At 48.9% G+C, this 443985-nt stretch overlaps 2 protein-coding genes and 2 long non-coding RNA genes across 19 annotated transcripts; 2 read left to right on the top strand and 2 right to left on the bottom strand.

Annotated features, from left to right (window-relative positions):
- Positions 1-116059: 116059 nt before the first annotated feature.
- NEDD4L (NEDD4 like E3 ubiquitin protein ligase) lies at positions 116060-417254 on the top strand. Of its 16 annotated transcripts, XM_036010084.1 has the most exons (32): positions 116060-116439; positions 202360-202433; positions 279425-279506; positions 282054-282092; positions 284994-285047; positions 344549-344599; positions 349665-349726; positions 349890-349992; positions 351649-351815; positions 360073-360202; positions 361321-361497; positions 363810-363884; positions 365499-365558; positions 370760-370891; positions 371414-371530; positions 372594-372791; positions 378917-378994; positions 380414-380468; positions 386047-386105; positions 389555-389557; positions 392886-392951; positions 394971-395200; positions 396743-396864; positions 399443-399513; positions 401162-401257; positions 404307-404380; positions 406630-406690; positions 407316-407375; positions 409014-409121; positions 410407-410503; positions 411012-411084; positions 412317-417254. In XM_036010084.1, exons 1-32 carry the CDS (start codon positions 116392-116394, stop codon positions 412417-412419), a joined length of 2925 nt encoding a protein of 974 aa, XP_035865977.1. In that variant the 5' UTR covers positions 116060-116391; the 3' UTR covers positions 412420-417254. The 16 variants fall into 16 exon arrangements, with proteins under 16 accessions (XP_035865977.1, XP_035865979.1, XP_028379728.1 ...); XM_036010086.1 differs by lacking the exon at positions 282054-282092; XM_036010085.1 differs by lacking the exon at positions 389555-389557 and having other exon boundaries at positions 116061-116439.
- On the bottom strand, positions 235596-253577 carry LOC118496874. Its single transcript, XR_004899435.1, has 3 exons — positions 253565-253577; positions 250941-250942; positions 235596-235804 (listed from the first exon to the last, which is right to left on the bottom strand). It is a non-coding gene; the product is annotated as an uncharacterized LOC118496874 (long non-coding RNA).
- LOC118496870 lies at positions 317726-318876 on the bottom strand. The gene is made up of 2 exons (XR_004899431.1): positions 318784-318876; positions 317726-318573 (listed from the first exon to the last, which is right to left on the bottom strand). It is a non-coding gene; the product is annotated as an uncharacterized LOC118496870 (long non-coding RNA).
- A 17955-nt stretch (positions 417255-435209) lies between the features above and the next one.
- LOC114506740 (U6 snRNA-associated Sm-like protein LSm3) lies at positions 435210-435771 on the top strand. The gene has a single exon (XM_036010093.1). It carries the CDS (start codon positions 435236-435238, stop codon positions 435542-435544), a length of 309 nt encoding a protein of 102 aa, XP_035865986.1. The 5' UTR covers positions 435210-435235; the 3' UTR covers positions 435545-435771.
- The last annotated feature ends 8214 nt before the right edge of the window (positions 435772-443985 follow it).

Genomic DNA, 443985 nt, shown 5'->3' with positions numbered 1-443985 from the left:
GAGGTGAAAGTGTAATTACAAAGGGGGTGGGGAGTCTCGTTATAGTCCCAGTAGAGTCCAGAGCACTGACATGCGGACTCCAATATCCTACACCATTTTTCGAATCAAAGGACATTCCACACGGACAAGGGGTGGAGCCAATGGACAAGACCCCGACACCCAGGACAGCGCCGTTCCCCAGACTATAAAGAATCCGACAGCGCGCAGGGCTTGCTGTTCCCATCTCCCTCTTCCCTGAGGACGGTCCCTTCCTTCCCACGGTGTCTCTCACATTCCTGTGCACTGCTGCAAATTCTAGCTGACTCTCCTTCCCTGATCCACTAGCAGAAACACACACCAGTATTTAAAACACACTCCAAAAGACGTTTGGTATTTTTAAGGTATGATTCATTTGAAAGCCATTTCTATATCCCCATGTATTAAAAGCTAAGGAACCAATGACGCCTGATTTTGTGGCCCCTGGTCAGGAGTGACTCAAATTCCCTCTCGTGCGTGGAAGGCTGCCGTGCTTCCGAGTCCCCGCACGTGAGCCCTGTACAAGCACCTGTCCCGTGACTCACTGGAAACCACTCACTGCCTCTAAAACGCTGCCAGTACACGCTGGCAGGTGATGAGCCATGCTGGCTCTCCGAAGCAACGCGGAATGACAGCAGGTGCGGAATGACAGCAGGTGCCGGGCAGCGATTTTCAAACTTTTTGCAAAGTTTTTTTTTTTTTTTTAATGGAAATGCGTCGAAGCGGAGCATCTGGTGTGAGACACCGGCTGCAGGAGCTGATCTGTTCGCATCAGTGGTGGGGCCCCTGTGGCAGGTTCACTGTGAAAGGAGAGCCTTCAAGGCCCTCTGCCTAATTTTGTGTTTTTAATTTTGTAGCTGTTTTTATTTAAAGAGCCTACCCTTCCACCAACTGTAGAAACTTCAAGCCCCAAGAAACTTGGTCCTACCCTTGGTGGAGCCCCAGAGCTCCCCGCCCCCTTATCTCCAGGGGACCCTAGTTCTCTGCAAAACAAATACAAATCTACTTGTGACGTGGTACAATTTGTGGACTAGGAACCATGAGACCAGCTCGGAGGCCCCCAGCCATTTAAGTGCCTCGGTCAGGCCAATCGACCTTTCTCGGACTTTGTTTCGTCATCTATAACATGGGTGTGTGTGTGGGGATCACTGAGGTCCCTTTCAAAACGAACAATCTTTAATCCTCAGCCCACTGGGGCCACGTCCTCTATTCTCTCACGGGCATTCCCAGACTCGTTCTTCCTCCCTGAGGTGCTGGGATACCACGTGCTGCCCCTTGTACATCGGGCCCCGCCCAGCCCCGCCCAGGTCCACCTTCTGTAAGCAAGGCCTCCAGTGGGACTGACAGGCCAGCTCTCTCTTCTCCCCACAATGCAATACGACCCCCTGGAGGTCGGCTGAAAGAGGGAAATGACAGGTTATAACTATATGTGTTAACCCTTCCGACGGTATCCTCATTTTAAATAGATGTTAGTGTTTTATCTCAGTGGCTTAGGTCTCTGATGGTGACATTTGAGGCAGTGGCCACAGTCAAGTCTGAGAAGAGATTCTCCTTGAGTTATTGAAGCAGGCAGTTTTCTTCCAGGACCCCTCAGGGGTCACTGCCCATAGTTCTGGAAGCAATAGACAAACCCAAGTTGAAGCGCTCAAGAGTCACGTCAACTTGGGCACAGTGGAACTTCATCACACTTGGCTTGTTATTTGCACTAAAGCCATTGTTTAGGTTCATTGAAACTGCTCCTTTTGTTTGGCTCTGCCCCGCCCTCCCCGGGGGCCACCCACACCCCAGCCGGACATCCGCGCTCTACTTCCTCACTGGTTCCAGACCCCCCGCATTGTTCGGGGCAGCTACGTGCTCAGATGGACCACACACCCAGATTCCCTTAAGCTGGAAGTGGCCGTGGGACTGGGTTCTGGACAGGGACAGGGTGCAGGCACCGTGGTGGATGGGACGTCCAGGAAGGCTCTCAAAGCCAGTCAACCTGCCCTTTACCTTAATCTTCTCATCCGTAAGGTGGTCCTAATGGCTGCTGAGCTGACACCACCTTCGATCTGGGGGGACTTGGGAAATGGAAGCGATTTGTGGGTGAGGGTAAACCAGAAAGACACCAGGAGCCTGTGTCCCTGATGACAGCATGGTGCGACCGCACCAGCCAAGACCACCTCCCCCTAGACTTAATTTATCTGAAAAAATAAAGTTTTGTGTGTTTAAGCCGCTATCGTTCAGTTCTCTCACTCGTAGCTGGGTGCAGTTCTCCACTGTGGCTAAGGTGGGACTACATGGCAGACGCCGCCTTTTAAAGAGTGAAGTCAGCAAGCAAAATAGAACGTGTGTTATGAGAGCTTAGAACAACCTTGAGACTCTCACCCAACCATTTATTTTACAGGAGAAACTGAGGCCCCAGGGTGGGGTGGGGCAGAGCCAAGCAAAGCCAACAGTGTCAATGGCCCGGGACGGCCCACTTTCCCCTTTTAAAATAGAGGTAGGCGCACCTCGTTCCAATTAAATATAAATGCATTTTAGCTGTTAATAATGCCAGATGGCACGTTGCCACAGGTAGTGGGTAATTTGAACCCTTGAAGCTTTAAGGAAACCAAAGTACGTTAGTTGCAGATCCATTTTCCTAGATAATGTTTTGTAACGATCTCAAGGAGACAGTCATGTAAACCCCGAATCCCAGAAATTCAGGCTGTGTATCCAAAGGAAAAAGGGAGAACGTGGAACACCTGCGGAACGGCACAGCCTGGATTATTGCCCCTCCCCCACGGGGCGGAGGAGGAGCAGGCCGGTCACGTGGCACCCTGTGTTACAACCTAGAGCTGTTTTGGAAGGAAGTGAGACTCCCAAAGCTTGAGCAACGAGAACAGGAGTCCTGCTCTGGGGAAGCATGAGGTCATATTGTCGGGATGATTCACGTTCTCTTTGCTTCCAAAGGATCTGGCTCCCGAGTTGCCTCCCTCAGGCCGACTTCTGTTTCGGCCGCTGTGGCTGCGCAATCTTTCCTGGTCTGAGACGTCACGAGCCGTGTCTGGAAAGCTGGGGTCCCACCTTCTTTGTCAAGGGACCCAGGGCTGCGCTGGTTTCATCTGCGCGCTGAGGACTCCTGGAGCATGGCCTGTGTGCAAGCCCCTAGAGCAGAGCTGGGGACACAGCAGCCACTGTCGCCCGTAGGGTGAGTGCCCCCAGGGGAAAAAGGGGAGGGGCCCCCAACCCATTCTTAGTAGTCACAGGAGGCATCTTGGAGCAGGTGACCTCTAAAGAGAGACCTGGAGGATGAGTAGGAGTTTCTGTCCCCTTAGTCACTGCTGTCATGTGACATTGCCTTACTCCAGTTTCGTAGTGTGAGGTAGGTAGCAAAGGTATTTAAAAAAATCAAATGCTGCCCTGACTGGTGTGGCTCAGTGGGTTGGGCGTCATTCCGCAACTGAAAGTTCCTCCGGTTCCATCAGGGGTCAGGGCACGAGCCTGGTTTGTGGGCCGGGTCTCTGGTTGGGGGCGGGGAGACTCAGCTGATTGACGTTTCCCTTGCGCTTCAGTGTCTCTCTCCCTCCCTTCCCCTCTTTCTAAAAATAAATAAAATATTTGAAAAGAAAAGAAAGACAAATCAAGTGCTTCTTTCTTTCTTTCTTGACGTTTGCAGACAGGACCATCCCACTGGCTCTGGAAGAAGCCAGGGGCCGGGGGCCAGAGTCGTCCCGGACGCTTTCCCCACGCCGAGGATGCTGGGTCAGCAGGTGCCAGCCGGGCACCTTGGCGTCACGTCCACCGGACTGCTCTGGCAGCTGTGTTCGTGACCACAGGCTATATATTGTCTTCATAGAGATGTAATTTAAAAACCGAAAATTCACCCACTTAAAGTGTACAACTGAACAGTTTTTAGTATATTCATAGAGTTGTTCGGCTGTCTCCACATTCCACTTGAGAACATGTCCATCATGTCACAAAGAAGTCTCATCCCCTTCAGCCGTTACCTGCAGTTCCCCTGCTTGGCTCTGCCCCAGCACCCTCTAATCCCCTTGGTCTCTGCGGCTCCTCCCCGTTCTCAACGTTTCATGTGCAAGGAATCATGTCATGGGTGGTCCTCGGTGACCAGCTTCTCCACTTAGAACCTTTTCCAGGTCCACTGCTCTGGACTGAAGCTCACTGAGGGTGGGCCATTGTGTGGCTTGGCCCCCAGCTGGACCCCTCTACCTACAGTGTCTGTATTATAGATACGGAAAGCATGCAGGGACCAGCATCTATGGAATGTCCCATAGAAGCAGACACCTAGAAACACTAGCTCATGTAATCCCTGTAATAGTGGAAGGTATGGTCAATTTCATTTTACCAGTGAGATCAGTGAAGCTGAGACGATATAAAAATGGTATGACTTGAAGACAGGGATAAAGCTGGCAAGTGGAAGAGGAGGATTTTACCCTGGGCCTGTTATTGAATTCCCAGTTCCAAGATCTTTCCACTAATACCAGGCTGCTTCTGGAATCGAGAGCACAGATCTCTTCCGTTCAAGAGTTGCCAGAAAAGCCCCTGTTCGCAAATTCCAGTTAAACACAGACAAAGGGCAACGAAGCAAAATCTGCGCTCCAAGGGAAGCATAAATCGGGAGTCGCCGAGATCACAGCAGCACTGCCTTCGGACTGGGTCTCCGGGGGAAGCTTCCTGATCCCTGAGACTCCTAGGAAGAACCTTCCCACTCTCGGTCAGGGGTTCATTCTTATCAGCTCTCTCCAAGTGAGTCTCACGGCTCTAACTGGAGACGGAGTATTTCCTTTGGAATTTTCTTACATTGTTTTGTGCTTGGGTGTTACCCTTTTCATTTCAGCCCAGCAAAGAACTCCACTGTCTGTTTCCTTTGGGGGAATTTCTTTTCTTTTTTTAGGAAGGCTGTAACACTACCAGGAAAAACGGCTTACCAGAACAGTCCCCGGAGGTTGGCTGCTTTTGCAGAGTGGTCCTGAAGCACTTCCCCCTCAAGTACCTCTGTCCCTTTGAGGTGGCCCCAGAGCACGTGAGCTGTGAGTTGAGGCTTGTGGGTGATCTCAGGCTCCTGGCCCTGGGCCAGCGGCTGCAAGTTCTGTCATCACAGTGAGGGTGGCTGACGACTTCTTCTTTAAATAAGGCTGTATTTATTTTAGAGAGGGGAAGGGAGGGAGAAAGAGAGGGAGAGAAATATCAATGTGTGGTTGCCTCTCACACACCTCCTATTGGGGGGACCCGGCCCACAACCCAGGCATGTGCCCTGACTGGGAATTGAACCAGCAACCCTTTGGTTCACAGTCTGTGCTCAATACACTGAGCCACACCAGCCAGGGTTGGTGGCTGACTTCTTGCTAACATAGGGTGATACTAGTTCTTTTTCAAACCAGGAATTTCCCAATTCGTCTTACACGGGAAAAGAATGGTCAGTCAGGGTACCTGGCAGTAAGTCATTGTCATTTTGTGATGACAGCCCACTTAGGGGAGTGCCTTCTGCCTAACCGAATGGATTCCTTTTGCTACAAAGCACCCTGTGTATGTTCTTCCACAATTGAAACTGCTGGTCCCTGTCTGCTTCCTACAGAGATAAACGTACTAAAAAATAATGGCCCTCTACAGAAAACAGAATATTATTCAGCCTTAACAAGGAAGGAGATTCTGACACGTGCTGCAAAACGAATGAATGAACCTTGAGGACATGATGCTGAGTGAAATAAGCCAGGCACCAATGGATGAACATTGTGTGATTCCACTTACAGACAGTCCCAGAGCGGTCAAGTTCATAGAGACAGAGAATAAAATGGCGGTTGTCAGGGGCTGGGGGAGAAAGGGGAAGGAGAAGTTAGTGTTTAATGGGTGCAGAGTCTCAGGTTGGGAAGACAAAAAAGTTCTGGGGGTGGATGGTGCTGGTAGTTGCAAAGACAATGTGAATGTACTTAATGCCCTTGAACTGCGCACCTAAAGGTGGTTAAAGTGATACATGTGAGGTTCTGTATATTTTACTACAATAACAAATAATGTATCTGAAGATCTTTTTTAAAAAAAAGTCTTGCCTACTTTTCTTCTAATTGTTCATTCGTTGCGCCCTCGTGTAGCGGGCTGCCTACTGTCCTCAGCCTTGTCACTCAGAGTGGTCCCTGGAGCAGCAACATCTGTGCCCCCGAGAAGCTGGTTGGAGTTATGGGCTCCCAGGCTCACCCCACCCCTCCTGAACTGGGGTCCTCGCCCAGCCATTAAAGCACCAGAGGACCCTCCTCTGGAGTCTGGAGTCATCAGTTCTGCTCTCGAGAACATTTCAGGCCAAAATAGTAGTCTTTTCCCCTGTCTTCAAGTCATATGGGTTATCTGATGTGATACTGGCAAGAAGGTCGGTTCTCTCTGCTGCCCTCTCATAATTCTGGTGTATTAAAAATAGACGGGACTGCTGTCTTCAGTGGATATGGTTGAAGGTGTGATGGATCAAAGGTGGTGTGACTGCAGGTACAAGCTCTTGAAAACATGGAGGGTAATGCAGACACCGAGATAATGACTGAAAATAGTTTGTGTCTAAACACAGTTGTATCCTTCTATAGAGAAACCCAATAGACCGAAACACACACACACACACACACAGACAAAACCCCTCCAAAAAGCCACCGCCACCACCAACAGTAAAATCCCCAGGAGTTACTAAACAAGTAAATCAAGGAATCTTGCTTGATTAAACTACTCAATTTATGCATCATTTAAAGAGTGCATACTTTCTGGGTATTTTAAACAGTTGCGTGACTTAAAAAGTTGCTTCATTCAGATCTCTTCAGGGCCCTTGGGCTGCGTGGGGGAAGGGGGTCTCTGTCACCACCATTTGGCCCTCGGTGTCACTGGGGACTGCTTCTTCCCCCAGGGTAAGTGATAAAGAAAAAAGGTGACACATGCCCTATCACCTACATCTAGGGAGGATCTCGGTGTGTCTGAGATAGCAAAGGAAGGAGTTGTAACTTTCTCCTCCACAAGACCCAGAAAAAAAGCCCCAAGCCCCCTTGAGACAAATCTCAATTTCAGAAGCAGGGGCATTTCTCACATGGACCCTGTCCCCATTTTCTCCTTTGTCCAAAAATGTCTTATATACTCAGTGATGCCTCACTTGTCTTAGAAATGCTTCTGTGAACTCCCCTTGAGCACGTATTAAAATTCCAGTTTTCTCCCATTCACCTGCTGCATGTCGTTTGGATCACTCGACCAGCCAGCAGAACTCAGAGGTGAGGGACAGTGTCCCCAAGCCCGACAGTCACATCCTGAGGCTCTGGGGGAACATGAATCGGGGGTTGGGGGGTGCTGTTAACCCTGTATCTTTTTCTATCATTTTATACTGGCCAAATAGAAATATTAAGAAAACAGAAGCCTGAGTCAAGTCTATTAAGTTAGATAAATGGTTGAATCGGATTAAACTATTGGGTTGGTCCAAAAGTCTGTTTAGTTTTTTCTGTAAAGTAAAAGCCATTTTTTTTATTTTCACCAATAACTTTATTGATTTGGGTATTTTGAGTCTGTCAGCTATCTCCCATATGATATAACATTGATTGTTCTCAATTTGATTGTGGTCAGCTTCAGCTGGTCCACCTGACTGTGGGGCATCGTCCAGCGAGAAACCTCCAGCATGAAACTTCACAAACCACTTTTGACACGTTTGATCCGTCACAGCACCTTCTCCATGCACTGCACAAATCTTTTTGTGTGTGTGTTTCAGTTGTGTTTTGGCTTTTCTTGAAATCATACAGCATAATTTGCCAAAAATGTATATTTTCTTCTACCTTCAATATTAAAATGGCTACACAAAAATTCACCCATTTTGATAAGTCTTTTTAAATGCACACTGAGATGACAGCTGTCACAGTACAATGTAACAAGATTGTTTTAAATGAAGTTAAAGACAGCTAAGTACTACTAGAGCCATCTTATGGAAAAAAACAAACCCACTTCTGGGCCGACCCAATAGTGGCGAGCAAGCGGTGACATGGCTAAAAGTCACATTTCAAACACAGCAACAGACACACCAGCGTGGCCTCGTGGCGGGAACACTAGGTCTGGAGTCTCCGGCTGGCCGGGGTTAGAATCCTGCCTCCCCACCAGTTCCCGTTGCAGGAGTGGCCTGAATGTGTTCCAAGCACAGGAAGAAAGCTCTTGTTATTTAAGATCTCAGCAGAATGCAACCTGCCAACTGGCTGGCAGTGAATCCTTTGGGGGAGGGGGTGGTGTTTACATAAGGACCCTGCTGTCCTCTCTCACTGGGGACCCAGGGGATACTTTGGGCAGTGACTCTTTCAAAGCCTTGCCGGTTCCCTGGTGAAGTACGGGTCTAGAACAGCCCACCAATGAGACTGTGCTGAGGTGTGACTTCGGGTGCCTTGTATGATGAAGCAAGTCCAGATGGGTTCAGATTCATGAAAGGCAGCCCAGACATGAGGATGGAATCTGGAATTGGGGGTGGGGAGCAAGAGGTCAGAGCAACGTGGTGGGAGCCTGGCAGCCTTTGGAGAAAAGCCCACCTGGGGGAGAAGATGGCCATGAGATTTTCAGGATCTTAAAGGGAGGGCCGTCCATGGCCCAATATTGGGCCGTTTGCCTGTGGAGCTCTCGTAAATATACCCCAGCAGGAGGGCCGCTGCTCACTCAACTTCTGGCAACAATTCTGACACACGTGTTGTGTAATATTGGCGGGGGTGGGCTGGGGGGATGGAGAAAAACATGTTCTGACCTGGGGAGTCACGGCGGGGCCACCAAAGGACCGATTCAACCGGGTTGCAGATTGCAAGCAGAGTTGCAGGAATAGCTGCACAGTCACGTCACCCCCACCCCTAGTTCCAGCTAATTTCATTTGCATCTCCAAGTGTCAGGTATTGTAGCTGATTTCTCTTTTGCATGTGTGAGGAGCCCGGCACACCACCTGCAACAAGAGTCCTTACATTTCTGATTTCCAGCCTGTTTATCATAGGTGTAGGCCTCCCAGGACTTCTATTTTGATGTAAGGAGTTACTCAAATATATATACTCTGCACTTGCTCATTTGCAAATCAGTCTTATTCAAAGGTGTTTCTTCAATGCCATTGTTTTTGCCTTTCCTTCAATCCTCTCCCCTGGTTGGCTTGCTTCTATTTCCAGCGATTTACCATTCTCTTCCATCCTGCCCTCAAATTTAACCTCCCATTTCAAAGGCTTAAAAAGTGTCCATACATTCTTTCAATACGGGGTGCAGAATAATCCTTCCACACACTTTAAAGCGATCCAGCAGTATCTTTCAACCTCTGCCCGTCACCCCTACCTCTTTATTGCTCTGCACACAATGCCCAGCCTAGTTCCTTTCTTATTTGTTAGATAATGTAAAATCATCACTCCTCGTACACAGTCGCTACTTAGAAATGCTTCCCTTCCCACAGGCCGGTTGGAGCTACTGTCACCTGCCAGGTGACTGCAGACTGAGTAAATGGTGAAGGAGCAAGACTGGGGACAGCAAGACTGGGGATAGCAGCGAAGATGAAGTGCTAGGGAGACGGTGTGAAGGAGGACAAGGAAGAGAGAGAAACTGCCCGGAGTTCTTATACCCAGTCCCAAAATTCTCAGTTGGCTTCCTTGGGCCCCAATTTCTTCATAATACATCTCCCTTTACGTGAGCTAGCAAGAACTGGTTTTGGTTAATTACACCAAATCATCCTTGAATCTGATTCTCAGAGTGGGTCTTCAAAAAAAAAAAAAAAAAAAAAGATGACAAAATCTACTAACCATATTAGGAACTAATGTCATTTCTTTTTCTTGTTATTTTCCTCTCTTTAAAACAAGATGTGCGCCCTGGCTGGTGTGGCTCAGTTGGTTGGGGTGTTGCCCGCTCCCCTACACTAAAAGGTTGGGGGGTTGATTCCAGGTCAGGGCACGTACCCAGGTTGTGGGTTCAAGCCCCGGTCGTGGCACGTATGGGAGGCAACCAATGTTTTCCTCTCATATCAATGTTTCTCTCTCTCTCATTCTATCCCTTCTTCTCTCTAGAACCAATAAACATATTTTAAAAAAACATAATGCAAAATATACGGTTCATACAAAAAATACATCATTTATATGTTTAACGCAACCTCTGGTTAAAATCACACATATCTGTTTTACTTGCTCTTCTGGACGACATAGTAACTACCTTTGCCTTTGCAAAACATGCACTTCTGTCGGAACCACTTCCGCCTGCTGTTGGTAGCACTGACGCAGCTACCCATGACTCGTAATTCATGAAGGCGGCTGAGCTCCGTGGGGGCTAAAAAATGCTTTCCCTCCCACCATCTAGGTTCTTCTAGCTGGACTAATTAATAATCACATTAATAGTGACTGACTAACAGGAGGCAATGTACAAAGTTTATTACAGATGTACAAGATGGGAGACCCCCCAAAATTGGGTGGTTGTGGTTTATATGCACTGTGGACAACAGAGAAAGGGGGCAGATTTAGAAGAAGACAGGCAATTCACAGGTGGCTGGGGCAGAGGGAAGTGCACGTGGCAGGCAAATTCTTGCTGGGCAGCCCAGAAACAATGGGACACAGTGGGGTGGAGGGTGGGGCAACCAGACCCCCCCCCCCCACCTGGAGCCTTCCTACCCAATACTTAGGTGCATATGTTCCGATTCCATGCCTGGAGCGTCTCTTAGGCAGAAAAGGGGAGGGGCAAATGTGCTTTCTGAGTCTTTTGTTTCTTAATAACCTACTTAAAATCAATTATTCCAAAAGGCGCAGTTTTGGGAAGGCAACATTTTGGTCCCCTTCAGTTCCAATAAAACTTTATAACAGCAGCCAGTGGGCTGGGTTTGGCCCATAGGTCAGTTTGCCCATCCCTGATTTAAAAAAAGAATTTGAAACAAAGGTTTTCCTTGATTTGATATGGGCATCCACAAAAAGCCTATAATTGAACAGCATCATTAAAAATGAAGTATTGAAGAAATGTTTTTTTTTCTTATTTTGGCAATAATAAGGCAAGCGTGTTGGTTAGTCTCTGAGAAGCAGAGACAGATCTAGAAGTGCAATATATTTCTTGGAGGCAATCCTTGTGAATGATCAAGGGAGGGAACCAGACTGGGCAGAGCAAACCCCAAGCCTCGATGTGGATCTGACTCCAGAGAAAGCAGAGGGAGAGCCCCACTGAGGAGCAACTCTGAGAACACGTGACCAGCCCCGTGCGGGTCTCTGGCTCAAACATTTCCTCTTGAGGCGTCTCAGGCTGGCTGAGTAAGGGGAGCCCTCTACCACCACCCAGCTCGCTCATTGGCTGGGGGAGTCCTCTACCACCACCCAGCTCACTTTTTGGCTAGAGGCTGCTCTCTAAAGCACATGGGCTCAGCTCACAACTGAAGATCTGAAGGCACCTGCAGTTAGAAGCTGAGAGCCAGTCACACTCGCTGAGTCAGGTTCCTTTTTGGAGGGAGGTCTGGGAGGCATGCCTGTGTGACTGCCACGAGGGGGTCCGTAAGGCCAAGTCTGTGCACTATCGTACTGGAGGTCCTCGTCAGGGCATAAAGAATTAGACAATATTTTAAAAATTTAGAAAAGAAAGAATGCTGACATTATTTGAAGGTTATATGAATATGCTGACATTATTTGAAGGTTATATGAATATGTGCCTACAAAATACTGAAGTAATATAAAAATAGAATTTAGAATAAGTTAAGCAAGTTTGTTGCATACAATGTCTGTTTATAAAGTTAATTGTATTCCTATTTACCAGTGACTTATAAAAATCAATTATGTAGGAATACTATTAACAAATGATATGCAAATTAACAAATGATGTTCTCTTTATACAGAGAACTATAATACATTATTGAAAGAAACACGCACGTACACAGAAACACCTAAATTTAAACACATGGAGAGTAAAAGATGTTTGCAGATTCTAATAATAAATACTGTGAAAATGTCACTTCTCTGTAAAAACTCCCAGTTTTTTCTTCTATTTTATTAATGAACTAATTTTAAATTTTATATAGTAATGCAAAGCACCAAAAATAGCCAAGGTATTATCGAAGAGTAAGATGGGAGAACGTACTTTATAAATTATTACAACATGTCAAAACAATGGGAATTAGGTAGCATAACATTGGTGCAACAATAGACAGTGAGACTGGGGAAGAGACTGGAGAGTCCAGAAATGAACCCTGCGTAATGCACATTTGATTTATCTCGAGGATGGCTCTTCAGAGCAGGAGATACTCTTTACGATAAATAGTGCTGGGAAATTGGACATTCATATAAAGAAAGTAAAACTTGACCTTACTTCATACCTAAAGTTAACAATAGGCCCCTCATAGCTGATAGTATAGATAATACCCTCACGTTTGGGGACAGAAAAAGATTACTTAAGCAGGACACATAATGCATTAAACACCAAGAGCGTTAACCACAAAGTGGAAGAAAATATTTGTAATAGTTTGTAATACACATAATAAGAAAGGCTTCTATTTGAAATAGAGAACTTCTACAACTCAACAGGAAAAAGACAATGAAGAGAAAAAATAAACAAGAGATTGGAATGTACACTTGACAAAAGTTTATGTCTAAAGAGCTAAGAAACATGAAAATGAGTACAACTCATCAATCATAAAAGAAATGCCAATGAAAACCACAGTGTGAAAGGGTGATGCATGCGTCAGAAGGACAAAAGTTAAAATGACTAAAAAGAACACAGCTCCATTCATATACTGTTCCTCTAATTTTTGTACAACCTGAAATTAATCACGAACAAGCATTAGACAAATGCAAATTGGGAGACATTCTACACCATAACTCTTACTCTTCAAAAAGGCTAATATCATGAAGGATGAACAAAAGCTAAGGAACCACTGTTTTAAAGAAAATGAAAGAGACAGGTCAACTAAATGCATTGAATGACCCTGGACTGGATTCCATACTAGGAAACTAAAAATTGCTATACAGGACATTCCATACTAGGAAACTAAAAATTGCTATACATTTTTGAGACAATTGGTAAAATCTGAATAAGGTCCTCAAGCAAGGTAATGGTATTGTTTCAATGTTAAAATTTGATTTTGATCATGGTACTATGATTACATAAATGAATGCCCTTGTTCTTAGGAAATAAATACATGTCATCTTTTAAGATTAAAGAGCTGAGGCAACTTAGTTTTAAAGCTTCAAGAAAAATATAAAACATGTGATATATATATTATACAGCATGATAAAGATAGATACATAGTGAAATCAATGAGACAAATGCTTTCCATAGACTAGATTGATCAAAGATATGGGACAAGCCATTGAAAATGTACCTATAAATTAACATTGAGCCCTGGCTGGCTGTGGCTCAGTGGATTGAGTGTGGGCTGCGAACCAAAGGGTCGCCTGTGGTTTGATTCCCAGTCAGGGCACGTGCCTGGGTTTTGGGCCAGGTCCCCAGTGGGGGCCACGTGAGAGGCAACCACGCATTGGTATTTCTCTCCCTCTCTGTCTCCCTCCCTTCCCCTCTCTCTAAAAATAAATAAATAAAATCTTAATTTAAAAAATTAACATTGACTTATGCAAAACAATGCTGTGAAACCCTGTTCAGTTAAACTAGTGACCTCAGATATATTGAGAGAAAGACAGTAGACGGTCACTCCTTCCTCAGTCAATGCCCAGAGATCTCTTCTATGGCCAGTTACCAACGGCCTTTTTAGACATTCCAGATGTCCAGAGATCACTCCGGACCCAGCTGTGTCCCTGGGGATGGCAGACAGCACATTACCGAGGTTTCAGCGAACTTTGGCTGATGGCAGTGACATTTGCAAGCAATAAAAGAGGGTTGGTTGATGAGTTCATTACAGAGAGTATGTGTGATAGCACAGTCTTGCTTTGCAAATCTGCTGTGTAGATTAAGGCTGATCATTTATCATCGTAGGAAGATTAGGAGATGCCATAGTCCACAGGATGGTAAGCATTAATAGTCCCTGTGTCTGGGAACTGCAGCTTTTCAGCACTGACACAACCTTGTTCCCGTGTTACAACACCTTCACGGTTGTACATGCCTATTCTCCTTCCCGCCTGAAGCACAGAGAACCATAGCTGGGGGTCGTGTCTGAAACTAACAGCAGGTCTGTTGGTGCCTCGCCCGGCACTGGTCAGTAGGCTGGCCTATCTCTACTCCCGCTAGAAATTAAAACGATATAAGGCTCACTGTAATAATTTTTTACACCCAAACAAAGAGGGGCAAATCCTGGAAGAAGATCATTTCAATTAGATATGGTGTTTTTTAAATGACCCACAGCTTAAAATGTATATGGGCTCATTAACACTTGCATTTAGCAAAAGAGATTCTGGAAGGGTGTACGTGCAATGGGTAGAAGTCATCTGTGACCTGTGAGGGCTCGGAGATGGGCACTGCACAGGCGGGAGACCCCAAAAAGTCTCTGCTGGAAAGCATTTCATATTTTTACATTCAGGACCTATGTGAGTTATTGAGAAAAAAAGAAGAAAAATCCACAGGTATCTGGGGGGTACTCAACAGAATGCATCCTTAAGCCCCAGCCTGTGTGGCTCAGATGGCGGGAGCCTCGTCCCAAGGACCAGAGGGTTGCGGGTTTGATCCCTGGTCTGGGAGCTTAGGAGGGACAACCAATCTCTCCAGTGAGGACTTAAAAAAAAATGCAGCCTTGACTTTGGAATGATGTAGCTACAGTTTCCTGCCCCTGAATGCCTCCTTTGTTGTCCCCAGTCCATCGTGCAGGTGTTGTTGATAACAGGTGGCAAAAAATAAGTTGAAGTTTATGAGGTTAAGTGCAAATAAAGGACACCTGCCCTCTCTGGCAATCTTCTAGCCGAAGGTAAACTTAGTGCACCGCCGATGAGGTTTGCGGCGCTGCTCCAGAGAGGCCGGGCCGAAAGAAGTCTTCTCAGAGCCAAATGGAATTTTTCACCTTTAATGGTTTTAAAAAATCACATGAAAGGAAACCCCAGGGTCTCTCTCTTTTTTAAAAAAATTACTTATATTACTCTTCTCATTGCAAAACTGAAATATGTTGTTATAGAAACTCTGGAATACACAAAAATTAAAGAGGAACGTGTACAAATAAGTAAGTCAGGGTTTCGCAGGGGTGGAGTTTCACGCCTAGAACACGTTTACAAGGCAGGGGGTGAATTTCAACTCCGCTGTGACAGGGGAGTTTTTTTCCCCTGTGGGATGTGAAATACCGATGTGCGTGTTGGCAGGAACCACAGACTTCTTTAAAATTGGAAATTAGTCCGTCTGGTTTATAGACATGTGGTAATCCCCAGTTCATGTGGAATTTTATCTGGAATGAAAAACCCAGTTTTCCCGGAGAACAACATAAAAATGATGGCAAGGGTCTGGGACAGAAAACAGGCGTCCCCATAACCCACAGAGACTCAGGGAACCGACAGAGAGAGCTGCATGACACGGGAAGGGAGGAGGGCAGACCTTCCCTCTGGCTCAACAGAAAAGTTCACACAAAAATATTTTGTTACGCTGATATGATAGATCTGTAGGTAATAAACTTTTATCGATAATTTACCTAAATAATTTTATTCCTTCTTATTTGTGCCATTACTGTTGGTTTTATAGGCTTCCCCTCACCTTTTCTTTTCACAATTTCCATCTTGCCTTCACCATTTTTTAATGTTTTCCCCATTTTTATTATCTTTACTATCGTCAATCCCAACTTTGAATGCCAACAAGCCCCCTTTAAGTCTAGTTGTTGGAATTTTGAGATTAAAAGAATCTGTGGGAGACTACATCACATTGAAAAGCTTCTGAACAGCAAAGAAAGTCGTCATCAAATGAAAAGGCAACCTACTGAATCGGAAGAAATATTTGTAAATCATATATCTGACAGTGGGATAACATGCAAATTTTAGGAAGAACTCATACAACTCAATAGCAAAACAAACAAACAAACAAGCAAACAAACACTCTGATCAAAAAATGGGCAGAAAGTCTGAACAGACATTTTTCCAAGGAAGACAGACGAGTGGCCCACAGGTGCGTGAACATGGTGCTCGGGACCACTCATCATCAGAGAGATGCAAATGCAAACCACAGTAAGGTATCACCTCACACCTGCTAGCATGACTGTTGGAAAAAGACAAGAAATAAGTTCTGGTAAGAGTGTGGAGCGAAGGGAAACTTGTGCACTGTTGGTGAGAATGTAAACTGGTGAAGCCACTATGGACGATAACATGTAGGTTGCTCAAATATTAAAAATCGAAGTACCGTGTGATCCAGCAACTTCACTTCTGGATATTTAGCCTCAAAAAATGAAAATATGGAGATATACCCACCCCCGTTCGCTGCAGCATTGTTTACATAGACAAGGCATGGCAACAACCCGAGTGTGTCCACCAACTAACACGTGGTGGGGAAAATGTGGCATGGATACACAGTGGGATACGATTCGGCCAGGAAAAGACAGAAATCCTGGCACTATGACAGTGTGATGGGCCTGGAGGGCATCAGTAAGCCAAGAGAAAGACAAATACTGTGTGATCTCGTTTATATGTAGAATGTTAAGAACAAAATAAAACAAAACAAAACAAAAAAACCCAAACCCAAAAAACTGCTCATGGACAGAGAGAACAGACTGCCAGAGCTGGGGGTGGAGAGTGGGCAAAGTGAGTGGAGGGAGGGGTCAAAAGATACAAACTTCTAGTTACGAAGTAAGTAAGTTCTGGAGATGTGATGTACGGCATGGTGACTGTAGTTAATAACACTGTATTGCGTATTTAAAAGGCGCTAAGAGAGTAAATCTTAAAAGTGCTTCTCACAAGAAACAACTTTGTAACTACATATGGTGACAGGTATTAACTAGACTTATTGTGGTCATTTCACAGTCGTACAAATACTGACTCATTATGCTGTGCACCTGCAACGAATAGAATGCACATGGCAATCACACCTTAACTAAAAATCCCGGGTGTGGAGAACATCCCAGTTTCTTTGCGTTTTGTTTGTGGGCCTCTGAACCTTCTGGGTCTGGAGTGGTGTGAGTGGTCCCCCCTCTCAACCACGAACAGCAAATCGACAGGATGAACACCACCGACAAAAACAATAATAAAAACGACCGCACCGCTGACAGCTCACTGCCTCTGTTCCAGGCTCTCTGTGTGAAAGGAAAACTTTCCATCTAGACCATGAGACTCGCTCTCCTCAGAACAAAACGAGGGCCAACACCCACCTTGGGAAATGCATTACTTGGCTTGAGCCACGAGCCACCGTAGGAACAGGTGGGCGGGCTGAAAAGGCAAATTTACTTCTCGCGGCTGTGGAGGCCGGCAGGCTGACTCCAGGGTGCTCACAGGTGCGCGTTCACCTGCGGCCGCTCTCCTGGGCTTGCAGACGACCTCCTTCTGCGTGTGCCCATCCTTGGTCTTTCTTCCTCTTCTCAGGACACCAATCCTATTGGAGGAGAGTCCCACCCAGATGACACCTGTTAACCTTATTCAGCTCCTTAAACGCCCTATCTTTAAGTACAGTCACATCTGGAGTTAGGGTTCAACATATAAATGTGCGTGTTTGTGTGTGCACCTGTGCAGAGGTGGGGGAACAGGTAACATAACCCTGCACCTGTCTTCACCCCCGCAGGTCCCACCCTAGCTGATCAAACGCGCGGCCTGGGCTGGCTCCTCCTGGAGTTTGCGATTGGGCAGAGATGCTGGCTATCCCTGCTGACTGCTTCCTAGCACGGATGTAAAACTGGGTCGGGGCAGGCATGATTGGCAGGGACAGACAGGGTCCTACCCCTCTCTCTCTGGGAGTGATCCCCCGCCCCTTTTTCTCTCTGATCGCCCACTTCCTCTGCAAGTGCATCTCGCCCTGGGAAGGGCAGGAGCCAGTCTTGCTATAAGCTCCCACCTCTAAAGCGAACACAGTGCTCTATGAGAGGAAGGGTTCGGCGAGCTCCCTGCTGGCAGTGGAGGGACATGGACTCCCTTCCCAGGGTTCCTGCCGGGGATCCTCAAGCAGGTCCCAACAGCTTCCCTAGGCCTTTCTTTCCTGCATGGTAAAGCCAGAGGCCAAGTTAAAATTATGTAACCTATAAGGTTGATTTCCGAAGAGCTTTCACAGAAAAGAAAGTCATTTCAGAAGCTGTGTTTACTCTGGGGGTTGATAAAAGAACATAAAAGGCTCTGATTGGCACTATTTAAATATTTGTTCCAGGGCTGATATTTGCATTTAGGGTGAAATGAATTGATGCGCATTATTTATGATTAACTCTGTAGCTCAGACGAAGGGGAACAATAAATACACTGACTGGGATGGCAGCTGATCGTGAGTAAAATAAAGCCCTCGCTCTCAGCTCTTCCTCCTATTCACTATCTCTATCTCGCTTGTATTGTGCATTTTCACATGGCTAGAAAAACCTATTCTCAATGCTTGCAAAGGTTTTACAGCCCATGGAGGGAAATGCATGCAGTTGAAATAGACAATAACCAGTAAACACCAGCTGCCCCCCTCCAATGAAAAGCTAATGGTCTTTGAGAATAATCTACAAGAGATTCAATTTAGCAACTAATATTCTCCCGCCAGCAGTCAATTCACTGTCAGCAGTAAGGATCAAGGCACATGCCCTCCACTCTTTGAAAGAACAAAGAGTACAATCAATGGACTGCAAATTGCTCCTTTCCCTGTGAGCAGCACTCTCCCAGAGTGAAATTTCAGATTGCCAGTGGCTGAAACATGGGACGAGTGGGGATTTTCCTACTGAGGGACCAGAGAAGGTGACAGAAGACAAGGGCTTTGAAAAAGAAAGGGCTGGCAGCTGGGGAAATGAAATCCTTGGATCTGTGGCACGATCGTAGCTATGAAAAGAGTTAGGATCTGAAAATTGTCTAGTCATTTCGGGGTTAGTCTGGGAAGAAGTCCTCTGAACGCTTATTGCTTGTTTTAATGGGATAATGAGACCAGAATCAGAATGCCACTGCAGCCAAAACTCCTGGATGAATTTAACAAAATCCATCAATCTTCCAGGGAAATACATAAAAATCACCTTTAGGGGGGGCGCTTGGGTGTTATGAGTACTTCTGAAATGCCACCTCATTAATGATGGTAAATAACACACACTAATTGAGTGACGTGTGAATTGAATGAATCCTATCTCAAAGGCATCCTTTAAAGAGGAATAACTGGAACAGGAAAATCAAAGCATCGTGGAAACATTATGGAGCTAGAAACAACCGGGAGGTCCTTTGCGGAACAAAGGAACTGAAATCCAGGCTTTGATCTGCAATTTCTCTTTTATTTTCTTCGGAGTCATTAATTTCCTCCTTCCTATTGAATTTTTTTTTTGATCATAGGTAAAATAAAAGGTTGTTCTTTTCCCCCACGTCCTACTCCAGCTGTTTCATTTTCCTACTCTCCTTTACATCAAAACTTTGCCAAAGACCTGTGTGGGGGTTCAGAAGGAGCCACCCCAAGACGTACCTCTGTGGTGTGTGGGTTATTTTTGAGCTGAAGGCAATTTTAGCTGCAGGCTCAAGATTAACTTTTCCTCCTCCTTTGAACTTCCTAGAAAAATTTGCCTGTGAAAGAGATGATCACAATCTCTCTCTTTTTAAAAGATTTTTATTTATTTATTTTCAGAGAGGGAAGGGAGGGAGATAGAGAGAGAGAGAGAAACATCAATGTGCGGTTGCTGGGGGTCATGGCCTGCAACCCAGGCATTTACCTTGACTGGGAATCGAACCTGTGATGCTTTGGTTCTCAGCCTGCGCTCAATCCACTGAGCTACACCAGCAAGGGCTCATAATCTCTTTCTGACCCCCCTATATGGCAGGGCAAACTTTTATTTACGAGACACATGCTATTACAGTCCTGGGATGACCCTGGGAAGCCCCCAGGGGGCATCAGCTCCTCCCTAGCTCAGCATGTCTTGTGCACCTCAGTCCCCTTTCTGTCTCAGAACCTCTTTTCTAGGCAGGGTCTCTGGCTCTCTCTTGCACGTGGGGTTTCCACACACATTACATTAAATTTAATTTTCTCCTGTCAATCTGTACCCTGTTGATTTGATTGTTCAGCCAGCCCGAAGCACCCGAGAAGAAACGGGAATTTTCCCCCTTCTTCACACTTGTCACACTTCCGGTCGTGACTCCTTGCCCTCCCATTCTCCCTCGTACCTACTCCAGTGGGGTGTTTGACTCCACCGCACCCCCCAGACCGCTCGCATCAAACCCTCACCTTAGTGGCGGATCTGGAGCGTTTCAACCAGTTCACTGCCTCTTTCCTGAACCTTGATGCAGTTTGGTGAGGGCCAGATTACGTAGAGCCTTATAGAACATAATAAAGGATTCTAGACTTTATTCGTTATATGACGAAAAACCAGTGGAGTTTTTCACAGGAAATCGACATGCTCTGACTTATGATTTCAGAAGGTTGCCATGGCTGCTTTCAGAAGAAGAGGATGGGGAGGGGCATGCGAGTGGGGAGATGAATATGGAGGCTCTTGCAGAACTCCAGGAGGAAGATGATGGTCCAGGGAGTGAGGGAAGAAAGGAAGGAAGGCATGTGCCCAGGAGGGTGAGGGCATAGGGTTCCCTCAGTGTTTTAACTAACATCTGACATTCAAAGCATTGCAAATTATTTTCTTAAAAAAGAGGTGACACACAGGAAGCGATTTTGAGAAAAAGGCTGATGAGCAACTGGGGGCTTGATGTCAGCACCCCACTTCTTAGTTAGGAAAGCAAGTCGTAGCCACTGCTGGTCCCAGCACTGTGCTGCACGGGAGAATGTAGGTGTCACGGGACTTCCCCTGCAAGGCCAACCTGAAGGTGTTTGAGTTATTTCAGATGATTTCTGTTGGCGTACTGAGCCAATGGAAAGTTTAACCAGGAGTTTGTTATATAATTCCTGTAATCCAAGCAATGGTTGGTAAGTAAACTTAACAAAAACCTTGAAGATAAGAATTCCCTACATCTCTGCCATCCAAGTCAACCACTTGTACGTTTGTATTTCTGTCCTTTAAACATGCTATCTTTATGAAGTTGTATTTATTTTATACGGTTGCTATTGCGTGTTATTTTCAAATCTATATCCTGCTTTAAGGAAACCAGTATAACTGAAGGAATTTTCCACATGATTTCAAACTTTTCATTAGTATTCTTTCTTTTCAAAGTTTTATTTATTTATTTTTAGAGAGAGAAGGGAGGGAGATAGAGAGAGAGAAACATCAACGTGTGCTTGCTGGGAGTCATGGCCTGCAACCCAGGCATGTACCCTGACTGGGAATCAAACCTGCAACACCTTGGTTTGCAGCCCATGCTCAATCCACTGAGCTACGCCAGCCAGGGCCCTCATTAGTATTCTTTTCAATGGTTATATCACGTTACATAGAGTTGATTTGCCATAGTTTACTTAACTATTCTTTTTTTTTTAATGTAATCATTCTTTTCTCCAGATGTTCTTTTTCTGTGTCAGGAGTAATGGTGCAATAAACATCTTTGTTCACAAAAGATTTCTTTCCAAAAATATTTTAGATTATTTCCTTAGGATAGAATCCCAGAATTATCAGGCAGAAATGCATAGACGTTTCTAAGGCATTTCACAGAATGGCTGCATGAAGGAGTGAAACACTAGATTTCGGTATTTGTAAGATGGCTGTCACTGACTTATTTGAAAAGGTGTGCATTGCTTCCAAGACAGCCATTGGCTGTGGATAAACTAGAATGGAAGGTAAATATGTTTCACCTGGGGGGGGGAGTATCTTCAGAAGCCATCAAGCTCCCTGTCATCAGAAGTATTCAGGCCCTCTCCCCATCTTCTGGGGCTCCTGACCGCATGAGAAGTGACCTCCCTCCCGGGTGGAAGGGCAGGCTACGTACGTGCTTTCCAAAGCAGCATGCCCAGCAGGACCTTTCAAAGAGCTTTGGAAAGTTGGACTCTAGATTCCGGGGCCGCACCCCAAACCCGTCTCCTTAGATCCCCACACTGGCCCTTACCGTGCAGCGTGATAAGGGAACGTGAAGCTGTGGAGAGCCTGTGTGTCGGGCGATACCAGTGCAGGTCAAAGATAATTTAAATGACCTAATGATTGTTCTAAAAATGGTTTCAATAATACATACTTAAGCAAAGGAAAATGGTAGTGGTTTAGATGGACAGCGCTAAGCCAGGGGTCCCCCCCACTCCCCCGCCCCTACACAGTGTGTGAGGGGAGATTGAGTAGTGTACATTCCTGTTACTCATTAACTGTGACCGGAGCCCAGCGCCATCAGCGCCACTGGAAGAAAAAGTTTAATGAAACACGTGGATGTCTATTATTAATCTCTCTCTTTTCTTAAAGTGGAATTTTGCTTATTCCGGGGCCACGTTTTCAATATTTTCCTTATTAATATTCTTAAAAAACTGTCAAATAAAAGTTGTATTGATGATAGAAGGAAAATAGATGCTCTTAAAACACAGACTTAAGATTTTTATTAGCAGAAAGTCAAGGGTTTGTCGAAGTTTATTTGGGAAGAGTTTGCATCTTTTTCCATTCTCAGGGTTCCTAACTTTGGAAAAACTGGGGATGTTTGGAAACAGGATAGTAATCAGGCAGGAAGACACCTTCTTTATGAGTTTACTTGACAGATTTTTTTGTCCTCAGAATGAAAGAAAGCCCATCCATGACTTAGCACTTGTTGAGTGAATGAATAGCTGTATGGAATGTGTATGGGGATATGCAGGGTGAGTATATGAAAATATATGGAAAGCTTCTATGGAAATGCACTTATTCAGTGCCTGGCAGGCCTTTATGAACTTTGTGATCGTTGGCAAAACGTTCCCTTTCCCCTAATCTCACTTTTCACCTGTAAAATGGAGAAGACGGAACATAACACAGAGGGTTGATACACAGTTCAAATAAGAGGTCACAGTGCCTGGAACAGCGTGTGACAGGCCAGCCGTGATTAGAGGAACCAGAACCACTCCTTTTGCTTCCCAACACATACTTTCATGAGAAAGGAGGGGTCTACGCTTCTATTTGTCTCTCACCAACTCTGTCGCGTCAACTTCTGTAGCTATTGGCGTGGTGCATGTTTTTGGTAGGAATTCTTTTCAATTCTATAATTAATGAAAATATCATAGTAATGCAGAAGTCTTTCATTATTATTATGTTTTAAAAATATTTTATTTATTTATTTTTAGAGAGAAGGGAAGGGAGGCAGAAAGAGAGGGAGAGAAAGATTAATGTGTGGTTGCCTCTTACATGCCCCCTACTGGGGACCTGGCCCACAACATAGGAATGTGTCCTGACTGGGAATCGAACTGGCGACCCTTTGGTTCACAGGCTGGTGCTCAATCCACTGAGCCAAACCAGCCAGGGCTCAGAACTGTGTCTTTATTATGGGCCTGATAAATGCTAAAAACTTGATTATCTTGAGTCATGGGAGAAAGAATAGCTCCAGGATTGTGCCTAGCTTTCTGTGTTGAATCAAAATTTGGGGGATTGGGAAGAGAAACTTGTATTTTTTTTCATACTTCTCCGGAATTCAGAGACAGAGCTGTGTTTGGAAACTCCTGGAGCAGCTTTTCATTGCACAGACAAAGACCTGGAAAGACTTCTTCAAAGATGGTCAAGGCAGAGAGCAGTTTCTCATTGACCTTCGGTCGTCTCCCAGACTCACTGGATCATTCAGCCAGTTTGTCACTTCCATGAAAATTTTGACCCTGCTTCTTCCACCTGAGCTGCCTGGCCAGGACCTTGTGCTTTCTTGTGATGTTGTCCCCAAAGCTGGTGTCGAGAGTCTCTGCCGAGGAGGAGAGACAGCCCTCCTGGCGCTGAGGGCCACCAGCGGTATTGGCAAGGCAGAGCTGGTCTCCGGGCTATGTAAATTGGGCCGCTGGCTCCAGGTCCATAGTTAAATTCTATGAAATCCTGTCCTCGTCTGCACACAGCCCCTCTCTCTGCCCACTCAGGCAGGTGACTTCGGAGCCCCTGAGCCTTAGACCAGCCGCAGGGCACTGTCAGAGCTGCAGGAGACAAGGCAGCCGAGGGCTCTGGAGCCCCCACCGCCTCTCCGTGCCACCTCGGGCGAGTGTGCTCTTCTATGAAATGGGGACGACAGTATCAGCCAGCTCTTAGGATCACATGGGCTCATGTTTACAGTGGCGCTAGAACAGTGCCTGGCATTTAATAAATGGGAGGTAAGTGCTTTGTTAAACCCTTTTCAAAGCACATTCTGCTTGTCTGGACAGGTGACTCTTGGTGACTCTTAGAGGGACAGGGGATTAAACCCTGTCAAAACACATGCTGTTTTGAAATGTGACTTTCTCTATTGCGTCATTGCAGGGTCTGCTGCTCTTCTACCCACTGAGATCCCCTCCACCCACAACCAAGGGGCTGCTCTTCCTCTGGCGAGACCACACGGACCCAGCTTTCTTTGAGGACCCCCTAGGCTATTTAATAGATGACCCCCACCCTTTTCTGCAGCCAGCACGTACCAAGCCCTGCCTAGACTTAGAGGAACTTGAACTTTGAGTTCCCTCCTTCAACAGAGATCCTTCATATCTAACCCTCGGGTCAAGGTGGCAAGAGGTGGCAACGAAGCTCACATTTTCCATGAGTCACTGTGGCTGAGTAAAGTCCTCAATCCACAGAGAAAAGGGTCTAACTTGGGCTCCACCTCTGGAGCTAGAAAATTAATGTTTAATCAGCCCAACGCACCATCGGTTATTGCATCTGACCTCCCCTCAACTGCCATAAAGCAGTGAGGACAATAGGCATGGGGAAACGGAAATCTTAAACTGTACTGTTTTGTTTTTTACCAACTTATTACTTTAGAAAATAGTGACCACTATTCTGGAATTTGTGTTCATCATTCTCTTGCTCTCCAGTATAGCTTATCATATGATATACCCTAAAATACATTCTTAGTTGTTTGCATGTTTTTGAGTCACACTCTATGTGCTCTTTTGAGCCTGGCTCCCTTCGCCTGACATGTTTCTTCGATAAAATAATGTCATGGCATGTACCAGTGTGTTCATTCCCTTGTGTGGCATTCTATTGTGTGGCCACATCGGTCTTCTATTCTGCTCTCAACAGAAATTTTGATTGTTTCCAGTGCTCGTGTGTAACAAATCCTGTGCGTTCCTACAGACTGTGCCTGCTGCCCTTGCATTAATGTAATAACTTTTTAATGAAGAGTACAGAATCCAGCAAGTGACTGCACCTACCTTTGGACCTCAGCACACCTCAGTGTGGTGACTCTTCTCCCACCGAGGATGCTGAAAGCTGGAGAGAGCGTTGCTCCCACCCTGACAAGAAGAGAAAGCTGGGTGGGTGACAGCATCCTAACTCTGTTTGAGCACGTCACACAGCTCATGCTGCCAGACAAGGAAGTTGCTGGAATTCCAAGGAGGAAAAGCCTCCCCCCTCCCCCCAGGTAAAGATGGGATGCTTATCAGACACAGGAGTGGCAATATAAGGTGGACAGTTAGATGCGAGCCTGGCACTTGAGGGAGAGGAGTCTAGGAGTTGGACAACAATCCATTTAATTTATGTATTTGTGCACATAAAGCCCCAGGGCTAGAGGAGATGACTTCGAGAGGGCATGTAGACACAGAGAAGGAAAGCGGTGAAGACAAAAGTCCATACAACATCAGTACTTGGAGCTGGGCAGCTGAGGGGGAACCAGTGTAGGAGGAGGGGTCAGAGCAGCGGGAAGAGACTCAGGGCCTAGTAGTATCTTGAGATAAAGGAGAAGACAACGGTGTCAACTGCTGCTGAAGGATCTGACTATTGCCTTTGATGTATGACACGATGATGACCTTGGGCAGCGGCATTTCACTGGAGTGGCAGACACTGAGAGAATCCAATTGGGGCAAGTTCCAAAGCAAATAAGAGCTGGGAAAGGGAGCAGGCAAGAGAGGGCGTAGTTGGAGTGGGACTTGGAATCAAGAGAGAGTATTTTCTGAACCACACAAGCTACCCCATCATGTGTGTTTGCCGGTGGGAACGATCTGGCTGAGGCTCAGATCCCTGTGGTCTGAGAGAAGGGGATGGATGGGTCATCGCAAGAGCCGAGTCCTTGGGAGCAGAAAGGCTTTAGAATCCACAACCAGGTGGAGGGTGTGGCAGGGAGGATGAGCAGGAAGCCTTCCTCATTTCTAACAGGAGCAAAGGTGAAGTTGACAGGTACAAATGCAGGTCAGGTGAAAGACTTGGGGGAGGGATGAAGCCGTTCCTTTCTGACTTGCCTCTACCTTTCTGTGAAGGATGGGGCAGATGCCACTGAAGGGGGGTGGGGGAGGATGAGGCTGCTCTGATGAGGGAGGAGAGAGTACGATATGACCACCCCAGACAGCAGGAAGGGAAGCTGTCAGGGCATTGTAGGTTAAGTTCATGGGCATTCCTAGTTGCCACATGAGAGTGATGGTCTTCATTTGTTTTATTTTATTTATTTTTAGAGAGAGGGGAGGGAGGGAGAGAGAGAAGGAGAGAAACATCAACTAGTTGCCTCCTGCATGCGCCCATCTGGGGACCTGGCTGGCCACCCAGGCACGGGCCCTGACTGGGAATCAAACCAGCAGCCTTTCGGTTTGCAGGCCGAAGCTCAATCCACTGAGCTACCCAGCTGGGGCAAGTAATGTTGAAGTAAATCAGTTCAATTTGGTTTGTGCATTTAAAGACATGTACTCAGCTGTTTAGCGGTAGGTACAGAGTCAAGGAACAATTGGGTTAGGCAAAACTTTGGTTTTTTCCCAGGTGTATCAGCTAGGATATTTATGATGGCAAGTAACAGAAAACCTCCCTCAAACCAGCCGAAACAACACAATAAATTATTTAACTTAAAGGGAAGTTCAGAGGTAGGTCAAACTCCAGGGCTGGTTGATTCCGTGGCTTGATGATTTGGTCCAGGATCCTAGGCCTTTCATTCTGGACTCCGCTGTCCATGTATCAGTTTTCCTCTGTGACGTGTATCTTGCTTCTGACGTGACTCCCGGTGGCAAACAGGCCTCCTTGCTTGCCCATTCATGCAGAACCGGAGAGAAAGAGACGCCGCCACTCGCCAGCCAGCGCCGGGCTCTCCCTGCAGATCCCGGGAGCTACCTCGGGAATGCCACACACTGGGAGGCTTCCCTCAGGCCCCCTTCAGGAGGGCCTCGGGGTTGAGGGCGGACTTAGACCAGTGGTTCTCAAAGTGGGGTCTTCGGACCAGCAACATTAGCATCCCCCGAGAACTTATTGAAAAAAATAAATTCCCGGGCCTCCATCGAATCTCTCGAGCAGGATGGTGTGGGGCCTGGCAGTCTCTGCCTTAACAAGTCTTGCAGGTGACCAGTGTGAGGACCATGGGGGCTTAGGGTCGTACGGTGAGTGCCAGTAACAAAACGAGGACTCTGTGAGGATGGGGGAGTGGGAGAGAGGCAGCTCCTGCTGTCTGCTGGACCGGAGGAGCAGCAGCTCGGAGTGCAAGGGAGCCCACAGAGTTGAGGGTGTTTGCAAGGGAGGGCGTCTAGGGATGGGCCCTGGAGTCGCAGTTGTGTGAGAAGGGGAAGGAGGGCACAAAGGAATGAGGGGGCGGTGGGAACGTGAGGTTAACAAACGGAAGATCTCAGTGAGGCTGGAGAACCGAAATGAGCTGGGGGGACAGACAGAGCGGTTGCCGTGAGAAGGACTCAGAGACCTCCAGCTATAGGGTGTGTCACTGAGCAAGGACTCTGCACTAACACCACACTTACCAAGGGCTGCTCCCAGCCAGCTGATGAGTGTGGCAGAGACACTTAGGGGCGCACGCTCCTTAGACAGCTAACTTTGGCTCGAGGGCCCTCCCTCTGCACAGCTTGGATGCACCCTCCTTAGGTGGCCTGACAATGCAAAGCTCTGCCACCCAGCCTTCTCACCCACTCTCCTCACTCATCTTAGCCTTGAACCATGGCCTACAGCTCTCTGGGCCTCACCCAGCTCCCTCCCTGTTTCTTCTCACAAGGACACTCCCCCTGTTAACCCCTTGCTCATTTGATCCCATCTTGGCACCTGTGTCTCGGAGCACCTGGACAAGTCCAGAAGGGGATGGTCCTTGAGTGGAGTTTGAAGCTGAGATTACGAGTCAGGCGTTGTGCTCTGCTACTCTGGGAAGTAAATGGCGTGGTGCTGGGCCTGTGAGATCAAGATGCATGGCCGATCCTTGCAGGACAGCGTGGGAAGGGCAGTAGTAGGGACACCCTAGGTGGCCCCAGCCACCCTGGAGTTGACTGGGGTATCCTTAGGGGTGGTGGGAAAATGGCGACACTTCTAATAGGCTGGATATGCCACCAGCTGAAAACACACCCCTCTGTTTAGTGACGGGCCTGGCGTGCAGTTGCTGGCCTCTTCGGTGCCCCCACAAACGCCTGAGTAAGTGCAGCTCAGCTGCCCACTGAAGGAGAGCATTACGATCACCCACCCTTGTTTCCATCCACAGTGGCCACCAGCAGACAGCTTCATGGGCATGGAGAAGAGGGGCACATATTTAATAAAGACTTGGTTACGATCACGACAGAGTCCGTGTTGTCTCTGCATTTCTCTAATATTTCCCTTGTGGCTGTCACCCTGCCCTGAGTGCTTCTGTCCCCACTGATCTCACAGGTGGCTGTGAGGGATCTCAGGACAATGCTTGTGGGCTGCTCGGAAAATGGCGAGCTGCTCTAGCATGTGGTGTTGATCACGACTCTACCTCGCTTGGGCTACACGCCCCTGGGGGAGGACTGAGCTCCATTCTCGGTGGGCTCCACACTCCCAGGCTGCAGGCAACGCGGGTCCCTTTTGGAATCTTAACCCGGAATCCAGGGCCCGTGACAGACATTAGAGAGACGGGCTCTTCTGCAGTCGTGTGTGCAGGTTTGCGTGTGTGTACGCGTTGGGGGGGGGCATAGAAAGGGGTCGGGTCTATAGCTTTCATTATTTCTCAAGAGTTGGTGAACATCCTGCCCTAGCTGGCTGTGGCTCAGTGGACTGAGTGCTGGCCTGGGAACCAAATGGTCACAGGTTCGATTCCCAGTTGGGGCACATGCCTGGGTTGCAGACCAGCACCCCCAACCCACCCCCATAGGGGGCACATGAGAGGCAACCACACATTGATGTTTCTCTCCCTTTCTCATTCCCTTCCTTCTCTCTGAAATCAATAAATACAATCTTTTTAAAAACAAAAGGCATTATTTTTAAAAAGAGTTTTATGACATCAAAAATATTCAGGGTGAGCAACTTCTCTTCAGGAGGATGATATTCAAGCCAAACCTTAAAGGAGAAGGGTCTGGGCCGCGAGGGTGCTGCCTTTCCAGCAGACCCCTGGTCGGGTTATCCGCTTTCGGTTTAGAAGGAAGGCCCCCTTTGCCTGCGGTAACGTAAGAAACACTACGGAGCTCTGTAGGATGATGATGAGAGGGGGCGGCTGGTGGAACAAACAGGAATTGATTTTGCTCCTTCAGATATCCTAGATCAGAAGACCATAAAACACCATCTTGGGAGACTGAACTAAAATAAAAAAAGCATCATAGTTTTTTCTTTTCTTTCTTTTTTTGTAGGTGGTAAATTTAAGCAGTCCTAAATGTTTTCATAGTGTCACGTGAACGTTTTCACTAGCGTATATAGGGACGAAGGATGGCTGTTGGAAATTGCATGACAAACTGAACTGTGTTACCAAACGATGCCAAACGGTAGAAGGGAAGTTTTCAAAGCCTGTTTGTCTGCCCTTTCCCCCCGTGCAACACTAGAGGGCGCTACACACCACAGAGACGGATCCCTTCACTATCCGAACCCGCTGTTGCAAGTCTGGGCTCTCCTGTGGATATTTTGCATCATATGCCCCAACACAAGAACAAGGAACAGGAGTACCTTGTTCCATTTGTATATTTGTCATAAGGGACCCGGCAGACCCTTCCAGGTGTCTGGGCAGGTGAGGAGGCTATTGCTGACCTCAGAGGGAGCCTCTCAGCACGCAGAGTAGGGCAGCCCGCAGGCCCTCCCGCCACCCGTTCTTTTTTGGAATGGAAAGCCAACCTCTCCTTTCCTTGGCACGTGCCTGAGCTGGTAGATGAATAGATATACAAATAGAACAGCGAACAGGCTAAGGAATTTATGAGCTCAATTATGATCTCATTGATAAGAGGAACATAATGGTGTTGACGGGAGACTGACGGCAGGTTCCCTCACTTCTTTTTGTTCACAAATTCCCATCACCTGCTCCAGCTACGGGCTGAATGGTGAGGCCGGAAGTACACTGACTTCGATGGCAGCTGCAGGGCCGTCCTTAGAGCTGGCGGCAGGCTCTTTTTTTTTTTTCCCATCCTCCCAAACCAAAACTCTGTCTCTGTTTGCTAAACAACAATTCTCCCCTTCCCAGGGAAAGAATTGTTCCCAGGGAGAATTGTAGGGAGAATTCTCCCTACCCACCCCCTAACCCCAGGCCCTGGTCACCTCTGTTCTGCTTTCCATCTGTTTGAATTCGCCCTCTCTAGGTACCCCGTGTAAGTGGAATCACACAGTGTTTGTCCTTCTGTGCCTGGCTTATGTCACTCAGCATGATGTCGTCAAGGTCCATTCATGTGGCAGGTGTCAGGATGCCCTTTGTTTTTTAAGGCTGAAAAATATTCCATTTTATCTATTGCCCCGTTTTGCTTATGCATTTATCCCTTGGTGGATATCTGGGTCGTTTCCATGGTTTGGCTGTTGTGAGCAATGCTGCCGTGGACGTGGTTGTAGAAATAATCTGTCTGAGTCCCCGATTTCAGTTCCTTTGGGTACATACCTGGGAGCGGAATTGCTGGGCCACACGGTAGTTCTGTGCTCACTTTTTCTGAGGAACCGCTAGACCGTTTTTCACTGCAGGTGGGTCCCCTCGCATTCCCACCGACAGTGCACAAGGCTTCCGCCCCACATCCTCACCAACACCTACTGTTTTCTGGTTTCTCATCAGAGCCATCCCAATGGGTGTGAGGTGGCATCTCATCACCATGAGGTGGTTTGACGAGCTCCGTTTATGCAGTTTGATCCGTGATTTAGATGGGAGAAAGCAAGGGTGCGTACCTGACTTGCTCATCGGCAGGTGGAAAGCATAGCTGATGTGTTAAGTGACAGAATTGGGAATTGAAATAAAACTGATCGCTCCTACCAGGGGCTGGCAAACCACGGCCCATGGGCCAGTCTGGCCGGCCGCCTGGTTTTGTAAATAAAGCTTAATTAGAGCTCAGCATGTCGCTGTTTACACACTGTCTATGGCTGCTTTGGGGCAACGGCGACAGAGTTGATTTGTGGCCCCGGAGAGCAGATGGGTTGCGAAGCCTGAGATATTTACTGTCTGGCCCTTCACAGAAACGTGGGCTGTCCTCTGGGCTATAGAAAAGGGACAGATGGAACCAGAAAAGATTTCATCTGCATGAAATATTTGTACCTGGTGTATTAAAAAATCAAATACACAATAAAGAATTGGGGATCCGTGGCTTCATAAAACAAGATGGTTTTTCTTAACAGCACATTAAATACGACTCAACACTGTGATGAATGAGACTGGCAAAAATTGGTTTTGATATTAGGCCACCTTAATGGGAACAGGCGGCCGGATGGAACAGTGCTTCTTCCCATTGCCAGCACACTGGCATCACCCAGAAGCCTGAAAACACATCCATGTCCAATTTGGAGAGACTCTGATGCAAATGGCCTGGGGTGTGGCTGGGGCATCAGGCTTGTAGAAAGCTTCCCGAGCGATTCCAACGCACGGGCCAGGTCGGAACCCTGAGACTTTCCTGTTCTGCAGGGCTCGGGCGCAGTCACACCCGCGGTTCGTTCTAGCTGCCCCATTCAAGGGACGTAAAGACGGGCTGGTTCCTTTGCCAGGAGCAGTCGGGGCTGTGAAAGAACAATTGAGAACTTACAAACCTACAGATTCTGGAGAGACAGGAGGGAGTTTGCACTTGGCATTCAGCGTTTGAGAGCCGTCTCCTGGAAGAGCCTTCTTTTTACAGCAGGCTCTGAACAGAGAGGCTGGGAATAGAGGATAGGAATTACTGGCTATCATTCCTTTGTACAAAATAAAAAACTAAAAAAACAGCAGTACCCAAAGAGGGAGGCAATGAGTCCCCCTTTGAGGGACACGCCAAGGGTCCCCTCCCCCAGGTCACGGGCAGGGATGTCACAGAGCAGATGCGGAGGGGACGGGCTGCAGCAGCAGCCAGAGTGACCCAGCCCTAACAGTGAGCAGGGACGGGTGCTTCCTGGTCCCCCGGGCGTTGTGCTGGGACCTGGGGCTTGTTCAGTGCGACGTTCGACCCGCAAGCACCCTGATGGGTGGTCTTCCAGCCTGGGCTTCCCTGATTCTAGAACACACAGTGTGTCAACAACCAGAAATACAAGGCTGAGTTTTAGCAATAATGAGGCTGTATTTAAACAGACCCTCGGGCCCCGGCTGGTGTGGCTCAGTGGGTAGAATGCCGGCCTGTGAACCAAAGGGTTGCCAATTCCCCGGGGCACATGCCTGGGTTGCCGGCCAGGTCCCCAGTAGGGGGCACATAAGAGGCAACCACACATTGATGTTTCTCTCCATTCTTTCTCCTTCCTTTCCCCTCTATAAAAATAACTTTTAAAAAACTTAAACAAAAAATAAACAAACCACCAGGCACTGACCTAAGAAGATAAGTCGTATCCAAAAACTTTTGTTTAGAATCCCGAATGTCAGAGCCCCCAGAAAGGTGAGAGGTGGCCTAATCCCCTTTCTCGCCCCTCCATTTCAGAGGAAGAGACTGAGGCCCAGAGTCCCAAGGCTGGGCCTGGGTTACTCATCTAACACTCAGATCCTCTGACACCAGAACAGCTCTCTTGTTCCATCACCAATTACAGAGCAAAACCCCGGGGCTTCCCTCCTCCCGAGAGCTGCTTTCAGAGCCAGTTAAGCGGGCACACGGGAGGATCCATCTCTGTATTGATACATTTTGACTGTGACTCAGAACAGCCTGATGGAGCCTCTTCTTTATGCTCCGGACTCGACTCTGAATGACTCAAGACTAATTTGCAAGAATTAAATCAGCCCACAAAGAATGCGTATTGCCGGGATCGAAGATTTACAAGGAAGGAGCTTTTGTTCCTAAATGGCTTTAAAAGTAACTTCCAAGGAAGGGCTGCCAAGGAGATGCAGAGCACTGTCCGTGTTCCTGACCCGCGGCACAGCTGCCGGGGAACCTCTGCGGCACAGTCCCGTCATCCACCCCTTGCCCCCACCCCCTCCCCTCCGCCGTCTGCAGCGCGCCTTCTGGTAAACGGGCCACAGGTCGGCCATGCTGGCTGCCACCCACGAGACAGGCAGGCTGCCCTTTGGGAGGAGGCTGCCGAGCTAGGGTGACACACTGCAGCACCCCACCTCTGTACCCACCCCGGACCAGGCGTTCCGTCACCGATGCGAGTGTCACTTCTGGGCAGAGGTGAGCAGCAGAAAGGCGTGCCTCTCTACTCTGGCTCCTTCCCCAGCAGGCAGCTGGGCGTAAGTTCCTCCCAGGCCCCAGGGCAGGGTGGAGCCGCAGGAGGGAAAGCACCTGGGTCAGAGCTGGTTAGACACTTTATCTGAACAGCAAATAAACTTTTACCTGTTAAACCATTAAAATAAGGACATTTATCTGTTATAGCAGCTAGCCTAACCCTCATACAGCCACCAAACTCCCATTTCACTGAAATGCCCACATAAACGCAGAGCCTGTCACAGTGCCTGGCACACCCCAGGCACTCAGTGGGTGTGTACGAACGAGGTGATGGAGTAAATGAATCGAATGTATATGGTGAACGGTACATTTTGCCAAGAGGAAGTTAGGGAATCCTATGAAATAACTAAGAATGTGAAGGGTGTTTTAATGCCTGCTAAGCACTTGCTCTCCAGCTGCACGTGGGAGAAAGTGAGGGGAATGGGGTGCAGTTGGCCCAGAGAAGGAGCCACACATGGAAGAGATTTCCGAGTCCAAAGCGGTTATTTTCACGCACAGAGAGCTCTGCACACAGACTAGGGGCCTTTCCTCTGGGGTGAACTGAGGGTTCTTGGCTGCCTCACAGGTGTGACATAGAGCCTCGTGTGGATACAGTGTCACCACCTGGAAATGCGGCCTCCTGGAACTGCAGAGGTGAGGGGACGAGCACCAGGACTGTCCTTTTCTTCACAGGCAAGGAAGCCACTGTCCAGGGAGGTGGACAGCTCACCCAGGGTCCCTTGGCCATCAACAGGCCTGCAACCCAAGGCTGGGTAGCGTGGATTAATGGTGGGGATCATAGAAGCCAAGTGCCCGGATTTGACTCCTGACCCCATTGCTAGCAAATTTCTTAACTTACTCATGCTTCTGTTTCCTCGGGTTTAGAATGGGGATAATTAGAATAGTACCTACTATGTGGGGTTCTTATGGAGATTAGGTGAGTTAATATATTCTAAGTACCCAGGGACATGGAGCGCAGTAGGTACGCTAGGGAAGGGTTCGTGGTTGTTACCTTATGACCGTCAAATTCAGATCACCATCCATCTCCTTTGTCAGCTCAGATGTTCAGAAAGAAGACATTCAAACCGTGGAGAACGGAGAACCACAGCCAGGCAGAGGACGCCAGGAAGTTCTTGGAGGAATACAGAGCGCAAGAAACCCAACCCTTCTGGAATAAATGAATGGACTGATGTTCGGCGCCCGTGGAGTCCTCCGTGAAAGAAGTGGAGAAGTCAGGCCTCATCCGTGTGTCAGGGATGCGCCAAAGAGAGTAAGTACAATTATTCTTCAGTGTATAGAGGAAAACAAAATGTAGTGAGCATAAAATTAATCCTAAAACAGAGAGGATATCATGTGAAAAGCAGCCCAGGAAATAAACATGGTCAAATACTGCTTTCCTTTGGTTTTAATGGTGATTTCAGAAGATGTCAACTGTTATGGATTTAATATTGCAAATTGCAGATTGGTTTACACAGGTGCCTAAACTGGGTTAGTTCTTCATCGAACAAAGCACATTGTCTCTCAACAACCCTTGTTCCAGGGCGGAATTCCTTAATATATCCATGGCAGGTGGTTGCTGGCTTCTGGTTGGGTGTTCAGTGACGGGAGCCACGAGGAGCCACGAGGAGCCACGGGGAGCCACGAAGCAGCCCACACATTCCTGGGCAGCTTCAGCTGTTACTGAATTCTTCCCTAGACTCAGCCAACAACCTGCCCTCCCAGGGTGCCGGCCCACTGTTCCTACCTTTATCTCCTGGTGCGAAACACAGTCAGTCTCGCTGCTTTCTCCCTCTTGATGGTGGCAGGGTGGAGTTAGATCTTCCTAGGGAGAATGCTGGCCTTGACATCAACTTAGCTACTAGACTTCAAATAAGTTGCTTAAGCTCTCGTTGCCTTGACTTTTGTATCTTTGAAGGTGTGCATTGACTTTTCAGAAGGTTCTTGTGAAGGTTCAAGTTAAGAAGGTTTCATGATGCTACACAGAGGGAGTGTAATGGGGTGGACAGTGGCCCCCAAAGGCTATGGCCCCATCCTAATCCTTGGAGGTTGTGGGCATGACCTTGTTTGGAAAAAGGGTCGTGGCAGGTATAAATAAGTTAAGCATCCTGAGGTGAGAGCATCCTGGATTATGCAGGTGGTCCTTCAATGTGACAACAAGCGCTCTATGGGAGACGGGCAGAGGGAGATTCGAGACACGGAAAATGTCGTGTGAAGACAGAGGCAGAGATGGCAGGGACCCCGAGGAGGCACAAGGCCTGCTGGGAGCCCCCCGAGGCTGGAGGGCGCAGGGAGGACTCTCCCCTGGGACCTGCCCAGGACTCGAGGCCCTGATGACACCTGGACTGCAGACTTCTGAACTCTAGAACTGTGAGGGGAAAATGTTTGTCTTGTCTCCAGTCACCACGTCGGTGACAATTTGTTATTGCCACCACGGGGAACTGATACAGAAGGCATTTCCTGCCCCGGGGACTCCCTTCATTCAGAGCCTGTAGGGTCTCCACCGGGGAAGTGAACGCCTGGAAATGTGGCGTTTCATAACCACGTGGAACGGGAGGGGAGGCTTGATCGGAAGCGAGAAAACTCCAACAGGTGATTAAGGGATTAACCTGCCACATGGCGCCTAATGGCACCCAAGTGAGCAAGAGGCAACCTGAGTTCACAACCATCCCGGAGGCCGGACAGGCGCCGGAGCGTCACTGGCAGGTCTGGCCTGAGGAGCGGAAATGCAGCCCGAGGGACTGGAGGCGCCACCTGGGGGCCCCCGGGGAGCAGGGAGGTGGCCAGGCCGGCTGGAGTTTCCCACGTGACCGGGCGTCATCCGGCCGCTGGCTGGGACTCTCCTGTCTGCTGGGAAGAAGCATTTATCTTCTCTGGCTCTCAGCTTCCTAAAATGGGGGCAGAAACAATCATGTTCTAGCTCTAAGAATATTGCTGCGAGCTAATGTATTCATGGCTGTGACACATGTAACATTTTTTTTTAAATGAAGTCCCTGGTGCGTTTTTAATAGGGCCATAAATATGCACAGACAGCTCAGAGGAGCTGTCGCTCTGAGTCTGCGTGTGATTGTTCCTCTGTGTCAGGACAGTCTGGGTTGTGCTGGGGTGACAGACCGCCCCCCCAGTCTCAGCAGCTTCAAACAATAGAGGTTGGTGTGGGCTGGCTTTTGTTCCTCCCCAGAGAAACATTTCATATCTCAAAGTCCTAACTCTCAGGACCTCAGAATGTGGCCAAATTTGGAGATAGGATCGGTCAGAGGTAATTAAATTAAAATGAGGTCATTAGGATGGGCTCTACTCCGATACCTTGGGTGTCCCTTACAAGAAGGGGAAATCTGGACACGGAGCCAGGCAGAGGGAAGACAGTAGGAACCTCAGAGCGAAGCCGGTCATCCCTGAGCCACGGAGAGAGAGGTGACACAGGCTCTTCACCCACGGCCCCCAGCAGGAGCCGGTGCAGCTGGAGTTCAGTCCAGAACTGGGAGAAAACAATTTCTATTGGTCAGGCCATCCACTCTGAGGTACTTTGTTATAATATTCCCAACACACTAATCCAAAGGTTTATTTCCCACTCGTGTTAAGCATCCACTGGGGACTGGCAAGAAGGCTTTGCGAATGGCGGTCACTCAGGAACCCCGGCTGATGGGGCAGCCACCGTGTTGAATGTCACCGGTTGTGCCAGAAAGATAGACAGCTCGGAGGGTCTTGCATCGATCGGTAAATGCTCTGGCTCAGGAAGGCACACATCACTTCTGCTCTGGGCTCGTGGCCCAGAGCGAGTCACATGACCCCATTCAACCGCAGTCCTACCCGTGCTGGGGAGGTGAAGTCACAAGTCCTGGTCCAAATGTGGAAACGTGTCTCTTGTGTGTGGAGACCTACCCGGGCCCCCAGAGCTGCTGCAGGCATTCAGCTCGCCACTTCCGCCCAAGACACAGGAATGCCTTCCTTTGCTCTGCCACTGAAAGTCGCTAAAATCCTCAAAGCCTGCCTGTCTCATAAACAGCTTCTAAAATGTTTCTCAAACTGGCATCCAAGTCCCCAGAGTCCTCTAGGAGAAATGATGTGTCCTCGTCTTTATGATAGTCTATGAAAAAAATAACACGAACATGATTTATTTCCTCTGGATTTCAAGCCATCAAACTTGGTGTGCGAAGGGCCAGACAGTAAATATTTTAGGCTTTCTGGGGCCATGTGGTTTCTATTGCAATTGCATAACTCAGCTCTGCAGTGCAAAAGCAGCCGCAGACTGTAATGTAAATGACGGGTGAATGGGTGCGGCTGTGCGCATAATCAAACTGTGCTCACAAAACCAGGCAGCAGGCCGGAGTCGGGCCGTGGGCCACAGCTTGTCGACCCCTGATCTGTGTGATTCTAGTGCCAGAATGTGCAACTGCATTTCCAATCTGCTCTAGCCCGATGGAAGCTGAGTGACGTAGAGCTCTGATGGGTGAACGAATGTTCGCTTTGTTCCAGGAGCGAAGAGTGGTGGGGGGAATGGAGTCATGACACGGCGCCCAGGGTAGTCCTCGCTCCGGATGATAACGACGACACGTCATGAGAGTTGGCACCACTTTCCACAGCAGTGTCGCTGGGGGATTTGAATGGAAGGCTCTGGAGCCAGACCTGGGTGGGTTCAAATCCTAGCTCTCTCACTTCCTCTGGTCTGGCCTTGGGCCAGTTACCTACTGAACCTTTCTGTGTCTCAGCTTCCCCCTTGTCAATAGGTGAGACCAGCAGCACAGTCCCTGTTTGGAAGGGTAGTTGGGAGCTTGGTTGAGCTGATCTGCAGGAAGCACTTGGAACAGCTCTTGGTACTTATTAAGTACTAATAACTGTCCTAATCACAGGTGACATGCTTATGCTTCACTTTGCATACCACTCATCAGAACAGTTCATTAGGGAGAACTGTGGTAGTGATGAGGCAAACAGAAAATCCTTCTGTTCTTAGTATCAGCAACACACAGACTAGCTAGCTACCTATTCAATGCTGAGTTTAATAATTCAAGCTGGGCAGCCCTGTTTGAACAAACAAGCCAATTTCACAGGGTGACCGGGAGCATTTAGATTCTTCAACAACCAGCATTTAGATTCTTCTTGTAAGGAGACTTGGTACATGTACTCTGTCTTATATTCAAAACTAGCAGAGTCTTAGAGGTACTTATACAATTCTTTATAATACATTTAAATTTTTAACAGTATCGAGGATCAAACAGAAAAAAATTAAACACATGGAACAGACCCCAACCTGTGTTTTCTACAATGAAACCCAGTGAAAGCAATTTAATTTTAGAACACAATCGTTTGTCACATGAAGTTGGGTTGCTAATTTGAATTTGATCAACGTTATAGCTTTTTGAAAATTTGCAAATGCGTTTTGGGCTTGGAGCTTGCACGTGGTTTAGATAAGACCTAAAAGCAAATGGAGATAAAGGAGATCACGTATAAATATGTGTTTGTACATATTCAAGTTTATCTCCAACTAGGATGGAGGCTAGAGATTTCTGTCTTTTTTTGACCATTGCCTTCTCTCAGATTCCTAGAACAACATTATGTTTAGATGCTTCTCAGAAATATTTGATAGATTATATTGAATTAACATTCTAATACAAATGATTAAGGTTAACTTCAGATATCTGTGATTTAGTAGTTTATTCAGAATAATGTCTCCACAGACCACGTCTGCAGGAATAATTCCTGGAGTGGGTCTGACCCCCTGAACTGTGTCCTCCAGCCCTGCTGTGACTGCCTGGGGCCGTGTGCCCTGCCTGGTCTCCGGCCCTGTAGCAGGTAATCTACCCTCACCTGGAGTTCTTGAGATATTAAGTAACAAAAACCAAACTGAATCCAGATTAGAGAAAGGAAGGAGTTTATTTTTTAAGGACTTGAACAAACAAGTCATAATAAAGGGAGAGGGTTCCTTCCAGGCCTCAGAAACACCTAGAACCAGGTGTCTGAATACCCCAGGCACAAGAGTGCACTTGCACTCGCTCTCTCTCTGTCTCTGTCTCTCTCTCTCTCATTTCTATCTGTGCTTTCTCTTTTCACAACAGCTTCCTTCTCTCTCTCTTGTACTTTCTCCTACTGCAGACTGGCTTCCTGCACGCACTGGGGCAGCCTGACTGTTGGATCTTTCTCTTAGCTTCAGTTTGGAAACCCTGGAGAAACATTTTGATTGGTCCATTTTGGGGTGGGCCTCCCTCTGATTGGATCAGCCCAGATGGCATGTGCTAGCCCAACTCCATCGCTGCTAGCTGTGGTTCTGGAAGCTGGGCTCAGGGGGACAGGGCAGTACAGCACAGGCGTGGCCATGGCCACCCTCTTTACAGTGTTCACCGACAAGGGGACGAGGAACCCACCGCAATTTATGTTCACACACAGACCTTTCCTTTATCCTGCGGAGTTGATTCCCTGATCACTCATTACAGTTTAATCTCAGTAATTAATTAACCTTGCTGTGCCTTTTGCAGATTTCTGTCAAGAAATCTCCTGAATTCCCAGAAGTGCCTGATCTGAATACAAAGAGAGTGCCCCCCATAAGCGAGGCATGGTGCAGGCTTGGCAAGGCCAGGGCTGGGAGAAGCGCCACCCCACAGGCTGGCACCCAGGCCTCCTGCACAGTATGTAATACAAGGGTCAGAACAAGAGCCATGGGGCAAGCCCCTGGGCAAGACTGGTCCCAGGGTCCCCACATCCTCAGGTGGGACCCAAGGTCTGAGGTCAGCCCCTTTATGTCCCTTGGAAACTTTCTCGCACTTTCCATTTGGTGCAACTCATGGTGGTTGAACTCTGCAGAGTGCAAGTGGGTCTGTCCCCTCCTCCCCTCCCTGCTCCGTGCTGTGAGCTCCGTGAGGTCGGGCATTCCTCTTCTCTCCCTGCACACCCAGCAACTAGCAGGTTGCCCGGCATGGACTAGCTACTCAGGAGAATGCATAAATACACAGGGCAGTGGGGGATAAGGGCCTGGGGGAGTGAAACAGAAGAACCTGCACTAGACTCAGGGCAGGGGAGACATCCTTGGTGCAATGCCGTGAGGCCTGGGGTCTGATGCTCAGGTGAGAACAGTCTGGTAGAAAGCTGAGGAACAAAGCCCCACTGGGGTAAGTCCTGTGGGCAGAGAAGTCAGACGATGAATTAGTGCCAGAGCCAGGCCTCGAATTTGACCCTGCACTCCCCGGGACAGCCGGGAGAGCCCCTGAGTTCGGTTCTGCTCTGGAAGGATTATAGTAGGTCACTACGTTTTCGGCTCCAACATGATTAACATCATCCAAACACTTGCATCGAATCAGAGGACTCTTAATATTTAATATTCCAGTGGCTCTCAAGAGGAAACTGTAATTGCCTATTAGTCATAATGCAGCTGGCACCAAATTACGAGGCACAGACAGCATACTGTGCGCATGCGTGTGTGGGAGACAGACAGAGAGACAGGGCGAGAGGAGGAGTGCCTAATAAGAAAATGCAAAATAGTTCAGAAGGATTCAGAAAATAAAGAAGTAAAAAAGATTAGGAAAGAAGAGGAGCATGGACTCGTTTATTGAAATTATTTGATTGACCCGGAATAGAGTGAAAGCCACAAATGGATCCAGGTGATGCTCTTAAAACCCAAAGAAAACACTTTTACCATCTACATTTGTGTAGAAGAGTTTGGTGTGAATCCAAATGCAGCGTGAAGCCTCCTAAATAAGTTTCAGGGCCCTTAGTGCAGCTAATATCAGGAAGGAGTTAAAAGAATCCACCATCTACCCAAAGTTAAAGATGCTCTGTATGGCTGAAACCCTTCTTACCTGAGTGGAAACACCAACGCATTAACAAATATTTAATGGGGACTTAACCACAGGCAGGGTGCTTACAGAGATGTTTCCAAAAATGGCAGCCCTTTTTTGTGGCTGTCCTGGAAGACCTCTTCACATCGAATAATTGCACCTTGGATCCATTTGTCAACTGCAACATCCCAGAGCTGGAGATTCTCCATCAAGAATTCATATCTCATCTCTCATTATTTTTCTCTCTCCTCCAACAGCCTCGAAGTGGAGTTTGAGTGCATGTTCTCTCTGCTTCTCCTTTTTCCATTCCTTCCTCTTTTCTCATGCCACGAGGGGTAGGTTGTGCAGGAGATGTGGCTACAGATGGTCCAGCTCAACTGGACTCCTTCAAGAGTTGTCCTGTGGCCTAGAAAATTATCCCCCTATTTACAAAACTGCCCCGAGGACACCGGGACCCTCTTGCCATTATAAAATGGCATGCCTGGCACACAGCAGTATTTGATGACTGAGTTTCTCTTCCTCTTTAACCCTGATGGGCTGTCCTCCTTTCTCTCCCTTTTTTCATACCATGGTCTGGCCCTTACCAACAACATACTTAGGAGTGGGCCGACCATTCGCTTGTAGTGGCAGGGTTCAGGATACACTACTCCAACATATGGCACCTTGGTATATGGAGTATTTTAAGCTGAAGGAATTTGAGAAACACAGGTAGGAAGGATTCTCTGACCTTCCCCAGAAGCAGGTCATAAGACCTTCACGGGAGAGGCGCCCTCCCTGTTCCAGGAGGAAAGGGGCATCCTGTCTCTAAGAGGGAGAGCTGCTGGAGGAATTGGGACAAATGAGCCGCCCACACTTCCCCAGATCGCTACACTCACCCCGTTCTTCCCTATTCCCCCACGTCTGTCCACTTTTCAGCAACCCAGCCTAACAACACTCCGGTCTAGCCATTTCTTTGGGTCTTCCTTTCCTTAGGAAGGCTGTCACACCATGTAACACTTACATTAAAAAAATGTTTATGCTTTTCTCCTGTTGATCTGCCGCTGCCCGTTTAATTTTCAGACCCAGCAGCGACCCTAAGAGGGTCAAGGAAAATCTCTTTCTTCCCTACCTGAGTGTCTTCATTCCCAGAGGCCAGTATTTCAATTTTTTTTTTTTTTTGTTTGGTGCCTGGGGTGTTTTTAATAGTCCCGGGCAATGTGAGACTCTGGGTGGGTGAGCGGTGTGGCTTCATTGGGTGCAGTGGGTGGGGGACTGTGAAGGAGCAGGTGGGAGAGGGCTTCTTGCACGCACCCTGGGGCAGCCTTCCTCATGCATGCTCTGGGACCGCCCCCCCCCCCCCCACACACACACACAGAGGGTCAGGTCACGTGGGTCCTTCAGAAAGCAGATGCCGAGATGGACTGAGACAGGAAGAGATGTGTTGGGGACACATCTGGGAACGATAAAGAGGACAAGGAGCAGGAGTAGGTGGGGACAGCCTTCAGAGCAGGACCCTGATGGGGCCGCTGTGAGAGAGAGGACAGAGGGGTCGGCAGGGGGAGGGGCAGCCAGGCAGATGGGGACGCCATGCCGAGGAACTAAAACCAGGAGAGCCAAATTGAGAAGCTCAACATGGTTTTTACTCCGATGGGAGACTCTGGGATCCTCCCTCAGAATATCCCATCCACTCTTACTTTAGAGACAGTCCTCCCAAGCCTAGGTGTTGGGGGTCTCAGCCCACAGCAAGGATGAGGAGGAAGATGCGCTTTCAGAAGCGGATTTGCAAACAGCAACCAGAAGGACAGATGTGCCTGCCTAAGAGCAGAGTAAGAAATGTAAACCCTGCAAGGCAGGAGGCAGAACTCCCAGGAGAGTTGTGTGGGCCATTTAATACCAGGGCAAACTGACCGTGGAGCCCAGTTTCCCTGAAGGCATCATTGTATTAGAACAGCCTGGTAATTGATGTTCCTAATGACGCTGAGTCATCCCCGGGAGGTGAATTCTGATCCGCGTGGGCCGAGGCTGCTTCCCAGGGTGGAGCACAGGGGAGAGCTGGGCTTGTCCCACGTCGGGGTAAGAGGGGCTGCTCCGCCCAGAACCTCGATCTGCTTTTGAAAACCTGCATGGGTTCAATAGCTCGTAAAAGCCTCACTCTAAACCTAGAAGCGGTTTCTACTTCCTGTGAGGTGGATATTACATTTCTCACGGGGGCAGGCTGACTCTTTGTCCGAGAAAGCCCCTCACTGAGGGTACAGCGAGCACCGAGCTGGTGGAACACAGACTTCTGCGGGGACAAAGCCCGGACTGGCCCAATTACAGATTTCTCAGGCTGAGAAGGGAAGCCTTCTCTTGCCTTTGTAAATACAGCGTCTTTTTAAAAAGCAGAGATGTATTCTTTCCGTAGAGGAGATTTTATTTTCCTCGGCTGGGAGTGGATTGCTCTCTGCCTGTAAGATGTGGCCTGTTCTCAGGAGCCGTGTGTGTTCTGGAACTAGCGGGAGGCCCAGCTCGGGGTTTCTGGGGGAACAGGAAGGCTCTGCAGACTTAAGCCCAGCCTCGCACGAAAGCAAAGGCTGCGAACAGGTAGTGGGTGCACTTGGGTGCAGGGTCATCCAAGTCTGAATGCCCCAGAGCACGGAGAGGCTGGCTTGCCACTTCCCGGTGTGATTTCACGGGTCCCACCCTTGTGGAGGAGGAGGGACTTCCCTGGGTGGCGTGGCCACGCTCGCTGTCAACCCTCCTGGCCTGCCGCTCGGCTGGGAAATGAGAATCGGAAAGGTGAGCTTTAGACAAAGGGAGGAGGAAAGTCCCTTCTTTTCTCTGCACGTTTGTGCTAGTTTTTCTAGACCTCTTGAACAGCAGTGCAGGAGCTGGCCCTTGTGTTTGGAAGCAGGTAGACAACCAGGCGTGGTTAGTGACTCTGAGGATAATAAGTCTGGGCTGGGAGCTCGGCCTGTAGCCACATCTGCTGGAAGGCGTCAGTTGTTCTTTGGGCTGTATTTTTTTTCCTGTCTCCTGAACAGCCCTTGAGTACAGTCTGGTTGAAAATGATCACCTAGCCCCCCTGAGATGCTTTGGGGGTGAATAGGGAAGGGGCGGGTCCCACAGTGAAACGAAGCAGCAAAGGGGGCCGCAGCAGTGCTGCGATCAGGGGCCGCCAGCAGAGGGAAGAAGTGTGCAACAGAGCAGTAGTGAGCTCTCCAAGGTGGTGACAGCCACCGGCAGGCAGCCGTGGGGTGACACCCTGAGACGGAGTGGAGGCTCTGGGGACCTGCCCTTGGGCAGGTGGGAAGCAGCGGCGGGACCCTCCCAGAATTCTCTGGGGGACACATCGAGGGGTGCTAATTCCCGACAATTAGCAAGACAGGACCGGGGCCAGTATAATTTGAGTATTTGGTGGAAACCATCTCTAACGATGAACTGTTGGGCTTAAACATGTGGGAGGTGCTTGGAATCAGAAGGCCTGTGTTCAGAAATATACCCACCTCTTACTGGCTGTGTGACCGGCGTCAGGCCGCTCACCCAAAGCCACCTGCCCTCAGTTTCCTTACGGGACAAGAGAGCACCTACTGTTCATCTTCCAGGCCTCCGAAGGCTTCTTGAAGGATCGGAAGAGGTGAAGACAACTATATTTTGTAAATGGTAGAATGCCATGCAGACATAAAGTATTATTTTATCTTTGAAAGTTTTCCAATTAAAATGCTGAAACGTTAAAAAATTTTGCTTTTACTGATAATCTTGGTCTCTAACAAGCACTCTGGGGGATTCTGTCCGGCAGGTGTGGGAAACGCAGGTGGCCTCTGTTCCCGATTGTTAGTTCCAGTGTCCCCTGACGGGGGGACTGTCCCCAGGAGGGCCATGGAGGGACAGAGAGGGAGACCGAGGTGGCACACCCGCTCCTGACTAACAGGAAAAGTAGAAGCTGCCTCTAAAGCAAGTAAAGAAAACGCAGAAACAGCAGCTCAGTATGCACCCGAGATAACCACGCAGAGAAAAAAATATTTAAGTCACAAGGTGACAGTTTAAAGGATAGTAACATTCGGGGTAAAAAGTCCCGAGGTGATGGGTCCATCCGTGAGGTCTTGTTCCATTAGCCTCAGGTGGACCAGCAGCCCTTTGTTGGGGCGGGGCACTGTGTCGGGGCGGGGCACTGTGTCCGTTCAGGGCCCGACAGATGTCCGCCCGCCTCTACAGAGCGGACGTCTGGAGAAGCAAACACCCACGTGCGGAAGCAGGGCCAGGCCAGAGGAGCACGAGTGGTGCGTCCCACCTCCACCCGGCGCAGCATGGCAGTGACCCTGAGCACGTCCGGCCATCGGCCCTTCAGCGTCCACACTGACACGTGCCACGTGCGTCACATGCACACCAGACTTCAAAAGGCTGGTCCAGAAAAACAGGGTGTAAGATGCCTCATTAACAGATTTCATAGGATGGCCTGTTGGAATGATCTTTGGGATGTATTCGGTTAAATACAATCTATCATTACATATTTTTACTTAAGAATGAGTTATCTCCCTGGCTGGTGTAGCTCAGTGGATTGAGCGCAGGCTGCAAACCAAAGCATCACAGGTTCGATTCCCAGTCAGGGCACATGCCTGGGTTGCAGGCCATGACCCCCAGCAACCGCACATTGATGTTTCTCTCTCTCTCTCTCTCTCTTTCTCCCTCCCTTCCCTCTCTAAAAATAAATAAATACAATCTTTTTAAAAAAAGAATGGGTTATCCAATACACTTATTTATGCGGCAGCCCTCACACCTGCATGACCACGAGGTTTAATGAGATGGCGCCGGGCCCCTGTGCGCACGGGTCTCAAAGGCCCCCCTCCCTCCTATCACGTCTCTTCCCTGCCCACTTGACCTCAGCCCTTCACTCTAGTTAGAAGGCAGAGACCCTTCACCTGAATGAAATCTCGATCTGATTTCAGTCGAGATCTAAATTAAATAAATGTCCATTCTTTACCCTCTCGGTTTCCCAGTTTCAGAGAACAACATAAAACACGTACCTAACCACCGCCAATTTCCCACGTTTCAAGTGCCCCGGGGCCAGGGGCACTCTGCCCCTGCGGAACGTCCTGTGTCCAGTGAGAGACCCCTCCTCCTTAGCCACCTGGTGTGGCCAGCGGACTAATCAGAGGACAGCCAGCCGCTGTGGAATCTTTCAGGCCTCTGAGGATGTGCACCGCGTGGCTGTTCCTTCACCACGCTTCAAAGAGCGCCCACGCAGACTGGATGCCTCACAAATAGGTGTGTTGATGAGCTAGACACCTCGTGTCTTTAGGAAAACTAAAATCCAGCCACAGGAAAGCATCGAGGTTGTACAGCGTTTTCATCTTTAAAAGGTTAGTGACAAGAAGTTAGCCTTTGGGAGATTTGGATTTTATTCTGAAAATGGATTTATCCATCTGAACATTTGATTTTATTTTGAAAGTTTGCTTAGGCCAGAGACGATGAAGCCCCTCTGCGCTGGTCCCCACGGTGCCTCCTCCCACGCTGACCTGCCTGCCCTGCGGTGCACTCGTCACCCACCTGTTTCCCCAGGCTCGTCCCTGGGTCTGGGAGTGGTCTGACTTGTCACCTCTTGTACCTGAGGCCACGCGGAGAAGGGCGCCGGCAGCGTCAGGCTTGTTCAGGGCAGCAGTTCCACAGAACGCTCTGTCGTTAGCAAGCAGCAAACACGTAGTCCGGGGTGGGGGTGGTTTGAGAGGCTCGGTCTTCACACACAAAACACAAAACTCACTTCCACTTAGTATCTACATCCAGTCTTCCCAGTGAAATGGGGGAAATGAGGAAGGCGTTCAATGACTGACCCAATGAGTTTCACACGAGAATTTTTTAAAATTTCATAACTAGCCCTGGCCGGCGTAGCTCAGTAGGTTGAGCTCGGGCTGCGAACCAAAGTGTCACAAGTTCAATTCCCAGTCAGGGCACATGCCTGGGTTGCAGGCCATGGCCCCCAGCAACCACACCCTGATGTTCCTCTCTTTCTCTTTCTCCCTCCCTTCCCTCTCTAAAAATAAATAAACAAAATCTTTTAAAAAATCTTAAAAAACTTTTTGTAACTAAAGATTTTAACACCTTTCTTTTTGGTCAATTTATTGGTCATTCACACATCTTTTGTGACGTGTCCATCCCAGTTTTCTGCCATTTTTAATTGGGTTGTTTGTCTTTTTGTTGTTAATTAGTAAGCACTTGCTGTATAATCTGGATACAAGTTCTTTGTCAGATATATGTAATGAGTGTTTCTTCCCAGCCCATGCTTTGCCCATTTTCTTGACGGTATCTTTTCAAGGGCTGAAATGTAAAGTAAGATGATATCCAACTTATTATTTTTTAGTGGTTACATAGTGCTTTTTACATTCCTTCCAAGGACTCTCTGCCCTTGCCAAGGTCACGAAGTTCTCGTCCTTCACCGTGGCAGCTCTGTGCCTGCGGGTCTGGCATCTGGGTCTGTCATCCGTGCGGAATTAGCTTTTGTATATAGAGTGAGATAGGGATCGAGGTTCATTTTCCCTCCCCCACATTTATCAGTCATTCTGGCAATATGGTTAAAAATACTTTCCTTTCAGCCCTGCCTGGTGTAGCTCAGTGGATTGAGCGCAGGCTGCGAACCAAAGCATCGCAGGTTCGATTCCCAGTCAGGGCACATGCCTGGGTTGCACGCCATGACTCCCAGCAACCGCACATTGATGTTTCTCTCTCTCTCTCTTTCTCCCTCCCTTCCCTCTCTAAAAGCAAATAAATAAAAATCTTTAAAAAAATACTTTCCTTTCCCCTTTGAATGAGAGCTAACCATTGGAAACAATCCAAATGTCATGGACAGATAAATGAATAAATAAGTTGTGGAACAGTCATACAATGGGACGCAGCTCAGCCATTAAAAAAACACACACACACACAGCGAACTGTGAAAAGATGCAACACCCTGAAGGAATTATTCAAAAACATTAGGCTGAACGAAAGAAGCCCAGCACAAAAGGTTCTTACTGTACAATTCTACTGACGTGACTTCCAGAACAGACAAAACTAATTCTGTGGTGACAGACAGCAAATCAGGGGTTGCCTGGCCGGGGATGGGAATGTTCTCTGTCTTGTTTGGGCTGCTGGTTCCAAGTGCATAGGCAACTGTCAAAATCCATCCATCTGAATACCCAAGGACTGTGCATTTCATTGTATGTTAATTACATTTCAATTTAAAATACAATGAAGAAAAGGGAAGAATTAGAATGCGAACCTCCCTGGACTGTGGCCAAGCAACAGCAAATGCCCTCCCTCCCCAAAGACAGCTTGCTGGTGCGTGTGGGGAGGGGGCGGATGGGGGGGGGCGGGGGAGCGAGGAGCCTGCTGCATGCTTTACCTCTCCGTGGTCCTGAGACTGTGGGATCAATTTTTCAAAACATTGGCTTGGACATTTGTGAAAACCAGCTGAGTAAACAATGGGACTTTGGTGAGCTGTTTTTTCCCTCTCTGTGTTTGGAAATTTGAGCCTGGTGTATCTTTCTTGACCACATTTCATTTAGAAGGTAATTTACATTTGCACAAAATCACGACTACAGCCCATCTGCTCAACAATTATGTAAGAGCCCACACTCGTCAGAAAGTGATGGGCATTGATCTGGGTGAGCATTAGAACTTGAGGGCTTGGGATTCAAGGTCCTCTAAAACAATCTCCAGCTCCACCCAGCTCCCAGGGCCTGTCATCTGGAACTTCACAGTTTACATTCATTTTAGGGCAGTGGAATCATTGGTAGGGGGTTGGGGTTTCAATTCCCAATCTCTACACCAGATTTTCTGCTGTGGTTAAGCGAGATTGTGTGACCAGGGGTGCCGGAGCATGAGCTGGAAGGAGCATTGTTTGGTTCTCTATACCTGAGGGTGTCATCACCAGAGATGATTTGTGAGTGAAACAGCTGGAACCAAAACATGATTCATGTCAATGTGTGCATGTAAGTGGGTTAGGAATGGTGTTAACATACCCGCTGTGCTCTGGGTTTTGCTCAGAGTCGAGGTGACTGGTTTATTTACAGCCCGCAGTGTGTGCGGCCAGGCGGCGAGGCTGCTGCCCAGACGGCGGGCAGGGGAGGCCACGCGCTGCGGGCCGGTGAGTGGACGCTGACATCACAGTGCACGGGTGCAGCTCTTCAAAGAGGCCGGCGCCAGAGGAGCGGGCAGATGACAACAAAGGTTCCTTTTGTCTGCCAGAGTCCTTAGCCCATCCATTCAGTCCCTTTGCTCTTGTTTTGCCTGCCAGAGCTTAGGAAAGGAGGGCATGGAGAGACACGGTGATGTGCCAGGCCCAGGGTTGCCAAGGCAGAGCCTTGTGGGAGGCAGGAGCCTGGGAGGGGGCTGCAGCCACCAGATGTAGGGGCATTAGTGGGAAGCAGGAGCTGAGAGCCAGTGGGAGGGTGGCCTCTGAGGTGCCGGAGTCAAAGGAAGGGCCGGGAGAATGGTCCACGCACGTGAGAGAGTGGGAAAGCTGGCATGGGGGCGGGGAGAAGGCACAGGAAGCACTCTGCCCTCAGAGCAGAGGTGATGCCAGGGAGACAGGAAGTGCCACCAGTACTGAGAGGAAGCCCTGGGCCCTGGGGGAGAACAGAACGCAGTGCCAGCTCTGAGAGGCCTGTGGGGCACAGAGTGCCTGGCCAGAAAGCAGGCCTGGGGGGTCTTCTGTGTTTACCCCTCTGTCGTCCATCCCAGTGCATCCCCCCAGGCCAAGTTCACACCCACTGCTGGGAGGTAAACCCCCTGCTACCCAAGGAAAAAAACTTCTATCTCCCAGCCCAAGTCTGCTTCCCAGTTGCGTGTGCGTGTGTCCTGGGGAAAAGCAAGTGGTAGGGAGATGCCAGAAGTCAGACGTGTTACAGTGATGCTGTCTCTGAATGGGTGGAAGATGCTTCCCCAAGTGCCTTAGGCTGGGTCTAAAAATGAAAGTGACAAAGACAGATTGACAGGAGAATAGCATGCAGATTCATTTCATGTAAATTCCACATAACGTGGGGCCCTTCATAGGAAAATGAAGACCCAAAGAAACGGTTAAATGTGAGTGTTTAACCTGAGCGTGCAGTTGTGGGGGAGGAGGAAAGGGCAAAGGGAATGAGGTGAGCCGTGAACTGGGGTAAACAAACAAGGCCTGTTTGGATTCCTCTCTCTGTCCCTCTGTCTTAGGAGGTAAGGATGCTCCTTTTCTCAGGATACAGAGAAGCCACCTTTCCTAGGAGGGTCTTATCCGAGAGGCCTCTCCGACCTGTCATTTCTCTAATCCCTTCAGCTTGTAACACTCAATAGGCCAAAGAGCCACACTCTGGGGGAAGCACGTCCAGAGCCCCATCATCTCCTGTCACATGGAAACACAAAGCAAAAGGGAAAATTTGGCCCCTTCCACCAGTGGGGTCTCAACATATGTATTTGGAGGCGTGCATATTTAGTTTAGAAGCACTTAGTCATAGGTTTTTAGTCTACTAAAGGGCATCTTTGTAGCTATACGGTTTATCAATATTCATAATCTCTGTTTCTTGGGATGGGAACCGTTGAGTTCTCCCTCTGAGCCATCTTGAAATGCACGAATTTTCACTTCTTTCAGAGTCTTGCATTTGTTTTTCATTTTTATTATCTAAAGAAGTTAAACTGAATTGGAAATGGGGAGGGGGGGAGACTCTTGAAAATAGGATGGTTCTTCCTACCCATCAAATACAAGGACAGATGCCCTGGCTGGACTCTGAGTAGCTTGGGGCAGAGCCTTGGCACTCGGCACTCAGCAAAGACGACTTCAGAAATGGCCTCAGTCTCATGTCGGTGTCCCTTCCTCTCTCTGGCCTCCAAGCTCTGGGGGAAGCACCTGGCCTAACCATCCCCAAGGTCCCTGCCTTGGGCAGTGACAGAGCACGTTGGAGCCTGCAGCCGCTCCCTTCTCAAAGTATCTCGGTGCCATCGATGCGTTCCTACAACAATGTCCCTTTACTGAGCATCTACTGGGTGCTGGCCAGAGCAATGTGGGCTTTACAAACGTAACCTGGTTTAGTGCTCACGCAGACCCTGGAAGTAAACATCATCCCTGTTTTCAGATGCAGAAACTGAGACTCAGGACGTAAGAAACTTGCTGGACATCAGAGTTGAAATTCACATTTAAGACCACACTATTCCAAAGCCTGTTCTTTTTCCTGTACACTATTCAGATTTCTCTATCATAAAAGCTTTTTAGTTTTCAATAGTTTCCTATTAAAATTAAGTGCCCTGGAACAGTACGAACCCCTAAGAGCTAATGTCTCAATCATGCCAACTGAAATACAGCTTGGAAGCAAATGGAGAATGAGTCTAGACAATTACCAGGGGACAGCTGAGGGGCAAGTAAGTAATAATCAGGAGAGAGAAAGGGGAGGAACTGTGATTACGACTGTTTCGTTCTAGTCTGCAGAAGTTCAGGAAAAGTCACAAGATAAATTTGACGCTGTAGAAGTCACTTGTGATTCTTCCCTGAAGGTTTAGCAGCTGACCGCTCTTCTTGTCTTTTGGGTTCCTCACTTACGAGTTTGGTGGCCCAGCTTCCATCACAGAAGATATTGATATTCACTCCCCAGCCTGCCTTGCAGCTGGCATTAGCACGTGGCCTAGAACCTTCTGATCAGATCAGACACTCTATCTAAGAGCTTCAATTGGGACCACTCTGGAGTGGCAGCAGTTTTGCCTTCCTGGGCCAGAGGTGGCCGTGTGCTCAAGGCACTGCCGCATGCAACCTCTAGGACAGGGTAGCCGAGACAGGGTGGCCTTGGTAGGCCAATTCTGCAGCGGGTTCTAGGGCCCTGCTCCCAAGTCTTTCCCCCCGAGCACGAATCTGCGGCCCCTCCAATAATTCTGTGAACCACCCATTTCTCTCTCTCTCTTTTTAAAATAACAGCTACACCGAGATAACTTTATATAGCATAAAATTCATCTTTTTAAGGTATACAGTTTGGTGATCTTTAACACAGGGTGCGCAAAACTAGGTTTGCAGTTGGTTGTGGGTACATGAACACAGAGTTAATAAAGCTATTGTAATGATCATAACCTGCACGCCTTTTTCCACACAAACAGCTGTGAACATGTTTTGCGCATGCCTGAATATGCTCAGAGTTGTGTAACCATCAAACCTATCTAATGTTAAGTTTTAATAATCTCCCCCAAAGTACATACCCATTAGGAGTTACTCCCCAATCCTTCCTTCCACAGCCTTTGACAACCACTTACTTTCCATGAATTTACCTGTTCTGGACATTTTATATAAATGGAATCATACAACATGAGGCTTCTTATGTCTGGCTTTTTTTTTAGCTAGCATGCTGTTTTCAAGGTTCATGCATGTGGTCCTATGGAAATATCATGTGCAAGTTTTTCAGTACATTTTCAGTTCTCTTGGGTATATACTTAGGAGTGGAATTGAAGAGTCAGGCGGTCACTCAGTACTTAACTTTTTGAGGGGCTGCCAGACTGTTTAACTGAGGCCGCACCATTTTGCTTTCCCACCAGCAATGCACAAGGGTTTCAGTTTGTCCACATCCTCGCCAACACTTTTTGTTTTCTGTCTTTTTTATTTTAGCCATCCCAGTGAGTGTGAAATTGTGGGTCTGATTTGCACTTCCCTAATAACTAATGATGCTGGGCATCTTTTCATGTGCTTATTGACCATGTGTATATGTTCTTTGGAGAAACGTCTGTTTAAATCCTTTGCCCATTTTTAACTTTTAAAATGTTATTTTAAGGTTTTATTGAATTTTTATTGTTGAGTTGTAAACTTTCTGCATATTTTCTCAATTCAGGTCCCTTATCAGATGTGTGAGTTGGAAATATTTACTTCCACTTTGCAGACTGTCTTTTTTTTGCTTTCTTGATCGTACCCTTTGAAGCACTTACATTTTCTTCTTTAATTTTGATAAAGTTCAGTTCATCCATTTTTTCTTTGGTTGCTGGTGCTTTAAGGTGCCATATTTAAGAAACCATTGCTTAATCCGAGGTCACAAAGATACTGTGTTTTATTCTAAACATTTTATAGTTTTATTTTTTTACATTTAGGTCTATGATATATTTTTAGTTAACTTTTGTATATGGTGTGGGGGTAGTTGTCAAAACTCATTCTTTTGCTGTGGGTATCTAGTTGTCCTAGCACCATTTGTTGAAAAGATTATTCTTTCTCCATCGACTTGTCTTTGTAACCTTGCCAAAAATCAATGAACTCTGAGTGTAAGGGCTTATTTGCAGACTGTCAGTTCTATTGCTCTGATCTACGAATATAACGAAGTCAGAAGTTAAGTGAACAGCAGCAGAGGAATTCTTAGCAATGGGAGATCCTGACGAGTCCACCAGGAACCCCATGGAGTCTCAGAGAGCACACAAGCTTCCTATGATACCATTTCTAGACCCTAACAGGTGCTAAAGCACTTCTGATGCATTATGGGAAGAGGTTGGGAGACTTGGAGGATAACAGACCAGACTTTTTTTGTACTCCCTATTACACACCAACCAAGGGGGCGAGCAAGCATTTGCGCTCAGTGGTTAACTCAGATACATTCTTTGTGCTCCAAACAGCGTAGAGAGGGATATTCTAGTTCTGTCTAGGATGTGTATAGGATCTGATTACAGTTTTGCTTTGACTTTAGATATCGAATACTTCTCTGGATATGTCCTACTCTTCACGTGCCTGTTCCCTCTTTTTGCAGAAAGTCTCAGGTGCTCAGTCCCAGCCTCTCTCAGGCTCCAGCGCTGTGCTGGAGTCCACAGCACCACTCTGCCAATAATAGGTGAGGGCTGATTCTTCTTGTGCCTCGGGCCCTCTCTCAGTCGTCTTCAGTCTGGTATTCCCAGGTATGTTAGTTTTCTATTGGTTCTGTAAGAAATTACCACAAACTTGGTGGCTTGAAACAACTTGAAATGATTCCCTTATAATTCTGGAGGTCAGAGGTCCCAAGTCAGTTTCACTGGACTAAAGCTAAAACATGGGTAGGGCTGGTTCTTTCGGAAGAGAATCTGTTTTCTTGCCTTTTCCACTTCGAGCTGCTGCCTCCATCCCTTGGCTCATGTTTCCTTCCTCCGCCTTCAAAGTCAGCACGCTCTCTTCCATGGTCGAATCTCCCTCTCCTTCCCTCTTAATAACGACACTTGGGATTGCATTTCGGGCCCACCCAGATGATGCAACATAATCTCTCTGAAGATCCTTACCTTAGTCACATCTGGAAAATTCCTTTTACTATCAGGTAGCATGTGTAGGTTCTGGGGGTAAGAATGTGGATGCCTTCGGGACACTGTTATTCAGCCACCACACCAGGTATGACTTCTACGGGTGACATGGCTTCTATGGCTGACTGGACCTGGAGTCTCCTCTGGCTGGTGGGGTGTCTGCCAGTTGTCTATATTTGGACTATATTTTGACTCTGGCCAGTTGTCAAATATTCTGATTAGTGTCCTGTTATCAGCCTTCTTTGCTGGGGCTGATGAGCAAATACGAGTTGGTGGGAGGCTGAAACACACAGCCAGCAAGGTCCAAAAATGTGTGGAACCGATGGGGGCCCAGGTGTGAAAAGACCAAGGGGGAGTCAAGAAAAGGAAAAGCTTCCACAAGAACAGTCCAGAAACAGATCAGTGATATTAGCCTGAAATAGCAGAGACAGTTAAGACAAAAGCCACTGCAAAATAAAGGGCAAAGCGTCTTGACCTGCTGAGCAGATAATAAACAACCCGACAGAAGGGTTGTTTTGCTTTCTGGAGTTTCAGTCTGACCTGGATCCCGCGTAGATGGACAGCCTGGGGACCCAACTGTAAGGGCTTGTTTCTGTGCAAGAAAGAGACAAATGGGGCTGACGGAAGCAAGCCAGAACTGAGCACGCAGACATGGACCACTTGGTTCCCACACGGGCCCCTGAACCGGAACTGGGAGCCCTGGCCCGCCCCCCTCAGCGGTGGCATGCTTCCCGGAGAGCAGTCGCCTGGCTGACCAGCTGCATCAGAGTCGCTTGGAAAAATGCCGGATCTAGACCTCTTCCCTTAATAATCAGAAGTTCTGGGGGCAGGGTCCTAGAATCTGCATTTATTTATTTAAAAATTTTTTTTATTGATTTTAGAAAGGGAGAGACAGACAAGTTTGTTGTTTCACTTATTTATACATTCATCAGTTGCTTCTTGTATGTGTCCCAGCTGGGATTGAACCAGCAAACTTGGTGTTTTGGGGTGATGCTCTAACCACCTGGGCTACCCAGCCAGGGCTAAATCTGCATTCTAGAAGATTCTAGAAGAGATCATTAAGAAGAGATAATTCTTCAGTGCTGAAGGCCCCAGGCAGGAGTATTATGACTGGCATATTCGATGAGGCTCAAGAGGCTCATCGAGTGTAGGTGAGCGTAGCCCATGAGTGTAGGTGAGATAATCATGGCTGTCATCACGGGAAAAGCCCCCAGAATCACGGAAGACTAAGAGGGCACCTAGGTGTCTACTCACTAACAACTGGGATTGATTGGTAGTGGCTGCCTGGATCATGCTATTGGGATAAATAACATGTCCTTGCCTGGGCTTCGGTGAGAAGACTACAGTGACTCATTAGCAATGTCTGCCGTGGCCACAGGTTGGAAGGGTTGCGAGTGTGTGCCGGCTACTTATCATTTTCTCCTAGAAAGATCTAGCTACTATCCTTTCTCACTTTATGATGAGGCCAAGTGTACATACGTGCAAAGACTGGATGGAAACATAGATGCACACTTTAAGGAACAAGAATAAAACACATCCCTTTAAACGTTTCTCTAGATAGCAGCTTCCCAAATCTCCACGAGTAGCACGTGGCATTGTCTCACAACTTCTTAAATGTCTCATTTCAATAAATCCCTTTTGGCACAATTTAAACCCAGGCCCTTTCATTCTACTCGCAGAGAAACAGAACAGCTGCTCCTGCTCGCCTATTCAATATGCTTCCCTATTTTTAAGAAGTCAGTCCTGCAGGAAAAAAAAAAATCATGAGACCCTTCTATTTTAATGAGTTACTTGTTTGGTGGATTGGCATTTTTCCTCCCCCAAGCTCAAAATTCTTGGTTACACAGATGAATTAAAGTAGAACGCTGAGAACAGAAGGAATTCAGATATCGCCCGACTCTCCCTCCTCACAGATGGCGCAAGCGGCCCGGGGAAAGGGAGGACCTGGCTTGAGCACACGGCAGGATCACAAGTGTCCCATAGCCTCGTGCGGAGTGACTTGATGTGATCATTCATTCTCACCATGACCATCCAATGACTGGCGTGTTCTGAATTGAGAGAAGAATCCCAGGACTAAACACGGGCTCGAGTTCATTTTCCATACACATCGACGGCTTTATATCTCCAGTGCCTGGGTCTTTGGGCCAGAGGGCTTCAGGGCCACACCTGGGATAGACCAGAAAAATTGGAGGATCAAATCCCCAGGAGCAACCCTTAACCACTCAGGGAAGGGGGTGGGGGGTTAAATACCCCTGAGTCCCCACCTCTTCCTTAAAGGGACAATTCTGAGGCACTTGTTCCCTGTGCCCCAGAGGCTCCTCAGCATGACCGGGTACCACTTGCCCCACCAGTGACCCTCCCATTGACCTCCCCTTGCCCCCTCTCACTGCCCTGCTCCCTCCCTGTGCAGTCCGCCATCGTCTTACACCCAAATCCTTAGCTCAAGATCTTCTTTTGGGGGAAATTTAACAAAGACATGTTTCAAGGAAATACAGTCAATAATATTATAACACCTATGTATGGTGCCATGTGGGTACTAGAAATATGGGGGGGACACTTTGTAAAGTATACGAATGCCTAACCACCATGTGCACACCCGAAACTAATACAAAATAATACTGAATGTAAACTGTCATTTAAAGAACTCAGGACTTCCCGCCAAGATGGGGGTATAGGTAGATACACTTTGCATCCTCGCACAACCAAAAAGAAGGATAATAACAACTTTAAAAACAAAAACCAACCAGAACTGTCAGAAAATCGAACTGTATAGAAGTTCAACAGCCTAGGTGTCAAAGAAGAAACATTTGTCCAGACGGGTAGGAGGGGAGCCACATCTCAGTGAAGTGGCTTGCCCCGCCCTGGCAAACACCTAAGGCTCCGCCCCTTACTATGTAACAGATGCACACACGGAGACAAAAAATATATGGCCCAAATGAAAGAACAGATCAAAGCTCCCAAAATAGGACTAAACGAGGGACAGATAGCCAACCTATCAGATGCAGTTAGAAACACTGGTAACCAGGATGCTCACAGAAATGGTTGAGATGGGCAGCCAGGGAGAAGAGGGTGTGTGGCAAGGCAGTGACTGGAGGACCAGGCAGGCGAGGTGGCAGCTGGTGGTCTGGGCAGTCCCACATTTGCATGAGGACAACCGGGAAGAGCAACTGGGGAGCGAGACAGACGGCGCACCCCAGGGTTCCAGTGAGGGGAAATAAAGCCTCAAAACTGCTGACTGCAAAAACCTGTGGGGGTCGAGGTGGCAGGAGAAACTCCCAGCCTCACAGGAGAGTTCGTTGAAGAGACCCACAGGGTCCTAGAACATACACAAACCCACCCACCTGGGAATCAGCACCAGAAGGGCCTCATTTGCTTGTGGGTATCAGGGGAAGTGACTGAACGCCAGCAGAGAGCTGAGCAAGTGACATCGTTCCCTGACAGACCCCTCCCCCGCACACAGTGTCACAGAGCAGTGCTGTGGGTTTGCCCTGCCCTGGCTAACACCTAAGGCTCCGCCCCTTACTACGTAACAGACACACGCATGGAGACAAAAAAATATATGGCCCAAATGAAACAACAGATCAAAGCTCCCAAAATAGAACTAAGCAATGGCAAGATAGCCAACCTATCGTATGCAGAGTTCAAAACACTGGTAATCTACATGCTCACAGAAATGGTTGAGTATGGTAGCAAAATAGAGGGAAAAAAATGAAGGCTATGAAAAGTGAAATAAAGACAAATATACAGGGAACCGATAGTGACGGGAAGGAAACCAGGACTCCAATCAATGATTTGGAGCAGAAGGAAGAAATAAATATTCAACCAGAAGAGAATGAAGAAACAAGAATTCAAAAAAATGAGGAGAGGCTTGGGAACCTCCAAAATATCTTTCAACGTTTTAACATCCGAATCATAGGGATGCCAGAAGAAGAAGAGGAAGAGCAAGTAATGGAAAATTTATCCAAAAAAATAATGAAGGAGAACTTCCCCAATCTGGCAAAGGAAATAGACTTCCAAGAAGTCCAGGAAGCTCAGGTACTTTCAAAGAAGTTGGACCCAAGAAATTACACACCAAGGCCCATCATAATTACATTACCCAAGATGAAAGATAAGGAGAGAATCTTAAACGCAGCAAGAGAAAAGGAGATGGTTACCTCATTAGGCTATCAACTGATTTCTTAAAAGAAACCTTGCAGGCAAGAAGGGGCTGGAAAGAAGTATTTGAAGTCTACATCCAAGATTGCTCTATCTAGCAAAGCTATCATTTAGAATGGAAGGGCAGATAAAGTGTTTCCCAGATGAGGTCAAATTAAAGGGGTTCATCATCACCAAACCCTTACTATATGAAATGTTAAAGGGACTTATCTAAGAAAAAGAAGATTATCAAAATTAAACATCTTCTTTATGAACAGTACAATGACAACAAACTCACAACAATCAACAACCAAACCTAAAAACAAAACAAAAAACTAAGCAAACTACTAGAACAGGAACAGAAGCACAAAAATGGAGATCACATGGAGGGTTATCAGCGGAGAGAGGGAGGGGGAAGAATAGGGGTAAGATACAAGGAATAAGAAGCATAAATGGCAGATGCAAAATAGACAGGGGGTGGTTAAGAACAGTATAGGAAATGGAGAATGGGTTGAAGAACTTATATGTACAACCTATGCACATGAACTAAGGGGTGGGGAGGGGAATGCTGGTGGGAGGGGTGTGGAGGGGAATAAAGGGGAGAAAAAAATGGGACAACTGTAATAGCATAATCAATAAAATATATTCAAAAACTAAAAAACTAATTAAATTGTACATTTTAAATAAGTGAGTGTATTGTATGTAAATTATATCTCAAGAAAAATGATTTTAAAAGTTTCTGAATGCATTCCCTTTGATCCAGCAATTCTGCTTCAGGGATTTGTTGTACGGAAACACGCCCACAACCGTGCAAGGAAGTGGGAAGGCAGGAGCCGTCAGAGCTTTATTTTAATAGCCTCTTCTTGTGCATTAAATTTCACCAGGATCATGGCCTTAGACAACACCAAACTCTTTACTTTATTCTCATTATTTGGACTTATTTCCAGTATCTCGCATCGCTTCTCGGAGTCCGGAGTCCTAGAGATCTGATTGCCGTGGGGTTTTCAGACTTAATTCATGGGCCTGTGAGGGCACTGGGGACGGTCTCCTTGGCTCAGGTGGCTCAGGTGACCCAGGAACTGGCTGAGGTTTCACACCAGATGTTGTCTGGAACACAAAACAAAACACCTGTGCCACCAAACAGACCCGAGGCCTGGACAAACAGAACGAACCGATGGTTCTACCATGTAAACAATGTGTAGAGGAGGGGGAGGAGATGGAGCAGAATTTATCTAGCTTCTGGACCATAATCATTTTATATTTGTTTGAAATGATTCTATTAGTTCAGAACCATTTAGTTTTTGCAAAGAGTATGTATGAACCATCTTAGAACTCAACCTAGGGGCATCTTGAACAACCTTAATGAGATAGATGGCTGTAGATAAAAATTCCACATCCCTACCCCCTTGAGCTAAAATTTTGTAGAGAATTTGAAAGACTGGAAGAATAAAAAGTGTTGCTAATTTTTATCTGGTTTTAATAACGGAATTAAGGTGAACAAAAACTCAACTGTGTGAAAAACTCTGTAAAGATTTATTTAGTCTGGAGAACAGTTTCCAAAAGGCAATTCTTGTAGCAATTCATTAAGAAAACTATCCTGGTTGTAAATATTACTTATTGAATCCTTCCTCCTGTAACTCTGTTATTCACACAAAGAGTACATTCATATTCGGAAGCTGAAAAGGAAAACAACATATGGTTGACAAAAGGCACGTACCCAGAGCAAGCTTTTCCAGAGAGCTGTTCTAAGGTCCCCACAGCAGCTCTGAAAGCCTCACACAATAGGCGCTATCCAGGCACTATCCAGGCCAGGGTCTGCAAGCTGCAGGGGCAGGTGCTCCCCCCACCTGCCCAGGTGCTGCAGGGTCGGGGGCCATGGACTCCTTTCCCACATTCTCTGAAGTCTCCTCTTTCCCCTTCCAGCTCCATTCCACTCAGGCTCTACCGACATGTCTCAAATGAGTCACTGACTATGGGTCGATGCCCACGAGGGAGAAACTTCCAGCACTTATGGTTGGAGGGGGAAGTGAATAAACCAGTAGGTGAGTGAACCTGCTGATCACATGCTAAAAATCAAGATTTTCTGACCTCTTCTCTCATTTCCCTGCAAGGGTATGTGAAGGTGTGCATGTAAACAGAAACACAGGCGTGCGCACGCGCACACATGGCAGAGGGCCTGGAGTCACCAGAATGGAATTTTGCTATGTCGCTGCCACAAACTGTATGATTTTGAACTTCCACATAGTGAGACCTCTGCGTCCTCTTTTTAGAAAATGAGGGGGTGCAATCAGATGCTCGCGGGGGACCAGTCCAGCTCTAACCGCCGGGTGACCGGGATGCACCTCCCACCATTGAGAGCAGAATTCCTCCAGGAGCTTAGAAACAGCTCGAACACGCAGAGGGCCTCTGCCTCGGGGGCACCGCCAGGGCCTTTTCGGAATTCTAACCGCCCAGTGGGTGGCCTGTCACCCTCCGGACAGGGGCCAGCCGCGTGGGGAAATCGCCGTTACATTTCACAGGGCCCCTCCTCTGCAGAGGACCCACCTTCCTGCGCGCATTCAAGTGCCTGTGGTTAATATCAAAGTTCAACTAACAGTAGCTGGAGTAGTTAGCAGACAATCACTGGGAAGGAAGGCATAGACGCTGTGCTGGGAGTGTATTTTAAGGGGTGGTTTAAGAGGCTGAGGTCTGTGAAGATTACAATTACTCTTCCTGAAATTTCCCAGCCAGGGAGCCCCTGTGCTTCCCAGAGGCCTCCTGTGCGTCCTCCAGATGCGGAAAGGAAGCTCACCAAGGAAGGAAGCCCCACTCATTTCCCATCCAAATAAAGAGCCGCTTGGACAAAAAACAGGTCCTGGATATCCATTGCGACACAATGAGCTAACCCAACAGGTCCTGGCTTGAGAAACAGCAACCATTTTATTATGTTTCCCAATCACGTGGTCTGGGATTGGGGCAGGGCATGCACGGTTGGGTAATTCTTCCATTACAGGTGTTACCCATGCAGGTCATTTAGTAATTGCTTCCCCAGGCTGGCGTTGAAGGGGTTCCAATATGGCTTCTCTCGCGTGTCTGTTGCCTTGGCAACGATGGCTGGAGGCGGGGCTCGGCGGGGGCTGTTGACTGGAGCACCTGTTTGAGACCTCATAGGCACAGCAGTTCCGGGTAGTTAACTTCTTACTCAGCTGCTCAGGGCTCCCTCAGAGTGTTCCAGCAGGCCAGGTACAAAGTAAGGCATCTCCTGATTGGGCCTCAGAGGTTCCAGAGTGTCACTTCCTCTGCATCCTAGTGAAGAAGGAAGTCACTAAAGCCAACCCAGATTGATGGGGTGATGAACGCAATCTCACCTCTCAGCAGGAAGAGTAGCAAAAAATTTGTGCAGCCGTTTTAATCTACCACACTCAGCCCACCCCTAAAAACAATGTTACCTAGAGCAGGTCCAGCGGGTTCCCAGCTGCCTTAAAGGACTGACTGCCTCTGAGTCCACGTGCCCAGTCAAGGACACAGGGCTTTCACCGCCAGGCCCCTAACACTGAACCCAAGTGCTGGTGACTTAACTCCCATGGCCAGATCCTGTGGTCTATTTTCACTTTGCTACTCTTCCTCCTTCTCAGCATTCTTCTTCAACTTTTTGTATTCATAATAAACAAACGTATTTGTCTTTGACTGTTTGAGCTGCTCCAACAAATATACTAGAGACCGGATGGCTTAAACAACAAACACTTATTTCCCACAGTTCTGGAGGTTGAGAAGTCCAAGATCAAGGCACTGGCAGACCTGGTGTTTGGTGAGGGTCTGCTTCCTACTTGTTTGTAGGCAGCTGCCTTCCTGCTGTATCCTCACATGGCCAAGAGAAAGGCATCATCTCTCTTGTGTCTCTTCTTATAAGGGCACCCAGCCTATTCAAGGGGGCCCCACCCTCATTACCCAGTTACCTGTCAGGGCTCCACCTCCAAATATCATCACATTGGGGGTTAGGCTTCAACATAGGAATTCTGGGGGGACACAAGCATTCAGGCCATAGCAGCATTCTTTTTAATCACAAAGGAACACATGTTCATTGTAGAAAACATATCATAATGTCACAATCTGGAGATAAGCCCAGGTAACAACACATCCTTCTATTCTCTCTGCTGTGCGTATATATTCATACTTGTAGTTTACGTGATTGGGATCACATTACATATAGTTCATATCTTTTAAAAAAAATCTTCACTCGAGGACATGTTTATTGATTTGAGAGAGAAAGAAGGGGAGAGAGGAATATGGATTAGTTGCCTCCCACATGCACACTGAGTGGGGATTGAACTAGCAACCCAAGTATAGGCCCAGACCGGGGATTGAACCCGCAACCTTCTGGAGCATGGGATGGTGCTCCAACCTATTGAACCACCCAACCAGGGCCATTGGTTGATTCTTGTATGTGCCCTTACCAGGGGTCGAACCCACAACATTTGGCATATTGGGACATAACCAGCTGAGGTACCCAGCCAGGGCCCTTGCATCTGTTTTAATGCTCACATATGATTCCATTACGTGGGGGGCCATAATTTATTTTACAATGTCCTAATTGTAGTTTATTAGGGTTTTTTTAAATTTTGATTTTGGTAAGTAATACTCCGAACATTTCACACACCAAACATTGTCCACATTTTTTATTTGTTAAGGGAGATTCTGGGAAGTAGAATTCATGAGTGGAATCCCCTCACCTAGAAATTCTCCCTTCCCTTGACTTCCGCACCACTTTTCCCTTCGGGATCCCATTATCCCTAGATAACTGGTTCTTAACAGAAGGCTTCATCTTTTCCTCTGGCTGTTAAAGCTGTACAGAGCTTAAAATCCCAGGAAAAGAAGTTAAAAGATTATTTTCAATTGGCAAAAAATATATTCCTAATTAACCCAAGGAAGTAAATGCAAACATTAGTAAAGTTTAGTTAAAAGTTCAATAAAATGTCTGGTTATAAGAAACATCTCCAAATTTTAGTACTATGTCCAAAAGAAAAATATAATTAAAATAGTATAATGTGCATAAAAACAGACTAAAATATAAAATGTTCAAGAATCATATAATGCAATTGAAGTAAAATATCACCATGTACCTTAAAGGAGGGAGGAAATATGATAAAAACAATAATTCTCTCCCAGTGTAAATCAGACTTTTAATGCTATTCTGATTAAAATTCTAATTGTATGTTTTATAGAACTTAATATAATAAACCTAAAATTTATTTGGGAAAATAAAGAGAATATTGATAAAAAGAACAGTGAGAGACAATTAGTTTTATCTCAAATTTTATTTTTTAAAATACCAGTTGAAATGGTATTTGGGGGTATTTTCTCTAGCACCTAAACATAGACCCACAGAACAAAACAGAAATGGATTAACTTCTACTGTATGTATAATTTTTATTTAATTTTATTGATTGAGTTTGAGAGAGAGAGAGAGAGAGAGAGAGCATCAGTATGTCGTTCCACTTATTGATGCATCACTGGTCGCTTCTCATATGTGCCCTGACCGGGGATCAAACCTGCAACCTTGGTGCATCAAAATGATACTCTGACCAACAGAGCTACCTGGCCAGGGCCTGTATAAATTTTAATATGTAAGAAATCAAACAAAAAAATAAACAGATAATAGATCATTATTCTTAAAATGGTAGCTAGATATCAGTAAATAAAAAGTTTAATGCATCAAGATGATACTCCGACTAACAGAGCTACCTGGCCAGGGCGTGTATAAATTTTAATATGTAAGAAATCAAACAAAACAAATGAACAGATAATAGATCATTATTTTTAAATGGTAGCTAGATAGCACTAAACAGGAAATTTAATTCAAACAGTACACTTCTCACCAGGAATATTAAAGAACAACAAAAACAGTTAATTGTGAAGACTTACGAAAATAGGATACTGAAAGAGACTAAAGAAAGGGACTAATATTTTTTCAAGCAATAAAAGTACTTGTCCTCAAAGAGGACATTTAAACAAACTCTTCGAAGAGCAACGGGGAAGTCTATTCTAATCTGTGACTTTTAAATGACAGAATTTTTTATTTCATGACCCAAAGAGTTCTGGAAATTTTCACACCCCTGGGCCCTGGGGAGCCACAGACGCCCCCCTTCAGGGAAGTGGGGGTGCACAGAAGCAGTGCAGCCTGCCTGTGGACCTTCCTACTGGTGACAGGGAACCCGGCCAACCTCAGGCACTAGCATCTGAAATGCTCCTGGTGAGCAGCTTGGTGGGCAAAGCCTTCAATTCCACGATAAAGCGACTACTGTCCCAGGCAGACACCAGCGTTTCTAAGGAGCTCAGGGAGGTGGAGAGCAAGGGAGGTCTGTGTTGGTGGCTAGCAGGGAGGGTCTTGCAGCAAATTTTTAGAGCCAGAATGCAGGTTCAGAATGTTTCTACATCATGCTTGGTATGGGATTCCAGTGGTGACCCTGAACCTCGGGGAGCTCGGGTGGAAGAGCTGTGATGGGAAGAGGAGCGAATTCCCACTCACCGGGACTGGCAAGGAAGCCGCATGCGATCCACTACTTGTTATCCTGGAGACTTTGGGGGGGCGGGCGGTGCCAGCTGCACTGAGAACCAGGCTGGGTCGTGTCCAAGTTGACCCCAGCAACAATTCTGTGCCAACTGGGGGGGGCAGAACACTGATCTATTTCCTTTATTGTTTGAAAAGGGAGAGAAAAGTGAGAATATATACCCGGTGCCATTTCTGATCCCCATAGGCATCTTCAAAAAACGTAACAGCTTCGCCTGTAAGAACAACACATATTTCAGGAAACCTATCTCTCTTTATGTATCAAATATATCAGATACAGCCTTAGCACCATGAGTTATAAGAGAGGGTGCTATTTTAAATGCACACAGGGGAGTTGACTATATAAGGGAAGCCTATGGTGAAATCATTTGTGAAGCAAATAATCATTCCCTGAAAAATCTGTCTCTAAATCTGGATTTTCATATTCTATATCAGATTTGCCTGAACGACGTGCTCGCTACAAATTTATCTTGTGTTCAAATTAGACTTCATCTGCCTCCCTGAAACCTTTGGAATATCACTTCTATAGCAAGTCACCAAATGGATATTTTAACAGTCCAGCACCATCCACAACTTTAGCTCATTCTTTTTTCTTTTTTTTTTGCCTTTTATTCATACATCAGAAAATGTACCTATCTTGTTGAACAGAGGTATGTTCTGTTTCTTTGTAAAAAATCGTAGGGCTTAATCAACAAAAGAAGGGTACAAATGGCAGTTCATATTAAGTCTCATCGTAATCAGAGAGATGTAAATGAGTGTCCCCTGGGTGTCTCTTCCGGGTTGAAGTTCTGGGCGAGGTGGCTGACAGGTTTGAGCGGAGAGACCTCAGGGCACCCCACGTCCTTTCTTTAAAGCAGAACCATGCACAAGGACCTTCGCGGCAGATTGGAGAAAGGCTCTGTCAAAACAAGTGCTAAGTAGTTTTAATGTGTGAAAAGGCAATGTTATTTGGAAAAATAAAAGTTCTTAGTGCTCTGAGCTATTTTATTTTCACAGTGGTAGGGCTCAGAGTGCTGGAGAGAGCACTCTGAGGTCACAAATCCAGCCATATTATGAGTAATTCATTTGCTTTAGCACATGAGGGAGATAATGCATTCCCTGGCCCCGTGGTGCAGGTGGTCATCTCTGCTGGCCATGATTTGGAAGAGCTGCTGAGCCGAGAGCCACGTGGGCCACTGCCGGGTGGGAGGAGGCCGCCCTCCTGCAGCTGCTAGAGCAGCTGGGGTGGAGGCTTCTCCTTTTGTCTGCTTGAAGCAAATTTCCAGCTTTAGCTGACAGCCGGGTATTCTGCAGCCCAGACCCACTGAATCCATATGGGAGTGCTCTCAGATGCCCAGAGAGCCCTTCCTGGTGCAAGAATACATTTTCATTTTCAACGTAAGACCTGTTTGAGCTCACTTCTCATTTTAAGGTGATGTCCATGGTATCCCCTAGTTCCCCAGGCACATGGTCACAGGGCCATAGGGTTGTGTCTGTGTGTGTGGTGGGGGTGGGGGGGCAGGGCGCAAGAGTCACATTTTAAAATCTAAAGAGGATACCTGTGCACTGTCAGCATATTCTGTGCCAGGTTATGCAAATGAACTCTCTACAACGGAAGACGATGAAGCTTAGTCAATTCCCGTGAAGCATGAGTCTCACTTATCAGTCTAACTTAGATTAACTGGGGAATCTGTCAATCATCAATATTTACTCAATGTCTCTTCAATTGTCAGTCTTAATGGAGGCGAGCAATGCCATGATCTACCTATTTTGGACACATAGATGTCTGCTAACTACTTCTAATTGATTATTATACAAATCAGTGGTTGAGCCAAAAAACTCACCCGTTAGTCATCTGCAGAGTTGGGCTGTATGAAATGATGTTCTCTCGCAGTTGGTGTGTCCTTCTTTTAATTGTTTTACTGGGGCTAGTGCTGAAATGAGCTTGCATTTCCCAGAATGCACCAGCTAATACTACAGAGAAGAAGCCGGGAAGTGTGCTTGTGAGAAGAGGAACTGAATTTGGGACTAGCATTTGTACCTTTCCTCGGGGAGGGCAGAGGCAGCTGGTTTGTGTCCCATGGAGAAACCTGCTTTGCTCACATGATGGCGGCACTTTGATTCCAACATGCTAAGAAGTCTCTCCTGCATCCCTTTCTATCAGTTCCTCTAGCAGGCAAGTGAAGGCCTTTTATGTGGTTACCCAGTAATGGACAAGTCAGAGACCAGTGCAATCACCCCTATGGAAGGGTAGGATTTAAATTTTTCTAGTCCAATTTCTAACCAGAGGAGAGGAGAGAAGAGTCCAGAATCTTGATAGGTCCACTCAGCATTCGCCAGAACCATGGTACGTCCAAGCTCTTCCCTAAGCCACTCCTCCTCCCTGCTGCCCCTTCTCCACTCTCTTACAACACCCATCTCTTTGCACCCCCTCGAGGGTTACTGCAGTGGTCTGCAGTGTTTGTCTTGACTCATTCATCCAGCAGCGGGCTACACCGTGGCTTGAGTGGTCAGGCCTGCGAAGCGGTGATTCTGGTCTGACATCTCAAGGGCGAATGTTGCCAGTTGGGTTCCTGGAGGAACAGACTCTGGGATGGAGATCGGCACACACACAGGGTTGATTAAGAGTACCCTCAGGCCCAGCATCCATGGAATGGAGAAGAAGGGAGTAGCACTGGGAAGAAGGAGAAGCAGAGTTGGATGCAGTCCCAGTGAAGGCCCCGGCGGGCCTGAGTGAACCCCATGGGGGACTCTGTTGCTGAGATGTCCTTGCAGAGTTGCTCCGAGTTGGGGCGGGCTGGGGGCGGGGCAGGCATTGAGGCCTCTGCAATAATCAGTCATTTTGTGTGGGCTGCTCCAAAACCGAACCCTGACCTTGGGAGAGGCAGCTCTCTTTGGGGCTGGCAGCTGGGAGCTGCCTGCTGCCAGCACTTGGAGCAGCGGGGGAGAAACTCCTTCACTGCGGAAGAGGGATCCCGGTGGTGCGATACAACATCCACAACAATGAACACAAACACATGGAGGAAGAGCGTTCGAGGCAGAAGAAACAGCAAATACAAAAGTTTTAAGACATCAGCTTGCTGGGTGTGTGCAAGCAGTGGGAAGGAGGAACAGAAAAATGCGTTAAAGAGAAGGTGGTAGAAGATGGAGTGGAAGGCAGTCAGGAGCTTATGGGCCACGAGTTTTATATTTATTCTGGCAGCAATGAGAGCCATCGGAGTGTCGTGAGCAGGAGAGTGCTTTTAAAGGTCACTCTGGCTTCCAGGCGGAAGTGGGCTGCAGGCCTAAGGGTGGGAGCGGGGCACAGTTAGCAGCGGCTGCAGCAGGTGGGGCGAGATGGTAGTGACTTGGGTTAATGTTACAGCAGTGAATCTGAGGGCAGGGGTCAAATCCGGCACTTATCTTGGGGACAGAGCCAATGGGCCTTGATGCCAGAGAGGTGAGTCCCTAGTGCAGTCTCAAGCCCCAAGCCGAGAGGATTCTTTGTTTGCTCAGGAAAGGAGTTAAGCCATGAGTCAGACAAGAGGTTAAAGTGGAAAAGCAGGTTTTATTGAGCAGAGATAAGAAGCAGGAAAATCCACTGCGTGGACGGAGGTGGCTGACCCTCCTGACAGGGGTGGGAAGGGGGACCCTGACCGTGCCTAGAGGTGCAGCTTGTATCTGTTTGTAGTTTCTATGGGAAATTGCTGGTATGGGGAAATAAAGTTTGGGATTCGCATTAACCTTTACAAGGTGTATTTTGTGGCCTTGTGTTCTCCTCTTATGGTATGAGTAAACAATAAAGTATGAGTGAGTGGCTATTAACCGAACTTTGCAGGAATTTTCTTTGTTCTAGAATCTCTTCCTGGTCTGCTGATGTCTCCAGTCAGCAGAGTTCCATGCCAGCCAGCACGTAGCAGGACAATGAGTTAACTTTTTAAAAAAAATTTGTATTTGTTGATTTTTAGAGAGAATGAGAGAAACAGGGAGGAAAGAGGGGGGGGAGAGAGAGAGAGAGGGACAGAGAGAGGGACAGAGAGAGAGAGAAAGAGAGAGATCGATCTGTATTCATTTGTTGATTCTTATATGTGATCAGGGATTGAACTCACAGCCTTGGAGTACTGGCTGATGCTCTGAACAACTGAACTACCCAGCCAACAAGGCTTAACTTGGTTTGACCTTAGTTAATTTATATAGTTCTCATGCCCCTTTCCTGTATTAGGTCTTGCTGATCAGTTGAACATTGGATGTGAGGGCGAAAAGAGAACTAAAAGTGATGCCTACGTTAGCAGCTTACCCAGGTGGGGAGAGGTTTGGAGCCTCAGACGGGGGATGATGGAGAAATCGTTTGGGCGTGAGTATGTGTGCGTGGAAAACAGAGGGCCGTGGGTGAGTCGAGAATTGTCCTGCCCATGTTAAGTCTGAGATTCCTGTGCTTGTCTTGGTTCCCCAGACACAAATCCTGAGGGAAGAGTTTGAGTGCGATGATCTATTCGGGAGACGAACCAAGGGAACACAAGTGGGGAGGTGCGGAAGGAAGCAAGGTGGAGAAGAGAAGGCAGCGAATAGGGTGTACTTCATCAGGTTAGCCACTGGTCTTTCACAACGGGAGAGGAAGATCGCTGGGAACGCTGGCAAATGGTATTGTGTTGGGGTCAGCTGCTTTGTCCTGTTGGCTCGCCACAGTCTCTCCTCGTGTCCTTTGTGTGTGTTTGGTTTAACTTCACCCTTGAAAATGGTTTACGATGCTGCCCAAATAAACTCCACCCTCTTGGTTCTCATTAGCTCCCCGTCAGGGTCCCCAAACCCAAAGAAGCTCGTTGAACCCTAGAAATTCATAAGGCTGAAAATTTACAGATTTGGTTTCAGGATTCCATGGGCCATTTGAAATTATACAAAACTTCATGTTTCTCTGCACTTAGGCTTTTCCAAGGTAAAGGTCTCTCTACAGCTTCTCAAAGGAATGACGACCTAAAGCAAAGCTAAAAATCACCTTTTTTCCCTATTTATATATATATATTTTAAAAGATTTTATTTATTTATTTTTAGAGAGGGAAGGGAGGGAAATAGAGAGAGACAGACAGACAGACAGACAGAGAAATATCAATGTGCAGTTGCTGGAGTTTATGGCCTGCAACCCAGGCATGTACCCTGGCTGGGAATCAAACCTGGGACACTTTGGTTCCCAGCCCGCACTCAATCCACTGAGCTACGCCAGCCAGGGCCCCTATTTATATGTTTAAAATAAGATTTTAAACAAAAATTTTTCCTTGGTTCAATATTTTCCCCCTTAACACTAGCTCTTCCGAGTGTCAGCCAGGCAGGCTGTTCCCTTCCACTGAACCGCCCCAAGTCTTCCTTTGTCATTTGTGCCTGACAGAAGGGGGGTGGGAGTAGTCAATAGCGTATGAAATGGTGCTCCCCCCACCACTTAGTCAACAGGGAGAGGCAGACAAAAATCACAATAACCTATCACTTCATATTTATCAAAACTTTGATTTTGTTCTAATATCCATTTTCTCCCCATGTCTCAGGAAATCGTGGTTTAAGGCGATCACAGCTAACAAACCATGAGGCAGTGTTTGCTGTGTGTTCTGGGAAAGCTTCTTCGCTAAAAAAAAAAAAAAAAAAAAAAAAAAAAAGGTATACATGAAAGTAGCAGTCTTAGAGATTTGGGGACCTCTCAGTGATGCCTGGAGCTATGGCAGCCATCTTAGGGGTGAGTGTAGAGTGACCTTGAAATGAAGGCACTGAAGATGACAGAGGAGAAAGATGGAAAAACATCCGGTCTTTAATGACACTGTGGAGCTGATGAATGAACCAACCACAGAATGGCCAAGCCAGATCCTGTAGATAGACTGGGAGAGAGAGAGAACAAACCCTCTCATTCCTGAAGACACTTCGAGGTGGGTGTTCTGATATTGGCAGCTCACGTCACCAGCCCACATGTCTCTGACCCTGAACAGCAAACTACTCGAGGAAAAAGATGTGTCCTGTTCATGGTTACTCTCCGCACTTAAAACACTGCTAAACAGAAGCTCAGAATTACTTATTGAATCAACGAGAGACCAACTCATCAGGATGGCTCTAGACAGAATGGAAAAGTGAGTGAATTTTTAAAACTCTCTCTCTTTCTCGGTCCCCTCTTCTCTGTCATCACTCCGTACACACACGCTTCCATAGTGCCTGCAAGGATCCCCCCCACCACACACACCACTAGGTTCTTTTCATGCAGAATGGCAGGGAATGAAACTTTTCTCCCCTTCTCCAGGCCTCTTCTCTCCATGCCTCTTAACACACCTCTTGCAGCGCATTCCCTCCCACCCTGGCGTCCCACTCACTGCAAAGGTAAATATCATTCACCTGTTGCACCAAAGTGATTGCTCCCTTAGAGTCCTGCCCTGATCACATGTTCGTTTTTAGAGCTATCTGCAAAACCTTTAACCGAAGAAGAAGTCAATGGCAAGAAGATGGAGCCCAAAGTTAGTCAGATATTGGGAGGCAGTCGGGGATTCTCCCAGCCCCTTTTAGGGCCTACCAGGCCGACCATGGATAATTTTACACTGATTCGGTAGTACTCCTTGCTCAGTTTTGTCAGATAAGCTAATAATGTCCTTTATGGCATTTTCCCCTTCTACTATGGGATCCAGTCTAGGGTCAGTTATTCCATTTAGTTTTTATGGTCTCTTCAGCCTCCTGTAGTCCAGAGCATTTGCATTTTCTTTATCTTTTAGACCATTAACATTGAACACACACACAGAGTTGCCTCCTGGCCTCCCCCACCCTTTTTTAATGGGACATTCCTCATTTCGAGTCTGTCTGAAGTCTCTTTGGGAGTGGATTGAGGTTGGGTGCCCTTGGCCGGAACACTGCACTGACCACGTGGGTCCTCCGAGCATCACGCTTAGAGCTACTCTGGGCCCACCTGGTCCTCATCAGTGACGGCAATTTTGATCACTCAGTCTGGGTGTCGCCGGATGTTCCCACTGTGTAATACCTCCTCGTTTCCTCCCTTGCAACAAACACGCCGTCTCTGGGGAAGCACTTCAAGAGTATACAAGTACTCTGCTCCTCATCAAAATGTCCCCTTAGGTTTACCATTCATTCACAATTCTTGCCTGTTCCAGTTTTTACCTAGTTGTTTCCAAAATCATGATTTTTGGGAGACATGTTCAACTCCAAAAGTCCCTTCACACGGGTCAGCTGTCCTGAGCCCTGGTGAACAGGAGAGCCCTCCCTCCTTCTCTTCTGTCTGTCTACCCATGTCTGTCTATCTACTATTAGTTGTACGGATTCATGAATTCCTATTTTTTTCAATGGTCTATGAACTGTTACTGTGCTTACCCATTCTGGTCCCAGACTGTGCCAAATTTGGCCTGTGGGAGCCCCTCCGGGCTGACCCCAGTGTCCTTGGGCTGCGCCTGACACTGTTTGAAGTGCTTCCTAATTTCCTGGCATGAGGAAATGTTTCAGGGCAGCACCACCCGTGGACCCCAGCAAACCCTGGGCTAGCACCCCACGAGGCCATGTGCTTTAAGACTGCCCTCCTTGAGCTTTTCTAAGTCCTCCTCTGGCTCCTGGGATCTGCCCGGGGCCAGCAGGATCCCTTGGGCGGGGCACCGTATCTCAGTCTTCCCTCTGAGGCACTTTCCTGACCTCTTCCTCCCTTCCTCGTATTTCCTTCATGGGGTCACTCAAGGCTGGGCCATGCAGCATGGTGCCGCTGTGCTGATTTGGGGTGACTTGCTCTCATTCGGACACAGGATGAACTGAGAGGTCCGGGTCCACGGGTGCCCTTGGACGGGAGCCCCATGTGGGCCTGAGTGTCAGCTCCCACCCGCCCACATTCCGATCCACAGCTCACAGGCCCTGCCTCTCCCTGCGGAGTGTCGTTGGGCCCCTGGCTCTGCCGCCAGCGTTAGCCACACTGCGAGGGCTGAGGGAGCAGTCCCCACCAACTGCAAGTGTGAGGAGTTCCCTCGGGGTTGATGCTTCACCAGCAAGGCTCATAATACTCACTGAAAACTCTCATATCCATGGTTACAGTTTCTTACAGGGACAGGAGCCACGTTACAGTCAGTGAAGGGAAGGGCATGCAGGACGGGGCCCAGGAGGGGCCCACAGGCAGCGCCCTGGGTGTTCTCTCCCTGTGGAGTCATGGATGGCAGGACCTCCATCTGGCCGTGATGTGTGACAATGGACCTGCAGACTGCCAACCAGCCAAGCGCACCTGAGCCTTTGGTGTCCAGAGTTTTTATAGGAACACAATCAAATACCGTCCACACGAATGACTTCGAGTCTCTAGTCCTTCCCAGAGGCTGGGCTGATACCTCTCCTCTCTAGTGCAGGTCAGAGGTGACAGGGTGGCGTGGCCCAGAATCTCCATCAGAGATCGCATTGTTAGGATGTCTGAGGCCAAAGCTCACAGGCAAACAAAGACACTGCCTCCAGGCAGAGCATTCCAGAGGCTGGGAGATCACCTTTCGGTAAGCAGCTGAGGGTAAAGGGTGGGCCTCCGCTTGGGTAAGTTGTTTCTTCACCACACACTCCAGGTGTCAATGAGCCTTCCCTTTCTTCGCCACCTCTTACCTTCCAGCTGAGCCTCACCCTGGGCTCCAGGGGGAACAGACAGTCCTTGCATAAGAGGTTCTAACCCTTCTCACTCCTCCCATGAGGCCCTCATGTATCCTCCCTCCTGCTGGTGGTGTGTGTGGGGGGGGGGAGTTGGGGGGGGCAGGGGTGTGGTCAACACTGACAGATAGCAAATTCCAGAAACTCAGCGAGTAAGGATCTAAGGCGGTGAAGAGATGACATAGGTAGAAGAAATGTTTCCAACATTTAGGCTATAAAACTTAGACTAGGAAATCTAACGTGTCCAGTAAACAATGAACAGGTTATATTTTCCTACACACCGTAGGCATTGTGCGTACCCTCAGCAGAGCACAGTAGCAATCACCCACCGAGTTGCTGGAAATCAGCGTCCACGGGCTGCTCAGTGGGTGCCGCAGCCTGATGAGAGGCCGGCATTAGGGAACTGCAGAGGCAGGAGAATCTGTACTCCCTGGCTGGGTAGTTCGGCCGGTTAGAGCACCGTGTAGGTACACTAACCGTCTAGATACACTAATGTTGTGGATTTGCTCCCCAGTCGGGGCACACACAAGAACCAACTAATGACTGCACAAATACGTGTGGAAACCAATCAATGTCTCTCTCTCTCTCTCTCTCAAATCAATTTTTTTTAAAAAAGGAAAATCTATATTATTTCAACAAGAACAGGTTCTGAAGAGCCAGCGTAGCTTACCTTTTCTCTCATGGTGAGAAATACAGATTTAGCCGAGGACAGTGCTTTTGACGATGAAGATCAGGAAAGGAGGATGCCTGGACACGGGAACCGCCTTCACGTGTACTGTTTGCACAATGAACGCCTACATAACAACCTCTTCTCTATCAGTTTGTCTGAATGTTTATGGATAAGCCCTGTACCTCACACGGTCTCATGAACTTTGTAATATATTTTCTAATAAAAAATTTAACAGAGAGAGCGCACAGAAGTGATTTGCGGGTGTCCCACAGACCTGGGAGCAGCCCTGGTCCTGGCTCGTCCTGTACTTATCTTGCTGTAGCCCTGGAGTTGGTTTTTTCTCCATGGAGACAGTTTTGTGGTATCAGAGACCAAGATCTAGGTCCTGGTTAGGTGAACTCAATAAACATACAACTTTGAACTTGGGAGTTATGGTTAACAGTTTTGGTCTTTTATCAGACTCACCTTCTGTAGTGGACAATTGTCATTTTGGGCAGTCCAGCATTCTACCCTCTCTTCCTTCTAATAGTAACTCACCTTCCATGGGGTGTCTCTGTTGTATATAATTGATGGGCGCTGGTTACTTTATCACTATGGAAACAAAAGGAGCAATATGTTCCTCCTTATTCCAACAGAGCCACATGATTGGCTTCAGCCAATCAGATGCCTGCCCTGGGAATTTAAATCTTGAGCAAGTATCACAGACATGTAGGTAGTAGGAGGTTTCCCGGTGGCAATGGCGTGCAATGGTCTCAGCCTCCTAAATCCCCTTGGATTTGACCATTTCCCAAGATGCTTCATCACTTACCTGTTGATTTTCTGAGCCCCTGTGCTCTTGAAAAAATAGCTTTTATTCTTTTTGCATAAGATAGCCAACCTTGACTTTGTTTCTGAAAACAATGAATACAGTCTGAATCCGTATACTATTTATTTCTGGCTTTTTTGTTGTTGTTTAGTATCAAGAAAAGTCAAATTCAGTTAAGTTCTTGCAAATAGTAGTAATTGAACAGCTTGTCTTGTAATCTCAGGATATACTTAAATAAAGTCCTCCCGAAGCGTGAGAGTCAAGTTATAGGAAATTTCCATTTCAAAGTCAAGGCGTGTAGAATATCTAAGAACAGCTCATAATCCTTACTTGGTGATTGTTTAATTTTGCAAGTGTTAATGAACAGCTTTCTTGAACATTTACGATTTTTGCTCTTCATAGAAAATACTTGCCAAGTACATCTTATCACATTACGAAGTGTTCAGTGATATAAATAAAGGGAACCTTAAAAATCTTCATACTCATTCCCGACACTTATTTACTCAAAGTTCCAAAACGACCAAAATCGTTTTGGCAACATGAGGAATGTTTAAACCTGTAGAGAATTTGTATGAGTTTATTTGAGCCAAATCCTAAAAAACAAAAACAAACAAACAAACAACTCTCCCCCTCACCCCCCCTGCGCCCCCCCCCAAAAAAAACCCCTGCTGGAAACCTCAGCTCTGCCGGGAATCTCTCCTCTCCTGTTTCACCTGGATTTCTCTGGGGGTCCTGCCTTCTTGGACACAAGGATGCTCCTTCCCCCGGGTACAGGGAGGGCATGCTCACCTGAGGGCACCAGGACCTGCTTCAGGAGAAGGACAGAGAGTCCTTCCTGCAACTGCTGGTTCTCAAATTGCTTCAGCTTAAAATATTCAATGTGCCAGCTGCCATATTTTGGCGTAGCATGTTCTGATCTCTGTTACAACGAAGCTAATATGCTCAGCACCCTAGGAACACGGGCGTGTTTCAGCAAAAAGCAAGCCTCTGGAGTTCTTATGCTAAACCAGCTTGAGTGAGGGGGCAGCTGTAGCCACTTCTACTATTATGGGAAATGAGAGTCCAGGCTTTTATTACTGACTCTCCTGTTATAATCTCGGTTGGAGAAGCCATTTAGAAAGAGCAGAGAGTATAATTTTATCTGAGTAAAATTTGTCCCTGTGCAGGAGTAAGTTCAAGTCCATCTGTGAAATGAGGCTGTTATTCTCTGGTTTTTCCTGCAGTCCTAGGCTTCCCGATAAAGTAGAGCTTAAAAAAAAAAACTGGTTTGAGTTATATGTACTTTCTCTCTGCCAAAACAAGAATAAAAACAAAACAAAAAACTTTATAACCCAATGTGACTCAACTGATTGGAGTGTTGTCCTGTTACCAAAAAGTTGTGGGTTCGATTCCCAGTCAGAGCACATACCTGGGCTAGGGGTAAAATCACCAGTTCCAGCCTCGTATAGTCCCTGATCCAAGTGGGTGTGGGAGGCAACTAACTAATGCTTCTCTCTCACATCGATGTTTCTCCTTCTCCCTTCCTCTGTCTCTAAAAGAAATGAAAAAAAAAAAAGTCCTCAGGTGAAGATAAAGTAATAATAGTAATATAATATATAATAATATATAATGTATGTATTATATATTATATATAACATATAATAATATATAATTCTATTTATTTATTTTATAATATAATATAATATAATATAATTATCCTTATTCACTCAGACCAAAACTGGGTAACTGGGTAGGAGTTAATCAACTTGTCTACAGGCAGGCTGTGCTAAGGAAGCTAATGAGGTACACAGCACAGGGGAAGGGAGGTGGAAGAGGAGGACAGGGGTTTTTAACTACTAAATAGAAGCAAACTTTAAACTGTTTCGAAGCATCTCGTTCTTTTAAAGTCATCGGTGCCCTGATTTTCTTTGTTCATTAAAATGGATAGATTATGGGACTACTATCATGCAGAATTCCCGGAGAGACACACTGTGGGACTGGAATCAGAGTTACAAAGTCTGAGTGACATATGACTGTTTGTGAATCTGGTCCAGCTATTGAGCGAGGGGCTCGTGCATCTCAGGTGAGATGGCACGTTGCCATAGCGGATACGAAAAAGCTTCCAAAGACTGTGATATCTGGCATTTCCTTCCAAGTAATCTGAGGGAGGGAGGAGAGGGGGGATGAGAAGGTGCGGATGTAGTTGGAACAAGATTGTCCAAGAGCTAATCATTGTTGATACTGGTGATGAGTCCACAGGCATTCGTTACATTATACTCAGTATTTGTTTGAAATCCTTAAAGTCTTAAAAAAAAATAAGAGCTCACAGAGGGCAGACGGCCAGGAAGCAGACAGAACAGCAAAGACCAGACAACGACGAGGCCTAAGGGGAAGCTGGGGTCAGAAGGAGGAAGCGGGCCGCGGGGCGAGGAGGGGCGAGGAGGATGGAGCACGGCAGCAGTGCAGCCAGATCCGCGGTGACGGCGAAAGCAGAAGTCAGGCCGGCCGGTGTGCGAAGGTCAAGCCTGATGCTGGACCAAGATGGTCCTACAGTGGCTGGCAGAGGAAGCAGCAACCAGGCGGACCAGGGACGTGGCTGCAGAGACCCGAGGGGAGAGAAGATCCCTCGCACTTCTACCCTCTTTTCCCCGGGGCCTCATGGGTCTCTGATCCAAACCCAGATGTGCCATTTTAGAAGGGAGGGGAGGGAAGGGGAGGGCGTACCTCTCAGATGCTCACCATTTTTATGTAAAGAAGATGTTAACATTATCGTATCATATTTAGATGACCACATTAGACTGAAAGTTCTTTTCTTTGGCTACCCAGTGAGCAGGGCTCTTGAGGAAGACCTTACATTTTATCTCAGAGTGACTCAGGGCACAGCGGTTCCCCCTCCTTGTCCTCGGGGGATATGTTCCAAGACCCCCACCAGATGCCTGAAACCATGGAGAGCACAGAGCCCTATCTATAAATACTATGTTTTTCCTAAAAATGCATACCTATGTTAAAGTTTAATTTATAAATTAAGCACAGTAAGAGATTAACAATAGTAACTAATAATAAAATAGAACAATTATAACAATATACTGTAATAAAAGCTATGTGAGTGTGGTCTCTTTCTTTCTCAAAATATCTTATCATGCCCTGGCTGGTGTGAACTGAGTGCCAGCCTGCAAACCAAAGTGTTGCTGGTTCGATTCCCAGTCCAGGCACATGCCTGGGTTGTGGGCCATGTCCCTAGTAGGGGATGCTCAAAAGGCAACCACACATTGATGTTTCTCTTTCTTCTCTTTCTTCCTCCCTTCCCCTCTCTAAAAATAAATAAATAAAAATATCTTATTGTACTGCACTCACCTTTCTTGGGATCATGTGGGAAGGTAACATTTCTAGGAGGCGAGAAGAAGTGAGAAGAGTGACGCAGACATGATGACGTAATGTCAGGCTACCTTTGTCCTTCTTTCTGCCGATCCGTAGCGAACAGTTTACAGCTTCTCCGTGGCGTGGTCGACCTGCCAGCCTCCCTGCTCTTGTGCTTTGGAGCCAGTGTGACGTAAAGCAAGAGTGACTTGAACACAGGCCCTGTGATACTGCCGCCACAGAGCTGACAACCCAGACGGCTACCACGTGACGAAGGGTGAGGAGCGTCTACAGCCTGGAGATGCCAAAGGGTCGAATCCTGGCGGGGGGGCTTCCCGAGATTTCGTCCTGAGTACCAAGAACGCGCACAATGGAAAACGTATGAATTGTTTACTTCTGGAATTTTCCGTTTAATATTTTTGGGCCCTGGTTGACAAGCAAAACTGTGGCTAAGGGGAGGCTCCTGTATATTTTCCGTGAACTTGGTTTCAATTGTTGCCTTCGCAGAAGGACCAGCTTTATCTCTGCAACTAAGGAAGAAAAAGCTGTGGACACTAGCACCCTAGACACCTCCTCCTGCCAGCCGTCTCTTCTGGGTGGCGGGGTCCTTCACCTCATACCTGCAGCCTCCCAGGAGTAGACTGACCTTAGTCCAGGCTCCTCCCACTGTCCCTTCATCCTCCATCGATCTGAATGCTGACCCTGACAATGATAATAAGGACCACGCTGCAGCTAACACGGACTGACATCAAGCACCAGGCACTGGACCAAATGCGTTGCATTATTACCATTTTTAATCTTCACGCTTACCTTAGGAGGTATGTGCCAATAATATTGATGTTTTCTAAAAGAAAAAAATGGAAGCTTAGAGAGTATAAATAACTTGGCCCCAGTCAGTAAGTGGCAGAGCTGGGCGTTGAGTGCTTAGCTTTTAACCACCACATGCCTCCCACTCGACCACCCTGCAGCTGGGTAACCCAAGGTCAGGGTTTGTCGTGTCAGTCGCAACATTGGCCTTCCTGAGTTTGGGCCCCAGGCTCGGTCAGGGTCCAGCCAGGCGTGCCGCCTGCTGCATCTCCCCGCTGCCTCCCTCACCCCACAGCAGTGGTCGCCGAAGTCCCTCGGGCCTCGCGTCCTTTGTGATACCCCTGTGCTTTCACCTCACATCCACGACTCAGGCTGCTGACGTCACCTCCTTGTGTGTAGAACCTTCTGTGACTCCCCATGGCGGTGAGTCATCCCTCCTGTGCGTTCCCATGGCATCTGGCGTATGGATGGGACATCTCTCACAGAAGCATAATTGCATATTTATAGGACAGTCACCTGAGCTGGGCCGGGAGCTCCTTCATGGCAGGTGAGTGTCATATGCACCTCTGAGTTTCCAGACCCCAGAAGACATGGCAGAGACTGTGTGGGCTGCTTTGCTCAAGGTTCTCTCAGCCCTCACTCAGCATGTCTTCTGGGATGGCAGAGACCAAAAGGCAGAAAAAGACATTCAAAGCTAGGTTTCCATGATTAACGTAGGTCCTGCCGATCAACTGTAACCGTGTGAGATCCTGATACCAGACTGAGGTATGTTTTCCAAAAGACAAGAGGCGGGGCCTTCACTTTGCAGGAGTGGGCCTTGGTTTTCATGCTTCACAGCAATCCCCTGGATTAGACAGGTATCCTCACATATGTGGTCCGCACATATTTGTCAGGGGAGTGAAAGAACAAAGTTAAGAAATCGTTCTCTTAAAGGCTGCCAACAACCTCTAAGAATCAAAATCAGTCCCCGCCCCACTTCCCCCGTTAACCATGACTTCCCCACCTGCCTTTTCGAAGACAGCCGGCGTTGCCTTGTGTTTCACTTTTATCTTTAGAAATTCTGTGAAATTGGCACAGATTCTGGTTGTTGTGAAGAGAATGAAAAATAGCACACAGACAGACAATATTATCAAAAGGAAGGATTCTTGCTAGGCAGCAAAGTCAACAAATGTTCACTGAACCCCCAAATCTCACCAAAAAGGTGAGAATCTAAGCTTCCACGTAGCATTCAGCCTCAGCTCTCATTTGTATAATTTTGATTCTGTTTCTCCCCACCTCCAGGATTCTAGGCTTCAGTGGCATCTGTGACATTGCAGTAAACCGTAAAGTGCACCAGGGAAGTGCCTGTGGGCAGGACGGTGAGGAGAGAGCAGAGTCCTGGTAGAGTTTTACCAGGGAGGCAAAGGGAGGGGTTTGCTGAAGATCCCAGTGAGCTGGTAACCAATTCTCTTTCTCCCATGCACCTTATGAAATAGCTGTGTTCTCCATAAACTTCTTGGTAGGAGTTGACAATGGCCATGGCAGGCACCCCCAGAGCCAGGGCAAGCCTCATGCCATCCTGCCAGGGTTCTTACAGGCAGATGGGCAAGTGGACACCAGAGCATCAGCACAGCCACGGGAGGGGGAAAGGGGCGGTGAGCCGGCCGTAGCATGGGCATCGCTGCATTCTGGTGGGTGATGGCGCCAGGGATGAACACACGTTTGCGCGAATCTTCATTGAAGAATCACACAGGCCGGAAGCGTTGGTCCTTCACAGCGCCACACCGAATGCTAAAAATAAAGCCTTAGTTTGGAGGTGGTGCCAACGGTTTGCTGCACTGGCATGCGGAGCCTTCCCTCAGGGGGGTATCTGCATGGGGTTTTCAGCACCACCTCGGAGGGGCCGTACCAAGCATCCACTTAGTGGGAGTTTCAAGATAACAGTGTGCCCACACTCTGTCCTTTCTTTAGTGTTCACGGGTAGGAGCAAGCTGTATGGCTTCTTAAATAATACAGCAGCCTTTTATGACCTCCCCCTTCTCAGTCAGCGCTTGACACCAACTCAATTATTAACTTAGAGCTGCAAGGAACATTTCAGACGTTACTCAAGTATTCATCATCCACCCCACCCCCACGAATTACATAAAAGGAAAATAACCAGACACTTAAATAATTACAATTAAAAAAACATAAAGCAGAACAGTTTTATTTTAGATTGTAAGTGAAAGTGGATTAATGTTTTGCTCAGAAAATGTTCATTTGAGAATTTCAGATCGATTCCTGCTTTGCCTCCTGGTATCGAGTCCGGCTTTTTAAAAACCTTATCTCTGCACATTCACCCCTTCTCCTCCCATCACAGCCACTGCCATGGGTCTGACCCTGTGTGTCTGTTTACTGGACTAGATAACAAAGGTCCCCAGGGAAAGAGTGGGCTAGGAAACTTTAAAAGTCTTGCTATCCCTCAACCATGACCATGACCGCCATGTCTGCCATGGCTGCCCAACACCATTCCCATCCTGCAACACCCCACAGCTTCCCAGCTGCCTGCCCCCCACCCCCACACATGGTCAGCCCCTGGGACTGCCCTCCATCTCTCTTCTTGTCTTTCCCATTGCCTGGGTCTTCCCTGCCAAGGTCAGTGCCAACGATGTTGACTTCCTCAAGTGCACTTGCCTCTTAAAGGTAGGATTCTTATCCAGAGTAGCAAAAGGCAACAATCCAGAAATGAACTGAATTAGAAAAGTAATGAATCAATATGAAAACAAAAGTTAAAATGTCGAAAAGGCTCAGGAGTAAAAAGCAAGCATCATCCTCCCTTCTCCCCATTCCCCCTCATCCGCTCCCCAGGAGGGCGACTTTTGACCACTTGCTCTTGCACCTCCATAACTCTAGATATTCTGCACCCCTATTTTTTTAAAGATTTTATTTATTTATTTTTTAGAGAGGGGAAGGGAGGGAGAAAGAGAGAGAGAAACATCAATGTGTGGTTGCCCCTCACATGGCCCCCAATGGGGACCTGGCCTGCAACCCAGGCATGTGCCCTGATGGGAATCAAACCTGCGACCCTTTGATTCGCAGCCCGAGCTCAATCCACTGAGCCACACCAGCCAGGGCTGTGCCCCTATTTCTTGGCTTATCTCTTTTTCTGACTTATCCCTTTACATAGTGTCTCTTGATGTCTCGCCATGAAAATGAGAAATTTACTTTGTCTTCTCCCCTCTCCCTCCTTCACCAGATTTTTATTGTATTTTTATCTTTTCATCCTTCTTTGAGTCACTGTGGAAATAAATGAAGACCAACCAAATGAGAAAAGTAAAGGCTATTTATTCTGAGCTTGCTAGAGAAGGGGAGTCAGCACCATCACTTGCATTTTGGCAGAAGCTCAAAGGCAGACGGAGGAGTCAGAAAGCTTTATAGTGGAAAAGGGGAAGGCTTTGATGTGCTCTGATTGGGAGCTGTTGGCCTGGGAAGCTGTAGGGAGGCCAACTAGAAACAGGCAACCTGAGCAACTGGCTGAGGGGTTTTATGTGATTGGGTAAGCATTAGGCTTACTCTTGGTTGTTCTTAAGTTGGAAGTAGGGGCAGACATTAGGGAAGCTGTGTGTTATTAAATCAGGCCCTGGCCATTTGGGGCTGCTTGTTACAGAATTTATTGTGCAGCATCCTGGATTATTACTAGAGATAACGATCTGGCTTCCTGCGAGTCAGGCTCATAGCAGCCTGGCTTTCTGGGTTGTCTATTGTAGATAAGAGGTTGGTTTCCTGGGCAGGTTGCTGTAGGTTCTCGATCAGCTGTCTGTTTTTTATATGGTTTGGCCATTGTTCCTTTGTATACTCAGTCTCTCGGAACTTAATTACTTTCAGTCATGGAATTAAACCTCTATTTCTTGATCTTTCAACTGGAAACAGCATCTCTCCCCATTTTGTAGCTACTCCTACCATCTCCTGTATATGAACAAACCAAAAATGTCAGTTATTTATTTGTTCTAAATTTATTTATTCTAAAAAAATATTTTCCCATTGCTTTGATGTGTCATCTCTGTCACTTCTGTGTCCGTTTCTGTGCTTTTGATTCTGCCCCCTTGGTCTGTTTGCCTGTGCCCACCACCACTCTGTTTATCGCTTTGGCTTTTAAACGATTTCATCAGCAGATAGGGCCAATTCTTCCATCTTGTTCTAAACTTGCCTCTCTCTCTCTCTTTCTTTTTTTTTTTGGCCCTTTGCTCTTTCAAGTAAATGTTTGAGTTGGCTTGTCAAGTTCCAGATAGGAGACTGATCTCTGTCGGGATTTTAAGATTCATTTGGGGAAATTGATCGAGTGACTGATTACCCTGAGTAGCCGTTGCCATCCTAATGTAAGTACGTGTCTCCCTGTCGTGGGTAACTTGACTCAGGTGTTTCTACTCAGTTCCTAGGTCCCTGCCCAGGTGAATGGTTTCCTGCCCAGGTGAATGGTTTCCTGCCTCAGACCATGAGGCCAGATCACTGTTGCTATATTAAGCGTTTTGCTTTGTTACTGAGCTAAACATATCTAGGTTCTGTAATGATGGACTTGTTTCCCTTTTTATGTCATGGCAAACCTCTGACATAAGTTGTTTAGAATGTGTTGCCATAACAACCATGCAACGCAGATTTTTCCAAGTTAGCACACATACTTGCTATTCTCATTATACCCAGAGCAGCTCTGGTGAGGTCAGAATTATTAACATCATAATACCTAGGATTACATGAACTGTAAGTCCCAAGAGGTGTGGGAAGCCTTTAGTTGTGCTATCTAACCTTATTCACAAGCCTCAGTACTTAAGAAATCTAAGTGTCCCAGCTCTACAATTTGTAAACCCTACTTCTTACATCAACTTAATCTATTTATTGATGAGTGGGGGTTTCACCCAGTATGGATTGATATGGAATGAATTCATGGCACCCTAACAATGTAGATTAATAAGTAATCCACACAATAGTTAACATTTTTTTTGACTACTGAAAAATCTGGGTACTCAATGTGCAATATATCTACATTATCGAAGTGAGCAGAGCAGATGAGCAAGTGCTTGTGAAATCCAGTAGCCACGGAGAGACAGTAGAAGTAACAGGCTCTTCCTTCTAATTCTCCCCGGGAGAGATCTCTGTCGGGAGAGCCTCTTTAAGGTCCTTGAAACGCCAGTCGTCCCCTCCTCCCCACCCCTATGTAGTTTTGTCGTGCTGTTCTCCTAGTTCGCAATGCCTCTCTGTCTCCTCTGCTCTCAGCCACAGCCAACAAATTCCTTCTTGACGTCAAGTTCTAGTTTCTTCTCTTCTATGAAGTCTTCCAAGCCCACCCTAGTGGGTTGGCCAAAACGTCTGTTTAGCTTTTTCCATAAAATAAAAGACACATTTTTCATTTTTACCAATAACTTTATTGATTTGGATATTTTAGGTATGTTGGATATCTCCTGTGTTGTATAATGTTGATTGTTCTTGACTTGATCACTATCAACGTCAACGGGTCTACCGACCGTGGAGCATCGTCCAGCAAGGAATCTCTAGCATGAAACTTCACAAACCACTTTTGACACATTTGAGCACTCACAGCACTTGCCCCATACACCACAAAAATCTTCTTTGCATTTCAGTTGCATCTTGAAATAATAAAGCATAAAATGCCAAAAATGTTGCACATTTTCTTCCATCTTCAATATTAAAATGGCTGCATAAAAATTCTCCGACTTTGGTTAAGTTTTTTTATGCACGCTGATATGACAGTTGTCGCAATGCAATCTAACAAAATTGTTCTGAATGACGTTAAAGACAACTAAGCACTACTAGATCAATCTTATGCAAAAAAAAAACAAACAGATTTTTGGCCAACCCAACATTTTCTTTCCATTCACAACATTTATCATTTGGGCCATATTTTTTAGTACTAGGTAAGTCCTTAAAGGGCAAAGGGCTTATCATATAGATCTTTAATTTTCATACTGCAAAAGTAACACATTCATTCATTCATTCATCCATTCACTCAACAGATGGAGCATCTGTTAGACTGAGTTAGACACAGAATTACAAAGGTGCTGACCCAGGGAGCTCATGGTCTGGTGGGGCAACTAGATACGGAAACAGGGAAACACGTTACAATAAACACAAAAAAGGGAGGGCTGCGTGCTGCAGGGCTGTCTCCAGCCACCCTGCGCTGTAAGGTGGGGTCTATGGATCAAAGTGGGCACAGCATCCAAGACGTGGGGCACACTGGGAAGGCCGCTGGACTCGTAGCCAAGGTCTGGAAGCTAGAAAGCAAGAATGTGATGGGCACTCAATACCAAGAGGCTAGAAGCCACCATCAGCAGGTACAGAAGGTCAGGGGAGCATACCAGAAAAGGTAGGGGAAGGGAAGCGGGGAGTCACTCTGGGAAATTGCCTCTCTCTGTTCTGGTTACTATGGATATATGTAAAAAGGCCCCTGAATTTGGTGGGTTTAAACAAGAACAGTTTTTAATTTTGTTCGTGAAGCTACAGTTTGGATATGGCTTAAGGGGGACAGCTTGTCTGTGCTCCACTCGGCGTCATCGGAGGGGGCTGGAAGTCTGGGTGCTGGACTCATCCGAGGGCCCCTGTTCGCACCTGGTGGTTCATGCGGGGGGCAGGGCTAGCTAGGGCTCCTTGGGCTGTGGCTCTGTCTCTCTGTGGCCTTTCTGTGCGGTCTCTCCAGCCCAGCGACTTCAGTGCGCCCGGGTGCGTTGGTTGCCTGTTGCTGCCCAGCAAAGCACCTCGAAGTCAGTGACTTCAGCAGCCAGCAGCACACATTTGTCTCAGATCCTGGTGGTCAGGAGTCTGGACACGGCTTCACTGGGTCCTCCACTCAAGGTCTCACAAGGCTGCAATTAAGGTGTCGGCTGGGCTGTACTCACTCGCATTTGGCAGCTCAGCTTGGGGGAAATAAGCTTGTAAGCTCAGTCGAGTACTTGGCAGAATCCACACGCTTGCGCTGTAAGACTGACAGGCCCAGCTCCTGGCAGGCTGTCAGCTGGGGGGCCAGCGTCAGCTCCGGCCCAGGTTCACGGGGAGGAATGCCGAGCCCGCCCCTCAGAGGAAGGAGTAGTGGTCACGTTATGAGAAAAGCAGGCGGGAGTGCAGAGCTGTTGCGTGGCTGTCTTTATAAGATACAGTCTGTTGTTTGCCCTCTGGCCACAACAGTTCCCACACCTCCCACGTGCAAAATACACTTATTTCCTCTCCCTTTGTCTTCAATTTGCTTACCAGGATATGGCATCAGGGAGGGCTGCTACCCATTAAGAGCCAAGTGGAAAAAAAATTATGAACATAATCTGGGAAAAATTTTTCCAATGGGACTTTTCATTGGAGCTGAATTTGGAAGTTGGACTCCGCTAGTGCTGCGTAGGAGCTCGTTAAATGAATGATATTCCCTTTAGTTTTCCGTGTGTCTGTTTTATCTCGCTGACAAGGCTATAAACTTTAGGCGAACAGAGACATTGCATCTCACGTCTGCTCCATTCCTCGAGCAGTGCTTGTCCCAAGGGAGGGACTCGGCTCCTTCTTACCAAACGCACGAATTCCTCAGTTCTCCCAAGGACCCTGTGCCTGCCAATTCTAGGAAAGTCGACCCTGGAAAGGTGTCTGTGTATCAGCCCCATGATCGCAACGATCTTTTGCATCGGGAAACGCAGTGTGATTCTGAGAAGGTGGCCGCTGCCCAATACATTGCTTCCTCGTAGGACTGGCTCCCCAGGAGTGGGAGGAAAATGGAAAGAGAGACACGGTGGGGGAGTTGGCCGCCCACGGATGGGCGGCTCGCTCTGTGGAAGGTTCGGCTTTGTAAAGTGTCTTCAGGGGTCTCCCTCCTCTCCGCCAGTCCCCAGGGGACACCGTGCCTAGTTTGAGGAGCTGAACTGCTGAGGTGGCTTGAAGAGCATTTCCATTTCCTCCTTGTTGGGAAACATCTCTAAAAGGATGTTTTCACTGTGAGCTTTTTTTTCCCCTTAATTTTTAAGTCAAAGCTAATCTTTAGCAAAGTTGTAATAAAGAGGTTTTCCCTGGTGCATTCCACCTTCCCATGTGTGCAGGGTTTTTTCCCCTAAACATATCTCTCACCAGAACCATTACAAAATACTCCCCTGTATTCAACCACAGGTTCTGCTTCTTCCTCTTAAATAAATACAATTGAGGGTAAGAAAATAAATTGAAATCTACTCGAATGAATGTGTGAATGACTGACAATTGCTCAAAGCTAGAGGCTCATACTTGACGGTGTCTAGGAATCACCCAGGCAGCTGGGTGAGTCTCAGATCCCCAGCCTCACCCAGGCCCCCCGAATGAGAATGCTTGCCTGAGGGGTCCAGCCTCAGCATCTCCTGCTGCCAAATTCCCTCTTCCTTTCCCCACAAACAGTGGGAGGGGCAAGCTGATAAGGATCTTCCCTGCTCTAACCTCTACGATGCTGTTAATTGTATCTGCCCACAATTCCCAAATGTTCATAGCCTCCCTGCAAGGTTGGATTTTTCTCTTGAAACCAAGCTTGGCAGCCACATGTGTCCTAATCTCACAGGTTAAATCCAACTCCCAGTTCAAGTTAAAATTAGGGACTGAAATAAAAACTAAAGAGGATCCCAAATTTGTTAACTTTTTTCCCCTCTTGGGACCCTTAACATGATCACAGCATGACTAATAGCACCCTTTCCTGCCTCATCCTGCATGCAGAGTAATCTGGATACTTTGAGAGTCCATGACCTGGCCCTGGCCCTGGCCCTGGCCCTGGCCCTGGCCAGATAGCTCACCTGGTCGGAGCATCAACCTGATATGTCAAGGTTGCAGATTTGATCCTTGGTCAGGAATGCACAAATAAGTGGAACAATAAATCAGTGCTTCTCTCTCTCTCAAATTAATAAATAAAAAAACTAAAAAAAAGAGTTCAGGGACTGAACTGCCTTTTACCGCCCCTCTGGTCAACAGCTCCTGTGCCATCCCCTGGCGCCCCGGCTCACAGCTCCTGGAGAATCTCAGTGACAGCACTGACCTCAGTGCGCCTGGTTATCCTCTATGGTCCTGTGGTAGCAGTCATCCGTTCACCCATTCATTCACGTATTCCCATTCATTTGTTGCACTGACTATTCAAAGGAGAGTGGAGGGAAGGGAAGAGGAAAAGACATGTTCTTCAGGAGTTTATGTTTGCTCCATCCGTAGACAGAGAGGGTGTGATAAGGAACCCGCTTCCTTCATAATGGGTAAGGATGGAATTTTGCAATGGTTCCATTTACTAGATGGATTAGCACCCAAATGGACGGAGAATGTTGATCCCATCATTCTGCAGACAATGCCACTGAGACTCCGAGAGATGAAGTGACTTGTCCAATACTGTATGACACAGCCTGTCTCTTGTCTCCTAATCCACCTCTCTTTCTGCTGTAGCAACAAGCAAGCTGGGAGAAGCCACTACTTGGTTTGTATTGCCAGTCCTTTTGGTCAAAATCTTCCTAGTTATACAATGAAACCTTGGCTATTTCTTTGGTAAAAATTTCCATCATATTTTTTTGGTAAGCAATCTAGAAAAAAAATGCTATTCATCACCAGCCAATCAACCATAAAACTTTAGAACTTTAGAGACCTTCCGGATCAACCACTCCCTTTTAAAATCTGGCTACAAGGGAGAGGCAGAGAACGCTAGAATCCAGGAATTTTTGAGTCCAAGTTCAGAACCACTTCCACTCTGCTGCCTCTCTAAAAAACTCATCTCAGCGTTGAGTTTTAAGACTTTTTGTCCCTAAACTTTGTGTTTACACCACGACAGTGTTCTGCCTTCAGCTGCTGCATTTGGGTCCTTAGTCCTGATACATGGTGGCATGTCTCAGCAGTGGGCAGGGATGACGCTAAAGGAGAAATGGCAGAAAGTTACTTTAAAAATCTCCCTAAGAGGCTATTCTATAAATAAAACTCTTAAAGATGATCTCAGAACACAAGACTGCAGCAGGTTCAACACTTGATATACTATTACAACTAGTTCAAAATCCACACACGAGGAGATAGAAAAAGGCACTACCTGTGAGGACGATAATGCACTGGGGAGGGCAATGTTCAGACCACATGACCATCTGCAGCCTGATCGCTCCATATGGTCACACACAACAGCGTGGCTCCTCCTCGAGCTTGTCAGAAATGCAAATCTCGGTCGACCCCAGTCTTGCTGAATCAAATCTTCATTTTCACAAGCTCCCCAGGGGACGGGCATGCAGGTGCAGTTTGAGAAGCAGCAGTCTGCAGTTCTCCATTCATGAGCTCAGCAGCGGGCAGCGGCAAGGGCTGCACGGCGGGCGGACCAGCTGGGAGGTCTTGCAGCTCAGCATTCTACTGTCCACATGTGTGGCCCTTGCAAAAACCCTAAACTTTCTGAGGATCAGCTTCCTCTAGTATAAACTACGGCTTTGGTTGTAATGAGCTTCTGGCAGAAAGCTTTTTTTTTTTTCATCTAAATTTGGTAGGATAGTTTGGGTGAAGAGATTTGAGTGACATGCATATCACACATTTGGTGTGCTCAGTGAATGCTATTAATAAAAACGTGGATCACACATCTTACTCCCTGTTACTCCTCATCTCCTGGAAGAAACTGTATGCACTGCACAGTTCATTGAATGGAGCAGCCGAAGTCTCTTTCTCCTTCTGAAAAAATCCTGAGGGTCAGGCCAGAATGGGCTTCACCAGGAATCCTGAGTCAGGTTTCCAAAGCCAAAGTGTTGCTGTTACACGTGAGCATGTGACTTTACCGTTTTCTCATTGCACGGCTCCAGCTCCTCCCTGTGGGAAGCTTCCCTAACCTGCAGGCTTTCTGCTCCACCTCGACAGTTTTGACGCATTGTGGATCCCAAAGTAAACAGTGACTGGGATGGTGGCAAAATCAACATGTTCTTTGAAAGGTGACTAATCTGGGTGTTGAATGAAATCAGAAGTCAGCAACACACACGCTGTGTTAACAATTCTATTACATAATAATTCTGGGAGGAATTCCTGTGTCCAGGTAGTAACTACATTGCACCAGTTATTCTGGATGAGGAATGGAATCTGTGTTTGGCCAGGCCCAAGGAGGATTTGACTCCATCAATCAATAACTATCCTCAAACTACTATTGACCTCTGATCAGCGAATCTGACAGCAGAGAGAGGTTATGGCAGCCACACTGCTGCTGAAATGCAAACCTGCTGGTTAAACATTTGCTGAAAACCCTGCCAGTGACCTCTGATGAAAGTGAACCTAATTCGTGTTCTTGCAGAGTGTTCTGGGACATCAGGAGGAAAATAACCGGCTGGTCCAACACATCCGAGCCCCGGGGGCCAGAGGTTTCTCTGGACTGGACGGGCTGGCAGTGGGCATGCCTTCCTCAGTTCTTCTCTTCCACCGCGGGGCCAGACAGGGGGACCTCCGGCAGGAGATTTTACATAGTGAGCCACGGCTGTTCACCCTTCCGAAGACCCTCGACATTGTTTTCTTCCCAAGTTTGCTCCCACCTCCATCCAAAGAAAGGGTACAAGCTTTTTTTTTCCTTATTCCCCAATGCCTAACATAGTGTTTTAGATGCAGTGCATACTAGTAAATAAACTTCTAAAACTTTAATGAAAAAAAAAACTGTTTAGAGCGGTTTTAGGTTCACGGCAAAATTGAGAGGAAGGTACAGAGGTTGTCCATGCACCCCCCGCCACAAACACACAGACTCCGGCATTCGTCACCGCCCCCATAAAAGTGGTGCCTGTGCTACGGCCTGTGAACCTGCAGCGGCACGTGATTGTCACCAAAGTCCACAGTTTACATTAGGTTCAGTCTTGGTGTTGTGCTTTCTGTGGGGTTGGACAAGTTTATAACGGCACCAATCCACTTTTATATTACCCTGCAGAGCAGTTTTACTGCCCTAAGAACCCTCGGTGCTCCGCCTGTTCGCCCCTCCCTCCCCACAAAACCCGGGTAGGCACTGACCTCTGTCCTGTCTCCGCGGTCTCGCCTTTTCTAGAGAGCCGTGTGTTCGGAGCCTCACAGTGCGCAGCCTTCTCAGAGTGGCTTCCTTCACCTTATATTATGCACGTAAGGTTCCTCCAGGTCTTTTCGAAGCTTCATAGCTGGTTTCTTTTCAGTGCTGAATAATATCCCATGGAACGTACCCCATGGTACCCTCTATTATCCATTCACCTACTGAAGGGTCATCTTGGTTACTTCCAAATTTTGGCAAATAGGAATAAAGCTGCTATGAACATCTGTGTGCAAGTAAATACTTGAAAAGTGAAGGAATTGCTCTTTCCACTGTGCTGCATCTATACTTTATATGATCCTCTATTTGAAACGTACCACGTTGAGTTATGTGACTTATTTGGGTCTATTTCCCTTTCGGAGCTGTATCACTGTATCACTTTAAAGAAAGAGCCTGTGTCTCGCTCAGCATTGTTTCTCCATCACTTGGTACAGAACCCAATAGTTGCAGGTTCAGGTTATCCTTGTGTCATTTCCGGGGAAGTGGGATGATGGATGGGAACTGATAACCCTACTTACAAATATCTGAGTGATGGATTTAACAAGCTTTTCTTTGAAAACGTAAACACAATGAAACTTCAGCTATAAGAATAAGAGTCAGGATTTCCCCATAAATGGGAGATTAGGAGGTTAAGCACTTTCAGCTACACAGTAAGAGGAGAATTGGATTCCAAAATTTAAAGTGATTCTGTGGAAGCCTTGATTAATATTTTCTGTGTTCACAGAAAGCAAACAAGCAGCTGAGACATTTGAAATAAGAAAATACCAATAATGCATTACACATCTTTAATTAGTACTAATGGGTGCTGTGTAATTAATTCAATTTACCATCCCTTTTTCTGCAGTTCCCAGAAGATGCTATAAATTTCCCCTGATTTGCTGTAAATACGATGTTTTTCTTTCCTGACATGCAAAGGCTTGCTGTCTTTCTGATCTTATGATCAAATACCCACCCCCCCCACCCCACCCCAGATTCTTACCACGAGGGTGGCCCTGATGATTTGGGTGCTTGGGGTAGAGTTGGTTCCCTCTAGCTGGCCTACCTCAGCAGGCGTTTCTCCGACTCCTTCTCCAAGGCCCAGGACTATGCAGGTTTAACACCATTTCTGCTGGCTCACAGTCCAACTACCGAGGGACCCACTCCTTACCTGGATCTCAGCTTCCTTCTCCTGACAGAGAGCGAACGAACTTCCCCTTCCTGCTTTACTTTCCTTCAGTATGATTAGCACCACGTTCATGTCTTTATTTTCTACCACCGATTCCTGCTGCGAGGGTTGTAAACTATCTCGACCCCAATAGTCCCTCTTTCATCGTATCTCAAGTTGAGCCATTAACCACCATCTCTCATTCACCCAAACACATGAAATACAGTGTGCGAGTTGATGAAATACCAAATTGCTCTTTTAGCAGGAATTGCAGATAACACACAGGGTTGGGGACATTGATGATCTTTTGGATGTCGTAGTTAGAGAAAACAGCTTACAAGCTTCAGAGTGCCAAGCAAAGCCCATGTCGCCTTACATACTCCACCGAGATGCCAAAGAAGATGAAATTCCCTTTTCCACTCCAAAGTGTATGTGGGTGGGATGAGAAGAGAATGCAAACGGCTGTGGAAGAAGACAGTCGCAGAACTCTGCACAAGGCAGAGTCTGATTAAGGACAAAAATGGGCTTTAATCAATTTCTCATGAAACGAATAATATGGCGGTGTGCTAATTATTTCTTCATAGTGTGACCTTTGGCTGCAGAAGGAGAAGAAAAGTCTGGAAATCTGACCTTTGCAGAAATGATGGGAACACTGATCTGATACCACTTTTCTTTGAGAAAGCCATTTTCTCCGAGAGAAAAGCCAGAAACCCACTATGCCATGGCCAGGCTGCGACTAGCCAGACAGTGTCTCCGTGGGAATCGGAAAAATGCTCCCCTTCCCTCAGGCGGTTGCAATCCGTCCCAGGCACATGTCCTGGCGAATAGAACAGAAGCTACATTGCAGCCTCTTTGCCCCCATGGCCAGGTGATTTCGAGCAATGAGTAAGCATCATGTTTCCTAGCAACCTTACTCAATGCTCTACTTAAAACTTTTCAGTGCTTTGTTATTGCTCTCAAGATAAGATCAAGCCTCCATAGTGTACCCCAGTCTCGCTCTCCACCCCTGAAACTCTGTGAGACCTTTCACTTCTGTCTTCTGCATCTTTTAATTTCTTTTTTTTTAATTTTTTAAAAAGAATTTATTTATTTATTTTTTTAGAGAAGGAAGGGAGGGAGAGAGAGAGAGAGAGAGAGAAACATCAATGTGCGGTTGCTGGGGGCTGTGGCCTGCAACCCAGGCATGTGCCCTGACTGGGAATAGAACCTGTGATGCTTTGGTTCGAAGCCCAAGCTCAATCCACTGAACTACGCCAGCCAGGGCTACATCTTTTAATTTCTCATTGCTATTTCCCATCTCTCTCTGTGCTAAAATTTCTGCCTAATTTCTCCAGGTTTGTCTTCCAATTCACCAATTCTCTGTTTAGCCATGACTAATATAATGATTAAGAGTCCACTGAGTTTTTATTGCAATCACTGAATTTTTAATTTATATAAGTTTTAGTTTTAGAATCTGCTATGTTCATTGTTCCCACCACCAGAAGAAATTACAAAATTTATGTGATATGGTAGCTAGTGTTAGCACAACAATGGCAATCATATTGTAACATAAATGCATTAAATCAATATGTTCTGCTCCTTAAACCTACACAATGTTATATGTCAATTATATCTCAGTTTTTTAAAAGATTTTATTTATTTATTTTTAGAGAGAAGGGAAGGGAGGGAGAAAGAGAGGGAGAGAAACATCAGTGTGTGGTTGCCTCTCATGTGGCTCCCACTGGGGACTTGGCCTGCAACCCAGGCATGTGCCCTGGCTGGGAATCAAACCATCAACCCTCTGGTTCACAGCCCTCACTCAACCCACTGAGCTATGTCAGCCAGGGCTATATCTCAATTTTTAAAAAATCTGTTATGTCAGTTTTTGGTGTTGTTTTCTGTTCCTTGACAATATACTCAAGCTTATCTATTTGGTTTTGATGTAGTAAGTTTGGTACTTTTAAAAATAACTTCTTTTGGCCCTGGCTGGCATAGTTCAGTGGACTGAGCACAGGCTGCGAACCAAAGTGTCACAGGTTCAATTCCCAGTCAGGGTACATGCCTGGGTTGCAAGTGATGACCCCCAGCAACCGCACATTAATGTTTCTCTCTCTCTATCTCCCTCCCTTCCCTCTCTAAGAATAAATGAATAAAATCTTTTTTAAAATAACTTCTTTTGGGTAATTTTAACATCTGAAACTTTATAGGCCTGTTTTCCCCTCTGTTTTCAGTGTTGGTTCTCGCTCATGGTATCTGGTTTACATGAATGTACAATTCATTCATTCATTCATTACCATGAGTTATGCATTTTCCTCAGGCATTTATTTAAAGGGATGATTTAGTGCCTAGGATGGAAGTATGGTTCTCTGAGGTTTACATTTGCTCCTGTCAGGTTCCTGAACATGAACAGCCTGGGAAAATGCTAAAGTCAAGTCATAGCTTGAGCTTTACTGGACTGTCCAGATAGTGAGAACTGGGGCCACAAATCCATGGGAAGCCTTGCTTTCTATTACAGCTTCTCTGGCCAGAGGTTTAATTCCTCCAGACAAGCTGTGGTCCAAGAAGAATTTCCCTGGGGATGAGGGTGGGAGGGTTAGGTTATTTCTGGTTCATTCTTAGGCATAAAGGGTACAGCCCCTGTGGGTCCCAAGGTTATGCATGGAAGGTCTTCTGTTAGATTTCTGGGCTTTGTCCTTCGTGGCTCTTTATCCAAGAGGCCTTGACAGCTGAAGGTCAAGTTCAGAAAACATCCTCAGTGAAAGAGCATCCTCAGTGTTCTGCTTATTTATCTGGGTTTCTGCCTTTACTTCAATTTTAGCCTGTTATTTCTTCATCATCCTGTCAACTGTTAAATGTTTTCAAGAAGTTTTTAAAATACATACATTTATTTAGGCTATTTTTAGGTGTTTTCTCTGGGAAAGCCCGCCAGAACCTCTCGTTAGCCGTAGCAGGAGCAGTGCCAGTCTCGTCTTCGTGCACGGCCCTGGGCAGGTCAGTCGACCCATCTGTGCTCAGTGTGCGCCTCTGCACATGGAGACAACAGTAGCACCCAGCTCACAAACTGCAGTGGAACGTGCACAAAATAGCAAACATATGAGGTCTGTCCAGGAAACGTCCAGCCACTGTTAATATAGTGAGAATAGTTTGCATGACATCAATGTAACCCAGCAGCCAAGGAGAGTGGACTGGAATGCACATGCGTGAACAGTGATGGCTTCACTGTACTAGTCAGTGGGGGTGGCAGACGCCATCGAGTGAGCATGTGGACTGAGTGGCTGTTGCATTCACAATGACTGAGTAGAGCAACAAATCTGTCGAATTTTGCTAGGCTTAGACATTCCTCCATGGAAACTATTCTGATGATTCAGAAGGCTGCAGCTATGGGCAACTGGTGATTGGCAGTTTCATCACCACAACGTGCCCTCTCGTGTATCACATTTTGTGCAGAGTTTTTTGGTGAAACATCAAATTGTCCAGGTGACTCAGCCCCGCTACAGCCCAGATTTGATGCCCTGTGACTTCTGCCTTTTCCCAAAATTAAAATCACCTTTGAAAGGGAAGAGATTTAGGACCATCAGTGAGATTCAGAAAAATATGACCGGGCAGCTGATGGCAATTGAGAGAACTGTGTGAGGTCCCAAGATGCCTACTTGGAAGGGGACTGAGGCATCATTGTCCTCTGTACAATGTTCTTTGTATCTTGTATCTTCTTCAGTAAATGTCATTGCTTTTCATATTCCATGACTGGGTACCTTCTGGATGGACCTCGTATACGTAGTGCTTAGAACAATGCCTGGCCCTCGGTGAGCACTCAGTGCAGTGTCCACCCAGCTCTCCCAGCCTTTAGTAAGCCCCACCCCCATGCCCGCTTCTCTCACTTCTCACTCTACACGCCTTCTTGGCTGTTAGTCCCAGTTGAACTAAAGTAATGATTTCTGCATCTATCACGTAACATCTGTCTCCCGGGTAGATGAATCTCCAGGAATCAAGGCCCATGCCTGTTTCACTCCACAGCCCTGGTTTCTAGCACATGTATGATATGACATGTATTGGGCACTCGCCAAACATCTGTGGAATGATGGGTATGTATTTCTACATTTTTAAGAGAGCACAAACAAAATGTGGCCTCTCTCTGGGTGGAGAGGACTCAATGGATAATTCCTATCTCTGATGAAGCATGTAAGCTCCGGAATCGAGCCAGGTGTGAAGATATTCACCTTTTGTATCTTTCACTTTTCTGTGAAATGGGAATAACAATAGTGCCTACCTTGTAGGTTACATAAAGCACTTAGTAGGAGCTCAGCACGTGGTGAGAACCCACTAAATGCTAGCTATAATGATTTCTGCTGTCCTTAATTTTTTTTTTTTTTTGGCAGGGGAGGGGTATCACTCATGAAAGCAGTTCCCTTTCCGAAAGCCTGAGCTATAAAAATAGGGGCCCGGGACCATCCGGAAGGGTAGAGTATGGTGATGTTTTAGCCTTTCTTGTTTCTGAAAATGTGTGTGACACCGTGTTTTGATGAAAAGCAGGAAAGGGCTTCTCACTGCGCCTGTGCTGTTATTCTTCTCACTCTCGGGGGTGTGACTTTAGCACTTAACTAGAGAAAATGTACACACACATTTATAGAAAGAGCTCGGGGCTCCTCGTACCCCATCCCTGCTCACCACTTGATTTACATTTAGCGAAATGGAGTGTAAATGTTTATAAAAGTCACCAGAGCAAAGAACCAGCGTGTCCTGGGGAACCGCGGGAGGGGGTTCATAGCTTAGTTTAGGGATAGGTGCCTCCCAGGCCCCCCGTGGGGAAAGAAAACGCAAACCCCTTAAGTGCAAGCTGGAAACTGATTGGTCGAGTGCCAGCCTTCAGACAGGTCTTACAAACCGCTGGGGCTCGGGTTTCGTTGATTTTGACCTGTGCGAACCTTACCCATCACCACTTCAAACGTTGCCATCACTGTACTCGCCTATTCCCACCGCCCAGGGAGGTTTACACGTCACAGTGTCTGCTTCCGGGATGTGATGGAAAGTGAGTTTGGTCCTTAGGGGTATTTCACGCCAGCTTTTCTTATCTCACGGTCTAAAGAAAAAAAGGAGAAATAATGTCACAAAATGGGTAATGTCCTCCTACTTTGAGGCTGCAGTGCGGTGGCTATTTGAGTTGAAATAAGCTGTAACAAAGCCAAAGAAAATTGATGAAAACATGTTTTGTTCCTGCTGGAATAATGCCCCTTTCTTGGCACTGTGTCGCCGCCTGAGGCCTCGTCCTCACTGCAGACCGCTGTCACTCACCGCCCCAAGGGAAGGCGCAGCGGCCATGTGGTTATTTGCATAACTTTAAAAAATTTCAACTTAAGCACAAGTGTTGTCATATCCAAACTGAATGACAAGGACCTGTCCCTAAAATTAACTGGCAGCGGGGCTTCTCGCCTTGGCTGCGCATCAGAATCACCCAGGGCATTTGTAAATGTTTCAGTGCCCAGGCGCCTCCAGTGATGGAATTAATTCCAAATTCTGGAGGCTGGGCCTCGAGGTGGGTACTTTTTAGGTCTCCCCAGGTTATCGTAACTGGCTGCCAGGGCTGAGGACGGCGGAGCGAGTCTCCATGTATCGGGCAGTCAATCCTAACAACACTTCTGCCTGACAAGCACTTTCCCAGCTGGTGGCAGGACAGATGTTATTAGCCCCCATTTACAGAGGGGGAAACCAAGGTCTGAATTATTTAGAGGTTTATTCAAGGTCTAGCTTCACCGCTGCTCGAGTAGCAGAAAACAATGCATGCCTTTGAGGAGAACTCGCCTCCTGAACTTTTCCTTGGCCTTCAACAAAGGACCCTTGAGAGGTACATTTTCAGAAGAGGGGCAGACTTCACGTGAAACGAGGAAGCTGGAAATCAGAGGAGGAGGGCTTATCTCGTGCATCTTTATGTGCCTTGCACTCCCTAGCACCACGCACTAAACAAACATTTGATAAATTAGTTGAAAGGAGGTGGCTAAGGTCACACTGCCCCACACCTGGCCGCCGGTCCCTGCGTGAGCTCCGCCCGCTCCCCCAGCTGAAGGCCGCACACTCCCCTCCCCAGCGACCATACCTCCTGCGTTGTGTGGGTGAGACCAGGTTTTACATGCTTTCTCTCCTTCTACCCAGAGTACACGTGCTTTATTTTCAAGCATGTAATGATGTTTTTTGATGTCAAAAATGTAGTAGCTATTTACAGAACAGAAACATTTGTTACTAAGCTGTGGTTCCCCATCAGCTTCCCTAATGTCACTTTTTTGGAAGTGAAGGAAAAGTACCCGAGGGGCTTGCTCAGGCGCAGGCGTTGCTGGACTTCTCTCCAGCTTTCCACACTTTGCTCCTTTCTCCCCGCCCCATTTGTGGGCAACGCCCCCCTCCCCCCCACACACACACTCTTCTGGGCTCTGACACGGTCTCGGGCACACCTGTTGCTGCACCTAGTTTATCCCCCAGGACGGGTGAGTTTGAGGGTGGTGGGAGACTCGCCGGGCCCAGGCTTTGCGGCTGCACTAACCTGGGGGTCTCTGGTCCTCGGGCCGTGCAGAGGTGGAGACCCCGAGGCGAGGAGCCGCCTGGGGTTTGGGAAGGCAACAGGGGCAGCTGGAACGCTCTGCTGTTGGTACCGAGTATAGGACCTTCGGTGAGGCAGCCTCACAGGGTGACAGTATCACAACCAATTAGAGGAGAACCTAAAGGAAAGTGACTCATGCCCCAAGTTGACAAATCCAGTCCTGAAGAGCTGGGAGACGCTCGACACGAAGGTGCCGTTCACGGGGCTGTGCCGTGTGTCCCTCATCGTCCACCACAGAATTCCCGAGGGCGGGCATGGGAACAGAAGGGACAGAAGCTCAGGGAGTCACAGGGGAAGTGGGCGTCTGAGAACATAGTCCCTCCACTGTGCGGACCCGGAGACAGAAACCGGCGTGGCGCAGACCGCGTAGCGGTGGTCCTGGGGCGACTTGCCTAGGTTCTCTTCCTGGCCGTGTGACCTTGAACTAGCTCCTTAATTTCCCCGGGTCTCAGTTTCCTTTTCTGTGAAATACTACCTACTATATACGATTGTTGTTGTTACTATTATTTTATTTAAAAACCACTCATTCGATTCCCCAGGTACAGATTTTTGAATTTGGTGCTGAGATAAATAAAAGAGATGTATGAAGCAAAACAAAGCGAACTTCCTTTCCTATGCCTCCTGTTATGTGGAAGCCCATCATAGCACAGGAAGAGAATTCATACCAGTTATGACTACCTTTGGATTGTTGTAACAAAGGGCAATGCTATATTTAGTATAGTTTACAACTTGTTCTGGTCTTACTGAATTCTCACTTTTGGAAAATGAATAATCCAAGTATGTTTCATGACGTCTTTCTGCTCATTTGCATATCTAACTAATTTGAAAGTCAAATTTGGGAACTGTGCTGAAGGTCTCACCGTCTCAAACGCAGCCGCGTGTTCCAACTCAGCGGAAAACTCGCAGCAGGGACCCCGGTCGTCTCCCGGGGAGGCCAGGAGACCTGTGTGCCGCGACTCTGTGACCGGCTGCGTGTGTCTGTGTGTGTTCCTTAAACCGGCATTCAGGACACGCTAATAAAATTACTTCGGAATCACTTTAGAGCCACCAAAATAAAAAAATTTTTGCAAATGAGAGCCATAGCCCGTACATTGTAGGCACAGTGGGTCAAAGTACACTTGATTTTATTTATGTGTATTATAAAACTGATAATGACATTATAAAATTTTATAATAGCTTCTATTTTACTATTTCAAAATGCATTTTACAATCATGAGCTAATTAACCTTAAAACTACCCCAACATGGCATTACTAATATTATAATCGCTATTTCCTGCTGGGGGAATGGAAGATGGAGTATGAGTAAATTGTATATTTAGTTGGGAACCAGGAATCTTGGATATTAATCTTCAATTACAACGAGTCACTGGAACATTATTTAGGCAAAAAACTCTCGAATGGTCTTTTTGACCAAGTATTTATTTTAGAACAGTCTGGCCATAAAAAAAAGAATGCTGGCATTTTCTTGTCTCAATAAAAAACTGTTGTCATGGAAATATTCCAGTGCCCTGTGTCCTCCAGCTGCCTGCATCTGAACAGGTCATAAACAGGCAGAGGTCCGGCACAGTCTTTCATGGTGGAAGCGAGGCTGGTCACGGGCCCCTTCCGAGGCTTTCCCAAGTCCACGTCCAGCACGGCAGCGAACGCAAGCCCTGTCTCAGGCTCAGCTGTGCATTCTCACCCCGGCTTCTCGTCCCAAATGCCTTAGACCGCTCCCTCCTCCTACACCCAACACATTGCATCTGTTACTGCTTCCCGTGCAGAAGTCTCGTTTTATTTTGGTCGACTAATAAAAACGAAGTTCTGTTTCCTAGAAATGCCGCAGCATCTCTCAGAGACTACTCCCTGCCCCCCCCACAATGGGAATCCGTGCTGTTTTCCAGGTAGTTCAGGGAGCCACGTGCTCTCCGGTCAAATGGTTTCATTAACTGATGCAGCCATTCCTTTCATTTTGGCTGGGGGACCTCCCGGTGTTTGAGTGTATATTCACAACAAAAACATTCTCCCCACGTATCTCGATATAGAAGCTGTGCATCACGTCCCACAAATTTGTTTAAACACAGTACAGCAAGAGCAAGGATATAATTCAGCTCAGAGCAGGAATGCCTCATGTCCTGAACGAAGAAAAAGGGGGAGACGGAGGGTGTCGTCTGAATCCGTGCCTGGATCCGCGCTTCAGAAATGTGTCATTCCATGTCCTTTGAATACAGTGTTCCTCCTGGCCCCTGAGCGCTATCGCCATGCATCTTTGTGCAAAACTGGAGAAAACAAGAAATGAATTTTGTTTTGAGGTTTTCACAGCCCTCATAGAACTGGATGCTGTTCAGTGGGGTAAGCAAAATTGGCTGTTGAGGCTGTGAATCTAGGGCCTAATCAGGCTGCTACTTACGTCGTCATAGAACTTGTGTGGGAAGGAGAGATTTATTTACCTGCAGGCACGCATGGACATGGGCTTACACACAGCCAGCTTAGAGGTTCTGGAGCAAAATATGGGCAGGTTGTGTTTATTCTTTAAGAGAAGGACAGGGATGATTTGTCTAAACTCGTAGCATTTGTAACGTACATGGTAAATCATTCATTTAATGCACTTTACAATGCTGGAGTTGAAGGTCAAGAACAAATAGGTCATTATAGTGCTAGGTCATATTGGTAATAGTGGCGTGTGGGGGCCATGTTGTGGGACATTGTCATTGCCCTCATGGTGTAAACCCCAAAAGTGTACATGGCCCAGTGAGGTCCCCAACAGGTGGTGGCACTCAGTAAGTGTTAGCTATGATGATGCACGACACAAGACTTCTCTAAATCTGCTGTCCACTGACTTAGCTAAACCGTGTCTTGAATTTACTTTCATTCTAAGGCTGTATCACTTCTGGGCTTAAGTTTCATGTGCTTACTGCCCATGGTATAAGGTCTAAGATGACCTCTTGAAAGCTTCAGAGGGCATTCTGTGACTTGGGTGTTCCAGAATTTCATGAACAGACTGAGCTTGTCCCTCGTGTGTGTCCATGATTTTATAGCTTTTCTTCATTTTAACCTGATCCCTCGTGTTTCCAGGCTAGATGGAGACTCAGTATTTTCAAGGGTCAGTCCCACGTGGACACACAACCATGTCAAGCTTTCACACAAAGTCGTTATCATGTTGGGGGGATATGGCGGGACATGTATTACAATAATCACATCCTCCAGTCAACTGAGTATTCGGAATTTATAAATACAGTTCAGTCTTAAGCCCTGGCTGGCGTAGCTCAGTGGATTGAGCGCAGGCTGTGAACCAAAGCATCGCAGGTTCAATTCCCAGTCAGGGCACATGCCTGCCTGGGTTGCAGGCCACAGCCCCCAGTAACCGCACATGGATGTTTCTCTCTCTCTCTCTTTCTCCCTCCCTTCCCTCTCTAAAAATAAATAAATAAATAATCTTAAAAAAAGTAAAACTTTGTTTTTTTAAAAAAATACAGTTTAGTCTTCAGAAATACCATCTAATTTATTCACAACACCGGGTGAGAGGGCAGGAGAGGGTAGGCTTATATCTACTGAAGTAGTTGCCTGAAGTCTTTTCCTTCGCTTTCCCTTCCATTTCCCAACACGCCCACCCTTCCTAGATTCCCTTCCAGCTCCTCCAGCTTTTGCACTCGGGCTTCCACGTCTCTGCTCGCCCTACTTGTTCCGTCTGGAGTTTATTTTGGGAGTGGGGAAGCGGGAGGGAGGTGATAGGTTCAACTTAGGACACACTGAATTTGAGACAACCACGGGTGGTTATGTGGTCAGCTGGTTCCATACATACTCTGAGGTTTAGAGCTCGGAAGAGAGGCCTGGGACAGAGACGTATATTTCGGAGCCTTTGGGGAAGGGACAGTAATTAAAAGCAGAGGAGAAGAGAAGACAAAATAAAAGGCAAGATAAAAAAGACCCAGCAGTGAGGCCCTGGGGAGCCCCCTGGACAGATGAGAAAGAGCTCATGATGGAAACTGAAGAGGGGAAGCCAGGGGAAGGGTGGAAGGGAACAAGGTGACTGTGGTTTTGGTGAGCCCAGGACACTGGACAGAACATTTCCAGGGACAGAAAGAGACCTCTGTGGGGAAGGCTATCAAGAGAACAGATCCAGCCCTGGCTGGTGTAGCTCAGTGGATTGAGCATGGGCTGTGAACCAAAGTGTCGCAGGTTCGATTCCCAGTCAGGGCACATGCCTGGGTTGCAGGCCATGGCCCCCAGCAACCACACATTGATGTCTCTCTCTCTCTCTATCTCCCTCCCTTCCCTCTCTAAAAATAAATAAATAAATAAAATTTCTTTTTAAAAAGGCGAAGCTCCGCATTTCCTAAAAAAACAACAAAAGAACAGATCTGGTCTAAAAGGCATCCACTGGCTTAAGCAGCAAGAAAGCCCTCGTTGGTGTTGATGAAAGACATTTCGGTGGGCGTGGTGAGGGTGGGAACTAGCCCGGAGAAGTGAGGAAATGAACTTGTGAGCAAGTGCAGGCATTTAACATGATGGGAAGTAGGAAAATAAGGAGATAATTGGGAGGACATGTGAAGTTCAGAGAAGGCTTGTTGTTGTTATTATTATTATTATTATTTTAAGGTTGGGAGAGAATTTAAATGCTGATGGAAAGGACCCTGTGGGCCAGAGAGGGGATCACTGGGAGGAAGTGGGGCCCAGGGCCCCCTGGGATGATTGACGTGTAACAGGAGAAGGGCCAAGGAGGGTGGAGCAGGACCAGGATGTGGACGAGATGTTTCTCGATGTGCTGGTCAGGGGAGGCCTCTTTGATGGCTCTGTTTTCTCCCAGAACCAGGATGCAAAGCCATTCCCAGAGAGTGAGGGAGCAGAAGGGATGTCGGCAATACGGGAGCACCGTTGAGGTCGACAACTGAACCCACAGGGGCTGGAAACTCCTGCGTTTCTTTATTTTCCTTGATGATTCTCAGTTGCCCAGATTCAGGCTAGAGTAAAGCCGAAGCAGCAGGAACTAGAGGGAGACATAGTTTGAGAGTAATTGCAAGAGACGGACTGAAATGAGAGACTGAAATTTAAGCTAAACCTGGAGAATGGTGATATTAAGATCAAGAAGTCTCGGAATTAGAAGGGAGTGGAGAGGCTAATGGTCTTCATGATGTCAGAGAACATGGTATGAGACTTTAAATTGGGGTATGAGGACTCTGTGATCAGAGGGTTGGTGTTTAAATGCTGATTTTTGAGGTGGAGCAGTTTGGAGATTTGACAAGGTCTGGGATGTGAAGGAGAAGAGGAAAAGGCCATTGGAAAGGAGGAAGTCGAGAACCAGGGAACCCAGGAGGGTGGATGGGAGGGGTTTGCATATGTGCATTCTAGCCCAGGAGTTGAGGAGTTCAGGCACTAGTCTTCACTCGGTGTAGGTATGTGGAGGGAGGGAGGAGCTGTGAATGGCAGTAACAAGGAAAGCGGAGTCCTGGTCAGGTAGCTCAGTTGGTTAGAATGCTGTCTTGACATGCCAAGGTTACAGGTTCAAGGCCCAGTCAGGACACATACAGGAGTCACCCAATGAACACATCAATAAGTGGTCGACAACTAGATCTCTCTCTCTCTCCCTCTCTCTCTCTTCCTCCCTTCCTCTTTGTCTAAAATCAGTAAGTAAAATTTTAAAAAAGAAGAAAAGGGGAACAATGACACAGGCCCCAAAGAGGTGTTTGACAGCATTAAACTTAAACTTCCAGGATAAATGAAAAAATGTAGTGGGATCTATTTTTAACATGCTGTGGTTTTAACATGGGGTGGTCAATGCTATAAGACATTTGTGATTCTTTATAAAGACAGTGAGTTTACATGATTATGAGAAATATCTGTTATTATAAAAGCATAGGAGCATTGTTTGTCTTATGTTCATTGATGTGGAGGCTTCACCGAGCAGGTCCTGGGGACCGTGCCAAGTGAGTGGCCATTAGCTCACAGGGTTTGCTGGAATGATCTGTCAAAAGGTAACAAGGCCATTTCCCCAGGCTCAGTTCCAGCCATGGGAAGCAGAAGATTTCTTAAGCCACGGTGCAAAGATGTTTGGCTTTAGGAGAACAAAGAAGAGAGGAGAAATTGTTTTTCTTTTTGGAAAAATGTTTAAGAGTAAGAATGGCCTTTGAAGTCTCCCTGATGAAATAGGCGGGGAGATTCAGATCACTGGGGCCTCTGAGCCATCGCGGCCTTTGGATGCCCGGAAATCTTGCTTTCACGTGGATGCTTTGCCCGTCTCTGCAAATGCTCGGACTGGGCAGGCAGCCTGGGCGTGCACGGCTCAGGGAAGCTCTCTGCTTGCCCCGAAGTGCTTCTGAGGTCGTTAGTCTCCTTCCAATAAGCAACACACACCCTTTCCTCTCAGATCTCCAGTAAGGCCGGCCCCAGAGAATTCCACAGGCATCCAAACGGCCGCCTGCAAACAAAGGAAGAGTTCTCTGGGTGTGGAACAAAACACCGAAAGCTGACCTGGTGTTTTCATTTCATCGTGACAGCTCAGAATTCACTCTCGAAACTCATGCTTTGTTTCCAGGTAGCAGGCTGCAGATTCCCTGAACAGTCCAGTAGGTGAAGTGGACAAACTAGACGCAAATTACAGTGCAATACCAACATTAATGCAATCAATTGCTATGAGGATATGAAGTTTTAAGAGATGCTTACAGTTGCTTCCATGGGATACCCCCAGAGAAGGCAGCTCACCATGCCTTCTGTCTCACGGGTTTCGCGGAATTCTGAAATCTGGACAAACTTGGAGATCATCTCTTCCCTTCATGTCATTCTTAGGAGTCGGAGCCTATCCAGGGCGTATTTTGTCCTTGTGTTTTTAGTGGAGCATTTCATGTAGGGACCCGCCCCACCGTCACACCCCATGGTCCTGGTGGGGCTGTGCACTACCCCACTCTCCTCTCTCCCTGCTTGCTCAGGCTTAGACCTGCGACCCGGGCTGGGCCTGCCTCGGTTTGTCAGAATAGCTTGGGCTGCAAGCAGTTGTCTCATTTGTTGTATGGAAAGTGTCCCTGGACAGATGTCACAACGCAAGCCCAGGCGATTTTGAGAGTATGTTTGTGAAAGCTGGGGACAGCAAAACAAAGGAAGACGAGGCCAGATCACAGCAACAGGGCTGAGCCTAGGCAGAGCTGCCCTGGCCCTTTAGAAAGAAAGTCACAGGGGCAGAAGAAGTGAGACAGTTGGGCTGTGAGGACTAAGGAAACAGGTTACAGAGGCAAAAGCAGGGCCCTTGGAGACAGGGGTAGGGGGTTATCTCGGGAGGAGCTGCTGCTGCCCTCTGTTCCCCTGGCTGCAAGTCTCCTGGGAGCCTTCAGAGCAGGGGTGTCGGACTCATTGTCACCAGAGGCCACATCAGCCTCACGGTTGCCTTCAAAGGGCCGAAGGTAATGTTTGGACTGTATTGTATACATGTAACTACTCCTTAACTAGGAGCAAGGAGCTTAGCGCTGCTGCTGGGTAGAAACAAGGTGCCAGCCGGGATAAAACAAGGTGGAGGGCCAGATTTGGCCCACAAATCCTGTGTTTGCCACCTGTGCTTTAGAATTTATGAGAAAGATACACACCTGAGGAAAGGGGGTGGGGAAGGCACCGGGAGATCACGCACCGGGTCCTTTAAGTTTTTATCTGTTTTCTACAGGTGAGAATTTTAGGGGAGGCCTCAGGGGAGGAGCACAATAGAATATTTATCCGCTTTCCAGGTGTGTCCTTTAATATACTGATTCATCGAAATAAGCATATAAGGTCAGGGTTGTCCTCTGGTCAGCTTCCCCTTCAGAGAATGTCACCGAAGAGGACCCGGGACCAAGGTGGGTCTGCCGTAGCGCGGTCTGGAATGTGTGAAGCATTTGTTCCTAATCGTCCTGGGTTAGGGAAGCTAAGGCCTTGCAACTGGTGAGCCTCGTTTAGCTATCTGTCTCCTGTTTCCCTATTCCACCTGCCAAGGAATTTTCCTAAGGTTTTACTATCCTTCCTCAAAAGGCCCAGATTGCAGAACAAAGCCAAGCCCAGATAAGCAGAGCCAAGAGACGGAGCCCAGATGATATTATCTGCACTTCTGGACTCGGGCATGTTTTTCTGTTCGCATAAATGGTAGCCCAGGATAAACATGGTTCTGCAATTTTTCAATTTTAGTTGACCAATATATCCTTGAGATGACGCCACATTGAGAGTGTCCTCAGTTTTACAATTACCTAGGACTTCACTGTGTGGATTTATTAATAAATGATTTCACCTCTTTTCTATTGATGGACATCTGGGGTCATTTCCAATCTTTTGATACTTATAACACATGTTATTTCATCTTTTGCCCATGCTGTTGTTCTAGAAGAAGTGGAATTACTTCTGGATTACTGTACCAGTGTAATTTCTGCTAGACAATGGACAAATTCTTCTCCACAGGCATCGTTCTGCACTCTCCCCAGCAAGGTGTGGAAGTCTGGTTTCTCCACAGTCTTGCCAACAAAATAGGATGTCAAATTGTGGGCTTTTTTCCTTTCCTGTATTTGTGTCTTGTTCTCTCAAGCCCCACCCTCCTTGGAAAAGTGGAGCAGCTGCTAACCCTCACCCAGAATTTCACCTTGATTAGTCTACCAGGCATTCACTGGGGTTACGGGCTCCAGACGCCGGTGAGCAGAGTCGGTAGTAGGTGGAGACACCTGTATGGGGTTCAAATAACGACAGGACCCGTGAGACTGAAAGGACAGGTCCTCACACCAGAAAGGCTCGTTGTGGAGGTAGGGGAGGGGCGGCAGTGATCACCTCGGGGGATCCACCCGAAGGTGAGAGACGTACAAAGGGTAGAGAAAAACATGCATGTCTGTTCCCTGCTATGGCTGCGAGTTTGTCTGGTTCACTCCACGTGCTCAGCTCATGAAATGCGAAGCCTCCGGTAACTAAGGAGGATTTCCAGGATGCCAAACTGCTGTTCCCTTTTCCAACCTTTTGGGAACCAAATCTTTCAGAAACTAAATAAATGAAGTAGAGATTTTTTTGGGTCACTTAGATGATTTTTATTTTAAATGATCGATGAACTTGTCAAAATCATCCACTAAAGCAGGTGTTTTTAACTTCTATAGAGTTGAAGGACATAGTTATTTTGCTTTTGGCAAATGAAAATGTAACAGGAGGAGGAAAAGAACAGTCATTCTCCTTTCTACCAAAAAATTGGACTCAGACAATGGAGCATTTATGACATCCACAAAAGTATAGGCCGATGTTTGCCAGCATACTTCTCGTGGTTGGCTGAACAGTGGCCTGCAAAATACCCAGGTCCCAATCCCTGGAACCTGTGAACGTTACCTTAAATGGCAAGAAGTTCTTGCAGGTGGATACATTGAGGCTGTTCTGAGATGGGGAGATTGTCCTGGGTTATCTGGGTCAGCCCTAAATGTAATTACAAGGGTCTTCAGAAGAGGGAGGCAGGGGGAGATTTTACTGCAGCTGGAAAGAAAGAAGGTGATATGAGGACTTCAACAAAGAGAGGGGCAGTTTGGAAGGTGGAGGGAGAGGTCCTGAGCGGAGGAATGCGAGGAATGCCGCTCTGGATACTGGGAGTCCACTCTCCCCTGCAGCCTGGGGCGGGGCCTGGAGGGAGGGAGACACCCTGGTTTCAGCCCCAAGACGCTGACTTCAGACCTCTGGCCTCCGGAACTGTAAGGGAAGACATTTGTGTCGCTTCCTAGTGTGTGGTGATTTGCTCATGTCTAGAGGAAGCTAATTAATACACTTGGCAATTTCAAGGAAATAAGAATTTGGTGTTTGATTTTTTAAGTTGACTAAATGAGTTAATGGGAACTAATAAGAATGTAAAGGCATAATTTTTTAAAAGATTTATTTATTTATTTATAGAGAGGGAAGGGAGGGAAAAAGAGAGAGAGAGAGAGAGAGAGAGAGAAACATCAATGTGCGGTTGCTGGGGGCCGTGGCCTGCAACCCAGGCATGTGCCCTGACTGGGAATTGAACCTGTGACACTTTGGTTCGCAGCCCGGGCTCAATCCACTGAGCTACGCCAGCCAGGAAAAGGCATTATTTAAAAGAACACAACAGCCTCTTTTAGGGAAAAAAAATCCAAGTGCATTCAATTTCAAGTGCTTCCTTTATAAATAAGGTCCGCAGAGCTCTCTCTGCTAGTGAGTGGTGCTATAACTACGTGGGCCTCCCTGTTAAAAACTATCATAACTTCCTAAATGTATTACTAGGCCAGCAGTGAGTAACGGAAACCAGCCCCCAGGGGTTCCACGTAGTGGTCAGCCTTGGCTGTGAAGTGTAGCCCAAATCTCAAAACCTCCGTGGCTGTAGCAATGAGTATTTATCTCTCGTTCACATGACATGTTGGCAACGGTGAGTCAGGTGACCCTGCTCCAGGTTGTAGGTCAAGTTCACCTCTGTTTCTTGTTATGTCATTATGGGGCCTGAGGTGTAATGTTCTCTTAGCAGAAAGCAGGAGCACAAAAGAGGGGGCGAAGACTTGCAAAGCCTCTCAGGATCTCTGTTTTGAACTGGCCACACTGCCGCTTCTGCTCGTACAACATCGGACAAAGTCACACCACATCACCAGGGAGGAACATTCATTCCTCCTGGACGTGAGGAAGTGAGTATTTGCTGCATAATAAGACTGTGGAGCATACCCCTCCACACCCCTCTGGTTTCAGCTTTTTTAGGACCGTGCCCCGAAAAAGCGGAAACCAGAGAACAATGCAGTAAGCAGCAAGTAAATGCTGTATCAGCACTAAAATTGAGGGGAGACCCATTTTGGGGCTAATAGTGAACTTGAGACTTCTGTATCAAAGAGAGGAAAGAACGAAGAGAGGGAATATATACAATGGAGACATTTTGACCGAGCCGCAAAAATTATATGAAAGTTGAGGCATGAGGAAAAAGGCTCTACTCTTGTTCTAACTAGCCTGGAAATCAACTTCTTGAGGTTTGCAGCCCTGGGTCAATGCCTGGATGTACATCTGGACGTCTACCAGCACTCCAGATGACCCTCTGGTCACAGCCCTGCCCCCACTCCCCCAAGGACCCGTGTATCCAGGCCACCTGCCGTTCACCACCTGGACTGCTGACAGCTGGCTGATAACTATCTTAGGCCAGTCCTAGGGCTAAGATTGTAGGACTAAAACTTCTTAAGAATGTATTTTGTATACTGTAAGAACTCTTAACTTTTCTTTCTTCTTTGGAACACTTCTGGGTTTTTCTCTAACTGTGTTCTCAGTTTGAAAACTCTAAGACCCTCGAATAAATTTTTTATCATGTATTCCTAGCCAAAGCCATCAGACTCTTTAGTTAATTTGACAAAAGCCAGACTCTCAAATAGGGCTGACATGGTCCCCGGGTGCTAGGGGCTCGTTCTTAGCAGAAGCAAACACAAGTCCACTTGGGATTTTCCTAGGCTAAGATGAACCACGATAAATCACAACCAAATGAATTCACAACACACACACATGGAGTGAAGTCCCCATACACAAGACTCAGCAGGGACAATGGAAGACACATTCCAAATTTTTAGATATTAGAATTAGCAGACTATAAAATTGTTAGTTATAAAATGCACTTAAAGAAACAAAAGTTGGAAACACAAAACAAGAAACCAGCAGGAATGGTAAGGCTGGACACAGAGAACAAAGTGATGATTGCCAATGGGCGGGGTGAGAAGGGAATTAAGAAGCACGTATGAATGGGTAGTTACAAAGTAGGCACAGGGATGTGAAGCACAGCATAGGGAATACAGTCAATAATGTTGTAACAACCGTGTGTGGTGCCAGGTGGGCACCAGACGTACTTGGTACATTATATAAGTGGCTAACCACTACATTACATGTCTGAAATTATTATACTATGGAATGTCAGCTGTAATCAACTATAATTTTTTAAAAAACAGGAAGATGTGGCTGGTTTGAAAAAAGTTAAATGGAACTTTTAGATATGAAAAATATTGCTGAATAAAAAACTCAACTGATGGCTTGCGTAGATAATTAGACCCAATGAAACAGTTGTTCAGCAGAGCAGAAGACAGCTCTGGAGAGATCACTCAGAATGCAGCACACACAAGGGTGTGGAATATGTAAGGAGGTTAAGAGATACTGATAACAGAAGGAGAAGGTCTCTATATGATTAATATATAAATATAGAGAACGGAGAAAGGGCAGTTTTTTAAGAGACGAGATCTGAACATTTTTCAGAAGTAATAAAAGATTAAAATCCACAGGTAGAGAAAGCACAAATACATTAGACAGGATAAGTAAAAAGAAAACCACATATAGAAAAATGGTAGAAAGTTTAGGATACCCAGAACAACACGCAGTTAGAGAGAGGGCACATGAGCTCCCAAGAACAATCCTTGGACAAAGACAACCATTCATCACCGACAACAGCAGCCAGCAACCAGGGGCGTAGCATCTTCGAAGTGCGGAGAACAAGACAACCATTTTATCTTAGACAAGACTGTTGTGTAGTTTTTCCTAAGGGTCGCCTTGTCCCCCTGAAGCCCCCAAATAAACTGATTTTACAAACCTAAGACTTCAGATGGCAAGGGTGGGGAAAAAAATCAATGACACTACTCACATTAAGAACATTTATTTATACCTTTCCACATTCCACAACAGATCTGAGTCTGCCTCTAATACATAAGTTTCTTCTTCTTGCATGGACGAGGCTAGATATCTTCCGATAAACACGGAGAGTTTATCTCCAATGGGCCTTCACTAAAGGAATTCAAGGTGCTGTCCCTCAGGGAGCAGAAATGTGATCCCAAAGGAATGTCTGAGAAGCAACAAAGAATCCTTAAAGACAAGACCACGAATCATAATGGTAAAGCTAAAAGAACATGTGTAATATAAAAGTGATATCTAATTTGGTGGTTTGAAAAAGGACAGAATGAAACTAGAATTTCGTGGAAGTAATACCATGGAAACAGTCGATCAGAAACTGTTTTAAACCTCCTGCACTGTTCAGGTGGGGGGTTAAGATACTAACTCTTGGTCCGTTTAGTGTGGCATGCATGCGGAATATCAAAGGTAAACACTAAGAGAAGAGAAACGCGGTGATGAACACCCCAACCAGGAGAGGGGGACAAATTCAGCAATACGAAAACAAAGAACAACAACAGCACAACCGAATAAAAAGAAAAAAAATATATACAGCAAACAGGCAGAAGCAAATCCAGGGGTTTTAGAAATATTAATGATTTTTAAAAGAAGTAAATAGCGAATGAAGCCAGTTAAAAGGCAGGTAATGTGTCAGATTGGAACCAAGAAAGGAACCATGGCCCTGACTGGTGTGGCTCAGCTGGTCAGGCGTCTTCCTACAGAGCAAAAGGTCACTGGTGTGACTCCTGGTCAGGGCACACGCCTGGGTTGCAGGTTCGGTCCCCCGGTCAGGGTGCCTCCTAGAAGCAACCAACCAATGTTTCTCTTTCACGTCGATGTTTCTCCCAACCTTCCCCTCTCTCTAAAAAATGAATAAATAAAAACCAAAAAAAAAAAAAAAAAAAGGAACCATGTACCTCCCTCTCAGACAATATTATCTTTAGAGCACAAATGACATTTGTGTTCCAAACGTGCTTCTTCAAGAGCTTAGCTATTTTAATACAAAAAAGATGAGCTATTTACAAGTCGTTCTTTGCTACCCACCTGTCTACTTGTCAAAAGTTTGAAGCATGATTTATTTCCTTATATAATCATAAATGCCTTCAATTGTGAGATTTCTCTATACGTCAGTGGATGTTGCTAAGTTCCAAGATGATACCAGTTTTAACAGATACATGGCCATCTTCGAAATGTCTGCTTCTCAAGCTTTCTTTTCAGAGCAGGGGTCTCCAACCTCTGGGCCTCAGACCGGTACTGGTCCGCGGCCTGTCAGGAACTGGGCTGTACAACAGGAGGTGAGCTTGAATGCAATGCACTTGCATTATCCCCCAAATCATCCCCCCTCACCTCCCACCCCCACCCATGGAAAAATTATCTTCCATGAAACCAGTCCCTGGTGCCAAAAGGGTTAGGGACTGTTGTTTTAAAGGACACAAATTACCAAAAATTAAAGAGAAAAGTCAAGGGTTATTTATATGAAACAGGCAAATATGTGACACTGTGTTATTGAGTTTTGAGTACTTCTCTGGCTTGCCTAAGATATGGTTTGCTAAGCCAACTCAATCATTTGCAAAGAGGCTCAGCATTAAAATGTTCCCTGTTTGTGATTACCCCTTGTACTTTAAATTGTTCTTGCTAATTTTTCATTTCTGATGATGCAAGCGAAGAGCATTTACCAAACACCCACAGTACCAAATCCAAGACGTTAAAAGCAGCCTCCAAAGAGAACAAACAGAACAAATTCCAGAGAACAATCTACAAGTTAGGGTCTACATAATCGTTGGGTAGATGCGAAACTGTTTGGGGGATAGCACGATTTCGCTTTGGAGAAGACTGCGGAATAGTTTCTCTCAAGAGCTGGCCTTACTGCCCCACCCCCCCGCGCCCCCCCCCGGCCCCAGACTGGGTCACTGATCTGAGTCTGCAGAGTGGGACAGGGCGGGTAAAACCGATCCACGGTCCTGGTCATATCAATTACATTTGTTTCCATCCTACCTCATTCCACAGAAGATTTGAGTACGTTTATCATACGTAACTTCCACTAAGTTAAAAAAAAAACATTTAAAAACAATCAGGATCATGGGAAATAGGTAAAGAATAAGAATATAAGTCGAGGCCAGAGACCCCTTAATGTTGCCGTGCATTAGAATTACCCGCAGAGCTTGTAAAGCCCCTGATGCCCACGTGGAGCCCTTGTGTCAATTGAAGCAGAGTGTTTGGGGGGTGGCAGGCACACAGCAGCAGTTTTAAAGATCCCCGGGTTTTCCTGCGTGCAGCCAAGTTTGGGAACGGCTGGCCTAGGCTGCCATTCTCAGCCTCAGGCACACATTAGCGTCACCAGGGAAGCTACTGAATGACTCATGCTCCTGTCCCTACCCTGAACCAATGAAATCCTAGTCTCTTATGCTGGCGACCAGGCCCTTGGCCATTTTAAAGCTCCCAGATGGTACCAATGTGCATCCAGGGTAGAGAGCATTGCCCTGGGAGAAAGCTGGCATGTAATTCCACATGGGATTCCCCCCCCCCCCCCGCCCCCGTGGGTTCTTGTATGGCTTAAGGCCACAAAATTGGTCCTGAGTTTCCTGGGCTGGAATAAACAGAAAAACACCATCAGTTGAAATAATTCTTGTCATCCCTACGAAAAAAGCTTATCGGTTCCTTGGAAGAAGGCAAGCTTTTCTCTCAGGTCTGAAATGCATGTCTAGTTTGAGACTTCTTAAAGGGGCTTTTGGATGATGTCATGGGTCACAAAATATACAATAACTGAGAGATGGCCAGTTTCATTGTGTTGTTTCTCATCATCATCCCCCCGGGGAAAGCCAAGGACATGCCCCTGAGTGCAGGCAGGGGCAGACGGCTGTGGAGGGGGTGTGGGGGCAGGAATGATGCGGAGGGAGGGACAGAGGAAGTCAGACGCCCCCCTCTGCAGCGCCCAGGTCAGATGGCCTCCCCCAAAGGTAGAGCCTGGAGCTGTGCGCCTCCAGGTGTAGGAGCGGCATCTTGCGTAATGAGAAACTCTAATTTTCTTTTAGAAAAACTGAAAGAGCAATTGCTTTCTCCCCACATTGTAAGTTGTACAAAGCTTGACAAAGGCCTGGCTGGGGATGGTATAGAAGCACTGATTTCTTTCTGGCCAGGGAGAATGAACACAGGCCCGTCTTTTGAAACGCTCTCCGTAGACTTTTCTTTTCTTCTCCACCAGGCTTTTGTGGCCTGTAAGTGCTGCTGCTTTACCGGCTCATGATTCGTGGGTTTCTGAGTAGGGTGTTGTTGACTGCGTGGGACTGGGCCTTGAAAGGAAACCTCTTACATGGCACATGTTGTCAACCACAGTAATGTCCTAGGAAAGCCACGCAGAGCTTAAATTAGGAAGGGCGTGCCCCCTTTCTTTTGCAAACAATCTAGGGAGGCATATAGCTGATCTCGTGTGAAGTAGCTGGGGTCCGCCATGAGGATTCTTTAGATCACGTGAGTGCTCCTCCCTTAAGAAACGGGCTTGAGTGAAAATCCTAAACGCGTCCCCTTAATACCCAAGTAGGCGCTTCGATGTTTTCTTCTCCAAGTCCAATAGCACGTTCGGCTTGTTTTCTTCTTGAGCTCACTTCACATCTCAATTTAAGAGAGACTTCCTGAAACAGTCGAGTGACGAATTTCTTTCACTTATTTAAAGGAGTCCCTGGCATCCCTATAAATCGGAAGGATTCAACGAACTAACTGCTCACTGGAGGAACTGCAAGTTGGGATGGGGAGTGAAGCCTACGGTGGCAAATAAGGTGTCTTGATGGTTTGCATATGCGGAGACCAACCTTCAACTTGTTACTTCAAGTTGCGGCTCACAGATATGCTGCCTTTTATTCCAAGAACCACGCTGCCCATTTCCGAGTGGGCGGGCGGGCACTCCGCGCGGTTGGTTTTGTTCCCTGGAAGGCTGACACAGGCAGTGGCGACTGGCGGCCACAGTGGGGCAGCCTCTTCCCGGCTGGCAGCCGGGCCGGGCGGACCGACTCCGGGGAGCCGACCATGCTGCCAAGTCCGGCTCGCTGAGGTTGCCCGGAATTTAAAGGGGTCTAGAAATAGCCACCTTTCCCCCTTGAACAGTTACTGCGAGCTCAAGGCTCCCGATAAAAAGGCCACGGGGAAGAGGCGTGGACCGAGTGCTGAGTGTTTCTTGTGGAAAATGCCTTCAGCGTCCCCAAAGGCACAGCCCGCCCCCTCCCCAAAGCAGAGAGAAAGCGGGAGAAGAGGGTGGGTCAGCTGGGAGGGCCGGGCACCCGCGGACACTTCTCGGTGTACCCACCCCTCCGTTGGGAGAGCCCGCTGAGCCCAGGGGAGCAACTCCGAGGCCGGGGGTGGGGTGGGCGTGGGGGGCCAAACTCCTCCACCTCCGCAGCCGGGCTGCCGCCCAGCCCGGCCGTGATTGGCTTGGGGGGCACGTGTGCCCGCCCCGGCGAGGGCGGGGAGGGTCCCCTCCGGGCGCCGGGTGGGCGGAGGCGGAGGAGGGGGCGGGGAGAGCAGGGTGTGGGGGGGGGGGGCGGGAGATAGCGAGCGAGGGGGCGGGCAAGCCGGTTGGAGAGCTGAGAGCAGGCTCGGCGCAGGGCGGAGAGCAGCCGGCGAGCCGGGAGCGAGGGAGGCGTGAGGCGCGGGCCGCGGGGAGGGAAAGCCGGGCGGGCTCCGCGCTGCCGTCCGCTGCACCGCGCGCTCCGGACCTCCAGTCCGCACCGCAGCCTTCTGGGAGGAAGCGGCGCCCGCAGCAGCAGCCGGGGCGCCAGATCGGGGCGCCAGATCGGGCTTCCTCACCTGCCGCGGGGCACGCGCAGGGCCGGCCAGACCGGAGGAGGGGCGCAGACTCGGCCGCTCGCGCCGCAGCCCAGCTGCCGGAGAGTGCCTCGACCCGAGCGGGGCGCCGGCTCCATGGCGACCGGGCTGGGGGAGCCGGTCTACGGACTCTCGGAAGATGAGGTTAGCGGCTCTCCCTTCCCTCCCGGGACTCCCTGGGGAGTTCCTGCCTGGTGCCCGTCAGGGGGTGGGGACTAGGGCGACCCCGGGGGTGCGCGTTCCCCGTGCCTGCAGGGGAACCCCAAACGCGGGAGCTTCCCCAGCAGAGTCCGGTGTGGGGGGGGGGGGTGCTCGGGCCTTTGGCCCTGCGCCTGTGCCCCCTCCCCCAGCCAAGCGCATTGTTTGTAAATAAAGCAGTGCGACGCCCTTGGAGCCCGGGTTCACTCGCAGCTTTCCACCTTTAGGTGGGAGGAGGCGCGTGCGCCTCTGCCTGCGAGTTTCTGCTCTCGGAGCCGCGTCTCCCCGGGCTGTTGGGCAACTTTCCGCCTTTCGCCCCTGCAGCCTGGGAGTCCATGATGTGGGTCACGTCTGGGTGGGGGCTGCAGACCCACAGCCCGGAGGAAACGGAATTGTCTTTCCCTTGAACTTTCTCTACAATGATTATCTCCGCGTGTGTGCTTGCCACGGTGGGAGTGGGTGAGCGCGTGGAGCTGGCGTGTGTCTGTCCTCTCTTGCAGGGTCTAAAGCCTGGAGAGTGGATTTGGGGGTCTTTTTGGTGGAGGAAAGGGGTCTAGGATGGTGGCAGGTGCCCCTGGAAACTTGGAGGAAGCTTGCAAGCCCTGCCATTTTTTTTCCTCGCAAGGATCAAAGCCTCGCACCTTTTGGGATGGGTGGAGAGACAAAAGCTCAATCAATCTTCTTTTATTAATAAGGCAAATTAAATAAGCCACGCCCCGAAGGCTGTCGGTTTCCCGGGAAAGGGCTTTGTTTTTACCCTCACCCTCTCCTCGCGATTCCCCACTCCCCTTTTTTGAACCGTTCCTGCTAAATCACTGCTTAGCCCTCTCTCGCTCAGCCACGCTCGCCTCTCATTGGTGTGTCGCTCTGCCAAAAAGGGGGGTGGGAGGCCTGTCGCTGGTGCGGCGTGACAGGCAGGCTGGATGGAGCAGGTAGGAGGGGTCTGCCATCTGGCGGGGTCCGCGCTCAGGTCTGGCGCCCCTTTCGAGAGGTGAATTTACAACCCATGAAGCATTACTCAGCAGGGAGGTATTTCCTATTCTAGTTGTGCATTTCATGAAGAGCCGATGCCTGGGAATTCAAGGATTTCTGGATTCCTCTTCTTCCTCTCGGTCGTTTCTTTTCTGAGGTCCCCCCTTTCTCTGGCGATGGGGGCGGGGTTAACGAAGAGTCCATTATCTGGGACATAACCCACGTTATGGCTTCTTGCTCACCGCCAGCTTTTGTACTCTGGCGCGGTCCGAGGGCATGTGCTGTGGAAGTGTGCAATGGCTTAGGTGACTTGAAGGGGGAGGGTGTGACTCCCCCCCCCCCCCGCCCCCCGTGGTACTAGGGAAAGCTTGCTGTGGTATTTTATCAAAGAATGATCACAATGCAGATAATGTGTGATTTACATTTTTGATTATTTCGTCCATGCTGTGCGGGTGTAAAATAATGTACCCGTGTTCGTGCAGGTGCCTGGGGATTGGTGGAAAGTACAGCCTTGTTTCAACGGCCCAGGCACTTCTCTCCCTGGCACTTCTCTTCTGGGCGCTTTGAGTTGCTTTCTCTTTCATTCTATACTTCTCCATTTAATTAGGAGCAGTAGGGGGCAGGCACTGAGCTTTCTGAAAGGTGCTGAGGTGCAGACATTCCTAAAGCAGGAGCTCGAGGTATTAGTGGGGGGTGAAGAGAGTTGCGTTTCACCTTAGGTCTTTTTTAAAAAATTACATGATTATTGTTAACAGTTCCCTGAAAAAAACATTTACCAGTGTGTTGGGAAATGCAACAGGATAAATGAATCGCATGCCCATCGCTGTCGTTGGGGTTTTGCTTACATGTGCAGCCAGGGTCAGAACCTACCCAGAGTGCGCTGGGCCACTTTTGTCTAGATGCGTTCATACTGAAGACCTTGAGTCTAGTGTGGAAGTGCAGGATGGAATATAAGGAGAATCTGTGTGTGTGTGTGTGTGTGTGTGTGAGAGAGAGAGAGAGAGAGAGAATATGGCTGGGTTCACTCCTGGCCACGTTGCTGGAGGGTTATTTGGGGCTGGGTGGGGAATAACAAGGGAGGATGAAGACCTTTTATTACTCGATGGCGTGTTGCTGGCCCCTCTGTAGCTCGCACACATCATATTACTAAAGACAGGTCATGTCTGTCTTTCTCTTCCAGCTTCTCCCAGTGAAAAATCAGGCAGGGCTGTTTGGATGATTTCACATTTCTGTGGTGTTTGCTTTTTATGGGAGGTTTCAGGCTGTTAGGTTGCCCTTCGGAAAAAATCAGGGAATGCCTTCCTTCGTAGAATATTAACAACCAATTGTTGAGGTTCGTATTTTGGTTTCGTCTCCCCGAGTGAGCCTGTGAAAGAAAACAAGTGGAAGATTTTCACCGGCTCTTCAAGTCGACTGCCTGATGGAACAAACAGGCAGGGCTGTTTTTCCAAAGCGTGTGAAATGTGGGTGCACATCAGCTCACGCCCTGGGTGTGCTGCAGACTGTCACACCCGGAGATACTTTGGTCTAGGGAAGAGTCACCTTACAAACCTCTTAGCAGCGTAGACATCCATACCTAGCAGGTTCTGTATTTTCATGGGAGGCTGATTGAAAAGCCCCGTGCGTTGGTTGGAGTGCACCCAGCGAAGCCCCACTCAAGCAGCCTCTGGCTCTGAGCGCTGCTGGTGGCGAAGCATTGCATTAACCTAGAAAGCGAGGGATGCTGAGACAGAGGGCATTGTTGCTAGGTCTGTCCTGCTTGTGGAATGAGAGGGATCACGTGTGGGCTTTGCTTGTGTGTGAGCGCGTGGGCCGTGTAGTTTTCGTGGTGCCTTTCTGGGCGACGTTCCTCTGGTGAGGTGTCGGTCATGTTCGCCCGGATTCGAGTCAGGTCGGCCTGGGTAACCAAGTTTGAAATCTCCATCAGATGAAGCATGTTTGGTGCTGGAGGGATTAGCAAAGTAACAAAACTTCTGACTCAGGGCCTAGGCTGAGATTTGGGTTGGAATCAGAACGGTTTGGACTCGTTTCTGCATCTGGCTTGGTTCCTTGGTGGTTTTTTTGTTTGGGTTTTTGTTTTTATGTATTTCTTTGGCAGCCTGTAGCGCACTTTGGCCTGTTTACTCATGAATGTTACTGTGAACCTTCTGAAAGGTTTTATTACAGCATCTGAGGTATCCGTTATTGCAAAGATTTTTCTGGTGGGTGAAAGTTTAAATGGCAGCTTTCTTATTAGATGCGGCATTTCAATGTTTATTTGGTGGTTAGAATGAGGCAAATGGCGTACAAGTGAAGGCCAGGCTGGCTGGGGATGGTACTTTGCCGCTCCCTCATAATTTTATACCAATAAGGATAGCCGGCTAGTGTTTTGTATGCTTTCTCTGCACTCAGCATTGCGTTCAGCCTTTATGCACTTGCTATCTCATTTAATTCTCGTAAGAACCCCGTGAGGTCTGCTCTCATTTACAGACGAGCGCTCAGAGAGGTTAAGTGATGCACATAAGGACACACAGCAAGGAAGTCGTGGAGTCAGGATTTGAACCCAGTTCTGTTGATTCCACAGCCCTAGTTTTTAACGTGTTCCCTCCCTTCCAAGTATCATGAAGGGTCTTCATGGCTCGATTAGTAAGGGGTAGATATTTATCTGTATGTCGGGGGTTGTAAACCGATGGCTTCTAGGCCAGAATTGATCAGGAGCCCTGCTTTGTATGTGTGGTCTCCATAGTGTCTCAATGCTCGGACATTTTCCTGGAAAGTGGTGAACACCTGACGTCACCGGGGCTTGTTTCTTGCTGGCAGCAGCGAGTGGTGGGTCTGAGTTGGGGCCCCTGAGCCGTGGCAGCTGTGCTTCCCCAGCCACGACCCCACTGCTCCCTGTTGTCGTGGGGGGCCTCTGCTCACATGCTTCTAGCAGACACTCTGTAACACACATTCAGGGTTAGCCTCTGACATGGCATCACAGTTTCTTTAAGTTGCCGTCAGTTTTAAGACGCGCACCGTTAGGGACCCCTACGAAAAACAGGGCTGTCAAGTGGTGATACACCGTTGATTGTACGCAGCATCTTTGTTTCAGAGACGTGAACATATGAAAACGAGGGTGTTTTAGAGTTTGTGAACTGCTCTGGCTAGAAACCCCAGGCTAACCCTGGGCCTTCCGTCTCCATGCCCGCAATCAGGCAATGCCTTTCTGTCACCCGCTCGCTGGTCAGATGTCCGCTTCGCTGCCTGCAAAGATGCCTCGGATAAGGGCAGGGCTCTTACGTGGGCCTCGGCAGTGAAGGAACAGGGACCCTGCACAGGTCGTTCATGTGCAGAAAGTGGCTCGTGGGCCTGTGTGTGTTTTCGAGAGACTACTTGAGAGACCCTGTGCGCCCTCTCTGCGGCCGTGCGAAATGCTTGCAGGATCGCCGTCAGAAATGGCAGTGTAGATGCCGTTTGGGTCTAAAGGGGAATGTGGAGAGTCAGGTTTCTGGGAGGAGGTGAGGCTTGCCCATTCATTCCGGTTCCCCAGGCCCCGAGTCAGGCCTCGCACTGCTGTTCGGTGAGCTGCCTGCTCAGCCCGCAGGCGACCCCGTTCCAGTCCAGGCCACGATCGCTTACATTCGAGAACTAAATCTTAAAAGGGCCCAGGTTTTAACTGTGGCACTTAAAAGCGAGTGTTAACATCAGCAGATACGATGTATTGTTTTTACATTCCACTTTCTTTAGAGTTTTACTTTCTTAAAGGATTCTGTGGAATTTGGTGTTTTAGTCTCTGTTCTGTTGATGAGAATGCTTGAATTATCTCACTCCGGAGAAGTAGTTTCCTTCATTTAAGGAATAGAAATAGCTTTGCTCGAAGGGGTGGGGACAGGGGCACAGTGGGACCCCTCTGGTGACTGCAGTTTCGTGGCCACGCAGAAGGTGAAGGGAAGCGACCGAAGGGCTCTCGGCGTCTCCTCAGTGCCCTGAGTGCCCACGGCCGCAGGAGACTTCTTGGAAAGTTGTCTTTGGATTCTGGGAACATCAGTACGCTTGCTATGTAGTCAGGTGACTATGAATAATCCCAAGGAAGAAAGGCTTTTAAAATGCGGCATCATAGCAGTGCTTGGGAGTTCCCGCTAAATTGCTTTTGCATTGTGAGGGGAAGAACCTTTATGCTCATTGCTAATTTAATAACTGTTCTGTAATGTCCAGGTATTTAAGTAATGTCATAAAAACATGGTATAAGGGATTGGTGGAAGAAGCTAATTGCTCTTTGATAGACTAAGACAATGTTAAAATTTTTATTTTGAGTTAAAAGACCTGCTTAGATGGATTTTATTGCTGCCTTTGAATTCTGGGTCCTAGACAAGCAGCAACAATAAAAAGAGACTTTAAGTAACAGTAAAAAAAAAATTGCAAAACTTTGAGAGTTTTTAAGCTTTTTGACAATGTAGGTCTTTGAATAAGTGTTTTTGTCTTATTGAGCTAGTTGTTACTTGGTAATAAAGCAAACTACCATATTGCTCTTTTGTCAATCCATGTTAAAGAGAATTAAAATAACATAACAAGTAATAACAATGTTGATAAGTATTAGGGTGGCAGGATTCATGGCGGGTGTGAGAAGTGTGGCAAAATGTCACTTTCTGTTTTTACATTGTTTCTCTTCCAGGTCACCGTATAAACAGATGCATTTCACTTTCTGACTATAGGTGGCAATGTTTGTACTGTTTACTGTTCCATGATGTTTCTCTTGGCTGGGGAGTGGCTCGCTGGTGGAATATGGAAATGAGAGCATAATTTAGAGGCAAGGATAAAGAAACTAGACTTAGAAAACAGTGTTTTCCCACAAACTAAAAAAAAATCATTTATTTCATAAGAACCCCTAAAGTAATATTTCTCACTGTGGGCAATATCAGAAACCATCAGTTTTCCATGTTTTTCAAGGTTCCCCTTATCCAGGGCTCCCTAACATTTGGAAGAAGGAGAGGCATTTGGATTTGGGAGAAGCCCCCACAACATATAAACACATAAAGTCCTTACAAACCACTATCATAGCCCTTCTTGTCGGGTGGGTAAGGACTTGTGAACAATTCTGGTGCTGCTGTGTGTATACCGTGCCGTGATTGCTGCCGTTGACTTTGAGAAGGAAGTAACAATTATCGCTGCTCTCGGGTATTCGACTGCCGGAGAGACCCTCGATTCCTCAGGCAAGACCGTGGCTCAGGTCCCCGCAGAGAGAACAGTGCCACTATCCAGGGCCTCATTTCGTGAAGACACAGCGTCTCCTTATAGTTGGAATGTTTGGTTCTGAGCCCGAGTGGCCCGGTTGCCAGCAGCTATTACTGCCATACGTTAGGTGAACGAAAGCCATATTACATAAGTGTGTCTGCAGTAACCGGCTTGAATTGACACTTCAGTTGACTTTTTGTCCCCGACTCCAGAGTCCTGTATTGAGCGCTGGCCAAGTTTAATGGCGAGAGGGTATCAGATTTCCTCGCTGTCATCCAATTCAGTGTTGGGTGACTTCTTGGCAGGCAAGCATCGGCCAAGAGATTTTGTATTCTTTGTATACTCCTGTTCACGGAGGGAAACAAAGGCCACTCAAGAGTGGGGTTTTTTTTTAGTGTAGAATACTGGGATGTGAGATCCCCCCAGGGAAGGTGGGGCTTGGAAGGACTTGTAGGGACGGACGGTGGCCCCAGGAAGGAGATGAACCGGCCCAGGAACTGTCCCCCTGCTGGTTAGGGTGGCTGCCCTAGCATATGAAGCGACGTTTCCATGGATCGCTTGGGGGGCTCAGGCCTGCATCCACCTCCTGTCTTCCAGGCAGAGACCGTGAGCTCTGTGTCCTTCTGTTTGCTGCAGCCGGGCACCTCCGGATGCGGGAGGGGACACCGCGCTGCAGGGACACAAGGGTTTGCGTCGTGCTCGCTCTTCCTGGTCTGGCCTTGGACACAGTTTTCTTTATATGCCTCCTTTTCAGCTTCATTCAAGGCCCGGATTGTCCTGGTCTCCTCGGTTATGGTTCTGGACCATGTTTTGTGATGCGTCTTCTAGAACCCTTGGTGACGCCGGGCTTCTGTTGTAGGGCGCCCGGAGGTCCTGTGGGGGAGGCAGAACCACAGTGGGGACGAGGGGCCAGGACATTCACAGCTGGTGGGAGGCCACACTGCTCGCCTGTGGCGGAGCATCTGTTTAAGTGCTTGACAGTACAAGGGGAAACAGTCCTTTTTCAGTGATCCGGATTTAAAGGTTTCCGTGTGCATTTTGGCACCTGGGTCAGGTATCCCGGCTTGAGGACTCCAGGGCCGACAGGCCTGGGTCCCAGATGACGGGGAAGGTGAAGGTTCTCTACTGATTTTTTCTGTTGTTTAACCGAAGGTGTTTGTGTGAAATGGATTTTCTTTAACTGTGTGCTGGAAAGTCACTTTTTCAGGAAATGGAAGCAAGCCTCTGCTATTTAGAGAATCGCTTTATTTAGTCAGCACTCAGTATTAACTATTAATGAAGAAAAAAGTTGTATGTTTCTTCCTCTGTATTAAAAGCTGCATGTACTTACCTCACAGGTCTTCCAAACACCTTCAGAATCTGAAGGATGATCTGAAGGAGAATTTTTTTTTAAAGATTTTATTTATTTTATTTTTAGAGAGGGAAGGGAGGGAGATAGAGAGAGAGAGAGAGAGAAACATCAATGTGTGGTTGCTGGGGGCTGTGGCCTGCAACCCAGGCATGTGCCCTGACTGGGAATCGAACCTGCGACACTTTGGTTCCCAGCCTGCGCTCGATCCACTGAGCTATGCCAGCCAGGGCTGAGAATTTTTTCTTTAAAAGACTTTCACTTAGAGTCGACATTCAGTCTTATTTTCTGTTAGCTTCAGGCGCGCAGCACAGTGGTCAGACACTTGTGTATGCGCTGTGCTGGGCTTGACAGCCCTGTGACTGGGTGACGCGTGCATTCCTCCTCGGTCTCCATTTTCTCTCTCTCAGCGGATAATGGATGTACCTTTGGGTGCCATCAAGGTGCTAACTTCATCTTTACCAGCTTGGTTTGGAAAGGGGAAAGAGTGTAAGGCTTCAAGAAAAAAAAAAACAAACAAACTGAAAATCAGTTTGCTTCCTTTTATTGTGTCTTGTTCCCTTTATGCCTCATGTATTGTGGGGGATGATTGGATGCAACCATAGCACCACCGACCGGTACGTTAGTTTTTCAACTTGAAGTGGCCGTAGTTGCTCCCTGCTTGTTAACGCCAGAGAGTGAATGTGTGTGGCACTTGAATTAAGCTGTATCCAGAGGGAACTGGGCCGTGTGTGTCGATTTTGAGCTCTCAAGCACGGTTGGGCTAGTAATTGAGAAACTGGTCTGTGCCACGCTGCCTGTCTTGGGAATGGCTGTCTCAGTTTTCAGAGAATGTTATCAGGGAGAGAGAGAGCACTTGAAGGTAAGTGCTTCCTCCTTTCCTTTGAGAAGTGAGGTGGTCAAGAGTACTGTGCAACCCCGGGGGTGGCGGGTTGGGTGGGGAGATACTGAAGAGTATTGAATAACATGGAGATGTCAGTAACATAGTGGTCAGTGGAAAATGGAGGTTCAAGACAGTGAATGCACTATTTCTACAAAATGGTGAAATCCTTTTGTGGTTAAAAGTGTTTACACGCACACAAAAATGACTAGGAATATATCCTGGGATATTAATGGTAGTTCCGTTTGAATAGAGGGATTACAGGTAATTTTCATTATCTTTTTTGTTTACTTACATTTTCTATATTTCTATGGTGAACTTCCCCACCCCCCCCTTAAGATAAAAATGTAAAAGCGAGGCAGAAAGAAACCTCCCAAATGCATGTATTTCAAGCTTCTGGTAAAACTTAGAGTAGTTGTTCAGTACAAATGTTATTAGAGTTTGTTCAGTTGAACACATGTCTCTCATGGGCCTGCTTTGTGCTCTGTGTCAAGGATGCCAAGGTCATTGCATTGTCACTCTTGCCTTTTAGGAGCTCTCCATCTAGGTGGGAAATGGGGGGGAAGGGTCAAGGGCTATTTTTCAGAACAAGTGGCTGGTGAGCTAGATTCTTCTTTTCTCTTGCAGCTTGCAAAATACACGCTTCATTTTCTCCACTGTGGACACTGAAGGTTTGTCTTTTCATCCTTCTCTGCACTACAGTTGCATCAAAGTAATTTAAATCTTTAGTAGTGTTTCGATTTTTTTGTGTTACATACTCTGAAAATTAGGGCGTGTGATTGAACCTAAAACCTGTTTCTCTTGTTTCCTTGGGTTTTGAGTTCGTGGTCTTGTTACTACCGGATTCTGGCGTTGAATAGTTTTAGGTGTCAGAGTGATAGCCATGCATAGCTTTGGTCATTGGTGCAGGTCTCTGAGCGATCAGAGGTAGTTCTTTGTTCTGCCTTCCTGGTGACTCGTCGTGTCCACCATAGTACCCCCGTTTCCCAGCGTACGTTTCACGGCGCTTCCTTCCCGAGCAGAAGAGAGCAGAGAGCAAATACCAAATACCGTGTTATGTCTGATCCGGGACTTGTCCTTATCTGCCCCCGCAAGCCTTTAAAACATTGTTCGTTTCCAACTACAGTTTGCATTCAGTAGTGTTCTGAACTCGCCCCAGGTGTGCAGCACAGTGGGCAGACAGTCCTGTACTTCTTCACAGAGCGTCCGCCCCCGTAGCTCTAGCGCCCACATGGCGCCGTAGACAGCCGTCACAGTGCGACTGACTGTACTCCCGACGCTGTGCTCTACGTCCCCGCGGCTGTTTGGTTACAACCAATTTGTGCTTCTCAGCCCCTTCCCCTTTCCCACCAGGCTCCCCAGTCCCCCTTCTCTCTGTCAGCCAGGAGTCTTTTTCTCTGTGTCCGTGAGTCTGTTTCTATTTTGTTTGTTTATTTTGTTCTCTAGATGCCACATATAAGTGAAATCACGTGGTATTTGTCTTTCTCTGTCTGAGGTATTTCATTGGAGTGTAATACTCCAGGTCCATTCATGCCATTGCAAATGGTAAGATTTTATTTGTCTATTTTTTTTTTTTTTTTATGTCTGAGTAGTATCCCCTTGTGTACATGCACCACAGCCTTTGTATCTATTTGTCTGGTGATGAGCATTTGGGTCGCTTCCTTTGGGGTACGCATATTCTTCCGAATTCATGTTTGGGGTTTCTTCAGGTATTTTCCCAGCAGTGGAATCGCTGGGTCATAAGTCAGTTCCACTTTTAGTTTTTTGAGGAACCTCCGCTTTGTTTACCTTCATGTTGCACCAACCTGCATTCCCACCAACCGCGTGCTGCTACGCTCTGAGCCTTTTAGTGTTTCTGAAATAAGGACACATCTTACCATTGATGCGTGTGTTTGACAGAGTGGTGGGTTCCTTGCACTCACACTGTCCTCCCTGACTTCCCCCATCCCTCCAAAGTTACAGATGACAGGATCTTAAAATTGTGGCATTGGAGTGGCCAGTAGCAATTTGCATGCTATGGCCCCTGTGTTTGTGGTACATTATCGATAGTTGTCATGGAGACTCTACCCTTACCTGTTTTGCTCAGTTATCATGCGTCTCTCAAGTGCCCACGGGACAGCAAGGACCTGTGCCAGCTCAGCGATGTCATCAAGGAATCCAGTTCTTTCTCTTCTCTGCCAGCAGCTGCCTGGCCCTCCTCAGGGCCCTTATTGGTCTCCACGTGGCTGTCAGTGGCAGTCGGAGCTGCGCTCTTTCTTTCCACTTGCAGAGGAAAGAGAATGGTTCCCTGTGGCTTTCTCTTGAGTTAAAGGGAATCTCATTCCCAGAACCACCCAGGAAACCTCCTGTCATGTCTCCTTGGCCCACAGAGGCTCAGACCTGCCGCCCCTGCACCGATCAGTGAGGAAGGAGGGGGCGGAATTACCTTTCGCATCGTAATGGTCCACCCCTAGAGCTGGGCCGAAGTCCACAGTGGCCCTCAGCCCACCCCCTGGATAACCCACTTTCAGATCTGGACCACTTCGGAGAGGCCCATGGCTTCAGGAAGGCACGTGGTTCCTTCCCCCCAGGAGGCGCCAAGTACTTGTCTAAGCTTTGCGAGGATCTCTGGGGGTTCGCTGCTCCTTCTCTTACACCTGAAAGGAGTGTTTTTTAAAAAATTTTTTTGGTGTTATGGTGACTTACAGCTAAAAAGGTTATACCTGCCGCCACCCAAAACATCCAGTCTACAAAGGTGAAGAGGGAACAGGATGTTGCAATAAACCTCCCATTCAGGGGAGAGGGGAGAAAACGCAGTGAGGGAGCTGGCGAACGGGAATAGCAGGCCGTCCTTGCCTTGCTCGGCCAGTCGGGCAGCTTCCAGCTGCGTTGGATGAAGTCCAGGGTGGGACTCTCTCCCTGGTCCTTGTCCTCCACAGCCGCACCCGGATGGGACAGGACCTGGCGGAGTGCCTCTCGTTGGCCCTGCTTGGGGCTCAGGGTTGTTTGTCTGAGGCTGAGCACAGGCACTGGCTGGAGTCCCCTGAGCGGAGCCTTTGGCAGCGCTGTGCCCGTGCAAACTGAGGATCCGTGTGGGTTGGCTTCCAGTCAGTCCCAGGGGCCAGTGCTCTTATCTAGATGAAGTCTCCGGGAAGTTGTATCTCAGCCACAGGGCTCTCCACCCAGCTCGTTCCCATTGCTTCTGCCTCGAGGCCATTCAGAAATAGCCTCGAATGGAGAGGCACACAGTTTGGGTCCAAGAGACACCAGGGGTGCTCCAGGCCAGGCTACCTTTGCTCTGCCTTTTGGGAACCAGGAAAGTGGATGTTCATGCCGCCTGTCACCACCAGACCCGATGAGCAGAGACAGTGGGGACTGAATCTTTGTGGGCCCTTTCCGCAGATGGCCAGCAATCTGCGAAGGTGGGTTATGTACCCTAACAGACGGCCTCACATTCCACTTTAAACCACCCCTTTTTATGAGGAGAAGAGCAGTGTAGGTAAGGGGTTTGGAATTCAGGAAAGAGGTTAATCAGATAAAAGCTGCATTCCGGCAGTTTACCTAACATTTCATTGGTTGCCTGGTGCTTTTCTTTATCTGTGCCTGTGTCCTGAGCAGAGGACTGGCTCTCCCTGGAACACCATGGCTCCCATACCACCTTGGTGGTCTCTTCTGGAGTACAGAGGTCTCCTGGAGTCAGGGTGGGCTGTCCCTGCAGTTCCTGAAACAATAGCTTTTTTTTTTTTTTTAGATTTTATTCATGTTTAGACAGAGGGGAAGAGAGGGAGAGAAATAACAGTGCATGGTCACCTCTTGAGCGCCCCCTACTGGGGGACCTGGCCGGCAACCCAGGCATGTGCCCTGACTGGGAACCGAACTGGCGACCCTTTGGTTCACAGCCCGAGCTCAACCCACTGAGCTGCTATACCAGCCAGGGCCTGAAATGATAGCTTTTTAAATGCATTAACTACTAGGCTTATTAACTATTGCCTGAAACTAAAATTTTCCAGCTCTTGAGTCCCCCGTCATTTTCAGACTAGGCTTGTGGTGGATTTACAGGTCCTTCCCCCCACTGCCACCTCTCAGCCGAGCCACGGCATGGCACTTTTTTGGTACAAAATTGGTGATGGTGCCCTGGCTGGCACAGCTCAGTGGATTGAGCGCGGGCTGCGAACCAAAGTGTCGCAGGTTTGATTCCCAGTCAGGGTACATTCCTGGGTTGCAGGCCATGACCCCCAGCAACCACACATTGATGACTCTCTCTCTCTCTCTCTCTGTCTCTCTCTCTCTCTCTCTCTCCCACCCCACCCTTCCCTCTCTCTAAAATAAATAAATAAAATCTTTAAAAAAAAAATTGGTGATGGTTAGGGCTACTTGACTGCAAACAACAGTGACCGTTTCTGCCAAACTGAAGCAGAAAGGGAGTTAATGAGGGTGTTTTGCACAGCACAGAAGGACCTGCAAAGCTGGAGAGCCAGGCCTGGACAGCAGACAGGCAGGGGGTCACCAGAGAAGCGGCAGGAATCTTCTAGCGAGGGCCCTCGGGGTCCCCAGACACTGCCCGTCCGACCCGAGGCTGTGAGGCAGTGCTCCTGCTGCCAGAGCCATATCAGCACCCCCACTCCCACCTGTGCGTGGGGTGGGGAGGGGCCCTCGCAGGCACAGTGGCTCCACAGAAGGGCCCACAGAGCCAGGTGGTGTTGTGTGCCCAGCCATGGTTATCACAGAGAAAGGGAACGGAGTAAGTCAGCAAGAGCGAGAGTGAACCGGAGGACACCAGGCTCAAGGCTCCCAGAGTCCTCTCCCAGAGGCATCGCGCAGGGCACACGGACCTCCCTCCTCCAGTGACGGCCGTGACAGCACGGATGGAATATGGTCTAGAGGGGATCTCATGAGAGTCTCGGCGCCCAAGGCTTCTGTTATATAGCCTAGCACGTAGGAAAATTCCAGACTCCCAGAAGGAAAGCAGGTGTTCAACGGCAGCCACTTGGTTCGCACACCGTCTGGGCACGCTTGTCACTTAGGAGGATGTTTTACAATATATCAGCGCGGGGAGCTGTTGACCATTCAGGTTTCCAGAAGCCAGCCACAGAGTCGACCCAGCCAGCAGGCCTTTCTCGGCCTGGCAGTCCCAGGCCTGCTATGCAAATTCTTGCAAATTTTTGCACATTCTTTCCTGCCCTCTTCCTCTTTGACTCCCTGGGGGGGGGGGGAGGCTCAGGCAGGAGCCTCTGATTGGCCAGCCTCCATCATGTGCTCACAGCCCTGGCTGCTGGGGGAGGGGTGTGAGGGGCTCGATTCCTCTCTGTTTAAAGTTTTGGTTTCTGTGATGGGAGGTGGGCCCAGCCTCCCATCAACACGCTCGCTGTGGGGAACCCCCCAAACAGGCAGCGGTTTCCCACGCTAGGAGCACAGCATCCCTCTGCCCCCAGAAAACCCCTCCAAGCGTGATCAGGCCCAACATAAATGGGGAGCGAGTGGTTGTGGTGAGCCCAGGTGTTGTGTGTGTTGAGCATCTGCCATCCCAGAGTCAGGGAGAGGCTATGGCGCGTGCTTGCAAATTTTGTGTCCTGGCTGGGGGTGAGGCAGCGTGTACCCCAGGTGCCGTGGAGGGGTGGACGCTCTCCAGGAACCTGCAGTGTGGCGGGGTGCAGCCGTTCAGCCGAGGCTACACGAGGTGTTGCCAACTACTCCGGGCTTGGGGACACAACATCCCAGAAGGGAAGAGCAAGCACAGAGGCCCTGAGACGGGAACACGCTTGAGGAGCAGGAAGAAAACGGACCTGGCTGGAGCATGGGGGGCAGAGATGGGGGACCCGCAGGCAGTGCTGAAAACGGGGCACATCTCAAGGGCATTGACAGCCAGCGTGGGGGTTGGGGCTTTCTCAGCTCATCGGAGAACCCTTGGAGGGCTTCAGGCAGAGGAGTAACAGGACCTGATGTGTGACTTGAAGTGACCCTGTGAAGAAAGGGTTGCTGGGGGAAGGACAGGAGTGAAAACGCAGACCCGCCAAGAAACTCCAGTTGGAGTTGGCCAGGAGGCAGTGGTCGGCCGGGATTTGAGGAGGGGCACAGCGGAGTGGATTTGGCATATTTGTTGGAGGAATGGCTCAGGACTTGCTAGAACAGACATGGAGATGTCATGTAGGATTCTGGCGTGAACAGTTAGGGGCGATGTCAGTTGCGAGGGGGAGGACTGCAGGAGGAACAGGACTGGGGGGAAGTGGGAAGTCAGAAGGTCTGTTAGGTTAGGTTGAGAGCAGGGTACCTACTGAGCATCTGTGGGGTGGCAGCAGGCAGAGATGCAAGCGTCTGGGACCCTGTAGAGCTGTCGGGGCCAGGGACGGGGCATTGGGGAGCTTAGCCTGCAGTTGGCATGTGAGGCCTTGAGGCCAGGGGAGATGATGAGGACTAGGGAGAGGGCCGGGACAGGACCTGGGCCTGCCCACCCCTGGGGGGTTGGCCACTGAGGCAGGCTGTTCTCTAGCCTCTGATCCGGTGCGGTCTCAGGAGAAGGGGACAAGGGGACAAGGGAGTGGAACCGCCGAGGTGCCTCTGTGTCATGGAGGACAGTAAGTAAGCGTGCTTGGATTTGGCAAAGTGGATGCCTTAGTGATCTGGGCGAAAGCTGGGCCAGGAGGGTGGGAAGGCATGCTCCGTGAGGGAGAGGAGAGAAGTGGGAGACACCAAGGTAACCCTTCAATGGAGTTTTGCTGTGAAGGGGAGCAGGGAAATGTGGCTGCCACTAAGCAGGAACCTGGGTCCCGGAGGAAGGGTTTTCTCCAGCTGGCAGCTGCCTGAGTGTGTGTGTGGCCGAGAGGGAGAGAGGTTGGTGCCGAAGGGGGTCTGCTCATGCCGGCAGGTCGTTGCAGATGCCGGCTGACTGGCTCCTGGGTGGTTGGACATCATCATTGATTGTGTTGGCGTAAGTGACCCTCCAGTGGAGTCGTGCTAAGGAGACGAGGCAGAAATGGACTTAATACGGTGACGGCGTCCTCTGTGCAGTGAAGGTGGAGCATGGAGCTGATACCAGAACACGACCGTGGTGGCGTCGCTGTACTGACCCAGGGGACCGGCTGGGCGGCAGCGAGTGCCGTAGGATGGAGACCCAGCTTCACGTCTCTGTAAGTGAAGGAACCAAAATGTTGAAGTCAGCACAGAGACTTGGGAGCATTTTCCCCCCTTTTAAACAGAATGTTCTACCTTGAGAAACACTGTTCTAATTAGACGTTCAAAACCACAGTTCACTGCCTGGTGTCGCCTGACCTTATTTCTCCCTTTGCCCTCACTGCAACCCTGTTATACTCTATAGTTCATCAGTTCTCACGAGCAACTCCACTCTCGTTAGGCACAGAGTTGTCAAACTTCAGTCTCGTTAGGCACAGAGGTGTCAAACTCATTTGCACTGGAGGCCACATCAGCCTCGAGGTTGCCTTCAAAGGTCGAATGTAATTCTAGAACTGTATAAGTGTAACTGCTCCTTAACAGTTAAGCGGGAGCCGGGTAGAAACAAGGTGCCGGCCGGATAAAACAAGGTGGAAGGCCAGATTCGGCCCGCGGGCCCTGTGTGTGCCGCCCGTGTGTTGGAATGAGGCTGGCCTCAGACAAAGGTAAAGAAGGTGCGTAATTGCAGGAAGGGGCAGCAATGCCTAGGAACATGCAATGTTATGGATAGGATGGTGGTGGAGTGGCAAGTCCCAAGTTTCATGCTGTCCTTGTCACTCGGGGAGGAGCGACTTCTCAGTCTGCCCACTTGGTGGTGATTTTTAACACCTGGGTGACAGGGACTGTGCCCTTCATCGCCTAGTGGCCTTGCCCCTGGAGTCTGCATCGAGAAGGTTTCCAGCCGATGCCCTGGGGCAGGCAGTGGCTGTTTCTTGCCCTTTTAAGAAACTGGAAGTCACAGGAGGAAGTGGCCGTCTGTGAATAGCAGGTGGACCTGGCCAAGGAACCAGGACTTTTTCCTCTGAGGCACTTGGAGAAACTGTTTTGATCTGTGCGACTCTCGTGCTCACTGTGCAGTGGGGGACCGCAGGAGGAGGTCCCACAGCCGGCCAGGCAGAGGTGATGACTCGTTGCAAGGGGGATGAAGGCAGGGGGTGTGGTAGGAGGCAGTGGACACTGCGTTTGTTTGTTTGCTGGTTGACTAGGTGAGGAAGAGGGAGGAGTCTAGAATAATCCCCCAGGTTTCTTGCTTCAGAGAAGTGGGTGGGAGGAAGGGAGGAAACATACCTTTATTAAATACCTAGTGCTTTGGTTCTAAACCGATGGCTCTTTTACACCCTCCCCCTCTGCCCCCACACACACATTTGCACGTGCCTGGAGACAGTTTTGGTTGTCGGTATTTTCATGGCGATGCATTTTAAGGTACAGTCTCCGGATGCTGGTCAGAAGGGGGCTGCCCTGCGGAGACGGAGAGAGGTGCTTTTGCGGGCACGATGTCTCTGTGTTTTTTGGTCAAGTCTTACCTTTTTTCGCTGGCCACACCAGGCTTGGGCTGGTGCTGGGGTTTCTGGGATTGTCCGGCGAATGTGCAGCTTCTGTACTTCCCCTGTCCGACTGTTGTCCCGAGAGGGCAGGACTCCGGAGTCCAGGCAGGGCATCCTGTTGGCTGCACCTTCCAATCTGATGCCAGTTCTGCTAGAAAGTAGCAGCTTAGGGGAGGCTACCAAAGGGGTTGCTGTCCTGGAGTTCGGTAAGCACACGGTGGGGCCTTTCTGTTGGGTGAATCGATGCTTTCATATGGCACAGATTAGTACAAACTCCAAGGAAAGTGGGCAAGAAGGAAGACCTGACACTCCATTGTTTGCTGCTGCTGTGCCCTGAATGTAATGGCTGTTAGCCTGGATCAGAGAACACACATTGAACTCCATGCGGCATCCTCTTTTCACTGCTGGGTCGGAGTCACGTGTGTGACCTGAAAGTAGTAACGGGAAGTTCTGGCAGAGAAACGGAAGGGGCGGTATCAATTACAGGAACACCTCTCAATTCAGCCCAATACTGAAGAGCAAACTTAAAAATGACAAACGTTCTATTCACCGTATTAGTGCTAATATTACTCAGTGCTTAACTGATTTGGCTTTGTTTTTTTTTCTGTTCTGTTCCAAGATCTCCAGTGAGGAATACCTTATTCTAATATTGCCTGCCTTAGAAAGGACAAGTGGTCATGTGTTTTCTTTGCTACAGTGGGAAGGCAGCAGGCCACGTAATACAATACAATACGATGCCTTTTACACTTCAGTAAAGCAGATCTCTAGAGAGAGCTCATCAGTGAGCACTCCACATGTTGCCATACATTATTTTTATTATGTTTTTTAAATTTGTCCAAACGTAAGAGATAAACACATTTATAGTGCATATATCACCATAACAGCACTATAACCGACGTACAAATTGATTACAAATCTAGTTCCTAGCATAATGTAATTCAGATTAACTGTATGATTTCGATGCGGCCAGTGAGACTGTTGTGTTAAAACTATATTTCTCGCCTGTGCTCAGGAAGTACTGGTTTTCCTCCCCTGACCTACCGTGTGCCTGGTACTGGTCTCTTACTCTGTTCTCCTTCATGTGCGTCATCCAGACGTCTGTTGTGCTGGGTGCTGGAGCACGGACACATCACTGACCCGAAGTCCTGGTAGCCAGGGACACCGGAGAGCTCCTGCTGCCATCTTGATCACGAATACAAGGGCTGATGGGAGCTCCAGAAATCACGGGAAGTACACAGTTTTGTAAGGGGGCCACGTCAATGACTAGAACGTGCTTCTATTAATACATCGAGATCATCATAACCCGAGGCTTCCCGTGCCAGATGTGATGCATGCTCGTGAGTCACACCCAGCAGGAAGGGAATTCCTGTGATGGGTGGCAGAACTTCTCTGGAAAGCTGATCTATTTTGCCTGTCCTTGAACAGCTGTGATGCGTCAGCGTACGGGTGACTCTCCCCTGGCCCCAGGAGGGAGCCACGTAGAGACCGTCAATTCAGTGTCCCATATCTTGTGCATCTGTTGCTATTGATTCCGCACAGACCTTGACTTCGCTTTTAATGACGGTTTGGTGTGCACATTTCCCCGGTGGAATAATACAATTCATTTAGTTTCTCCTCTTTTCACTCCTTAGCAACCCTTTTCCATTGTCGTCATCTTCAGATGACCTTGCTGATTTCCAAGTAGAGTAAATGCTTCTGTTGTCCTTGTCTCAAGGCAAACAAAAGTCATTTCTTACTGGATCTGGAGTCCCCGGCAAGGTGCAGCCCGTGCCGAGCTGGCGCCCCAGCCTCACACTCCTGTCGCACTGGTTTGCCGTGTAGCTTTGGTCTCATGGCCTTTCAATAAATAGTTCCTTTCTCCTTATGCTTCTTTTAGCCAGTGATGACAATAAAATACCTTTGGTCTTTTATTTATTTTTTTTATTTTTGTTTTTAATAGCAGACATACTGGATGTTGCCCAACTTAATGAGCTTTGCCTTTCACAGTGGTTTCTTCATGGGGTAACCATGGGTCGGTGTGTTTCTTGGTACTCCTTCCTTCCTCTGGCAAAACTGCCTTCTTTGTCAGGGTACTAACCATATTAGCCTCATTACCTTCCAATAACATCTCATTCAGACGGTCTTAACTGTGTTGAACATTCATCTTAATCACCATGGCTGGCTTTGAAGCTGTTCCCAGGAGAGAAATTTACTCCCTGGGAAAGTACGCTTGCCCACCGCCCAGCGTGTCGGGTGTGATGGGCATCAGCGGCAACCCCTCCAGTGCGGAGGGGCTGAGGAGCTGTTGGAGGGTGACTTACTGTTGTGGTAAGTGTTTAGGGCCATGGGGTGGGTATAAGGGCATGTAGAAGTTCTTAGTATTAAAGTAAAAAAGAATCCATTGCATTCCTTTTTTTAACATTCCTATTTTGTAGAGTTAGCATCAAGAAAGAAACGTGTAGTACATTTTACTCTAACGAAAGTAAAAGGGCAGAAATTACTGGTGGATTTTTTAGACAGTAGGAATATATACACATTTTCTCCATCGTCAGTTCAGTTGCTTGCCTATTTTCTGTTACATTTCCTATTTGTTGAAGCCTTTTGTAAATCCTTACAAATTTTCTGTTTGTTTATGGATCAATAAGGATATGCTTATTGATTTTTTTTTAAGGGAGCAGGACGGATGGAGGGGAGGGGAAGAGAGAGAGAGATAGACATTAACGTGATAGAGAAACATTGATGGGTTGCCTCTGGTCCCTGCCCTGACCATGGACCGAGCCTGCAACCCTTTGGTTTACAGGATGATACTCCAACCAACTGAGCCACACCAGCCAGGGCTGTAAGTCCTTTTTTGAAGCCTCCATTTTCATAGAAGTTAGGTGGCTCTGATTTTGACTTTAGACATTGATTTCTAGGCATTAGGGAATTGAGTAACTGGCTGAGAGAGATTTTTCTCATTGAATGCTGCAGCTTGTTTGGGGATTGGGCTTATTTTTGTTGGGTTTATCAACTCAGATCCCCCACACATACCTACAGTGTGTTTCAGAATTTGTCTCCCTTGATGTTTTAAAAATATTCTTAATTTAAGGCCCATTCTTTTCAAGTGAACTTCAGTGCATGTCCACTTTTGCCAGGAAAGAGCAAGTGAGACTTTGGCATGACAACACTTAGCTCCCCAGAAGCAAACTGACAAGGAGAGTTATGTGGCTGGTTTACGGTTTTGATCCAGCAGTGTGTGATCCTCGTTTAAAACAAGTCTGGATAAAAGTCCAAATTCGTGGATCTTACCTGCAAGGATTTGAACCCAATTTTGAAAATGTAAACTCGCATATGTATCTCACACCTTGGTGACCTCAGGCTTTCAAGAGTGACAGTAAGAGGGGACGGTGGAGTGTCTCTCTCTCTCTTTTTTTTTTAAGATTTTATTTATTTTTAGAGAGGGAAGGGAGGGAGAGAGAGAGAGAGAGAGAAACATCAATGTGCGGTTGCTGGGGGCCATGGCCTGTAACCCAGGCATGTGCCCTGACTGGGAATCAAACCTGCGATGCTTTGGTTCACAGCCCGCGCTCAATCCACTGAGCTACGCCAGCCAGGGCTGGTGGAGTGTCTTAATGCCACTGCTTAATATCAGCTCTCTGATACCCTTCTGCTGTGCTCATTATAGGGGTTATCAGGGAATGATCGGACATGACATTTTCTGGTGAAAGGCCTGGCTAGCAGGGGGTGGAGCGAACCATACAAGGACTTGTGGGGGCATACCCGACTTCTCTGGCACACCTAGTGTGCCTGACTAGGGGGGCCTGTGAGGGTACACCTGGCTTACCTGGTATACCTGGCTTCTCTGATATACCAACCACACCTGGCTGGGGGTGGTGGTCTGTGAACGCATACCTAGTTCATGTGGTTTACCTAGCACACCTGACCAGGGAGGCCTGTGAGGGCATACCTGGCTTTACTGGCACACATAAAGTTCGCACAGAGTAGGGTCTCTTAGCCAAGAAACAAAAATCTGAGCTGGGAACTGCAGGAGTAGCTCTGTGGGGACTCCGCCACCACCACCACCCCCTGCCCCCCCCCCCCCCCCCCGGTGCTCTGGCGGCTGCCCACCCTATTGCTCTTTCTGTGCATAACCAGCGTCCCAGCGGAGCGGCCATGTAGAGGGAGCAGGAGAGAGAAATGTCTTGCAGCGTTAGGCAGATGGGAGGTGAGGTGAGGTGAGGTGAAGTGAGGTGATCCGGGAAGTTGGCACTTCTCAGCCTGCCTGGAAACGCAAGGATCCAGGCGACAGCTGGCGGTGGCAGCGGAGGAAGGCAGGTGGTCTGCGTCATGGTGGGAAACTGACCTTGGGGGCAGCGCTTTCTGAAGGCAAAAGGGGGCTGCACCCTGTGGTCACGGAGAGGCAGGCATCTTAGGCACAAAGAACAGCAACCTCTCTGCCGCCCTTCCCAGTCCTCCTTTGTTGGTGGTCTCGGCAGACAGAGAAATTGTCGCCTGCAAAGTCAGGTGAGCGTGGATATAATCCTGGTAAGTGATAAAACATAAACGTGAGCAAATTCTTTTAATTATTGTCTTGTGCTCTGTCTTACGCATTGCCTTGGAATTACTCTTCAGGAGACTGACTGATAGACTCACAAGGGGGGAAGGTCCAAGCTCCCCACCTTACTACTACTTCTCCTTTTTTCCTGGTACTCGGTGCGGAGACGGCCGTGGGCCAGCCTGGCCCTGCGGTGATGGGTGTACACTGTCATCGTATGAGACGGAGCAGGACCCGACAGCACCGGGCTCTTTAATTCTCCTTTTGAAAAGGATGTGTTCCCCTGTGGCGCCTCGTTGGAAACTTTCATCTGGAATGGTTTGTTAGAAAATAGGACTGTCTCCGTATGCCCTTCCTCAGCAAGCGTTAGCAGCATGACAAACCCAGTGGTGACACTTCTGTTTCCCCGGCTTTTCAAGTAACTGAGCTCCAGCCACGTCCGAGTGGAAACTGGGGCCGTCTCGCCGGCAAGCGGCTTTCAGATGTCGCAGTGCGAGAGCCTTCAGTGGTGTGGGAAACTTACTGCTAAAAATGCCCCGCATTCTAGTCATTGTTCTCTTTGCTGAGCCCGGTTTGGGGAAGCTCTAGGAATTCCCCTGGAAGAAAAGTTTGGCTGCACAGAGGGCAGCGGTCGTGAACTCTCCAGCTCTTCCTTGGGCGCGCTGTTAGAGAAGCAACAGTGCCCCAGAACGTGATCGGGAGTGTCGATGTGTTAATGCTGAAGGACACAGGCGTACTAAGTCTTAAAGAAGTTTCATGTAAATGACCCCACTAAAATGTCACGTGAAAATATGGGGAAGGGCTGTAGGCTTCCAGAATGACAGAGTAAAGGCCCCTGGAGGTGTCCTGCGTGGAAGCACCAGGAACACTGGTGACGCCTGTCAGTGTTAATTTTTTCAGAACTCTGGAAAGTAGCTGAGGACTTGCAACGACCTGAGGAATATTTGGTCAGGAAAGCAGTGTGATCTCGGTAGGAACAATGAACCCGTGGTCTTTCAACTTGTGCTTATCCCACTCCCCCCTCTTTGCCCCCACTCCGCAGTGGCCTGGAACGCCAACCGCCCTGCAAATGTGGCAGCTGGGAAACCCAGCCATCTAGTAGCCACTGGATGGGGCAGGACAGAAGTGGAGCTCCCCCATAGCAAGGAAACATCGCCATTTGACTAGGCTGGCAGCCAGCTGAAAAGCTCCATTCACGAGGGATGTCTTCATTTGACCTCACCTGGAACTCCCTTTGGTGAAGGGCTCCGCCCACTGAGCATTTGTTGAAAACAATCAGTTGCAATTGTTTAATCACAGTGGCCTGATAGGAGCCACAATGTACTGAAAGGAAAAACTGGGGATGACACATCCAGCAGGGGCTTGTTTATCTTTATTGATTTGGGGGTAATTCTGAGATGGTTTTTCTTTTGGGAGGTGGTGGGGGGTGGAGTTGAAAAGCACCCACCCATTCCTGGGCATCTACAGGGCTTTGTGCATGCCCAGGAAAGAGCTGAGAAGGCCCTAAGTTCCCACCTCCGGCTGACTTGGAGGCTTTCTGCACACAGAAGTGAGGACTGAGGTAGCATTACGAGCTGTCTGGCAGGGCGAGGCACGCTACCTCCCCACCCACCTGCCCCAAACACACACACACATAAGCCCTTACAAAAGGCTGGGGATATATTAGTTCAAGGCATTTAAGGCAGTCTCTGTCCCATCACTAGGGAACCACTGAGTACACTAAGCATAGACTTCAGTGATCCCATAGGACCAAAAAAAAAAAAAAAGACTTTAAAGATTTAGTCCAAAATCAATAAAAATGAACAATAACAACAACACACCCTGGGGTCCACAACAATTCTGGAATCTGATTTCCAGAACTGACACATTATTTAAAATGTCCAGTTTTCAACAGAAAACTACGAGACATTCAAGGAATCTGGAAAATACGGCCTATGCAGAAGGAAATAAAAGCAGTCGATAGAAACAGTCCTTGAGGAAGCCCAGGTGTTGGGTGGACTACACGTGTGAAATCAACTCTGGGAGAGATGTTCAAAGAACCGTGGAGAACCATGTCTGAAGAGTTAAAGTATGGGGTTACGGTTTATACCACCAAACAGAGAATGTGAATGGAAAGGTAGGGATTATTTTTACAAGAACCAAATAAAAATTCTGGAGTTGAAAAGTATAGTAGTAACTGAAGGAAAAATTCCCCGGAGGGATTCAGCAGCAGATTTGAGCTGACACAATGAATTCATGAACTTGAACGCATGTCAATTAAGATTATTCAGTCTGAGGGACAAAAAGAAGAGAATAGACATATAATAGGACTTTAAATATCTGTGGGACATTATTAAGTATATCAACATACCCATAAATGGTAGTCCCAGGGGAAAAAAAAGATATAATGGGGCAGAAAGACATTATGCTGTGAACAGTTATATGCCGACAAATCAGATAACCTAGAGGAAATGGGCAAATTTTTATAAAAATAAGTTACTATAGTTAAGAAGAATTAAAAAATTTGAATCGGCCAATAATAAGAGATTGAGTTAGTAATAAAAAAAATCCTCTCACAAAGAAAATCCCAGACCCAAATGGCTTATTGAGTAGATTTGCTGGGTGAACTCTACCACATATTTAAGGAAGAATTAATTCAAATTATTGTCATAAACTATTCAAAAAAGTACAACACTGTGGGGTGGGGGGCTCCGCCTGCAGAGTGCCCCTTCTCCTGCCCCATCTGCCATGGATGAGAATAAGTCTGCCAAGACAGGATCTGCTTGAGGAGGAAAGGTGGCTGATTTCTCAAAGGAGAAGGGCCAGGAGCCTTTTCCTCAGTGGGCGTTTATTGGGTGGGTTTGCATAGGAATACTGGGTGTATACATAAAGCTCATCAGTTTTTGTCAGGCAGTAAGGACCAAACAATAGATAACATTCAAAGAACTATGAGGACTTATTTTGAGTCAGAGTCAGATAGCTAGAGGGCCATTAAAACTTTGGGGAAACAAACTTATTTCATGCTTGGACCCTTATCATTTAAATTGAGGATATTAGTAAAGCAGGTTTCACAGGATTTTATGCATTCTTTCTTAGGCCTGATAGCCCTAGGGAACCTGCCCTGTTCAGTACAGGGCCACACCCACCATTGGCATTTTTTCAGGCTTAGGCTGAGCAAGGGAAGTAAGGCAGCCAAGAGATCAGGAGAGTTCTTGCAGACAGAATGAGGACTCAGGCTATGCCAAAGCTGAGGGGCGAGGGTCCATCACCCCCTTTTTCTGTAGTCCCCCAAGTCCTTCCCTGAGGGCCCCTTCATGACTATGCCTGTCTTAGGTTGTCCCTCCCTTGAGGAATCTTCCCTGTCATTGGCTAACCAGTCATCAGCTCTGGGCCAAGCAGGGTGAAGTAAATGGGGTGGAGGCAGTGCCCCTGCCAGGGAGATAAGCCCTATCTCCTTAGTGGCTTAGGGTCCCAGGGTCTTTTTATTCAGCCCTAGCCATGGGGATTACAGCTTCTGAAACCAGGCAGGGTGATTCCCAACATAACACTTACCAATTTATGTTATAAAGTCACTACTAACCTCATACAAAAAACAAACATATCACAAGAACACTGCAGACCAATGTCCTTTATGAATATAGAAATCAATCTTCAGTGTAATACTAACAAATTTGTCCAGCAACATATAAAAAGGATCGTACATCATGACCAAGTATAATTTTTCCCAGCAGTGAAAATCTTAGTTTACCCTACAAAAATGTAATATACTGCATTAATAAAATAAAAGGCAAAAACCACACCATCATCTCAGTAGATCCAGAAAAAATATTTGACAGAGTTCAGTACCCTTTCATGATAAGACCAATCACCAAACTAGGAATAGAAGGAAGCTTCCATAACTTGCTGAAGGCTAGCTGTGAAAAACCACATCTAACTTGATACTTAATGGTGAAAAACTGGAGTTTTCTTCTAAGATCATGAAGAAATGAGACTTAGAGAAGTAAAACTATCTCTAGTCACAGATAACATGAATGTGTATATAGAAAGTCATAAAGCACTTACAAATAAAACAACATGAACTAGTGAGTTCAGCACTGTTTCAGAATGGAAAGACACCCCGTGTGCATGGATTGGAAGACTCGTTAATTGGCAGTCCCCCCCCACCCACCCAAATGAACCCAACTGAAGCTGTATATACAGTACAATACCTATGAAATCCCATCTGGTTTCCTCCCTAAGATTCGCTTGGAAATGCAAGGGATTCAGACAAGCTAAAGCAATCTTGAAAAAGAATGTATTTGGAGGACTCACAGTTCTCAATTTAAAAACCTAATGCAAAGCTCTACAGTACAGCCACGTCAATCAATAGACTAGAGTCCAAAAATAAACCCTGACATTTATGATCAGTTGTTTTTTCAGTAAGGGTGCAAGGATGTGAATGATAAACGAAATGTGGTCTCTCCATTACAAGAGAATATTACTTAGCCATTACAGGTCAGATAAACTGTACAACAGGGTTGAACATTAAAGACATTATAGTAGGTACATGCAGCAGGCACAAATGGTCACCCATTCATTTGACATGTCCAGTGTAGGTAAATTCTTAGATGCAGGAGGTGGGTCAATGTTCGCCGAAGGCTGGTGGGAGGGAAGAAGAGGGCGTGACTTTAATGGGTATGGAGTTTCTTTTCGGGTGATGGAAATTTCCTAGGATTATCGAATGGTGACAGGGGCACCGTCTAGTGAATATATTAAAAATCAATGAATTGTATCCCTTAAAAGGATGAACTTCATTGTATATGAATGAAATCTCAGGAAAGCTGTGGTATAACAATAATGTATGGGTAAGAGCAATCCAGGTGCAACTCAGGTGTTAGGAAGACAGTGCAATAGACTTCAGAGTCTGGCTTGTACAGACTTTGGGCATTTTGTTCCTTGGGTAGACTTCTTAGATCTGCACTTCTCTTTCTTTATCCACCCTGCTGCCGCCAATGGGTCTGCTTCCAGGTCACTGGGTTGAGGAGCAGCAGCTCAGCAGATGCCTCCGCTCCTCAGGAGGGTGGGAGGGGCCCCGGGGATGCTGGGACACTTCTGCCTAATGCCAGAGACCAAGCTTCCATCGCTGCTGGACGTTACCAGTGTTTCTCTCCACTCTCACTTCTTGTACCTTGTCATTTTGCTCTTCGCCTCCTAAAACCATGCTAAAAAAATTTTTTTTTCAAGTAGCACAATGAAGAAAAAAAGGCGTAGGGATGACCTTGGGCAATTTGAGGCTCTCGGAACTTACCTGCTGGGGGAAGTGGTGTGAGACACTAAGGCTCTGCCAGTGCTTACGAAGTAAGCAGGGATGATTTGTTGTAGAGAATAAAACAGCTGTGTGTCCTGTGCTTGTGAACTCGGCAGAAGAAATGGGCTGCCTGTTACGACAAGGGAACAAAGCCCAAGTGACAAGGAAAGAGACGAGAGGATACTCAGACATCCATCCCGCCAGTGTTGGCTGCACACATTTCAATATGTAACAGAGGATTGGCTCGGAGTAAGGGGATGCTGGAAAGACCAAAGGGGGAGGTGGGCAGAGACAGAGGGAGCCCTCTCCATAGGCAGAGAGTTGGACTGACAAGCAGTTGTTAAGACAGAATAATCAGCCTGTTTACATTTCACGTGCTTTCTGTTATGGACTCACCTTACCCAGTCCTCCTCTTGGGCGATGGGGGAGAGTGTATGTCTTGCACAGATCCAGTCTGTGGTGCAGTTGCAGGACCAGAGAGCCTCGTGGTAGCAGGGACTTCCTATCCTAGAGAGCGAAAGGGAAGTGTGAAAGATACGAGATTCCAGGAGGTAGGTTTCAGAACATTTTCATTTCTCGGAGGTAGCTGGAGATCCTGTCTTTTGTCACTGATTTTCCTTGGCCTCGCTGCACAGAGCAGTCGCTGGCTGGCACAAGCACGGTGGAAAGGAACCGTTGCTGACACCAACACTCGAGCATGCCATCAGATGAGCACAGTACCCTCAGTTACTGAAGAGCATTTCCCTTGAAACGTTACCTGTCCCCTTCTTGTGGTCGGGCTTGTTAATAAGCTGAGAAGCCCACAAGTATGCGCGCTGAAGGTGTGCTTTGGGATGAAGCCAGACTGGCAGGGTGTTAGTAATTTGAGTTGTATAAACTGCGGTGTTTGGAGGCCGAGATGATGGCTAGTGTCTTGTGGAAAAAAAAAAAACAAAACAAAAAACCCTTCACTTTTATTATTCTTAATAGGTCACGCTCCTTCCTAAAATTAGAAACAGTAAAGGAAGGATAAAAAAAAAACTTTAGGAGCCTGTGAAAATAATTCTGCCCCAGTCTTGGGACTATTAACAGGAAAAACTGAAATGAAATTAGGCAAGGTGGTGCATTTTGTTTTATTTTCGTGGAATAGTAGGATATAGGGCACCGGTTGCAGGGCCACGGAGGGAAAAGGGCAGGCTGACTTTTTTTTTTTTAATCCTGTTTGGGGTTTGGATTTGTTTTCTTGACTTTCTTGAGTTTCCTTGGCTTACTACACGATGGGCGAAGTGACAGGCGAGAGAAAGCTGTGCCCGTCCTTCAGCCAGGACTGGAGCTGGGTCCCTTCCGTCTCAGCAGTTCCTTCAGTCCTGCCCATCATCCGAAGGGCTCCAGCATCTTGTTACAAAAAACTCCCAGTCCGCAGAGGAGTTGGGGGAACGTACAGCAAACACCTGAATACCCGCCGCCTCGATTCTGCAGTGGGCATTTACTTGACTGCACGTTATTACTTCCCGGTTCCCTCCGTCCATCCAGCTTATCCCTGGACCTGTCTCCGAGTACGCGGTAGACGTCGGGACGCTTCAGTCCTACGCACTGAGAGTGCGTGTCATTCACTGTCGCCCAGCATTTGCTTACGGGTTGCCACCCGGAACTTTTTTGAAGATGAGTTTCCCAGGGACCATTGTAGAGCTGCTGATTTGCAAGGGTGGGGGCTGGCCAGGAACGGGTCCTTCCCGAAGTCCCCAGGTGCTCCTGGTGACCCAGGCGTGGGGGCCGTGGCTCCTGGGGGGGGTCGGGCTTCACAGTTACTCAGGGCTCACTCTCACCTGACACGCGTCACCGGGTTATTGCCGGGAGCCTGACCGGACCCTGACCGCAGAGCTCCCTCCGCCTTTGGCTTTCCTGGGCTCTTGTGCTGGAAACGGTGCGTCTCCACTGGGGGCGTTTGGGTTGTCACAGCGGGGGTGGGGGGTTGGGGGACAGCACTGTCATCTCGTGGGCGGAGGCCAGGCAGACTGCCACACGCTCCATCCTACACACAATAGCGTCTACGTCAAGGGGTTATATGGCCCACGATGTCAGTGGTGCCGAGGCTAAGGCACCTTTTTTGATCCTAAAAAAGACATTAAACTGCAAAATGGATTTTCACAGCTGGATGGGACCATTAGAGATTGTGTCGTATTGTCTCAGTATCGGCCTGGTCTCTGCCAAATACAGATTTATGCTCCAGAAGAATTCCTAATTTAAAATAAGCTGATTTCCAAAAGCTTGTTAAAAGGTCAGTTATCTGAAACTTTGAGTGAATTTGACAGAAGAAGTAGTGTTGCCTGTGGCCTTTTAGGTTTTTTTTTTTTTTTTTAATGTATTAAAGACACTTTATTGCAGACAAAAATAGAAAACAGTGCTTTGGGGCGGCAGTAATTAGTGTAACGCAGGACTGTCCTGCAGGTGGACAGGGGTGGGGTGAGAGGGTGAGGGGGTGAGGGGAGGCTGGGGGGCAGGGGAGGTGTCAGCATTAGAGGTCGATGGGCCTGCTGTTCTCCACCGAGTTCCGTTTGACTCCGCAATGAATGTCTTTCCTGACGCCTGAGAGAGACGCATTTCTAGTATTGCCCTGACTCCTTGTCTGTGTCTTACTGATATTTAAGGAAACAAAATGTACAATGGAAGAGAAAGCTAAAAAAAAAAAAATGCAGGAGGGTGGGGGATCTTTTCTGAGGAGAGAGCCGCGGGAGCAGGTGGGAGACGGGGCATGTCCTCTGGCCCTGCGGAGCAGGAGGGAGACAAAGGGGAAGAGTGAGATGGGTCAGGTCACTTCTGGCTCGGTGGCTTCCAGGGACCGGGGACCACGTGGTGGGAATCAAAGGGTGGCTGGGCTGGAGTGGGCGAGGCTGGCCTTGGTCTCTGGCGGGGTCGGTTCATGTCACCACTTCTCATCCCCCGATGAGGCTGAGCAATACCTTGAGGCTGAGCAATACCTTGAGGCTGAGCAATACCTTCTCCGAGTGTTGGGAGATTCGGTGAGACCGTGCCCGGGGAGGTGTTGATAAACTGACGGCAGCCCCCCAGGGCTGGAAGGTGTTCTTGTTACTTGGGGGGGGGGAGCAGGTGGTGCTGGGCACGCAGTGTGCCGGGACTGGCGTGACAGCAAGGTGTGTATTAGGTGTGCCTGCGCGTGGTGGGACGAAGAACCTGCCGGTTATGCTGCAGGTGATGCCGGTGAAGTAATCTCCATGGGAGTCTTGGCTCAGCTCTTGGGTTTAATTATAATGTGTCCTTGGGCAAGTTACTTAATGTCTGTCATCTTCATTTCCTTCGTGATCCTAAGGGCCAGTCGTCTTTAGCATTCTTCTGGTGCCGGGCTTCCTGGAAGCCACAGCAAAGCTTCTGGGAATGGAGTGGCAGTAATAATGATGAGGCTGGGGCTAGAGGGCGGTGTGAGCACACGTTGTCATTGATTTCAACCCCACGGAGCACTGACGGGGTCCCAGGCCCTGTCCTGACTTTAAAAATCAGCCTTCTTAATCTCGAGACACCCTGTAATACAGGCACTGCACTGTCGGCCCACTGCAGAGGCCAGGAAACTGAGGCTCGGAGAAGTTTGGGGTGCGCCCCCAGTCGCAGCTGGGGAGTGGCAGACCTTGGTGCGAACCGTGCAGGCGGTCTGCCTCTGGGATCATTCTCGCTTGGCTGCCTTCCCGGCCCCAGGTCCCTGAGCAGGCTGCAGGGGGCCCCCACGGGGCTGTGGAGTTGGGGGCCCTCGTGAGCCTCTGGGCAGAGGGCTGGCGGGAGGAGCCATTGTCCTGTGGGTGGGGTTATGGAAGTCACTGTTGTTTTTTGTCTTAAACTGGCTGAGGTGTGAGTGTATAAATCCTGAGAGACGTGTCAGTGAGGAGGCAGAGGAGGGGGCAGTGAGGTGGGCCCTGGGGAGGCGGGAGGGGGCGGGATCCCTTTAGATGGGGCGTTCCCCCCAAACCCCCCCCCCCCCCCCCCCCCCCCCCCCCCGGCCCCTGGGCTCCAGCCTGTGCACTGCTGTTTCAGGGGCTCCACTCCTGCTGCAGAGTTCTGGTAAAAGCTTTGGTTTTCACACGTGACCTTTGAGGTTTCTGCTTTTCGCTCTGTTGGATGAACCAAAGCCTAAGGGTTTGATGTGGAGAGTAATCTGGAGTTATTTCTGTTAGATACCCCTGCTCCCCTAGAGACATTGTGGTCTAGAAAGGTGAGAAGCTCCGTATTCATTAGTTTAACCCACCTCATGGATAATTTGTGGGAGAAAACCTATTACGGGGTGACCATTTGTCCCAGAGCCATTGCCTGTTTGGGAAGTGTCCCCATCTGATAGGAGGGGCTGCACTTGGATGCTATAAATAGAGAGGATTTAAAAAGAATTGTGTGTTTGTTTTTTTGAAACATCACGTGTAAAGTAAGGAAAAGAAAACGACCATTACCTAATGGACCCAGTGAGCACTGGAGCTTGGGGCTGCCCTGGGCCGACTAACCTGTGTCCCGCTGGTGGCCGGCCGGGTGGCCAGCCAGCCATGTGGGTGAGGGCCAGAGGCAACTGTTTTTCCCTGCCTGTGCCCCACTCTGCTGGGAAGAGAGAGTAACAGCCCCACAGAGGAGTCGCCCAAGTTTTTAAAGAAAATAAAAAAGTGTCCTCGGGGGTGGGGAGAGGTGGGGGTGGGGTGGGGGAGCCCTTGTCAGACAAAGGTGAGCAACTAACTTCCTAAGCCTCAGAACTCCGGGAATAAGAAGTTGTCTGGGCCTTTACAGCTACCGGGGGGGGGGGGGGGGGGGGGGGGGTCAGTGTCGCCAGGACAGGTTCTCGGCTGCTCTGTGTGAGGGAAACCGTCGTGGGGTTTCAGCCACGCAGTGAGTTGAACAGGCGGCTGCGGACCAGCTTTGGAAAGTCCCGTGGGTGCGAGGAACTGGAGTCCAACTTTCAGAGAACTCGCTCACAAAAGAAATACGGGAACACACAACTCGTGCTTTTAAGCAGGGGATGTATTGTTATTCGTACAAGAGGATGTGTGAGCCTGTGTGGAAACCTGGATGCTGGGATGGACTGAGTCAAAAGAAAAACATAAATAAACCACCCTGTCTTCCTCTACCCTGATGCGCACTACCAGCTTCGTTTATTTCCGTTTTCCCTCTCTGACCGTGGAGCCAGTGCAGTACAGACTGAACCCAGCACCGGCCGCAGGGGACTCACCTGACCTATTAGAGAAGCAGGCACCAGCTGGCCAACGCCCCGTGCCATGCCTGTGTCTTCCGGGCAGTTCTTCCCCAACCACTGTGTTTCCCATCGAATTCCAGTTGCCCACCTCCCCCCATGCCACCCTCCTCCGAGTTCGCAGCAGCCACCTCCTCTGCTAATCTGTCCCAGGGCGGGGCAGGCTATTGAGACTTCAGAGCAAAATAGCACGCGGCTCTCCTTCTCCAAAGGGAAGGCTGGGAAAGGGGTCGCAGCCCGGGACTCTATATGCAACTGAAATCCTGGCTGTTATCTGGGCTTCGAAGAATGGTCTCCACTGGAGCACAGGAAGTCCCCTGCATGCATAACTTACTGATTTCCTTCCTCATCTGGGCATGGCGCACTCCATTGTTCGTTCTGGTTCCTGGACCTTCTGCTTTTTTTACTTTTTGGGTCATGTTTCTTCTGGTACTTGGTGGCATGCCATTTGGGGGCACACAGGGCTTTTCCGGAGGGAGTTGGTAGCGCGAGCTGAGCTGTAGATGGAGGCAGTGAGAGACACTTTGTGAAATGCCTGGTGGTGTTTTTGTAGAGCCTGGAATCGAGGCCCATGCCTGCAAGGCCTTAACAGTGGTGGTCATCTGTCCCAGTTTAAGAATGGGTCAGCCATGTGTTATTAAAGTGTACAGAGTAAGTACCAATTAGGTGTATATAATAATTATTTAGTAATAGTGTGTGCAAACCTTCAGGGAGCACACCTGAAAGCCTTTTGGACCTTTTTAGTGTGAAATACAGAACATGGAAAGTGCATGGAAAAACCCACCCAGCTCAGTGTGCCACGGTGACCGCTGGGCGTTCTCTGTTCACTCTCCCATTGATTCTTCTTTCCTGCGCTTTCAGATTCTAGTAGAAACTCTGCTTCTTAAACATTCTGTTTTATGATACTCCTACTTAGTGGTACTCCAGTTTAACGATACTCCTGTTCCCTCGCTTTTATTTATGGTTGCCACTTGAAAGACCACGTGAACCTCATTGTTGCCTTTTCGTATGAATGCAGTAGAAACAGGGCTTGTTACTAAGGGTTCATTGTATGGTTTCTTAGAAGAGAAGTGTGTTTCCCAGAAGGTGTAAGCGAATGCTCGGTTCCCATTGTTGCCTGGAGGGGAAGGAAGCGGGAAGTGAAGCTCGCTCCAGGGCGGCAGTTGCGGTGAGCTACCGAGCTCCATATTTCGGTTCTTTTTGACGTTTTGCTATGAGGTGCTCCAACATATTTGTGCGAATAAAATCCAGGTACTCTTGAATGCAGCAACTATTATTAGGTTACATATTTGCTGGACTCTGTTCCCAGTGCTGTGGGTGCGGAGGGGTGCAGATGGCACAGCTCGTGTGCTGGGAAGAAGAAATGCATTAACCTTTGCACCAGGCTGTGAAAGGGTTGGCCTCAGAGAAAGCCTAATTCACATATATTGCCTTCTTGCCCGTTCATGTTTTATCCCATAATTCCACAGTTTGTTCGTAAGGAGGAAAAGCAGGAGAAAATGTAACTAATAGGGATTACTGGTTTTGGCACAGTGAGGGAAGGTTCCAGAGCCTGTGAGTACAGCACAGTGGACAGAGCTTGGGCTTCAGAGGGTCCTCGATTTTCAGTTCATTTGCATATCTTTACCCTTAAGCAAATTATTGAGCCTTCTTGGACCTCCACCTCCTGCTTTATAGGGTGAAGATGATAATGAAAGTGAAGATGGTACAGTTCGTGTCTGTTACCTGATGGGGACAGGTGTGCGGTCGGTGCCCCGTGGAGAATGGCAAACCACTAACACCTGCTCCTTTCCTTGGTCGCTCACCTGTACCAGTCACTCTTGTCCAGGGCTCGACAGGAATGTACTCATTTAGTCTTTACGCAGGCCAAGAGTGCAAGCACGGTTCACCCCCATTTTGCAGAAGAGGCATCTGAGTCTCCGAGAGGTTGTGTAACGTGCCCATGCTCAGGCAGCGGGTAAAAAAGGAGGAGCCAGGGATTTCGATTTAGGTGGAATTTAAGAATTCACAGATTAAAAAAAGATTCTCTCCCTGGTAACAGAGGAAAAAGATCCACCTATTCCCTCTTTCGAATGCAGTTTCAGTAACCTGTGGACAGACTGTTTGTTAAGGCAAATGGCCAGGTATTCATTTCAGGAGTGTCGTTCAGGCAAAAGGGCATTTCAGTGAAATGGAGATGGCTGTAGGTTCCTTTGGGGCAGGGGTGTCAAACTCAGGCTCACCGGGGGCCGCATCAGCCTCGAGGTTGCCTTCAGAGGGCCGAATGTAATTTCAGCTCCTTAACAGTTAAGGAGTCGTTACATTTACACAGTCCTAAAATGATTTCGGCCCTTTGAAGGCAACCGGGAGGCTGATGTGGCCCCCCTCTTCCCCTGGTGAACATGACTTTGACATCCCTGCTTTATCAGTTGTTGAGCTCTTGGGGACATAGATTTTGCTGAACGCAGTGACTTATAAATTTCATCGTATCTAGCATGGTGCCCTCACGTGGTTTTCCAGGAAGTGTTCCTTTCACGCTGATCTTCGATCACAGCAAGACATCCGGCAAGAAGCACATACATCATGTACTTGTTCTTACTCAGCTTTCCAATCTGTCACAGTTGGTTAATAATAACACTTCGTAATTATTCCTGCCCCTTGTATTACCCAGCGTGGCAGCTGAGCAGGCTTTTCCTGAAAAGCAGGAATAGCAAAGTCGAGTTATCTCCAGGCTGGGAAAAAATAACCCTGCCACCCCACCCAGAAGGAAGCCAGTACCCTCAAGTCACCGCGACGTGTGTGCGTCCACCTGAAGAAACGTTCTCGTGTGAAAAAGTGTGACGTGATCAGAGGCCCTGCCCTCCTCCGGCATGTGCTTCCGGGCTGTCTGACACCAGAACTCAGAGGTCACACACTGCCCAGCGTTTACCAAAAGAGAAATTCCCCCCTCCACTCTCCAAACGTAAAAACTTCTTTGACACACAGGAAATAGCCTGAGTTTTATGGAAGAGAGAGGATAATACAAGACCTAAAGCAGGTTGAAATTGGAGGCATCAGCCCTGGATGGTGTAGCTCAGTGGATTGAATGCAGGCCTGTGAACCAAAGGGTTATGGGTTCAATTCCCAGTCAGGGCACGTGCCTGGGTTGCGGGCCAGGTCCCCCAGATGGTGGTGCGTGAGAGGCAACCACACATTGATGTTTCTCTCCCTCTCTTTCTCCTTTCCTTCCCCCCTCTCTCATCAAACCGTAGCATCTCAGGATTCTTACTTAAATTGCAAAAAGGAAAGAAAACGAGAGAGGAAGCGAATGCATGATGACTGTTTTATTCCCAAGACTTAGGACATCTCTGCAGCATTTTATTACGATGGGAAGGAAATGAGACCATTGTGCCTACTGTCTGAAATAATAGTTCGGTGTCGGCCTGGCAGTCACTGGTATTCAGGCTGCGGGGTCGCCGCTGATGCCTGGCCCAGGTCACAGTCTGCAGCCTGCGGAAACAGGCTGTTGTACGCAGGGCCCATTCCAAGTGGGGGAAGCATTCTCTTCCCACGGTAAGTGAACAGAGACTCCAAAGCAAACTGTTGGGTTGAACTAGTGCAGCCCCAAGGCCAAGTGTTCTACTTTTAATTGGTGAAGGGTGTCGGAAACAAAAGGCTGTTTCCAGCACAATAGCAGAAAAAGACCTTATGCTCCAGATAAAGACCTGAGGAGAGGGTCAGAAGGTGGTGATGATTCACAGTCCGCACGTTTGGAAAGCTACCAGGTCACAGCACAGAGCCCCAGGTCCCCCCCCCCACCCCCCATGTGCAGGAGGGATGGTGACACCTTCCCCACCTGACAGGGTTTCCCTGGTGCGGAACCACTGCGGCGTAAGCAGGAGTTCTGAGCGAGCTGCTATTTGGGAACTTGCCCTCGGGGTGATCTCCGTGCCCCTCCCAAACTGGGACATGCGCTAAGACAGAGTCAGGTGAACTGACTTGCGGGTGTTGCACGTTGGGCCTGTTCTGGACTACCTGGGCCCTGTTTCTGTCCAGGTCCCAGAGACTGCTGACTTCCCTCTGCCCCAGGAGCTTGTGTAAGGAGGCTTCCCCAGGGCCAGCGCCTGTGTTGTCCTTTGTCGTCTTCGTGTCCCTGCTAGCACCTAGCTCGGTGCATTGCTTCTAGCAGGCATTTGGCACATGTTTTCTGAGTGCATGTATTATTACTTGGTAATAAATATTAAACTGGTTTTTTTTTATGGAAAAACTAGCATGCTTTGTTTCTCATGTACGTTGTGGGCACTTGTTGCATGTCCGCTTTGACCTGGCCCTGCTTTCTCCGTGTCGTGTTTTTCTCTGTAGGAGAGGAGCAGCGGTATTCCAGGTCCCCGTGGAGCCATTCAGGACAGTCACATGTTATAGGAAACTTCCACTTATACAGTAAACGAGGCCGCCTCATGGCACACCGCCGGGGCGCTGCCCACATTGCGGTCCGGAGGCCTGCCTAATTGATTCCTTGGTGCATGGAAAGGTTTGGGAGTCCAACCGGGCATTTAAATTAGATTCTAAGAGGCGTAAGGTGGATCTTTTGAGGTCTGAGACTTAGGAATGGTTTGAGGGGTCACATTAGCACCCACATACAACGCAGAAAATGTCTTCAAGGACAATCCAACCCAGGCAGGAATGGTCATATTCCATTTCTGCTGCTCGATAAGCCGCCTGCTATAGAAAATAATCGGAGGCAATTTATAGTCAACCTGCAGGCCCAATAAAATGGGAATGATTGACAGAACCAGGAAGGAAGGGATCAAAAATGGGTTTCAGGTACCTCTGAGTCTCCCAGCAGCCAGGACAAAGAGAGCAGCTTGCTGGGGTGATTAGTTCTCAGGGCAGGTGAAGGCAGGAGACACCCTCCTCTTCCTGCGTCTGCTGTGGGTTCCTGGGAGAAGGCCCTGGGGTGTGTCACCAGCCTGGGACGGGGCACCTGGCCAGGGCAGGGTGGAGGGGGCACTTCCTCGGGCTGGCGGCATGTGAAAGCCCCCTTCCCATCCTGGTTGGTTGGAAAGCTGAGGATTGCGAAGTTAGACTGTCGCCACCTGTGGCCAGAGGGGTGACTCCTAGCACCTGCCTGGGGGAGAGAATTGGCGGTTAAGGGACTTTCCCAAGGGGATTATCTTCTGCTTTATGGGAGGGGACAGTTGCTGTGCCCTTTGCACCCCCAGCCCGTGATCCCTAACCTCGGGGTTTATGGGTAGGGTTAACCCTTCCCACAGTGAGAACGTTGTCTGGGAAGCACTCTGCCCCTGAGTCCCTGCCCAGGCCCACGGCAGCTTGGCCAGAACGTTCCACAACTCCCCACGGGGGGGTGCGATTTTGACTCTCGTGAACTACTAGACTCTCCCTGGTGGTGGGAAAGGCCTAGAATGAGAACTTTTTTTTTCCTGCTCACTCTGCTCATGAGAACCCGAGGAAAGTGCTTCCCTCCTCTCCACGTTGCTGATCCAGGACCTTATGGAAGTGGGTGTTGGAGTATGAAGCTTCTTTGGGGTGCAGCAAAGGAACTGTTTGGTTTTACATATAGCTCGTTTAGCAGCAGTAGCTTCCAAAACTGCCAGCAGGGAGCGCCTCTCTGAATTCCTGGGAAGGGGGTGGAAATTTCAGTTTCCCATGTGACAGAGCCAACCCGGAGGAGCTACAATATTGCAGAGAAAGACAAGGGGATGGGACATTGCTGGTGGTGAAAGCAGCTCTCGGAGCGCGGCCCCGAGAGGCCTGTCCCCATGCACGTCCTCCTCCCGGCGTGTGAATGGCTGAGCCCAGAACAAGGCTCCTGCAAGCTGTGCCCTCTGAATCTGGTTTTTGTTCTGTCGGCCTCATTTGCATTTGGTGTCTGGAGTGCCTGGTCCCGGGAAGAGCCGAGGCTTTGTTTGGGGCAGCGAGGGCTGGGGTTTCCAATCCATGTTTCCCGGTTCACCCCGTGTCAAGTGTCACTTGAGAGTCACACAAGTGACTGTGTCGCTCGTCTCACGGACGTCCCGAGAGCTTCCCTTTGCCAATGAGATGTTTGCATGCCCCCCAGATCAGGACATCTCAGAACGGCGTGAAGAAGAGGACTGTTCGACAACGGCGATTCTGCCCCTCTGACGTGCGTGTTAGCTCCAGCACAGGCGCCTTTTTAATCTTCAGTGCCTGGTCCTGCCCTGGCCGGCTACTGTGCAGCAGGCGTCAGTGGTGAACCGGGAAAGAAAGCAGGAGGGTATAGAAGACTCTTGTGTCTCGTTTAATTCTGTCGTGTTGGTGCTTCTTGCAAAGTGGGCGAATTAATTATTCATGATGACATGAATGGGGGCATTATTTTAAATTAGTATAGAAGCCCGTGGTTGACGGCTCATTTATTAAGCTGCTCGTGTTGGTCTGGCTGCCAGGGGGCTTTAGACCCGCCAGAGCCTGTGTTTCGTGGTCCTTGGTTGGGTGGTTTTTATGTATCGACTTAATTCCAAGCCTAATTTTATCCTTTTCTCTGTTTTTTTTTTCCCCCAAGCTTCCAATAATTCATTCTGAAATAAGGTCTGGTATCGAGGTCCCTTCCTGCCTCCGTCACTGCCGAAAGCAGAAAATCCAGCTACGGTCACAGCCTGCCTTCCTGTGCTGTACTGTCTTGTAACCCACATGTCGAAGGCACGATCAGAACCAGAAAGTAACCAGAGTTGGTCCTTGAAAGTATATGACAGAAATTCTGTACAATAAATATTACCCACTTTTCTCTTAGAAAAGTCTCGTGCAGCGTCCTCTCTTAGGACTGCTTTGACATCATTTTGTTTTCCTCCTAGAAATATACAGTGTTGCCCTGGCCCGGTGGCTCAGTTGGTTGCAGCGTTGTCCTATACACTCGAAAAGATTGTGGGTTCGATTTCCAGCCAGGGCATGTACCCACGTTGTGGGTTCAGTCCCCAGTTGGGGTGCATACGGAAGGCAGCTGATCACCAATCGATGTTTCTCTCTCTCTCTCTCCCTCCACCAAAAAAAATCAATAAACATATAATTGGGTGAGGATTAAAAAAATAATCAGAAACCAAAATAATAAATGCATAAAAAATAAAACTGTGTAATGTACAATAGAATATGTCACATGCAACTGTGACACTGAAAGTTTGATCCTTTCGTTAAGGCAGTTGGTGTCCCAGGCTGCTCTGCCTTGTCCGCATGCTCAGGAGCAGCTCGTGGGCAGCTGTCTAAGGTCCCAGCAAACGAGAGGCCGAAGCTGCTCCTGGTGAGGGTGGGGCTGTGCTGGCTTTCACGCAGTGGACACAGGGGGCGCTCAAGAGCCAGAGTGCTGGCAGAATCAAGGAGCAGTGGAACTGGTGGAGGCAGACTCTGGTCTAGGTCAAGGTGATTTTCGATTTCAAATGTGGTTTCCAGAGGAGTCCGTCATGGGGAAAAGAGGAGAGAAAAGGACTTTTTGTGTGGCGGGAAGAGCATCAACAGAACGCCACAACCTGGGATTAGCAGATCCATCGGGGGACCATTTGTTTGGTTGGAGCTTGGGTGAATCAGAGGGAATACTGAGTACTGGGTGATACACGTTAGCCTGTGAGCCCCACATTTTGTTTTGATCAGTGCTGGCGTCATTTGTTAGCAGATACTGATGGAGCACCTAACGCACTAGGCGCCGGACTGCAGCCTAGTTCTTGTCAGGGAGAGAGAATCACATAAAATCCCCGAAAGTAGCTTCTGACTCCGGCATTGGTTTAGACTGTGGTGGCAGAGAAGCGGATTATGTAAATGTTCTCCAGTTAAATTTTTTTAAGTCTGCTTTAATTTTATTACCAACAAATGTTACTCCATTAATCATCAAACTGTGGAGAGGTAGAGATTAAATTCAGAGGCAATACTGTCTGGGTTTAAACGCTGGCCTTGTCACTTATTAGCCCCGTCAGCGTCATCGTATGACATGAATTAGCAGAGCGTCAGTCTTCTCAGCCCTGCAAAGGGGGGAGGCACGCACGTGTCCTCGGGTTGGTGGAGCATGTGCGTGTGGTAAGTATCCTTCTTGGACCTTATCAGGAGTGCCCAGTCTGGCTCCGTGTCTTTCCTATGGTGGGCGCTCCCGATAAAATCCAAGAAGGGGGCGGGGGCAGGTGTTGAAAGATGATTTAGTTAGGCCAATTAGGAGCCTTTAAAAATATTTTTTTTTTAAAAAGGCAAAGAAAGGGCAACGATCTTTGGATTCATTCTTTCACTGAAGAACAACAAAAGAGAACCAGTCAGAGGTAGATCACTAGGGATTATCGAGACAAGATCCCTGTGTTCCCCAAGGGGCCATGTGGGGAAGACCAGGAGGGAGGGGGTGGTATGTGCTGGCCGCCAGGTGTGCTCACGTTGCCAGGCAGGTGTGGGCGAGGGCTGCTTTAGGAGAGGGGCTTTGGGCAGGAAGAGTTTCACAGGGTAGTGACCTGTCGCATTAAAATCTGAGTTCTTGGGGGAGAGTCATCACCCAGAGAAGAGTGGAAAGGTTGTTTCAGACAGGGGTAACCACAGGTGCAGAAGTCCAGCAGAGTTGGGGGGTGCATGGCATGTTGGAAAATAGCAGTATGGGGATTAGTATGACATGGGGGGGCGGTGAGTGGAGAAAGATGAGACTGGACATGAAAGGGGGCGGCTCACGTAGCAATGAGGAGCTGCTGAGAGATCTGAGGTTGAGAAGTGACATGATGATATTTGCAACTGAGGACAACTAGACCAATAGAGTCTTGGAGGAGGACTTGAAGGTGGGCCGAGCAGAGACCAGGAAGAGTTTGAGAGAGATTTGGGGATGATCCAGATGAGACCGAGGTCCTGAACTTGGGCTTGCAGGAGCCTGGAGAGGAGGACCGACCGATTACAGAACCACTGATGATGCTTTGTGTCCGGGTGGACGTGGCTGGGGTGGGGAGGACTCCGAGTTTCTAGCTTGACTCTGGTGGATAGTGGAGTCATTCATCCAGAGGCTGGGGGAGGGGGTGCAGGCGAGCAGGTGCTGTGATCTTAGACTGGTTGTGTCTGGGGACGGTACACATCCTTCTGAAAGGACAGTAAATGTGAGCACCTCTCTCTCTCTCCAGGGGCTTGGCCCTGAGCATCCCGGAGTTCAAGATTTGGTTCTGGGACGTAGTTCAGATTGCTCACACATGTTTGGACCTTTCTTCTTTAGGATAGATGTGGGAATCAGTTCTCCCTGCCCCACTGAGCCCAGGTGTGTTCATGTGACCACCTGTGATTAACTGGAAAGTGAAGGGATGAGTCTCCAGATGGTTCTGAGCCAACGCAAGGCATCATCTGAGCGCGCTCAGCCGTGATGCCTGAGTGTGTTCCAGAGGCAGCTCAGCTGTGCTGTGGGCCTGGGTCCCCGAGTGAGCTCAGTGCCTGTACAGACCAGGGGCCAGTGAACCCACGATGGATCTGCACTGAGAGAGAAACCTTTCTTTTTGGCTTTTCCAGTGTTGTTGAGATGTTAGTGGCAGTTTTCTCTCATTGCTTAGCCCCTCCTGACTGCAGTTATCCTTTAAGAGGTTGAACCTTGCTAATTTTCCCTTTCTAAACTACCCATCATGTTCTGATTTTCCTTTTCTAAACCACAAATCAGTTTTGAGCTACTTTTTACCCATGCATGTGGGTGAGTGCATGCATAGGTAGATAAATGTAGCTGCAACTGAAAGCATATCTTTTGTCACTGTTATCCTTTCCTCACAGGTATTTTTAAATTAATTAAATGTCAGAAACTCAGATGCTTTCTTTTTTTAAACAGTTTTACAGGGATATAATTGCCATACCGTACACGTCACCCATTTAAAGCATACAACTCAGTGGCTGTTAGTATATCCATAGATTTGTACAGCCACCATCACAATTCACCACCACGAAACTTTCCATCACCCCCGAAAGAAGCCCCACTCCCCAGCCCTGCCCCATACCCCCTCTCTAGCCACAGGCAACTTCTGACCTACTCCCTGTGTCTGATCTACTCCCTGTGTCTAACCTACTCCCTATGTCTGATCTGCTCCCTGTGTCTAATCTACTCCCTGTGTCTGATCTGCTCCCTGTGTCTACTCTACTCCCTGTGTCTGATCTACTCCCTGTGTCTACTCTACTCCCTGTGTCTAACCTACTCCCTGTCTACTTCCTGTATCTAACCTACTCCCTGTGTCTATTCTGGGCATTTTGCCTCAATTGACCGTGCAGCATGCGGCCCTCTGGGACTGGCGTCTGGACCACTGAACACAGTGGTCATAAGCGCTGTTTGTGGTGTCACACGTGTCGGCCCCTCGTTTCTGTTTGCTCACTGACATCCCATTGTACGGAACACGGTGTGTCCTGTGTGGTTCCTGAAGTAAAACCGCACGACTTCTAAAGGCGGAAGCAGTGCTCACCCCCTAGAACCGCATGCTCATCACCAGCCGATGGGTGTTGGGTTGTCTCCACTTTTTTGACTATTATGAATAACGCTGCTGTGAACATCTACGTACCTTCCTGTGCAGTCTTGTTCAGGTTATTCTGTGAGCACGATTTATTTCTTCTTATACCCAGGAGTGGAATTGCTGGGTCATTTCCTAACTCCACGTTTAACCGTTGGAAGGACTGCCGGATTCCCAGGCAAAGCAGCCGTACCATTTCCCACTCCCACCAGCCGTGTGGGGGGGTTTCCAGTTTCTCCATGTCCTGCCAGCACTTGTTATTGTCTGTCTTTGATTATAGCCATGCTAGTGGGGGACACGTGTTGCCTTATGTCATTTAACACGGAATTTGGATGTCGTAGTTCTGCTCTCCTGTCTTTGTGCATGAGCTCTGTTTCACTTGCAGCTCATGCTTTTATTGCTCTGTATTGACTGATCCGTGTTGTGGCTGCTCACCAGGAGTGGTCTGTGTCGACGTGTATATGTTGCAGGGAGGTGCTTACCTTCCGTTACCAGACCCACGTTCTCAGTTTAAAGGGGGATATTTTGTTCAGTGTTAGCTTCTTCAGCTTTACCCACTGGCAGGTCCAATGGCTTTTGTTTGAAAAAAATTTGGAGCTTAAACTGAAATGAGAATTAGTCGTGTTTGAGCGCAACAATCACATCCTGTCACTTCACTTAACTGAGGAACATTGGTGGAGGTTCCCGTTTGTCTTTATCCTTCCTTCAGTTTGTGGGGGGTAAAATCCATGCCTTTTCAGTGTGTAGGCTCGCATATTCAGGTTGTAAAGCCACATGGTTCCTAAAGATGGGCAAGATCCCAAAGATGGGCGCCCTCCGGAGTTCATGTAGTCAGTCAACACACCTTACAGAGGGACCAGTCTGTGACTGGTGTTCAGCTGGGTCCCTGCTTGGGGGACAGACCTAACGGGAACAAAAAGGCATGTGGCGTTACCCGCTGTAACAGGGCTGTGAACGGCACAGGTTCTCTCCTGGGAAGGATGGGGGCTCCCAAGTTTTACTTCCTTCTGGTGGGGGGATGTGTCAGGAAAGGCCTCTGTGAGGAAGTGACACTTCAGCTGAGACCCAGAGGAAGGGGAGGGGCTTGCTGGGGAGGCGGAGGGACACTGTGACAGAGGGAGGGGGTTTCTGAGGCAGGGAAGCTCTGGCAGGTTAGAGGAACTGAAGGAAGCCAGTGTGGTTGGAGTGTGGGGACTCTGGGAGGGCAGGAGGCCAAGGCCAAGGCCAGACTGGGCAGGGCCTTGTGAACATGTTAGCACTGAGTTGGCCGAACAGTGTCTTAGTTTTTTTTTTTTTTTCTGTAAGATGGTTCTAGTAGCGCTTAGTTGTCTTTAACTTCATTCAAAACACTTTTATTAGATTGTATTGTGACAGCTGTCATATCCACATGCATTTAAAAAGCTTATCAAAGTTGGTGAATTTTTGTGCAGCCATGTTAATATTGAAGAGGGAAGAAAATATGCAACATTTTCAGCATATTACGCTTTATTATTTCAAGAGAGGCAAACACACAACTGAAATGTCAGGAGAGATTTGTGCTGTGATGGATAGAACGTGTCAGAAGTGGTTTGCGAAGTTCCGTGCCGAAGGTTGCTCACTGGATGATGCTTAGCGGCTGGGCAGACTGTAGAAGTTGATAGCGATCCAATCAAGACATTAATTGAGAACAATCAATGCAATACCACGTGGCAGATAGCTGACATACTCCAAATCTCCAAATCAATAAAGTTATTGGTGAGAATGAAAAACGTGTCCTTTATTTTATGGAAAAAAACCCACATGGACTTTTCAGCCAACCCAGTACTTCGAACGTATTCAAGATGTGGTGAGAGACTGGAGGACGTGGCCGATGGTAGCTTGGTGTATTGTTCTGTGGTGATCACCTCACAGTGTACACACATACCAGGCCGTTACGTTGTGTACCTGACACCAATATGTGTCAATTATGTCTCAATTAAAATATATAAATTAATCATAAAAAAGATGCTGTGAGATAACATTAAAGGGTTGCTTTTTTTTCCTTATTGTAGAGAGAGGGCAAGAGAGGGAGGGAGAGAGGCAGAGAAACATCAGTGTGAGAGAGAAACATCGATCAGTTGCCTCTTGCATGCACCCAGCGGGCACCACACCTGCAACCCAGGCATGAGCCCTGACTGGGAATCGAACCAGCGACCTTTCACTTTGTGGGATAGTGCCCAACCAGCTGAGCCAGGCTGGTCAGAGTGATAGACGATCTTAAAGCAGTCTTAGGGAGATGGAATTAATTACCTGCTTAGGTGCGGTTTTTTCATGAAGACTAGTTTATTTAGGAAGTGTAAAGGGTTACCTTGTGTTTTTTTTTCTCATTAATGTGGGACATGAAAATACCACAGGGGTAGTCCAGGAACTTTCTTAAGATTAATGTAAAGGTTTGTCATAATTGTGGCAGCTCTTGAGGAATAATCGGACTCTAGTTTGCAGTGCTGGGGTGGGGGAGGGGCTTGGACAGAGTCCTTCCTCCTAAAGGAGGAAGAAGGATCAGCTGTCAGGACCTCCGGAAGAACCCCTGACGCCTCCGTGGTTGCTTCCGCTTGACCCCTCCCTGAGTGGAGAGTGTGTGTCCTGGACTCGGGGTATCATTCTGCCGTGGTGGCCGTGGGGACTCGAGCCAAACGCTGGTAACTGGGAGCGTGGCTGTGACTGTTCCTAGCACTGAGCTGGTAAGTTTTGCTTTGTCTTCACCTTTTGTGCCATCTGGACATTAGAGACCCCAGAAGAGGACTCCTCATCCCCCCCCCCCGCCCACCAACGAGGGAGAAGCGTCTCGGCAGCGTGTCTGTTTGGCCGGCCCCAGGCAGTGCTCTGCCTCTGTCACCTTCCTTCCGGTGAGGCTGGAGAGTGGCCTTGCTGCCCATGGCACGGGTTAGACCTTGTGTTAGGTAGCTCGATCGTACCCAGCACAGCCAGGTGCTCGCCCAGTCCACCGTGTCCCTCTGCCTGGTCTCTGAGCGTGTGTGGGGACAGCACCCTCCCTGGTGTGCCCCCTTTGACTGTGGGGGACTTAGCCTTGGAGCTGAGTCTGGCCCTCCACCTTGTTTTATCGGCCTGGCACCTTGTTTCTACCCGGCGGTAGCGCCAAGCTCCTTGCACCTGGTTAAGGAGTAGTTGTGTTTACACGGTCCCAGAATTATATTCGGCCCTTTGAGGGCAACCTCGAGGCCAATGTGGCCCCCCGGGGAACATGAGTTTGACGCCCCTGCTCTAGAAGGAAGTTCCAGGGCCAGGAAGCGGGCACTGTCTAGCCCGCAGTGCCTATGAGAGGTCAAGTGCCTAGTAAACATTTGAGGAATGAACAAAGAATTAAAATACTTAGACTTTTCTAGTTCAAGATGTTTGCAGAACTGCCTTGCCCTTCCGTGAGTGCCGGGTGTTTTCCCAGATACATTCATGGTCGTGGGTGTAGATGCTCATTTAAATCCGCACATGCATTAGTGTTAAGGATGGAGGAATATCTCCAGGCCCATTTTGCTTTCGAGCAGCAAAAACAGTCTGTGTTTGTGACCGTCTAGTATAAATGGTGTTCAAGATAATGTGCAGTCAGTTTATTTTTTTTATCACAATCCAATTTGATTTACGTACAGTTTTGAGTCTGGGTGTCAGCCACGCTCGTCTTTATTTACGGGGAGGCCATCCGCCGTTTTCTGCCCTTTGCTGGGGAGTCGTGTCGCAGTGGAGACGCTGGAATTGTGAGCTAATGAGACGGGTCTGTCTGCATGAAACATCATTCTCGTTGCTTTGCAGGGAGCTTTGCATGTGTTTGAAATGATGCAAATGTGGTTCTGGTTGCCCTGACACCCTCGCCTGGGACATACCCAGAATGTCCACTCCCTTTTTCATCGCTGCTCTCAGGATGGGCCTTTTCTCTCTAACCTGGGGAGGAGGGCTGCCTCTCCCTTACTCAGGTGTTTTTCTCATTTTTTCTTTTTTTTTAGAGCAGCTGCTGCAAACTTAGTCATTATGAGGGATGGCCCAGCAGAAAGTGGTCCTCGGTGCTCAGGGGTGCACGAAGACCCTGCACCCCTTCGTAGCTTTCCCCAGTCACTCGTGAAATATTCCCCGATGTCCATCAGGATCACAGAAAGTTCCAGTAAGCCTGAGTCTGGATAATGACTCATAATTCACATCTGCTTCACCAGTGGACACAGATTTGTTCGTGAACATCCTGTCTTCAGCGTGCACTTCCTCTTTCGCACTCTGCGGGATGCATCGGACACCGCGGGGTGGGGTGCACTGGGTTTCCAGGTGCCTGTGGTGCGCGCAGCGCGAGGCCCGGGGCGTCGCCGTCTAAGAAGCAATGCCCAGCGTAACCCAAGTGGGCGAAGCCGCCGTGGGGCTCTCCTTGTGTTCTCCTCCCGTCCACTGGTGTAATTAGAAGTTCTGCTTCGTCGGTGATCGTGCTCAAACAGTTTATAATTAGAAAGTGGCTTTTCTTGTTATGACAGATTAATCTTAAATCTTCTCACCCTTTGGTTAAAAAACCAAAACCAAGGACAGGCCTTTCCAGGCTCGTTTACCATTCTAACACCTGACACACGTCTTCTTCTGTTTTGTTGTGTCATTGTCGTCTCTGGGCCAAACAGTCTTGGGCACCAAGTCCTCCCAAATGTCCCGAAGTCCTTATGAGCCGCTTGCACCGTTAGGGCTGGTCGGGGAGACGCTCCGGTGTCCTCCTGTCCCAGACGAGGAAGCCACTGCCGGGTCCACCTGGTGGAACTGACCCCCAGGGCGTGGCACTCTCCCTGTCTCCCGTGACGGTTCCTCTCCCCACGCTCAGCACGCCGAGTTGCTTGTTTTCCCGTGCTGACTGTAGGTCACGTTTGGCCCCCAGACTGAGCCGGGGTTTCTTCAGAAGATCCCAACCTTGGCTGACCCCACCCGGTACCCCCTCTCTCTGGGCCACATGTGTGCAGCCCTCCCTCCGCTCCGTCCTTGGCCATGCTCCCGTGTCCCTGTGGATGGGTGTTCGATACCCTGTCCTCCTCATCATTCCTTGTGGCAGTGCATCCAACAGTACGCATGTGCCTTCGACCCGAGCCACCCCCTCCCCTGAAAATGTTTTGCTTTACCTCCAAGCTCTTCACTTTCGTGGCCTTGCCTCTGTATGTTGTCACCTTTCGGCCACCCACACCCTCTCTGCTGGCTGTCTCAGTGGGGCAGGGGTGCCAGAAACACCAGGGAGGCCTGCCCAAGTACCAGAATAATGGGGGATGCAGAGGGACGGTGTGTCACTCCTATGCTTCCGCGTGGTGACAGGTATCCAGGCCACTCTGACGCTCCTGCCCGCCCCCAGCCTGGCTCCTCCATCGGGTGGCTGTATTCTGACCTCACTCACCTCTGTATTCACCCTGGACTCCTTTGCCAGCTGCTGCCACTGCGCCTTCGTGCCCACCGCACACTCTTCCGCCCCCGACCCACTGACCTGCTGTGTTCTCTCTGCTCCTGGCTGCAGAAAATTGCTGCTCAGTGTCCCCACGCCAAGGGCATGTGGCTTTCTATCCAGTGCACGCTGCCACCTTCGGCTGGACGATTCCCCCAAGAGTTTGTGGTCCTGCCCCCTGTGCTTTGTCCTCCTGGCCGTTGGTCTGCCCAGTGGTTCTCTGTTCTAGCCACACAGTGGTGTCACCTGGGGGAGGATGGAAACTTGAACGATGCCCAGGGGCCATGCCCAGACCTCCTGATGGCACTGGTCTGGGGCAGGCAGGCCTGGGCATTGGCAGGAGTGTTTCTACGCTGCACAGGTTATTGGAAGCAGCAGCCAGATTGGAGAACCGAGGTCTGTTCTCCCCAGTCAGCCCTCAATCTCAGCATCTGCTGTTGCATCACGGAACCGGGCATCTGGCCATCTTTCTTAAGCACCTTCGCAGGTCTTCCCTCTACCTACTAATTGAGGAAGAAAGACTCTTCTTGCCAAGGTGCGACCCCCTCTTACTTCTGGATCACGCCCTCACCTGCTCTCTTTGGCTTCTAGGCCCCCGGCCCATCTCTCTGATGTTGGCCCCACTGGAAAACCCAAGTGGAAGTGTCAGAATCTTGCGTGAGGCAGACGGCAGGGCAGAGAGGGGCAGGCGATGGGATGAGGTGCCGCCTGTGCCGTCAAGTGTCATCTGACCTGCGTGCCAAGCAAGGGCTGTGGTCGGGGGAGGTGCGGGTGGGGTAGACCGCTGCTCTGCCACTCCCAGGCCAGCTGGGTTCCGCTTCTACGGGAAGTTCATCAGTTTCTGCGTCAGATCTTGTGGGGGCCACGTTCCTGCCAGCATCACCTGCCGTTGGCACAACGCCCAGCCCGTCTTGGGTGCTCGGCCAGTGTTTGCCCCTTAGAAAGGACCTCGTGGTCTTCAAATTCAGGAACATTTTCCGTAATCCAACGGATACAGTATTTCGCCCCCTGTGGGATCTGTTGTACTCGGATGGTTATTACTCTGTTGCACGTGCGCTGTCTTAATAAACTGCAGGTATTGGGTTGGCCAAAGAGTCCATTCAGGTTTTCCATAAAACAAAAGACACATTTTCCCTCTCCATCAATCACTCTATTGATTTGGATATTTTGAGTATGTTGGCTATCTGCCGCGTGCTATAACATTGATTCTTCTCAATTAATGTCTAATTTTGATCCTTATCAACTTCAATTGGTTTACCCAACCGTGGAGCATCGTCCAGTGGGAAATCTCCAGCACGAAGCTTCGAAAACCACTTTTGACACGTTTGATCAGTCACAGCACCTTCTCCACACACTGCACAAATCATTTTTTGCGTTTTGCATTTCATTCTTGAGATAATAAAGCATCATACACTAAAAATGTTGCGCATTTTCTTCCATCTTCAATATTAAAATGGCTGCACAAAAATTCATCAGTTTCAATAGGTTTTGTTTTGAAATGCATGCTGATATGACAGCTGTTACAATACAATCTAACAAAATTGTTTCAAACGAAGTTAAAGACTACTGAGCATTACCAGAGCCATACTATGGAAAAAAAATCAAATGAACTTTTTGGCTAACTCAATAATTTGAAGATGAGGAACTAGGTAGGTTTTTAGTGTTTATATATAGTCTCTGATGGAATGGTTGTGATCTTTTCCTTCAAGAGATGGAAATATCAACCAATATTTCTTTTTTTTAATCCTCACCCAAGGACTTTTTTTATTGCTTTTTGTGAGAGAGTAAGGGGGTGGGGGAGAAAGAGAGAAAAATCAATTGCTTGCATTCTCATCGGTGCTCCCGAGCTCCACCCCCCACCCCCCAACCAGATATCAAACCTGCAACCTCGGTATGTGCCTTGACCGGGAATTGAACCCACAACCTTTCCGTCTATGGGCTGACACTCCAATCAACCGAGCCACATCAGCCAGGACTCAACCAATATTTCTTAAAATTTAACCTAACCACCTGAAAACATGCAGTTTTAGGTACACAATCTCTCGCTTTTCCCCCTTTTTGGGGGGTGGGGTGCAGTTAGGGTGTCAACAGAACAGAGGTGAGGTCGCTGCCGGAGAAGTGGAGAACTGATGACTGAACACTAAATGCTGTTGTTCTAGGAGGATGGAGCAAAAGACTTCCATGTGTACATCAGGGTTCTGAGAGACGGGCGGGTGTCGTTTCAATTTTGCTCCTGTGACTTGAGCAAGAGCCTTATTTCCCTTCGACACAAAGCACAGACTTGGGCGGGGTGGGTTTAGGTCCCCCGTCCGAACAGTCTGTTTGGAGTCGGTCTAGTGAGTGGTGCCTTGCGTGCGCTTGTCCGTTTGTGAAGTTGTGTTCCCTTTGACACATTGTCTATCTGTTGTCTCCTCTGACTTCTCACGCACTTTGAAGTCATGCAGACAGCGTGTGGGCGCATCCCGGGGGAACACTCAACGGCACACAGAGTGGAAATGGAGAGGGAGCCGCCTGGCGCGTTGCCCCGCCCCTTCCCATCTGCACCACTTTTGCCCGAGTTGAGTCTGTGTGAACCAGACCGTTTTATGTCGTATCCATACCCGTGGCTTTTCTGTATTATTTTTTTTGTAATATTCCACCTTCAGAAATGAACTAAGTGAACTTTGAATTTGAGAGACGTTCCAACCAGCGCCGGCTCCTGCTCGGAGCCTTTGTTTTATTAGGATTAGTGTGCCTAGCCGTCGCGGAAGCCTTGGGGCTGTGTCGCCCTCTAGCGGTGGCTGGGTTTGCTGTTTAACGCTGTGGTCCCACTGGAGGGCGGGAGGCCCGGTGATGGTGTGGAACCAAAAGCTGATGGACTGGGTTGGCTGTATTCAGTTGATACGTGTCTACAACATACTTGAGTGAGCTCTGGAGTTGCTGTCACCCCTACATCTCCAGCTTGCCCTTAGAGACACAAACATTTGTGGTATCTTTTCTAATGAGGCACCAGTGGCCTCATTTTGAGGAATTCCTCATCCGTGAGGAGTTAAGCTATACCTGAATGATAGATTGTTTACCACCAAACACACTTTAAAGTGGTGGCCATCCATGACAGTGACCCGAGCGTGGGCTGCACCAGTCTTTCCCCTGTCCCCTTGGCATCCTCTGCCTGTCACCAGCAGCGTCCCCGGTCCCCTGTCTCCCGAATGCCCCATCGCCTCTTTGCTCTAATGAAACCTGACAGGTTGTCCCCAGAGGGCACTGCTTTCCTTCCAGTCTCCTCAAAGGGTAGTTTGTCCCTGGTGCCACTTTCACCTCACCTGTCTCTGCTCCTTTTCTGAACCTCCGCTTCCACTGGAGCTCACGCCATCAGTGGCAGCTGCCCTTCACCCCGCTGCTCTGTCATTGCCTCTGGTCCCCCCGGCCCACAGCGACAGATGACGTCCTCCTCGGCCCCCCAGCCTCTGCTCGCCATTGGGGGAAACTCAGTGTGCACATCGGTGATCTGCCCACTGAGCCTCCTGGACCCCCAGTTCTTGACTTCCCCCACTCCAATTACCTGTGTCCACCTCGTCCTAGCGACCCCCTCTTTAGACCTTGTCCTGATCCACCTCCAGGATCGCAGGGAAAACATCTCACTCCAGTCTTTCCTTCCCATCTCTCCTCCTTGAGACGGTTTCTCCAAAACCCAGAGTTCGTAGGTCTGCCGACCCCGCCACCTCTTCACCGCCCATCACCTTCCTTGTGCCCCGACGTGACGTCTCTCCGCAGTCTTGACTTCTGGGCTCCTTCCGGTGAACGGCCAGCCTGCCTTGCTCCCTCTGATGAAACCCCAGCCAGTCCCCGGGAGACCCGCCACCTGGTTGCACTCGTCTTTCCGGCTGTTCCAAGCCTGTGCCGACATCTGCGACCACCCACCTCAGGTGGGCGTCTCCCAGACATCTCATCGCACGGTTTGAGTAATTTCACCAGTTGTGAGAAAACTATTGTACACCCTCTGACTTCACCAACTCTTCCACACCACCCTCCTCTTTTCCTAGCTGATGATTTTGCTTCTTGTTTCACTGAGAAAAAGAGCCGTTTGGCTGCAGGGCCTCTTCTTATCGTCACTTCTATCTCCTTACCTCTGCCCGTGCCCTGCAGCAGCCGCAGCAGCAGCACCGGCTGGTTCCTGTGCGTGACCGTGGCTCCCTCCCCGAGGAACCTTCTCTTACCTTCTCAGGGATGACTCTCCTGCAGCTAATTCTTTCTCCTGGATTGTGCACAATGACCTTCCTTCCTTCCGGGTCATTCTAAAGGGCATACAAGCAGGCCTTATGACACTTTTCTTTTAAGTTTTTCTTAAAAGTTCCGTGTCCTTCTCAGCCGTCCCACCCCTCCTGTGTCCCACTTCATAGGAAGTGATCTTTAGAGAAGAGATCCTGCTGTCTCCCACCTACGGTCTTACTGTCCCTCCCCAAGCTTGTGGTCGTGTCTGCTCCTACTCCAACAACGAAGGTGGCCAGCTCTCACCTCTGGACGTGGCAGAGGATGTTATCCCGATGGGACACCAGACATCTCTGCCCACCCGCACTGTCCTGGGCAAGGCTGCTGGTGACTCACGTCTGGCCCATCCCCTGTGGCCCCCCCTTGTCATCCTCAAACTCGGGGTGCATTTGAGACAGTTGACTTGCTCCTTCTTCAAGCTCTTTCTGTTCCCCCACCTTGCCCGTTGGGCTGTTCTTCCCTGCCTCGCTGATCATGCCGTCCATGTCTCTGCCTGGCTCCCCCTCTGCTTCCAGGTCTCCAGTGTCTGCAGGCTGCAGGGGTCTGCCCCATCCTCTTTTTTCCTCCTGTGCTCTGTCTCCCTGTGGCTCACCCAGCCCGAAGCTTTACGTACTCCCCGTGAGCCAGTGACTCTGAAATGTGTACTGCTGGCTGGACTCCTGCCCTTAGAACTCTTACTTAAGAGAGTCAACTGCCTGTCGACATTTCCTCTTGACGGACAGTGGGAACCTCAGATTTACCATGGCCAAGGTAAGGCCGCTTCTGTTCCTTCCTAAACTGCCAACCGTTATTAATGGTTGCCCTGCAGCTCTCTCGCCTGGCCCTCCGCCCTCTGTGGGTTTCTGTGTCGTGCTCACCCAGCCTGAACGTAGCCTGTCCCCCCTCGTTGCGTGTCGTCATCCCCTACAGGAATGTCAGCCCCCCCGAGCACGGTCCCAGCACCTTAGGGTGGTGCCTGCCGCACAGTCCTGTCCTATCTGTGCGTGTGTCGGCCTGCCTTCCGGGGTGGCTGAGACCTGGGTGACCGCTTCTCGGTGCTCAGGTGACCTGCTTCTTTGCTCACCCTCTGATGCCGCCGTGCTTTTCTCTGATGACAGAGCAAGTGCCCTGGCCTCCTCTGCCACCTCCCGGGGGTTAGGGCTGTGCCTGCCTATCAGGGAAGCACGGGCCACACGAGGCTAGCGAAGGCAAGAAAACACAATGCAAGTTAACATTCAGGTCCTCAGTGCCGTTAGCCCGACGTCAGGCGCTCGGCTGCTGCGTGTGGCTGGCGGCTCCCAGAGCGGGCGGCTCCGTCGCTGCAGAGGGCCCTGCAGGCAGTGCCAGTTGGTTACACACGGGTGTCCGGCTGCATCTTCTCCACTGATTCATCGATTCGTCTCCACAGGCCGGTGCAAAAGCCTCCTTATCCTAGGAGACTTCGTGGGTGAAAGACCCTCTCTCGGGGATGGTTTGATGTGGGGGTGAACGGGAATTGATTTGCCCAGTGGCCTCTGAGTCAATAACCCTGATGAGGGTCCCAGCATCTTGAAGCTTTGAGCCCAAATGATAGATTCCATAATATCAGCAACAAAATGCAACCTAAACCATGTTCCGTCTCCTCCGGCTCCTGGACACCCCCAGCTTTGTTCTCTCCGGGGACCCCTGGCCTACAGACTGGCGCAGGAGACCTGGTGTCCCCTGTCCAAGTTTTTCAGGCAGGTGTGTGTGGACAGGACTTGCTGTGACCCTTATGTGGTGTTGGGCTTTAGTGAATCAAACCCTTCCCTGCTCCACGCACTGTGAGCGAACGGCCCATTGAAATGCCTGGAGTGTGGGGATGTTGGGGGGGGGGGGTTGATGCTTTTGTTTTTCCTGGCTGAGCGTGGCCTTTGGATTGCTGAGAGCGGTGTCACTGTACTCGGTTAACGATTTCCCACCTACAGTGACCCAACCCGCCTCACTGCGCGCGTCCACGTCACGCAGTTAGTTCCAAGCGGTGAGGCGCCTGTCATGCGTGTTCAAGATTTCTCTCGTTAGAAGGGTGGGCTTGGCGGGGGGTTAGGGTTTCCTAGCATCTGTTTTCAGAAGAGTAAAGGAAAACAAACCGAAATCTAGATTACCCATGTTGAGGTCTTAAAAAGAAAACAGCCTCGTGCTTTATCGCTTCCTCAAGCGTGCACACAGGCCGTTGGTCCGGCCCAGATTGCTGATAGAGAAGGGCCCGGGAAGTGGTCTGGCCCGCCGCCTGTGCTCCGTGGCACAGAGTCCAGCCGAGGAGTTCGGGACCGGCCTCGGCTGCCCTGCCTTCTGGGGCGTTGTGCCATCTCGGTGCTCAGCAGAAAGGGTGGGACAGGACAGTTGCTTCAGAAAGAACAACAAAGCCGTCTCCACTGGGCTTCAGGATGTGTGTGCGTCTGAGATTGGAAGGCAGCCCCCGCATCTTGTCCTGGGATCCAGGGAAAGAATAGAAGCACGTAGGGAGTTCATCTAGCCCACTGTTCTGCTTGGCCGTCGTCTTCTCCTCTGTTCTGGAAGCTTCTCCACTAAAACAGAGCACCCCACTTAGTGTCTACGTTCTTTCTGGCCCATCTGAGTTGCAGGAATTAGGTATTATAGTTTTAAAACTCTTGCTGCTGGTGGGACTGAGGACCAACCAGTGGTTTCGTTAAAACCGTGTATGGGGCCCCGACTGGTGCAGCTCGGTTGGTTGCAGCTCTGTCCCATGAACCGAAGGGTCACAGGTTCGATTCTCGGTCAGGACACATGCTTAGGTTGCAGATTTGGAACCCGTTTGGGGTACGTGCAGGAGGCAACCAATTAATATTTTCTCTCTCCCTTCCTCCCTCCTCTCTCTCTCCCTTTCTCTCCCCTTCTGTCTCTGGAATAAAAACAAACAGACTGGCGTATGTGTGTTGTTAATATAACTCTTGGAAAATTTGCCACGGGCAGACCCAGATGGGGGGTCTTGCAGCCTCAGTACTTCCGGATTCACCTGTGCACCTTCGTTGCACCCTGGTCAGCTGGTGGGGAGCGGAACTGTGGAGAGCATCCAGCGTGTCTGATGCTTTTCGCCCGCCGTGCTCCGTGGACCCTTGTTTCGGGTCATTTTACATACAGATGCTTCTTGGGCCCCAGTATTGCTATACCCTTGGGAAGTTGTGGGAAGAGCCATTTAGAAGTTGATCCAGTTTTTCAAGAAACTTGATTATCATTTGAGATGTTCTTGTGTAAATCCAGTCTGAACAGGTGGGAGAAAACAGCCGCTTTCTGCCCGAAAACAGGCCTCCTTCCTTCCCTCGGCCAGCAGGACCCTGCCTCGGCCCTGGCTGGGCCTGGTTCCAGCTCCCCCCCTCATTTCTGGGGCAGAGGAACGAAGCCTAAACAACTCACGAAGCACCAGGTTAACCTGCGGGGATGGAAACCCCAGAGCCACGGTGGACGGACTGGGTCTCCACGTTCTGCTCTCTCCCCTGCTGGGCGTTCTAAAGCCTTCCAGCTGCATCCTGGTTGGCATTACCTTACCCCTTAGAATGCTTTTGTCCTTTTCTTTTCTTTGGCCACCCACTGGCAAGGGAATCAGAGAGGAAGCCCTGTGGATGGGATAAATTAAATGTGGGGCGGCCGCCTAGGATGACGGACCCGGGGGTGCTGTCGTCACGTGGTGATTTTGCAGCCGTGCGTCTGCGTGGCACGCAGCACTGCCGCCAAGGGACGCCTTCTGTGTCGGGGTCCAGCGCGACAGAGGGCACTTCCGTAATGTAGGGGCTCTACTTCTGAACCCTCGACTGTCGCAGGAAGGTAGGTGACCCTGTGGCAAAATGCTTCAGTCAAGGTCACGGATCTGTCAGGTTCCCCGGTTTCCTCATCTGCCAGATGGCAAAGTAGTACGACCTGGAGCTGTCAGATGTTTAAGGGGCGGGTAAGGGCACTGTGCTTGGCGTCAGCAGGAGCCGCCGCAGATCCCAGCGCCTTTCCGAGCCGAGAGGGTCGTGGCGCCGACAGGGCTTTGAACCGAGCCATCAGCGTTATTGTGTTTCTTTTTGCTTTGCTGTGGTTGTTTGTTTTTTAAATGTTCTTTTGATTTGATTTGTCCCTTGAAGGCGATTAGAGTATCCGTGATTTGAACTCATAAGAACTAGAACGTTTGCGAAAATGTCGAAGTTGAAGGGCAGTCTACAAGAAGGGATCTTCATGGACGTGGCAGCCATGACACTCAAGTAGCAAATGTCAGTCAGCTCATATTTAGGAGGTTAATACTGGCTTTAAAAACCATGGCATGGGCCCTGGCTGGGAAGGAGGCTTAGCTGGTAGGAACACCATCCTCCTACACCGAAAGGCTGCGGGTTTCACTCTGAGTCGGGGCACACGTGTGGGTCGCAGGTTCGATCCCCAGTTGGGGTGCGTGCAGGAGGCAACTTGTAGATGTTTCTCACTCTCCTCCCCTCCTTCCTCTCTCTCTCTCTCTCAAACCAAAGGAGTAAGCATATCCTCCGCTGAGGGTTTAAACATAAAATGCAGCGTGCCTTCCGAAACCAGACGGAGGAGGGCCTGCTTTTCCCTGCAGACCTTGGTTATTAGTGGTGGTGGTGGTAGGTGGCTTCCTTCCCTTGTGTGTCTGGTACAGAACGTGAGCAGCAGCTGAGAGTTGGGTGTCTATTCTGATTTATGTGGGAGATCGTGTGCTTTTGACCCTAATGGAATTCTTAGGTTCTGTGTGCTTAAAGGTCACTGTTAACATTTGGGAGCTTCAAGGGAAGGGATAATTAGGAGGACACGGTCCTATGATTTCTATGCCTGTTGTTTCCGCTTCTCTGTGTTTGCCTGGCCCCAGGGCTTACGAAGGACCTTCGAGAGTCCCCCTCACATCTTGCCTTCAGGAGGAAGGTGTCACTGCCCCTGGGTAGGTGACGACTGGGCTCAGAGGAATCTAAAGAAACTCCTTCAGAGCTGCTGGGCCAGGTGAAGTGGCCGGGTCAGGACTGAAACTCAAATCTTTTTACTTTAGATCATGTGCTTTTAGCATTAACAAGTGTGTGTGTGTACGTATTGCACGGGGAAGAAGTGTATATATTTAAATGAGAAGCTAAACTCCTGAACAGCGCGTTGATTTTTTCTTAATACGCTCTACTACTCACATGAAGCAAAAGGGCCATTTTTTTCCGAGCACACGACACTGTCTCATGTGCATTCATCATGCTGATGATTAAATCCAGGGCACTAAGCTCTCTCTGCTCTTCCATGTTCCAAGTACTTTAAGAGAAGAGTATGAGCTCCTTTGACAGGAGACAGGGACTCACTGTATCCTGGTGTTGGGGATGAGGTGGTGAGGTATAGGGAATCAAGCTTTATATTCTTTCTTTTTTTCCCCCCAAGCTTCCTATTCTTAATTTCATTGTCATGTGTCACCCAAATCAGCCAAGGCAATTCCATTTCTCAAGTGAAATTTCAAGTGACCTTTCCTTTTGGAACGAGGGTTGCTGCGATGGGGCCGTGTGCTCCGTGCCCTCAAATCCGGGCCCTCACGCTTTACTTCCTTCCCTGGCAGGCAGTGGCTGGCCTTGGTCGGCTAACAGTGGCCCTGGCCCTGACCCCTGCACAGCGGGAGCCCTCAGACCGTGTGTGATGAATGAATGCAGAGAAATGAGTGAATGAATGAATGAATGAATGAATGACGAAGTCAGTGTGGAGCCTTCTAGAAGGAGGAGGGAAGGGATGCTGATGGGCTGTGACAGGCAACCCAACACCTTGAGAACCGGAGTGGGCCTGGCCCCACGCTGCGTTTAATGACTTTCTCTCTCATTCCAACAGTGTGCTTTTTCCACTGCCGTGTGTGGACCGTTGTCCTGTGGTCTTTGTGAATGTCCAGTGTCTTCTAAGAGCCGGGGTCGGCAGTGCTTGGTCGCGCTTTCTTTCTTGTTTGCCCTTCTATCCGACTGTCGATTCACATGGAGAGGGAGGCCATCTGACCTTGACGTGAGAGATAAAAATCACTCTCCCCTTCTCCAGAAGCTATGTTAGTGCAGGCTGGGAAATTCCAAGCTCTGGTCTCCGGCATTCTGCAAAAACTAACCTTTGGCCCACTTGGCGGCAGCCAGCCTCTTTCTAGTAAATTTCCCACTGGCTCTTGGCTTTTCTTGCAGAATTAGCACATTGACAAAGTTTTCCTCATTGGCATTCCTGGTGCGTGGCCTCGAAGGTCCTTCCTCTCTTGATGGGGGGATTTGTTTTGTTGTCTCTGGGTCTCGCTTACTGAGAGAGAAGCCAGCTCGAGTGTGGGAAGGACGATGGAAACCCGTCTCGTGTAGGGAGAACCCACGTTATTCAGACGGTGGCTGCCCAAGTTCCTTGAAGAAGACTTGCGATTTTCATTTTGCTCGTTGACGCAAATACCCCCTGAGTGGTTGGCTGGGCTCCTGAATGTGCAGTCCCTCCTGTGACTAAATGCAGGTGGCTGGGCCAGCAAACCCAGGGGTCACTTATGCATCCACTGGGGAACCAGTCAAAGGGGGATTACGAATGTAAACTCAGCTTGAAACTTTTTGTGTCCTCGCAGTAAAGCAAGTAAAATGGTGGAGCAAACCGCTCACCTGCCGAGGGTATTTCGTGTGTTTTTGTTGTGGAGTTAGTAACAATTTTGGCTCTCTGTGGGAAGCCGCTTCCTGTGTTGAATCAGTTGGCAATGAAAGTACTTCAGGGATATTTGTTCTGCGTGAGCAGAGAAAGTGGGGTTTCACGTAAGAACCTTACCCCATGTTGTTAAACAAGAATTTTAACTTCCACGCTGAAAACCTTTTTAAAAGAAAGGGTTTGTTAGGCTATATTGCTGGTGGGAGAGGGAGAGGGAAAGTCTAGATTTGGGGCATGGAGTCTGAGGCACCAGGTGGGAAAGACCAGCAAGCTCATGGTCATGGAGTTTGCAAACGTTTTTATAAATCAAGTAGAGGGGAGGGGGAGGAGAGATGTAAGTCGTTGGAAAAAATTGACATGAGCAATAGACAGAGGGTGGGAGCAGGCGCCCCTGGGCACTCTGGGAACAGGTGCATAGTCCACAGACCAGGTGTCCGCTCCTGCGGAGTGGCCCTGGGCAGCTGCTGGGCAGCCCGCATGGAACCAGAAGCAGAGGCTGCTGGAGTCCCGTGGTGCTTGGCTGAAACAATCTGCAGAAATAGCCACCTGGAAAAGAATCCGAAGTTCCAACAGACGTAGAAGGCAGGTGAGCAGTCTTGTTAGCTGCCCCGCCGCCAGTAACAGACTGACCGGTGTGTGTGTGTGTGTCTCTCTCGCTCTCCTGGCACTGTAATTTAATTTAGAATATCTCAGAATATTCCCCTTGTCCATCTCCTGTTGTGGGCGCAGCTAATCTCTTCCCGGCTAAGCTACTGAAAAAGCAGTTTTAACAATGAATCGTCTGCTTGCTGGCGGCCTGGCCCAACCTTCTTTCTTTAGCAAGTACCCTCTCTCCGCACAGTTAAGATGGGTTTGGGGGAGGCAAGGAGTCTTCAGGCCGGGCATGTGTGCAGGAGAAGGAATGGGTGGGGACCTGGGCGCTCCCGACAGCGAGTACAATGGACATTCACAGCAGGGAGGCTGTTGGAGCATTTTTAAGAAGTAAAGGAAAGGTTTATGGAATTCCATTATGGAATATGGTTTAAGTACACTTTGCAGGTTTAAGGCAGATGGAAAGTGCAGGATCAAGAGCATTCCGGAAGGACCCAGAGAAGCCGAGGAAATCAGACAGTGATGTGCTGGGGTCGGGAGGAGAGGTTCTTCCAGCCCCAGCACCACTCTGGTATTCTCCTTTGAACCCGTTTTCATGTTTCCTCGACTTCCTCAAAGTGTACACCCCAAACCGAACATGCTACTCCCCAAGCAGTCCAGCCAGCGCCATGTGCCCTGGCTGACAGATTTGGCCACTGAAATAGAACCATAGCCTATTTTTCTTAACCCACAGAGGGAAAAAGAAAAAAAAAATCAAGAAATGATGAGATTAAAAACATATAAAAGTTTCTCCTGTGTGCTTGACTGAAATGCTTGATATTCACAATTGTATGTTTACATTGAGTTGAGGGGTCTGGCAGAAATATAGTTATTTTAAGTGGTATCGAACGACATTTAATGTCTCGGAAAACTGGAGAGACCCCCGTGGAAGTCCCACCCTGATGGGTGTGCGGGTCCTTCGGGCCGGGCTCTGGGCTCACCCTGTTGACAGAAGTGCATCTTGTGGGGTTTATGGGTCATATTGTGCATATTTAATGACAGTTTGTTTTAAAAAATCAAATTTAAAAACAGTAGAAAGTGAAACCCCCCTAAATTTGGTGGCAGTTAGGAACAGATTAAGCATCAGCGATGTCTTTCCAGTACATTACTTGACAATAGATGGAGTCACTCTCCATTCTGGCCGAACTCTGTGGGTCTGGCTGAGTCGAGACAGCTGCGTTCACACACCCGCTTCCTTGCCGACCTCCAGCAGGGGAAGCTTATGAAACAATTGCAGAGCCCCCATCCCCACGAGAGCAGAGTGAGGGGTAGAAGGAATGGAGAGAGGGCCGAGGTTGGTGAGTTGTGCAGGCGGAGGTTGGGACTCTGTAGCTCGTTAGGGAGTTTCCTTGCAGCTGGAGTTTCCCATGGGGCGTTGACGGCAGGTTTTTGCTTTGGTTCCGATTGCCCTGGTTCAGGCATCATTGTACCTCCTTCAGGAGGTCAAGAGCAGAGGCCCAGACACAAGTTAGGGGCTGTCCAGGGCGTCCAGGTGAGAGGTGGTGGTGGTTTGGACAGGACAGAAGCATCCGGGGACGGATGGACTGCCAGGTGCTACCCACACCTGGTCTCAGAGGGCTGCGGTGAGTGAAGGACCCTCTGGGAGTGTAGAGAGCCGGCAGCGGCCGTGCCGATGAAGCACGGAGGGCAACGGAGAGGTTCCGAGGTTCCGTTGCAGAGACCAAGGAATGTCTCAAGTTTCCGCCAGTGAATTTTTTTACTTGATTAAAATCATAGTTCCCCAAACTAATAGAAGCCCACTGTTTGCCCCACAAAGGGCCACCAGGATGAGGACATATACAGCATGTTCCCTTGTCATGTTACAAAAATGTAGATTGGTGCTTTGTGCTGTAAAACTTCCAATCAGATTGGCTTCTTTGTAGAGTAATCAATGGCTTCTTTTGTCCGTTTCTGAGCAAAGAATTCCTGTCCAATTTCAGTGGGGTATTTTAAGTGTCTTCCTCAGAGGCATGCCTTCCTGTGGAACCCGTCCGTTCCCCTGTTCGCAGCAAAGTTCTGCCTGTGAGTGAACCTTTTGTGCAGCCCTGAGCCCCTCACGCGTCTGCACTGGAGATAGAGCAGGTGGAGGGGCCTTGGCTCTGAGTCCCTCGTTCATTTCCCTGAGATCAGGGGAAGCCTTGGGAGTGTTGAGGAGGTCACCGTGCTCCCGATGACCATCAAACTGGCGATGCCTGGTTCTGGTGGGAGCACCGTGGGGGAAGAACGCGGGTTTTGTGGGCAGAGAGAGGAAGGTTTCTGGCCCAGGCCCCCTTCTCCGCCCTGAGCTGTCCTCAGGCTTGTGGTCTCTGTTCTTTGGGCCTCAGTTTCCCCCTGTGTAGGAGGGGAATGATGGCTTTCCTGATAGGCCGGCTGGGGAGATGGCCTCGGCAGGGTGTGTCACATCGCGGGTATCCTGGTGCTTTGGCTAGTGTTCATTAGCACCGGGAGGGGCCGTCGGCAGATTTGGGATTTCTCTCCCTCCTGCTGGGGACGTCGACAGGGCGTGTGTTTTAAAAGCACTTTCTATGGTCTCTCCTCCATAAAGCTGTGGGAGGGAACAACATACATTATTCAGGTGAGAGGAAATATGAACTTGTGTACAGTAGTATCACAGAGAGACAAGCATGGTTTGCCAGGATGGTTTGAAATAAGTAATTTCAAGTTACAGGGTAAAAATAAAATAAAATTTCTCTAATGCATCAGGGGTGGGATAGAAATGAGGCAAAACATGGCCTCCTTATTTGAAAGAATCAAGCTACAGTTTATTATTTCTCTTCTTTCTTTCTTTCTTTCTTTTTCTTTCTTTCTTTTCTTTCTTCTTTCTTTCTTTTTACCTTTAAGTGCTAGCTCCCTTCCTTTGATGATAGTGTTTATTCCGGTTTCCTGACTGTGTGTACAAATAATTGTAGTTCATGTGAAGAAGTTCTATTTTTCCCTCTATCTGGACTCGTCTCATGCAGCCGGAGTTCATAAATACGTATCTGTGTTTGTGTATATATTCCTTTCATTTAGATCGAGTGTAGCTAATATGAGCATTGGAAAACATTTCCCTCACCTGTTCGTGACGTTAAATTTCAAACAAAATAAAAATTAAAAAACAAAACTGAAATAATCTTAGAACCCATGCCTGCGGTCGGTAAACCTGGCTGGGCTCTTGCACTCCAGGCCGCCCTGTGACAGAGCGCCCGGGGGCTGGGAGAACGGCACCGCCCGGTTTCGTGAAAGCAAGCCTGAGGTTTTGGTCATGGCCCGTTTCAGGTGAGTGTAATGCTAGCAGGAGGCTGTGTTGTCGTCTCTGCCCTCTACCCAATTCCTAATTGAATTCGAACCGCCCTCCATTACATTCTGGTGCTAATGTCATGTCTGCCATTTTGCTCTGTTTTCAGAAGGAATATTTCGTGTCTCCTGTTGGGGTGTCTGGGGAGCTCAACCGGCTCCCCTGTCCAACAGGTGACAGCCTGGCAAACGGGCTCAGACGTGTTGCACACCTGGGAGGGTTTCCGAGTGGCCGAGTTTAAAGCTCCAGCTCTGTTAAAGGAGTTTTGGGAATCATACCTCGTACTCCATTTTGTGAAGACAGCTGCGTTTAATGTAGTTCTCATTACTGGCTTAGCCAAGCCTGTGTTCTCTGGAAAAGGTTTTCCCACTTACCATCTTAATGCCAGATAATCTAAGGAACGTTGAGACCCAGATAATGGAGACTCTGGAAATGAGAATTTCATTTCACGTCTCCTGTGCAGCAGAAAAGCAGTTTGAAATGACAAACCTCACCTTTCATTATTTGTTTCTAATTGTTTTATCTCTGTTTAAGAAGACCCTTAATCTCAGGTGTTTATTGATTATCAAGAGACCGATCAGATTGGATCAGGGCCCACCCCAACAGCCTCGTTTTAACTGAATGGCCCCTTTGCTGACCTTGTCTCCAAATATCCCACACCCACTCTCCGAAGTGCATGCGCTTCGGGCACACACAGATGCGTGGGAGGGGGCGGGTCGGCGCACGGTCTAGCCTGAGACGCTGAGCTGATGTGCCTTTCGTGAGAGCAGATGAAATGCGCATTGGGTTTTTGGAGCTTCCTTGGAAGAAAGGTGGATCCATATTTTTGGTGTTTTAAGATTTCATTATTTGATGGTTGCCAGAGGGGAGGGGGTGTTGGGGGACTGGGTGGAAAAGGTGAGGGGATTCAGAAGTACAAATCGTTGGTTATAAAGTAGTCCCGGGGATGTGAAGTATGGCACGGGCAGCGAGGTCCATCCTGCTGTGCTGTGCGGGGTGCCAGGCTGGCACTGGAAATGCCAGGGACAGGGGTGACGCTCCATGCGGTGTGCGCTTATCTAACCGCTGTGCTGTCCACCTGCAACGACCACAACGTAATCCCGAATGTAAACTGTAATTAAAAAATTAAAACAGGTTTTATTACTTGATTGCTGTAAGAAGTTGTTGGGAATTCAAATCTCTCTTGACTGAAGGCTACACTATAAATGGCCTGGCAGATCCAAGCTCAATGTGTTTGTTTTGATTGCGTGAAACAATGCAAATTCTTTCTGAGAAACCTTACCGACAGCTGTAGAACTGCATGAGCCGAAAGTGGCGGAAGAGGAAGCGTTTGCTCAGGGACAGGCTGAACTATTGAAAGGGCCCCTTGAACCCAGGGTGCACCTCTAAACATTTACCGAGGGCGGAGGGACGCTGACAACCGAGGTGACCTCAGGCGGAGTTTTCTGGGCCTAAGTCACTCCCTTTCCCGAGGAGGCACCCGCACCCGCAGGGCTCTCGGAGCCTGAGCGGTGGGGTCCAGGTGGCAGGCTCCTTAGGCACCTGTGGCGTGAAGCGTAGCCGAGAGAACACCTGAGTCGCCCTGTCCTGGGAGGGCAGGTAAAGTGCTCCCTGTCCCCTCCTCACCTGCCAGTGGAAAGTTACCACTGGTGGCAGCCAGGACTTCCGCATGCTTTCCAGAAATGCCCTTGGGTTTTCCAGCTTTATCTCCCCTCTCACCGTAGTGTATAGTGTCCTGAATGCCACGCCTGGCAGGTACGGAGTTTATGCCACTCGGTAAGACTTTTCTCGGTCTGGGAGAAGAAGTTTTACTTCCCTGGGCATTTAAAAACTGCTAATTCATCCGTAGTCGTTTTACTAATTCAACCCAGGATTTCTTGAGCTAGTAATTAATTCCTCTCTAACACAGTTGACCTTCTTTTTGGAAGGATTAAGTTCAAACCTCTGGGTTGTGAACTTCTATTTAGAAGCGAGTCTTTGTGGGCCTGATTGGTTGTCTTCAGTGGAGGTGTTGCTTTGGGGGCGGTGAGGGTGGGGGGAATGAATGAATGGTAACAATATACGAATGCTCTGAAAGCTGTGATTTTTTTTTTCTCAAAGGAAAAAGAAATGACATCTGTGACTGTTTTCCTTAAATTGTATCGTGGGAAAGGAAGCTTTCCTGCAGAAGTAATTTATTTCTATGTAGCTTATCTGGGTCAGGCTTTTCCTAAGTGTGAAATATCAAGTAGAATCATTAGCTTATGTTTTGAAAGAAAGGTGGATTTTCTTTTAGGGCTCACATTGTCCCACCGTTTGCCTGTTAGAGGAATTTGATGAAGATTTACAGGTAGACAGCGGAGTGACACAGCGTCCTACTCGAGCGCTGTTGCCTTCGGTTGTGGGATCAGTACAGCCACTCGGCTGCCATTTACCCTGCTGGCCTGTGGCTCGAACCTGCCACGGTTCTGACATATTTCAACTACTGGTTTGAAAGCTTTGTTTCTAGTGCTGAGAGGGAGAAAATGAAAGGCACCAATTATTCGGCCTGACAAAATGCATTTTAGATCCGAGGTTGCTAGATTGCCTTGAAAGTTCCCGAGGAGTAGAGGGAAAGGGCGTGGACGGCACTTCTTCTGAGAGGGGGACGGGCATTCCTGCAGGCGAGTGGCCTGTTTGTGAGCAGGCTGGCTGTCACTGTGTGGTGGCGGGGGCTGGCTGCAGGGAGATCAGGGCACTGGTTTCCAGACTGGGGGCCTTGGTGCAGTGGGGGTGAGTGGGTGGCCCGAGGGACCCTGTCTGCTGGGGTCTTCCCCCCCGCTTTTTTTTTTTTTTTTTTACTGTTGTTCAAGTACAGTTGTCTCCATTTTCTCCCCACCCATCCCCCCACCCCAGCCATCCCCACTTCCCACCCTCCATCCTGACCCCCTTTGGCTGTGTCCATGTGTCTTTCATACATGTTCCTAACAAGCCTTCCCTTTGTTCCCCCATTACTCTCCCCCACTACCCCGTCACTGTCAGTTTGCTCTTTATTTCCATGTCTCTGGTTCTATTTTGCTTGCTTGCTTGTTTTGTTGATTAGATTTCACTTATAGGTGAGATCATATGGTATTTGTCTTTCACCGCCTGGCTTATTTCACTTAGCATAATGCTTTCCAGCTCCATCCATGCTGTTGCGAAGGGTAGGCGCTCCTTCTTTCTCTCTGCTGCATAGAATTCCATTGTGTAAATGCACCATAGTTTTCTGATCCACTCATTTACTGATGGGCACTTAGGTTGCTTCCAACACATGGTTATAAATTGTGCTGCTGTGAACATTGGGGTGCACAGATTTTTTTGAATCGGTATTTCAGGATTCTTAGGGCATAATCCCAGCAGTGGAATTGTCAGATCTGCTGGGATGTTGCTCACCCCTCCCATGCCCCAGGTAAGTCAGTGTCCACCCCCTATGCCTCTGGCTACAAAAGAACTTTGACCTTTGTTAGGGATTCAGGCCCTGCCCCACCCAAGCAGTGAGATTGGAATCTCATCTACTCTTTAAAAACCTCTACAGGGGATTTCATAACTTGCCTGAGTGTCACTTTTCTGGTGACTAACAACCTTGACTTTTTGAAGTCTTTCCTTTTAAGGATCGTTTTAGGAGAGCACGTGACGTGAGGAATGCCAGACGTGCCAAACACGCTCTCCTGGGGTGATTCTGCAAATTAGGCCCAAATGTACAGACCAGGGGGCTGTACAGGCAGGGGGCAGGGGCCAAGGGGCAGAAATGACTGCTTCTGTTCCGGAGGAACGAGCAGGGGGAGAAACTGAGGCCTGCCCTCCAGGGTTCGGGTTGGCCCCGCCCACCTTGTTTTCTCCTGTTTCTTTCTCCTGGGAGGTTGTCCAGGCCCCTGAACTTTTACTTTGTATCACTTGATGTTTCTCGCCTCCTGGTTTGCTTCCAGAGGTCAAGGATGAGTTGTGGTAATTCAGCATTTAAATTTCTGCTGCGTGGTCAGTGTGCAAGTAATGGTTGCTAAACATGGGGGTCCAGAACCAGTGTGAAAACACAGACATCACCGAAGCACAGGAATTTACGGGGGGCTGTGAAAGCCCAGGCTGTAGACCGGCGAGGGGCTCATGGGAGTGTGTTGTGGGCATGCAGAGGGGCGGCCCAGACAAAGCTTTCTGGTGTTCTAGGTAAAATGCAGCACATAGGCTCAGGTGTTAACAGTTGTTCAATTGGCTGGATTTTGAAATGGCCTGTTGGATTAGAGAGCAAAGAGGGGGCTGTGTCAGAGGGCGACGGGGGACGATGCTTATGGGAAGGCCGTAGACTGGGGCGACCCAGGCAGCCAGAGCCCATGGGTCAGCACAGGCAGAGAACGGGGCTGCTACCGCAGGCAGGGCGCGGACTTGTGGACAGCGCTCGTACCTGTGTTTGACGGGCGGCGTTGGGCGTCCGATGACGGGTAGGACCCGGGTAGGGCCCACAGGGCAGACAGACAGTCCGTGGAAGACAGGAAAGGAATCTGCTGCGGCATGAAGTGGTTCTGCCTTGTCACAAAAACAGTTTCTTCTGATGAAAGTACAATGCATGCTCTTTGGAAAAGTAAAAAAGGATAAATAAAACGACAGCCCAGACACAGTAGAAAAATTATACTCAAAGCGGAACCAGTCTGTATTCCACCAGCGTGTGTCCTTTCCGCAGGGTGACTCCTGATGGGAGTTACAGGGAAGCATGAGGCTCTGGAGCAGAGGGATTGAGGGGAACACTGAAGCCTGCACAGGTTTTGGTGTGCGTTCTAGAGTCGGGGGGTAGGAGGAGGAGTGGGGGGTAGGAGGGGCGGTGGGGAGAGAGAGAGGCTGAGACTCAGGGCCGGGACCTCCAGAGGAAGGGCGCTAGGGTTGCAGATGCAGACCTGGGGTCCCCTGCAGGTGGAAACGTGTGGATGCTCCTCACACATTTCCATCCAGGTGTTCCCTGGGGAGAGGGGACTGAGGTCGTCCCTGCAGATGAGTCTGGACCAGCCTGGTTGTATGTAAGTGGGAAATCTTAAGACACTGGTGCAAATGGCCAGTTTACTCCACGATATACTCACTCTCGTTTGTTTTAGTGTAACATTCTCACGCTTCACTGTGGTACTCCCTTGTCTACTGTAACATTGTTCCTCAAACTCTGTGGTGCTTCCGAATCTCCTGGGACCTTGTAAACACAGCTCTCTGGACCGCTACCCCAGAGAGTCTGATTCAGGGGGTCTGGACAGGACCTGAGCATGAGCATTTCTTCCAAGTTGCCAGATGCGGCAGGTGCTCGTGGCCAGGGGACCACACTGGGAGAGCCACTGTCCCATCAAGACTTCCAGGACCATTGGTGCTCCAGGATGCTCCACGCAGGTCCTGTGGCTTCGTAGCACATCTTCCTGCACAGAATCTTGCAGAAAACTGGCACCTGTCCAGGGTGGGAAACGCACAGATTGCAGGACAGGTAGCAACGTTCCATGACTGGGACCGGCCGCTTGAGGGGGGCGGGGAGCGGAGATGAGCAGGTCCGGGCTGTGGAAGAGGCCTGTCCGGTGCTCCCTGGGGTTGGATGGTGACTTCATGAGCATCATCATCCTGCGGATGAACCGTTGGTTCCCGTCTTTCTGTAATCTCTCATTGGATAACAATTTTTTAAACATTACCCCCGTAAAGGTAACAGGCTCTTTATAGATGGGACTACAGAATAACAGAGGTTTTGTGAAAGGTACAGAACGTGGCCCAGGGCCTGTAACTGAAGAGATTTCAATGGGAAGTGGGCAGAGTTCGACCTCTGTGTCTCCTGGGACTCATGCTGGGACTCAAAAGAAAAGCCACTACACCTGGCTACACATCGACTGTCAAAATCAAGTCCAAAGTGCTTGACGTTGAAGTCAAGCAGAATTTTAAGTTATAGAAAGAAATAGCACTCGGTAGAGGTTGATCAATAAAAAAACCCCAAAACAAATAGTCTATAAAACCTCATTAAAATAAAGTAAAAAATGGACATGGGTTGTGGGCCTTAAAAATGGCTGTAATGGGTGGGAAAGAAGAAAAAAAAAATGTCTATAAGTCGACCCTGGCTGGCGTAGCTCAGTGGATTGAGCTCAGGCTGCAAACCAAAGTGTCGCAGGTTCAATTCCCAGTCAGGGTACGTGCCTGGGTTGCAGGCCATGAACCCCAGCAACCGCACATTGATGTCTCTTTCTCTCTCTTTCTCCCTCCCTTCCCTCTCTAAAAATAAATAAATAAAATCTTTAAAAAAATGGCTGTCAGTCCAAGAAAAAGTCCCCAGAGCGGACACCACGCCCAGGCAGCCCTGCTCTGCACGGCTCTGTGCTGACTGGGCTTGGCCCAGGCAAAGTGGGACTGCCTGTCTGTGTACCGGACCACCTGGAACCTTCTGCGGCTCTGGGGTCGGACTGTGTTTCAGGCAGGGGGGGCTGTGTGGAGGGGCAGAACGCGGGGACAGTCACAGCCTGCAGTGACCCTGCTCAGTCCCAACCCCCGTCTGGAAGCTGCAGATGGTTTCTCCCAACTGCCCACAAGCTGCTGCCCGGGCGGGGTGGGTGGAGCCCCAATATTATTCACAGTATGCAGTTATTCATCGAATATTTATGAGGGCCGCCGATGTCTCAGATGCTCTTGGGGTCTGCGAAAACCATGTGCAGGCGTCGGCAGGAAAACAAAAGCCGTTCTGAAGGGTTCCCTTCATTATGGAATCTGTCCCTGCCACAGCACGTGAATCCACATTACGACGAGAATTCCAAAATAATCTTACTGTGAAAGAAATAGTGAAAAATGCAGCTCAGGGGGTCTTTCAGGGAAGTAGCACACCGATACTGCCCAGCATCCTGTAGGGGTCTTAAAAAAGAGAGCCCTACCATTCCCCTTTGTTATTTTTCCCCTTCCGAAAATATTCCATTGGAAGTGACACACCATTTATAATTTTATTTCTGGTACTATTTAGTTTATAAATATCTTTTGAAGCCACGCACACCCACGTAGTAATTGGGATTATTTTGTAGTTTCCAAAAAAGCTAGAAAACTTGACTTTGACAGTTTTAAACAAAAAAAAAAAATTAAATCCTTTATTTGTATGTCTGTCTTCAATGAGGAAACTGAAAAATAATTTAACCCATTTCCATTTTGCTTTTTTAAGGAACTCATTCAAAACACAAGGCAAAATTCCAATAAGCTGGGAAGCAGTTTTTCTGAGTCACTATCTCGTTAATGAGTTGTTGATGAGTTATGGCCTTGTAATAAAATGGCATTGCTGGATAATGAGGCTCAGCTGAAATGTTGAAGCCGGTAATGCACATTTGCACATTTTAAGGAAGTAAAGTTTTAGGAGCAGCGATTCTGCCCACGATCAGTACATCCAGCACGCTTGTCTCCTTTCCAATGTGGAGCCAATGACCATGACCATGATCTGCCCTGACACCGGGCAGATAAATTAGAAGTGGACACCCCTCCTGCTTTGCCACTGGCACTCAGCCAGAGATGATAGGAGGGGAGGGAGGAGTTAGGGAGAGGTTCAGAGCAAGAGGTCGTTGTTTTGTGGGCCCCTGGCCATGAACGGGTGCCCCAGTCTCATTATCCTCGTCTCCCCGAAGATCTGCTGTCCGGGGGTTGATGTCGGCAGCTCTCCTAGATTTGTGGCACTGGGCGCTGTGGCTTCTTGAAGTTTCTGTTCTGTTTGCCATTGTTCCCTAGGGAAGGTTTGTCTTCGTTCTCTGGTTCCAGCTGGTGGCTTTGCCTTTCTTTGTTTCAGTTGAGTGTTTGTGTAGCACTCGGGCTGTAACGGCAGCCACTCCTTGAACCAGCGACCACTTGCACTTCCTTATGTGATCCTTCGCTTGTGCTGTTTCTCAGAGTGACTCTAAGGACCAGTCCGTCATAGAGGAAGTGTTGCTATTCTTCATAAGAGGGAATTTAAACATCTCATGGAGCCAGTTAGTGGCCATAAATCCTGTATGGAATAAGATGTGGGATAAGGATAATAACAAACAGACTCCCCCATCCACCCCGATGCTGTTCACAAACGCTTTTATTTCATTTCTCTTGGTTATTTCATTCACGATGCTTAAAACTGGCTGCAAATAAGGAAGCATCCTGACTTGTGAATGGTCTTTTGTGCTTCACAGTGAGGTAGATAGGGATTGTAACTTTTATTCCTGGGTTTTGTCTTAGAGAAGCCACATAACATACATGGCGAGAGTGTGGGATCTTGTACAAGTCATCCCAGACTGAGTTCCTGGCTCCCTTGGGGCAGCATCTTCTACAATCACAGCATCTCCAAGTTGGGAAGGACATCAGGGACCATCTGGTTCGTTTTCCTGCCCCTGGGGAGACTTCTGGCAGGTGGCAGGCTCTCGCTCTCGCTCCCGCTCTAACTGGCCAGCTCTGTGCCTCCGGAGGCCACCTGCTTTGTGGTCGGCCCGGATTAACAACTGGAAGTTCCTTCCCCTCAGGAAGGCCCCTCTGCCTCCCTGGGGCTTCCACTCCTTGGGCGGAGGCTTGCCCTCTGCGGCCCCATACCAGAAAACGACTTTGCTTCAGCCGCCCCTCCTGCGGGAAGAATCCGGCCTCTTTTGTTGTTGTCTTCAACACAAACCAGGTCAAACATGCCGCAGTCTTCAAGTGATGTCAGTTTGTTTATTAACTATCCTGTTACTCAAAAACAAATGTTTTGAGTTAATACATTGCAATGGTTTTAAATTAAAAGCCCAAAGAAGGCTGTGTGGTGAGGCATCTCGGCGAGTGTGTGTGTGTGTGTGTGTGTCTGTCTGTCTGCCTGTCCCTCTCACACCTCCCACCCGAGCCCACTAGTCCCTGTCCCCAGTCAGCCACTGACGCGGTTCCCTTTCCGCACATGCGAACAAATATTTCTGTGCCCGCACACACGTGTCTCCTTCCTTGTCTTTTGTGCACTTCTCATGTGATCATACAGCTTGGATTCTCAAACCCCTTACTTAGAGAACATCCTCATTTTTTCAGATGGTTGCTTTGTGTTCTGTTGTTTGGATTGTGTCCTATTCGCTTAAGAAAACAAAGCAAAACAACCACCTCCCTCCTCCTAAGTCATGCCACTTGGGTTTGAGCACAGTGCTGGCCCAGGGCACAGCGTGACATCACCCCTGCCCTGCCTGGACTTTGAACGGTGCCCGTGGTTTCATGTGTTGAGTCCTATTGAGCTTGAGAGGAAATACAAGCCCGAAGGCACTCCCCTGCCTTTTGGTGCTTCCCCATCCCGCTCCTCCACACCGACCCCGGCCGCTCAGGGTGTGCCCCTGCTAGAAAAGGCCATCTTGTGAGATTTGGCCCTTTACCCATTATGATGAAATCTTTCTGGATTCTGTCTCGGTCGTGTGACATTTTTATCCAGTTGAGTGTATTAATGACCAACTGGACCGGCCTGCCATCCACGTCCCCGTCCAAGTTTTCCTGGCTCACACTGCTGCCGTGGACCGCGTTAGCAGCAGAGCCCCCTGACCTGCTCAGCCCCCCAAAACCTCCCTGTCCCCAGGGAGATTAGATTTTGGCTCGGAGCTGGCAAGTGGGTACAACGGAGTCCTATCTAACTTTAGTATCAATTCACCCCCCCCCCCCGTCATTGTTTTGTCTAGAGCAGCGATTTTCAACCAGTGCACCACAAAAATTTTTAAAACATGCAACACCCGACTATTTAGTCAGGGGCACTGGCCTCCTTCCCCTTAGATTGCCAAATAAAAAAATGACAACAGCCAACACAACACAACAATAGCCAACACAACAATAGCTGACACAACAATAGCCATTCCAGTGTGAATAAATCAAAATTATACCTATTTTTTTTTGTCAGAGTGGCAAAAATACATTTTTTGGTGTGCTGCAGAGTTTTAGTCGTTAGCTCATGTGTGCCACGAGATGAAAAAGGCTGCAAATCACTGGTCGAGAAGAAGAAAATGTGGTTTGGCCACAGGCCGTACGCACTCATACGCAGCACGCCCCGGAGTTATCAGAAAAGGAAGTAAGTTTGCGTGCCGTCCTCGTCAGCAGACCTTAGCTGCAGAGTGTTCTCCGTTTCCAAATGCTCACAGAACGTTTCGTAATCCACTCTGAAGTGTTGCCTTGGGTGGGTGTCACTCAGGCCCTCAGACGTCCACTCCCCCAGAGTGCCTGAGTGCCCTGCTCTCGCTGGAGGCTGGGGACACGGTGCTGAGTACAGCAGACGACGCGCTGTGGTTCTCGGCCTGGAGCGGTTGCGTGGGGATGGTTAATCCTGTCACTGCCTGGGACCCGTCGGGTCCCTGCCCTCTGACAGCCTCCTCCTAGGGCCTCGGGGCCAGGTTGAGAAGCAACAGTGCGGGGCAGGCGGAGAAGTATAGGGGACTGTGGGGCTTACTGCAGGAGGGCGTGACTAGTCTGGGAGGCCTGGGAAGACGTCTTTAGAAAACTCGGTGTTTATAGGTTGCAGGCCACGGCCCCCAGCATTGCCCAAACATTGATGTTTCTCTCTCTCCCTCTCTCTCTCCCTCCCTCCCCTCCTTCCCTTCCCTCTCTAAAAATAAATAAATAAAATCTTTTTTTTTTTAATTTTTAAAGATTTTATTTATTTATTTTTAGAGAGGGAAGGGAGGGAGAAAGAGAGAGAGAGAGCGAAACATCCATGTGCGGTTGCTGGGGGTCATGGCCTGCAACCCAGGCATGTACCCTGACTGGGAATCGAACCTGCAACACTTTGGTTCACAGCCCGTGCTCAATCCACTGAGCTACGCCAGACAGGGCTAAATAAAATCTTTCAAAAAGAGAGAAAGAAAGAAAACTCGTTGTTTAAGTTTAACCCCTAAAGTGCTAGGAGGAGATCTGAGAGAGAAAAAAATGGAGCCAACTGGCTTTGGTAGAGGGAAGAATTGCCGTTAGCCCGATCTGCGTGCTTTCCGTTAGGATTCGTAACTTCTTTTCTTTCAGAGTCAGGACATTTGCCCCTCTGGGGTGCCTTCCATCCCTTGGAGTTCCCTGGCGGGGGCTCTGAGCCACTGAGGGCTCGAAGGCTGAAGGCTTTGGTCGAACAAGCTGTGGAGCCTGGCTGTCCCCGACTCTGTGCCCGCTCCTGTGTTTCCGGGCTTGGTTCTCCTGATCGTCTTCCTCCGCCAGACTTGTGTACTCCGGTGGTGCCAGAGGGCTCAGAGCTGTAGCCAAAGCGTGGATAGTTATTTCACATGATCTTCAGACCTGTACAGGAATTAGGAATAGTTCCCTCCTGAGGATGAAGTTAGCAAAGAGGGGATTCGTGGGAGCGAACCGGGAAATCATCTGTCACTGGGTGGCTGAGGAGTCTGGGAACATGCCCAGTTCCAATGCGGGGGGCTTGGGGGTGAAGTCCAAGAGGCAGGGTGGGGATCTGGGTGCCATCTGGGAAGGGAAAGCTGTCGGCTATGGTGTGCTGTTAGGTCGGAGCCTAGGAGTGGAAAGGGGTCCAGTGGACTGGAGCGCGGGGCGTGGGCACCTACCTAGCGAGGTGTCCGTGTGGCGCGCTGCTCCTTGGCCTTGGGAAGCAGCGGTAGCAGCCATCCTGCTGCGGAGGTGACTACTTGCCCAGAGTATCAGACTAGGCTCCCGCTCCGAGAGCTCGCTCACCAGGCAGCCTTCCCATTGAGGATGATTTGTATGCGTTCAACTTGCCCATGGAGGAAAGGTGCCCATGTCTGATCCTGAGCCTTGGAGCCACATACAAGCCACTTTTTTTTTTTTCGTTGTAAAATCTAAGGCGGGACACGGAATGAGTTCCCAGCTTTGTTCCCGTGTGTCCTCTGTAAGATGCTGGCAGCCCTTGTAAAGCCCACTGACGTGAGCCGTGCTTCCCGTCCCACTTGGTGGGATTCAGGTTCAGGCCCCCCCCAGCCCCGGGCCCCCCGGGAACACCTTCCTGAGGGCCCTTGGCCACCCCCCCCCCCCAATGCAGCTCTCCTCCGGTTCCTTCTAGTCAAACGATGATGCATTTGACCCCGAAACCCAGGCTTGAGTTCATTGTAAGAGGTCACAGTTAGGAGTGCCATGAAGAAGATAAAATTTTAGATTTTGAGCTGTGATTTTTGTCTTCCAACAAAGTGCCATTGTTTGTTACGATCATTTTTAGAACTATGAATGCAGGGTAATTCCTGTCTTAGTGATCTTAGAGGCATTTAAAAATGTTCCCTGTCTTATGATTAAAGGTTTGAGACAAAGGAACCATTGATAAATGGATTCTTTGAAGACCGTTTACATGGAGTTTTACCAACTCTCCTGGTAAAAAGAGAGTTTTTAATTAGTGGGAGAGAGTGACTGTGTCCTCTGAGCTGGAGCGCTTGCCAGCTCATTCATTCCGTGGACACCGTTCAATAGCCCTTCCCCCTCCCCCCGGCCCCTCCACAATCACTGAATGACTGCATTCTTGGCATTCGAAGATTTAACATTTTTAATTGAGAGCCACTCTAGAAATCTATCCACACAGGGAAGAATCTGCATTCTTGCGTGTTAGGTGTGAGGCCTGTGGGGTTCTCCTGTCACGTGGCACGTGACGGACTGTAGACCCCACCCACCCCCGAGCCCACCCTCACCCGTTGCTCCTTCAGGGGTAGACTTCCTGGGTGAAATAACGTGAAATGGCGGTGACACCCCCAAAGCGCCCAGGACGGCCACCTGGGATGCCATGACTCCCCTTTATTCAAGCTCAGCCACAAACACCTCTCAGGTTGCCCATGGAAGAAAGAAATGTACAACTAGCACTTGTAAGGCATGATCCAAACAGGATTTTGTCTTAGGGGTGGGGCGGGGGGCACGGCAGACACTCACGTGGTTCCACGCCAGCCACACGCCCTCACTGAAGTCATCGCAGGTCCCCGGAACTGCGGCAACGCGAACCTTAGTGAAGCCCGCGAGGCCGCAGGCTAACCGGTAGGGCCGAGAGCAGAGCTCTGGGGGCGTGCGATCGCCGCTCCTGTGAACCGGTCTCATTCGAGGACCTGCCGTGTTAGAACTGACCGAACTCTCGTGGGGGCTCGGCTGTGATCCTGTTGGCATTTGTTTAGCGTGCAGCAGCCTCGCCTTTCTGGAGCAGGGAAAGGTGGCTGCGGCCGGCCTGCCCCAAGGTCAGCGTCAGAAGAGCTTCCTCCCATAAGTCCTTCGCTCATCCTTGGGGCCTGGTCTGCCTCTGCAGCGCCCCCGCTGGGTAGGTCTCCAGACGGCTGGCCACTCCCCTTTCTCAGCGGTTCTCAGTTATCCGAGTTCAGCTCCCTTCCCTGCCAGCCCTTGCCCTCCATCCACACGGTGTCCCGTTTTGTCAGTGATGCTTTCAGAGGGATGCAAAACAAACCCCGACTGGGAATGTACTTCTTTTCTTGCCTCCCGAATACTTTTTCTGTGAATACTGTGCAAGATTCAGCCACCTTGTCATGCTGTTGGCCTGTGCTGGGCTCGGCTAAAACTCCCCGATCTTCACCCCACGCTGTTCAGCCAGCATCGCCGCCCTTCCCCTGTCTGTGTGATGAGTTCTAAAGTGTCTCAGAGCAGGAAGGCTGTACCACACCAGACAGTGTGTGCTTAGTTACGTTTTACAGCTATTGCTGTATTTTGCATGTGTAATGGGCAACCACATTTTTGGCCCAAACTTTCAGGGGAAAAAAAAGCTTTCATTTAAATTTTAAAAATTCAATTATTTATTTATATTTAGAAACAAAACTGATTATCATATTCCAGGGTATTATGTCGCGTGTGGATATTGTTATTGCTTTCTAGAGTTACGCTTTTAACACATAAAGATGAATAATTAAAAATATGTAGGTACAGAATCAGTACTACCCATGTATAATGTGCATTCTTGTTCTTCCCTCAAAAATTTGGGCAAAAAAGCGTGTATTATACACAGCAAAATATGGACATATAGGCACTTCATGTGCATGCCTGCCAGGCTTTGGTATTTCAGAGGAAACCTTGACTCTGGAACCTATGATTGATTACAGTAAAATCGTTCTCATTGGCAGGTAGCTGACTTCCGACGTTTAACTCTTCTAAGTTCTCACTGGGTCAAGAATAGGAGTCCCGTCCTTCCTCCCCCGCTTCCTTTCACAAGAGGTTATTCAAATTGGCTGCATTCTTGCATTGAGTTACTGGCCTTGGACCAGCATGCTCCAGTAGAACTTTCTGGAAATGTTCTCTGTCTGCACTGATCTATACAGTAGCCACACCGGACACAGGTGGCTATGGAGCACCGGAAATATGGCTAGTTTCCCAGGAACTGAGTTTTGATTTTAAATGTTTAAATTAAATTTAACTTAGCCTGGTGTGGCTAGTGGCTGCCCTATTGGACAGTGCAGGCCTCGAGGTCAGTTGAGAAGATAAGACCTCCCTCCAAGGAGAGAAGGCCACAGTGACTCACCACTTGAGTGTCGGAGTAACGGCCGGTCTGAAGGGAGGCCCAGAGGACGGCGCCGGGCCTCCCATGCCAGGTGTCCATTTCTGACCTCTACTGAGCTCCAGTGTCTGGCTTCCGGCTGCCCTTGGGCATCTCTCCCTGCACAGGGGGAAAACAACCTCTGATGGAGAAAGCCAGGTTCTTTGATTTCCCTCCGCCTCAGACCCACTCTCCTGCCCTTATTGTCCACCATCTGCTAGCATCAGCCCCACTGACACCGAAACTGGAAACTCGAGTTGATGCCTTCTCCTTTGTGCCTTGCGGAGCAAGGCCTGTCTGTCACTGTGCCATGCTGCTCTCCCAGGAATAGCTTTGGAACCGGGCCCGTGGCCTCCATCTGCCAGACAGGGAGCAGACCACGTAATCAGTGTCCCTGCCCTCCTCTGTCTGGGCTTAACCCCCTTCCGTGTACTCTCTGCACTTGTCATGCAGGGACCCCATCACTCACCTGCTTAAACGTGTTTGCCCCTCACAGCACAGGATGAGGCCGGGCCTGGGCAACTCCTCCCCTCCCCCACCTCCTCGCTCCCTGGCTCCTTCCCCTGTGCCACGTGCTCCCATGCTTCTCCCTTGGTCTTACAGGCCGGGAAGCCTTTTCCTCCTCCTTCCAGGCCTGGCTCAAATGCTCACTCATCTGGGGCCTTCCTCAACTCTGTGGTCTATTTCCCCTCGCCACATGTCCCCCACAGGTGCATCAATGTCTTCCTCGTCTGAGTTCCTGCAGAATCCACCCACCGCCTTTATAAACCTCTGTGTGTGTGTGTGTGTGTGTGTGTGTGTGTGTATATCCTCCAGGGACACAGAAAGGAACTTCCTGTGGGCTCGGACTCCGCCATACTGCAGGGATCAGAGCACCCCATCAGGGTGGATAGGTGCCAGACGGGAAAGTACAGGGAAGAGAGGGCTTGTGTTGCTGTGAAGAGCACAGATAGCTAGGAATAAAGCAGGTTGTGGTGAGCCATCAATGCCAGGCCGAGGAGCTTCAGTCTGACCCATTGGTCCACGGGGAGGTCCCAGTGAAGCCGTGGAGAAGAGCCATTTTGGAAAGGTTGGACAGATGAGGTGGGGAGGAGGAAGAGAAGCTGCCACCCTCGAATGGCAGCTAGCTGCAGGGCGGGGCACACCGCAGGTGCGCAGTAGCTTCTGATGGAAGGAGCAGTGGAGGTTACGCTCAGCGGTGTTGGGCCGTCCTGCCGTTAGTGGTAACGTGCATGAGGCTGGGGAGTGAAGAAGGGGTGAATTAGGGTTGCTTTAAGGGAAATGTAAGTTTCACGGCTACTCTCCAATGTTATCATCAGCGTTTCTGGAATTTAAAAATTGAGAGTTAAGGTCATTTACCCTAAATTTGCTAGAGTTGCTTCACTTTCAAATGTTGACTGTACTTATGGAGCACCAGATGCCAAGTTTCTTAAAAATAATACAGCCCCTGCGCTTCTATCGAGCAGGTAACCACATTCTGTTAATTCTGCCTTTAACATGCCACGACAGGCCAGAGTCTGTGACTCACCGCTGTCTTTCCCTCATAGTGAACCATTGTCCCTAACGCGCAGGGAAATCTCAACTTAGCAGAGAGAGAACATAGATTATAGTTCCTGCCTTGGATTCTCCGTATGCATTCATTATCCACCGCTGTACATAAATGATTCCCACACTTAGCCTAAACAACAAACATGCATCATCACAACAATGGCTCAGCCGGTGGCTCTCACGCATGCCTCTTGTTGTTCCTGGGAGACAGCAGGAAAGGGTCTCGCATGAGGTTGCAGTCGAGACACCAGCCATCCATCCAATCAAGCGCCGCCATCCTCCCGGGCCTCACTGGGTGTGGAGGACCCACTCCCGAAAGGGTTTGCTCACATGGCTGTTGGCGGGAGGCCTCAGTTCCTCCCGACATTGACCTCTCTTCTCATAGGGCGGCTAAAGGGTCCTCACTACAAGGCAGCAGCTGGCATACCTCAGAGGGAGTGATTGGAGAGAGGGAGTGATTGGAGAGAGAGAGTGAGCGAGAAGGGGGGAAGAGCGAGCAAATATGGGAGCAAGAGCAAGAACCGGAAGGCCTTTTGTGACCTAATCTTCCAAGTCCCACCCCCTCACCTCCTCCATGTTCTGTTTATTGGAAAGACGTCCCTAAGTCCCAGGGAGGGAGGAAGGTTAAGCTCCACCTTTCTAAGAGAGGAGTGTCCCTTTGTAGACATATTTTAAAACCACACAATATAATTTCTGAAACTGAGTCCCCTCGACCGTTAAAAGTATGATTCTGTTCTCAGGGGTCATCTTTTACTTCTTCCCATTTGTTAACTTTTTAACTATTTGGTATAACAACAGCCATGATCTAGTCAAGGTAGGGAAGTGGAGGCTGTGCAGAACCCTACGTTTCCGGGGTCGTTTCTGGAATGAGTATCTTCGGGACGTCCCTGTTGGGGGGCCTGCGCCGGTCTGGCGGTGGTGACAGCTGCGGAGGAGGGCTGTGTGAGCTGGGCTGTTTGCTGTCGTCAGGGTTAGCTGAGCCTGAGCCGGGTGAGTTTTCCATCCTGTATCCCTTGTCCTCAGCACGCACGTCTACGTCCCTGTCCCGCCCTGTGCTGTAGGTATGTTCTCATTATGTGGAGGCCCCTCGGGGACAGAGAGGAATGTGCCCTGTGCAGTTTGGTGCCCCTCCTTTCGGCCGGCAAAGTGTCTTGAATGTCATGGTCACTCAGCACATTTTTGCTGAATGTGTAATTAGAAGGCCGAAAGGAGAACTGGGAAAGAGAGAAGGTAGGAGAGAGAATCAAGTCGGGGAACCCATCAAGAGAGTGAAGAGGGGTGAGGTTCTGGCAGGGGTGTCCACACAGCGGCCCACGGGCTGCATACAACCCAGGATAGCTATGAATATGGCCCAACACCAAATGGTAAATTTACTTAAAACTTTATGAGATTTTTTTTTGTTTTCATTAGTGTTTGTGTATTTAATGTGTGGCCCAAGACAACTCTTCTTCTAGTGTGGCTCAGAGGTGCCAAAGGGTTGGACATCCCAGAGTATAGGAGTTGGGGTGGAAAGGCAGAAGATGAAGAGGACAGGATGCAGCAAGAGTTGGCGCCCTGACTGGTGTGGCTTAGTGGGTTGGGCATCATCCTGCAAATCAAAGGGTCACAGGTTCGATTCCCAGCTTGAGTTGCAAGCCAGGTCCCCATTTGGGGGGCATGGGAGAGGCAACCAATAGATTGATGTTTCTCTCCTCCTCTCGGTCCCTCCCTTCTTCTCTCTCTAAAAATAAATAAAATCTTAAAGAAGAGTTGGCAATGACTAGAATGTGGGTAGAGGTTGAGGGGAGGATAGGATAATGGAGGAGATTTTAAAAACTGTGTATATTCAACAGGATCTTGTCTCCAATTGGGGCAAGAGCAGGCAGGAACAGGAAGATTGATATCTGCTGTGTAGCAGGCACAGTGCAAATACTTTCCATATATGGAAGCTTATTTGTCATCCAAAGCAACCGAAGTCAATCGATGTGTATATATAACTCAGATATGTCAGTGGTACGAAACATAGTGATCACCTCTTTAAGTCCGGGGAGTATTTCCTGCGAGCCTGCAAGTGTCATGGGTCATGGCTAGAAGTATAAATATGAGGTGGAACGTGGAAAGTAAACACATAAATTGATTTAGGGGAGAGCGATCAAGATGCGCACGTCCCTGGCCCAGGACTTCCTTGTGCACATGCACAGCTGGTGTTTGCGACGCCGGGGGTCACAGCGGCTCCCTGCGTGCAAAGAGCACTACTTCCCAGCCCAGGTGGCACCTTTTTTTGGGGGGGTGGGGAGATCAGCTGCCATAGTGAAGAATAAGGGATCGGATATAAAAAGCTACCTTCTGAAGGCAGACCCATCAGAGACAAGGTAAATTCCAGTATCTTGTTTTGCATTGGAACTTGAGGTTTATTTTGCCACAGAAACAAGTTCGGTAGATTACGTAATATGCTTCATGGGTGGGCGTGGGAGTTTGGTAACCACTTACCCAGCGTTTATATTATATGAGCAGGCTGTCTTACAAGCGAGCCTTCGGAATACGACCTGTTGATAAGCTGGGACTTCCTCTGTGCCCTCGTTTATGGCTTGGCCACCTTGCCTTGTTCTGTGTCTTGACGAAGAATTGGAAGACTCAGTGGGGAAGAAAAACACGTGTCGGGTGCCTAGGATCGTCGCTGTTCCTCGGTGCCAATGCAGAGCAGCTGAAGAGGAGCAGGAGGGGAGACCAGGGCCCCGGGAAGACCCTGGGCTCTCCGGCCTCACCCCTTGGGTGCCTGTGCTGTCTCTGCATTGCACATTCTCTTTCCGAACAAAGTTTTCAGTGTCATGAGCCACCTTAGTTCAATATTTAATTTTCCTGGAGTCATAACCGGGGACCAAAATGTCATGTATCCCTTTTATGAAAGCAATAAAATGCTTCAGAAAATACAGTTGCTCGGCTTGGGGCGCATACCAATCAGACACGCCTGGTCATGTGTCCGCTTGCAGAGTGACGGTGACCGCTTATCTGTGTGCGAGGTCGTTAACTGGAGGAAACAAAGATAAGTTTTTGCTGTATGTCCAAACCCCGTGCGTAAAAACTATTTTTATAGAGCAAGCTTCTCTTTCCTGCTCCCTGCCCTTGACTTCAAAGAGGGGTAAATTTCCTGCCATAGCTGCTCGTACACAGTAAGTGCTCAGTAAAGCCTCTGTCTCCCATTCGTCGCCCAGCTACTGCCTGTGTGTTACAGAAGAGAATCCTTGTCACGTCTTCCAAATACACGGCTGTCTGCCTTTGTGAGTTGGCTATTATATAACTCGCAGGTGTGTTTTTTCGTATGACAAGTCATATTCATGTTAGAAATGCAAAAGCCTGAATTTCTAAACCTGTGATCATAAAGTGTGCTTTGTTTTCTCCTGTATTTTCTGAAGTTTCTGCAAAAATAGAGTTTCCAAACAAAAAGAATGTTTCAAAAGGAAAAGAGCAGATAAGCAAGAAGAAGTTAGCCATAATCCACAGGTAATCACTATTAACATCCTTTCTAGATGTTTTCCTGTGCGTATAATTGGTATTTACTTATAAATGAGATCACATTATATATGATAAGCTTCAGTGTTCAGTGGGAATAAACAGGACAAGTCTATTTCCGGCTCGCTGTCTGGGCAGGGTCAGTAGGTGATCGTGGAGAGGGTGGGGGCGGGGGGAAGCTCTATTCCACTGGCTCCTTTCATGAGTCTCTCCCTCCTTGGCCTTCAGGATCTTCTTCATTGAACAGGAGGGTGGGGATAGAATCCAGGATGGTGAGTGGGAGGGTGGATGGGCCCCCATCTGGGAAATGCTGGCATCATTTCTGCCCATGTTCTATTGGCCAGAACCCGGTCACGTGACTGTACCTAATTGTAAGGAATACTGGGAAATGTAGTCTAGTTGTGGGTCTAAGTTGAAAAGAGACTTGTTGAAAAACTTGCTTATCTTTAACTCATTTGTATAAACCATTTGAAACTTTTGTTTTAACCAGATGGCTTATTTCAGTCATCTTGTGTATCCTAAATGTGGTCACCTCCCCGCCTCTATCATCCTGTGCAAAGCCCCACCATCTCTTGCCAGATCTCCTTCTGATTGGTCTCCCTCCTCTGTTCTTGTTTGCCAAGGGTCCATCCCCTGCAAAACCGAAGTGGTCTTTTAAAAACTTAAGTCAGTTTTTGTCACTCCTCTGCCTGAAACTTTACAAAGGAGTTTAGAATAACGCCCACCCTCTGTTAAGTGAGGCTGGCCTCGTGGGTTTCTGGCCCCTCTGTGCCTCACTGGCCTCTCCCTGTGATGCCAGACTTGCTCCCCCCCAGCTTTGGGACCTGCTGTCACCCCTGTAGGACCTGCCATTCCCCGTCCCCACCCTCAGTCTCCTTCAGGTTTCAGCTCAAAGGTCTCCTCTCCAAAGAGGCCCTTCCCGAATACCAGTCATGAATGTCCTCCCCTCCCCCTCTCCCTTATATTTAACCATCGTCTTGTCATCGGAGCACTTACCGCCCTCGGAAGTTACCGAGCTTGTTTGTCTGCACGCTGTTTTCATAGTCTGTCTTTCTTCTGGACTGTGGCTCCCTGGAGGCTGGACCTCCATCTTGCTCCCATCTGTGGCCCCGGACCCCGTGTCTGGCACATGGAGGTGGGACCATAGTACGTACTTGTGGAATGAATGAAGGTCATTGCGGATTCACACGTTGTTAATGACCATATTGTAGCCTATTGCACAGAATGGCTATAAACATTGGGCGGTCTACTTTTGAGGGACTTTTAGATTTCTTTCAGTTAAAAAATGCTTTGGGGACTATCCTTTTAGCTAGTTTTGTTTTGATTTGCGTACCACAAATGATTATTTTCTTAGGATTGATTCCTAAGTAAAAATTTATTTAGTGAAGGGGTGTGTGTACAAAAGGTAAAGTGCTCAATAAAGCACTTAAAATTATTACCGTCATGCATTTCCACTTGCCCTACAGACTCTCCTGATTTGTTTGCCCGTATAATTGAGAGCTCTTATATAATGCACTCTCAGTAACAATAGAACACGACCCAGCGGGGTGGGGTGGGGCGTTTCATCTGTATCACTGTAGCCCTAGATCTTAGAATAGGTGCTCATGCTTACTAAAGGAACAAACCAATTTCCATACAAATTTTAGTTGTCCCTTTACCGAAATTTATTTTTATTCATTTATTCCTGTGAATGTTTGCTGATTTTAAAATGCACGCCCTTGGAAAGTAGGCCCATCCACCTAATGTAAGAACATTCACTCAGCGTTAGTGTAAACCTGCTGCAGGAACCAGGCATCAGCCGGGCTTTCCCTTTGGTTCCAGGCCGGGCTCCGTGGAGTCCCTGTCAAGTCTGTGGAAAGTGTAGGACACGGCCCAGGATTTCTGAGAATTCCAGGGGCTACAAGACAGGGAAACCTTGTTTCCTGCTGTGGCCAATGACTATGTCTTGGTGTCCATCCTAGAGACGCTCCCTTCTTTATCTGCCCCACATCGGGCCCAAGTGCAAGGCTGGGTGTGGAAGCAGACTCGCCCTTCTGCCGGAGTCGGTTGTCCGAAGGAGTTGCTGCTTAGCAGGGAGGCAGAAAAATAAAGTTCCTTGTCCTCCATTTCTTCCTCGGAGTGTTTCCTCATTGCATCTCAAGTGAAGTCCTCAACCCCTTATCCAGGCAGGCAAGGGTTTCGTTTGAACCCACTGTGGTCAGTTTACATGCTCTGGCACTCGTGGACTGTGAACTCTGCCCCGGTGCACTGGGGACTCTGCACAGGTGGGTTGCCACATTGTGACCGATGTGGAACAAATACTTTCACTGTGACATTCCTTGGGCTGACTTGGCCATGGGAGATGTCAAATGATGACACTGGGGGACAGCCTGCTGTGAGAGACAGAACAGAGCCTTAGCCTGGATGACAGCTGCGCTAAGAAAAATCCTTGACAAGGGCCCGTGAGGTGAGTGTGTCAGAGAAAGGCCAGGACAGTCAACTGTGCTCACAGGACCCCAGGGAAGGGCCCAGAACCCGGGACTTTGGTGAGCCCCTGGGCACACTGTTACGCGTAGTAGTTACTCCTGACTTGTCTTAACCTTCTCGTGAACTTGAGTGCAGGCCCCGTTTGAGAGCGATCATAAGTCCACACAAGTTGAGAGGCTTCTTCTTAACCACCCGGTGTTCGTGTGTGAGCGGCCTCGTGTCAGGGCTGGGTGGCTGCAGGGACGGTCGGATGGGTGGAAGAATCCTGGAGGGGAAATGGCCTCAAGCGTGGGCTCCGATCCTCGCGTGTTTGCCTGCACGCTCTGGCGGCTCACAGACAGAGCTTCAGCACCCTGGTCTGTCTGTGCCCGATTTCTCCCTGCCACTATCTCCCTTGATGTGACATGCTCTACATAATATTTTAGGCTTTCTTTTCCTCCCCTGGGTTTTGACTGAACATGGGTGGGAGAATTGCTTAGCGCATCTCTCCCAGTCCTCAGTGCCCCAGTCCCGAGGGCTTCCTCCCTACCCGTTTCTCCCTCCTTTTCCCTCCTTTCCGATGACTTTCCACTGACCTCCGGTTGTAACTACCCACTGGACATGGCTAACACCCAACTCTAACCCGGACTAGATATCTCTCCCATTTATCAACTTCATCGTTTATTTTCTTCCACCTGGTTGTTTCATAGGCTCCTTGAACTGAAATTCAGTTTAATCCTCTATTGTGTGTTAACACTCAGTGACCCACACCGTCAACCAGACAGTTATCCAGGACTACTGCCTGCCACCTGCCCCTGTGCCGTCGGATCCGTCCGGAAAGTCTTAGCCCCGAGCACCTCTCCAACCCACACCATTTGGCACGGTGCCCCCACGGGGTCCTGTGCTGTCGGTCTGCTGGTCACTCTGAGCAGATCGCAAGCAAGTTCATGTCTGTGTTGTAGGGTCTAGCTCGACGCGCACTGCGTAGGAGCTGCTGAGACAGTATTGGGATGAATGAATGAGCCGATGAATGAACGAATGATTTCCGAGGTGATTCGGGATGATTTCCATTCGGGATGGCCTTTTTCGTTTTTTTGACTGGAACTGAGGAACTGTGTGTGGTGGTCAGCGCTGACATTTGAAAGCATAGCGTTGAAGAAATATTTTACCGCCCGGAATCCCTTTCTGTCTCAGGGCTCCTCGTTGCCCGTGGGCGCTTATCCGTGTGGTTTCACGCGTGTGGTTGTGTTCTTGGCATCACCGGGAAATATTTCCTATCAGCAGCGGAAATAATTGATCTGCATGGCCCCGTTTGAATTAAGCTTGTGCTCAGTTCACCTGGAAGCTCTGAGTTTCCAGGGCCATGGGCATTCTGAGCCTGCATGCAGCTCTTGGAACTTCAGTGTAGGCGCAGTTATCTGTGCTTGAGTGGTTTTGTTCTGTAGTTTAGTTCTGGCCTGGAGAGGAGTCGCTGACTGCATGTTGGGTGAAAGTGGGAGCTTCCAATGGGAAGGTCCATTTTTTTAAAAAACTTTTTTTCCCCTCCAACAGGGAGAATCACGTATTCTGAGAGTGAAGGTTGTTTCCGGAATTGATCTCGCCAAAAAAGACATCTTTGGAGCCAGGTAAGTTTACCTTTTTCTTTCCAGAGCCTTTTGTAGGTTACCGCTGCTCAAGCACGGTCCTAGCGGAGGCCTGCGGCCGGGCACCCGGAGGCCTTCTTCCAGCGAGTGGGGACGGCTGGGCCTGGCCCGCGGTTTCCGATTGAGGCGGTGGTGCTGAAGCGTCAGGTCCACGGACCCACTCCGCGCCGGGGCCTAGACCTTGTACTGCAGCTGCGCTCCGCAGGCGGATCCTTCCCGGGGGTTGGATTCCCGAGGAAATCGGTTCTGACGCTTCTGTTTCCCTCAGTGGGAAAATATAGTTCGAGGAGTAAGTCTGTGCTCATTTTAATATGTTTCTGTTTTAAAATTCCTAGTTTAGAGAAGGATAAAAGTGTCGTTTTGTTCCTAAGAAAACTTTGTATTCCTTGGCGTATGCAATCTGAGTTACAAGATTTGGCAGTTTGGAAGCATTTGGTGATTTCTTTTTTTCTTTTTTTTTTAATATATTTTATTGATTATGCTATTACAGTTGTCCCATTTCCCCCTTCACTCCCCTCCACCCTGTGCCCCCTCTCCCACCCACATTCCCCCCCTTTAGTCCATGTCCATGTGTCATACTTATGAGTTCTTTAGCTTCTACATTTCCCGTACTATTCTTGCCCTCCCCCTATCTATTTTCAACCTACATTCTATGCTACTTATTCTCTATACCTTTTCCCCCTCTCTCCTCCTCCCACCCCCCTGCTGCTAACCCTCCATGTGCCCTCCATTTCTGTGGTTCTGTTCCTGTTCTAATTGTTTACTTAGTTTCTTTTGGTTTTGCTTTAGGTGTGGTTGTTAATAATTGTGAGTCTGCTGTCCTTTTACTATACATGTCTTTTCTTTGTCTTCTTTTCTTAGATAAGTCCCTTTAGCATTTCATAAAGTAAGGGCTTGGTGATGATGAACTCCTTTAATTTGACCTTATCTGAAAAGCACTTTATCTTCTCTTCCATTCTAAATGAGAGCTTTGCTGGATAGAGCAATCTGGGATGTAGGTCCTTGTCTTTCATGACTTGGAATATTTCTTTCCAGCCCCTTCTTGCCTGTAAGGTCTCTTTGGAGAAATCAGCTGACAGTCTGATGGGAACTCCTTTGTAGGTTACTGTCCCCTTATCTCTTGCTGCTTCTAGGATTCTCTCCTTCATTTTTACCTTGGCTAATGTAATTATGATGTGCCTTGGTGTGTTTCTTCTTGGGTCCAACTTCTTTGGGGCTCTCTGCGCTCCTTGGATGTCTTGGAAGACTGTTCCCTTTGCCAGTTTGGGGAAGTTCTCCTTTATTATTTGTTCAAATAACTTTTCCACTTGTTGGTCCTCCCCTTTGGTACCCCTATAATTCGGATGTTGGAACGTTTAAAGGTGTCCTCAATGGTCTTAAGCTTTTCTTCGATTTTTTGAATTCTTATTTCATCATGCTCTCCTGCTTGGTTGATTCTATCTTCCTTCTGGTCCACTGTGTTGTTTTGAGACTCAGATTCCTTCCTTTCACTATTGGCTCTCCTCCGTGTGTCTTCCTGCATCCCTTTTATGGTAATCTGCATTTTTTCATGTAATTTGGACCCAAAATCAACTAGTTCCGTGAGCTTCCTGATCGCCAGTGTTTTGAACTGTGCATCTGATAGATTGGCTATTTCTTGGTCACTCAAAAGGATGAGTCCTGGGGGACTGATCTGTTCTGCTGGAAACATGTCTTATGTCTTTCCCTGTCTCTCCTATTATTTTACTTATTTATTTATTTTTTCTCCGGTCTGGTCGCTCTTGTTACGGTGGGGGGCGGAGCCTTAGGTGTTCACCGGGGCTGGGCGCCCCAGTCGCTAGCTTGTGACGTTATATGTGGGGGCAGGGGCGGGAGCGGGAGCAGGAGCAGGAGGGATCAATGGCGACCCTTCCGTTCTCCTGGAGTCAGACACTTCCCTGGGCTTCTGGGCCGTGAGCTCTGCCCTGGTCCACAATCGCTGCCCCACTGATTCCCCCAGCCGCTGCTTGCGTACTCAGGGATCACTGCTACAGCGCTGCGCTCTGGCGTCCCGGATTGCTGTAGTGCCGATTTTGCGCCAAATTTCCCCCGACCTCTGCGCACCTGCGACCCGCGCCAGCCCCGCGCCCACTCGCTCGGCTCGTCGCCCCCTACCAGTCTGGATGTACGGGTCTACTTCAACTTCTTGGCTGTCCGACTTCCATTTAGATAAATCCTCTGACAGTTCTGATATTATGACTGCAAATCATTGTTGTAAATTATTGTGGTTCTGTTCTTGGTTGTGCGAGGAGATACGGTGCGTCCACCTATTCCTCCATCTTCGCATTTGGTGATTTCAAGCAGGGAAGCAGCGTGGTCTCCCCGAGTGTTGGAGCTTTCCTGTTTTCAGCATTGTGCCCAATATTCAAGTAGCACCTTTAACTCAGCCCTCTCCTTCCCATCGGCTCTCTGCAACGTGCTGCGTCACGACGTGCTAGACTGGTAGCAGAGTGAGGTCAGAGCCACTTGGAACAGGATTTGAACCAGATTTTGAATAAGGACCTTTTGAATTTCAGACATGTGGTTGACACAGCCTAAGTCCAGAAAGGATACTGCTTGCCCAGGTCACACGCGCCGGTAGTTCTAGCCTTTAGAACCGTGACTACAACAGGCCTCCTGTCGCCTGCCCAGTGTCCTTTCCACGTTGGGTACATCGTGGGGTTTAACCACAAGGGCCGTGGTGGCTGCTACTGGAGTCACCGCATTGTGTGACACTGGATCATCCCGTGAGTCCCCTGCAATGTCCTCTGTAGTGACCCTCTTGTTTCAGGGCCTCAGCCTGACGCAGGAGACCGATCCTCAGGCCCAAGGCCTCCTTCTGTCTAGCTGACCTCATCTTCCTGTGAGCCCAGAAGCTTTTTCTGCCTTCGGGAGGCAGACCTCGTTATTATCTGTCCTCCAGTCGCGCAGAGTTTTAGTTTTCCCCATCAAAGAAATCGGTAAGTTTTCTTACCGATACTATAATAGCACCTAGAAAAATTGCCACAAAGAAAAAAAAAAACTGATGCTAAATATCAGTGACATCTGTTTAAAATGTTCCACACTCACGTGTGGCCCAAGTATCTAACTGAGGGTTAGCTGTCCCGAGTTGTGTCATAGCAAACCTCACACACCGACACCGTGGGCTGCTGGTGACGGGTGAGGGGCGTGCATCCCCCTGGCAGGTCCTTCCCCATCCGACCCTGAAGTTGCCCCGGCTGGTGGACCATGGGCCTGGGCCGCTTCGCTGGTATTTGCCTGGTTTCTCACAGGATCAGAAATTCATTTGGCACAGAGGCTGCTGTTTGGTGGCTTTCTCCTCTGGAGCACCGAGGACAAGACTGGGTGAATCGGGTTTTTAATTTTTTAGCTGAGCATTTGCATGCTGACTGGTAGACTGTGCTCTTATGTCAACAATGCCTGTTTCTCGCCCTTACTCTTTTCAATGGATTTTACGGTTTCGTAGGAAGGAACTGGATTTAGAAAACTTCTGTATTTTAACATTTTTTAATTTTGATTGTTTTTCTTTGGTTTTCTTCCAAATCCTTCTATTAAAAAAAAGAAAAGGACTCAGCCTGTATTTATAGTCAGAAGGTCTGAGGTTGACATTGGTAGCGGAATAGGATCCAGATCTTAGGAGACGGGAAGCAGATTGGAGCCTCGCATTTTTACTGTTTATGTGAAAGGAGGCGGGGTCATTTCTCAGAGACAGGGTAGAAAGGGTTCTAGATAAGGCTTCAAGATGTTAATTAGAAAGATAAACAGGGGTGTGTCTTAATGGAGCAAGCACCAGAAAATTAGCTGCAAATCTTAGTTCTGCCCTAAATTTTCTTAGTTTGAGAAATATTAACATAACTATAACATGCCTCCCTCCCTCCCTCCCTCCCTCCCTCCCTCCCTCCCTTCCTCCCTCCCTCCTTCCCTCCCTCCCTCTCCACCTGGCTCAGATGTCAGCTTGCTCAGAAGTGCCATTGTTCTGTGAGGACCCATTTGCCAGCGAGTGAGCCAGCCGAGAAGGGTTAGGGGGACGGTGCTGGTTCAGGCCCCGTGGGCAGGCAGGTCCCTCTCGGGCGGCATCATGTTCCACCTCGGTCTTCTGCCCAGCGACCTGCATTCTCCTCCACGTTATCATGGCAAATCCCTTCACGTCACCTGGTCACTGGTGTGTTGGGCTCGGGGAACGGCCTGGCCACCTGGCAGCTCTCATGTGTGCTCAAGGGAGCAGGCGTGAGCATGGGAGGTCTGGGGGCGTGTGCTCTCTGCTCTCCGACGGAGTGGGACCCTTTCCTCTGTGTCTGTCCTTCAGGGCCCCGGCCAGCAAGCACCTCTTCTCCCCCTCCTGTCCCTGTGTATTCCCTCCGCCTCTGCCCTTCGTCCTCCCTTCACTGAGAAAGGGCTGGGCGGGAGCCGGACTCCTGTTCAGGAAGGGTCGTGGACGGAGAAGGGAGGCCACCCCTCTCGTGAGAGCTTGCCAGCAACTTCCAAGGGGCGGGAATCACGCCCTACAGACTTGGATGTGTTGACAGACAGGATTTAGAGTGTCAGGGGCTCCCTCTCCTTCGTCTCCAGGGAGGTCGCCTGGGCCACTTGGCCTGAGGTGGGACAGGGTCACGGTGGGGGGCGGGGAAGAAGAGGCCAGATGTGCTGGTTGGTCCAGGAGTGGTGGCAGTGGGGTGGGGAGCACAGCACTCCCCGTCGCCCTCCCCCACCCCCTCGCCCCAGGAGGCTGCGCCAGGCTGCCAGTGAGAGGTCTGGAGTCTGTGGGCCCGGCCTCTGAGCTGGGGTGGGGGGGTGGCGCTGACCTTCCAGGGCCTGCACCTGAAATGCCCTTCTCCCCTTCCGCTCTCTGCGCCCCGGGCCAGCTCCGAGAACACCAGCTCACGTTCCAGCCCCCTCCCAGCAGAGGCCACTCCGTTGAAAGAGCCTTTGTTGAAAGAAGATTTGATAGTGGAGCTGGTGCTCTGGCTGGGCACTTGAGCGGCCGGTCTGTGTGGACACGGCAGCCCGGGAGAAAGACGTTTTCTTTCGGGCCGTGCTTTCAGGCCGAAGGCGGGCAGTCGTACAGTCTGCCGTCCGAACAGGGGTGCTTTTGTCTGGGACCAGGGCTAACCCACACGGGATGTCAGGGCGCAGGACGCACGTGGGGATGGCCCACCCCCGGCTGGGACATCTGATCTCTGTGATCCGTACTATGAAAAAAAAATGCCGTGTGATGATTTTAAAAAGTCTTGTTCTTAGAAGCCAAGCAAGAGAATATCTTTTCCTAACAGCAGACCATGTGTAAAATGCCAATGAAACATCCAAAAGGAAGTAAACCCGTGTTGAAACACTGCGTAGATTGGGTGCCCACTTCCTTTTTGGAAATGGGTCCCTTGTCTTCGTGAGCTAAGGCCTGCTGTGGGGGTACAGGTCCAAGAGACCGCCTTTACTTGGGAAGTTCTCTCGTACCTGAGGATGCCTCCTTCTTTGTCCCCACCCCCCTCCCCACCTCAGTGTGAGGGGGTGGCTCGTCTTCACTTGGCCTTCTGAAGTGATGCACCAGCATCTTCATCCCCTCTCCCCGCCCCACTGCGGTGGTTTTGCTAAGATGCAGACCTGGTGCACGTAGATGCTGGCCCCCACCATGCTCGCCAGCTACTTTGTCCTGCATCGGCCTGTGGAACTCATCCCAGCCTCCCCGGTGAGGTTCAGGGTCACAGTCTTGTGACCCCAGGGAAGCCAAGTCCTCTGGTCCCGTTCTCCACGCCCCACCCCCGGCCGCAGCCTGCCTCTCCAGGGCAGCCGATGCTCCTGGCCCCTGCACAAGCATACCCTCGTTTGCCGCTGTCTGGACTCCTGCAGCCCCCACCCCACAGAATGCACCCCCACCCCCCTCACCAAAACCTGGGCGACTCCTGCCCCTCCTCCTGGAACACTCAGCCAGCTCAGTTGTCATCTCCTCTGGCAGCCAGGGCCACCTCTCAGTGGCTCCGCAGATCGCTTCCTGTCTTCCGTGTGCCCTGACACCTGGAAATACTATATATAGCTCTACCGTCAGGACTGTTTCTCCCAAAATACATTCTGAGCTTCTGATGGCCAGCATTCTATTCTGCAGGCCAGGCACATAGCAGGCTCTCAGTGTTTACTGGAAAAGTGACTGGGCTGGGTTCTGATGCGCCTCATCTGTCCCCCCTCCCGCCCTCTCCCTGCACCTTCCCCGGAAACTCGCCGTCCTTAACCCGGCCAGGGCACGTGCAGGTTCCCACCTTTGCTTGTGTGTTCCCCTCGGTGTGGCATCTGCTCACCTCCTTTCCGGCTCTACTCACTCCCGCCCCAGCCCCAGTGGCAGGCGGCACCTGTCCCGAGCTCCCTGCCCCTGTGCCCCGTCCACCCCAGCCCAAGAGGACAAAACAGCGCTTGTCCCTGGGCTGCGGTGGCTCCGTGAGCTCCCTCCCCCCTCCGGCCCCTGCCTTAGCAGAGCCGGTCAGCTCAGAGGCTGTAGCCTGTCTCATTCCCGTGTGTGAGCCCAGAGATCTTGGCACCTGGCAGTTGCCCAGGAAGTGACTCAAACTCAATAGGTAGAATCTAATTATGGTGCGCTGTGGCCCCGGGTTGCCCGCTGGAGGGGAGGCCATTGTTTTCTGATCCTCACAGGGGTGCCATCCGTTCATCAGGCTTCTCCCTTGCACCCTCCTGGCCCCCCCAGGCAGGCACTTTCTGGGACTTTGTAATAAGTCTCTGTAATAAAGGCTCCTGTTAGGCCAGGGAGGGAGGCCTGCCTAGGACTCCCATACAGGTGAGCGTGGAAGGGAGGAGGTTATGGGAAGCACCTGCTAAGGCCGGTGTTGGGAGAGGACCTCAGGGCGTCCGTGGAATGGCTGGTGTGGGGGAGCTCCATTGGACGCTGGTGTCCATGCAAAATCACTGCTTCAGACCCCACCGAAGGAGCACGCTGTCTTGTTTTGGTGGAATCGGGAACTTCGCCTGGGGGCCCAGCTGTGGCTGCAGTGGGAGGTCAGGACCACTGTCAGCTTGGCTGTCGTTGCACACGGGAGATGGGGAGGCATCGGCTCAGGGCCCTCACCAGCCGCACGGGCAGGGATCAGCAGGACAACTGTGGACCTAGGAGGGAGCCTTTTGGGCGTTTTTTAATGGGGCAGGGCTGAGTCCTAGGGTTCGGCCTCCGAGAGGTGTACAGTTCAGGATGAATGAATCATGCTTTTTTCTTTTTAAAATTTTCAGTTACAATCGACATACAGTGTTATACCAGTTTCAGATGTACAGCATAGTGATTAGACATTTATTTATATTTTTTATAAATAAAATCTTTTTATTTAGTTATTTATTTATTTTTAGAGAGGGAAGGGAGGGAAATAGAGAGAGAGAGAGAGAAACATCAATGTGCGGTTGCTGGGGGTTATGGCCTGCAACCCAGGCATGTACCCTGGCTGGGAATCGAACCTGGGACACTTTGGTTCCCAGCCCGCACTCAATCCACTGAGCTACACCAGCCAGGGCTACATTTATATATCTTACAGAGCGATCGCTCCAGTCAGTGTAGTACCCACCCCCCTGGCACCATGCATAGTTATTACAATATTATTGACTGTACTTCCCGTGCTGAACTTGGCATCCCTGTGACTACACTGTAACTACCAGTTTGTGCTTCCTAACCTCTGCGCCTTTTTTACCCAGCTCCCCAACCCACCTCCCATCTGGCAGCCATCGATTTGTTTTGTGTATCTATGAGTTTATTTTGTTTTTTAGATTCCACATATATGTGGAATCATATGGTAATTGTCTTTCTCTGTCTGACAGCATAATACCCTCTAGGTCCATCTATGTTGTCGCAAATGACAAGATTTCATTGTTTGTTTGTTTGTTTTTTTAATGGCTGAATAGTATTCCATTGTGTATATATACCAGACATTCTTTATCCATTTATCTTTCCATGAATACTTGGGTTGCTTCCATATCTTGGCTATCATCAATAATGCTGCCATAAACATAGGGGTGCGTGTATCTTTTTAAATTAATGTTTTGGGTTGTTTTGGATAAATACCCAGAAGTGGAATCGCTGGGTCATCAGGTAGTTAGTTCTGTTTCATTTTCTGAGGAATCTCTACACCGTTTCCCATAGCATATGCTTTCTTAAAATGGGGCGTAGGGAAGGGGAGGAGAGAATCACAGGGCCTGTGTTTACCATGCCCGTGTGTCTGTGCCAAGCATGGTTTGCCGCCGCCGCCCCTTCCGTCCTCCCAGCCGCTTCCTGCAGCAGGCACTGCGGTTCTCTCCGTCTTGCCGGCGAGGATGCTGGGGTGCGAAAGGCGAGATCAGGTGTCAAGTCTAGTAAGTTACAGAGCCGTGAACCGAATGGGGTGTTCGTGTTGTCTGTGGACTGCCGTGCCGTGGGGGGCTCGCGGGAGAGCTGGCATGGGGAGGGGGTGTGGCTCACAGTGAGGGACCAGGTTCTGCCCATGCTTTGTGAAGAGGGAATCCTTACCCCCATTTTTCAGGGGGGAATGTTGAGGTTCGGGGGGGTTGTCATCAGCTCAAGAAGAAACAGCTCCGTAGTGAGTGCTGGAACCAGAAGGGTCCAGGTTTATTGGGCGTCAGTGCTCTTTCCAGTGGAAGGTGAACACTCTTCTTCAGGGACCACGTCCAGCCGTCGGGTGGCCACGGGACTCGGTGACTCTGCCGGTCCTTCTAAAGACCGGAGGTTGGATGGCCAGGTGTTTTTTAAAAAGCGGATTTAAAGAACTGGCTATCGTATCTGATGGCCGCTGACCAAGTTCTTAGCATTGTGTATCATCAAGTGTTAGATTTAGAATAGCCGTACTTTGCTGAGTAAGATTTTAAAGTTTTTTTTAAAACTTAGACTATTTTTGCAAGTCTCAAACTTTACTCTTTTTCAGTTATGCTTGTATCTCAAGACATGTAACCTTTCGTCACAGGTTAGAACAGCTGACAGAGTAGGGCCACTTGGATACAAGTCTCTGATCTGACCTCCCGTTTTCTTTCATTGCGACCCGTGCCCATCTGAGGTCGCGTAGACAGCCTTGGAGGCCGGGAGGCTGCCCTCGGACACTGGCCGAGGTGGCCCAGCCTGGACTTGCCTGCCCTCCTGCAGAAGGGTTCCCAGCACTCGCCGCCCAGCCCCTCCTGTATGTCGTGCGTGGGGTCATCAGCATCAAATTGTACCTGTTGGGTTGCTCTCATCTTCTCTTTTGGCAGCTGGTGATTTGAAACTTAAAACACGCGCAGGCTCAAGGGCACCGGAGGGACGTGGCAGGAAGCGCTTCTGTAGTCAGTGGCCGAGACCCCGGGGACCGCAGGCCTCGTGAGGCCGGCTCTGGGCACCGTCCCCTCCGCCCGTCCCCTCGATCTCAGTTGTTAACGTTTTGCTGCATCTGCTTCATCCTTTTTATTTTGGGGTGAAGTATTCAACAGTGAATTACAGACAGGATGACATCTAGCCCCTAAGTACTCCAGCCTGCCCCGCTAAGGAAACAAAAGCACATTCTTGTATAACCAAACTGCAGTTTTCCCTAAATGAGCGGTAATTGCCTGATGGACTCCATTACCTGCTCCGTTATCTGAGTGCCCCCAGCTGCCCCTGAAACGCTTCTTACCATTGGGCTGTTTAAACCCGAGTTCAATTGAGGTCTTGTGCTGCATTTTGTTGTGAGGCCTCTTAAGTCTCTGTGGACCTAGGACAGTCCTCCCCGCCCCCGCCCCCACCCCCGCCCCTTGTAAAGGACGGCAAAGTGTCCGCAGGTTGGCCCGCTTATCACCTTCGGTTGTTTCCTGTGGGGTCACATAATGTGCCGTTGTTCCCCCTGGTTTCCTGTACCTTACAGCCTGGATCTACAGCCTTGGTCAACTTTGGTGTAAACACCAGGGACAGGAACGGAGATGCTGTCTGCTCTCTGGGGGGGGAGGGGGGACAACCTAGTGTTGGGCCACATTTCTGTGCTGCTCCCCGATGTCACGTCAGCGAGGACCCCTCATTCAGAATCTCCTCCTTTGCCTGGACTCCGATGCAGGGACGTGTAGGCATCACCCGGGGAGCCTTGGCTTGCCACTGGTTCGTCTGACACAGGGCGGAGGGAGGGGGCGGGGCTCCCTGCCCTCACTTCCGTCAGCCTGGAACGGGGCTCTGGTCACTGGAGTCTGTCCGTAGGGCCGAGAAGCTGATGCCTGCGAGGAAGAGGAGGATGGCCTCGCACGTGACAGGCGCTTGATAAGTGTTCTTTGTCTGGCTGGAGGGGAGCCGGAGAAAAGTGAAGAATCAGAAAGCAGCTGCAGAGCTGTGGGCAGTTTATTCAGTGTTTCGTTACACTTCTAGCCACCAGTGGGGCGGAATCCCAAGACACGGCTGGGGACGGATGAAGTTGGGGACATCTGCCTGACATCCCGTGTGTCCTGGGCCCCAAGCTGTTTGCTCGGCCTCCTCCTGCCCCCCCCCCCCCCCCCCCCCCCCCCCCCCCCCCCCCCACTTCTTACTCCTTCCTGTCCTTCGTCCCTCCACGAGAGGTCTTTGCGCGTGTCCGCACCCTTCAGCCCAATGTCTTTACTCCTGCTTCATCCCCAAGCTGCCTGCATTTGCCTCACGGCTTTCCTCTCTGAGGGGAGGTAGGTAGGAAAAAGAGTCTGAAGAAGGGAATGTTGCCAACTTGAGAGGAGCCAGAGATGGAACCATTTCCAAATGTGTGAGACAATGAGGAAATGTTTATTTCATGAGAATCGCGCTAACCACCAAGCCTTCAGACGCAGCGGGTAGGTACTTACTGCACGGAGGTCCGATGTTCCGTCCCCAGGGAGGGAGGGAGACCATTCCCTCTCCCTGTTCATGGCTCCCCTGTGCTTGAGGGCGAGGGTGCCTCGCCCACCCATTCTCAGCCGTGGGGCCCAGGGAGGCCTTGAGAGGGATTCTCTCCAGGCCGCCTCTGCGTCGGCATGGACCACGATGCCCTAGTTGAAGGCGAAAGCATTCTCCCCGCTGAAGTGATGTGCTCTGGAAAAGGCAGGGTCCAGAACCCAGTTTGGGCCCCGGTCTCTGGGACACCCAGCAGCCTGTTCCTCAGATCCACGTTTCATTTGTTGAATTATCTCATCATCTAAGAACAACTGTCACAGATCTCCCCACATCGTTTCTAATTAATGTTTCTATTTGGGGGAAGGGTCTGGAAAGGGAGGCTTCTTTAAGATGACTGAGAGGGTTAACTGAGCTGGCAGGCTCTTCAGTGGTGAATACAACTCTTGTGAAGGGGGCAGGTACTTCGCTAAGTGGGGCCAGCCGCCTTGTCCTGCAAAGGGCAGGAGGGTAAGTAACTGAGGCTCTGCGGGACTTACCACGGCCTCTGCGACAGTGCAGAAGCAGCCAGCACAGGGTGTAAACAGTGGGTGCGGCGCACGGGCCATCAAGCGCCACCCCCAAGAGTATGAGCTATTGATTGTCTACCATATGTATTTAAAACCGGGAGTGCCGGTATCAACTTGGCCATGATCTCCAGGTTAAAACTGTTTCATTGAGCTGCTGGTTGGTCAATGACAGCAGGAATTCAGCCAATATTGACTTTTTGGGTGGGGCAGGGAATGGCTTCCTAGATATCCTGGCAGCTTTTTATTTTTTTCTTTTCTCTTCAAGGGCAGTGTGGTTAAAATATAGCTCGTGACACTTTTTAGAGGAGCACTGCCTATGTTAAAGCCAGCAAATAAATACAGTGGTGTGAAATGTTTCCATCTTGGAGAAAACGATCCTCACTGCTTTGTACATAAACACACGAATGAATAAAATGGAGTGTACAGGCAATACAACCAGGTACAGACAGTACTTTATGTCGGTGGGTTACAGTGAAACTCTTGCCTCTTTACTCTGCTATTTCTTAGGCATACGACCTTAGTGCAAGTCACGTTTCACGAGGAATCTGCAGAGCGTGAGTCCTCAGGGAGTTATGGGAAGGACCGGCGTTCCTGGTGCATTGTATCCGCACAGGGGGTAGATGACACAGGGGACAGATGACACACGCCTGCCTCTGAATGAGCCTGCTCGCCGTCCCCCAACGGACAGCGAGGAATGGGTGGTCACTGTGCTTCCGGGGGTGCCAGCCTCTCGCCCCTCCCTTGGTGCAGGTTCGCTGTGGTCCTTCCCTCACTGGGGAACTGATTATTGTTCCAAGTCACTGAAACAATATGCCAAGAATTAGGCGTCCATGGTGGGCAAGTAGAGAAGCATCTGAAAGAAACACCATGTTTCAAGGTCTGGGGTCACTGGTTGAAAAATCAAAATGGGTGAATCTTATTATATTGTAGGGTTTTTTCCCCCTTTCTGCTCGTGAGGAAAGAGTGGTGTTGGCTGTGTGTTGTGCTCTCTGTCACGCCCTCCCTCTGACTTGTAAACTCTTGGCAGTGCGTTGCCACCAGTGGCGCTAGTTTTGTTCAGGTGATGTCACGTGTCATCTAGCTCAGGGGCGTCCAACTCATGCTCACCGGGGGCCACATCGGCCTTGCGATTGCCCTCAAAGGGCCAAAGGTAGTTTCAGCTCCTTAACAGTTAAGGAGTGGCTACATGGATACAGTCCTGAAATTATGTCAGCCCTTCGAAGGCAACGGTGAGGCTGGCGTGGCCCCCGGTGAAAACCAGTTCGACGCCCCTGCTCTAGGCCATCGGACAGTCGAAGAGAAACGTGCAGATTCCCTTCTGCCGGCGTGGGTTGCGGGCTCTCCGCAGCGTGAGTGCGTTTTCTCTCTGTCGTTAATAAGTACACGGCCAACCATCACGGCCGGGAAAGCAGGTTCGCTTGCTGTTCCGCCTTTTCCTGGCCCAGAATTTCAGTCTTTGAAACTGTTCTTTCCCTGGAATGATCCGCCCCAGCTGGCGGCTCCCCCCATCTATGCAGGTGTCCTTGGCTGTCTCGTCCCTCCGGCCCCCAGCCTGGGCTCAGGGTCTCTGTAGAGGACTTCCTGCTGCTCACACCTGGCCCTCCGTGTCTGCACAGCGGTCTCTCTCTCAAACATAGACTGCGTTCAGCACCATGCAGCCAGCACCCCCTGCCACCGGTCAAGGTCCCGGCCCCTTAATGTTGGCACGAGAGCCTCCCGTGCGTCTCTTGGGCCTGACTCCCCCTCAGCTCAGTCCTGCGTTGCCCTCAGAGGTTGTGCTCTTCCTCCTCCTGGCCCTTCCAGGTCCCCAGAACGACCACCGTCCCTCCCTGTTGCACACCTGACCTGTTTTCATTTGCAAGATCGCCCCCAGGCAGGTGCCCCTGCCTCTGCACCCGCCCGCCTTGCCCTGCTGTGGGGGGCCCGGCATTGTGCCTCGCCCTGTGCATCCGTGCGCAGGTGCTCGTGCCTGGTGGTGGGGTTTTCATCTGCTAGACCTTTACCTCCGCACCCGCTGTCACCCCATGTCAGCCCGGGACCACCCGGTCCCTGACCCCGGGTGTGCGCACAATCCCCTCGGCTCTCAGCAGCCTCCCTGCCACTCGGCTGAATTTATTTTCCCTGCTTTCTACTCTCCCAGTGATACGTACATGCCCACATTTTCCTTACCCTCTCATCTCATAATGATTTGTTTCATTGTTCTCTGTGTAGCTGCATGGCCCTCACTGTTTACAATACACAGGTTGTAAATGTTAATAATACCAAAGTTCTCTACTACACACACCACATTATTTCTACTCCTTCCTACTTCCAAGTTACCACGTCTTTAAATGTTAAGGAATGCCTCACCCTTAGCTGCTCTATGTGAGTTCACTTGGAGGAGAGGAATTGGGACGCATCCCTAACGTGGCAGCTTCTTGAAGGGCTCTGCTGAGATGTATTTGGGGGAGTTGTAGCTCCCTCTGGTGGTCAAATCAACAGGTGCGTTTTTGTTCTGGACTAAAAATGGTATTCAAATCTAGTAATCCTCTGGAGTTCTTTTTAAAATAAATTTTTAAATTTTAAAAAGTTATTCACATCTTGTTTGTTTTGGAAGATGCTTAAAAAGCTTCTCAAACGGCGACACCTATGCAGGGAAAAGAATGATTTTACTTTAAGTCATCCCTATTTTTTACAGTTGGTTTTAAAGTAGACAAAACTAAAGAACTCATACGACTCAACACCAGCCAACCAACCAACCCAATTAAAAAATCGACAGGGGACCCGAACAGACCCCTCTCCCAAGGAGACGTGCGGATGACCAACGGACACAGGAGAAGATGCTCAGCCTCACTGGCTGGGAGGGAAATGCAAGTCAAAACTGCAGGGAGACACCACCTCTCCCCTGTTAGGGTGGCTTTTATCAGCGAGACAAGTGATACCCAGTGCAGGAGAGGCTGTGGAGGGAAAGGGGGCCTCATTCACTGCTGGTGGGAAGGTAGGCTGGTGCAGCCTCTGTGGAAAACAGTGTGGAAGTTCCTCAGAAAATTAAGAATTGGCTTACCCTTGTGACCCAGCAACCCCTCTTCTGGGTAACTACTGGGTGACTACCTGGAAAGTTTGAAAACATGTATTTGTAGATACAGGCACCCCTACATTCATCACAGACATGAAAACTACTGAAGTGTCCCTCGACAGAGGACTGGGTCGAGGAGATGCGGCCCACGTGTGCCACGGAGCACCACTCGGGCACGAGAAGAGGTGAAACGCTGCCGTTTGCGACAGCGTGGGTGGACCTGGAGGATATCAGGCTGAGTGAAATAGGTCAGAAAAAGCTAAGAACCATAGGATTTCACTCATGTGGGATATAAAACTGAAACTCATAGACGGGAGGGAAAGGGGGAGGAGGGATAATAAAGGGTGAAAGGGGCCAAATCTGTTGTGACAGAGGATGGTTTGACTCTGGGGGGTTGGCTCACAGTGCAGTGTACAGATCATGTATCACGGAAATGTGTGCTTAAAACCTATATACTCTTATTGACCAATGGCACCCCAATACATTTAATTAAAAATAAATTAAAAAGCAAAGCAAAAATAGACAATACATAGCATATATGTTATTTCCTTATTTTTCCTTCTTGTTCTCTGCCCAATAATTTTCTAAAACTTGTAGAACTATCAAAGTAGAATGCCATGGACGACAAAGGAATAATGAACTGACATTGGGGAGAAATGAAATTCTTTTTTTTTTAATATTTATTTATTTATTTTTAGAGAGGGAAGGGAGGGAGAAAGAGAGAGAGAGAGAGAAACATCAATGTGCGGTTGCTGGGGGCCGTGGCCTGCAACCCAGGCATGTGCCCTGACTGGTAATCGAACCTGCGATACTTTGGTTCTCGGCCCGCGCTCAATCCACTGAGCTACGCCAGCCAGGGAAGAAGAAATGAAATTCTTTATTCGCAGAACAGTGTACTCCAGGGTGGCCCAGAGACAGAAGGAACGACGATGCATGATTAGTGGCACATTTTTGTGGGTAACCTCACTGCTCCTTAAGTTTCCTTGAAGAAAGGAATTCCCAGGCAGACACTCATGATATAGAAAAATAAACATCATAAAGATCTGTGAGAATTCTGGGAAACAGGTGTGGCTTGTCTCAAACATCCCTGTGTTTGGCTTTGGAATGAAACAGAAAAACTGAACACTGTGCGTGTGGTTCTGTCCCAGGTGGTGGGAGTCCTCGGCTCTCCGGGGAAGGTAATGAAGCAGTCACCACGTGAGAAACAGACCCAGAGAAGACGAGGGAGGTTGCTACATCTTTCCCCGCCATCTTTTCCTCATGGCTGCATTCGTAATGATGGCCATGGACAGCATCTCTTTTTTTTTTTTTAATTTATTTATTTTTAGAGAGGGAAGGGAGGGAGATAGAGGGAGAGAGAGAAATATCAATGTGTGGTTGCTGGGGGTCGTGGCCTGCAACCCCAGGCATGTACCCTGACTGGGAATCAAACCTGCGACACTTTGGTTCGCAGCCCGAGCTCAATCCACTGAGCTACACCAGCCAGGGCTGGACAGCATCTCTTTTCAGAATGATGACAGAGACCCTCAGAGAACAGTAGCAGCCATGATGCAAACATTTTTTAAGGCAAGGTTGGCCTGTTTTCTCTCAGGTAGGCTTGGGGCTGTTTTGGACAGAACTCCCTGGGGGCTGGGGAAGGAGTCACGAGCCTTTGTGGGCAGTCTGCGCCAGCGGGTGTATCATCAAAACATCAAAGCACTTGCTCAGGCAGAGCAGGGGCCGCTCGCGCGCCCGTGGAGGGGAATGGCATGGGCCACTGACCAGCTGGTTTTGCAGGGATGTCTTTCTCCCCTGTTACCATTTCTTAATGTTTGCAAACACTGCCAGAAACTGGAAACAAGAGGAGAGCCGTGAATGCTTCCCGTGGAACAGGGAAAATGGGGAGGCGCTAGGGAGAAAAGCATCCGTCCGTCTGAGATACAGCACAGTCTGGTTTTTCCAGTTAAGACAGGAGGATGCGGTCTCAGGGCTGTGCTGGGACGGTTCCTGTGAGGTGCTGTTTCCACATGGCAGCCCCCCGTGACGCTGTGGGACAGCACAAATATGGGGCTCCGTGTATGTTTTCTAGACGACTGACTCTCCCTAAGAACAGCGGGCCTCCACAGCTAACAGGTGCATCAACACACAGCAAACCCCGAAACCACCTGCGCTGAGAAGCGCACGCCAACTCGTGCAGGGTGCAGAGTGGGAGCCAGGTGGTGGGAGCCCCTTGGGGTTCACAGCGTAGACAGGGGGTGTCCCCAGTGGTTGTCCCAGGAGACGGCTCCCTCACCGCGGGCCACAGCATCACCCAGCCTCCCCTCAAGCCTTCGTCTGCCCACCCTCTGCCTTCCTCCTGCTCCTTTTTATCTCCGCGGGCTCTAGGGGTGACTTGGAGGCTTGGTTTGCGGAGTGCACTGGAGTAAGTACCTCGATGAACAGTGCGGACGGCACCGTACTGTCGCAGTGCCTGGTGAGGGTATGAGTCGTGAAGAGAGCAGAGCCTGCCACTGGGCTGGAGTCACGACAGGTGTGTGGAAGAAACCAGTTGGGGAGCCGGGTTGGTTCTGTTTGTCCAGAAGCCCAGCAGTGCTCACGGGCAGTCGTACATCAGCGGTGGTTCTCGGGTACGACCATCAGAAAGGCCGACGTGGGGAGTCTCTGGGTGTACTTCTAAGTTGATGTGTTCGAGTGATGTAGAAAATGGTACGAGTTTATTGAGGAAATCTCCGTGGCCATGTAGGGGGCGGGGAAGAAAAGCCCCTCTTGGCCTCCCTCCCTGCCAGAGCTGCTCTGAGCACGGCCTCTGTTTTTGTGTGTGTCTGTGCGTGTGTGTGCGTGTGTTGTGGGGAAGGGTGGATGAGAGCTACATGGTATCATCTTACTGTTTGTAGCTCCACAGCATGCTGTGGAGATGTGTCTAGGTCATCACTGGTATCGGTAGCTTAGCCTTTGCTGTGGTCAAGCACCATTTGAGGATGCTTAGCAGCCTCTGTATCCGAGGGCAGGTCACCATCCTGGAGATCCAGAGCAGCCAGGACCTGGTCTGAAAATGACCTCATGGCTTGTCTGGAAATGACAGCGGTGGCTCCTTATTGCTGCAGCTGGACACTCGTGGCTCGTACCTAGATTTCCCAGATTATCTTTTGAGCCCTTACAATGTCCCATGCACTGTGGAAGGCACTGGGCAAGGAGGAGAAGTTAGGGTTCATGCCTGCTCCGAGCTTAAATTTGGCACCCCTTCCTCTCTTTGAGTCTTTGGCGAACTGCAGAGGAAGCCCCCTGGGCCCCCCACCATGGGAGACCTGGCCGGAGGAAGCTCACTCCTGGCTTTCTGGGTTGCCCCTGGTCATAATAAACCTCTGGGTGCAGGCAGCCTGTGCTGAGCTGGGCTTCCTTGGTGCAGACATTAGCCCAGAGACTCGTACATCTGTTGAGACTCAGGGGGTCCTCAGCTGGGAGTTCACAGGCTGTCATCCACCGGCGTGCCCTCTGATGCGGGGTGAACCTGACGCAGGGTAAACACCAACCATCACTTGCGCCTGGAGCCACAGCTTCTCACCCTCTGTGCAGAGGCTCTGACTGCAGCGCCTCGTTTAGGTTTAGGCGGCCGGCCGGCAGAGTACTCGCTTTGAAGCTCCGTGCTGCACCCGCGGGCCGTTATCCACCGCTGGCTGCTTCCTGCCCCCGTGGGTCTCACTTGAGATTGCTCCATCCGCTTGGAGGTCCCTAAGTTCTACTCGGCGCACTCTGAGTTTGCAAAAACGCCTTTTAACCTAAAAATTTCCTTAAAAGGTGTTTGCCTCTCTACTGTGTTCCTCTTTTACAGTCTGTTTTATTTATATCAACTTTGGTTGTCAAAAGAGTCCCAGGTGTATTTCTGGGGGGAAAAATTGTGAATGGAGAAGAAACCACCGCCTCCGAGAAGCAGTGGGCTTGTGTCCTGCACCCTGAGGGTTGACCGTGTCGGTGGGAGGGGTTTTGAGGAGGGCAGCTGTGTCGTGGAAGGTGTGGCTGTGAGGCCACCAGGCTCTGGGGTGCAGCTGCAGGTGGGCCCTTCTTGCAGGGTCTGTCCTGCTCTTGGTTCTGCCGTCTGGCGGCTTTGACTGTGGAGCTCAGGCCTTGCCTGTGGAGCTGCTGGGAAGCCCCTGAGGCCTTGTTCTGCGTGGGGCGAGGGTGGGGGCGGGTGGCTCCCAGAAGTTCTGTGGAGGGGCTGCAGGGTCGACTTTCAGACCCAGGCTTTCCCGGAAGGGTTGGGATGGTGCACTCCAGAACTCTTATTCATGGACTCTTGTTTTTTTTTTGGGGGGGGGGGGGGGGGGGAGAAGGTGTTCTTTTTCTAAATCCTTCTCTCCAAACAGGATCACACCCTGCCAGGGAGAGAGGGTGCCGCCAGGTGTGCTTAGTGTAATTCACACCAGTGATGCGGGTGAAGGGTGCTCCTTCGAGACGGAGCTCATTTCCAGGCACTGGTGCCAGGCTGAGAGGGCAGCGGGAGCGCACAGCTCGGCCGGAGCCCAAGTTCGCGCTGATGCCGCGGGACAGATACGGAGGCCTGAACGGTGTTGGGGGGGCGGGCGGTGTGGAGGGAGTTCGCACAGGTCGGCGGCCCCCATAAGGCTCAGTTCCCGGTAGGTTTCCGCTGTGGAGTGTGGGGTTCGCCTGGGCCGCCGGGTCCAGCCTTCACAAGGAACGGTGCCTTTTCCTCAACAGACACTTTACAACTAACCATGTCGCAAGCCTTAAGAGTTTATCTTTTAAAATAGAGGTTTATAGTCCTATCTCAACAACTGCAGAATGAGGAAAGTTATGAACGATCAGATTAATGTGATGTGTAAAAAAAGCATACGTGGCAAAAACACCATAAAATTAAGAAAAGGGCAGACTGGGGGGAATATGGCCAGTTCGTAGTGCGGAGCGTGCTCATCTCCTTACTGTAGAATGAGCTCCTTCTAATCAATAAAAAGACCGATAACCTAATTGAAAGAAATGATCAGAGAGTGCAAATAGTTAAGAGAGCAGGGAGTACCAGTGTCAATGAAATACACTGAGATATGTAGCCTCTCTTATGACACAAGAGAGAGCGATCGAAACCAATGAGACACGTTTCTGAAGATCACGTGGTCGAACCCGCACGTCAGTGGCGCAGCGTGTTCACGGGCGCGCGAAGACACTGCCGCCGGAGGCTGCGGGTCCAACTCCGGCGGTTTGGGAACGCTTTCCGCGATGGCTCAGGCCTGGGCCCCTAGAACCGGCGCTCCAGGCTCATCCGCGGGCGCCATACGCGCGAGGGGAGGGGGCACGCATTCCCTGGTGGGCGCCGTCCGAGAAGAGCGGAGACAGCAGGCGTGTCCATTGCAGCCTGTGCTTGGGCGTCATCATCCGCCGTCCGCTCTCGCGCACTGGCTCTCTCCCCTCTGCTAAGTTGCTGGCAGCTCTGGCCCCACCTTCTAGCAGAGAGGGAGGCTCCAGCACACTTTAGGGCCTGCCTCTGATTGGGTCGCCCCTGACCTGGCAGCAGGGGCATGGGGTGTCCTGTGCATTGACCTATAGTGGGGTCCTCACTATATTTTTTTTAAAAATCCTGCCCCCTGACTCCCAATGCCCTTCTGTCTCCACGTCCTCTTCCTGCTCCCTGTCCACGTCCTTGTTCTGTCGCTTACAGATGAAGCGGCAGAGTCCTCCTGTGTTTTGAGACATTGTAACTGTATGCGTCATAATTAAATCATAGTCATCACATCAGTGGTAGGAGGAGGAAATTACCGTAAAGGTTACCGTAAACTGTTGCCGAAAGTCACAGCAGGTGAGTGGTGGAGCTGGAGTCGGAGCCAGCTGTGTTGGCAGGGACTCTGACACCCCCCCCCCAGAGTCTGAGGCATCCCCGTTTACAGCCCCCAGGTGGTGAGACCAGCAGCCAGAGCTGGGAACCACTGAGTGCTGGAGTTCACCCATGACCTTGACAAGGTCAAGGGCTCAGCTCCCCTGTGCTCTGCTTCCAGGCTGGGGTTCTGGGGTTCTTGTTCACACGGCCAGGCCTGTCTTCCTGCAGGAAATGAACCTCTGAGATAAGTACTAGGTGCTTGGAAAGAATTCCGGCAGTAGACTATTTCGGCAGTGGGAAGGACCCCTACGTGGGAAGGACTACGCATAGTGCCCAGTGCCCGGAGGGTTCTAGAAAGAATTTGATTCCCTGTCTCTGTGGCCGGTGGTTTTTGTCATGTCAGCTTCCAATGAGGTGGCCCTTGAGGGGCCCGGGGAACCCAGAGGAAGGCTGGGTGACTTGCTCTCTTCTCCTTTCGCTCTTGGGAAAGTCACTCAACCAGACTGGGGTGGGGCCGGGGGGGGGGGGACACACGGGTGGGGGACAGGAACCCTGGAGAGACAGGCAGAAAATCAGCAGATAGGTACACCAGCGGTGGGGGGGGGGGGGGGGGGGGAGAAGAAGGATTAGAAAGGAAGGGAAAGAATCCTTTGTTAGGGTGCTTATAAATCCAAAGAAATGTAAAGAGAATTTCAGGTTTAAAAAATGACATGATCAGGGTTCACGGTCAGTCAACTTCATTCCGTGGCAATGGGGCACTTGGTGTTCTCTGTGGTGGACGAACGGAGGAAAAGCCGGACCACGTGTGTTTGCTTCCCGCGTGTCCCCGAGACTCCTGCGTCCCCGTCAGCACGTTTTCATGTTGATCATGAAAATCAAATTACCCGGCGCCGGAGATGGAGACAGAACCCGTGTCAGTGATACTCGAAGATGGTGACGTGCTCCACCGATTTTCCTCGTGAAAAAGCCGATGGAGCTCACAGTCTGAAGGCGGGTGTGGACGTCACGCTACGAGCTAGGCCCCTCCCCCGCACAAGCCGGGCCCCTCCCCCGAGGCGTGTCTCCCGCGCGGTTGGCCTAGGTTCAGGGCGCAGGCACGGTGGGTGAGCTGCGACCTCGGGGCAGCCCAGTTCCTTCTGTCTAAAGGATCGGGTGCGTGAGCGAGGCCCGTTCTATCTCCCCTGGGTGCTTTTGCTGCTTCCGTTCCATTCAGTCCGGAGACAGCTGCATCGTAGGGACTTAAGATGCGTTTTGAGCGATAAGACTGGGGGTCTGGATGTGAACAGAAGAAATCGTGTTCGGAATGTAACGGGTATGGGGCGGGGACAGTCACATAGGGCGTGTGTCCGGCCGAGTGAGGACACATTGAGGACCGGAGGACCCTTGGCCCGGCGTCTGCCGGGCAGGCGAGCCCAGAGGGCACATTATTTTCTGCTCTCACCAGACAGGCCTTCACTAGCCTCGTGGGGAAAACAGACGTTAAAATGTACGCATTGAACTTGAGAGCTAAAAGGGACCCTCGAGCCCGTGATCCTGGAGCCCGGCGGTGCATTGGGATCCCTCGGGAGCTTGATGTCGGTGCCAGTGTCACAGGTGCCAGTGTCACAGGACGGACACCAGAGCTGAGCCCCCGGAACCGAGAACTGCAGAGGGGAAACAGTGGCTGTTTTATTATGGATAGTGCCGTCAGGGGAGCGGGAACCCCACACTCAAAGCCTGAACTCCCCGGTGGCGTGGAGGTTATAGGCTGCTATGTAGGGCAAAGTTATACAGTACCGTGTGGGTCAGGGGTTCCGGTCATGCTGGGAGCGGATTGGTCAGAGGTGAGGTAAGGCGATGAATCACTTCTTTGGGCCTTGAGCACAGCTCTAGGTCCTTTCCAGCATCCCTCTGTCTGGTCTCACGGGAAAGGAGCCAGGTGCTTGGTCCGTTTTTGGGCTCAGGAGCTGTAACGAGATGTTATCTGTAGCCTGCCTGCCAGAGGTCCGACTGGACTGTGTGACCCATAGTCAGGTCTTGCTCCTGTCTTCTGTTGCCTTGGGGGTTGCTGATGACCCCGGGGGGTGGGTGAGGACAGGGAGCGGGGAGCTAGGTCTCTGAAAGATAAGAGTGTGTGTGTGTGTGTGTGGAGAGAGAGAGAGTGGGAGAGAAAGAGAGAGAGGGGGGATACTTAGAGCTAGGATTTAAAACTAAATTTAAACAGAGCCACAGTGACCCTCAGTTTCACCAGGACTCACCCCAGAGATCCATTCGTTCACCTGGAGGTGCAGGTGGAGGCAGGAGTACGTGGGCCTGCTGACTGCAGACGCGTCAGCATTGCACTGACCACGGGGCACGCAGAGCCTCGGCCCCTAGAACCTCCTCCAGCCCCGTGTTGCTCAGTCCCATAGTCTCTGCCCTTGACCTTTCCAACACATCACTCTTCTGGACAGGCCCGTGCTAGAGCCTCCTGGCCTCCAGCGTCTACTTTTGGATGGTGGGAGTTAAGTAGGCACATCCTCAGGCCTGTACAGTGGAGAGGACGGTCTCTTTTCCCAAGTAATCTGCACAGATGGGTTTCGCAAGCGGGTCCGTCCATTCATCGTCTTTCCGAGGAAAATGGCCCCTGGGTCCGCGAGCCCAGACGGGAGTGGGCAGCTGTTGCTCGGCCCTCCCCTCCTGCGCCGGACACCGAGCCCTGACCTTCTTCTTCTGTAGGCCCCTTTGTCAGGCCGCAGCGGGGCTGTGAACAAAAGACTTCTCTTTCACCTGTCCAGGGCGCCGAGCCGAGGGAGCCCCCCATCACCCTGTGATATTTACACAACACCTGCCGCCCCCCGGGAGGCTTTAAAACTGCTCTGCAAAGAAACCGTTCTGCCTCCGGTGCCTATTTTTAGAATTCATAAAGCCCACGTTGGATTTTTGCTGTCACTCTCGCTATCCACTGAGCCTGCTGTTTGGGAGGCCATGGGATCTTTTGTCTGTAAAAGTTCGGCACCCCGTGGCTCAAACCCCTACGCTCTGGACTGCTCCGGGGCACGTCTCTGCCCTCATTCTGTCCAGAACCACAGGTGATGATGACCTTTAACGCCGGAGTAGCTGAACTCATCTGACGGGGGAAAGACATTCCCTTCACAGCAATGAACCTGGAGTTTAAGATGAAAACAAATCAGCACGTCTTCGAACCCTCCATCTGCCCCGGGCATAACCTGTTGGAGAGACCGGTGGGTGGAAGCCTCGGGCTCACCAGCACCAGCAGCTGGCTGCCCAGCGTCCGGCCAGGTCCCTCTGATGGTTTCCAGCGGACGGAGCTAGGTGCTGTCAGGTTCCGTAACAAATTGTGTAGAGCAGGTTCAAGGCTTTGGAGTGGAGCCTTGACCCCGTCCATGAGTCCAGCCCCTCTCTAGCTGAGATTTTGGCTTTTTTTTTTTTTTTTTTTTTTAAGATTTCTATTTATTTATTTTTAGAGAGGGAAGGGAGGGAGAAAGAGAGAGAGAGAGAGAGAGAGAAACATCAATGTGCAGTTGCTGCGGGTCATGGCCTGTAACCCAGGCATGTGCCCTGACTGGGAATCGAACCTGGGGCACTTTGGTTCGCAGCCCGAGCTCAATCCACTGAGCTATGCCAGCCAGGGTGGTTTTGGCTTTTTTCTTCACACAAACCCAGAAGCTATAACTGAGGGCAACTGTGCGCCACTTGAGGCAGTGAGTGATAAGGCCTAGTGGCTGGGGAGTCCTGGCCCCCACAGCAGAGGGAGGGGCAGTTTTCCGTTTCCCCACTTCTTCTTTTCCTCCAGTTCCCACCGTGCACCGCCCCCCCCCCCCCCCCCGTCCTTGCCACATAAGAGAAGTCACGGAACTTTTATTTTGCACTTCTTATTGAAGAAACGTTTCAGAGTTCATGTTATTACATTTAAAGTAGGTAAGCTGATTATTTTGTAGGGACTCCCTACTGCTGCCCCCACAGTGAAACTCTAGTAAAACCAAACCAAGTGTTTCTTTAGGCAAAAAGCAAATAAAAGAGGGGGGAAAAAAGCTTACCTGGGGGTGGGGGTGGGGGAAGGGGAAAGGATCTCGGACAGAGGAAAGATCAGAAAGGGTGCCCAGTGAAGTGGGAACACCTTATTGGGGTGCTAGGATTATCAGCGGTTTTGGCTTCTGAGTAGTTTCCAGATTTCCTTCAGTAAGTGGATTGTGCAGTGTTATCAAATGCATAGAAAGAGACAAGTGCGTGCCTGATGACCCAGCTCACGTACTGCTAAGAAACTCATCCTGTGGAAACAGCGAGAAATGCAGCAGTGTGTCCTTATACGGCCAGAGAATTAGCTCTAAGGACGAAGAACTATGCCGATGGAAGAGTACTTAGTTTCACTAGAGTGTATCTCTAAAGTGGAATGGTATGAATCCATGAAACATGAGTTGTCGATACACGTTTAGTGACGTGGAAACATTTTATGACAGAATGAAAAGGTAGGTTGTAAATCGGTTTTATGATTTGAACCCCATCTTTTGATAAGGAACACATACATATACATAAATAATGAGATATCTGAAAGGGTATTAGTGCATTTATGCATTAATAGTGTTATCTGGGGATTTGTGGGTATTTATTCCCTTCCTTCCACTGTGTGTGTGTATACTTTCCTGCAAAGAATCTATCTTACTTTCATGGAAATTGGAAAAATTTATTTCATTTTTAGGAAGGAATTGCCTCTTTGAGTAAGAACCTGTGATTCAAACTGCAGTCGACCTTCCAACCCCCTTGTTTAAATCCGTTTTCTTAGGCCTTTAAGAGAGCGAAAGCAATGATAGCAAGAACTTAAAATGACAAACTGATCTCCAGATGGACTGTTGATAATTTCAGTGGCTGAGATCTTTAATTGCATTCACTGAATGGTATTCTTTTTCTTTCTTCTGGTGTGTGGGCTTTTTATAGCAGAAGCAGCCGTGCTGTCGACTATATTGAAGACTAGAAGCTTAATTTTTGTCATGGAAGCTAAATATTGAAATTTGTTCTAAACAGTGTGATAGGGAAGCTCTGAGCCCAAGGGCCCGGTGATAGTGACTGTTTCAGAATTCAGAAGCGGCTTCTGTCTTTGTTTGGGGTTTGCAGCTAAGTTCCCTGGGCTGGGGCTGGGGCTGGGGCTGGCGGGAGCCTGGCTCCAGGGTAATTGGTAAATCACTAGGGAAGACATTAGCCTTACTCTGCAGCAGCTTAAATTTTCGGTGGTGAGATGGGCTCGTTACAGGACAAATGGCGTTCAGCTGGAGCTTGGTGGCTACACAGAGTGTGACGTTGTACGCACAGATGACAAGCGTTGAGGACTTCAGATAAGTAAGGCTCAGGGGGCCAGTGGTCGGCAGGCCCCGACAGGCCCCCCGTGCCATTGTGGTGCTTGGCACACAAGGAAGGAGCCGGAGAAACACTTGTCGAGTGAGGTAGCTTCTGAGCTTGTCCAGCCTGGGTCCCTACACCCGCGAGCCTGGGTCATGAAACTGCAGGAGAGCAGCTGCGCTTTCTGCGTGGATTAAATGAGCGGTTCACGGTCGCAAATGATCATTGGTTCTCAACACTACTGACTGTGTGTAGGGTGCACCGCTGATTGAATCCCAAGAAGAGAAAGCGGCGGGCGCATTCTTGTCTGACTTTCCTAGGAGAGGCTTGCTGATGGCAGGAAGGTTAAGCTGTCAAGTTGCCTTATACGAAACAAGGTAGTTAATGGTATCAGCCGGTCTCCTGACACCTGGCTTATCCAGTTTAGCCCTCTGTCAGCTTGCGCTTGCTTTGATGCTTTTACAGGGTTGCCTTGCAGGTCTTTCTGCTGTTTTCTGTCAGAGCCCAGCAGCGAGTGGTGTTCTCTGCTGGGCTGGCTGTGGGGGTGCAGCCCCTGGGTCCTCTGTCTTGTCCTTCAGTGGGGTTCAGGGGCCACCTGGTGATGCTCAGAGATGCTGGGAGCTGGAGGACATAGGCTCTTGGGCCTCCAGGAGTTTATTATCGGTTGCTATGGAGCTCAGCCTGGTCCTTGAGCATGGGCCATAGATTTCCAGAGATTAAAAAAGAAGAAGACAAAGGGTCCTTTAATGGATAGAGTTGTCTTTGTGCCCGCTTTCTTCATTTCTGGTTGTTTTAAAGAATTGGCATTCAAGCTGGATGTGTCATGTTCTGACACAACGCAGCAGCCTGCATGGGCCTTAGGGGTGTGCTTGTGGCTGTTGCAGAGGTTTTTAAAAGTAAAGTGGCTCAGCAGAGAGCAAGACCAGTGTGTTTGTGTGTGCCGGGGGGTAGGGGGGAGGCCATGCATGGACTGCATTTCTCAATACTAGCTATTTGATGTTATAGGAGCTGTTTCTTTGATCTATTTCATATATAAGAGTGTACTCCCCTCCGCCTTCCTGGTCAGGGGTTCTTTTTCTTTCTTTCTTTTTTTTTAAGATTTTATTGTTTTATTTTTAGAGAGAGCAGAAGGGAGGGAGAAAGAGAGGAAGAGAAATATTAATGTGTGGTTGCCTCTTGCCTCTTGCACGCCCCCTTCTGGGGACCTGGCCCACAACCCAGGCATGTGCCCTGACTGGGAATCGAATCAGCGACCCTTTGGTTCACAGGCCGGCACTCAATACACTGAGCCACACCAGCTGGGGCAAGTGTTTACTTTTAACTGGACAACAGCATGTACTAAAATTTACCTGTTGGATTAACCTAGTATAAAATGGAAGTAAACACCAGTCAGGTACTGAGTCAATTTTATAGTTGACTCAGACATTGTGGACAGGCAGGCAGGACGTTTCACAGAGTGTACAGTCCTGAAAATTCCTGTCCTCCTGTGTAACCACCAGAGGCATCTTCGATTATTCTCCGGGGAGATGCTACATGGAGGGAGATTTGCTAGCAGTGGCCCCACTGGTCACCCAGGCCTTGCCCAGCTGCCTGGAAAAGCCACATGCATTGTCTTCACCCCCAGGCAGCACCACTAGTATCGTTTTACAGGGTATCCTAATGGCACCACTTAAAGACGAATTTTCCACTTCCTGCGTTCTCCGTGGCCCTCATTTCCGCTGGCAGTTTTTCCTCAGGTTGTTACCTGCTTTTGAGAGCCCTCCTGGACCTGGAGGTATTCACCAGGAATCAGTGAAGTCTTCTGGGAAGTAAAGTGGTTAGAAACATTTCTCCAAATGTCATCCGATTGTCAGCTGCTCACCTGGGACCAGCTGCCTAGAACAACTCTCCGGAACCCACCCAAGCCTTGCTCACGCTCTGGTCAGGGCCCAGCAAAGGCAAAGGCTGCCTGTGATCTGTTCTGGGTGTTCAGCTGCTAGGGATGCCTGCCTCGCGTGTTACACTGGAATTGGCTCTTGGCTGTTACCGTCTGGGAATACCCTGGCTCGCTGCTTCTCTTTTTCTCTGTCTGTTTCGGGAATCTTACTCTTTGTAACCAAATCACCAGATGTCGGATGGTCAAAAGTCTGTGGGAAAGAAGGGAGGTTGGTTGGGAAGAAGATCTGGTGGGGAAGCCCAAAGGGGTGTCCCTGAGCAGCCAAACCAGCTGTGGGAAAGTGAGCGTCATGCCTCCTGGAGGAGAATGGATGGAAGATGGAGGGGGGTTCATGGCTGCAATGTGCAGGAGCTACCACCAGATGGCGATGGTGGCTTCTTGGCCCTGGGGACTAGGGACTTCTCCCTGCCTGTCGAGATCTCGGGAAGCACAGGCTTGACCGAATACTGAATGCCACTGTCACTCGAATCAAAGAGCGGTATTACACGTAACCTGTGCACTCCATTGCCTTTTAAAAGGCAGCATTAAAGAAAAAGACCTGGCTCAATTAAGAGCCTATTCTTAACGCTCTTAAAAGTGGCCGTGACCTTGGCCTTGAAGTGGGAAGTCACAGGCACGTGGGGCAAAAACCTCCTGTAGCGTGGGCTGCCATGTGGTGTCCAGGCAGGCTCTGGGCGGAGGGGTCATGGGATCTGGCTCTGACTGCTGTGTGTCAGACTGACCTTCAATTGGCCTCCATCACCTGCTGGAGATGTGGGTTAAAACGGGGGAGAAGAAACATCTTTGCTGCTGGCCACTCATCGGATCAGTTCCTAAAAGGAAGAGGGGTGACAGGAGTGGTCGCGGTGGTTTCGGGGCCGTGCTTTCAGGGCCGCAAGCTCCCAGAGGGTGTGGGTAGGTGAAGAAGGGACCCCAGCGACCCTACCGGGGGTCTCACTGATGGATTCCTTATGACAGTAGGTGGAGGAGGTTTCAGGGCCCCGTTCCTACAGATAAGGAGGTGAGACAGGGCAGGAAGCATGCCCCATGCCCTCCGGCTAGTGAAGCCGTGGAGATGGGATCCCCAGCTGCGCTCATGTGATGAAAATAGATGTTCCTACCCTACATATGAGGACAATGGAGCAGTTCCTTAAAGAGTAGTATCCTGGGGGAGGTGGGGGGTGGGGACAGCCTTCATGTCCTCAGATGTCCTTCCTGTCAACATTGTCATGAGCATTTACGAAAAAGGCTATTAATATTCTGAAAGGGACATTCTGTATGCCTCAGGCTCCAGAGGCTCCTGGGCCGCCTCGCAGCCAGGCACGCTCGCTCCCTGCTGTAAGTTGCCTGCTAACTTCCGTGATGTTCTGCTGTGGGGACGGTGTTGCAGGGTCATGACTGGAATTGCTTTTTATGTCTCCTGCATCCACAGAGTTCCCCCCCTGTAGTCATTGGTTCTGCTGCCTTTGATGAGCTGCTTCCCGTCCTCTTCCCCACATTTTAATTTGCTCCTGATTTGAGCAAGACAAGCAGCAGCAGCAGCAGCAGCAGCTTCCAGCTCAGACAGGCTTCTGCTCGGGCACCAGTGGGTGCAGCTTGGGGGCGGCTGCCTCTCAGCATGGCCCTACCTGGGCGGTAGCTGTTGTGCAGAGCCCTCCCCTCTGAGCCTTCCACCCCACCCTGCGCCAGGCTGCAGATCACCTGTCAACAGGGGGATCTGGCAGAGACGGCATCTCTCCTCACGGCTGTTGTTAGGGGAAACAGACAGCCATCTGCAGCTAGACCAGCCTCCTTCTCCCTCTGTCTCTCTCCCCTTCGAAATGAGGTCTTCTGCCCGGAATCTGGTAAGTGCCACAGAGGACTTTGTTCTTTGTTTTCCTTGGTTAACGTCAAGAGAGCGTTCTTGTACAGTGGATTCATTAGCTTCAAATGTGCCAGAATTTGGAGAAACAAACCAACCTTCCTTCCTTCCTTCCTTCCTTCCTTCCCTCTCTTCTTCTCTTCCTCCCTCCCTCCCTCTTTCTTCTCATTTTCTTTTTTCACACCTATTAAGCATTTTTTGCATGCTCCCAAAATAAAAATAGAGTGAAAAATGTTAATGATGGGTTGAACCTCTGTCATCTTGTTTGAGGCATTTTGTTTAAGTGCACTGAAAAATTATTGTACAGCTGCTGCCCTCTGGTGCCCCCCTTCCCTTCGGTGAATACATTTGTCATCACTCTGTCCCTGAAGTGTCAAAAATAGACACAGCGAACGGATCGGTCGTGCAGAGTTCAGAAATGTCACCCCCAGGTGAAAGGAGGGACAGAGCTCTTATTTTCTTTGACTTTTTAGACCTGGTGTGTGAAGTTTAATTGAAAGCATAGCTAATGCCATCAGTCCATCACGGGGCAGGCGGGCCTCTCCGTTGGCTTAGGTTTGCCTCCCGGGACACAGGTGCCTTCCTGGTTGGCTCTGTAACCTTTACGGGGAACGTTTGAGGACGAGGCACATAGCTCTCAACTTCGGCTCTCCCTGCCTTCACACAGACTACGCGGCTTGCTCTTATATGGATATTCAGTTATGAACTTTTAAAAATTGTAAATGAGGTGCTTGATAATTAGATTGTTTTTCGCTGTCTTTTCCCCACATTCCTCAGCCTCCAAACGTAAACGTGCATTCGCTTTAAGAGAAGATGAAACTGGCAGTCAGCATTTCCTTGACTCCGAGTTAACGAGTGCTCACATTAAATGTCATTAAAAATTACCTAGACATTAATTCCAGGAGTCTGTCATCTGTTTGAGGTTGATCTCACAAGCAGGAATTTGTGTGGTTCTACTTTTTTTTTTTCCCCTTTACTTCCACCACCAGTAATGCTTCATGGCAAATACGGAATTGGAGGAGAGTTGAGTTATGTAACCCTGGGCCGGAAACCCAGGGCCAGGCCGGCTGTCTCTGGGGGCGTCTGCACACACCAGAGACGAGGCGTGACTGAGCGGCTCCCGCCGCCGCGGCGTCCTGGAGCAGGCTGTGCGGGGGAGGAGGCCCGAGCGTGTGCAGCAACTTGAAGCCATGTCAGGAAGAACACTTGTCAGAAATCTTCAAAACCGTAGCTGTTTGTCATGCGTGAAATCGACCTTCTGACCCCCCACCCCCTTGCTCGATAGTGACACCTTGTTTGGCCTGAGCATTGTGTGGTCCTGGGCCCCCGGATGTGGGAGAAGCAGGAGAGAAGCTTACAGGGCAGGCAGAGGCCGCCCTTTGGTTGGGACCTGACAGTGTGGAGTCCACGCCATTGCCTTCCAAGGGGCTGTTCCCCCGGACACACGGACAGGTGGAGGCGCAGACTCCGCTGACCTTCCCTGTTTAGAATTCCTCACCTGTGAGCTTGTTTGCATGCATGTGAGGCGACAGTTACCCCTCCTGAGCGATAAGGAAGACAGAAACCAAACCCTGGAGAATCAGCAGCGGCTCTGGGCGGCGAGCAGCTGGGGAGGAAAAGAGGCGCCCCACCCCTCCAAGCCGTCCCTGTTGGGCTCTGCTCCCCCGGTGCCATTGCCGTGCCCTTCTCCCGGGTGTTTGGCAACAAGAGGCCGCTGCTTTATCTAAATGCCTTTCTTCCCCGTGAACCCCCATCCCTTGCCAAGGGGCCCGAGCACCTGGTTAATGATCTTTAATGTCAATGATTGCGTGCCCTGATTAACATTTAGCTTGGTTGGTGCCAGGCAGGTTGAACTCCTCGGTCCTGCAGTGTGATTTGCTCTTTGCCAGCCATCTGCCCACCTGTAGGAACTGGGCACAGCCGGTTCTCTCTCTCCGTGCAGGCATGCTCCTTCCCGGGAAGGGGGCGGGGTTCCGTGAGAGCCAGGTGAGGTGGGAGCACGGGTAGATGCTGCGCGGAGAGCAGACAGGCAGCAGCTGCAGAGCGTCCTGCGTGGTGGAGGGCTCCCAGGTGGGTGGTCTCCCTTAAGAGTTTACTCCTCTGGGTTAACTGTCGGTCACTGAGGTATGAGGTGGGGTGCTGATTTATGAACAATTGCGTATTTATTCTGACATGGTTAAACTTCAGTCGCTGTCAAAGTGCTCTCCATTTGATGCAGTACACCTATCGAGACCTTTTTCCACGGCTCAAAACAGTTTTTGAACCTGTCGATTTTGAGACATTCTAGTGCTGCTGTCATTTTTTGTTTCACCTCTTCCACATCGGCAAAACGTTTCCCTGTGAAGATTTTTTTCATGTGGGGAAACAAAGTTGCTCAGTGTGAGATCGAGTGAACGGGGCGGGTGGGGCATGGGGGTCATGCCGGTTTTTTTGGTCAAAAACTGCTGAACACTCAGACCCGCGTGGGCAGGTGTGCTCTTGGTAAATCACCCATCATGCAATGGGCAAACACGTTAAGAGTCTTCGAAAAAAAGTTCACTGAAGCTGAACGCAGCCTCTCAGAACAGCGCCAGCTTGTACTCTGATACAGATGGGTTTCTAGAACATTCGTCCTGCAGAGGAAGCCTGGACGACAAGGGGCCCGCCCTCCACAAGACAATCCCGGTTTTTTCTGTTTTCCCCCTCGTATTCTGTTCCGCCAGCCCCCCAATTTAAACACAGTGACATGAAGGACACCCGGGGACGTTCGCCCAAAGCGCTCACAAGGCACAGACTCCTGCTGCATCTTTCCCTTCTCGCTGGCCTCCTCCCCCTCCCAGGGGGCGGGGTCTGTTTTTCCCGGCTGGTGGCGAAGCGATCCGGGGGCTGTGTCCTCTTCGGCAGCAAGTGGGTGGGTGCGTTGGGCAGCACCCAGTGGCCGTGCCTCGTCTGCTTTGGCCCCTTTCCCAGACTGGCTCCTGCCTTCCGCTCGGCTGGTCTGGCTGCCGGCCGTGGACTCTGGTGTTTGCTTTAGAGTGGCGGGGTGGGCAGGGTGGGGAGTGACTTCCAACCCCGGTTCCTCGTTGCCAGGGAGTTAACAGATCTGTGCAGTATCTTTCATTATTGCTTTAGAAAGTACTAACTCATGAGAGTTGAGGAGGGAAAAACCATAATTGGACTTTTTGGTCATCTGTAGTGATTATATTTTCTGAGTCAAATACTGGTATAGAGGGTCTAATAAAAGATTTTTTTTAAGTCATTTAATCCACATTGAAATCTCACATTGCTGTTGAAACCCTATGTATTTATGCATATTATGAATTGCTTTACTCCTCCCAGTGTGGCGTCCTCCCTCTGGGCGACACTGGGCAACGTGGGGAGACGGTTCTGACTGTCCTTTAGTGGTGCCGGGCCAGGGCTGCCGCTCAGCCTTCCGAGGTGCCCAGGACGGCCCTCCTCCAGACAGTGTCCCATGGGATGGTCAGTACTGCCAAGGCCGAGAAACCTCGCTTCCAGGAATGCACGCAGTTAGAAATGTCACGGACAATCTGAGACCTTAGGGTGGCCCCGTAAAGAGTGACAGTGGTGTGTCTGGGTGTGTGTGTGTTCTCCAGAACTGCTCGGAGGGGCCTGGTTTAATTAATAAATCAGCGGAGCGTGGGGATTACATAACACAGTGTTAAGGTGGTAAAGTATCTTTCTTTCAAGTGGAAATTATTGGCAGGGTATCTTATTTGAACATAATTTATTTCGTACAACGTTGTTTGCGAGTTTGCTATTGTCATTGGCCCGATTGGAGGATTCGTTTTCATCGTCGGGCAGGGAGAGCCCCCCGTCTGTGGGGGGAGTCCCTGGTGACCGAGGACAGGATGGGGTGTCCCTGCTGCTGACCTTACTGTGTCTTCCTTCCGTCACAGAAATGAGGGGCTTGGGGAATCTTAGGCCCAGGAGGCCAGCTCCGCCATGTAGTCTAACACCTTCCCTTTCGAAACAAACTCTAGCCCCGAGAGGTTAGCTGTCCCTTTCTGATCATTTTGACGTGGCGTCTTCCTTGTTGGAGTGCCTAGGGCTGTGTCACCTGCTCGGTGAAGCCGCTTCCCAGGTAACCACGGGCTCGCTTTCGACACCTTGTGTTGTCACCTTGCCTTGCACTTCGAAACCTTCAGGGTTAATTTTTAGGCACTTACCTCTTTAACCCGATTAAACTCAGCTTTGGGAAGGGGACCATGGAGTGGGCACCTTTGGGCCCCGTAGGACCCAAAGAAGTATTTGATAGGTTTCAGGTGCCCAAGAAGCTATCTGCTGACCTGATTGGAACGGCGCGAAAGCTTAGCACGATTGAGCCAGGCTTAGCACCCACAGCCGACTCCCAGATTGCTGCTCTTCATCCTACTGCTCCTTCCGTCTGACAAGCATGAGTTCCCTAAGGTGGCGGTTGCGGTGGCTATAGATCAAGGTCGGTCCATTGAGAAGCTGACTCCTGATGGTGTTTCATCGAAGACGTGTGTCCTCCTGGGGCTTAGGATGCCTCGAGCAGTGTCATTTTAGTTCTTTATGCTTGTGTTTGCCATGTTTGCTGAAGTCGCCTTTCTGTGGTGGATTTTAAATTCCAAGAAAGCCAAAATTAACATACTGGAACAGGAAAAGGACTTCAGGGGAAATCTGAATAAAGCATAGACTTCAGTTAATGACAATCTAGCAATCTTGATTCATTAATTGTGACACATGTACTGTACTGAGTAAAATGTTAATAACAGGGGAACCGATATGGGGTACATGGGAACTCTGTACTTTTTTGTAATAATTCTACAATTGTTCTACAATGAAAACTTTACCTAAAATATTGCTGTCATTTCATTTGAACAATATAGTAGTGAATTTTATAGCTTTTTTTCCTTCGAAGGAGGCTGCCGTGAAGTTGAATGCCTTGTTCGCCTGTCCGTTTTCTGCTCAGCCGAGCCGCAATGTGCCCCTTTTCCAACTGCGCCCCACGTGGTGTGAGCAGTTTCACCCCATGAGATGTGATTTTCATGTGCCCGCCCTCGCGCTGACTGCCTTCCGGGGCTATGGTTAAAAGACCTGACAGATCTTTCAGGTTAAAAAGTTACATCAACAGAAAGTGCATTTGTAGGTGCCAGTTGAAACACTGTCGGCTGGGAGTGCCACCAGCCATGTGCTTCGTTGGACAATGGGACATGTCCCTTTTTTGCTGGGCCTCCAAAGGCATCCGGTGACAGATGTCAGTGTCCCTCTGGAGACGGGTGTAATTCAATGCCTCTCAAACTGGACTAAGGAATTTTGGTTTCTGGGCTCATAAAGCCACAAGATACAGGGGGCCTGTTGTATTGGATAAGTTACTAAAAACATGTTACTTTTGTCTTTAAACAAACATGGATATATTACGGGAGAAACGAAAAATTAGCATGGATGTTTAAACTTCTACTTGGAGTTGCTGGGGGTCCCCTCAGGCCTGGGGTTCGCACCCCACCTCACCGTTGGTGTGGGCGCATGCACAGCGTGAAAAGCGCTGGCCTTGGAGATGGAAGAGCTTGTGTCTGAACCAGTTGGGGTCAGTTACCTTAGCTATAAAGGGGCACACTAGTCACCCTGAAACTCTGTTGTGAAAATGGAATACGGTAATATAAAATACATAGCTCCTTAGTAACCTTTTCCCCCCCTCAAACTCGGGCCTTCTCTTCCATACCTGATTTCAGGGTTGTAGCTCTTCAGGCTATAAACCGCCCTTCCTGCTGCCAAGTTTTTAAAGCCAGAAAGAGGCCTTAGACGCGGGCTCATCTTTCTCTTGGTACGTGTGGACTGGAGCCGCCGTCGGCCACGGTCATTCTGTTAAACTCCCCTCCCCTGGCCCAGGCTGTCCTCCAGGGCAGTGTGACTCCGGGTCGGCCCACAGACCAGCAGCATCACCTGGGGGCTTGTGAGAGGTACAGAATCTCAGGCCCGGCCCCAGGTGTACGGAATCAGAGTCTGCTTTTAATTAGACTCCCTGGAGCCTCATGCATGGTCAAGTTCACGTGTGGTGGTCTGGCGCCCTCCTCCTTCAGGAGAGAACGCAGCTGTGGTTTATCCACAGGGACTGAGCAGGTCCTTTACAACAAGTGGGTACACCCCCCCACCACCCCCACCCCCCAGCCTGCACCCCTCCAGTCTGCCTGTCCCTGCTGCACACCAGCCTTCCTTCCCCTGGGAAGGGCTCAGCACTCATCTTTGAGGCGGGTCTTTCCTGGTTAGTGCCGCCTTCCTCCTTCCATATTTATCTCCTGGCCTGTGCCTTTATTTCATGGCTCTGTTCATGCTCGTGTGTGTGTTTTATTCAGTTCATTGTGCATTTTCTTGTCGTGGATTTTCAGGGCCTTAGAATGCTGGCCAGCGTGCATACAACCATGTAAGGGTTTCATTATTGTTACTGTTATTGGCCCCATTGCTTTGCTGCTGTTGCTGCTAGGTGTGTGTGCAACTGATAGATATTACGAGGCCTTATTGCATACTTAATCAACACCGAATTGGAAATTACTCCTTAAATTGTCCAGAAATCGAATTGGCAGGCTAAAGTGACCACGAGTAGGGTGACGGTAAGCGGTGAAGTCATTGTCATAATAAAACCCCTTCCTGTCGGATTCAGTGTTTCCTGCCTCTTTACGTTTCAGTTTCGGGAGGTCAGTGGTTTTGGAAAGTGGAAGTAATACCTTATCTAGATGCAGTGCTGGGATTAATCTTACTCTGAAGGAAAGATTTCAGCTCCAGTACTATGTAGAGTTGGTACATGTGCAAGAATAAAAGGTTGTGTTTTTTTTTAAGGTAACTTAAAAAAACCAACATTAGCTGCATCCAAATTAGTAAATGTTAAAGTAATAACAACTGGTGAAAACACTTTTCAAATTCTTTTTGCTTTTTATATAACTAAATGAAATTCTCCATTTGGTCATTGATCTGTCTGATAAATTAAGTCTCGCCAGACCGTCTGAGACAATGTCTTGTGAATCAGACCCTAAAAACTTGTAGCACTTGAGCAATAATAACTCTGCACTGCAGTTTACGGGGTATAATGAAGTAAAGAGGAAAATGTGTTCAGTATTTAAATTTCTGTCCTAGTGAATCTTAGCCTGACTCGTGCAGATCTAGTTCAGATCGGCTGCTGTGAAAAAGCCATTGCTTTTTGCCACAGAAAATAACCCGTTTCAAAGAATGACTTTTAATTTATAAAACAAAACAAAACACTAAACCTGTTTTGAATTTGAAGGCCTCCCTGACCTTATTACCAGGTTCATCATGGTAAACACCTGTGCGTCACCTTTTAGGCACTCGTGCAGTTGCGCAATAGTTGCAGGTGATTCACTTCTTCACAACGAACATGGGCGATAGCGACAGGTGGCTGCTGTCTGGACCCCAAGGAGGATGGAGTCCCTTGGCTTTGGGGTGCATGGGGTCTAACGGAAACCACACCGTCTCCATTGGGCAGGGTTTCGTGGGGTCGCCCCAGCCGAAGGAATGAGTAGGCATCTAGATGGGAGAGAATTACCCTCGTAACTTGACGGACACCTGGCGTTACGTTAACTGGCAACAGGTCGTGACGTGTGGGAATTACGTGGTTTTGAGCTTCAGTCTTCAAATCAGGTGTCCGCCATGTTTGTAGCATTGAACATTTGTTGCACAAAGGGTGTCATAGGTATTGTACATTTTTCTGAGAGCCATTTATGTCAAAGTTTTTTGGGTTTTTTTTTAAGAAGGAGGTACTAAAAACAGCACTAGGGAAAAGATCAGATGATTTGTGAGGTGAAATGAAACTCTCCCCCTCAAATCTGCTGAGTACAGTGAAGAAAGAAAAGGAAAACGGATGAAAAATAGAAAGCAGGAAAGACAGGAACTCACCATTCTGTCAAGTAGACAAATAGGTTATGAGCACCTCAGCAGGAGAATTTGGGTTGAGAGTTAGCCTACCTGAATAGATATTATTTTATGAATAATGAGATACTCTAAGGTGATCTACCAAACACAGTGAGTAACATAGAATCAGTGGTAGTCTCCTCATATGTTAGGGCCTCTGTTTCCTGCTATTTAGATCGTTAGTCCTCTTGATTGATTGCTAACGAGTGGATGTGGATTGCACTGCCACTCCGTCTGGCTGCTGCTTGAACAGTCCCAGGTCAGTGGGAGTGGGAGTGGGAGCGGCCTGGTGCTGAGCCAGCAGTGCCCACCCTCTCCGTTCGCACCTGGCGAAGGAGCAACAGAGTTCAGAGACGGGGTAAATAATGCCAGTCACCTGGCAGAAATATTTGGCCTTTCTCAACATCATGGAAGTTATATTTAGCAGAAGTGTTTTTGGTGAAAATATTGGAAAGTTTGTTTTGTAATCATAAGTAGCGTGGGTTGTTTTGGCTGAGGGAGGGGCCTGGGGGAGCAGCTGACGGGGACCGTGGAGTTGGTCAGCTGGGAGGGGACCTGAGATGATTCAGTTAATCAGTGTAGAATAAGAATAAAAAACACGTGGGATACAGAAGCTCGAAACTTCAGGCTTCCCATTAGTCAGTAGGTGAGACCATGGACAGATGGTGGGAACCACCGGCAACTGAGAAAGGAAAGGACATTATTGTGCACAGGGCCCCACCCCCGTTTCCTGGTGCCCAGGCCCCTGGGAGTCCCGGGGCATCCCCGTTCCCTCTTCCTTCCTTTTCCACCTGACTTGACTGTTGGCCTCAAGTTCAACTGCCTCAGTTTCCTCTACATGTTCTGGTGGTTTTTTTTCTTCTATGGCATTCTTCATGCTATGTCTTGGGTTTTCTCTCTCTCTCTTCCTCTTCGTCTCTCTCTCTCTGCCCTGCTTACTTGATGAGGTCAAGTGCAGACACCAGCTTCGGTACGAAGGCTTCCTTAATTCCTTTCATCCTCGTAATTGCGCTGTAGTTGCAGCGAAGTGACCCCCAGAGGACTCACAGAGGCCCTCCCGAGGCACTGAGGATAGGTTGGAACTTCCCAGCTAGGTGTGGCTGCGGGGCTCAGTGAGATCAGCTTGAAGATGACACACCACTTTTCCAGTTGGGCAAAACCAGTGTGCGGCACCTGCGGAGCTGTGTTCACGCTGGGACACCACCTCCTGTCCCCAGGCACAAGTCCGTGGGGGACACACACGCCTGAGCAGCAGACACGCACTCCACCTTTGCCTGTCATGGTAGCTTAGGGGTAGACGCCTGGCGTTGGGGCTGAAGGTTTGTGGGAGAAACAATACAAAGCAGCCGAGAGAGGCCAAGTCAGAGAGGAGGGAAGGCGACAGGCTGCCACGCTGAAGCGACAGCGACGGGAGGCATTACCTGTGTGTGTGTTTGGGCCTGGTAGCCGCCTCTCCTGGACCTTACCGGGCGCATGCACAGCACTGACCAGCCCACAGGAAGCAACGGCCTCCCCACTGGTGCGTCTCCACAGGTAACCGGTCATCGCAGGGCCACAGAGCTGCATGGTGATGGAGTCCGGGTGACCCCCAGGCGCCGGCCCCTCGCTCGCCCGGCCCCTCGCTCGCCCGTCCCCTTGTCCTCCCCACTGTGAAACACTGCCGCTCTGCCGTCTGCTTCCTCCTCTCGAAGCTTCAGCCTGCAGTTCTGTGCAAAGAATGGAAACGGTTAGAAATGGTTCCACCAGAAAGTGAAATTTAAGTCCTTGAAAATATGAGAATACCTCGAAATTTTAACTGGCCCAGCCAGTTTCTTTCTTAATGATACCAAGTCTCTGATGACCACTGACCTTGAAACAGAGAGATTATCCCATTTAATGTTGACCAATGAGAAGCCCAGTGCCATGCAGGGGGGGAAAAAACCCCACCAAATATCCTGCTTGAAAGATTTTTCTGGGAATTGGAAACACTGCTTGTTTATGGCCAGTGCCGGGCCTCCAATATGAACTATGACTCATAGTTCTGGGGAAGTGCCTCCTTCTGCCCTGGAGAATGGGTCAAGGACGTTAGGGCCATGGGCATACCGACTAGGGGTCGGGGACATTGTCCCAGGTTTTTTTCTGATGCAACAGGAGCACATTAAGGCACAGTTGACCCTTGAACAGCTCAGGGGTGAAAGGCATTGACCCTCCCAAGCAGTTGAAAATCTGCTTGTAATTTCTGATTCTCCCCAAACTTCACTGCTAATAGCTTACTAACAGTTAAATAAAAGAGTTTTATTTAGTTGATTAAACATGTGTTAATCAGCTGTTTATGTTACCCATAACATAAACAGCTGATTAACACATATTTTGTATGGTATGTGTATTGTATGCTGTATCCTTAAAATAACACAAGCTAGAGTAAAGAAATGTTATGCCCTGGCTGGTGTGGCTCAGTGGATTAAGTGCCGGCCTGCAAACCAAAGGGTTGCTGGTTTGATTCCCAGCCAGGGCACATGCCCGGGTTGCAGGCCAGATCCCCAGTGGGGGGGTACATGAGAGGCAACCACACACTGATGTTTCTCTCCCTTTCTTTCTCCCTCCCTTCCCCTCTGAAAAGAAATAAATAAAATCTTTAAAAAGAAAATCCTAAGGAAAATACATTTACAGTAGTTATTGAAAAAACAAAACAAAACAAAACAAAAAACTCCCCTTTGTATAAATGGGCCCAAGCAGTTTAATGGGCCCCAGCTGTTCTGGGGCCAGCTGCGCTTGGGTTGCCGGCCTTGCACAGAACCAGCCAGTAGATTCCGGGAGACTTGAGAGCTTAGGGCCCCTGAATCCGAAATCACCTTTGTAACATCTCTTACTACCAGCAGCGCCCATGTCCACCCCCCAGTAATGTTCGGGGACCACAGCCCCACACGTGACCACGCCTCTGTACTCTGTCACAGACGCTGGTGTCCGACACCTGGCAGCTGGCCAGGGCCGGCAGACTGGACAACAGGATGTCCCTGGGAGGCGGAGCTGTGGTCCTTTCCCCAGAAGTTCCCGCGGCCTCACAAGAAGGGCTGGGTGATCCCCTCCCCGGTTTCGGAGACCCTTGGGAACGTTATATGGCTTCTGCCACCAAAGAGTCCCTCTTACAACAGGGGTTTAAGAGTAATAATTTATTTCTCGAGATTTACTGGGGAAAATATTCAGGAACAAGGTGAAAAAAATTAAATCTAGAACGTGTTCCACATTTCTCTTTGGTGTCTGTTCTTACAGGGACTTAAGCAACCCAAATAGAAGCATCTGCTTTAACTAACGGACCGACACGTTGGTGGCTCATCTATGAGTGAGTCAGAGCTGCTAAAATTTGTCCCGTAAGTAGGTTGAGCCTCCTTCTCTGCCCGTTGTCATCGGATCTAAAAGTGGAGACGGGAGTCCACACTCTTTCCAGATCATAAAAATACTTCTAAATTGTAGAGCATGAGTGAATGTGATTTTATTTCAGTGTCATTGTCCAGTTCCCCAGGCCACGTTGGGGCCCTGTCAATCTTCTCAAGTTCCCTCTGCTTCTGGCCTCACACACTTTTCTAATTAGGTCAGAGGCACCTGCTCTGGGATGGTAAGCAGACCCTTTTCAAGTCCCTTCAGCATCAATTTTTAAGAGTGTCCGTCTGAAGCAATCACGTGGGCAAGGGCGCTCCTTAGCGTGGCACATTGTCGAACCCAGGGACAGTGGGTTCTGAGTGAGTCGTCCTTTGGATCACCTGAGAGTTCTGCCCTCACCTGTCCCGAGGCTGCATCTCAGGTGTGTTAGGCTCCATTCTTGCATCAGAAAGCTCAGTCTCATGACATAACAGCAAAACTTGGTTGATTTGGGGTCTGCGGCATCCTGCATTTGGAACACTGTTCTGACAACAGAAATTTAATATTAAACCCAAAGGTACACTGATTGCAGCATTTATTCTGGTGGTGAAATTTTTTTAAACCTGTGTAGGAATCCAGCCACTTTTCCCAAAATGTGAAATGCAGGGTGAAAACCTTATTGTGATAAGGGAGAGGATGCAGTTCTCTTAAACTTGGCCTGTACTAAGGAAATGGGACGGCTCTTCCTCCCCCTGCTAGTGTGGTGGGTCAGCCCCCTGCTCTGAGACGGCTAGCCAGTGGGTTAATTAGTTCCGCTGCTTATTTGCATGGTGGCTCTTAGAATTATCCTCTTAGGTACTTTTCTTTCTTGTTCTTTATAGAAGTTCAAACTATTGCAGAACATATTGCCTAGAAAGGGAATGCTATCTTCATTATTCAAAAGATTTCAAGGAGTAGAGTATGTATCATAAGACATTCGAGAAAGAACAACTAAATAGACAAAAAATAAAAAGTGAGGAAGGAGGAATTAAGAGGTAAAGATAAAATTAATAAAACAAAATGGAATTTAAAGGATAAATAAATCTAGTAGCTAGTTATTTGAAAGGGCAATAAAATAAGCTTCCATTCTAACAGAAAAAAAGAGCAAAAATAAATAATAGGAATAGGAAAGGAGGCATGGGGAGATTAATCAACTTTCCAGGAAAATGCCATGGCAACACATTTGAAAGTGTAGGGATGACTTCTCAGTAAAATACAAATTATCAAAATTGATTCAGGAAGCATGGAAACCTTGAAAGGGCCAGTTACCATCGAAGAGGTAGGAAATATGATTAAAAATCACCATTGAAAATGGCCCCAGGACCCCATGGGGTTCCAGCTGAGTTTTATCTAACCTTTAAAAACCAGAAAATTTTATCGAACCCTTAAAAAACAGAAAATCTAACCTTTAAAAAACAGTGTTATTTGTACTGTTCTAGGTCATGGTAAAAGATGAAGAGTTTTCTAGTTGATTTTATAAAACTAGCATAATTTTAATACCTGATAAATTTTAAAGAAAAGTATAGGCTAATATTAATTATGAAAGTCAATGCAAAAAACTTAAAATGATTCCCTAACAGGTGGACTCTTGCGTGCATCAAGAAGCCAATGCACTAAAATGAATAATTTATGCTAGCAATAGGAGGATGATTCGCTGTTGGGAAATCTCATCGCCGTCACCTGTTGTTCTACCCCAGAGCACTAAAGGAGAGGAGTTTCCGCGGAGGCTGGGTAGCCATCTGACAAAGCCAAGCAGCCCATCCTAATGCATTATAATCTAAAAAAGGCAAACTAGGAATAAAAACAAATCACCTAAACATGGAAAGGCTACATAGTACCAAGAAAAAAAAAATCACCCCAACTATACATTTCCTGAAAGACAAACCACTAAAATTATTTCAAATATAAATAGGAAGTATAGAGGGACATCTTCTTTTATAATTATTTAACACTGTCTTAAAGGCTCTAGAGAATGCAGTAAGACAGGGAAATGTTCGTCTAGAAAAACCAAGAGCCTCTCACAAAAAAAGAATCTAAAATTGGAAAATTTGTCAAGGTAGCTGAACAAAAAAGAAGCCTCTAGAAATTACCATCTTTTCTTTGTTTTGACAATGAGCATCTGGAAATGAAAGTTAAATATTCCTTTTCTCAGCAGCGGCAAATGGGGGGGAAAATTGAACAAGTGTGGGACCTGTGTCTTTTTTAGTGAAAGATACAAAATTCAAAAATATAACATATATAGGGTATTCCAAAATTAATACATTTATTGCACTTCTGTTTCGAATTTCCAAAGTAGTGGATTTTCTCTTTGTCTCTTTTGAACTGAATAAAATCATCCTGAAGTTTATATAAAAAAATAAGTGCATAACACACTTGAGACGACCCACGCAAATATGGCAAAGAAAATCAGCGAGGGCAGACCCGGCTTGCAAGTGATCACAGTGTGCTAACAAATGTGGTATCGATGAAGGGTTCAAGTAGTTTAGTAGAACAGAACAGAGAATCCAGGACTGTGTTTCACTAAGGAAGAGTAGCTCATATATAATGAGATGATCAGCTCAGTACTGTTGAGAAAATACTGCATAACTTGTTGGATGATATTGGCCTAACCAACTCTACAAGTGGTGGGGAGAGGGACCGACCTCTGTCTTACCTTATAACCAGAAATAAATCCCAGAATCTTCCAATGTGAACAAGCAATTCACATTTGCCAGAAAAATGCAAGAAACTACTTGGATACTCTTGGGGGTGAGGAATACTCTTGGGGGACAGTGGCACTTTGGGGAGGGGCACTTAGAAAATGTATAACAGACAAGGCATTACATTCTGTAATATTAATAACTTACGAATTGGCAAGAAAAACAAAGCTCAGGGAAAACAGACAAAATATGCAACTCAACCGAGAGCAAGTGCAGACAGCCAGCAAACGCATGAAAAATACTTCTCATTCTCTAGGAACGTGCAGATTAAAACAACAATGAAACATGACTGAAAACCCATCCGACTGGTAAAGATAGAGAAGAGTGTAGCATGCATGCAGTAGAAACAGTACTCTGATAATGCTGATGAAAATGTGAATTTTTGTCACATTCTCACCTTTAATTTTAATATGGTGGTGCATATTAAAATTAAAAATTAATGTACCTTCTCACTAAGCAGCCTTTCTCCTGGACATCTGTCTTCTAGAAATAACAGCGTGTCTGTAGGCAAAGTCATCCTGTTTCTGTTCACCATCATAGTGACAAAGTCACTATGGAATAGCAGTGTTTCCCATGCTCTGCATCACTCCACTTTATCAGTCTTTTAATCTTTGCCATTATGGAAGCTAAAAATACAAATGCCTGCCGGTGGGAACATGGCTAAGGTGTGGAATATTTGTACCGTGCCTCACCGTGGAGCCACTGAAGAGGAGGAGTCAGGGATCTGTTGGAGCTGGCTCGGAGAAGCCGACATGTGGGCAGCAAGGTGGAGAAAAGTGTGTAATACCCCGTGTGAAACAAAGAGCCAGTGTCCCGGCGTTCACCCATGTGTGTGAAGCTGGGAGCATGCAGAAAAAGACGAAAGCACTCACTCTCTAAATTCAGAGGGGTGGGGGGGGTTGACATGCATGATGGGGTGGGCCATACCTAGGCCGCCTCCTCTTCCTCCCACCCCAAACGTGAAAGCCCTCTTGGTGTTCACCGCACTCCCTGTGTTTCCTGCGGAGGCAGCTGCATGGCTCTGTGGTTTGCCGTGAAAACTCCTGGCTCCCCCTCTCAGACCTCTCCCCTCCTCTTTTCCTTTCGCAAGCCGGCCTGTGCTTGCTTCGATGCCCTGATAATCCGCTCAGATTTTATGAAGGTATTCATTATGCATATTTAAAATTCTTCTCTTTCCAACTCCGTTTGCACACTCCCCTTGCAAGCCCATCCCCCACCCCTTCACAGCCCTGGTCTTTTCGTGTTTGGCGATCCTTGGTTGTATCTGGTCTTTGTTGTGGTGACTCCTGTTTTCCCCTTTCTCACCAGCGGAACCTGTCACTGTGCTTGTCAGGTTGTAGCCACAGGTAAGGGCTGGGCCGGGCCAGCAGTGGCCTTTCACGTGACTCCTGCATGTCCTTCCTGGCTGTCTCTGGATACTTGTACTTCCAGTGTTCGGACGACACTCCCGCTTTCACCTGCATGATGAAGGTAGCAGCAGGAAGGAGCTAGACAAAGTGATGTTTCCTGATGAATCACCCTGATATTCGCCCCCAGGCCTCCCCAGCCCCTTGTATCACTTGACTTGAACTTCTGGTACCTAGAGCATACTTCCACTCCTACAGTGGTTCCCCCCCCAACCCCGGCCATGCGGGGGTTCTGGTTTTGTTTTTCCACCCATCCAACCCATCCCGTGTCTGTTCACTGATGATAGTCTCTCCCGCTTCCCCAGGACTTGATGGATGTGGTGGTTAGTCTGGACAGAAGAGGCAGGGTAGAAAGGTGCACGCAGAGGGCCACGTGAATATAAACTTCTCTAGGCCTCGGTTTTCCCACCTGGAGAGCAGGGGCAGCCACAGTGCCTGTCCACGGGGTTGTGGTGAAGGTGAAAGTGAGTGACGCTCTCTGAGGGCCGAGGACAGTGGCTGCCACGTGCGGGCAGACCTCAGAGACACCGCGGGCTCAGTGCCGGACCACCACAGCAAAGCGAGTCGGAATCATGGTGGTGTTGGAGGAGGGCCTTGCCTTCTGTCTGTAAAACCCTCAACATCTGTGACGTGCAGTAAAGCAAAGTGCAGTGAAAACGTATTCCTGTACTAAGAATTTCATCCCAGTTAGCTGCTAGATTGCAATATGGTGTTTTCCTCCTAAACAGTAATATCCCTACTGTGTCTCTGCCACGATGTTTTAAAAGCTCTGTAGTGTTTATGGGTCTATCTACATGCAGGTGTTCCTGCAGGTAAATTCCTACAGTTGAATTCCTGGACGAAAGGACATCAGCATATACAGTGTTCATCGATACTGGGGAATTGCCCTCCCGAGCCTTAGGCTAGGGTCCGCTGTTGAGGGTAGCGGTGTTTCCCATGCTCTGCGTCACTCCACTTTATCAGTCTTTTCATCTTTGCCACTATGGAAGCTAAAAATATCACATTTTATGCCTTGAATCAGTGAGGCTGAGAATCTCTTCATATATTTGTATTTTCTCTTTTCTGAAGTGCCGATCCACACCCTTTGTCTGTTCTTCCTTTGAGTTGTGGACTTATTGATTTGTAAAACTTCTTTGTTAAATAGTATTTGCTCATTTAACTTACTGTTCTTTTTTGTATAGAAGCTTTAAATGTAAGCATTGGGCTTTTAAATATGCTTTTCCTATGGTATCTTGAAAAGCTAACAACTACTTGTGGCATTATATGGGTAAATCAATATTTATGTTAAATGTAAGAAGGGGGTTTCCCCCTTCAATTGTGAAAGTTACACATACGTAGTGTTCTAAATCAGGAAGAAGTTATAAGGAAAAAACTGCCAGCAACAGAAAGAGAATCACTCTTACTATTTGGCATTTTCCTCCTAGTCATCTTCCGGTAGGGAATGTGTATTTTTTACATAATTTGCATCATAATGTAAGTTGACTTTTATAGCCTATTTTTCGCCAGTTAACAGTCTAATATGTGCTCTGCAGCGTTCCATTTTCTCAGTGTACAACCTCTTATTTACTTCTCTTCTGTTTAAATTTCCAGTGTTTGCTGTGAGAGAGCAAAGGTGCAGTGACTGTAATTTTTTTTTAGAGTTGGATTGCCCTGGCTCATGTGGTTTAGTTGGTTTGAGTGTTGTCCCATAACTGAAAGGTTGTGAGTTCAATTCCCAGTCAGTGCATGTACCTGGGCTGTGGATTCAGTCCCTATCTGTGTGCATGCACAAGGCACCCAATTGATGCTTCTCTCTCACATCGATGTTTCTCTTCCTCCCTTCCTCTCTCTCTAAAAACAATGAAAAAACAATATGTCTTCAGGTAAGGATTTTAAAAAAAAGTTGTATTATGTTTTTATGATATATCCCTGGAAACAGGATTCCTAAATTCAGCAATATTAGGATTTAAATACTTTGGGGGGCATATTACCAATTTGCTTTCCTAAAGTGCTGTACCAATTGATGTTCCCATCAGCATGGAGACACTTACGGCCTCTCCCTCAGGAGAGCCACCTAGAGGAGGTCTGGGAGAGATGCCTTCAGAAAAACGCCCGGCCAGTAGGATGCCCGGCGCTCCTGTGGCTGTGAGCTCAGAGGTTTGAGGAGGAGCCAGTGGGATGGGGAGGGGCTTGTGACGGGGAGGAGCTGTGAGGAGCAGAGCCGGCAGGAGGAGGAGCCTGGGCTGTGTGGGCTGCCTGGAGCAATTTGCATTTTATGCTTCAGGTTGTGGAAAGCCAGCAGAGAGTTGCCAGAAAAGGAGTGGCTTGGTGTGACTGTTGTCGCAGGTGACAGTGTGTGTCCCAGAAGCTGTTGCCCTGGCCTGTGTCAGAGAGGATGGTTTGCACACCTGGATGATGACATCCAGGCTGGAGAAAAGAGCGTAGTTGAGTTTTTTGTTTGCTTGTGCATTTGTTGGTTGGTTGGTCGGTCGGTCATTGAGTACTTTGGACCTGTGGATAGACTGGCTGTGTGAGGAATAAAGAGAAGAACCAAATAGAGGAAATTCCACCTCAAACGGCGGGGGTTAGCTGGGGAGCAGGTGCGGAGGCAGAATCAGAAGCCCGTGTGAGGGCTCCAGGATCTCCAGGTGGACACGTGACCGAGATGATGGAAAAGGAGGACGGACCTGAAGGGAAAGGTCAGGCTCGGGTATGGCCAAAGGGACCGGGCAGGGTCACAAGGACTGAGGTGGTTCTTCCAAGTGGCAGTGTGCTCAGGACCCTGAGCAAGTGCCCCAGAATCACGGAAGGTCAGGAACACAGCCGTTTCTGAAGTCGGGGGGCTGTCTGGGAGCTGTCCGTTCTCCCTGGTTAAAGACACGAGTCGCTGGGTCTTGGCTGGTGCCTGGAGCAGAGCAGGTGCATGCTGTTGTGTTTGCTGACTGGTGCTTGCAGATTCAAGAGACCTGCCCACTTCTTGATGAGAACATTTCCTTCTCAGATGTTTTGGTGAAGTCACGTAGTTGTATTAACCTGCGAGGCATGGAAACGACACGTCCTCCTTTCTCGTGAGGCATCGGAAGAGAGGGCTCACCCACGGTAGGAGGATTTGATACGCGGCCTTGCGAGGACACTCAAGACCTTGCACTGCCATCAGCAAGCCTCGCCTGCGTTATGTAAGGATTTTTGACTGTGTTATGTCACCTTCGCTTTGTTCAATTTACTCCCCGCTCTCCCAGTGTCCTCGTTTCTCTTCTACTGTAGCTGGTTCTGAACAAAGCAGAGAAACTTGGGTCCCCCCGCCCCCTGCCATCACCAGCATTTAGATTCTTCATTTGGTTACTCATTTTTTCCAAATAAGTGACAATACATTCTTAGCGATTTTCAAATTGTGGGGTTTTTTTTTCTGATAATAAAGAAACTAGACATTGGAAAAGATGAAGAAGCATCAAGCAATGATTGACCTGCGGATCCAAATAGCCAGAAAGAGAGAGAGTGATTTGTTACTATTTTCCTTCCTTCTGATCCTTTGCCTACATTTATATATGTATATGGAAACACATATATATAATATATATACATGGGAATAGCTTATATATTTGGGATAAGACTATAATCTTACTTAGAACGATGCCTTTTAAGCCAATATTTTGTGGTGCCCATTTTATGATAACTTGTGATATTTCTAGAAAACGTGATTTTTGAAGGCTGCAGATTATGGGTGAATTCATGATGACTTTTAAAGGAAAAAAAAATCTCAAGATGATCTAAGTAATTGACAAATCCTACTAAGATTAAAAACAAAAGCAAACAACATGCAAACGCTGATAAGTTTTTGAGATACTACTCTGAAGTTCAAGTTTTGTGTTAAGATCTTAATGTGAATGAAGCCAACTCGGCACTTTTCTTACTCTCTTGGGTGATGTCAGCTTAAAACTTAATTCCCTTTTATATCCTTCCTCTGCCTTCCCTTGGGACATGCTGCTCTCATGTGACCCTTCGTGGCATTTCATAAAAGCCCACCCTACAGGCCACCCCAATTTTGCAAGTGGGGTGAACACTCACAAGATGGGCATTTAACGGTCAGCCATGTAGAATTAAAGAACGGCTGTGCATTTTTAGCATGATTTTGAAATTTGAATTTAGAAAAAAATCATCCCCAAGGGATGTAGGTGAGAATGGAAGCAGCTTTTCCTCGTGGCTCATGTCTGGCAGACCCGCCCCCAGTCACTCGTGGGTGCGCCTCTGTGGCCTCCCTCCCCAGTAAAAATTTGGGGGAACCCCAAGAAAGGCTGCTGGCCCTTCCTGTCCCTCTGCGGACTGCACTCTGCCCACACCATGAAACTGAAGTGTCTGCCTTCAGACACCTGGACCGTCCCATCCGTCAAAGGATGAGGCCGTATTGCCTGGAAACTGCCCTTCAGCCTTGACATAGCCTCAGCCCTTGACGGCCCTGGCTCGTGTGACCCTCCTCTCCTCTTTGACCAGCGCTCTCTCTCGAGCCTCCTCCTCCAAGACTCAAACCCCATTCCCTTACGACATTTATTTTTATTTCGGTCATCTCATTATGTCTGCTGTTGCCTTGAGGGAGATTAAGACTCCCTCTGGTTGGTCATTAAGGTTGCTTGCAGTTTCTTACTTTTGTTTTTCTGAGGAATGTCTTGGTTTGTATTGCTCAGCTGTATCACTGATTATTTCCTTAGGAAAGATTCCTTGGATTAGAATTATTACATCAAAGGGCATGGCAGTGTTTAGACCTCTAGATTTTCTGTAGACTATTTGTTTCCTTCTCAACGATACCCTTTTTAAAGGCTTTCTTCACCTTTATTCTATTGCAACATCTCCCTGGCAGGTTTCCTTGTTTCCAGTTTCTGTGAACTCTCACCCCAGTGACCTTGGAAACTACAGCACATCTGTGTGTGTGGCACCCCTGGGTCTGTATCCAGCCGGCCTCCCCACGGGCCTCCTGGGCCCTGTGACTTGCGGGGGAGTGGCAGTGCCCCGCCCGCGGGGGGCGCTCTGAGTTCATGGCACCCTCTGCCTCAGACTTCTGTGCCGCTCGCCGGGCGCCCTTGACTCACCCAGCTCTGCTTCCTTCTGCTCTGCAGTTGTCCCAGACTTGGGTTTTCTTGACTCAGTGTCTAATCCCTGTCCCACTGTCAGCCTATGACCTTGTCGTCTACATCTCTGGAAGAGCAAAACAAAACAACAGCCCTCAGTTGGGGCAACATTATAAACTGCCCTTCCCTCTACCTAGTTCCTGACCCATCTGTGCCAGCAACTGACCTTTCTTCCAGATTGCCTCAGCAGCAGCTTCCACGCCTTCTCCAAGGCCACCAGTGATTTCAAGCTGTGCAAAGTCCAGTGGTTCTCAACTGGGGTGTCTTTGCCTCCCGGGGTTACTGAGCCTTATCTGGAGATGTTTTTTGTTCTCACATCTGAGCAGAGCTACCCTCTAGGGGGTAGCAGCCAGCGACGCCGCTAAACATCCTACAGTAACACACATGACAGCCCTCCTCCCTTCCCTGGCCAAGAACTGGCAGCCCCGCGTGTCAGTAGAGCCCCGGTGAGGAAAGCCCGTTTTACTACACCTACTCTCAGACCTCGGCTGTATTCCGTCTGTTAGCTGGTGTCAGCGTTCTCGTCTCCTGTCCCTACAGCTGCCCTGTGCAACGGCCCTTCCTTCTGACAGTGTTGGACCTGAGAGGTTTCAGGGTATCCGCAGTTGGTGGTGCAGTGGGAGCCGGGAAGGGGGCCCTCCCTTCCGACGGTGTTGGACCTGAGAGGTCTCAGGGTATCCACAGTTGGTGGTGCAGCGGGAGCAGGGACCGGAGCGCTGCACTGGGGCCGCGTGTCTGTGTCGGATCTACTCCAGCACCTGCCCCTGGATCGTGGTGGAGCTGCTTGGGCCGGGCCCTGACTTCCTCTGGACAGAGGGACTTGGAGTAAGGCCTCTACTGTTCCTGCCATTGCTAGCATTTCTTAATTCGGTGTTGAGATTGTTGTTGACTACCTTGTTTGGTTGCGTTTTAATGGAGGTGGGGTGGAAGCTGGTCTCCCCAAGTGGGGGAGAAAGATGTAGCTCCTATGCAAGTGGATGGACACCATGTGGCCAGTAAGTTTGATGTTAATGGTGGCAGCAGAATAGTAGCTGGAAAGGTCCAGTGTAGGCTTTTTTCTTCTTCCAGAAAAAGGTTTTTCTGTGCACTTTTCAAGGCAGAACAGGGGAGGCTGGGGGAGGGGGCACATAATAAAATGAAATGTGTGACTGCAGGGGAATGAATATGAATCAGAAACCCGAATCCTTGTCTTTATTTTTATATTAATCCGTAGAACGCAATGACCTTTTCACTAGTGGAGTAGTTTGCCAGGGTGACCGTAACCAAGGGCCGCGGATGAAGGGGCTTAAAAATCAGAGATTCGTTTTCTCATGTCCTGGAGGCGAGGCTTGGAGATGAGTGTGTCCACAGGGTTGGCTGCTTCTGCAGCCGCTCTCCTTGGTCTCCCCGTCTCTGCCTTCCCCGTCCCCTCACGGGGCCGTCCCCCCGTACGTGTCCATGTCCAAGCCCACGTTAGCAGCCTCATTTTAACCCGGCTACCTCTTTAAGGCCTCTGTCTCCAAGAAGAGCCACAGTTTGAAATACTGGGGGCTAGGACTTCAACGTAAGAACTGGGTGGGGGGGTGGCACAGTTCAGCCCCTAACAGTTGGGTGATATTTAATGTGAAGTCTGGGTGTGTTTCATCTTTTAAGAGAACGGGCAGATTATTACATTACTTATTCAGCCTGTTTAGATGTATTTTCTGATAGTGTATTGTGGTTCTTATTTTTTTTTAACCTCCAGCCAGTGTGTGAATGTGAAATGGCTTAACTTAGAGCTTTAGATAATAGTCAAAGAAGACGGAGTTTCTGCCCTTAAATTGAGATTCTTTAGCACTTGCGTGTCCTCACCTGCTGAGCGCTGAAAACTCGAGGTATTTTTGTTTGGAGAGTTCCCCTGAAAATGGTTGCAGCTGCCAGCCTGGGCGGAACCGTCTGTCTCCGAGGGTGTGTTTGGGAACGATGGGGTTTCCAGTACTGACCCAGTGCCGACTTCCTCCCCCAAGACGTCACCGATCCTCCCTGCCACCAGAGGTCACTGGCTCCCCTGGTGATGCTTGTCATTCCCAGCCCCTCCGGGAATCCCAGCCTATTGTCCAGCCTGCTCATGGGAACTCGAAAGTCTAGTTCTGAGTTTCTCGGCCGACATGCCAGGAACACTTAATGAGCACGCCACCCCCTTGGAGTTCACGTGGAAAGTTCGCTTTTGGCCGTCAGTGGGAACACTTCCTGTTTCAGCCACACCTGCTGGGGTTGTGGAGTGGGGCTTGACTCACTGCAGGCAAGAGCACAGAGGCGCAGGTTAGTGCCAGTCGCAAGCCAGAGGAAGAGCACACATTTCAGCGGGCCCTGGGAGAACCAAGGGTGGTTGGTTCTGTAAACTGGACCCCCCACGCCCCCGCCCAATAGGCCTCAGGGCCCTGGATCTGTGCCTGCAGACAACCTGGAATGGCTTGCACCCCGGAGATGGCAGATTTATAGGGCGGAGCTGTCTCTCGGGTGAACACAGATCAGTGCAGATTGGTGTTGTAGTTTGCATGCTTGATATCACTGTCCGCCTTTCCCCCGAGTCTAGACTTGAAGCTCTTTCAGGGCCAGCAGGTTGTATCGTCCAGCCTGCCCCGTCTGGGGCCTTGAGTGCAGGGGCTAGAGAGAAGCTGAGTTCCCCGTGACGGGTGCAGGTCACACCCAAGTGCCTCTCTTCCCGGAAACCTCCATCCAGCTTTACAGAAGCAAACGGCCCGGCCCCGAGCTACAGTTCCTTACAACACCACGGGCACTCGGGTGATTGCCTGTCCTGTTAGGTCTGCCGCCATTTATCTTTGTGCCCATCGAGAGCTGTCACTTACAGAAGCAATGCTGCAGGTTGCAATGCTGCAGGTTACGACGCTGCCACAGGTGTGGCCCTTTCGGCTCTGTGCAGAGCTGGGTGGGGTTACTGAACCTTACGGTAGGGGTGGAGCTTGACTCAACTCCTCTTCCACCAACGAGCATTTCTTTCTGGCCGTCTCTGAAGTGAATCATCAGTATAAGCAGCCAGCCGGGTGCCTTCCTCGTCAGTTGTGTTAAAACTTGCCGGTGGACCATCAGAGAGAGGGGTGTGTGCGGGCCACGTTTCCACACAGGAAAAGCGAAGACAGGCTGGGAGCCCGAGGGTCGAGGGTCGTCTCCCACCTGCGCCGGGGGAACACTAGCCCAGGCTGACGTTTCCAGCAGAGGGAGGTGGCCTGTGTTCTGAGAGCCTGGAGGACACTCGCAGGTAAGAACAAAGGCACCACTGTATGTTTATTATATGAGTGCATAACGTCTAGTGTGGACGGGCCTGGAGCTGGAGTTTGGGGTAGTGCTGTTTTTATGTATCAGTGGCATTCTTCTAGCCCACACCAAGACTTTTCCTTCATGAATGACTTCTTTTTGGTGTTTGCGGTTAGTTGCAATTGACCAGTTTTGCTCTCCTCATGTAAAGGCGGGATGAGAGCAAAGAATGAGACTTGAAAAGAATTGGCCTCTGAACTCTCCTGATTGCACTACTGTTTGCTTCTCATTTCTCTGTCTGGACTGTTTAGAAACATGTACACTTTTTATTCAGAAACTGAAAGCACAATGGGTACTTTTGTTTTCTTTTTGAAATCATGGAAAATGTAGACCACTTAAGTTCTGGGAATTTTGTTCTCTGATTTAGGAATCACGGGTTTGGGAGGAAGCAATTGTGTTTTTCTTCCTGTTCTGTTTTGAATCTCTCTCTCAAATGTTTCTTTCCTTTTCACTTTTAAAAAAATATTGTATTTATTTATTTGTAGAGAGAGGGTAAAGGAGGGAGAAAGAGAGTGCGAGAAATATCCATGTGCCAGAAATACATTGATAGGTTGCCTCTCACCCAGCCCCAACTGGGGACCTAGCCTGCAACCCAGGCATGTGCCCCGACTGAGAATCGAACTGGCAACCTTCCATTTTCAGGCTGGCCCTCAGTCAGGTGAGCCACTCCGTCCAGAGCTAGGTCTGTCTTTTCTCTGAGTATTTCTGACTTAGAAATCTCACTAGAGAAGAGGAAGACACCAACTGTCCTTGGCCTCAAATGAATTAACATCCCAGGGTGTGAAGTCATTTGCTTGAACCATGATTTATGGTTTCTGTCTGAATTTTTGGTAGGTAGTTACACAAATCTTTCTTCCTCTTAGTACTTGGCTTACATGGCTTATCTAAATGCATGTGTTATTGTTGTTGTTGTTGTAACTTGAGAGGACAAAACTTAAAGCTCAGACACAGTCCGCTGAATTTTTCCTTTGGGTTTCGCTGTCATTTCCCCACCCTTACTACTCACGCATACGAATACACTATATGATTAACATGTGAGTTTTCTGTTTCTTTACTGTCTCAGCTGATGCTGATTCATAAACTGTTAGTTCACCGTTGGGCAGAATGTCTGTAGGTTGCGAAAGCCTACAACCAACTGGAGTGCAGGCCACACCTCTATACTAATGCACCAGGTCGCCATAAAACAAGCATTCCTAATGTTAAATGTGGTTTAAGACTGATGGAATTTAAGGCAATAAAAATGGACCAACAGTGTGCAATAGCAAAGCCTATAGTCAAGTGGGAGTTATTCATTAATAAGATACTTTATTGCACAGTGAGAAGGGTATTGTTTACATGTGTTTGAGTTACACTGTGCCAATCAAACGAAGAAAGGGAAACCAGTAACTAAATTATAAGTGGGTCCTGGCCAGGTAGTTCATTTGGTTAGAGCATCATACAGATGCTCCAAGGTTGCAGGTTCAGTCCCCAGTCAGGGCACATACAAGGATCAACCAAAGAATTCACAAATAAGTAGAACAATGAATGAATGTCTCTCTCTCTTTCTCTCTCAATCTCAATCAAACAAACAAGCAATAAAAAATAAACCATGTGGAGGAATTTAAAGAACCTAAGTGGTATTGCATTTTTTAAAAAGATGTCTGTGTGATGAGGACAACATGAATTTTAGTTTCCCCGGGAATTTGAGTATGATGGTGAACTCGAGGAGAGATAAACAGAAATACCTTCTATTTAATTAGATAGGGGGAAAGGAAGGAAATGATTCTCACAGGCATTTTTTTTTTCATTAAAAGAAGGTTTTTATGGAGGGGGTCTGAGCTGTGTGTTGCAACTAAGTGGTATATTTAAAACAATACACTTAGGACATTTTCTTGTCACTGGAATGTCACGGAAAGATGCAAGATGAAGGCAGGAGCAGAACGGTGGGGATTTGCTAGCTGGGAGCATAGACGTTTTACTCTGAAGTGTGTTTCGGAGCGTGTGGTGGTGGTAGGGAGCCTCTGTACTTGTACATTGTAGAGGCAGCTAATAAAACCGAGGGTTTTGTAGTTAAGACGACTATTTGGGGGAGGGAGAGCTGTTTTGATTTTTTGGACTTCATTTTAGGCAATGTTTATTCCATCTGTGCGTGTACTTCTTCGGGCATTTCCAAGTCAGTTTTCAGGCGAAGTCATTTGCATATCATCTCTTTCACCTTGGCAGGAGCCTGTGCCTCCTCCTGCTCTCTCTCCTTTGCCGTTTGAGTTCATGGTGATTTAGTGTGCGAGCTATGTGTAGAGGGGTTCCCATCCTCTGGGCTGGCTTGAGCAAGCCTGGTCACCTCCCAGCTGGGATCCCAGGGGCTCCGGGGGCCCTTCGCCTTCGGGGAGACGGCAGAAGCGTGTGTTCTCAGGTGTTGGCAGACTGTGTCTCCACTGTGCCGTCGGTGGCTGAGAATTCCACAGAGGGTCACCTGGCACGGCTTCACCGAGGGTAAATATTTGTGCTGTCTCCACGCTAGGCCTGGTTTTCTTGGTACCCAGGTAGGCAGGAGCACAGACAGGTAGGCGGCTTCCCCCTGGGATCCCGCCCCCTGGCCTGGGCTTATGGAGCGGCCCGGGGGAGACCACCAGCCCTCCTGAAACTGAGATCAAAGGGGGCTTTGTTTCTGACTCATCGGCAGGCCCGGCAGGCCCGAAGTCTAGATGTTACAGGAAACCCCTCCTGCCCTGCTCTTGTCACCAAAACTGGATCAGCCAAAGGAATCACGAGATCTTGAACCATGACCGCCACTCTCTCAGCCGGGACATGTGAGCTGTGTATTCATCTTAGAAGTACCGTATTTTGCTGTGTATAATGCACACCCACGTTTTTTGGCCCAAACTTCCAGGAAAAGAAATCCTTTGTTTCAAGTTTTTAATTCAGTTTTTGCTTATTTATATTTATATGTTTGGTTTTTTGTATTAAAAGGAATTTTAGCATTTGTTTTTGAAGATATTATGGTGCAAGAAATTTTATGTAACAAATAGTTACAAAACACAAGAACAGAGACAAGATATTTCAGACACTACCCATGTATAATGTGCACCTTTATTTTTCCTCACAAATTTATGCAAAAAAAAGTGTGCATTATACACAGCAAAATACGGTAGTTACTGGAAGAGAAGTTAAAATACCAGCTCCTGATTGACATCATCCCTGAAAACAAAGGATTGATTTTCCTCTCTCCGAGAAAGGAATTTTCTGCGGAAATTTTTGGAACGGCACAGGAGATGTGAGACATACCATCACCTCCCAAAGGTAGTTAACAGTTCACTTCAGACTGAGTGGAAACGCAGAAACGATAGATTCCGGCGGGGCAATGGAGTTTAATAGGTTCCACGAAGAAGCACCGCTCGGTGATGTAAGCGGTTGCACTCACTTCCCTGACTCACCCACCGGCCGCAGGTGAGAGGTCACATGCAGTTACTAACCAGCTCTGACTCAGGCCGGTGACTGGAAACCCCGTCACGGAGGGCATGTGGTCATGTATTTCTTTTTCTTTCTTTTTTTTTTTTTTAGGATTTTATTTATTTATTTTTAGAGAGCGGGGAAAGGAGGGAGAAAAACTTCGATGTGAGAGAGAAACATCCATGGGTAGCCTCTCATCTACACCCCAACCCGGGACCAAGCCCACAACCCAGGCACATGCCCTGACTGGGAATCGAACCCACAACCTTTCACTTTGTGGGATGATGCCCAGCCAGCTGAGCCACACTGGTCAGGCCTGGTCATGTATTTTTGAGCAGAGGTCATGTGGAGTGGCAGGGCTGTGATCTTCAGGAGCATTAGCCAGTGCGGGGTGGGGGGGGGCGGTGTTGAACCTTCAGCTCCATTAACTGGGTCAATGTGTTTATTTTGGCCAAGATCTGCCATGCTAAGTTAACAAGCTGGAGACTCAAGGAAGTCTCTTGTTTTGTTAAAGGAAATGGTGCGGCAGGCTTTAAGGCATTTTAAATTTAGATATATACTCAGTCTCTCTCTCTCCCTCTCTCTCTCTCCCCCCCTCTCCCCCCACCCCCCGCCACTATTTCCCTCTTGCCCTGTTGTGTCGAGGTTTTCAGGGGCATACTTATATGTGGGCTCATCAGTGAGTGATCCGTCTGAAAGATTTGTTCTTTTTGGATACTCTTCTGTCTGGTGTTATAGTCATGTGACAATTTCAACACGTGGGCAAGGCAATTTAAGACACTTGTAATGCTTTGTTTATTACTTTAAAATAATTTGTCTTATTATCCTTTTAGCTCACTAATTACAAATACTTATTACATATCTTTGTGCTAGACACTGAGGGGTACCTCTTTTTCCTTTAAGCTTGGCAGTTTTCATTAAGCTAAAACTCTCGGAAGTTTGTTCCTTACCTTATTTTTTTTTTCATTTGATGAATTTAATTTTCAATATATACTTTAATAGCTGTTCAGCCCTGGGCAGAGCGAGGATGTCAATCAAAGACAATTAAGACTTGATTTGTAAGATTAATCAGAATGGGAAAATAGGTCCCCTAATCTCGTTAGCTGGTTTTAAAATATCAGTGTTCCTCTCAGTTCTTGGTTCTTTAAAGGGAGGCCACACCCCAGAGGTCGAGTGGTATTCTGTGTGTGCACAAGTGGAGCTCTGTGTTGGAGGGAAATGAAGACTTTAACAGGCGAGGAGGTTATGGAAGCTGAGAGGTGGGCACGTCAGGAGAAGAAGGAGAGAGTGAGGACGAGAGGAGGACATGGGGGCCCCACCGTAGCACCTGTGCGGACCCGCAGGTGCTGAGAAACCCCGCCACATCCCGCGCTGCAGGGGTATCGCCATTAAAGTGTGATTTGGAACATGGCACGGCCCAGAAAGCTTTGATGGCAAAGCCAGCATCTTAGCTGAGCAATAGCTGCTTGGGGGATAAGACCCACCAGCGTGGCAGTTCGACTCAGCCTTGCAGTTGCAGGCAGCACAAGCCCCGCCCCTCCCCAGGCTGTCAGGGCCCCGGGCTCTCCACCTGCGTAATCCCAAGTGTGACCCACCTCATAATTAAATTCCCCTTTTGTTGTGCTTGTACACATCTATATTTTTTCTCTTTTTTTTTTTTAAGAAGGGGGGAGAAGTGTGGGCAGAGAACAAAATAGAAAGTGATTTGTGTGCCTGCAAACTGAGAGTCACCAGTTAGAGTCTAAGTGACCTCCGCACCTTGAGGGGAAACTCATTTATTCAGCAGCTTTGCGCTGAGCACCTCCGGGCATCCTGGGGAGGTCGGAAGGCCACCAGTACAAACAGGAGAGGCCAAGTGCCCCTCAGTGCCTGGTGTGGGCTGCACCGCCCCACCTGCAGGGGGCTTCAGCCTGGGGGAAAGACCAGCAATAACCAAGTGAGCAGACACTGTCCTGGGTGGTAGTGTGAGGGGCTGTAAAGGGGTGTCCGTCAGGAGACAGGAAGAACAGTTACATGGGTGGGCACACTTTTCTCCTTCTGCACGGTAGCCCCTAACGCTTCCCAGAATGCCCGTTTTTGCTTAGTACGGGAACTGTGGCCAACACCAGGATAGTGGTTAGAAAACCTGCTTTAAAAAAATCCTGTGTAATAACATCCTTCCCATAGAAAACTGTAAATTATTGTGCCTCGAAGGGTAAATAAATGGTCATTGCTCCTAGAGCAAAATGAAGCAATATATCCTGGAAAAAAATATTTTCACTCATCAAACATGTTTCAGGGTCATCTTATCTAGACAGCATTGGGACCTAGGAACCTCGTCTGTGGGGCAGCCCCGTGCCCATGCATCGTCCTGCCCTGTCAGAGGCCAGAGGCGCAGCAGCCGAGATCGAGAGGCAGTTGGACTTGGACCATGGACATGACGCAGGCTTTGTCAATTGCCGAATAGAGTTATGTTCAGTTATGTGACCTCCAATATCTGGCCTCTCATTTGTCTTTTTTTTTTTTCACGTCAAGATGTGTCATAGCCTGTGGACTCCCAGCTTATAAATTGTTAGTTTTCCAACTCTAAGATAAATAAATATTGGAGGGGGGGCTTGGGGAGCGGAAAATGAGAACACCCCCAATCAGGGCACAGTCCCTACAGACTTCTGACCTTTTTAACCTGCGTTGCTGAGGAGGCAGCGATGTGCCCTGCGTTTCTCCGCTCCCCTTGGAGGCGAGGCCCCGAGGCCGAGAGTTCCTAGAGCAGGGGAAGCCCTGGAGGAATTGCAGTCTAATGTCACTAGGAAGGACAGCAGCAGCTCACCAGGTGCTAATGTAAGGCGTATGGAGGTGCCCCCCACCCTTGGGTGAGGTTAGCTGGCAGAGATGGTGACATCTGATAATTCCCGTTGCGGGGTGTGGGGGCAGAACCAGAAAACACACCTGCTCAGGGCTCCCTGCACGTGCGTGGGGTGCCTGCCGTCAGTTTCGTTGCCGTCTCACTGAAAACTACCCTAAAGGAAGAAAAAACCCCCTTCTTTGTCAAACGGGCAACTGTTACATTCTCGGGAGGGGTCTTCCCCCACACCCATTGAAGGATTTCCCACTTCCTTCCCATCGTTCAACATCGCTGGTTCAGAAAGGTCCCTGGACCAACCCGTTAACGAAAGTGCATCTATTCCCTCTCTGTTCACGGCCCACCTCAGCCCTCTCTGCCAGCGGCGGGCTTTTCCTGTTCGGTTTGTCATGTTCTGATGCCCTGTACTAATTGATTCCGTGTTGCTCACAACCTCTGTCCCTTTGCTACAGTGTCACTTCCACAAGGGCGGGGAGTTTCCGGTGTGTCCTTCCCTGTAGTTTGTATCTCGGGGGTCCAGACCCGTGCCTGAGGCGTAGGAGGTGCTCGGTCAATATTAGTTGCAGGAAGCAGCAGAAGAGGAACCCAGACACGCCGAGCCTCGGAGGGTCTGCGATGGAGCCTCCGGGTGGTCTCCGTGGCCCGGCCGTGGCTCCGGTGGAGGCCAAGGTTTCTCCTGAGCTGTCGGTACTTTGCGGGGAGCTGTCGGTGGGCTGCCTGGCCTCACCTTTGTGCCTTAGTGGGATGGAGGGGGCTGGGTGGCTCTCAGCACGTGGAGATGAAAGTGGCATTGCCAGCCTTTCTGACGTACTTTTTCTGAGGTTCGGGTTGAGCTGGCTTCTGTTACGCAGGGGAGCTCTGTCCTGGGGAAATGGCTCTGGGAAGCTCCGGGCAAGCTGGTCACCGGCCTGGCGCACGTGTGACCCGTTGTGGGTTTTCCTGCCTAATTGGCACTCTGGTTTCCAGCAGTCGACACGCTGCAGTGACACGTCCTCTGTGGTTGGACTTAGCCTTAATCCTTTGCTAATTGCCTCCTGTTCGAACGCCCTCGGAGCAGGCTGTCCTATACTTTCCGAGTCTGCTCCAGTGCTGTTGGCTTTCTTTGTTTCAGTCCTGATGTGAGAAAAATAACCAAGAGATCACAAGGGAGGCTGTTTGATCTCCATCCGATTTGCTCCTGGATTAGCACTGCTGTGCTTTAAAAGACGAGCGCCGGCCGTGGCTCAGCCTGTCTGTCCCGCGGTAGGGACAGTGGTCTGTTCCAGCATCCGTCTGCTGCAGAGACTGAGCCCGGCCACCACCCCACGTGCCCGACCTGCCCTTGCCCCGTCAGGATACCCTGCCAGGCAGTCACTTGTTGCAAGCCTACTGTGTGACTGGAATGCCATACACACAGATAACCAATGCATGGCTCTGTCGGCAAGAACCTTCGGGATCAGTAGCAGAAATGGACACCGAAGTAAACGACCACCACACTGATAGACTGCTGCCATCAGGAGTGGGGTCTGGGGGTTAGGATGTCTTCTCAGAGATAGTTGAGTTGGCTCTGAAGGTCACGTGCAGGCAGGCGGGGGGGCAGGGCATCGCCAGCAGAGGGAAAAGGATGGTGTGCTCAGAGAACTGAAAGTCCCCTTTGGCTAAATGTGTACAGCACACAGAAAGTGACATTGGAGGGGCAGGTAGGGGCCAGAGGCAGGTGGCTGTATATGTCACAACAATGTGGACTGGATCTGTGAGGTCGTGAGAACCAACTCAGGGTGGGTGAGTCCCAGGAGTCCGCCTTGGGTGATGGGGTTAGTATTTGGCACATTAGCAAGATGTGGAATAGAGGAGGTTGGAGCTTGCAGCAAAATTTGTCCATGAGGCATTTAATCACTGAGGTCGGGGTGTCCAGAGGTTCTTTAATTTGCCTGCCTGGTGCTCAAGCCTGAGGCCCTCAAGATATGGAGTATAAACTTAATGGGCAGTTGATGAGTGGAATTGGCTGAAACGCACTGTGGTCCCCACACCTGCCATTTCTTGCATTTAGATCTCAGGCATCTGAGTCGAATTTATGTTCCGTTATAAGGAGGCATGCTGCAGGCAGGCAGGCACGCTCCCTGAACATTAACTGCTGAGGTGTCGGACTGCTTTTTCCGTCTAGTTGCTGAATGTTATCCCTGCAAAATGGGGGCGTGCACGTGCATGCTCACCCTGCGTGGAGGCCGCCTAAAACCGTGACCCCCTAATGACCCAGTGAAGAGCGAGAGAGAGATCTTGTCTCCCTTTGTGGTGGCACCTGCGACATCCACAAGAGGCATTTTTTGTGGCATGCAATCGTGATTGCTGTTTAACAGTATCTCAGTCCATGTCGGCTGCACAGAAACTTGAGGTTAACTACGTGAGTGTTGTCTTAGTCATCTGCCCGTCTTAAGGGCTGCTTGGCGTGTGAAAGTTCCCATCTGTATGAAGGCTTATGCACCTTTATTTTGAAAGGAAGGCTTCCCAGGGTGGAGGGGAAAAGTCCATAGCACGCTACCAAAGCATGGGAAACAGCACTGAGAATTGAGGTGCTTGGAATAAAAATGTATAATGGTGCACACTAAGTTAGTGACCCATTAATTATTATGAACCCCCTTTCTAGTTTATAAGGGATTATCAACAGTCTAGTCAGGGTTTCCGAAATGAACTGTTTTGTTATTTGCTTCCTAAGTTCATCCTCAAATGTTAATATTTCCTGTGTCCTTTTGATTTGAACATTATGTTTCTCACACAGGAGTGTGTCAGTTCCGCAGGGCAGTTGTGAAAAGTTTGTCTTTAGTTCATCGAAAGTACCTCATGGTGTTTTCAGTCTCGGGTGATATTGTTGCTGAAAGGGGTTCCTTGTGAACCCCCCTGTTTTGTTTTCTTTGAGTTTATTTGAGCTTATACCTCAGGACACTCTGGGGTATGACCCTATGGCTCCCACATGGTAGAAAGGCCAGGACAGTGAAGCAAGTTTAAGAAAATAAAATCAATATGGAAAATACACTCTGCATCTACTCGAGCATCACCAGGTAGGAGGTAGACTGAGAATTCTATATTTTGACAAATTGGGCCAGATAATGCTTCCACATGTCTGACCCTGGCAAGAGGTTGCCCTGTCACGGTGATGGGTAGGAAGTCAAGAAATATTTATTGAAGACTCATTCTGTGCAGGGTTCTGTGGAAGATGGCGGCTAGGGACTTGCAGCTACTTTAAGAGAATTAAGATCTACACGCTTGAAAGGAAGGGCGAATCGTGCAGAAAGACACACGAGCCAGCGGCCAGGGAGTGGTGCGAACACCGTGACTGCAGGAGTGCAGGCTGTGGAGAGGCTGGTGATGGCGGGCGGTTCGTGTGGGGCAGAGGAGGAGGACGCCTGGCTGCCTCTAGCCTAGAAGGATCTGGGATTTCCGTAGTCCGAGGGGAGAAAACGGAGAACCACCCCTAAGTGAGGGCGCACCAGGGGTAAGTGGGCTGAACACTATGAAGGTGGTAGGTCGGCCTGTGCGGGAACCGAACCGAAGTGGCTCTCACTGATTGACGAGTGGTTTAATGGGATTACGCACTCCCTGGCCGATGGAAATTCTGGAGCACAGGGCGCCGGGAAAGCAGGGATCTGTCTGTATTCTGGTCACGTGCCATCAAGAGCTGACCGCCGCGGTTCTTGGGGCAGAGGTGCATTTCATTCTGCGGAAATCCTCTCTCTCTTAGTCAGTCACGTGTGCTGCCACTCTGTGATGGACACGTTCCTCCTCGGGATCGAAAGGACAAGGAGAAGCACATGTGTCCGGAAAGCAGAGCCGCCACCAGCGTGAGCCTGAACGCCAAAGACACGGCTCCAGGAGGCGGGGCGTGGTGTGGGCGGGAGCTAGGCCTGCCAATAAGGGGAGCCTGCTTCCGGCTGCCTTTGGGACTCCTCGTGTCTTTAAGGGAGGGGGGATTATGAAACATCTGAACCCAGGGAAAAATCTCCAGTGTGCCTCCAGCTTTGGAGATGTGGTCGGGCTTCATTTCTACATCACACACTCTTTCTTTTTGACGACGTACGGGCCTAGAAGATGCGGATGTGGGAGCCTGCCACGCAGTGTTTATCTGCCAGACTGGGGGGAAACCGTGTGCCCCGAGACCCTCGTCGCCTGGCCCGCACCGGGGTGGGTCCTTGCCCCTCCTCCTATTGATTCTCGTTCTTTTTTTTCTCCCTGTAAAACATAACTGTTTTTCCCTCTTTTAAAAGTCAATTTTTTAAAAAAGGCCTCGTGATGATACAGAACCAAATCCAGCACAATGGAAGGTCAAGCGGCTGGGGGCTTGTTTGCACGTTTAATTGTGGGAGGAAAAAAAGGTTATTTTGAGAATTATTTTTCAGAGAGTCAAGAGGATCCTGGGTTTCCCCGAGAAATCCTTCGTGTTTTCCGGAGCAGTCTGGCTGTGGTCAGCAGGGCGGCATGGGGTGGGAGTGTGTTTTAAGTGTTGTGCAATTTAGTGCCCGAGTCCCTAACCTCTTATCTAGAGTGCGAAACTGTAAATACTCTGGAAACTGAAAACATTTTTGTAGATTCGTAGGAAATGTACTTGACAGCAAAGCCTGGCCTGAGCGGACTGGGGAGCAGTTCTGGTTTCACACGGGCCCCTTAACGTGCGTACATGCCGCGGCACGCACCCTGGCATTGGACGTGGGCCCTGCCCCACTGCCCTCCTGGGGTGTTGCACAAGAACTGACATAGTCGGAATCGTCTTTCCGAAAGGAAAACCGAGTCAGCCCTGCGACACCTTTGGCCCCAGGATTTCGATAAGGGCTGGCTCTAACAGGGCGTCAGTGTCCGCAGGCTGCTGTAATGAAGAACCACGCACTGTGGGTGGGGGGGGCCTTAAGCGCAGAAATGTACTGTCTCACAGCTCTGGAGACGGGACGTCTGAGATCAGGGCGTCAGCCAGGCCGTGCTCGGAGGGCTCTGGGGAAAACGCCTCTCTTGCCTCTTCTCTTTTCTGGTGGTCACTGCAGTGCTAAGCATCCCTTGGCTTGTAGGGACGTCTGTCCTGTCCCACGGCCCCTCCTCCCTCGGTCCTCACACCATCTTCCCATGGGCACGTCTGTCCCTGTGTCCAGACTTCCCCTCTGATAAGGACGCAGCCACGGCGGATGGGGGCCCACCCTAATGACCTCTCTTTAACTCATGCACCTCTGTAATCAGTCGCATTCAGAGGTACTAGGGGCTAGGACTTCAGCCGGTCTCCTTTGGAGGGAATGAATGAGCCCACATCACAGGGAGCAGCACCTCAAGACGCACCGCTCTGCCTTCTCTCTGGGTTCAGGGCAGTGCCCTGTCCGAGACCTGCGTCTTGGGGCTCTCCTGCCCTTGCAGCCGCGTCGCTGAATCCGTGTCTCTCTTCAGCCTGCAGCAGCTGTCACGTGTCATGTTGGAACCCCACGGGAGGGAGGAGTCCCTTTCCCTTGGAGAATCTGGACTGTGAGAAGACAGATTCTTGCGGTGAGAACTGGACTGGGCCTGGGGTTAGCTCCGGAGGCTCCTCTGCCATTCCCACCCCTGAGAAGTCTAGAATGTTCCGGCGCATGCCAAAGGAAGCATTATTCAGAAAGTGCTCAGTGCAGTTCCTGGCACGCAGTAAACACTCCAGGGCAGAGAGGCTGATAATGCTCTTTTCTGAGCCATGTCCCCCGTCTGCCCCCTGAAAGTCGGCCCCGCGCCACCCACACTCAGCACAGTTGTATAACCCTCTGCTAGACCTTTGTCCCTGAGCACCCAGTGCTGGGGGCCTCGGCAGGGTCCATCTCTGCAATGTCGGGGGGCACGCATGACCTCTGTGAGCCGTCTTTAGTCCTCGCGTCCTGGCGTGGCCAGTGACGGCCAAGGTGACGGGCCGGCTGTGCCCCGGGAACTGCCGGCTCTTTCAGGGTTCATTAAACCCACCTTGTTCTCCCTGTCCAGTTAAGAAAGGCTGAACTCCCTGAGCAGTTCCCTACCTTAGAATTTGCCCTGTTTCCTAGTTCAGCACAGGTCGGTGCTGATCCCATTTTGGTGTCAAGTTCAAAGTCCCTCTGCTTGACCAGTGGTGTTTCTCTTCAGTCATACGGGCGTGGGTGGGAGTGGCCAGGAGTGGACTTCGTGTTACAGGAGAGTGTCCACCGTGGAAGCTGTTCTGTGTCTGCACACCTGTTTCTTAGGCAATGGGGAAGGTACCTTGAATGTCCGTTCTGTGACATTCGGGTTGGGTTGACTTTTCAAACCACGAGGGGCGTGGCTGGGTGAGCGGGTGGTCAGCCCCCCGCCAGAGCTGGGCCAGGACAGAGCAGCTGGCTGAGGTGACCACGTCTCCGAACCCCCCCGCCCCCCTTACCTTGTTTCCTTTAGAACCGAATTCCCAGCGGGCTCTTGTTGGGGCAGGCTACTTGTGACGTTACCCTCACTGGACAATGGTGCTTTCTCAGATGGGCAAGAGCTGACTTGCCTTTACTCCCTTCCTGCCCCTTACCCCACTGAAACAAACAAAGAGTGGCACTGACAGGTGAGGTGGAGCTACAGGTAGGCCTTGGAGGCTGGCCTTGCCGTGACCCCAGTAACCATGGCTAGTGTCAAGCGGCCACAGTAAGCGCACCAGGCAAGGCAAAGCCCTTGGCATCCGGCGGAGACGAAGCTGCACTCCTGCCCCCAAGGAGCGATTGGATAGTGGGGACAGAAACACTGAATGGCATGAGCTCGTGGTGCTGGGTCCTGGGAAACTAGAAGGAAAGATGGAGTCTCCACGGTTCCCAAAGGGAGGTGCCCAGATGAACACACTGTGGCAAAGGCTGAGGGTCAGCTCCTGCCTCAGAGCGGAATGGGAAGCGCTGGGGTTGGGGCCCAGCAATCCGTGTCATCACCTGGCCCTCCGGGTCACTGCGGTGCCCCCCACAGTCTGAGCATCTGTGCCCCAGGCACTCCCAAGCCCCAGGCCTTCCTCCCTCGCCCCGGCCACGGCAGCAAAGCCGTGTGGGAGAGCTAACGTGTCTGCACCTGCTCCAGGGTCCTCTTCTCACTGCACGTGCAGCAGAGAGGGCACGTGTGGGTGTTCTAGATTGTTCTAGTTCACCATTACCAGCAGCGTGTAGGCACTGCCAAGAGAGTGAGTGTGCAGCCCTCGGCGGGTGTCTGTCTGGAGAAAGGTGAGGAGTGGGCTGTTCTAAGGAGGGGCCATCCTGAGACAGGGTCGGGTGCAGATGGGGAATACTGGAAAGTGTCCGTGATCAGCTCAGCAACTTCGTAATTCTGCACAGGAGTAGTGTTCTCTGCAACACTAGGCTGGCTTCCTCGGTGGGGATTTTGCATCTGCCCAGCCTGGAGTGCCTTCTCTGGAGAGTTCATAGATGGAGCAAATTTTCTTTCTGCTTCTGCTAGAGTATGAAATAATGCTTAAATAAATAGAGTTGGCCTGTATGGTTTTCAAAGAACTTCTTTGGGGATGATTTCGCATTTAGGTCCCAGCATCATTTCGGATCCAAAGGACTTGTAAGACTCAGGCCTCTGGTCCAGCAGCCCAGGGTTCTCTCGTCAGCAGGGGCCGGAAGGAAAATACCGGGAGAGGCTAGGGCTCCCTCCGCAGGTGGTTACATGGGAGAGCTGCATCCATTGCACCCTGACTTGATACAAACTAGCCGTTTGTACATCTGTCGTTAACACGTGTGCCCTGTCCATAAGATTTCTGCCTTCACTGCCTCTCGGGATTCCTGTCTACTTTACTACTCCTTGTGTGAAACAATTACAGAAACATTTACCAGCTGGTGATACTTCTGTAGGCCGGAATTAGTTCTTTGGGGCATTTGGTAGGTGCATATACAAGTATCCTAGAGATGAGGTGCTCCCTGCAGCCATGACCCAAGGCTGGGACCCCCAAGGGACCGATTACAGCTGGCAGGGGCGAGGAGAGTTGCTCCTGACTACAGAGCTCAAGTCGTGAGCGCCTGGGAAGGCTTGAGGGTAAGAGGAAACCACCAGTTGCTCCAAACAGCAGAATTCTCACTGAAGTGTCCGAAAGTGTGTTTTTGAGCAGCTGTACTGAAAAATGCCGGAACTGAAACGTTCAATGCCTCTTCTGCCTGCTGAGGACCAGCATAAGAGTGTGTCTGTCTGTAAATTGACTGTTGCTTTGTTGTATTTGTTGGAAGATCGTATGTATTTGAGAGTGAGTGATTGCCCGTATTGGTGACAAGTGACACGTATTTCAAAGTATACTTCGTGCCTTTTGTGTTTCAAAGTATATGTGTATGTATTTCAAAGTATATACTTCAGGCCTTCCAGTGCATCTTGAGGCCTGGAATGTAGATGCATAGTCTTTCACAAATCCTCAGTTGTCATCTATTTAAGGCAACTTTCTGGGTAGAAAAAAAACACTTGAAGCCCTTCTGAGTTTGGTATTGACGTGCAGCCCTGGAGTCACAGGGTTCCATGGCCGGCCGAAGTGCGCATTGCAGTTGAAGCGTGTGTGAAACTGTTACTGAAGTTTTATAATATTTTTTTAAAAAACATTTCATTTATTTACTTTTTTTTTTAAAGATCTTATTTATTTATTTTTAGGGAGGAGAGCGAGGGGGGGAGAGAGAGAGAGAGAGAGAGAGAAACATCAATGTGCGGTTGCGGCCTGCAACCCAGGAATGTACCCTGGCTGGGAATCGAACCTGGGACACTTTGGTTCCCAGCCCGTGCTCAATCCACTGAGCTACGCCAGCCAGGGTGTTTTTATAATATTTTTGTATTTATAAAAGCAGTACTTGCTCCACAGTAGAAAATTTAGAAAAAAATAACCACATAGAAGAAAATAAACGTAATTTATCAATTTATCACCCAGAAAGAATGATTAACTTTAGCTGTGTTTTTCTCAGTTACTTTCATGCATACAGAACTAGTGCCACTTTTAGGCCCTGCTTATTCCTTAGTGTTATGCCACGATTATTTTTCCCACTTGAAAAATACTCTTAGAACACACTATTTTAATGTTTTAAGAAATTTAGTCCATGATTAGACCTTCTAGACCTTCTAGATTAATTTGTTTAATTAATTAAATACATTAAACCACTTCTCTACCGGTCTAGAAGTTTGCTCCCAACTTTTTCTTACATATGATGCTGTAATGAGCCTCTCTTGCAGATAAATATTTGCCTGCATCTCTCTGATGATTTCTTTGGGATTCATTCTTAGAAATAGATCTGTGGATCAAGGCTTCAGCACTTTGGATGCTTTTGCACCTCCTGCCATCTCGCTTTCCAGAAAGCTTGTAATGATTTCTCTCAAGTAGTAAGTTGGGCATTAAAGTGTCTGCCTCTCCTTAGAAAGTGTTTTTGATAACGTTAGATGAAAACTTCAGCTTCGATATGATTCCTATACACATGTGTTTTATTCCTTCCTTCGCTCTCTAGGAAATTTTTCCCCTTAATTGGTGTTTGCTGTTATTTCTTTATCAGTAATTTATGTAACACTGACTATAATAGTAAAAATGGAGCCCTGGCCAGGTGGCCCAGTTGGTTGGAGCATCATCTCGTACACCCCAAAAGGGTGCTGTTTCAGTCCCTGGTCAGGGCAACATACCTAGGTTGTGGGTTCGATTCCCCAGTCAGGGCCTGTATGGGAGGCAACCAATTGATGTCTCTTCTCCTCTCCATCTCCCCCCTCCCTCATCCTGCCTCCTCTTCTCCCTCCCTCCCTCCCTCTTTCCCTTCCTCTCACTCTAAAATCAATAAACATATCCTTGGGTGAGGATTTAAAAAAAATAATAAAAGTGGAAAAGAATGAGGAAACCCACAAAACAGGTTTTCCAGTGAAACTTTCTGGGTTAGCGAAGCCTCCGTGTGTCAGACACAGTCAGGCAGTCAAAATGAATTTGATCTCCGGAGCCACGCAGCATTCCGGCATTAGCCCTCTGCTCTCTGTGAACAGGGGGCAAAGACGCGGCCTGTGCAGGCCGTCCCGGGAGAGCACTGGGCAGCTGCACCTCACGGGAAGGATTACTGCTTCCTTCCTTCTGGTTACGGCCGCGGTGCTCCCGTAGGTGGAAAACACGGGTGGAGATGAAGACCTTTCTCTTTGTCTTCTGCTGTCTGAGGAAGGGGACTTGGGAGGGGACTGTAGAGCCAGCGGGCGAGGCAGGGTCATTCCAGCCTGGCTGCCGTCTGACCGTGATCCACCTCGAACGCTTTGCACAGTGGAGGCAAATGTGCCTTCCTCCCCCTTCTCCTCCTCGCTGCCCTGCCTCCTTTCAAACACGTGGGTCTCAGCAAAGACAGTTTAGTCTGATGAAACTGAGTGAGCGATCACTGCCAAAGGGCTTGCCTGGACACGTCCCGGTTTGTCCCGGGACACGTCAGTGAGTCAGGGGCAGAGGGTCAAGGATCGCCCCATTAGTGATGCGTCAGCACCGACTGCCCTTGTTCAGTGTGTCCCACGAGGGTGAGCAGTGGGCAGATCCAGAAGGTCTTGCTTAATGGTGACGGAGGTGGAGTGAGAACCCTCCCTGAAGTCCTCACACCTGGGTGAGATCGGTGCAACGCAGTAGCCCTAGAGTAGCCTTGTTGGAGATAACTGGAGAGCCCTCACTGGCTGTGGCTCAGTGGGCTGGGCGTCATCCTGCAAACCTAAAGGTCACCGGTTTGATTCCCAGTCAGGGCACATGCCTCGGTTGCAGGCCAGGTCCCCAGTTGGGGGCGTGCCAGAGGCAGCCGATCGATGTTTCTCTCTCACATCGATGTTTCTCTCCTTCTCTTTCTCCCTGCCTCGCCCTTTCTCTAAAAGTAAATAAATCTAAGAGACGACTGGAAAGAGTGCCAGAGAGGGGAAGCAGAATCTTCAGTTCTGGGTTCCATGTTGAGAATAATTGCAAAGGCTACCCCCCCCCCCCAAAAAAAAAAAATCAGGATGGATTTTTGAGAAGTCACCAGGGTCTTTTGGTGGCTTCTCATGGGGGAGCAGGTACTTCTGGCTTTTTGGTTGAGCATCTTGGCATCTGTTGGACTCTCTAAGATTTCATTCCAGGTAACAGGGCCTGTCTTCTCACCACTGAGTTCAGGCAGTTTCTGGCGTGGCTCGTGTGTCCAAGATCAGGTGGTGTCACCCTTCTACTTACCCCCCCCCTCGAAAGTCAGTCCTTGTGTGCAGATGCGGTGTCTTGCTTGTGAGTGAGCAGCTTCATGTCCCGGGTATTTTTCTCTGGACTTTGCACACTCAGTGAAAGCTACGGAGGAACCTCAGGTCACTCAGGGTGTGTTTTGTGGTCTCTGCCCCCAGCCTAGACATAGAAATTTGGAGGCCAATTCTACATTTGAGACTTTGAGTTTAAATCACACGAAATCATTAGGATTCTCTGATGACAGAGCACGAGTGTTTGAAACGCCCCGCAGACTTAGACCAATGCGTCGTCCCAGACCAGACGTGCAGCAAAAGATTGCGGAGCCCCACGTGTGATGGGCTGATTTGTCCGGAGAGCTCTGTGCAAGGACCTGGGTTACAAAAGCAAGGCCACAAGCATTGCCTTGGGATTCATGGTGTCAGAATGGTCAGGGCGGCTTTGTCTGTGGTGCATCCTGCTCTCCCGTGGCTGATGCTGCTGGTCCAATAGGGGGCTGGAGCACCAGTGCCCCTGCATAGCCTGAGACTGCACGCAGTTATGCGGGCCCGAGAGCTGGAGGTTGGCGCGGACGCAGACTCTCCTCCTAACCTGCTCACCACGCTCATTCGGCCCCCCACTTCTTTGGAGTACACCTTTGAGTGTGTTCCCAATCTTTCTTCAGGATCCCCACCACCTCTGTTGAACCCCTTCTCACTCCTTGGTGCAGGAGGCTCCCAGCTGGTCTCCCAGCCCACTGCTTTATCGCCTTGGAACCAGTCTGCCTGCGAGTTCTCCCCGTGATGATGATGATGATGATGATGATGGTGGCGGCAGTGGCTAACATTCACCGAGTGCTCACTGCATGTCAGACACTGTTGTGATTTGAATCTTCCCACCAGCCGCCTTATAAAGGATGTACTGCTATTATCCCCATTACGTAGATGGTGAACTTAGGCCCAAAGCAGCTACACGAGTCCTCCAGAGGCATGCCGCTGCAAACACGGGGAGCCAGAGTGGAGCCCCAGGGCAGTGACCCCTCTTTAATGGCATGCAAGTCCCTTGTGGTTTGCGCTGGGGCTCCTTCTCCAGCTGCCTTTCGTCCCCCAAGTCCTCCAGCCCACTGCTGGGTCCTTTGAAGGTGCTTTTCCCTCTGGAGAGCTCTCACCCTGCTCTGGGCCCTCCCACCTCATCCCCAAAGACTTCTCTCTGGTGGGGGGTGGGTGTGGGGGTTGTCTGGGGCAGGGAAGAGGACCAGTGCATAGAAATCACCTGGAACTCTTGGTCAGTGAAGAGTCCCAGGCCTCAGCCCCAGGGACGGTGAGGTAGCGGGCCTGGCGTGGAGCCAGACACCTGACGACAGGTGCCACTGCTGCGCATGAGGTCAGGGGTCGCTGCTGTGCTGTGTCTCAGGGTCCATTCTTGGCTCCCGGCCACGAATCGCTGCTTCCATTCTCTGAGCCCCGTCCCCATGGCGGCCGGGACCGTGTCTGTTGTTCCCCACGCCGTCTCCTTGTCTGGAATATGGTGGGCACTAGGTAAATAGGATGGTATTTGAATCCTGTTATCAGTTTGTTGTCTCCTTTTAAAGGCTGAAAGGGAAGAATGTGTTGCCTAAGTAGCTTTCTACTATGCAGAGAAAGTAAAAAGGAGCGGCAAGTTCTTTTGCAAAAATAGAACGTCTCACCTAATCCACGAAGCATTGAGCTTCTTAGAGAGTAATGTCACTGCTAGCCCTGAATCGCACTGAACACCAGCCCCTGGGGCGGTGCAGCTAAGCTGCCAAGAGTGAACCCTGTTGTGGATAAGATTCCCAGTTTGTTCTCTCCACCCGGAACCCCCAGGGGGCATCTGCACGGTCCGAGGAATGAGGAAGCAGGGAAAATGTGCGCTGTTGGTGTGCTCTGAGGCATTTGTGTCAGATCGAATCAGCAGTCACAGCGGAAGCAGGGGCTCGGGAGAAGGAACAGAGACCCTCAAAAGTCTTGCGAGAGAAAAAAGAATGGAACCCCCATTTCCATGGCTGTCCCCTACGGGGCACACGTGCCGTGTGCTTGGTGCTGAGCTGGGTGCTGGTGTTAATGCCTCGTTCTCTGATCCTCACAGTAACTGAGGCAGGAGTGGCCAGTCTCATTTCATTCATAAGCAGTCTGAAGTTAAGAGCTATCACGTGACTGTCTGAAGGTCACTTAGAGGTTGGGGAGGCTGAGAGTTGAGAGGTCAAGTGGAAAGGTCAAGGGTGTCAAGTGCAGAAGTTCCGGTGGAGGAGGGATTAATGGTCTGCTTGCCTGCTCCCCTCCACGCCCCACCTGTCTTGCTTTATTGTAAAAGTGTTATGTGTTAATGGTGGACAACGGCAGGAAAATCTTACAACAGTGTGAAAGGGAGTAACGTGGAAACCAGAACCCTCTGTTCCTATGCCCTGTGCTACCTGCTCTAATAGTAATCGCTGATGAGCTACTTGTGTGTCCTTCCTAAACTTTCCGAGGCTTTAGGAGAGATGAGGTCATTGGAAACAGAGCTGACCACTGACCTCTGGGCTCAGCTGACCTCCTGTAGCGAAGGCAGGGGATGTGTTGAGGATCTGCGAGGTGCAGCTTTAGGAGGCAGAGGGTTCTTCCAGGACTTTGGTCTCAGAGGGCTCGTGTGGAATCGTGTGAAAAGTCTCTGGCAACTGAAGTCTTCCTTGTACCCGCCCCCGCAGAGCACCCTGTTCAGAAACGAAAGCCATCAGGGGTTGAAACACCACTCAAGCATTTGAAAAGAAGCTGGTGATGAGGTTTGCTGTCCCTTAGGCTTACACCCCACCCCCAACACACACACACACACACACACACACACACACCCCTTTTTGTTTTGGTTACTTAGATGTTACATTTTTGGTACCTAGTAGAGTAGTTGGTTAGAAGCTGGTAGGTAACATGTGCAGGGAAATACCAGCCCAGCGACGGTCAAGAGCAGTCTCTCATACTCAAAGCTGGCCTCTCCCTGTGTGTCCTCTTGGTAGAGGTTCCGACCTTATCCCCTCTTGCTCCTCTGTCTATGGGAAATGCCATGTTTACCTTGGATGGGCGGAGCTCTGGTTCTTACGAATAATGAGAAACGAGTTTGAATTGTTCTGAGATTCAGAATATTCTAACTAAAAGAGGCCATCCAGTCTAGTGGCCTTAAACTTTTTATTTTTAAGTTCTAAAACCCTGTCCAAGAACTTTTTACATAGAAGCCCAGTCTATAAAACAGGGTATGTGGAATGTACACACACCATGGCTGTCCTGAGACAGTTACCCAGAACTAAGGCTCCGCAGTTCGAAAACCACCGATGCAGTGCAACCCCTTTGTTTTGGAGACGCGGACACGAAGGTTCCGCATGCTGACGTGACATGTCCAGAGTTACACAGCTCGTTCTCTGGAATGTTGAAAAGAAAATAAGATCTCAAGGTGTGGCCTTCCCCAGTGGACACTTGGCTCAGGCATCTCGTTCCTCCTCCTACCACAGCCAAGATAAAAATTGTATCATAATAGCAGTCACGTCCAAAGTGTTTCCCAACGTGGCCGAGTGGTAGGAGCTCCGGGCCCCGGCACTCCCTTCCAGCCAGCTCTCCTGGTGGTCAGCAGCGGCACATGCAGGGAGGCCGTGCAGCGTGCATGCGGGGAGCTGGATTCTGGAGCAAGCGCGCCTGCATCCCTCCCTTCCCATCTCCCCTGCTTACTGATTAACCTTGGGCCTGGTGTCTGTCTCATTTTCTCACCTGCAAAAGGTGCCAACTTCATAAGCTTGCAGTGAAAATCATGTAAGGAGACATGCATGTAAGTGAATGTCTTGCCTGTAACGGGCAAGGACTGGATGCCTCCTGGTGGCCAGGGGCTGGGCTGGTGGTGACGGTGGTGCTGGTGCCAGGTGTGCTGACAGCTGAGGTGGAGTCGATCGCTGTTCAGGCTGTTCTGGCACCTTCCTGCTCGTGTTCTGATTCCTGACGCCCTGACCCATGTCTCTGCCACGTGCACCGGCTCCCACCTCACTGAAGTGGGCAGGGGCGGGCATCCTCACTCCGCTGTTCTAGGTGGGGCCGTGCCCAGATGTCCATGTATGACCTGTGTCGATTTCGTCCCTTTTGGCCCACCCTTCCCCCCAGCGCGCCGGCACTGGTGTGTGCCCCTAGCAGAGTCCTTGGACTGTATAGTTGGTACTCCGTAAATATTTGTGGATGTGAATGGGTACTGCTGTACCATCAGAAAGGGAGGAGGAACCCGAGACCAGCCTGGGCAGCTCCCACAGTACCTCCCTTGAACTTACATCTCCCTGCCCTTTAACCAGCCCATCCCTTACCCCGTGTTCCCGTCCCTTGAACTTGCACCCCATTGTTCCTTCATCAGCGCCCAGAGCTTGGCCTTTGGTTCTCTCTCCACCCTGAATTCTCTTTCAGGAGTTTCTTGGTTGATCTTTCCTGGAGACACCCTGGTCCCTGCCTGTACCTGGATGTGCCCAGGCATGCCTGCCTTGTACCAGCTGGGACACACACATCGTCCCAGACTTAGAGAAGCCACCGTCAACCCCCAACTGTGTGTGTCGCTTACTGTAAACTATTTAGGGGACACACACTGAGGTCAATGAATGATTCTCAGAAGAACGCGGATGTTCTATTAAAAGAACACTCAGCGCCTTATTGCCGTTATCTAATGGGCAGCGACCACGGTAGCCGAGGCCAGGAAAGCAGGAGACGGCTCTCGGCGTGACGTGGGCTTGCGGGTGTGTCTGCCTGCGTGTACACCTCCGAGGCGTACTGGGAACCTGTGCTTGAGATAACAGAGGTGTGGGGCCCGGTGCTTTTTTTAGCCAGAGCTTGGTGGCTGGAAATAGAATATTAGTTTCTGCAGCTAAAGAAATACTCTTTTCAAACACCATCTAGAACACTGGTGCTCAGTGTGGTTCATGGATGAAGAGCATCGTTACACTTGGGAACTTGTCAGAAATGCCAATTCTGGGGTCCTGCCCCAGACCTACTGGATCTTTGGGGGGTCTTTGGGGATGGGGCCCGGCAGCCTGTGTGTTAACTGTCCCCTCTCCCAGGCAGTTCTGCTCAAGTCTGAGAAGCACGTAGCAATGGACTCGGTACCCAGACCTGGACCGTGACTGGGAGAGGTGTTCCTGGGGCCTTGGACCCTAGATTAGGTCTGTCTCCTGGTTCATCTTCATTCTGAGGCTGGAGGAGTCCAGAAAAGAAGTAGACGCCTCTAAAAAAGAAGCAGGTGTTCTGTAGTCTAGACCTTTTCTAAACCAGACCATTCAGAATCTGAGCAAATGTTGCTGGGTTTTTGTTTTTGTTTTTTTTAAAGAGAGGTGTTATAGCTTACACTAAGATGTATTTTATGGGTAATAAATACCGTAACGAAGGCTATATTTTTTTACCACTGACTTTTGATATCTGTTTTTTGGATATTGAGTGTAGTCCTGTTACTGCCAAACGTTTATCTCATCTTTCTCTTTCCTCAAAGGATGACCTATTTATTGAGGCACCAAATAAAAATCAAGGTAGTCTTCAGCATTCAGCAACACTCTGTGTAATCTTTGGAAATGTCCTAGAAGTTGCAAAATAAATGTTGAGTCAAGGTGTAGCCTCTAAAGGATAATTTCTCAAAGCGGGTAGAAATCAGTTATCAGCTGTAGGTAACTAGATGAGTGGGGATTGGGGGACTGCATACAGGGGAGCCCTTTCTATAATTTTCAGGGTGTCAGGTATAAGTGGAAGAACCTGGACCCCAAATTTTGGTAGAGCATAGTTTGACCAGATTTGAGCTACCCCAGGTTAACAAGACAAGTGAGTGGATTGATCCAAACTCTTAATAGCTAGATATAGTTCACATTAAGTAACCCTTTAATACACTTCTTGTTAAAAGGTTTCAGCTTCCCAAGGACATAATAGGGTTTGCAGTCAGGAAACCTGAAATTTTATCTGGGCTTTCCTGAAATCTGTAAGTTTAGGCAAATTTTCCTCTACTTCTTGGACCTTAGGTTTTTTTTTTTGGTTTTTGAGTTTTTGTTTTGTTTTTTGTTTTTTCTATAAGATGATAGCTGTTGGTTTAGATGAACAATATATTTTACCTCCACTGAAAAATAATAATTTTTATGTAAACAGTGGAAATCAATATAAATAAAACATGAACTAAATTTTTTAGCTACATTTTGCTAACCTGAACAAATTTTGTATGCTTTTAAGGATTTTTTTTGTTGAAATCTTTTCAGAATTTGATTGTTTAGGGAAAAAAACTACAGCAGATTAAATATTTCGAATTACTAGGGAAAATTATCTTGAAAGTTAGACTATCCGTTTCATGATATTTTCGCTTCTAAACAGACATCACTGGCTCTCATTGATAGAAACTTCTCTGTGTGTTTACTTAGTAGGCATGTTGAAAACTTGACTGCTTCATCTGTGGGATTTACATAAATTGGATTATTAACTGATATTTGCCTTTTCATTTAGGTTTTGGCTAATTTTTCTTGTAATTTTTAAATGAAAGTATAATCCTATTAAATCTGAAATATTTTCTTGCAGTGATCCGTATGTGAAACTGTCATTGTACGTAGCGGATGAGAATAGAGAACTTGCTTTGGTACAGACAAAAACAATTAAAAAGGTAGGTGCCCATTCTCATTAAGTTTCATTTTAGCCATAATTTAATCCCATTAGATTATGTATTTTGGTTCTGTAGAAGTTTATATTTTAAAATTAAGTGGGTAAAACTTTTATTTTTAAATAGCTTCCATTATATTTAATGTATAAATTCAAGATAGACCAAACTTTTCAGTGTCAACCCAAAGAAGATATTGTTTCTGGCTTTTAGTTAAATGTCTGTGAAAACAGTATTCTAAAAATGAGGATTATTACAAGTAGCAAGTTTTTCACCTGCAAAGAGTACAGCAAAACAAGGAGTTGTTATTGTTGGCTTGTTATTTTTCATAAAGAGATTAAAAATAATTTAAAATATGTTTGATGAAATAGAGTCACTTGGGGAATTGGTAGGCACGAAAGAAGGGCTTAACTTGAAACAAGTATTTCTAAAGGAAGCCAAATAACTTGCTTGGCTACATGAAAACAGATGAAAAATTACTAATAAAAATACATTTATGCGCATATAAATTCCACATGCATGATTTCACTAAAGATGCTTCCATGATTATATTTTAATTCATCTATCTCTGTGTTTTTATAAAACAGTTACTCCATATTTAGGGCATTTGTCGAAGATGCATTTTTTAAAAAATGAAAAGTGCTGTTATTCTTTGTGCTTCAGTGTTGTTTATGGATGGCTACTATTTTTCCCTCCCTACCTTTGGGGGGGGGGGGGGGGGGACAAGTGTGGTAAGCATTTCCTGGAGAGCTTGATGGCTTTTTTTTTTTTTTTTGAAAAACGGCCACTCTCCTGCTATTGTGCAGACGCCCGGGCTCCGTGGCCAGGTCATTTGTGCGAGGAGCGGCAGCTGTAGTGTGTCCTCTGCCTGGCATTCGGCCTGGCATTAAAAGTGTTTTGATTAGTGGGGAGGATGCCGGCGAAGCAGGGAGGCCATTGTGTGCTGTGTGAGGCGCATTAGGCGCTGTCACCGGTTCGCTTATCAGTGGAGCCGGGACCCCCGCGGTGCAGGGAAGACAAGCCGGGACCTGGTCGCCTGCTGAACGCGGAGGGAGCGGAGAACCAAAGCGGCCAAAACCTGGGATTTGGGGTATTAAAAAAGTGCCTGCTTCCGAGGGGAGGGCCTCTTCCCTCCTCTGCACGGTAGAGGGTGCCGCTCGGCTGTGGCCGGGGCTGCTCCGTTCGCTCGGCAGCCAGCGTCCTGGTTAGTATTACTTACTGTGCTGGGATCGCTGGGGCTTCAGAAAGGCTTCCATCCATCCATCTCTCCGCGGGGCCGTGCTCCTTCCTGGCCCTTCATGCTTTTTGTGGCCTCTCGTTGTTTGTTCTCTTCCCTCACCTGCCCTCTGTTTCCTCCCCTCTGCATTTGCATGAACCTGGTCCCCAGGACGCTGCAGCCCAGGGCAGGCCTGGGCCTGCCATGCCTCCCGCTGGCTGCCTGGTCCCCCGCCCCTCCCCCTCCTCTCTCCCATCGCCATCCCTGCTCCATTCACAGCTGAAAGTATGAAACCTTCGTTATTTAGGGCGGGATTCACTGTTGAGTTGTGGGTGGGGAAGGTGCTGATTTTTTTAAATGCCAATTCAGTGTTATACCAATTCTGTGGGGTTTTTTTTTAATTTTATAGTTCACCGTGTTGTTGTTACTACTTTTATTATTCATTTCTCCCTTCACTAGCATGTTAAAGGAAGTAAGGTTAATAAAGGCAAATATTCTGACCACAAAATATCTGTAACCGTTCGTGAGGTTGTGATTTTTCAGTCTGAAATTTTTACATGTAATTTTTGAAGCGTGTATTATTTAAGAGTATTATGAATGTCCAAAATGCACAAGCATATATACTACATGTATGTGCATATGTTTATGTATTCTTTTAGAATACCTGTTTCATCCTAGTTTCGGAGGATGTCTGAAGTCAATCTATTGTGTTTGCTGAGAACAAAGTATCTTTTCGATGTTCTTGTGCAATATACACTTAAATGGATTGACATGATGTGGATGGATGAATGGATAGAGAGGAAGATCGAAGGATAGGGAGAAGCATATTTTGGGAAAAAATAATTTACTCTTGGTTTATAACTGGCAAGGTTTTTCTTTGGGTATTTATATAAAGAGTGAACTCATTCACCCTCCATCCACCTGCTTTATTTCTCTCCAAAATGGGTTTGTAGCATGCAGGTTAAGGAAAGTGAACAAAATTTCTCTTCTCCTTGATAGGATAATCATATCCATGCTAATTTCTTGAAAGAGATCTTTATGTTTTCATGGTGGTAGCTCTTTGTAGGTTCCCAATGTTATTCCTTCTGGTTGATATCTTGCAATTTGTAGTTTCTTATCTATGAATCATCTGTCTTATAAATACATCCCATTCCCCATCTAGTTTGGTTTATAGAATGGTTTCAAATAATTGGCTAAATGCTTTTTTTTTTTTTTTTTGCTATTTTGAGAATCTCATAGCTTTAAAAAAATTTAAGCAAAATATGTGGACTGCATTGGACTAGAAACTGTTAGTTTCAAAGACTGTGAAAGATATTACAAGATGATTTCTCTTCCAGACGCTGAACCCAAAATGGAATGAAGAATTTTATTTTAGAGTAAGTCTTTGATTTTTTGTAACAGTTGTTAATTGATAACTAAATTGATATACTCATTATCCTGATAGATTCATATCGTATGAAAACTTGCTAACTTTTTTTTGTGAAATCCCTTTTCCTGGGAGACATGGTTGGCAGCGTCCTGAGGGGCCCCAGATTTTCAGACTGAGGAGTGGTGACAACGTCTGGACTTGTTTCCTTTGGGAGTGTTTTAGGGACCTGGAAAGGAAACTGTCTAAATATCATATTTTAGCTTCTCTATTCAAACTTTTTTTAAAAAAATAAGGTAAAATATCATTAAACCAATAGCTAATTTACCTCTGTGAGATGTGGGTTATGGATTCTTTTGGAGATAGGCTGAAACACTAGAGGTAACATGGTTATAAAGAAACCTAATTAACATTACCAATCACGTTCCAGTTAGGAAGGAACATTTTTGTAGTTCAGATATGTAGTGTGACTGTGTGTGTGTAGTGTAAAAACTACTTCTGGAGTTCAAATATCACTGAATTAGATAAAATTTCCTCAACCTTTTATATTTAATGCCCAGAAGAGTGAGCTACATGTAGAAATAACTAAATTCTGTGAATTAACAGGTTACTATTCAGTGAGTTTTTGTGGTGGTTGCTGGGGTTTTTTGTACTGAAATTTAGAAAATACTGAACTGCTCAGCTATGTGATGGAAGGAAAAGGGTGTTTTTTTTCTCTTCAAAATTTATATATAGTCCTCACCTGAGGACATTTTTTTCATTGCTTTTAGAGAAAGAGGAAGGGAGAGAGAAACATTAATCAGTTGCCTCCCATACATGCCATGACATGACCAGGGATTGAACCCACCACCTAGGCATGTGCCCTGACCACAAATTGAACCCGCAACCCTACTTTACCTTCAGAAATGTTCCAGAGGAGAGCTTTTGATTAGTGTAAATTCCCAAAGAACAGTATCATCACTAGACCCATTGTAATTGGTCCCGATTTCTTCTTTCAGTTACAATAGTGTTTTATGTGCTCCAAACCCCCATCGCTCTATACACTTTCTGTTGTGTTCAGAGCTGAAATACGGTATTGATGTGTAAATACTTAGTGAGATCCTGCGTATAGGATGTATTTAAAATTAGTTCGTGAAGGACTGGAAAGCTAATGAGGACAGGTATATGTTACTGGCCCTTCGTAAACTCTCAGACAGAGTTTTCTACCTGTAAAATTCCAAATTTACTCACACCCTTTCAGTTTACACCTCAGCCACACTCATGTCAATTTTAGCGCATCCAACATCTTTTTCAGCTAACCTCGGCTAGATACATATGTAAACTCCATTTTCCTTGGCTCTTTACAAACATAGTTTTGTTTTATTCATTCCACAAACCATTCTTGCAAGCCTACTGTGTGCCGGCTCCTGCCACAACCTGTGGCTGTGCTGGTCAGCAGCTCAACACCTCACGGAGCTCAGACACCAGACCCTCCCTCCGTCTGCTCGCTCCATCACCAGACCAAGGGACAGGCCAGGGGGCCAGAGGCACAAGCCCTGTTCTCTGTGCCGTACGTCAAGTGCCATTTCATTCCATTCCCTATCACAGAGCAGTGGGGACTCACTGACAGCAGACTGGGGTCCCCTCTCGGGATCTACGGCACGCAGTCTTCGTGACCCTGGAAAGTCCACCCAGGGACTCACGTTCTCTGGGGGCTCCTTACCGCTCACGCAGGAGAGAGCACGGACACAGGGCCATGTCTGGGGTTTCTGTGTGAATGGAAACACGAGCTCCTGCCACCATGCCTCACATGTGGTTGGTTATTATGAAATGACACTCGAGTCTGAATGATGGTTCCTGCCACTTTGGGGAGGTGTGGGAAAAAGACAGAAAGAAGCCAAAAGACATTGAAAGCTCACTAGCTCTGACATTGACCCCACGGGTTGCTGGAAAGGTGGGGTGGGCATCTTTTCTTTCTTTGTCTAACAGTTCAGAGCATGGACCCTGGAGGCAAGCAGGCCAGACCTGGTTGAGGTTCTGGTTGCCCTGCATGTGCCAGCTGTGGGCTCGTGGGCAATTGACTTCACGACCTCAGCTCCTCCTCTGCAAGATTAGGGTGACAGTTGTACATCATAGGGTGTGGTCAAGATTAAACGATATCAAGCATTTTTTTATATTTAATAAGAAGATAGTGCCTGAAAAAATAAGCACAATATAGTAATTAGCTGCTTTTATTATTTTTTCATTATTTTAATTATTGCTATTATATTATTATTATTATTATTAGCCTAAGAGATATCCTCAGGTGTAGACCTTGTGCAGGTGTAACCTTGGTCTAGAGCAGCAATTTTCAACTGGCATGCTGCAAAACTTTATAAAACCTGCAATACCTGACTATTTAGTCAGGGGCACTCACCTCTTTTCTCTTAGATTGTCAAATTAAAAAGTGACAACAGCCAATACAGCAATAGCTGTCTGGTACGAATGAATCAAAATTACACCTATTTTTTTTGTCAGATCAACAGAAAGCGTATTTTTTGGTGTGTTACAGAATTTTAGTCGTTTATATTTGCCATGAAATGAAAAAGTTTGAACATCAACTGGTCTAGGGGCACGAACATACCTTTCGTAGAGGAGGTGGCAAAACTCTTTACAGCTGTTTAGCATTATCCTTTCTCATGTTAGAAAAGCAGCTAAAAGCATTTTTTTCTTTTAATATACCTCAGTATTCGGTATAACAATAACTCAGTAGAACAATACAGAAATAAATAATAGGAAACTCGATTTAGTAGATACAGGATGTCTAGAAGAAGCCAATTATTCAGATGACACAGTTGATGTGGGTGCATCACGAAGCATTCTGTTCTTTATCTTCTGTTTCATCCTTTAATTATTTCTGACCGTTTTTGAAATACTCTTTCTGTCCCAATAGGTAAACCCATCTAATCACAGACTCCTGTTTGAAGTATTTGATGAAAACAGATTGGTAAGTGGCTCCCAGTTTTTGGTTTTGCTTCACTTTAAAAAAAAAAAAACCACCTTAATTCTTAAAGCAGCCTCTTTTAAAAGCTCTGGTTCTGCTGTACTTCCGACAGTACATGTCCCCCCGCCGAAGACTTTATTTTTGTTCCGTCATTAGCTCGTGATTCTAGCGAATATTCCCGTATGGCTAGGACAGAAGTTTTACTGGTGTGTGTGTATTCTTTTTGGTTAAATCACAGTTAATGTGCGTGGAAGTCACACGGGTGACACATCGAACACCATGCCCGGGTCTTCTGTTGGGAACGCAGGCTGGTAGGCAGGCCTGCGGAGGCCATCACTCCTGCAGACAGACCTTCCAGGGATTTTAAATGGGAATCTGCGGTGCCTCCCTTCGGGAACACGAAAATCTAATTAACAGTCAACCGCAAAAAGTGGATCTGTATTTAGCAGGTGAAATTAAGCTGTATTTTAAAAGTGGTTCTTCCTCAAGGGAAATTAATAGACAGTACCTTTAAAGAACCAAAGGTGTGCCTGAGGCAGAAGACTGATGCCAGCTGCTGTTTTACGCAGAGATTGATAGATGGGTGAGCTACAGATGCGTAGCTATGTACATATTATAGTTATAGGTTTGGATGTAGTAAAACTAAGATTTCATTTGAGAAATGGAAGTTCGGAAGCAAACCTGGCGCGAAGCATCCTGCCAGTTCCTGGACTAGAATGCCCACACCAAGCACCCACGGGTCAGGGGTTCCGGCCGTGAAAACGAACTTCGTGTGCCCGCTTAAGGTGCTCTCTCTCTCTCGGAGGTGGTATTACAACTCAGTGAGGTCCATTGTCCCTCATATCTCCTTTCCCTGAAATGTACACGTATTATTGGGTTAAGATGAATGTTCACATGAACCTTTCTTGCTGTAGAACTCAACGGGAACTCCAAGTTGCTAAATAGCTTGGGGTTGGTAGACTCAACTTTGATCCAGAGGAGCCTGAGAGTGCAGCTCAGTCACCTACCTCCCCGCCCTTGGCGCTGAGAGAGGTCAGGCCCAGGGCCCTGGTGACTCAGACACAGCGGTCAGTGGTGATGCTCCAGCGGTCAGCAGCGACGCCTTGGAGGGAACCACGACTCTCCTAGTCTCAGGCCCTTGGCGGTGAATAGCCAGGCAGTTCACCCTGATTACAGATTCTGGGGGTGTGTTTCATTTCCTCTGCTTGGTATCGTTCTCCAAATGAGAAAGCCAGCAGATTCCGGCCTACACCTACCACTGGATCGCTCTTCTGGTACAAACATTCAGGGTCTCAGTGGCTTTGCTTTGACCTCGCCTTCTTTCGCCTTGGGTGATACTTAGTTGTACTGCATCACTCATTCAGGTTTGCCCTGGGCGTGAAGCTATTTTCTTGTTCAGTTGCATGGGGGAGTCTGCTGAGGGCCCACTTCTTGGCATTCCCCACCCAGCAAAGACTGAATTCGGCAGTGTTGGGTGGGGTGGTATGAAGTCCTGGGAGTCACTGATACAGTGGTGGACTAATCCTCGCTCTCTCATTTATTGAGTATAACAACACTTCCTTAAGGTAAAGGCAGGGCCCAGGATGAGGGAAAATTCGCTCTTGTCTGATGTGTTTTAATTCATTACTTAGTCTTCTCCCATCAAGAGAAATTCTCTGTAGAAAATTTGCTTCCCATTCCCATTATCCAACCCAGGGACTGTTGAGGTGCCCTTGCCACAGGCCCGGACTACAGGGGCGCTTCCAGACCCAGAGGAGCTTTGCAGTGAACGCGGCAGCTGCTGCTGCTGCTGCTGGTTTTCTCTTTGGCCCTTAATCCAGCTAAGACAATGCATGACCGTAGGGGTGTTTGGCAGTTTTAGCATTAAACAAACCAGCTTCCATTTCTCTCCCACAGATCACTTTTGGCACTTAAAACACATGCCTTCAGAAAACAGGTTTGTGTGTGTGTGTAAACACGGGGTTAATTCCTCCACACCCTCGGCTCCCGAGCTGTTGACAGAGCCATGCCTTGCGGATTTTAAAATAAACTTTTTGTCCCTCTTCGCAGCTTGGTATTTTTCACTCCCTCCTAAATAAACCTCTTTGTTAAGTAACCCGTGTTTCTGGGTCACAGAAAACCGTCAGTCTAAAACACACAGAATACTTCCAAGTTAACTACACATCCGATGACAGTTTTTTGAATGAGGACCTTTACTTTTTTTTTTTTTCCCCCGTTTCCCTTAGCTCCTCTTGGCCCTTTGCAAAACTAGCAAGATTCCATGTTTGCATCCCAACTCTGCGAATATTGCTGACTTCTCCCTGGAAGACAGTCAGCTCTGGGCAGTCTTTCCTCTGTATGGTATTTGAATTAACTTACAACAAAAAGCACATGTACACCCTTCTTCAATTTTCCTTTTTTTTTTTTTTTTTTGTGGGGAGGGGTGGCGTATTATTTTTTTTGTCTTTTTTTTTTTCTTTTGACATATGGGAGAAGATGTTTTCTGCAGCTGGGTTCCTTTTCTTCCCTCAGTGACAGACACCGTCTGTCTGACACCAACTCAGACAGACACACGCCTTTTAAGTGCTGCCCCAGCAGGAGACAGCCCGCTCCCCGCCGGCGGCGGTACAAGTTGTCCTTCCTTCCCCTTAGCTGTTTGGTGACTTGCAGATCACGGTCTAATTAGTTAGCGTTCAAGGGGCACTGATTCTGCGGGCTGTGCGGCCGTATTTATAGTACGTTTCATCCGTTTGCATTCCCTGTGGGTTGTGTGGCGCTATCATAAACAACGGGACCGTAGCCTCCGAGGCTCGGGAAAGGATTTTCCTAGGGCCAGAGCGTTTTTGCTCGCCGTCATTCAGTCGTGCGTGGAGGTGGGGAAATACCGCGGCTCGCTCCGTGTGCTCAGTGCCAGCTCTCGCGTTGGTTCGGGAGCGTCCGAGGGCCCCGCGGGGTGGGAAGAACTGTCTTGGGAGCGCGATGCGGAGAGATTTATGGCAGCGTGGCTCGGAGTGTGTCTGCTGCCGTAGGCAGCTGCGAGAGCTCCCTGCTGGGGCCACTCCTGTCTGATGGAAAAAAGCAGCAGCTGGGAAGGTGCCGTTTCAGGCTCTTGGGCTGCTTAAAAAAAAAAAAAATGAGAGCGAGAGGGGGGAAAACTCCACTAAGTCCACAAGCTGGCATTGGAGAGGGGGACGGCGGTCATGTGGTCCTGGCCGCCCTACCCTCTGTCACAGTGCGGATGAGAGCTTTTTGCTCTTATCCAATCATGCCTGGAATGCCGCTTGCCACTTGGGTTATTTCTGCTATCTGTCGCTGTCGGTGCCGCAGTGCTAAAGGTTTGGCAGATGGGACGCTTTTCCTTGGAGTCTGCGTCTCCGCGTTTTGACTTCTGGCAGTGCCGGGCGGGCTGTCGCCGCTCGCCCTCTCCCTCCCTGCCCCCCTGGGCACCATGGCCCATCGGCTTCGGTTTCATTTTGGCTCCGGCCGCAGCAACACGGCCCCCGAGTCGGAGATCCTCGACCAGGAGAGAGAAGACGACTTTTTCATGGCATTCCACACCCTGCCGCGGAGGGGCGGCCCTCACCTCTTCGCCCCCCGCGCGGCGGAGGACGGCGGCGGCGGCGGCGGCGGCCTGCCGGAGGCGGTGGGCGCGCTCAAGCGCAGCTCGTCCATGTTCATCCCGCAGCTGCTGAGCCCCGTGGACGCGAGGCCCACCCGGAGCTCCTCCGTGCAGATCTCGCTGCAGCGCAAAGCGGCGGACGGGGCCCCGGACGCGTGCGGGCCGCCCGAGGGCCTGGACGGCGATGCGGGGTCCGTGTCTCTGGGCCGCTGCCCGGAGCCTCCAGAGCCCCAGACCCCCGAGAGCTCCCCTCCCAGGACCACCAGGAATGCGGGCCCCTTAGTCAACGGCACTTGTGGCCGCCGAATACGGGGCCCTGTCGCTGCCGATGGCCGTGAAGAGGCCGAGCCTTCGGCCACCCAGGGACCCGAAGGTGGTGGGCTCCGGATCCAGCACCGAGCCTCCAGCGCCGACGTGCGCCAGGTGAGGCTGATGCCCTTCGGGGCCGACGGCCAGGGTAGCCCTTCAGCTCCAGAGCCCAGGCGCTGGTCCCTACAGCACGTTCCAGATGCTTCTGGAAGTTCTGGGAAGAGGTGCTTTGTCTTCCAGCTGCAGCAGCCACCACCGGGCATGTCAGGTTCGGGTGGTGATTTCAACTTTGGGTTCACCGGCACCAAGGGGGACAGGTTGGTGCGGTACCCCCGAATCCGGCTGGAAAGGAGCACCTCGTACCCCACACAGCCCCGCACAGAGCGCAGCAGCCCCACGGAGGAGCGGGGCCACCAGGGACACCCAGAGACGCCACCCCGGGGCCGCAGGGTGGCCCCTGAAATCCACAGGGCGAACTCCGTGGAAAGGACTCCGCAGGGTCAGGGCTGCACGTTTAAGATCAGGCAAGATCAGAATGCGGGACAGCAGCATTTCAGAATTCTGGTGACTCGGGGACCGGAGGAGTCTCCCCAGGCTCCACAGGAGAGTAACCCCACCAGCCCAGCTTCCCCCGTGGCCGGGGCGCCGGTAAGTCAGCTTGTGTTTCTGTGTGAGGGCCAGGCCGGTGGGAGAGGACTGACTCGCGCTCAGAAAGCTTATTGTGCAGCATAATTAAAATAAATTTCCTCCTCCTCCCACCCCCACCCCCCGGAGTCTCCCAGCTTCGGGCCAGTGTAACTTAACGGTTGGCGAAGTTGTGCGGGTTGGCAAAGTTGTGGGGGCGTCATCCTTGCCCCAGTGTTTGGTGTAGAGCCAGGAAACCAGTCCGCTTTTCAGAAAATACCGTTGCTTCAGGTCCTCAGAGTCAAACAACTGTGTCTGTTTTGAAAATCCAAACACTCTCCCTCGTCCTCCCCTCCCTTCTGAATAAAAGCATTTCAGCATTTTATTGCCTTAAATTCATCTGCCAGTGTCTCAACACATCCCCGCTGGAAATGCATTTAAAAGCTGCCTGCAAGTATAGCTGGAGGCCACACTTCCCTTTAAAAATAGTTCTAATCCAGGCGAGAGAGGATCGCCAAAATATTGAGAGGAGTCTCTTAATCATGGGTATACAAAGTGTGATCAATTCTTCCTAGTGGCCTTTTTGCTGTGGAGGGTCGGCCCTTGTTACCATTTTTCTTCTTCTTCTTTTTTTTTTTTTTTTTTTTTTTTTTTTGGCCCATTAGTCCCGAACTAGAGGGGCACGGTAGGCAATGTGTTTCTGAAGCAGACTGGCCGGTGGGCCGAGGTGAAACCGGCTGGAGACCGGCTGCCAGTCAGGTTGCAAGGCCTGCCACTGCCCGCGCGAGTCCGAGCTGGGATGCGGTGTAGGGAACAGTCAGCACCTCGTGTCCAGCTGCGGGAACGGATGCCCCAGGACAGGTCTGGGCCCTTGTTGCTCCCGCGCCCTTGCTCACTCCCTGTCAGTGACATGGAGCCCAGAAAGACAGCTGCGAACCCCACCAGGCAAACGATGACTCTGCAGCTTCCTCGGCTGGTGGTGGGATGAAAACTCTCATCCGTGAGCTTTCTGTTCCCGGTGACCATTAGCCAGTCTGGGCCTTTATTAGAGAACAAGTGCCTTTCAAAGGACTGGGATTTTCCCCCTGAATTTCGTGTGATCGCTGGTTTGAGGGGGTGATTATGAAATGCCTGGGGGACTTTGTGTGGGTTTTCATGGTGAATTGCAACGTTTCAAAGTGGTTGGTTGAGTGCAATTGTATCATCTTTTAATTCACGGCTGTATGTTGAGAAGTATTTTTGGCCATTCACGTAACCTTGATCACTGCGCTATCACTGGTTTTCGCCACTGTGAAGGGATTATAAGATACTAAATGCAAACATTATTATATTATTCTGGGTGTTGGTATACTTATTTCTTCTTCTTATTCCTTCCATAGCACTTTCCGATTATTATCTCTAACCCCTTTATTGGGACATGTCAAAGTGCTTCGTCTTGGTCTGGACCAGTAGCATTTTCATAGAGTGGCTCAGATTTCAGTAGAATTTTGTCGTGATCATAGCTTCTAACCTTCGCCCCCAGCCAGTGCCATCCTGTCGGCTGTGGGCAGCACAGTCCCCGCAGGACAGGGGCCACTCCACCCAGGACAGTGGACACACCGAAGGCCTTTCCTGAAGTTGTGATAACTGTTCTGTTTTATTACCCAAATCTTAAATTATCTGTGCAGTGAGATATCAAGGACAAATGGATTTGTATAATTAATTAGGGTCTCACTTGGCTTGAAGTTTCTAATGTAGTTAGAAAAATAAATAGAAAATACTAACACTTCCATGTACCTTACATACAAGGGCTATTGAAAGTTGTTTGCAGGGACTATTATAGTGGGAAACAAATTTCTTCAAATGTGGGAATTTAGGTTCCAAGGCTCTTTTTGGAGAGTAAGTTCTTTCAGCACACGGCGGTTTTCCTGTTCACAGGTATGTTTTCGTGTCCATATATAGCTTTGTAAGTGGTTGGTAAGAAGCTGGTTTTCTTCTCTTCTAAGCAGAAACTTCTCCCTTTAAGAAGCAAACACAAAACTTTTCACGCACTAGAGCTGCCTGCTCCATTCAACACTCTGTGCGTGTTTCATATGGGCAGGGGCGCTAAGTGCCGGCAGCAGCTGCCACGGCCTTATTTATCTTGAGGGAGAACATTTCACCCAGGCGTCTGCAGTCTGGCTGCCACCACGCTGTTTTGATGTTTCAAATATCTTCTGCTTCGGTCAGAAGCGCGTACGATTTCATTATTCGCGTACGTGAAAAATCCACTGAAACCGACTGCGATCGGGTTCGTCAGTGGTGTCAGAAATCTTGTTTGGGAGAATCACTCGGGATTCCTTTGAACGAAAGCGCTCGTAATAGTATGATGTGTGCCTCAGACCTTATTGCAAGGTTAATTTGCTGAGAGTACTTTTCTCAGTTCATGCCTCCCAAACACCCAGCCGTGAATAAATTTCAAGTGCAACGTGACTCCAAAAAATGTTAACCAGCTAGATTCCTGGGGAAAAAAGATACATGGGAACAAACCCCTCGTGGTGACAGATTTCCCAGTTGGTCTGAAACCCTCAGGAAAGTAGAGTTTGTTCTTACAGTCATCTGTTACACCATTTAAGAGGTCTGCGAGCGTCTCAGTTCAACTTGTGGCATTATTAGCAGTCAGTGATTTTCTTAGTTTTTGAGTTACTCGATCTGGTTGTGAGCTGCTTAAACTACGCTGGAGTGACCCCGAGGAAGCCGAATCACCGTTTACCAGCCTTCCAGCCCCCTTTCACCGCGGCTTCCCCCACAGTGGCCGTGAGGCTCTCTGCGTTGTGTGAGCTTCAGCAGCCACTTTTAATCCTGTTAATGTTATTGAGTGTTTAAGGCCCACTGTGCATATAACATTACACCAGGTACGTGGGGAGCTTCACAGACTGTCTCGGCTTCTTGCTGACACGGAGTTTTTATGGTCAACGGAGGGAGGAAGGTTCCTGGGAGGGGGGAGGGGGGAGGGGGCAAAGACTCACGTTCTGACACCCGCTACTGCGCACACGGCCAGTGAAGGCCGTGTTCTTCCTCCCTGCCTGGGCTCTCTGGACTTCTCCCGGCCCCTCTGGCTGGACACGCACTCCGCAGAAGCAGTGTGGTGGCTTGTGGTTAAACATTCATTTCACGGAGCACAAAGGACTATCCAAACTGTAAGGACTGTCCAAACTGTCTTTTTATTGGGGAGGAATTTAGTTTGTCTCTCTTTTAGAAAAGGGTGATTTCCCTATGCAGAAAAATGTTGGCATGAATGGGTGCCCCTTTTTCACCCTGAAAGGTAATTCTGTGAATATACGTCGGAAGCACCCTTCATTGAAAAACACAGCCACCGTGCAGTGGACAAGGAGAAAAGCTAGTGTTCCTTTATTGACTCGGTTTCTGACTGGATGCTGTGAAATCTTTAACCCCCTTGCGTAGAGTAGCAATTTCTCTTGCCGTGGCCATGTGTGAGAATGTTCCCGTATCATGTACCACAATTTCAGCGGTTTTCAGGGATGTCTTGAACAGCGTGGGCAGCGCACAGGGGTTGACACCGGTGTACGTTTTCACACCCAGACACAAGGCTCGCAGTGAGAGCTCATGTTGCCATAGCAACTCAGCACTTGCAAAGTGCCCTCGTGTGTTTCACGTGGTCCGCGTCCACTGTCCGCCCGCAGGAGTGTCCTCTCGCCCGCCTTCCCGACGGCCATGGGGCATCGAGGCCCTTCACTGACCGTTCTAGTCCGTCATGACGACTACTATACTGGCATATCGCTTTGTGTGTGTGTCACAGGAATGTTAAGGCTATGCCTTTCTTTGCACAATTAAAAAGCATGTATAGCCAAAGAAAGCAGCTGGATGCTTCCTGTGATGTGACATTTCTGCTGAAAGTCCTGACGGCAGTAACCGCACCCGGTGCCTTGCAGCACTGGCCTGTGGGCAGGAGGAGGCACCCGTGCGGGCCGCAGAGCCGGGCTCGGCAGTTAGCTGCTGCATCCGGGGTGGTTAGTTGCCCTCTCGGAGTGCGCTCCCTCGTCGGTGAAAAGTGAGGGCACACGTGTCCAGCACACAGGTTTATGGGGAGGTTTAAATGAAGCCGTCTATGTGGATGGGCCCAATCAGTGTTCCTGTTAGTGTTTTCCTTCTTAACCAAGTATCTGTAACGTGCAAGCCTTTCTCCGAGGACGGTGATGAGAGGTAACTGGGAACACGCAGGGTTTGAGCAGCATGGCCTTAGACCCAGGGCGGCATGAATTTGAGGCGTGCCTGGCAACCTTTACTTTAATAACTAGCTGTGATGTCCCCCTGCTGTCATCTCATCGGTCCTGAGTGTGTGTCCCTTGGGTCATCGGCACCACGGAGCCGGAGCATTCTTCTACAATGGTGCAGCTGCTGAACTCTGCATTGCAGGCAAGGGCCTTTGCTGGTATTTGCTGTACTGAGTTTTGAAACTTTGAAACATTTAGCTGGTATTACCCACATGTTACAATTTTACCGCATCGTTTTGCTGTAATGTTTCCAGGGGTTACATTTACTTTTATTTCTTACAGGTGGAGGTATCAGCAATCCAATGTTACCTATGCAAAATGTCCACACTGTGTGATTTACTCATGAGGGCAGGATTTGGGAAGAGGCTTTACTAGATACCTCCTTGGAGAGGATTTTCATAAATGCCACAGCTGCTTCACGTGGCTAAGCCTGGAGGCAGAATTCCTAGACATTGAAATAAATCTGTAATTTTATAATACATGTTAATACATGTTATTGCTACATGAAAGTTCACAATACCAGAAGAAATTGACCCCATGTCAGAATTACCTTCAAGTTCAATCGATGTTGCATTTCTTTGTAGAAGGTCATGGTTTAAAGCTACTTGAGGCTAATCTCAATGGTAACCTATTTGTGCAACTTGAAGTAACCCAGCAGATTGATTACTGCTGAGCTAGATGACTGCCCTAAATACACTGACCTGCTATAAAACTCTTCGCGATACTTTCAAGGCATTTGCAGGAGTGAGGAAAAGGCAGGAAATTCATGGATGATGTTGAAATGGTTAATGCCACCGTATCTAAGTTTCCACTGTAAATGTCCAAAGAAGCCTTGGGGAACTCAGCCCAGAACTGGCTGGGGAGCATCCTGCCTGCCACCACCCAGGTGCTTTGACTCACAAAAGGCAGCGTACCGTTCCATGCCCTGCATTAGACAGTCCGCCTGCTGTATGCACCCAGCTCCAATTCAAAGACTTAAAAGGCCTGAAGTATGGATAGTGTTGAAAATATTAGCCAAAATACGTATTGCACGAGGTCTTTGGTGTTTTTCTTTTTTTCCTTCTGGACAAATGGAGATGACTGCACAACGTTTAGAAGTGATGTTGACTTAGCACACATCACGGGGTGCAGCGACCTCAGGGGGTTTTCCTTTTTCACTCTCTTGTTGTTTTTTCTGCCGGGGCTTCCTTGGGCAACCGGGGTAGAGAGGAATATTAAAAAATACATAAATGAGCGAGCGAAACAGGCGGCCTGGCATCGGTGGGCCTGAGAGGACGTCTCCGGTTTCGTGCCGGGGGTGTGCCATCCTGCCGTGGCACTCCGGTGGTCCCCCGGCGTCGCCACCTTTCACCAGGATGTCGAGCTTTCGGGATGGAGCGTGGAGTAGATTGTGCTTCAAGGACACTGCTTGTTATCCTATACCCTGGTGGTTTTAGAGCCATGAGCGGTTTTGACACTTTCGAATAAAGTGCTTCGGGCGAAGAGAAAGGCCATGAAATGGAATACAAGGATCATACATTGAGTTGGAAAGGGCCCTCTTTTCTCTAGTGCGGATGGTGTTGCTGCGCTTGGTGTTCACATACTTTGTAGCAGCTCCTTTACGTGTCCTCCCCGACTGCCTGTTCTTTTGAAGCCATTCTGTGTTTGTTTTGGTCTTAAGTATTGTTCCATATACCACTGGGCAAGCAGAAAGTAAGGACGTTCCTCCAGGGAGGAAGGAATTAGAGCTTCCCCCTAGAAAATCCACCTTTCCAGGTCCTTGGAATTGACACTGCCTTCCTTTGTGACTTAGTCCTTATAGATCAGGGTGAGTCCAGAGGCTTTTCCTTCCCCCATATGATAACTTCGGGGCACATGCTTTCGGCCTACAATCTGTCATTAGGTTGCTTACCTCTTTCTGGGGGTCAGGGGGGCTGGGAAGGGGTGTAGGGACCTTATCAGGCATATTAAGTATTTGATGATTCAAATGCTCGGATGGACTTACAGTTTCTCTGTTTTACTCTCTGAAGGTCAATCCAGAACTGATAGACACTGACAGCATATGGAATGATCCACATATGTCTTAACTCCTCCATTTTCTTGAGAGACTTTCTGCAGCTTCATAATAAACCGTGCTTCCTGAGACTCTTTCTCTTTTTTTTTTTTTTTTCATATTCTCTTAAAGTGCATGTCTGCGTATCTCACTTTTGAAGGAGGGGGAACGCTGCTTTGGTTCAGGTTTTTAAAACCAAGTCAACCAGAGAAGCGGAGGTGGGGCAGAAATGGGGGAATGTGTGTGAGCTCCAGCTGGAAAACCTAGCGCCTCTTCACAGCAGGGAGTTTTGCAGAACTACCAGCTCCCTTTAACTTTCCCAAGGAGTCGGCCTGAGCGGCACTCGGCCTGCGGACGGCCTGACCCTGGGGTCCGTTTGTATTGTCTTTCTCACGGTGAGAACGCCTTCTGCTTGGTATCTGTTCTGTGTGCACTTACTGCGTTTTTCCACTTGAAAAAAAAAGGGATACTAAATTTAACAGAATTTCAACGTCTTGATGGTTTAACATTTAAATTGATTTAGTCTCTTTTTGTGGTAGAAACCATGCTTTTTAAAAAAAATCTTGAAACTATATTCCACTTATTCGCGTGTGTGGTTAGGATGCCCAGACGGCACAACACAGGACGAAGCAGTGAACAGTTTTCCAGAAGCACCGTGCGCCTTCCGGCCGGGCGGCCCCCTTGGCTGAAGTTCCGTCAGCAAGAGAGGCCCCTGATCCTGCAGCCTGGCATTCTTTCGCTAACGCGTGCAGGGTCATTTTTATAGTTTATGTTTATAAATGCATAGAGCTGCGAGTTTCCACTGGAGATAGGCCAATTCCTTTCTGTTTCAAGGTGAGGAGACTGAGAGAACATTGTGCAACTGCGGAGAATAGTCATTTTATCTCACAAGCATGAAATGGTGATTTTTGGGTAACGCTGCCTGGGAAGCACTGCACGTCTCGACGTCGGACAGCTGAGATGAGACGCACACGGTGGAAGCGTCAATTCGGCATAGCAGGCGCTACAGATCCGCTGACGCCCCATGCAGGCAGTGCACCTGGAGGGGGCAGCGTGGGTCGCGGGGGACAGGAGTGCTTTCACGGAGGGGAAGGTCGGAAACGCAGCTGGAAAGATGACCAGGATTTGGCTCCATGTGTCGGTGGGAGGGGCCTCGTTTGGAAGACGGAAGGTCCAGGTGACGGCCAGCGACGGGGTTGCTGTGTCTGCCCAGGAACATCCTTGGTCCTGAGCAGCCAGTTTCTGCAAACTGCTTTTTAATGGCAAACGCTACTGAAGAATTTTTCGTTATAGTTATTAGCGTGAAGAATTCCTCTCTGTTCCCTCCAATGGGGAGTTGAGTGAATGTCTTCCTCACCTGCCTTCCACGGAGCTGGTCTGCGAACATCTGCCCACGCCCAGCCAGGGACAGAGAGATGCCAGGAAAACTCCGGCTATTGAGCGGGAGTGGCAGGAGTTAAACAGATGCCTGTCACCTTCACTGTGACATCGTACTGGAGGGTCATACCTCAAACACAGATGAGTAAACTTGCTTTCGTAGGGGTTGACTCTCGTAGCTCTTTCTCTGTGCCGTGAGGACTTGACCCTGAAGAGCTGAAGGCGTGAATATCTGACGCATTGCTTTGCATGTCTTTCTTCTTTTTTTTTAAGATTTTATTTATTTATTTTTAGAGAGGGAAGGGAGGGAGAAAGAGAAAGAGAGAAACATTAATGTGCAGTTGCTGGGGGCTGTGGCCTGCAACCCAGGCATGTGCCCTGACTGGGAATCGAACCTGTGACACTTTGGTTTGCAGCCCTCGCTCAGTCCACTGAGCTACGCCAGCCAGGGCCTGCTTTGCGTGTCTCTCTATTTGAAATGACATTATGTTAGAAAATCCTTGCTCTACATTATGATATTTGGAAATGTTACATTATTCATATACAGTACCTATGCTTTCGCATTTAACCACAACTCAAATGAGGAAAAGAACCTACATTTCCACCATTCAGATGAACCGTATTCACTTGTATGTGGGTGCAGTCTGTAAACAAACTTTTTAGTGTTGGTTGGATCCAAAACCTAAACCAGCTATAAGTTCAATATTTATCTAAATCTACCTAAATATAGATTATTTAAATAGGTTCACATAAAATGTTTCACACCATAGAACAAGAAGCAGTAAAAAAAAAGAAATGAGCATCAGATCTGGGAAGGATGATACATTTCTAACCTTAGAAGGAGGAAGAAAACAAACAAAGATGGACAGATTCAGCCATAGTAGTATTAAACTGAAGAACCATGAAAAAAATTAAAACAACAGGTGTTTTTCTTAAGTGATTAATATGATTTTTTTTTTCAGTATCTTTGACTCCGTTCACATTTTTGCTAAGAGATTTGCATCTGTGTTACAAAAGTTTTAGGGAGCCCAAGAAAGTGCTCAGGGTCCCCTTTCTGCTGACTCTCTGACCTCTGCCCTGGGAAGTCAGTAACTGTAGGTGCATCACAAAAAGGGATTAACAATAATGACATAAACATCCAACCCCCAAGTTGCATCCCTTTGTACCTTTTACCTTATGAAAATGGTTCAGAACTGTAATGCACGAAGTTGGGACAATTTGTGGTGGAACATAGTTATATTCCAATTGCCGGGTGGCAGTATCCGTAGATTTGACCTTAGAATGACTTTCCTCCATTTAAGTGTTTACAAATCACAAAGCAAATTATAGGTACGGCAATTCTTGTTTTGAAATGTGAGCGCTAACCCAGAAGTTGTTACGAATCTAAGCAGAAGCCTTTACAAAGAGGTTTTTATTTTCTGCTTTTCAAGTAGGTTCACGCCCCATGCCATTACAAAGAACAGATGGATGGAGAGAAGTTCCTTTAAGATTACTGGCTCCAGTCAAACCCCTTCTCAGCTGTGCGGGTAGGGCCTGGGGCAAGCCGTGAGACCTTCTGGGAAAGGGACGCTCCCTTAATCTGTCCTTCAATATATCTGTCACCCAGAATTTAGAATTGGAAATTTTCTTTTCAGCCAATATGTCAATCAAATAGGTGAATTGAGTTTTACTTTTTTTTTTTTTTTTTTTGCTTGTGAGAACTGTAGTTTCCCAAGAATATGCTTCCTGGCCTTCCACAATTAAGTGGTTTAAAAAGTTCTGGTTCTAATTGGTAGTTATTAATCAATCCTCTGAGTTTAGATTTCCACTTGGAGCTTCCTTTGTAATTTATGAGAAATTGTCCGTATTTCTTTTTAAAATCAAGTAGCCTGGAATCTTACTACACTTTAAAGGAAGACCTGTTACCTTAAGAGGCAGTGTGACCTTAAGGGGTACCTTAAAGGGTTAAAATATAACGAGACCGTTGCCAAGGAGCCGAGCCTTCAGTCTCCAGGGGGACCACACTGAACAAGTGGTGTACCGTTTCTTGGTAGAGAGATATTTGACATTGCACGAAGATTTTGAACCTGTGATGGATGCCTGGAATTCGGGGGACTGTAGGAACTCTCTCTCTTCCCGAGGAGTCGACCCTTTTCGCTGAGAAAGGAGGCATCACACCCAAAGGAAAGACAGGTGTTGGTGTCACACGAGGGTGGCCCATTCCCTCGGGCGCTTTCCTGCTCTCGGGGAGCTTCCAATCTCGCGCCGCACCCCCGAGGTCCCGTGGCGCGGATGCCTCCGTTCGGCCAGCGTGCTTTGGAGAGGACCGGCGCTGGGCGGGAGGAGGTGGTTATGTGTTTCTGACTCATGGAATCATAATATTTATTTATACTTTTCTAAAACCTCCCTAGTTTTTATAGCTGGAACTTTTTTGCTGCCGGAACAAATGGGTGGAACCCCCCAGTATGGCTGCCCGGAGACCAATAAAAATCATTTGTGATGTTGCCACTGGATGAGATGATAAACAATTCGTTAAATGAATTCGTTAAGCACTCACTGCGTGCCAGACACCATTCTAAGTTCTGGGTAAATAGTGAACAAGAACCAAAACCCCTGTCCTCACGCACTTACCGCTGGCGGTGGGGAGGCAGAGGAACAACACGAGTGAGTCGAAACAGCGTGTTAGACACCGATGACGAGTGGCTGGAGGAGAGCAGGAAGGCGGGGATGGAGCACAGCCAGCGTGTGGGGTTCACAAGGAGGGCCTCCCTGAGACGGTTATGACATTCAGGCCGTGCCAACAGCCAGGAGCAGCCTGTCCCAGACAAAGGAAAGGACCAGTGTGGGGGCCCTGAGGTCCAGGTGTGCCGGAGAATGGTGAGAACAGTGGAGGGACACGTGGCTGAAATGGGATGAGATGCGTGGACCCGGAAGGCAGAACAATCGAGAGAGTGGGCAGGGCATGGAGGGCCACCGTGGGGGCCTGCGGGCGGAAGGCCTCAGAGGGGCTTTGAGCGGAGTAGCACCGAGATCCCATTGCAGGGTCTTCAGGGACGACCCAGGCTCCTGGGCTGAGACTGTGCAGCAGAGGTGGGGGCCATCGGAGTAGCACCTGTCACCTGAGGGGTGGGGGTGGCCGAGCCGGACTCGGCTCTGCCCTGCTGTCCCCTCCACAGGCTTATTCTCCCCAGCAGGAGGGTCAGTCTCGATACTTCTCAGGAGTGCGTCTAACCTAGGACTGTGCTTAGGCTGTCACCCTAAGGACTGGCACTGCCGTTTCCACGTGCCAGTGCCTAGAAAATGAGAAGCTTTTATTCCCTCAAGTGAGTGTGCTCTCAAGATGCTTTCTGCTGCCTGTGTCGTGCCAGGACGTGGGTGGATTTATTTTTGCAGTTTTGCCAGGGAGTCTGCTTCTGACTTGCAGATTGCATGTATTATAAGGCATATTGTCCATTGATGAATAATGTGTGGGCTACAAAGCAGATACACAGCTTTTAAAATAGCTCATTTATCCTGCAGGCCTCACCCCCAGGGAGAGGTGGGCCCTTCAGAAGTGGTGTCCAGGGATGGGTGTTTTGCATCTGTTTTCCCCAGTTTCTGAGGCCAGTGTTTCATCCTCTGGGTCATCCTGTTCCTGTGACAGGCCAAGGACTTGAAGGAGACAGGCACAGCCTCAGTTCACAGAGACCGGAGATGGGAAGAGAATTTTTAGGTTGCTGCTAAGGCAATAGGTGCTCCTTTGACTCAGCTGCTGAAAATGTCCCCTATGTCGTGAGTTGAAATCCCAGATTTCCTGCTTCTGCACCAAAGTCCTGCAAGGCATCATAATGTGGCCACAGCCAGTTCGTCCTTGTCCCTTTGAACTGACCAGCTACGGCTTGCGCAGAGGTTCTGGGTTTGGAGGAGCCGACGGAGTCCTCCTCAGAGAGTGGCACGTTCCAGGCCAGGGAGCACTCCTGGGAACATTCCCCCTGTCTCAGCCTTGAAAGGGTCACGGGCAGGGTACGGCTCCCCGTGGCTCAGAGCCGCCTCCCTGGCAGAGTCCAGCCCTGCAATCCGAGCCCTCGTTGCTCCCAGAAACCTCCCTGCAGATGGCTTTTCCTTTTGAGCAGGTTTCTTATTTTGCCTAATATGTTGCAATCTTCCCTCGGTGGCCAGGTGGCATCTGTTGGAATGCTGGTGTGTGGCGCCAAGCAAAACAGATGCAGGAAGACTTGGCTGAAGTTGGGGGAAAAAGATGGGGAGGCCAGGGAGGGTGGGGAGCCGGAGGGTGGGTCCTGTTAGAGGTCTGGGTGGGATTAAACAGCAGTTATCCACAGAACAGAGGTCTGAGCTTTAATGCCATTGCTTTACCACTCTCGGAAAACCATCCCAGGCTCATGGAAGTGTTCCAAAGCCCCTTGAATGCCTCTTTCTCATTTCCCACCCAGCGTGCAGAAGGGTGTTTAAATGGTTCCGTGCAGCAGAGAGAATGAAGTAGTAGTGACCTTCTGCCCAGGCAAGCCACACTGGCCATCAGATTTTTTGTTTTATTTTAATGTATTGCTATTTCGGCCTCTTACTCAGTTGACTTTTAATGGAATAGAATCTGCCAAGGATAGTGCAGACTGAATAAAAAGAATGTCACTGGCCCTGATTTTCCAGCTCACTAAAGGAACCCGAGGCCAGGAAGGGATTGACTGATGGTGGGGGTGGGGGAGCGTGGTGCCCGGGTGGTACCCAGAGGGTCCTGCTGTGACAACCAGCTTAGGAAGTCAATGCTGATGACAGCCTACATCTCGATTTGGTCAATAACCATTACTGTTAATACTGATTAAGTGGACTTACTCTCTACGTTCTTCCCTCATCACCCCAAAATACACGTTTTGTTTACCCTGTGGCTTTTGCTGGAGGTGCGGCTGCCTTTCGTGGCTTAGGGGTCCACAGAAATAGATTTCCATGCAAGTGAGTCTGCACAATGCCGGTGCTTTCAGAGCTACAGAGTTGTTCCAATTGAATATTTGCAGTGTGTATGGAAAAAAGCTTGTCTCCCAAAATAGCTTAGACATGAAAGGAATCATTTTCTGCTCGGTTTCCAGCTGCAGGGTGTACCTGAAAGTGGGGTTCTGATTCTTGACGGGCAAGGCTGGGTTGTCCTCGTACATCTTATGCACAAATAGCATCTTTCTCCAGCTAAGTCAAGTATCTTCCTTCTGTAAATATTCCCTGAGTGCATTTTTTGTGGCTTTTGAAAACTCTGCCGCTTGAAAGTGTTGACCAGTTGTCAAATTTCCACGCATTTCAAAGACCTGGCAATAGGTGGTTCCTTCCTGAGAGTATTCAAAACAAAATAGTAGGAATGCAAAGGACCGAAAAGGTTACCTGAGCCGGCGTCTCATTTTTTAAGCAGCAAGGTGCGGCGGCTTGTTCGGGAGCGCACAGGAGGGGGTAGCAGAGCTCGGCTGGCGAGTGGCCGGGTGCCCAAACCCCTGTCTGCGCCAGCCCGGCACAGGGGAGCGGGGAAACTGCGGGCAGGCGCTCCTCCTTCCACTGCAGGCACGCCGCCTCCTTTTATTGTGTGCGCTGTAACTGTGGCGCACAGATGTGGGGGGTTCCCCCCCACTGAATGGGAGGCAAGACCCACCCCCCCCCCACCCCGTCCACTAAGCAAAAGGATGACCATTCCCTTCATTGCAATGCCCTGGAACCAACCCCGCAGTGTCCCCATGGTTTGCCTGTGATAGCCAGCCCTTGGCCACGTGGAGTCTTGCGCTCGAACTGCCCAAAGGTAGTTCCCACTCCCCTGTTGCTCTCTTTCCTGCCGCCTTAGGAGCGTGTCTCGAACACTGTTATGTTATCTTCATAGCCCTGACTTGTATCATCTGGTCACTCTTTATGTGAGTAAATATTTATTAATGATGCCATCTAGGACTGATATGGCATATAATATACTTTCCTTCATCATCGTGGTTCTCAGGACACCTGCGACCTTGGAGACATTTGCTGCATGTTTTGATTTCTCGTTCCTCTTGCCCATCTCATGACCACTTCTCGTGGCTCTCCGTGGAGGAGCCGGCCATCCTCTTGTACTTTACTGCCTCTGATCTGCTAAGGACTTAGAAGGGGTTTGGGCAGGCTTGTTAGGATCGTGTGTAAAGTGAGAATACATAGGCTGAGAGTGAAGATTTGGATTGTTCTTTCTGGATAAAGTGTGTATTATCTTTATCCCTTTGCTTCTTACACTTTTCTTTGTCCTCTTAAAGCATGCCTGGAATCAGATAGATTATTATACAATTTAAGAATTCAGTGGGATAATATACCCCAGCTGTTTAGCGTGGTTCCTGGCACCTATTAGTGATTAATAAATGTTAGCTCTTTTATTATCGTTCCCTCTGAAGGAGAAGGTGTCAGTTCTTCACAGATGTCTGGGGTTGGGATACGCAGCCCATCTGCCGGCTGAATTTGTATCGGCAAACACATTTTTAGCTTCTCTTAATTTGTTACTGCTATCTGGGTTCCGTCCTTAGCCTTTTAGGGTTAATGAATTTTCTACTGTACCACATGGAAGAACCATGGGGGGGAATCGATAAATAGTATTCTTAAAAAAGATTTTATGATTCACTAGACTACCAGGTGTCAGCAACTTTTATTTTTAGGACTTTAAAGGCTTTGGTGGTTTATTGTGTTTTTCGAAAGGCCCAACCAAGATGACTTTTTTGAATTATCTTTTCTTTCTTTCCCTGAATGTATTTCTGAAGAAGTCCTTCCTGTTTTTAATGAAACCCAAACAGAGTTTTAGAATTTAAACGTTACCCTTTAGATCTCTGTAAATTATGTAAACCAAATTATAAACAGGGATGTATGGTCGATTAGGCAGCAGCTCAGTTCATCAGCAGTGACGTAATTGCACATGTGAATTCCGTATTTTGCTTGTCGAGTGGGATGTAACCACCTCGGATCTGAGTGACCAGTTTCCCTCATTAATGACCGTGTTTGCTTGATGATAATCATACTGAAATGACTATTTTTCTTTGTGTTTACTTTCTCCACTTCACACTTAAGTGCTTCTCTCAAATCTAATCTCTGAATTTCAGTCTTCTATTAATAAAGTATGCGTAAAGAATTAGTTGCTAATTTCGGATGTGCCTGAAATGTGACTGTCAGCAAATTAGAACTTCAGACCTGGACCACAGTCTGTTGTGCGCTGGGTATCATCTCTGGTGTGGGAGATAAATTCCAAACTCATGAAAAATATAAAAACTTCACTGTGTCTGACTTTTTTCATATATTAGACTTCTCCTTATACACTTTGAAAAGATTTAAAATGTTATGGAAGATCATGGATAGTTTTTCTTTCCAGATATTTTTTCTTACTTGCCTGGAGATTCTTGCCATATTAAATTTATTAGTGATTAGAGACTCAAAAACAAATTGTTACTGATTACACAGTAAATACAAAGAAATATTAATTCCCCAACCCCAGTCAGTAGGTACTAGCTGTGAAATAAGCTTCAGGTCAGTGGTAGAACTGGCAGGAAATTAGTATTTGATTCAGCCTCTCCCCCATTTAATGAAGAGAATAAATTAAGTCCAGAGAGGTTCTGTGATTTACTTGCTGTCACCACAGGTGAAGTGAGGAAGGACAAGTGACCCTTCTGAGTTTCTTTTGCATTTGAGTTCTGCTCTAGAGATGCAAGTGTCAAACAAGAGACGCGGCCACACTCTTGGAAGGCCGTGTCCCCGCTACTGCAGTTAACATGAGCAGTGACAAGATACTAATATTTTGAGATGTGAATGTGTACATATTTTTGTGAGTATGCCAAAGGAAGCAAACGGGAAGCCGAGACAGAGAAAATGATAGGGAGGCCTGCTCAAAGAAGGGTGGTGATCAGGACACACCCCTCTCAGGAGCTGACTGTAAGCAAAAGCCTCGTGTGTGAGGGGGAACCGTGTGAGCCGTGTGGGTGGAAGGGCAGTCCAGGCAGAGGGGGCTGTGCACACGGAGGTGTGAGAAGGGTTGGGTGGTGTGTTGGAGAGACTGAAGCTGTGAGGCTGGAGCGTGGTGAGTAAAGGGATTAGTGTCCACGAGGCTTGAAAGATGTACAGGTGACCCTAGATCATTCACGCCACAGAGTGCGTCCACCTGGTTGTAACGAACATGGAGGCAGCTGAGTGGATAAAAATCTGGAATTAACCCAGTGTCTTTGCAGCCTGGGAGAATGAAGGTAGGGATCTTAGAAAGTATAAATCGTCTGAATTTCTAAGAGGAAAAGTAAAAATGAGTGTCCAGTGTCACCGTTCAGGTTTTAGAAGGGGCCCGTCCTCCCAGAAGCGGTAGGAAGGCATTCTCTGCTCCCTCTGCACCGTGCACTTCGCCTGCAGTAGGCACGGCAGAGGCGGCGCGGGCAGGGGTGTGCCTGAGGCGCGACGGTTTCTGGACGTGTCTTTACACTCCACCTTTAACACTTTTGGCGGAGAAATTTAAGCTGTTCTTGTCTGGTTCTTGTTCATTTTCCGGGCACGACTGATTGTGTCCAGCCCGCACACACGGTGCGGGGGTCGACAGCTGGGTGTCGAGGATCAGGCGCTGTGGCCACATAACAAGTTGGGCAAATGTACTCTCGTCCTTTTGGCGAGCTGTAACTCTCAAGGTGCCTTCGACTTCAGACCCAAATGGTGCGCTCTGTGGCCCTCCGTGCAGTGTGCCGGTCTGGCCCTGCGGCCACAGTTAGAGTTTATGTTGGCATAGGCTTCGTAGGGTGAGCATGAGAACACGGTGGGAGACGTTTTGTCCCTCCCCGTCACGGGGTAGAATGCAGTCCCCCCGCCCTTGCATCGGGGCCAGCCGGCGAACACCTCAGCAGTGATGCTGAGCTAGTCCTGTACTTAGCCTGTAAGGACCCTAGTCTCTGCCCCCTGCCACGTAGAGAAGCTCAGATTTAGCCGCACAGAGAGAAGTCCCAGCGGCCTGGCCAGGCCGTCCAAAGCGCCAGACAGGTAAGTGAGACCTTGGCCTCTTCAGCCCCAGTCGCCATCCGACCACAGCACTGTAGACCACAGGCTGCCGGGCCAACGTACAGACTCCCAAAGACAGTCAGCAGCTGTTGGCGTTTGAAGACCCCAAGTTTTGAAGTGGTTTGTTGGCGACAGATAGCCAGAAGAGACAGATTAGATTCCTGGGGCGTGCGAACTTTGCTCGTTGCACCGAGCCGCCTGCTGTAGGTAAGCCCGGCGGAGTGCGGGGCGGCGGCGTGCCGGGACAGCTGGTGTCCCGGAGGCCGCAGCGGGCAGACCGAAGAACGGTTCGGGGAGCCACGTGGCGTAGACAGCTGAGACACAACTGCAGCGGCCCGAACGAGTAGAAGGGGGGTGTTTCAACTTTAGGGAAGAAGACAGGTCGTTTATGGAAACGTATCGTATTCTCAGAAGTTGCAGAGAGAGAAGCATTCTTGGGCCCGGCCTGCACCAAGAATCCAGTTCTTTGTTAAAATCTGGCTTCATAGGTGAGTCGTGGAGGACTCCTTCCAAATAATAAAGAATGCTTTAATATAAAATGATCGTCTTAGTTTTCTTCTCTCAAATGCTAGTGAATTTCAGTTTCACTAACGGTTCACTTATTGCGGCCCGTGGGCCTTTGTAGCCAGGGCATTGATGAAGTGTTTTTTTCCCCGTAGCAGGTGGTCAGTACGTGGGGTCAGTTTAGTTTCCACAGTAGTCTGATTCATGTTACATACAATTTAACTAAGGTTGCTCCAAAGCAAAACCTATCACTGTGTTTAAAATCACAACAAATCAGGCACAAATCATGCTTACGTACTCTCACGGAGTTTCTCTACCACGTGATGAACCACCGACACACAAGCTCAGAACAGAAACAATTTGGTTTGACAGGCGAAGAATTTCCTGTTTCTCAAGTAACTGGCAGAGATACACAGCTCCAGCAATCCTCCTGAGCCCAGAGGTGGGTGAAGCCCTCGGCGGTTAGGGCGCCCTGTCTCCTTCTGGGGGGAACCGCAGTCTGGCAGCTGTGACCCTAACCCTCCTCTTGCCATGGTCTCGATGACTCACCTCCACGTCCTGGGGGCTGGCACCAGCCTCCCTGTAGCTGCAGCCCCACCACCCTGGGGGCCACACCCTCCCGGTTACCTGACCCCAGGGGAAGGATGGAATGGAGAGGGGAGGAAAGGCTGAGAAGGCAGCGACTCAGCTCTGGCTGCACATCAGAATGCCCTGTGGGCGGCCGGTGTCTGCTGGGACAGGGTCCCGGCGTGTCTGTCATCTTCGGCGCTGTGGGGACGGGCGCCAGCGGGAACAACTGGTCGCTTTAAGCCTTTGGCCTCTGTTGACACTTTTAAATACTAATGTTTTGTTAAAGATTCTTTCCCAAGTCCATAGCAAGAAGAGCATTGATGCCAGCTTTGTGTTTAGGTGGCGTTTGCACTTCTTAAACGAGCCTGCTGGACCGCTGTAGATAAAGCACGCAATTTCGGGTCCTTTTCCTGCCACTGACAGGTCCTGTGACCCTCGGTCATGTCGCTCCTCTGAATCCATTTCCTTCTTTGTAACGCTCCAGCATTTCTGTCAGTATTTCTGTAAGGAATGAATGAAATTCTAATTTCATTTGAATCCTAGTGTGTTTCACAAATGTGGTGATTTATTAATAATAATAAAATGCTTACCAGAAAAAGTGAATACATAGTCCCTATTTTTCCCCTAAGACAACTCGAGAAGGATTTTAGGTTTAAGCAATTAAGAAAGCCACATGGCACAGTGAACAAAGTCCCTGATTTGAACTGTGGGTGTGGGTGAGCCTGCACGTATAATAATTATTGGAACGTGTTCGGTGTCCATGGTTACAATCTTGGAAGCCGTGGTGCCAAGGCTTCTGGTCAAGTAGGCCGTGTCCTGCTGCTGATCCAACATCTCTGTGTACAGAGACTTTGTTTTTTCCCTGGAGAGTATTTATTTCACAGTGCCAGGCTCCAGGCTGGCGGTGCCAGACGTGCAGCCAGGTCAGGATGGGGACTCGGGCAGGCGGCAGGTCTCAGTAAGAGCACTTGAGAGGAGAGGGAAGGGGATGGGGCTGTGGGAGGGGAAGCATGCTAGCCTGGGTTTCTCTGCGCCCGTGTTGCCCTGGGGGCTCCAACCTGAACAGTGTTACCAAGTGGGTCCCTCCTAGAAGCCGGTGGGTGTGGGGAGGAGAAGCATTAAGAACAGGAAAGAAAAAAAAATGCCTTGGTGAAAATATAAAGCAGCAAATTAGACCGAGGATGTCGATTCTCGAGTAATCCCTGAGGCATCAGAGAAAGGCAAGCTGCAGCCTGAACGTCGGGAGCTCAGGTTCTCCAAGGGGAGGTGGTGGCTCCGTGGTGTGCTCCGGGAAGTGTCAGACTGGTCAGGTGGGTTAGGGGGAGCCTGGGAGCCGGGAAAACAAACGTGGTGTCCAGGCATCTTGTGGCGTGATAGGCCTTGCTCTGTGATTGCGACAGTCCCTCTCCAGTAGGTCGTCGCTAGGTGTGAACTGCTGGCCTGGTTGCTGGTGGCGTTTGCACTTCTGGCTTGTTTCTCAGTGGGTATAAAGGGAGTCATTGAAACCTGGGCTTTTCAAGCTTTGTTCCAAGGCTGCTTCTAAGGCTCTGCAACCATTCACCTGAATTTTGTTTTTATTACTTTTCATCTTCATCCACCATGAAGATAGGTATCATGAATTTCAACATAAAATTTATAATGATAAAATATGAGTGAGTCTGTTTTATATTTGGAGATTCTATATAGGCTATTTGACATACATCAGCAGAGTCTGTTAGCTTATTTTTAACGACTTCTAGGTTACTGTGATAACTTGTTGGATTGGCTCAGTAGGTTATGGCCAAAACCTTCAGTTTCGGTAAGCGCCCCACGTGACCCCAGTGCAGGTACGCCACAGTCCGCTTTGAGAAACCATTGTCTAAGAGATGTTGAATGGTGCCTCCTAAAAACTGACAACCCCAGAAATAATTTCTTCCTGGCACAGTTATTTTCAGCTGCAGTGTCATTGTTTGAGAAGCATCAAAGATGCCTTCTTTTTTAGTGACAAAAAGAAGGTTAAAGTGTGTTCATTATCCTGTCTAGCTCTCTAATAGCCTCGAACCTCAGATGGGCCTGAGAAACTCAGAGGCTTTCTCTCCCCTGGGAACCTGTATATTTCATAACTAACAGTGTCTGATGCGGTTTGTTCTTGGGTTCGGGGTGCGGCGCTAAGGATGGCCAGAGCAATTTGAGGATCATCAGCTTCGGAAGCACTTCACACTCTTTTTCCATGTCCATCCAGTGGTCAAGCCCTTCCCATTCTGCCTCTTGCCCAGGCCCCTCCCCTCTTGTGCCCCCACCAGTACCATGGCCAACTTCTCACACAGGGCCAGGGCATAGTGTCCTCACTGGTTAGTCTCTGCACCACGTGCAGCCTGGCTCCTGCAGTCCATTGTCCACACTGGACACAGAAGTGTGATCTTCTGAGCTGCAGGTCTTACCGGTACATATTCTGCTGAAACCACAGGCGGTGGTCTGTTGCCACTACGATAAATCTTCTTACATGTGAGGCCTGCTGGGTTCCTGGGCTCCGTCCCACAGACACCCCCGGAGGCAGTGAGCTTCTCCTCACCTTTGTTCCCCATAGCCCCTCTGTTGAGGGTGCACCCCCCTTTCTGTCCCTTGCGAACAGGTCTGTTTATTCCCTCACTCCTGCCTCCACCACTGGCCCTCTGTGTTTGCAGGTCTGTCTTCTCGCAAACCAGGCTGAAAATTTTAAGTCTGAAGACACTGTCAGAGTGAAAAACTGCTCACACAGTGATTGACTTCTTTTACTTTGAAGTTTTCTATTAGTTAAGGTGACAGGAGGCCAAGGTGACAGCCCCTGCCCTCAGAGAGCTTACAGTCCAGGGAGGGAGGCAGGTCCTCCAAGAGGAAGATGCTGAATGAAAGGTACGGGTTCTCCCAAGGGAGGAGGCCAGAAGGCTGAAAGTGAAAGGAAGGAGGTGCAAATGGGGCCTTGAGGAACGCTTGGGATTTCCACACACAGAGGGAACATTTCTAGCTCGAATGCTCAGGAGATGAGAAAATCTACCCCTCGCCCCCACCGGGGCAAATAGGCCCGTGTTGGAAACTGGGTGCCTGGTTGAGCAGAGAGGACGTGGGACTGGAGGGGAGGTGGAAGCAGCTGTGTAGGTGGTGATTCCCTCGGATGTCAGTAGGAATTTGGAGTTGGTGCGGGGCCCGGGGGAACCTCTGTGCCACTTGAGGAGTGGGGGGGTTTTGCATTGTTGACTGTTGGATTGGACAAGATTTGGGTCGTGCTCTAAAATTGGGAGTCGGTAGGCTTTTTCCTGTAAAGGACACGGCAGTAAACGCGTGAGGCCTGTGGAGTCTGTTCAGAACAGACTGTTCACTGTTGTGCAGCGCACAGGTTTTGAGTGGAGGGAAAGCCTCTGCATTTCTTGGTCTCTGCTGTAAGCCAGGCTAAGTGTTCTTGGCAGGTTCCGCCCCCTCCGCCCCTGAGCGCGCTCTGCGAACAGGACTCCTTCTCCAATTTAGAAGCTGCAGTGTCCTGGGGGGCCCGTGGGCGTGTTTCAAAGTAGCGTGCCTCTGTGTGTACTGGTACCGTCCGCCTGTTCTCCTGTGTCCTGGAGAGAGGACCCGTGGGCTGGCCTGGCTGGGAGAGCTTGCTCAGTGTAGGGGTGGAGGGGAGGGTGCCCTGGAGAGAACAGAGGAGGGGCTCCGGGGTTAGCAGTTGGATTAGAATAGACAAGGAAAGGCTGGTGGGCACTGCAGAGGCAGGGTGGGCGAGGGGACCGGCGGGGGCAAGGGTTGAGGGGGCGTCAACAAGCGTAGGTCCGTGGCGGTGGGTGAGGTGGACAGACGTGTCGTTTGGACAGGCTGACTCACCGGAGCCTTGCAGACCCCAGTGGGTGTGTGACTGGGGAGGTGCAGTGGCAGAGCTGGGGGCAGAGGGAGCTCGGGGAGCAGCAGTGAGGGCCGGGTCTGAGAACTCCTCCTTTCACATCGCTCTACGTGCGTTCTTCTTCCTGCATTCGACCACAGTGAACACACGTTTGTTTTAGGCAAGTTCCAAAGTAGGGAAACCAGACCTGGCGCAGTCTCATGGCCCAGAAATAATCAGCGTGCAGTTCCACCGAGCTGGGAGGCGGTTCAAAGACACACAATGGAATTGGGTAAAAGAGGAATAAGAAAATGACTGACTTCATAATTAACTGCTCTTTTCCTCCAGTGTCACGCTTTCCAGACTCTGTTATAATTTCAGTTGAGTTTTGTTTTTCACTCTGGAAGGAGTTGCCCGAAGGAAGCGATATGAGGCTCCGGGGGCCTACGTTCCGCAGCGTCTCTGTGCCCGCGGTGCGGGACGTTGAAACGTGTCGGAGGGCGTCGTCTCTGGTTCTGAGGCTCTGCCCGCTCAGCGGCACCCTTTCCTCATGTTTTGCTCTCAGCTTCTGCCTCAAGGTTCCCTTCTTCATGTTATAAGATCTTTTCTTTTAGGTAGTTGTTCCTCCCCCCCAGCTCTCCGTGCCTGCCAACAGTGTTCAAGTCAGCAGTGTTTCATAAACAAGGTGATAAAAATTTCCCCTAACCTTTGGAAAATTGTTCTGGAGGAAAAAAATGCCTTCCCCCGCCCTTAGTACACTGTAACCTGCCTACTGGAACGCTTTTAAAATGAAGAAGATCCAGAAATATACTGCTCTATGGCCTAGTGATTTTATTTCTGGGAATATATCAAAAGAAACCCAAAACACTTAATTCAAAACAGTACATGCACCCCTGTGTTCATTTTAACTGTAGCGAAGATTTGGAAGCAGCCCGAGTGCCCATCAGGAGATGAGTGGGTAAAAAAGCCGTGGTCCATATATGCAGTGCAACACTACTTAGCAGTAAGCAAGAAGGAAATCTCACTTTTTGCAACACCATGGGTGGACCTGGAGAGTATCATGCTAAGTGAAATAAGCTAGTCAGAGAAAGACAAATACCATATTTCACTCATATGTGGAATCTAATGAACAAAATAAACTAACAACATAGAAGCAGACACAGAGAACAGATGACAGCCATCAGAAGGAGCGGGGTGCTAGGTGAAAAGTTTAAGCAAAAACCCCAAAACCTCAACTCATAGACACAGACAACAGTATGGTGATGACCAGAGAAGAGGGGGGGAGGTAGAAGAGGATAAAGGGGGGTAAATGATGACATGACCTTGGGTGGTGAACACACAATACAACATACAGAGGATGTGCTACTGGAATTGTACACCTCAGACCTGTATGATTTTATTAGCCAGGGTCACCCCAGTCCATTCAATAACATTTTTTAAAAAGAAAGATAATGTTTAATCAAAAGGTAAAGGTGGTAGAAGTCTCTAGTTTACAATTCTAGCAACGTATCCAAGTGAGGAGTGCATAGTTTCTGCTTGCTCATTTCCCCCTCTGTTCAGCACATCTCTGAGAACAAGACATGTTATGGAATCTGGGGAAAATGCTCGCCCTCGGCTGGTAAATCCAGTTCTGCCACCTCGGGGAGGAGCAGGAGCTCTTTCCAAAAAAAAAAAAAAAAAAAAAAGGATTGAGCTACTTCTCACAATCTTATGCCTCCCATTTATTCATCTATCTGATTTTTAAATGCCACTGAAATGGAAACCCACAAGCAATTTCAATGAATGTTAGCAATTAATTGCGAATGAAAGGCTTGCGAAATATTATATGCAATGATTGAAATTAAATAAAAGGTGAGCGAGTACATTTCGAATCAACCCAGCTGATTTAAATAAAAAATGCACGCCCACTAGATGGTGGAATTAATGAACGAGTGAACTTTGCTTTGCAGTTTATCGCACCGAGCCGACCTGACTGGGGTTTATCTGTTTTGTTCGCTTGCGGGCTCCAGTGCTTTCCCTGGGCAGGGCCCGGTGGCTCAGACCGGAATAACATTCCGTGGTTAGGAGACCACAGAATAGCAAATAGTAAAGGTCTCTTTACTGTAGGAGGGCTCACGAAATACTCCCTTTCCGGAACACCTATCAGGAAAGAGAAGCCCGAGGGAATATGGAGAGGAAGAATTCCAAGTAGAGCATTCCTGTCGGCATCAGGTGAGGGGGTGCTGCAGGAAGAAATGCAGTCTCCATGGATTGCGCCACGAAGATTTATTTTCTTGCTCTGGAAACGTCTCCAGCTTTGTTAGCCAGGGAGCCATGCCCGCTGTGGTCACTGAGAGTCCCCAGGATGATGACAGCTAGTCCCATCACTTCCCCCTTCCCTGCCGTGGGGGGAAGGACAGTGGCAATTGCGCAACACTCTTGAGGGCTTCCGCCTGAAAACGTCCCTGTCCTGTGCATTTCATTGGCCAAAAACGAGCCCTGCGCCCATGCCTAATTGTGGGTTGGAGAGAGGCAGGTCTCCGGTTGTCTAGAAGGAGAGATGGGATATTTGAGAACAGCCTTATTGACTACAACACTACCCCTTTATCTACCTTAGTGGTCATGAGGCTTTGGGGCAAACGAACAGTCCTTCCTCTTACAAAGGTCCTGGCAGCCTGGTACCCAGCCAGCTACAGGCCATGCACATGACTCGTGAGAAATCCTCTTTGAGAAAGTAGCTCACCTGGCCATTTCACTAGTATTGATGGCTTTGGGTTGAATTGTATCCCCCACCCCAAAAGGTATGTTGAAGTCCACCCCAAGAACATAAAAATGTGACGTTACTTGGACACAGGGTCTTTTCAGACATAGTGGGGTTATTAGGGCGAGGTTACTTGCGTGGGCCCTAATTCAGTATGCCTGGTGTCTTTATTTTAAAAAGGAAACTTGAACCCCACCCTCCCCTCCCCCCCCGCCACACACACACATCCAGGGAGCGTGTCACGTGAAGATAATAGCAGAGGTCAGGGTGGTACGGCAGACGCTCGGGAACATGGAGGTGGCCGGCCAACCACCAGAAGCCAGGGAGAGGCACGGACAGGCTCTCCCTCGCGGCCCTCAGAGAGGACCGACCCTGCGGCACCTCGGTCTTGGATGTCTGGTTTCCAGGACTGTGAGACAACACACTTCTGTTGTTTAAGGTACTTCATTATGGCAGGCAGCCTTAGCGAACTAATTCGGTAATCATTATACTTTTTATTATTTTTCCTGAGCCTGGCAAGTAGATCCAGTGGGGAAATCCAAACAGGGACCACCTTGGGGAGGTTTGTATGAATGTTAGCCCAGGATGATGTCTAATGCTGCTTACGGAGATGTCGTGCGTGTGATCTTCATGCCCCCACCCCGTGGAAGTAGCCTTCAGCAGAGGTTTCTCACGCTGCAGCCTTGGAAGTGAAGAGTAAAGTGTATTAGCGGAAAGTCAGTATTAGCAAGAAGAGGAATTCAGGGGACAATTGTAGCAATATGAATAACCTATCTTTATTATACTATTGTAGGTGGTTATCAAGGTAGAAAAAGTTTTCGTGGGATAAAAAGCTTTGGGGACAGGAGTGGCTTTCGTCACTGATGCAGGAAGGGAGGGTGTCTGGGGCGGAAGTGCTGGTAGCGTCCATCCTGATTACCTCCATTGTCGTGGCAACATCTGGTCTTCTGGGCAGAACCGGTCTTGCATCATCTTGTCATTCTCTGTAAAGATGGTTTGTCAAATGCTTAATTTTACTGCTCTGGAAAGCTTTTATATCATTGGTTCTTACTAATTAAACTATTCTGCCAAACTATATGTCTAGCTATTTTGTTTAACTGTAAACCTCCTTGCTCTCTGTTGCCATGGAGAATGATGCTGGGGACACTGCCCGGCAACCCGTCACTGAACCTACCGGCTGCCTGGTACCTGACTGCTGATCAGGCACTGCTGTGTGGCTGGGTAACAGGCCGTTCCTTCCGAGCCCTGGAGACCTGCTGTGCTTTTCCATGTGCGCATTGTTTCGGGACATTTTTGTGTTTTCTGTCCCCTCGATACATACTGTACACCACATACACGCATCCTGCATCCCTTGTACACGTGCTAATACATTTCAGGGTCAAGGTCTACATTATTTTTTAAATTTGAGTTTAGTTGCTTTAAGCAACAGATTTCTTAATTGCTTAGTGCTGGGGAAGGAGGTGTTAAACAATTACCAAGCTAATCTTTTTCCCCAGATGACATTCTCCCCTTCCTCCTGCTTGTGAACAACCGCAGATTTTGTGTGTTTGCTCAGCCACATGCTTCCGGTGCAGACCCACAGAACTGCGGTAAATTGGTTTGTGTCTCCAGCAAACAGATCCCTTCTGGGAGTTGCTGAGAAGCCAGCTCACCGGTGAGATGATGCACACAGGGGTGTGTCTGGAAGCACACAGAATCCATGTGACTTTCACGTATTCACGATGCCCATTTATCCACAGATTGGGAGCTGTGAAATTTAACATTTCCTAGTGGTGGGATTCTTATTCAAGCCAATATGTGGTCTTGCTTTAAATTTTTTATTTTTTTTTATTTTTGGTAAGGATTTATATTTATTTCTTTTACTGGATCTTTTTTAAAAGGCAAGTCGTATCTGATGGTGTTTGCCGAGCCGTCATCATAAGTGCCTTTCAAAGTTAGTCGATTGAAGTTAGTAAATTCTGGTCTTTATTGCGTAGGCATGAGTTATCCTGAAATTATATGCTGCCCAAACTTGTTGAAATACTTTATTTGTTCTAATTGAATACTTGAGACTTTCTTTGTAGCCACCAAAGAAGTGAGCATAAAAGCAAGGGTGCTTTTTTGACAAATTTTCTTAACCAGGCATGAAATAGATGCTAAAAGTGGTTGATCGTTTGCTGAAGAGTGGCGATGGCAGACCTCAGATTCATTGGACAAGAGCACTGTAGGCTGGCACAATTGTCCTGCTTCTGAGACCCAATTGCAAAGCATCTCTTGGTTGTAATGTTGCAAAAACGACTTAAAGATTCAGTGTGACATCTGAAGTGGCGAAATGATGAACTGAAAGGACCAGTGAGCCGGTTTTTTGTAACTTGGGATCCTCTTTGGTTTTTCTTGTTGCTGGAATGAAAACTGATGCCCAAATTGGTCTGTGACAGGTGGGCTTCAACAGCCAAACTCAGCACAAGGACTTGATGGGTGGGCCCTTTCTCTTTCTATCGCTGACTTAATTGGGGAATGGTGTGACAGAGCCGTTTAGGGTCAGAGCAAGTGAGAAAGAAAATTTAGTTTAGGGATTCTAAAGTCTGCTTTGAGAAATAAGGAACTTGCTGTCCTCACGCTGTCGCAGCATTTACTGGGGATATTGCACTGTTGTTTGGCTCCACGCATTTCTCTTTGCACGACGTAACGGCCACCGTCAGGCATGCGTGTCCGTTGCCTGTCCTGTAGAGCCATCCTCTTTGTCCGGGCGGGAGGGGAGCTTGGACTCCTGCCCTTGAGGGCACTGTGTCGGTCTCCCCTGGGCCTGCGCTCCTGCCTCACACGTCGGAGGGTGGTTGTGTGCCACGGGCGGTAGAACTTGGTTGTCCGCTTTCAGTAGATGACTCCTTGGTTTTACCATTGACTCAGGTTTCTGTTTTTCCTTCATTTGTTCCCATGGTATAACCAACCCCTGGAGCCACCTGCCTGGTGCTCAGCTGCTGCGCCCAGGCAGCGCTGTGCACGCTCGCAGGTGAAGTTTTACTGCGGTTAATGGAGGTGGGTCTTCAGGGGCGTTCTTACCTCGCCCTAGATGCTTGTCCAAGGACTGTGGTTTTCCTTTCCTTTTCTTTCTGTGTAAATTCTCCCTGTACTTTTATTTTGCTTCGAAATTCTCTAAACTGATCTGGATAGCAACTTAGTAAAGCAAATGAAAGCAAAATAGGAAACTCAGGCCATTGGGAGGACTGGCTTGGACACAAATGGATTCTGCCTTGAAGCGGCTCACTGCATTTTTCACGCAGGAGAAGTCACTCGCGATTTGCTACTAGGTGGCAGGAAGTGTTTCTGAACAGCCTTCTGTGGGTCTGTCTCTGCCCGTGGCTGTGATGGGGCATCGAGTTCAATAAACGGCCTGTGCAATCCAGACGTGCACATACCGTCTGAAGAGATCAGCAAACCATGCATTAGGTAGTCTGGCTTCGTTGTTGGGGTTCTATGAAAAGTAAGGCTGTATATGTGTATACTTCTGTGTTGACAAACAGTAAAATAAGACATACCCTGGACGTATTTTGCCATAATGATGAGAATAAATAGTGTTTTTAAAATCCGGTCTGAACTCTCTTGCTTACTTAAAAAACAAATGAAGAAAAAATATTGAAAGCCCAAATTATAATACACTGCCAAAGCTCTGCGCACAGTTGTCCTGACAGCTGGAGGGTGAGACGTTCTGGGTTCTCACTGATCACTTTCCCCCTTTCCCATGGGCCTGTGCCTGTTTCTTTACAGCCTGATCGTAACAGTTCCCCTGTGATTCGTGGTCCCGGGCAGACGTGTCGTGAAGACACGATGTCCTTGTGTGGTGGGCCCGTTGATGGATTAAATTTCCACCTGTCGTTTCCTCCTCGCTCCTTGCCGGTCTTAGGAAAAGCGCGGAAGCAGCCAGGACAGCCAGGCGGGGCTCCGTGAGCTCCCTTCCGGTTAGCCGAATTGTTGCCAGCTTCAGTCCTTACCTCCTCTCTGTCCTGGGTGACAGAGTTTTCCGGTCCATCACATCGCTTTAGATTTATCTTCATTTCTTCATAGTGATTCTTAATAGCGCTTCTTGTTCTTTTCCATCTAATTCTGTACCTCCTGACATCTCCTTAGCACAGCCGTGATCACAGTCATATATTTTAAGATGCGGCGGAGTCATTTCGGTGAGCTCAGTGAGCTTTCTTCTCGGAATCCTAGACATCGCTCTGTTTTCATTATTCTACCTCAGTTCTTGAAAGAAGGAATTGCGTAAATGGAAAGGTTGTTTTGAAGATGCCCAGTAACTCTCTTGCCTTTTCTTTCCCCCCATCTTTACTCATGTGCTCAATGCTATGCGGCAAGAATTCCATCACTTGCCGAGTAGCATTCTGTATTGAAGGTAACAGACAATACATACTTGCTGATCAAATGAATGAGTTGAACGTGCCTGAAGTACTTCATAGAAAAACTCAGCTCTATTGTCATGTCCAGGATAAAATGGCTTTTTATATTATCAAGGTTTTTAATGAGTGCCTAAATTTTGCCGTGTTACAGGAGTTAATGTAAGTTGTTACTTTTGTGTTTAGGAAGCCCGGGCCGGTGTGCCTTCTTCGCCAGACACTGTTCACTATTCTGAACTGTTGGGTCCGCTTGGACAGTCCTGGTTGACCTGCTCGTTAGGACAGAACTTCACGTGGCAAATTTATGCTCTTGCCTTCTAGATTCTTCTAACATCTGATGAGTTTGCACACTTTTAAAAAAAATATTTTATTTATTTATTTATTTTTAGAGAGGGGAGGGAGGGGGGGAGAGAGAGAGAGAGAGAAACATCAATGTGCGGTTGCTGGGGGTTATGGCCTGCAACCCAGGAATGTACCCTGGCTGGGAATCGAACCTGGGACACTTTGGTTCCCAGCCCGAGCTCAATCCACTGAGCTACACCAGCCAGGAGTTTGCACACTTTTTAATCGGGTCTTTTCCCAAGACCAGGCTCCAGTGTGGCCCTATTGAAACAGGAGGAAACTGCTCAGACAGAGTTCACCAGTAGAAGCTGCAGAGTGAGCAGGCGGCCCTCATGCAGTCACGCCGGGCGCTTCTAGGCTTGTGCAGGTGGGAAAACTGGCTTTCCCCGTCCTAGAACACAGATGTGAGAACCCGTCTTCCTTTTCCCAGCAGTTCTTTCTAAGAATCAAATACTTTTAAGTCCAGCTATTTTATGAAAGCAGAATGTGAAAATTAAATATTAGGTGAACTATATTTCTCGTAGGTTTCGTAAGTGTTATCTTGCTTACACAATACATTATTTGCGAAGGTGCAATCTCCTCACTTATGAAAAAAAACTTCTTGTATAAGTAGCTATACACAATTTCCGTACCTTAAGTTGTTATCATTTATTCACATTTAAGGAATATTGAAGCATTTTGCAGGTACATGCACATGCTTACCCATATAATGTCACCATTTACAGGCAGTCACTTACCACAGGTATATTTAAATTTAGGGTGGTGAAGAATAGAAATTTGATTCACTAAAACCTTCACGTAGCCAATTTGAAGTTATTTTTGCTGATTTAAGTACATAAAGCGGACTCAAAAACACATGTTAAATACATGCCTGTACAAGTGCTACATTCTATAGAACATGAGGCGATACCGCACTAGTCCTCCAAGCTTCAGTGAGGTGGACAGCACCCCCAGTAAAGGGGCCGTATTTGAGCCATTAATTTGACACCTGCAAAAACGTGCTGTCCTTTTCTGCGAACTCAATTTTGTATAAAGTATGACACTTTTCCATAAAATACTGTGTTACTTGTAACTTGGTTGCATTGAGTTTCGTCAGAAACTTATATTAATGGACGTCACCTTAAAGATAAAGACATCCTATGAAAATAATGAATAAATTTGATGGAATCTCTACTCTTCATCCCGTCGCCAACACTGACCCCCAGCCACAAACAGACCGCCGCAGCCTGTGTCAGAGCGGAGCCCTGCACCCCGGGGGCTTCGTGAAGTGAAGGACAGTCCCAGCAGCGTGGGACGTCAAACCGGGTGCTGATCCACAGCATACAGCCGTGCTCCTGGGACAGGTTGGGTTGGATGAGCCATTGAATACGAAATACCACTCGGAGCTGTGCTGGTCGTTGCGGCCCCCGTGGGCACAAGCCACTCCCCAGTGGCATTACCTGCCTTGAAAACTTGCTGTGATTTGAGGATCTCATAGGGGAACCGTTGAGATTTTCCCAGAAGGCCAAGCGCATATGGAACATTTGATTGTTCTGTGACCAAAATTGTATATGACCTTTTTATTGGCCCAGAATGAGCTACCGCAGGCTCACACCGACACAACAGGAATTTAGTATGCCGATGCTATTTAGTGGAAGAAGCAGAGAGCTATTTTAAAACACTGCTTGGTTTAACTGTTTCCCTGGGCAGTTAGCTTTGTCCTCATTTAACTTCATCCAGTACAAATGCTCCGAGCTTAAGGGAGGGTCTGTATGATCAGAAAGGCAGCAGGCCTTGACCCAGCGTGAAACTCCAGTCTCATTTGTTTCTGTCCGTCCTCTGCCAAAGAATTCAGACAACTGCAGCCTTGACTCACAGACGCAGAGGACAGAGCTTCAGTCGATGATTGTGTTTAAAAAATGGAGCCGAAAGAAGTTTGTGTAAAAGAAACTCACAAGAAGATGGTAGAATCTGCCACGCCTCTTCTAGCCGGTGCCTCCCAGCCCACAGAGCACCCCCCCACCCCACGTGTAGTTGTGGTCGCTGTCCCAGAGAGACATCAGCCCTCGAGGTGACATTTGCCCCCAGAACCCGAGTTCACTTCTAAACTCCAAGTCCTTTGGCACAAATGAAGTTCTGACTTCAGGATGAAGCCCCTGGTCATTGTCTTTCCTGTTCTCCAGCTGGCTGTAAACCTTTGATATGTAAATATTTTTGCAAAATGAGATCTAACAGAAGCTCACGAAATGCCTATTTCCATTTGCTTCCTTATACAGCATCAAACGTGACAGACAGCCGAGTCATTGTGGTGGGGGTTTAATTCTGGCGAGTCTCCTTTTACAAGTTTTGCGCACATCGGTCTGTTTTTTTTTGTTTTGTTTTTGTTTTTTGTTTTTGCTGGGAAGAACCTCGAGCAAGCTAAGGGCAGAGAGCCCACTTGCTCGTTTTAACACGGATGCTGGGGAAAGTTCTTTAACAACCATTAAAAAGAGAGCGAGAGAAAGGCAAAAATGATCATCGTGGGCCTCGTTCATGCTCCAGATTCGCTGACAGCTGAGCGTGAGTTTCAATATTACAAGGAAATAAGCTTTAAAATCAAATTACAGAAGAACTTTGCTAGTTCATGCCTGACTAATTTGCCCACCCAGTAGTTCTCACTGAAATCTTGCTGTTCTTGTACTGACTTTGAGAAAAATTTAATAGCAGGCTGTGAAGAAGGCTCACGTTACTACTCCTTATTTCAAGGTTCATGGTGAAAAATATGGCGATGTACCTTAAAATACCATAAACAAGTGAAAGGAACCCAAATCTGTCTGCCAAACCAGGGAAAGAGAGAAAACATCTGTTGAATGACTGGATTCTATTCTTTCTTGGTTTTAATTGTACAATGAGTTTAATGCATCACATAGAAACAGTAATTGTGAGTAGTTTCCTACTGTCATGATACATAATAAAATTTTAAGCTGGAGGTAAGTAGCAGACAGTTTACATAATGCTGTGAGGCGGGCTTTACCATCATCTCGTGATAGCTCTATGGCCAAATTTTGTTCTGTAGGGGAAAAGGGTGAATGGTTTAACTCTAGTGTTTTATGGTTTGCTGTGTTGTCTACTGAGATCTTTGGTTTGCTATTTGCAAAGTAAGGGAAGTTTTGATTAAATATTGATTTCATTTTTAAAACCCTGTGATAGATAACTGGCCAAATATATACCAACAACATTATTGAGAGTTTTGGGTTTGTTTTTTTAAATATTGAGTCCCTAGTGAAAAATGTGTTATGAACTTTGAACATTCACTGATAACTTCCTCTGCGATCTAGATAAATATTACCAACTTGCTACCAAAACACCGAGGGGAAGTATGAGATTAGCAGGGTGTTCAGCCTAGGCACCAGTGTAGATTCGGCTGATTGGTACCGCACCCATCCAGAGGCATGATGGTAAGATCCAGACGGAGGCGAAGGCACGCACTCAGGCGCCACGTCCTGGGCTTAATTAAGTGAAGTAATAACGTGAAGCATGTGCTGTTAATATTTTATTCTGAGAACTTCAGCGTTCCTATTACAGTACCACTAAATTACTCTGCATATTTGTCTAGGTTAGCTGTTTAAGAAAATGAGTGAATGACCTACAGTGGCAAGAGTGTGAGGTCAGTCGTGCGTGTTTTTCCCAGGTCGGCGTGGTAGACTGCGAGTGTGGGCACGTGACTACTTCGTGTATGCATTAGCGTAGACTCAAGGTTTTTGCTCCGATAGCATCCCTCAGTTGCAGTTCCAAAGGTGCTGCTGAGCGAGAGGGGGAAGAACAAACCGCTTTCTGTCTCAGGCACTTGCTGACAACGCTGGGTGCCCCTGGGTGCTGATAAAAAGGTCCTGTCTGGATAGGAAAAAAGGCGGTAACCCAATGAACCAAAGCATTGCATTTATTGAATTCTTTATATTTTGATTACTAGATTCTGCCTTTAAGGTACTTTTAACATAAGTTTCTGAGCAGAAGTGTACTTTGCACACAGCCCGCACAGAGCACGCCTCTGGAGGTGTAGATGAGTCAGCCGCCCACACGCGCACAGGCCGTTCCTCCAGCTCCAGCGGCTGCCGGTGGTGATGGCAACGGGAGCAGGAGGGAGCAGGAAACGCCTCCAGTAGTGAGGGCAGGAAGCTTCTCCTTGACACTCCACCGCTGCCAAGGATGTACTCCATGCTTTTAGCCCAAGGCAAGAGAATGTCTTCTGTGGGTGTTACAGACTTTAGGGTGACCAGTTGTTAAAATCCCTTAAAATCTCTGTGCGCTAAGTGTGAATATCTGTACGGCCCTTCACAAGTTTTCAGATTCCACCTTAAATTTACATGATCGTGCTCATGAACCTGAGGTCTTACCCCAGCATTGATGACCAGTATTTCCTTTGTAAAGTTGATTGAATCGACTTTCAAGAACTTCATTGGTTAGCTGTCAAGTTCCCATGTAACAAGTAAAGGTGACGTATTTAGCATCCATCCATTTGCACTAGTAAAACAAAGTCCCCATAACCACCAACTTTGTGGTGATTAAAGAGATACTTTAATAAATTAATAATAAAACCCACAGATACACATTAGATCTGGCTGCTCTCAGCCTCTTGCATCCTTGGCACAAAGCATGCACTAAACAAATATTTGTTGAGTAAATGAAACACCAAAGAAATGACTTAGGGACCAACCATTTATCATATGGTTTAGTAATCAGCAAGTTCAACTGGGATGTACAGTAACCAGATTTCTTTTGCTAATCTTATTAGCACAAAGTATTTCTTATAAAAATAGATCCATATTTTTTGCTTGGCTGGACAATCTAAAATAGATCCAAGCCCATTGTTTGCGGACTTCATCCCTGCCAGATAAAATAGATACTCTTCCTGTCATCTGCGTGAGGCATCGTTGCCGCTGAAATCTCTCTCTGGGCAAACTTGAGGCAACAACCAGCGCGAACGCTCAGAGGTTACGCCAAATGTATACAAACAGCACCAGCCAGACTCAGAGCTGCTAGAGCGCCTAAAAATAGACAGGTCATCCCTTATCCTGTTGCATATGAATATAGTGTTTATGTGAAGCAACATTATTAGAAATGACGAGTGAGAAAAGAATCCCTGCCATGTCTTCTACGATTTAGAGTGACACAGTATATGAATGCGACTTTGAAGTCCAGGATTAGTGCTGCTGGAATGTGCACCAGAATTGTAGCCCATTTCTCTCTGGTGAAAAGAAATTATTTATACAGACATACAACATTCTGTCTCATGGAGACTCATCCTCAGCCCACAAAGTCGCTCCCTGTTTGCCCCCTGGCTGTCCATTGAGAAACCCACCGGTGCCGCTCATTCGAGAGAGAGGTATTATGTTAGGATACCCCACATCTTAGTGGCTTAACCCCCCAAAGCTTTATTTCTCATGATACGTGCCAACCCAGGTCAGCAGGCATTCTGATCCCCGCAGTCACACAGACCAAGACCGACAGAAGGTTGTACAGGAGCTTTTCACGGCCTCAGCTCGGAGGTGATGTCATTGCTGCCTCTCATCACCTCGTCTCAGAATGCACTGGCCAAAAGTAGTAATATGGCCATGCCTGATTTCCAGGGGCCCGGAGAGTATAGTTTGCCCTGTCTCTGGGAGGAGAGAGAACTGCAGAGTAGCTGGAATTTTTTTTATTAAAATCAGGGCATGTAATACATCCAGCACAGCAGGTTCAGTTTTAAATGGACTGATTTGTTCTGAGCCCTGCGAAAAACGGAGTCTGGTTAATTTTCCCACTGGCCCTACTCACCGGCACACAGCAAATGGATTTGGGCCCGGGCACACCCAGTCTTGGCCCATGAAAGGCAGCACTAATTTGTGTGTTTGATCTTTTCCAATAAGCTAATCTGATAGATCAATTTTAAAAACTGAACCATAGTTGGGTGAGACTAAGTCAGGACCAGAAATTCACCACTAATAATTGTTAAGGGAAACAGGAATTTTCAGGGATTCTTCCGCCCCATGGATGCAGTGAACACTTGCCAGCAGCTCATCGTGGCCAAGAGAAAACATATTGTCCTTCCCTCTGTCCTTCAAACTGCAACACCCTCCCCTTCACGTCCCCCCACACACCCACCTACACATCTCTGCTTGTTCAGAAAGGAGCAGCCAAGTCACCTTCTCTTCCCTGGGATTCAACCAATTTCAAAAGCTAGATTACGTAGGTAGGCTATGCAGTCACTAGTTATCTGTAACCCTCAAATGTGAAAAGTGACACGAAAGAACACAGCGCTGGGGATTCCCCAGAGGCACTCAATCCTCATCTCTAAAGGAAAGGGAGGACCTGAACTCCTAGATACCGATGCCTTCCGGTGCTCATGACAGGGACAGTGGGACCAGTGAACTTGAACTGCAAAAGCACACAGAAAACTAAACAGTATTGTCCCTCTCTGTTCCAAGTGGCTGCCAGGACTGAGATGGACTGACCCGTATGACTGTCCCCACCTGAATCACAGTCTCTCTTCTCCCCTCCCCTCCCCTCCCCTCTCCTCTGGTTTTGCTCTGCCTATGGCTCATATTACTCTGTCTTGTGTTTATAGATATTTCTCTATATGTCTGTCTCCTTTTATAGCCTGTTCTCTATGCTCTCACGAGGTTGAGGATTATTTAGTGCTATATTTTCTCGTACTCTTGTTGTGTAGTATAATGCTCTATATGTGATTAAATGCTCGTCAAGTATTGAATGAATGAACTTACCGTACATTACTCTTTCATACAAACAAGTCTGTGGAGTGTTGGCTCGCCCATGTTAATAGTCTTTGGGTGCTTGGATTGCATACAGTGGACTTAGTAAACACATGCCTGCAAAATGCTGGTTAGTCTGGGAAGCGAGGTCTTTTGATCCATGGAATATTTGTCTTAAAAACACATGAATTGACACTCTTGTAGTTTTTTACTCTCGTTTATACTTTTAGCTTATTGGGAGCCCCAAATATATTCATATGGCTTTGGGACGGAGTGTACCTGAAGTATTTTTTTCTTGAATCATTTTGCTCAGTTTTATTGCATCCAACTGGGTGATGTTTGGGAATTCAAGACCAGTGGCTCAGAGAACCTTGTCAAACAAGACAGAAATTGTGCTCGACCAGAGCAAGACTGATTGATGCATATGTGCTACATGCCGTGCGTGGATTTGCTCTTCAGTTCGGGGATGATTGCATCTTTGAATTCTTCATTTACCGTTGGATCATGTTTCCTAGTAAAATTACTTTATGAAACTGAGATGAGAAATGACTTGTTCTGTTCTTGGCAAAATCAGCGCTGGTATAGTTAGTGCACCAGCCTAGCTGGGTTTTTATTTAACGAACAAATTGCCTTTCAAATAGTAATAAATCCCTCTTTGAAACAGCAAGAAGATGTCAACTGTTTCTTACGGGGTCATTATGACACACTTCAATGTCATTAAAAAGCACAGTAATCTTAGTAAACCAGGTTACTAAGATTTATGTCCAGCAAAGCCCTTGCTGCTTAAGAATACATTAGCCATGTGCTAAGATTGGGCAATAATAAACTACTTTTTATTTATGATGTTATTTACAATTTTAACATAGTCAATTGTTGTTTTTACTTATTTATTTATTTATTGTTGTTGTTCAAGTACAGTTGTCTCCATTTTCCCTCCACCACTTCCCCACCCTCGATCCTACCCCCCTTTGGCCTTGTCCATGGGTCCTTTATACATGTTTCTTGACGACACTTCCCCCTTCTTTTCCTTGTTATCCCCCTCCCCCCAGTTACTGTCAGTTTGTTCTTTATCTCAATGTCTCTGGTTATATTTTGCTTGCTTGTTTGTTTTGTTGACTAGCTTCCACTCATAGGTGACATCATATGGTATTTGTCCCTCACCGCCTGGCTTACTTCACTTAGCATAATACTCTAGTTCCATCCATGCTGTTGTGAAGGGTAGGAGCTCCTTCTTTCTTTCTGCTGCGTGGTATCCATTGTGTAAATGTACCACAGTTTTTTGATCCACTCACTTACTGATGGGCACTCGGGTTGCTTCTAGCACTTGGCTATTGTAAATTGTGCTGCTATGAACATTGGGGTGCATAGGTTCTTTTGGATTGGTGTTTCAGGGCTCTTAGGGTATAATCCCAGCAGTGGAATTGCTGAGTCAAAAGGCAGTTTCATTTTTAGTTTTCTAAGGAAATTCCATACCGTTTCCCATAGTGGCTGCACCAGTCTGCATTCCCACCAACTGTGCACTAGGGTTCCCTGTTCTCCACAACCTCGCCAGAACTTACTTATTTATTGATTTGGTTATGATGGCCATTCTGGTCAGTGTGAAGTGGTATCTCATCGTGGTTTTCATTTGCATCTTTTTGATGGCTAGTGATGCTGAGCATCCTTTCCTATGTCTCTGGGCCCTCTGTATGTCCTCCTTGGAGAAGTGTCTGTTCAGGTCCTTTGCCCATTTTTTAATTGGGTTGTTTGTCTTCCTGGAGTGAAGTTGTGTGGGTTCTTTATGTATTTTGCAAAACATCTCATTACTTTATTTTTTCACGATTCCGGAGGGCAGAATTTCAAAATCACTGACTGTAGGACTGAAGTCAGGATGTTGGCAGGGCTGCACCCCCTCTGGAGGCTCTAGGGGAGGGTCTGTCCCTTGTGTGTGTCCTGCGGCTCCTCGTGGCTGCTGGCAGGCATTAACTTGTGGCCACCTCGCTCCTGACTCTGCCTCCACGGTCACATGGCCTCCTCCTCTTCTGTCTGTGTCAAATCTCCCTCTGCATTTCTCTTATAAGGACACCTCTGATTTTTATTTAGGTCCTACTTGGATAATCCAGAAGACTCTTCCCATCTTAGGCTCCTTAATGTAGTCACATCTGCAAAGACTTCTTTCCATGTAGGGTGACATTTCCAAGTTCCAGGAATTAAGACCTGATATCTTTGTGGATCATGATTCAGCAAGTCATTTTCAACACCCGGGGCCAGTTTCCGAGCGAGGCGGAGAGTTCACATTCCGTCCTACAGGGGTCGTTGGACTCTGACCTTAAATCGAGGGATTATGGCGACCACGCCGTGTGTCCTGCTGTTGCTAAGCACTGGGAGGGATACAAAGACACAGAAACCTGTGCCTGCCCTGAGGCTGCTTGTGGGTTTGCTGGAAGAGAAGACGCGTACACGTAAAATGATTCAGAAGAAAAAAAGTTCGTGTTAGATCTCGAGGGCCAGAAAGCAATATCCACAGTGATTGCCCAGGCGCTAAGCCCGTGGACTTGGGGACACGGCTGTGTGCTGGAACGTTTGGCCTACCAGAGAGATTTGGGAGGTGATCACATCCCACCCACAGCTCGACTCTTTCCCATCCCATTGTTTTTCTGGCTCTTTTCCCAAGAACTGCCTCCTGCACGGGCTCCTTCCTGTGTGTCTCGCTCTTCCCTCTCCTACTGTGATGGCGCCATTGCCCAGTCATCAGCTTCTCTTTCTTCAGTAAATAGCGGTTCAGACTCTCGAAAAACAATTCAAAGATAATGCCTCTGTGCTAATAAATATGGATAAGGTTACTTCTGTAAAATCAGTGATACAGAATCAGAAGTAAAATCAAGGAAACAATAAGCTTACAGTAGAACCAATCTATTACAGTATCGTGTTCTGTCACTTTGGGTGATTTGAATTTATCCTACCACAGTCTATCTACGTGAATGTCCAGTATCTTAGTGTAAATGATGGAAATATCCCTTTAAATAGGAAAATATTATTTTTCTGTATGTATTCTACGGGAACCTGAATTTCTGTGAGGTACAGTGCATGGTCTTGACAAGAATCCAGGGCTGTCTGATGTTCAGTTTGTCCCTGGGACCCTGGGTACCCTAACTCAGTCTGCAGTGACAGCATGGGAAGGGGGACACGCCTGGGCTGGAGTCCTGGGTCTGTAACCGCCTGGAGCCTGGCCCTGCTCCCTGGGCGACCGGAGCTGGGCCCTCACTTTCCTGGACCGCACTTGTCTCATCTTCAAAACGGGGCTAACGGCAGCGCCTGCCTCGGGGTCATTGGAGTGATTCAAGAAGGTAATGCACATCACGTGTTCAGAACATTGCCTTGATGTTTGCCTTTTTCTTCTCTTTCCCCTTTTCTTCTTTAAAAAAAAAAATGTCTGTGGGCTGGGTGGAGTCTACTGGCTCAGTTTAGCACATGACCCTAAGTGATCAAACACTGTCTGGTCCCCTTTGACAAGCACATGATGATAGATTCAGCGTCTTGGGATGCCGTCTCCCCTTGGATATAAACCAGGCTTCTAAATCACTTTGCATATGACGACATCTCCATGTGTGTTTGTCCCCCAAACTTCTTGAATTGCAGCCCAGCATGTTTCCTCTGATAAAGCTCAAAATGAAGTAAATGCCCGGTGAGGCTGCGAACTGTAGCGAATAATGATTTGTGCCATGACTGAGGATTACGTAACCATCACGTTTAATGATGATGGTTTGCTTCCAAACATTATCTCTCATCATATCATGTGAACATTTGCATATACTTTTGCTTAAACTATAATGTGCATGTGCACACACACACACACACCCATATACATACACACAAACCCGTGCAATAAGGCTGAAGAAAGCAGGTTGTTGAACAAGTTGGGTCTGATTTGAGTAATAACTGTTCTGGTGTATACGATTCTACATTATTTGTTCTTACTTGAGTCTCGAGAGTAAAAACAAGATTCCTCCCGCACCAAGCTGCTGATTGTCCAGACACTGTGTGATCCTAAATGGTAAGTGATGGGGGGAGGTGGCACATCAGTGTCTTTGTCCGGGTGACGTCTGTTGTCATCAGTGCCCTTGGCGAGGAGAGAGGCATAAATGAAGCGCAACTGACAGGAATAACTGTGATACATTTCTGGGCTGCTAGACACCAAGATTTTTTTTTTTGACAGATCGATGCCTAAAAAGAAAAATATAGTATGTACTAATGAGTCAAAAACATTTTTCTATACCTTTGTATAAGTTGAATGTATTTTGGTTCCCTTCTGAAAACTTAACTTTGAAGGTAGTCTTCATTGCTATGGCATCGAAATGTCCTAAAATATTCTCCTCGGTGGGGTAGACTGCATTTAACCACACCTTGGCAGCTTTTACAGACATAACTAGGTGACATTTCATGAACACACAGGTGCGCACTCTCCTCCTATACAGTGGCCCCTCTCAGAGATGGGCTGGGATTCGGGTCACGGAGAGTGCAGGGAGGACTCTGGCGTTACAAGATTTGAAGGGTCTTAGTTAACGCTTCACAGGTTTCCTCAAGATGGCATCCAGAGAAGGCTCAAATATGTAATTTATTCTCCAATTGTAGTTAAATGATTCCTTTGTGATCTGCCACATGTCTCCCAACTAGTTCCTAAAGGGACGGGCAAGAGTTTGCCAGCGTCTGGGTAAGATTTTTATCCAGCAAAAATTAAAGACGTGAGAATGGGAGGGGGGGGGGGGGTGCTGTGAGTTCGGGCAGCCTAGCCTGCGTGACTGTTCAAAGGCTGGCCTAGACTGGTCCGGTAAGAGCTCAGGTCTCGGTGGTGCTCCTCTGCGGCTCCGTGAGCCCGGACCAGCCACTGAGCCTGCCTGTGCCTCAGCCTTCTCACCCACACACAGCACGGCTGCCAGGAGGATTGAGGGAGATCAGTTAGGAGAAGCACTGAGAACGTGCTGGGCACGGAGCGAGCGTCCCATCTGTGCTAGCTGCTGCTGATTTGTAGCTTCAAATGAATCGTGTCATGCAAACCTTCGGGAGGGTTCTACCCCTGGCTTAACTGGAAGTTTTTACTGCACTTTGTACCCTTGTGGAATGTCTCCCGGTCCCATAGCACCGTCTGTCCGCTCTCCCGAAAGCGTCCGAGGACCTTCTCCAGGTTCCTTCCATACAGCAGCCAGTGCTCGTCCTCAGAACCACCCCTCAGTGTTGTGATTCTCATCCCCACTCTGCAGAGGAGGAAACTGAGGCTCAGAGACATTGACTTTATCAAGCCATGGCCTCCAAAGGCTTCTCTTCTCTGAAGAGAAGGGAAGTCAGACGAGAGAGCCGCCCTCTGTCCGTGCTGCCTTTCACGGCAGCTTGGTCCTCAGCGTCACACAAGAATGGGAAGGAAGGAATTCAGTCTGTAGAAGTCCTGCTTGGAGTTTTTTGGGATTTTTTTTTTTCTGGACACTGTAGTCAAAACAGTCCCCGCTCCATTTGACAGAGGTTTGTGTGGGATGCAGCTCTGTTTGGGTTTTTCTTTGAGTCTCTGAATTGAAAGTAGGTACTTACTGCTTGACTTACAGGTCATTACAGAAAATTTTAAGGTGCTATATTGTCTAACATCAACACTAAGGGCAAAAGAAGAGAATTGTACCCACAGAAAGAACCTGCAGTTATTGAATCCAAGCCCCCCTGTTTTACAATGGAGTGAACAAGGCACAGAAGGTCGAAGTGATTCTCCTTGGGTTCCTGGGGCGAGAGATAGGGCCCCAGGTCACCCCTGCAGTACGCTTTCCTTTGAACTATGGGGGGAAAGCTCAAAGAGAAAACAGATACAAGAATGACAATTTACAACTCAGTCTAAGTGCTCACCTTTATCTGTGTGTTTACCTGACAGTCAGTGAACCCCTGGGTCAATACTGTAGACCAGCAGCCACTCACCCGCCGCCCCCCCCCCCCATTCCAGTAATGAATATGGTCATCAGAGGGTTCACTTGAATGGAATCGGATGCTTTGACCAATGCACAGGTTAGGAAGTCCATGGGAACGCAGTTTTGTCTTCACGTGCCCTTTTCGTGGAGACCTCTCCACAGTGTACAGCTGTGAACCACGGACCAGCTCCCAGGACAGCCTCCAGAGCGTGACTCTGCCTGGGATGGCGCACTGCAGAGTGACAGTCATCTAATGTGCTCATCAGACAGCTCCATTATCCAGTGTGCTAGTTGTCACAGCCCCGGCTGTAACGCACTGGGCTGAATACAGTTCTTCTCCCTCTGAGCCTCTCAGAGAGGGTAGGGGCCGGCTCTGGGTCAGAGCGAGCCAGCCCCGAGCCCTCCCGGCAGGGGCCCTGCCGTTGCCGGGGCAGCAGCCCGCGCTTTCCAAGGTGCCGTGTGCAGATCAAAAGGCGGAAACATGATGAGTATTCCTGGAATCTTAGCTTTACTTACGGATTTTTGTGGGAAAATCATAACTCCTATTAAAATCAGCCATGCAGTTGCCTTGGCTGCTTGGAGCATTGTCCTGTACACCCAAGGGTTGTGGGTTCTATTTTCGGTCAGGGCACAAACCTAGGTTGAGGGTTTGATCCCTGGTTGAGGTGCATATGGGAGGCAACTGATCGATGTCTCTCACACATTTCTCTCTCTCTCCCCCCCCCCTCTAAAAAATCAATAAACATTATCCTCAGGCGAAGATTTAAAAAACCATCAGCCATTGGGTTGAATGCACAATTCTCGTTAACATTCAGGATGACCAAGAGCTTTGCCCTGGCCTCAAACCCAGCTCCAGAGGTGACTCGCCCCTGCTGTCAGAGTCATTGTCCCCATGCCTTGCCATTCCTTGCAAGTGATAGACAGAGATGCCCACGGATGTGCCGTTGGAGGGGTGACAGTGTGACGACGTCGATGTACCAGCTACTGTGGTGGTAGAGTGTCATCAGGTCCCCAGTTAGTGCCACTTCCTGTCCCAGTGACTTCATGATTTCACTGTTTCATGTTCCAAACCACCAACATATTCATCGACGGACTCTTAGGTGTTACTTCTTGACACGTTGATGAGTAGCCTGACAACAGATCATCTTTAAGAAAGGAGAAGAGAAAGACATCATTCCTAAGCTTAGACCAAGATTTTTAAGTCGTACTGAGTCTTCCATCTTGTTTCTTGACAGTACATTTTCATGAATTTATTCTTTAAGGCACAATAACTTGATCATAGTTCATTTTATTTTAAAGCTCTTTACATATTCAGACCTCACCGGATAGAATAGGGTTTCTCAAACTGTACCTGCTGACCTCTAGGCCACGCAAGGCATGTTGTTTGACTGCGGACCAGACTGATGGGTGGTTGAAGCACTGACTTGCTGAAAGGAGCCATTTGCTGTCCCAGGTGATCAGAGTTGGTGGGGACCCCTCTCACCTCTGGGTTGTAAATACTCACTCCGAGGAGCAGCCTGACGACACGCAACAGGGACTTGCACAAGCCGTGTGAGTGTGAGTGTGCAACGGTTTATGAACTAGGAGGTACAGATGGTCGTACCCCACTTTCCAGATGCGGAGCCTGGTCTAGGGGAAGCTTTGCCCAAGGTCACCCAGCCACTGGGGTCCTGAACCAGGACCCTCCTGCAGCGGTCTGTCCCCCAGGCCTCTGAGGCTGCTTTTCCCGGCACGCTCAGATCCACCCCTGGAATCGAGACCACGTGCGTCTAGACTGCGTCCTTCTCGATGACAGCACTGCCTCCTTCTTCCAGGCGTTGGTGCAGGGCACACGGTGCAGCAGCTGTGGGTTCAGGGCCGAGGTTCAGGTGGGGTAAGAGAGGCACCAGGGCTCAGGATTTAAGTGACACTTCTGTCGGCCTTGGCAGGCCTGCTCTCGGGGCCTTGCCGGCCTCATCCCAGCCCCAGCGCCGGCGGGTCTCACAGGTGGCACGGATCTGCGTCCGCTTCTCGCCCAGCACACGGGCTTCTGAGTAGTGAGTGGTCCCTGTGATTCTCGGGAAGAGTCACAACTTTGTGCTCCCAGCTTTACCTTGTGTTTCGAGGCATCAGTAAAGACTCGAAGGTTGGTGCCTGGCAGGTGAGTTCTGCCTGCGGTGGTTTGACTGTTGTAAATGTTTGAGGTGACATTGAAGGGAGTATCAGGGGCATCTTTCTCCCCTGTGATTTTCACGTAAAGGACGCTCCCATTCTGTCTCCCACGTTTCCAGGCCTCCCTGGATTGGATGCCATTCCCCATGGGATGGCCCCGGCGACAGTCCTATCTGTACAGCACGCTTCCTTGTTGTCAGCGTTTTTGGCCCAGAGCTTCGGTTCCTTCCTGGTAGTTGTGTGGCTTTTGCTATTGATTTTGAACACAACTCGGTCAGGCGAGGAGCTCAGCCCCCAGTCTCAGCTTCCCAGGGAGTCCCCAGCAGCCACAGCGCACGCACTCTGTTTAACCATTAAGTAGGACACCGCTGGGTGCACGCAGCGCAGCTTGCAGACCTCTCGTTTTGTGAAACCGTACTGCGGGGCGGAAGGAAGCCGGCTTGGTGCATAAGGACAGGAGAGTTTTCTTCAAGTAAGTGAGTGAGCTGCCCCATCCCGATGCACTGAGATTAGCCCCTCAGGAATAACGGTGTTGTAGAGATAAATGTGTGAGAGTTAGACCCTGGTTCACATCCTAGCTTTGCACTTTGTAGTTACAGACACTAAGTTACTCTTCCAGCTTCCCTGGTGCTTCAAGCAGGTGGGAGGAGGAGGAAAAGACAACCCTTACAGAAGCGCCCAAGGACGACAGCACAGCTTACAGAGTGTGGGGGAGGGAAGTAGACTAGAACTGGACAGTGGTTTTCAACTGGGGGGATTCTGTCCCACCCGCCCCCGCCCCCCAACCCCCGGGCATTGGGAAATATTTGGAGACATTTTTGGTTGTCATAGCTGGGGGACAGGAGTTCCGACTGCATGTCATGAGTAAAAGCCAGAGGTACCTCTAAAAACCCTACCAATAATAGGATAGACAGCCCCTCACAATAAAGAATGTTCTAGCCTAAAATGCCTGTGGTGCTGAGGTTGAGGAGCCCTGAGTTAGGAACAGCATTTAATATCCAGTGACTGTGTAAGATAAAGTTGTTCTTATCCCCATTTTACAGATGAGAAGATTGACCGTTGGTGGCAATTGGGAAACTTGCCTTTGGTACTTAGCCACTTGTAGATGAGACGTGGGATTTTAAACTAGGCACATGTGCGTCCAGCATGTACTCCCTCTCTGCTGACCCAGTAGGTGGCGAGGGCCGCATCACAGTGACGTTCAGAACCAGGCAGGCGAGCCACCCACTTGAGGGGGATGGATAGAGATACGAACCTCAGATGTTTCTCAAGCTGAATGACTTTTGAGGTCCCCCGTAAGGATCACATTCTCCGATTCTATTTTGAAATGGGATTTGTTTTTTCAGCCCCCGCATTAGAGCGGCAGGCGGATAGCCCTCGGCCGTGCCCAGAGAAATCCCTGTGCTTTGTCTGTGCACCTGTGAGCCCCATTCCTATTAATATCCCGGCCCCATCGGGCCAGAGGGCTAGGGTTCCAAAGAGGGGCAGCCAAAAATGCACCCCCTCCCCCATCTCATCCACATTCCCCGGGGAGTTATTTTTACCCACATGTGTGAATGGGCCCAGCTGGTTCTCACTGGGGAGGACAGTAGAGGCACAGATGAGGGGAGCTGGGAGCGAAATGCGTTACACTCTGTTTTCCTTCCTCACACTGCTTTATCGCAGAGTATTGAAGGAGGCACACCAGTCCCACCCCTCTGCCCATCGCTAGGCAAAATGGAGCTGAAATGCAAAAAACACTCGACGAACGCAAGCTGGGCAAAACCCCTGGACCCGAGGGCCCCTAACCAGTGACCCCGGATCTGCTGCCCAGAAGGCCCCAGCCCTGGGGCCAGGAGTGGAATGGGGGGGGGGGGGGGGGGGGGAGGAAGGGTCAGGCCTGAGAGCAGTCTACTTTTGAGGACTTCAGGCTTTTAAGAGATTGCAGCATCATACCAGTTTGCTCATCAGTGTAACGGAAAAGCACAGTCCCTCTTTCGAGAACCGGGGAAACCAGCAGGTCTGCTCGGGGTCGCAGCCGTGGCCACGGATACGAGTGAGCTTTGAAAGCGCACCCGTGTCTGGACCCCTCCCCCAGAACTGAGTCGGCTCAGGCGAGGAGGCCTGGGTATCAGCGGGTCCGGAATCTCCCAGGACAGTCTCGCGCTCAGCAGGCCCGAGCGCCCCTGGCCGACTCCATGCCTCCGTCCTGCGCTCTCTGCTCAGGAAGGCTTGGGGGCCTGGCGACATGGTCCATTGCAGAGAGGCCGGAAGGAGCAGGAGGAGGCGGGCCTCGTTTCTCAGGATGTCCTCGGCAGATTTGGGGCAAGAAGAAGGCACACACTGTGGTCTTGAATTCAAACCTACTAGAATCTTAAGTTAACATTAAGTCTCTCCTCACCCTTCAAACTCTTTAAGGTACTATGTAATCATTTGCTTAATTGTTCACAACGCTTTGAGGTCTTCTTTGCCAGACTATTTTTCTCACCGACATTGTAGAGAGGAAGAGTTTTTCACTGCCACCCGCCTCGAGGAGGAAGCTCTGAATCAGGGGCGTCCAACTCATGTTCCCCGGGGGCCACATCAGCCCCGCAGTTGCCTTCAAAGGGCCGAAATAATTGTAGGACTGTATACATGTGACTACTCCTTAACTGTTAAGGAGTTGAAATTACTTTCGGTCCTTTGAAAGCAACTGCAAGGCTGATGTGGCCTCTGGTGAAAATGAGTTGGACACCCCTGGTCTAAATAAAAAATGAGTTTTGAGGGAAACTTTTAAGTAACAACCTAGTTAATGGCCTGACTTTATGATCGATTGTATGCTTTGCACTCTGATCTCCAAATGTTTTTGCCTGCTGAACCTCATAAAGAGTTCTGAAGAACTCTTTCACACACATTTTTTAAGGTGGCCTCTACAACTGATCAGTAAGCCAATACGTTACTAATTCAGAAGCTGCAAAATGTGTCATTTCTAGTGTGTTATGTATTACAAGTGTGCTTCAGATATATTTCGTATTGTAGCCCGTGCTTTGGATTTTTTTCATCTTGGGGTTGTTCATATGGCTTAATTTATGGATGATGTCATCCATAAAATAGAATTAGCAAAACCAGTTCATACTGTTAAAAATAGTCAACCATTTCAGGCTTATTTCCTGTCACTAAAAAAAAATCTGACTTCATTTTTTACATCAAAGAAACATGGAAATCAGTCAGACGGATGGTAAGTGCACCAGGTGGCGTCATCCCAGGGGCCTGCTGCAGGTGAACCGGGCTGTGTCTTTTTCCTGACCTCTCGCTCTCTTCGCTCCCTCCGGAGCTGGGTGTTTTCAACCCTCCTTCCTTTTTCGCTCCAGAGGCTTTTATACCCAGCTCACTGCACATGGTAAGAGTCAGGGAAAGTGAGGTGCGTGCTTTTTGGAAAGCAGGAAAGAAGGTCATGATTTAGGCAGTGAGAGGTAGCAAAAGACAGACACTGTTCTCAAGTAGATCAGGTGTAGGGAACGTGGAAGGATCTGGAAAAGGATTTCTTTTCTCTCCCAGCACCCCTGGACAGTCTGTCTGTGTGTCCACAGGCATGTGCGTCCTTCACTTGGAAGAGCTCTGCTTCAGAAGTTATCGGAGGGGGAGGCAGTTTGTAAAAGAATAAAAATTATTCAGCTCCGCTTCTTTTCTCCAACTTGACTCATTTCGCTTTTGTATTAAAATAGAGATGAGGAAGCAGAAGGGCGCACAGAACAGTGTGCACACGTGGTCCAGGATCACGTGCCCTGCACGTCTGCGGACTGAGAGGCCTGCATCTGGCAGACGCCGCCCTGCAGCAGAGCGAAGCCCGGGTTTCCCGAGGGAGGGGGGGCAGCCTGTTACTGTCTTTCCTCAAGCCCCTGAGGTATGAGGTGCGGGCTCTGGGTCCTGGGGCTGAGAGCGTGGGCTCTGGAGTCGGACCGCCTGGGTTCATGTTCTGGTTGCTACTTACTAGCTCAGTGACTCTGGGCAGGTTTTTTATTTTAACCTGCTAATGACTGTTTCTGGCTAATGACAGGTGAGCTATATACATCAGCTTATTATCCTTTGCAGTCTTGAACTTCTCACCAGAGTATGGCTAGAGGTTTTCCCCCAGTACATTTTGACTGAGTACCCTAGCCAGAGGTGTGATTTTAGCCGGAGGGTGGCCATTGAGAGAGAGAGAGAGAGAGAGAGACCAATCAGGATCCACCTGGGGCACCAAACCTCATATCAAGGCTGTGTTCACGGGACCTTCATGAAAAGTCGGTCCGTGTCCTTGTGCAAACCTGTATAACTCCCGTTCAGAGTCGCCACGCATTCAGATTCCAAGAGGAGCACCGCACTGCACGTACGTTACACGTGGTATTACATTCACGCATCCGGACGGTTGCCCGGACAGGCAAGCAGACGGACTCCAGCTTCACGTGCCCTGAGGTGTATGAGGAAGAACTGGTAGCAGTAACTCTGTTAATGAAGTCAAACCATGCAAATGACATCGAACCACGGTGCCCTTAGATTCACTTTTCCCTATCACCTAAGCCGTACCTGGGCGCACTGTGCTGGCTTCTGACAGTGTCATCATGAATTGTTGCAGGGGAGTGAGGTCTCTTCTCAGGCAGCGAAGTGCAGAGAGAAAGGACAGAATCTAGAAGTACTTTTACTTGCTTCATTTATAATTTGTTATTTTAAAATTGCTTGCAGAAAATTTAATTTTAAAACTTCCCTCGAGGAGAAATGAGACACTCATCCTGAGAAAACGGTCTTTGAAAGCTTGAGAAATTAAAACAGTTGTATAATAAATTCAGAAGTACAGAATTAAACAATATCGTGCCATTCAACGAATCCAGCGACACACTTTCCTTTTAGACGAACTTTGAAATTCAGTGTCTGCTCAGCTTCTCTGTAACAAGTAGAACGTATGTGAATCTACCTTATTTTTAGCAGATTGTATAAAATTTTAGTTTATTCAGCAAATAAATGGAGCGTTCCTTTCATGAGGGGTGACGGTCGCGCTCAGGTTTGTCTGCGTTTGCACAGTTTGTAAAGATACGTCAGCCTCATCGGAACCTGTCGCCGTCATGTGCTCGGGACCGTCCGTGCAGCGGGGCAGCCCTCCAAGGTCTGTGTCCCTGGTTGTGCCTGGGCTCAACAGGAAGACGTGTCTTAACAGGAAAATACGGGAGATGAACGAGGTGGTGACACACCATGGAGCTGACTGCCCTCCCTGCCTCAGGCAGCCCCTCTGCCTCCGGCAGCACAGCCGAGCCCTGGCCGCCCCTTTCCCTCTCGGTGGCCTCTTCCTCCACTGTCTCCTGCGTCTGCTTTATGTCACTCTCAAGTCAGCGACATCCATGTCCTTGTTGCTGCTCTGTTGACAGTGACGCTGGTTCCGAGGACTCTAGATGGGCCCCGTGTTCAGGACCCGGAGTACGTGACCGTACTGAGTCCCTCGTTGTGCAGAGAACAAACGTGCATCCAGGAGCAGAGCACTCCTGATCGGGCACTGCGCCTTCCATGTTCCCGCCTGGTCCAGACCCCCCTCAGGCAGCCTCATCCGAACAACTTACTGCGCCCCCCCCAACCCCCCCCCCCACCTGAGCCCTCTTTCGCCTCCGGAGTCTCCCCTCCAGTGAACTCTCCCTCCAGCTGCGAGGGGGCCTTTCTGAAGTGCAGCGTTTGCCCGCCGTCCGCCCCTGGACATCCTCCTGTATCTCCCCCTCCCCTAGGATGCCGCCCACCCTCCCACCTCAGCCAGCCACACGGGGCCCTGCAGCCGGCCTCTGTCTTCTCCTCCCGCCCCCTTGCTGGCCATGCTCCAGCCGGACAGACCTTCCACCCGGTCTCCACCTTCAGAGCCTCGCAGCTCTGCCCCGATCTTCCTGCATGCCATTCCCTTTCCGCCCCCAGCCATCCTCCTGGCAAACTCCTACTTCATGACCCTGCTTGGAGGTCATCCTTCTTGCAGTCGTCCCCCGTCCGGGGCTCTTGGCAGAGTGAGTCACTTCCTCCGGGGTGTTCTTGCAGCATTCTGTGCCCACCTCCGCCGTGGGGCAGCTCCTGTGTGGGAGGGGGACTGTGTCCCCAGAGCTGCGGGGGGCTGGCCACCTGCGGCTGCTGAGCACTTGAAACGTGGGCGGTCCTGGTGGAGGTGTGCCGTTCATGCAAGCGAGGAATCCAGATCGGATTTCAAAGGCTCGGTGTGAAAAGAACGGAAAAGGTTTCAGTAATAATCTTTAGGTTCTTCACACATTCAAATGATGGTATTTTGGATATATGGGGTCACCTGGAATATATCGTTAGAATTCATTTCACCTGTTTTATTTTTGCTTTTTAAACGTGACTTGGTCCTTTTCAAATTCTGTATGTGGCTCGCATTTCATTCCTGCCGCACGGGACCCGTTAGCTTCTCTCCCAAGGCGATAAGGGCGCCGGGTCTCAGCACCTTTAGGGTCTGACACCATGAAGCACAGTTGGTCTGTGGGCGGCCCGTTGTCTAGATGATCCCAAGCGCATGCTTCCAGTCCCCCCAGAACAGAGCCCATTTTCCTGGGCTGGTCAGTCCTGGTGGCCGCGCGTGGGGCCACCCTCTTCAGAGGGAAGCGCAGCACACAGGGCCGAGTTTAGTGGTTCGGTGATGAGCCCAGTGACGGCTTCGCATTGGACGTTGTGATGTTTCCCTCGATCTATAAGCTACAAACACCAAATCATACTATAGTTTTACTCGTAAGTTCTTTTTCCGTAGCTTATGTCCTGATTCCTCCAGGCCTGAGAAATACAATTCTAAATATAACTTCCTTGGAAGGCACTTCACACTGATTTCTAGGATGGAACCCCAGGCAATCGGTAGCACTGGCTGGTTTCCTTTGGTTGCGCTTGAGCTGCTTTTAATCTTTCGGTGGTGTCACACACAAAAAATAATTTTAGAAAATAATTTAGTATGCCTATTTGTATATGTATGTGACTGAAATAAGTTTCTCAAAACAGTACTGGTCAGCATCTCATGTGAGACACTAATGTTTTCTGTTCTGTTATATTGACCTTTCTAAGTGCATCTTGTGCTCTGGCTGGTGTGGACCATCATCCCATAGACCGAAAGGTCACGGGTTCGATTCATGGTCAGGGTGCGTACCCAGGTTACAGGTTCCATCCCTGGTCGGGGTGCGTATGAGAAGGCAGCCAGTTGATGTCTCTCTCTCCCCGCACCCCACCTTCCTTGTCTTTAAAAGCATTGGAAAAATGTCTTTGGATGAGAAACATTTTTCTAAAAGGCTTCTTGTGAACTGCTAGTGGGATTGCCGCTCGTAGTTTAAACACTATCTTAATATAAAGCCCCAGGACTACGTGTGGGTCTCTGTACCTGGCAAAAACTGCCTCTTCTGTCTGACAGTCTTTCCTAATGAGCCTTTCTGGCCCCTGCTGTCCCCCGAACACCCGTCCCTCGCCTCGTGTGCCCATGACCTCCGTGGTCGTCAGTGTGGAGTGAGGTTCTGAGCACAGCCCTCAAGGGCATTCTGACCTGAAAACCAAAAGTCTTTGTTGTGTCTTAATGTGTTCTTGGTGAAATTGAGTCTCTTTCACTTTCCGAGGACAGCTAAGTGCAGTATCCACTCCGTGCTGGCAGCTCGGCCCAGCATGCACACAGGGAGCCTTGGGAAGTGTCCCGGGGCCATACTAGGGCTCGTTGGCACTGTCAGAACAGTCCCCAGCATTGGGGCCCAGTGACACTCACCCACGGAGCAGCATTCCTCCACGGCCTTCTTGTTTGAAAGGGAAGAGGTATTTTAAAAGCCAGGAGGGGTGGTCCGGAATGTAGTTAATCATCATTTAGGGAGCAAGCTCCGAAGGAGACAGTGTTTGATATATTAATTTCACCTTTCCTGTAATAGAATATAATTTTTTTTACCTTCTATGACACATTCCAGGGGCTCTCCTTGGCATTGTCATGACACTGGAAAAATATTTGATGGCTTGTCAAAAGGGAACATTTATAATTGGTACTAACCTATATATTTTCAGCCTCTAGACTAGCATGACAGGTAATTGAGGTGGACACTGAGAGCACTTCCCGCTCAAAAATAAGGACAAGAAATGCCAGTATTCGTGGCACGTGGTGAAACCAGTTGGGATTTTGTAATCTCTTACAGTTAGCATGAAGCTTGGTGGAAATAATTCTGTAGTGGAAATTATTAAAAATTGACTTGATTAAAGTAGTTTTGTTACGTTGGTGTGAGATGTTGTTCTGTGTCATGATGACCTAAGAATACTGTCATGGCCTCAGACATCTCTCCAGGGCCCGCAGGTGGGGACCCTACACACCAGCACACTGTCCCTGGCTCGTCACCATCAGGCCCAGGTGTCCCTGAGACACACCTGCTTCTCGGCTTGGCATAAAGGTCTCGAGTAGCCTCCGCAACCCCCTACTAGACTCTTCTGTGGCACTGAAGACATGTTTGAGGGCTGGTGCAGCGTCATTAACCTAAATATTTTTCATTACCTACAGTGTCTTCAGTTTGGGCAACAGCGGGGTGTTTTGAAAGCTAGGTCTCACCACCGTGTCCCCCTGCCTGATGAAACACTGTTTCAGCCAGTTCCTTTGTACCATGTTCTATTCCAGACTGGATCCCTATTTTACTTAAAAAACCATTTTGTTTCAGTGTCCTTGATGTAAAGCAGAAATAAGAGGCTTGTGTTTATGCTAACGGTGAGGTTGCTCCACCTTCGGCTGCTCTAGAGATGCTTATTTCAACGTAACGAGAGGGCTTGTGCAGGAACCAGGGACCAGTGAAGCTGCCCTGGTCATTGCCTCAGGGGTGTCGCCACCTCTTCCACCGGCGGAAAGGAGCGGAGTCCGAACAGGAGGCAGTGCTAATGAGGACCCAGCACATGGGCATTTTCCCAGGACACCCCCTGCTTAAGTCTCATCCACAACTGTGTAGAGCCACCATCCCAATCGGGAGCCCAGAGCTGGTGCCCAGCCTCGGCGTCCTGCCCGAAACTGAGACAAGGGCAGCAGGTCACTTCGTGAGGAGCCCGGACTCTGGAACCCAGTGAGGAATTGGAGCAGGTCACATACCCCCCCCCCCCCCCCCCCCCCCCCCCGGCACTGGGCTCCCCACCTGGACGGCAGTCTGATAATAGTGCCCACGTGCTCCGGTTGCCTTGGAGACCAGGTGTGGTCTTGCACCTGCTTCACCGCTGCAGCAGCCCGAGGTGGCAGGTGCCTGTCTTCTGGTGCCTGAGCAAAGCTGAATTCATGTGATCAGTTTAGAACCCTGACATCTCCCCCAGAAAAACCACGTGGGCGTATAGACATTATGTGAATCTTTGCTACAGTGCCCTGAGGTTAACGGTGAACGAGTAGCCTGTTAATGCTATCAGGTGATGGACGGAGCTTCCGGAAGGGTGGTCGGTCGTCTCCTGACGGCTGTACGCAGTGTCCTTTCCTTCCACAGTGTCGGCACCTGTAGCAGGCGGGGCAGGGGGAGTCAGGTGGCAAGGAGGTAGACATGGAACTTCTGGTCAGTAGTCAACAGACTTCTGGTTTTTATTTTTAATTTTTTGTTGTTGTTGTAGAGTTAACTGATATTTACTCTCGCTTTGCAATTATAACAAAATCAGCCAAACTGGGAATGAGAGGGCTCCCTAATTCCTGGGCAGAGAGGGCGGCTCCGTTTTCTGAGCCTTTTGCTCTCTGCTCCTTTTGTTACAACATACAGCATTTATTGGCGCCTTATAGCCTGGGGCCAGATGAGGTGTCTCCGTGGTGGGTCGTGGCAGCTGCAGCTGAGAGAAGAAATGGGACCCTCGTCGCAAGGCCTGGGCTCGTCTCATGCTTCCTGCACGCCCAGCTGGGAGGAACTTTGGTTTTTCACTATTTTTCACACACAGTTTAGAGGAGACAGAGAGCTTTCTAGTTAAGTACGTTTTTTAAATTACCGAAAAGGAGATCCTAATCCTGGAGCAAACCACGTCACTAAATCTCATGCATATTTACCAGCTGCTGCTGCTTTTTAATGCAAGAAGAGATGTCCTCCACGCACATTTGAGTGGCTTCTGTCAGTGAGAAAGTCTCACACTGAACCAGCGGAGAGGGGCAGCATGAGCCCGCACTCGCAGTCAGGAGGTCTGGATCTCCCTCGGGCTTCTCCCCCAGCCGACTGGAGGACCGGGCTGATCACGGCTGAAGAACTTGCCAGATTCTGGGCATTTCTCACTGTGGCGGGTGCCCTGCCTGTTCTTCTCCGAGGGCCTCAGACGTCCTGGGTTCCGATTTGTACCTTGGGCCATGTGAAGCTCAGGGGCCGTGGCACGGGCACTCCACCAGCAGGACACAGTGTGTGCATGGCCTGCCAGGCACCCTGGGGTCCCAGCCAGGACCCCAGAATCTGAGCTGTGTCTTCCCAGGCGACTCCCGGAGTCTGCAGGGGTCACTCGTGAGAGCTTCTCCAAGTGAATTTAAGCAAGGTCCGTCTGAGTCAGAAAGGTTTACGCTGTGTAGTAGATGCGGGGAGAGGAGGGAGCATGGTGTGTCCAAAATTGAACCAGTAACTAAGCCATGGACTTAGGTTCTGAAGCGGTGTACTTATTAGATTGAAAGTTTGAGGCCATCCTTTATAAGATTTATTGATAACCAGACTGTATACACTTTGCCTAGACTCTCAGCTCTCAGGGGGCTCTTTAATTCATAGCATTTGAGCAATAAATATAGGGCTGAGCAAAAGTAGGCTTACAGTTCTGGGCACGCAAAACCCCGGGAGTATTCTCGCATTGTTATTCACTAATTAGGGTATTATTTCCACATGTGCAATGACTGTAGCTTGCCCCACCCTGTGTTTGCTATCAGTAAAATGTTCCCCACCTGCCTTTACTTTCTTCTCTTTAGATTGGTTCGGCTGTGGCCCTAAACCCTGTCACCCCCAGTGTCCCCTCCTTGACAATCAGGTGCTCTCTGGGTCCAGCTGATGACCTGTTACCATTCTCTTGGGCAGTGGGTGCCCACCAAAGTCTTGGGCAGCTGAAGGTCAGGGGTGTGAGGCCTGGGGTTCCCCTGTCTCCAAGGCGGCAGCTGTGTGCGCCTCATCAGGGCCGTCTGCCTTGACCTGTCCCCACGGCTCTCCAGTGTCAGGCCCTGGACCTTTGTCTCTGTTTGTAAAGAAACGTTTTAAAGAATGCCAACACTCCGTGAAATCGACGGGAACATTAATTCTTTGCTTTCTTCTCGACAGACACGAGACGACTTCCTGGGACAGGTGGACGTGCCCCTTAATCATCTCCCGGTAAGGACAGTCACCTGCTTTCTGTTGCCTGTTGTGAGGAGTGGCTTCTGATTGTTGGCAGCGGGATGTGTGTTCGGAGTCACACTTCCTCGGCCAGTGCAGAAGGCCGAAGTGCAGAGCGAGTTCTCTGGCCCCAGCTCTTCTCCAGAAAGTGCTCCGTTCAAGGGGATAAGAAAGAATCGGGTGTCTCTGCATCCGTGAGGCTGCCGGTCGGTGTCGCCAGCATCTTGCTCTTCTGCCCTTCAGCCTGCCTTTGTCAAATCATGCAAAGCAGACACCTCCCTCCGCCAGCCCCCTTCTTGTCCCTGGGCTGTCTTGGCTTTCAAGCTCACCCTTTGGGTCTAAGCAAACATGTGTTCCCTTTGTCTAGAATCGCATGTGCTGTTTCTCATGGGCCACATCTGTACACATTGCCACGTAGCTTTCTCAGTCAGAAAGCTTCTCTGACGGAAGACCCTGCTGGTTCTAAGTGAACTTGTCAGCTTTAGAAATCGTGGTTAGCATGTGCGGTGTCGCCGCCGTTTCTCCCTGCTCAGGTGAGCAGCGCAGCCTTTGCAGCTGCTGACGAACAGCGGGGGCCTGCGGTGCTCCTGAGGCAGTATAGACAGACCGTGGGGGCGAGACCTGGAGGCTGGGTGAGGGGCTGGTCACCTCGTAGTCCGGCTTCGGTTTTCCACCTCGCTCCACCCCTCCCGCAGCCCTTGGTTCCCTGGGCAACACAAAGGGATTGAAACAGCAGCCAAGGAAGGATAAGTCAAATGTTCCTGCCTTTTGTTCTTGTTGTTGTTGTTGTTAATGCTTTGTGTGAGCAAACCCCTTAATAGTCTATAAAATAGGGTGACTTAAACCACCCAGTGTAAGCCTACCGCTGCATTGAAACGGTGGCTATTGCCATATACAAAACACCCAGAAAGCCACTCTGTAGCTTACCCAGGAGGCTTTGCAGATATGTTGGGAAGGAATGTGAGAGCAAGCAATTTTTTCTTACGTACTCAGGAGAGCTGTTAAGGGAGAAAGGTTTCAAGTGCATTCCCTTCCGAAAGATTAGAAGCAACAGTGACACCATTAAAGTATATTAGTTTCTATATAAAAACCTGGAGCTCCAAGGTGCGTGAAGAGGGTGCCTGTGTGTGCGAGAGACGACTGTGTAAGCCGGCAAAACCTGAGCGTCCCTTTCCGGTCACACTGAGAGGACGTGGAGGTGTCAGCATCTGCGAGGAAAAACTCTCCCCGTGCTTCCCCATCAGTGGGTCTTCTGTTCGTGCCCGTCAGGTTGAAGCGGGAATGTCCTCCGATTTTCAGACAATGGGGGTTGGTTGGCCAGTTCTTTTACGTAGGTGTCCCCAGCCACCCTTTTTCTTACTGCAAAAATCCCCTCTCGGTCAAGGCAAACTATGTGCTAATATTCTCTAAGAAGTGGAAGTGAAATGTCTAAACACCTTGCCCTGACAGCGCCTCCTTTGAGTGGCTGAGAGCAGATGGGTTTCGAAAGGGTGGTGGGACGCCTGGAGAGGAGAAGACTATTCCTCTTCAGAGACCAAGTCAGGAGAGGCAATAGCCGGGCTTTGGGTTTGGTGGAGGCAGGAGCGAGCCTTCCAAGAAGGTGCCGTGGCCCAGGGCTAGAACAGAAAGCAGCCAGTTAAAGAGAGCGGAAGGGCAAAGGCTACAGGGGGACTTTTACACGGGCGGAGCCCGCTGAGGGGCGGAGCCCGCTGAGGGGTGGGGCCATCTGAGGGGCGGAGCCAGCTGAGGAGTGGAGCCTCCCACGTTTGCATCTGCAGAGAGATGAGCTTCCTTTGGAGGGCCATGGTCTCCACGCTTAAAATGGACCAGCTTAATGGGGCCAACTGCAGGCTGGGAGATGGACCCCAACGGAAGCAAAAGGAGAGGGGCGAAGGTGCATTCTTACCCTGCAAGTGGGGGTGGAACCCCACCAGCATAGTCTGAATGGACATGGCCTTGGAGCTGCACTTGTGTGTGTGTGTGTGTGCTCACATTGTGGGACACTCATGGGAAAACTGCACGTTGTCATTATGTTGATTATGTTTTTGTGGTAACATATGCATGGGTATGTAAAATGAGTAGTTAGCATTTGAGTATATTTTGTGGAGTGCACGATGGGTGGTCTTTCTTTTCTTCAGTGCGTGACCCTTGTCAAGGCAGATGACGTATGGCCTATGGATTTAATATTTGTCAAAGTCTTCCAATTTTAGACAAAAGAAACTAGGTAAGCTATCTTAGTAGTAACAAGAGAAGATAATGGAGAATGGTAACATGGGTCAGAAGGACACTGCTGTGGCCTTTCTCAAGGTTTAAGGAATCTTAAACATTGATGTTTAATCACGGGCGTTTGATCATTAGTTCATTTCGCACAGCCTCATCAGCTGATAGAGAATCTGTCTATTCCTTCTGAAGGTATTTGCTGGTAGGCCTGGTTCTGATCCGAGGGAGGGTCAGAGAAGCAAGCCCCTCCCTTGGGGGTAGCTTGGCATCGCTGCTGAGGGTGACAGCCACATGTGGTAGCTGAGCATTTGAGACGTGACTGCTGTGGTGGAAGGACTGGATTTATCCTTTTATTTCACTTTATTAAAATTTAAATTTTAAAAGCTGCCTATGGCCATCAGCTGCCATACTGGACGGCATGGGTGTGGATCACAGGGGAGTGGCTTGGGTCCAAAAGGCATGGTTCTGGCTGTTGGGGGGAACTGAGTGTTCGCTGAAGTCCTGTTCAGTGTGTGGCCTGAAGATGACAGGAGTTCGTGTACAGATCCGCCACAGTGGCCAAGCATTGTGGCGGGGGGCAGGGTTTCCCAAACCCACCAGTTTCACTGATGCCTTTTCATTCAGCTTTTTCCCCTGCCTGAGGCTGCTTCTCTCTAGTTCTGCATATCGAGTATACTGAGAATATTTAACTGAGTTAATAGGAAAAGGCCCTGAAGCTTCGAATCATAGAAATTAAGATAAAGAATGGTAATTGCTATTTTGAAAATTGGCATTAGCAAAATTGTTAATTATCTATGCTTCCACGTTGACATACATATGCACTTGTTTATTATAAGGCACTTTAAACCAGGAATGAGGCTTTCTCTTGTTGTCCCGTAATACCATGAACCTTTATTCTTTAAAAAAAAAAAAAAACTTACCTGCCTTGATTTGGTCTTAGAAGCTGGCGACACCTGAATTGAAGATGAAGATGTTTGTTTTCTAGATCAGGAGCTTGATGGGAAAGATGCCGGGCAGCAGAACCGAACTTGGTCTAATCTCTTGTGATTGTTAGGAGATTATATTCAATAATTTAAATACTCTGTTTTGTGTTGTTGGGTGTGTGATTTTGAAAAAGGAATGTTTTAAACTTGGTGACGATGTTTGCTGCAGAACCCCCTTCCCTCGCTGGAGCCCCGCAGGCGTGTTGGTGCGGCCATTGGTGTTTGTGGTGGAAATCCTGGCTGTTAAGTTCTCCAGCTGTAAAATCCCTGACCCCAGGCAGCCTGCCAGGAAGATGAGAGGGTCAGAGCGACCCCAACCTCTCTAGGAGCAGACCCTTCAGGGATGCACAGTGCAAAGTTACTTTGGTGTCTTGGTGCCTTGGGCACGCGGGCCTTCCTCGGCTCGCTGACCAGTGTGGGGTCCCTGGATTCGTTCCGTGCCCTGGTGGGCCTGGTGGGCCGTTGTGAGAGCCCGGGCGGGGGCTCTACCAGGGAGACGAAGTAGCGGGCTGGGAGGAGGGTATGAACCCGGGTGCACTCTCTACTGCACGTTAGAGTCACTACCTCGGTTATTGACCACGGTGGGCACGGGAGGCCATGTCAGCTCCGTCATTGTCCCCATTGTCCCCTGACAGGGAAGAGTAAAGAGTGATAATGAGAAAGAAAAGAAACTTCAGTTTTCTGCCTTTGCTCATTAATTCCTTAGTGCCCTATACCTACTAAATGCTTCCAGATAAAAGAAAATAATTTTAGAATCATGGTTCACTTTCACTCTTGGCCCTCAGACTCAATTGTCCCATCAACGAATGGCCTCTCTCACACACCCCAACCAGGGACTGAACCTGCAACCCAGGTGTGTGCCCTGACCAGGAATTGAACCAGCAACCCTTGGCTTTGTGGGATGACGCCCAACCAACTGAGCCACACCAGTCAGGGCAAAGAGTCTAGGTTTTTGAGCTTTTCCTAAATACAGTATTTAAAAATTACTGAAATAATAACATTTATTTTTTCCAATTTCCTACTTGCTTTAACCAGCTGGTTTGGCACAGTCTTAGTTTCTTTGATGAACAGGTGAATGTTGCGGTTGTGCCCTCATAGCTTCATGAAAGAACCACCAGCAAAAGGCAGATTAATGGGGCCACATTGGACATTGATCTCTTGTGGAGGAGATAATCTTTCAATGACGTTAGGCTGGTGACATGATACTTTAATGTTACAAAAAAGGTACAACCGCCTTCACAGATTAGATCTTGCATGTTTCCCTATTAACTCCATGTTCAGTTTTCTTGAATGACAGCAGCACAGAGGCGCCAGCGACGACTGGTTCCCCAACGTTAATCAGTGGGAGACTGAGGGCTCCACCCTACAGTTAGAAATTACACTTGGCCTTGACCACTATCATTTGCCATTTGTCTAAGGCTGGGGTTGGCTCCTAAAAATGGGTGTTGACAGTGACATCTAGTGGATCTTGAGCAGATGGTGTTCTGTGACCTATGCAGTGTTTGATTAACTCTCAAGGATGGGTTACGGAACTGACTCGGCCTTCACCAGTCCCATCTTTTTTTTTTTTTTTTTTTTTTTTTTTTTTTTTTTTTTTTTTTTAGAGAGGGAAGGGAGGGAGAAAGAGAGAGAAACACCAATGTGCAGTTGCTGGGGGTCATGGCCTACAACCCAGGCATGTACCCTGACTGGGAATCGAACCTGCGACACTTTGGTTCACAGCCCACACTCAATCCACTGAGCTACGCCAGCCAGGGCTCAGTCCCATCTTTTAAAACGAAAATGTGCTCTCTGTAATCCAATTTGGTATATCCAAAAACACGGCCTATCAGGAGTGTTGACTCTTTCTCTCCCTGTAGACAGAAGACCCAACCATGGAGCGACCCTACACGTTTAAGGACTTTCTCCTCAGACCGAGAAGGTGAGAACCTGGGGGTTGGGAGGGGTTGTCCTTTATGCCTTGGTTATTGGGTCTTTTTCTGGGGAAGCTTTGACAACTGTTGTTTTAGCTTTTTCCAAAAGTCATCCTATGAAAGATGAAACCAAGCCATAGCCTTGACAACCAATTTTCTTCTGTGGCGCAGTCATAAATCTCGAGTGAAGGGGTTCTTGCGGTTGAAAATGGCCTACATGCCGAAAAACGGGGGTCAAGACGAAGAGAACGGCGAGCAGCGGGGCGACGCGGAGGTGAGCGGCTGCGCCCCGGGCCCTGGTGTCTCTCCCCTGCCTGGGATCAATGAGTCGTCCACCTTAAGCCTTTATTATTTAAGGACACAAACGTTTATAAAGCGTAAAGTGGAAAAAACTTACAAGTGCCCATGAATCTGTATTTGATAATCTACCAGGATGTGTGTTTTTATTAAAAAAAAAAAAGATGAACTTCTTATGTTACGACCCTAATAATGGTGGAGGTTTCTCATTACAAAATGCTAAATCCATATTTTATGAATCGCCCCAGCCCTATGTGAAATTTTCCTCCTGTATTTAATCCCCCAATGGCTTTGGACTTTCGGCCCTTTGTAAAATTCCTTTTAGCCCTTGGAATTGCTTCAAAGTGGATAAAGGGATTTAGGAAATCTTTTCCAGGTTTCTCCGCCCGTTTGGCCCCCAGGTGACAGCGCGCATTAGGAAAGCTTTCCTCTGGAAATGCCGCTTCGGAATTAGCTGTCCAGGGGACGTTTCCTGGTTTCCCTCCTAGCCCTGCTGCCTTTTACCTTTCTGGCCACACACCTGTACCCTGGGTCCCGTTGTCCCTTCTCAGCACACCCTTCAGATGGTGCTGTTTTGTCAGATTCCCATCTTGTCCCTAAAAACGCCCATCCAACAAGGCCTCTCTGTGGCCTGTTTGCACATCTGTTTGCAGCTGTTGCGTATATGTGATATGGGGCTGTGTGTTACGGGCCAGCCCGCCAAACCTCCCTCGGCCCAGGAGGTCGGATTTCCAGGCAGTGTTTCATCTGTGAGGGGGAGTGAGCGAGTGGGTGGTAGACAGTCATGAATGTTAAGATTTCACAAGCACATCAGCAGATTTTTATCTCAAATCCAAGGAATTTTTTTTTTTTACCCTCTTCTAGCCTTCCAACTGCAGCAACCCGTGAATTACTTAATTTTCCAGAGACTTTACTAGGGGATGTGAGGAAGGAATACTTAATGCCTAAAATATGTGTTGCAAAAACGGAACTCGAACTCTGGTGCCACGATGCCTGTGTATGTGGCCCCAGCATAAAGTGGGGAGCATCTAAGTGGAAAGCCACAGCGCCCACACTTCTTGTGGCTCCCGTGGTGGTACCAGATGCAGAGTGGGAGCTTCACACCCAGAGCCAGCCTCGGCGCCATCCTCCTGGGGAACAGTGGAGCCCCGTACCTGCTGGTCACTCGTGCTGTGATGTCTGTTAGCGCGTGCGTAGTATGGCTTATCTTCTCAGCTCCCTTTTCCCTTGGGAAGGTGTTGAAAAGATGACCACATAACGTGACCCATGTCATTGCCTTGGCTTTGTCTGGCCCTGGAGGCCTACAGGTCAAATTGACGAATGTGAAATACCAGAGGGGTGTGTCATGTGCCTTAGTGACACAGCAGGCTGCACACATCCCACTCTCTGTTGCTCCTTACAGTACAGTCACCCCAGAAGGCAGCACAGTGCGCTGGCCGTAGCTCAAAATATTGTTAAGACTCCTCTGGAATAGGTGTCATCCCCCTTTTGGGGAATTTCTTCAAGTGTGGCACATGAGGCCACTGCAAGAGCCAGAGTGCAGCGAAGTCAGGATGCAGACGGCACTGTCCCTGTGTCCTCCGCACACCCGAAGAACCCGCCCCCTGACCTCCCGTCTGATTTTACTCCGCAGCACGGGTGGGAAGTTGTGGACACGAATGACTCGGCTTCTCAGCACCAGGAGGAGCTTCCTCCACCTCCTCTGCCCCCGGGCTGGGAAGAAAAAGTGGACAACTTAGGTCGGACCTACTACGTCAACCACAACAACCGGACCACGCAGTGGCACCGACCCAGCTTAATGTGAGTACCGTGCGAAGGTCAGGGGCGCACGCTCGCCCGCTGCAGTTAGTGTGGACGCGGCAGCTCTTCCGCACGAGGCCGGGAAAGACGTCTCACGTCTAGAAAAGCGCGTGGCTGTGTGGCACCCCAGGGTTCCTCTCCACTGAGTTCAGGGGCTCAGCAGCTGCCAGAATTTGCATGTGGCGAGGAAGCTCTTGCCTTTATCACGTTCTGCCTTCCCTCTATGGATTCATGAAACATGAAGCAGAGGTTACGTTTCCTGGGTTCACCTTACGTGGGGTGCCTCTGTCCTTCCCCTCCTCTGCAGCTTCCTCTTCTCAGTAGCCCAGAATGGAACTCTTCCCTAAGGATTTTGGATTTTTATTCCCTTTAATTATTTGATTTGGAAACCCTCTCAGGAATTTTGTTTTCCCTACTGGGGAGATTTCTATAGCACCCCCTTGACATAATTAGGAACACATGGGAGAGTGCAAACTCAGAATTAGTAATTACTGTTTACTCTGCGCCCTCCCCAGCCTCAGGGATGCAGTGCGCACTGATTACTATTTTGTTTGCTTGGCAATTTTTGGTTTGATGATGGGAAATAAACACTAGTTAAACCTCAGCTACTATAACAAAGGAGTTGAAGTAGCTTGTTTTTAAATCACAGTGTACAGCAGGACCTAAAACTATTAATATGCAGTAAAAGGTAAAAACAAAGTATTAAAAGAGGAACAGAAAAATGATTCTAGCCATCACGAGTTGCATGAGTAGCCAGGCTTCCTTCGCAGCCAAGATAAAGGAGGTAATTGTCAATGAGTTCTGTAACTTGCAATATGTACTTAATAGCCAAGTATATCGGGTGATAATTTTCTCCTTAACCCAGACTCGGAAGGAAATTTGCTAATGATATTTTTGAAACAAGTGGTATTAGCAACGTGATGGATGGTGATGCTGATAACCCCTTTCCTTTAGAAATTGCGAAGATATTCTGCGCATGAATCTGGGCGGGGAAGGGGGCCGAGAAGTTTGGTCTTTGCTTTGGTGGTGTAGAGATAGAGCTTGAGGAATCTGCAACAGCCAATGGCCAGTGGTTCCGAAGCCCCCACGTGGGTTCTCGTGAACAGCAGCTGCTCTCGGGCAGCTCCGACTGCCCCGCTTGGTCACTGTCAGCTCCTCGCTCCCAGGACAGCGTGACTACCTGAACGTCGTGGGGGTGCTGCACTCTCCTTCGTTGTGATTTTTTCCCATGGAAATGATTTAGCGGTTTTTTTAATTTACTTCTGTTTTATTTTACTTTTTTACTGTTTTCCTTTGATTCATGGCCATAGCTATTAAAAGTATTGTAAGCCATTGAGTACTCTGGCTGTTTGTAGTTAAAAAAGAAATGGACTCACCTTGGCCTTGGTTATATGTAGTGATCAGAGAACTCTTGGTAGAGATACCTGAAGCAAAACACCATGATCTGCCTTTGCTAGACATCCTAGTAAAGTACCTTAAAACATAGCACTCCTTGGGGACCAGAGGGTCATGTGACCTCTGTAGAAAAGTGACCTCTAGCAACTGACAAAGGAAGAAATACTAATGGCCAACATATATATGGAAAATGTCCACCTTCGTTAACACTTGTCATGCAAACTGAAGTCTCTATTTGGAGGGCGGATGGTGATCGTGGCAACTTTCTGTGCCTCACAGAGTTGCGAAACAAACGAGGGGATTACTGCGAAAACACGTCCTGGGTTTTTCTAAACATACCATCTTTGGTGGCGGTGTCCCAGAGAACTAAACCAAAACAGAAGATGGAAGTTGTGTAATGTTGGCAAATCAGTAGTCCAGAAGCGACATGGGAAAAATGCAGTTCCTCATCCAAGTTCAGGTTCACATGTAGTTTAGGGAGGAGTCAGGGGCATGGCTGTCCCCAGCAATGAAGGCAGCCACCGTGCTCAAAGGACAGGCGGGTCCAGGAAGGACGTCAGCTGAACCCTGGGTGGAACTTACAGAACTGTGGAGTGGCCCCTTTCCAGCAGGCGTGTCTTCTAGAAAGCGAGAGAAGCTTAGATAAGGAAAGAGTGGGTTTCCACAGCAACGCCTCTGTCTCATCTGAACTGTTCAAGAACTTGGGGTTCTTTCTCTTTCACTTGATGTGGCTTGGCCAGAAGCCTTCCAGAATTAAAGAATAATTGTTGTTTTTCTCCCCACTTCACCCCAGCCATTCCCACCTCTTACCCTCGATCCTACCCCTCTTTGGCTTTGTCCATGTGTCCTTTGTACATGTTCCTTGACAACCCTCCGTCTTCCCCCCCTCCCCCATTATCCCATCCCACCTCGCCTCTGGTTACTGTCCATTTGTTCTTTATTTCAGTGTCTCTGGTTATATTTTGCTTGCTTGTTTGTTTTGTTGATTAGGTTCCACTTATAGGTGAGATCACGTGGTATTTGTCTTTCATTGCCTGTCTCCTTTCTCTTAGCATAATCCTCTCCAGTTCCATCCATGCTGTCACAAAGGGTAGGAGCTCCTTCTTTCTTTCTGCTGTGTCATATTCCTTTGTGTAAATGTACGATAGTTTTTTGATCCACTCATTTCCTGATGGGCACTTATGTTGCTTCCAACGCTTGGCCACTGTCAATTGTGCTGCTATGAACATTGCGATGCATAGGTTCTTTTGAATTGGTGTTTCAGAGTTCTTAGGGTATAATCCCAGCAGTAGAGTTGCTGGGTCAAAAGGCAGATCCATTTTTAGTTTTTTGAGGTAGTTCATACTGTTTCCCACAGTGGCTGCACCAGTCTGCACTCCCACCAACAGTGTACTGGGGTTCCCTTTTCTCCACATCCTCTCCAACATTTGTTGTTGATTTGTTTACAATGGCCATTCTGACCAGTGTAAAGTGGTATCTCATTGTGATTTTAATTTGTATCTCTCTGATGGCTAGTGATGCTGAGCATTCTTTCCTATGTCTCTGGGCCCTCTGTATGTCCGCCTTGGAGAAGTGTCTATTCAGATCCTTGGCCATGTGAGTTCTTTGTATATTTTGGAGATCAAACCCTTGTCCAAGGTATGATTTACAGATGTATTTTCTCATATGGTTGGTTTCTTTTCATTTTGCTAATGTTTTCTTGAGCTGTGCAGAAGCTTTTTTATTTTGATGAACTCCCATTTGTTTATTTTTTCCTTTATGTCCCTTGCTCTAGGGGACATATTGGTGAAAATATTCCTGGGTGGAATATCTGAGATTTTCTTTCCTATGTCTCCTCTATGGTGTCATGACTTATACTTAAGCCTTTTATCCATCTTGAGTTTATTTTTGTGTATGGGGTAAATTGGTGGTTGAGTTTCATTTTTTTGCATGTAGCTGTCCAGATCTCCCAACACCATTTGCTGAAGAAGCTATTTTTACTCCATCTTATGCTTCTGCCCCCTTTGTCAAATATTAATTGGCCATAGAGACTTGGGTTTATTTCTGGGCTCTCTGTTCTGTTCCATTGATCTGTGTATCTGTTCTCATGCTAGTACCAGACTGTTTTGATTACTGTGGCCTTGAAATACAGCTTGATGTCAGGTATTGTGATCCCTCCTACTTTGTCCTTCTTTCTCAAAATTGCTGTGGTTATTTGGGGTTGTTTATGGTTCCACATAAATTTTTGAAATGTTTGTTCTATATCTGTGAAATATGTCATTGGTATTTTAATAGGGATTGCATTGAATCTATAAATTTCCTTAGGTAGTATGGACATTTTGATAATGTTAATCTTCCAGTCCATGAACATGGTATATGCTTTCATTTATTTGTGTCTTCCTTAATTTCTTTCTTCAGTTGTGTAGTTTTCTGAGTACGGGTCTTTTATTTAGCTCCTTGGTTAGGTTTATTTATTTCTAGTCACTTTATTTTTCTTATTGCTATAGCAAATGGGATTTTTTTCCTGATTTCTATTTCTGATATTTCATTGTTGCTGTACAAAAATGCCTTTGATTTCTGAATACTGACTTTGTATCCTGCTGTTGTGCCAAATTTACTTATTAGGTTGAGTAGTTTTTTGGTGGAACCTATAGAGTGTTCTGTGTACACTATCGTGTCATCTGCAGACAATGACAGTTTTACTTCCTCCTTCCCAATTTGTATGCCTTTTATTTCTTTTTCTTGTCCAATCACTGCAGCTAGGACTTCCAATACTATGTTGAATAGAAGTGGTAAAAGTGGACATCCTTGTCTTGTTCCTGATCTTAGTAGGAAAGCTCTAAGTTTTTTACCCACTGTGTATGATGTTGGCTGTAGGTCTCTCATATATGGCCTTTATTATGTTGAGGAATGCTCCCTCTATTCCCACTTTGTTGAGTGTTTTTATCATAAATGGGTGCTGTACCTTATCAAATGTTTTTTCTGCATCTATTGATATGATCGTGTGAGTTTTGTCTTTCCTTTTGTTTATGTGATATATTTTGTTTATTGATTTGTGAATTTTGTACCATCCTTGCATCCCTGAGATGAGTCCCCCTTGATCATGGTGTATGATCTTTTTTAATGTATTGTTGGATGCAGTTTGCCAATATTTTGTTGAGGATTTTAGCGTCTATGTTCATTAACAATATTAGCCTATAGTTTTCTTTCTTTGTTGTGTCTTTATCTGGTTTGGGGATTAGGATGATGCTGGCTTCATAAAACGAGCTTGGAGTCTTCCCTCTTCTTGGCTTTTTTGAAATAGTCTGTGAAGGATAGGGGCTAGCTCTTCCTTAAATGCTTTGTAGAATTCTCCTGTGCAACCATCCCGTCCAGGGCTTTCATGTGCCAGGAGTTTTTTGATTACTGCTTCAATTTCACCAGCTGCTATCAGTCTGTTAAAGAATTGTTTTAATTTAAAAATAATTGTTTTCATAATTCAGTTTCCACAAAATAATACTACAGTATCCTTTGGAGTGAGATTGATACTAAAGTGTCTTTATTACAAGGCTGTATCTGAGGAAGCCAGAGAGTGATTACCTATTATGGTGCGCTCACAGAGATCCTTCTGGTGACTCAGTCTCGTCCAGTCTATCACAAACTTGTGCCCCGAACTTTAACCCCATGAAAAGTTTCCGCCCTGATTAACCTCTGTGCCCTCAGGCTGTTCTTGCAAGGTCCTTCTCCACCCTGTCTCTTCCAGACTCACCCTCTTCTGCCCACCGTCACAAACAAGCAGCACACCAGAGTAGCATCGCGCCAGCTGCTTTCTCTTCCTCTCTCTCTGTGGCTCTGTGGTTCTGCTAGTTCCCTCCTCCCGCACCAAAAAGCAAACAGCCCTGGAACATGCCCCTTCCCTGGGCTGCTGTGCCTCTTCAGGCGGGTGTCCCTGTGAAGCGCTCCTCTGCCCCAGTCACGGAACGGAGTACAGAGTGTTCCCGTTCCCCGGTGGAGCAGGGATGGGGCCTTCTTATCACAGGTCCACCTTGCACACGTGGCACGAGGTCGGAGCCCAGCCAGTGCCTTTAGCTGAAGGAGTGTCTGTGAATGAGTCACTTGTGAAAGCAGTGACAGGCACATGGTTTCCTGACATGTCTAGGGTGGGTTTAGGCCTGGATGTACTACCTTAGAGCAGGGTGACCATAGAAGGTACCCCCTCCCCCTCGAGTATGATGGTGGCTTTTAAAACACCCCTAATTTTAGATTGGCCCTTTTCCTATTTAAACATAAACTGTAAACGTTTTCTACTGTAAAAACTCTAATTTTTTAAATGGTGAAAAATTATTACATTAAGACCATGAATGAAGATGAACTTGTTGAACTCACTTATTTTCACTTTTTTTTTTAAGCTCTCTTTCTAAAACACTTTGTGTATCTTCCCCTGTCTTAGCAGTAATTCAGTCACATCCAGGGAACTCGGCCGTCGTTATAGCCACTGACGTATGTGAATGTAAATGACGTGACGCGCTGATCTGGATAAACTTGTGGTTTTTCTTGCCCGTGAAAGTCAAATGAAGAACACCCATGTGAAATTAATGACGGAAGAAAATTGAAATGGCCATTTCTTAAATTTTTTCTTGCCCCCAATAAAACCACGTTTGATTTAATTTGCCAGATTAGAAGTATTTTTACATGTTTGTCATCCCGCTAGTGACTATTTACACTGCAGTCAGCTTCAACAGCTTTCATTTCAAACCCTCTTATTCAGTTGCTTAATGAAATACAAAAGACCTCCATGGTGTGAACATTGTCATTTTATCACTGAAACCCATTCAGAGGTGTCCTGCTTCTTTATGCTATTTAGTTACTTCTAGTTCTCACAGATTACTAATTATTTGAGCGTGTTGGGTAAGGAGGATTGGCATAATTGATTTTAAATGCCCCCTTAAAAAAAAACAATTAGTTCTTCCAAAATAATGGAATTTTGTATGCTTCTGAGAGAGAGAGAGAAATGCAGACATAGTAATATAAAAACCTCATTTTTTTTCAGTCTCTTGGGCATCCCTGTAGCAATGCGAGTATGTGTAAGACCTGGCACACAGCCAGCGTGCAAACATTGTCACTCAGCCTCGAATAAATGAAGACGGATATTTCAAGTCATGATTTAAAATTTCAGTGGAACTCTGAATATATAAAATATTTTTAAGTAAAGCTAGTCATTATAAAGTGATATTGCTTTCATCCTTAATACAAAGCAAAACAGGATAATGTAAAGTTTCCTTGGCCTTCTTAGACAACTGAAATATTTTGCATAGATTATGAAGCTATTCTGATCATTCCGACCTTATTCTGACCTAACTTTTGTGAGTTTGATAATACCTTATATTGACTTTTTATAATTACTGTGTGCCTAAGAAATCAATGTCATATAAAAATGACTGCAACAACATAAAATCACAAATAACAATACTACATTTTCTAACATATCCGATAGTATCATTTTTTATCATTTTGTTTTTGTGGTTTTAGAAATTTTATATTCCTTGATTTTAATTCTTTCCCATATGGCCATAATTGTCTGTTTCTCTCAAGGTATCTCTATTTGGTGTACTGGTTTTAGACTGGTTATCCTTCAGCATTACCCTAAAATATGCAGGATATGTATTTCCATTTGGATTCAGAATTTTATGTATTGGGTGTGCAGATACAGTAAAATTTCACTACTTCAGAATTTCATAATAAAGAATTATCATTCTAATATGAATTAAATAAAAGCTAACCTTTAACCCCCTTTACCAGTAAAGTTAATAGTATAAAGACGTCTGTTGGAAATACTTAAACTGTCTCAGAAACTGGCATATTAGACTCAGCTGTTTCTTTGCATACAGGGCTGCTAGTCGCAAATTAGTCACTGTTCAGGTTCTCAATATGCTCTTTACTGGGATGTAGTTATTCATTAGTTCGAAACTGTATTAGAATATTTAAAACCTATGTTTTAGGAAAAATCTGTAATAAGGCACCTGGACAAATATTACATTTCAATTAGCCTGAAATATTGTTTTCAAATATTTTGAAATATTAACTAGTGACACCATTTTTTGTGAACGGAATATAGTGTCTTATCAAGAGCCTGTGAGAGTTTTCTCTGAGAAACGTTTTGACATTTAAACTTCTACTCTGAAAGCCTCCGGGTAGTATTTCTCCCAAAGGATGATGGCCCGCAATTTACTGCAAAGGTTTTCTAGATAGAATCGATGCTTTCAGATCCTGAACTAAGAGAGTTACTTGTATGAACAAAAAAGAAAAAGAAATAGAGTATGAAGTATCGGTATTCTTCCAACTCCGGATGATGTGGGAGGTTAGCGCCTCATGTGTGAAGGTGTGACAGTCGGTGATCGGGGAGGAACGCGGTGTCCCGCGTCTGGCATTCTGTGCAAAGGCGATCCACAGGAGCCGAAAAGACGTGTGTAGAGTAAGGAGCACTTCCCTCCAGATCCCAGCTTTGAACTGGCCCCGTGCACACTGTGGTTTGTTGTTAACGACCAAGAGTTGCTCCCTTGTCATGGCTAGGCTCCCGGGAGGGTCGCGCCTGACACCTCTCCCTCTCTTTAGAGAGTCCTGACATGACCGGAGCCTGATTGCTCCTCTCTCTTAACTGCAACTTTTGACATGTGTGTCTGAAAGACACCCAGATGTGATGGATGCATGTAAAACCTGTATTTACGTGATGGAAAGGAACCTAGAACTAACATTTGGCCAAACTATGGTGGCCAAAGTCTCATTGTCGGTGTGTTGACCCTCAGAGCGCTGGCACTTTAGGGGTAAGGTCCCTGACGAGCCTTGGGCCCTTATCGAAGGTCCACGTACCCATACCAGTCTCCTGTCCCCATCCCCTCGCCCTCAGGGACGCGTCCTCCGAGGCGGACAGCAACATCCGGCAGATCAACCAGGAGGCAGCGCACCGGCGCTTCCGCTCCCGCAGGCACATCAGCGAGGACTTGGAGCCCGAGCAGTCGGAGGGCGGAGACAACGAGGTACCACATCCCATTCCCCCCCTCGACCCCGCACCTCCACCTTCCTTGTCCCCAACTTGCTTCTGTGTTGTGATTTCTTTCCCCCATAAAAGCGATCTGGAAAATAAAGCTCGTGGCCTCATAGCTAACTGACAACCATCGGGATAGGAATTTAGAAAGTGCTTGTAGAGTCGTGTTTGATGAAGAAGTATCTGTATCATTACAAAAGGGAATGACATTATTCTTTGTACGGGAATCTTAGCATTTTTCTCACTCTATAATTTTTTGCCCCAGAGTCTAATCACATCTTATTAAATGGCAACATGGTTATCCTATTTGTGCACTTGAGCCCTGTAACTTGTTTGGGTACTAAATACAAGCTTTTACTGTATAATTTGATATTGCAAAAGAAATCTATTACCAAGCAAATACAAATGTGGGTGAACAGAAATGTTTATAGTTTTTTTTCTGAAATGTTTGTGGTAAATTCCTGGAGGGGAAAGTTATAAATTGAAGAACAAATGAACAATTATCATAATTTCCATGCTGCCTTAGCAACTCTGTTTACTTACTAGAAATCCACGAAAGACATTTTGTTAGGAAGAAGACCATTTGCAAAATGCTCCCGCGATCAAAATTGGAAAAGCAAAATTAATGATTCCATAAAAAATTTACCAAAGGGTACTTTACACCAGTGTTTAATTACAGATTATAGCGCCTCCGCTGTTTTCAGTGGGAATCCTCAGCAGTTAAGTACAAGAAAATCCATGGAACGCATCAGAGAGTTCCTGAGATGATTTCTTTAACCCATGCATTTAGTAACAAGTGCTAGAAGGAAGTCTCAGCTCCGAGAGGTGGGACTAGAAAGCCATTTAGGGGACAGCTCCTGGAACCAGGCTTCCTTGGTTCAAGACCTGGTCCTGCCACTTCCTAACACTGTTACCTCGGGCAGGTCACCCTCTGTGCCTCAGTTTCCTCATCTTTTAATTAGGGTAGTAGTCATATCTTCGTCATGATGTTTAAGAAGATTGTCTGCCTCCTAAGTGCTCAGTAAATGTTAATTATAGTTATGATAATGACTATGATAATGAAGGATTCCTCATTCCTGGCATTTAACTCAGCATCTCCTTCCCTGATAGCCTTGGGAGACCATTTCGGAAGAAATGACTGTCACCGGAGACTCCCTCAGTCTGGCGCTGCCCCCGCCCCCCTCCTCCCCAGGCTCTCGGACCAGCCCTCAAGAGCTGTCCGAGGAACTGAGCAGGAGACTTCAGATCACTCCGGACTCCAACGGGGAGCAGTTTGGCTCTTTGATTGTAAGTAATCGTCCTATTTGACTGAGAAGTTGAGCAAACATTTTATTCTTTTTTGTTGCTTTAAGGGAGTCTTACATGCAAATAATGACCAAGGGTCTCCCAGCTCCCAGATGACTGACATTTTCCAAAGTTCCTCCTAACCTCGAAGAAGCGGGGTTATACCTATATTAACCCAAGTAGGTGAGCATCTTTCATGATTTGAAAAGAATGCAAGAGAATAATGAGAGTTTCTGGCTTCTGTAATTGCCGACTTTAACCTTGTGGCATTTCTTCTCCCAGTCAAAGGCTGACACGTAGTACTTTTGTCACAAAAGGTGGCATTTTGCATCTGGACGTAGGAGACATTGGACTTCCTAATCTGTCCTCTTAAGTAACACTCTGCCTGTCCATCATTCTCATTTCACGGATGAAGACAAAGTTCGGATGGGAGATAAAAGACACCTCTTAAGCTCCAGAAAACTAGTCCTTGACAAGGGCTGTGGCATCGAGATACTGACAGTAGTGGTAGCATCTGAATTTGGGGTCTCAACTATTAGGGGCACTTTCTAGAAGCTTCAGGTGGAGCTCAACCCTGCTGAGACGCAGCAGAATCGGCCAGGAAGACCTGTGTGTGTTGGACAATACAAAGCTGTACAGAAAAAGCCCATAGAAAATTTCTGCTTATGCATTAAATTAAAAACAAATGTAGTCTATCGGTTTCTTGAGAAATTGAACTTCAAGATGTTCTGTTGTAAAGATGGAAGTGATGTCACTGAAAATGGCACCCTAGAAAAATAGTCACTGTCACCGTCATATCAGATGGAAGCGGGCAGGAGCACTGCATGAAATGCAAAAGCAAGTAAATGCTCACACAGTCGTTACTCCTTCAGTTACGCTATTTTTATTTAAAAAGAGACCCTTGGCCCATACTGTGTGAGTTGCAGTGATTACTTAGTTAACGTGGTTTTAGATTAAAATCCTATGAATGTTTTTTCAGAAAGAGAAATACCACTGAGATGAAAATTTAGTACTAAAGGGGCAGGAAGAAAAGAGTCTGCATAAATGGGACATTTGAATTGGTAAAACGGTTGCTGTGGAAACAATATAAGCAATGAAGCCATATATTTAAAACCTATAAAAGGAAATAAGTACTACAGTAATTTTGGCAATTATATACCTTTGGTCTACCAAGTGAAAAATCATAGTATTCTTCAGCATTAATATTAAGTTAGCATCTCTTAATTATTTGTATAAGGAGCTCCTGCATTTACTTATCACAGCTGTATGAAACGCCTTTAACATCCAAGTGCTAGTGTCAGAATTATTTTACGATTGTGTTGAGTCTGGTTTGACTATTACGTAAGCGTGCCCAAGAGGAGAACATGGGACTGTTCTCCAGCTTGGCTCAGGGACGCTTTATTCCAGAACAACAGCGTGAACTCATTCTAGAGAACGAACTTGTTCATGACAACTACAGGAGACACCAGTAGTCCCCCGACCTCGTCACTGTCCCAGAGTCTCTCTTCGACCTCCTCCCATTTCAGTTATCATTGCAAAGTGTCACCATTGAGTAAGTGCCACACGCTTGTCCCAGACACGAACCTGTCGCTCACCGGACCCCTGGCTTTGTGTGTATGTGACCCCTGCTGTCTTCTCTGATGGGGTCCATTAGGCTTTCTTTCAAAAAACAACACAGATCAATGCAAACAAGTGAGAGAGACATTATACATTGCACATTAGATTCCTGAGGTTAACCTCACTGTTTTCCCTCATTCCTTATCTGTGCAACTTCAACTCCATTAAGGAGCTAGAATCGGAAATACCTGACCCTTCAGAAGCAGCACCCGGTTATATTTGGGTTTGTCTGGATACGGAGTCCAGTTGGTTCTTTGTTCGTGGTAATAGTAGTCAATAATTGTTTCACAGCATAAATCAACACCCTTCCTCTACTCACCTCACACTAGAATTTACCTAAAAGTTGCATCCCAAAGCAGACTGTAAGACTTCCAGCTTCCTATTTCCAGTTTTAAAGCAACCCTGCGGTGTGATGGCGGCCCGTCGAGTCCCCTTTCACGTTTTGTCCTCATTCTCTCACTTCTGCTGCTACTTCCAATAACGAGGGACCAGCCGCCCTGCAGGCTGCTTAGAACACTGAGGGGGAAACGGCAGAAACGGGACTCGGAAGGATCGCTGTCATTACTCTAAAGGGATGACGTTTCATTTACTTACCTTCCGTGACCGCAGAGTGGCGAATGGGGTTGGAGCGGTAAGCCAGTGAAACTTGTTTCTCTAAGAATGTTTCCTTGATGCCCGTGTCCTTTCCTCCCCTCCAGCAGAGGGAACCCTCCTCGAGGCTGAGGTCGTGCAGTGTCACCGAGGTGGTCGCGGAGCAGGCTCACCTACCACCGGTAACCCCCTCACTTCCCGTCCTCCTCCGTTGGCTCTTTCGGCTTTTATTTAAAATCATCGGGACTACTGAGGAAGAGTTCTTCCGTGCAAATCCATTCACTGCGTAAATGCGGCATTCAGATTTCCCAGCAAATTGCCCAAGGAGGGTGATTTGCAACACAAAGAGTTGTTTTTGCCACCAAAGTCTCCAGAATGGTAAACACTTCATCGCTTAGTTTTTCAGCCAAATTTATGCCAATGAACGTTGTGTTTACTTGACTTAAATGACTTAATTTGAAACGTAAGTTCTTTTTTTTTTTTTAATTAACTTAAGCTGTGCCTCCTGTATTTTGAGATCGTAGTGAATGTGTGTAAACAGGAAGAACTCTTCTGGGTGGGGAGCAGCGGCAGCTTTCTCTGACTAATGGCCTGCACTCTTAACCCCCCGCAGCCTCTGTACCCTGTCTTTAAAGGCAGCTCTCCTGGCGAAAGAATTAGCTGTAATTTGTTCCCACTCTCCCACAGTTTCTGTAACTAGCAGCGAATATGGAAGAGTGGTGGGTGTTTAGTAACCGACATACAGAAAAGTGAATGTTCCCATTCGAAGGCAGACCAGACCTGCCTTGGGAGATGCCTGGGGTGCGCATTCAAAATAAGAAATGTTATGTACATTTGTTTCTTCCTTGGAGGGAGGAAAGACGTGGTTTTAGCATGTTCAGTTTGCTGTGTGACCCTAACCAGTGTTGTTACCACTACAAATCCTCCATCGTTTTTAGCACGAATACCTTGTTCTGGGTGACAGGGGGAAAGTTGTACGGACAGATGTCGAAATCGGTGTCTTCCCTGCCGTGGACTCCGCTGCACCACTCAGAAGGGTATTTTTGCCGAGGTTTTAGTCCTTTGTGTTTACACAATGAGTTAACGAGTACGCTAGTCAAGTGCGTAGTCAAAATAATGGCTTCATCTGCGCCTTCTGGCAGATGTGCTGGCTGATGAGGAGCTTCCTTTCTGGGACGGTTGCAGTCCAGGCTTCCCCCCCAAAAACAACAATGAGCTCTGGCGGACTCGTGGGGCCTCGGCCTAAGGGTGCTGTGACTCTCTCTCCTTGCTGAACCAATGGCACCTTCTCTCCTTTTCCAAATCCACGTCAATTTTATTTGCTAAAAATCTCATTTTCCTGGAAACTGATGGGTCCTCCTCCCTCTGTCCTTGTGTTCTGTGAAGCTGTGAACTCACTGGTCACCAGGGGCCTCTTACTAGAAGTTTGAGTTTGGCAGATTAAAGAACCTGCTAATTATTTATGGGTACAAAACCATAACGGTTTTCCTTTTTTTATTTTTTCCCTGAGTAAGACCTCTCCCATTATTATTACTGAGGGCATCGCTTCACTGTGCACCCACAGGAAGGCCCCCCCACACCCCCCCGCCAGGCTTCTCCGTTGGGTGGTTGATGGGGATCCTGTTCTCCTCCTGGTCATCAGTGAGTGCTCAGCTTTCCTTGGGCAGGCTGGCTTTTCAAGGGTTCTGGTTCCTGTCGCCGGCTTCCTGGCTGTGACACAGCAATGATTCCTGATTGGATCAGCATTAGGTGGTCTCCCAAAGTGCATTTCACTGATGTGGATTATTGTTTAACAGCCCAGTGCCCCAGCTAGGAGAGCGCGTGCATCCACGGTCACAGGTGGTGAGGAGTCAACGGTAATGCTACCCTTGCAGACTTTAAGGGCAAACTGTGGGTTGGTTTTAATGTTTGTATAATGATGAATATGCTCCTTTTTTCTTTTTTTCTTTTGGATGACATCAGCTTTTCTTGTGCTACAGAGATGCACACGGTTTTTCTTTTAAACCTTTCCCTTCCACATGGTTCGAAGGTGCCGGGGAAAACGGAACCCATTGTAGTCTTACAGTTTTATTAGGAACACTGTTAATAAGCTTTGGTTAAGTACGTTTCGTTTGACCGTTGGGGAAGTGAATTGGGTCGGAAGGGAACCGGGGAAGCCGCAGGAACCGCATGCGATTATTGTGCGAGCGGATTTTCGGTTGTGTGCAGGCAGAGCGGTCTCTCTGGCGCGTTTTCTCTGCTGCGTTTTAAACGCTGGGCTCAGTTTTCTGAATCAGGCGCTTGAGCCAGTGACCTTTTTCTGCCACCAGGGACTCCTCACAGGAATGAACAAGTGTTCACATACTTTCTGGGAGGGGGGAAGCACTTAGGAAGTTCGAAAGGTCGAGAAAAAAAATGGTGTTTGTCTAAGCCACGTATTTGATATTGTTATATACCTTTAAATACCTACACGAGTGCTAATTTTCTGCAGGATGTTGATGATTTAAAGGAATGATTTAGTTATACAGTTAGAGTTTAATGCTTAGCCTTGTACACAGACGAGTCGAATTGCCATTCAGCAAAAGTCGGCCTCATTTAAGCTATTGAGCCACAGTCACTGCTGTGAAAGTCCTGTGTCGGGCGCGGCCGGCTTGGTCTGCAGCAGAAGTCACGGACTTGCCGGTGAGCCAGCACGTTTCCGACTGCGCACCAGGAATTCCTGTGGCCGTGGAGCCGCACAGTAGACAGATCACTTCATGAGATAATTTTAGCAGGATCCAGTGCGAATGGGCATCGTCTTTCATCCGCTTTCGCATCTGATTGGCCTTGGGACCTGCTGTCCCCATTGGAGTGCCCCGGTAGCTGTGGTGTTTGGTGACAGGACAGACAGGTCGTGAGAGGGCTGGGCTCCACGGCGAGAGCGTCCTGGCAGGACAGAGCGACCCCCTGAACGTGAGCCCTGTGGCCCTCGCCCTACACTCTGCTTCTCGCCAGGACTCCCCCTCCCCCACCAATAAATCAAAAATGGGAGTTTGGTTTCCTTTTTCACTTTTAAGTCCTGGGCCACAAGGGTAGTCCCTAAATGTTTTGCCTACTCTCGTGCTCCCTGTGTACCTGCTCATCTGTGGGCTGCAACAAGCCGTCTTGTTTTATGGCCACATTCGAAGTTTCAGCAGGTCTGAAAGAGTCACGTCTGTTTTTCCTCCGCAGGCACTCTCCCTCACACCAGTGCCCTTTACTCTCTCCTTTCCAGTTCTTTCCGTCTCCCACCACGGCCCCTCCCTCTGCTCCTTCTCCCGTCCCCGTCTATGTCAGCCCCACGCTGGAGTGTACACGCTTACACTGCGGCTGTGTTCTCCTCTCACAATAACACACGTGCGCGCACACACACACACAAAACTGGGATCTCGTGTACACATTACTTAGCCACTTGGTATTTTTCACTGATGGACCTTCCTCTGGGACACGTTAATAATGACGTAATGTTCAGTGATGTGAATGCGCCAGCTTATATAATTTTCCCCCGTTGATGAGCTCTCAGCCCCCAACCCCCTTGTTTGGTCCCACACACCATGTTCCACGCCCCGCCCTGGCACATCTCCCTGTCCTTGGCAGTGCTTTTATTCCGACGGTGTAACAAATGCCAGTTCTCACCTGCAGAACACAACCCCTTCATTTCCCACACACAGTACACTGCCCGGCCGGCTGAGTGCAGGCCGTCTCCTAGATAAACGGACAGGGGACAGCACAGCCCTCTGGCCTATGCCGCAGAGACCCTAGAGTAAACTGAGGAGGCAGGGATGGCAGGGGGGTCTGAGCGAGTTTCGGAGCACCTGTGATCCTTGCCAAACGGGCATCCCCTGTCAAAGCATGTGGAGACTTTTTTAGGGTAAACGTCATGGAGTTTGTCATTTTCATGAAAGAAATGGAGCCCCTGTGAGGCTGCAGTGCAGTGGCTGTTCGGCATTATGAAACACAATCCTCTGTTCAGATGAAGAGCTGTGAGATGTTAAATGAAGCTTACCAGCAGCTTTAACTTGTCTCTGGACTAATTAACTTGTTTCTGAAGGAAGGACATGTGTGTGTGTGTGTGTGTGTACATGCCAGTACGCATGTACACACACACACAGCAGTCAGGGTCTGGCCACGGCCCCAGGGCAGCCCCTCCCGTGCTCTGTCTGTGGGAGTGGAGCCCTGCCCCTCCCTCCTGAGTGTGGTGGGCAGCAGGCAGTGTTTTGAGACACAAGCGGAACCATCAGTACGGGTTGTTCTCCATGGTCATTTGCAAAGAAATCTATAAAGAAACAGTTTAATGACACCGTCTCGCATAAAGGGAACTGTATTACGGGCTACCAATTCAGTTCTCAGGAGAAGGTAAAATGAACATTTTAATCAAATCCCATGTTCTCTACGACAGTCCTAATTTTCCATGATCTGATTAGTCCTATTCACTGGGCCCCTGAAAATGAACCGGTTGCTGGAATCCTGTGCTGGAAGTCATGCAGCTTCAGAGCTCCATCCTGAGGTTATGCACGGCTCAGCCAGGCTATTTTAGTTTATCAGGCTCCTCATAAAGATCCTTTCCAGGGATGCTATAACTGTAAGTCTATCCTTAAGGTTTCCAGAACAGAGTTTTCTAAAGGCCTATCTCATTGCCTCTCCCAAAAAAACAACCCAACAAGGAGCGAGAAAGGCAGCAGATTCCATGGAGGACTTCATTTAGCCGAAGCACTGTGGGTCATCCTGTCAACAGCAGCAGGCCACGGCTTGCTTGCTCATCCTTTGCCACACAGACTCCTGACTCTCACTTGGGGTGCAGCTTGGTTCTAACTTGGTTCGGCGGAGTCGTTCCTTGTAGTGCCCAGATAAAAAGCAGACTGGCAGTAGCTCTTTTCTGTTGTCGCCACAGCCAGAGGAGGAGGGAGGGAAGAGCCTCAGGCTGTAAATGAGTTTATCCGTCTCAAATACTCATGAAAGGGTCAGGTCTGCGAGTTGGTGTTTTGTCTGCCCTCGTTGAGTCCCTGCACCTAGACCCAGGATGCTGTGTGGTCCGAGTCTTGGAATTCACCAGTGTGGGGCCTTCGGGCCCTTATCTGGCAAAACGTCAACAAGGTAGTTGCTGCAGTTTTAGCAGAAGGTTCTTTTGCAAATAATCTTGCCTTGCCTGTTATACACATTTCAGAAATAACCACCGAGGCAGCTGCCATGGCCTCAGTTTTTCTCTGGAATGTGCTGTTGAGCCACATTAACTGAAGTCGCCAAGTCACGTGATAGCATCCTTGATCATGCGAAGCCAGAGCCCTGCCGTGGGCCAAGGACCCTCTGATGAGACCCTCTCTGCCAGGGCACATTGTCTGCAGAGAGCATGCAGCCAGGAACGGGCTAAGAGAGTTACTGGGTTGGCCAAAAAGCCCGTTATGTTTTCTCCATGAAATAAGGCACACTTTTTCATTTTTATCAATAACTTCATTGATTTGGATATTTCGAGTATGTTGGCTATCTCCCACTATTGCTTCTAGTGGGTAGAGGCCAGGGGTGCTGCTAAACATCTTCCAAAGCATAAGACAGCCCCACAGCAAAGGATTATTTGTCCAGAATGTCAACAGTGCCAAGAAACTTTGCAAACCACTTTTGACTCATTTGATCAGTCACAGCACCTTCTCCATACACTGCACAAATCTTTTTTTTTTTTTGCATTTCAGTTGCATTTTTACCTTCTTTGAAATACTAAAACATAATACGTTGAAAATATATTTTTTCTTCCATCTTCAATGTTAAAATGGCTGCACAAAAATACTCCAACTTCGATAAGTCTTTTTTTTTAACACATGCTGATGTGACAGCTGTCACAATGCACTCTAACAAAATTATTTGAAATGAAGTTAAAGACAACTAAGTGCCACTAGAGCCATTGTATGGAAAAAAACATTAATGGACACTTTGGCCAACTCAGTACATCCTCAGCCTAATATCAAGAAAACAACAGCTGGTAAAACATCTGGAGGGTGCGAAGATCCTAATTAGGGGAGGTGGTACCCAGAAAGAAGTGCTTCCTTTGGACCTCACATAATGTTCAGCCTCTTGCTGCTTGTACATTCTCCTGGGAGCCTTGCTAGCCGTGGTTGGCTTCTTGTTTCCTAGCCCCGCACCCCTAGAGTGGCACCCCTTTCCGAGATACAGATGTGATATGCGGCATCGTGCAATCCAGGACTTCCTCCTGAGACAGCAGTGACCTCAGAGGGCCGTCCGTCCCGTTGCCTCCTTGAGTCCCTGAAAGGTCCTTGCTATTCCAGAGTTCCCCACCCTGACTGCTGCGTACAAGCAAAAGTGTCTCGGGAATCCTGTTTTGATCTAATTTGGACTGTCTACATTCTATACTGGACGTGTCTCTGACCCCGGAAACTGCCTGTGCTTCCTTTACCCTTCAGAGAGACAAACCACATGCGCAGACAGGGTAAATGCAGCCTCAGCTCTCTCAGGCTTTTTGGAATTCTGACCTCATGTTGCCAGGCGGCTTCCTGAGCTCGGCCAGTGGGGGTGTCCTGATCGGTCCTCTTGATTATAGGCTTCTGGTGTGAATGCAGACTTCCTGTAAAAGCCATAGTGCAAAGGCTGTCAGCTGATGGAGATTTCAGGAATAAGCTAGGAGAGGACCCCCGCGGCAGCTATACTGAGGGAAGAACCTTCAGAGCATTCCTTCCCAGAGAATGGCATTTGACCATTTGAAATACCTTGAAGCTCAGCATAGCCTGACAGTAAAATGCAGCATCTAAAACAGATGGTACTTTTCTCTTTCTTCGTCTCGTGAGCAACAACCTTTATATTTAAGACTTAATGGCGTTAGAACCGAGTGCTGTAAGGTTTCGGACCCTGTAGTGTTCGTGTCAGAGTACATTGCGTTGATTGGAAGGTACTGGAAATCCGCTGTTGTTTTCCAGACGCTAATGTTTTGGTCACCCATAAAATTAACTTACTTTGTATAGAGGGAAAAAAAAAAGAGTTCTCTGGGTGTACGTTACTTGATGAAACTGATCAGACAGCAAATGCATGAAATAATGATGATTTCTTACACAAACAGCCATCAGTGGCCTATGTACACACCACGCCGGGCCTGCCTTCGGGCTGGGAGGAGAGGAAAGATGCTAAGGGACGCACATACTATGTCAATCATAACAATCGAACCACAACCTGGACGCGGCCCATCATGCAGGTATGCAGATCGCCGGACCCCGGACGCGTGCAGGCAGTCGGGGCCAAAACGTACGGGAGCTCCCGGTTGCTGATGTTTACATGTTGTCCTGAGAACCCGTGTGCTAGAAATTTTTCCCCCCACAGAGAAAATGCCTTAAGTATAGCATATGCCTGTGACTGTAGCATAAGGAAGAATCTGATCCCCAAATCAGTGTGTCCCTAGATACAGATTTTTAAATGTCACGTGAAAGATGTTTTCAAAGCCAGAGCCTATGACAACGTGTAGCGTCTCTCCCACCCCTCCCCCTCTTTCCTGAGGCTCATTTTCATGGGCTAGTGATTCATTTTTATTTCCCTCGAATGTTTCCTCACCCCCTCCCCCATTATTATGTTTAATCATTTCCTCCATGCTTTTAATAGGCCAGACCTCTCATTACTGCTGGCCGTGTTGTTGTTTGGGGCCACACTCCCAAGCACACGCACACGCGCACACACATGGAGATCCTCGCGTGAAGCTAACTTGTTTTTGCCTCCAACGTAGCTCGCAGAAGATGGTGCCTCTGGATCCGCCAACAGTAACAACCACCTAATCGAGCCTCAGATCCGCCGGCCTCGTAGCCTCAGTTCGCCAACAGTAACTCTATCTGCCCCACTGGAGGTGAGCAGGCCACTCCTCTAACCGGGGTCACGTCTATCCTGTGACTTCTCCTTCTCTCTTCTCTCTCCACTGGAACTTCAGCTCTGCAGCCACCTTCCTCTCTGATCACTCGATGTGTCTGTGGTGAAGGGTGTTCTCGTGCAGCATGACTGCATGCTTCTCCGTGCCGCCCCGCTCGCCACCCCTGGACTCGCGCCCGATTCTCGTTCTCGCCTGCCTGGGGCCGTGGGGGCTCGTGCTGGACGCGTGGGCCCCTCTTCTCAGAACTTTCTCCATTCGTGTTGTGTTTCGCTCCTTCTTGCCTGTGACCTCATTAGACATGCTTAAAAACTCTTTCAAGCACCGGTGTTTATATTGAGTTTTCCATCATAGCTGTGGCTTTGATCATTTCTTTTCCTTCCGACTGGAGGGTCTGTCATTGCGTGCGCAACCACCTGCGTCTCTAAGTCATTGCCGGGCATCTGCGTGTCCTCCCCCGTCTGTGTGGTCTCAGTGCCCTCCCTCAACACCACCGTGTCAGGGACTTAGAGAAGCCAGAGTGTAAACATTCGAGTTCTGAACTTGACCGAGTCCTAGAGATAGCAGTGGGATCCTCTGTGCCCTGGGCTTGAGATGCGGATAAAAGGGAATAGACGCAGCCCTCTTCCAGACCGCAGCAGAAATGTCACGGGCGGCTGTCTTCGATGACGCAGGGGTTTCTTTCTGTGCTCTGCACACTACCCGCCCACCCCTCATTGGAGGGCGAGCTCATTAAGAGCAGGGGCTCTTGTTCTCCCCCCTCTGTAAAATCTGCATCCGTAATTCCCAGTAGAAAACAGTATTTTCATTATATATCCAGGACCTGTCCAAGGACGGTGGTTTAAAGTCATTAATGTCGTGTGTTAACCAGCAGAAAAACTTTCAAGTTAGAGTGATTTAGAAGTAAGTAAATGACAGAAGCAGGTTTTCTGGCCGCTGCCCCCTGGTCCCGCTCCGAAGAGCGCCTCCGCGGTGCCCGGGTACGTAGGGACATGCCCGCCACAGCGCCACGCGAAGCGTTCTAATGCTCGTTGTTATTCCCCAGGGTGCCAAGGACTCTCCCATACGCCGGGCTGTGAAAGATACCCTTTCCAATCCACAGTCCCCACAGCCATCTCCTTACAACTCCCCCAAACCACAACACAAAGTCACACAGAGCTTCCTGCCCCCCGGCTGGGAGATGAGGATCGCGCCCAACGGCCGGCCCTTCTTCATTGACCATAACACAAAGACTACGACATGGGTAAGGTCGCTGCTTCCGTCCGGCCCCGTTTCCATCCCGAGGTCTGGCCTTGATTCCTTCGTGTCCTCGCTCCGTACTCGTGGTTCTCGTAGAGAAACTTCACCGACACCGAAGCTCACCTGCAGAGGGTTAGCTCAGCCTGTGTCAGGATTCCGCACGTGTGGGCTCGTGGGAGCAGGGCCCGTGCGGGCGCCAGGCCCGGGCCAGCGGTCAGCCCCAGGTCGGCTGCCTTTTCTCCTGGAAAGCTAGTGTTTTGACAGTTTATCGTACTTGGTGGGGGGAAAAGCAGTGTTCCGTATTGCTAGGATGTTGATGTTTTTGTTTCACGTCTCACAACAGTGTAATAGGAATTCCGGTCTTTTGGAAAATCATTTTTCTTTGTCAGTTTCTTTTCGCATTTTTATTAACATGGCCCATCTTTGTTTGATTTGTTCCTTCCGTTGGTACTATTCACCTCAGATTAGTGTTTTCACGCATCTGTGCTACATTTCACACCTTTAATTGGGGAGGAGGAAATGTACTGAAGGGCTTTGCTTGGAAATTTGATAGCTCTTTTTTGTGAACGTTTTGTCAAACTTGACTTTTCTTCTCATGCTGCCCTTCCCCGTGCCCCTGAGTCATACATTAGAAAGAGCCTCTGTGTTGTACTAACTTGGACAAGACGGGATTTGTTAAACGTGAATGGACTGCCCTGGCTGGTGTGGCTCAGTGGATTGAGTGCCGGCCTGCAAAGCAAAGGGTCCCTGGTCCAATTCCCAGCCAGGGCACATGCGTGGGTTGCGGCCAGGTCCCCAGTAGGGGACATGTGAGAGGCAACCACACATTGATGTTTTTGTGCCTCTCTCTCTCCCTCACTTCCCATCTAAAAATAATTAAAATCTTTTTTAAGAAAAGTGAATGGACGTATTTTTATATTCCCCTGTTAAGTTCATTTTTTAGCTGAATCAGTGGTAGCTTATGTAATGTACCATACAGTTTTGTTTTGTTTTGTTTTTTAAGGGTCAGTGGTTTTTTTCTGCTATATCACCCACAGGTCTATGATTGAACTGCAGTGGGTTCTCTTGTTTCTGACTGTTTCTGATGCTGCGGGAGGTTTGTTTTTCTTCCTGTCCCTTATGTCCTCAGCCAATGGTCTGGCTACACAGTTTAGCTCAGTCCTTCCAGCATCTTTGCTGCTTGCTCAGAACCAACGGGATGGAAAGCCGGCTGAGTGCTGGCATTGCTGTTGGCCGCTCGCTCCCCAGTCTCGGACCAGCAGTGAATACGTGCTTTCGGCTCCCGCTTGCACTACAGACTCCGAGTGTGTCAGCTGACGGAGCAGCGGTGTGGTGTTCACGAGAGGCCTGGACCAAAACGGCCTGGGCTGTCCTTTATACTCGCATAGGGTGTGATGCTCATCAGTCCCTTGAGAATTGGACTAGACGGCCTGGATGGCTCTCTCTCTCTTTCAGACCCTGTGGATGGGTCATGATATAACACGTCGCCATGAGGACATTCTCGGCATTTGGGGCAGGGCTGGGACTGTGCCTTGTTGCAGGACACCTAACAACCTTGGTTCCTGCCACTGAATAACCACCATGTCTCTCCCCGCCCCCCCCCACCACCACCATAGTGATGATAACCAAAAATGTTATCACACATTGGCAGACACCCCGTAGTGAGAACCAATCTAAAAGTTCCTATTCTAAAGTACAGTAATTGCCTGCCAAGAGAATTTGTCATTTAGATCCTGGTGATATTCATAAAACTCATAACTACCTCTAAGGCATATAATGATACGTAGCTTTGTTTGACTCACCTTTGAGTCTGAAAATAATATTACTGGTTTGTGGCCGAGATAAGAATAAGAGATAGGCAGCTTTGGGAAAAATACACTAAGGGAGATTGTTTTGTTTTGTTTTGTTTTAATTCTCACAAGAATCCTTTTTAATCAAGGATATGCTCTTTTGTTGTTTTTATTGATTTTAGAGAGGAAGGGGGGGGGGAGAGAGAGAGAGAGACACTGGTGTGAGAGAAAAACATCAATTGGTCGCCTCCCAGATGCACCCCAATCAGGGATCAAAACCGCAACCCAGGTATGTGCCCTGACTGGGAATCAAACCCACAACCTTTGGGTGTATGGGATGATGCTCCAGCCAGCTGAGCCGCCCAGCCAGGGCAAGATTGGTTTTTAAGTCCTTTTTTCCTCATTGACATAGAGCATGTGGCTGTCCTGCTCGAGTACCCATTTCCACAAATCCTCAGCCAGAAATGGGAGCTCCAGAAATAGGGGGTAGATGGTATCAAAGTAGGTGGATTAGTGTATGGAGCCACTGTGGCTTGCCAACATAAGCTATGATTGTAGCCATCCGAACTAGCTTAGTAATCAGATTCCCCTAACCTTTTCACAGCCTTCCACGCCGCCACTGCGGAGGAACTGCAGCTGGGCGGCTTGTGTGGCAGACAGCAGCAGTGTGCTCCGTTGCCTGCAGCGTAGCTGAATGAAACCTGGGTTGAGTTTCCAGTTGTCCCTTTCTACCCAGATGCTTGTTATTGACTGATTTACTGATTTAAAATTTCAGTTTGTTAAAACAGCATTGTGTTGCTGCTGCCAGTGTTGAAAACCCTTAAGGTGACAACTGGAAATTCCCCCGGTGACTCCCCTTCTTAATCAGACTCTTAATCAGGCTGGGCCAGCTGCCGTCTGTCCTCCTAAACAAAGGCCTATGCAGAATTCTTGCTGTCAAAGGCAGGCTCTGAATTGCCTGTTGATTTGGACAAAAGGCGGAGGGAATAGAGGGAACTGTAAGGATACTGTTCAGCTTAAGATCTATTTTGAGTTGGTTTGGGCTTTGTTGCGTTTTTGAAAAAGAGAACAAGTGAGAGGCCAGTATAGTTTTTCGTAGGTTTGAGCCTTAGAGTGAACAGGGAAGAAAGGCTGGGGGCGCGGGAGGAGAGGAATGACGGCGGCGCTCCCATCCCCACCAGCCTGCGGGCTCTGGGCCGCTGCACTGAGCCACAGTGTGCAGGGAATCAGGGCAGCGGTTACCGTTTCGGCCCCCTGAAGTCCGTTTCCAAAGCACGACCTGGCATGAATGAAAGCAGTGTGCCCGCAGTCCATCTGGAGTAACATCGGAGACCCCGTGCCTGCCAGCGAGGGTCTGGGCACCGGGCTCTGTCCCTTACCACCTCCGAGGACAGAACCCAGGCCTGTGAGCTACTGACGACAGGCCGTGTCCCTGTGAGGATTCCCTGCGGCCGGACTTCCAGCGACTGGTTCCCTTGTCCCCACCTGGGGCAGGCCACAGATGCCTGCTGGAGGCCACCAGGTGACTGAGGAGAGGTGACAGGAGGCCTTCGGTTAGTCCGTTCCTCCTGCTAAGCATGTATGTAAGAGTCTGTTTGTGTCTTCTACTGGACAAAGAAGGCTTTGTTTCTGCAGCAAGAAAGAGGATGCCCTTAGTGAAGGTTCAGGTGTGTCCTCTACCTGATCCAAGCTGATACACTCATGGTAGCCTGGACGTGGCTGCTGATCTCTCCCAGGATGGGGCGGTGGGGGGGCTGTTTTTCTGACCAGCGAGCATTCTTGTGTTATCTACACAAGTGTGTGCCTGTGTGCGTGTGTGTGTAGTGATTCTGCTAGGAACCCTTTTTGGTTTTTAAAAAGATGTTGCTCTTTGCATTCTGTTTAAAACCTCTTTCAACTGTATGGAGGGAAATAATTGGGAAATACTGGAATAATTGGGAAATAGTGAGTGTTCTTAACTGTGCTAAGGAAAGGGAGAAATGGGGAAATGTGCTTCTTCATATTTTATTCATTTATAGTCATATCATTTGAGACCTCATTAGGGTTCCAACTCTTGGCATCCCGAAGATAGTCATCACTCACTGGGGCCTTGGCTGCCCTCCACCTGTGCCATCAGCTTGGGGGTGCCAGCCCCTTGGTTGTCGGGGGGGGCAGGGGAGTTCAGTGTGTCCCTAGACTTCAGCCTCAGAGACAGAGATTGCAGCTGCTGCCATTATTTTATTTTTGTTGGTATAAAAAAATAACATGACTCCTAAGGCCCTGGCACCCTCACATTCTGTAAATTCTGGGTTTGCATGCAAGGCCATCATAGCAGACCTGCAAAACTGGGTTTACGTTATGCTTTATGCTCCCCTCACCCTCTATTCACTGGTACTGTAATTTTAGGGGTTCCCCCTCTTTAAATCACCAGCTTTTAACCAGAATAGCTGGTTGTCTTTCATAGTAGCTTCTATGTGTGACTCCAAGACACAGCTGGCCCTGCCCGTGGCGTTGGAAGCCCCTGTCCTCTTTCGTGTCCTGGTGGCCTCAGGCTTTCTCCACACCTGCACGGTCAGGGGCCGTGTTCCGCGGGGTCCCCCGTGGCTGGGGCTCCGGCCCAGCTCCCAACCTGCCGGGAGTGGGTAGCTTTTGTGGAGTTCTGTGCTCATAAATGTTTCCTCTGTCACAATGAACTCATCACAAGTGTTTCTCAAGAATATCAGCTGTTCGAACTTTCTAAATCCTAAATCTGTTTAATATATCTGTTGACACACTATGTGTTCCAGTATACTATAGAATACTGGACCTCTTTTATGCCTTGACTTACCACTTTTTAAAAGCATATGAGTGAGGTCCAGGGTCAATATCGATCACAAACCACTAACATGATTAATTCTGTTGATTAAAAGTTGGCTACGGCTAACAAAAAGCAAAAGTTAATTTTATTTTTTTGTGATTTTTTTTCATTTTTGTCAATTTAAAAAAAAATCTGTCACTTCGTTATAACCCAGTAATACTAATGTTTTAGTCTATTGACTTGGCAAAAATAACGTTTTACAGCTTATTGAAATATGATTCACATACCAAACAGGTCACCAATTTAAAATAGACAATTGAATGGTTTTTGATAAACGGTGAACGAAAATGAGCAGCCGTCACCATAATCAATTTTAGAACATGTTCTCAGCCCCAAAGGAAACCCCTTTCCCATCAGTAGTCACAGAGTACATTTCATTATTTTTCAAGGTCTGTACTAATTATTTCATTTTCTGGTTGACTTGGGAAAACGCCAAGGCAGAAAATCTTTTACTCATTTGACAGTAATAAGGGCTGTAATTGAAATAAAGGGTTATTTTTTAAGGATTGTTTGATTTTAGGCATATTTGAGGGACATTTTATTATTCTGAGTTTTATCGCTTGTTTTCTAACCTTTTGAGTTTAAACTACGCATTCTCTTAAGTTACCTTGCGCTTTCGCCAGGTCCCTATCAGTGAGAGGCAGTTCCCAGACCGTGAGTCAGAACCTGTGGGCGAGTGCCCCTTCTTCCCGAACCTGTTTCCTCGTCTTGAGAAACGGAGGTCACGTGCCCAACTCCTAACGGCGAGGTTGCAAGAGCGTGACCACAGATGTCAGACCACGTATTTCTCTTTCGTTGGTTCTCTGTGGTATCTTCAGAAGCACATCCCTTAAGAAAAATCTTTGGCCAGCTTTTAAGTAGTATTAAGACATACGTGAGAATCTGATCTGCAGAGCTCGAGCATCTCAGCGAGGCTGTAGAGCAGGGGATGAGACTGCGTGAGGAAGCAAACTGCCTCCCAGTGGCACGTGGCTTGCCAGTCAGGCCACATGTGGACTCTCTGCTCCCGTTCAGGAAAGAGTGGGAGGGAGGAGCAGGGAACTCGAGCGCTGTGGGCTCTTCCTAGCTGTTAGGCCAGCGACCCCGCCCCAGAGCTCCGGATCCAGCAGGAGGTTGACACACTAGGGCCTCACTCCCTCTTCCGTGGAGTAGGGCCTCCTCTTGGCGGGCTCCCTTTATTCCAGTTTCCATAGTAACATTACTGCTGGAACCCTCTTCACCTTCAGCATCTCGGGGAAACGATTAACCTATTATTTAAACAGTCTTACTCTCCTTCTTTCACCAAGGACAAGGAGGAAGAGTGGACTCTTTTTTGAGAGGTGGTCAGCCAGGCCTCCTGTTCAAAGATGGGACCCTCCCGTCCCCCCCGTGCACAGGGGAGTGTGGCTCCATGCACATGCGCCCTGATTGCCTTGGAGCATGCAGCCCCTGAAGGGGAGGATCCAGTAATAGCACACAGTCCGTCACTCCTAACACCTTCTGCCTTTTACATTTTTCTTGCAGGAAGATCCACGCCTGAAATTTCCAGTACACATGCGGTCAAAGGCACCTTTAAACCCCAATGACCTTGGCCCTCTTCCTGTGAGTACACTGGAGACACCTGGACACTGTCCGAAAGTGTTTATTCATTCCTCTGCCCAGGGTTGATGGAGAGGCCCTGTGACAATTTCTCCAGACTTCTGGGACCCCATTGGTCTGTAATTTCTTCATAGACTTGGGTCTATCACTGAATTCTAACACATACAATTCGTCCAACAGCCAGTACGTATGAAAGAGGCTTCTGAATTGCCAGCTGCCCATAGTAGGTAGACCATGTAACTAGGATGTGAGAGGCATTCTTTACGGGTGACCATGTAAGTGGCACACGTTTGTTTTATGACGTGGCAACCACTAAGTTCCCCCCATAATGCTGATTTAGTCAAAAGGAACAAAAATATTAAAAACGGTGGGAGAAGAAGGTGTAGGTAACCACAGAAGGTTTATGTAAGTCATTTAGCCTGTAGATATTGTAAGTTTTCCTTCCTGGTTGATGACAGCTTATACATTTTTTTAATCAGTTTGTTCTCTTTGGGAGCCTGAATGGGATTGATCTATTTATTTTAAATCAGATTTTGAATGAAATTTTTACCACACACCCTCCTCGACCTGCCCCTGTTAAAAGAAAAGCATTATGGGGGTGGGGGGAGGGGAGGGGTGGAACCATAAGACTATTTTTAAGTGGAAAGGCACTGGGAATTTTTTGGTTGTTTTTTTCCAAGCATAAGAACCTTTTCCGTTGCCTGGTGTGTGGTGTATTGTGGCAAAATTTGAGGCTAGGAGGGTTAGGATTCGATCTTTATTCATTGGGTTATACAAACATCCCTCGCTCTCCAAATCTCCTTGGTTCCTGGGCGTAGAAGAAAAGAGCCCAGAACGTGTCTGGAGAGTGAGTTTCGAAAGGGAGTGAGCCTGGCAGGTTCCTGAGTTTCAAGCAGCAGGTAGACCCAGTTCCGATGATGAGGGCATATCGGCTCTCTCTCTTGAAAAAAATCACCGAAGTCTCTCTGGGTCCCGAGTTTGAAAAGGGAGCATGCACGACAGAGGAGTGTGTGCGGGTTAGATTCCTCCACCAGTGATGGCGCAAATAAAGCAGCTGTCTCCAACATTTTCCTGTTTCTCTCGCCCTCCCTGTGGTACTCAGTAAATATCTAATTCAATGCGGTATTCAACCCCCAACGCAACTGTTCCATGGTATGCTGAAGTTGCCCTGTGAAGCCTTTGAAATAGCTACCCCGCTTCCTCTTCGTGCGGTGAATGCACCCGAGATCGTGGAACGAGTGATCCAAGTGTGTTCCCAGGTGTTGGCAAGGGCCACCTTGAAGTGCTTGCCATTCATTCCTCATGTCCAAATGTCCCCGAGGGGGAAGAGGAAGAGAGAGTCCTGGAGTGCCTTGATTTTGCCTTTGGTTTTGGCTCGGCTCACTCATTGTTTGTATTCTCTCTCTTTTTCCCTGACACCAGCCTGGCTGGGAAGAAAGAATTCACGTGGATGGCCGCACGTTTTACATTGACCACAGTAAGTAGGCGCCGGTGTGGACACACGGGGATTGCAGGTAGAGGGAGGGCTGGGGCTGTTCCAAACGTGAGAGTGAAAGCTTTGTTGTTTGCTCTTCGTCTAGGCAGCCAGGTGTTGTGTGGACAGAGTGGGCCCAGGGAATCAGGGCCTTCGCACGGTACTGTGCTCTCCCCCATAGTTTGCTGTCAAATGGCCCGTCCAGCTTTCACCCAATCTGACCTTGTGACCTATTAACTTTTTTTAAAATTTAAGAACTCTTTTTTTTTTTTTTTTTTTTTTTTTGGTTGATGACCCCCTTGACCCTTGCGCTTTTAATAAATACACTCTGGTAATAGAAAATAAGATTAGAAGTGACGACGGAGCCCAAAATCTGTGCGTGCGCAATGCTTGACGCAGCATACGGGTGTTCGAGACGCTGCCCCCGCGGGTGTCAGGGCGAGGTGCCTGTTCTGACTTATTTTCTATTCATAGCATGTTTCCTTGCACCCAGCACACTAATCTATACGCAGTCCTTTTCTCGAAATTGTAGTGTCTTTGCCGTAGACATTTGCTCCAGCACCTATGAAAAAATGCGTGGTTTCTCATTTCAACTAAAAGTTAAACTAATAAAGGTTTGCTTTTAGCCAGCGGTTTATTGTCTTTCTGGAAGTGACACGTTCTCCATATCTGTATATACCTTACAACCTCTGAACATGTATCTTAAAAAGAAGTCTCTGAATAGATTTAAAGTGCAAGTCACACGTGCAGGTCGGTAGTCTTCTGCTTGCTGTTGTCATCCGGACCGGGTGTCCCCAGCCCCATGTCGTCCTAACTCATCACGTGGATCTGCTGAGCACACTGATGAGCCAATTGCTGAGAAGTCTGGCCGCGAGGGTGGGGCCTGTCACTCTCTCAGGCTGAGTGCCCCTTCCCGGTGTCACTAAGCAGTCAAGTGCGTTGTAGACAGACCTTCATTTTCTGGCACGGGGGTTGAGGGGCTGTTATGAATTGAATTAAGCAAGAAGCCCAACAATTCAGAATTGAACCTAAAGTAGTAGAAGTCCTCAGTGTATTTAGGGGTACGGGCCACCCTTTGGTTTAAATTAGATTATGTCAGGGTACAGAGGCCTCGTTTTGTCTTCGACCAGTAAAAATACCGTTTACCTGCTTTCCAGAATTTTACAGTGAGCGTAAAATTGCCGCCATCCATGCTTTAAAATAGGTGTGTTTCCTTAATATGCTATTTATCATTTTCTTACCATAATTTGCTGAAGGAATAGGGGGTTCATATTCCTTTTGGCAATTAAAAACAAAAACAGGTGTTTGGTTTTAGTTTTTTTAGGGGGTTTTTTTGTACCTTACACGTTTAGTTTTCAAAGATAGGTACAAAGAATAATGATTTTATTAAAACAAGGTCTTACCCAGTAATGCGACCTTGACCTGCTACACACAGAGCATTTCACACAACACTCTGGCCATGTCCTGGCTGGTGATCTTTGGATCAGCCTGAAAAAACTTTAGAAATGTCCCTAAGGTACTGCGAGGACCCAAAGACAAGAGCAACACTATTGCAAACAGCCATCCTAGTGTATGTTGGAAAGAATAAGATCGTAGACTGTGTGTTTCCAGTGGCGTGCATAGAACTAAGATGGTATGTGGTAGATGTTTTGGAAAACGGTGACTTGAAGTGGGTTCCTGGAAGGTCCATGGTGACGCTGTTAGGAAGTTGAAATCCTTGGTCAGGAAGGGGAAGGAATTTGCCCTGAGAAGCAGCAGCAACTGCAGCCTGCACAGCAGAGAGGGCAGTCCCGTGCTGAAGGCCCGCGCTGTTCCTTAACCCTAATTAAGGATTGCCAGCCCGCCAGACCCTCCCAGCACGGCATTCCTCATTTCTCCTGCTGGAGCAGAGAGCACGTGGAGGCTCCTCTTTCCAGAGATTAAGATTCGCCTTTGCGTACCCTTACTGAAAGGTTCTCTTAACCGAACATAGTATAACTTGGATCAGAGACGATGTAAGAGAAAGATCTGGTTATGAGAACCTCATTAGCCACTAGCTGGTAACACAACATTTCTGCCATTTCTCCTCATTTATCAAGGTTTACTCAGTGGAAGGTGATAAAGGCGTGCCTGTCAGTGAAAGGGAGTTCAACTTGTATGCCTTTTCCCCGAAATCCAGTTTATGAAAAGCGCAGAATACCTCTTTTTCAAAGAGGCTTTTTCGGACTGTTGGGGACACTCCAGAATGGATTACCTGGTGGTGACATTTAGGAATTTCTCCACCTTCCGAGTGAACCTCCCTTTCCAGTTTTCCCGCATCTGATTTCTAGCAAAATTCAGCATCTCATTTTGCTCTCAGAGAACAGAAACCAGGTCATCCTTCATATGCCTTCATGTACTGTGAAAGCAGTCGTCTTGAGTGTTATTCAGAGTCATCCTGTCTCCCAGCATCGCTGGCACAGGTGACTGCACGCCGAGTGACAAAGACAGCAGCGCGCTTCTCTTTGAAATAGTTAGGTTATTTATTCTCTGCTTTGCAAATCCTTGAGAAGTCAGACATTTTCAAGGTTAATCATTTCAACCGTCTGAAAGATTTAATTTCAGAAGAGAGAAGGCTCAGTACTGATCTCTTTAGGTGCCTTGATTCATTTGGTTGACATTTATCAAATAGCTTATATTGTCTCAAGCCCTGTGCAGAGGGTTAAGGGAAGATCTTGACCTGAATGTCTCCCTCTCGGAGGAATCCTGTCATTCTTCTTAAAGACCAGATGTGCCCTGCAGCTGAGGAATTGGCCGCAGGTGTCTGGTCCACGAAGCTAGGAGAGAAAATTAGGTCCCGCTGATGCTGTAAATCCTGTTTTAGTCGATTCCGCCCACAGCCTTACCAAACAGTTAACAGTGGCTGAATTGACTGATTTTCTCATTCTCTTACTTCATTCTTGTCCCTTTATTTGAAAAAATGCCTTGAAGACACAACGCAAATTTAGATTACAAGACTCTAGGGGAAAAAAATGGATAACTAGTCACTATACATTCATATCCTGACAGTACTTAACTGCAAAATTAACCTTTATTATAACCATGCAGAAACTTGTATGGTTCTGGAAGCTCAGACAATTTTTTTTTTTTAAGATTTTTATTTATTTACTTTTAGAGAGGGAAGGGAGGGGGGGAGGAGACACATCAATGTGCGGTTGCTGGGGGTTATGGCCTGCAATCCAGGAATGTACCCTGACTGGGAATCGAACCTGGGACACTTTGGTTCCCAGCCCGCGCTCAATCCACTGAGCTACACCAGCCAGGGTGAGACAATTTCAAAGGAACTTTGTTTTCACCATCAGCTTCATCTGGTCATTAAAAAATGACATAGTAGGCTCCTGTTGCATGCTGGGAATTGTGTTCCATGCTGGAGAGGAGGGGCTGCAGGGAGGAGTGACACAGCCCGTCCTCGAGGGGCTTGCGTTCCAGCAGGGGAAACCAGGGGTGCTGTAAGTGTTGTGTTAGAGCAAAGAGCCCCTTGTTGATGTAGAAGCGGAAGAGGCAGGGCGCACCTGCTTGTGCAGTGGCTAGGCACCGCTGGCGGGCCAGGCCAGGGTAGGGGGCTGCAGGAGGACCTTACACATTGAATGGGTTGCTCTTCAGATGGATCCCAAATGATGAGTCAGACTAGTCAGGCACCCGCAGTGAAAAGTGCTCCCCCCCCCTCCCTGGGGGAGAAGACATGTGCGGGTGCGGAGGGTGCCAGCATTCGGAGAAATGCGGCAGGGTTGCCCGTGGCCCGTGCGTAGACAAGGCAGGCATGGCGCACAGGTCAGGTCAAAGGGGGTCTGCCAGGTGTGGGGACTCGAGCCCTTCTGCAGACAAGAAGGAGCCCCTGAGGGGTTTTCCAGAGGAAGGGACAGTCGGTTTGTTCTTTAGAAAGATCCTTTCAGCACAGTTATCATGAAAGTCCTGAGCAGGGAGAAGACTGAAGCCAGGGAGGTCTAGAGAAGGGTCCGGGGAAAAGATGAGCGCTCCTAAAGACACCTTGGGAGGGCGAGGTAGGGGTGGGTTGGTGATCAGCAGAGGTGGATGACGAGGGAGGGAAGAAGGGTGTGTCCAGGTTCCAGATTTGAACAGTGAATGGGTTGTGACACTGTTAACCCGGGAATACAGGATGACACGAACAGTGTGGGTGAGGGTTATGGGTTCAGTTTTGGCAGAGTTGGGTTGAAGACACCTATAGGAAGTCCCAGTACAGATGTCTGGAGGGGAGCCTGAAGCTCCCCTCTGGACTGAAGATTTGGGTATAGTACGCGTTCATTCATTTTCAGCTTTGATGACAATACCCAGTCCTTGCGGTTATAGTCCAAGGCAGTTTCTACTCAGCTCTATCTTTTCCGTTATTTCATTTTCTTTTCTAGCTTTCTCCATGACAGTAGCAACCTGCACTTTCTTAAGTCTTCTGTTTTCAAAGTGTGAGGGATCCAAAAATCCCTTTTGCTTCCAGTAACGTGCTGCAGAATGGTGGGAACACGTCGTGTAAATCCTCTTCCAGCACACGCAAATTTAGAATCATCATGTGCTTTCGTAACTTTAAAACTGTACCTCTGCTTTCATTAACATAAATATAATACCAGACTCTGAAAATGGTGTGGCCATTAGACCAAACTTACCAGTTATTCTTACCAGTTCACTAACAGAATTTACAGGAAATAATTAGAATCGAGCTCAGACAAATCATTTCCCATGTTTTTAAGCCAACGTAGATTTCCCAAAACTCCAGAGAGGACTCATTCTCCCCAGCCGGTCTCCCCATCATCTTTCATGCGCGTTCACCCCTGCCCCCACCACACACACACACACACACACACACACACACAGAGTGATCCTCTTTAATGATGCGCAGTCACAAAGCCCACGTGATCGAGGGTAGCTGCTGGGTAGCTGTGTAGGCGGCATTGAACAATCTTGCTCATGTTGACTCTTTGGGGAGAAAGAAAACCACTTCTCGCCAGCTCAGCCGACAGGGGGGCCTTCCTCTGGGCTCCTCCCCTGCACGCTCCAATCCCCATCTCGTGGACTGCCTTACTGACCAGCTGCTTTGACCGTTGTGTGCCCTGCCAGTGACACATGTGGTGGATTATTCATTTCTTCAGTGCGGACTTCTTCATTGAGAGCTGTCTCTCAAGATCATAGGCACAGGCAAAAATATTTGAAATGAGAAAAATATCACGTGTGTTCATTAACTTTGGGTAGACTAAGATTAACTTTTGTGCCTTTTTTTCCCAATTAAATGAACATCAAGATCAAGTTATAAATCCTTGAAAGAATGGGGGTTTATAAGCAAAATTTCAGCAGATTGCTTGCTAAAAGCAGTGTAAATAGATGGTTGTACTTTAGGTGTGCATTTTTGATCGAGTGTGTAACTAAACAGTCTGTAGGAGGTTTGCCATAGAGAGAATTGTTCTCTTCTAACCCTGAAATACTAAGTTACTATCTTTGGGGGCCAGGTTGGGGGACTAGACAGCTTTGGAAAACCCAGAAATAATTATTTCTAGAAGATTTTTGATAAAATAGATTTGAACTAATATGCTGATTTTCTTTTAATATTAATTTTCAGATAGCAAAATAACTCAGTGGGAAGACCCAAGATTGCAGAACCCAGCTATCACCGGCCCGGTCAGTATTCTGAAGTTCTGAATGTTCAGTGTCATATTTTGGTTGCATCAAAACACGCATTTCTTGCATATTACTGCGCATCTTGGTGTAATTGAGTAGTTTAACATTATGCCCATCTCCTCCTTATGGGAACTCCCGCGTGACAAGATTCTGGGTGAGGTATGGGTGCATTTGCCTTTTCACGTGGCATCACAAAGGAAAAGAAAGTGGTGTGATAATGGTATCGAAACTGAACATTTTCTTTTCTCCATTATGAAAGGGCAGCTTATAAGTTGTAACGATCAAATTGCCCTCTCTTCCTTTCTGTATGACGCAAAGCCAGCCCTGCACTTGAAAGGACCAGTTCTGTGTTAGGTATGGTGCTGCCTTCTTAAAATGCTGCCGCGCTCTGTTCCTAAGGAAAAGTGAGAACCCCGGGGCATTCAGAAGTAACAGACACTTGGTGTCCACGCCCTGGGAGGAGTCTGTAGAATGAGGCAGACCTCCTCAGCAGGGAGTGCGCACCAGCGCCTCCTGTCCGTGGTTATAACAGTGCAAGGAGGTGACTTGGAATTTACAGGAAAGGTACTGGGACCACAGAAGATTGCAAATTTGGGATTCTTTTTAAAAACTGGAGGAGCATAAGGAAGTTAAATTTATTATGTTGAGTGCTAAGAGGCCAATGGGTATATTTAAAATACTAATTTCGTGGCTTTAATCTGAGTGTGTTCAAATTATGTTTTGAATTATAAAGGTAAGTCCCTTTGAAAACTTACATGACATTATAATGCAAATGCACCTTGATACCTGATGTCCCTCTAGTTACCTATCTGTTGGGTCTGTCTATTCGATTTGCTCAGCTGCTTCAGGACAGTTTACGAAGTACCCAGTAACACAGGCCACTACTTTTTCTCTGTGCAGCTTACTAAATACCTGCCATCCTACCATGGCTTTTTTTTTTTTATTCACAATCACAATAAGTTGCTAGAATCACATTTTTCTCTTCTCCATCATGAAAACCAGATAAATTCAAGAAGCAAAGCTGTTTTCAACTGGCAGAAGACTTTTGACATGACATTTCTCAGTCTTTCCAGATCTTTTTTATGGTGTATTGATCATCCGCATTCACTCGAGCACATAGTTTTATTACTATTGAAAATTGTTTGGCACCATAAATCCAGGGAGATTTGCCCCCACAAGAGTTCTCTATTTCTTTGTTTCCTTAAAGAGAGTCTTTACTCTTATTATTATTGTTATTTCTTTCAGTAAGAGGGTGTGTGTTCAGGTAATTGTCAACTTAGTGTGGACATCTGGTCTTTGTTGTCATTCAGTTCCAAATATTTGTTAATTTCCATGTGATTTTTTTTTTCTCCTTGGTTTTTAAGTTATTTAGAATGTGCTTTTTAGTTTCTAAGACCATGGGAGAATTTTTGCCTGTTTCTTATTGATTACTAATTTTATTGCATTGTAGTCAGAGACTATTGAGTGTGGAATGTTGATTATCAGATATTTGAAACTTCTTTGAAGGCTTGGCCAATTTTTGTAAATGTTCCTTTGTGTTTGAAAAGAATGTGTATTCTGTCTTTCTTGGGTATAGAAGTGTTCTTTACGTGTATACCATTAAATCAGGCCTGTGGTGTTTAAATTATCCATTTCCATCTCTACGTTTTCCCTGGCTGTTGTATCTCACCAAGACAGCGCTGTCAGACTCCCACGGTGCCTGGCTTTACCGAGCATTACCTTCGTTTTCCCTTCGTTAGTGTTTGCCTAGGCTGCCCTTTCTGCCTCCTGCTTTGTCGTTTCCTTTTCTGCCTCCTATTAGATTGATAGAGTACTGTTTATTTTCTCTCATTTTTTATGCTTGCTTGGAAGTTGTGTTTTCTATTTCTACTCTCTTCGTGTTCACATTAAAACTGTTAACCAACGTAACTTGACTTAATGTCAAAATTCATCACTCTCGCCTCTCCTCCTAGATAATACAGCCCTTTAGAGAACGTTAGTGCCATTCTTCCCACTCCTGTTTCCCGTTGTTCAGTGGAAACAACTACCTTTAAAACCGCCTTGTCTATAAACTCCCCAAATCATCATTAGTGTTTTATCTTTTTTTAAAAAAGTCAGTGCTTACCTAATTTTACTTAGATACAAACAGATGTCTTTACCCACCACTGATCTTGCATTTTTTTTCTAGGTTAAGCTTTGTTCCTAATGACATTCAGCCTCTAGTTCATAGTTCCCCAAGCATGGCTGCAGGTCCGAGAGCATCACTATCACCCAGAAACTTGTCACACATGCAGACTTGGGGCCCCGCCCCAGACCGGCTGAGAGCCAGCCCTCCGAGTTTTCACCAGCCCTCCCAGGGGTTCTGACGGCCACCCCGGTTTGCAAACCTCTGCGCTAGCAGTGGCGTCAGCGGGAGCCTGCGTGGTGACCTTGCCGAGTCTGAGAGGACGCACTGCACCTCTCTGTGAAAGAGTAGTTTAGCTCCTCATAGAATTCTTGGTTAATGATCCTGTTTCTTAAGTACTTGGGGGATATTCTTTTTCACGTCTTCTGGTCTCCTTAACTGGTGATGAGAAGTTTTTTGGCCGTCTAATTATCTTTTTTGATGGGTAACTCCCTCTTTTCACTGGTGGTTTTGAATTTTTCTCTGTGTCTTTCATGTTCTGCAGTTTTACTGCATCCTAAGTGTGGATGAATTTTATTGATTCTGCTTCAGACTCATTGTGGTCCTTCGAGACACTGGGACCCTGTCTTTCCTAGGGAACTCCTAGGGAACTGTCCAGCCTAAAAAAGTCTCAGCAGTTACCTCTTCACATGTTGCATCTTTCCCATCCTTTTGAAATACCTGGATCAGTAACTGTTGGGTCGTTGATTCACTTTCACAATTATCTTCCGTATCTCCTAGCTTTCATATTTCCATCTCTCTTTTGTTGCCGTATATAGTTTGCTCAGCTCTTTCAGTTAATTTTTTCGTAAGCTTTTTATATAATCTCTATCAGTTTATTTTGTCTACTATTTCAGTGACTAATTGCTCAAGATTTATTTGCTTTTTTTTAATTTCTTGGTCTTTTTAGCTTCCTTTCTGTCCTGTGTTTTCCCTTTTTTTTTAATTTATATTTCCAGCTTTTTAATCATTCTTAAAATAGCCTCTGTTACAGCCTTTTTCGGATTATTAGATCCAGTCCCAGGAATATAAAATATTTCCCCTTGTTATGTCTGTAGACTCGCCTCAGTTGCAGTTTATTGCCTAGTTCAGTCGATAATTTGTGTGTGTGCTCATCTGCATTTTTTTTCACGTGGGGCTTTTCATAAGTTCTGACCTGTATTTACTGTTAACCACTGAGCTTGGGTTCACTCACCCCCGCTTAGCATAACCATGGATTTCATACCCACTTTGGTGTAGCCTTGGAGTATGAATTTATCACAGGTCTGTTTCTTTTTCTTTTTCTTCCATTTATGGTCCTGGACAGAAGGTAAGCTACCTTGCAACTTTCCTGGGCCAGTGGGTAGAGTTTTCTCGTCCCTTTTTCAGATGTAAGTTTTGAGCAGGGAACTCTGTTCCGGCTCCCTAGGTCATACAGACCGATGGCCAGGCTCCATGTCCCCCACCACTGCCCCGCCCCCCCGCAAGGATACAACCCCAGCCCACACACCTGTGTCTAGGCCCAGCACCCACTGATTTCTCCATGTTGAGTCTTTCTGCTTATCTGGTACCTAGAGTTTCTCTTTTCCCCAGTTTTAAAAATATGCATTAGGGGCGAGGGGACCCTTTGTGTGTCAGCCCAACGCAGCGTGGCCGTAAGTCAATATGCTGTCCGTATGACAAACGTCACCACAAAAAGCTTTTGTAAAGTGCTTGCTGCTCTGATGAGTGCTGTCATGCTGTGTCACACTTTGTACTTGGCGGAGAACTTGATGATCAGCTGCTTCGACATGCTGAGCAGTCCCCTCTGGAAGGGAGGGGAGGCGTTAATATTCCCGATTTGTCAGAAGATCAGAAAGCAAATTTTGTTGCCAAAATTTCCAGCAAATGTCAGAATTGGGACTAGAGCCCCAGGGGTGCCCGTAGCCACCCCGGGGTCCCCACGCCAGCCCGGAGCCCTTCTCCCCAAAGAGCTCCGGCATCAGCTGGGCGGCAGCGCCGGGAAAACACTTAGGCCCGCCTTGCGTGCTAAGTCAGGTGTTCATTTTGCACCAGAGAAAAAGCACATGTGAGGCAGAGCAAAAGGGCTTTAAGCAACAGACATGTAATTTTTTAACTAGGCTGATTTTACAAATTAAATTGTGAGAAAGTAGGATGCCAGGTTTTCAAGAGAGGATGAATAATTTGGCCAAAAGAAGAAGACACTGCACCCGTGGTTCTGTCCAGAAGCGGCACTGGTGGACGTCTCGGTCCTGTTGCGTTGCTGGAACCTTCTCAGGAGAGGAACACACAAACCTACTCTCGTTCCGTTACAAGAACTACACGTCGAGAGGGAAGAGAGAAGTACCGGAGGAGGGTCGTGATTTTTCAGCATTCATGCATCAGTCACAGCCGAGGAGAGGCCAGAAATCTCCCAGCATCCCATTCCCACCCACGTGCGGTCAGCGCCGCTGGGTTATAAGTCAGAGCGGGGAGTGGGTGTCGTGCGCCGGGGACAGCGTTCTGCAGTGTATCCCGTGGGCAGGTTTTCCTGTAAGACTGCTGAACTTCACAAGGATGAAGGTTTAAGCCTTTTGCAACATTCTCAGGGGAGAACAAAGACAAAAATAATTGCTGGGGATCAGATTTTTTTGGAAATGGAAGTGCCTTAAATTTCATCTAGTCGAATCTGTGTGAAGAGGTCCCAGAACTGGCTGGCAAGGGGGTCTGTTCTAGAAGTCAGCTTTTCGAAAGCTGGCCTGGTGCGATGCCAGGAAATACATTTTTTTTTAGGTCCATCTCCCTCTGTCACAGTTAACCACAGCTGAGAGCATCAACCAAACACTCTGCCTTCCCACAGCTTTGCACTCACTGTCCCTGTCATGATGTGTCCCCTCCTGTCACCGGTTTCTGCTCAGGTGTCCCTCTCTCGGAGCTGCCCACCTTCCCTTTCCCTGACTAGCTCCTATAAAATAGCCTCCCGGGAACACCATCACTTTTTCCTCACTTACCACTGTTTATTCCTTCACTTCCTGTTACCTGTGGCTCACAATAGCTTACAAGCTCCAGGAGAAAATAGGGAGGGAGCTCTTTGGTTAGTGTGCCATTATTTCCCTCGTGCCTGAAATGCCTGGCACAGAGTAGGTGCTCAGGAAATACCTCTTGAAGGAACTGGTAGATGAACCACCGAAGAATGAATACATAAACAAGATAGAAAATCTCAGTTTGTTATGGGATAGGGTATGGGGAGAGCAAGAAACGTGAGAATATCTTTACTGGCTTAAGGCAGAACAATGTACCCTTTTCCTCACACCGGCGGTGGTCGGGATCCTCACCAAACTTCCACCTTTTCTAGAACAGGAACTCACACGTGATTCCATCAGACTGAGCACTGTCCAGAATACAGATGGTATGTGGTCACATCCAGGGTTCAGTGGAACGGCAAATGAAGAGTGGACCGAAAACAATGGACAGACTCTAAGGAGTATAAATTGTCCTGAGATAGATACACACGACACCTTTATTGCTCTTGGATTACAAAGTGAAACGCTGACATGACCGCTGTTCGCTGTGAGAGTGGTTGTTTCTGTGTCGGCTCAGTTATCTGTGTGGTTGTCTCGGAAGCAGTAGGAGGGAGGGAGGCTTACCTTTTTCATTTCTCCTCTTTCGGCTCAGGAGTGAGCCAGGTGAAGAAGGTATGAGGTTTGGAGTCTGGAGACACTTTGCTAGGGATCAGTATATTTTGTTAGCTTAGCCCAAAAGGCTGTCAGCAGAGCTGTTCTTGCCCGAATGCCACACTGTTTGCCAAAAAGCAATGAGTCATTCTGAGTATGAGGCTGCTACAGTTATATCCATGTCTGTGCAAAAGCCAGACCTTTCTGCTCTATAATATATGTATATGTATTCATATAAGCCTTTTCAGTGCACCGAAGCCAGGGCTGTGGCTATTGTGAGCTGCTTTCTAACACAGCAACTAAGGAGTATTTAAATGACTACATTGAAGTGTTCTTACTTTGCCTGAGAGATTCCAGCGCTTGTGAGGAGTGAGGGTTCGCTCAGTCCCTAAGCCCGCTCCTGTGGCGCCATCACCCTGCCTCAGAGGTGAGGCGTGAAGGTTCAGACCCAGAATCCCTCACCTGAGACTGCCCGCTGAACAGGAAGGGGCCAGCCCGACCCCCGCTGGGGGGACTCTTCCAGGGTGCCGTGCACCTGGTCTTGCAGTCCTTGATAAGAATATCATCAGTCCAATTGCCTTTCTGCTCATTGTATCTCCTCCCAAAGATTTTTAAGAGCATGACCAGTCTTTTCCAAATGACAGCATAGGTCACTTTGGGGTTGTGTTTAAAGTATCATAGCTGACAGCAAAAAAAAAAAAAGAGAGAGAGAGAAAGAGTACACATTGACTCATATTCAGACAAAAGTCGTATTGGAAAGGGTATTTCCTGTAGCATAGCCCTAAATGACTTCTTGAATAGCAACTTAGTTGTTTTGAGGGGTGATTAAATTAATCATTTCTAGAACTTTTCCGTGTGCTATGCAGACATGCAAATTTCAATGTAATATGGAGAATGAGAATTTTAAGGTGTATGATTCATGAAGTTCTCTGATTGTTGACTCAGTTTACATAAAATTTTAAGTGTGTTGTGTACATTGTTTATATTTGTACATTTATCTTCTAGGCGGTTCCTTACTCCAGAGAATTTAAGCAGAAATATGACTACTTTAGGAAGAAATTAAAGAAACCTGTGAGTAACATGCTTCCAAAAATGCTGTTTTAGTCCTCTATAAGTTACCAACGTTACTTCAGCTAAAACAACTTGTTCCTTTTCTTTGTGTACAAAAATATTACCTTTCTCTTTTCACTGAACTTGGATCCACCTGGATCTCCAATCTGAATTTTCTTTTTAACAGAAATGGTAAGTGAAGATTACTCAGTATTACATGTCAGATCACTGGAAGGGCAATTTCCTATATAATACATAAAAAGATAGAAATGATTTTATGGGAAGTAAAATAATTCAGGACCTAGACAAAAAATTTGGAGAAGCTTGTGCAATTGCTTATGGTTATATTTAATAAAACCTAGATCCTAGTTAGAAAAGTGGTCTAGTCCTTCCATTTACATTTGGAAGTATAATTTAATTATAACATCTATAACAATATAATTTATAATATCACAATACAGGGCCTAGCACCAATAATGCCCTTCTTTTTTATTACAAAATCTTTTATTACAAAATCATAAGCATGTAATTCTGTAACATAACCATATCACACTCAAGCATACCAGATGACATATTGGGTGAAATATTCAAATTAAAACTATAAATTATTTATATGTTTTATATTTATATGTTATAAATTCACATATTACACCCATATTATTACCCTACCAACCACACAAGCAGGAGTTACCTCTGCTGGACCCTGTGTTCGGCACATTAGGACCAGGTGTAATTTTCAGATTCAAATTCTCACTGGGAAAACCTGTAAGATTTCCACAGATCTGAAGCCTCTAACTCTGTAACGTTTTCCAGGCGGTGTTTTAAATTACAATATTCTCTACTGACTTGCCCCGGATTTACAATGTTATGCCCTCTGTTCTGCTCTGTGACTTCACGTCTCTGACACAGAAACCCCCACGTCACCGGGTTTCTCCTCAGTTTGCAGATTCGCTGTGTGTTTTGGGCTCGGGGGTGTTTTGCCCTGTGGGTGCTTTCCCACTGGGGGAAGGAGAGTGTCGTCCCCCACTGCCCCAGTCTCCCCGGTGTCCCCAGTGGGCCTGTGCCCCGCTGCTCTCTCTCGGGCTCTGCCCCCTCCGTGGGGGCCTCCCCCGCTGGGCCCTGCCGTGGACGGGGCGCTGCCACTGCACAGGCACACGGGAGGCAGAGCGTGTCTCCTTGCAAGCGCCCCCCCCCCCCCCCCCCCCACGGGGTTCTGTTCTGTCTCCCACCGTCCTGACTCAGGTAGCTCTCGGGGCACCACTTTTGGGATGACTCAGATCTGAACACGTAAAGCCCCCACAAAGCTTCTTCGTGAGTCGCCTGCACTAACCCCGGGAATAGGAGGCCCCGGTGGGCTTTGCCCTGGCCCCTACTCTGTGCGGCGCTTGCCCTCGCCGACCCTGCAGACCCACGTTCATGGCAGAGCTGCCCCAGCCCGCGCCCTTCCAGGAAGCACTTGCGGTTTGTCACGGGCTTCCTGGTTTTCATGTTTATTCCCCGTGGCCTTTGGGATGCTTTTTCCCACGGCTTGGCCTGGTCATCAGGGTCCCGCTCCCCACGGGAACAGAATCAGCCTGCAGGCCTCGTGGGCTAGCTGGGACCCCCCTAGAGTTGAGGAGTTGCCCCTCTTGGCCAGGTGGGGATGGCCCAGGGTTGGAGGACCCGCACGGAAGTCACGTTCTTTCTCAGAGACAGTATTTAGAGTTGACCGTGTTTCAGTTGCCGGTAGGTGGACCGAGCGCCCCGTGATCACTTATAAAAGGGGGACAGGGTGACTGTGCTCTGCTCAGCAGAGTTCCTTCTGCAGCGCATGTCACCAGCTCCGCCTGACCGCCTCTGGTGGCTGCCGTGCGGGTCCCAGCCCCACGGTGAGCCTTCCCGCGTGTGCGAGGAGGAGCCCGCACAGGAGGGAGGCTCCGCTGGCACCATGTGCCACTGCTCGTGCGTTGGAAGACTGCCGTCCTTTCTGTTCTCTGACGTGAGGTGTATATGCACTGTCTGATCGTGTGCTTTTTTTTTTTTTTTTTGCCTTTGGTGTAGGCTGATATTCCAAATAGGTTTGAAATGAAACTGCACAGAAACAACATTTTCGAAGAATCCTATCGGAGAATCATGTCCGTGAAGAGGCCGGACGTCCTCAAAGCTCGACTGTGGATTGAGTTCGAATCGGAGAAAGGCCTGGACTACGGGGGTGTGGCCAGAGAGTGGTTCTTCTTACTGTCCAAAGAGATGTTCAACCCCTACTATGGTCTCTTCGAGTACTCTGCCACGTGAGTATGCGGAGGGAATTTGGAACGCGTCCCCACGAAGCCATTTTATTCTTAACGGTTCCAACTGAATGACAGAGTCGGCGGCTCGCTCTGTTGAATGGAACGAACACTGTGACTTCAGTCCCCACCCCCAGCACACCCATCCCTCATGAGTTTAGAACAGGTTCTGCCTGTACCTGGTTAAACAACAGTGTGCACTGAACACCTATAAATGAGTTTTTTCTTGTCTGTTAGGTTCTTGTCATTGAAACTGATGATGGGCTGGGTACGCATGGTGAGGAACGAGAGGCAGTTGTCATGGGTAGGGGTATGTTCATGCAGGAGAATGCGTCAGTGTCAGCATTCAGAAAGGCATCCTCTTCTCATGGACAAAACTAGTCTCTGAAGTTACTCTAGTTAAAGGCAAATCGTGACCACTTTGAGGAGGACCCGTTCTGCAGGTCCAAAGGACCGTGCACTGGTGCTGTCAGGGAGGGACCAGATGCCCCCCCACCCTAGGCATTAGGATCCTATCGTTGCCAGGCAAGGGAACGAAAACAGATACAAGTGCTTTCTTAGGAATCGAGCACCGGCTGCTGACAAGGCCAACCAGTCCTTCTCCGGGCCGTGGACCCAAGAACCCCGTAGCAGAGCCGCTGACCTTGCTGGGAGGCAGCCTCTGCTCCCAGAGGACACGGGGTCTCCCGCATCTCCCGCCCGGTGCCAGTCTCCTGGCGGCTCTGCAGGAAGGCAGCCTCAGGATCCTGCCTGGGTGCTCCAGCCCAGAATCTCCTTGTTTGTTTGTTGTTGTTGTTGTTGCTTTTTGTCACCCCTGGAGAAAGCTCGCTGTGTAAAGTTGATCAGAGCCATTAAAGAGGCAGGCGATGGGGGAGGGGGCAGGATCCTCACCTGTCACCTGCACTCCAGGGGTCCCCTGAAAGAACCTGAACCTGTCTATGGAGCCCAGCTCGGAAACCACTGATCCCCAGATGTTGAGACCAAAGAGGGACGTGGACACGTGTTTGTGGTCTGCGTCGTTAAGGCAACCGTGTGCTGGCAGCAGGGCCCTTGGGCCTTTCAGGGCACGGCCGTGTCGGGCCCAACGAGGGGCCCACAAGCAGAGTCTTAGTCTCCAAACCAAAAGCCTCTCATGGGAATGAAGCTGCTGCTTCAGTCAGAGAACCGGAAGTCCTCAAGTCATTCCGTTCATCAGTCCCTTTGTTATGTGGTGGTGCGCATCTTCCCAAGGTACTGGGAAGCGAACGAAACCCGCATTTTTGTAGATCAAAACCAGTCAAATAGCAACGCACGGTTAAACTTACCAAGGGCACATGCACCAGCTCTGTAGGACCTCAGCCGCTGGTGACAGAAAGAGGCTAAGTAAACGGTCACATTGAAAAGTCACATTCTGGAGCTGACACCTCTCCCCATTAGGAGCAGAGAGTCTGGGAGGGAGCAATTAGCATCATGAAAGCTACTGACAGGCGGCAGAGGAAAATGCGAATTCTTGCATTTCTTCTTGAGAAATGCGACCACGGGGCTTTGTCTCTCTTCTGTCCCCAGGGACAACTACACCCTTCAGATCAACCCCAATTCGGGCCTCTGTAACGAAGACCATCTGTCCTACTTCACTTTTATTGGAAGAGTTGCTGGTCTGGCGGTGTTTCACGGGAAGCTTTTAGATGGTAAGTTATTCAAAAGCCTTGAAGCCACACACACAGGACAGGGCCGTTTGTGGTTCCTCGTTAGGTGTCTGGCGTTCCACATCACAGATGTCCAGCCAACACATCGCCGGTTCTGTGTAATTCGGTGAATTATTGTTCTGTTTTGCCCACAATGGAGGTGCTTTGCCCAGCTGTCAGTTGGAGCACTGAAAACACAGTGTCTACACACAGTTTAAAATTTTCCTACAAGAGAAACTAGTATGAAGCACAGAACATTCTGTGATTCTGTATTTTCTGCTTTTCAGAATAACTTTTTTTTTTTTTTAGCAAGAGCTAGATTCTGTGACAGATGGAAAAGCTAATTGAAAAGTTATTCGGAACGATCTGATTCATCCAACATCCTGCCTTTGTTTCACGTGTCCCCAACTGATTATTTTTATTTGAGTGTGAAGAGACTGTAAATAATTTCAAAGCAATGTTACAGCTCAGCTTTGGCCTTGACCCCGGGGTCACCGCTGCACAGACGGCACAGGCTGACCTCATTCTCGTGTAGCACGAGAGCTTCCCGTGTGGGCCACGGAAGCACTTCAGGGTGGGGACTCTCGTGGATTGATTTGGTCCCTCCCAAAGTGCGGCCCTCAGGGGAGCACTACCGAAGGCATCACCGAGGAAGGAGAGTTGGAAATGATTTGGAAAGACGTGGGGGTGAGATGGTTGAGAACGGAAGACAGTAAGACCTGAGGTTGACCTTGCGGTCCCTGTAGAGAGAGACCACATCTGGGAACCTTAGCCAGTCCAGCACATAACTGGTGCCCCCTCTTGACTTTTTCCTTCAGTGTGTTTTTGCTGGTACTCGCTGATTTTTTTAAAGATTTATTTACTTATATTTTTAGAGAGGGAAGGGAGGGAGAAAGAGAGAGAGAGAAACATCAATGTGCGGTTGCTGGGGGTCATGGCCTGCAACCCAGGCATGTGCCCTGGCTGGGAATTGAACCTGCGATACTTTGGTTCGCAGCCAGCACTCAATCCACTGAGCTATGCCAGCCAGGGCCTCGCTGATTTGGATCCTCTGTTTCAATGTTTTACTTTTAGTTGGGGACAGAAGCACTTTTTTTTTTATTAGAAAGAAACTACATTCACTCTTTCTACATATATGTGTTGTGTGAATATATTTTCACTTGCTGTGTTGAAGTCACGCCATAGATTATTGCAACTACTCCAGTTCACTTCAGCCTTCTCTTAGAAAGTCAGTCCATACACCTTCTGCCGAGCGAGAAGACGCGCTTTAGAGGCTGCAGGGAAATACAGAGGAGCGTCAGGTGTGCTCCTGACCTGTGTGAACTTGTAACCTAGGGGGAAAGCAAACCCCAGAGGACTCCCAGGGATGGGGTCCAGCAGGAGGGAGCTCAGGAGTCCTCTGAGGAGACCCTGATTTGGCCAGAGGGTCAGGAACACTTTCAGGACTAGGCACACCTTGCTAGCAGGATGGGCTTTGAGCATTTAGAAGCTGGGACTGTTGCAGAAGAGCAAGGGCCGGCTGAGGCAAGGCTCCTGGAGGGAGTGGTGGAGAAAAGCAAGAACAGACAGGGAGCCCAGGAGACAGCTGCAGAAGGGGATACCAGTGTGTGCTGGGATTTGCAGCAGAACTGAGAGCCGGAGCGCCCACAGGCATGTGTGGTCAGCAGCGTCCTGTTTCTCAAACGCGCAACCACACATCCTTGTGTCGGCTTCATCCTCGACCTCCCCAGGCACGGGAGGTGTTTGGGTCTGCAGCCCCGGGACCACCCGAGCCAGTGCAGATAGGAATCTGTTACAGGGGACTGGTGACTGCTTAAGTGGGGGCGGGGCTGAGGTTCCAGCGCCCCCAATGAGGAGGCGCATGGTGCTGGCTTGCCCGTGGACAAGGTGGATTGGGGGGCCCCGTGTGGTGGGCAGGCCATCCTCACTGCCATCTCCTCCCCCAGGCCTTCCTCGGCCCTCCCCTGGAAGATGGCACAGCCTTCTAAGTGTTCTCCCTCATGTCCTGTCCCCTTCTGCTCTTTCTCGCCATTCCTGCCCTAGCACGATGCTAAAAATGCAGGTGGAGTTTCCGCCTGGCCTTCAGTGACTCCCGTTGCCCTCACCGAGGCGGCTGCCCAGACTCTCCCGCACCCCAAACTCTCCCACACCCCATGCAAGCCAGCACTCCCCAGTGCCCTTTGGGCTCATCCTCCCCAGGAGTCCCTGTGCTGCCACCCCACAAACCACTGACGGGTCCCACTCTTGTCCCTCTGCCTGGATGCTCCCTCTCCCATGTTCATGTGCCTTTGTTGCACTGCAGAATCCTTGTGGGCCTTCAGGCCTCTTTGTCACCCCCCAGGAGCCTTTTCGACCTCCCTGCCACCACTGTTAGAGTGACTGCCCTCCCTACTAACTGCCCCCCACCCCCTCCCAAAAAAAAGGCAGGCCCTCATCTGCTTGGTCACAAACTACTGTCAAAAGTCTTTGCTTGTCCTGTCCTGGTCTCATTCAAATCGAAGGCATGTTCATCTTATATTTCATTTCTGAGGCACGGTGGCATCAACAATGTGAAACTAATGCAGTTTTCATCGTATTTTAGGGTTCTTCATTAGGCCGTTTTACAAAATGATGCTGGGAAAGCAGATAACCCTGAACGACATGGAATCTGTGGTGAGTAAAGGCAGACCCTGCCGCCGGGCACCTGGGCCACTCGCGCCTTATGAAACAGCCACTGCAATTGCACTGCGGTCACAGCCATTTTTATGGGTGTCGCCATGAGTGTGAATAATAGGGAACATTTTACCATTTCAGAATTTCCTTGATCTCCCTCATTTTCCCAATAAGCAAGCCACAGTTCACACTAGCTAGAAGCAGGGTCCGCGGGTTGCATACGCCCACACCTCAGTGGCCTCTGCTTCCCCGGGGCTGGTGTGACCAAATGAAGTCCCAGGGTCCCCTGAAGACCTCACGGCAGCCCTTGTTTTCCATCGAAAACTGCTGATACTGAACGTTTAGAGATTCATCCGCTATTCCTCTGTTCTCTGAGCTCAGAAAACGTCAAGGGTGCAGAACAAAACGGTAGATAAAGGGGAGGGTGTACACGTGGAAGGGCGAGTGACCACTGCACGTGGAGGGGAGTAAACGCGTTAGAAATTGAAACTCCTGTGTCGGGGGACTCGGGTTTCCATGCTGCGTTTGACTCCTTTTACAGAGGCTGGCCGTTTTACAGCCAAAAGGACTTTTTGTACAAATAGGAATTGATATGCGTTTCGCAATCTACTTTTTGCTTCTGTTTTTCTTTTCATCTACCTGCGCCCCCACTGCCTGCCTCCAGGCGTGGGGGAGTTTGCACAAGCGTCGGCACACTCACGCAGGGCCGTGGAGAAGCATCGTTGTCCATGGGAGTACGTGTAGCTCCGGTCCCACGTCACTTCCTGTCCCTTGAGTCAGGAAGCCCCTGGCCTTGCCGTAATGTGGACTGTGTCCCTCCTGTGCTTGGGCCTGGGAGCCCATGTTCTCATTGCTGACCATCCCCGGTAGCCGTTTCTGCGCAGCATCCGTGTGTGAGAAAGGGGAGGAGGATGCTGGCAGGGACCTTGAGCCCCCTCACTGGCTTCTCCACAGGAGGGCTGGGGGACTCATCCACAGAACCAGGGTCAAATTTCTCTCCAGCTCTCACCTTTGCCTTGCACTTGATGCTTTGATGATGGTACAGCGAGGCAGCAAGGACCACAGACATGTCTCATAAAGGCTGAATGAGTTCCACGTCGCAGGTTGACAGAGGGTGCACACATTCTGTTTGTCCTTCTCAGAGCCTCCTGTCCCAGCACCGGGGTCCCTGCAAGTGGGCAGGCCAGGCCCTTACACTCGTGGCCTGGTCCTCGCTGTGTGCTTACACTGACTTAGAGGACGGTAAAGCCCAGAAAGAGGCGGAACTTAAAGCCATTCTCCCTATTGCCCTTTGATGTTCTCACTCTTAAAAGATAGGAGCTACATTCATCTTCTACATGCGCAACAGTGAGATCTGCTGAGGGCCATCCGGTATAGGTCGCGTTCCCTGCGCTTCACACAGGACAGGATTCAACTGCAAACCCCTGTTGCCGCTAAAACATGTGTTTGGCTTCTGTTTTAAACGAAATAAGCACAGTAGGTTTGGGGAGGAGTGGAAAACATTGTGTTAGTGCCTAGTGCAATTGTTGACTGATGAGAATGGAATTATAGTAGGAGGACTTAACTATTTAAAGTCAAACAAGTGTCAAAACAAGTTTGTATTTTGAGAAGAAAAAGCTTCCTTTTAATTCCCGTGTCATTTCTGTAGGACAGTGAATATTACAATTCCTTGAAGTGGATCCTGGAAAACGATCCCACTGAACTGGACCTCATGTTCTGCATTGACGAAGAAAACTTCGGACAGGTGGGTCCGGCCGTCCCTGGGAGCGGCTCTCTAGCTTTCAGGATGTCTCTGCTTTTGCGCAGGTCGTGACACGTGTTTCCTGGACAATTCAAAACCACCGCCAGGAGCTGTAGGTGTTAATAAACATCTCATTGTATCAGCACCTTATATTCTTGTTCCAGGAAACAGAGCCCCCATTCCAGCAAAGTTGCAGAAATCCTAAGGCGTGAACTGGCACCTGCTGCTAATCTAAAGCAAATCTGGACATAAATGCTTGGGCCTTGGTTTTCGAATTTAGGTTCAAAAAATAGCGTGTTTACTTAATGATGTAAATACATGACCAGGAGTAGGTGGTGTCTAGGCGGGGCCTTGGGGTTTTTTGTTTGTTTGGTTTTGGTTTTGGTTTTGGTTTTCTCTCTGCTTAGTGGTTCTGTTGTCAGGATGAAATTGCCTCCTGGGCTCAGCAGGCTCAGGCTTCCCCACCTTCCTTCGTGCCTTGTGCCCACACTGTCATTAAGGCTGGGTTCATCAGAAAGGTCAAGGTCAAAGATAAAGTCACCTGCTTGGAATTTTCATCATCACCCGCAAGTTCTGTAGGATATGTTTGTCTTAAACCTGAAAGCCTCCTCTCCAGCCCTCGCCCTTCTTCTAGTCTCCAGATTCCCGCTGGCCTGCCCACCTCCTGAGCCCTTCGCTCTCCTGAAAGCCCTCTGGTCCCCGAACAAGAGCCAGTGCCCCTCCCACCCCCACACCCACTCCGGTCCAATCTGCAGGACCACCGTCCCCTCTACTCTCAGCCTCCCCTCCTCCTCACCACGTCCACGCTTCCGCGTCCAGCTGGTCGCCCATCCTGTTGACGCAGCCTCCTCTTTATGACCTGTCAGCACCCAGGCTCTGCGGTCTCCTTGGTTCCTGTGCCTGCCCCCACCCGCAGGCCCTTCTCGGATGCCCCCACCCGCATGCCCCGTGGGCGATAGTTCTGAACAGCAGAGAGGAACGCGTCACCCTTCTACTCGAGCAGAAGTGCCTCTCCGGCCGTCCTGGAACCTTCGCTGTGGGTTAGGCCTTTGTGGCGTGGCTCAGGACACAGCATTGCCCGCCTTTCTCCTTAGCTTTTAGATGCCCCCTTCCTCTCTCCTCCACAGCCACCGTGGGCCTGGACCAGCGTCCCTACAGGTGCTTCCGTGCCGTGTCACTGGCTGTGCCGCACCGCCCCACGCCTGCACACTGTCGTTCTCTCTCCCACAACCCAGTCGGGCTGTCCTCTAACCGTCCCTGACTCCCTGTCTCCTGGGAGCCCCTGGGGGTCTTCTGGGAGTCTCCAGCGCTCAGCACATGGCTGGTGCTTACTGAGCGAATGCTTGGATGGATTTTGTTTTCTTTCTGGTTGATGAGAACCCAGAGCTGCTGGTTTCTGGGACCTACTGGGAGTGCTTTAAATACGGGAATTGAACAGCCGTCCTGTGCCAAGCGGAAAGAATGAACTGTGCACCCGTGTGCTTGTGTACTCACACCCACCCACCCACCAGGAAGAGGCCCCTTTCAGAGCTGCGATAAGTGGCAGTTCTTGTCTCGAGTTCACAAAGCAGCGTCTGAGTTGGTTGTTTTGGACGGCACTGGGGCTGCGGGCTTCTGGGAAGCTGTGCGGTGGGCAGGGGCGGAGCAGGGGCAGCAGCCCCGTGGGGAAAGCCCGCAGGGCCAGGCATGTGTGTTAGTTGAGGCAGCGTCGCCCCGAGGGGCAAAGATGTCTCCGCCGTTACCATGCTTTGTGGCCATCCCAAGGGCCGGCGCCTGTGGCACAGGTGGGGTGAGGAGCTGTTGATTATGTTTTCGTGGGAGAAAGTGGGCAATGGAGGGGGCGGTCTGAAAAAGCTCTTTAGGGGCGTAAATGAGAAATGGCTGAGAAACCCTGGGTTGGGGAAAGGCAGTGCGTGAAAAAACAAAACCTGGCCATCAGAGGAGAGAGGGAGGGACAGGGGGAGGTCCTGGCGGAAGCTGGGAAGGACCAGACCCGCAGCCTCATTAGGGGCTCTCAGAGGCCCAGTCAAGGAATGGGGAAGGTGGTCAGGCAGGCTGCCACACCCTCCCCATAGTCACTCGTCCCGATGTCTGCCAGGGGAGGCTGGGGGGCCCACCCCACCCCACGGGGTTCGTGCAGCACCAAGCCTGCGGGGAGAGGGCCACCCCTTTGTCTGCCCCAGTCCGCCCAGTGGACTCACTGTGACCCGGCCCCTTAGCAGACTCCTCAGGCGTGTGGCATAAGGCACCCCTGAGTGACCCGTGTGTGCAAATCCAAATACAGCCGGGTGTGCATAGGAACAGACGGAAAAGAATCCCACCATTATACTAACATGATTGTCTTTGAGGAGGAGAGCTGGGAGTGGTGGGTTTTTTTTCTTTTTTTCCCCCCAAAGTTTCTATGAGAAGAGACATTTTGTGTGTAGATCGGCCAGCCTCACCTCCCCCTCCCCTTTTGCGGGCCGTTGGTAACACGCTGAGAGAACACCACACCGGCCCCCTGCGCAGGGAGAGGTCTCGCCTTGGTTTCAGCTGCTTCGCCCTTTGAGATCACGTCCGTCGTCCCTTCGGCCAGTACTTTAGCATCTTTGGTTTTTTTAAGTTCCCGTGTTTGCCTCTTTGAAGGAAATGCCACACAGCTTTTTTCTTTTTCCCCCATAAAATCCAATTTTCAGAAACAAACAAACCGCATTAGGATTTGGATCTCCGTAGTCTCGGTGGGCATGCCCTCCCTTTTCTGTTAACGTAGTGAATTTCTTGATAAGTGAGTAGCAGAAGAAAAATATTGTTCTTCTCCACTGTTGCTATTGTATGAAAAATAATTAAAACTCATAAATAATCATAAAACAGTTTGCCTCTCATGATAGCATCCTTAAATGTGTAACATCCTAACAACTTAAAAACCTCATTAGACAGCCTCTTGTACAGAAAGCCTGTTTCCTGGGAAATGTTTCCGGATAAATTCTACTTTCGTAGTAAGACATCATTCCTCAGTGATAATCCGCAGGATGACTTCCTAACGGTGACCGTGGTTTTATCTCTGTAATTGCAGACGTATCAAGTGGATCTGAAGCCCAACGGGTCCGAAATCATGGTCACCAATGAAAACAAGCGGGAGTATATCGAGTACGTACATGCACTTGCCGGCCTTGTATCAAACGGCACGGCGTGCAAGGTTGCCGCCCCTGCCTTTGTAAGAACAGTTCGTGCACGTTATGGACGTGTTTTCAACCATCCGGGTTCCTCTGTGGTGTGGGCGAGCGGGAAGTTGAGTCACGGGGTGGGACGTTTGACTTGGAACATGACTTCAGCTAGCTGCCGTGTAAGGGACCGGTGGAGGGAGGGGTGGACACCGTTGAGCAGTGTGACAAAACTCTTCCAGAGCAGGAGGCTGCAGTTGAGAATGGCAATGGCCAGTGGGGTAAAATTAGGAAGAACCCAAGATAAAGTATTCGTCTCTCTCCTGGCTTTCTTTCCATAATGAAAATGTAGGGAAATAGTGAACATGGGTAGGAAAACGCAGCCCGTGCAAACACAATAAATTGTTTCTGGTATTTGTACTTATCTGAACCCGGTCTCAGCCTCGGCTCGTGGAACAGTGTTGAGCCCTTTGGAAATCCAGCTGTTAAGTAACCCTGGGGCGTTTACGTGAGGCAGATGGTCTTTCTCTGCTGGGTACGTTACAATTTCCCCTTTGGTACATGTGTGCAGTTCAAGTACGCAATTCTGGGATCTTCCAAGGACTGCCAGGTTGCCCTCGATAGCCCCAGAGCGGGGATGAGGTCAAGGCAGGCGTATCTGGTCCCCAGGCCCTAGTTTCTGCTCATCTTGAAGGTTCCAGCCTCAGCCTGAGCTCCCGGTTTGCATTCAGTGCTCCTTCTCAACGAGCTGGGCCCCTCCTCTCTTCTCAACCTACTTGGTCAGGAGGACGTAATTTGGGGAATTTAGTGTAATCCACAAAGAAAAACCTTGGAGTGTTAGAGCCTCTACTTAGAGACCCTGACAAAGCATGGACTGATGCATAGCAGGCTCCTCCTCCACTCACAAGCTTAAAGCTTGCCGGTGCACACACATAAACTCACATGTATACACACCCACCTACGTAGACATATGCACACACATTTTTAAAGGGAGTACAGCACACATTTTATCAAATGGTATTTCACCCTAGGATGCACTGCACCTCATTTCAACGATGACACAGAGTCTACCAGCAAAATGATTTACACTAAAGCTTCAAACTGGAAGGAAGATACCACCCTTCTTACCTGTTTGCACTAATTGTCACACTTGTTCTGAACCTGGAGAATCTCAGCAAGCGGACAACACCCTGGCAGACACCATCGTCTTCACTCAGAAAGTGCAGGCTTTGAATGGACTCTAAAACAGTCCCTCCGGTGACCAGGGTCGGAAGGCTGAGGCTTCGGACATGTTGGGCATCATTCCTCACAGTGAACTCTCGGAGGTTTCAGACTCGGTGGGAGTGGGGCTGGGCGGAGCCGCAGCTACCTTCGCCGAGACAAGGGCGATAGAAACCTGCACCTGCTCCCTGACACCTGCGTCCCCTGCGGCCTGCAGAGGGCCATGGCGCTGCCGGCTGCACCTCCACGGGCCTGGTGGGGCTGAGCCGGTGGGAGCAGGCTGGTCCTACCGGCCACGGTCATGGTGCCACCTCCTAGGTGAGAGCCGTGGACAACGTGACAAGGTCCTGGTGCTGTCTCACAACAGAACGCCTTAGCAGGTCTCTGAAGTCGCTGCGCCTGGCAGCACACTGGCTGCAGCTAGACGTTACCGGGGGCAGATGGTTTCGGTGCACCTGTCGCATAAAAGGGTCTTACGACTAATCCTCCATACTGAAGCATCAGTGTAACTCAGTTTGCTGGTAGACTCTGTGTCATTGTTGAAATGAGGTACAGTGCATCCTAGAGTGAAATGCCATTTGATAAAATGTGTGTGCTGTACTCCCTTTAAAAATGTGTGTACACATATATATGTAGGTGGTGTGTATACATGTGAGTTTATGTGTGTGCACCTGTTCTGCACAAACACCTACGCGTTCATACCCATGACCTTTCCCCTCTTCTTCATGTAGTCGCATCTATAAAGCAACTTAGGGAAACTAAGCCTCGCTCTAGAGAGTAGCGGGGACAAATCTAGCATTCCTCTCACGTCCTCCGTGAGATTTTAGTTCTCCCCGTGTGTTTTAGTTACTCTCGAAAGAACTCACGAACCAGCAGTGCATGCTGCAGCCCCGGACCCCGCTTTCCTCTGCTGTGGCGGGGGTTCCCCGCCCCTGTCCGAGGAGACGTGCTCACAGCTATGAAGAAAGAAGCGATGGCGAAGGTGCTTAAATACTCTTCCGTTTCCTCCCGCAGCTTAGTCATCCAGTGGAGGTTCGTGAACAGGGTCCAGAAGCAAATGAACGCCTTCTTGGAGGTAAGCTGAGCCTGCCAAGAGGTCTGCCTGCACCTTGCTCACCGCTGGAGGGAGGACGGCTGTCCTCTGCAGGGCGGCGCCGTGGGAGGGTCGTCCACCGAAAGCCGGGCACGGGGTAGGGCACATGCGCAGAGGCCAGGACGGCGCAGCCCACACCGCCGACCAGTCTCCAGGGCAGGAGGAGTGTACGGCCACCCTTTCCTTCCGTTTGCTTACAGTTTTCTTTGCTTCTCACATCCCAGTGCCTGATTTTTTAACGTTCTCTGGCACGTCTGTGATGCACGTGTCTCGGGACACACTGGCTCACCGCACTGCGTCACCGCACTGCGTCTTACATGAGCTGTGCGACCCGCCTGCTCACAGCGACCCGTATTTTCTTAGGGCTTGAGCATTACTCACGTACTTTGGCCTTCTAGATCCTAATTTTTCCCAACGCTTTTCCATGGTGACTAGGCCGTTTTTATTAGAATTACAACTATGGCTACTATCGCTGGTGTATAAATCATAGTAAAGAACTTATTTTTCCTGGCTAATGAAAAAAATGGTTTGTTTTTTTCTGTGAAATTTCTCGCTTTCGAGGAAAAAGGTGCTTAGGGTGATTGCTTTGTTTTTTGTTTTCTTTCAGGGATTCACAGAACTGCTGCCTATTGATTTGATTAAAATTTTTGATGAAAACGAGCTGGAGGTTGGTATTGTAAACATTTTGTGTGAAGTAGATTTCTTTTAAGTTTCTCATCACTTCATAAATGATATTTTATTTCTTTATTTATTGATTCTTAGGAAGGGGGGAAAGACAGAGAAAGAGAGACATCAGTTGGTTGTTCCACCCATGTGTGCCTTCCTCGGTTGAGTCTTATATGCGTCCCAGCCAGGGATCGAACCCACAACTTTGGTGTATCAGGGCATCATTCTAACCAACCAAGCTACCCGGCCAGGGCTCAATAATGTTTTAATGTTCTTTGATCCACAGTGCCCTGGGCAGTCAGCTTAGGTGAATTCTGCTACGTGTCTGTTAAGGGGCTTGCTTGCCAGTGGGGGGGTCAGGAAATAGCAGAAGGAGTCACCTGCAGGTTCCTTGCCCAGAGAGGACAGTCTGGGACATGCGGGACACCTGGAAGCCCACTGAGCCGAGTGGGGCTTGTGGCCTGTTGCCCCAGGTGGGGAGAAGTGCTGTCCCTGGTAAAGCCAAGGTTGCACACCTGTTGGGGCGGCAGCACCCCGTTCCCAGGGCCCGGCTGCACCTCCACACGTCCACCCCAGCAGCCACACTCAGATTTGGCGGGAGCTGGGTGTAAGCTGGGTGTCTACCGGGGCCGTCAGACAGGTGTCTCGGTGAACTTGGCAGAGGTCTGTCAAGGTCGGAAGACAACAGGAAGTTTAACATCCAGTTGTTTCCTCCTCTTTCCTTGAGGCCGATGAGAACGAGCCCTGTAAAAAGCAAAGGAACCTCGCACCCTTTTTCTGTTGTCAGCCTGTGTCTGCTCAGAAGCTCTTGAGGGGCTTCCATTGGCCGATTGAGCCACATCCAAAGAGGCATTCCATGTAGACTGGCTTCCTGGTCTGTTGTCTTAGTGTGGAAAGTTCGAGTAGATGATGCCAAGAAGTTAGTGACCTCACCGGTTTCCCCAGCGAGGCTTCGGCAGAGCTGGGCCTGGGGCTCCAGTTTCCAGGCGTCTGGCTCTGCCCCCTTTCCTTTACTTTAGTTAGTCCCCCTATAGGATGTCCTGTTCATATGCCCACAGGAAACCATCCCCCTAGGAGGGCTGGGCGATTAGAAACGCAGCCCCAGGCTAACCGCAAAGGCAGGGAACTGATGACTGCGTGAGCACAGGTCTGCCTCCACCGGTTCCTGGGAGGATGGACGATTTGCCCTCCCCTGGGTTGGTCGGTTGGTTTGGGGGACATGAGTTCTTGCTGTCATGACACACTCAGTCTTCCGTGGGTGGGGAGGTTTCCGAGCTTTGAGACAGATCGCCTCTCAGAACGGCAATGGCAGAGTCATGAGATGACTCGCGTGGGGCGTAAGAAAACGGATGAGCTCTGCTCGGAGTACAGGGAGGGAGAGAGATGGTCCGTCTGCAGCTTCTATTCCCACTGTGCAGTGCTGCGGTCTGTATGGGTGTTAGACATGGGGCCCCTTGTTACTGACCCTGTCCCTGTGGTCTGCGGTGGCAAGGGACATTTGGAACTCGTTCCCCGAGTTTGTTTGGATGCGTTAGTTGCCAGGTTACTGCTGTGTGCAGGTCAGCCTGCCGGCCCCGAGAAAGGCCGTGTTTGAGGTGTGGTTCCTGCAGCGTTCACAGCGGGGGTCTCTCCTTCCCAGTTGCTGATGTGCGGCCTCGGCGACGTGGACGTGAACGACTGGAGACAGCACACCATCTACAAGAATGGCTACTGCCCAAACCATCCTGTCATCCAGTGGTTCTGGAAGGTGCGTCCGGGCCTCTGGGCCCACCCCCTGCGCCTCTCCCTGGGTCGGGCCCAAGGGCTCTGCTGCCCTCCCCACAGTCCCACTGTAGTCCGGCTACAGGGAGCTGGGGCTCTGTGAGCACGGGGGCAGTGGCTGGCCGAGAGAAGAGGCGGGCTTGAGCGGAAGGCCACTCCCCCACGGGCGGCTGTCCTTCCTTAACCTCCCGGTTCAACTGGCTCCTCTCTGAGGACCTGCTGAGTAGGGTGATTCGGAAAGGGGAGGCACCTGGATTCGAGAATTGGAACGTACCCCCCAAAGTGTAAATGAGAATTGGGGGGCCTCTCAGGGCAAAACCGTGCTTGGGCCCTGACTTTTCCGAGATGCCATCTTCAGTTAAAAAATTGTTTTCCCACTTTTTTTTGTTGTTGTGAATTCCAACACGCATTTGGGTCTTTATCTTTCAGTGAAAGCTGCCTACAATGAAATTTGATTTACTACTGAGAATCCGTGTTTGCATTTGGTTTAGCTTTGGGGAGATGGGGAGTGAGGGCGAACATGTCTAAGGGAGAGGCAATCAACTGACTTTAAAAGGACAGTTACAGGGGGGAAAAGCTGATTATTTGCTTGACAAAGATAAGAAATCATTCCCCTTGTTTTAATTTCTAACATCTATTTTTAATAATATTTCAAGTGCCAGCAGAAATAGACCTAAAGAGAAAAGAGTAGCATCTTCAAATCCTAGTCCAAGCCTTGCTTGGTTTTGAGTTGGAATTTTTTTGCAGCAGCAGCAGTTCAGGTAACATTATCAGTAAAGCCAACTCAACTCCTGCAATAACTCAGATATGTAAGCTACAGGGATTGTTTCAGAAGCCTATCGTTGCCTCCGTCTGTTTCTTTTTGTGAAGTATTGTTTTTTGACAGCCTGTCTACAGTCTGAACCCCGCCTCCTGGCCCAGGTTCCCCCCGGGCTGGACGCTTCCCGCACCCTGTGGGTACCTCCTCGGCTCTTGGGGGCACCGGCGTCTCACACCCAGACACCTGAGCCTGGTGCTGTCAAAGAGGCTGCTTTTTGTACCATGTATCTTGACTCGTTGCAGAAGAACAAAGAGACACTGGGATCCCTCACTCTCTAAGACAGAGGCCAGTGTTGTGGCGGCCGCTAAAAAATAAAAGTTAAGAAAGGACCATTTTCAGAGTCAGCTGTCTAGTTTTACACATAAACACGGTCCGCTCCACCCATCGGCATTCCATCAGCACATGCCGGGTGGCCCGGGGGGCCAGCAGATGACTCTGCCTCTGTTTCCAGGCCGTGCTGCTGATGGACGCCGAGAAGCGCATCCGGTTGCTGCAGTTCGTCACGGGGACGTCCCGGGTGCCTATGAACGGATTTGCTGAACTGTATGGTGAGCAGGATGCGGTCTCTCCCTCCCTCCCACTCTCTTTGTTTTTGTTTGTTTTGTTTTGTTTTATTGGTCTACCTTGAAGAACTAGATTTTGCAGAATCATCCATGTGGTTATAAACTCCTCGTTTCAAGGACTCCTCACCTCCAGGAAGCAGAGCTCTTCAATGCTTACTGTAGATGTTTTGTTTTGTTTTTAAATCACCCTACTCGTCATCTTAAAGGTCACGTTTAATCCCCACCCCACCCCCCAAGGCAGTTTTCGGTTTAAACGCCCCAGCCTCCGTCCACAGAAAGGCTGCAGCAGCCTGAACTCGCAAATGTGCTGTGGGGTCTGTCACACTTGGCCGGTTCCATCCCCAAGGTGCCGTGGCCTGTGTGTCATGAGGCTGTGCAGACCTCTCGCTTCCCCCGGGAAACGGCAGACATGGTGCTGCAGCCCTTGATGGCGTCTCAGGTCATGCACTAACCCCACGCGCCGGGAGCACTCACGTTTCTTCTCTCTGTCTAGGTTCCAACGGTCCTCAGCTGTTTACAATAGAGCAATGGGGGAGCCCCGACAAACTGCCCAGAGCTCACACGTGGTGAGTGGCACACCCCTGTCCACAAACCGTAGCTTACACACCTCACTGCGAGTGCCGCTGGGCGGGAGGCTTGGAATGACGCCGTGTTCCTGCCCGCAAACAGCGCGGAGGCGGGAGTGCCAGTGCGGCCGAGGGAAGCGTAAAGTGTGCGGCGATGCTCACCACGCTCCGGCCGCGCTCCAAGCGGGTCTGGTGCGGCTGGCACATCCAGGGTGAAGCCCCACGTGCCGTGGGGGATTCCTCCTCCAAACCCGGTTCTTCCCTGATTACTCCAGGAAGCAGAGACTTCATTACTAATAGCCACCGCTCGTGGGCATGACAGCTCCCACACTGGGAACAGATTGGGGTTTTACTCCACCTTGAAATCGGCATTTTAGAACTCGGGATGAAATTCCCTGTGGAAGCAGCATGGTTTTGAAAAGGGCTTCCAAGGCCAGCAGTAACCCATGAGTGCCTGGAACTTAGCACCTGTCTGATGGCGGCCAGGGAAGGGCAGGTTGCTGGACGCAGGCCCACGCAGCCCAGGGACTCAGGGTGGCAGGCGGCAGCCTTCGGGATGCAGGGCACGGAGGCGCGTCTCTGGTTTCTCTGCAGAGTGAGGTACACGCAGCACAGGGACGAGCCTGGCACATCCACGACCCTGTGGATGTCATTGTCTGCCCTGTTCCATGAGAGTCCGAAACACACACAGTTAGTTACGCTTCGGAATGCAAACCTGACTCTCCGGAAAAGCAAGGGCTGGGAGGTCTGGTTCTCGCTGGCACCTTCCGTAAATCTCTCAGATGCACTCATTGCGTGTCCGATGTGTAAAGACCTTCATTTCATTGTCCCATCAGAGGTCACTGATTAGATATTAAAATTACACTTTACTGAGAACCGCAGACCTACCGGCTCTGGGTTGTCGACTCTCACAGTAATTTCATTCGGCCCACCCATCTTCGCAGGAAGACGTGGAAGCCCACTCAAGACAATAAAGTCACACAGTTAGTTAGGGGCAGGCCAGAGACTGACCCCTGCCCCCTGCCCCCGGCCTCAGAGCTAATGATAGCCAACCCTCCTTAGGTGTGTTCCCAGCAGCATCCTGTGTGTATTTATGTGTGTTAACTCATATCGTCCCAGCAATTACAGGGTCAGATTAGAGGGGGAGAGTGGTCACGGACCCTCGAGAAATGCTGTTCTAACGGACGTGTAACGAACACGGCTTTTGACCTACGCCTCTGTTGCCATTGCAGCTTCAATCGCCTTGACTTACCTCCCTACGAAACCTTCGAAGATTTACGAGAGAAACTTCTCATGGCCGTGGAAAATGCGCAAGGATTCGAGGGGGTGGATTAAGCGCCCCCCGCGCCGGGTGGTGGTCCGTCGAGCAAGCCCCGCTTGCACCTTCACATCTCCCGCCCAGGCTTTGGGGACGACGGCCGAGAGCGTCGTGCAGCGGGCTCCCTCCCGGAGCAGAGCCTTCGCCCGCGACTTGCCCACGCCCGGACGTGGGAACCCAGGCCCACGTCCCGTTTCTGCATTTTCCACCGCCAATTATCAACCGGTTGACGTGTACACTAATTACATTTCAGGAGGACTTAACTCTATTTATGTTGTGCCTCTGTAGGCAGAGCCCTTAATAAACATTTTACATACTTTATAATGACCATGAACGGAATCAGTCACTCGGCAGGTATAGTATTACAACTCATGTTTACTTTTTGGAAATGATTTAGACCGATTTTCCGATTTCATTTCACTGCAATTAAAGATGTGTCCTGTACTTGGGAAAGTGAGCTTTTTTTTTTTTTTTTTTTGTATTTGAATTTCATACCAGGTTTAATGTCCGTGACATTTTTATTTTTGAAGGACTTTGACATCCCCTACCCCTCAACTTTATCAGACTTGGAAGACCGATTTTTGTCCAAAACCCGTCTTACAGACTTTGAGCGCGTTTAAAATATAACATTAGGGATAATGATAATTTTTTTCCATACTCAGAATGACAACAAACTGGATATTAGGGTGTGGTTTTCTTTTTGTACAAATTTAGCATCATAGCTGTAGGCTGGGAGCATTGTACCGCAGCCTGACAATTTCATGGTGACATGAAGGAACCACACTGTTACTCCTTGGAAGTCCTTACGTGTGCTCCCGCGCATGTGAGACAGGGCCGGGCGACCATGTCTCACCAGAGAGATTTCTTAACCCTCCCCGATGCTGTACAGTCCTTCATTTACTATATTTTCCTCTTTGCTGTTTGTAGTAGAGACCTTTATTTGAACGGAACTCGGCACTGCTTGATTTGAAACTGTGGAAACCAGATCTGTTTAGCCTCCTGTTTGTCCGCCTTCCCTGATGGTAGTTCAGTAACCCGTGTACGTTCCTGCCGCACCAGTTCCCGGGGCTCTTTATGTACGACCTGGAGGTCACGCCGGGTTCGGCTTGTGTTTTCTCTTACCCTGGACAGTGAATGTGACGATTATTCCCCCCCCTGCACACATTTTTCCGGGGCAACATCTGGCTGCTGGTGTACGAAATCTGGCTGAACGCTCAGCCAATGGACCTGTCCTCACCGACCGTTTCGCGATTTCTGCTCGAAGATGCATTTGAGGTGCACTTGATCTGTCCGCTTTGCTCCCTGGGACGAGCTGCCTGCTTCCTTCCTCGCCAAGTGCTGTCCCATCCTGTCCGCCCTGTGCTAGTGGAAACCGAGTGGGGAGGCTTGGTCTGAGCCTCCGTGCTCAGGCTGTTCCGCAGGGTAGGGGCGGGGGAGTTTGGCCACACAGCTTGATTTCCTGCAGAATTCTGTGTGTTGTGAGAGATCAGGCTCAGCCCTGCTGTCCTTGTTAACCTGTGTTGTCCCAGCCCCTGTCCTGGCAGTCAGGGGACACTAGAGATTTGAGCTCTTGCCAGTCAGGAATAAGACAAAAAAAACGGTGGTTTTAGGGCCTCCACGTGTTATGGAAGAAGGACCTTTTGGTGGGAGGAATTCCGTTTTGATGGCTGGGGAGAAGCTGGGAGTGTTCGTAGCTGTAAACGAGTTATCTGAGGTCTGCAGTGCGTAGAGCAAGGTGGCTTTCTGCCGAGCTGAGTGCGGGCTCCCTTTGCATATGGATTTTAAAATACCAAATAGTGAACAGAAAGCACAGATGCTGAGAAGTTAAAAAAAAAAGTGTCACTCATCGTTTTTATCTGTTGGTGGGAATGTTTTTTCTCCTCCGGCCAATATAACAAATGTCTCACTGCTCCCCCCGCCCCCCCAAAAAAAACACCTCTGCGGCCCCTCCTAGTTCAGAATCAACCTCTGTAACGCCCAGGGGCAGCCTGCAGCGTGGGTTCCGGGACGGATCATGCGAGACTGTAGGGGAAGTCCAGCGATGCTGCTGTAGGGACTGGGGCTCCTCTGTCATTTTTAAACTGTGTATTCCAAATCAGAATGGTTGTTAAATGCAAGCTCGACAAAGTATTGAAACTATGAAAGAAAAAATCATTCTAAGATCGTTTCTGCGCCAGGAAGAGAATTACCGACACGTCACCCCTGGGGACACTTGAAAGGCAGTGATTGCGAACAACAGCTCGGTCCCCCTGCTCCCTAATGCCTGGTCTCAGTAACCGCCACATAGTGAGTGCTGGGTTTGGGGTTCCCTTTTGTTTGCTTTCAACCCGAATGAGGGCCCCTTGTTCTCAGCGATTCTCAGTGTTTCCCTCGTTGTTGAAATAGTCACACCCACGCTCCATCATTTCAAGACACAGCGACAGATGGCAGTAAAGAAAATGTGCCGTTGAACGGGGGAATGACGGGTCTTTCCTGGACTCCCCACCCGCGCTGGTCAGCAGGCCCGGTGTGCAAGGCAGCCCGCCCCGCCCATTCGAGTCGTCCTCAGCAGTGATGCCACTCTGAAGCCCAGGGTCTCTACCGCCTCTGTTTCTTTAGAAATCACTTTCATCCAGGTTTGGTTTTGGTGTTCTGAGCTCCTAGAAGAAGGTCTAGTTACGGGCCAGTTTTCCATGAGGTTGGGAAGTGAGTTCTGGAGTTCATTTACGTCCTGCATGTTGAAAGTCTTCAACCCTCCCCACCATCCGTGTCGGCCCTGGATGTTTCTCTTCCTGCCTCTCGTGGCCTGCAGAGCACGTTGGACAGTCTGCCGTGGGAGGACCAGCTTCTGATGGGGCGCTGCCGTGCCGCCTGCTGCCATGGGAACAGGAAACGGGGGCATCTGTCCGCTGGAAAGTTACATTCAGCTTCAGTGCCCTCGTCTCTTTCTCCCAAAACATTTCCCCGTATTGACCTCCCTGGAGCCAGGCCTCTACCCAATCAGGATGTAAGATGATTCTTTGATTGCTGTTGCCAGGGCGCTTTGGCAGCTGACACTAGGTACGGCCTGAGGTCGGGGGCCAGTGCTAGACTGGGTTACTCCTCCCCGTGAGGGAATGGACAGATTCCGAGAAACGGTTTGCAAAACATTGGAAACACTTTGTACTTTTCACATGGTTAAAATAGACATGTACCGTTGCTGTTTGCTCGTGCCAGATCCAGATTGCCTCCCTTGAAAGCCAAGTTCATACACAGCAAATTACTGGTTGTTCTAACAGTTCCTAACTGAAAAACACTCGACTAGTACTTTCCTAAGTTTTGTCTCTCACCTCTGAAATTTTAAACTCTCTGAAAAAGTCTGCATTAATCAATTCTCCATCTCCTACCTGCTGTGCTCGCTGTGCTTGCTTTGCCTGTTCCCTCCTCGCCCTGAGTCTGCCACCCCTGTACTCACAGGGAGTGGAGGGGACGTGCTGTCCGGTGTCGTTTTCTGCCTTGCCAGTAGGGGGTGCTGCTGTGCAAGGGTAACTGCCTGGTCTACTCCCTCCCTGACCCCCAGGAGATCACTACCTCTGTCTCATTCAGGCTTTGGGGTACTTCCTGACAAGTCAAAACTGCCAGTTTCAGGTCTGAGATGTGTTTTTAAAAATCCTTATAAACTCCACTTTGTACTTTAGATTTTAAAACTGGGGAGAAATGTGATATACTTTGGACCACTTGTTTTTTAATTTATCTAAGCCTTAATGAACTGTGTACATACACTTGCATACATGCACACACACCAGAGCGTTTCCAGTGTGTCGGAGAAACTGCCGTAGCATTAGGATGTGAGCTTGTGCAGTGTCTTCTAGAGAAGGAGAGCTTTCTGTCTGTGTGGTCGTTCGCAGGGAACCCTCTTGTTAGACTTCGCTCCTCCGTTAAAGGTGTTACGCCCAAAGCAATGCATGTTTCAAGCGCTTGTCTTTCTGTCGGTTCGTCTGTGTGCAAGGAGTAACGATAGGAATCTAATGACATTGGCCGCAGCCCTCTGTGCACTGCACTCTCCACCTTGTATCGATGCATCGAACGCCTTTCGCGTGACCGTGACCCTGTGTCCGCAGATACCTGTGTTCCTGTAGAAGCCGGTCGGCAGCTCCTACTGAGACTGATTTCGCCCAGATTGTCATGGGTTCCTTCGTGTAAAAACTAGCATAATAACCTTGTTCTTTCTCTACTACTATGTATGTAAACAACACATATACGTACACATGCTGTCCAAATATATATGTATATATTTGTATAGCATTTTTACACCTTTCTCGAGCAATCTGGTTTCGAAAGGGAGTGAGAGCTTCGTCCCTTCCAGTTTTCTCCGAGCCGTACCCTGAGAATCCTGACCCTCGGAGCCTGAGGGAACCCCCGGAAGATGGTGTTAATATGCTGTCGTTTCTTAATTCAGGATCGTTGATCAAGTGAAACATGGAAAAACACAGTGACTTTAAGGTGAAAAGAGTTTCAAGCATTCCAAATGAATTCTCGATGTTTCATAATTTTTTCTTATAAACCCACCTCCTAATACAAAGCCAAGTACTATTTGATACAGTGGTTAAAAACCAAACTACTTTGAATTTTTTTAAAGATTCACCTATGGACAATGCTCATTTTCTCAAACAGAGTAACTTTAACATACGGTGGAATTTGATACACACAGGAACAGTTTTGTTTAAGAACAACATCCTTGTGGCTTTTCATTTTTCTGGAGAGAGCTAAGGAGAAATTGTAGTTTGTTTTCCTGACAGCAAAAGAGTCACGTGAAAAAATGAAGTCAATTGTAAAGAAGTGATGCGACTTGTCAAATATTTAATAAAGAATTATGGAAGCTGGCGCATTTCTACATCACGTGTGGCGGCTTGTCTGATTTAAGACTTCACGGATGTGTCTCCAGGTTCTGGGGCGGGGGGCGGGGGGGTTGGTGCCTGTGGGTTTACGCAGCATGTGCATGTCCTTAGTGTCCCTAAGAGTGAGTTCCACACCTTTAAAAACGTCCCTGCGGTCTGCCCAAGCACATGGTGTCAGCTGAACGAGATACACACCTCCTCTCGTCCACCTGTCCCTTTATGAAGCTTGGGAGCTGATGGCTTCCTCTAACACGTCACAGTCCACACGCTTCCTTCCTTCCCTGCGGAGGCCTGTTCCTAATCTCCATCCAACTGATGCTCGATTGTGGGGCATCAGTGAGACTCAGTCATGAAGCCCAGAGTGGGTCTCGGAAGAAAGAGGCTGTCGGAGCCCAGCTCTCTGGCCCAGTCTCTGTTAATGCTCGCCGGCTCCTTGAGATTTTGGGGTTTTTTTTCCTTCTTTTTTCTTTAGTACTAAGCCTCCTTGTGATGGCCTGAACCCATCCCCTCCGGGACTGCCAGGAGGTGACATCTAGCAGGACATAATGTGGTCCCGGATTTCTGGGGACGTGTCTTTTTTGGGTAGTGGTGATGGCACCTCGCCGGAAAGGCGTCAGCAGCCGGAACCTGAGCTCGCTGCTGCTGCCGCCGCTGCTGCGCCCAGCCTCACACGAGCACACGGGGCTTTTCCCGCAGACAGGCCTGCTCTGAACTTTTATATGTTCTCCCTTAGAGACAAACGCAAAAGTGGAATAAAGTAGAGGAATGAATGGCCCCACCTCAGTACACAGTTAACCAGCTCTTGGCCTTCTCTGGAGTCCAGGGGTAATGTGGGCACCTTGGAAACTATAAAGCCCCCCATGAAAGTGGTGAGTGGGGGTCTCCAGGACTTCTAATTCCCGTGGTCAGCTCTGAGGACCCCATTCAAGGTGGTCCCGGGATCTGAGAGTGCAGAAGCCGCTCGCTGGTCCTTTTGGTGCTCCCTCAGCTTTGCGAGAACACTTCTCAAAAGCATGCATTTCCAGGGAGCGTGGTCTGGGGGGTCTCAAAACAAGTATTTGTAGGACTGGAACTGGGCAGGAAAGCACATGGATTGGGAGTGTATTACAACCCACTGCAGACTCCGACCACATAGCATGACCCCATCACAACCTGGGGGCAGCTCAGGAGGTCGAGACCAAAGACCCCCTTCCTTTGTAGGGCTGACCTCAGACTAGACTGGGAAAAAGGTAAATTAGACCCAATTGGTCTGCCCCTCTCTGCCCACCCCCTTTGCAGTTCCCTATCCCTTCCCCCAAGTTGATTCTGGCCCAGTCCCCCATGGGCTGCGAGTCTCAGGATAAACGTGGCAGGAAAGCTGGGGAGCACCTCCCCTCTGCCTGTAGGCAGAGAGCCACCTCCCCTCGGCTGGGCCTTCTGGGGGCACGGCCTCCTCCACGCTCAGAGATCCAGGGGACAGTCAGAGACTGCCCCTGCGTCTCAGCTCACCCAGGCCCACTCACTGGCAGAACCCCAGAGGGCCACCCCCCCTCTGTGTTCACCTGCAGGACTTCACTGTGACGTCTGGGCTGGCTGCTCCACCCCGGTGGCAGCCGGGCCCCCACACACTTGCCCCTTCAGGTGGGCCTCTGAGCTTTCAAGGGGTCACAGGCCACTGCCAGGTCTGTGGCCTGTTGTACAGGGTCCGAGCCACAGAGGGAGGGGCTCGGGGCTCAGACGGTGAGAGGGGAGGACCCAGGCTTTCTCCCAAAGCTCTCTGCTCACCTCCCTGTACCCCAGTGCTTGGGGAGAGCCACATCCCCCCTGGAGGGAAGGGTTAGCTTACAGACAGGTCAGCCTGGAAGGGGTGTCGGGCACCCCCACGAGCACCCCACCCAGAGAGGAGCAGGCTGGCCGCTGAAGGGGACCAGGAGGTACCTCCTGCTGTGATTAAAGGAAAACCGTGCAGGCGGGCAGTGTCTAAACCATCCCCTGCCGCAGGAGTTTTACGCGCATGGGGCGGAATTAGGAAGCACGGTTTTCCGTCCCACCTGGCACGGGCAAGCGGAACAACGAGACGAGCTCACCGAGGAGGTTCTGCGCTGCTGTGTGCCCAGGGCTGACCGGGCTTGGTCCCCCGTCGAGAACTGTGAGCCAAGAAGGGCCGCAGCCCTGAGAGTCTGGGTCCTTGCCCTTGATCACTCGGCACGTGCCCGGCACTGTTGGCCTGGAGGACCTGGATTTGTCCTCACCTTACCTGAGGTGACTTCCTAGGCAAGTTGTCCCTCCCCTGAAGAGCATGGCAATGACCATGGGTGCGTCCCATTCCTCGAAACTGGAGGCCCACGGGGGAGGAAGGGCAGTCAACTCCTCACTGCCCCTGTGGGACCCTGGCCTCACCCTGCCTTCTCCTTCCAGTGGCCAGTCTTCGAAAGAGGGGCTGCTCATCATGGAGCCGGGGGCGGGGGGTGGGGCAGACACCAGCAGCCCAGCTGGGGACAGAGACACACTCCCTCAGCCTCAATGCCACCCCCAGCGCCAGGCCCAGGGACAGGACCGGCAGGGTCAGACCTTTCTGCCTCCAAGCAGAAAACCCTGCAAGCCGCCAGCTGGTCTCGTTTCCTAACCCTCGGCTTGGAGGGAGACAGCCCAGCCTCACGGTGGGGCAGTGTGCAGGTGCGCCCTGTGTGGAGGGGGGGCAGGGTGGGGGGGTGGGGGGCTGGTTGCCTGCGGTCTCTACAGCAGCCTCTCAGCCCCTTGAAGACCTGGGCGCAGACTCAACACCAGGACAATTTAGAGGGTTTACATCGACCCCAAGGAACACATCATCCCAGGGGGCGGACACCTCCTGGCCCCACCTGCAGCAAATTGGGTCTCTTCCTTTCCCTTGTCCTCCTCAACACCCAGGAGAGGCCCTTGTGCCGGAGTAAGAGCTCCAAAACACGATGGCGTGAAGAGGTGATTCCTGGGAACTGGGGCTCCCCCGGCACATGCAGGGCTCATTGGTGCTGGGTCCCCCGACAGCATGCCGTGGGGTTGGGAGCTGGAGGAGCAGCCCCAGATGCCCCGACAAGCCTGTGGGCGGATCACCTGCGGAGCTGCGGGGCAGGGATCTGAACAGAGGGCGTCTGGCTCAGAGCCACAGTCTGGCCGCCGCATGCCCCTGCCCCCCCACCGTCCCACCACCAAGCCCACTCGCAGTGGGAAGAGCCCAGGCAGTGGCTCCCACTGAGATGTCAGTGACTGATAAGACTGAACACATGAGCCCTTCCAGAAGCAGTTTTATTTTATCAAATTCGAAAGGCAAAGCTTGGCTTCAGTCAAAAGAGATAAAGGTAGAAATTATGGTATTTAGGGACCAGCAAACTGGGGAAGGAAGGGGTTTTGAGAGCCAGGGGCCTGCTCCAGGCCACAGATCCACTGTGCATAAGGAACCACTCCCCCTGACCTCACCCCACGTGAAAAGACAGCCTGTTCTCGGGGCCAGCCCCGGCCCAGGGCCTCACCAGGGCCGTCCGCCTCTGCCGCAGGACCAGCTCTCCACCCGCACAAGCGGGACCCCGTGTCCACTTCCTTCCCGGGCCGAGCACACGCATCGCAGCGGAATCAAACGGTAGAGGGACCACGAGACCACAGGCTGAGGTGGATTCCTGCCCCGCAACTGTTCAATGCACACTGTTGTACTCTCGTAAAGGATTTTAGATATATTTAATGGTACAGAAAGTTTGGGTTTGGGCCCTGGCTGGCGTGGCTCAGTGGAATGAGCACCAACCTGTGAACCAGAGGGTCGCTGGTTTGATTCCTGGTCAGGGCACATGCCTGGATTGCGGGCCAGGTCCCCAGTGGGGGGCGCACAAGAGACAACAACCACACATTGATGTTTCCCTCTCTTTCTCCCTCCTACCCTCTCTCTCTCTCTCAAAGTAAATAAATTAAATCTTTAAAAAATAAAAAAAGAAAGTTTGGGTTTGGGGTTTGTCTTTTGATTTCTAGTCATTTAGCTTTCTTAGAAATTCTAAGGCCTCTTCTGCTAGCGGGGTCTTCTCCCTCCCTGTCACTGCCCCCTCCAGCCCTAAACCCCGCACCCTGGACTTCACCAACCCCCCTATGCCTTGTCGGCAGCCCCTGTTTACTCAGAAGATCCTTGCCTGTTCATCAGTTGAGCTTATCAGGGGGACATGCCCTCCCCAGTGTAATGAGTGTTCAAACAAAACTCAGGCCTTTGAACCTCGACTCCAGTTAAAAAGTAACAGGCTGGACACTGGATCAATAGGAGGCAAATATTAGCAGCCGGGGCTGGAGAGACACAGCATTGGGAAATACCTGCTGCGGGCGACATGAAAAGAGCAATGGTCATATCTGTCTTGGGGGCCCAGGGACCTCAAGGACCCCATGACCTTGGACCAGTCACCCTCTGGCTCTACAAGTTGCATATGGAAGCCACCAGCCCTGAAGTTAGCTTCCAGAACTCCCCGGGCTGCACAACTGCAACATTGTCCTATGTCCACTTTCTTTGTCTCCCCCTCCCAGTGGCCCGACACTCCCGTGCGCCTGCCTCCAGCAAAGCTCTGATCACATCACTCTGCTATTTGCAAAATGCCCGTGACTTCCCACTGCACACCTGCCTGGCGCTTGCGGCCCCCTGGGGGATCTGAGTGGTGGGAGAGCCGGTCTCGGGGCGGTCACTTACATATCAGAACTGTGTCTGTCCTCATCTGCCCCCTCATCATGCAGGGTTCAATGCTGTTGGCCATTTCTTTCTTGAAACTCTGCCTTTAATTTCCACAACACTTCTCCCTCCTGGTTATGCCCTCCCTCTCACACTATCCCCACTAGTTCTTCTCCTCCCCTAAAGGTCAATGTTCCCCAATAATTTGTTCTTGACTCCCCCCTCTCTCCCCCTCCTCTTATCATGTAAAGCCATCACCCCCATGTAGGCAGTGACCAAATCTACCTCTACCCCAATCTCCCCCAAAGCCCTCGCCCTCATGTCCAAAATCCTGCTGGACATGCTCACAGGATGTTCCTCAAGTCGCTCAGACTCAAAACGTCCCAGTCTAAACTCACACCCCTTCAAACGTCTCCTCCTGGCTCCTAAATTTCTGGGAGTTGTACCCTGGTATCTTCCAGGCATTCACATAGCAGCTTCATCTTTGACCTTCCATGTGGCTTTGCACCTCAAGTCTGAGTAGGGACAAAATTCAGTCACCTGTCACTCATTTGCTCTCTCCACAAACTTACTGTGAGCGGCCTTCACGTACCACACACGTGTAGGGGCTGGGAACACAGCAATCAAAAACAAACAAAAACCCTTTCCATCTGGATGTAGACATTCCAATGGAGGCAAACAAGCAATACTCATATAAATGAGTGAAATGTATGTTACATTAAATGTTAATGAAGCCGAGGAAAGAACGCACAAGAGGCAGGGTGGTGTGGGCGCGTGGGGATCTAGACAGAATGAGTCAGGGGGAGGAACTCAAGGAAGTACGTGAACATGTGGCTGTTTGGGGAATAGCATCTGGGGACCGAGGAACCGCAAATACAAAAGACCGAAGCAGAACTGGGAAATGAAGTCGAGGCCCTTTGACACTGAGTCATCTGTTAAACCTCCAAGTGACGAGGTCAAGCAGCTACGTGAGCACAGAAGCCCAGAGAGAAGTCTGGGCTGGAGACAGCAGCGCAGGCGCCGTCAGCATGTCGGGGGGACTGGGAGCGACGAGATCTCCAGGGGCTGGAAGGCGAACCGATCGGGAAAGGAGGAAGAGCCAGAGAGGCAGGAGGACAACCCGGAGCCAGTGGTGTTCCCAAGCCTGGGAGAGGGGAGCGTGTTTATTACGAAGGCGGGGGGACTGCGTGTGTCAGATACTACCAGCAGGTCTGCAAGGTGAGGACTAAGAAGCAACCACAGGAGCTGGCACCAAGCAGGTCATTGGTGATCCCACCAGAAGATGTCTTGGTGGAACTGTGGGGGCCAGTGGCTGCCTGGCGTGGGCTCAGGGAGAAGGGGTGGGGTATGGACGGTAGGAGCAGCCTTACCAGCCCGGGCACCCACGCTCTCATCTCCAGTCCCGCCGCCCCTCCACCTCACTGCCTCAGCAACTCCTGCCCAAGTGACAGTTATACGGCCTGATGGCACACCCCACTCTTTCCTCGCCCGGGTCCCAATCCAGTTTGCACACGGCTTCGACTGCAGCCTGACTCGAGGTGCCAAATTCCCCTGCAGAAATCCTTAAAGGCCATCAGTGTCCACCAATGACAATCCAAACTCCTTAGCCAGGCACGCACAGCCATTCACCCCCGGGGTCCCGACTCACTTCCCCTCCAAGCCCCACGTCACTCAAATGGACCCTCCCGCCCCCGTCGCTCCCGTGCGTTCCATCCTGCCTTGGCTCACGCCGCTCTCTGTACAAGGAGTCAACATCCCACGTGTCCACATCTACCCCCAAATCAGAGTCCACCTCCAATGTCACCTCCTCCAGGAAGCCTTTCCTGGTTCCCTCCCCGCAGGTGAGGTTCCATCCCTCATCTGAACCTCTAGCACCTTGCCCCTTTCTGCCTCTTGTAGTGGGTATGTGTGTAACTGTTCCTTCCTGTACGTCACCAAGGGGCCTGCAAGCCTAGGCTCACGTCGATGCCCTGTGCCGGGGATACTCAGTGATGCTGGGTTAACCTGCTCGGGGTGGGCACACAGACAGCGGGGTGGGGAACTGCTGCTCACGGTGAGCTTGGAGCCCGTCTGTGGATTACAGTTTCGAGGCTCCTCGCTGCCTCCTACCTCTGTCCTCTCCTGAACAGTGATCAAACGTCAGCCAGGCAGGTGAGTGCCTTCTGTCACCTGACCCCGCCAGGCAACCGGGCGACTGTAAGGCAGTCACGTGGGGTTTCTGGCGAGGGCGCAAGGGGATGGCGAAGACAACAAAACCGCAGAGAACAGTCGTGCCGCCTCGGCCCGCGTGCTCTGGTGCCGGCAGACGCTCCTGGCTGCCTAGACAGCAGCAAGCGAACACACGGCCGTGTGTGCTCTGCTTCTCAGCCTTTCAGACAATTTTCAAGCCTCTTGGTATCAGCAACACTTTAGTTCTCCGAGGCGAGGTAGCCGTTTCCGTGGAGGCCTTGAGACGCCACAGCCACCACTGGCTGTCTCAAAAGAGGCACCTGGTTCATGCGTGACTTCTGGTGGCTGCTCAGCGATCTCCCTCAGGGGCTGTCCAGGGGCCGGGGCAGAGGCCTCTGTGTTTGGAACAGAAGGTGGCCGTGCAGGAGGTGAACTTCCTCTTGGGATGGTGGGGAACTTTCAGGAACTTACATGTTGGCTTCCCTCAGATTAGGAAGGGGGCAGCACCCAGGATGTCTGAAAACAAAAGTTGCCACATGGTGATGGATGGGCCATAACTGGATGGCCCGGGAACTTGATGTGGCCTTCCTAGAATTTTTTAATAAGAAAATTTCACCTAAAGGTCAAGTGTCCCGATTTCTCTTGAAAATTGAGAAGACCTGGCATCAATCAACAGGCGCTGACAAGAGAATGCCCTATGAGATGAGGCAAAGACTTTCCAGTTTGCCACACTCCCCTCCACTCCCTACTGTCCCACATCTGGCCCACTTCACCCCACTATCTGTCTGGCCCGTGTAAGCATTTGAGTTTGCAACCTCCGCACCTGGTAGTAGACTACTCGGATTAGTACAGTATTTGACTTGAGTTGTCTAATAATCATGGGTTTCTGTTTACCTGTAATGCAGCTCTTCTCTCTCACTGTCACGATGCACCCCAAGAGCCTGGAGGCCCTTAATCACACACATTGGGAGCGCCACCTCTCACAACTCCGTTCTGCGTCTTGTTCTGCCCTCCTCTTCTGAGAGCTCAGCTGGGGTGGAAGCTGTCCCGGCGTCTTCCCCAGCTTCCTGCCCTGGAGTCCTTGCCTTTTTCAAGCCTGGGAGGGGAGGGTCTGGCCTGCCTGCTCCCCCTGCTTTAGATACCACGTGGACAGAGTTTGATCTTAGGGAAGGAGGACCTCAGGGATGAAGGCTTTAACCCATCCTCCAAATTTTGGACATTCCTTTTAGGAAAGACATTCCAATGCCCCTTCCTTTTCAAAACCCTACTCAGATGCAGAGGGGAAGAATCTAGCTGTGTTTGAAGCATAATCTTCACAGGCCCTTGTCACCCTGTGTGGGGACAGCCTAGCCCGTTGCAGGCCCAGTCCCAAGGGGGAGGCACCAAGGGGAATAGGAAATTAATTTTACACACCCGACCACGGATGTCATGGACTGCCAGGGAAGGTCACAGGGGAAGAAAGTCGGGGAAGAAAGGCAGGTACAGTTTCTTCTATAAGAAGACATTCATTCGCCCTGGCTGGTGTAGCTCAGTGGATTGAGCACGGGCTGTGAACCAAAGCATCGCAGGTTCGATTCCCAGTCAGGGCACATGCCTGGGTTGCAGGCCACGGCCCCCAGCAACTGCACATTGATGTTTCTCTCCCTCTCCCTTTCTCCCTCCCTTCCCTCTCTAAAGATAAATAAATAAATAAAATCTTTAAAAAAAAAGCAGAAGCAGACAAAAAATTACATTTAAAAAAAAAGAAAACATTCATTCATTCAAGAAACACAAACTGATTCTTATTTGCACCAAGCATTGAGCTAGATGCTGAGGATGCAAAACAGAAGTCAGGCCTCTGACCCTCGGATTCTCACTTCGTGGCAAGACAGAGGCGAGACCGATGACAGAGCAAAGTGGGCCGCAGCTCCTGGGGCCGGGTGTGTGTATTTTGGAATGCAGGGTTTTTTTGTTTGCACTTGAGAAAGTACTACGTTACATGTCCCAAAACTTGTGCCGCACCACCAGTAGAGTCTGGGAAGCACACCATCATCAAAACCCATGAACATTCCTACAGCAAAGCGTCTTAATATTCACACTAAGTGAATACGGAGAGACTGTAACTAACATCTCAGTTCAGGTGAGGTTTTTGCTCTCAGATCAGGTGTTTGCCCCTGAGGAGATCGCTTCATGCCTATTAAAAATGGGTTCGGGAATGACAGCTAAAGGCATGTGTCCCTGCCCAGGGTCCAGGTCTGTCTAAAAGTCAGGTAAAGAATTTTTCCTGGAGGAGCCACCGTGTGAGCTGACACTCGTAAGACCGACAGGTCAGGAAGAGAGAGAACCTGCCAGCACACAACAGACCGGCCATCGGCAAGGATTCCAGCAGCCCCCGGGCAACTGGGGCCGGTCCAGGGGAAAGCAGGGAACCGCTGCCCTGGTAGGTGCTGCAGGCACAGCGGGGGCCAGGCAGCGCCGACCACCGGCGTCAGATTCTCCTGGGGACCCTCGATGAAAACCAGGAAGCCCGGGCCCTCACCGGAAGCTTCTCAGGACATGAAACCCCAGGACCCCCATTTAACCAAGTTCTGCAGAAGATTCTCATTCGAGCTGAAGCTTGAGAACCGCGGAGTCAGGGCACTGAACTGAACGCACGAGGTGGGCACGTTATCATTCCCACTTTGCAGACGGGGAAATCAAGGCACAGAGAGGATTTTAAAAACTCATCTGAAGCCCCAAAGCTTGTAAGAGGTAGACCAGGTGCTCTGTTTTCAGAGCTGGTACTCTGAACGCAAATGTGGCCTTTGCGTTGGGTTAGGGCCTCCCTCCCAAACTAGAGCTCCCCTCCACCTGCAGCCACGGCACACCTGTGGCTTTGGGGACCTGGAGAACTAAGAGGGTGTCCCCAAAGGTGCCCCCATTCGCAGGGACCTGTGCAGGGAGATTTGGTCTCTGCTCCCCCAGGGTCTGGAAGCCACAGAAGGGAGTTGACCCATTTGTGATAAGCCTGTTGACCTTGGAGTCCAAAGCGCATGTTGCTTTACTTTTTATCTGTGCTACTGGGATCTCTTTCAATAGCCTCTGTTTGAGGAGATGGAGCCGGGACACGGCTGGGGTCCGCTGACCGGATGGTCAAGCCTGGCCAGCAGTTCGCCCTGTTCTGTGTCAACTCCAAAAGGCAGGGTTTGGAAACAAAGTCAACAGACACAGCTTGTCTTCCTCCGCACACGAGCTGCCGTCCCGCGGCGTTTGGAGAGAGTTGGGCAACCCCGGGCGGAGCGGGGTCAGGGGAGAAGTCAACGCCGACTTTAGGTCTCGGCAGCTGGCTTTGGTCAGCACGCCTACAGCTGTCGTTGGAAAGAAAATCCCCCCGCCCCGGGCTGTAGGTACCCCCTCCCCACCCCATCTACCCACCCACAACGCTCCTGGGCGTGAGAGAGTATCGTTGGAAACTTCCGCTTCTCCCCTTAACACTGGGTGTCTGTCCTCGCCGCACGAACCGCCACTAAGCACCCTGTTTGGGTGGCCCCGGTGTCCTTGCTGAAGGACAACTGCTCTCCCACTGACACCAGTTCCGAGCAAACGGGTATCACACACGAGCGAGAAACACGGCCAAGTGCCGGGGGTAGTAGGCATAGCAACCGTCCACCGGGAGAATTTAAAAGACTGGGAGGGACCATTAGAAAAAGTGTTGCTCCAAACCCCTCGCTTTCCAGACGAGGACACTCAGGCCCAGAGAGGGGAGCTTTCCTGCCCAAACAGCCCAGTTAGCAACCAGCGGGAGGACACCAGCCCGCTCACCCCGCCCCCGTTGCTGGGATCTTTCCACCCTCTTATTCGGCCTCGTGGCAGTTTTCTTCAGGCCTTTCTAGTTCATCTTCCCAGTCATTCCTTCAGCCTCTTATTTATTCTTTTGGGAGCATCTTCTATGAGCCAGGTGACGGGCAGAAGCTGGAGAAAATCCAGTGCCGAGGACCCGTCCCTTCCTTCAAGGGGCTCCCATAAGAACCCTTCGTGGCTTCTCCCTCTCTGCTCCCTCTTCGCGTCAGAAAACGGCACCGGTGTTCCTTCAGCCCCAGCCAGTTAAACCGGGATCTCAGGGGACGGAGCTCCAGCCATCAGGAGCTGAAAAACCTCTGCAAAGGAATCTAATGATGCAGCCGTAGGTGAGAAGCCTGCTCAGAAGCACAGCTTTCAGGGAGTCCAGAACTGGGCCCCAGTTCTTCCTGATGGGGCTCCTTGGAGCCTGTCCCCTGGCTGCACAGGGAAGAAGGAAGGTGTCTGAGCACTGTCACAACTGTCACCCTTCCTCCCCTGTCGCCTGTGCAAAAGCAGGCCAGCTCAGCCTCCCAGCAAAAGCCTCCGGGCTCTGAGGCCACTAAAGCAGAAAGAGTGACTTCCCGCCATAAGCAGCTGTAAAGGAACAGACACCAGTGGGCTGGGAAAGGGGCGGGAGTCTCGAACGTGGGCAGGGCAGAGCTGTCAGGCAATGCCGGGTCGGTGGGAACCGCTTTCTCCTTAAAGGGACCTGAGTCAGGAGCCTGCCGTGGGCCGGCCGCAGTTCTGTGTCGCTGATGCAGGAAACGTGTGACGTGCTCTCAGAAAGGGCAGCTTCCTGCGACCTCACAGAGAGGCTTCACAGGCGTCCGAGGTGCAGAATAAATTCACAGAGGAACGGGGTTCTGGAAAGATCCTTGCTTGCCCCTGAATGCAGTCTGTCATTCTGATGACTCACGCGCCTACAAGAGAGACTAAAAATACCCAAGCACGACATGTCGTCTGTTAGAGTCACGTTGTCGCGTGGGGCGAGGAGGTGGGTTTTCTGAAGGTTCCCTGGCAGGCTCTGCGCTGAGGCTGCAGACTTGCAGCTTCTGAACTCGCGTAAGCACGAGGGATGCTCAGGCGGGCTCAGTGGGCCTCAGAAGCAAGGCAGGTCATTTGCTGGTTTATTAGCAGCAGTAAGACCCATGTATTCTGCCCTGGCTGGCGTAGCTCAGTGGATTGAGCGCAGGCTGGGAACCAAAGCATCGCAGGTTCGATTCCCAGTCAGGGCACATGCCTGGGTTGCAGGCCACAGCCCCCAGCAACTGCACATTGATGTCTCTCTCTCTCTCTCTCCCCCCCTTTCCCTCTCTAAAAATAAAATCTTAAAAAAAAAAAAAAGGTTCATGTATTCTGACAGCAGAGGTGGGAGAGCCTGCTCTGAGCCTGCCCTGAGGCTGCCCAGCCAGCGTGGCCTGGGCCTGAGATCTCTCCTCTTCCTCCCCTCCTCTGATAGGGGGACAGGAGGAGGAGCCAGTCCTCTCATCTGCTGGAGGCTCATCAGCAGCAAGGGGTCGCAGCAAGGGGTCCCAGCAAAGGGAAAACCACATGAGACTTTCATGAACATAAATTTGCTGATCACCTGTCCCTGGCTTCTCAAGAGGATGAGAGGCAGCTTGCAGTAGAAGCTACCGGTGATTCAATATCCGTAAAAACAGAGGAGGCACTGGGGGAACGATCGTACGCCGAACTTGGGTTTCGCTCTCACACTCACATATAAATCACTTGGTGATTAAACATCGCAGCCACTGACGGAGGCGCTATGCCCAGCCCCACTTAAAAGATGGGGGCACTTGCGTCAGAAGGGTGCCAGAGTCACGTCACGCAGCCAGGCAGTGGCAGAAGGGCACCAGCTCAATCTTTTTCTCATCCAAGTGAGATTCTTCCTTCCATGCAGGGGCCCTGAAGGGCAAAATAAAAGTACTATCCCAGCTGACTTTGCTGATGCCACGGGGTGGGCTTCCCCTTCACAAGCATTGCCTAAATCTACCCTTAGAACAAGGATTGTGCAACCCCTTCTCCTAGACGGTGCAATGTTAATATAACGTGTTAATGTAACCCCAGCTCCGGTGGGTGAGTGTAAGAAGCCTGGCCAGACTCGCTGCGACCGTGATCCATTAGCCCATCGCCTGGATTAACGAGCCATGCTCTCGGCAGAGGTGTCGGAACCTTATCAGGGGTCCCTGGGCACGAGGTGTGAGCTCGGAGATCTGTGCCACCCAGAGCCCAGGGCAGCCACCTAGGAACCTCACGGTGATCACTGTGGGTGGTGTCCCAGCTGTCCTTCTGGACAGGTAAGGACATAATGCACTTATGTCCTTTTCCTTCCCACTTTTATTGAAATGGAAATAGGTTCTGCATGCAGCCAGGTCCACTTAGTAAAACCTGGAGGGTGTTCCCAGCATTCTGAAAGAAGGAATCTTGGAGGTTGTCTCACTGGTGTGCTAAAAAAAATGTTCCACAGTATTTTAACAGTTTCAGATGTTTCTCTCTATAAATATACCTCATTATCTGACCACGGTCTTTCCAACAGATATTCAGCGTGCTTCTAATCTTTTGCTATGTAAGCAACACTGTGATTTTGCACACCTCGGTGGGACAAACTCCTGAAAATGGAACTGCGTGTTGAAAGATGGGGTGCCTGTAATTCAGATAGACAGTGCCAAACTGCCTGTCACTGGTTCTGATCTGCACTCTGACCCAAAGATGGGAGGGCTTGTTCCGGACTCTCGCCAACACTATGTCAATCTACTGAATTTCAACAGGGCAAGAGAAAAGGTGGTCACCAGCACAGGGTCGTTAGGCCCTGCGTGTTGTCCCGTGGGGGCAGGTGATCGCCCAAGGGAAGTCTGACTGCCACAAGGGATTTGAGCCTTGGGGGCCAGCGCCACCCACCTCTCGGTCCTGCCAGGGAAGAGCCAACAGCTACACCCCATAGCCCACAATAAGGGCTTGAGGTTGGTGCTGAGATATCTCTGCATCTCTTCAAGGGGAAGTCCAGTTCAAGCTTGTGGCCAATGCCAAACGCTCAGAGGCCCAGGTGTGCTGATCCCCCTGCCGAGGTGGCCTCTTGGTTGCCCGGCACACAGCGCACGTGGGGCAGTATCATTGGTTCCCGCTCTGCCGGGAGGGATCTGGTTTCTCCGACCAGACCGTGCCTCTGAGAGAGGGGGCCCCCATCTTCGCCCACCTTCCCCTCATGGGCCCCAGCAAAGGTGGTTTGACTAATGCAAGCCTCCAGTAACAGTCTCCGATCAGCAGAAGATAAGCCCTCTTTAGCTTTCGGGGGATGAGGCTAGCTGTCACCCTTGGACAGTGCCAGGAAATGTTCTACCAAAGTTCACCACACCTGCAGGGGTACAGATACCTGTGTGAGGTGTCAGGGGCCGGAAAGGCCGCCTTGCCCTTCCCTGCATTATGCTGTTGGCCTCTCCTGGGGGACAGGAGGAGATAATACGCTCTGTCTTCCCTGACCCTGGTGCACCGCAGTCTTCTCTGCGGTAAACCCTCCCGACCCCCGGGGCTGGGACGCACAGCCACCCACATGACTGACGTTCGTGGCAGGAGAAGGGAAGAGAAGGAAGCCGTGGGGCAGAGGGCGGGAAACTAAATACCCTTGCTGAGGAGCAGCTGAGTCAGAAAGCCCCATCCGAGTCAGAGCCTCAAGGGGGATGTGTCCACCAGTCTTAGTTTTCCCCGTGAGAAAACCGAGGCCAGGCGCATGGGAGGACTCCCTCTTCCAGAGCCGATCTCCCTGATCTGGGGTGCCCCATTAGAAGGTTGCACGAATTTCATGGAAATCAATCTTTCCGCCCTATGATGAGTGGTTGAAACACTGACCTTCACCTTCAAGTTTGCTGCGACACCAACCCAGTGGGTGAATACAGGCCCAGGAGGGCTGTGGGAGGTCTGGGAGCTTTTCTCGTTTCCCAAACACACCCAGCTCGGTGGTGCCCCGATCCCCCTCCCTCCAGAGCACATGCCTTGGCAACGGAGTCCCCAACAGGGGTGTTGCGAGTACCTTCCAAAGTGACAATCATTAACAACCAGGTACAGCTGAAGCCAGATTGATCAGGGAGCATGCTCTTCAGACTGATCTCAATGTTTTTTAAAAACTATGGGGAGTCTAAGAAAGTGAGGACATGACCCTTGCGTGCCCACTGTTCTGGCCTTTTCTCCATGTCTCCCTCCCTTTCCAGCACTTTGGCCAATAACCCCTTGCACTAATAACAGCTAACCGTCCCCACGCCGCGTGTTTCTCCACCATCTCTGGGTGATGGCTCATCCCCAGGTGCCATCTCTGGCCGGCCAGCTGGGTCCCAAATTCTTTTTCATTTTGTTATATTTTGGATTCTATGTCTATTACTGGAAATAGTATCATTGTACTTTCTCTGCTGTGTGTCAGGCCCAAATTCCAACAACAGGTGCTAATAGCCAGCACATCAGCCCTGACTGGGGTGGCTCCGTGGGTTGGACGTCATCCTGCAAACTGAAAGGTCACTGGTTCAACACCTGGCACATGCCTGGGTTGCAGGCAAGGTCGCCAGTTGGGGCATACAAGAGGCAACTGGTTTATGGATCAATGTTTCTCCCCTTCTCTTTCTCCCTTCCTTCCCTTCTCTCTAAAAAAATTAAGCATTTTTTAAAATAGCCAGCAAATCATAGCATCTTTCCAGACTCAGTAAGTACTATTCTGACACTCTAATAGTATTAAGGATACAATAATGATCAGACATGCATTTTTTAACTATATGAAAACAGAGTCCTTCACACAAACACAGCCTGTAAATCGGTATCAGACTTTAAAAGCGGTTAACCTATTGATGATGTTGGTTTTTAATGTGCACACTGTGAATAGTATTTCATAACTTTAGCAAAGGTTATCATTTGTCTTCCAGTCGACCTGTTTAAACGGTTGTCTGCCATCTGCCCAAACATTTCCTGAAACCCCACCGACAGAAATTCACTTCTCTGTGTTTGTATGCACCCCTCCGCAGACGCCGCTTTCAACATGTGTGACCCTGAGGAAGGAGTGACACTCTGACCCTAAAACCGCTTATCTGCACCTAAAATCCGCTCTTCTCCAGTGTTCCAGCCACCAGCTGCCTGTTTACTGGGAACTACCTCCCACCAGGCCGTACCTTTTCGAGGGCAGAAGCTGCGTCTATTTATTCATGAGTATCTCCAGGCCTTGGAATGGTGCCTTGCACGTAGTAGGCATGCAATAACTATTTATTGAATTAATGACACATCAGCCTCCTATGCCAGATACCCTGCCCTAGACTAGTAGTTCTCAGGTATAATGACCCCTTTGTAAAAAACAAAAATCCATTAATACCCCCATACACAGTAACAGTTTAAATTTCTAACATTTATTAAGAAAATGCATAATGACCAAAACTTATATTAAATTCAGAACATTGAAATAAATTTCTTTTTTTAAATAAATTTCTATTTCATCAATCACAGCAGTACCCACATATACTCCAAGGCTTCGTGCCTGCGTGGGTCCCCCGGATTTATAGCCTGTCCAGGGCACCCCTTCCCCATATGACGCGTACAGGGGATGAGGTTCTTAAGGCAGAAGAAAACCTTGAAAAGGCCTTGGGCCTCAACTTCTCCTAATTCACAGCTTTTCCAAGAGATGGTCCTATCCCTAAACATTAATGGGAAGTAAGAATGAGGCCAAAAAGCAGGTGATGACAATGTAGTCGATATCTAGAAAGTCAGTGAACTTCCCCAGAAAAGACTGGCCAGTGTCAAAGTCTAATGCTGATGCGTGGAACTAATTGACATGACGTGTCCCCCAATTCCTGGGAGCAGCAGGAGGCCCAGAGCACAGACGGGAATGGCGGCTGCAGACGGCGTCTCACGGGGTCCGGAGCTCCCGCGACCGTGTTCCCATCTTCCCGTGTGGGATAAAGAGGAAGCCCGAAGTCCTGCAGGAGGGCACCCTGCCCACCTTGTGGCTCCTCGTGCACCTTCCCCCGTTCTGTGTCTGCTCCAACCACAGGGGCTCGCCTTCCATTCCCTGTCTCCGACCTTCACACATGCTGCTCCCTCTCCCTAGTGTGTTTGCAGCCCCGTCCCTTTGCCCTCCTAATTCCGATCCCTCCTGCAGAGCTCAGGCCACACCTGGATTCCTGGAGGGAACCAGGGAACCATGACTCCACTGGCAGGCCAGGGCCCTCGTCACAGCCACCCAGCACCCCCGACACCAGAGCTGCCAGCACTTGAGCTGTCTGTCTGCCGCCCTCCTAGCACCACGTTAAAGCCTCCCGAACTCCGACCCTCCCTAGCCACCAGACTGCCGAGTGTCAAAGCCCTCTGCTGTCAACTGGAGGTCACTTCTGTTGGCCTTGCAGCTTCACCGTGACCTTCAACATCAAGCCAGCCTGGCTTCGTCTGTCCTTTGATGTCCCGCTGCACCTCTTCTTAGCCTTTAAAGGAGAGATTGTGTCTTCCTGCCTCCGCTGCCAGGTTCAGCGGCCTTGGGGCTCTGCTTCTGATCCCGCCTCCAAGCAAGGACACGACAGCCGGGGAAAACCCTGAACACGGAGCCGCCACGCTGTCCTCTCTACCACCAGTTGCCCCCCAAGGGACCACCATCCATTATGCTCTTTGTAGCCTTCAAGGAAGAAAAAGAAAAGTATGCTATCACCACCAAATAAATACCTACACAAATGCACATAAGCATTTATTCATATCCTTTTTATTCACACCAAACGTATTCCTCTGTATTTTGGACTTAGGAGACATGAGATCAATCATCTTTCTTACCCCAATTCCTGGTCTTTTGTTTTTTTTTCTGTTTAAATGTCTGCATAATATAACATTGTATGGCTGTGTTCTTTTTTAACCAATCTACTGTACAGATATTTAGCTTGTTTTAGTTTTTTGCTGCTACAAACAATGCTGCAATGAATAGTTTTACACGCACATCTTACTATACTTTATGTGAGTATATCTATACAGAAAATTCCAAGTGACGGAGTTAATTGCACTAAGAGGGATGAACTCCCAGTTTTGATAGATATTGTCAGATTACCCCCCAAAGTAGACCATCAATGCTTGTGAAAATGGGGCTGGAGAGGGGGCTGCTGTGCAAGGCACAGTCAATACTGGGTATCGACTGACTGTCGATACCGACTGTCGCCTCCCTGCTCACTGAGAACCGACGTCTCATCCACATTGCATCATCGGGAGTGAAGTGAATCAGGTTGTCATGTGCTGCTCTCCTTCTGCAAACACCATGTTTACCTCCTTTCCTGAGTTTCATCGTTGGTTCCTCCATCTTGACCTATGTGAATAATTTGTGAACAGAAGAAATGCGAGGGGAAAGGGTGCAGGGTTTGAAACATGGCGGACGACGTGGACCAGCAACAAACTACCAACACCGTAGAAGAGCCCCTGGATCTTATCAGGCTCAGCCTGGATGAGCGAATTTATGTGAAAATGAGAAATGACAGAGAATTTCGAGGTAGATTACATGCTTATGATCAACATTTAAATATGATATTGGGAGATGTGGAAGAAACTGTGACTACTATAGAAATTGATGAAGAAACATATGAAGAGATATATAAACCAACAAAACAGAATATCCCGATGCTCTTTGTCCGCGGAGATGGTGTTGTGCTGGTTGCGCCTCCACTGAGAGTTGGCTGAAACAAAGAATTTATGCTACGTGGAAATTAGGATACTTTGTATGATTGCATCTTTAAATGTAGAAGATATTCAAAAGAGAAACCTGCGTAAATTTTGATATTGAGAAATGACCAAGGATTCTTCTGCTCCTAAAATGAGTTGGTTTGCACATAACCTACACATTCTTAAGCTAAACGGCATTTTTATTTTTCTCTAACCCTTCCAACAAATGTGATCACCAAGATGCAGCCCCTCTTTTTTGGGAGTTGATTTGCTCCATTGATTTTTTTCAGACAATTTCTGACATTTTTAAATTTAAATTAAATTTGATGCTTTCTTTTTAAAAAAAAAAAAAAGAAAAGAAAAGAAATGCGACTGTAACGCTAATGTTTTTTCATGTCTTCTTTTTTCTGTTGTTGTTTGACTGTATTGTTTCAATCGTGTCCTGTTAAACGTTCTTGATGCTAAGCTTTGTGCTCCGCTGAACCATGCGTTCCCTGCCCCCAAATGACTCCCATCTGCGTCAGTTGTAAAGAGCTGGAGATTGCCACGGGCTGTCCCAGAGCCCCTCTCTCCTCGGTCCCCTGGGACATCAGAGCTTTAACAGAATGCTGAGGGTTGATCTTTTTGACCGGATTTCCCAATACTCACAAATTCAGCCAAAATAACCAGTAAAGGTAAGGTTAATTCAATTGATTTTTCCCCCTGGCTCCAAACTCTGGCTTATTGATTACTTTCAAATGCCCTTTGCACAACCTGGACTGAAGAGGACATCCCATAATTTCAGGCCTGATTAAAATTCGCCCGTTAAAACAGAAGAGTCTATTTGGATGCTTTTCCTAAAGCGTTCAGAGGAAAGGACTCTCCCAGTTGTCACTGGTCTTCTCCATGCAGCACCTGCAGCTGAAACGTTCTGGGGGGAGTTGGAGTCTGTCTGTCTGACAGCCTGCGGCGTGGCTCTGTAATGTGGGGGGAAGGGGACGGATGGGGTGAGGGCCCAGGTGACTCTGAGGGGGGGTCTCCAGCAGCACAAACCCGGGGTTGCCTGTCACAGGCCAAGTAAAGCAACTGAAGGCAACTAATTTGTTCCCGAGTCGGTTACCCGGGGACAGGGCGGGCTGGGGCCGAGCTCAGAAGGAGAGCCCGGCCCAGCCTCAGACAGCACGCAGCTGCCATGTCTGTTCTCCGACTTCAGATCCGTCGGGGCCAGGGTCCAGGCAGCCAAGCCAGAGGCAGGGAGAGACTGAGAAGGCACCACATGGGGCCTGGGACTCCTCCGCTGTCCCTCTGGAGGGCCAGCACAGCTACCTATCTGAACTATGGGACAGGGGACGGTTGTGGGGGAGCAGGTACACATGGGCATGGCCCCGCCACGTGACTGGCATTGTATCTGTTCCTGAAACTTGTCCCGGTCATTTATAAGACTCGGGCCGCGGGAAACCCTTAGGGCTCAGGCCAGTGCCATGACTTGCCCTCTGAACCCAAGGGTCCTTCTGCCCTAGCAAAGCGAGGAAGGGATTTGCAGCCACTGGCGCCTACAGTCCCAGCCGCAGAGACGGCGGGAGCCCTTCCGGGAGAGGCCCCTGGGCGCCCAGATGCCGAACCATTTCATGTTTCCCCCAGTAGCTGGCTGAGACTCCCCCTCTCAGCTCTCCCCTCGTCGTACCTGCCTAGGAAAAGTAGTAACAATATTTACTGAGCACTTGAATGTCAGCTACTGTACAAAGTCTTTTGTATGCATCATCTCACATAATCTTCACCTTAGCCTGGGAAGGCAATATCATTATACGTACTTTACAGACAAGAGAATGTAGGCTCAAGCACGCCCAGCAAAGAAAGGAAAGGGCAGAAATAGGTTTCAAACTTCAGGTTCTCTGGCTACGATCCCCTGCTCCTAACCTCTGCTCAGAACAGAGTTCATTCTCTGAACAAAGACCCCGGCTGCTCTCTGTCCTCTCCTTTCCAATCACACTGCCTTTGTGCTGCTGGGGCTCCTTGGGCCTGTCTCCTCAGGCCTGTCTCCTCTCTCCCCTTTCTCCCAGGCAGACAAAGCACTCCCCGCCTTCCTCCACTGTCTGTAGGACACTCCTCAGGGGTCCAGGTGCGACCACCGATCAAAGGACTGGCCTGGCCACAGGCTCCGTGGGCTCGGGAGCCTGTGCCCCTGGACCAGAGGACGAGCTCCCTGCGGATGCCATGTTCTGCCTGCACAGCAGCTGTACCCAGGACAGAAAGTAAATGAGTTAAGTTCATTTACAGAGGGGGTTCCTTAGAGAACTCTCCATCTCTGTGGGGTCTGCAAAGGATGACTCAGGGATGAGCACAAAAGCCCCGCTGCATAAGAGGACACATCGCAGGATTTGCACTTGAACTTCTCAGCCTAACCTTGGACCCACTGAGAGACGGAAGGATCGACGGAGGTTCACTTTTAACCTCCATCTGCTCAAACCCTGCCTTGGTGGGGCCCTGCCTAGCACTCTGTTTGTTTGTTTTTTTAAAGATTTTATTTATTTATTTTTAGAGAGGGAACGGAGGGAGAGAGAGAGAGGGACACACGGGGCGCACACACACACACACACACACACACATCAATGTGCAGTTGCTGGGGGTCATGGCCTGCAACCCAGGCATGTGCCCTGACTGGGAATCGAACCTGTGATGCTTTGGTTCATAGCCTGCACTCAATCCACTGAGCTACGCCAGCCAGGGCTCCTAATGCTCTGTTTTTAAGTTCTTGTCCCACCCTCACTACACCCTTCTCTGCCTTCCTTCTTTATATTGTTGACTGCTTGCCCCCTGCTACCCCTGTTAGATGTCAGCTCTGTGAGGGAAGGCATTTCAGTCTGGGCTGGTTGGTTGGTTGGTGGGCTGGGTTTTGTAATTGTTTACCTGCTATACAGAAGATCACCGAGTACATCGGCAAGAGGCCTTCAACAAATATTTTTTTTATTTTATTTATTTAGTTTTAGAGAGAGGGTAAGGAAAGGAGAAAGAGAAGGAGAGAAACACCAATGTGTGGTTGCCTCATGCACGGCCCCCACTGGGGACCTGGCCTGCAACCCAGGCATGTGCCCTGACTGGGAATCCAACCGGTGACCCCTTGGTTCACAGGTCAGCACTCAGTCCACTGAGCCACACCAGCTAGGGCTCAACAAGTATTTCTTGAATGAATTAATTAATTAATGAGGATTCATTGGAGATTCTTATCTGACATATAAAGAAGATTTACTCAGAGAGTTTTTACTCCTCTTCAGGAGCGGGTGGGAAGCCAGGCAGAAGGATTAAAGGGTCTGAATTCTCGGCCTTCTCTCCGTAGAAGTCCTGAGGGGAGGCCAGTCTCCGGAGAAACTATGACAGAAATGTGGCATTCTGACAGAGTGCTAGAAAAGCATGCAGGCTAATTTTGTCATTTGAAAAATGAGAAAAGAACAAAACGCAAGGCATTCATCTTGACTGGTCATAGTTTTTTGTTTGTTTGGTTTTTCAAAGATCAAAAAAGCCCTGACTGATGTGGCTCAGTTGGACTGAGTGCTGGCCTGTGAACCAAGGGGTCACTGGTTCGATTCCCAGTCAGAGCACATGCCTGGGTTGCGGGCCAGGTCCCCAGTGGCAGGTGTGCGAGAGGCAGCCACACATTGATGTTTCGCTCCCTCTCTTTCTCCCTCCCTTCCCCTCTGTCTAAAAGTAAATAAATAAAATGTTTTTTTAAAAACTCTCTTTCCACAAATTTAAACAAACAAACAAATAAATAAAAAGAACAAAAGAAAAACAACTTTCAGAGAATTTGGAGATAGAGAAATTTGAAAATGAGCTAAACATCAGATGCTCTCAGGGCACTCCTGTTGCTTTAGCTCCGAAGATGGTAGGCAGGTTGAGTAGGAAACTCTCACTCTTCGGGGGGGGGGGGGGGGGGTGGTATGCAAGGGTTTCTGGGAGAAGTACAGCATCTTCAACTTTCTTCACTGGGCTCCGTGCCGAGGTGCCCCACATCCATGTGACGACACCCCTCTGGTCCCTGCACCCAGGCCGCTGCCCTCCATGCCCACCGGCGTTTTGAGCCAGTGTCCCACCAGTAGGAGCTGGGACCTTTAGTGGGAGAAGGTGGCTCAGGTGTGTGACAGCTGTGATGGAACCAGGACTCCTATCAACATGCTGTTTGCGCTCAGCCCTGGGTCGGGACATCGGTTTGAAGGTGATTTTGATGCTCTTGCGAGCACATCTGAAGCGTGGCTGTTCAGCCTCCCTCCAGCCCCGCCGCCCCCACCGCCCCCGCTCGGCCCTGTCCCTCAGGAGCTAAATTGGACTCCCGTGGTCTCTTCCTTCACCAGTGCGGCGAATAACCGGTTAGTCAATAATACAGCTCACGACCTCCGTAATTTTTCTGAGTGCGTCTTTGTGTCTATTTGTTAATAAAAACGACTTCATGACCTATCTCATCTAGTGGCAGAGCAGATGACAAGCAAGCATTCTCAGCTTTGCTGCACAGGGAGGAACCTGAAAACTCAGAAATACAAAGCGTTGTGTGCAAAGGCAAAAATCTGAATGGCAAAGGATCTCAAACGAGACCCAGGATTCCCAGTTCTTGGAATTCTGGATCCCTCCTGGCAAAAGTTGGTCATTTTTCATTGGAGCTGACCACCTTTTTTCCCCCATTTCAGAAAGCCTGCAGCTCAGGCAGGAAGATGAGAAAAACACAGTCAGGCACCCCCCGGGGGGCAGGGCCTGCTTCCAGCTGCACCGGTGGAAAGTTACCTGGTTTTGTTTTTCTCTCTTTGCAAAGTCCAGTTTGCAGCCTGTCTCTGAGTACAAACATTAGGGACTGAGCTGTTCCAAACTGAACTTCAACCTTGCAGGATTCAAGTCTTATCTTAGAGGAATGCAGCCCTTGTGATAAAAAATAATAATAATAATAAAACACAGATCATTTTATTTATTTTTTCACATTTTTTTTTATCCTCACCCAAGGACATGTTTCTATGGATTTTTTTAGAGAGAGAGGAAGAGGGGAGAGAGAGAGAGACAGAGAGAGAGGCCAAGAAACCTCGCTGAGAGAGAAGCATCGACTGGTTGCCTGCCACGCACTCAAACCAGGGAAGCAGACCCACAGCCTAGACACGTGCCCCAATGAGGAATGGGACAGGCAAGCCCTTCGGGGCACGGAAGGATGCTCCCACCAGCCAAGCGATGCGGCCTGGGCAGGAAGGATCGTTGAAAGGCAGCTAAGGTAGGGGTTGGCAGGGTTATAAATAGAATGAGACTGATCCTTTCTGGGACATGCACAATCCTGGCAAGTACAATGGCTGGGAATTTAAAGGAAGTCATCTGAAAGCTAAACGTTTGTCTTCATAATAGTTTTCCAAAGAAGGGAAAATTGTCTTGGCAAAACTTAGAGAGGCTGCTGAGAGTGACCCGGATGTCCGAGGAGGAGCGGCTAGAAGTGGGGGGGGGGGACTAGTTCTGCCCTTGGAAAGAATAGCTACATGGGGGCTAGGGGAGGGGGCAGGTTCTGAGCAACCTGCTTCACTTTAAAGTAGAAAAACCAGCAGTCATGCTGAAGTAACAGAGAAGTAACTTAAAAAGTACAAAGGAAGTTACCCCGGGCAGTGCCAGCAATAGGACCTTTAGGAAAATCACGTCAACGCCCTGCCCCTTGAAGAATGCTGAAGGCGCGGGGCCTGGGCAATTTCTGCAGGCCCACGGGAGTGCTTTCCCCGTTTCTCAACAGACATTTGGGCTTTCACTGCGTGAGCGTGCCAGTCTGGGGAAGGCCCCCTCCCACATGCAGCCTTCCTGCGAGCCCTGACCTTTGCCAGCAGCCAGTTTGCAGGAAGACCTCGGGGGGGCCTGAGGCAACCAGCAGTCTCCCACAGGCTCGTAGGGACCAAACAGCCGCCTCACTCTTGGGGCTCACTCCTTGAGATTGGCTGGCAGCTCCTAGGAAAGGAAAAGAAAGAGCCACAGCATATTCTGCTTTCCGCTGTCACCTGAAAAGAAGTGTAACTAAGAGCAAGGGCAGGGCAGAACGCCAGTACCTGCTGGTGGAGGCCACCACCTCCTCAGGCCACCGAGGGCTTCGACCAGGATGACCAGCCCTCACTTTAGACTGTATTTGTTACTAGAGGGTGACCAAGAGCCTCCTCTCGAAGCTCAAGAAAGTGACAAAGTGGCCCGAGGAGGCAAAGAAATAATCAGAGACATTAAAAGTAATATCAGCTCTCAGACTTTTCATCTAGGACCAATGGCCGCTGCCAAGGGTTGCTTACGTCACAGCTTTAGTGTGTATGTGTGTCTGCTACCAAACTGTAATCTCCGTCCGTCTCATCACCACGGCATTACTGGAGAGTAGCAGATAAGGAAGAGCTTAATCATTGTTGGCGTGAACAAATAAATGGATTGCAGTGACGTCAGAAGTAACCGGTGCAAGAGGAGAATGAGATTGGCTTCCAAATATTGGTCCAGAGCTTTAAGTGGGACGAGCCAATGATATTCTCTTCTACTGTCCTTACACGACCAAGTGACTTTACTGGGTCTAGAGTTCTGAGGAGGTGACAAGGTAACAAACCGCAGTCTTCCTGTAAGGAGAGAGTTAAACGTGTTTCCACCTGGGCTTCTGAGGGGAACAATGTGCTCACCAGGGGCATCTGCCCGCCCCACCTGACCTGCAGGCCACGCTGCACCCCCACACTGCAGGGGGAGGGCAGACGCTGGGCTTTCCGGTCTTGCTTAGTGTGCTTGACCAAAGGTGACAGTGACTTAAGGGACTAAGGTCATGCCCTCCCCCTTCCGAATCAATAATTTAATGTGACTTATCAGAAAGAGAAAAAGCTGTTTACTTTAAAGCTCTGGATTCCATAAAGGGAGAGAAACGAGACCTAAAACCCGCAGAAGCTCCGGGCTCCGGCCCACGGCCGCCCCGTGCAGCAGGGAGCACCCAGGAGACACCACCCGCCGGCCGGAGGAGGGCCGGGGCTGCGGGATGCGAGCTGCCCGGAAGGTGCCTGGAAGGTAAGTTCCTCTCTTCCCATGAGCCCTCCAGCACCCGTGTGAACTATGCCTTTCTTTTGAGGGCTCACTGCCTTTCAAAGGTGGGGCTGAGTTGTGACCTAGGTGTTTAAAAAGACCCCACACGACCCCTGAGCAAGGTGCAGTGGCAAACACAGCATACTCAAACTTGTCTGCTGTGATTATTCTGTCGTTGTTTTTGCTTTTGTTTTTCAGAAAGCTTGAGAAAAACTTGAGACTTTTCTAGATGTCCTTCTCAACCCTGTGGAGGGAAAGGCTAAGGCTAGGGAGGAGCCGGGGCCCAGGAGTGGCATGGGCTTTTATTTCTGCTCTTGGAGCGGCGGCCCAGGAAGCCATGGCCTGTTTGATGATGGTCTGAGTTAACCACAGCTCCAAGGCCTTCAAGACCCACCAGAAGACTCACTAGAATCAGGTTTATCTGACCAGGAATCCCTCCGCTGCCCAAGTTTCTGGGCAAGCACATGGCAACGCTCACTCTGCTTTTTTCTTCAGTCGTTAAAACGCCAGCCTCGGGGCTGTGGAGGTGTCCACCTCTCATTAGTTCATGGACAGCGCTGGAAAGAACTGGACACCAGCACAGAGAGGAGGCTGGTTCCTAGGAGTCCCCAGCCTCAGCAGTTCTCTTACAAAGTGTCTGTTGAGACCCCAGCTCAGCTGAGAATGTGCCCAGTGGCCCCTCTTAACCCCTGGTTGGCGATAAACATGGGTAATGGGTGCAGGCCCCAGGAGCACCGAGAATTCCCCTTCTAAGCAAATTTTAACGAGAAAAGAAATGCATCTTTGCTCCCTGTTGACAAGCACATTTTATTTTAAAATGTCCTTGTACTTTCCAAGTGACAAGACTCAGGCGTATGACAGTGTCTTTCTCTGTCTCCATCTAGACACTAACAGCCTGAAAGCATCCAACTGATGCCTTTAACACATGTGTCTGAAGTGACAGGAAATGTGGATTTGGAATCAGGGAAAAGCATTTTCACTGATCTTTTGCTTTTTAAGAAACTTTTTTTCCTTAGTGCTGTTGATAAGATTCTCTGCAAGGTAACACTTCACAGTCCCCAAAGCTGCCTTTTCGCTGTCGCCGCTGTTGGCCCGAGACCGTTCTCAGCCTCTGGGCATCACGGTGTGAAGGCAAGGATCTGGCCTAAGAAAAACTAGGGGTTTCTGCGATATTCCTGGTACTTGTGAATCAAAGGCATCTTTCAAGAAGCTATAATATACACAAAATACTTAAAGACGGAAGAATTTGCTAGCGAGTTAGGCTTTGTAAAGGCTTCCCCTTTGACGAGCCCCTCTGCCCATGCGTGATAAAAAAAAAAGCCCATGAGATAAAAAGAGCGGCAAACCCAGTCTTGCCTGATTTTCACACCACGGGCTCCATGGGAAAGCGGCATTCTGAATGCTGGGCACCAGGAGCGTCTGGACACTCAGTCCAGGTTAGA

Source organism: Phyllostomus discolor, chromosome 9 (genome assembly GCF_004126475.2).
Source record: "Phyllostomus discolor isolate MPI-MPIP mPhyDis1 chromosome 9, mPhyDis1.pri.v3, whole genome shotgun sequence".
Taxonomy (NCBI): Eukaryota; Metazoa; Chordata; class Mammalia; order Chiroptera; family Phyllostomidae; genus Phyllostomus; species Phyllostomus discolor.
The sequence above is the reverse complement of the archived record's forward strand: the minus strand, read 5'-3'. Positions and strand labels throughout refer to the sequence as shown.

Coding starts and splice junctions, on each gene's coding strand:
- NEDD4L (XM_036010075.1), top strand. CDS start 288,472: ATGGCCCATCGGCTTCGGTTTCATTTTGGCTCCGGCCGCAGCAACACG. Junction 365,559..370,759: donor CAGGTGGTGAGGAGTCAACG/GTAATGCTACCC, acceptor TTACACAAACAG/CCATCAGTGGCCTATGTACA. Junction 399,514..401,161: donor TGAACGACATGGAATCTGTG/GTGAGTAAAGGC, acceptor TCATTTCTGTAG/GACAGTGAATATTACAATTC.
- LOC114506740 (XM_036010093.1), top strand. CDS start 435,236: ATGGCGGACGACGTGGACCAGCAACAAACTACCAACACCGTAGAAGAG.